Source organism: Dama dama, chromosome 29 (genome assembly GCF_033118175.1).
Source record: "Dama dama isolate Ldn47 chromosome 29, ASM3311817v1, whole genome shotgun sequence".
NCBI lineage: Eukaryota > Metazoa > Chordata > Mammalia > Artiodactyla > Cervidae > Dama > Dama dama.
In genome coordinates this window covers 52,963,118-53,539,833 of record NC_083709.1, presented here as the reverse complement: position 1 = coordinate 53,539,833, position 576,716 = coordinate 52,963,118, and the positions used below count along the sequence as shown (strand labels likewise).

At 40.7% G+C, this 576,716-nt stretch overlaps 4 protein-coding genes across 4 annotated transcripts; 2 read left to right on the top strand and 2 right to left on the bottom strand.

Moving 5' to 3' along the window:
- Positions 1–8,693: 8,693 nt before the first annotated feature.
- CFAP95 (cilia and flagella associated protein 95) lies at positions 8,694–95,177 on the bottom strand. Its single transcript, XM_061132187.1, has 6 exons — positions 95,026–95,177; positions 70,246–70,354; positions 58,567–58,685; positions 57,930–57,998; positions 30,093–30,150; positions 8,694–8,885 (listed from the first exon to the last, which is right to left on the bottom strand). The coding sequence occupies exons 1-6, from the start codon at positions 95,175–95,177 to the stop codon at positions 8,694–8,696; spliced, it is 699 nt and encodes a 232-aa protein (XP_060988170.1).
- Positions 95,178–141,552: 46,375 nt separating this feature from the next.
- Positions 141,553–190,885, top strand: PTAR1 (protein prenyltransferase alpha subunit repeat containing 1). Its single transcript, XM_061132705.1, has 7 exons — positions 141,553–141,681; positions 149,279–149,448; positions 160,787–160,853; positions 168,366–168,470; positions 170,308–170,521; positions 178,709–179,013; positions 181,370–190,885. Exons 1-7 carry the CDS (start codon positions 141,596–141,598, stop codon positions 181,710–181,712), a joined length of 1,290 nt encoding a protein of 429 aa, XP_060988688.1. The 5' UTR covers positions 141,553–141,595; the 3' UTR covers positions 181,713–190,885.
- Positions 190,886–215,326: 24,441 nt separating this feature from the next.
- On the top strand, positions 215,327–441,637 carry APBA1 (amyloid beta precursor protein binding family A member 1). Its single transcript, XM_061132342.1, has 14 exons — positions 215,327–215,440; positions 354,750–354,837; positions 356,618–357,874; positions 397,096–397,191; positions 401,554–401,593; positions 405,031–405,176; positions 416,421–416,453; positions 417,493–417,579; positions 418,469–418,654; positions 422,146–422,325; positions 424,811–425,023; positions 434,914–435,033; positions 437,040–437,180; positions 437,891–441,637. Exons 3-14 carry the CDS (start codon positions 356,687–356,689, stop codon positions 437,960–437,962), a joined length of 2,502 nt encoding a protein of 833 aa, XP_060988325.1. The 5' UTR covers positions 215,327–215,440; positions 354,750–354,837; positions 356,618–356,686; the 3' UTR covers positions 437,963–441,637.
- Positions 441,638–471,473: 29,836 nt separating this feature from the next.
- On the bottom strand, positions 471,474–542,412 carry ENTREP1 (endosomal transmembrane epsin interactor 1). Its single transcript, XM_061132453.1, has 12 exons — positions 541,987–542,412; positions 531,559–531,615; positions 500,956–501,066; positions 489,844–489,972; positions 488,210–488,317; positions 487,943–488,076; positions 480,482–480,611; positions 480,231–480,309; positions 478,305–478,457; positions 475,815–476,107; positions 472,097–472,338; positions 471,474–471,883 (listed from the first exon to the last, which is right to left on the bottom strand). The coding sequence occupies exons 1-11, from the start codon at positions 542,395–542,397 to the stop codon at positions 472,135–472,137; spliced, it is 1,809 nt and encodes a 602-aa protein (XP_060988436.1). The 5' UTR covers positions 542,398–542,412; the 3' UTR covers positions 471,474–471,883; positions 472,097–472,134.
- Positions 542,413–576,716: the final 34,304 nt, after the last annotated feature.

The following is a 576,716-nucleotide window of genomic DNA, read 5'->3' as shown; positions in this document are numbered from 1 at the left end:
GACAAATACAAAAAAGGCAAACTAAGTATTTATCCTCAAACATCCAACTCAGGACCATCATTCTCCAAGTCTGTAGCTACCACGGGCAGCTGCACTTTACATAACCAAACCTGTACACAGACCGTGAATCTGAGAAAGCCACTGTGCACACTGATTTCCTTTCAGTGCAGCGTTTCTTCAAAACAGCTTTCCTCTCCACTCCTCTTCCACGCCATCTCTTCAGCCTTCAGTCTCACTAGCTGCCTTCATCACACCTACTGTGCTACATTGTTCAACTTTCAGCATTTTGGGGACATGAGAAGGACTCATTCAAAATGACGTTCTGGCTTGTGAGCAATTTTTTTTTTTTTTTACTTTAAGTATGATTTCAGTCAGATTAACAAATGCCTTGGCAAACTGCCTGTTTACCATGCAGAGCATAAATTTTCTTAGGTCAATTTTGCTATCTCCTCCCATTTTCCCAAGATTATAACTAAAACTCTTGGTAATATAAACCTGTTAATTAACGGAGTCTTTTTAGCTAACCCCATTCTGATCATATGGATTGCAATCATTATTATCCATACACTCACCATATCAGTATATGATTATGACAGATGTCTTTATACCAATTCCCTCAGCATTTCTGAGTGCCCACTGTGTTTTAGACACAAGTGGCCCCCAATGAGTAGACATGATGCCTCCTCTTCAAAAACTGTTAAATGGTAATAAGAAAAGCAGGTGAGTGCCATAATAGAGAGACACACAAAAAGCACAAATGACTGGGGAGAGACTAACATCAGACTTAAGGAGAATTTGGGGATAATGTTCAGAGGGAGGAATGTTTCTAAAACAGTCAGAAATGGTCACAATTCTATGTTTTGAGCCTTTAAGTACATAGTAAGCTTCTATCTTTTGGTTCATAAAAATAATGGCTGATAAATTATTAATATATGGAAAAACAAGAATTTCACATACAGGTAACATCAGGCAGAAAGTGGTCAGGCTAAAGAAATAAAGACCTAGCTTCCTATTAGGAAGATCAGGTGGGCCATGGACTGTGTGCCCAGTTGACAAACTAGCCACAACACAGGACTGGAAAGTCACAGGCTAAATGAACAGTATCTCCTTAATCTCTAAGAGTTGAATCATACTTTGCTCAACAGTGAAGATGTGAAAAGTTCTGAGATTATTTTCAGAAGATCTTGGTTTGAATTCCAACAAGCCCCTTCACCAATTGGAGGCTTAAGTGACAAAGAGAAGTACTAATGATAATCACACACAAACACACACACACACACACATATATTTACACACACAGTATTCACAAAAACTGTTGTGATGATGAAATGTAAATATACAAAAAGTGCTGGCACGTGTTGGTTCTCAGCTCTAATTATCAACTCTAAATCTATACATTCTGTACTTTAGCCCCTGATCACTTTTAAGAAACTCAGTTTTGTCTTCTCACCTGTGTAATTATTGCCTCCTACAACTTATAAGCCTGGATGACTCGGGTTCAGGGTATCAGCAAACCTCCTGAAATGGTAGGTAGCACTGGATGGATGGTACTATCCTGTCGTTCCAGACACTAAGTCTGACTCTGTGACCCCATGGACTGCAGCATGCCAGGCTCCTCTGTCAGGTCTTTGCATCAGCTTCAGCAACAGTCCTTGCAATGAATATTCTGGGTTGATTTCGTTTAGGATTAATTGGTTTGACCTCCTTGCTGTCCAAGGGATTCTCAAGAGTCATCTCTAGCACCATAGTTTGAAAGCATCAGTTCTTCAGCACTCAGCCTTCTTTATGGTCCAACTCTTCCATCCACACATGACTACTGGAAAAATCATAGCTTTATAGTTTTTTGGACTATATGGACCTTTGTCAGCAAAGTGATGTTTTTTCTTTTTAATATGCAGTCTAGGTTTTGTCATAAGCTTTCCCTCCAAGGAGCAAGCGTCCTTTAATTTCATGACTGCAGTCACCAACTGCAGTGATTCTGGAGCCCCCAAAAATAAACCAATTCAATGGACATGAGTTTGAGCAGACTCCAGGAGTTGGTGTTGGACAGGGAAGCCTGGTGTGTTGCAGTCCATGGGGTTGCAAAGAGTCAGACATGATTGAGTGACTGAACTGAACTGAAGAAAATAAAATTTGTCACTGCTTCCATTTTTTCCTACAATGTGCTTAACTTAAGGGCTAGTTGCCTCCCTGAGTTAGGAAGTGCTTTGATTCTTCAACTGCAATGGGGTAGTTCTAGAACATCAGGAGATAGAAGTCAATATTATTTTTTCTTATTCCTTTATTCTTTGTTTGCACTATCTCCAGATCTGTGACAAAGGAAAAACTTCTTGTAATTCTTAGCTATCCAGGACCCCTGAGTGGAGGGACTCACTTTGCCTTAGGAATGGATCCAAAAGGGTTATCCTAGCCCATAACTAGGCTCCATGAACACCAACAACTTGGGCCAGAAGTGACAAAAAAGCACCAAATTATGTTACCAATTTAAGGCAAATGGGCAAGATTCCCTCTTGACTCTCTTGTAGAAGTACTGAGCAGGAAGAGGCATAATTTTTGTACTAAGGATTTTGCATAAGAAGCATGCAACAGCACAGACTGTGGTGGACTACAAAAATAGACAGAAATTATCCCCTCCTTCTACCCACACTCTTTGGTAGAGCCCACCCACATGGACTCCAGGCTGGCCTCTTGACTTGCTCCAGCCAGGCTGTAGTAAGCATGACACAAGCAGATGTCTGACAAGCGCTTGTGCACAGAAGTATCCCCATTTGCTTCTCTTGTGATCCCTGCACTACTACCAAATGAATAAGCCCAGTCTGTTCTGCCACATGATGAAATGCTCACGGCCAGGATGTCCCTGACATCCCAGATGTCTTTGAACCGAATGCCAACTAGGTGAGGCCATCCTAGAACCATCCAGCCCCAAAACAGAGAAACCACCCAGTGGACCACAGAACAATAATAAATAGTATTTTTTCTTTTAAGTTAGTATGTTTTCAGGTGGTTAGCAAAAGCTAATTGATAAAATTATGCATTCTCTTTCAAGGTTGCCAAGTATAAATACATTATATGTCTATAGGTGTGTACATATATATACATACATGCCTGCATACTTTGTCTTCTGGAAATGGGCACACAGACCTTAATAGTAACTTGTTAAATATTCACAATTGATTTAATCTTCTTCCAAAGAAAAGGAAAACTTCATTACTTAGTAATGTTAGAATATTTCTCAATATTAACAGGAATATTTGTAACTTTTTCCGGGAAAAGGTCTGGATTTCATTAGACTGTCAAAGGAGTTCATGAGCATAGCAGGGTGAGATCCACACATAAAAGAAAAATTCTAGTATGAAGGAAGAATGTTAGAGAATGAGCTGAGTTTGATTCCTAGAAAACAAGCCCTAGTAACTATCCTGACAAGTGAAAAGCAGAACTGTGTGATGAAAAATTAAAGAACAGAATTTTATGAATAATTTCAGTATTATTTATTGACTCACTGTATCATCACTATCATTATCAAAACTATCAGTTAAATCACATATGTGCAATACATATTTTCACTTGACAGTGCTTTCCTATAAGATCTTCTGGGTTCTATTCATTTTCAAATATTCTGTTGTGTTGGAATAGAAATTCTAGTATTTGTTTATAAATGAAATCTCCCAAGCTACTTCTCAAGCCAACAAAACTCTTTTTTTCAGATTTATGTGTTTCAGTTTTTTGAAAATTATATTACAAATAGGTTATGATCTTAAAAGCTAAATAACCCAATTTAAAATGGAAAATGGATCTAAATAAAGGCTTCTCCAAGGAAGATACACAAATGGTCAATAACCACATAGAAAGATGCTCAACATTACTAGCCATCAGGAAAACACAAATCAAAACCACAATGAGATACTACTTCACACCCACTAGGATGGCTATAAGCAAAACAATAGAAAACAACAGATGTTGGCAAGTATATGAAGAAACTGCGATCCTCAAGCATTGCTGGTGGAAATGTAAAATACACTAGAAAATAGTTTGGCAGTTCATCAAAAGGTTAAACATAGAATTAACATATGACCCAGCAGTTTCACTGCTACTGATATGCCCAAGAGAAACGAAAACATATGTCCACACAAAAATTCATACATAAATATTCATAGCAGCATTATTTTTAATAGTCGAAAGACAGAAATATCCCAATGTCCATCAACTGATAAATGGATAAACTGTAGTATAGCTATAAAATGGAATATTATTCAGCCAAAGAAGAATGAAGCACTGATATTTCATTTAACATGAAACCTTCAAAACATTGTAAGTGAAAGAAACTAATCACAAAAGACCATGCATATGATTGCACTGACATAAAATACCCAGAAGAGGTAAATCTAGAGACAGAAAGGACTTCCCCGGTGGCTCGGTGCCGCCATGCAGGAGACGCAGGAGACGTGGGTTCGATCCTGGGTCAGCAAGATCCCCTGGAGGAGGGCATGGCAACCCACTCCAGCATTCTTGCCTGGAGAATCCCATGGACAGAGGAGCCTGGTGGGCTACAGTCCAAAGGGTCATAAAAAGTCTGTCACGACCGAGGTGACTATGCATTCACACACGTATACATGCACATAGAGACAGAAAGTAGATTAGTGGTTGTTCAGAACCAAGAGATGGGGAGGCAATGGGGAATGACAGCTAATGGGTAAGGAGTTTCCTTTGGGGATGGTGAGAACATTCTAAATTGATTGTGGTGATAGTAGCACACCTCTATGACTATATCCCAAATCACTGAATTACACACTTTTAAGGTTGAACTTTATAATTTGTGAATCATATCTCAATAAAGCTATTAAATTTTTTGTAAAGCTTATGATCTTAATATTTGGAACACTGATTTACTGTATGGGGTTTTGTTTGGGTTTTCCACTTTTATTACAATATTTGCCTCAGGCTTGCTCCACCACAGCTATTTAGAGGGCCAATAGAGTTGGACGTGACTACTGGGTATTGGCAAACTGCCCTCCTGCTCACTCTGAAATAAAGTTAGCTTTTGGCCAGCAGAGCTTTAAGAAAGGATCTTTCTGCCTCTCTGTTGTTGATGGTAGCAATACCAGCAATTCCATGGGCTCACCCACCCTGCCACCTACCTGTACTCTATGTCCCATAGAAAGGACTTTTACCATTTCTGCATAGGGTCTTGGCAAATCTGGAGTTTTTCTGTGCCTCTAGAAAAATGAGCACTGGAATCCAGGGAGTGATTTTCCTCTGTAAATAAACCAGTGAGGGGCTTCCCTGGTGGCTCAGTGGTAAAGAATCCGCCTGCCAATGCAGGAAACATGGGTTTGATCCCTGGTCAGAGAAGATCCCACACACCGTGGGGCAACTAAGCTTGCATGCCACAACTGCTGAGCATGTGTTCCAAAACCTGGGAGCCACAACTACTGCGCCTGCGTGCCCCAGAGCCCATGCTCAGCAACAAGAGAAGCCACTGCAATGAGAAGCTTGTGCGCCACAACTAGAGAGTATTCCATGCAGTAACGAAGACCCAGCACAGCCATAAACAAACATTTGAAAAAAATACTCACTTCCTGCCTCAGCACAAAGGGATTCCCAGTATAAACCAGTGGATCTGAGATTTTATTCAGTATTTCTAAGGTGAAGCCATCCACCCACTCTCCATCTCTATTTTCTTTTTGGGGGGCTTGAAAAAATGTATTATCTTACAGCTTTTGGGGTCAGAAGTCTGGCCCAGCTCTCACTGGAATAAAATCAAGGTGTTAGCAGGTTGTGCTCCTTTCCAGAGGCTCTGGGAGAGAATCTGTTCCCTGCTCATTTGGGTTGTTGGAGGAATTCAGTTCCTTGTGGTTATAAAACTGTCCATCTCTATTTTCTACATCATATTGCAGGGTATGCAGTTAGAGAAGGCGAGGTTCAGAATAAGAACGAGACCGGCATTTTACAGAAACAGATCACCTTTAATGAGGCGAGAAGGGGCAACAGTCAGATTAGTGAGCTGCCGCCCTTACCCAAGAAAAGAGTAAGTATAAATAGGCATGTATGTGGAAAGTTACTGTCTTAAGGGGGCCTGTTCTTCTCCAAGGTTGTTCGGAGTAGTTATCTCTTTCACGGCTGGGGCAAGGAATTTTGGAGATAGGCCAGAGGCTGGACCACTGGGAGCTGGGCGTAATCAACCTTAATGTCCATTTTTTTCTCTTGGGGTGAGAGAGTTTTTTGTTTTGCATAGAATGGTGGGGAGGGCCTGGAGGGGAGTTTTAACTCCAGGCTATTTTGAGACACGTAGCTTTCCTTCACATATACTCCAGGATTTTGCTTCCTACTTGAACTCAACCAGATTTGCTGTCCCTACTATTAGGATGTGGCCTCTGCCTTTATCATCTTAATCTTGGACACCAAGAATCTGCCAATTTTGCCATTTTTCTACCACCTCTTTCCCTCTACAACTTATTTCATATTTGTCCAACCTCTCCTTTGGTAAAGGGTCACAGTGCCTCCATAAATAAGTATACCAGGTGAGAACTGCAGCAAAATGGTGAACTCACCCCATCCAGAGAGGGCCTCCCATCATACCCCTGATGATTGCTGCTGTATCAAAATCAGACCAGTGTTTCCAGATCTGTAAATGTGCCAAGGACATAAGAGTTCGAATTTTAAAGTACAATGTCCTAGTCTATAAAATGTGGCTCAATTTTTTTAATTAAAGAAAAAAACCACTGAAGATTAAATAAAATTTATTGTGGGCTAAATTTAATCAAGGACCACCACAGCAGTCTGCACTCTGCCGTGGTGAGCTCACACCAACAGTTCAGACATAATACCATATAAAGGCCAAAAGAAAAATACTGAACAAATATGAATGCTAACTGTATAAAAACGTATAAGATATAGCATTATTTTGGTGTCTCAGGTGGAATCTTTTGAAGTACACGTGTGGAACCATTAGAAGATAGTGCAGTCATTTCCTAAAGAATACATTCTTTAACAATATCTAAGTTTCAGCTTTTATTGTTTGAAATGGTCTCTGATACTGGTGAGTGAACCATTAAAGCAGTTATCTAAAGAAATCCAAATCAGCACAAAATAATTACTCCTGAAAAATCTAAGTAATCTTTAATTTTTTCAATGCATCATTTTATTCAACTAGTTTAAATACAACCCCCCTTATTTCATTCTCCTAATCAAACAAAAACTGATTTCTAAATTGATCCCTTGTGACAGACCCAGGTTATTTATGTAAAATGTAATGCTAATCACTGTGACAATATAGAATTCCTGCTAAAGAAGGTGAATTTTTTTTCTAAGTAAACGGCAAGTTCAAAGGTCAGTATGGCCTTTAAGACTTTTCCCTTACAAAAAGAAAAACAAATTATAAGTAGCTTGACATACAGATTTGCATACTTCAAACAGCTGTCCATTCTAGAGATGTTAACGAATGTTCAGAGTGATTAAACTTGAATTTATAGTTTATGGAAGGAAAGGTAATCCACTAGAATAGGTACTACATAAAGAATTAATATTATATATTCATATATTATATACATATTTATACATACATATTTGTGTATACATACAGACACTGAAGCAGCAAGAAAATATAGTAAAACTCTGCTGGTGAATGCTTCCTTGCCATTTCCACATTTTCTTTATTTTCATCTCCCTATTCACAAGACTTATGTCCTCACCTATATTTTGCTAATCACATTAACATTTATCATGAAATACTATTTCATGAATTTCTTTTTTTTAAAGAAAAATAATGAGAGTAAATTTAGCTTAGGCTGACCAAATAAATAAACCCTTCCTCAGAAAAAATGAAAGTTCAAATGCACCTCAAAGTTCAACTAGTATCTGCTATTTATGTAACCCTAGGAAAGCTACTTGAAACTTTGTCTCTGCTCATCTGTAAAATGGAAGTGTAAGTCAAAATAACTGGTAAGATTTCTTCTAAATCTAACACTAGATGATTTGATTTTCCATTAAACCCTTAAAGTTTCACTAAGATTCTGTCTGCATGACTGTTACGCCATACAATCAAAAGGTGTTATATTAAATAAGGAAAATATTCCTTAAATATTAAATAAGGGGGAAAAGGGAAAAAAAATCCTTAAATATTAAATAAGGAAAAATACCATGCTGAAATGATAATCTATAGTGCAGCTAGACACCACAGATATGTTAAAGTCTATAAACAGACACACTCCCCCTCAATACACATACACACATATTCAACACCATCATAGGGCCAGTGTTGCTCAAATTTCAGCAATTTGAGTTTCGTGTGGAATTTGAGCACCACCTAAATTTTTATTCACTTAAAAGTGGAAGTTATCTCATTTTTTAAAATCAGACACACCCTAAGCAAACAAGAGCTTGACTGTGTTAGCTTCATGTATTTTTCCTAATAAAATTTACTCAATAAAATAAATCCAGTCAATAAAATAAAGTACAATTAAATAAAATACCTCCAAGTACTATCTAGAATTTGTTACATACTTTCAATGATAAACATGCTAAACTTTGGAAATACCAGAGTAGCTTATGAAAATAAGGATATACACACTGTGTAGAATATAAGATTTTGTGTTAAAGGAATGTATTGTAAAGTTTCCATTGTATTTATTAGGATAGAAAATTATCAACTGTTACACCCACTCCCTTTCATTAGTTATAGAATCTGACTCCATACATTATTTTAAAAAGGGAGTAATAGGGCCATCTGTTAATGGGCAGAGTTTTCGTTTTACATATGAATTGGCATAAATCCCACTCTCGTCAAGCCAAGTGTTGATGCCAAATCTTTTGGAACCATCTAGATCTGTGAACTGAGAACGGCATTTTCTGTGGACAACTGAATAATCATCATCTTGACAAGGATCACCCTATGGGGCAGGAAAGATAATATTAATATTAAATGACTGAAATATGTATAAAGGAATGATTTCCAAAAGTTGATCTTTAATGTGTTAGTCTTATTATGATCAAAGGTTAATTTTCAAACAATTGATTAATATAATCTCTCAAATTAGTAATCATTTCTTGTATTTGGCTATTGCATTTATAAGCATTTCTAATTATGAATAAGTCTAATTAATGATTGTCTTATTTATAAAATTATAAATTATTATATGTGCAAAATTTTCTAAACCATAGATATACAGCATAAAGAACTATTTCTACATAAGACAAAAACAATTAAACTACCATTTAACATCTTTTATATTAATATAATTTTTCCAAAGACTAATATCTTGGGCTACATTTTTTTTTTGTCTTTTTTTAATATAAATTCATTTATTTTAATTGGAGGCTAATTACTTTACAATATCGTAGTGGTTTTGCCATACATTGACATGAATCCGCCACGGGCGTACATGTGTTCCCCATTCCAAACTCCCCTCCCACCTCCCTGCCCATCCCATCCCTCCGGGTCATCCAAGTGCACCAGCCCCAAGCACCCTGTATCGTGCATCGAACCTTGATTGGTGATTCATTTCACATATGATAATACACATGTTTCAATGCCATTCTCCCAAATAATCCCACCCTCGCCCTCTCCCACAGAGTCCAAAAGACTGTTCAATACATCTGTGTCTCTCTTGCTGTCTCGCATACAGGGTTATCGTTACCACCTTTCTAAATTCCATATATATGCGTTAGTATGCTGTATTGGTGTTTTTCTTTCTGGCTTACTTCACTCTGTATAATGGGCTCCAGTTTCATCCACCTCATTAGAACTGATTCAAATGTATTCTTTTTAATGGCTGAGTGATATTCCATTGTGTATATGTACCACAGCTTTCTTATCCATTTGTCTGCTGATGGACATCTAGGTTGCTTCCATGTCCTGGCTATTATAAACAGTGCTGCGATGAACATTGGGGTGCACGTGTCTCTTTCAGATCTGGTTTCCTCAGTGTGTATGCCCAGGAGTGGGATTGCAGGGTCATATGGCAGTTCTATTGCCAGTTTTTTAAGAAATCTCCACACTACTCTCCATAGCGGCTGTACTAGTTTGCATTCCCACCAACAGTGTAAGAGGGTTCCCTTTTCTCCACACCCTCTCCAGCGTTTATTGCTTGTAGACTTTTGGATAGCAGCCATTCTGACCGGCATGAAATGGTACCTCATTGTGGTTTTGATTTGCATTTCTCTGATAATGAGTGATGTTGAGCATCTTTTCATGTGTTTGTTAGCCATCTGTATGTCTTCTTTGGAGAAATGTCTGTTTAGTTCTTTGGCCCAATTTTTTGATTAGGTCGTTTATTTTTCTGGAATTGAGCTGCAGGAGTTGTTTGTATATTTTTGAGACTAATTCTTTGTCTGTTGCTTCATTTGCTATTATTTTCTCCCATTCTGAAGGCTGTCTTTTCACCTTGCTTATAGTTTCCTTTGTTGTGCGGGTTATATTTTTAATAACTGCTATCAGGTCATATTTGCAAGTAAATGCCAAGTTGGAAGGTTCATCCTATGAGAAATTTACCTCAGTATAACCCAGTATAATATTTAAGGTATTTATCCTTAGAGTGGGCTTCCCAGGTGGTGCTAGTGGTAAAAAACCTGCCTGCCAATGCGGGAGACATAAGAGACACAGGTTCAATCCCTGGGTTGGGAATGTCCCCTGGAGGAGGGAATGCAACCCACTCCAGTATTCTTTCCTGGAGAATCCCATGGACTAAGGACCTTGGCTGGCTACAGTTCACAGGGTCGCAAAGAGTCATACACAACAGAAGTGACTTAGCACACACGCATCCTTAGAGCACTTCATAAAAACTTCTGTTGTAATAAAACAAGACACTATCATTGCCACTTCCCAAAGGAAATATTGATTCACTCAGATTACATCAAGGATAATGGCAGACAAGAAACATAAAGCCCCTGGTACTGATTATCTAATTTCTGCTTTAAATTGATACTAATTTTAAAGCACTAGGACAAAATTGAAATTAAATCACCAAAACTATAAAACAATGAAAGAACACCAAAATAGTTCTAATCTTAGATAGGCTTTGTTGAAAACAATTGAAAATTCTAACCACATAATAATTATGGTGTCTATTTATTTACTGAGTGCCTATTATGGTCTGAACATGGTAGTTGAGTATAACTTTTAATCCACAACTGGCTCTGAAGTAGGAATCATTACTCCCACTTTACATGCAAGAAAATATTGTTTGCTTAAAAATCTCAGGGGAGAATCTAAAGAATGCCAGTGATTCAGCCAGGGCTGCAAGCTGTCTGCTTGTAAGACATATTAGCACACTAGCACCTTCATGAAATTCTTAATAATTCAAAGATAAAACATATAAACAATAAAATCTGAAAGCTACATAATATCCATGTCACTTTCTACATAGTTTTGGACTTTTGCTTTGTGTTGTTGGGGTTCTATTTCTTTGAGGTTTGTATGTTTGTTTTGGTTCAGATAGAGATCCTTTAAACGAGATTAGAGCATCACTTGCTAAACTGCCCTCTAAGTAGGAAGCAGGATCTCCTCATTCCTACCCCTGTTGCAGTGGAACTGAGGAGAGCTTCGCATGTAAGTCAACACCTTCCTTTAGCATCTCCTAGGCAGAGAGGATGATACGTTTTGATGAGATGAATGATAAGAATAAATGTGATGTTTTAGGAGAGGTATTCTGGCAGCAGAAGGTGCTAAAGACTGAAGATGAAAAGGACTGGATCCCAGAGCTATGATTAGAAATGGATCTCAACAACTTACATATCATTAACTCATGGATGTATAAACAAAATGTGGTCTATTCACGCAATGAAATAATTTATTTGGCCAAAAAAATGAATAAAATACTGGTAGTTCTATAGCATAGATGAACCTTGGAAATAGGCAAGTCCACAAAGACAAAAAGTTGCTTTGCCAGAGGATGGTGGAGGGGAAGGAATGAGGAGTGACTATTAATGAGTGTCATTGGATCAAAAGGCACCAACATATGTGGCTAAACATTATTTGTGGGTTGTATCCAGATGAAACTAGCATTTAAATCGATGGACTCAATAAGGTAGTTTGCCTTCCCCAATGTGGGTAGGCATCATCCAATCTGTTGAGGACCTGAATAAAAGAAAGGCAGAGAAAGTAAAAATTGGCCTGTTTTGCTTGATTGCTCGAGCTGAGATGTTGATCATATCCTGCTCTTTGGTGCTTCTGGTTCACAAGCACTGGTTTTCCTAGGATTTCAGGTTTGGTTTGCTTCTGTAAAGAAACCTGACTGGTACACTGGGTGTGTGGTTTCTTTGGGGGATGATGGAAATGTTCTGAAACTGACTGCGGTGATGACTGTATGTATGACACTGGAGATATATTTTAAAAAATCACTGAATTGTACATTTTAAAAGGGTGAATCTTATGGCATGTGAATTAAATCCCAGTAAATTATATCTCAGTAAGGCCATTATTTTTTACAAGTGGATAAGAAGGGGTGAACAATGCTGAAGTTAGGAAAACTAATTAAGATAATGCTTGTTGCCTGTTCTTTTTTGTTGTTGTTGTTGTTGTTGCCTGTTAACACACACAAAACTGAATGTCTCCCATGATCAGAGATGGTAAACCAACCTCCTCACCCAAAAAAACCCTACAAACTGATCTGTAATATTTGACAATTTCTGTGTTGTCTATACTCCTACCATGGTTGATTTCAAGTGAAGTCAGTAGTGAACACTGAGTTGGGCAGACATGAACATACTCGCATCACGCAAACTTTAAGAGGTGACTCCAGCTCACCCTGAATCCACTTTTCTCATTTCCCATTAAGCAGCAGCCATGCAATGTGAGTAGATTAAGCCCCCTCTAGGTCTAGGGGCAGAATCTGATTGCCTAAGACAATCAGGATAATCTCACTCCACTCTCAATGACAGTGATTAGTTCAGTGTTAGACATGTGACTTCAGTTTGTCCAAACAGCTTAAAGCCTGAGACTTCTGTTCAAGGGTTTGGGGAAGAAAACATTCTTTTCTCACTACTGGATATAAATAAGGAAGCATCTAGCCCAGGCTGCTGTTGGCAGCCTGCCTACAATCAGTATAGCATGAAACAAAACCATAAAAAGGCAGATAGGAGAGTCAGTAAAAAGTATAATGACATTGCTGTATCAATCCTTTCCTGAAGCCAGACTTTTCAAAAATATATGAGCCAATAAATTACTTTTACTGCCTAATCTAGTTTGAGTTGGTTTTTGTACAACCTACTAAAAGCATCCTATCTAGTATATACCTGAATAATCTGTAGTACTGGGACACTGAGGTACTGAGAGTTAGAGCAAGGAAATGGGTCAAAAACAAGGGAGATGGAAATATATAGAAAAGTAGGAGTAAAGGCAAGCAGTAAATTTCTGCCAAAGCATACACTAAAGAATTAGAAGGATGCAAACATGGAACAGGTGAAAAAATAAGGTTTTCAAAAATAATAACAAACTATTAGGAACCATGAGGGTATAATTACTATAAGGAAGCAGAATAAAGTTTGTTTTTCAAAGTTTAATACAAAAGGCACCAAACAGAATAGAAAAAAGCAGCTTCACCAACCAAGAAGGTCCTATATCAAAGGACCTTTTATATTGACTGCAGCTCATACCCAAGGCCCAGCTGAGATGTTGGGAGTTTTGGACAAGCAAGTAATTTGGCCTACCTTTGAAACTAAATATATAGAGAGGGAGTAATCATTTCAAAATTATTAGTAGTTTTCCCTTTTCATTGTTATGTAACCACCCATTTTCCCAAGGGGTGATCAAAATTTGTTTTAGAAAAAAAAATGACAAAGAGCAAAGTAATATCACCTTGTAATGCAAAATACAGTTTTTCCTAAAGACAACAGCCTTACAATCCAATGCATACTCTTGAGGATTTTAGAATATCAATGACCATACCTGGAAGATTCAAATCATAGGTTTCTCCAAGTATGGAGAGAAAACATTCTTTGCCATGAAGCCTTAAACAAGAGTTGGAACAGAGAGTAGGAAAATACAGAGGAAGTTTGGGGCATTGTAGGAAGATGAAAATAAGGAAAAGCAAAGAAAGACAGGAGAAATAGTTGGTGCATTTCCCAATTTTCCCATCCGTAGACTTAAATCAGGGCTTCCCTGGTGGCTCAGACAGTAAAGAATCTGTCTGCAATGCAGGAGACCTGGGTTCAATCCCTGGGTTGAGAAGATTCCTTGGAGAAAGAAATGGCAACCCACTCTAGTATTCTTGCCTGGAGAATTCCTTGGACAGAGAAGCCTGGCAGGCTACAGCCCATGGGATCAGAAAAAGTTTGACATGACTGAACAACTAACATTTTTCACACAGTTTCATAAGCTTCCCCAGTGGCTCAGTGGTAAAGAACCCACCTGCCAATGCAGGAGATGCAGGAGACGTGGCTTCAATCCCTGGGTCAGGAAGACCCCTTGGAGGAGGAAATGGCAACCCACTCCAGTATTCTTGCCTGGAGAATCCCATGGACAGAAGAGCCTGGTGGGCTACAGTCTATGGGGTCGCAAAAGAGTCAGACACAACTGAGCTTGCAGCACAGATTTGAACCAGATAGGGTCTTGTTGATATGGACAGAGAGAAGTACATTAGACACTTGAGAATAATGGCAGAAAGGCATAGGGGTCTCCTGGCCCTCATTTCTCATGAGATCTTCAAACAGACCACCTCTCATGCTGTTCTTTCATTTGCCTGGGGCACAGCCAAACCCAAACCAGTGAAGCAGCCTGGTCAGGCAGAGGGAGGCCTGGGAATCATCAGTCCTGAGGCATGTTTGGTATTCAGTGGCACAAACAAGACCCTGAAAGTAGTTGCAAGTCTGGAGAGAAGGTTCAACTGTTAGCTGCAGAGCTGAGCACTAAAGCTAGGTATTGAATGGGAATCACAGGCGGCTTCTGTGGGATCAACAGTATCTATGGAAGTGGAAATGAAGTTGAGTCATCTCAGACAAGCCATGAGGGCTCCAACCAAGCCCGGAGAAAAAGAATGGGAAATAGAAAAAGACTGAGAGTTACCATACTCACAGACTATAGCCACTTATACCTGTAAGAAAAAGAGCAACCAGGTAGACTTGGGATATCATCCCAGAGACTAGATGTTGATGGAACAGCTACACAACAGCTCTTTGTGCCTGCGTGGGCTTCTGCACGGCACGGTGACTGGGTTCTAAGAAGAAGGATGGCACAAAGAGAACAGGAGGAAGCTGCATTGCTTTTAAACAGCTACTCCAGAAATCATATAGCATCACTTTCATCACAGTCACAGTTCACCCAGATTTGGGGGGAGGTAATACGGACTCTACCTCTCAATGTGAAGAGTGTCAGAATCACATTGTAAGAGCACGTGCCATGGCAGCACATGTGGCAACCATCTTGGGAAAACAGCAGTTTGCCACAGGGAGAAAAGTAGGGTGTGTTGGGGTTCCCAAGACCACCACTAGATTCAGTGACTTGCTCAGAGGACTCATGAAACTCAACATATAATTGTACTTGTGACTATGATTAGGGCTTCCCAGGCAGCACTAGTTGAAAAGAATCTGCCTGCCGATGAAGGAGACGCAAGAGACATGGGTTCGATCTCTGGGTCAGGAAGATCCCCTGCAGTAGGAAATGGCAACCCACTCCAGTATTCTTGCCTGGAAAATCCCATGGACAGAGGAGCCTGGCAGGCTACAGTCTGTGGGTCGCAGAGTCAGACATGACTGAGCACATGCACGCAAGCACGTGGCTATGCTTGATAACAGCAAGTTGATTCAAAGCAAAGTGAGCAAAGGGAAAAGGCACATAGGTTAAAGTCAAGAAAAAAAAATAGGTATGAAAGTCTGAGACCAAGAACCTTCTCCCAGTGAGTCACACCAGATGCACTTGATTCCCTCCAGCCATGAGGTATGAGATGCTATCTACTGTGGAAGCTCATTAAAGACTCCAAGGCCAAGATTTTTCTTAGGGGCTGGTCACATAGGCACCCTCTGCCTAGCATAAACCAAAATTCCAGACTCCTAGAAGGAAAACAAGTGTTCAACATAAAGCACATTGTTTGTGCCAACAGTTTAGTAGACACTGTAAGCTACTTTTATTAGGGAATTCTTATCTCTACATGCCAACCAAAGGCCAACCTTGTAAGAAGACCTTTTAACAGATAACAGTCTCACTTCTTTTCTACAATTGGAAGTGGGAGAGGGTCTCTGAGAAAGTGAGTTGTTTTTTTTTTTTCAAGAAAGATTAAATTTTCTTATAGGAGCTATTTAAATCATGGAATCAGATTAAGCTTTATGTTGATTGAGAATTAGTGTTTTCCCACTGGTGATGGGCTTAGGAAGAGGGGCCAGTGATCAGTTAGACATATTTCTTCTGCATATGTGAATTGCAGACAATTGTTAGAGTTTCAACACCCTAACATAATATCTAAATGATTACTCAACATCTATTAAGTGGGTTGGGAAGAAGTGTTTAGAAATTGTATATAGAAAGAGATTTGTGAATTATCTCACATTATTGGCTGATCCACTATTCTGGTGCCACACAGACTCTGAGTTCTGACAAAGTATTCTTAAGATAGGACTATCACTGAATTGTCTGAATCTTCTGGATAGATGAGGGTAACTGAGAATTCATCTAAAGTGCTTAATAGGTGGGCAACAGAGCACAACAGCTTAAGCAGAGCTGTACTAGAGGAGACATTTCACAAGAAGATTTTAGAGGACTTACTAACCTAACTGGGGATAAGGAATCGAAGATGCTCATACCTTCAAATCTGGATGTCTGATAGAGTTCTAACACCATTAAAAAGAATTAAAAAGACACAGAGATGAGTAGGACTTGTTTAAGGGGGCAAATGATGAGTCACTTCTCAGACATTTTTAATTAGAGATGATATCAGTACAAAATGCTTATTTTAAAGGTAATGCTGTTAGACAGACGTCCTAGAGAGAAGTCACTGCCCTATGCACAGCAGTGATAATTGATTGAGTAAAATAGTGATAAAGAATATCACTAGGACCATGGATTATATTTGAATATGGACTCTGACTTTCATAATTATCCTGTATCAATTTTATGTGAGGCTGAAAACCTTACCATGGCTCTGTGTCTGTTATTAAGAAATGCTCATTGAATTATTTATAGGTAAAGAGGCACAAAGTCTCCAATCTACTCTCAAATAGTAAATAATTGGTGACTCTAGGTAAAGATTATATGGGAGCTCCTTGTGCTGGTCTTATAAATTTCCTGTAAGTTTGAAATTATATAAAAATAAGTTACCCGTCAAAAGTGATGGTTACAGAGCCATGGGAGTGGATTAATTTTCTGAGATTATGTAAAATGAGAGGAGCAGGGTTCTGGGACCCAATTCTTGGGAATACTTATGGCTAGGTTCATAAAGAAGCCATGAAAGACAGAGACAAAAAGGCATGGAGAGAGCATTGCAAAGTCATAGGTTCTGAGGAAAGGGAGGGCACAAAGAAGGTAGTGGTGGCCAATGACTACTCACTTCCAAAGCAGCATCATAGATAAAACACAACAATAAGAATCAATCTCTTGTCATCTTTGAGTGTGCTGTTTCAGAGAATGGTTGGGGAAACTGAAACATCCTGATAGAAGATGGAAAAAAGTGTCAGAAAAAGGAACACAGAGGGCAAACAGGCTCTGTAGCAACAGGAACTACTAAAGACCCAGCAACAGAATCACTGTACGGAAAATCTGCACTAAGGCTAATAAAGTTTTCTTTTTCCTTTTCTTCTCTTTTTCTTCCTTCTTCTTTTTAACAGATAATAGAAAAACGGGTTAGGATATTACAGAAGGGTCCTCTTGAGTGCGCAGCCAACCTTCCCTCATTGTGAAAGACAAATAAGACATGGTTTTACCACTTACATCCGTAAAATGTATCAGTAAGTGATAGGTATCCAATTCTTAGAGTCCCATCCTTTTCCCACCTCAATCCCATAACCTCTAAGCATCATTTACCTTCCAAGCCATTTTTTCAGGATAAAATGACATTGCTGTTTCTTAGTCAACCATATACCCAGTCCCTACCCATTTCTGTGGTTTCACTTATTTGATTTCATCCTGTTTTTTTTAGGACTTTTTATTTTTCATAGTTTTATTTTTCAAGGTCATTTTCAGTTTTAGGCCTGCCTTCTGCAATATCAATAATGCTACCTAATTTAATATCACTAGATAATTTGAGAGCAGTCTCAATTCCTTCATCTAGAGAGCTCGTCCATAAAAACACATAATGGGTTACATTTCCTGCCCAAATCAGTCACTGCGAACTAACCTTGTGTCCACCATTACAGACAGCCATTAGCCACCTGGCATTCATACAGCAAAGATCATTCTTCCCTAGCATGCCTTTAAGCATCCTCATTTGGTGTTCTCCATTTACTCTTTAAAACGTACAGAGGCAACAAGCTTATTTATCTGAATGTCACATTGGATGGAATTAAAAGAGATATTAAAGTAGATTGCTGTGATATTTTGCTTAATTTCAGTATATATCATGTATAAAATTCTTCCCTACTTACATGTACTTACTCCCTACTTACAGGAAGACCTGTCTTCCCTTAATAAGGCTGTCTTCTAAGTACACGCAGAGTGATGTGGGAAGAAAAGAACAATTCCCCTATGGCCAAAATTACTTTACTGACTCTGGGAATCACAGGGCATAGGCATTTTAGACAGATTCCTTTGTTCATTTCCCTACATTACTTTTAAATTGATTTCATTTCTATTGGATATTTTTTCCTCAATGATTGAATAAGAGTAACTGGCAAATGCAGCTGTAAAGAACATGCAAATAGTTGGATATATTTTTACTACCTATTTAAGAAACCTTTAGTATATCTTTTTATTTGGTAAAATTTTACATAGGAGAAATATTTGTAACAAATAAAGGTATTCAACTAAAGAAAAATAGTCATGGGAAGTTCAAGGACATATAGACTGTGAATATAAGTATAAACATCTATATCATTAATGAGTTAGGGTTAGGGTTATCCCAAAGAAAAATATGGAGGTCTATAGGAATAGTCACATCAAAAAATAACCTGACTTTTCAGTTCAGTTCAGTTGCTCAGTTGTGTCCAACTCTTTGCGACCCCATGGACTGCAGCATCCTAAGTCTCCCTGTCCATCACCAACTCCCAGAGTTTACCCAAACTCATATCCATTGAGTTGGTGATGCCATCCAACCATCTGATTCTCTGTCATCCCCTTCTCCTCCCACCTTCAATCCTTCCCAGCATCAGGGTCTTTTCCAATGAGTCAACTCTTCACATGAGGTGGCCAAAGTATTGGAGTTTCAGCTTCAGCATCAGTCCTTCCAATGAATATTCAGGACTGATTTCTTTTAGGATTGAATGGTTGGATCTCCTTTCAGTCCAAGGGACTCTCAAGAGTCTTCTCCAACATCACAGTTCAAAAACATCAATTCTTCAGTTCTCAGCTCTCTTTATAGTCCAACTCTCACATCCATACATGACTACTGGAAAAACCACAGCTTTGAAAAGACGGACCTTTGATGGCAAAGTAATGTCTCTGCTTTTTAGTATGCTGTCTAGGTTGGTCATAGCTTTTCTTTCAAGGAACAAGTGTCTTTTAATTTTATGGCTGCAGTCACCATCTGCAGTGATTTTGGAGCCCAAAAAGTAAAGTATGTCACTGTTTCCCTTGTTTCCACATATATTTGCCATGAAGTGATGGGACCAGATGCCATGATCTTAGGTTTCTGAATGTTGAGATAGAGAGGATAGCTATGATAGATAGATTATCTATATATCTTATCTATCTCTCCATCTTATCTATGTGTCTATCCATCTCTATATCTAAATAAAGATCAGTGAGAGAAGCTGGGGAAGCCTTGTGGAACTATATGAGCAACTGCCAAATGATCTTAAGGTTAAAGCTTATTGTTGTTGCTCAGTCGCAATTATGTCCAACTCTTTTCAACCACATGGACGACAGCATGCCAGACTTCCCTGCCCTTGACTATTTCCTGGAGTTTGCTCAAACTCATGTCCACTGGGTCAGTGATGCCATCTAACCATCACATCTTCCATTGCCCTCTTCTCCTTTTGCTTTCAATCTTTCCCAGCATCAGAGTCTTTTCCAATTAGTCAACTCTTCACATAAGGTGGCCAAAGTATTGGAGCTTCACTTTTCAGCATCAGTCCTTCCAGTGAATATTCAGGATTGATTTCCTTAAGGGTTGATTGACTGGTTTGATCTCCTTACAATCCAAGGGACTCTCAAGAGTCTTCTCCAACACCACAATTAGAAAGCATCAACTCTTAGGTCCTCAGACTTCTTTATAGCCAAACTCTCACATCCATGCATCCAGTCATGCATGACTACTCAAAAAACAATAGCTTTGACTATATGGACTTTTGTCAGCAAAGTGATGTCTGCTTTTTAATATGTAGTCTGGTGGTGGTGCTTTAGTTGCTAAGTCATGTTCGACTCTTGTGACCCCATGGACTGTAGCCTGCCAGGCTCCTCTGTCCATGGGATTCTACAGGCAACAGTACTGAAGTGGGTTGCCAGTTCCTTCTCCAGGGGATCTTCCTGACCCAGGAATTGAATCCAGGTCTCCTGCATTGCAGGCAGAGTCTTTACCAACTGAGCTAGAAGGGAAGCTCTTTGTCAAAACTTTCCTTCCAAGGAACAAGTGTCCTTTAATTTCATGACTACAGTAATCATCGCAGTGATTTTGGAGCCCAAGAAAATAAAATCTTTCACTTTTCCCCCTTCTATTTGGCTTCCCAGGTAGCCCAGTTGGTAAAGAATCTGCCTGTCAATGCAGAGTATGTAAGAGACACGGGTGCAATCCCTGGGTCAGAAAGATCCCCTGGAGTAGGAAACAGCAGTCCAGCATTCTTTCCTGGGAAATCCCATGGACAGAGAAGCCTGGAGGGCTACAGTTCATGGGGTTACAGAGTCAGACATGACTCAACACACACATATTTGCCATGAAGTGATGGGGCCAGGTGCAATGATCTTAGTTTTTTGAATGCTGAATTTTTAAGCCAGCTTTTTCACTCTCTTCTTTCAACCTCATCAAGAAGCTCGTGTTAGTTCCTCTTCACTTTCTGCCATTAGAGTGGTATCATCTGCGTATCTGAGGTTATTGATATTTTTCCCAGCAACAGTGATTCCAACTTGTGATTCATCCAGTCTGCTATTTCACATGATGTACTCTGCATAGAAGCTAAATAAGCAGGGTTACAAAATACGCAGCCTTGATATACTCCTTCCCCAATTTTGAACCAGTCCATTGTTCCCTGTCTGGTTCTAACTGTTGCTTCTTAACCTGTATACAGGTTTCTCAGGAGACAGGTAAGGTGATCTGGTATTCCCATCCCTTTAAGAATTTTCCACAGTTTATTGTGATCCACATAGTCAAAGGCTTTATAGCATAGTCAATGAAGCAGAAGTAGATGTTTTCTTGGAATTCCCTTGCTTTCTCTATGATCCAATGAAGGTTGGCAATTTGATCTCTGGTTCCTTTGCCTTTTCCAAATACAACTTGTATATCTGGAAGTTCTCGGTTCATGTGCTATTGAATCCTAGCTTGGAGGATTTTGAGCATTACCTTGCTATCGTGTGAAATGAGTGCAATTGTGCAGTAGTTTGAACATTCTTTGGCACTGTACTTCTTTGGGATTGGAATGAAAACTGACCTTTTTCCAGTCCTGTGGTCACTGCTGAGTTTTCCAGATTTACTGGCATATTGAGTGCAACACTTTAACAGCATCATCTTTCAGGATTTGAAACAGTTCAGCTGGAATTCCATCACCTCCACTAGCTGTGTTTTGTAGAGATGCATCCTCAGGCCCACTTGGCTTCGCATTCCAGGATGTGTGGGTCTAGATGAGTGACCACACCTTCATGGTTATCTGGGTCATGAAGATCTTTTTCATATTGTTCTTCTGTGTACTCTTGCCTCCTCTTCTTGATCACTTCTGCTTCTGTTAAGTCCGTGCCATTTCTGTCCTTTATTGTGCCCATCTTTGCATGAAATGTTCCCTTGATATATCTAATTTTCTTGAAGAGATCTCTGGTCTTTCCCATTCTATTGTTTTCCGCTATTTCTTCGCATTGTTCACTTAAGAAGACTTTCTTATCTTTCCTTGCTATTCTATGGAACTCTGTATTCAGTTGCGAATATCTTTTCCTTTCTCTCTTGCCTTTCAGTTCTCTTCTTTTCTCAGCTATTTAGAAAGCCTCCTCAGACAATCACTTAACTTTCTTGCATTTCCTTTTCTTTGGGATGGTTTTGGTCACAGCCTCCTATACAATGTTACAAACCTCTGTCCATAGTTCTTGAGACACTCTGTCTACCAGATCTAATCCCTTGACTCTACTCATCACCTCCACTGTATAGTCATAGGGGATTTGATTTAGGTCATACCCAAATGGCCTAGTGATTTTTCCCTATTTTCTTCAATTCAAGCCTGAATTTTGCAATAAGAAGCTCATGATCTGAGTCATAGTCAGCTCCAAGTTTTGTTTTTGCTGGTTTATAGAGTTTCTCCATCTTTGACTGCAAGGAATATAATCAATCTGATTTCAGTGTTGACCATCTGGTGATGTCCATGTGTAGAATCATCTTTTGTGTCAGAAGAGGGTGCTTTTGCTATTACCAGTGTGCTCTCTTGACAAAACTCTATTAGCCTTTGTCCTGCTTCATTTTGTACCTTAAGACCAAACTTGCCTGTTACTGCAGGTATCTGGACTTCCTACTTTTGCATTCCAGTCCCCTATGATGAAAAGGACATCTCTTTTTGGCATTAGTTCTAGAATATCTTGTAGCTCTTCATAGAACCATTCAACTTTAGCTTCTGTGGCATTTGTGGTTGGGGCATAGACTTGGATTATTACTGTAATGTTGAATGGTTTGTCTTGGAAATGAACCGAGATCATTCTGTCATTTTCTAGATTGCACCCAAGTGCTGCATTTCAGACTCTTTTGTTGACTTTGAGGGTTACTTCATTTCTTCTAACGGACTCTTTCCCACAGTAGTAGATATAAAAAAATGGTCATCTGAATTAAATTCACCCATTCCTGTCCATTTTAGGAAATGTGGTCTCTTAGCACTGGGAGAATGCCATGAGACTCAGATTCAGAATTATTTGCCTTTAAGCTACAAAATCATGGCTATATGTACATGTTTAAGGTCAGCACACATATGTACAACACACACTGAGATCTTTCAGGTATGAATATACATCAAGGGAAGCCACCATCTCCTTCTGAACCCAAGTAAGAGAAGGCTGTTTCTGTGGTTAACTAGCAGCAGGATTTTGAAACACTTTGACGTCAATCAAAAAATACTAGGTACAATCATGTGACCTCTCTTCCTTCTTCTCCAATTCCACTCCCTCACCACTACATCTCTTTTGCATTAGAATGTAAACCTCTCTCTCATTTCATTTCAGTCAACAGTACATAATAAGATAAACAAGAGTATTCAGCAAATGGCCATGATTATTCTCTTAGTAGACAGTGAGTCAGAAGCTTAACAGAAGAAAAAGAGAAAATTAAATAGTATATATATTAAGATGCAGTACAAAGTGAAGTAGTACTAAAATAAAAATCATGAAGACACATCATGGACTCTGAAACATTACCTAATTAAAGTTCAACCTTAATTTTTTGGATGAAAGCTTGGCAAAACTACACTCTATTCTAGACTACAAGGCTTACACATGATTATTCAGTGTGACCAGATTTACATTGAACAACTTTTCATGCTATTACATTTTTAAAGCAATAATAATAACAACAAAAGAACAAGAAAAAAAAAGAAAAAGACTATCTACACTGGAATTATGGAAGATCATGGGGACACAGAATGGAGGAAAGATGCAAAGAGAAGGCCTTAAAAAGAAGTGGAAATAAAAGCTGATTTAGTTCAGACAGGTAATGTTTCCTATAGAAACCCCAACCTGTTCTAGATTCACTTTCTGACCCAGCTATTGGTGGTTTTCAGTAAGTCACTCTTTCCCTTATCTTCTTTTTAGAGCCCCTGTTAGACATCCCTTCCTGGGAAGCAGGAAACTAAGGGTAATTCCAGCCTTTAAGGAGTTTCTTTCATGTTTCTGAGCCCAATAGAACAATAAAAGGCTCTTGATGGTGCTCAAGGTGACTCCTAGCTAAGGTGAATCTTGGTTTGGGATGATATTCAAAGTATTTGTAAATCAATACGCACCAAGCAGTTTGGGCGAGTTTTAGATGCCCCTATCAGGCAGGTGTTAAGCTACCAGAGAGAAAATCCAGGCTGGGCCCACTCAGTCATGAGGCACAGAAAAGCCCAGTGTCTAAGGCCCATAGTATTTTAAAGTTCTTACAAAAGTGTTTTAATTTATTTTAAAATCAGAATTTTCAAAGTGACTATAACAATAATGTGAATGTACTTGGTGCCACTAAATTGTAAACTAAAAAAAGGTTAAAATGGTACTTTTATATTATATATATTTTACCATAATGAAAAATGCAAACACCATTTTGAAAAACTAACTCTCTTAAATAATAGAAACTCATATTGAAGCCAGGAAATGATGCCAGTAATTTAATACCCATAAACATCGCAAAGCAGTAAGCAATGGCAGCTATTATACAGAAAATTTTGCTTAAAATAGAGTACCAAAGTCCAAAAGTACTTCTCAGGAAAAAATGAGTGTTGTATGATTTAGTTTTGTGTAATAACACCCACTGGACTTCCCTGGTGGCTCAGCAGTAAAGAATCTGCCTGCAATGCAGGAGACGCGGGTTCAATTCCTGGGTCAGGAAGATCCCCTAGAGAAGGAAATGGCAATTCACTCCAGTATTCTTCCTGGGAAATCCTATGGCCAGAGAAGCCTGGCACGCTACAGTCCATGGGATCACAAAAGAGTTGGATACGACAGCATCTAAACAACAACAAAAATAACACCCACAGTATACTGATAATAATTTCAGGAGGGTTAACAATAACATGACCACATAACATGGCTATAAAATACAATAATATAGTCACAAATAGTCAAAAATAGACAAGGAGGCAAAACAGTATAAAAATATAAAAGAAAAAAAGATAGGTAATCTTTACAAAATATCAATGAGAAATGCAGCCTAAAAATACATCTCTTCAATAAGCCTTTAAATTAACAAAAACGAATATAATCCAACCTGGATTATATTTGCCTTTATGGCAATACAATTGTAAAATAAATTATTTACTTTTTTTCTTTCAGTGGAAGAAGGAGCCCATGAAATTCCTTAGGGCCCAGGTAAGTCATAATGCAGCCCTGGGTCCTGGGAGTCCAGAATGCTGGGCTACTGAGGCAGCAGGGTTCTGGGGAACTCAAGGCCACAGCAAATTTCTAAACAGCACAGAAATATCAATATTTTAACAATGCTGTATCTGTACCAGAGCATAGAATCCCAGTGACAGGATAGGTCAATCCTACCATTGTGGGGAATATTTTAAACAGATGCAGCCTCTTTCTTACCTACTGGGCAACACTGCTTAGGTTCCTTGTAATCAAGTTGGAGTGCATGTCAGCTTTAATATATAACTCTCTGTTTAAAAGTTCCTCAGTTTTTTATCTCTGAAAGAACTGAGATATGCAACATTTTCTGGCTTAAAGCTACACATATGCCTGGAAAGATAATTCAATAGACAGCTCTATTTAGGAAAAAAAACTGGTAATTCACACAGTAAAGACCAATCAGATGTTCTCAAATGGAAGCTGCAGGGCTGGGAGGAGCCATGAATCTCCAAAATGCTCCCACTGAGGGACTGGTCATTTGACTCAGTCTTTGGTCCTACCTTTCTTTCCTACTATCTTGTAGGCTGACTTCAACACTCATATTTAGAATCTAGCCAACACTGTCACTTGCCATTTTTTCACCTTCTCAAGTCAATGGCTTAGATTCCATTATAACACCTCATTCCCATGACCACATCTTGGGATCTATCATTCCCCCAAATAGTTCTAAATGAGAAATATCAATAAATTCCAGTACATCCCCTTTGCTCACTACCTCTAATTTCTTTTAGCTCTCTCACTCCTTCACTATTGCCATGCTTGTTCTTTTTTTAATTCCCCAGACTCAAACTTCCTGAGTTTGCTAGTCCATGCCTGAACTAATTATTTTCCTTACTAATCCTGAGTGTGTTCGGTTGACTCTCCACCATTACCCTCTTCTCACTTGTCCTTTGTCTCAAAGATTCATGTACCCTACAAACATCCAGTCTTAGACCAATCTTCTGATGTAACATCTCTGTGACTTTTTCCTTCATTTTGGTTCTTTGGGAGAAAGGGAAGATTTTAAGAGAAGGTATCTTTCATTGAAATTGGGTGAGTCATAATAAATACTCCCTTTAAGAAGTGGAATTCTGAAGAAGTAACTTGCAATTCTCTTTCGTTTCTCTCCTCAGAAATAACTTCATAGCTTCCTAATAGTTTGGATTTATTCATTCATATGGGAAGATAATTTGCATTCCCTTAAGACTTCTTATAATCCCATCCTACTTTATGCAAGTATGAATTAAGCAAATGTAAGAGACCACAATATAAAAATTTATAAAGCCTCAATTCATGCACAAAATTTGAGATAATACAAATCAAAATATTTTTAAGATTTCTTCAGAAACTGCATAATTGCAAAGGTGATAGACTGAGTGAATGGTGAGCTGTGTTTATGCAAAGGCCACATGGTGAGGTCTCTAGCAAGTAAAAAATATTCTCCTTATTTTGTCAGTATTTTATGAATCATACATTTTTATGCGTGTATGGTAACTTCTGTGTTCAGTCACTATTCCGCTATTACTTAACCATTCACTGTCGTTACAATTTAAAATATTTTATATATTCTACAACAATGGAATGCAAGCATTATTAAATGGGGGTGCTAGAAGCAGTACTGAAAACATGCCTCAAAGTCAATTACTTTGACAAGAAACTTAGAAGTAAATGAACAAAACTCTAAATAAAGCCAAACAACTGCCATCACATGCTGCATGCTGTGCTGTTAATGTGGAAACAAGCAACATGAGAAATACTGGAAATAATGCTGAAAAAATGAAAAGAACAAATACATAACACAGTGGCTAAAGAGTTATCCACCCAAAAAATACATCCCATATTCTTTATATTTATGCTTATGGGAAAATTAGTCCTTTGAATTCTGTGAGTTTTTAATTACATGTCTTGCAACTTTCTTTTTTTAGAGATGGGGCCAAATCCCATGCATATAAGGAAATGAGCCTGAAACTCATTTTTAAATAATATATGTTTCCATGTGGTTCTGATTATAAACCACCATGCTTGCTACACTGAAAAATGCTGAAAAGTATAATGATTAAGAAAATCACCTAAAATTTCACCATTCACTAGCCAACCTTACTAGCATTTAACAGTTTCTTCAGGCTTTTTCCCTCCATACTTTTACATAAAAGTATGGAGGAAAAATACACCTACAATTTTGTATCTTAATGATTTTTCTTGACCTTAAATAAGAAGATTTATCAAGACACTAAGACCTATCCATGGACTTTCTAAAAGGTGAAATATATAAATATATAAAATATCTCATTATGTGATTACAACCTATTTAATTAGCACTGTCAGAAAGGAAAACAAAACTTTCCTTTACACTTATAGATTCTTCTGATTAGTCTAAGAATTAAACTGATAAGACAGATTAGCCAGAAAAAGTCTAATTTAACTTCATACATACAGGAACCCGACATACGTGAGAAGGTTCAAAGACAGATAAAATGAGGTATACATGTCATCCTAAGCTAAGAAATGGGATAGAGGCCTGGGGCTTCCAAGAACAGGAGGGTTCACAAGACAATAAGACGAGATGTTTGGCAATTAGACATTTACCCTGCAATATAGATGCAGCTACTTAGCTAAAATTTATCTCCAGTAATACCTTTTTTTTTTCCTGAGAAAAATTCCCAATTTAAACTCTTCTAGGTAGTTAAAGGAGGAGAGTAGGTTATCTTAACCCACAGGGTCTTTGGCTCAAGAAAATCATCATGCAGGAGTGATACATTTTTTGGAGACTCATTCTGAATCCCTAGAGTACTGTACCCAATTCTAAAACATTGGGTAATTTCCAAGTTTGCCATAATAAATAATTCAGTAATGAATATCATTGGATATAAACTTTATCCCTGGTTTGAATTATTTTTCTTGGGGAAATCCTTAGAATTATTAGATTATATAGTATATCAATTCATATTGCAAAATTCCTTTCCAGAAAGACTAAAACAATTTACAATATTTCTGGCAATAGAAAAAAAAGTAGCCATCTCACCCCAGTGTCACTCAACAGAGTATTATTATTTTTAAAAATATCACTGATTTTACTAGCAAAAAAATTAACTGTTTTAATTCACACATTCTATTATTTGTAGACTGGGATTTTCCCTGTATTTGTCAGTTAACTAATAATAATTATTTCCTAATTTGTGAATTGTCTTTATATGCCCTTGGCTCATTTCCCTATGGTTTTAACAGTTTTCCTGCCAATAAATCTGAATTCTTTATGTATTAAGCATATTAATCCATAAGCCATCATATTTGCTTTTCTAACAGCTTGATTTCTATTTTTTAATAAGCAAAAATAAATAATATTATAACATTAGTAGTACCAGGAATCTTTTATTTCCGTAAATGGTTATGCCACTTTCAAAAAACTTTTGATTATTCTCATCTATTTATACTCTCAAATAACTTTCAGAATCTTAGAGTTCTCAGATAGTAAAGAAAGTTCATTGGGATTTTTAATGTAATTATATTAAATTTATAAATTTAACTTATAATTAATTTAGTTTTCCAGTCCCATAAACAGTAGTTATTTCCTTGTACTTGAGATTTCTATTTCAGTTACCTTTGGTGTGTATTTATTTAAAAAAACAAAACACCCAAAACTTAATGCCTTCAAATAACAATTTATTACTATTTTCTTGCAATCTCTTGTGGTCTGTAGTCAGATGACAACTGAAGCTGCAGTCTACGCCCACTAGGCTGGATATCCAAGATGGTTTCATCATTCATAAGTTAAGCTCATCATTATCCCTTCTCATGGCCTCTTCCTTCAGCAGAGTAGCCTTGATTTCCTAGCCTTGGTGGCTCAAGGCTCCAGGAATTGGAAGTAGTCTTATTAAAGCTAGCCTAGATTTGGCATAGTGTTACTTTTGTCATGTCCTATTGATCAAATCTGTCACCTGACAACTGTGATTCAAAAGATGGAGGAACATTTAACTCTTGCTGAGTAAGTAGCCTGTCTACCATCTTTGGAGAGTAGCTTCCACATCTTCTTTATTGATCTTTATCTGAGAATTTTCTTCATAAAAGTACTTAAAATTTGTGTTGCTATAGTAATTTGTATGTTTTTTTCTTTTATAGCTTGCTTACTAAGCAGTTATTGCTAATATGAAGGAAAAATATTATCTTTGATGTATTTATTTTATATTCAATCACCTTACTAAATGGTCATAACTGATTCTAATTACTTATTATTTTAACATCCTGGTTCTCCTGAGAAGATAATCATACTATCTGAAAATAAAGATTTTTTTCTCCTCTTTTTCAGTAGCTAAGTCTCTTATTGTTTGCACCAATTAGGACTTCTAGAACAAGACTAATAGGAAGCAGCCTTGTTTTGCTTTTGTGGTATAATGTTTTCAGTACAAGTATATTGAAGTTGTAAACTGGACATATTTTATCAGCATACATATTCCCAGGGCTAAATTAAATCACTTATTTTCATATGCTAATATAATACAAATGAATAGAAAGGTAGATTCTTATTCCAGATAAATTGAGTTTATGGAGCAGGACAATAAAGTGAAGATGAGGCAGAAAGTAACTAATATATTTTAGATACTGCAATATTTTCTCCCTGAAATCTATAAACTTGTTCCCAAAATAAATCATAACCATAAAATACTCCATTAACTCCCACAAATAGCTAATATCTCTAAATAAATATAAAACATCATAAATCTCAACAATTTGTCGTTTCTTCTCAAGCTTGACTATTTACACTATATGTAAAGAATCATATTAAGCACATAAGTATTAGAATATGGCTTTTCAGCTCGCTTATACTCACAAGTGGCTGATATTCATATGGTGGAGCATATTCTTCAGCATATGTTGTCAATGTACACCTAAGAAAGATAAGTCAATATCTGAGAAAAGAATGACTCCAAAAGAAAAATATTTTAATTTTTTAATAGTATGTGCTTTAAACAAAATAAAAAACATTTCAAGGAAAATTGGCCCTAATAAAACTTTTAAATTTTTAAAATTCCCAGGCCTCATTTATAGTGTTAACTATAACCAGCAAGATGCCTTCCTTCAATTACTTCCAATACCACCTACTATTCTTCTATACTAATAATATGCTACCAAGTCCCAAAGCTCAGGTGCATTCCAGACAAGGGTTCTCTTTTCCACTCACTTTCTACTTTTCAAACTTTTTGGCCCTATACCCCAAGGTCTCTGCTAGATGGCAACTGGAAAATAATACACAACCAGGTAGTCTGAGATTACATAGTTTCTCCAACCTCCATTCCATGAAATACATAGAAATGTTGAGTGAAATACATCCTTCTCCCCCAAGTCTACAAACACAGCCCAAGACTCAAAGCTGGAGTTTGAACTGCCTATCAAGGGCAGGAGACATGACCTTGGGTTCACAGAAGGCGCAGAGCTAAATTGTTACTTATAATCAGGAGTCTGTAAAAGCTGTACCTCCATATGTGTGTGTGCTGAGTGTCCAACTCTTTGTGACCCTATAGACTGTATCCCACCAGAGCTAAACTGCTACTTCCAGTCAAGAGTCTGTAAATGTTGTACCTACATATAAAAGAGACCAAAGGAACTCTAGCCATCAGACTAGGGAAACTTGCAAGAAAGTTTCTCTCTGTCTGGTACTCAAAATAGGGGAAAATTTTTTTCTCCTATGAGAAATTACTGTCCTGATTCTGTTCCTGGCAATATTATGGGATTAGATGGTCAAAGAAATTCATCTGAGAATTGCAAACCTAAAAATACCAGGAAAAAGGACATTTAAACATTTTAATACATGACTGAGCTGATGGGAGGGTAAAGAACAAGTAGAAGAATTCAAAAATAACTAGGATGTCAACTAAGAATGATTACTGGGTACAGATGCTAATATTTATCTGGTGGTAACCACCAATTAATTATTGTCAGACTTTCAAGAAGTGATTTCCAGAGGTGCAACATTAGCATTATCTGGGGACTTGTTAGAAATGCAAATACTTGGATGTCACGCCAAGTCCACTGAATTATTAGAAATTCTAGGAGAGGGCCCCACAATCTTGCTTTAACAAGCCCTGTAGGTCAGTGGTCCCCAACCTTTTTGGCACTAGGGACCTACTTCGTAGAACACAATTTTACCAGACTGGGAATGGGAGGACATGGTTCGGTGATGATTCAAGCACATTACATTTATTGTGCATTTCATTTCTATTATTATTACATCAGCTCCACTGGAGACCATCAGGCATTAGATCCTGGATGTTGGGGACCCCTGTTCTAGGTGATTCTAAAAGTATGAGTATTGGCAATTAAAAGAACAAAAATTAGAAGTGTAACTTTCAAACCAGCAAATAGGATATTACTTAATATTTTTAAAGAACAGTCTAATAGAAAGCAGGAAAGGATAAAAAAAAAGTGGAAAAATTTTCTGCTCAGAAGACAAATTAAAATCATAAAAAACTAAACACCTTGATAATCACAAAGAAAGTAAAGGAATTAAACCCATCAGTGAAAATATTTTCTCAGACTTAAATTGAAAATCAAGTTGTATTATATAGCCCAACTCTGTGGGGTGTTTTTTGTTTTGGTTTTTTTTGGTTTTTGGTTTTCAAGTATAGTTGATCTATAATATTATATTAGTTTTAGGTACAGCATAGTGATTCAGTATTCTTATAGATTATACTTCATTAACAGTTATAACAAAATAATGGCTATAATTCCCTGTGTTGTACAGTCTATACTTGTTGCTTATTTATTTTATACATAGTGGTTTTGTATATCATACTCCTATCTTCTTCCTCCTCTTTTCCTTCTCCCCATTGGTAACCCACTAGCTTGTTTTCTATGGGTCTGTTTTGCTATATACATTTGTTTGTTTTATTATTTTTTTACATTACACATATAAGTGATAACATACAGTATTTGTCTTTTTCTGTCTGACTTTTCTCACTAGGCCTAATATTCTCTAGGTCCACCCATGATGCTGCAAATGGCAGGATTACATGCTTTTTATGGCTGAGTAAAATATACCATTGTATATATACACCACATCTTTATTCATCTGTTGACGGAACTTTGGTTGCTTCCGTATCCTGGCAATTGTAAACAGTGCTGCTCTGAACATTACAGTATATGTATCTTTTCAAATTAGTGTTCCTGTTTTTTTCTGGAAATATACTCAGGAGTGTGATTGCTGGATCATAAGGTAGTTCTATTTTTAGCTTTTTGAGAAAACTTTATACTGTTTTCCACAGAGTCTGTACCAATTTACATTCCCACCAAGAGTGTGCAGGGCTTCCTTTTTTTCCACATCCTCACCCACATTTGTTATTTGTGTTCTTTTTTAATGATAGCTGTTATGATAGGTGTAAGGTGATATCTCATTTTTGTTTTGATTTGCATTTCTCAAATAATTAACAGTGCTGAGCAACTTTTCATGTGCCTCTTAGCCATCTGTGTGTCTTCCTTAGAAAAATGTCTATTCAGGTCTTCTGCCCATTTTTTAATTGGGTTGTTTGTTTTTTGATATTGAGTTGTATGAGCTATTTATGTATTTTGGATATTAACACCCTGTTGATCACAGCATTTGCAAATATTTTCTCCTACTCAATAGGTTATCTTTTCATTTTGTCAATGGTTTCATTCACCATGCAAAAGCCTCTAAGTTTTATTTATTATCCTATTTGTTTATTTTTGCTTTTATTTCTTTTGCTTTAGGAGACAGACCCCAAAAATCACTGCTATGATTTATGTCAAAGAGTGTTCTGCTTATGTTTTCCTCTAGGAGCCTTATGGTATCTGGTTTTATATTCAGGTCTTTAATCCATTTATAATTTATTTTTTGAATACGGTGTTAGAGACTGTTCTAATTTCATTCTTTTACAAGTAGCTGTCCAGTTTTTATGTCCAGCACTACTTATCGAAGGGAGTGTCTTTTCTCCACTGTATATTCTTGCCTACTTTGTCATAGATTATTTGACCATAGATGCATGGGTTTATTTCTAGACTCTCTAGTCTGTCTCATTAACCTATGTATCTGGTTTTATGCCGGTACCATGCTCTTTTGATTACTGTAGATTTTTAGTAGATTCTGAAGTCAGCAAGAATGATACCTTTAGCCTTGTTATTTTTTCTGAAGATCACGTTGGCAATTTTTTGCCACACATTAACACAAATTAGTCTCTTGTGGTTCCTTATAAATTTTAGGATTATTTGTTCTAGTTCCATGAAAACTGTCATGATTATTTTAACAGGGATTGCATTAATTGCTTGCTTTGGATAGTATGGTCATTTTAACAATTATTAATTTTCTAATCCATGAACATGGGATATCTTTCCATTTTAAAATATCATCTCTAATTTCCTTTATATATTTTTAAATATAACCTTCAATTTAAATTTATAAAAATATAAATCAATGTTTTATAGTTTTCAGAGTATAGGTATTTCACCTCTTTGGTTAAATTCGTTCCTAGGTATTTTATAATTTTTTATTCAATTTTAAATGAGTCCCCCCCTTTTTTGCTTTCTCTTTCTGAAAGCTCATTATTAGTGTAAAGAAAAGCAACAGATTTCTGTATATTAATCTTGTATCTTATAACTTTACTGAATTGATTTATTAGTTCTAATAGTTTTTTGTTGGAGATTTTAGGGTTTTCTATACACAGTATCAGGGCTTCCCCAGTAGCTCAGATGATAAAGCATCTGCCTGCAATGCGGGAGACCTGGATTCGATCCCTGGGTTGGGAAGATCCCCTGGAGAAGGAAATGGCAGCCCACTCCAGTACTCTTGCCTGGAAAATTCCGTGGATGGAGGAGCCTGGTAGTCTACAGTCCATGGGATTGCAAAGAGCTGGACACGACTGAGCAGCTTCACTGGTTCACTGGATACACGGTATCATGTCATCTGCCAATAGTAACAATTTCACTTCTTCCCATCCACCTTGGATGCCTTTTATTCCCTTTTCTTATATGACTACTGTGGCTAGGACTTCTAATACCATGTAAATAGAAGTGGCAAGACTGGGCATACTTGTCTTGTTCCAGACTCTTGGCATATTTTGGGGCATGAGCTGTTGTAGACTAGCCACAGTCACAAAAGTGTTCTGGGCTGTCTCTGAGGCATTGCTTGAGTAAGCATTAACAATGGCCATTGTGCCTCCACTGAGAACCAAGTCACTTTTGTATCCCATGGCCAAGCTTTTTCCCTGGTCTTGGCAGTCCCACATCTCTGTGATGTGAAGTAAGCGAGGCTAGAGCACTTGCTCAGCTCAGGCTGGGGCACATGTCAAAGTGTTTGCAGGAAACCCAGCAACCACTAGAGCAGTCTTCAATTGACCTCTGATCTGCCTCAGAATCTAGGCTTCGCATAACCCTTCTATTAGTCTCAGCAGTCCTTCAGCCAGTCAAGGCGGCTCATCTCTCCTTTTCTGAGCCCTAGGACTGGGGTACCCAATGTGTGACTTGAACCATTCAGTCTCTGGGGCATGTCTCCACTCAAGCAATCTCTTTCTTCTGGGTCCCCTCCCAGGGGCACAGATCCCAGGTTGACTGCTTTTCTTTCCTCTCTACTTGATTGCATGTGGACTTTTGTTATAGTCTTGGTTGCACAGAGGTCTTTCTGCCAGTTTCCAGTTAGCTTACAGTGAGAATTTTTCCACGTGTAGATGTATTTTTTAATGTGTTCATAGGAGGGAGGTGAGTTCTGTGTCCTCCTACTCCATCATCTTGGTTGATCTCCTTCCCAAGTCTATGCTTTTTACACCTAAAATAAAATTATTTTCAAAAAAAAGTTTGAAATAAAAAATATAAAAATATATTTCCAGCAAATATTAACCAAAAGCAAGTGTTCTATATTAACATCATATGTAATTGATATTGAATCAAAAATTATTGGTTATAAAGATCATTACCTACTGATTAAAGGAATAAGTCACTAAAGAAGACATAATAATCCCAAATCAATAAAGCGAACAACACACAGAATATGTAAGACAAAAAATGACAGAATCACTAGGATAAAATGACTAATTCACAGTTATAGAGGAAGAATGTACCATATGCCTAGAACTTGGGTTCCTTAAGCCTAAATCTACATACATCTTCCAAAACCACATAGATTAACAGCAAACAAAATCTTGTAAGTGTTGATGCATAGAGTGTAACAGAGGCTAGAAAAGACTACAAACTTCTGTTTACACAGAGGTGGGAGAACAATCCAGAATCAGTAGAACAAGATCCAGAGCACATTTAGGAGCAAAATCAGGTAAGGATTACATGGAAGAGGAGAAAGAGAAATACTGAGAACAAGTTGGGAAAATGCTGAAAACAAGCCTGAGACTAGAGGACTTGAACATCAGCTTTCCAAGAAAAAGACTTGGAAAGTACGCAAGACCACAATAGCAGTCTTGGGAAGGCACTGCCTCTAGGTAACTAACAAGGTAAAGAAAAATAAGAAATTAAGCCCACAAGTTAAGGGTCCTAGAACCACCACTCTTTCATAAAAGATGCCATTAACAAAATAAAGCTTATTTCACTGATTCAACAGAAGAGGGCACTCCTGAACCAAGATATTGAGGAAACTGCCCAACTTTCATTCCCCCTCTGTACAATTACATGGTTGCTACTATTCCAAGAAAACTCAACATACTTAAACAGCAAAAGGCAACATTACTATGAGAAGAAAACAATAAGTGAAAATCAAAACTAAACTGATGAAAATCCTCCCCAGAAATATTTTCCCAAATAGTCACAGAAGTTCTCTATCAACATTTCTATTCAATGATGTACTAAAGATTCTGGCAGATACAGTAAAACAAGAAAAAGAAGCACAAATATACTAATGTGAATGGAAGAACAATATTTTCATTTTCCAACAGATGATAAGGTTGTATGTTCGACTACCCAAAAGAACCTACAAATCATAACAATAGGCAAATTTCAGGGAGGTTGTTAGATATAAGATCAATATACAAAAATATAATAGACATACACAAGTAACAAGAAATTAGAGAGTGTAATTAAAGTGATAAAATCCCACTTATAATTGCAATAAAATCTCTGAGCTTCCTATAGGAATACAACAGAAGACTGACATTTATGAAGAAAATGTATAAAAAAATCAAAAGTACATAGAAGAGCTGCTTTTTTATAATGGATGACTCAACGTATGTTCCATATGTGTATGTGTGTATATACATATATATAATTTCTAAAAGGTTTAATGTCTGACATTTTATATATAGATCTTGATTAAATTTTAATTTAAAACTTCTATTGCTCAAAAGACAGTATAGACAGAGTTATAAGAAAGGCCATGGACTAGAAGGAGTTATTACAATACAAAATTAACCAAAGCAAGATTAGCCCAGATTTAAAGAATCCTTACAAATCAATAAAAGACAACATCTCATAAAAATGGGATTTTTAAATAACCAGTCAATTCATAGTAGAAAAATCAGAATGACTAATAAAATCTGAAAATGAATTAAAGCTTAAAATTCAGACAAATTCAGTGATTAGTGAAATGCAAAGTAAAACTACAATGATATACCATTAGATCGGTAAAAACTAAAAATTTTCTAAATGTTGATAAAAATATGAAAGAATGAAGATATTTGTACACTCTTGGTAGCACTATTTTTACAAAATTGAAGATGCACACATCTTAATACTCAGGAATTCTGGGTATAAAGAAACCCTTGCATATATATTTAAGGAGACATATGTATATGCATACAGATATTCAATGAAGCCTTATTTGCAATAATAAAAATTTGGAAACTATCCAATGGGTCCATCAACAGGGTGGACATATTGGATAACTAGATAAATCATTTTTCAGAAAAATTATAAAGCAAATGTGATTAAAAATATTAACTTACATTGTAACCAGATAATGAGTTGATGAGTGTTTGAAAGTATTTTATTTGGAAATATTCCATCTTAAAAAGTTTAAGTGTGAATAGATGACTATAAATAAACTTATTCTCTTGCTTTATTCTCACCTGACATTATGACTCAAATATGATTATCATTCAAATGTCAAAGTTTGCTTTGGGCAGGTTGACCTTGAAAGCTAGCATTGGACATCTCTCAACTCACTTAAAGCAGGTAGAAACCCATTCCCCGAGTTCAGGCCCTTTTCAGGTCAGTTCAGCTGCTCAGTTGTGTCCAACTCTTTGTGACCCCATGGACTGCAGCACGCCAGGCTTCCTTGTCAATCACCAAGCCTGCTCAAACTCATGTCCATCGGGTCAGTGATGCCAGTCAACCATCTCATCCTCTGTCCTCCCCTAATCCTCCTGCCTTCAATCTTTCCCAGCATCAGGGTCTTTTCCAATGAGTCAGTTCTTCACATCAGGTAGCCAAAGTATTGGAGCTTCAGCTTCAGCATCAGTCCATCCAATGAATATTCAATACTAATATCATTTAGGATGGACTGATTTGATCTCCTTGCAGTTCAAGGGACTCTCAAGAGTCTTCTCTAACACCACAGTTCAAAAGAATCAGTTCTTTGGTGCTCAGCTTTCTTTATAGTCCAACTCTCACATCCATACATGACTACTGGAAAAACCATAGCTTTGATTAGACAGACCTTTGTTGGCAAAGTAATGTCTCTGTTTTTTAATATGCTGTCTAGGTTGGTCATAGCTTTTCTTCCAAGGAGCAAGTGTCTTTTAATTTCATGGCTGCAGTCACCATGTGCAGTGATCTTGGAGCCCAAGAAAACAAAGTCAATCACTGTTTCCATTGTTTCCCCATCTATTTGCCATGAAGTGATGGGACTGGATGCCATGATTTTAGTTTTCTGAATGTTGAGCTTTAAGCCAACTTTTTCACTCTCCTCTTTCACTTTCATCAAGAGGCTCTTTAGTTCTTCACTTTCTGCCATAAGGGTGGTGTCATCTGCATATCTGAGGTTACTGATATTTCTCCCAGCAATCTTGATTCCAGCTTGTGCTTCATCCAGCCCAGCGTTTCTCATGATGTACTCTGCATATAAGTTAAATAAGCAGGGTAACAATGTACAGCCTTGACATACGCCTTTCATGATTTGGAACCAGTCCGTTGTTCCATGTCCAGTTCTAACTGTTGCTTTTTGACCTGCATATGGATTTCTCAGGAGGCAGGTTAGGTGGTCTGGTATTCCTACCTCTTGAAGAACTGTCCACGATTTGTTGCGATCTACACACTCAAAGGCTGTAGTGTAGTCAATAAAGCAAAGTAGATGTTTTTCTGGAACTCTCTTGTTTTTTCGATGATCCAGTGGATTTTGGCAATTTGATCTCTGGTTCCTCTGCCTTTTCTAAACCCAGCTTGAACATCTGGAAGTTCATGATTCACGTACTGTTGAAGCCTGGCTTGGAGAATTTTGAGCATTACTTTGCTAACGTGTGAGATGAGTGCAATTGTGCAGTAGTTTGAACATTCTTTGGCACTGGAATGAAAATTGACCTTTTCCAGTCCCATGGCCACTGCTGAGTTTTCCAAATTTGCTAGCATATTGAGTGCAGCACTCTCACAGCATCATATTTTAGGATTTGAAACAGCTCATCTGTAATTCCATCACCTCCACTAGCTTTGTTTGTAGTGATGCTTTCTAAGGCCCATTTGACTTCATATTCCAGGATGTCTGGCTCTAGGTGAGTGATCACACCATTGTGGTTATCTGGGTCATGAAGATCAGGCCATTTTCCCTTTCTTTATTATCACCTCCAGGCAGAGTCTGATACAAGGTAGGCACTGAAAAGTATTTACTAAATGAATAAAGCAATAAAATAAATTAAAACATAAAGAAATAAAGAGAATTCAATTCAATGAGAATTGAAAGTAAACAGAGGTAGAAGATTAACTGAAAAGGCAATGATATAGCTAGACAACATGGAAACTTTTTTTTTCCATTTATTTTTATTAGTTGGAGGCTAATTACTTTACAATACTGTAGTGGTTTTTGCCATACATTGACATGAGTCAGCCATGGATATACACGTATTCCCCATCCCGATCCCGCCTACCACCTCCCTCCTCACCCCATCCCTCTGGGTCTTCCCAGTGCACCAACCCTGAGCACTTGTCTCATGCGTCCAACCTGGGCTGGTGATCTGTTTCACCCTTGATAATATACATGTTTCGATGCTGTTCTCTCAAAACATCCCACCCTCGCCTCCTCCCACAGAGTCCAAAAATCTGTTCTGTACATCTGTGTCTCTTTTTCTGTTTTGCATATAGACATCGCAGCACTGTTTATAATAGCCAGGACATGGAAGCAACCTAGATGCCCATCAGCAGACGAATGGATAAGGAAGCTGTGGTACATATACACCATGGAATATTACCCAGCCATTAAAAAGAATTCATTTGAATCAGTTCTAATGAGATGGGTGAAACTGGAGCCCGTTATACAGAGTGAAGTAAGCCAGAAAGATAAAGACAACATGGAAACTTTTACAGTACTGAATAATGACTTTCAGTCAATTATGGTTACTTATAAACTCTTAGTGATTCTCCTTTTCTTTTCTATAAATCTGAAGAAGAGGGTAACAATCTTTAAGTGATGTATTTAATCAAATTTTCGAGAATAAACATATGAAAGACCAACATGAATCGTCCTCTCAGATATCAGCTTAAAGCTGTACCCAAATAAAGAACATAAGGAAGGGGAAAAAAAAGTCCATAGAAGAGAAATGGCCTTCAGAGAAACTCAGGAAAGCAAAAGGTGAGAGAGATAAAGGAAGCATTGGTTCTTGGCATATCCTGGGGAAGGGGTATTCTGGCTCATAACTAGAACAGAGCTGGAGTATATCAATGTCAGGACTCCAGTCCAACTTATGGCTGGCAACTTTTACTTTAATTCATGTCTGGAGTCACAGGAGCAAGCCTATGCTACGCCTCCTCTACCACTCCATCACTAACCATAGCTGAGAGGTCCAGACATCAGCCTCCAGCCCATGTCTGTCAGAGCTCTCCCCTGAAATACCTTAAGAAACACCAATGGGAAAGGGTCACTCTCCTGTGATGAGAATCATGGGATATAATGTCCCTATCCTAAGAGGGAGCAAATGAAGCCAACAGGAAGAGAATCCTGGAGGTTTTCTAGTCCTGATTCAGCAGTCTCTGAAGCTCAACTCTTCAGTGCACTTTCCCAGAGTTCCATGAGGTACTTGAGTGCTGTTTTCAATGAACTCCTTTTTGGGCCCAAGATAATTTTAATTGTGCCTTCTCTTACACACAGCCAAAAGAGTCCTATTACAATCAGGCATTCAAAGTCTGAGGCCATTGATCACTGTAATCATATAGCTAATCCCCTTCACTCTGATTCCAAACAGACTGGCAACCTTCTGATTAGAGTTTGGCTTTCTATACAGCCTTTTTTTTTTAAATGAGAGAGAATGCTTTTATTAGGCTGACATGCCTGGTATGCTTGAAGATTTTATTTCACATTATAAATTAACTAATTAGAATTCTGGCTTTTCTTGTAAGTTTAATGTGCACAACTCAATTTCCATGAGTCAGATAAATTTTGAAGCATAGATAAAATTGTCTTTCTGGAAACGTAAAACTGAAGACCAGATGCTGGTAAATTCACCAAGATATGCCATGCTGAAAGGACGCTTGGAAGTTCACCAGCTGGCTTTAACCCAGCACCACCCACAGTTTACCACTCATGCCCTCTTCAACCTTTAACAGTTGTAAGGTAGAGTACAACTAAAAGTGTTTTGTAAGATGAGGAAGGAAAAGGAGTCTGATATGGCAGTTATCATTAAAGCCATGTATTATTTAAAATACCAACACCAAGTAACATCAGTGGTAACATGTATGACTCTATAAGATGATGCACCAAAATCTAGGATAAGATGATGTACCATGGAATCACAGCTTCTTAAATCTGGAAGAATTTTAAAGGTTAACTGCTTCTTTTCTGTTTTGTCAAAAAGAGGGGCAGATTTTTTTCTCACCCCACTTCCCAACAGTCAGAAAAAAAACTGACATGCGACATCCATTCAACTAATCAGATGGTCCCACCTAAGAACATGAATCTAAGTTACCATCTCAATTAATGAATTAATTTGGAATTAATCCAGTCACTGACAGCAGTAGAAGCAGCATCTATTTTTAGAATGAGTATAGCCACAGAGCGCCATGAATTCTACTTGACACTGTGTGATACAAGGGAAGGGAGATCTTATAGCCACTCTGGAAAATCTGTCTCACTCTCAACAAGCAACCTTCATTTAAAAAAAAATCTGCTATCAAGCTAAAATGGATATCCCTGTTATTTCTTCCTCCTATTTACTGAGGAAGCTGTGAAGACAAATCTGATAGTTCTTCCACTGCTGAATGCCAAGACTATTTTTCAGAAACCAACCTTGAAAAAGCTAGTGAGCAAGAGGTGGGGAGGAAAGAAAACGTGGAGGATAATTTGAATCTGCTTTTACTTCTGATCTGACCCAAGCCATGGTTTAGTTCCCTAGCAGCTTAGAAGCAGTATTCCCCTCTCATGAAGAACACACAACTGAACCCCAAAATTCTAATCTCTGCTTTTACAAGTAAGTGGTCATGGGGCTTTCAGCAAGTAACGTAAGCCTTCTGCATCTTAATTTCCTTTATTAGTATCTGATCCATATGTATTTATAGAATGGATGGATTAATTAATGAGGAATTGGAGTCCTTTATTACCTCTGTGCTTTGATTTATTCATCTTTACAATGAATAAAATGTCTATCCAAATGGCCTTGTAATGATGTGAGGAGAAGGATAGAGGATCATGCATACTTTGAAGGATATGGAGTGCTCTTATCCATTTAAGCATGAAAGACAATGTACTAGAGGGGTTAAGAACAACAGCCCCTGCAGTCAGATAGACCAGACTCGAAGTTAAAACCCAGCTCTGGTGCTTATTAGGTAAGGACCAGAGGAACTCCTGGAAAGTCACTTTACCTCTCTGAGCCCCTTTGTAATGGAGATAGTAGCAACATCCATCTCAAAGAATGAGAATTAAATGAAATAAGGTATGAAAGCCCTTAGCTCAGTGCCAGAGTATGTGCTCATTAACACTAAAAGAAAAAAAAAACTAATGATACTAAGTAAACAGAAGAACATGATTTACTTTGCATTTTAATTGGATTATTCAAGCTGCTCAATGGAGAACAGATTGAAAGGGATAAGACTGGAAGCAGAGGAACTAGATATTTATATTAGCAACTGGGTCTGGGTCACTGACTCTTCTCATCCTCCAGTCTCAAATATCCACTTGCTATCTAACATTTGCATTTCCTTCCATCTTCACTGCCTCAATGAATGGCCCCATGAAGCCCTTGTTGCCTAAGCCAGAAGCCTGGTATTCAACTTTGAATCTTCTCTACCTTCATAACTAACCAATCATCAAATAAATGCTTATTACTCTCTTTTAAGGTGTCAAAAATCTGAGCCCTTCTTTCCCTCCATGCCACCATCACTAAAGCTCAGGCCTTTATTGTGTCTTGCCTTGATTAGTTCAGCAGTCTTTTGACTGTAGTCTCAGGTGCCTACCAATCTGATTTCTGCTTTCTGAACACAAATCTGATCTTTTCTACCCCCACAGGTGAAAACTTTTCACTCCTGCCTGCATGATAAAGGCCATATTCCTTAACATAGCTTTCAGGCCTTGCTTGCTTTGTCCCCAGCATCTCTCGCCAACTCTGGCTATCACCAGGGCACATGTGTACTCCGAGCCAGGCATGTTCATCATAGGTCCCAAGTCTGTATGGCCAATATTCTCCGCCTGGGCTGCCCTTCTCTCCTGTTGGTCTCAGTTCAGTTCAGTCGCTCAGTTGTGTCCAACTTTTTGCGACCCCATGAACCGCAGCACACCAGGCCTCCTTGTCCATCACCAACTGCCACAGTCTACCCAAACCCATGTCCATTGAGTCAGTGATGCCATCCAACCATCTCATCCTCTGTCATCCCCTTCTCCTCCTGCCCCTGATCCCTCCCAGCATCAGGGTCTTTTCCAATGAGTCAACTCTTCACATGAGGTGGCCAAAGTACTGGAGTTTCAACTTCAGCATCAGTCCTTCCAATGAACACCCAGGACTGATCTCATTTCGGATGGACTGGCTGGATCTCCTTTCAGTCCAAGGGACTCTCAAGAGTCTTCTCCAACACCACAGTTCAAAAGCATCAATTTTTCAGTGCTCAGCTTTCTTCACAGTCCAACTCTCACATCCATACATGACCACTGGAAAAACCAGAGCCTTGACCAGATGGACCTTTGTTGGCAAAGTAATTTCTCTGCTTTTTAATAGGCTATCTAGGTTGGTCATAACTTTCCTTCCAAGGAGTAAGCATCTTTTAATTTCATGGCTATATTCACCATCTGCAGTGGTTTTGGAGCCCAAAAAAATAAAGGCTGACACTGTTTCTACTATCTCCCCATCTATTTCCCATGAGGTGATGGGACCAGATGCCATGATCTTAGTTATTTGAATGTTAAGCTTTAAGCCAACTTTTTCACTCTCCTCTTTTACTTTCATCAAGAGGCTTTTCAGTTCCTCTTCACTCTCTGCCATAAAGGTGGTGTCATCTGCATATCTGAGGTTATTGATATTTCTCCCGGCAATCTTGATTCCAGCTTGTGCTTCTTCCAGCCCAGCGTTTTTCATGATGTACTCTGCATAGAAGTTAAATAAGCAGGGTGACAATATACAGCCTTGACGTACTCCTTTTCCTATTTGGAACCAGTCTGTTGTTCCATGTCCAGGTCTAACTGTTGCTTCCTGACCTCCATGCAGGTTTCTCAAGAGGCAGGTCATGTGTTCTGGTATGCCCATCTCTTCCAGAATTTTCCACAGTTTATTGTGATCCACATAGTCGAAGGCTTTGGCATAGTCAATAAAGCAGAAATAGATGTTTTTCTGGAACTCTCTTGTTTTTTTGATGATCCAGCGGATATTGGCAATTCGATTTCTGGTTCCTCTGCCTTTTCTAAAACCAGCTTGAACATCTCAGTTCTCAGTTCACATATTGCTGAAGCCTCGCTTGGAGAATTTTGAGCATTACTTTACTAGCGTGTGAGATGAGTGCAATTGTGTGGTAGTTTGAGCATTTTTTAGGATTTCCTTTCTTGGGAACTGGAATGAAAACTGAACTTTTCCAGTCCTGTGGCCACTGCTGAGTTTTCCAAATTTGCTGGCATATTGAATGCAGCACTTTCACAGCATCATCTTTCAGGATTTGAAATAGCTCAACTGGAATTCCATCACCTCCACTAGCTTTGTTTGTAGTGATGCTTTCTAAGTCCCACTTGACTCCACATTCCAGGATGTCTGGCTCTAGGTGAGTGATCATACCATTGTGATTATCTGGCTCGTGAAGATCTTTTTTGTACAGTTCTTCTGTGTATTCTTGCCACCTCTTCTTAATATCTTCTGCTTCTGTTAGGTTCATACCATTTCTGTCCTTTATTGAACCCATCTTTGCCTGAAATGTTCCCTTGATATCTCTAATTTTCTTGAAGAGATCTCTAGTCTTTCCCATTCTGTTGTTTTCCTCTATTTCTTTGCATAATAATGGTAGAAGTAGCCATATAATCATGGTATTTAGAGACATGAAGGTTGTTTTCAATTACCTATTGCTGTGGCTTAAATGTTCCTGACTTAAAATAACAATCATGCTATTATCTCTGATTATTATGTGGGATCATGGGCTCCACTGGGTGGTTATTCTGCCCCATGTGATGTCAGTGAGAGCTAAAGTCATTAGGTATCTGCCTACATTGAATAGCTCACTCACATGGCTGGCAGCTGGTTTTATCTGTTGTCTGGGAAGCTCAGCTGGAGCTGTCAAATACAGTGCCTTTGTTCTCTTCCATGTGTCTTGGTTACTTACAGCATGTCAGCTAGAGTCCAAGAATCAGAAAGCAGCAACTACCAGTCCCTTTAAAGTCTGCACTCAGAAGTCTGAGGACATCAGTTTTGCTACATTCTACTGATCAAAGCCAGTCATAAGGCCAGACAAGAGAGATAACCTCTGCCTCGTGATGGGAGCATGCATATACAGAGAGAGAAGGAACTGCTGGCAGCCACCTCTGGAGACTAGTGACCACACTTTCACCAGTGCTTCCTTTAAGAGCTTAGTGCTCAAGGCTAAATGTAGCAATTATCATCTGAGTTAGCAAAGGAAAGTGATATTCATAGTCCTAGTTGATCTATCATTCAGAGAAGCAGCTTAGTAGAGTAGTTAAGACCATGAACTTTGACGTAAGACCTTGTCAGTTCAAACTCTGACTCATTATTACCTACCAGTTTGAACATGTTACTCGACTTCTCCATACCTCTTATTTTTCCCCCTTCATAGAATGTGGATGATGATGGAAGCAGCTCATAGTGAGTAAATAAGTCAGACATATAAAACCCTTAAAATGGTGCCTGGTATGTAATAAACATCATATAAATATTTACTATTAGTAGTGTTACTCTTGTTATGTTATTTAAACTCAATGAAGAGGAAAAAAAGAAAAATAGCAGCACAGGTAAAAAGAATATAATCAAACTCTTTTCCCACACCTCTGCTCAGTTTCATTTATAGACAGATGCTCCACTAGCAGCAAGATGCCCTCTGTAACTTGTTACCTGGAACACCAGAGGGCACTTTGCCCAAAACTCCGATTACTATACTAGAGTGCATTCTGATTGGCCTGGCCTGGGTCATATGCCCAGGTGTTTGTGGGTTTGTGAGGAGGTGAGAGTGGAGAAAAGAATCATCCCATTCATCATACAGTCTAATTGGATCGCACTGAATGGTAGAGAGAATGTTATCCAGAAGAAGAAAGCTGGACATAGAAACAAAAGGTCTTACAACAAATAAGAATCAACAAAAAGATACCTGCACGTTCATAGCAGCACTATTCACAACAACCTAAATGTCCATCAAGAAGATGTGGTACATGTATACAAGGGACATGTATATGGTACATGTATACATCTTATATACATGTATACAAGATGTAGTGCATGTATACAATGGAACATTACTCATCCATAAAAAATAAAGAAAAAAATGCCATTTGCAACAACATGAATGGACACAGAGATTATCATACTAAGTGAAGTAACTCAGAAAGAGACAAATGCCGGGTTGGCAAAAAAGTTTGTCAGATTTTTCCACAGGGTGGTATGGAAAAACCAGAACAAACTTTTTGGCCAGCTCAATACTGTATATCACTTACATGTGGAATCTAAAATATCACACAATGAACTTTCTATTTACAAAACAGAAACAGACTCACATAGAGAAACATATTTATGGTTTGCTAAGAGAGAAGGATGGATTGGGAGTTTGGGATTAGCAGATGCAGACTGTTATGTATAGAATGGATTAAATGACAAAGACTTAATGTAGTATAGCACAGGGAATTATATTCAATAACAAAAAAGAATATGAAAAAGAACATATGTGGGTATATAAATACACACATATACATCTGAATATATATATATATGTATATATATATATCTGAATCACTTTGCTCTACTGTGAAAATTAACACAACATTGTAAGTCAAATATATTTTGGTGAAATAATTTTTAACAAAAGAAAGGAAATCAAGAATTGAATTCAGATGCTAACAAACATAAAAGGGGAAATCAACAGTAACACAATAATAGCAGGGGACCTTAACACCCCACTTTCGCCAATGAATAGATCATCCACATAGGAAATTAATAAGGAAACACAAGTCTTAAACCAGATGGCTTAATTGATATCTTCAGGACATTCCATTCCAAAACAGCAGAATACACTTTTTTCTCAAGTGCACATGAGACATTCTCCAAATCACATTAGCTGTTGTTCAGTCACTCAGCATGTCTGACTCTTTGCGACCCCATGAACTGCAGCACACCAGGCTTCCCTGTCCCTTACCATCTCCTGGAGTTTGCCCAAACCCATGTCCATTGAGTTAATGATGCCATCCAATCATCTCATCCTCTACTGCCCTCTTCTCCTCCTGCCCTCAGTCTTTCCCAGCATCGAGGTCTTTTCCAATTCCACCTCCTCGCATCAGGTGGCCAACGTATTAGACCTTCAGTTTCAGCAACAGTCCTCCCAGTGAATATTCAGGGTTGATTTCCTTTAGGATTGACTGGTTTGATCTCCTTGCTGTCCAAGGGACTCTCAAAAGTCTTCTCGAACACCACAACTGGAAGGCATAAATTCTTTGGTGTTCAGCCTTCTTTATGATCCAACTCTCACATCCGTACATGACTAGTGGAAAACCCATAGTTTTGACTATACAGACTTTTGTTGGCAAAATGATATCTCTACTTTTTAATACACTATCTAGGTTTGTCATAGCTTTCCTTCCAAGGAGCAAGAGCCTTTTTATTTCATGGCTAAAGTCACTGTCCACAGTGATTTGGAGCCCAAGAAAAAAAGTCTATAACTGTTTCCATTTTTTATCCCTCTATTTGCCAGGAAGTAATGGGACCAGATGCCATGATCTTTGTTTTTTGAATGTTGAGTTTTAAGCCAGCTTTTTCACTCTCCTCTTTCATCTTCATCAAGAGGCTCTTTACTTGGGTCACAAATCAAGCCTCAGTAAATTTAAGAAAATTAAAATCATATCAAGCACACTTTCTAACCACAACTCTGTGTGCTTGCTGCTGTGGTTAGTCCCTCGGTTGTGTCTTGACTATTTGCAACTCTTTGGACTGTAGCACGCCAGGTTCCTCTGTCTATGGAATTTTTCAGAGAAGAATACTAGAGTGGTTTGCCATTTTCCTTCTCCAGGGGATCTTCCTGACCCAGGGATCAAACCTGTGTCTCCTGTGTCACCTTCATTTCAGGCAGATTCTTTACCCTCTGAGTCACTGGGGAATGAGACTAGATACCAATTACAGGGGGAAAAAATCAGTTTAAAAAAAAAAAAACACATGGAGGCTGAACAGCACACTTCTAAATAACCGAGATGTCACTGAAAATATTTTTTAAAAAATTTAAAAATATCTAGAAACAAAAGACAATGAAAACACAATGACCCAAAACCCATGTGTGCATGCCAGGTCCCTTCAGTCATGTCTGATTCTTTGTGACCCTACGGACTGTAGCTTGCCAAGATCCTCTGTCCATGGGATTCTCCGGGCAAGGATACTAGAGTGGCTTGCCATTTCCTCCTCTGGGGGATCTTCTCGACCCAGGAATTGAACCTGCACCACTGAGGAAACCCATATCTTTTTGTAGATGACTTCTATGTAAAGTTCTTCAAAATTTTTCAATATATATCATTGATCTTCCAAAAACCTATGGGATATAGCAAAAGTAGTTCTAAGAGGGAAGTTTGTAACAATATAAGCCTACCTCAAGAAATGAGATATATCTAAATGGAGTATTTGTTGTTTTTGTTCAGTCATTAAGTCGTGTCCAACTCTTTGCAACCCCATAGACTGCAGAATGCCAGGCCTTCCTGTCCCTCATCAGCTCCTGGAGTTTCCCCAAGTTCATGTCCACTGAATCAGTGATGCTATCCAACCATCTCACCTCTGCCACCCTCTTCTCCTTTAGCCTTCAACCTTTTCCAGCATCAGGGTCTTTTCTAATGAGTCTTATCCAGGCTCTTCGCATCAGGTGGCCAAAGTATTAGAGCTTCAGCTTCAGCAACAGTCCTTCCAATGAGTAATCAGGGTTGATTTCCCTTAGGATTGACTTGTTTGATCTCCTTGCTGTCCAAGGGGCTCTCAAGAGTATTCTCCAGCACCACAGTTCAAAAGCATCAATTCTTTAGCATTCAGACTTTTTTGTGGTCCAACTCTCACATCCGTACATGATTACTCAAAAAAGCATAGCTTTGACTATATGGACCTTTGTCAGCAAAGTGGTCTCTGCTTTTTAATACTCTGCCTAGATTTGTCAGAGCCTTCCTTCCAAGAAGCAAGAGTCTTCTAATTTCATGGCTGCAGGCAATTTCCACAGGGATTTTGGAGACGAGGAAGTGAAAATCTATGACTGTTTCCAGTTTTTCCCCTTCTATTTGTCATGAAGTGATGTGACCAGATGCCATGATCTTAGTGTTTTGAATGTTGAGTTTTAAGCCAACTTTTTCACTCTCCTCCTTCACCCTCATCAAGAGGCTCTTTAGTTCCTCTTCACTTTCTGCCATTAGAGTGGTATCATCTATATATACTTCTCCCAGCAATCTTAATTCCAGCTTGTAACTCATCTATCCCAGCATTTCACATAATGTACTCTGCATATATGTTAAAAAACAGGGTGACAATATACAACCTTGTTGTACTCCTTTCCCAATTTTGAATCAGTCAGTTGTTCCACATAAGGTTCTAACTTGCTTCCTGACCAGCATACAGGTTTCTTAGGAGACAGGTAAGATCGTCTAGTATTTCCATCTCTTTCAGAATTTTCCACAGTTTGTTGTGATCCACACAGTCAAAGGCTCTCACGTAGTGAATGAAACAGGTGTAGATGTTTTTTCTGTAATTCACTTGCTTTCTCTATGATCCAGTGAATGTTGGCAATTTGATCTCTAGTTACTCTGCATTTTCTAAACCCAGCTTGTACATCTGGAAGTTCTTGGTTCATGTACTGCTGAAGCCTAGCTTGAAGGATTCTGAGCATAACTTCACTAGCATGGGAAGTGGGTGCTATTGTCTAATAGTTTGAACATTCTTTAGCACTTCCCTTCTTTGGAACTGGGATGAAAACACTGACCTTTTCCAGTCCTGTGGCCACTGCTGGTTTTTCAAACTTGCTGACATATTGAGTGCAACACTTTAACACCATCATCTTTTAGTATTTTAAATAGCTCAGCTGGAATTCCATCACCTCCACTAGTGTAATTGGTAGTAAGGCTTTCTGAGGTCACTTGACTTCACCCTCCAGGATATCTGTCTCTATGTAAGTGACCACACCACTGTGGTTATCCAGGCCATCAAGACAGAATATTACTGTTTGTTATCACTGGAATGCAGAAGTAGGAATCCAAGAAACACCTGGAGTAACAGGCAAATTTGGACTTGGAGTACAGAATGAAGCAGGGCAAAGGCAAATAGAGTTTTGCCAAGAGAATGCACTGGTCATAGCAAACACCCTCTTCCAACACAAGAGAAGACTCTACATGTGGATGTCACCAGATGATCAACACTGAAATCGGATTGATTACATTCTTTATAGCCAAAGATGGAGAAGCTCTATACAGTCACCAAAAACAAGACAGGGAGCTGACTGTGGCTCAGATCATGAACTCCTTATTGCCAAATTCAGACTTAAATTGAAGAAAGTAGGGAAAACCACTAGACTATTCAGGTATTTGACCTAAATTCAGATTTGACCTAAATCAAATCCCTTACGATTATACAGTGGAAGTGAGAAATAGATTTAAGGGACTAGATCTGATAGACAGAGTGCCTGATGAACTATGGACAAAGGTAAGGAGAGGATGGGACAAATGGAGAGTGTAACATTGAAACATATACATGTTTATGTATATGTCTACTCTACCATACATAAAGTAGATAGCTAATGGGAAGCTGTTGTATGACATAGGGAGCTCAACTCTGCTCTGTGACAACATACAGTGCTGGGATGGGGTGGAAGGTGGGAGGAAGGTTCAGAAGGGAGGGTACAGATACATATACTTATGGCTGATTCACATTGTTGTATGGCAGAAAGCAAAACAACACTGTAAGCAAATATCCTCCAATTTAAAATAAATTTTTTTTAATTTAAAAAATAAAAGAATTCAATTCAGATCTATCTCCCTCTCATTCCATAATCATTTCACCACACAACTCTCCTCTCCACATTTTCTTTGTTGTTATCCTCATCACCATCACCATCAGGCAATTATAAACTTTTTTCTTGTAGAGAAATGTTCAACAACTTGGTGGTATTTTACCAAGAGACCAGCCATAATTCATGTGCCTGAGCAGGAAAAGAAAGTAAATGCCTCACACTTTGAGGGGAAAAAAGACCCTCCCGCTCTTCATATACAGTCCCTTTCCTCTGAAGAGCGCCAAGGGTTTTACAGATGTTAAATGCCCCAGTGAGAAGAGTGAATTGGGAGTTTAAACTGTGGCCTAAGCTTGCTACTACTGCTGTGAGGTAATCACTGCATACATATATGGATAAGTGCTCTGTGCCAACAATGAAAGCTTAACTGTCTGAACTACTTTTTGGCCTCATTTAACTTGTCCATTTATGCAGCTACAGATGCCTTTCTCCTTTAGAAACATAAAATTTTAGACCAGGAAAGGACTTTACAGATCATTTGGTTCAATCCTTTCATTTTCCAGATGGAAAGAACTGGAGCCCAGAGAGGGTTATTAGCCAGCACAAGGTCACATAGTAGGTTTAACACATGTCTGAAAGTAGAATCCGTGTCTCCTATTTTCCTATACCATGCCCTTTCTTAAAAACCACACTATGGCCAAAAAGCTACCCAGTGATCTAAAACACTACTGATTTCTTTCTTCTCCAGTCAGGTGGCTCACATAAATGTTTGGATAATTCTGGAAAAGAGACACATTTATCATAAAATTTCAACAATAAACACTAATCACTACCCACAGAAGGCAATGAAATTTGGCAAAAATGACAGGACACATTAGTTAGAGCTGACCTTATAAGAGATCTATCTAGCTTCTTCTCTACCCTCTAGTAGGTGATTAATACTTCCGGGCTGTCCTAAAACTGGCCCAGAAGCCCAAGGATCTGCTTTTCACTCAGCAAATATGCTATGTTAGAATTGGCTTTTTCCTACTAAAAAAAAAAAAAAAAAAACTTCTCCTGTGAACCTTTATCCCAGGACCATATATGGTTATGTACATAAATTTAAATAAGGGCTTCTGAGAAATAAGATCTTAAAATTATATTTATACCACATCTCTCAAAATTGGATTTGCTTTATATAGGTTTTGTGGTTGTTTGTTCTGTCAATTTGGTTTCTGATTTTTTGTTTGTTTCATGGTCACAGACACAGTCAAGACATTATATTGTACATGAAAAACCTTACTTCTTAGAATAAATCAGCTACAACTGTCTGGTTCTATGGACAAGTCATGTAATGATTTTGTATTAGATATCCAGGAGCCTTCTGACAGTGAGTTAGTTTTTCATCCCTCATAAAGAGTACTTTCACATTAAGTGAAAACTCCTTGAGGAGTCTTAAGAACAAGGTAGAAGGGCAAAGAAAGACCCTTAGATTAACTTGTTACAGCTTCATGTTTCTATCCACTTTTCCTATGTGCCTTAAAAGAAATGTGCTTCATTATTTTTCTAGACCTTTAGTCTCTCTATCCATGTAGTAAAAGTAATGTATGTTAGAGAACCCTAAACATGCAACTATATCCATCTGAGACCATAAGAGCACTGTTGACATCTTTGAACCTTCTTGACTCTCACCCGTTCCATCACTGGCCAATGCCAATTCCTTGGTTACTCACTGATGGAAATACAATCAACTCTCAAGAGAAGCAATAACTCTAATTCTGGACAAGCTCACTCCAGCCTCAAGGCATATTATTCTCATTTTTAAAGTGTAAGTCATCAATATCACTTTTGGTCTCAACCTGACCATTCTATATATTGCAGTTGTTGAAAACGTATCTCCATCTGTGACGTGTGGAAGGAATTATTCACCAAGCCCTTTTCTCTAGTTAAGGTCAGGAGTGATAAATTCAGTGATGTCAAACATTCTGGTTGTTCTGATTTTCAATATGTTCCACTGAGATGTTTGCTGCCAGTTTAAGGAAGAGAGGCATTGTGTCTTCTTCACATTGGCTCAAAATAAAGTAGGTGGGCTACTGCTTTTGAGTTGCAAGAAAAGGAACAGACTGTCAAATGCTATCACAACATAATGAATGTTATCTAAAATTAAGATAAATGTATCTGACTAATGTCTCCTTAATAACAAAGCTATATATGTATTCTGATTTTTTTCCATCAAGGTAACCTGAAGTTTAAATTTACATTATGATTACAGCTTTTATTTTATAAGTTAAAGCACATTATTTTGGTCCATTGAGCAAACTCATTTTTATTCACTGCCTTTTAAAGTTGACATTTAACTTCTACAGCTGTACAGTTGGCAAGAAGCAAAAGAATATTTAATATTCAAGAGAGCAGATTCTACAACACCAGAACATTCTATTGTATAGAATGCCCTATAATTAGTGTACGTTAACTGAAAGAAAGAATTACAAATGGAATTAGTGGAGGATGGTTGAAGGTACTCATGTATTCATTTCCTTGCTAATACTTGTGCATCAAATAAAACAAACAAGTAATTCTAGTAATTCAAACTAATAAGAGCTGATTTTCTAAAAGACCGTGTCTTTTAATGTATTTACCAAACTAACATTGAGAATAACTTTAGTTCTTCAGGACTTAAAGTTGTAAAATCAAGTAAAACAGGAATTAGTTATACCCCTTTTCCAGTATAATTTGCTGTTCAACATCAGAAATAGTTTGTTCATTCGAGAAATTAATTATATCTACAGTAGGTCAGGTTCTTTGTTAGGACTGGGGAAAGCTGCAACAGCCTTTGCTTCAGAGCACTGAATTCAGTAAGAAAGGCAAATAAGAATGTAAGTAACAGCAACCTAACTGGATAGGGATAAAAGAAGTACATGGTATTATGATCACCCACAAGAGACCTACCATGGGGGCTGGGAGTGACAGTAGGAAGGGAAGGTCCTTCAGAAGAGGTGACATTTCAGATGAGACTGAATGACTTCAAGGTTAAGATTGAATGTACACATTGAATCTTGCTTCCTCAAAAAGCTTCACTAAAATCAAATTAAAGAGATTCAAAAAATAAAAATAAACCCACAAGAACAAGAAGGACAGAAAAAGGAATACGAGAAATGAACTTTGAAAGCTCAAGAGAAGATGGACAAGTGGACTCTGACTTAGCAGAAAGCTGAACAAGTCCTCAAGCAGCAAAGATTGGGGCAGAGCTATTTGAGAAGCATATAAACTCCAGGCAGGATCCTCCCCCACACCCCACTGCTGAATAACTGCCCCTTCCTTACTCCCTTACTTCAGCAGGAAGCTAGATATTTATTCACTTGAAAGGGTAAAACACAAAGTCCTTGACCAACAACATAGTGCAGTGACCATACACAAGGAAGGATTAACATGGATGTCCAAGTCAATTGCCCTGTTCACTCCAACACCACAGGTACTAGCCCTTTGCTCCTCAGATTGGCAATTTGGGGAACTTCCTCTGGGGAATGTGACCAGTCCATAAGGAAAGACTAAAATACTGATACCAGGGCTTCTGCAAAAAAAAAAAAAAGACACACTTAGATCCCTCTAGTGAAGCTCCAAATAAATAATCCTCACACAGAGGCTCTGAGCCTCATCTCTTAATTATGAGCAGGAATGCTTAGTCGCTCAGTCATGTCCAACTCTTTGCAACACCATGGACTGTAGCCCACCAAGCTCCTCTGTCCACGGGGATTCTCCAGGCAAGAATACTGGAGTGGGTTACCATGCCCTCCTCCAGGGGATCTTCCCAGCCCAGGGATCGAACCCAGGTCTCCCACATTGCAGGCACACTCTTTACCAGGTGAACCACCAGGGAACCCTGTGAGCAGAGAACCAAGGAGTAATTACCAAACATCTAAGGGAAGCTTCTAGAATGGAAGATAGATACCAAACAAACAAAAGGCAAACTAATAAAAAGCATCTTAGAGAAAACAGATACTATGCATGGATAAAAATTTAGTAAAACTAACTATTAGTAACATCCCCAAATATATATTTCAGTCATGAAACAAACAAACAAAAAAAGAATTCTATAAAAACAGAAGGATTCAGAAAACAAAAAGAGAACTCAATAGTAGGGTTGAAGACACAGAGAGTAAAGTAGACAGTAAAGACAAATATGAAATAGAGAGAAGACAAGAAAATTAGAAGACCAGGCCAGGCAAACCAACATCTAAATAAGGTATTTCCAAAAGTGAGAACAGAGAAAATGGAAGGTATAAATCATCAGTGAAATAAATGAAGAATATTTTCCTGAACTGAAAGACAGGAGTTTCTTGACCAAAAGTATTTGCCAAGTGGCTGGACCAGCAGATCTGCTTAGCATTTAACATATATGCACAAATTACTGTTCTGTTTCATATGTTTTAACCTACTTAGTCATCACAACTCTATAACTCTAGCCCCATTTTACAGATAAAGAAACCAAGGTACAAAATGGTTAAGCAACTATTACTAGCCCAAGTTCACACAGCTAGTAAGTGGCAGAGCCAGGATTTGAAAGTAGGTAATGTAGCCCTGAAGTTCACTACACAATACTACCATGAAGGAAGGGGCAGCATTGTGAAATTTCAGAAAATACTATAGACAGTTCTATTTGATTTTTTAAAAGCAGGAGTATGTACTATTTTGACAGTGTATGCAGAGCCAAACAATTGACTAACAACCTGAGGGAAATTCCATGCAGACTTCTGTTTCTACCTCCAAACACAACTTCCTTCTGTCCAATAGTCTGTCCTACAAATTCCAATTACATCAGAAACTCTAAATTCCTATTCCCCACCCCCAGCTCAACAATAACACTGCTCTACACTTGGGCTCACCTCCCTGCACTATAGCCAGGAAAAGTGACCTCAGTGAGTAAGTGATCCTCAGTTCTCATCTTCAGGAACACAGAACCCCACTGGTTGCTAGTCAATCCTTGACAACAGTTGCATAACATATTAATATTTTGCCCAGTTCTATCATTATTCGTGGCAGGACAGTAAGTCTGAAACTAGTCCTTGTATACCTGAAAGGATCTTTACTTGACTTGCACATTTAAATAATTATGGGATCAAAATTCTTTTCCTTCAATACTTTAATATTATGCTCTTGCATCCAGTGTTGCTGTTGGGAAACTAAGGTCAACCTGATTTTTATTATTTTGCCTTATATTTGCAACCATTTTCTTTATTTCCCTAAGTAATAAAGCTTTATATTTCTGTTCCATTGGTTTTCAATTCCTATTATATTTGTTCCATCAGGTCTATTTCATCTGGTAGAAGTTGACTACGTCTTTTCATTCTTCATGATGCTTTTGCTCTTTAGATGTGTCATGATATTTTTAAGACCAGGAATTCAGCTGTATTATTAATAAGATGATCAGTTGCCTCTGCTTTTGATGACTCTATAAATGGTCCACTGAAAAGGGAGGCTCAGCTCGTGTCTTCACTGTGAGTGTAGGAGATATGAGTTGAGTGCCTCTGCTGTACTTCTCTGGGCTTAACTGCACTTATTTTCCCTGGCATTTCTTTCTCCTCAAGATATACTGCCCAGTTCCTCTATATCAGAGAATATTTTCTCTACTTGGAGTTGTAGGAGACAACTCAGGGTCAGCTTACAGCACTTTCCACTACCACTCTAAGCACACTCTGCAAAGTAGGTTAGCTCTAAAGCCAGACAAGTTCTCAAAGGAAGCACAAACAACTAAATTGCCAGTAATGATATATACTCATATCTTCATAATACATGATCCAACACTTAGAATTTTTTCATGCTTATAATTACCTATATTTCATCACTTATATATATATATATATCATTATAGCAATTATGGAAGTTTGTCTTCTTTAGAAAGATGAGTAGAAAAGAAATATTTTTTTATCATGTTGTCTCCAAAAGCAATTTCTTTTATTAGTTAAAAACAGTAGTAGCTTCTTCCTATACCGTTAATTCTCACTATTCACAGTAATGTTCTGGAAAGTCATTGTGAACACTGAATTAGAACATCTTGAACGTATTAGGAGAAATACAGGGTTAGGTTCCTTCAAGCTCTGGTTACATTTTCATCAGCAAATTAACACATATTTTGGTTTCATGTGTGTTTCTGTTTAAAGACATTCTATTCAATATATAGTTTATGCATTAACTTTGACTATGGCCAGCAGTACTGTAACTCATGCCTGAAGGAAGTTTATCTATTTTCTGCATAAATCATATCATTGTCTTCTTGCCCTTAGGAACACTAAATAACATTTCAGCACTACACTTAGAAACCATTGCAAACAGCAAAATCACTAAAAAATCACCCAAAAAAATGCAAAAAATACATGATTGTGAAAAGGACACTTGCATACACTCTGAAAACTGAAACAAGAAGGTAGTCTCACCTTGTTCCACCTCAGCGGGGAATGTGTGCTTTGGGTAGCTCAAATTTTTTGCCACCATTACTGTCTTTATGCATATCCATTATTATCTGCAACAGCACCCTTAGTATTGACTTGGGGGTTATAAATCAGTTTTAGCAGTAAGAGAATTTACAAATATAGAATCTACAAATATTGGGTATTGAATAGTGTATTATTGTTATTATTATTGCTTGCATATTGATGGGAAAAGCTTGTTAAAGGAAAGAAGTCTCATGCTAATTTTTGTGTATACACATGCACACAAACACATATATCACTATTCATATTTTTTAAATGACAACCTACTTTTCTTCTAACAGTCTGATGGTATTAATAAATTGGAAAAAAACAAACACCATTTTTTTTAAGAAAGGAAGGAAACCTGTAAAATACCACATAAAGGACAGTTTGTTGACTTTTATTCACCACTAATTCCTTCACCCCTGCAAACAAACCTTCTGAACCATTAAGAAACATTTTGTGCAATCTGCAGCAGTTTAGGGATTACGAACATTTTGCGCCAATCTGTTGGGTGTCTAGTAAAGAGAGCTCCAAAACCTGTGGCAGGCAATCCAGTATCCCTGGAAACAAGATAACAACTTTTAGAAAACATGTCAAACTGACATTCACAAACTTTCAAAGCCAAACAAAACTAATTTGGGAGCTGAATTTTTATTATAAATTTTTAAAGGATTTCCATGTTTGCAAGTTTAATGAACTTTACAAAATATTAATAAAATGTCTCAACAAGTAAATGGAAAATTTCAGCATTTCTGTCCAACAACTACAGTACAAGAGAAAGTCTATGTCATGCATTTCCACAGAAAGGCACTAACTTTTAGCAGTAAATTGTAGAAATGGGGTTCAAACCTAGGTAGTCAGAACTATCACCAGAAAAAAACACATAAAGGGAAAAAGACCTTTAATTGGACCTATAATGTGCAGAGTTGGCTGGCAAACAACCAAGGGAAAGAGAATTCCAGACAGAGGGAGCAGCATGAACAGAAAGCATGGCAGCTTGAGATGTGGTGTCCGTGCTTGCTGTAGTCCAATAATGTGTAGCTGGGGCCAACCTACCTCCTTCACTGCTTATTTATAAGCCCTTTCCTGCAGAAGCCTGTTCTAAGGAAAGGGCTATATTAAGCATACCTTTCAATAATTCCAGAGTTCACAGTTTCCTCATTCAATAAAGCCTTGCTCTTTATTTTGGGCAGTTTCGTGTTTAAACAAACTTGTGCCATTTTTTCACGTGTTTCTGATATCCAAATCTGGAAAAAATAAAAAATCACATATAAAGAAAATAAATAGTTAAAAATTCTCAGTTACTAAAATATATTTCTGTTGAAGTACATTCTGATTTTAAATGTTGACTATTCATATTAAAAAATAAATGGCCCATAGCAGTCAATGATTTCATCAGAAATATGTGAAAATGGCAATTCCTTACTATGTTTTGTTGGAACAAAAATCAGATTGGTTGTTTCCGTGAAATGGAAAGTACTTCATTCAACTAAATACTAACTCTTATTTGCTTTCTATTTCCTTCTCAAGGTTAGTATATTTTAACTTCTTTAAATAAGAAAATGTAGCAATCACTTTGTAAATCACACACGACTTTAGATACCATCATTACCATTGTTATCCATTTTCTATCACAGAGGATAATTCAATGAATTATCAAACAATTATTACTATGAGAAAAACCTGATAATTATAGGATATACTCAAATCAATTGCAGAAGCATCATGGGTAATGTCTAGAGGATCTTAGGAATTAAAATGTATGCTGAAGATTCAGTGTTTTTCCCATTCAAAACTCTAGAAGAGCACAAATATGGAGATTCACAGCAGAGATTCAGAACTCACTACCACCAGAAGAACCAATTACTTGCCACAAATCTGAAGACAAGCTTCCCTAAGATATCCTATGAAGCCCTAGATCACATCAATTCCACTAGATTTTGTTCAAAAAAAAAAAAAAGAGAGAGAGAGAGAAAGTACTGTTTAGAAATCTGGAGACTTCAACTGCAAGAGTATCCTAGAGCTACAGTCAAATTCCTTTGGTCCATTTTTGTGAAGATTAAAGAGGCTCTGTAAAACTAAGAACCCATCCAATTCAAAGCAATTTTAACTGTAGTCTCTGATCCTGGTTCCTTGGTCTACTCCATGACTTCTATGATTTCTGTCCCCTCAACCTCCTGAATCACCAGCTTCCCAACCTAATTTCCCAGCTCTGACTCTTACACTTGTAACTCAACTACTCTTCCTCAGAGATTCCAAGTTTCACAAATAAACAGCAGAGGACTCTGTATTGGGCTCCATATTTTACACTCTAATGAAAAATAAAGCATTATCTTTTAGGGAAAAAATTACTAGGTATCATTTTGTTTTTAAGGTGTAAGTTTGGCCCAACAATTAATCTTAGATATGCTCTAATCATTTTTGACAGTAAATATTTCAATAAATTAATCAACACCATTGAAAATTATATAAAACAAAGGTACTGGCAAATTGAAATAATGAATAGTAAAAAGAAACAGATAATAGCATTAGTGGCTCTTAAGTTTATTGACTGCTTATTCTGTATCAGACACCATATTAAGCATTTTATATACATTAGCCCTGTAAAAACTTAAAGCAACGCTGAGTGCTATGTATTAATTATGGTGGCAGAAGGAAAAGAAAAACCATATGGGAGAATTGAAGAAAGTTTAATAGAGAATCTGCTTATAAAAGTGTGGCCAGAATTCAGAAGACCAGCAAACAATGATGAAGCACCCTGATGACAGCAATACTGGTGAGCCACAGGGTGGGGCAGTTATGGGACCCAGATGTACAGCTGGAAAGAGAGGGTCACTTGGTAGTTGTGGCTTTCAGAACAGACACAGTGTTTTAGTCTGCTCAGTCCGTTGTTACAAGTATCATAGACTGAGGGACTTACACACAATAGGAAATTATTTCTTAGAATTCTGAAGGCTGAGAAGGCCAAGATCAAGGCACTAGCAGTGACTGGTGAGAGTCTACTTTCTAGTTGATAGACAGCCCTCTTTTCACAGTCTTCACAATGGCAGAAGTGGGGAAGAGCTCTTTGGTGTCTCTATTATTAGGGTATTAATCTCATTCATGAGGACTCCACTTTCATGAACTAAACACCTCCCATATGCCCCATCTCTTAATTGCATCACACTGGGAGTTAGAATTTCAACACTTGAGTTTGAGAGGGACATGATCATTTAATCCATAGAAGACAGCCACTGCCAAAATGGCCTCTCAGGAGGAAAGCAAAGAAATGTCCAAGCCAGCTCTCCGTCCAGTGATGTCAGCGCCTTCCACAGGCCAATTCCTGGCAATTCACAAGAAGCCAGAGGGCAAAAGGACTCACTGACATAATCCATAAAGGTCAGCCCCCTTGGTACATAGCAGGGTTGAGAAGGGTGGAGAGTAGATCTGGAGGGAGAAAGGAAGGACTCTTGGCTTATTTTATCTTCATTTTAAGGAGGGGAAAACTGAGGTTGAAAGGGATTAAGTAATGCTCATGTAAACCAGAGAGAAAAGAAGTTCCACAATTTAAAACAAGCAGTCTGACTCATTCAGTCATTCATCCATCCGTCCGTATCTGTGAAGTGCCAGGCATCCTACTAAGTTCTAGAGTTATAATAGTAAATAAAACCCAGAGACTATACTGGCTGTAGCTTAGTGAGTTGCAATAAACCATGGAATAATGGCAATAACAATACCACATTGACCAGACACCATTCTAAATGTCTTCACATTAAATGCTCATGAAAACTCTATTCCCACTTTATACCCAAAGAAATAAAGAAACAGAAAATTGTAAACTGTTGACCGAAGTTACAACCTAGTAGGTGGTGGAGCCAACAATCAATGAGAAGCAATCTGTCAGCAGGGCCCACACTTATCCTCTGTGTTTCCCATATCAGAGGTAAATAGTATCCTCCAATATTAGACTTCCCTTTCTGTTATTCATCAATAATAGAACCCTCAAATTTTAGTTGGGCCCATGAGGTTTCAGACTACATTTCTAGCCTCCCTTATAATTAGAAATGACCAGTGACTGGTTCTGGACAACAGGGTATAATGGAATTAATATATACAACCTTCAGCTTCTGTTTCTCTTTCTATGGTATGGAATATGGACATAATGACCAATTTCCAGCAGCCATATTGGGCCTTTTGTAAGGGATGGCAGAGCAGAAAGCAAGAAGCAGTAGGTGTCTGACAATTTATCAAACTTTCATACCACTCCTGGCTTGTTATCCTCTAGACTTTTTTTTCATTTTTCATTTTTTAATTGCTGTTAATTCAAGGAAAAAACGTTGCATAAAATCCAATCTTTTCTAGAAATATAAGTGGCCTTTCCAGTACATAACATTTCAAATATCAAAGTATATAGTAAACATACAAATAAGAAGAAGATAACATACCTCCTATATACAATACAGTCTTTTAAATCATAAAATAAGCTCCATAAAGTACAACTGACAAGTGATTCACAATGCGGTCCATACTTACCAAAACTCTCACTTCCACAATTCGACTGCAGCTTAACAATTAATTTAATAACATGGTCCCAAAATACCCAAATAAAACATATCTAATCAAAATAATTTCCTTTCGTTGAACTTTCTTTTCAAATTAAAGCTTTCGTCTACCCCTTCACCCACCCCTCCTTTCTTCCCCTTTTACTCCTACCCCTGAAAGAAGGTTTCAAAATGTACATTGGTGCTATAAATATAAACTCTACCTATGAAGCTTTACAGGAAGCTTCTTACTTCAAGTGTTTCCTTTCGTCTGGCAATCTGTTAGGTTTCTGAACCAAGGCCACATATTTAAGTTCCTCGGCTGCACACCAACGTGACCCCACAGAAACACCCACCGTCTCTGCTCTGTACTGAGGGTGGGGCACAGCAGACCCAACCCCAGGCCCTTACACCCACGGCTCAACGCCGGGGGCTGCTCAGTGCCGTCGACTTTTTATATACAAGAACAAAACCTTATGTGAACAGTCACTGTTGATTTTTGGTCTCTGTTGTGTGTAGGCAAACCTAATCCTACACCATCGTAATCTGAAAAATCACTTTGGTCTAGAAATGTTCATAACCTGACATAAGGGTGGATAATTTATAAAAACACTTCCATATGTTTAAAAGTCTTTTGGGCTTTATATATATGTATCACAAACTGGAGATTGGCAATTTGATATGTGCAATTAACATAGCACAAGCTTACAGGATAATCACTAAAATTTCCATTTAATTTGCATAATAAAATCTAGCTTGAGTAAAATGGTAATATAAAAAATATCTAATATGTATACAGGAAGTACACTTCATAATATCATTCTTATTCCCCATTTTCCTGAGCATCAGTTTTTTAAGTCTCTATTTCTAATCTTCTAAAATGAACTCTTCTGTATGGCTACATTTAAGAAAAGCCAGTAGGTGTATGGAGAAGGCAATGGCACCCCACTCCAGTGCTCTTGCCTGGACAATCCCATGGATGGAGGAGCCTGGTGGGCTGCAGTCCATGGGGTCGCTAAGAGTCGACACGACTGAGCGAGTTCACTTTCACTTTTCACTTTCATGCATTGGAGAAGGAAATGGCAACCCACTCCAGTGGTCTTGCCTGGAGAATCCCAGGGACAGGGGAGCCTGGTGGGCTGCCGTCTGTGGGGTCACACAGAGTCGGACACGGCTGAAGCGACTTAGCAGCAGCAGCAGCAGCAGTAGGTGTATAATCTGGGTAATGGGTACAGGAAAAGAGTAGGTCACTTAGGACTTCCCCTCAAGTTTCACATTTGAATGTAACCAGCCTATTTATGCTGAGGAAAACTTACCCCCTGGAGAATCTCTCTCAGCAAGATTCACTTTAAATGATGCCCAACAGGCATTTCTTTTTGGGTTCCTTATAGGGTTCCCTGAAAGCATGCTCCTCTAACTCACACTGAAGAACTGAAGTGACTTAGCACACACGCACACAAGCAAATTGACACACAGGAAATATTAAAAGCTAGTTTCTCTGAAAGTTAAATTAGAGCATGACTGTGCTCAATCACGCAGTCGTGTCTGACATTTGCAGGCCCCATAGGCTGCAGTCCACAAGGCTCCTCTGTCCATGGAACTTTTTAGGTAAGAATACCTAAAGAGCGGGTTGCCACTTCCTGCTCCAGGGGATCTTCCCTACCCAAGGATCAAACCCACATCTCTTGGGCCACCTGCACTGGCAGGGAGATTCTTTACCACTGACCCACCTGGGAAGCCATGTGGCATGACTGTTGACACAGAAAAAGAGTTGCAAAGGAGAGTAATAGGATCAAAATGGCAGATACCGCCTTTCATTCACGTTCCAAGGGCCAAGAAATGATACTTGATAGAATTCCAAAGCCTATAGCTGAAGCATAAGACAAGGAAAGTACACGCAAGTTAGCCAAAACTTACACAGAATTCCTGAAACAGGAAAGTCAAATGCAATTGTAGTGACATAGGAAAAGCCAAAATCCAGGAGAGCATGCTGGAACCTGTCGCATCAACTTCAAATTCAGAGATTATGGAGACAGAAAGCAAGAGAGGGCCCTGACTCAACAGTCCACTATCTCCAAACATCTTCCTTTTCCCTGGTTTAAGTGGTTCTCTTTCACTGACATTTAAAATTATTCCATTTATAAAGATTTGATCCATAACGCATTTTTCGGGTAGTACTTAGATCTGAATGCAGCAAGCATCTATAAGACTGTAGTACTCAAAATACTATTCTACTATGTCAATCAAAGAAAGAGAAAATACCTGAACCAATTAAGTAAATGACAATTTAATTTCTCAAATCCATTATAATTATACCCCTTTTAGGGTCTTTAATTTTTAAATGTTGTATTTTCATCCACCAAAACAGCTCGTATTTGAGACCTACTTAGTATTCATCTGTTCATAAAATGAATGTTAGCACACTTTTGTACTATTCATTTATTTGCCACTTTAAGTCCAAAATGACTGTGATGTTGTTAATACTAAGCTAATATTAGCCTAATTTGCTCATCAGTGTTATCCTGTTCCAAAAATGCCTTGGCATTGATCCATTAGCTGTATAAGAAAAATCTGCTTGATAAAATTACTCAAGTTTCTGTTTGTTCCTTTCTATCTGACATTTCTCATCTTCTGTGACACAACATCAAATTTACTCTGTATTTAATCCCTCTGAGTTTATGGGATTCAATGCACAACACTTTCTTAGAAGTGGTCTTACATAAGTGATTATGACAGGGGATCATAATCTGACATGAGGTCCTTGGGTGAGGGACTTAACAAATGAAGAAACAATGATAGATGTACTCTTGATCATTTACTTTGCATGGAACTCACTCTGTTATAGCTAAGTAATACCTCAATGAAGTCCAAATAAAATAACACAAACTATTGTAATTTAAAATTCTACTTCCCATAATCATTTAGACTACTATTAACACAATCAGAAATTCCAGTGGCTTGAATGACTGCTCCCCTATGAACCCATGGCTCCATTCAGCTTCCTGAAGCCAGAGGGGTCATTGGGGTAGGAATTTGACTATGCTACCACTGAAACTTGGGTGGTATCTTTCCAGATTCCACCAACAGATAGTTCCTTTAAACATTCAGCTCAGGAGCTTCAGGTGGTCACCTCTACTGGGAAGCCATATTTTTCTTTGGCCACACCACCACACAGCTTGCGAGATCTTAGTGTCCCAACCAGGGAGTGAATCCAGGTTCCTTGGCAGTGAAATCACTGAGTCCTAACCACTGGACCACTAGAGAATTCCCTAGGAAGCCATCCTTGACCCTCTCCTCAACTTATTTCAGTTCAAGTGCTCTGCACAGCATCCTGACCTTCTTCCTGTCATATTATCCATCATACATACCACCACTGTGGTTGCATGCACCCACTACCCCCAAAAAATCTGTGAGTTCCTGATGTACAGTGACCTTGCTTTGAATTATGTTTCTAACCCTAGCATTCATCATGATAACTTGGCACAACACTTCTTATCCCAGCACTTAACAAAATAATAGGAACTTAATACATGTTTGTGGAATATAGTCTTCCTTTCTTTCTTCTTTCCATAAATATTTATTGTGTACCCACTATGTGCCAGCCCTGGAGAAGGGAATGGCAACCCACTCCACTATTCTTGCCTGGAGAATCCCATGGCCTGGCAGGCTACAGTCCATGGGTTGCAAAGATTCAGACATAACTGAGCGACTAATACACACACACACATACACACACACACACACACACACACACACAATGTGCCAGACACCATTAGAGGAAATGGAGATATAGCAGAGAACAAAAAAGACCAACATCTGTTCTCCCATAAAGCTTGTATTCTAGTAGGAAGAGACAGACAAATAACAGCTAACAAGTCTTAAATATGTCCAGTCATTGAAGTGCCATGAAGAAAATTAAAGTAAGGGAAGGGGATCGAGAGGGATGATGTGAATAGACTTCTATTTTATATACAAATGGGCAAATGGCTCATTGAACAAGTTGGTCTTGTAAGTAGGAACAATCAGAAAACAAATCTATTCTTCTTTCATTGCTGTCCATCCATAGTTACTTGAAAGGGATAATTCGTTTTTATGCTCTTTGCTGAAATATAGGACACACTTCAGGACTTTTCTGGTCACTGAGATAATATAAAAACCTTTGGCTACTTCTGTCCCAAGAACAGTTTTACTGAATAAGTAAAATGCCCAGTCCCGTGTATGAGCCAAAATTTCATTTAAAATGAAAGGTTCTCAAGAAGCATGTTTCAGTCTGGTCTACTTCGGCTGACTTCTTCCCAATTGTCCCCCTTGGAATTCTTCCCTAAACCCCAACTCCTTCTTGCTCCTTGAGGGTTTAAGATGAGGGTGAGAAGACATGAGGAAGAAGAAAAGCAAATGTGGGAAAAGTGGACATGTACTCGGTTTGGCTTTCTCTGGGTTTGCCTGTGTCTGACCCTCTCTGACACTGAAGAATGTTCAAAATTTTCTTGCGGGGTTCTAATAGAAGCTGAGATCCCTTCTGGGAATATCCAGTGGTGTGTTATATGATACAGGGTGCCAATCTCTGCACTTAGATGTCCTGGCTCAGCTCATGGGAATACAGTCAATCCCTCTCCCATTCCTACATGAGGTGCTCTCAGGCAGACACTAAAATGGCTCTCTGTCATCTTTCTCTTCTACATGGCCCATATCTCATCTCCCAAAGCCGCATCTGGGCCTGATTACTCACTTATCTTTGTCCCACCACTGATGAATATGTAGTTAATTCCCTTCTTGCTGCTCTGCTGCTTTAGATAGATTACCAGAGCCTCATATCTGTAACTTAGTTTTGCAGATGAGACTTATAGCACACCTTTTTCAAAATCCTGTCTCTATTTTCAAACTGAATTTTGGCTTTGCTGCAGGATAGGAAGTGGACCCAAGTTCATTTGGTAACATTCCTATCTAACACACACTGGAAACCTGGTAGGACAAGGTTTCAATGACTATGAATGAAAGTCATAAAGAAGGGAAATATTATTTCATTTATACATTCTCTATGAAACCCGAGATTTAACTGCTACAATGCATGGAATATAAGGAATGAATGTTTGAGGTTCCTACTCCTTATATTTCACTTCATCTCATTTCCTCCCACAATCTAGAGACCAAGAGCACTTTCATTTAGGAATCAAAAATAAATGTGTTTAAGGGTCAAAGATGCTAAGTGTATGCCAGACAATGCCTGCATTGTACACCTTGTGTTCATTCTCACCATGCTCAAGAAAGCAAGGGAGAGCTGGGTTTGGAGAAGTGGCAAGGGGTGGTTATTTTCTGAGTTAGGCATTATACTCAAGAGGCCCCATCCATGTGCTGGCTAATGACCAATTAGGCAGCCTGGTGCAAAGGCAAGAGGGCAGGTGGAAATCGGGGAAACTGGCAGAATACCCCTGAGATTTAAGCTGTGGGACTAAAGGAGGACAAAGCAGAGAGAAATAGAGATGCTGAGAGTGTGTGTGTCTATCAGATAGAGAGGAAAAAGATGGAGGGAGAGAGAAGGGGAGAGAAAAAGAGAGGGAGGGAGAGAGCTGCCTTGGTTCCGGTAAGTGTCCTTGTTCCATATCCAGGCAGCTGCATCTTTATAATAAACTCCCATTTTCAGGCTATGTTTATTAGTCTCTGTCTATGATAACTATAAAAGGAATGGGGAACAGCATGGGTTCGGCTAAGCTAATTTATTCCCATCATCTTGCAGAACAGAGAATTTTCTAGAGGCATTCTCAATGGTAGAATTATGGATCTTCCTAGGCTTACCCTTTTTTAAAGTAGCCCAGCCTTTGAGGGGCAGGATGTGATCCAAACCCAGACTTCTCAACACATTCACATCTGTCTGTGAAATTACCAACTCTTCAGGCCCCAAGGCCAAACTAAGAAGTTGAACTGAGCCGTCAACTAGTCCCAAATCTCTTGACACTGTAAGACAGAATTTGGGAGACTATGGGGAGTTGAGTTCCTGCCTCACACTGATTGAGCAAACACCTAAATAGTTTGAGAAAGAAGAATGGAGCTGGAGGAATCAATCTTCCTGACTTCAGATTATACTACAAAATTACAGTCATCAAGACAGTGTGGTACTGGCACAAGAACAGAAATATAGACCAATGGAATAAAATAGAAAGCCCAGAAATAAACCCATGCACCTATGTGTACCTTATTTTTTATAAAGGAGGCATGAATAGACAATGGGGCAAAGACAGCCTCTTCAATAAATGGTGCTGGGAAAATTGGACAGCTACATGTAAAAGAATGAAATTAGAACACTTCCTAACACCATACACAAAGATAAACTCAAAATGGATTAAAGACCTAAATGTAAGACCAGAAACTATAAAACTCTAAGAGGAAAACATAGGCAGAATGCTCAATGACATAAATCAAAGCAAGATCCTCTATGACCCACCTCCTAGAGTAATGTAAATAAAAACAAAAGTAAACAAGTGGGGCCTGATTAAACTTAAAAGCTTTTGCACAGCAAAGGAAACTATAATCAAGGTGAAAAGACAACCCTCAGAGTGGGAGAAAATAATAGCAAATGAAACAACTGACAAAGGATTAATTTCCAAAATACACAAGCAGCTCACACAACTCAATACCAGAAAAATAAACACTGCAGTCAAAAAGTGGGAAAAAGACCTAAACAGACATTTCTCCAAAGAAAACATACAGATGGCTAACAAACACATGAAAAGATGCTCAACATCACTCATTACTAGAGAAATGCAAATCAAAACCACAATGAGATATCACCTCACATCAGTCAGAATGGCCATCATCAAAAAGTCTACAAACAATAAATGCTGGAGAGGGTGTGGAGAAAAAGGAATGCTCTTGCACTGTTGGTGGGAATGTAAATTGATACAGACACTATGGAAGACAGTATGGAAATTCCTTAAAAAACTATTAATAAAACCACCATATGACCCAGCAACCCCACTCCTAGGCATATACCCAAGGAAACCAAGGTGGAAAAAGACACATGTATCCCATTGTTCATTGTAGCACTATTTACAATAGCTAGAATATGGAGGCAACCTAGATGCCCATCAACAGATGAATGGATAAAGAAGTTGTGGTACATATACACAATGGAATATTACTCAGCCATAAAAAGGAATGCATTTGAATCAGTTCTGATGAGGTCGATGAACCTGGAAACTATTATACAGAGTGAAGTGAGTCAGAAAGAGAAAGATAAATATTGTATTCTAACACACATATACAGAATCTAGAAAAATGATTCTGAAGAATTTATTTACAGAGCAGGAATGGAGAAACAGACATAGAGAATAGATTTATGGACATGGGGAGAGGGGAGGAGAGGGTGAGATGTATGGAAAGAGTAACATGGAAACTTACATTACCATATGCAAAATAGATAGTCAACAGGAAACGCTATATGGCTCAGGAAACTCAAACAGGGCTCTGTATCAACCTAGAGGGGTGGGATGGGGAGGGAGATGGAAGAGAGGTTCAAAAGGGAGGGGACATATGTATTTCTATGGCTGATTCATGCTGAGGTTTGACAGAAAACAGAAAAAATTCTGTAAAGCAATTATCCTTCAATAAAAAAATAAATTAAAAATAAAATAGGAAAAAAAAGACCCAGCACAGCCAATAAATAAATAAATAAAATTATCTTTTAAAGAAAGAAAGGGGGAAAAAAACACCTAAATAGCCATGGAGTAATCCATCCACAACAATTCAAACAGGAAGTACTTATGCAACGAATCCTCCTTTAGTAACTTGGTTGTACAAATGTTATAGGAAATAATAGCATGTTTAAATTACTTACAACTCTGTCACCTTAAGTACAAAAGATATGAAATCAAAGAAATGGGTTCAAACTCTCACTCTTTCACTCCCTGGCTCGGTGACTTTGAGTAAGTCATTTAATATCTAGGAGTTCCTCTGCACTTGTAAAATAGCAATAATAATACCTACTTCACAGGGTGATGATGAAGTTTAGAGGAGACATCTAGCAAGGTATCACAACAGCAGTAAGAATTTCTTGAGCATTTGCTATGCACCAGGCACTGAGTTAAGCACTTTATTTGCTTTATTTACCCAGTAACCTTATGAAGTGCTCCCACCTTACAGGTAAGGTCACTGAGGCAAACAGGGGCTAAGCCACATGCCTAAGTAACTAACACAACTAAGAGGAGCCCTGAGAAAATGCTCCTCCCTCTACTTTTTCATGTTTCACTAGGAGGAAGATTTGGGCTTAGAAAAATTAGTGGTTACTACTTACTAGGGGTTCACTGGTTCCAAGTCGACGATATGTTGAATTACACAGTTTTTTCACTTCTTCAGGACCCTCTATATCATAATCTTTGGGATAAGTTTCTCTGTCACGGTGCCTTAAGAAGAAAATTAGAATCTGTTAAAGGACAAAGCTTATTTATCATGTATTGCATTTAAATATTTTAAAAATAATGCAATGAAAGCTTACTACATTTCTGATATTGTTCTAATGATAAATTTACTGGATTTGGGACATATATTGCCCATCTCTTTTCAGGTAATACTGAGGCTACTCCCTAAAAACAATTTAGCATGTGTGATAAAACTAATGATATAAAACAATACTTTTCCAACACAGTGATTATTTAGTGACTCCAGTGAAGTGAATCTTATTTAATAATGTAAATTAGTTACTGAAAGTAAGAATTAAAACAAGACATGGTAATATCTTAGAAAGGCAACTTACCACTTTAGAAATTGTTCTACCATGAGTTTTAATTACAATTCTTTTCAAAACAAGAGATAGTAAAATATTTACTCATACGGATTTATAACTTGTGGTCCCTGCTTCTAAAGAGGGTGTAAAGGAAGTTAACGGTTAAACATAACAGTTCTTAAAACATGTAGATGAAAGAGGAAACGTATTCTGAACATTTTGACTAAAACAGTGGTTGAAAATAATAATAAAGGAAATGTCTGGGGATAAGGAAGGAAAGAGGAGGTGAAGTGGCCCACAACAGAAGGAGCTATTTTCACAAAGCTTTCTCAGGTGAGATAAAGGAAACTGAACCCAAACACCCATCAAAAGAGGTTTGCTTTTTTATCAAGAGATATGGAACTAGGACTATGTGAGGGACATGGAGGTACCCTGGAACTTATTATCCATCCATCCACCTATCTGCTCATTCATTCAGGAAATATTTTAAATACCTATTACATGCCAGGCATTCTGTTAGGTGCAGGAGATACAAATGGGGAGAAAGTGTGGTGTAATTCCTGCCTTCGGTTGCTCATAGTCTGGAAAGGGGTGGGCAATTAAACAAGAAAAATCTACAGTGTCGTTAAGTGTGGGCACAGGACTGTAGAAGCAGAACAGTATTGACTAACCTGGGTGGGGCACCCAGCCTAGGACCTGACCACCCCACCTCACCCCACTGCATTGGCGCTGGGGCCCTGCACTGCGTTCAGCTTATACCCTTACGGCCCCACCACTACTCATGGAAGCAGAGCTCTGCATAGAACACAGCAGAGAGGGAGCCCAGGGCAGGTTAGCAGAGCTCCAGCATGAGCCCTCAGCCCTCCTCACATCTGAGCATTAATTGCAAAACACTAAGAGCATTTTGGTACCAATACCATTTTTTGAGAGCCTGAGAGAAACCTCTCACTGAAGTTCTTTAGGGGAATATTGGACATTAAGAATCAGGAGTTGGGGACTTCCCTGGTGGTCCAGTGGTTAAGAATCTGCCTGCCGATACAGAGGACATGGGTTCGATCCCAGGTCTAGGAACTAGGATCCCACATGCTGCAGGGCAGCTGAGCCTGTGCACCACAGCTACTGAAGCCCGGCACTCTAGAGCTCATGCTCCACAAGAGAAGCCGTGATGAGAAGCTTGTGAGCCACAGCTGAAGAGTAGTCTTGGCTCACTGCAACTAGCGAAAGCCAGTGCACAGCAGTGAAGATCCAGCACAGACAAAAATATATAAATTAATTAAAAAAAAAACCCCACAAAACAGGAATGGTAGAGTGAATGGGGTCATGGGCTTGAGTCATTGCTCAGCAAAGTGCTAGCTGTGTGACCTTGGGAAAGTCACTTAACTTTTCTGTGCCCTTATTTTCATATGTGTAAAATGAGGACAGAAATTATACCAGTACATTTTAAGATTTTTAGAAGAGTTAAAAGGAAAAAAAAATTAAAGGTGGAAGGTCCTGCAAATAATATAAAGAACCCATATAAACCTACATATAGTGAATACTAATCTGGCTTCAAAAAATTCTGAGGTAAAAAATTTGTAACTTAATTTTTGCATTATTATACTTAATTTCTTTTCCAAGTGCTCATAATTTCAGGTGAAAAAAACCTAATCTCGGTCAATTCTGGTTCTCTTCCAACTCTAAAGAGTTTGTGTGGTACCACAATGCCAAGAACCCATCTTTATTGGCATCATATCTCCTTGTTGGAACCCGTGGAAACATCCTCATTCTCCAATGTTCTTCCATTACAGATCTATGCAGAGCTCTGGTCCTGCCACACAGCCTACACTGACTGGCACTTTGCCAGAAGGGTGCCACTATCCGAACCACCAAAAACCTTTTTGTGTCCCTCTCCAACCAGGGTTCCTAGAAACCCAGATGCCATCCCTGAATTGTTTGCCTGGCCCCACCACACTGGGCTTGGGAGACGCATCGGAGCCCCACACACCAACAGCTCTGGAAACATTACCCTGGGAATAAACGATTAGGCAGTGATAGGTGCCATCTACTCTAGGATTTCCAAAGTCTTAATCCAAGTTTGGGATCCCAGACAAATCCACATATTCTCAACTTCTCTGGCCTCTTTCATCTTCAGTGCATGAACTCTTCATCTACTAAGGGACAGAATACCCCAGCTCTTCATCTATTCTTCCAAATCTGCAGTGCCATCCCAAGACCTAAGGTTTTGAACCTCAAAGCCAAGAATTTGGCTCTTTTGTTGCCTGTTGGGTCATTCTTCCCTGAGGCAATAAAACCAGGATACCTTCCTAGGAACACAGGAATGAAAGGCCAAAACACCAAGTAATGTTTCAATGTATTATCTCCAGGGCCCATCTCTTTCTTAGGCACTATAGGATCCCTGGGATGGGAAGATCCTCTGGAGTAGGGAATGGCCACCCACCCCAGTGTTCTTCTCTGGAAAACCCCATGGAAAGAGAAGCCTGGCGGGCTACAGTCCTTGGGGCCACAGAGAGTTGGACATTAATGGGTGACTGAGCACACACACACACATAGGCCCAGCGTCGAGGGCCTGTGAAACTTTTAGGGGCTAAGAAAAGTGTTTTAATCACTTTTAAATCAGTAAAAAAGAATGTAACCAAGCACGAACAATATACATCTTTATACCAAAGCAATCATAAACTATCATTTAAAACGTTTTTTTAATGGAGGACGGGACCCATGAAGGCAAAGATAGTGTCCATGAAAGTCAGAATGCAGCCTTGATTATCCCGCCATGTATTTTAAGTTGTATTATAACTAGATTATTACCAAAAATACAGACACGTTCCTTTTCTTACCACAATCTCAGACAACAATCAAAAGCCCAGCATTAAAACATCAATCTATAATGAAACTTTGGAGGACTAAGATAATGCAATTGGCATTCCATAAAGTCTGCTGGCTGCCCACAAATGATGTGCCCAGAGCCAGCAGGTTCTGAGAAACACACAGCTGAAGACCTGCCCCTATTTCCTAGATGCTGCCAACCCAGCAAAAATAAATATATGTGTTCAAAAATGTAAAATATAAAATATGCAAAATGTAAAATTAACAGTAAAAATATACTTATTATAATACTAAATGTATACTTAGGGGCTTATTTGCCAGATATAACAGTAAAAATGATTAGGGTATTATAAAGGATATGGGAGGCCTAATTATTCCCTGATTTTATCATGTCAGTTGAACATTGACTTGTGCCTCAGTTTCCCCAAGATGAACTGGGAATCATACACTAAGGACACAAATCAACTGAATGAGAGTCTCAAGTGAAAAGTGACATAAAAATGCAAATGTTATTATGGGTAATAATATTATATCTATCTATAACATGCTTCATTGGGGATTTTTAAATACTTTGTCAATATCAATTAAGCTTTATAGCATCTTTGTAATACATATATACACATAATCAAAGTATTATATACATAGACATATATGTCTATACATATACATATACTTCATATTGCCTTATTTTGCCTGCTACCTGAATTTATTTATGGTTGTCATGACTTCTCATTTACTGCAATAAAAATTCTTTATAAGAAAATAATGAATATAATGAAATAAAATTTACAATGTCTGTAGAACAGTAACTTTCAAACTTTTTGATCATAGTCCCCACCTATACCATTACAACCTACCCTGAGACATTTTCAGTTGTTGCATCTGGGTGGAGTGGTTTGCTATTGGCATTTAGTGGAAAGAGGCTAGCAATGCTCCACTAAATATCCTATGGTGCACAGGACAGTCCCCACAATAAAGTACTATCTGATTCAAAGTGTCAAAAGTACCAAGGTTGAGAAAGAGCTAGAGGATGACTGTATACCAGATTCTTAGATCAGTCAGTTCAGTCACTCAGTCATGTCCGACTCTTTGCGACCCCATGAACTGCAGCACACCAGGTCTCCCTGTCTATCGCCAACTTCCAGAGTTTACTCAAACTCATGTCCATTTAGTTGGTGATGCCATCCAGCCATTTCATCCTCTGTCATCCCCTTCTCCTCTTGCCTTCAATCCCAGCATCAGGGTCTTTTCCAATGAGTCAGTTCTTCGCATCAGGTGGCCAAAGTATTGGAGTTTCAGCTTCAGCAATAGTCCTTCCAATGAATATTCAGGACTGATTTCCATTAAGATGGACTGGTTAGGTCTTCTTGCAGTCCAAGGGACTCTCGAGAGTCTTCTCCAACACCACAATTCAAAAGCATCAGTTCTTCAGCACACAGCCTTCAGTCCAACTCTCACATCCATACATGACTACTGGAAAAACCATAGCTTTGACTAGACAGAACTTTGTGGGCAAAGTAATGTCTCTGCTTTTTAATATGCTGTCTAGGTTGGTCATAGCTTTTCTTCCAAGGAGCAAGCGCCTTTTAATTTCATGGCTGCAATCACCATCTGCAGTGATTTTGGAGCCCCCCAAAAATAAAGTCTGTCACTTTTTCCACTGTTTCCAAAAGTTTCCACTGTTTCCCCATCTATTTGCCATGAAGTCATGGGACCAGATGCCATGATCTTAGTTTTCTGAATGTTGAGTTCTAAGTCAACTTTTTCACTCTCCTCTTTCACTTTCGTCAAGAGGCTCTTTAGTTCTTCTTCACTTTCTGCCATAAGGTCAGTGGTCCCCAAACCTCAGATTTCACGGAGCAGCAAAACTTTACCCCCAAATTTGTAAGACCAACATAAAATTGCGAACACTTTCTCTTAACAGGAACATTAAAAATAAAATAACTATCCATCACCTTTAATAAGAAGACTTCCAACACCAAAGATAAGTAAAATCAATCTTAAAATCCTTTAAATTGAATAAATTTAGCTATGTGAAAAACTTGCTACACTGTCTTTATAGTTTGCACATCACCTTGGATTAGTATAAAGGTCATTATTGACCAGCCCTGGTCTAGTCTACAGACTGGATCTGCAGATGTTCGTTTTTCTCCAGACAGGAGTTTGACAGCAGGAGTCAGTTCAAGGCTAAAGCAGCTTGATACAGGTATTCTGTGTTGTTCACTGAAGGAAGAGCTGAGTTTTTGATGTCAGGTGTGTAGATACAGACTGACATTCTTGCTGGAAGGGGCGCTTCTAGGACCTCCTGACCTCCTGCTAGCAGGGCCAGAATCTTCTTTGTCAATCAGCCTTGCTTCTGCTCTGTCAAGCCCAGAGCTAAGCTGTGGCTATTTTTTTATATGAGAAATCTTTATGTAAGACATCCTTAATTACAAGAAAGGAAATTTGTTTTCTCTACCCTATTGTGGGAAAAACAGTATGAATATGAACAGAATTACAAATGAGCAAAGGGCTGATAAGACAGGATCAGAGCTGCCAACTGTATAAAAAGGAACTTGGAGTGATGACCCTGATGTCAAAAATGCCACTTGGGCTGATTCAGAAAGGATTAAGGTCAATTGAATCTAGTAAGGCAAAGAAAGTACAAGTAGGTTCCATTGTAGAAAATACTCTACTACCAATCCTACAATTACCTGAATGCTCTAGATCCTGTATTTCCTGTCTCCTCCAGTCTAACATAGTCCCAAGTAAAATTTCGTGAAAAACACTTTCTGGATTTGTTTCTGGGGTCATTTGGAAGCTTGGGTTTCCTACCTAAGTGCTGGATGATTTCACTTCTAATCAAATCTGCAAGCCCCTCTTGACTAAACACATATAAATTCCCAACTGAGTTACAGGACTAAACAAACTCAACTCCAGAACATACTTGGGCAAGGATCTGAAGATCCTCTCAGGCTGCCCTAAGCCACAGTGGTCCAGCTCTCAGAAAAGAACAAGGTTGGGTTAGATCACAGGATTCTTCTTGCAGGAAAGGAGACCAAGTTACTCCCTAAGGTTTTTTCTGTGGTCTCAAGATTAAGTGAGGGAAGCACAGTGGGGGTGTGCAAAGAGACCATTATCTTTATCACTTCTCCACCTTTCACGTTTTAAAATAATTGTCCATTAATGAATCTTCCTTTTCATTAGACTAAGAACATCTTAGACGCAGGGATCATTTTTTTTCCACTCATTTTTGTGATCTCAGTGCCTAAAGACTTACACATTGTAAATGCTCATTAAATCTTAAATGATTGATTGAATTTCTTACATTTTGTTACTGTCACCTTAATATAAATGCTGAAAGCAAAGGCTTTCAAACATGTCCATAAAAATAAAGAGCATCCCAGCTCACTCAACAAAAATGCACATAAAAAGGATTATGCATATAGAGATGCTAGTTCTTTTCAAAAAAAAAACTTGTCTCCAGAGGAATTATAAATCTGCATGCCAAACGGGAAAAGTCTCAGCATACATTGCAGAGGGGGTGTGAACCTGAGCAATATCTGACAATGAAAATCCAAGCTGAATTCTGGTTTCTGGTTCCTTGAGAGAAACACATTTTCTTCATGAATTTCAAAGATGTTAAAAATGTTGACTCTGGATGGGAGAATACATTAATTTCAAATTTTAGAACTATTAATGTAGTTCACAACTACTCTGTCAGCTATTGTATTTCTGATGTAAATCTGAGCCAAATGAGAAAGATACCTTTTCTATTAGCTTTTATAATTAACTGCTATCTAGGACTTTACAAGAAAATTACCCCAGGGACTCAGCTATATTTCCTGGCACATTAGAAGCATTAAAACTAGTAGGATCACAGACTACAAAGAAATACTTGACAATCCTCTTTAAAGATTTCACAGGCAAATGATTTATATGCCAAGGTAGTGCTATTTGGTGACACATTTATCAAACTGAAGAATGAAGACTTTTAGACATATTTGCAAGAGTCATAAAGAAAATTTTATGTCCTTGGGAGAAATGGTGACATTTCAGACTCATGAAGAGGGACTTTGTTTTTCAATGTGTCTCAGGCTCTGTGTGATTCATGTATTTATAACTATGAAACCACAGAATTTGAAACCTAAAAACTGCACTCAAAAGAAAAATATTTGATGGAGACAGATAAATGAGGTCATTTTCCTCACTCAGCATATATTGAATGACATGTAAATAAGACCCATCATCATTGTGAAATTTTTTATAAGAAATTTTAGAAACAGGAAGCCCCATGGAGAATATAGGAAGTAAACAAAAGGAATACAGCATGGGAGACTGTCTATCTTAACAGTTGAAATGTTAAATGTTGTCAGTATAATTAACTGCCAAACATATTGTTGTAGCCACACAACAATTTGTTGTGCCAGTTTGTTCTGGGAAACAAACTCACTCAGAAGGCAATGCAGATAATGGAGTGAAGTTTATTACACCAGTGGGCCCAAGGCAGAGTCTCCTCTTAGCCAAGGATCCCGACCAGTTTTTGTGAAAACCTTATATACCCTAAGTGTACATGCTCAAACTCACCTTCCCAAATTCTCTGAAACTAGTCTGAACAAAGGAAAAGAAAGATACAATCAAAGTTAACCTGGGATTCAAATGCCTTAAGCCTAGGTAGTTAACAGTGGACAATTATCAATAGGCCTGTGGTCATACCCCAATAAGCATAATAAAATTTATTATTCTATTCAGTTACACAGATACTTAGGGTATTCTTTTAGGCAACGGACAGTCTAGGTACGAGCCCTGGGGCTCTTCCATCCAGGGGGTCTGGTTTTCCAGTTGTTATGTCGTTTCCATAGATACTGAGCATATAGCTCAAAGTCCACAGTCCAGCCCAAGATGGAGTCCTGCTTTCAAGAAGGAGCCTGTTCTGTTTCCTCCTTCAATATGACTTTGAAAAGAGATGGAGGAACATGGATTAATTGGAGTGACACTACAATTGATTATCCCACCTGGGACGCTGTTAGAGGGAAATCAGGTCCTAAGTACACTGACAGGGGTGAAAAGGATTGGGACATTTTATTAACCGATGTTTTTTGACGACTGGATCTCAATTATCTTCAGATTCGAGGATACTTCTTATGGTTCCTTTGATCTCCCCTCCAGAAACAGCTTATGTTGGCTGGCCAAAGACACTTAAGGTGGTGGAATAGTAAGACTAAAAAGAGATCGAGTCTTTAAGGTGTATTATAAGTTGGTAATTACTGTTATCTAAAAAAATTACTGTTATCCAAAAAAAAACTGTTATCCAAAATTACTGTTATCCAAAAAAATTATACTGTCATGAATGGCATGAAGACTAGTTTGGCCCCTGCAAACTAGAAACAAATGCCTGATTACCTGCATAAACTCCTATCCCTACAGTCTTAATATTACTGGCTTAGATAATTTGAATTAATTGCTGTAGAGTAGCATAAAATGGAGCTTCCCAGATGACGCTGTTGGTAAAGAATCTGCCTGCCAAGGCAGGAGACACAAGAGACACGGCTCGGTATCTGGGTTGGGAAGAGCCTGTGGAGGCAGGCATAATGACCCACTCCAGTATTCTTGCCTGGAGAATCCCTTGGACAGAGGAGACTGGTGGGCTACAGTCCATAAGGCCACAGAGTCTGACATGACTGAAGTGACTGAGCATGAACATGCAACATGAAATTATTATATTATGTGAGCTTAAGGACCATGTTAATGCACACTTCTATGAATCCATGAGCAAAGTATATTGAGTAGATAATACAAGGATCTTTAGTTTCAAAGCAATTCATTCTATTCACATTGAAACAAATGAAAAAGCCTTTCTTCATAAATAGTATCTGTAGCTAAAACAGTCTTTCTTTATGAACATAGCTATACAAATGAACACTTTTTCCATTTCTTCCTAAAAATCATTCAAAAGCAGCAAAGGAAATGGAAAAATTAAAACTAATTTATGGCGAAGTTATAATCCCTAGATTACATCATGTATAAGGGCTACTTTAAGCAGCCAAGATCCAGTCGAAGACAAGTGGAAGAAGCAGAGACTGAGCCAATAATCTCAGTAGAGAGATTGCCAAGAAGTAGAAACTCTCAGAGCACCAGCCAGACTACATTCCCATAGTTTTGCAGATAAATTTTCACTGAAAACAATGGAAAATGTTAGATCAATATATATATACACATATGTGTGTATGGGCGTGTGTGTGTATTTTAAATTCCAGCACATTGAAAGTATGTGAGAGATGATAATCCAGTGGGGAATTTAAAGGCCAATTTTTGGATGAAAGCTGTAACAAAAGGGATAAATAGAATTTTAAAACACCAAACCCGCTGATGCCCTTGGGACATTTGTTAATAGGCACAGGGGCAATGGCTTCAGGCTGGAGGTACTAAAGTCTAGGCCTGGAGCCCACCTAGGATGGGAGTTTTACAAGGAAGTCTTCCATATGTGGTAGATATTATGCCTGCCAATACAATTTCTCCTTTTTACTGGAAATATAGGCGATTAAAATTCCCAGCTCCTTTGCAGTTAGTGAGGTTCATTTGACAAACTCTGGCTAATAAAATAAAAATGAGCAGAAATGATACATGTCATTTCTCCCGTAGAATTCTCAAATCTTTTTTTCCCTGCCAAAGCAAAAGACTTTCTAGATGATGGAGCCTCAATCAGCCTTAATCCCAGAGGATCTCTGTGGAGGAATGCCGAAACTTCACCAGAAACCTAAAGAAATCTTTGTGTAGTAGGAAATACACCTTTATGTGTTAAACCACTGAGATTGTAGGAGCTGTTTGTTATCACCGGAATGCAGAAGTAGGAAGTCAAGAAATACCTGGAGTAACAGGCAAATTTGGACTTGGAGTACAGAATGAAGCAAGGCAAAGGCTAACATGGATTTGCCAAGAGAATGCACTGGTCATAGTAAACACACTCTTCCAACAACACAGGAGAGGACTACACATGGACATCACCAGATGGTCAATACTGAAATCAGATTGATTATATTCTTTGCAGCCAAAAATGGAGAAGCTCTATACAGTCAGCAGAAACAAGACTGGGAGCTGACTGTGGCTCAGATCGTGAACTCCTTATTATCAAGTTCAGACTTAAATTGAAGAAAGTAGGGAAAACCACTAGACCATTCAGGTATGACCTAAATCAAATCCCTTATGATTATACAGTGGAAGTGACAAATAGATTAAGGGATTAGACCTGATAGAGTGCCTAAAGAACTATGGACGGAGGTTCCTGACATTGTACAGGAGGCAGAGATCAAGATCATCCCCAAGAAAAAGAAATGAAAAAAGGTAAAATAGCTGTCTGAGGAGGCCTTACAAATAGCTGTGAAAAGAAGAGAAGCTAAAGGCAAAGGAGAAAAAGAAAGATATATTCATTTGAATGCAGAGCTCCAAAGAATAGCAAGGAGAGATAAGAAAGCCTTCCTCAGTAGTCACTGCAAAGAAATGGAAAAAATAGAATGGGAAAGACTAGAGATCTCTTTCAGAAAATTAGAGATACCATGGAAACATTTCATGCAAAGATGGACTCAATAAAGGACAGAAATGGTATGGACCTAATAGAAGCAGAAGATATGAAGAAGAGCTGGCAAGAATACACAGAAGAACTATACAAAAAAGATCTTCATGACCCAGATAACCATGAAGGTGTGGTCACTCATCTAGACCCTCACATCCTGGAATTCGAAGCCAAGTGGGCCTGAGGATGCATCACTACAAACAAAGCTAGTGGAGGTGATGGAATTCCAGTTGAACTGTTTCAAATCCTGAAAGATAATAGGTTAAAGTGTTGCACTCAATATGCCAGCAACTTTGGAAAACTCAGCAGTGGCCACAGGACTGGAAAAGGTCAGTTTTCATCCCAATCCCAAAAAAAGGCGATGCCAAAGAATGTTCAAACTACCGCACGTTGCACTCATCTCACATTCTAGCAAAGTAATGCTCAAAATTCTACATGAATCGTAAACTTCCAGATGTTCAAGCTGGGTTTAGAAAAGGCAGAAGAACCTGAGATCAAATTGCCAACATCCACTGGATCACTGAAACAGCAAGAGAGTCCCAGAAAAGCATCTACTTCTGCTTTATTGACTATGCCAAAGCCTTTGACTGTGTGGATCACAACACTGTGGAAAATTCTCCAAGAGATGGGAATACCAGACCACCTGACCTGCTTCCTGAGAAATCTGTATGCAGATCAAGAAACAACAGTTAGAACTGGACATGGAACAACAGACTGGTTCCAAATTGGGAAAGGAGTATGTCAGTGCTGTATATTGTCACCCTGCTTATTTAACTTATATGCAGAGTACATCATGTGAAATGCTGGGCTGGATGAAGCACAAGCTGGAATCAAGATTGCCAGGAGAAATATCAATAACCTCAGATACACAATGATATCACTCTTAAGGCAGAAAGTAAAAAGGAACTAAAGAGCCTCTTGATGAAAGTGAAAGAGGAGAGTGAAAATGTTGATTGAAAACTCAACATTCAGAAAACTAAGTCCTGTCACTTCATGGCAAATAGATGGGGAAACAATGAAAACAGTGACAGACTTTTATTTTGGGGGGCTCCAAAATCACTGCAGATGGTGACTGCAGCCATGAAATTAAAAGACACTTGCTCCTTGGAAGAAAAGCTATGACCAACATAGACAGCATATTCAAAAGCAGAGACATTACTTTGCCTCCAACGGTCTGTCTGGTCAAGGCTATGGTTTTTCCAGTAGTCATGTATGGATGTGACAGTTGGACCATAAAGAAAGCTGAGTGCCAAAGAACTGATGCTTTTGAACTATGGTGTTGGAGAAGACTCTTGAGAGTCCCTTGGACTGCAAGGAGATCAAACCAGTCAATCCAAAAGGTTTGATTCAGTCAATCCTGAATATTCTTTGGAAGGACTGATGCTGAAGCTGAAACTCCAATACTTTGGCCACCTGATGTGAAGAACTGACTCATTGGAAAAGACCTTGATGCTGGAAAAGATTGAAGGCAGGAGGAGAAGGGGATGACAGAGAATGAGATGGTTGGATGGCATCACTGACTCAATGGACATAAGTGAGCAAACTCCAAGAGTTGGTAATGGACAGGGAAGCCTGGCGTGCTGCAGTCCATGGGGTCCCAGAGTCACACACAACTGAGCAACTGAAATTAACTAATGTAAAAATGTACACATTTTTTCAAACACTGTAGAGGAAGCACTAATAATTCCCTCACTTTGAAAACTAAAACTAATGGGCCATCTTTATTTATCCATGTGACTCCTAGGAGCTAGGACAACGTATTCTAGAAAACTTTCCCTGGTCCAATAGGCCTAAGTGCTCCTCTTAGATGTCTCCAGAGCACTCTGCTTACTCCCATCCTAGCAAGTATTACAGTACATAGTAATTGCCCAGCAAGACCCCTCTGAGGGTAATGTGATTTATTATAGGTCTTATTACTGTCTCACAGTAATCTTGACCTCCTAGGGGCAGGGAGAATGTCTTATTCACTGTCAAATCCCAAACCCAGTAGATGCCATTCATAAGAGATCTCTTTATTTAGAAAAAAACATTGTTTTTTTTGGAGGGAGTAGGGGTTATTTGGTATTTTGCTTTATGTTTTCAAAAGCCCATCTCATGCTTCTGGGTCCTGGCTAAACAGTTCAGTGTTTTCCCAAGTTTTCTAAAAATTGTGACAAGTGATTCATACATTTTAATTTCAAAATATTCTTCCTACCACTTTCTATAAAAGGAAGCCAAATTCTTTGCAATAAATAAATGAAATTATATTAATTCTTCCATTTGATTGAACCTGGAACAATCTGATTGGGGATCTAACATCTCAACAAAGAAACATAATTTTTCTGCCAATTCATTACCTTTGTTAATGCATCAAAACTTATTGTGATCAAAATAAAGAAAACACTTAGTGTGACTAATATCAATTAAAATGTAATTGTACTTCAAAATTAAATATTATAAACAGTAATAGAAGATGTGTCTCTCAAAACAGTAATATAATACTCAGATTTATTCAGAAATTTTTCAAAGCACCACAAAATCTTTTGTTCACTAAATCTCTACACAAGATTTCTATTTTCTATCTGTGATATCTAAGGTCAATTTTTTTAATTATTTTTTTAAAGATTCAGTTGTTTTTTTTTTAATTTATCTTTGGCTGTGCTGGGTCTTTATTAGTTTATTGATGTATGCAGGCTTACTCCAGTTGCGAGGAGCAGGGGCTCCTTTTCCTTGAGGTTCTCAGGCTTCTCACTGTGGTGGTTCCTTTTGTTGTGAAGCATGGGCTTTAGGCATGTGGGCTTCAGTAGTTGCGGCTCCCGGTCTCTAGTGAGCTGGCTCAGTAGCAGTGGCACACAGGCTTAGTTGCTTCAGAGTGTGTGATCTTCCTGGACCAGGGATCAAACCCATGTCACTTGCATTGGCAGGCAGATTCTTAACCACTGGACCACCAGGGAAGCCCCTAAGGTCAATTTTTGAAAACTGCATGCGTGAGTGCCAGTTGGGTGTGTGAATGGGAAAGCTTAAAGTCAAAATAATAGCTAATGTAGGAAGTCATCAATATATTCAGTTCCCTTCAGTCGCTCAGTCATGTCCAACTCTTTGCAACCCCATGGACTGTAGCACGCCAGGCTTCCCTGTCCATTACCAACCCCCAGAGCTTGCCCAAATTTATGCCCATTGAGTTGGTGATGCCATCCAACCATCTCATTCTCTGTCATCCCCTTCTCCTCCTGCCTTCAATCTTTTCCAGCATCAAGGTCTTTTCCAATGAGTCAGTTCTTCGCATCAGGTGGCCAAAGTACTGGAGTTTCAGCTTTACCATCAGTCTTTCCAATGAATATTCAGGACTGATTTCCTTTTGGATTGACTGGTTTGATATCCTTGCAGTCCAAGGGACTCTCAAGAGTCTTCTCCAACACCATAGTTCAAAAGCATCAATTCTTCAGTGCTCAGCTTTCTTTATGGTCCAACTGTCACATCCATACATGACTACTGGAAAAACCATAGCCTTGACCAGACAGACCGTTGGAGGCAAAGTAATGTCTCTGCTTTTGAATATGCTGTCTATGTTGGTCATAGCTTTTCTCCCAAGGAGCAAGCATCTTTTAATTTCATGACTGCAGTCACCATCTGCAGTGATTTTGGAGCCCCCCAAAAATAAAAGTCTCTCACTGTTTTCATTGTTTCCCCATCTATTTGCCATGAAGTGACAGGACTTAGTTTTCTGAATGTTGAGTTTTCAATCAACATTTTCACTCTCCTCTTTCACTTTCATCAAGAGGCTCTTTAGTTCCTTTTTACTTTCTGCCTTAAGAGTGACATCATTGTGTATCTGAGGTTATTGATATTTCTCCTGGCAATCTTGATTCCAGCTTGTGCTTCATCCAGCCCAGCATTTCACATGATGTACTCTGCATATAAGTTAAATAAGCAGGGTGACAATATACAGCACTGACATACTCCTTTCCCAATTTGGAACCAGTCTGTTGTTCCATGTCCAGTTCTAACTGTTGTTTCTTGATCTGCATACAGATTTCTCAGGAAGCAGGTCAGGTGGTCTGGTATTCCCATCTCTTGGAGAATTTTCCACAGTTTGTTGTGATCTGCACTGTCAAAGGCTTTGGCATAGTCAATAAAGCAGAAGTAGATGCTTTTCTGGGACTCTCTTGCTTTTTCAGTGATCCAGTGGATGTTGGCAATTTGATCTCAGGTTCTTCTGCCTTTTCTAAACCCAGCTTGAACATCTGGAAGTTCACGATTCATGTACTGTTGAAGCCTGGCTTGGAGAATTTTGAGCATTACTTTGCTAGAATGTGAGATGAGTGCAACGTGCGGTAGTTTGAACATTCTTTGGCATCGCCTTTCTTAGGGACTGGAATGAAAACTGACCTTTTCCAGTCCTGTGGCGTCTGCTGAGTTTTCCAAATTTGCTGGCATATTGAGTGCAGCACTTCCACAGCATCATCTTTTAGGATTTGAAATAACTCAACTGGAATTCCATCACCTCCATTAACATCAATATATAAATGGGTTATATTTTAAACTTGTGTTATAAATTTGGGTATTTGGAATTTAGAATTCATTCTCCATAGCAGTAGTTCTCTATAGGATATAGTATTATATTATATAAATAACTACAAGATAGGATGGGGCATAGTAGATATCTACGGGATTATTGGGCTTCCCTGGTGGCTCAGATGGTAAAGAATCTGTTTGCAATGCAGGAGACTCAGGTTTGACTCAGGTGTGTGGGGAATATCCTCTGGAGAGGAGAATGCCTTCCCACTCCAGTATTCTTCTCTGGAGAAAACCAGGGACAGAGGAGCCTGGTAGGCTACAGTCCATGGGGTCATAAAGAGGGAGATATGACTGAGCAAGTAATAGGATTATCAGCCTAGCACTCCTTCTTTCTCCTGGGAATGTCCATTGTGCCCTATGGCTATTGGTGAGCTGCCATTTTCTACTTCATTTTGACCAGTCAGATGACCCCAAACAGATACTTGGCCCAGTAATGGACATATGACCTGAAATTTTAAAATTCAGAACTTAAAATATCTTAAAACCAACTTTTTTGTTGGTTGAAGATCTAAGTTATAAATTACAGAACGATAGCAGTCATGTTTCCCATAGTCTTCAGTGATGAGATGAGGGTAACACAAAGAGGAGGAGAGAGGAGAAATGAAGCAAGACCTGGAGGCAGTGGCATCCCTCACATCTGTTGTTTCTGTGGTTGAGCTGCATACCTGCCCTTCTTCTTATCTAGTGATCAACCATGCTATGAATATCATGACCTAATTCACTTTCTTCCTTCCTTCTGCTAGTGCAAGCTGAGTATTTGTCAACTGCAGTCAAAAGAAGTCTGATCAGTACACACAGAAAATAGTACTGATGAGGTGGCTTCTCAGGCCAACTCAGAGAAGTTTATCACAGAGTGCTAATTCTAGTGCCATTGAAAACCTTGATCCCTGAGCCTGGGTATCCTGGGGTCCATAAGATTGAACCTCTCCTTATCAAAATATCACTAAGCCCCACCTTCTTCTTACCTCCTCCCTCACACCCTACACATCCTTACCTAGAAAAGGACCATCAGTAAGGGAAAGAAAGCTGGTGAAAAAGCACATGTGACTCTCTGTGAGGAAGCGTGCAGCAGCATTATGACGAGGCTCTGGTGACTCCTGCAGCCCAGGAGAGAGATGGTCCCAAGAACAGGAGGGAGTTGGTTCAGGCAGAGGTACTTGTATACAGCAATGATCTTTTCTAATCCAAGTGTACCCACATAAGGAAATGCCTGTCCTATAATATCTGCCCTACAGGTCAAGGGTTCATCTTGCAAGTAAAACTGTTTTATTTTGGCCATCAGGTAAATTAAGCAAAACCTCATACAAAGGGAAAGGTACAATTTTATAACCACTGGTTTTCAGAAAATGAATTTGGTTGGGATTTCACAAAGAGAGAATAGCACTGAAAGAAAAATACAGTCAGGACAAAAGGATGCAGAATGTCCTGCATCATCCTGAAAAATAGAAAATAAGATGTTTCCCTCCCCAAAACTACTACATTCAAAAGCATTTGTGGGTATGTGCATATGTTGAGGAATAAGAATGTAGCACAAAGAATAAAAATAACCATCGCGTAGGACCTACCATTATAGAACACAGACAAGAATGAAAGGGTGGTTAAACTAAATGAATGTGAATAGCATCATCCTTTTTATCCAACATAAACTGGCAATTAAAAAGATATTTTAAAAAGATTCATAATAAACCATGAAGAATGACTCAGACTATGAAAGAGATGAAGTATTGTGTTTAAATTCTGATCATTTAGAGAATGTTTGCTCCAAGGGAAAAGCTGTAAAAGTGATATCAAATTTTTTAAAGTAATTTTCCTTTATTCTTACTATGAAAATAATATACATTCATTATGGAAAATGTAAAAGTGGCAAATAGGAAAAAAGAAAAGGACAAATAATCCACAAATCCACCATCCAGTAATAGATATCTTGTGTTGCATAGTAAATATCTTTCAGCCTCTTTCCAATGCATATGGACATATATTTTTAACAAAAGAATTTATTATATGCTGTTTCTTTTTTTACTTAAAATGAGATTATATTTTCAAATAATAACCTTTACATTTTTCTTTGCTTAACTCTTCAAAATAATCTTTGTTCTAATAAATCAGAGACATCCACATTTGCCCTGGAAAGATCTAGGACTGTTTTGAATATAAAGAAAAATAAAGTGTTAGTGATTAACTTCTGAATAACAATAAATTCCTTTAGTCCTGCTGCTGCTGCTGTTTACTCACTAAATTGTGTCCAACTCTTTGTGACTCCATGGACTGTAGCCCGCCAGGCTCCTCTGTACATGGGATTTCCCAGGCAAGAATACTGGAGTGGGTTGCCATTTCCTTCTCCAGGGGACTTTCCCAACCCAGGGCTCAAACCTTCATCTCCTGTTTGGCAGGCAGATTCTTTACCACTGAGCCACCTGGGAAGCCCTCTTTAGTCCTGGGTCAGATGCTTTTATTGAAAGTCAGGAGCTGTTAAGAAATAAAAGGGCTAAATTTCTTAAACTTTGAGAGTCAGTGGGCCAGCTACAGGACCACTATGTTCTGGGATGAGGTACCCCTACCACAGTGGCTACTACCAGCCTAAGTCAGGGGACAGGGGAGGATGAGCTTGACATGGGGATCTACAGTACTAAGGAGAGCCAAAATGGAAATGAGTCTGTAAGCAGATCCCTCAGGTCTTCAATGAACCAAGTGGATTAGTCAAAAATTCACCAGTAGCAAGCACAGAAGTTGGATAAAGGATGAGGTGAGCAAGAACAAAGACCCACATGTAGATCTGGGAGACTCACTCCCCCACCACCAAAATACCATATAACTTCAGTCCCTCATGCACACACAGATAACACAAGGAAAAGGAGAGGGTAGAGGAGGTAGGACTCAGAAGCGTGGGCACTGTTATGAAAGAGACTATTTTAATCTAAAACAAACTGTTTAAACTCAGAGATAGAAAAATCCTTTAATTGGCATGTTTGAATTTTTCTCTAGTAACCAACAATTGAAAAACCTTTAAGATCAGTTTTAGAAAACAAATTTTATATATGTATCTTGCTTACATGAAAATTTCTAATTCTGCTACTGACTAGATATATTTCCACATCATTGATCTACTATCACATCACCTTAAATGATCACACAGTATTATAACTTGAAATGCTTTTTAAAGCACAAGTTAAGACACAACTACTGAGCTTGTACGCTCTAGAATCTGTGCCCTACAAGAAGAGAAGCCCATGTATTGCAACTAGAGATTCCCTTGCACCACAAGAGAAGGCCCGCACCCTGCAATGAAGACCCAGCACAGCCAAATTTTTTTTTTTAAGTATAAGTTAAGAAATTAGAATGTCTCTTTAAACTGTGACTATCATTTGTCCCTATACTAATTAAAAATTTTCTAAGTACCTGTTATTCATGTAACTGTCATTACCAGTACATTCCTGGTAATTCATGTACTACATCTAGGAAGAGTACATGTTTAGCTCCCATTTTTAAGTTCTTTACCATTCTAATCAAAGCCTAATGCTTTATAATCCTCTAATCTTACCTCTACAGAGGTGACCAAACATGCTTCAATGTCATCCTGCTGTATCAGGATCAGGGCTGTGCATGTGCAGAAACACAGATGGACTTAGAGATTTATTATGCCAAACCAATTAAGTCAGGAAGACAAAGATAAAAACCACACAATATCACTTATATATGGAATCAAAAATAGGACACAAATGAACATTTCTATGAAACAGACTCACAGAGTACAGACTTGTTGTTGCCAAGGCGGAGGGCGCTGTGGGGAAGGAAGGATTGGGAATTTGGGATTAGCCAGATGCAAACCATTATATACAAGATAGACAACCAACAAGGTCCTACTGTATAGCACAGGGAACTATATGCAATATCATGTAATAAATCAAAATGGAAAAGAATTTGAAAAAATAAATATATGTAAAACTGAGTCACTTTTCTGTACAGCAGAAATTAACATAATATTGTAAATCAACTATATATAATTTAATAAAAAAATTTTTTTAAGGGTCAGGACTGTGAAAATCAGCTCTGGAGTTATTATGGATTTGCATTATCCTGTAGTCCTTTACCTTAGGGTCTTTTTAAAATATAAAATAGAGGCCCCCAGCCTGCAATGCCTTTTGTGTTTGTGTGTGTGTCCTTTCTATCTGCTCATTTGTTCATTTCTTTGATAAACATTATTTGAGCACCAACTGTGTTCTTATAACTTACCCTGAGGTTTGCTCTTCTCACTTCTTATTACTGACCAAAAAAGCTCTTTAAATTCTCTTCTCTTTCCTCTTCATATAACCAAACATTTAAAATGCACAAAAGAAAAGTTAAAAGCTTTTGACTGAGGGTCTAAGTTGTTAAAGTAGAAGAATGGAGGCTTGCTGAAAGGGGAAGCATTTACGGATTTCAACAGAGGCAGGCTGCTACATGTGGTTACTAAAGAGCTTTCTTTATTTTCTTTGCCTTTTTATCCTGAGTGTGTGTTGGAGATGTGAGAAGATGGGACTGATGGATAGAGAAAATCTGTGTAACTCTAGCTTGGTCCTTAGTGGTGTGAAGGACTCTAAAGACTTGCAGGTTAGTCCACAAGAAAACTGCTGATTAAATATAGGAAGAACATACAGCACATTAGAAAACTCATCTCTATTTTCTAATAAGCATACCAATGATATCCTAGTGCCTTGAAACTGGATTCTCCTCTGAATGTGAAGTACCTTGAATACATATGAACTCCTTGTTCAAATAGCACAATAGAATATAAGTCTGAAGAGCATCATAGAAAGTTCTTTAATTTCTTTCCCCCACCCAAATGGTTTTCTGCAAAAATTTTTAAAACTATCAAGTTCCCGACCCTACAATTATCACCACATTTTAATTTTTCTTCCTTTTTCCCCTTTCTCTTTCTGTTTTCTTCCTATAATGGGGGTGGCAGGGGAGACGAGTAAAATACCCAAGCTCTTTAATTTAGGGCTCAGGGAGGAGAGAGAAGTAATTGAAATTACAAATATATAAAATTAACCTGAGTGAGTCCTTAAAACTCTTTACGTATCACCATGGAGACCAGAGCATGAACTGTCTCCATGGAAACTTGAGTGAATTTTTTTGGCTCATCACTTACTGCTGATGCTGCTAAATCACGTGAGTCGTGTCCGACTCTGTATGACCCCATAGATGGCAGCTCACCAGGCTCCTCCATCCCTGGGATTCTCCAGGCAAGAATACTGGAGTGGGTTGCCATTTCCTTCTCCAATGCATGAAAGTGAAAAGTGAAAGTGAAGTTGCTCATTCACGACCGACTCTTGGAGACCCCATGGACTGTAGCCCAACAGGCTCCTCTGGGCTTCGGATTCTCCAGGCAAGAGTACTGGAGTGGGTTGCCATTGCCTTCTCCCATCACTTACCACCAGATGTCAATTTGGCCAATGAAAAAGAGATACATATAACAAATAAATAAATAAATAAGAACTAGCCTCAAACTAGAGAATTAAGGGCAAATCTAGTTGTCCTGGTTCTTAGTATTCAATTATTCCGATGAGTGGGAAGATATCCCAAGAGAAAACTTCCCCTCAACTCATAATTTCCAATGGAAATATCTGATGATATAGCTCCATAAATGCTACAGGAATGAATAGAGAAAGATAATTTCTAGAAAAAATCTTTTTCATTCAGAAGCATCAAGGTGTAATGCAAGTGATATGCCTCTCTATTCACCACTCCAACTGCAAGAAGACAAAGCTCCTATACAATTTCTTATAGTAGTGGACCAGTAATGGACCAGAAACACTTTTAGCAACCATTCTGGGTATTTCAGTTTATCATGTCTATTATACACAACTGTTTTTAATGTGTAAGTGAAGTCAAACAGACTTGCATTACATTCTGCATAAAGAGGAACACAGGAATCACTTAAATGTTTATTGAGAGGTACTTCAGAATTTCTCCCAGTTAGATTCTATTTTGCAAACTTATAGGCACAGTTCCTTGGTTGATCAAATACTCAATAGAGAGGTCACCAAATGATTATTTTATGTTATATTTTATTTTATGCCACACCATGAAACATGCAGAATCTTAGTTCCCTGACCAGGGATTAAACATGTGGCCCCTGTAGTGGAAACAAGGAGTCTTAACCACTGAACCACTATTGACGTACCCTCAAATGGTGTATTTTAGATAGTAGGTGTTCATCAATTAAATAATCACTAACATAAGTTTAAAATTCAATAAAAGTTTTTTTTAATTCAATAAAAGTTTTAATATACAACAAAATAAGTCAAAAGAAAGCAAACAGTGATGACCAGAATACATAAAAACAAAATGGCCAATGACATTGATTCATCTAGAAATTTATATAATTTGAACTTTATATATAGTTTTTTTAGGACAGATCTTGGTGAATGGATATGGAAGGAAAACAAGGATGCCAGCAGCACAGCCAGCTCAGAGAAATGCAAGTGTTTCTCAGATTTGACAGTTGATTCTCATTATTTGAGCCTGTTATGTTTTAAAAAGTCACAAACAATTAGAAAATACTGAATCATTGTTCCTAGGAGAAATACAGGATTAGGTTCCTATCAGTCTCAGGTCACATTTTCATCAACTAATCAATATGTGGCCCAGTTTTATGTGTGTCCCTGTTTAAATACATCTTGTTTAATATATATTGTTGACTCACTAACATGAAATTACAGCCAATAGCATTGTAACTCAAGTCCGAATGAAGTTTATGTAACACACATACTTTCTTCATGAGGCACATCACAGTGTTCTTATACTAGACAGCACTTCAGCACTATGTTTGGGGGCCACCTGAACAATGATATCACCAACAAAAAGTACACAAAGGCAAAAACATGGCACTAAGTAGACGGTGAAAAGAATACTTGTTTACAGGAAGAGGAGCTAAAACAAGAAGGCAGAGTGCCTGACATCAACTGAGACTATGTGTGTGGGATGATTCAAATTTTTTGCCTCTCAGCACATGTCCATAAATGACCATGAAAGCACTGCAAGTAATGATTGGGGTTACATATAAATTTTTGCAAGTAGAGGAATTTGCAAATACAGAATCTACAAGTAATGAGATCAACTATATTTACCAACTATAGAGAACCTCTTCTATTTCCCTCTGACACTGCTTCTTACTATTACATTGCTCTTGTCTATTCTCTTTTGTGTACGTATAGAACCCCTATTCTTCCTTCTAAACCTTGCTCAGAAAACCATATGCACACTAACCACCCCCTCCTATTACATTTGCCTCTTATACTCATCTCTATTTTGCACAAATCAAATTATACTGAATTTACTGACATTCTACTTTATTGGCCAATGAAATTCACTGAGGTCAGTGATCATGTCCTAATACATGTATATAATCTTTGCTGTGTTTACCATGTGCTAGGCTATCTGTCAAAAGATGCTTCACATATAATACCTTGTTTAATCTTATAATAACACTATCAACCCCATTTTACAGTTGCAGAAACAGAGGCCTAGAATAGTCATGTCACTTACCACATCACAAGCTGTAGAACTGGTATTGAAACCTAAAATCCAAGCTTTTAATCATTATATTATGCTAAATAAATATGTTACTATGTATGATTGACTCCTTAATATGCACAGGCATGGTATTAAATGCTTTATATAAATTATCTCATTGAACCACTTTATCCATCTCTGTATCTCCAACACATAGCAAAGTCCATGACACAAAAATATTTGTTAGGTTGAACTGATTTCTTCCTGCTCCCAAACCTTCTTTCTAAAACCAACATGAGAACTCTCTACAGCTCCAGCAGTGATCAGAATGACTTTCAATGTTACATCACCCTTTTCTCCCACCAAGATCCTCGTCCTCTTTCTCATATATATTCTTCTGTGTTTTGCTACTGATGTCTGTGATGACCACAAAGCAAAAGAAGTACAGAAGGGAGCAGAAGCACTGTCCACTTGAAAAATGTCTTTTTCTTTAACAACAATTTCTGGCAGTGATTTACATTATGACCTAAATCCTTATGGAGTAACAAAATCATGGAAGAGTTAAGCGTTTTGCTTGAGGCCTGTGGGGTAACCCCTCTATAAGGTTAAAGAGGATTTTTCTGCTTCTCAGTGTAGGTTTTTATTTCAAATTAACATAACCTATCATAGTCAGTTCAAAGTAGGCAAAGAGTTGGTTTTAGGGATAAGAAGTAAAAGTAAGGGAGAGAGCTCATGGGAAAGGGAGTAGGCTATAGAAAATTTGCAAGACAGAAACAACAGGATTCACATACATGACATGAAAGAACGGATCAAGGAGCATTTAGCCTTGGGCTAGAGTCAAAATTATTTTCTTTCAAAGGTGAAAGTATAAAGAGAACAAGATATGAAATTTCATTTCAGATCTTCCTCTTCCCCAGAATATTCCAAATAATCCAAAAACAATAATTCTCAAAAATACAGCCAGGAAAATTGACCCAAAGGACAGAATTCTAAATGCTCTAAAAGGCCTCATTTTTTCTCCCAATTATATGTATCATGTTTTTGCTACTGGACACTGTCATATTTAATAAACAGCAGAATCTCTTAGTGAATTCCAAGCCCAAAACATAATGCAGGGAAGTAAATGTTTCCTGAGGTCAGGCAGGAAGTCAAAATTACCAGAGAAAGGAGTAGACTCATCTTAAAGAGTAGCCAGTGTTCAACTCCCCAGTACATTCATAGTTTCCAGAAAGAATAAAATTCTTTGCTGCCAAGGCTTTCAGCTTTTCAAAAGAAGACACAATCCTCTATTTCCATGTGAAATGTCCTGGTTTTAAACGTGGTCAATTAATTTAAAAGAAAAATGTAAACACAGTGCACATCAAATAAACTGTGTTTGCTGGTTTACCCAGTCGGGGACACAGGAAATATTTTAGGGACTTCTTTCAAATCACTCATTGTGTTTCACTGCCCCCAAGAAATGGAAGTCCTGGAGGCCGTCCTCTGAACAGACATCTCCTCCTGTGCCTTGGTCTCCTAACAGACTCTGCCATGATTTCCTGGCCTCTGCAGATACCCTCCACCTCCACTCTCTGTGTGGGTGATCTGTGACCTCTGGCAGACAGGGTCTGGTGACAGTTGGTCTCCATGTGTACTAGGGAGCTGCTCTTGGAGGCCTCTTCCATCTCGTCTGCCCTGCCCAAACTCTCAATCCTACACTCTCCATTTCTCCTTTGAAGATCTGTTTCCCTTTATTTTCTCTCTTCTGATTTCTCTCTTGAATGATGTTTTTCTTTCTTTATCTACTCTTCTTTTCCTCTTTTCTTATTCTTTCCTATTTATTTCATGCTCTTCACCATCATCCTCTCTTACCTTTCCTCTCCCGTCCCCCATCCCTTCCCTTCTTCTCCATCTCCCAGCACCTAGGAACCCGAAGAGAGCTCGCTCACCAGGAATACACCAATACTGGCTTCGAGTATTTCTTGTGATGGGAGCGGAGGGTTAGGGAGCCCTTGCGCTCCATTAAGTCCGTGGGTCCGAGTTCCAACCAGTATTGTCCATGGCTGCACCATTCCTGGCAGGAACTGTCAGAGCTATCCATGGCGGCCCTCCTGACACAGACCTCGAAGGATTTCTCTCTCTATCCTACTCCGTGTGCTGACAAAATCCAAGATTCGGCGTCTCTCATCTCCTAAGCAACCTGGGGCGGGGTCAATGGAAGGGCGGGGCCAATAGAGAGGCCGATCCCTCAAACTTAACAGCCCTGGTTTCCTAGACAGTGTACGGAACTACTGATTAGGAATAAACTACACCCCCCAGAGTGCAGTGAGAGAAGGGAGCAGGCTACCTACAGCTTGGGAGGAACAACTGCATCCTGGGATATGTAGTTCCACCCTCCTGACAGCCTAACCCTTAGAGTGCGCGGAGTTAAGCGCGAGCGCTGGGTCAGTTAAGGCCTGAGTGGACCTGAGCCCCGAGCCGGTCTGTTCTGGCTGTCTTTGGGGAAGTTTCTCGTTACCATTCGTTATCTGTTGCCACCACACCTTCTGCTTACAACTTACATAAATTTGACTAAAGGGGAGCTAGAGAACACCCCTCAAACCATAAAGTATGTCTTTTCCATACAACGTTTCTAAGAGCCTTAGGCTTCAATAAATTCCAAAAGTTTCTTAATGTAAGAAGATCACATTACACAAGCTTAAAAACACAAGAGATATTTCACATTACAAATATATTCTCTAGTTCGCAAATGATTTATTATGGTATGCCTAATAGTGTTCTTCTGAATTAGATTTCACAAATTTGATACACACACAACTACTAAGTGCTTTTCTGCGGCCTGCAGTGCCCAGTGTGGGCACCTGTGGTATGTGTAGGCCCCTATTTTACTGACAGTCACAGTTAAACCATGTTTTTTAGAACCAAATAAATAGCCCACTGTCACCTGCCCAGAATTAGTAGAGCACTGATTGCTATTTTAGCCCTTTACTTCTGAAGGAATGAAAATTAGAAGTGTAAACAAGATCCATGCTAAGCTCAATTCTGTCCAATCAAAGCATAGCACATTGCTGTTGCTCCAAAAATATTATTATCATATTATCACTATTTTTCAAGCTTTGTCTGTAAGGCCTATTTAATAAGTATCTTTTTATCATATTTTAATATGAAATTTAATAGCCTGAGTCAGAAAAATGTTGGCAGATATTTTTATATATTGTTACTAATGATAACGATGGTTTTGTATTCATATGGAATCTTTTCAAGATCAGTAATAAGCTTTATTTTTTATAACTATGAAATCGCTGATCTTCAACATACTTGAGTTATTCCTGTTTTCCTCAATCTTCATCAAACCAATGACGTGCAGGGCTTAATGCAAGGCCTTCTATTATAGTAATTTCTTTTCAACATAATATCCTTGGAGTGAGAAAATTACAGCTCAGGTGGCTGAATCAGTACTTCTCTGTAAGATAAGTACAGGCAGACCAACTTGGAAAGTGGGAATCCCTTCATCTGAGCCTACTCCAGTGTATTTCTTTATTAGTTTTATCAGATCCATGAAGAAGTTGCCAAGGAGACCCGACCAGGACAGCAAACCTAAAACGGATGTAATCCAGCCAGATGTAAATAACCACAGAGGTTAACCTCCTTACCATCTCCTTTCCTTTCTGTCTTAATAGTCTGCTCAATTCTTGGAAAAGCCCCTGCTCAGGACCTTCCAAAGTCACCATCAACTTATCCTCTCCTAGCATTAAAATTCTTCTACCAAGTGTCATGCAATTATTTGAGAGAAAAAAATTTTAATTACATAAGAACGTTAATTTGTACTATCTTCATGATGAATCTAGTTTAAATCTATTAAAAAACTTGTACTGAAATTGTATAATGCTTAAAAGTTTGAAACAAGTATTTATGTCCTAATTAAGGATTGCATAGAATTTTTTTAGTTCTCCAGATATGAGGACCTCCCATCACCCACCATATACATCTCTAGGGGCTCTCTTTCAAATATTTTGTATAAAAAATTTAGGATCAAAATGAATGAGAGGTATCTGATCCTCCCTGCTCCCGCTGTCCCCCCTATGTATCTCCTGTTCTCTCTCCCTTCTCTCCTTTGTTTCCTTTTCCCCGCTTTTTCACCCCTTATCCTTTCCTCTTCCATCACCACTCCTTATTTTCTTTCCTTCTTCCCTCTTCTTTTTCTCTTCCCATCTTCCCTCTCCCTGTTTCCTCTTCTTCTTCTTCCTCCTCTGAGAAGTGGTATGGATTTTAGAGTCAAAAACTACTGCCGAGCCCTTACGACAATTTGGTACAATTCAGTTACGTGAAAAATATAGAAGGAAAATAGTATGACCTAGAAATCAGGGCCAAAATTTATTTGAATAAGTTCATATTAAAGGAGTAATGCTAATGAAAGCTTCAATCTTCTTGCCTTTCCTTTAGCTATTCATAACTACCAACAGTCTTTTTAGAGGAATTTAACCTTGAATATGATTCTTCAGTGCTTCTAATTTGGCTTGCAAACATATCAGGCATTGACCTGCTCTCAAGACATTATTAACAAGTATTGATTAAGTCCTATCATGCAGCAGACATTATTTCTGGAACTCCTACTGTCAACATGGGGATTAATTTATTAAATAGTCAATGTATAGTATTCTATAATTCAGCATTTCCCTTATTTTGATATATAATCCAGCCAATAAGTGAAATTCTTCAGTAGAGTTGCTCATAGATATCATGTTAAAACTGTAATGACCTGGGTTAGTAATGACATACTCTAACATAAATGTAGATTAGGGATTTCTTTAATATCCTACAAGTTGGATATCCTTAATTATTCAAAGACTGAATACCCATTTTCACAAATGATCTAAACCCTTAGTTTCTTCCATGTTTCTTCTGTGCCGCTTTAGTGTTTTGGCACCTTCACTCTTTATTAGCAGCAAGAATGAGACAATTTAGCTACCAGTTACTAGTTCTTATGGAAAAGTGGCACTGGAAATTAAGTTCAATATCTTTGTGACTTTCTTTGTTCCCTGTGGTCTTTAATCTAGATGAAGGAACATTTTCTCCCAGGGAAGAAGCTCAGAGGAAAGATATGGGATTTGGGCTCCTTTCTTCTCCTGGTGGTGGTAAACATTTTCCTGTGTTTCGCATAAGTCCCACCCCCAGCTGCATGATGAGCAGGCTGATAAGAAACTTACAAAAAGGCTTCTCCCAGAGGGTCAAGGGTATGCAGGAAGTTTCTCTTGTTGTTGTGTAAGCCAAGCACATAGCTGAGGACTCTGAGTCACCAGTCTGGGGAAGAGAAGGGGAGCTTAGGGCAGAAACGAAAACTTTCTGAACCTGTAGGGTCTTTCTCGGAGTTGCATGATTTCAAGTTTCCAGTGTTCAGTTGGCTTATGTCAGGCTTATGACACTGTTTCCTCTGTTAATTAAATTTCTTTTTATACCATGATGTTTAGATTGCTTTAAGTAGGGAGGCTCAGGCTATTTCAGAAGGATCATTTTCTAAACAGTCAAAAAGTGAAAGTGTTCCTCGCTCAGTCCTGTCTGACTCTTTGCCAGGAGGAGGCTAAAATCAAGTAAGGTGACATTAAAAGATAATAATAAAGAAAATAAGGCCTTGAGAGTAAGGATCTTTTTTTTTTTTTTTTTTTGGAGAGTAAGGATCTTTAAGACAGAGGGTTTGTTTACTTTTTTGCTACTATTCTATGACTAATTTAGTATACTTCTTAAAATTTGGAGCACGGCTCAAGTTGGGAAAGAGAGTTGAAATGCTTCTTTTCACGGGAAGCTGGAAGTACTATTCAACAAATAGTTTGCCAGAAAAGGAGTGTTTTTGAGGTGTGTGCTGTGGGGGCTATAAAGGTAAGCCCACCATGGAATTCAAGAGGAATTGGAGGCAGGGTCAGCTGTTTACTATTCCTTCACCTTAACAACTCCTCTTTTCCTCCTGGATTCACTATGCAGCTTCTTTCCTTGTTAGGATTGAGGATTGAGGAGTTAAGGAGGAGAGGGTGAGAAGAAGCATCTTATTTGACTACTGACCTCATAATTTCTGTCAGGGCCCTCCGGGTGTTGATGCCTAAATGTTGGTCATAGGGAATTTTTGTAGGCCTCCTTAGAGGACTGCATTATTGCTAAGAGCAGATTATGTATCTTAATTATTTAGGTCATCTTACCCTTGCACTCATACTTCTTGGGCAGAGTCCTTTGAAATCAGTCCATCCTAATCTTTCCAGTGTCCATTCTTGCCCATGGGAAACAGCATGTTTGGTGCCCTCTAAATCCTGGAAGCACAAGCTGCTCCTCTTCAGGCTCTGCTACCATATAAAGCTCCAGAATGCCTCTAACCTTCAGATATTTCTAGGCTAGAAACTGGGCACCACTCACCAGGTCCTCCAAATCCCTAGGTGACATGTCAAGCTCTCTTGAGAAAATTCTAAAACCCTTCTCACTTAAAAAAGGTGCTCTGCACTAGTTCCTCTGTGGGAGTTGGGGAGCAGGGGAGAGCCCAGACCAACAAGCAATTCTCAGGATACCAGCTTTGCATCCTATAATTCAGCTCAGTTCTGACACTATCTACCCAGAGATAGCATTGGCTATCATGGGTTGAGGGTTCAGCCCTACCAGACTGCCCCCCATTCACCAGTCACAAGTCCAGGTTATTACCTATACTTCTGACCAAACTGGCTATAAATCAGAGATTATATGCCCTCCTTGAGTTCAATTAGATTGCTAGACTAGCTCACAGAACTCAGAAAACATTTTACTTACTAGAACACCAGGTTATTATAAAGGAATATAGCGTAGGAACAGGCCGGTGGAAGAGAGGCAGAAGACAAGGTACCGGAGAGGGCACTGGACCTTTCATGCTCTCACCACGTGCGCCACTCTCTCTGAGTCTCCGCATGTTCGCCAATCCAGGAGCTCTCTGCACCCTGTTCTTTTGGATTTGGGGGCAGGCTTCATTACACTGGTATGACTAACTAAATCACTGGTCATTGGTGACTGATTCAATCTCCAAGCCTGCTCCCTTCCCTGAAAGTTGAGGGTGGGACTACGTTCCTACCCTCACTTTGCTGGTTCCCCTGGCAACCGGCCCTTACCTTCCAGTGAGGGCCAGAAGTCACCTTATTTACATAACAGGAGACACCTTTGTTGTTCTCCTTGCTTAGGAAATTCCAGGGATTTAAAAACTCTGTGCACCAGGAACCAAGGACAAAGACCAAATATATATTTCTTATTATAAATCACAATGTCATATTTGACTTGAATGGAAAGGGGAGAAGAGAAAACTATAGCATTAGGCCAACTCTCTCCAAAGAAATCCTCATGGCCACTCTTCCTCCCCTCATTCAGTCTGACCTTCATATATGTGTGTGTGTGTATGTGGATAAATAGATGATGCATATTATTGTATCAACTTCTCTTTGAAAGTCTGTTGCCTCTGCCCACAGCTCACCCTACATTCTCTGGCTAGAACTGATCACTCCCTCTTCTCTATTTTGAAGTATCTTGAACACCTCTTATGATGGTGCCTATCACACTGTAGAAAAGTTCATTTTTTATATGTTTATCTTCCCCACTAGAGTGACTTGAGGACACCATGATTTTGGCATCCCTAATGTGTGCCTTGAAACTCAACATTCAAAAAACTAAGATCATAGCATCCAGTCCCAACACTTCATGGCAAATAGATGAGGAAACAATGGAAACAGTGACAGACTTTATATTCTTGTGCTCCAAAATCACTGCAGATGGTGACTGCAATCATGAAATTAAAAGATGCTTGCTCCTTGGAAGAAAAGCTATCACAAACCTAGACAGCATATTAAAAAGCAGAGACATTACTCTGTCAACAAAGGTCTGTCTAGTCAAAGCTATGGTTTGTCCAGTAGTCATGTATGGATGTGAGAGTTGGACCATACAGAAGGCTGAGCACCAAAGAATTGATGCTTTTGAACTGTTGTGTTGGAGAGGACTCTTGAGAGTCCCTTGGACTGCAAGGAGATCAAACCAGTCAATCCAAAAGAAATCAGAACTGAATATTCACTGGAAGGACTGATGCTAAAGCCGAAACTCCAATACTTTGGCCACCTGATGTGCTGACTCATTGGAAAAGACCTTGATGCTGGGAAAGATTGAAGGCAGGAGGAGAAGGGGATGACAGAGGATGAGATGGTTGGATAGCAACACCAACTTGATGGACATGAATTTGAGCAAGCTCCACTAGTTGGTGATAGACAGGGTAGCCTGGCATGCTGCAGTCCGTGGGTTCACAAAGACTCAGACACAACTGACCGACTGAACTTAATGTGTGGCATAATGCCTGGAACCCGCATGGTAGTAGAGAAAAAGCAAAAGCAGAATTCAATGGGTACTTTCTAGTTGTCACATACTATACCAAGCATGTCAACATATATTATCTCATTTAATCATCATAGCAGTTTTATGAAGTTGCATCTATTTTATATTTACTACAAAGATGAAAAATAGGACTTAGTTAATTTAATGACTCCCAAAATCATGACACTACATAGTGAAGACAAAATCTGAATGTAGTCAGTTGGACTCTCAATCCAGTTTTTACTCAGTATTGTCTCCTAGGACAGAAAATTATTACAGTTAAAGTTGTGGCTTCTTTTCTTTTTTAATTAATTTGTTTTTATTGAAGGATAATTGCTTTAAGAGGAAGTAAAAAGCCTCTTGATGAAAGTGAAAGAAGAGAGTGAAAAAGTTGGCTTAAAGCTCAACATTCAGAAAACTGAGATCATGGCATCTGGTCCCATCACTTCATGGGAAATAGACGGGGAAACAGTGGAAACAGTGACAGACTTTATTTTTTTGGACTCCAAAATCACTGCAGATGGTGATTGCAGCCATGAAATTAAAAGACGCTTACTCCTTGGAAGGAAAGTTATGACCAACCTAGATCACATATTAAAAAGCAGAGACATTACTTTGCCAACAAAGGTCCGTCTGGTCAAGGCTATGGTTTTTCCAGTGGTCATGTATGGATGTGAGAGTTGGACTATGAAGAAAGCTGAGCACCGAAAAATTGATGCTTTTGAACTGTGGTGTTGGAGAAGACTCTTGAGAGTCCCTTGGACTGCTAGGAGATCCAACCAGTCCATTCTAAAGGAGATCAGTCCTGGGTGTTCATTGGAAGGACTGAAGCTGAAACTCCAATGTTGGTCACCTTATGAGAAGAGTTGACTCATTGGAAAAGACCCTGATGCTGGGAGGGATTGGGGGCAGGAGGAGAAGGGGACAACAGAAGATGAGATGGCTGGATGGCATCACTGACTCGATGGACATGACTTTGAGTAAACTCCGCGAGTTGGTGATGGACAGGGAGGCCTGGTGTGCTGAGATTCATGGGGTCGCAAAGAGTCAGACATGACTGAGTGACTGAACTGAACTGAACTGAATATTCCATTGTGCATATGTACCACAATTTCTTTATCCATTCATCTGTCGATGGACATCTAGGTTGTTTCCATGTTCTAGCTATTGTAAATAGTGCTACAATGAACAATGGGATACATGGGTCTCGTTCAATTTTGGTTTCCTCAAGGTATATGCCTAGGAGTGAGATTGCTGGGTCATATGGTGGTTTTATTCATAGTTTTTTTAAGGAATCTCCATACCGTCTTCCATAGTGGCTGTATCAATTTACATTCTCACCAACAGTGCAAGAGCATTCCCTTTTCTCCACACCCTCTCCAGCATTTATTGTTTGTAGACTTTTTGATGATGGCCATTCTGACCAATGTGAGGTGATATCTCATTGTGGTTTTGATTTGCATTTCTCTAGTAATGAGTGATGTTGAGCATCTTTTCATGTGTTTGTTAGCCATCTGTATGTTTTCTTTGGAGAAATGTCTGTTTAGGTCTTTTTCCCACTTTTTGATTGGGTTGTTTTTCTGGTATCGAGTTGTATAAGCTGCTTGTGCATTTTGGAAATTAATCCTTTGTCAGTTGTTTCATTTGCTATTATTTTCTCCCATTCTGGGGGTTGTCTTTTCACCTTGATTATAGTTTCCTTTGTTCTGCAAAAGCATTTAAGTTTAATCAGGTCCCACTTGTTTACTTTTGTTTTTATTTCCATTACTGTAGGAGGTAGGTCATAGAAAATCTTGCTTTGATTTATGTCATCAAGTGTTCTGCCTATGTTTTCCTCTTAGAGTTTTATAGTTTCTGGTCTTACATTTAGGTCTTTAATCCATTTTGAGTTTATCTTTGTGTATGGTGTTAGGAAGTGTTCTAATTTAATTCTTTTACATGTAGCTGTCCAGTTTCCCCAGCACCATTTATTGAAGAGGCTGTCTTTGCCCCATTGTATATTCATGCCTCCTTTGCCAAAAAAAAAAGTTACCCATAGGTGCATGGGTTTATTTCTGGGCTTTCTATTTTATTCCATTGGTCTATATTTCTGTTCTTGTGCCAGTACCATACTGTCTTGATGACTGTAACTTTATAGTATAATCTGAAGTCAGGAATGTTGATTCCTCCAGCTCCATTCTTCTTTCTTAAGACTGCTTTGGCTATTTGGAGTCTTCTGTGTTTCCATATGAATTGTGAAATTTTTTGTTCTAGGTCTGTGAAAAATGCCATTGGCAATTTGAGAGGAATCACATTAAATCTGTAGGTTGTGCTTTGTAGTATAGTCATTTTCACAATATTGATTTTTCCTACTGGAACATGGACGATCTCTCCATCTGTTTATGTCATCTTTGATTTCTTTCATTAGTGTCTTATAATTTTCTGTGCACAGTTCTTTTGTATCTTTAGGTAAGTTTATTCCTAGATATTTAATTCTTTTTGTTGCAATGGTGAATGGGATTGATTCCTTAATTTCCCTGTATGATTTCACATTGTTAGTATATAGAAATGCAAATGATTTCTGTGTATTGATTTTGTGTCCTGCAACTTTGCTAAGTTCACTGATTAGTTCTAGTAATTTTCTGATACTATCTTTAGGGTTTTCTATGAACAGTATCATGTCATCTGCAAACAGTGAGAGCTTTAATTCTTTTCTGATCTGGATTCCTTTTATTTCTTTTTCTTCTCTGATTGCTGTAGCTAGGACTTCCAGAACTATGTTGAGTAATAGTGGGAAAAGTGGACTTCCTTGTCTTGTTCCTGATCTTAGGGGGAATGCTTTCAGTTTTTCACCATTGAGAATAATGTTTGCTGTAGGCTTATCATATATGGCCTTTACTATGTTCAGGTAGCTTCCCTTTATGCCCATTTTTTGAAGAGTTTTAATCATAGATGTGTGCTGAAAGTTGTCAAAGGCTTTTTCTGCATCTATTGAGATGATCATATGGTTTTTATCTTTCAAGTTGTTAATATGGTGTATCACATTGATTGATTTGCATATATGGAAGAATCTTTGTATCTCTGGAATAAACCCAACTTGATCATGGTGTATGAGCTTTTTGATGTGTTGCTGAATTCTGTCTGCTAAAATTTTGTTGAGGATTTTTGCATCTATGTTATCAGTGATATTGGCCTGTAGTTTTCTTTTTTGTGTTGTCTTTGTCTGGTTTTGGTATCAGGGTGATGGTGGCCTTATAAAATGAGTTTGGAAGTGTTCCTTCCTCTGCAATTTTTTTGAAAGAGTTTTAGAAGGAAAGGCATTAGCTCTTCTCTAAATGTTTGACAGAATTCTCCTGTGAAGCCATCTGGTCCTGAGCTTTTGTTTTTTTGGAGATTTTTGATCACAGTTTCAATTTCAGTGCTTATAACTGGGTTGTTCCTAATTTCTATTTTTTCCTGGTTCAGTCTTGGAAGATTGAACTTTTCTAACAATCTGTCCATTTCTTCCAGGTTATCCATTTTATTGCCATATAGTTGTTCATAATAGTCTTATATAATCCTTTGTATTTCTGCATTGTCTGTTGTAACGTCTACTTTTTCATTTCTAATTTTGTTAATTTGATTCTTCTCTTTTTTCTTGATGAGTAAGACTAAAGGTTTGTCAATTTTATCTTCTCAAAGAACCAGCTTTGGTTTTATTAATCTTTACTATTGTTTCTTTCATTTATTTCTGCTCAGATCTTTATGCTCTTTCCTTCTACTAGTTTTGGGGTTTTTTTGTTCTTCTTTTTCCAGTTTTTTTAGGTGTAAAGTTAGGTTGTCTATTCAACGTTTTTCTTCTTGCTTGAGGTAGGATTATATTGCTATAAACTTCCCTCTTAGAACTGCTTTTGCTGCATCCCATAGGTTTTGAGTTTTCATGTTTTCATTGTCATTTGTTTCTAGAAATTTTTTGATTTCTCTTTTACAGGTTTCAGTAACCTGTTGGTTATTTAGAAATGTTTTGTTTAATCTCCATGTGTTGTGTTTCTTACAGTTGTTTTTCTTGAAATTGATATCTAGTCTCATAGCGTTGTGGTTGGAGAAGATGCTTGATATGATCTGAATTTTCTTAAATTTATTGAGGTTTGATTTATGACCCAAGATGTGGTCTATCCTGGAGAATGTTCCATATGCATTTGAGGAGAAGTTGTATTCTTCTGCATTTGGATGGAATGTCCTGAAGATATCAGTAAGATCCATCTCACCTAATGTATCCTTTAAGACTTGTGTTTCCTTATTAATTTTCTGTTTGGATGATCTATCCTTTGGTGTGAGTGGGGTGTAGTGTCCTACTATTACTGTGTTACTGTCAATTTCTCCTTTTATGTCTGTTAGTGCTTGTCTTATGTATTGAGGTGCCCCTATGTTGGGTGTATAGATATTGACAATTGTTATGTATTCCTCTTGGATTGATCCCTTGATCATTATGTAGTGTTCTTCCTTATCTCTTGTAATCTTTATTTTAAGGTCTATTTTGTCCGATAGGAGGATTGCCACTCCAGCTTTCTTTTGCTTCCCATTTGCATGGAATATATTTTCCCACCCCCTCAGTTTCAGTCTATATGTGTCTTTAGGTCTGAAGTGGGTTTCTTATAGACAGCATATATATGGGTCTTGTTTTTGTATACATTCAGCAAGTCTGTGTCTTTTGGTTAGAGAACTTAATCCATTTACATTGAAAGTAATTATTGATATGTATGTTCCTATTGCCATTTTCTTAATTGTTTGGGATTGATTTTGCAGATCTTTTTTCTTCTCTTGTATTTCTTGACTATATAAGTCCCTTTAACATTTGTGGTAAAGCTGTTTGGTGGTACTGAATTCTCTCAACTTTTGCTTGTCTGAAAAGCTTTTTATTTCTCCATCAATTTTGAATGAGATCCTTGCCAGCTACAGTAATATCAGTTGCAGATTTTTCCCTTTCAGTACTTTAAATATATCCTGCCATTCCCTTTTGGCCTGCAGAGTTACTGCTGAAAGATCAGCTGTTAAGTGTATAGGGTTTCCCTTGTATGTTGCTTGTTGTTTCTCCCTTGATGCTCTTAATATTCTTTCTTTGTGTTTAGTCTTTGTTAATGTGATTAGTATGTGTCTTGGTGTGCTTCTCCCTGGGTTTATCCTGTATGGGACTCTTTGTGCCTCTTGGACTTGATTGACTATTTCCATGTTGGGGAAATTTTGAACTATAATCTCTTCAAAAATTTTCTCATTCTCTTTCTTTTTCTCTTCTTCTTCTGGGACCCCTATAATTCAAGTGTTGGTGTGTCTGATATAGTTCCCGAGGTCTCTGAGACTGTCTTCAGCTCTTTTCATTCTTTTTACTTTATTCTGCCCTTCCGAAGTTATTTCCACCATTTTATCTTCCAGCTCACTTATTCGTTCTTCTGCTTCAGATATTCTGCTATTGATTCCTTCTAGAGTATTTTTAATTTCAGTAATTGTGTTGTCTCTGTATGTTTATTCTTTAATTCTTCTAGATCTTTATTAAGTGATTCTTGCATTTTCTCCATTTTGTTTTCAAGGTTTATTATCATCTTTACTATCATTATTCTGAATTCTTTTTCAGGTAGTTTGCCTACTTCCTCTTCATTTATTTGGTCTTTTGTGTTTCTAGTTTGTTCCTTCAGTATTTCTCTGCCTTTTCATTATTTTTTTTAAGTTATTGTGTTTGAGGTCTCCTTTTCCCAGGCTTGAAGGAAGGTTGAATTCTTTCCTTGAAGAAGAATGAATTCTTTCTTCCTTTTTGTTTCTGCCCTCCTAAGGTTGGTCCAGTGGTTTGTGTGAGCTTGTATAGGGTGAGATTTGTGCTGAGTGTTTGTTTGTTTGTTTGTTTTTCCTCTGATGGGCAAGGCTGAGTGAGGTGGTGATCCTGTCTGCTGCTGATTGGGTTTGTATTTTTGTTTGTTGTTTAGATGTGGCATCCTGCACAGAGTGCTACTGGTGGTTGGGTGGTGCAGGGTCTTCTATTCAAGTGGTTTCCTTTGTGTGAGTTCTCATTATTTGATATCCCTAGGGTTAGTTCTCTAGAGAAGGTAATGGCACCCCACTCCAGTACTCTTGCCTAGAAAATCCCATGGACAGAGGAGCCTGGTAGGTTGCAGTCCATGGGGTCGCAAATAGTCAGACATGGCTGAGTGACTTCACTTTCACTTTTCACTTTTATGCATTGGAGAAAGAAATGGCAACCCACTCCAGTGTTCTTGCCTGGAGAATCCCAGGGATGGGGTCGCACAGAGTTGGACATGACTGAAGTGACTTAGCAGCAGCAGCAGCAGGGTTAGTTCTCTGGTAGCCTAGGGTCTTGGAGTCAGTGCTCCTACTCCAAAAGTTCAGGGCTTGATCTCTGTTCAGGAATGAAGATTCCACAAGTGGTTTTTTTATGGCATTAAGTGAGATTAAAACAAATATCCAAAAATGAGAAAGCAAAGATGAACCCCAGACAAATGGCAGTTACAAAATCAGGCAAATAATAATTAAAATAATCAAATATACACATATACATATACACCCATGAGCAAAGTGAAAACAGTCCAACAAAAATAAAGTATAGGAGATTGACCTAGCAAACAAAGGAAATCAAAAATTATATTTACCAGTTAAGAACAAAACTAAGTTAAGCACAAACTGGAAAACAAAACTAAAGCAAGGTGCCAAGTAGGGAATAAAGCAATGAAAACGAAACTAACAAATATGTTGAGAGGAAAGGAAAGAAAGAAAACAGAGAAAGAATAGATATGCTAATAGATAAGTCAAATAGAGGTAGATGAAGATTTCTATACATTAAAGATTAAATGCAAAGGGAAAAGAAGAGTAGGAAAGTCAAACAAAGGAATAAATGTAGAAAAAATATAATAGGTTTAAAAAAATTAAAAATTAGAATTATAAAAAAAGAAAAGAAAAAAAACGGAAGAAGAAAGAAAAAGGGGGGAGGAAAAAGGAGAACTCCACAGAACTGCAAAAGCCCAACACAGAGGCAGAGGCTTATAAAAACAGTAGAAAGTGTGACTGAATATACACATATACCTATACACCCATAAGCAAAATCAAAACAGTCCAAGAAAAATAAAGTACAATAGATTAACCCAGCAAACAAAGGAAACCAAAAATTATACCTACCAGAACAAAACTAATTAAAGGACAAACTGGAAAACAAAACTAAAGCAAAGTGCCAACTGGGGAATAAAGCAATGAAAATAAAACTAACAAACATGTTGAGAGGAAAGGAGAGAAAGAAAAGAAAGAAAGAATAGATATGCAAATTTAAATAGAGGTAGACAAGATTTATATATATTAAAGATCAACTACAAGGGGAAAAGAACAGTAGGAAAAGCAAACAAAGGAATAAATGTAGAAAAATAATAATATGTTTAAATAATTAAAATTTTAAAAAGATAAAAGAAAAAGAGGAAAACTCCACTGAACTGCAAAAGCCCAACATAGAGGCAGAGGTTTATGACATGAACAAAACATATGTGACTGAGAAAAAGAAAAGCTCAAAAGCTTAATTGGATTACTTAGTGCCAATAAAATCAACAACTACATCAGATGGGGAAAAAAAGGAGAAAAGAAAAAAAAATCCAAAAGGATCTACAGAACTAGTCAAATAATAATAATAATAAATGTTTTTCTTGAGTGACTGCTGTCAGTCTTTTCCCTCGCTGGGAGTCACAGTCCACCTCACTTCCCTAGGATGCCCTCCTGATCTCTGGATCTGCTGTGGGGGGCAACTCAGATTCTAATCTGGTCCTACTACTGTATGTTCTTGCCTCCAGTGTCCACAGCTATCAGAACTATTGCGTTTTTTTTTTTTTTTTTTTTTTTATTGGAGCTCTCAATGGGCTTTTATATATTCCATAGACATGCTTAGTTGATCATGTGTATTTAATCTGCAGCTTGTACAGCTGATGGGAAGGTTTTGGGTTTTCTTCCTTAGCCACATTGCCCCTGGGTTTCAATTCAATTGTGGTTTTATTTCCACCTTTATATGTAGGTCATCCACTGGGATTTAGCTCCTGAGGCTGCCCTGGAGGGCTTGAGTTTGCCCCATGAGGGCCAGGTGTGGAGGTGGTGCAGCTCCTTGGGTCACAGGGGTTCTGGCAGCACCAGGTACCCAGGGGAGTTGGTGGCTAGGGCAGCAGGAAATATGGTGCTCTAGAAGGGTACGGCAATACACTGTATTGGCTAATACACTCCAGTATTCTTGCCTGGAGAACCCCCTCTCTGACAGAGAAGCCTGGCAGGCCACAGTCTACAGGATTACAAAGAGTTGGACACTACCTAAGCGACCCTGTGTGCATAGACCAAGATTTTTTTTCCTGTGGCAGCTATGCCCCAGTGAGAGTTGAGTGTGAAGATGAAACAGCTGCTTGGCTTGTGGGGACCCTGGTGGTATCAAGTGTGCAGGGACACGGAATGCCTCTGCTACAGGAGTTATGGCCCTATCAGAGTCTTTTTTCAAGCCTCTTGTAGCTGGTGATCAGGCCTCTCTGGTCAGTCTTTCTCTGTAGCTCTACCCATTCAGGCACTTAGAGGGCTCCCTTGCCTGGGGTCCTTCTCTATTGTTCATGGTGTCAGGAACATAGAGGGGCCCCCTGGCTGGAGTCCTACTCTGTAGTTCAGTGCGTCAGGCGTTTGATGGGCCAGCCTCTCTATTGTCCAGCTGCAGATGCTGGCATGTGGGGAGAGAGAGGCTATGGTAATGGCCCCACTCCCTACACATGACTCAGCAGTATCACCTTGCTTCCATGGCTGCCTAGCCTCCCTCCACTGGCATTTCCTATCACAATCTCCTCCCTCACATCCCCTCAATCCTTCTCTCCACAGTCAACAGTAGTCCTCACCATGGGATTGCTCCACAATCCCTAAACTCCAGTTGCCAGCCACTGTGCCTTCCAAAGACCAGAGTTCCCATCTAGGGTATGTATGGCTGCAACAAGGACTGCCTGATCCTCATTCCATTTAGGCTGCCACAGATCAGCTGTTTCACTCTCAGCCTTAAATGTTTCTCCTCTGACTGAGACAATTGCCCCAGTGTGAGGAATCAGACCTTTGCTTCAGTTCCCTCACCTGCTGAGGGCAGATCCAGTCCTACTAACACTCCTGTTTTTCCCCCTAGTTCCTTCCTCCTACTGAACTTTGTGTGGTTCAATATATTCTTTTCCACTGGTCAGGTACTCCTGTCCACTCTCAGCAGGTGTTCTGCATGCACTTCTGTGTCTGAAGGTGTATTCCTGCTGTATCCGTAGAGAGAGATGTAGTCCACATCCACCTACTCCTCCACCATCTTGTTCTCTATGGCTTCATTTCTAATTGATTAAAATTAATTTTTAAATGTTGATCAAAATTAATTTTTAAATTTCCTCTAAATATAATTTTACTATAAAGTTTATTCTAAATTTACTTTTAATGTTTTATTTAACATGTATCATCTATATAAAAATATTTAGAACAGGTATTCTTAACTGAGAATTCACATCTCAGACAATAATTTACAGCTTTATTTTTCTAGCCTCCAATTGAAATTTATATTTCCTTTTATTGTGAATATAAGCAGCAGACTACAATGGCATTAGCATGTATGTCACAGAAATCATAGATATCTTCTTATAATATTATTGCTGTTGCAAATATTCCAAAATAGCATTTATACTCATTGTACTTTGAAATTCTGATTCTTATTAGATCCATGCTGGATCTTTTTAATTAAGGCATTAATAAAAAAAATCACATATAACACTATATAAAAATCTGTGGGGATTTTTAGGATTTGGATAAGTTATTATACTTATAATTATTTTATGCATCTAAAAATCATTATTCAGAAAAGAGGTCTATATACTTCACCAGAGGCTCACAAGGTCCATTTCACAGATACCAAAACAGTCAAGAAGCCCTGGTCTTAAATGTAAAACATATAAGTAATTTATTAAATATTAGCTAAATTCTTAGTTACTTATTAATTTTTTTAAAAGTCTGCTGTATATTTGTCCCTTAATCTACTTTTTTTCTTTTTACCAAGAGAAAGCCTGGCTTAGAGGAGTCTGAATATATGCTTGATGGATGAAAAAGTAAATAAATGATAACTAAAAATATTTGAAGGAAAACTAACACCATCCACCAAAAACATTATGAAAGATTAGCAATAATAAAAGATAGGCTGAAATTATAATATTCAAACTATTTTGAAAGAAACTCAGTAGCATTAGACCAAAAGGAAACTTTTCTATGTCTTTAAGACCTTTCTGTTTTGTCAACTCTGGAAAACAGAGTCTGAGGGAAAAAAAATACAGAAGGAAATTTAAACTTCCAAGTTTTTAGGACTGAATTTGAAGTGAAATGAAAGTTGCTCAGTCGTGTCCGACTCTTTGTGACCCCATGGACTGTACAGTCCATGGAATTCTCCAGGCCAGAATACTGCAGTGAGTAGGTAGCCTTTCCCTTCTCCAGCAGATCTTCCCAACCTAGGGATCGAACCCAGGTCTCCTGCACTGCAGGCAGATTCTTTACCAGCTGAGCCACAAGGGATGACTTTTTTAACTAGTCACATAACTGTTTTAGTATAAATTAGGTCCAGAGGTTTTCCAAGTAACACTAATGATTTCTAGTTAAAGTTTTCCTCGTTAACAGTGACTCAGCTAGTACACTGTTGATGACAAACAACAGAAAGCCAAATTAAACTCCTCAGTACAGAAAGAAGAATTTATGGGCTCATGTAACTGAAAATTCCAGAGGCACTTCTGGCTTCTAACATATCTGAATCCCAGGCATTGATGATGTCTTTGGGACGTTGTTCACTATTTCTTGTTTCTGCTTTCCTTCTAGAGTTAGCTTATTCTCAGGCACGTCCCCCCCACCACCCTGCTAAATGGCCACCAATTTACATTGTTCCCTTGTTCTCTCACAACATAAAGTATTTATCTTTCCTTGAGCGCCAACGAAAACCCTGGGCACCGACTGACCTGAATGCACTCTTGTGATTATTCTGAAAAAATCACTAGTGCCAGGCCCAGAGTTGATGTGTCCCCAGCTTGATCTGTCATGGATTTCCCTCCAAGGTGAAGTCTACCCTTTCTGAGCAATCTAGACCAAAAGTATGGGTTTGGACTAAAGGAAAAAATAGCTTGCTAATTTCAGAATAAGGGGAAAGCATGTCTGGCAGGCAAAAAGCAAAAATAGATATCCTACTATAGACTATGATTGACAGTAACAATAAGACATCCCATCCATAAAATCACTTTATGAAATATTTTTACAAATATTTCTATTTCAAAGATAATTAAACCACACATTCAGTAAGAAGCAAAGCCAGTCTCTTTTAAATTTATTTTTAATTGGAGGATAATTGGTTTACAATGTTGAGCAAAGTCATCTTTAAACTCCAAGGATTGCAGGAATCTGGTCTCTAGGACTATAAGACTATTTCTTCAGCTTAACCTTTATAATTTTTGTCTCCCTGGATATGTTATACCTTTTCCATCTAAGGCACTGGGTAGCCATGCATTAGGTTAGCAATATGTTTTCAAAATTCCTCCTTGTTAATTTCCTCTGAAATTACACATTAAATACCCTGAGAATTTCATACAGCATAGTCAAGGATCTCTTGTCCCTTTGTCGTGTCATTTGGGATCAAATTTCATTTTGTCCTCAAGAACATCTGGCTCACATTTTGCCTTTCTTTTGCTCTCATCTTCCCTGTGACTGGGTTGATTTTCCTTTCTCTGAGTAATCCCACACCCCTGTGTCATGTCTGTTGTCCACGAGAGGACCAAAGGACTTGAGTCTTGCTTCCTCAGAGTTCTCTTGTCACTCTAGAATCCAAAGATGGAAAAATGTATCTGAAGTTCTAAAATATTTCAACATAAGCTTTATTCTACAGTGGAAGGTTAAATGTGCTGTTTTCCCAAAGCAACGATTTTAAAACAGATATGATTTTAATTTCATATAAAACTCCAAGAAAAAAAAAAACACCAAGACCTCAATATCATCTATAAAATTATTCAAAAAGCCTTTATCTAGTAATGTGAAGAATAACATTTAATATTAAAGGAAACTACGCTGAAATGTATTTTAAATGTAATCACACAGCTCTTCTGTGTCATCTCATCTCACTCACCAATGTCTATTCTATTTAGTTTAAGATGAACTAAACTTCTGAGTGAACCTTATCATTATTGAAAAATGTATCATACTTTCTCTCAGTGTGGATATGAGGAGAATATTTTGTGTAAAAATTAATAGCCTTTTTTCTTGGCACATTATGAGGACCATTTTGGAAGTAATATACATTAATGACCACTCTCTGACTTACCAATTTGAAAGTTTTCCTCAATACTGTGACACAAAATTTCCTTCCAGCATAGTCAGAATGTAGGATAAATGTCTCTTCCACATGGCTATCCTTTCTTATTTTTTAATCTAAATGTATAAGAGTCATGGAATAAGAAATCCTAGGATTTGAACTCACAGGAAGGAAGAGTAAAGGTTATTTGATACAGCATCTTAGCCAAAGTAGAAATGTATTCCTGGCTCCTACACTATTACTGAAAATACTTATCCAACCTCCACATAAGCTCAGAGTCAAGAGGGCACACTTCACAAAGGTGGCCCATTCCAATTTTGTACAAGTATAATCGTTAAGTTCCATCTTATGTTGAGCTAATATGAGCCTCCTTGCTTGATGCACCTGTTGGTTCTGCTTCTTAAAGATAAAAGATAAGCCTTAGTTCTCTCAAGCACAAGGTCCTTTCAGACATTTGAACAGTTAATACATGATTTCTCTTTTCCCAGGTAAACAAAGTAAAGAAACTTACCTGTTCTTCATCTTTATTATGGCTCAATCTCTAGATGTGCATCACTTTGATCACAATCTCCTTAAAAAAAAGTCTTATTGGCACAGAGCACAATATTTCACTCCCACCAGTGACCAGTGCTGAGTACAGTGAAGCTACTGTGTCCCATACATTTGATTCTGTGCTCTTATTAGCACAACCTAAGCAGGAGAGGAAGTAAAAAGTAAGAGAGGATACGGAGGGAGGGAGACAGAAACAGAAAATAGATGAACTGAGATCAAATCAGGGAGAAATAGACAAATTCAAAATATATGTATATCCCAAGGCTAATACTAGGATCAGAACTACCAACTGGAGACAAAGCTTCTGGACATGTGACCCTGCATTAAGTCCAGGGCTTTGGAAGCAACAAACGAAGGAGCCTATGAAAATGAAAATCCTTTCTAAAACAACCTATCCCCAATTTAGACTCTCAGAATTCCCCCAGATTAAACTCAACAAATGTGAGTTCACAAAAAACGATTGGCAAACACAGAAAGAAATAAGCTAGGATGAGCAAAAACAACAAGGAATAGATTTAGGTCCTCAACCACCCCCTAAATCAAATATTCAAATTATTAGATGCAGCATGTGAGATAACTCTGAATGGAAATTCTAAAGAAACAAACCTTGGAATAATAAAGCATTCTAATTAAGGGATAAATCACTGTCAAAAATAGAGAAACTTTCAATGTGAACATGGATGCATTAATCAGTAGTTTTCCCCTCTTACTATGGAAATCTTATGAAAGTCACAAGTATGTAGACAACAAAAATATTAATTTTATTTAAAATTAAGATAAAGGCTACAAAATATTTAAAAAGGTTGCTGAGTGATAGGCAGAATTCCAAAATTCATGCCTCCCTCCCTGTTGACCCAACCTAGACTTCCTGCACTAATCTGAGTATGAATATGATGAATTCAGTAATACCTCTGTGATTATGTTATATTCCATAGCAAATGAGATTTTGTAGATGCAATTAAGAGTACTAATCAGTTGATTTTGAGAAAATCAAAAGGGAGATTATCCAGGTGAACTTAATCTAATCACACAAGCTCTTTGAAAACAGTTTTCTCTGTCTATTGGAATAAGGGAAACTCAGAGAGAGAAAACAGAAGGATTCAAGGCACTGTTGCTAGTTTTGAAGATGGAGGAGCCTTGTAAAAGATGGGAGAGTGGCCTCTAGGAGCTATAATAGTGGTCCACAGCTGATAGCTAGTAGGAAAAGGGACACTCCAGTCCTACAATTGTAGGGAAAAGAGTTCTGCCAACAACAATAAGATTGAAAGTGATTTCTTCCCCAGATACTCCATAAAGAGCCCAGTTCAGCTAACACCTTTATCTTGGCCATGTGAAACCCTCTTTAGAGAACCAGTGAGGTCGGCCCAGGCTTCTGACCTACAGAACTATCAGCTATTATATGAGTGTCGTCTTAAGCCATTAATTCTGTGGTAATTTGTTATGTAGAAATAGAAAACTAAAATAAGTGATATTTCAGAAAGTACTACTAAAAAATACCTAAAAATAATAAGCCACATCTTGAGGTACAGAAAGTATCCCTAATGAGCACTAAGTGAATTGGAGAGGTCAAGTGAGTGGTATCAGATGGCCTCCATACTACTGACATTAAGTAGACGAGGAGGGTTGAAAAAAAGTCTGCTAGTTTATACTCTCCAACGAGCCTAGTTCTTATGTGTGTGTGTGTATGTGTGTGTGCTCAGTAGTGTCCAACTCTTTTCGACTCCACAGACTGTAGCCCATCAAGTTCTTCTGTCCATGGAATTTCCCAGGCAAGAACACTGGGGGCGGGGGGGGGGGTTGCCATTTCCTTCTCTGGAGGATCTCCCCAATCCAGGGATTGAACATGCAACTCTTGCGTTGGCAGGTAGATTCTTTACCACTGCACCGCCTGGGAAGACTGTAGTTCTTATAATCTTTACTATAAAGAGGATATTTTGATTGCTCTTTTCATCAATGTTGAGTCCTTTGTTCCATTTTAATTATTTTGACTTTGAATTATACTTGTTTGAGATTAGTATTGCAACTCTATGGTTACTTAGATTTTCCTGGTGCATCTCAGTTTCTTTCTAGGCCATCTAGCATAATTTAGGATGGGATTCATTTATGGATAAGAAAATAGTTAATCTTTCCTTTTCAAAAAGGAAATTTAACTCTTTGCCATCTTACTTTTTGTCTAGTTACATTATATTCTTTTCAATATTTTCTTGTTTTTGTTTTTTCTGTCTACTCCACGGACTATGCTTTATTTGGTATTATATTTCCCATTGATGTCAAAAGTAAAAATACTTGTTTTAATTTTACTAGTGGTTATGAAGCTTTTCCAACATAGTCTTTAACTTGCACTTCCTTATGTTTTGAGATCAGGAATAAAATATCACCTCTTAATAACATGTAATATGACACTGCTCAATACAAGGTATGCCATCATCAAAGGCTTATTTGATTAGACTAAGTTGAAATCAATTTGTTCTTCAATCTCATTGGAAATTATTTGAGACATCGGATTCATACAATATCTCAGACAGCTGGCGGTGGGGGAACTTTAAGTAATATGGCCTCTGATAATGCAAGCATAGATGTTTCTAAATGAATGGTAAGAAAGCACTGTCAAAGTTTCATATTGTTACTACTCATTGTTGAAACTCATTGAAGTGCTACATTTTTAAAGATATGTATAAAAATCCATTCAGTGGTTGACAATCAATCTGTCTTCCTGTTCAAACAAAACACAAGGGAGAATGATTGGTTCATTTACTTTTCAGTGTCTTATGCTCCTTTTCAATCTAAACTCCCATGTCATGGATGTAGCAGTGCCTCTACAATTCCCAGAGAGAGTCTCTGAGCACCTGTATGTGGCATCCTGTCCAAGGGCAATTTAAGTGTCAGGATATATCATCAAGTTCTTCAGCAAGTTGCCCAACTTATCACTAAAGCTGTATGAACAGCTTTATCGGATGACACAGCCCTAAATCATTTAAACCTGAGAGAGAACAGTGGAGAGTTACTTCAAAGGCTTATACAGTGGTTGCATTGAGGTTTGTGGATGAAACATGATGGCCATGAAGGAATTTAGGGAGAAAAAGCAGTCATCACTTCTGTTTGCTTTCCAATTCTTGTCACATTACCTTTCTAATTTCAGGATAAGCTTACAGCTGATCTAAAAGGGTTTGTTAGCATGACTCCCAGAGATTCCTGGCAAAGTGATCCCTATTCTGGCTGTGCATTGCTAAGTTTAAGAATATACTAGAATCAGGATATAAAGTAGACTGCATGCAGCAAGGGTAATGAATCGGGGCTGCTCAGGCTGGCTTGGGTTTACTGTATTGCTGCACTCCATTGTGTCTGACTCTTTTGTGACACTATGGAATGCAGCCCACCAGGGCCCCTCTGTCCATGGAATTCTCCAGGTAAGAATATTGGAGAGTGTTGCCATTTCCTCCTCCAGGCAATCTTCCCAATCCAAGGATCGAACCCATCTCTCTTGCATCTCCTGCATTGGAAGATGGATTCTTTAACACTGAGTCACCTGGGAAGCCCTTTCCTGTACTATACTGCCTCCTATAATCATACTATGTTTTGCACTGAGAGATTTAATGTAAAGCTAACAATGACCAAATCATATGTAAAAACAGATCTCTGACCCACCACCTGCAACAACTGGCCAGGAAATCAACCACCCCCAGGAAGCCAGCCTGTGATAAGTCAGACTTGTAGGAAGTCAAACTTCTATCTCCAGTGACAGTCTAGGGAGACAAATAGAAAACCCTCTAACAATCAACTTCAAATGGCCAGGATTTGATTAATAATTGACAGCATTCTTAATATTTCCCCATAACCTGCCCACAGGTTTCCCATGCCAACAGCTTCCAATCAGGGCATACCTGAAGCCTTTTGTTCTTTCCACTCCTCTGTCTGCCTTTGGTATTCCAATCTCTTGAAGAATTTTCCAGTTTGTTGTAACCTACACAGTCAAAGGCTTTGGCATAATCAATGAAGCAGAAGTAGATGTTTTTCTGGAATTCTCTTGCTCTTTTGATGATCCAGTGGATGTTGGCAACTTGATCTCTGGTTCCTCTGCCTTTTCTAAATCCAGCTTGAACATCTGGCAGTTCATGATTCAGGTACTATTGAAACCTGGCTTGGAGAATTTTGAGCATTACTTTACTAACGTGTGAGATGAGTGCAATTGTGCAGTAGTTTGAACATTCTTTGGCATAACTCTTCTTTTGGATTGGAATGAAAACTGACCTTTTCCAGTATTGTGGCCATTACTGAGTTTTCCAAATTCTGGCATAATGAGTGCAGCACTTTCACAGTATCATCTTTCAGGATTTGAAATATTTCAACTGGAATTCCATCACCTTTACTAGCTGTGTTCATGGTGGTGCTTCCTAAGGCCCACTTGACTTTGCATTCCAGGATGTCTAGCTCTAGGTGAGTGATCACACCATCGTGGTTATCTGGGTCATGAAGATTTTTTTTGTATAGTTCTTCTGTGTACTCTTGCCACCTCTTCTTCATATCTCCTGCTTCTGTTAGGTCCATACCATTTCTGGCCTTTATTGTGCCCATCTTTGAATGAAATGTTCCCTTGATATCTTTAATTTTCTTGAAGAGATCTCTAGTCTTTCCCATTCTATTGTTTTCCTCTATTTCTCTGCATTGATCACTGAGGATGGCTTTCTTTTTTTTTTTTTTTTTTTTGAGGATGGCTTTCTTATCTCTCCTTGCTATTCTATGGAACTCTGCATTCAAATGGGTATATCTTTCCTTTTCTCCTTTGCCTTTCGCTTCTCTACTTTTCTCTTTGGAAGGATTCCTCAGACAACCGTTTTGCCTTTTTGCATTTCTTTTCCTTGGGGACAGTCTTGATCACTGCTTCGTGTATAATGTCACAAACCTCCATCCATACTTCTTCAGGCATTCTGTCTATCAGATCTAATCCCTTGAAACTATTTGTCACTTCCACTGTATAATTGTAAGGGATTTGATTTAGGTCAAACCTGAATGGTCTAGTGGTTTTCCCTACTTTCTTCAATTTAAGTCTGAATTTGGCAATAAGGAGTTCATGATCTGAGCCACAGTCAGCTCCTGGTCATGTTTCTGCTGACTGTATAGAGCTTCTCCATCTTTGGCTGCAAAGAATATAATCAATCTGATTTCATTATTGATCATCTGATGATGTCCATGCATAGGGTCTTCTCTTGTGTTGCTAGAAGATGGTGTTTGCTATAACCAGTACATTCTCTTAGAAAACTCTATTAGCCTTTGCCCTGCTTCATTTTGTACTCCAAGGCCAAATTTACCCGTTACTTCAGTTATCTATTGACTTCCTACTTTTGCATTCAACTTCAGCTTCTTCAGCATTACTGGTTGTAGCATAGACTTGGATTACTGTGATATTTAACTTATATGCAGAGTACATCATGAGAAATGCTGGGCTGGATGAAGCACAAGCTGGAATCAAGATTGCCAGGAGAAATATCAATAATCTCAGATATGCAGATGACACCATCCTTAAGGCAGAAAGTGAAAAAGAACTAAAGAGCCTCTTGATGAAAGTGAAAGAGGAGAGTGAAAAAGCTGACTTAAAACTCAACATTCAGAAAGCTAAGATCATGGCATCTGGTCCCATGACTTCATGGCAAATAGGTGGGGAAACAGTAACAAACTTTTTTGGGGGGGGGGGGGTTCCAAAATCACTGCAGATGGTGACTGCAACCATGAAATTAAAAGATGCTTGTTCCTCAGAAGAAAAGTTATGACCAACCTAGACAGCATATTAAAAAGCAGAGATATTACTTTGCCAACAAAGGTCCATCTAGCCAAAGCTATGGTTTTTCCACTGATCATGTATGGATGTGAGAGTTGGACTGTAAAGAAAGCTGAGCACCAAAGAACAGACATTTTTGAAGTGTGGTGTTGGAGAAGACTCTTGAGAGTCCCTTGGACTGCAAGGAGATCCAACCAGTCCATCCTAAAGCAAATCAGTCCTGAATATTCATTGGAAGGACTGATGCTGAAGCTAAAACTCCAATACTTTGGCTACCTGATATGAAGAACTGATTCATTAGAAAAGACCCTGATGCTGGGAAGACTGAAGGGAGGAGAAGAGAATGACAGAGGATGAGACGGTTGGATGGCATTACTGACTCAACGGATATGAGTTTGAGTAAACTCCGGGAGTTGGCAATGGACAGGGAGGTCTGGCATGCTACAGCCATGGGGTCACAAAGAGTCGGACATGACTTGAGCAACTGAACTGAACTGTGATACTGAATGGTTTGCCTTGAAAACAGAGATCGTTCTGTCATTTTTGAGATTGCGCCCAAGTACTGCATTACACCCAAGACCATCTTATCTGCCTCTGGAGAAATCTGTATGCAGATCAAGAAGCAACAGTTAGAACTGGACGTGAAACAACAGACTGGTTCAAAATTGGGAAAGGAGTATGTCAAGGCTGTATATTGTCAGCCTGCTTATTTAACTTATATGAATAGTACAGTATGTGAAATGCTGGGCTGGATGAAGCACAAGCTGGAATTAAGATTCCAGGAGAAATATCGATAACCTCAGATATGCAGATGACACCACCCTTATGGCAGAAAGTGAAGAAAAACTAAAGAACCTCTTGATGAAAGTGAAAGAGGGGAGTGAAAAAGCTGGCTTAAAGCTCAACATTCAGTAAACTAAGATCATGGCATCTGGTCCCATCACTTCATGGCAAATACATGGGAAAACAATGGAAACAGTGACAGACCTTGTTTTCTTGGGCTCTAAAATCACTGCAGATGGTGAATGCAGCCATGAAATTAAAAGACGTTTGCTCCTTGGAAGAAAAGCTATGACCAACCTAGACAGCATACTAAAAAGCAGAGATATTACTTTGCCAACAAAGGTCTGTCTAGTGAAAGCTATCATTTTTCCAGTAGTCATGTATGGATGTGAGAGTTGGACCATAAAGAATGCTCAGCAACAAAGAATTGATGCTTTTGAACTGTGGTATTGGAGAAGACATTTGAGATTCCCTTGGACTGCAGAGATCAAACCAGTCAAACCAGTCCTAAAAGAAATCAGTCCTGAATATTCATTGGAAGGACTGATGCTGAAGCTGAAACTCCAATACTTTGGCCACCTGATGTGAAGAACTGACTCACTGGAAAAGACCCTGATGCTGGGAAAGGTTGACGGCAGGAGGAGAAGGGGACAACAGAGGATGAAATGGTTGGATGGCATCACCAACTCAATGGATATGAGTTTGAGCAAGCTCCAGGAGCTGGTGATGGACAGGGAAGCCGGGCATGCTGCAGTCCATGGGGTCGCAAACAGTCGGATACGACTGAGTGACTGAACTGAACTGTCTGCCTATGAGTCTCTGCTAAAATACAAGTGACAGTGACTGACTCGCTTACTATAGCAAGCTCTGAATAAATAGCCCTTTGCTTGTTTTCATTTGGTTAGTCTACATTTATGTCTACAGTATAAATCTGAGTTTAAAAAGGTGCTCCTGGCTCCAAAGAAGTGGTCCCCAGCACATATCCAGGCTAGTCTACTTAGAGAACTGATCCACTCTTGTGTATTTTAGTCAAAATGTAAAGAGAAAGATTATGAAGACTGAAATGATTCTTATTCAGATATTATTATCTGTACCTACACACCCAGTGAGCTTCCCTTGTGGCTCAGCTGGTAAAGAATCTACCTGCAATGTGGGAGACCTGGGTTCGATCCCTGGGTTGGGAAGATCCCCTCGAGAAGGGAAAGGCTACCCACTCTAGTATTCTGGCCTGGAGAATTCCATGGACTGTTTAAGTCTATGGGGTTGCAGAGACTCAGATATGACTCAGCGACTTTGACTTCACTATCTGATTACCTTATCCACTTTCACTTCAGGCACCCAATAGTGAGGATTTCAAAAGGTGGAATCCCCATCTGTCCTGTAATGTGTTGCTGACCTCTGTGATGTGTACCATGGCTGTGCTGATTTCTTTTACATACTCTAGATAGTTAAACCCTGCTTGATTTACCGAAGGAGCATGTATCTGGTTTTTCCATCAGTCTGAGCTTCCAAGTGACACTGTCAATATAGTGACTGGGCACATTCTACTTCTCAGATTAGGTAGGCAGGGCTTGTATATTTTGGAGAGGAATATAAAGACTTTTGTCTTCCGTCCAAGGCTAAAATTTCTAGATAACTTCTAATAGTAGTATTTCTTACCTGGAGCCAGGTACCATTTGAGGAAGAAAGGGCAGTAAAGGCAGAGAGCGCAGCATAAGAAAGGTGAGGAGGCAGGAACATTAGAGCACTGTTGTGCATCTCATGAGCCTCTAGAAGATGCCATATGGTTTACATCAAACTTCAAATGCAGACTTCCAACTTCTACAAGCTGAGGGAATAGGAGAAGGAAAGACCCTGAAGCAAACTTTGCCCTGAGGGGAGATTTTTAAACACTATTTATTCCTGGGTTTTCTTGTATTAAGGGGACAAGCAACATCTATAGATGAATATAGAGTTAAACATTTGACTAACCATCTCTTAACTCATGCATTAAATCAAAAAATGTACCCATGCTATTTCTCTCTGCTAATTATGCTGATAAGTGCTATCTCATTTGAATAGTTCTTCTTGAGTCATAGGTGCATAGGATCAAGCAGTCAACAGAAATACAGAACATCTTGACTGGAGGCTGACAGCCACAATGACCATGAATCACGGAAATATCAAAAGAAGTAGCACCCCAGACCAGTGAGGTCTCCTATTATGTAGTTCTGCGACCCCTACCCTCAAAATTCTCTTTCAATAAACCTGCCCTCTGAGAGTAGGACAATAGACTGCTCTCCTCCTCATTTGCTGGAAAATTAATAAATTTCTCTTTCCTTTATTCAAAACTTTGTTCTGACTATTCTCATTCAGACTCAGAGATAGGAACCGAATTTTCGGTTATACATCCATATAGGCACCACTGAGCTCTCAAGAGCCTCTTGATGAAAGTGAAAGAGGAGAGTGAAAAAGTTGACTTAAAACTCAACATTCAGAAAACTAAGGTCATGGCATCCGGTCCCATCACTTCATGGCAAATAGATGAGGAAACAGTGGAAACAGTGTCAGACTTTATTTTTCTGGGCTCCAAAATCACTGCGATGGTGATTGCAGCCATGAAATTAAAAGACACTTGCTCCTTGGAAGCAAAGTTATGACCAACCTAGACAGCATATTAAAAAGCAGAGGCATTACTTTGCCAACAAAGGTCTGTCTAGTCAAGGCTATGGTTTTTCCAGTAGTCATGTATGGATGTGAGAGTTGGACAGTGAAGAAAGCTGAGTGCCGAAGAATTGATGCTTTTGAACTGTGGTGTTGGAGAAGACTATTGAGAGTCCCTTGGACTGCAAGGAGATCAGACTAGTCAATCCTAAAGGAAATCAACCCTGAGTATTCATTGGAAGGACTGATGCTGAAGCTGAAGTTCCAATACTTGGCCACTTTATGCAAAGAGCTGACTCAGTGGAAAAGACCCTGATGCTGGGAAAGATTAAGGGCAGGAGGAGAAGGGGACGACAGAGGATGAGATGGTTGGATGGCATCATCGACATGATGGACATGGGTTTGGGTGGACTCCGGGAGTTGGTGATGGACAGGGAGGCCTGGCGTGCTGTGGTTCATGGGGTCTCAAAGAGTTAGACATGATTGAGCAACTGAACTGAACTGACCTGAGCTCTCAAGACATTCTCATCTGATTGTTCTCCTTCATGCCTACTGCACAAGGACCACCAGCTCATTTGACTCTTAAGTGTGATCATGACACAGTCCAGATGTTCATTTTCAATCTTTGAGGCCTAAATATGTCAGCAAATATTTTCAGGGGCAAGATCAGGTAAGAACAATTATGTGCTAAACATGAATGTCTACTTCTCTCTTTGCACTGCAAATTCCTTCTTTGATATTAATCATGGTTGTTAATATTCATGTAAGCATCTGTAACAGAGCTCCTGATTCTGTCAATTTGCAACATATCATTAAAATAGCAACGTTTTTCTTTTTTAAACCTCAAGATTTTTCTGTCCTTATATACGTGTGTGTTAGTCACTCAATCACAACCAAGTCTTTGTGGCCCCATGGACTGCAGTCCACCAGGCTCCTCTGTCCATGGAATTCTCCAGGCAACTGGAGTGGGTTGCCATTCTCTTCTCCAGAGGATCTTCCTGACTGAGGGATCGAACCTGGGTCCCCCACATTGCAGGCAGATTCTTGACCGACTGAATCACCAGGGAAGCCTTATATATAGGCATTGTAGAAAATAAGAAAGAAAGAGAAATAAAGGAAAGAAGGGAAGAAAGATTGAGGAAAGGTGGGACAAAAGGAATGAAGGAAGAGAGGGAGATCACAATACCAACATCACTATTAATATTTGGGTATAAAATTTTCCAATTATAGCTGTTGTCATGTAATCACAACATACAAAGTATTTTATAACTTTCTTTACTCAACAATATGTTAACATTAAACATTCCACAATGTAAATGTTAATAACAGGAGTACATTTCAAAGTCTGGGTAGTCCATACAATGTCTTCTATTGTTAAATATTTATTGTTTCCTATTTTTCATTATTATAAGGAATGCTGCCATTACCACCCCATGAATAAGTATTTTCCTTAATGCATTGTAACTTCCACATAAAAAAAAATGTAGCATCTGTAACAGAGAAATTGTACTTATCATACATATGTATCATACAAATTGTATCTATAACAGAAATTGTATTTATCGCTCAAAAGTTAAGCGTACCTTTATTACTTTTGATGTGTGTTCCAAATACCCTACCAGAAAGGTTGTTAACAATTTATACTCCTTCCAGCAATGCATGGGTATGTTCCTTTTCCTATACCTTCTTTGTCTGAGTATTATACTTTGGCCTTTCTTTCCTTTCTAACTCTTGTCACCTGTTAACGTAGTAATGCACCAGAGTTTTCCTAAGAAAAGTTTACTTATCTTACATACATTTCACTACAATGCATCCCAAGGATCAATGATACACAGAATGTGAAGGATGTAATTTAGCCTCTTCAGGATAGATCAAGGGCTTTGGGGGAAAAGGACAGTTAACAGAAAAAGGCATGGAGGGTGGAATAATGAGGAAGATGAAAATCAGTCCTTAGATGTTTATCTAAGAAAGATTCTAAATAGGATGAAAGGTGGGAAAAGCAAATCAATATTTTGTACCACCTTCTGGATACAATGTTCAGCCTAAATATTACCCCTGAATGCCAGATTTACATATGTGACAACCTATTTTGAGATTTACACTTGTTTAGGTTTTTCTCTCATCACCACTACATCAACATACAGCAAGATACAACACACCAACATAAAGCCAATTAGAAAAAATGCTTCATTCTTCCTCCAAATATATCTTTACCTGGTCTAATTTTCTCCAAATTACTGTTTCTTATGGCCATCTCTCATCTGACCATAGATTTTTAATTGTTCTCCCTGCTTCTACAATCCATTCTCTAAATAGCAGCCAGGGAATGATAGTCAAAACATGTCATCTCTCAGCTTAAAAGAATTCAGTGGCATCCTCTGGCTCTTGGAATGAAATCACAATACCTTATGTGGCTTACAAGCCCTTACACACAGGTAGGATTCTGTCCAACTCTCTGATGCCATTTGGGACTGCTTTCCCCCTCTATCTGTCAGCAACCACTCTGGCATCATTCTACTTCTATTGTTTGCTGCATTGTTTTCAGCATTAGAACTTTTCGATCTGCTGTTCCACCTCCTTGGCCACTCTTCTCACTTTATGCATGGACAGATCTCACCCATCATGTCCCATCTCAGAAAAAGCCTCCCAGACTATCCTTCTGAGGTTGCCTGCAATCACCAATACATTAATTCTCCATCACATAACCCTATTTTTTTCCTTTGTTAGAAAATCAAACAATCTTCTTTATTTCCTTTCTAACTTGGTTGTTGTCTTAGTCTCTAGAATGTAACCTCCGTGTGTCCAGTGACTTACTTTTCATAAAACCACTGTACCACCAGCAGCTACCTGAATGGCATACTGTTGACATTCAAAAAGTTTGAGTGTATAAAATAAAAAAACAGAAGGTATATTCATGATCAACTAAAATCATATTTTCTTTGTGGTACTATATTTTCTTACATATACATATAATCATTACAGCCATAACTAAGGAGTTACTTTATTTTTAAATAATTTTATTTTGATTGGTGAAAAGGAACATGGCATTGTTTGAATAGTCTAACCTCATTTAATCATTGTCCCTTATTTTTGGAAATTTAGTTTTTACAATTTTTCACTATTATAAGCAATATTATCATATGTAAACTTGAAGTTAATATATACTTATTAAAATTTCCTACTTATTAAAGTGGCTTTGCTGGATCAAAATCTTTTTATAGGCTTCATCAAATTTCCTTCTGAAAATATTAAAATATTAAATCAACTCTCTACTAGCAGTAAACTAAAGTTCTTGTGGTCATTTGATATACTAGGTTGCATTCAGCTAAACAGAAAAGAAAGCCCCGGTGAAAACTGGTTAATAAGGAAAAATATCTCAATTAAAAAGGACCAATGATAGAGCAGTTTTCAGTACTGCTTGATTAAATGGCTCAATAAAGTCATTCTTCTTCTCTCTACACTGCCCTCAGGCTGAGTTCCCTCAAGATTACAAGACAGCTAAAGCAGTTCTGGGCTGAACATCCCAGGAAAACCAGAATCAGATATAAAAATGGATCATATCTCCTTGTGTCTCCTTCCTAGGAGGAAATACTTCCCAGGAACCAAATAGCAAACTTCCCTCAGGTCTCACTGGATGACAGTGGGTGACATGCCCTCTTCTAAGCCAGTCACTCATAAGGAGAATGGGACCACCAGAAAGACTTTACAGTTAACCCTTACACATGTCTGGAGTCTCTCCGAGAGTAAACATGAGGATTCTGTCAGTGAAAAAAAAAGAGTTGAGGTGGGGTGAATCTTGGGATAAAACCCTTAGTATATGACAATATGGAGTATTAACATTTAAAAAATCTTTGAAAATTTATTTGATGAAGTTATTATTTAAAATTGCATTTGACTACTAGTTTGCATTAACATTTTCTCATGTTCTGCTCTCTATTCTCTTTTTAAACTGCTTTAGTGGGGCACAGCCATCCTTGGTGGCATACAAAAAGAAGAGAAAAAGGAAAGGAATCCAATTTGCAAGCTGACATCAATACTAAACTCTCAAGGTAGTTTACAAAAGCTACTATGTCACCCAAGCACTGATGGCTGCTCAGTAGAACAGGTGAGGCAATATGAATCCAGAAAACATTATGTGCACTAACGACATTTTCATTGGCAGGAGTTTCTTAAGTTTTGCTGACAGCTCACTATTACCCCTTGTAATTTCATATTATAATGTGTTCTATTTCTCTCCCAGACTTGTCCCCAGAATTTTCCTTAAGATAGAACAAGTTAGATAAATCATAGCTTCAACTCCAGTTACCCTTTGGTTTATTTTCTTATGGGTTTTCTACTGCAATATCATTAACTTAGGAATACCTGGATGCCACTGATAGTGGAACCCACACAACATATTCTAATGAGACTATCAGCTCCATTAATTTGAACTCCTTTGCAACAATAAATGCTCTGCAATGTCTCCTCCTTATCTTAACCCATTTTCTGCAAACATTTCCATGTTATTACTAAATACATTTTAGTTATAACTAAATAATAATTTAGTTATTTACCTTAGTAAATTAATAATTTAGTAATTTAATAATTTACATTTCCTTCTTTTTAAAAGATTTCCCTTTGAACAATAATAACATGTTCATTGGATATTTAGAAGAAGACGTCTTACTCTGAGATCAAGTATATCCATTCATTCTTTTTAAAGGTCTTAAGCCTTTAGATTTTGCAGTAAATGTCAGACTTCATGTATGTGTGTAATTATATAATTAGCTATGAAAATCTCTCAAATACCAACAAGAAAATTATTTGGTGTGATACATTTAAATTGACATAATAAATGAGATCTTCCATGCACAGCATTATCCTGTTGACACTGTTCTTTTCTTTCACATTCATTTGCTCCTACAAGTACTATATCCACACCAAAATGACCACTGAAATTCAGATTTCCAGGTCAACATATAAAGGAATTCCCCTTGCTCATGAAAAGTAGGAGAACATTAGGGTCAGAAGGAAAGAATTGAGACTCATGGGCAAAAGGACTGAAAAAAAGGTGAATGTTGTGAATGTTAAGCTAGCTCTGTCATTCAGAAGCAAAGGGTCAGCTCTATCTCATTAATCTTCTATTTGCTCTGGCCAAGGTCAAAGTGATTCCAGCTAATCTGCCATGGCAAGAAAAAAAAAAAAAAAGGATACTATTTAGAATCAGAAAATAAAGAATTGTGGGGAGGCTGAAGAAGGAAGTATTATTCATGACTTTTTCTTATAATGTGCATTGGTGGGGAAACCATCAGGACTCTCATAATAACTATAGAATACACACTTACTTGGGCTTCTCTGGTGGCTCAGATGGTAAAGAATGTGCCTGCAATGCAGGAGACCCAGGTTCAATCCCTGGGTCAGGAGTAACCCCTGGAGGAGAAGGAAATGGCTACCCACTCCAGTATTGTTGCTTTGAGAATTCCATGGACAGAGGAGGCTGGTGGGCTATAGTCCATGGGGTCCCATAGAGTTGGACACAAGTGAATGACTAAAACTTTCACTTTTTCACACACCTACTTAACTGTTATAATTGCAATTCATGAACTGAAAGGGAGGAAAAAGGTGTTCAAGAGCCTTTTCCCTCTGAGTATATGTCTTAAACATCAATTTTCAACATAAAGTGATTGGTACACTGCCACTATTTAAAAAACTATTTTCTATTCTAACTTAAAACCTCCAAATCAAAAACAGAGAGATCAGTTAGGCTTAGCTTCCCAGAGATGAATCAATGAATTAAAGTGTTCTTACATGGTACTCCAAGGGTTTTCTTAGAAATTAATTTAAAAGTGACAGAATTCAGGATACAGATGTTTAAGGTTGTTTTGTTTGTTTTTACTGAATTATGGACTAAGCTGATTGGATTAATATTCTATGTGTTTTGTGAGGGAGGTGCAGGGGAAACAGTTATTGACAATTTAAACTTAAGAAAACAGACACCTCAAAAAATTTCAAAAGGCTGGACTAAAGACACCTAGCTAGAAAAGGGCAGAATCAGGACTGAAAATCAGGTTTTCAGATTCTAATTTGGGTGTTTTTTCTATTCTATGCTACTTTTACTATACAATAAAATCCTTATTTTCTAGAAATTTTACACAAAGGCAATAATAATCGGATTTTCAGCAATTCTAATGGGTTAGTAACATTGGAACACTAAGGTAAGTTTGGGGATATGAGAAGAATGAAAGAAGAAACAAGTTGTCATCATACCCTTTCATTTAATCAGTATGGCTTTGAGCTAAAGAGAAAACAGAAGGGATCCTGTGTGTGATTCAGAATTCTAGAATTTGCTATCCTCAATGTTAAAAAGAAAAAAAAAAAAAAACCCACCAAATTTCTTATCATTCTCTAGAGGAAGGCATGCACTGGGTTGTGAGGCTTAACAGAACATGGGCTCTGTCACAAAGCTAATCTGGGTTCCAGGTCCAGCTCGGCCACTAACTCATATGTGTCTTTGGGTTAAGCCACTTTTCTAAGCCCTACTTTCCTCATCTAGACAACAGAGAAAAACAAAGCAGTTACCTTAGAGGGTTGCTGATGATTAAATCCAATATATGTAAAGCTAATTTAACACAGCGCCAGGCACGAAGTAAACACAGTGATGGTCTCTTGTTTTGATTTTGTCACGATGAAGAGTACAGATAGTTCCATGAGGCTGCTTCATGATGACTCAGGAAAGGCTCAGGTCCAGAAACTGTAATACAGTTCCTTTCTACTTCTTTGGTCTTGGATCAGAGAGTAAACCTTGATGTTTTATCCATGATGATCATACAATTTGGAGACAGAGGGAAGTCTTAGCTTAATTTGCTGTTTAATATTTAAACAGTAATTTCATCTCATTCCTTACTTATGAATTGAGGATACTGATAAGATTGTATTTTTGAGGACTACATAAAATAGAGGATTAAGAAATGGTATTTTTGCATAAAACATGGGTTATAATTATTTACTCTATCTGCAGACATATGAGTGGTAATACTATCAGCAGAGCCTCCTCCTATTACTGTTACTATACTTTTTCTATTACTATAATTTTTCAAGGCTCATCTTCCTGACACCCGTCTTCTTTTGCCAGGGCAATTCCAGGCATCCTTATTATGACCAATATAGGCTTGTTTACTGGACAAAATCACATGAGGATTCCTGCTTTATGCATTAAACAGGCCATTACAGCTACTGAGTAGCAGCACCAGTTTACAATCTATGAACTCTTAAAGGTTAAAGATCCACTTCTCATTTGTCTTTTCAATCCTACCACAGAGTCTAATATTGAGAATTAAGTCCAGAAATGGTAGATTGGGTCAGACTGTGGAAGCTTTTTGTATCATTAGCAAAAAATCTGGGTTTTTCTTTGGTGGTTGGTAAAGAGTATTAGAAAAATCACTTTGAGAGTTCTGTAGGGGTTAGCAAGAGGCTTGGCCTGGAGATACGACCTACACAATCAATACCATCAAGAGAAGAAGAAATAAGCTAAGAATTCTGCCTAATAGGGAAGGCAAGTATTGAAAATAATCTTTAAAATATTTCCATCAATATTCTTAACACATCAATTTAATTAAGTTCAAATATATGGAGTGGTGGCCCATGGCATGAAACAGACCATTCTAAATGAGTGATCTTAGAATGCACACATGCATGCACACATACACACACTCACTCACACACAGAGTCAACAGTGATGCCTCAAAATGCAACTTTTGGAGCTTTATAGTTCCAGTCTACTTCATGCAGCAGAGTCAATCTATATGTTGGCAGAAAAGGGGGGAAAAATCTAGGAATTAAAGTAAATCAGTTTTCCCCATTCAGATAATTCATGGATTTCCATATCATATCTACTAGCAAATAGCTATCAAAAATAATGTAAATTCTCCTCTAGGAATTCTCAAAAGCTTAAAAATATCCTAGGCCAGAAAATTACTTATCCTAGAGATCTAAGTTCTAGTTTTAAAGCCAATATATGTATAGTAATGAACTGAGAGCTTGCTTGTAAAATCCTGTCCTAGAGTTTAAAAAGATAAACCTAGGTTTGTTAAAAGCCACCTTGGTTTTAAAATCTACACTTGATTGCTAATAACATATAATTAACTCCCTCTTAAAAACAAAGAAATTAAATTGTATGACATCGAGTTTCAATTCTGGTTTATTATTTAAAGTGAAAAAGTCTTATTTGCATATTCAAAAAGGTATTAGGCAGCAGTTTAGATTTTTCCAAATATAAGTTTTGAAATAAAAGCCTGAATATATTTTGCTTTCATAAATTATATGTCCTTTATTAGAACCATACTGTTTTGAGAGTTACTGGTCTTTCAATCAGAAAGATGAGAATAGCTAAAGTTTGGATATTCAGAAGTTTTCATTTGCACTATTTCAAAAGGAAGTCTTGGTATGCAAAGTAGTTATGCATCTAAATAAAACTATAGGTGAATAAGATAATCTGTTTTAGAGAAGCAAGGTCTAGTTTTGGTCATCAATGTCACCTTTGTGGACATTCCATACATATAGCAGACACCCAGCAAATGTTTGCTCAATTGAAATACTTCGTTATATAGAATGTTTTCTGTGAAGATGGATGCTGCTAACCATAAACAAATCACCTCTTTTTATTACATCAAGCTAGAAGTAATTACTTAATAGTTCTAGCTATGAAAAATTGCATTAAAGTTATACAATTTAGGTTTATCACTAGACCCTACTTAATCATTTCTTTAAGTTTTAAAGAAGAGTATAAAATTAATTTTTAAAATGGCTTCACCCCCTCTTCTTGAAAAAAATTAATGAAATAAACTTTTCTTATTGAAATTAAAGACAATTGTCAGCTCTGTTAGAGCCAGTAATAAAGAGCCAACCCTTTCTTGATACTGGTATTGAGTTGGCACTATTTCAGGGACTTACCTAAGGATTTTAAAAATGAAAAATATGATGAAAAGATAGCTTCTATTAAAGATGGTTTTATTATTATAGTATGGTCTGTTGGCTCAAATATATGTCATCAATGACAATGAAAAACCCACTCACTCAGACACAGACATAAGTAGATTGGACTTTTGGGGGCCCTGAGGAACGATATGGTTAGAACTGTTTTTGTTGTTGTTCACTCTCTAACTCATGTCTGATTCTTTGCAACCTCAAGGACTATAATGTACCAGGATCCTCTGTCTTCCCCTCTCAGAGTTTGCTCAAATCAATGTCCATTTAGTATGGTGATGCTATCTATCTTATCCTCTGACACCCCTTTCTCCTTTTGCCTTCAGTCTTTACCAGCATCAGGGTCTTTTCCAATGAGTCAGCTCTGCCTCAGGTTGCCAAAGTATTGGAGCTTCAGAAACAGTCTTTCCAGTGAAAATTCAGGGTTGATTTCTTTTGGATTGACTGGTTTGATTTCTTTGCAGTCCAAGGGACTTTCCAGCACCTCAGTTTCAAAGCATCAATTCTTTGGCATTCAGCCTTTCTTCCTCAAGGTCCAACTTTCACATCTGTACATGACTACTGTAAAAATTATAGCTTTGACTATTCGGACCTTTGTCAGCAAAGTGATGTCTCTGCTTTTAAATACACTATCTAGGTTTGTCAAAGCTTTCCTTCCAAGGAGCAAGCATCTTTTAATTTCATGGTTGCAGTTACCATCCACAGTGATTTTGGAGTCCAAGAAAAGAAAATCTGTCACTGCTTCTAGTTTTCCCCTTCTATTTGCCATAAAGTCTTGGGGTCAGATGGCATGATTTTAGATTTTGAATGTGGAGTTTCAAGCCAGATTTTTTCACTCTCCTCTTTCACCTTCATCAAGGGGCTCTTTAGATACTCTTCACTTTCTGTCATTAGAGTGGTATCATCTACATATGATGTTGCTGCTGTTTCTCCCACCAATCTTGATTCTAGCCTGTGATTCATCTAACCCAGCATTTCTCATGAAGTCCTCTGCATGTAAGTTAAATAAGCAGGGTGACAATATACAGCCTTGTTGTATTCCTTTCCCAATTTTGAACCAGTCCGTTGTTCCATGTCCAGTTCTAACTGTTGCTTCTTGACCTGCATAGAGGTTTCTCAGAAGACAGGTAAGGTGGTCTGGTATTCACATCTCTTGAAGAATTTTCTAAAGTTTGTTGTGATCCACACAGTCAAAGGCTTTAGCATAGTCGATGAAGCAGAAGTAGATGTTTTTCTGGAATTCCATTGCTTTCTCCATGAGCCAACAAATGTTGACAATTTGATCTCTGGTTCCTCTGCCCTTTCTAAATCCAGCTTGTACAACTGAGTTCTCAGTTCATGTACTGCTGAGGCCTAGATTGAAGGATTTTGAAGCACGTTGAATGAGTGCAACTGTACAGTAGTTTAAACATTCTTTGGCATTGCCCTTCTTTGGAATTTGGAATGAAAGCTGACCTTTTCCAGTCCTTTGGACACTGTTGAGTTTTCCAAATTTGCTGACATACTGAGGGCAGCACTCCAGGATGTCTGGATCTAGGTGAGTGACAACACCATCATGGTTATCTGGGTCATTAAGACCTTTTTGTAAAGTTCTTCTGTGTATTCTTGCTACCTCTTCTTAATCTCTTTTGCTTCTGTTAGGTCCTTACCATTTCTGTTCTTATGCCCATCCTTGCAGGAAATGTTCCCCTTACATCTCCAATTTTCTTGAGGACTCTCCATAGAAATTCAAGTGCCTAAAGCCAGAAGATGTTAATTGGGGATAACTGTTTGGCATTCTTTCCTAACATTCAGACTGTCAGTTTCTATAAATACCATACTATTAATATAAGTAAGAGCATAATTCATCATTTAATAAAGAAATTTCATCATTTCCTATGGGTGATTTTGGCCTGTTGTTAATTTTGGTAAGTCTCAGAAGTGGCTTAAAACATGGAAACAGGAAGAAACTGAGAAATAAAGTATATTTTTGATTATAAAATCTGAGTTGAAAAATTAGCTTAAGAAGTAAGATGGGGACTTCCCTGGTGGTCCAGTGGTTAAGAATCTGCCTGCCAATGCATGGGACAGGGGTTCGATCCTTGGTCTGGGAACTAAGATCCCACATGACACAGAGCCAGAAAAAGGAAAAAAGATATCAAAAAAGAAGTGAGATGAAAGAAGAGGAAATATAGCCCTGTCTTACTTTTAGGAAGTTACTGAAGAAGTCTCAGAGTAAACCTCTTCTGTAGTAAAAATAAAGCTTTTACTACTTTCCTAAATTTTCAATTATGATTTTTTAAACCCAAGTCTATGGTTTACATTATTGCCATATTTACACTGAAGAATAAGAAAAACATAAAGCAAAAAATAACTCCTTAAGAATGTACTCATATTTGGAAACTTCTTTTCTTCAGTTATCCATTAAATGGCATAAGAAATCTCTACAAAAATTTTGATATCTTCTGTACATGAGAAACATTGAATCCATCATGGAGACATACCCATCTCCCTAGCCATTTCCATATGCAAAGCCTGGATTGGCTCTTTTTCTCTCCAGATATTTTCTCTTTTCTGAAGATTACATCATGGGTTTCCTGTGCCTCTAGGTAGGAAGAAAATAAAGGATAACATTTTGGAACTATTAAATATCAAGAAATGTAAAACAGCACTTGACTCAGCAACAAAAACCACATTATGCAACTAGTATTTTCATTTCTCTATCATCATGGATTCTAACATCAGCATTAACTGATCATTTAAAGTCATCAACAAGATTAGCATCTTTAGAACATTTATCTACTTTCTGATATGTTTAAAAAGTTCATATTTTAACTAGGACACTAATTGTAATAATGGTATAATTCTCTTTAGAGTATTAAACAATTGAGTTCTGTTTTGAAAATTAGTATTAGCTTTATTATTGTGTTTTAATACTGATGTGTCTACTCATAGAAATAAGTAATAATTTGTATAGTGCTTCACATTAGATTTTTACTGTAGACAGTTTGGAACATCCAGAGTAATATAAAGAATCTATATTTATAGGTCCTAATCATCTATAGTAGTGCTATCATATGGAGATAACCATTGTTAACATTTTAGTTTATAACATCCCAATCTAATACATAGACATATGATGTACAATTTGTTTCATACATGATGAAATAAAATTCATTTTTAAGGCAAGATGAGAAATACTTAAACATAAAATTTTTCTTTGCCTGTTTGGGCTTCCTCCCTCTCCTTTAGCATGTGCTGTGAATTTGTGTTAGCCAGACCTCCTTAGGAGATGCTACTTATTAATTTCACAGAATCACAACTTCTTAAGAAATAACCTTCCTTCTTAATCTTGTGAGGGGCCATGATGACCCATGACTCACTACTCACTTTGTATGTACAGAACTGGATTATGTAAACTGTCAATGATAAATCATTCAACATGTAATGTATCTGTGTGTTTGTGTGTGTGTGTGTGTGTGTGTGTGTGCTCAGTCATTCTAATAAGCAGAACAATTCTCAGAGTTTCCTGAAGGACCATTTCCTGGGTTATAATCCTCAGGTTGGCTTGAATAAAATTTTCCATTTTTTTCTTAGATCAACTATTGCATAATTATTGTTTATAATTGTCTTGTATGCTGTTTTGGTACTTGTCATTTATTTTATACACACACATACATACACACACCTTTCCCAATCATCAAATATTCTTCTAAAATACAAAAAGAATGATTTTGGTGGGGTATGGAAGGATTGTCAAATACATTCATAGGATTGTCAAATAGTCTTCTAAACTATGAAAGGCATACTTGGGGGCGGTATGTGGGAGTTACAAGAGTCGTGGTCACTTAAAAATCAATCTCTAAGAAAATTAATAAGCATAATAAGAGATTGTTGACTAACAAATATATCCATGTTTTTAATAACATCAGTTCAGTTCAGTTCAGTCGCTCGGTTGTGTCCGACTCTTTGCAACACCATGAATCACAGCATGCCAGGCCTCTCTATCCATCACCAACTCCCAGAGTTTACTCAAACTCATGTCCATCGAGTTGGTGATGCCATCCAGCCATCTCATCTTCTGTTGTCCCCTTCTCCTCCTGCCCCCGATCCCTCCCAGCATCAGGGTCTTTTCCAATGAGTCAACTCTTCGCATGAGGTGGCCGGCGTTTCAGCTTCAGCATCAGTCCTTCCAATGAACACCCAGGACTGGTCTCCTTTAGAATGGACTGGTTGGATCTCCTTGCAGTCCAAGGAACTCTCTCAAGAGTCTTCTCCAACACCACAGTTCAAAAGCATCAATTCTTCGTTGCTCAGCTTTCTCCACAGTCCAACTCTCTCATCCATACATGACTACTGGAAAAACCATAGCCTTGACTAGACGGACCTTTGTTGACAAAGTAATGTCTCTGCTTTTTAATATGCGATCTAGGTTGGTCATAACTTTCCTTCCAAGGAGTAAGCGTCTTTTAATTCCATGGCTGCAATCACTATCTGCAGTGATTTTGGAGCCCAGAAAAATAAAGCCAGCCGCTGTTTCCCTATCTATTCCTGATGAGGTGATGGGACCAGATGCCATGATCCTAGTTTTCTGAATTTTGAGCTTTAAGCCAACTTTTCACTCTCCTCTTTCCCTTTCATCAAGAGGCTCTTTAGTTCTTCTTCACTTTCAGCCATAAGGGTGGTATCATCTGCATATCTGAGGTTATTGATATTTCTCCCAGCAATCTTGATTCCAGCTTGTGCTTCTTCCAGCCCAGCGTTTCTCATGATGTACTCTGCATATAAGTTAAATAACCAGGGTGACAATATACAGCCTTGACGTACTCCGTTTCCTACTTGGAACCAGTCTGTTGTTCCATGTCCAGTTCTAACTGTTGCTTCCTGACCTGCATACAGGTTTCTCAAGAGGCAGGTCAGGTGTTCTGGTATTCCCATCTCTTTATGAATTTTCCACAGTTTATTGTGATCCACACAGTCGAAGGCTTTGGCATAGTCAATAAAGCAGAAATAGATGTTTTTCTGGAACTCTCTTGCTTTTTCGATGATCCAGTGGATGTTGGCAATTTGATCTCTGGTTCTTCTGCCTTTTCTAAAATCAGCTTGAACATCTGGAAGTTCACGGTTCACGTACTGCTGAAGCCTGGCTTGGAGAATTTTGCGCATTACTTTGCTAGCATGTGAGATGAGTGCAATTGTGTGAAAGTTTGAACACTCTTTGGGATTGCCTTTCTTTGGGATTGGAATGAAAACTGAACTTTTCTAGTTCTGTGGCCACTGATGAGTTTTCCAAATTTGCTGGCATATTGAGTGCAGCACTTTCACAGCATCATCTTTCAGGATTTAAAATAGCTCAACTGGAATTCCATCACCTTCACTAGCTTTGTTCATAGTGATGCTTTCTAAGGCCCACTTGACTTCATATTCTGGGATGTCTGGCTCTAGGTGAGTGACCACACCATTGTGATTATCTGGGTCGTGAAGATCTTTTTTGTACAGTTCTTCTGTGTATTCTTGCCACCTCTTCTTATACTTTTAAAAAACTTTTCTTAAATTACAAAAATTTTATTCTTTGTGTTACTTAGAAAAGTAAAATTCTTCTTTAAATTTACTTTGCCTAAGAGTTTGGTATATATTGTCCTAGTTACAATGAGCTTTTAAATGATGAAACTATTTTATCACATAGATTTACTGTAATTTAATCAATCTCCAATATTGAGCATTTAAGCTATTTACAATATTTCAATATTAGTAAGTGTATTTTGCAGATTCTTAAACATAAATCTTTGACTCCATCAAAATCATGCTAAATTTATCATATCCTTGGGTTTCCCACATAGCACTAGTGGTAAAGAACCCATCTACCAATGCAGTTTCTTGTCCCTGGCTTAGGAAGTTTCTTGTTCCTGGATTAGGAAGATCCCTTGGAGGAAGGCAAGGCAACCCACCCCAGTAGTCATGCCTGGAGAATCCCATGGACTGAGAAGCCTGGTGGGCTATGGTCTACAGGTTTGCAGAGTCAGACATGACTGAAGCAACTTAACATGCACACACACACAGTCTGATAAACATATTCTTATTGAAGGCATATGAATTTCAATTCTTATTTGAACCTCAGCTTCTTTACCTGCAAAAAAAAGGGGGGCTTGGACAGAGCTCTAGTATGTTCTAACTATAAAAAATTCAAGTTCTAAACATAGCATATCTTTAATAATTGGTTGAAACAACTCGTGAACTCTTAGAAGAAACAGTTCAGTCCAGTTGCTCAGTTGTGTCCAACTCTTCGACCCCATGAATTGCAGCATGCCAGGCCTCCCTGTCCCTCACCAACTCCTGGAGTCTATCCAAACCCATGTCTATCGAGTCAGTGATGCCATCCAGCCATCTCATCCTCTGTCGTCTCCTTCTCCTCCTGCCCCAAATCCTTCCCAGCATTAGGGTCTTTTCCAATGAGTCAACTCTTCTCATGAGGTGGCCAACGTATTGGAGTTTCAGCTTCAGCATCAGTCGTTCCAATGAACACCCAGGACTGGTTTCCTTTAGAATGGACTGGTTGGATCTCCTTGCAGTCCAAGGGACTCTCAAGAGTCTTCTCCAACACCACAGTTCAAAAGCATCGATTGTTCGGTGCTCAGCTTTCTTCACAGTCCAACTCTCTCATCCATACATGACTACTGGAAAAACCATAGCCTTGACTAGACGGACCTTTGTTGGCAAAGTAATGCCTCTATTTTTAAATATGCTATCCAGGTTGGTCACAACTTTCCTTCCAAGGAGTAAACATCTTTTAATTTCATGGCTGCAGTCACCATCTGCAGTGATTTTGGAGCCCCAAAAATAAAGTCAGCCACTGTTTCCACTGTTTCCCCATCTATGTCCCATGAAGTGATGGGACCAGATGCCATGATCTTAGTTTTCACATGAGACTTATAATTCATACCTTTCAAATGAGTACAAATAGTGTGTGTATGTGCATGTGTTGTGCATGTGGGAAGGGGACACACAGATCATTCAGAGGAATTATCTTTTTGGAATATCAATTTCCCTTCAGAATTTAGGGACAAAGTTTATTGGTTTTTCCTCTTAAATAGATTATAATGAAATACAAAAATCACACTAATATTTAAGATAAAAACAAATTATTTCAAAAAACATCATATTTATGAGTGTGTTCCATTAAGCTCTGCCCCAGAAGTCAGGATTTATTCCCACTTTTATTAGGAAAGGATGCAGGGCTCTGATTAATTGAATATGAAGAAAACTTACCAGTGAAGTCAAACCATTTCAATATCGGTATTACATTTTAAGAGTAATTAGGACATTTGAAGTTGTCTTTGACCTTGGAATCTAAACACATATTCACTTCACTCCCTCATTTGAGAACCTGTCAATAGGTTAAGGTTTGTTTGACTTTACTAAATCAAACCTGTCCATCTTGCTTTTCTACAATTTTATGAAATTTGTCTATTATTTCTTTTAAAACCAAAAGGCCATTGTCTATACAGCAAGTCTAGCCTTTTTAAACATACTCAGGGATACAAATCAATATGATTAATACCTATTTCTCATTCATTGCTTTATAATTTTGCATCCAATATACAGTTTTACTTTTGAAATCCTCAAACCTGCTTCAAATGCTCTACATAACAGATTGTGAATTTGCTTCAAAAACAAAAGTTTCTAATAGACAAGATTTCAAGGTTTAAGCAAAAATAACTGAACCAAAAGCAGCTGGATTTTTCCAACACAAAGATTGAAAGAAAATCTGATATATGAAAATTTGAATTACAGCATTTCAAAATCCAAATGGACTAAAAATCCAGTTTTGTTAGGGGCAACACTGACTATGAAAAATGCCCATCCTGGCCAGGGACCACAGTAACCATTTGCATGAGTATAATAAACATGGAACTAACAAGCCACCACCAACCAGAATTCAGGAAAGGTCAAAAGGAGACAAAGAGTCCATATGTCCTACCAACATCTCAGAATCCTCCATGCTGGAATCCTTCTTGCCTGAGTGATGCCTGCGTCACCAGGAAGGACCCTGAGTGACAATGGTTGGCCAGAGAAGACCCTGAAATTAATCCTATCACCATAAAACCCCAGATTGTGGCAACACAACCCTCCTGGATTCCCTTACACTGCTGTTCTCCACCCAGGGCGCCCCTTCCCAAGGAAGTCTCTTGCTTCCTCATCATGTATGTGTCCTCTAACAATTAATTTCTGCATGTTAGACAAGAGCCCACTCTGAGGCCCTAGAAGAGGGTCCCCCTTCCTGCAACAGTTTTTCTTATACACATTATTTGTAGGAAGGCAAATAGCTATTAAGAGCAAACTTCGCCAGGGACTTTGTTTTTAACTCCAAAATTAAAATGCAGTGTTCAAAGGACACCAAAGGATGTGCAACACGAAGTACATTCAAAGTAAAAAATCTAAAAAAATAGCTCTGTACTTCAACTCCCTATATGGAGAGAGCAAATAACTTTCCTTTACTTTTCTTCTTCCTTTATTTATTAACTTTTTAAAATTAACTTTTTGAAAACGGCTGTTCAGTGGCCGAAATTGGCATGGAGTTACAAAAGGTCACCAATATAGTCCTACTGGGACTCATCTCACCAAGAGCGTCTCTGAACGGCCTCATCTCTCCAACTTATTCCGTAAAGGGAACGAACTCTCAGAACGTCAAGACTAGGTTAAATTTTTCTCCATGAGCATTCGGGGACCCGGCTCCTTTCCTCAACGGCTGAGGAGGCTGAGGACAGGTGGTCTGGGCAGGGTGCTGAGGCCAGACTCCGGCTCAGTAAGTGACCATAGTGACCCCTCACTCCACGGCCCCGAGTGGACTAGAAATTAAAATAAAATGTGTAAAACAGCGACCTGAGGTAACTCTGCAAATGAATCTGCGGCATAACATCGGACACTGTGAAACTCGCTGACTAGAGGAACTCGGCGACAAACACGCTACTCTAGCCCGGTTAACGACCACACCCTTATCGCCGGCGGCCTGACCCGGAAGTGCTCTGTGGCGGCCTCGGCGGTGGGGGCGGGGCGCGGCCAAACCGGCGCACACGCGCGCGCTCCCCGCGGAACTCCCGCGGGCTGCTCGGCGCTCTCCCGGAGGCGCGCCCCAGCCGCCGCGGCCGCCGCCAACATGGCCGAGACGAGCGAGGAGGTGGCGGTGCTGGTGCAGCGGGTGGTGAAGGACATCACCAATGCCTTCAGGAGGAACCCGCACATGTGAGTCGCGCGCCGACGGTGCCCCCGCCTCCGCCGCTTGCGGGGGTCGTCGGGGACGGGCGGGGGCGGGGTCAAGCCTGGAGCTGACCTCGGATGGCGGGTCCTGGCCCGCGCCCTCCTCGCTAGAGCGGATGGAACCTGGTCGGTCCCCGACCGTTGTCGGCCGCCGCGGGGCCAGCTTTCCGCTATCGGAACGCGCTCGCGGGCGAATCCTTAGAAGTGACCTCGGAAAATCAAATCGTAGTGACTTTGTTTGGTTCTCCTCCCTGCCACCCCTTTCCCAGGAGTTCACGAAACTCGAAAGATTTCACCCGTGTGTCCACGTCCTACATCCGTTTCAGGCACTCGGTGTGGTCTGTTCTGTGCTTTGTTAACACAGCTCTTGATGTTCATCCCGGACCTTGGTAAGAAGGGGTTACCGATCATCTTCTCTATGGGGCAGAAACCCCTCAGTTTACTAGCTCAGGGTAGTTTGAGGCTGCTTTTGACTTTGGCCTCACCTGTCCTGAGATTATAGAGGGATTTCGATGAAGCGTTTTGTTTCGCAGGTGAACAGGGCATTCTCAAGAGTGTGGCTTCAGTAGGCGCAGGTTGAGTGGTGTAAAGTAGATGAAAGAAACCTTGACACTTTTTAGCATTAGTTGATTCATAGTTGCAGGGAGCATATTCATTCTTTTTTATTATTCAAACGCTGCTGCCCTCTTTAAGTAGGACACCACAGAAACTGGCACATGCATCTTTTCCCTCCTTCCTTTCCATTTTACTTAGAGTTCTCCGGGAAGATCCCAGAAGAGACTGTATTCGCTCTGATACTTCTGCTTTTATGTAACCAGTAAAAAGGAAAGTATTAAAGGAGAGATAGATCTACATTATACAGAAGAATAAGGAAGAACCAAGAGTGTAGCTCTTTTCTAGTCCTTCGTTTTCTCTCCTCAAAAGAAACAGGGAGTCCAGTTTTATTAATACATTATTTTCACTTTATCTAATTGCTTGTGGAGTTTATTTATTTTTTTTTTTATATTTTGTTCTTTAAACTGGAACGCATGAATTATTCTTTTCAAGCATTCTAACTCCTTAAGTTTCTCTGCTTAAAAAGAGATACCAAACCTTCATCTAAATGAAATGTTCTTTTCCTTCAAGGTGATGCTCTCAGATGTCTTGTTCCCTTGGGGCACACAGTTGGAGACGTGCAGCTGTGCCTCATTAAAAACAGGACACTGCTGGCCTCAAAACACACCTGCCACCTCTGACAGCATCCACTTCCTTTCCCCTTGTGACTGCTGCCTTTTTCAGAATGAGAGTGTTTGGAATGATTTCCTGGCAGTAACCATAGTGGGTACTGGGCCTTCTAAAGAATGCTTTGATGCCTTGTTGTATATTAGTCTTTCAGTTCCTTTTTGAGAATGAGCGCTTTATTGCAAATAAGAGGAAACATCCTCAAGAAAAAAAAGTTGGACAGATGAAGGGCCTGTTTTCTTATCATTTGGGATTATTTTTCGTAAAAAAATAATTTCTTAAATAAAGGAGGAGGTTAGAAAGAAGTCTAATGTACAGTATTCATCTTAGTTTGAAAGACCTGAGATTGAGTGTTCCTTGGCCTGGCAGGTTGACACAATGCAGTTTGGAACACATCCCAATTCTTCTGGATCATATTTATTGAAGCTTGTTGTTGTTTTAGTCACTAAGTTGTTTTGGACTCTTTGCGACCCCATAGACTGGAGCCTGGCAAGCTCCTCTGTTCCTGGGATTTCCCAGGCAAGAATACTGGAGTGGGTTGCCATTTCCTTCTCCTGGAATCTTCGTAACCCTGGGATTGAACCCGAGTCTCATGTGTTGGGAGGCAGGCATTCTTTAGGATTGAGCCACATGGGAAGCGTTTATTAAAACTCATAAATGATTTTAATTGCCCCCTCCCAGTTGCATTTTTATGATGAGATCTCATCGATGTGCTGTCAATGCATAACTTAACAATTGTTACTAAACATTTGAGTCATACAATATTTTAAAATTTGAAATAAGTTGGGCATTAGAAATAATATAAAATAATGATGTAGAACTGAAAAATGTAAATAGCTTGTTATTTAATATTCAGTTATATTTTAGTGCATATTCCCCACAGTAACAATGTCTTCGTATTACAGTGTAACTTTAAAAATGCGTTTGGACATTTGGACTTTTCAGAATTGTTCGTACTTCTTCCCCGCATCTATCTAACCTTTTTACTTCCAAAATATAAAGGCTGTATTTCTAGTTAAAAGAAAAAAGCACTAGTTAATGTCAAAATTAGTACCTAATTATACTGTTCAGTATTATAAAAGAAAGTTTTCATTCTTTTTGTTTTCCTCTTTCCTACAAATACAAGATAGATCGTAATTTTAGACAACATTTACTGTAGTAAACAAAAGCACTAGTTAATGTCAAAATTAGTACCTAATTATACTGTTCAGTATTATAAAAGAAAGTTTTCATTCTTTTTGTTTTCCTCTTGCCTACAAATACAAGATAGATCGTAATTTTAGACAACATTTACTGTAGTAAACATATTGACTTTGTCTCTGAAAATTTCTAACCAGTAGGAGTTGAAGATGCAGTAGGTGAAATGTGGATTTTATTACTGGTGGGTATGGATAGGTTACCCTTTCTCAGCCTGAAAACATAGGAAAACTACCTCACACAGTGTCTTGCCCTTAGTTGCCACTAGGTAAATATTAGACTTAACCTGAATCCCTGTGTTTCTTAGAAAATATATTGGCCAACTGAATGATAAATGTGAAACACTTTATAAACTGAAAAATACCATGCAAATGTTTGTATAGTTGACTCCTAGAGAATACTTTGGAAAAACAACTGACGGCTTGGCCCAGAACACAGGTATTAGCTTAATGTGCAGACTTTGGCTCTCAGATGCAAAGAACCAACTCACTGAAAAAGACCCTGATGCTGGGAAAGATTGAAGGTGGGAGGAGAAGGGAACGACAGAGGATGAGATTGTTGGATGGTATCACCGATGCGATGGATGTGAGTTTAAGTAGACTCCGGGAGTTGGTGATGGACAGGGAAGCCTGGTATGCTGAAGTCCATGGGGTCGCAAAGAGTTGGACATAACTGAGTGACTAAACTGAACCGACAGGCACTGTGGTAATGTGAAGGGCAGCTTTTCACAGTGCAGTTAGAGTCATGTCAAAGTTCTTTTATCCAGAAAGTTACTAATTTTTATTACTGTAATACTGGTTGAACTCTTACTGTTTATGAGCTACCGTCTTTTCTGTCGATGCATGATACAGGGTGCTCAGGGCTGGTGCACTGGGATGACCCAGAGGGATGGGAAGGGGAGGGAGGTGGGAGGGAGGTTAAGGATGGGGAACACATGTAAACCCATGGCTGATTCATATCAATGTATGGCAAAAACCACTACAATATTGTAAATAGCCTCAAACTAAAATAAAAAAAAAAAAAATAGGAAGTATAAAATACAGTTCTTACACTCAAGGAACTTACAGAAATATCTATGATAGTGGAAATGTTCTTAATCTGTCCTGTCCAAATCGTAGCCACTAGCCATATATAGCTGTTGAGTGCTTGAAATGTGGCTAGTGTGAAAGAAGAACTAAAATTTATGTTTTATTTAATTTTGATTGATTCATATATAATGGGCACATATACCTGGCGACTACTGTATTGCACAGTGCAGGTCTAGATGGAGACCTAAGACTGACCTTGTTCCTCATGTTTAGACAGCTTCTCTTTTCTCTGCTTTTCAGAAACATCACTTAAGCTGGAGTAGGTTCAATTATTTATAAAAGTAGTAATTACCAGCTTCCTATTGGGGAGGGAAGGTTAGTCCCCAAATATTAAAACTGGACCATATAATGTGGAGTGACTAAGATTTTGAATTAAGCCATAAGCACTGTGACCTTCGGTAATCAGTCACCTACCTTAGTGGATCTGTTTCCTCATCTGACAAAATGAGAGACTGGAGGAATGAAACCCCTTCCAATTTCAGAATGATTCTGGAATTCTAAAGTGTCTGAAAAAAAGTGGACTGTGACCTAAGGGACTAGACATAGGAGAAGTCTAAAGTCAAACGCACTGTTATTTGGAATCTTACTGACCTGCCTATCCTTATAAAGTGCATGTTATATTTTTAGGAAGCAGCATAGCACTGTATCTTAGGATCAAATAACTTGACAAAGGCTTATTAGTTTTCTTTGCTTTAGCTTCCTATTATCTGCTAACCAATGAACTTTTCTGGTTGACTTCAGGCTCTTAACTGAATTAATGATAATATACTTCATCTTTGCCTGATACTTCGTAGCTTACCACATCCTTTACATTGTATTACTTGCTTTTCATAAGTGGCAGGGAAAGGGTTGTCATTCCTGTATTTCAGATGTGGATACTGATGGCAAGTGCCTAGTCAAGTCTGCATTGATCAGAGGTAGAATGGAGACTAACTAGAATCCTGGACCTTAGAAGATTGAGTGCTTTTGTCTATGCATCCTACTACCTCTCTTTCAATGTTTTTATCCCCGTCCTCCAACCCCCGCCCTAGTGCTTTGTATTCCCTGATACAACCATTTTCATTCTCTTTGCATGAGAATAGTTTTTGGGTTTCTAGGTTATAAAATTTGAAAGCTGGATGAAACCTAGCAGCCCGTTTTCCTTATTTAGAAATATAATGTAATCCTTCCATTTTCCAAATGAAAAATAAAAAAATGAAGGTCTTCTGGGGCCAAATGATAGGAGATAGAGATAGAGATAATGATATACAGAGAGAGATGTATTTATCTCATATTGACAGAGCTAGGATTCGGACCTGCATTAGAAGGAAGTCAGAGGTAGTGTTCTTTGGAGACTCAAGAAGTAATAGTCTTTGAAAACTGTGTATTCGAATATAACACTGAAGTGTACTGATAATCAGCATTTCACTAGCGGTTATTGGCCACCTGCTATATCCAAGGCATTCTTGTTTTGTAAAATTATTTCTTGGAAGAATAGTAGCCAAACTAAAGAAATGTGTTTTTTATTTGTGCAAATGGTTCTGTCCTTCATTTAGGTACCAGATTATTAGTTGCGCATTTTATGTTTGGTGTCGTGAACAAGGCAGGTTTTTACATTGTGAATTTAAGTAAAAAATACTCCCCCAAAATGGACTGGACCCAGAAGCTAGAGTTCTTTTATTCTTGTTACTCTAACATTCACATTGACTTTTGCAGCTTTTTAAGTGTTGTAGGTGGTTGTTAGATCTCAGAAAACAGACTTCTTGAAATAATTACACTGAGTTTATTATTTTCTTTACTGTAGTTCGTTGTTTTTTAAAAAAATATTTTACATAGTAACACCTGAACCCCAGAAAATGTCAGCAATTCATACATGTATTTAGTCAGTTATAGATCATGTGGCTAGTTATCCTAATAGTGAGTTAGCTTAGATTTCATATCACCAAATACAAAAATATATTTAGAAATACTGGACATTGGCCTTAGATGCCCTCAGTATTATTGTCCCATTCTTCCTAAGAACCTTATCTATATTACTGGAATGGCAAAGTGTGTTAACATTTTATTACAGATATTGACACAACTCCCAGGCAAAACCATCAGCTTTGTATAGTCTGGGACCACCTTATTTTATCCATTTTTTGCATTTTCAGAACCTAATGCGGTATACAACTCATTGTAGTATTCAGAAGATGTTTGGGTAATATTGGCATGGTGTACCAAAACACCCTGAATCAGCTGAGTCAGTTGTCAGGACAAAAAGCCTTAGGTCCCAAAGTTTTCCTGGGAGTTAGATCAGCTTGAAAGAATAGTTAGTGACTTGCAACCCCTAACACACCCTCTTTTATTGATATATCCCTGCGTCACTAAAGAAGTGATCAGTAGAAAGTAGGTTACTTCTGAGCTATGCAGTTAAGAGTTTCCAGGACGGATTTTATTTTAGTTCCACAGCTTCCCACCAGCTTGTGATGGTGACCTAACCAAAAAAAAAGGAGTCTTGTCTTATAATCTGTAATCGAACAAGTTTCCTCTTTGCATCTATCAGCCAACACACTTTTGGCAGAGGAAGCCAAGAGCATGATAGATAATGTCACACACAAGCTCTGAAAACACAAGTTCTTTATTCTGTTTTTTTAAAAACACATTAAAAAAAAATTTGCTTAGACACTCTAAAAATATTTATGTCAACTGCTCTTGTTAAAAGACTTCTTGTTATTCAGTTATTCATTAATTAAGAGAAAAACATACTGTTTGAGAAAGGATGTTTCACATAGATGAGAACTGTAAATTCTATATAGTTGAAAGGCATGTGTACAAGTTTTACAAAAACATTTTGGTGTTTGTTGTTTCATTTACTGTGTAAGTCAACTGCCCTATGTATTGTTTTTTTTTTTTTTCCCCACTTTTATCAAATTTTAAAAAATTTATTTATTTTTTAGCTGAAGGATAATTGCTTTACAGAATTTTGTTGTTTTCTGCTAAACATCAACATGAATCAGCCAAAGGTATACATATGTCCCCTCCCTCTTGTTTATTAAATCTCTGCCTATAATGTGAATTTTCAGCTTAAGTTGAGGTGAATTAAGGGATTTAGAGGCCACCATAGATGAAAATGATGAAATCTTGAAATGTATTTTGTGTTTTAACAACATGGTGAATTAAGGGATTTAGAGGCCACCATAGAGGAAAATGATGAAATCTTGAAATGTATTTTGTGTTTTAACAACATTTATTAGCATTTTTTTTATTTTAGAGATGTATAAAGGATTATAAAGGAGACAAAAAATGGCTCACAGTCTCACTGATAATATAATTTTATTAGTAATTTGGTCTACATATATTTATTAGCAGGCGAGCATAAATACATTTTGACATTTTTTTAAAAAACAAAGCTAATATGTACAAATAATTAGAAAATTTAAACTATACAAAAATAAAACCCTCTTCTCCAAAGATTCTTGGTATCCTTCCAAGAAAATTTTTAATGCAACTGTGTATCTTTTTAAAAGATTATACAAAGGAAAAATTTTAATGCAACTCTGTGTCTTTTTAAAAGGGCTTTGTGCTATACACTGTGTTTGGCATTTTGCTTTTTTTGTTTCATGTATCTTGGCACCCTTTCCATACCAGCATATGCAGATTTACCTCTTTTTTTTTTTTTTTTTTTTAACAGCTGTATCACGTGGATGGCCCACATTTATTTTACCAGTCTTATATTGTTTGATACACGTTTAGAGTATTAACAGTTTTATTGCAATGTTGCTGTGAATATCCAATGAATTCCTATATCTTGGCATAGGATAATTTCTGACCGGTAGAATTGCTGTGTCAAAGTGTATATGTACTTAAAAAATTGACAGACATTTTCAAATCTCTATTCAAGATAAAACCAGCTTTCATTCCTGTCACCACAAGTACAAATACTATTTTTTCCATGTTCTTGTCAGTCTTAGAAAACTTTTAAATTCTACCAATACAGTGGGTTAGCTGAATATTTGTAAGAAACATGTATGTTTTTTTAATACCCTCTAGGATTTGAAAAATTTTTTTAAGCTAGTATTCTTACCTTTAATTCTTTTTATGTTTTACATATTAAGAGATGAAATTGGCCTGATCCCATGTCCTGAAGCTAGGTATAACCGGAGTCCCATAGTCCTGGTTGAAAACAAACTTGGTGTGGAGAGCTGGTGTGTCAAGTTCCTTTTACCATATGTCCACAACAAGCTCCTTTTGTACAGAACGAGAAAGCAGTGGCTGAACAAAGATGGTGAGTATGGAGACTGTCCTTTTTCTTTGATTTTCTTCATAAGCAGCATAAGTGTAGTAGGAAGAACCCTCTGTGATATTGACATTCCTGGATTCTAGTTCTGGCTTTTGCATTCATTGACTGGGCAGGCTCTTAACTTCTCTGGCAAATGAGTTTGAACTCATCCTTCATTTTCTAATTTTGCATCCATTGTGATTCTCTGGAAGGTGCTTCAACCATGGTGCCAGGTTCCCTACTTCTGATATTTTTTTTTAATGTACTAGAGTCATTTGTAAGGTATTTGAAGAAAATATCTTAGGACTAAAAAAGGTTTGAAAATTTGTGAAGTGCACTCTAGTCCCTACAAGCTCTGTTTCTTTGATTTCTAATCCTTAAGTAACTTATGAGCAATAAAGCTCATTTAGTAACAGCTCATATGAGATAACCAAGGTTTGATGGTGGTGGTAACACTGTGAAGCAGCTCAGTGGTTTATGGTGGTGCTGTTGTACTGTGATCCCAGCTAAGTTCTGGCCCTCTGTGTTCTGTTCTGTGCTGAAATGAGCAAAAGAAAACCATCCCAGCCTTCTTTTTTTCTGCTTCTCTGCAGAGAAACTTATTTGCTGCATCAGACAATTCCTGTTCCTCCCACCTGCTGTCTTTTCCTTGTTTCCCCCCCGTGTCTGATAAGTCGCTTCAGTCGTGTCTGACTCTGCGACCCTGTGGACTGTAGCCCACCAGGCTCCTCTGTCCATGGTATTCTCCAGGAACGAATACTGGAGTGGGATGCCATTTCCTTCTCCAGAGGCTGCTAAGCCTCCATGTACACAAATTCTGTTTATATTTTAGGTAAAAGAGAGACCTGAGTTCTCACTTTTTGGAGAATTCTTATCTGAGATAATATTCTTGACGATTTCTATAAAACTCCTTTCCCTTCCCACATACACCAGTACCTTAAATGTCTCGGTATGCCTGGTGGCTAATTTTGAGTAAGAACTGTGTTTCTTAGAGAATTTTAATTATAAGTTCAGTAGCCATTACTACGAGCCTACTCATACCAGAAGCTGCTCTAAGTACTGTGGAGGATAAAAAGATGCATAATACATGTTTCCTTTACTCAGAAAGCTTCCAGTTGAGTCAAAAACAATCTCTTCGTAGAGAATAGTGTTGCCTAAAGTGACATATTGATTTCCTTGTGTTCCTCTTGGCATTGTCCTTAATGTATTGTCATTACAGGTTAATAGCACTTTCCCCTGTTTAGACCAGTAGAAAAAAGAATCTGATTTGAAGATTTAATGTGAAATATTTTCTACTTCCTGTGTTTCGATCAATTAGTCCACTGATATTTATTTATTAATTATAAGGCTATGTCTAATTTTATTAAGTTTATGGTAAAAATTTAAAGGCATAGGTCAGGCATAAATTTAAAGGTAAGACATTGATCTGTTGGTAGATCCCTTTTCATTCTCCATTACCCTATTGTAGTTTTCAGTGACATTAAGTTACAAAGTAGCACCATGTGAATCCATAAAGTTATTATTTTGCCTAACAGAGCTATATTGTATATATTCTGGCACACAGAAATGTATAATTGAGCCAATATATAACTAATTCTGTGTGGGGAAGACAAATGATGATCTTGTATAGAAGAAACAGTATGAATTTTTAGTGCCAAAGGCTGTTGTTTCAGATCATTAGCTTTTGCTCCTTGACGTTTGCTAGCCGAACCTGCCTTCTTCCTGTAGTCTTCCAAGTTCTTGTCTCTATTTCCCTGTTTCTTGTCTTTCTGGGCAATGCTCTGTAGGCTTTGCTAAATCATCTCATCATGTAATTTTATCTTGATCGACCCAGGAGAACCCAGGTAGAAGATCAAATGGTTAAGCTCACTCACATGAATAGCTGACATCTAAGCTTTGAATTCTGATGCAACTGTGCGTGTATACAGGAGCAGCCTGATTTTATCCTAACCGGTATCCTCGTGGAAGTAGTTTTCAGTTTCACTTTTGGGGGAGCAGGGACACATGGTTCAGTGAGGTGTCATATACTACTTAGGTTGTATAGTGTATTGGTAAAAATATGGAAGTGAGTTTCTGATTGACCAGAAAAGATACCTGAAAATGCAAACTAACATAGAAATACTCTGCTAAACTTGGGAACTGAAGATCACAGTAGTGAATTTTACTAAGGAAAAAAGTTAAAAGTATTAGGAAAAAGCAGTTGTTTCATGAAAATGCTATACTTTTAAAACTGTTTTTGTAGAAATACATGTTTAAGAGCCATGTGAAGAAAGCTGACAATTTAAAAAGTTTCAGAAATGTCAGTGTCTGTGTGATTGATCATGCCAAAATCCTAGGCATTCCCCTAAGAATGTAATCTTTAACTGCAGGTGACCTTTATTCTGGAGATATAAGTTTTTCCTTTTATCCAGACTGAATTCATGTTCTCATTAATGTGCTGAATTCCTTAGATGTTTGGAAATCATCTGTATTAGTCAGGATTCTCCATAGCAACAACCAATAGAAAAGTTTTTACATATATGTAAAGTTTTATATGTACAAGAAACAGGATTCGTTATGACAGATTGGCTCACGTGATTATGGAGGCAGAGAAGTCCCACACTCAGCTTTCTGCAAGCTAGAGACCCAGAACAGCTGGTGATTTAATTCTTTGAGCCTGAAGGACTGAGAAGCAGGGAATCCAATGGTTTAAATCTTAGTCTGACAGCTGGAGAAGATAAGATGAGGTGTCCTTTCTCAAGCAGACAGAGAAGAAGCAAAACAGGGCTGAATTCTTCTGTTTTCCTCCTTTTGTTCTATTCAGAAACCCCAACAGATTGATGTTCACCCACAGTGGGAGGGCTGTCTACTGAGTCTGCAGATTCAAATGTTAATCTCATCTAGAAACACCCTCATACTGATGCATTCAGAAATCATGTTTAATAATCTTTCATCTGTGCACCCCAGTCACATTTAACCATAGTTTAACCAAAACTAACCATCACAGCCTCCCTGATTAATAACTTAGAAACTAATATTTTTTAAAAGTCTGCTGCAGTAATAGCCATGTTTGGTTTGGGAGAGGTGAGATGCTGTAATTCTAATGAATGAAAAATCCATGACAGAAACAGAAAGCAAGGGAGCAGTCAATAGCATTGGAGTTCTGACCTGGTAGTCCCATACTCTGTCCCCAAGTCACCCCTTGTATCGTCTTTTGCTCTTTGCTCTTTGTCACAACGCCTGCTGTCAGTTCATCATTGAGCTCTCTCTCAGCCCTTCACTTCTTTTTTTTTTTTCAATTTATTTTTAATTGAAGGATAATTGCTTTACAATATTGTGTTGGTGTCTGCTATACATCAACATAAATCAGCCATAGGTATACATATGTCCCCTCTCTCTTGAACCTACCTCCCACCACATCCCACCCCTATAGGTTGTCACAGAGCATGCGTTTCATCCCTTCACTTACTTCTCATGTGGACAAATATTATTACCTCATGGCTAGTCTACCCCATTTTTAGTCTCTCTTTAATCCATGTTCATCATACCACTAATGAGTCATTTTAAACAACAGTTCTTAGAAACACAGTTTGAAAGATTCTTTACTGAAATATCTATCTTCTTATTTCTTGATGTCTGCAGGGTTAAGGTTGAGTCATTCTCTGTGGCATAGTATTCAAGGGCCTTCACGAACTGTCTGTAGGCTACATCCCCAGCTTTTTCCTCTACTTTATAGTCAGCATCAGAGGTTGTAGGCTCTCAACACCCCAGGCTGAAGCTAGCCCACATGTTTATTTAGTTTCAGCTTATATAATGTTATTAAATTTTAAAAAATTAATTGGATAAACATTCTAAATTATGATGAACTTTTAAAATTAGGATGGAAATCTGGATTTCTCTCTTCACTTGAAACATATCAGAAGCGTTGGGTGTGTCCATTTCTGCATAGCAGCGGTTGGTTGGGAATCATTTGTTGTTCAGTCACCCAGTTGTGTCCGACTTTTTGCAAGCCCATGGACTGCAGCATGCCAGGCCTCCCTGTCCCTCACCATCTCCCGAAGTTTGCCCAAGTTCATGTCCATTGCATTGGTGATGCCATCCAGCCATCTCCTCTCACGCCCTCTTCTCCTTCAGCCCTCAATCTTTCACAGCATCAGGGACTTTTCCAATGAGTCAGCTGTTTCAACCAGATGACCAAAATACTGAAGTTTCAGCTTCAGCATCAGTCCTTCCAACGAGTATTCAGGTTTTATTTTCCTTAAGATTGACTGGTTTGTTCTCCTTGCTGTCCAGAGGGCTCTCGGGAGTCTTCTCCAGCACCACAGTTCAAAGGCATCAGTTCTTCAGCACTCTGCTTTCTTTACAGTCCAGCTCTCACAACCGTATGTGACCACGGGAAGGACCATAGCCGTGACTATACGGACCTTTGTCGGCATCATGGCCTCTGCTTTTCTTGACAAGACAAGCCTATTCCAGTTGACCACAACCTCCCATGTCCCTCAGATACTGAGGCAGTATCGTTACTACTTACTAGGTTTGCTTTGCCTCTTTTTTGCCATTTATTTGAACCCTAGAAACATTTGAGTTTTCAGCTATTTGATACACATTTCAGCCATACCAAACACTCTTCCATTCTTGGACTTTGCTGTGTACCACTGCCTTAACTCCATGCCTTTGCAGAGGTCAGGTTCAGGTCTAATGTTGTTATTATTGTTGTGTTTGCTAATACACACACATGTGAAGCATCTTGACTACTCTAGGAAACAATAATTACTCCTCTGCACTTCTCTGGGAGTCCTTATTCATAAGGAATTCATAGTAGAATGTGTCACACTCTATTGTAGTTGGTTATTTAAACAGTGTTTTTCCCAGCTAGGTTGTGAGTTTGTTAGAAAGAAGGGTTATGGCTTGTCTTTATTTATTCAGCACTGTTAATGTAGCTGGAATCAAGATTGCTGGGAGAAATATCAATAACCTCAGCTATGCAGATGACACCACCCTTATGGCAGAAAGTGAAGAAGAACTAAAGAGCCTCTTGATGAAAGTGAAAGCAGAGAGTGAAAAAGTTGGCTTAAAGCTCAACATTCAGAAAACTAACATCATGGCATCTGGTCCCATCACTTCATGGGAAATAGATGGGGAAACAGTGGAAACAGTGGCTGGCTTTATTTTTCTGGGCTCCAAAATCACTGCAGAAGGTGATCGCAGCCATGAAATTGAGAGATGCTTACTCCTTGGAAGGAAAGTTATGACCAACCTAGACAGCATATTGAAAAGCAGAGACATTACTTTGTCAACAAAGGTCCGTCTAGTCAAGCCTATGGTTTTTCAAGTAGTCATGTATGGATATGAGAGTTGGACTATAAAGAAAGCTGAGCGCCAAAGAATTGATACTTTTAAACTGTGGTGTTGGAGAAGACTCTTGAGAGTCCCTTGGACTGCATGGAGATCCAACCAGTCCATCCTAAAGGAAATCAGTCTTGAATATTCATTGGAAGGACTAATGCTGTAGCTGAAACTCCAATACTTTGGTCACCTGATGTGAAGAGCTGACTCATGTGAAAAGACTCTGATGCTGGGAAAGATTGAGGGCAGGAGGAGAAGAGGATGACAGAGGATGAGATGGTTGGATGGCATCACTGACTCAACGGACATGGGTTTGGGTGGACTCCGGAAATGTGATGGACAGGAAGGCCTGGCATGCGCGGCCTGGCGTGCTGGGGTCTCAAAGAGTCGGACACAACTGAGCAACTGAACTGAATGTGTTCAGTAGACATTTGTCAGATAAATAACAAGAATTTGGTAAGCAAGAGGTTTTAGCTTAGTCTGGCTATTGATTCAGTGACGTATTCTATAATAATAAAAGGGTCTTTCTGGTATTTACCTTATAACCTTACCTCAGGCCTCTCTTGTTGTGGTAACCTGCATGTATTTTAGAGGAAAGATTAATCAGTCCAAGTTGATCTTGGATTTATTTTTAGGTGCATGAAAACATATCTCTCTCAGAAACAGTTGTCAAACCCAGTGACCCATACCAGGTGACTGCTCACCTTGGGTCATTTCTAGAATGCATTGAAGCCAAGAAAGCATATTGATTTTTTGCTGATTGTTCTATAGCATCCTTGCATCTTCTTGTTACAGGTGAAATCTAGCTACTTCATTTCCTGTGTATACTGTACCCTGATTCATTTTTTCCTTATGATGTGATGATGAGCCAGTCATATATTGGAGTGAGTGTAACACGGAATAGTTATTTGCTGGTATATGTTCTGGTGTTTAGAGAGAGATCTGTTTAATTTCAAGGTACTATAGGGATATCAGTAGCTCACATCTTGGTAAAACCACAAAGAAATGGTATATAATTGATGAAATATAGAATCAACTGTTTATTTTTACATGTTTATCTTTAGATCTTTGATTCAGCCCTTACTGGAAGACAACAAAGTAATGGTAGACAGTGTGCTAGGTTGCTAAGGAGCATCTTCTTTACAAGAAAACATACCTGGATTTAGACTCAATTTATTAGCACACTGAAGTCATTCAGCAGTGACTTTAGGCAAATTACTTAACCTCCTACTTCCACAACAAAAGAAGAGAATTCTAACGGATCTCAGGGGGCTGTTATGAGAATCACAGGTGAATTAAAGCACCCAGCACAGAGACTGGCATGCCATAGACTCAAGAAACAGGTTTCCTTTCTCTTATTTATCCAGAGCCAGTAGAAGAATAGAAGAATACATGTAATACAGGAAGGATTCTTAATTATGTCCAGTATTTATAACCTAGTTATTTCTCCTTCCTTGGCCTTTTTCTATTTCAGATATCCTATCAATATTTCACCCACACCTCTTGGATCTGACTGGAGTGCTTTCTAAAAGCAGTCCCATCTGAATTTGAGTCCTAAATCAGGAAGAGTTAGCAGTTTGTATTGTATTTAGAGAATAAGTATGTTTAGAGAATTGGGACAGTGGGGTGGTGGTTTGAGAGAGTGCTCAGCATTCACTGCTCAGCCAGCTCAAGAGATTCTTTTTGTCCCTCTGGTGGCATCCCATCCCAGTATCATTTATGACTGGGCTAGATACAGGCTTTGTAACAGGAGTTCTCATTGAGTGCTTTCCCTCTGTCAGGTACTGCTCTAGCACATCATGGGCATGAATCATCTAATAGCCCTATGAGATAGCTCTATTATTAGCTCAGTTTTTATATATGAGGAGAGCACTAAGGCACAGAAAGATTAAGTGATGTGCCTAGGAACTTCCCAGCTACTAGTAGACCTGAGCTCTGAACCAGCAGCTGCTGTTGCCCTCCAGTAAAAGAAATGTTACTTTGATTAGCCTTCCTCTCTCTCCACACAGCCACGAATAGAGAAGTGGGGACGTGGGTATTTTCTGTGTTAGTTTTTGCCTGTGCTGCTGTGGGAAGTATCTTGTGGAGGATGAACTCATCTTCATTTATTGGTGAGGGAGAGAGTTGCATTAGAAATATGAACAAATAGCAACTACGATTGATCACGTACACATATTTTTTAATGCAGAAAAGGAGAGTCCCAGAAACTAAATAAACTAAATACCAGTTTATCATATTATCTGGGGTAGTGTAGTAGATTTTGAAAAACTGTGGACTTGAAAAAAAATTCCAGAGGCCTTTCCATCATGTATAAACACAATTTTCATATAGTCAATTAATAACCAACTGGTTTTTGGTTATTGCTTATTTAGAAATTTAGATGTTTCATCGTGAGAACAACTGCCTCATTTTTTTTTCTTTTTACTTCTTTGATTAATTGATGCTTAAAATACTCATTTCTTTGTAAGTAGCAATGGTGGTTAGTTGAACAGATATTTATTGAGTCAAACTATGTGTCAAACCGCTCGGGAGAAATGGGATGAATCTCATTGCTTACAACACTAAGGTTAATGTTAGGATCCCCATTTCACAGGTAAGAAAACTAAAATTCAAAGACATTAAGTTACATGGGCAGTAAGTAGAGAAGTTGAGTTTTGAGCCCAGGCAGAACGGCTTTAAGGCCTTTGCTGTGGGCAGACATGGAATTTCTTTTGGGCAGAGACCATAATTTTTTTCATGTTTGATGATTGAATGGCTAATTTGAAGATGTATTAAAGAGGACCTGCATCCAAAAAATGTACAGCCTCATTAAGAGAACAATATTTATACGAAGTTAGCTAGGTAAGATATGGAGAAGGAAATGGCAACCCACTCCAGTATTCTTGCCTGGCGAATCCCATGGACACAGGAGCCTGGCAGGCTAGAGTCCATGGGGTCGCAAGAGTCGGACAGGACTTAGTAACTAAACCACCAGGTAAGATATACACAAAACATAGAGATGAAAGGTTGCTTTCAGCTGAGGAGGTCAGCAAGCCTTCTTTTTTTTTAAAGAATAATTTTTATTTATTTTTGGCTGTGCTGGGTCTTCGCTGCTTTGTGTGGGCTTTCTCTAGTTGCAGTGAACAGGGGCAGCGCTTCGTTGTGGTGCGTGGCCTTCTCGTTGCAGTGGTTTTTCTTGTTGCAGAGCACAGGGTCTAGGCATGCAGGCTTCAGTAGTTGTGGCTTGAGGGCCCAGTGGTTGTGGCACACGGACTTTGTTGCTCCATGGCATGTGGAATCTTTCCAGACCAGGAATTGAACCCTTGTCTTTTGCATTGGCAGACAGATTCTTACCCACTATGCCACCAGAGAAGTCTGAGGAAGGCCTTTATAAAGAAAGGTGCCTTTTTTTTTTTTTAAGTTCAGGGATGGGAGGACATTTTTGGCAGAGAGAATAGCAAGCAGATAAATCTGAGTTAATAGCCAAAGAAGAAAAGGTAGGCAGGTGGGCAGTATGTTTAGGGAATGAAGGGGTTTGGAGCATAGCACACGAATGGAAAGTAATGGAACACCAGGCTGATAAGGAGATCCGGACCAGATTCTAGTTTCCAGGTATATTTCTCCAGCATCCTGAGCTTTAGTCACCATGTGGAACCCATAATCTTTTAAGAGCATCCTGTGTGTGAAGGTCCCTCTTCACCTTTGCTCATACTTTTTCAAAGCACAGTCTGCAGTTCCCTTTACTGTCTTGACCCATTTATAGTCTTTCCTGGGTACTCCAGTGAGAATTATTGCGGCTGCTTTGGTGGTCCTCACAATGTGGTATTTTTTTCTTTTTTTTTTTTTTTTTTTGTGGTATGTTTTTATTTCACAGTTATTTTAGTTTGCCTTCTAACAGTTTATACTTTCTCTCCAGCTAAAGGTTAGCGTTCTATAAGGCAAGATCAGGTCTTCCATTTCTCATAATAACCATTCCCTCAGTCTTGTGGCCCAGTTGAATCTTTGCACATAGTTAATACTTGAAATATTTTGGAATTAAAGGAATAATGGTATAGAAAATTGTATTTAATTTCCCTGGTAAATACTAAATTAGTGCATAAAAGTGAAAGAAGGAAGAATTTTATTAGATTATTCTTTATGGACATACTGACATTATATAGTATATACATTAATATTATATAGTAAGTGTTAGTATAGACATTCCATGATACTTACAATGAGGAAGGTAAAGGCCAAAAGTAAAATGTGTGCTAATCCTACCTTTTGTTGCTCATTTAGTAAATGTTATAGTACATTGTGAAAGTGAAAATGAACGTTGCTCAGTTGTGTCCGCAACTCTTTGTGATCCCATGGACTGTAGTCCAAGGAATTCTCCAAGCCAGAATACTGGAGTGGGTAGCCTTTGGAGATCTTCCCAACCCAGGGATCGAACCCAGGTCTCCCACATTGCTAACAATAAATGTTAATCATTTACTAAGATGATTGAGAATAGAATAATTGATTTTAGTGCTCACTAAAATATTTTTAAATGACAGTAGGAATGTGTTCATGTGTATTTACTCTTAGATTTTTAAATTTTCTCTTTTATTCAAACACTGAGAATGTCCCAGTTACTTATTGTAGACAAACATTTCAGTTGCAGTTATTAAAAGCAGTCAGATACAGACATTGCCACATACTAATTGGGTGACTCTGGGGAAATTGCTTAAACTCTCTAAATGTCAGTTTCCCTATCTGTAAGCTGAAATAAAGGTATCTTGGATTATGATTGTGAGAATTAAATGAAATAATGTAAATAAATAATAATTTACTTGGTATACAATAATTCTAAATAATTATAACAGTTTTTATTATTTTATTTACTTAACATTTAATATGAACTTGCTAGAGGTTATTGTATTTAGTATTATGCCTAGCTTGATCATCTTATCCTAAAATTCTCTTTTTCAGTTTTACTAAAATGAAGATGATATGTCTAAATATTATTGACTTTGTGTTATTAAATATAGGCTTGTGAAGGTTATTTGAGATCATGATAGATCCATAATGAATATGAATAGACTATTTACACAATGAAAATAGAAAATAGAAAATGAAAAGATGTTCATATTAATAATTATAATTAAAGATTAGATTAAAACAAAAACATAGTCTTTTTTACCTGCCACATTCATTTTTTAAAATATAATTGTATAAATCAGAGTCATAGGGACACAGGTATACTAATGTTACTCTTGGCGATAGATCTCGTTCATTTGGAGGACAATTTGGAAATGCTTATTAGGAGCCATATTGATATTTATATTATTTGACATAGCAGTTCTACTCCTGGAAATATATCCAAAGAAACGAATCTGTGAGACAGAAAGTGTGCTTAAAATGTTTGTGGTAATACTATCCATAATAGTAAAAAGAAAACAGGAAACAGTCTAAAGAATAAGATAAATGATAAAAAAATTGTTATGCAGTTAAAAATGTATACTGTCGCAACATAGGAGAATGCATAAGTAATAATGTTGAGTGAAAAATGTAGAACAAATTGTGAATTTATCATTGCTATAACTGTGTAAAAATGTGTATAAAAAAGAATAATTTTGTAGGGGAATGTAAATGAACTGTTAACTAAGTTGAATTACATGTGATTCTTTTTCCCTTTTAAAAATTTGCACAGAGTTAATTCTTGAAATATTTGTGAAGTTAAATGAATAGCGGTATAGAAACTATACCCAAAACTACTAACAGAATGAATAGGTTAGTTTGATTATTCTTTGTAGACATATTGTAAAGTTGTTTCATTGTCAACTTTTAAAGAGTTACACTTATAAGTAGAAGAAAATCTTCACATCTTTGTACCTGAGGATAATCTTCATATCTCTGACAGCTTAGAAAAAGGTTATCATTAAAATTACTGTGACATGAAATATAAGTATAATGTGAGACATATATATATATATAAAATAAAGAGGACTTTAAAAGAAAGAGAAGCCACATCCTCAAGGATAGGACTGTTTGTTTTTAATATGACTTCTCTTTATTTTAGAATTGATAGATGTCACATGCACCCTGCTACTTCTAAATCCAGACTTTACCACTGCGTGGAACGTAAGGTACGTCATTCTCATCAGTGATAAAATGAAATTGTTGAAATTTCTGAAGACATATAAGACCAGGAATTGTTAGCTTTTTGAAAAGTGAAATATAAATCACGTATTCATGGCATCTTACACTTATTTCTTCTTTATAATATCTCCATGACAATTCTAATACACACTTTGCTCCTTTTTGCATGTTTATGTCTATTCTCCCTCAAATTCATGAAAATATAAATTTTCATGTTGAATTACAGTATACCATTTGATACATGCATTTAACTTCCTTTTTTTTAGTGGAGGTAGAGGGACTCAGTATAATTGTTTGGATTATAAAGTGTTGGTTAGTGTATTTGAGGAGCACAGCAGTGCAGTGGAATGTGTAAAGGTAAGTGTTAAAGGTCACAGACTCTTAGGTTAGTCCCATTGTGCCCCCTGTGGGCAGATCATTTGACATCTCGCCACTCAGTATTTTGGAGAGGGACCACATTTTATGAGTGTCTTAAGTTCTTTAATTCTGATTGTTGTAGCTTTAAACACAAAATACATTATAGAAATATTAACATTCAAATTTTCAGTTAAACAGTGTGTATGGTTTTTAAAAATTGGTGGTTCTTTAGACTAACACAAGTTTTCTTACAAGAAAGCAGGATATAAATTATAGATAAATAAAGGTAAAGTCCTGTTGAACATTGTGAATTCATTTAAAATTTTCTTGGAAAGAGCTGTAGATTATAGCTCTTTATCTTTAAAGATGACTTAAAGAATGCTTTAATTTTCTGTGAATTTTAATTCCAAGTTAGTGTTTTGTAATACCTACTTAATTTTGTATTTGTAGCTGGTTTTATTAAATTTAGGTAACCTCTTAATTTTTTAAAAATTTTCTTCTGACTAATTAATAATCAGATATTTAAAGAGTAAGCAAGGATGGAATGTGTTAGAAGGTTTTAAAAATTTACAAATTCTAGAATTCTCATTTTCTTTTATGGGAAACTCCAAGTGGTTAGGGAGTAGACTAAATGTTTATGAATGGCTACTCTATTCCAGGGACCATACTACAACTTTATATGTTATCTCATTTAATCTACACAATACTGGACAACATTTTTTCATCAAATATTTATTGATTAACTACTATATGCTAGGTCCTAGACCCAGATGATACATTTAATATGAGAGAATGAAGAGGGTCAGTCTTGACTCTGGTTTTTGGCCTGAGCAACTGAAAGGTTGAAGTTGCTATTTACTGGAATGGGGATGTTTGGGAGAAGAGCAGAGGGGTGTGTGCTGGTTGGAAGTCAAGAGTTCATTTTGGAATATGTTAGGTTTGTGTTCAAGTAGCTGTGTGTGACTGTAAATGTCAGGTGAGAGTTCTAGGCCAGATAAAATTTGGGAATCACTGGACAGTGTATCATAGTTAAAGCCTTGAAGTTGTTTGAGATACCAGTAGTGGGTATAGATATTAGAAAAGAACCAGTCCGAAGACTTAAACACTGGGACACTACGGGTTTCTAGAGCAGCACAGTTCAGTATAGTAGCCTCTAGCCACGTGTAGCTATTGAGCCTTTGAGATATGACTAGTCTCCATTGAGAAGTCCTGTAAGTGTAAACTACACATCAGATTTTGAAGACCAAGTAACCCCTCAAAGTAAAATATCTTTCTTATTAATAATTTTATATTGATCACATGTTGAAATTATAATATTTTAAATATATTGATAAACTAAAATTTTACTTTATACTTGTTTTTAATGTAGCTGTTAGAAAATTTTAAAGCACATATATGGCTGATATGTATGACTCACATTATATTTCTGTTGGACAGCCCTGTTCTAGAGTTTGCGAGATGAGGAAGAATCAACAAAGGAGCTTTTAGGAAGGTACTATAAACTTAAAACAGAGTTTTCTTAAGGGTACAGACGATGTCTTCTTTTTTTTTTTTTTTTTTTTATTTCCCTAACATCTAACACTCCAGTGCCTGGTATATAGCAGATACCCAGTTTGCAGACTTGGCACTGAAAATAATTAAATTCAGTGAAAAAGAATGAGTGTGATAGAGAACTGGAAGTACCATTTTTATGTTCACATATTCCTCATCATTACAGAGGAATTGAAAAATCCTCCCACAAGAAAGGATTTTTATTAACATATATACACAAACACATAATTCATTGTATATTCATAGGGCAGTTTAGTGGTGAAGAACCTAGTTCTTAGATATATGGATCTTAGTCCTAGTTCATCAGTTAACTAGCAGTTGACTTTTGACAAGACTTAACTTCTCAGAAGTTTTAGTTTTCATATCTTTGAAATAAAAGATCTGAGTAAGGTGTTATTTTTTTTTTTTTGGTATGATTCTTTTGGTCTATGTTTTGATTGTGTGTGGTTTAGTCTTATGAAGGGAAGTTGCTCCATAAATCTATCTTTAATTATGTTAATATCTGTTAATCTTGAAGCTTTTCTAGTAAGGTGATTTAGTAAGTTTTGTGCTAGATGAGTAGGAAGGAAATCTTGATTTTTAAAAAATCCATTGTAGATATGTTTTCTAGTAAATTTTAGTTTATGTTAGTAAGATTGATGTACAAAGACATAGAATCATGAATACATTTTGAGCAAAAAACGAACTTTGAAAGTAAACTGATATAACCCTATAAGGTCTCACAGATCAAATACTCAACATTTTATGTCTGATTGTTGGTACATTTCTTCTGACGTAACTTTCGGAAGCATTGAATGATTTTTGGCTGTATTTTATAAACAGCTAAAAGATTGTATAACACATCAGTAGTTGTTGCAGTCTCAGGGAAAAAATACAGGCAAGAATAAGGTTTTGAGTTGACCTGTAATTATAGTATATGATGTATATAGTTTAAAAATCTGGCTGGTGCTAGAAAAAAATAACTAGTACTTTTTCTTTTTGCTTTGACTTTGCTTTGAAAATTGGTGAATTAATTGACGAAAGAGGTTGACTTCATAATAACGTCCTATTCTTCCTTCAGTCTGTGAACATAGAGTAAGCAAAACATCCTTGAGCAACTAGAAGAGCTGGTGTCCAGGCTCCAGTGATTCATAGTCTTTCTTCAGCCTATTTAAATGGGTAGCTTTGTGCAGATTTGATGTTTTGTTCAGACATTTGCAATTTGGAGACCTTGAGCAGGTTACTGAATCTCCCCCAGCTTCAGTCTCCTTATCTATAAAACTGAGGTAACTTTGGGCTGCACCATATGAAATCATCCTTTTTGTAGGTCAGAAATGATTAAGTCCAAATGTCCAGATCTTGGTTTCTAACACCATTCTCTAATAAAAGGAACTGGGCTTCGTAGAGGACTGACTGATTCTAGGACCAGGTCAGGTAATGTACCAGATGAATCTGGGACATCTTAAGAGAGCCCGAAAGTAAGTCAGTGCTTTCATTGTCCAAAGCTGAAACAATTTGAGCAATAAAATATTGTAATAATGGATTATTACAAAGTATAAAATCAATATCCGTAAGTCCATGCTGGTATAAATAAATGCTTGAATAAACAGAGACAATGGACAACTTTTCAGTACCAAACAATTCCAAATAATTTATCTAGATAACTTCCCTCAAGGAAATGGAGCATATCTTCCTACTCCTTAAAGTGTAACCTTTTCCCAAAAAGTAGAGTGGAAAAATCTAGCATATACTACCTAAGCCAGATATTCAAGGTCAACATCAACAGTGACAAGTCATGCTGATGTTACATACCCCTGATACAATATGATGAAGATAGCACTTTACCTCTGTGGTCCCCTCAAAACCCATAACCGTAGTCTAACCCTGAAAAAAATATATAAAATACCTGATGAGTATTCTTCAAAATTGTCAAGGCCATCAAAAATAAGGTGTATCTAAGGGACCAAGAGGAGCCTACAGAGATATAACAACCAAATATAATGTGATATCCTAATGGGACTCTAGAATTAAAAAAAAAAAAAGATACTTGGTAAAAGTGAAGCAATTCTGATTAAAGCATGGACTTCCACTACTAATCTATAAGTAATGGTTCATAAGTTGTGACAGTTGTACCATAATAATATAAAATGTTAATAATAGAAACTGGGTACAAGACATACAGGAATTCTCTTTATCATTCTTAAAAACTTCTCTATAAATTTAAAGCAATTCTAAATAAAAGGTTTAATTTTTAGAAAAACTGAAGTTGGCAATTTCATATTATTCAACATAATACGGGATTTTTGTTAGAATTAAAGTAGAAAATATATGTAAATCACTTAACACTGTGCCTGATTCAGGAGAAGTGTTCAGTAAGTGGTGGTTTTTATGTGGATGACTTTTATTATTATCATCATTATTATTTCACACAATAACTTAAAGAGTAAAAAAAAGTGGCATATGTTTAGTCATTTACTGTATACCAAGTACTGGGCTAACCAGTGGAGATTTTGCCATGGACATAATACACATGACCCCTGTTTCCTACAAATTCTGATTAGAGTGACAGCAGAGAGAACCCCTAGTAGTTTGAGAAGGGAGAGAAAATATAAAAACTCTATAGAATAAGATAAACTTGGCAGAAATATGCTAATAGCAATTTGTAAACTTTAAGGTGTAAGTACATGGAATAACTAACTTCTTAGGATATTTAATTTTTCAATTTAATTACACACCTTTATCATGTTAACATGAAATATTTTAATTTGTAAATTCTTCATTTTCCTATTTACATATCTCATTAGACAGTTTAATTCAAGCTTCTCACATGGCTTATTAACATCAGTGACTTTGTCATCACGAGAACTATTTTTTTGAGTTATCTAGCACAGTTTTCTGGGCTTCCCTGGTGGCTCAGATGGTCAAGAACCCGCCTGCAATGCAGGAGACCTGGGTTTGATCCTGGGTTAGGAAGATCCCCCGGAGGAGGGCATGGCAGCACACTCCAGTATTCTTGCCTGGAGTATCCCCACAGACAGAAGAGCCTGGGGGGCTACAGTCCACGGGGTCTCAAAGAGTTGGACACGACTGAGCGACTAAGCACAACACAGCACAGTTTTCCAGAGCATACTGTGTTTACTTACATTTAAGTTGTTCCAGATACAACACTTTCCAAATTCACATGTGACTGGAAATTTTATCTCAATCTATATTCCTACTTGAATACATTAAAGTACATGTTTTTTGTTGGATCTCTAGGTTATGTGATTGCTGAAAGCTATAACTTAAACCGATTACAATATTTCTTTTTCATGTGATCTAAAAACTTGTTTGTAACGATCCAGCACCTACAATGTTCAGTCCTTCTCCTAGGAATATTTCTTAAATTGATGGTAAAATTTTGCTTCCTTTTTAAATGATTCTACCAGGCAGTCTTTTTAAGCATCCATCTATACCATTGATTGAGGTTGTTTCAGACTAAGATATCTTTACAAGTATAACTTTGTTGTTCAAAATAAAGAGATTAAGAGATGGCCCTTATTTAAGAAACTTTATAAAGATTCAGTTGTAGGGTAACTTCCTCTTTTCTGAAGAAAATTTTATTTCCTCTTGTGTATAGCTACATATGGGCTTCCCTGGTAGCTCAGATGGTAAAGAATCTGCCTGCAATACAGGAGACCCAGGTTTGATCCCTTGGTTGGGAATATCCCCTGGAGAAAGGAATGGCTACCCACTCCAGTATTCTTGCCTGGAGAATCCCATGGAGTCACAGGGTCGGACATGATTGAGTGACTAACGCAAACACACATAGATATATGCGGGAATATAGGTAGGCAGCTGTAAGTAAGGAGAGCTTTAAATGTAGTAAATGGAAATTTGGCTTAATGTAGTAAATTGTCTACAGTAGCCACGCAGCAGCAGCAGCAGTGGTTTTTAAACGCTAGCATACCCTGGAGGAGTGTTTAACACACATTGCTTTGCCCCACTGGACTTTTTGATTCAGTGTGCTTAGCGTGAAGCTTAGGTTCCAAACGATGATGATATTGCAGTTAGGGACCCTATTTTGAGAAACATTGCGCCTACAAAGTATTGAAGAGTTTAAGTTACATAGAGTAGTATTTTGCCTTTGAACAAAACATTACATATTTCAAAAGAAAAAGGATCTAGAACTATAAAAGTAACTGGTTGTTGCGACAAATATTCCTTTGATGACATAGATTTCCTGTACATTGAAAGAAAAATAGTCAATAAATCATAAATCATTTTTTAAAGTAGCCATAAACCTTGGTATCACTTCAGACTGTCTTACAGAGTTAAGTTACTGACCTGAAATAAAATTGATTATAAAATGCAAGTATTTATTATCATTATTTAGTATTTTCATTAAAAAGGAAGTTCTTTTCCTTATCAAATAAGAATCTGTTGGGAAGGAAATGGATTGTGGTATTTAGGAACCAAGTCCATCTAAGTAGGTGAGATACATGGTCTGGGCTCTGGTTTTGTTGAGATTAACATCTCTGAAATAAATGATGAGCCCTTACCACAGGAAAGACATTTTAAGATTAATAGAAACTAGCAAATGACCTAATTTTAATATAAAACAATAGGTAAATTGAAAAATCAGAGTGTAATCAGTAATATCAGAGCTTATGATCAAAAACTTACCTGAGAAATTCAATCTAAACTTATATTAACCTGAGAAATAGGTGAAGCTCTGTTGCATGACATACTTTATAATTGCATTGAAGCTTTGAACAGTTTTAAAATAGCAAAGTTAATATTCCTTTTACTTTGTTTATATTTCAAAAAGGAATGGTCTAGTGTATCAGGAGCCATTCAAGTATTTCTCCTGGTAATGTCTTTTGGAAACTTATCTTAAGTAGTAGTACAAATGAAGTTATAAGCACAGAGGTTTTTGTTTCAGAATGCCTTTAGAATGGCAAAAACTTGAAAGCAACCTGAAATGTCTAATTATAGGGGGCAGGGTTGTTAAATTAATGGATTGCTACTGAACAAAAACTATGTGACCATTTGAAATGTTTATTTTAAAGATTATAAAGAACTGTGGAAATAATTCTCAAGATATAAGAGCAGAATATAAAATTACATGTTAAAATATAGATGCATATGAAAGGTAGAAGGGAAAAATTAAAAAATAAACTAAGTTTGTTATGATGGCTATTGAATGATTTTTTTTACTTACATCTCAATCCAATGTGTGTGTTGTTGTATGTGTGGTTTTTGGTAATGAAGTAGATCATATCAAGTCTGACTTAGGAAGCTAGAATAATTCTTGATTAGTATTGGATCTGCCCTACATATACTGATGTCAGGCTTTATAAGTTTTGGGAATGATACAAGCCGGAAAACTCCTTTGCCCTCTACCAAATAGACAACTAAAGTTCCACTGCTGATTTAGGAGCTTCCGTTTCTGTTTTTTAATTTACTTCAAGATTATGAGAATACATTCTTGATTACTATGTATAACCTTTAAGAGAGTTTTATTTTTTTAATTCTTGGAAATTTGCTTCACAATGAAATTATATTAATAGTCATGCAGTTTGTTTGTGTAGAAAGATAAAGTAATAGTTCTTTTTATTTTTCTTTTACAGAAAAGAGCTGATCCTCTCAGGTACTTTAAATCCAATTAAGGACTTACATCTGGGAAAACTGGCCTTAACTAAATTTCCGAAGAGTCCAGAAACATGGATTCACAGGTGTGGTTAATTTACACCACAGAATTCTTAGGGCTTAGAATGGCTGGAGGGAAAAAAAACACAGAATATGAAGCAGGTCACATACTGATTACTGAATTCTGAAATCAAATTATATCTACATTCAAGCCTAGATGCCATCACTTTCTACTTAGGTGATATCTAGAGATTATTTAATCTCTTCAAGCTTTGGTTTTATCATTTGTAAAATGAGAGTAATAATTACATCTATCTCAGAGTGGTTGAGTTTTACTTGAGGTAATGCATGTAAACACAAGCACAGTGCTCGGCATATGTTAAATACTCGGTAAATTTTATGTTATTACTGTCTATCTGAAGCAGTTATGGAAATTGCACTTAGATATTCAACTATAATGAGCAACTTGAGTTTTAATTAAATTTGGATTTAATTCAGTCAGGTATGTTCCTGGTAAAAATGGTGCTGGTGGTTGTTATGGTTATTAAAATTAACCAAATAAAGGCAACTGAGGTGAATGGGGTATAGACTGAATTAAAGTTGCTAAGACCTTAAATGCAAAGGATATTTTTAGGTTAAAAGCTGAGGCAGATGATCAAAGTGCATGTAAGAACTCTTTTCAAAATCCTAGCTATCTGGAAGCATTTTACTCTTGGATCCCATATAACATCTTTGACTAAAATGAGATGGTCTGGGCTTACTGGATGGGGTCAGTGGGGACATTCTCTGAAGAAATCTGTTCTTAGTTTATTAAGCCACTTTTAACTTTTTTTAAATCCTGAGCATTTTTAGGATCTTAAAGTCAGTTTAAGGTATCTTAACTGTAACCTTGCCTTTGGCTAGCATTGCAGAGCAGCTGCTTCCAAATGATACAGTTGGTTATACTTTCTCCCTATTAGAAACTGGGATAGCAGACTACAGAGAGGTGTTTGATTATGTGTATGGAGACTAGGAAAGGGGTGATGGTAGAGGAAGGGAGTTATTATTAACATAGATGCATCCATTGATTTATTGACTTGTCTAATATTTTATAAAGCAAGTTTTGGCTGTTAAAAATAACATTATTTGAAAATGACAAAAATGAATTTTGTTACTCAATTTCCTGTATCCTGGCTTGAAAATTTTTAATCTATAAAGAATGCTTTCTTAGGAGAAAATGTCTGTAAAAACTAAAGACAGTAAGTGGCTAGAGGCACTTTTGAATGCTTTTCATTTAAATGTATGCTAATAAAAACCTTAAATAGATAAGGGGAAAATTACAGATGAAGACATTTTAAAATCTCCCTGATGGTTTCACTAATTATATTGATTTTTTTCCTTCCAGATTCTATGCTATAATATAGAAATTTTGCTTCATAAAAGCTTAGTGCAGCTTCTTCTTTGCAAACACACAAAGGATGAGGCATGCACATATAATTAAAAGTGAACTGTGCTGCTTTTGAGTATTTACCAGCCATTAATTAATATCACCCCTTCCCATACACACAGTACCACCAATCAGATACACACACACAAACATTCTTGTTGCCTTTACATTTCCTGGCCAAATGAAGTTTTGGAGTTGTCATTTCCAAATTGATGACATTTCTCTTTTTGACAGATGTTAACATTTTAGAACGCTTATTCTATAATCTTTGTCCTTTATGCTCACCACCCCCACCCCCCCACCCCCCCCCACCCCCCCCACCCCTGCCTACATCCATGGTGCTAAAATTATTATCATTAAAAACAAAAACAACTCTCCCCCCCCAAAAAAAAAAAAAACCTTGAATACTGGGCATTACTTTGCATAGAGAACTCTGGTTGTTTTCCTCTCTGGTTTATTTTCTTTACTCATTTCTTGCCAACATGTTACTTTAACAGGCGATGGGTGCTACAACAGCTAATTCAGGAAACCTCCTTGCCTTCCTTTATGACCAAAGGAAACTTGGGAATAATTCCTGCAGAAAGGACACAGCAACTAATACAAGAAGAGATGGAGGTCTGTGGTGAAGCAGCAGGGAGATACCCAAGCAACTATAATGCCTGGTCTCATCGCATCTGGGTTTTACAGCACCTGGCTAAGCTAGACACCAAGGTAGGGTGTTATTTTGTGTCCCTAGGCACACTTCTGTCTGCCATTTAAATCGTCTGGTAGTATGTAGTAGTTCCTTCTAAGAGGAGCTTTTAAAGAGAGAAGTAGAGGAACTAATGGCCCAGTAGCCCAGGGAGGATTGCAACAACTGATACCTCCAGGGAAACTGGCAATTTACAAAAAGTTTGCATTCCTCACCCGCACGGCTTTGGCACTCTTTTAGGCTAGTGAACTGGTAGAACAAAGGAGGTTTAAGCAGTAAGGAGGACTGAGTATAGCTCGTTTTGCCCTGAAACAGGAAGAGATTATTAAACTTTATACAATTGAAATTGTTCTTTCTTGGTAGCCTTTTGTTATGTGAGTTAATGTGCTAGATCAGCTGGCTGCCTTTTCACAATCTCTTCTCCTGGGGAGGGAGCAGAAGATCTCACACAGGTGTTCCCACACTTGGCCGAGTCTGTAAATTACCTGACGATTCTTACGTCCTACCCCACGTCTACTGAATCAAAATGAAGGTAGGATTTAAAGATCAGTATTTTTCACAGGTTCAGGGGATTATTTGGATGCACAACCAGGTTGGGAACTGTCACTGCCTAATCCTTTTAGTTTAGAAATGAGGAGATAGAAGTTTCCAGAGAATTTTAATGGCTTGGACTCAGCCACAGTTGTATCATTTATTATTCATCAGAATGAGAGCCAGGTATCCTTGTACTCCTTCTTACATACTACAGCTTCTCTATTTTTTCTTCACTTCTTATGGTATCAGGGCTTTAGAATCTAGAGTACTCTTCCAAAAGCTTCCCAGGCTTAAGACAATTTAAAGGGGTCAGAATGTCTCACATGGTGCTTTCAGATTATTGAGGACGCATTCTCCATTTTTGCTTCATCCCTTCCTGTATCTCCTTTCAGGCCCCCTCTCCTCTCTCTGTGTGCTAGCCAGAGACTCCTCCAGAATAAATAGGAGAGCTTTCACTTCTGAGGGATTTTAAGCCAACAATTCTGAAAGAGAAGGCATTCTTTGCGGCTTACATGGCTTTGCATTTCAGGAGGGGTGGCCACCTAATGGAATGGAAAAAGAAACAACAGAATTACATTAACCCGGGTTCAGATTCTGGCCCTGTTAGCTTTTTGTGTAAAGTAAGGCTTTAATGTTTTCATCTGTAAGATAGGGGCTCTGCTGCCTGCCTCAGTGGATTATGGTGAAAATTACTTGTGTTAATGTGTATAAAGTACTGGGCACCTAGTAGAGGCTCACAGAATTTTAGTTCGTTTCTCTGCTCCCCATAGATAGAAAACTTAGGTGAAACTCGACTACCAGCTTGCTAGGTCAACTCAGTTCAATTCGTTCATGAAAAAAGTAGTGAAACTTTATCGTTACCAGACACTGTCCTATACGTTGGATATGGCATAAAGACAAAAAGCTTACTATCAACAAATTGAAAAATCTAGTTTGAAACAGATACTGACAGTTACAAAGCAGGGTGGCACTTGCAGAAACTGAGGGAATTTCCAGGCACAGCGGGAGCGCAGAAATGTCTCCTCATCCTGACCGGGCTCGTAGACAGCAGCTGCCAGAGGGAGCGATGCTACATTCTCAGGGGCCTGGAGCAGTGAATTCAAGTTATCTGGTGGGTATAGGGGATATGGAGTGCTTTAAAGTCAGTCATCTCAGCTACACAACTTGGTGTCCTGTGGGAGGTAGGGAGAGGGAAGGGGAAGGTTGTGGATAAAGGAAGGCAGAGTTCAGGTGAGCTGAGAGCTCTTTGGAAACTTTCTTGCCTTGATGTGGACCTTTTAAAGTAGCAGTCCATAAATCAGAAACACAGGGCCAAGGTGAAATTCTTGGTTCCTGGAGACCATCTGCTGTTAAAGATGACAGCGCATAAGTCGTGTATGAACTCATCTGCCCTGGCCCACTGCTAGGCTTACATGTTGTCAGCCTGCCCTCCTCTGCCCTTGGGGGTCTTGGCACTTTTCCTGTCACCGCTGCCACTGTCTCTCACTCTCAGTGAAGGGTGCTGAATTTACAAAATCCACTTTCTGTTCTTATAAGCTATTGGGCCCAGCTAGGAGATCATGATGATGGGAAAAGACCCTGATGCTGGGAAAGATTGACGGCAGGAGGAGAAGGGGACAACAGAGGATGAGATAGTTGGATGGCATCACTGTCTCAATGAACATGAGTTTGAGTAAGCTCCAGGAGATGGTGAAGGACAGGGAAGCCTGGTGTGCTGCAATCCATGGGGTCACAGAGAGTCGGACACAACTGAGCAACTGAACAACAGGGAGATCATGTCCTACAGTGCTTTGTCTGTTAGAGGAAGTAATCGCAAAAGTATTAGTTGTCTAGCGCAGCTTAAAAATACATATAAAATGAGTGGCATTTTTTTACTTAGAAAATTGAAAATGATTTTTTGAAGTGCTCATATTTAGCTTGGTAAGGGTGTAAAGTGAAAGTGAAAGTCACTCAGTTGTGTCTCTTTGCGACTCCATGGACTCTACAGTCCGTGGAATTCTCTAGGCCAGAATACTGGAGTGGGTAGCTTTTTCCTTCTCCAGTGAATCTTCCCAACCCAGGGATTGAACCCAGGTCTCCTACATTGCAGGCAGATTCTTTACCAGCTGAACCACAAAGGAAGGATGTAAAGGCAGGCATTATAGAAATTGATAAAAATCTTACCAAAGGGCAACATGGTAGCATTTACCAGACTTTAAAATGTGTGTTATCTCTAATGTAGCAATTCTGCTTCTAGGCATTCATCCTAAAGAAAAAATGGGAGACGCAGTATGATATAGTGATTAAAGACTTCACTCAGTGATCATACAAACACAATATGAATGCTGACTCTACCAGCAATTTGCTCTGTGGCCTTAAAAAGGGCTCTTTAACCTCTCTAACCTCAGTTTCCTCATCCGTAAATTGGGGATGATGACAAGTCCTACCTCCTCGAGTGATGTAAATTAAGTGGGAGAATCCACATAAAGTGGCTATCCCTAGTGTTCATACTAAGTGATCAGTAAACACTGGATATTATATTAAATATGGAAGCTTGGTATATAAAAATACTGTATATAATAGTGAAAAACTGGGAACAGTCTAATTTAATAACAGAATGCATTTCACTGCAGTTCATCACAAAGTAGAATATTTTGTTGCTACTAGAAATTATATTTTTAAGATTATTTAAAGAAAAATGTTAATTATAAGTTAAGGATATAAAACTAAATATGAAATGGGCCTAATAATTTTTTATGTTATTAGCATTGAATAATATTTAATGTATTTTGAATAGTACCTGGCATATTATAAGTGTGCAACAGATATTTATACACACCAACACAGTGCCATTATGGATATATTTTGTTATATTTTCTATAAGCATGTGTTTTCTAGTCAGGAAAAAAATAGGTTACAGAATAAAGAATACTTACTAGTGCTATGGAGTAGAATTATGAGAGGTTTTAATTTTCTATTTTTTGTTCCCTGTGATGTTTGTGTTTTTCAGTGGACATGTATTAAAGTAAATTTTAAAATAATCTTTTTTCAGGGTGGGGTGGAAGGAATCAGTCACGGTTGAAAACACTGTTAGAAGTAGTATTCCATTTATGAGACATATTCAGAACAAGCAAAGTGGATTAGTAGGTGCCAGAGACTGGGGGGAATGGGGAATTAGAGGACTCCTAATGGGAATAGGGGTTGTTTTGGAGGTGATGAAAATGTTTTGAAATTATAATCATGACAGAGGCAAATCAAAACTGCAATGAGATATCACCTCACTCCTATCAGAATGGCTGTCATCAAAATATTTATCATCAGAAGTAATAAATGTTGGCAAAGATGTAGTGAAAAGGGAAACCCTTGTACACTGTTGATAAGGATGTAAATTGGTACAGACAGTAATGAAAACAGTATGAAGTTTCCTCAGAAAACTAAAAATAGAACTACCATATGATCTAGCAGTTCCACCCTTGGGTACGTATATGAAGGAAACAGAAATACTAATTTGAAAAGATACATGTACCCCAGTGTTCATAGCAGCATTATTTACAGAAGCCAAGCTACAAAACCTTCCTAAGTGTCCATCAACAGATGAATGGACAGAGAAAATGTGATTGATACGTATGTGTGTATATATTAACATACATGATGAAATATTACTCAGCGATAAAAAAGAATGAAATTCTGGCATTTGCAGCAACATGGACGGCCTTAGAGGGTATTACGCGTAGTGAAATAAGCCAGGCAGAGATAAAGAAATACTGTATGTTATCACTTATATGTGGACTCTATGAAGTAAACAAATGAATTTAACAGAAACATTCTCAGACACAGGGAACAAACTAGTGGTTACCATAAGGACAGGGGAGGGATGAGGAGCAAGATGGGAGTAGGAGATTTAGGCAGTAAAAGTTACTGTGTGTGAAATGAATAAGCTGCAGGGATGGACTGTGGCACAGGGAAATACAGCCATTTTATAGTAAAACTAAAGTAATTTTAAATGGAGTATAGTCTATAAAAAAATTGAATCACTATGTTGTACCCCTGAAACTAATATAATATCGTAAATCAATTATATGTCAATAAAAAAGAAAAAAGAAAGTGTATGAGAATTAGATGACGGCAGTGGGACGAGGGAGCCTGGCGGGCTGCCGCCTGTGGGGTCGCACGGAGTCAGCCACGGCTGAAGCGACTCAGCGGCAGCAGTGGCTGTGCAGCTCTGCGACTGTACTGAAAATCAGGAGTTTTTTCAACTTCAAAAATTAATCCTAATAAATAAAGCTTCAAGAATAGCTAAGAAATTGTTGGAAAAAAAGGAAAAATAAGGAACTCTGTATATTGCTATATGTTTATATATTTAAATGTTTATAGAAATAGAGTATAAAAGCCTAGAAACTAACTCCAGTGCACAGTATATACAAATTTCATTGATGATAAATACGGCATTTCACATGATTGGAGAAGGGATTCTTTGCTCAATTTGTGATGCTAATAAGATTGAGTTTTTAGAAAATGATGGTTAGATTTTAATCTCACATACCAACCTGAACTCTTAAGTGAAATAAAAACGTGAAGAAAAAAGGAATTTAAATCAGTTGCAGTAATATGTAAGAAAAATATTTACAACACAGAGACTTAATACCTTTAATATATAAAGATCTCTTGCAAACTCATAAGGACAGTAATGACTTTCACAAAGAATAAGTTGAGCAATTATAAAAGAGAATTAGACAAACAGGCAGTTTGTAAAAGAAACAAAGATAAGTGAATAGGAAAAATATTTAGCTTTAATCATAATTAAGGAAATGTAAATTAAACATGATTTTCCATTTACTGGGCTTCCCTGGTTGGCTCAGCCAGTAAAGAATCCGCCTGCAGTGCAGGAGACCTGGGTTCAGTCCCTGGGTTGAGAAGACCCCCTGGAGAAGGGAACGGCTACCCACTCCAGTATTCTGGCCTGGAGAATTCCATGGACTGTATAGTCCATGGGGTTGCAAAGAGTCAGACATGACTGAGCAACTTTAACTTTGACTTCCACTTACTAAATTAGCTACAACTAAAGTATTGATGAGGAATTTAGGAAACAAACATTAAGATCTTCTTCCAATAGGGGCATAAATTATACAGCCTTCTGGGAGGGCATTTTGAAATACACATCAAGAACTTTACAGAATTTTTCTCACTGTTTCAGTTAGTATACTTCTAGAAATTTCTCCTAAATAAAAATAAGACATGTACATAGATTTATATGTGTGTATACATAGGCATGTTACTTAACGCAAAGTGGAAACAAATGACAGAATGGTTTAAATTGTGATAATCGTTAGGATGAAGTATTATGCAAAAGTTTAAAATTATGTTGTAGAGTAATACTTAATGAAATTGGAATTTATACTTTAAATGAAATAAAATTTTGATATAAAAGCTATCCGAAATTTGTGTTAAGTAAATTAAACAGATGCATTATTGCAAAAAGCTGAGAGATTGGTTGTAATGGTAGAATATTAAAAGTAGTCATTGTTGGTCAGTAGGATAATGAATGATGTGGGGATTTTTTTGCTTCTTTATATTCTGTATTTTTACGTTTTTCTATAATAATCATCTTGTATAATCAGAAGAAAAACCAAATGTTTTTTAAAAAATTCATGGAACTCATGGTGTGTGTGTATATAAGAACTAGCATTTCTAGTAGTCTTTCATTTTAAACCTGTTATCTTCTGTTTCATAGCCCTGCTTCCATAGTTTCCTTATAATTTATTTATTCACTTACTCATTTTTATGTGGAATGTTGGAAAAGAATAATTATACAAAGGTCTTTTGTTCTGTCAGTGCCTTCCATTTAAGCTGTATCTTTGTGCCGTATCTTTAAGATCACTTAAAAATAATTGCTGTCTTTTTAAAAAAAGAAATCACTGCCTTTTATTCTACTAAGAAAACACCCTGAAATTCCTGTTGAAAGATTTCTTCTTTAGTTAGTAGGCATTTTATATCTTAGGGAAAAGAATATAGTGAATTTTTCTCTTAAATAGTCTCAGAAAAGAGTTATTAGGAATTGAATTAGTTTTGTTGAAAACCTTTTAAATATATGCTATTTTTGCCTCAAAATTAAAATAAATTTTTAATTTTTACATGTAGAAAATATATAATAGAAATAATCTAAATGTTTTTCACATTATATAAATTCATCTTAAACAAGTTTTATATTCTTTTCAATGCATAGTAAGAAGCTGTACCATAATTAAAACGCTGCTGTATTATAGTCTGAATTTCCTGCAGGTTAATTCTTCAAAAATATAATTCTTAAAAAAAAAAAAACCTTAAGATTAGTTTTTGTCTTGCAGGTAGAAGTTTATCTGGTGGATTTATTTTGCCCACCTTTCAAATCAAATAAGCAATTTGTTTTCCATTTCTCAGAGACTCACTGGCAATAGCCTCTGAAATAAATTTATGTGGCTGTGAATTAACTCATTATAATTTAAAGGAGATGTTTAAAACATTTCACTGATAAAACTTGACCATCCTAGCTGGGAGTAATCATATCCCTCTTTACCAGTCACTTTGTTTATTAAATTGTTCATTTGTTCATTCATTCATTAAACATTTATATATAGGGTATAGGGTGATGGGAACATTAATTAGAAATGAATAAGTATCTTTAAAAACTTGTATAGTTTAGTGGGGATGAAAAGGTATACAGGAATTTCTATAATATATATGATGGAACATACAAGAACTTCTATGGAGGCTGAGAAGAGGGAAGACTTCTAGTTTTCTCTTTGAAAAGTAGAGAGGGATCTTGCTTAAGAAGAAGGCATTTGCCTGAGCTCCTTGAAGAGCAGGTAAAAGAGCCTTTGGCATTGTGTGGTGTGTATGGTTCACTACTGATAAGTACATGTCATTTTTCCTTAACTGGTCTGAAAATCCTCTGACAGGTGTGGTAGGCCCTCAATACACCTTTTTCTGATCAAAACTTATTTGTTTGCTAACCTGACTGAGACACTGCCAAATAATTTATTTTTTCATAAATGCTGCTTTTTAATCTCCATTTGAAATTCTTTAGTTTGCAGATTTAAACAGTTCACTGCTGAATTTTGTCTTACCTATTTAAAAAAGTCTCTTATCATTGGTGATAAGTTTGAGACAAGTAGTGAAAGTCATGAGCACTTGAAAATTCCTGTTAGTCATGCATCATGTTTTTGTACTAAGCCCTTAGAATTAAGTAGTGAACGAAATAGACATGGTTTCTGCCCTGATGACATTTAATAGTGCCAGAGAAATAATTACACTGAGTCTATTGTTGAACACATAGTTAGATACAGTACAGATTCATTAAATGCAAAAAAAAGTTTCCATCAAAGTGACCTCTGAATTTATATTTTCCCTTCAGTATAAGCATTAAATTAAAAATGAATACCCAATGTCTCTCCTCATTTTAGAATCTGGCTGTTCTATGTGTATGCCAATTAGAAAGGTCCTTAAATTCAGTAGTATTAAAAAAATTATTATTTTCTAAAAGAAATGGAACATGAGTATTTATTAAGCAACAACACTGTGTTGGATGTTATGTACAAAATATTGGTAGGAATGGCATTATCAAAACAAGGAATGAATGAAAGAAATTCAAAGCATTAACGGAAAAAAGAAAACCTTTAGCAATTCCTCATTTCACTTCCCTTTTTCCTTCCTACAAGATTCTTCTTGATGAACTGTCTTCTACTAAACACTGGGCATCCATGCATGTTTCAGACCACAGTGGATTTCACTACCGCCAATTTTTATTAAAGTCTTTGATTAGCCGAACTGTGACTGACGGTTCTGTATTGGAGCAAAGTCCTTTGAGAAGTGAGTCAACTGTAGTTCTCCCAAAAGATGAAGAAGCAGTGGCTTCAGCAGAGGAATCAAGGATAAATCTTCCCCATCTTCTAGAAGAAGAAGTTGAATTCAGCACTGATCTTATTGATGCCTACCCAGGACATGAAACCCTTTGGTGTCATAGGTAAGAGAAGGAAGATGTATTTCCTGCATGAAATTCTGTGTGTCCTTATGAGAGTTACAGAAGGTCTTACATCTGACTCGAGCCTCCTTGGGTAAATATGGTAACTTGACTGTGGAACTTTGCCTGAGTGATTCAGAGGAGTTTGTATTACCATAGCCTCTTCACAGTCTTCATCAACATGAGGTTCTTTGCACAGACCTTTGCCAATGGCTCAAGATGGTGGTGTTCATCCTTGACTGTGAACCAGAATAACATATGTTACTTCCAAACTAAAAAACGTTTCTGGACTCCCTATTTGGAGATCCTGATACTTAGCGTTTCTGCGATAGAGTGCTGCCATCTGTCTTTTAAAAAAATAAAAAACCCTAACAGGTAAATTTGATGTACAGTCAGGGTTAAGACCAATGATTAGACCCTGTGAATAGTTAAGCTTTGGCTTCCCAAATGTCTCAGTGGTAATGAATCTGCCTGCCAATGCAGGAGACGTGGGTTTGATCCCTGGGTCTGGAAGATCCCCCTGGAGAAGGAAATGGCAAACCCACTCTAGTATTCCGTCCTGGAGAATTCCATAACAGAGGAGCCTGGCGGGCTACAGTCCATGAGGTCGCAAAGAGTCATACACGTCTGAGCACACACAGATGGTTAAGCTTTACTATTCTTCCCAACCATGATGGCCTGCAGATTAATTTACTTTGAGTATAATCTCTTGACATTTTTTTATTTTTTAAGGTAAAATAAAATATATTTTATTAATATTTGTTTAATTTTACTATTCAGGATTATTATGAAGGTGTGAAAGAGGGTTAGCAACCTCATAACTTGAGTTTTAAGTACCTTTGACAGTACTTGTCATGTTGAAATGAAATCCAAGTATGGAAATCCCCTGATTGGTTTATTTTGGATTATCATTTAGTTGGAGGCATCTCTGGCATTAAATATACAGATTTTACTTCAAGTTACAAGATTATGCTTATAGACAAATGACTTGCCTGTGTTAGGCAAGAGGTAGGCATTTTAAATTGCGTATTTAAATTGTGTATTTTTTTAAGTTAATTGAAATTTGTTCCCTTTTTCCAGACTAAATATATTTGGAAGATATATGAGAAGATGAAAGACAATCTCCCCTCTTTGGCACCTTTATAAATACAAAATTGTCTTTTTCTCTTAAAAACAAGACAGTCTTATTCCACATTTTTAGAAGAGGAGATAGATCTTGACTTGCATGTTTTGGTGTTAGATTTTTGTTGCTGTTTCATATTTAGACACATAATAGCCAGGCTCAGAGAATATTAAAAATTATATTTGTTTTTGGAAGATAGCTAGATTGTTAGAACAGAAACTTTCTTTTTCATAAGATTAATGGGAGTTTGGAATGGGGAGAAGAGACAGTTGGGAAGACCTATATATCATACAGACCAGTTTTCTACTGATTCAGTGCCCTTAAGCTGCTTCTCTGTCCTTTAAGATTTATCTGTAAAATGAGTCTGTTATATGCTCCTTTGTCTGTTCCAGAATAAGCTAGGAAAATGAATAGAATTTTCTTTTAAAGGCTTAGAATTGTTAATATAAATGATGAGATATAACAACCTAAAATCTATGTAGTTTACCTTATTTTGTACAAAGATGTGAACCCCACTTTCTCACAATTTTTGGAAATTAAGCATATGGATCTTCATTTTTAACAAATAACTACAGATTATTCTAAGAGCAGGAAAACTCTCCTTAGAGGAAGAACAGGAACTGTGTGTTTTAACATACTTTTCTCAGAGCCCAGCACATTCTAGCACATGTGGATGTTTAATGAGACTATAGTGCTGGATTAGGGGGAAATTCAGAGGGTTTCTAAAATAGTAAGTCCAATTGCAGCAGTTCTGTTCTTATTAAAGAAACTATTGGATAGAGGCCATAGACTAATCTTCTAGAGGAGCTGTTTAATCCTCTTGTTGCTGAAAATCAGTTGTCTTTTAGGCTGTCAGTGAGGTTAATTTTTGGTTTTGTTTTATATTTTAATTTATAGCAGAGATTGGGCAAAAACCCATTTCTAGTTTCATATTATAGTTACAGAGAGTAACAGCACCAAGTGATTGTCATCATCTCAGTCAATGTTTTTTAAAAAACCTTTGGGGTAGTATTTCAACAAACCAGTAATCTGGACTTGAGAAGCTCTGTCCAAATACCAGAGACTACATCTTAACTATTCTCCTTCCCCCAGATAGCTCTGGGTTACCGAAGGCAGTGAAACTGAATACTGTGTGTTTTGAAATTGTCAACTTACTTTTCTGTTTTTTCTGAAAAGCTTGACTTTGTGATGTGATTTTTCTTTTTCTGTTCTATTCCTCCTCCTCTTCTTTCACAGGCGGCATATTTTCTACCTTCAGCATCACTTAAATGGTAGGTTTCCTCACAGCATGATCCAGTTGCCACCTGCCGACAGTCCTGGGGGAACTTTGAGTGACTTGCACAGTATCCCAGCAGGCCCCCACACATCTCAGGCAATGGAGGTGGATGGACTTAGTGACTTTAGCAAGCAAGGCTATTCCCAGGAAATCAAACGCCTGAAGCGGACTCCAGCTCCAGACTCCCTGGGCCTGGAAATGGAGCACAGGTTCATCGATCAAGTACTGTCCACCTGTCGGAACGTGGAACAAGCCAGGTTTGCCAATGCATACAGAAAATGGCTGGTTACATTGAGTCAATGAAAGAGGTGAATTAGTCCTGCAAAGTTCCCCTTTTTAGTGCAATATCGCTTTTCTTTCTTATTTACATAATTGCATGAACTGTTTGCTACTATTGGCTATCTGTATGTTCTTCATCTTTAGGCTAAAAGTCCCTAGTAAATCTTTCATTTTATTTATTTTGTTAAGAACTGGCATTCCTTTGGCGATAAAATAATTGTGTAGTTCCTTCTTGCTGAACAGTGAGTCTTAACTTTTTTCTTTTTAACTTCTCATCCTGTATATTCCTATCTTTGAGACTTTTCTCATTTGATTCTCCAGATTGGTTCACACACACCTCAGCCCACCTCAGTGCAGTTGCTGTATAGGCTTTTTTTTTTTCTTTTTTGGTAGTCAAAAAGTTATGCTATAGTTTAGCTTAAGAAATACAATTTCAGAATTACTTATCTAATTGCTGTTTTGAGAATCAGATGGCCAGGTGGATGAATTTGTGAAAATACACACCATTTTTCTTTCACTAGCGTGTTATACTCAAGTCATAGGCCAACATAACTGAAGTCAGAAATATTGGAATTTATATGAACAACATAGTTCTAATATAATCCATTTTTAAACTAATTATTTTAAAAAACTAATTTTATGAGTTTATGCAATTGTAGTGGAAACTTACTTTTACCACTAGCTTTGATAAGTTTTTTTACCTCAATTAAAATCAATTTTAAAAAAACCTAGAATGCCATTTTTAGTTATTACTACTTACTTTCCTCCAAATTCACCATGCAATATGGCAGGCTTATGCATAGAAATGTATCCATTAAAAACCTTCCTTTGTAAAGTTTTTAAGTTACTGAGGATACACTGGATAAAGTACAAAATTTTTATGAAGGGATTATTAAGTTTACTGGCAAAAACCAGGGGGAAAGAATAGTTTTGAAGGTTAGTTCTTCAGTCTATTTTAAAAAATAAAACAATTTAGAAACTTTGATACTGAATTTATCAGGGATGAGGTACCAAAGTATCCATCTTATCTTTTCAATAATAAGGGCTGCATTTTTCAGATAGGTGAGACAGATGTGGTAAAAGTACCAGGTAATATCTCATTTATTGATATGAAGCAGTGCTTTGCATTTCTTCTTTCCACACACCTTTCTCTTTATTTTCCCCATCCATGGTTTTTTCCATGTCTATTATATTTCATGGATGTAAACTAAAGATATTCTCCTGTTTCCAGTTAATTCCATACCCCATTAAACACACAAAATATGAATATAAATTGCCCCCTTAAAAGTTACCCTAATGATGCTGTCTGTTATCCTGTGTGTATAAAATGTAGTAGTGGCTGAAACAGTGTGACCACTATGCTTTGCCTGTTTTCCTCTTTTTATCCTAGGCTACCTGTAGGGTAAGAAAGACGTGTAGGGAAAAGCAGACCTCTCCTATCTCACTGTTATGGAGACTCTAGACTTGAGTGAGGAACATTGCCTTAAGGGAAAAGAATAGGTCCTTTTCTTGTGTATCATGATTTTGTTGAGTGGCAAACTATCAAGTGAGACTTAAGAATACCAAAAAGCTTGTCTAGGCTGGTACTTGTAGACAGAAGCTGCTCTTCTCTCCTAGGGCAAAAATTACCCTTTTATAACTTTTTGTAGTATTTAGGTGAGAAAATGATTGGCATTATGAGCATAATTTTATAACCTTTTATTTACAAAGCATATTTTGAATCAAATACCTCAAGGTCTACCTAGACCTCTGGATAAAGCTATTACTTTATGATTTTTAGCAGCTGCAAGGCTTGAGGGCCAAACTACACACAGATGCCATGGAGATCCAGTCAGTTCCACTAATGTATGTTGCTAGATTTTGGCCTCACTGTTACTTTTCTTCCAAGGATCGTTTTAAGTATCCCGACTAATAGGGCTTCCTTATGCTTTGATGTGCGAGTGTGAGAGTGTCAAGACATGAGTATAGACAATCTCCTGTGAAACATCAACTAAATTTTATAATGTTCCACACTTTTTTATGTCTTCCACAAAGTTTCTTGCCATTCTTTGATGTTAACTGTCTTCTTGTGTTGTAAGTCTCTTAACTCACCCCTGCACAAAGCCATGCAGTCCTTTAATATATCTTGGTCTCCTGTCTTCCTAATAGTTTTAAGTACCAAGTAAAAATAGAAATATCCAAAGGATACAGTTTGTATCTGACTCTTGTGTGCTACTTTATTTCTAAAATTTGTAGTTTTCAAGTGTTCATTCACAGAAGAACATAATATTGCCCTGTATAGTTGTGTGCTTTACTTTGAGTGGTTGACATCCAACTCACTAGCTATAGTGTGATAATATCTCTTGGACTGAATGAGCTCATGCAGTGGAAAGGATGTATCTATTTTTAGAGATTCATTAGTCTTCACTTACTTTTCAATAAATATGTCACTGTTAAAGGAAAAGATGATCTAGATTAACACACATTTCATCCAACTTTCACTGGAAGAATTGTAGACCATCCTGGGTCAAGAATACTACTGACAAGTAAAATAAAAGCAATAAGATCTGTAAATATCTTACAGATACAATATCTCTACACTCACTCCTCCCTAATCTTTTTCTTTTTTAAGTGTACCTATTTTGGTAATTGTTCCCAGATTCTGTCTGCCTTGCCTATTGTAAGGACTTATTAAATATTTATTAAATTTATGATTGATTAACTGAAGATGGGAAAATTAATCATGAAGGATGCGTAGAGTGAGTTATGATTGAGAAATTGGTGGAATAGAGCACTGAATTGTCAATGAATGATGTATTCTGCCTTCATGATACTTAGGAGCAGCTATTGCATATAGAATAAGTTAATTTAGATTTTTTTCTTCATTAAACTACTTTGTTTATGCTTGTTAAATCCCAGCCAAGAAATGCAGCTGTATGATATCAATTAACTGTACTTTAATATATTTTAAAAATTCATAGAAGAATGAAGACCATTTTCATTAAGAACACTACTTCCTATTCATTTATGATTTTGGAGGACAGATCTTGCCCATAGAGCCAGAGCCAATTTGGGGTATCTGAGGAAACTGATTTCAAAGATTTGTTGATCTGTATCTATGCATAAGTAGTCATTTTATGCTTCTCCTTTTCCCCTCCACAACTTGAACTTTTTTGATAGTTCTTAAACCTGTGAGTCATTTTTTTTAACATCAGGATTTGATACCTTTTAGTGTCCCCTTTTTCTTTTCTATGTTTTAGCATTTTATTACCTCTGGGCCCAGACTTTGAGTCATATTTCTTATTGAGTGGTACAATTCTAATTTAAATTCAAGGCTTCATTATTTATCAGATTAAATATACAAGATGTCACACAAAGCCACTTAAATCTTCAGATAAGGACTTAGTAACACAAGACATGCCAATAGAAGTTCTTGGATTTTTATGTGGCTTTTTTGTAGGAACGCATATATATTGTGATACACTATCATTTAGATATATTCAGGTCATGTGAATTTATGCTTGTCTAGGTATATACATGTATGTGTGTGTAAAACTTAATGTTTTTGAGAACAAATTGTCAGTCTAGTATTTTTCTCTTAATAGCACAAGATGATATCTGACATGAGGGCTAAATATAAATTAGGAATGCTACCACTTGCTATGCAACAATCTAATTTCTACGTTAGTTCCCCTATATTACAGAAGATGCTAAAGATTTAGTTTATCAAAGGAAGTTAGAAAACACTTTTTTTTTTTTTTGCAAAAAGCTTTTGTAAGCTTAATTATTTTCTTACTAGAAAATTACATTTTAAAACTTTTAAATATTTAAAGTATGCTAGAAAATTTGAACAGCATTGTAACAACTGAACTTTTTGTCTTCTAAATAAATTTCTCAAATAGAGCTATACAGCCCCTAGCACTTTACATGCTGCCAGCCTCCTGTGCTTGGGTATACTCTGTGATGTGCCCCTGTTCACTAGAGAAGTACATGAAAGCGGAGGAAGGCTTAGGCAAGTTCAGTGTTACGAAGGCAGTGAGCAGGGAAAGTCCACCCTGAGAATTCCACTTACTATCACATAGTGTCTTTTAAAAAATAACTGTGCATACTGTGTTTATTTGAGTGCCTTTCTTACTTTTTGCTGAAGCAAGATTATGTTTAATTAACATTTAGGTAAAAATCAAAGGGTGAAAATTTTATTAAACAGTTGATTGATTAGTTATTTTATTTATTCCAACTGCTAGGCATGGTCTAGTGGAATATTTTATCCTTAAGTGAGTTACTGATATGAGCAAGAAGGATGCTTTGGTTTGCATTTCACTAGTTAGCATTTTCAAGCACCCTACCATGAAGAATTAGTTCTTTCTCAGAAACAGCTAACTTTTTCGGGATTGGAGGCATCACGTTTAAGAGGATGGCATATTCATAACTAAAGATCAGCCTGAAACCTGTGCCGCCCATATTTAAAGGGAAGCAGTGGCTCTCTGTCCCAACAGAAATGCCATATGGTTGTCCTAAGTGAATCCTTTGCCTCATTTTAAGGACTTTTAAGAACTCCTTCCGAAATTCAGGCTTATGGATGATAGTTGAGAGGGGAAAAGAAAAAGGAAGTTTAATCTTTTCAAATATTGGAGGAACAGAAGTAAATAATGAGATGAAATTTAAAATGTGGTTTTTTATGTATTTGGGTGTGAAGAGGGGAAGGATCAGAATTCCATATTTCCAGATAGCAAATAACTGTTAATTATAATTTCATTAAAACATATAACTTAAGATTCCAAAGTGCTTTTCAGAGAACTGTTGAATATGTATTCCTAAAGGACAGCAATGGGTCATGTTTATGGTAGAAACAGAAAACTATTGTGTCAGTTGTGGGTCTGGGGGTTAGGGACCTCAGGTTCCCAACTTTGACTTCTGTATTCTCAGGCCATGTTAACACTATAACCAGGCCATGTTAACACTATAAAACCAAACTGTTTACTTAAAAAAAAGAAGAAAAAAATAGTAGTAGCTTACTCTGTTGATGAAATTTTGTGCTTCCAAGCATATCAGCTATATATAGTTTGTGCTTTCTGTGCAATAATATGGCTGACAAAGCTTAACCCTGGCACTTATTAATCTGTTGTTATTCCTCAGGGTGTAGAAAATTTAGTAAATTTAGGACAAAACTTTATATTCAGTGGCAAAAAAAAGGTGAAAATATGCTAATATATTACTAGCTCTTAAAAATTTTAGTATAGATAGTATTTTTTATAAACTACTACCATTGCAGTAGCTCATAGACCCTCAGTGACTGCCTCCTTGTTCATCTCACTGCTTTAGTCCCTATGGCTCTATTATGAATGTTCTCTTACACATGTCTTCTACAGAAGTGACTTTGTATTGTATTATTTTCCATGTTTAGCAGAGGTAGGGATGTTTTAGTTGACCTAAGTCTCAGTTTTTGGAAATCCTGTTGAAAAAATGATTACTGCTGGTTTTCAAACTGATAACTCTTCTGCTTCTTAAAACTTCAGTTTCCCTGAGAGTGTTTTGTGTGGAGGCCTTGTATACATGTTCAGTACACTGCATAATGCCTTGCATCTTGTAGGAACTCAACGGGTCAGAATTGTTAAAGGCTAGAAAGTTAAAACTAGCTTGTTTATCTTATCACTGTCCATATCCTTAGCTTCAGGAGAAATACAGTATTAAGATACATAATCAGGTTCAAACATACAAAGCAATGATATACAGCTGTGTAACATTGTAAGTGAAATTTAGATACTTTTAAGGCTTACATATGTGTGTGTATTCACATATATATATGTATATATATTTAATTGAGGTTTGGAATTTCAACTTATATAGTGGTTTTACAAAGATTTTTATCCAAAGGACTTTTATTTTCGTACTTGCTTGAAGTGCTCCTGTTTAAAAGCAGTTTTCTTTATTACACCAGCCCCCCCCAAGCAAAATTGGAAATCTAACACCAGTGCCCGTTTGCTTGAATGAACCAGATATTGGTGTAAACTATTCATAGTAAATCTTTGGTTGCTTATGAACCATGACATTTTGACTCTTCTTCCATACCTATAGGGAATCAGCCTTAATTTTATGTATGGTGGTCACTTTCCTCAAAGTACTATGCAGCATACTTCAAATGCTTATCTTTATAAAGCGATCAATAATAAATTTGAGATTTTTCAATGTCATAGGGATGAATAGTTTCACACATTCAGATATTGATTCATACAGCAATCTGTTAGAAATGCTAATACTTTATCCTCCTTCACAAATGTCATCTTGCATTTGGAGCAGACTTTTTTTTTTAGTTAAAGAACGAGTATAGGCTGAATGCACTCATAGTAGGTGCTCAGTAAATATTGGTGGATTATTGATCTAACATCAGTGTAACAGCTTTCAGAAAAGAGACTGTTGTCATCTTTTCATTGAAGAGTTTATTTTTATAGTAATATATGTTTGAAACTGGAAATTTTTCTCATTTGACATGAATTAGGCTTATTTAGGTTGGAGTTAGTAACATGTAATAAAAAATTTTAAATTGTTTATGTAGAAATGGTCTGAAGATAGATATGAAAAGTTTAAGTAGTATCTCTGTGTAAGGCACATTGATGAATGTGATTAAATGTCTTAATAGGCTGCTGAACTCTAGAGAGAATTGCTATAGTCTTCTGCAATCAGATTCTCTGTCAGTCTGTCTAGTATTTTCTAGTATCTCTCTCTCTCTGCATGCATGCCCAGTTGTGTCTGACTCTTTGCAACCCCATGGGGCTATAGTCCACCAGGCTTCTCTGTTCATGGGATTTCCCAGGCAAGAATACTGGAGTGGGTTGCCATTTCCTACTCCAGGGGATCTTCCTGACCCAGGGATCAAACCCACGTTTCTTTGTCTCCTGTATTGGCACGCACCACCTGGGAATCTCTGTTTTCTGGTATAAGTTCTGTTTATTTCTCCCTAAGTCTTGGTTACTTTCCAGTGTCTTAAAAGTAGTCATAGCAAAATGAGGGAGAAATTTGTATGAATAACCTAGTAGTTTGAATCTGTTAATTTGTGACTTTCAGAGCATTTTTGACAGAGTTTACCTAATACAAACAGATTTAAACAGTTTAAAAACAAGCATTCCAGCCTGAGATGTGACAAGCGGAATATGCAGCACAGGCAGCGTTAGGCAGTGCCTCCTGATGAGATTGTTGATGCATGACTAACACTGGCTTCTGACTGAGGTGACCACTGTTGGTATTGTATATTGGTATTTGTTGTTCCTAGGATAATAATGGTGTATATATGGAGTATGTACTAGGTTAACTTGTTTTTGAATTGGACAAAATAGAAGATGAGGTATTTATAAATATGCCAAATATTTATACACCCTGCTACAAAGAAACTAAAAAGAAGAAAATGCTAAAAGAGCAGTGATCTTATTTTTTCTTCATAGCTTCTAAAAAAAATTTTTTTTCACCTCAAGTCTCTTGGACACTAGGCAATTGCTTACTTTAACACTGAGGGACTTTAAAGTATAGTTCTCAGACACTATATTCTGCTATTAGATTTCACCAGGTCTGTTAATTTTACATGCTTAAAGATCTTCCAGAAAATGGAGTAGTTAAGTTTCAGTCAGTGTTAAGATTAAATGAACAATGTAGATTATGATTAAATGGGACAAGTTACATGTATGATCTGTGGTGCAAGGTCAGATCCTGGGTATTAAAGATAATTTTGGCTAACTTATTTTACTGAAGATACTAATTGCCTTTACTCTGATTGCGCTGCTGTTTTTCTTAAACTATTTTCCCCCGGTATTACAGCCGGCATTGAATTTCATTTAGCATTTACCATATTCTAGTTGATGTTTTTTAAGGATTAAATATTTTGTGAATTCTTTTTACACTTAAAATGTGTACCTTGCAGAGGGATAAAAATAAGTTTTGTAATAATGTATTTACAGTATGTGCTTATGGTGTTCTGGGAGCTAATACTCCAGAGTGCTTTAAGAGTGATAACTAAATTCTAAGGCTTATATAATGACTATAGATTTTCTGTATCAGCACTGTCCAGTAAAAACAAATGCAAGCCACATAACGTAATTTAAAACTTTAAAGCTAGTAGCCACATTAAAAAAAGAAATACATAAAATTAGCTTTAATAATATATTTTAATTAACCCAATATATTAATAATATTATCTTTTACATGTGTAACCTATATACAGAATTGAGGTGTTTTGCCTTTTTTTCCCATAGAAAGTCCTCAACATTCAGCTTGTATTTTGCACTCATGAGCATCTCAATTCTGACTAGCTACATTTCAAATGCTCAAAAATCCACTTATGGCTGGGGGCTGCTCTATTGGACAAAGCAGATTCATAGAGTACAAAGTATGGCTTTGTTTTAATTTAGAGATGCTGAGGTCAGCATGAAATTATGGTACTTTAAAAATTATTTATTATACTTAGAAGAGAATCGAACAGAATTATTCACTTGTTTTTCTTTTCCTTCGTTTTAAATTTTCTTTAGAAGTTGGCTCAACCTGTTTCATTTTGCCAAGCTTTATTTGAGGAAGTTATTCCATGCCTTGTAAAATACCATAATATACTGATTATAACCACACATTATTAAAAATACATTTTTCAATGTGTTCACTAAATTCTGTCCTGTTTCTTCAAAATAATAGCTTAAATTGCATGTTAATTGTATATCTGTACCTATTTTGTTCTTATCATTATAATACAATAATGTGTATTTAGCAAATAGCCCTAGGATTCTAATCTTCCCATGCAGCTATCCTCCAGTACTTATTGGTACACTTATTAAATTGTAATAAGTTGCAAAAAAGTAGAATGAAACTATTCTTTTTTTTCCATTAGATTTGTTTTTATCATGTGACCATGTACCAAGCCAGCTATAAATTACTATATTTCTGTAGAATATGGAAAATAGCGTTTATGTCTTATCTTTGCTAAATGTTTGCAATTTTAAAGTAAATTTTTCATCTCCTAAAATGAGTGTTAATTATGACTTTATTTTTACTTGTAGTGCTTTAAAATTCAACTTCAGTCACCCAGCTTGTCTTATTTAATTGCTATGATGGTGGTAGTTGGGTGGAGGTGTGAGCTGTTGTCTGTGTGAAACCAATGATCTGATTACATTTGTAAACAGTTTTAAAATATCATTTGTGTCTAGAATATTAAAACAAAAAGACAGAAACAAATGAAATTGTCATAGTTGTCTCTAGACTGCATTAATAATGAGTAGTTGACTTAGCAAAATCATCAATATGACTAGATATACTTCTTCCTATATATTTCAAATAAAGGTATAGAACAGGGAATTACTTGATTATTCCAGTGTTGCATCCCATGTTTTCTTAATCTTGAGTCTCACTTCTATATAAGACAGAGCATTTAGAGTTAGAGCTACTTAAAAGATAAAACATACATAAGCTCCAAAAAGTATTTGATGAAATGGACACTTTTTTTTACTCAGATTTTAAATATTTCAGGGACTTCCTCCATGGTTCAATGGTTAAGGCTCTGTACTCCCACTGCATGAGGCACAGGTTTAATCCCTGATTAAGGAACTAAGATCCCACATGCCACATGTGTGTGACCAAAATATATATATATATATTTGTTTCAAAAAGATGTTTTGTGGGAAAAGGCCTTTGTTACTTTGTCCCATGACTACTAAGGATTATACTTTAAATAATGCACTCCTATTATCTGCATCTGTTTTTGGTTGGAAAAAGGATGTAGATACGTAGATACAGATACAGGCTCGCCTGGTGGCTCAGGCGGTAAAGTGCCTGCCTGCAGTGCAGGAGACTCGGGTTCCATCCCTCGTTGGTAAGAGCTCCTAGAGGAGGGAGTGGCAACCCACTCTGGTGTTCTTGCCTAGAGAATCCCATAGACAGAGGAGCCTGGTGGGCTACAGCCCATGGGGTCACAAAGAGTCAGACATGACCTAGCAACTAAGCGCACACAGCAAGATACAGAATTTACTTTGCATTGGGTCAAGTACCATGAACAATGTTTAGTCCACAGTATTGTTTTTGATCTGATGTCCTAGGGAAGGGCAGTAGTTTACTAAAGACAGTCTTGATTTCAATGAGTAATCAGATTACATAAGAAATCTGACAACAGTTAGTATTACCAAAGCGCTTCACTTAATAGGGTGCTCCTTGAACAATAACAGAGGCAGGATAATACACTAGCCAGTTACAACTTTTAAATACCTTTCATCCTTTGTCTGTATTTGGCAGTATCACTTTCCTCATGCTGGAAGCTCAATTTTTTGCTTTTGGTGGGTTTTTTTTTTTTTCTTTTTAAATTAAATGGCATGGCTTCTATCTTTTCACTCAACTCCAGAATGGCTAGACTGGCATCAACTGTAAGTTATAGTAAGCCTTTTTCTTATAAGAAGTACAATATTATTATATGTGTCCCATGTTACAGCAGAAGTTGAAAATAGATGCAATAATTTTTATATTGTCTTCTCTTTCAAAGAAAGATTTTTAGAATAATCCTGGTTGCTAGGAGGAATTCCCTTAGCACTCCTTAATTATATGAACAGACAGATAATACTTTTGAATTTACACTTTCATTATTGGAGTCCTCTGAATATGTATAAATCCTCTGAAGATATATAAATCTCTTATATTAGATTCCTCATGTACCTCTCACAGTAATTACAAGTGACTGATGCAAGGTCAACTTTCTGTGTAGGGGAGAAATGGGCTGAAGTGGCCCTCCATCATATTTCTGTATTCTAATATTTCTTAAATTGCTAGTGATCTCCCTAGACACACTGTTGAGAGAATACTGGAAAGTGAGCGAGTAAGTGGGATTGTTGCCACATTAGACACCCCATTTATTTTATTTCCAAGGAAGTTCTGTAGTCTCACCACCATAGCTCAGTTGGTAAAGAATCCGCCTGCAAGGCTGGAGACCTGATTTCAATCCCTGGGTTGGGAAGATCCCCTGGAGAAGAGAAAGGCTACTCACTCCAATATTCTGGCCTCAAGAATTCCGTGGACTTTATAGTCCCTGGGGTCGCAAAGACTTGGACACAACTGAGCAACTTTCACTCACACACTCACTCACCTACTAAGGGCCCCTGGAGCAAAAATAATCACTAGTTTTCTCTTGTCTGTCATTAAGGGGTGACACATCTAATTTGTGACATTGATCTCATATAAGTCTTGATGTTAGTTATTCCATGTGAAGAAATTTTTAAAGCATTTTATGTAGTATTTACTATAGTAAAATGAGAAACAACTTGAATACACAACAGTAAGAGATTCAGTAAATTGGCATTTTCCTACAGTGGTATAATACATACCTTAACAAAAAACCCCAATATATAATTATGTGAAAAAAAAAAAACTCGTATCGAAAAAATAAGTTATAAAGAAGTATATAAGATTGTAATTTTATTTAAAAATTAAGATTAAGTCCCATTTCCAGTAGTGGCAGGACCAACACTCCTACTGCTGCTGCTGCTAAGTCACTTTGGTCGTGTCCGACTCTGTGCGACCCCATAGACAGCAGCCTACAGTGCTCCTCCATCCCTGGGATTCTCCAGGCAAGAACACGAGTGGGTTGCCGTTTCCTTCTCCAATGCATGAAAGTAAAAAGTGAAAGTGAAGTTGCTCAGTTGTGTCCAACTCTTCGCAACCCCATGGACTGCAGCCTACCAGGCTCCTCCATCCATGGGATTTTCCAGGCAAGAGTATGGGTCGCCATTGCCTTCTCCAACTGGACACAACTAAAACTTTTGGGAAAAAATACCAAAATTTTTCTTCAAAGCAGGATAAATAAAAAGAAATCCAATCATACTGAAACTGCAGGACACAGCAGTAATAGAACCTTAAAAGTAACTGAAGATAAGACATTATACCAATAGCTGACTTCTCATTAGCAACATTTAAAGTCAAAAGATAGTGGGAATGGTAAGCTCAATGTGCTGGAATGATGTAACTGCCATTATAGAATTCTATATACAGAAAAAAGCTATTTGAGGAATTATATATATTGGGTTGGCCAAAAGGTTTGTTTGGGTTTTTCCATAAGCTACTGTGGGAAAACCCAAACAAATTTTTTTTTTACCAATCCAATATTATATATTATGTAAAATAATTATATTTTATATAAATTTAATTACTAAAGTTATATATGAAATTCTGTATATAATTTGTATTTGAGGAATTTTACATATATACGTATATAATTCCTTTCATGTAAGATCTTTAAAATAAATGGTTAAACCTATGAAAAAAGCAAAAGAAAAATTGTTGTAAAGGTCAAGGTAATGGTTGTTTCTAGTTGGGGAATAATGGAACCATGATCAAGGATTGTATCAAGATGGGTAACTTCTGGGATGCTGGTGGGGTTTTGTCTTGAATTGGATCATGGACACATGTTTTATGCACATTGCTCATTGTTGCCATCACAATAATAGAAAAATATTTTAAAATCAGAGTACAATGTTATTTTTAAGTTAAAGTACAATATTTATGAACTCAACAGCATATAAAATATCCCTCCCAAATTGATCTGTAGATTCAACAATCTATCAAAATTCCAGTGGGTTTTTTCAGTGAAATTAATGAATTACTTTATATGGAAATGAAAAGGATTTAAAATAACCAAATGATTTTGAAAAGATGACTTACTATAAAGCTATAGTAATTAAGTCTGATTTTTGACATAAGAATAGACAGATCAGTAGAACAGAATCGGTTTGTTCCCAGACCCGGGTTCGATCCCTAGGTCGGGAAGATCCACTGGAGAAGGAAATGGCAACCCACTCCAGTACTCTTGCCTGGAAAATCCCATGGATGGAGGAGCCTGGTAGGCTACAGTTCATGGGGTCGCAAAGAGTCGGACACAACTGAGTGACTTCACTTCACTTATGTACGGTCAACTGAATTTTGACCGAGGTACTAAAGTCGTTTCAATGGGGAAATCTAATAAATAGTGCTGGAACAACAAGATACCTATATGGAAAGAAATGAACCTCAACACTTAACCTCTTGTAATTTATAGAAGTTAATTAAAAATAGATCATAGAACAGAATGTAAAACTAATAACCCATAATATTTCTAGAAAACAGGAGAATAGTTTTCCAGCCTTAAGGTAGAAACAGTTTATTGAACTGGATACAAAAAGGTCTCAATCTGATCAGTAAAAAATTTGAAGCTAGAAGGCCATAAAATGGGTAGGAGTGTGTGCATGTTCAGGAAAGACCTGAGAAGGTCATAAGCTGTCACCTCGCACAGCAGAAGCAGGATGTGAAGGCTAAGACAGTTTCGATTGCCTGGGTAATATGGAAGGCATGCCCCAACAAGCACACATAGTCCTGTCAATAACTGGGAGATGTGAATCACGGAAATCTCTGTCCAGTCATTAGCTGACCACTATGTTACTGAGTAGAGACTTGTCTTGAACTGGATCATGGACACTTGTTTTATGCACTTTGCTCATTGTTACTATCACAATAATAGAAAAATATTTTAATGAGGTATCAATGCAGGCCCATCAAAAGTGTACCACTTTGTTGGGGGATGTTGATAATGGCAAAGGCCACGCATGTATAGGGACAGAGCTTATATGGGAAGTCTCAGTTTTGTTGTGAGCTTAGAACCACTCTAAAAAAATAAAATCTGTTTAAAAAAAAGTCTCACAGTGGCAATGTAATTTTAGTACTTCAAATTTGAGCTTTTTATTGAAGGCATGGAAATTTGGAAACAAGTCTCAAGATATTTGACACTTTAATTTTTGAAGGTGGTTGAAAAACATAAATGTATGTTTCTGGGTAATGTTTGGACATATAAATCTTGTTTTTAAAAAACACAAGGTCCAACTATAAACTGTCTGCAAGACTCATACTTCAGATTTGAAAACAGATACAAGTAAGTTGAAAGTGAAAAGATGTAGGAAGATATACTATGCAAAAGAGAACTGCAGGTAGTGCTCAGACAAAATAGATTTTAAGACAAAATTTGTTACTAGAGACAAAGAAGGACATTTTCTAAAAATAAAATGTTTCTGTCCATCAAGAGAGCTACCAATTACATATGCACCTGACAACAGCCCCAAACTATATGAAGCAATATTAATAGAATTAAAGGGAAATATACAATTCAACAAAAATCATTGCATACCATAGTACGCCACTTTCAATAATGAATAGAACAACTGGACAGAACACTAGCAAGGACATAAAAGTTCTTTAGCAACACTAAACCAGGTAAATCTAACATCTGTAGAATACTTCACCCAACGCAAAATACACATTTTTCTCAAGTGTGATGGGACATTTCCCAAAATAGACCATGTCGTAAGCCATAAAATAAGTTACTAGATTTAAAAGGTTCAAATCATGCGAAGTCTATTCTCTGACCACCATGGAATGATTCAGACATCAGTAACAGGAAAAAAAATTTTGGAAACTCACAAATATATGGAAATTAAACAATACACTCATAAATAAGTGGGTAAAAGACAAAAATCATAATTTAAAATATGAAATACTTTGAGGCAAATGCAAACAAAAACACAACATACCAAAACTTATGAGATGCATCAAAAAAAAAGTGCTCAGAGGAAGATTTATAGCTGTAAATGCCAGTGTTTAAAAAAATGAAAGATGTCATACCAGTAGCTTAAACTTTCAGCTTACTAAACTAAAAAAGTGGGAGGAGCAGGGTAAACTAAAATAAGCAGGGGGAAGAAAATAATAAAATTAACCATGGAAATAGAGAATAGAAAAAAACAGTAGAGCAAATGAAGCAAAGTTCATTCTTTGGAAAGATCAATGTAAGTAAAGAACCTAGACTGATCATTTTTTTAAAAAGGAGGACAAATTACTAAGCTCAGAAATGAAAGAGAGGCATTACTAACAACAGAAATAAAAAGGATTATAATAAGAAATACTTATAAACAGTACTTATGAACAATAAATTAGATGACCTATACAAAATGGCCAAAAGACACAAACTACTCAGACTGACTCAGGTTGAAATAGAAAGTCTAAACAGACTTCTAACAAAGATTGATTCAGTAATAAATTTTTTCTCACAAACACCAGTAATCCGATGACTTCATTGGTGAACACTGCCAAATGTTTAAGGGAGAAATAAAAATCCATCAGAAAATATTTTGAAAAACAGAAAAGGAAGGAACCCATTCTAAAAGGTCAATATTACCCTGATGCCAAAAGCAGACACGTGAATGCGTGCAAAGTTGCTTCAGTCATGTCTGACTCTCTGCGACCCTATGGACTATAGCCTGCCAGGCTTCTTTGTCCATGGATTCTCCAGGCTTCCCTGGTGGCTCAGACGGTAAAAGTATCTGCCGACAATGTGGGAGACCCAGCTTTGATCCCTGGGAGGGGAAGATCCCTAGAGAAGGAAATGGCAACCCACTCCAGTACTCTTGCCTGGAAAATCCCACGGACGGAGGAGCCTGATAGGTTACAGTCCATGGGGTCACAAAGAGTCAGACATGACTGAGCGACTTCACTTCACTTCTCCAGGCAAGAATACTGGAGTGAGTTGTCATGCCCTCCTCCAGGGGATCTTTCCAATCCAGGGATTGAACCCACATCTCTTATGACCTCCTGCATTGACAGGTGGCTTCTTTACCACTAGCGCCACCTGGGAAGCCCCAAACCAGACACACACACCTGAAAAAAACAAGACCAATATCCCTTATGAATATAGACACAAAAATCCTTTAAAAAAAAAATAGAAGCAATCTAAATCCAGCAAAATATAGAAAGGATTATATACCACAACCAAGCTAGCTCATTTGGAAAAGAATCCACCTGCAATGCGGGAGACCCCGGTTCCATTCATGGGTGGGGAAGATCCCCTGGAGAAGGGAAAGGCTACCCACTCTAGTATTCTGGCCTGGAGAATTTCATGGACTGTATAAGTCCATGGGGTCGCAAAGAGTTGGACACGACTGAGGGACTTTCACTTTCAAGCAGGATTTATCCTAAGAATGAAGGGCTTTTGTATGATCCAACATACAGAAATCAAAATGTTTTTCCTCAAATCTTTGTTATATTCTTCACTACCTTGAGCAATCTCCAGGAACAATGTTAGATTAGGACATTTATTTCCGTGCCCTGGTTTATGAATCCACAGATAGGAATTTGTTCTAAGCCATCTGCAGTCACATAGCCTAGTCCCATTGAAGAATCTACCCTCTGTTGATTAAGAGTCACTTAGACTTGTCTTACACAGAATGACACACTTTCAGAAGAAATAGCCCTTTCATAAATGGTTAAATTTTTCCAACAGGATAAAACAGGATTTCTGTTTAACATGTTTTTAATGAGTCTGTCATTTGGGGATTTACCTGAATGTAACAGATGAAAGAAAATCATTCTTTTATGTGCAGATACTATAACTATAATTTTATATTGAGCCAAGAGTGACTTTAAAAGACAACTGACACTGCTCCCTAATTATTGCCATAACAGAATTACTATAGATGAATTGTTCTGAAGCAAAGTTCATAATTATGGAACTCTTCTGCAGTACTCAACAAATTTAAAATAATAATCCCACACAGTTAACTTTTCAGGAACTTAGAAGAAGGCGATGGCACCCCACTCCAGTATTCTTGCCTGGAAAATCCCATGGATGGAGGAGCCTGGTAGGCTGCAGTCCATGGGGTCATGAAGAGTTGGACACGACTGAGCGACTTTACTTTCACTTTTCACTTTCATGCATTGGAGAAGGAAATGGCAACCCACTCCAGTGTTCTTGCCTGGAGAATCCCAGGGACAGGGGAGCCAGGTGGGCTGCCATCTATGGGGTCACACAGAGTCGGACACGACTGAAGTGACTTAGCAGCAGCAGAGGTATGTTATACACATTTACCTTGAATAGTGCTCCTAGAAGTAACATAACTTTAAGAAGTTATTCTATTTTTTAAGTGATTTATGATTTTTAATATATGTTTCATGCCTAAAGCAGGCATCTGGTTTTACTGCCTTAAATATATTCTGACTAAAAATATCATACCTATGATATAATAAACAAAACCTGGCACCAAACGCCACCCTTTTATACCTATGTTAGAGGGGGTCCAAAGCTCTTTGTAAGGAAAAGCTTGACCCTGCCTCTGGGAACCCTCCCTTGCTCATTCCATCAGGCAGGGCATTTTATTTACAGCTCTAGAACTTTTTCAGCTCCTTTGTTTCCATAAGATAATATAGGTCTATCCTCAGTTGAATTGTCTGTTATGGAAGACGTGTTTCTGTTTAGCTGGGAATATAAAATAAGTCTGGGAACTCATTAAGGAGTGCAAATTCATTGTTGCCCAACATTAATAAAACTCCAGCTGAGAAATACAGTATTAGTGGAGCATTTCAGAAGGCTACAAAGGTCCATGCACCTTTAAAACCTGTACTCCAAGATCAAGCTAGAAGGATATCAGAAAGCCAACTACTCCTGGAGCAAGTGTGGTAGTAAAGAGCATATGTTTTGAGTTTGAACTTGGCTTTATCACTTAATAAGCCGTGAGAACATGGGCAAGTCACTTAACCTCTCTCTGGTCTTGCCTATGTATCATTTCCCATTTTGAATTTTTACTGTCCTATTATTTCACATACTCTTAAAAGCAACCTTCAATTCACTGAGATAAAGTGGAGGAAATGATTTCTTATAGATAAACATATAATTTAATTGATAATACATTATAATATAGAAGAGAAGCTTACATTTCTTAGGAACTTAAAGATTGTTTAATAATTTTAAATATATTAATATATAACATCAGTAGCCCAACTAAGGAAGAAAAAAAAACCTAGATCATTTTAATTGATGCTGAAAGGCACAAAATAAAATCAAGATTAACCATGTTTTTTTTAAAAATGCTCTTAATAACCCAGGACTTAAAGATTATTATTTTAATGTCTAAAAAACCTACCACCACAATATTGTAATTAGCCTCCAATTAAAATAAATTAATTAATTTTTTTAAAAAAGACAATGACAACATGCTGAGTTGGTCCAGACATAGTCATTTCCCTTTTCTGATGGTGGTGGAGCCCACACATCGTTGGGACAGCAATTTAGCAAGACTCAGAGACCTTTAAAACTTTGACTTGACATCTCCATTTAAAATAATTTATTCTAATGATGAATGTGGTTAGGTATTCTAACGTATGCATGAAGCTATTTAAAGAAATGTTTTCCAGTTAAAATTTGTAAATAGTTTTAAATATTTAAAAGAAAAGAATATTTAGAAAGCTACGTGATAATTCCTAAGGAGTTGTCATGAATACTGATATCTGGGGACACTGATATTAAATAACATGAAAATGTACTAGCTGTATGTTTTTAAGTCATAAAACAGGTTATAAACTATGTATACTACATCCTCACTTTTATAAAATGTATATTTGTTTATTTGCATTAACATGCTCAGAACAAGACCTGAAGAGTGCAATGCCTAAGTGTTAGTGATGGTTTTGCTGTTAATGATTTCTTTTCATCTTTTTCTTCTTGCTTATTTGTACTTCCAATTTTTCTCCTAATGGACATGTATTATTTTCATAATAAAGAAATATTCTAAGGTTAAAAAAATAAGTTAATATAATTCACACCAAAAAAAAAAAATCTGAAACCAAAAGCCACATAATTCTTCACAGAAACATATTCATTAAAATTAGAAACAAAATTCAGGTATATAACTTGTACCATTATTGTTTAATACTGAGTTGGAATTATGCCAGTGCAAACCATACATGGCACAGAAATGAGATCTAAATTTTGGAAAAGAGGAAACATAATTATCATTACTTATGAATGGTATTATATACTAGAAGAACCATGATAAAAAATGAAATTTCTAGATTCAAAGCTCAATAAGGTGCTAGACATAAAATAAGTATGCAATTGGTTCTTTGTTATTGGAAGACATTTTTGCTATTTCTCAACACAGCAGCAGAAATCAGTTATCAAACATAATAAAATATGGAAAAAGATTCTATTCACCATGTATTCTAACAGACTAAGAAATATGAATGACCTATATGAAGAAACTCACAAAACTCCTGAAAGATATAAAAGAGAGATCACATTCTTTGATGGAGAAAACGCATTTTGTAAATTTGTTTATCATATTTAATACATCTAACCAAATGCCAATAAAACTCACAATTTTCTTTATAAAATGACCATAAAGTTTGGAAAAATAAATATGACTGTTCAATGGAAGAATAGCCATATCTAAAGCTATAGTAATTTAACAATATATAGACATAGGAGTAGGCAGACACACCTATAAAACAGGCTCTATTGTTGATGAGAATTTAATATGTGATCAATGGAGCATTGTAAACCAGTAAGAACAGGAAAAATTATTCAGTAAATTGCTTGGGAAACACTCATTAAATATTTTGGGAAAAATCAATTCAGATACTCATATTTTTAGATATACATAAAAACATAAATGTAAAATAAGTCAAACTATTTAAAAGGTCTTGACAAAAATAGAAGTGAATATTGAATTTATCAAGTGGGAAAAATTATTTACCTTAGAAATGATTAAATAATTTGGATAAAGAACCCAGTAACAAACCCATATGCATATGGTCAATTAATCAAAGGAGTACAGTAAAAATATACAGTGGTGAAAAGACTGTCTCTTCAATAAGTGGTATTGGGAAAAATGGATAGCTACATATAAAAGAATAAAATTAGGACATTTTCTGATACCATATACAAAAATAAACTAAAAATGGATTAAAGACATAAGTGTAAAGACAAAAAACCCAGAAAACTCCTAGAAGAAAAACTAGGCAGTACACTCTTTGACATAAGTCTCAGCAATATTTTTTTGAATCTATCTCCTCAGGCAACGGAAACAAAAGCAAAAATAAACATATGGGACCAAATTCAACTTAAAAGCTTTTGACAGCAAAGAAAACCATTAACAAAAAAGTAACCTACTAAATGGAAGAAGATATTTGTAAATGATATGTCTGATAAGGGGTTAATATCCAAAATATATAAAGAGCTCTACAACTCAGTATCAAAAGAAGTTTTTTAATGAGCAGAAAACCTGAGTAGACATTACCCCAAGAAGACATACGGATGACGAACAGACATGTGAAAAGATGTTCAACATTGCTAATCATAAGGGACAAGCAAATCAAAACCACAATGAAATATCACTTCATAATTGTCATAATGGATGTCATCAAAAAGACAACAAATAGTAAATGTTGGCAAAAATGTGGAGGAAAGGGAACTCGGTACACTGTTGGTAAGAATGTAAATTGGTACAGCCACTATGCAAAACAGTAGGGGCTTTCCTCAAAAACTTAAAATTGGAACTACTATATGATCTAGCAAGTCCACCACTGGGAATATATCTGAAGAAAATGAAAACACAAATTTGAAAAGATACATGTACCCAGTGTTCATGGCAGCACTATTTATAATAACCAAGATATGGAAATAGCCTAAGTGTCCATCAACAGAGGGATGGATAAAGATGTGGTACATATCTACAGTGGATTATTTCTCAGCCATTAAAAAGAACAAAACTTTGCAACATGCAGTAATGTGGATGGACCTGGAGGTTATTATGCTTACTGAAATAAGTCAGAGAAAAATACTCTATGTTTTTATCTGTATGTGTAATCTAAAAAATAAAACAAATGAATATAACAGAAACTGACAGAAACAAAGAACAAACTAGTGGTTACCAGTGGGGAGAGGGGAAGGGCAAGACAGAGGAAGCGTATTAAGAAGTACAAACTACTAGATATAAATTAAATAAGATATAAGGTTGTAATGTATAGCATAGGGAATATAGTCAATATTTTATCATAATATTAAATGAAGTATAATCTATAAAAATACCAAATTACTATATTGTACACCTAAAACAAATATTGTAAATTAACTATCTTTCAATTAGAAAAAGAATTGGCCAACCCCCCCCCCAAAATACCCAGTAAATTCAAATTTTAAATATAAAAGTAAAACAAAACCCTAGCAATGGAATGATAAACAATAGAAAAGTAATACTTGCAAGAATGCCAAAAATGAATGTTGCTCTTTACACTCTATTTGCAACTTTTTTGTAAGCTTAGGGTTATTTTAAAAAATTATAAACACCCTTGATATAAGAATTCCTGCAATTTGATAAGAAAAACATGAAAAGCCCAGTAGATGAATGGGTGAAGAATATAAACTGATAGTACATCCACAAGCACACACACACTCACAAAAGACAAAGAGGCGGTTAACAGACAAAGCAGAAAAATAACATCTTTGTAGCAAAGAAATGCAGATTAAAATAAGACTTCAATACCTATCAAATTAGCAAAGGTTTTTGGTTTTGTTTGTTTTCAGTAATAGCATCAGATGTTTGCAAGAGTATAATAAAAGGTGCATCCTCTCTCTTTATTGTTGGGAGTGTAAATAAGAATAATAAATTTAGTCATTTGTATAAAGAATCCTGACATCCTTGAATACAGATATCCCACTTCCAGGAATCACCCTAAAGAGAAATCGTGAACAAAAGAAAAAGCTTTATATATAAAAATGTTCACTAAGAATTATTTATATTAATGAAAATTTGAAAAAAACTTAAATGTCAAGCTGTATAGGGGATTATTAGATAAATAGTAAAATATCATATAGCCATATAAATGTTTACAAAGGACTTTTAAAATAATGTGACAAAATGTGCTAAGTGAAGAAAGTAAGATGGAGAATTGTTTATACAATATGATCACATACCTGTAAAAAAGAAGACTGGGGAAAAATGATTTTTAAAAGTAGGTGCTAACTATAGTAGCTTTGAGTGGAGAAGCTGTAACGAATTTTGTTCTTTCAATTCTTGTATTTACTGCATTCTCTATGAGCAGAATATACTGGGTTTCTCTGGTGGATCAGATGGTAAAGAATCTGCCTGCCAATGCAGGAGATGCAGGAGACAAGGTTTTGATCCTTGGGTCGGGAAGATTCCCTGGAGAAAGGAAAGGCTGCCCACTCCAGTATTCTTGCCTGGAGAATCCCATGGTCGTAGGAGCCTGGTGGGCTACAGTCCATGGGTCACATTTTCTATGAGAAGAATATATTAGCTTATATTTTGTAATATGTAAAAGGACTCAAACAATCACTGTTATGTCTGGGGCAGTAGGGAAATCTCACAGTATGTGCTTATTATAGATTTCCAGTTTTCTGAGTTTAATGAAATTCAATACAAACTTTTGAGCCAATGGCGATGGTTTTGCCAATTCCTTCTAGAACTATTAATAAAAGCCATCAGAAGTTGAGTATGTAAAAAAAAGTTTGACTTGGTTGGTGCTTCAGTGCTATAAGACATCTGATGATTAGTTGTGGCTGAGGAGGAAAAAGCATCTTTTAGAAAAACTAAAACTCTTATCAAAATTTCCTAATGGTAATTTTTTGCTTGTTCGTTTGCTAAACTACTTGTTCTGAATATAAGAATAATAAATCCTTGTTATAAACATTTCAAGTGTTATAGGTATTTATGATAGAATGACTAATTCTACTATAGTTTGGTGTATGTTACTCCAAAATTTTATGAATATCTAACACTTAAAAAATAATAATGGGATCATTCTAAACATACTGTTTTTCTACTTTGTTAACCATATATTGCAGACAATTTTCCTTGAAAGAATTCATGGGCCCCCTCCTTTGTTTTAGTGATTTAAAATGTTCCATTTTTGGTATAATAGATTTAACCAGTTCCCGTTTGAGAGTCATTTTGGTTACCAAATCATTATTATAAACAATGCTACACTGAATATGTACATGTCTTTGTACACTTGTACAATGAAAAAATATCTGAATTGTGTGACTATTTTACAATAAGTATCCATGACAAGTATTTCTATGTCATAAATTCCCAGGAATGGAATTTTAGGGTCAAAGCTTATTAGCTAAGCAGGCATTTACAAATGTTTATACTCATATTATACAGTAATACTGTATAATGAAAATACCTGTTTTCTTACATTTTTAATAATGTAGTTTATTATCAAGTTTTGTTTTAGCCAATCTAATAGGTGTAAAATATTATCATCTTTTGTATTTCTTTAATTATTACAGAAGTTGAATACCTTTTCACCAATCTGTTGGTCAATTGTTTTTCTTCTAGGAATTGGCCATTATTGTCCTTTGTATTTCTATTTGTTTATCTTTTCTTATAGAACTGTGAAAGCTGATTTTATATCAGGCAAAGTAGCCCTTCATTATGTTATTTTCATAATTTTCTAAGGTTTTCTTTTGATGGTTTGTTTTCAATTTTTGGTGCAGAAATTCTTTAATTTTAATGTAGTTATATTTATTGGAATGTTCTAATTCTGGGTTTGTGACATGCTTAGAAAGGTCCTTTCCACTCCAAGATGGTAAACAATATCCACTGTGTTTTCTTCAAGTATTTTAATCTTTTCATGTTTATTTTTTAAATATGTAGAATTTATTTTGCTATGGGGCTTCCCTGGTGGCTCAGATGGTAAAGAGTCTGCCTGCAATGTGGGAGACCTGGGTTTGATCCCTGAGTCAGGAAGATCCCCTGGAGAAGGAAACGGCAACCCACTCCAGTACTCTTGCCTGGAGAATACCATGGACGGAGGAGCCTGAGAGGCTACAGTCCATGGGGTGGCAAAGAGTCAGACACGACTGAGTGAACCCACTCTCACTTTTTTTTATATAAAGAGTGGGATAAGGGCTTCCCTGGTGGTCCAGTGGTTAAGACTCCACACTTCTACTGCAAGGGAATGCCTTTGGATCCCTGGTCCAGAAACTATGATCCTACAGGCCAAGTGGTGCAAACAGTAGGATGGAGATGCAGTTTATTTTGTCACAAATGGCTAGTCAGCTGGCCTAATAACAGTTATTAAATAATCCATCTTTCTGCACTAACTTGAAATGCCACATTTATGATGTAGACCTTGTGTATCTCTGGGATCCATTTACCTTTGCTCCTGAGCCATAAAGGGGCAATTTATCTTTGAGTAAACACACTTTTAATAGAAAAACAAAATACTATTGTTCTGGAGTTGAACCTCTTTAGACTGTATAGAAAATTTCCTCTTACTAATTTATCTTTCAAGATAAATCATCAGTCTTGGGCAATATGGTCAACATGGCTAAAAGGGTCAAATTTGGTATGATGCCCAAGTCACTTGGGCCTCATCCACAGTTTCTTACCCTTACTTTGTCAAGTAAGGATCAGTACCATTTATTTCTTATCTCTATAAACAGACAGTTCACTGTGGCTAAATAGTAGAACCACAAATTGAAAGAACTGTATATAGTAAAGGTTGGTGATGTAAATTTAAGCTATGGAACTTGAGTATGACCATTGGGGCTGTTTATATTCATATGCATAGGTGAGAAACTAAGAATCTCCTTTTCCAGCTATTGTACCTAATGCTGTGTGGATTTACACTGACCACATAAAAACAGATACAGTATTTCAGTTTAAGGGAACACTTCTGAATGGGTAGAGTTCACAAAGAATCAATGATGGAGATTTGCCACAGTCCTGCCATAGTGTGTCTCCTTTTGTTTCTTCAGGTCCCATAACATGAAGGAAAGGAATGACCCTGGGACCCCCCATCTTAGTACCTCAGACTGAATGCCATGTTATGCCTCTCAATTCCATTGTGTGGGTTTTGTGCAGTGATTGACTCCTCCTATGTAGCACCTATCTCTATGGCCAACTTACCTATTACAGCAGGTACAATGCCTAAGGCCCATAATATTTTAAGGAACCCATAAAGATGTCTTAATTTCTTTTAAAATCGGAGTTGAAAAAGAACTTTTAAGTCCAAGAAAATGTTTTGTTATATAATATTAATATATTCATCTTTGTAAAAATATAGTTATAAAATGTATCCTTTACTATTTTTTATGAAGGAAGGGGCCCGCAAAAGTCATAATATAGCCTTGTCTGTCTCTTAAAAGATGTCCTGCAAAGGGAATACCAAATATTTTAGATCTTTCATCTCTACTCTCCTGGAAATTCACAATCAAAGGCTTGTAGAAGTCCTGCAATAAATTAAAAAACAAAGCAACAACAAACTGTAAATTTTACTTTAGGTTCTTCAGATTTATGTGATCCTGGAACTTTTTTACTCCCACATAATAACTACTATTTTCACTTCCACTGTATAATTGTAAGGGATTTGATTTAGGTCATCCCTGAATGGTCTAGTTGTTTTCCCTACTTTCTTCAATTTAAGTCTGAATTTGGCAATAAGGAGTTCATGATCTGAGCCACAGTCAGCTCCCTTGTTTTTGCTGACTGTATAGAGCTTCTCAATCTTTGGCTGCAAAGAATATAATCAATCTGATTTTTGCATTGACCATCTGGTGATGTCCATGTGTAGAGTTTTCTCTTGTGTAGTCATGTATAGATGTGAGAGTTGGACCATAAAGAAAGCTGAGTGCTGAAGAATTGATGCTTTTGAACTGTGGTGTTGTAGAACACTCTTGAGAGTCCCTTGGACTGCAAGGATATCCAACCAGTCCATCCTAAAGGAAATCAGTCCTGAATATTCATTGGAAGGACTGATACTGAAGCTGAAACTCCAGTACTTTGTCCACCTGATGCAAAAAACTGACTCATTTGAAAATACCCTGATGCCGGGAAGGATTGAAGGCAGAAGGAGAAGGGGATGACAGAGGATGAGATGGTTGGATGGCATCACCGATTCAATGGACATGAGCTTGAGTAAACTCTGGGTTTTGCTGATGGACAGGGAGGCCTGGCATGCTGCAGTCCATGGGGTTGCAAAGAGTTGGACACGATTGAGCAACTGAACTGAACTGAACTGAATAACTACCATCTTCCCGCAGAACTAGTGATCCATAGAAGAATTTGGGAAATACTTAACTTTCTATTACATTAAGATTCAACATTGATCAAGAGTCTGTAGATGAAATCTCTCAACTGTATATATATATATATATATATATATGTATCAGACACCTAAAGGATTACTCTATATTCTATACAAACAGAATTAAAATGTATACCTGATTCTCTTTGAGAGCATGCTAGCAACACAGCCTACCTATTCACTTAGCAAGAGAATTTTATTGTTGCATGTTTTAGATTTATGCTACACAGCTCACTGAGACCCATTTCAGTTTTCTTGATAGGCTTGCAGTAGCATGAGGATGAAAATAATTCCCAAATGGCAAGGAAGGGTGAAAAGCTGCTTTCCTAAATTCCAGAACATGTTATTCCTTAACCCATCAGACCTTCTTAAGAGTGACTTAAAATCTGTCAGCCCTCAAAAGGTTTCTCCAGTAACAGATTTCTTGGTTCCATCTCAGTTCCTGCAGTTCCCATAACCACAGCCTATTCAATTTAGCAGTGCTCAGCTGCATGAATGCTGAAATTAAAATGTGCTTTCAAAATTCAATCCACAGCAAAACTGACCTAACTTAGAAGCATCTCCACAGTTAGATTTAATAAAAAGATATGAGATTGAGATGGAAGGCAGAGAAAGGATAAATTTCTCTGAGAAATAAAAGTAGAAGGTGGTTGTTGTTTTTTTTTAATGTCCTTTTTTAAGAGTCAGTTTTCTGTTTGACAGAAAAAGTCAGAGACTTTTAAGTCCTTTTTTTCAGCTTTCAGAAGGTTTGTTCATTAGGAAGATGATCTCAATTATTTTTCTGGAAGCAGACACATTGGTCGGCCCATAGGTGCTTTAAAAATAGATGTATTTCTCATCTTGGAGAAACCCACAAGGCTTCTGGTTTATTATAGTATTTTTTTAAATTAGGAAACAAAATTTCTTTTAAGGAAAAAAAGTCCTGCTCATTTAATGACAGACCTGACTTCTAGAGAATTTATTTAATTCACTAAACACATAGTATTTAGCGAAACAAAGTGATAGTAACAACAAAAAAAATTTGCCAGGTTCTCCTTTGCACCTCTTTTTATCACAGCCAGTACATCTGTCTGCCTTTTTTAAGGTACAAAAGTCCTCAAGGGTAGAGAGATTGTGGTATTTGACTTGGTCTCACAATTGCCTACCACAGTGACTAGCATATGCAGATTGAGGAATGAAAATGCAGTATTTAGTGACTTTTTGATAGTATAACCTACTGAAAATTGTCAGTGGGGCCATAATTGTTAGTTATAGTGTTATTTGTTGTTTAGTCGCTCAGTTATGTCTGACTATTTTGTCACTCTATGGACTGTAGCCTGTCAGGCTCCTCTGTCCATGAGATTTTCTGGGCAAGATTACTGGAGCGGGTTGCCATTTCCTCCTCCAGGGGATGCTCCTGACCCAGGGATAGAACCCATATCTCCTGCATCTCCTACACTGCAGGCAGATTCTTTACTGCTGAGCCACCAGGGAAGCCCTTATATTGTTAACCACTCATCCTGAATATGAGGGGTAGGAGAGAGTGGGAGGGAGAGAGAAGGGGAGAAAACATTACCCCTCTTGGCTGGCAAAGGGCATGAAATTCTGATAAAACTGCTGACCCTGGTTTTGTCTACTATTAAAGCCTTACCTGAACTCTTTATTTTTCAGTCAATAGAGAGACCTACAGCCACATTTTTAGTAACCTTATTTTTTCAAATTGTTAAGGCCATGTGAATTCTAATAAAAATAGTAATGAAGGAAAAGGAAATTATTTTAAAGGCAAATCACTTCAATAGTATTCTTGAACAACCCAACTGTAGTCACTGGAATGAGAGTGAATAAAGCAACTAGCCAACAAATATTTGATGAGTACTTCCTAGATACTTTATTAATATGCTAGGTGTTTGGTAGAAGGAACACAAAGGGAATATAACTGACATTTAGTCACTAATCTTTAAGTGTTCAGGAACTAATTTGGGGAGGTGATACATCAAACCCAGAACAAAATACCTAACAGAAAATAGGACTAGAACAGTGATTTTTAAATTACACTTTCATGTGTTGGTGTTATTGTAAAAGCAGTACTGAGGGGATCTCCTGCCTGAAATGAATAATGGTTGCCTATTTCTTAAACTGATGAAAGAACTGGTTATCAGAATTTTCTCAATCTTATTATTAAAATTAGTGAAGTGGCAAAAAGATATAAATCTGTAGCAAACACATATTAAGAGAAAATTTTTCTGAAATTGCTGAGCACTTAATTTCCCAACTTCTTATTTTTAAATAAATACACTCCTGGTTGCATTGTTATATTCTATCTAGAACATATGGTCATATTTTCTTCCAGTAAAATTGTTCCCAGTGTGTATGATGAATTAAATATATCAATATTTTATGCTGTTCCAACCAGATGATCATAATATTCAGCTGTCTTACTACTGAAATAACATGGGAAACAACCAAGTGCATAAGCAGATGTTAAACAGAATGAGCAAATAATTTGATCAATTTTTGTCTACTTTTATCCTGACATTTCAGAGATGCTGTAAGGCTCCCAGTGCTTCAAACAAACGCTCAGACAGCAAGGTACATCAATGATAGCAACACAGTCAAAACATTTTCTTCAAGTATGTGGTATTTGAAATAAGCCTGAAGGATAAATCAAATTTGGAAAAATGCTTTAGAAATGCAAAGTGACCCAACAGTTATTTTGGGACATCACTAGGCATCTGGTGGTAATGTTAAATTTTACAACCACATTTTTAGTAACCTTATTTTTCCAAATTGTTAAGGTCATGTGTACAGTGTAAAATTTTTTTAAACTACTACAACATAGAAAGAGGAAAAGAACAGTACTACTCAAGAGGACTACTGCCAACATTTTGATGTACCTTTTTTTTTCTATGCAGTTTTTAAAAGTTATGATCAACTCTCTACCCAATATGGTATCCCAATTTTTAAAAACTATGATGAGAACATAAGCTTGTATTTCTTCCATATTATTAAAAAAATCTATGGACATAACATTTTTAATGGCTGCATTATATAACACTGTAAAGACATATTCACCTATGTACTAATTCCCTTATTATTATACAGTTGGGGTAAATTTTATTATTTTTCTCTAGTATAAGCCTGAGATGAACAAGATAGTTGTTTTCCTTTGCTTCTGTCCATTTCCCCCTCTTTGTAGTAGTATTTAGATCTTTTTCTATCATTAACCACGTGGTTTGGGGAGAACTGACCCAGCTACAGGGGTGGGGGCCTTGCTGCTAGCCATGGAGGTTGATTCAGGAATGGGCACATAACCATTTAAACAAGATAATATGATCCCATGACACTCCTCATTCAGAAACTTCATTTTCAGTGGTAGACTTACTATGTGTGGAACCAGAATATCTTCCAGTGCATCAGATACACATAGCTACAGTACAAAATTCTGGTAGGAACCATTAAAAGGCACAGTGAATGTGACTCAAAGAAGAGAGAGAGAGGGAACCTGACCTATTTGAGGAATAGAAAAGACAAGGATCTGGCTGAAACCAGAACAGAATGTATATCTAGAGGAAAAGCTGGTGAAATAAGAATCAACATGTAAAAGATTCATGGAAGTTTAGGAGATACACATTTCATAATTGTTTATTTTGTCCATATACTTAAAATTCTGTGACAAAAGTAACTATACAGTAGATTGGAAAGGTTGCTAGATTATCAAATGCTAACAAAGCTGAAATCCTCAAGAAAAACCTCACTACCTGAAGGTTGCTGATTATTTGTTCTACACACAGATTCAGCTCATAAGACTTAAACTCAAGGCCTGAGATAAAATGCAATTGATAAGGACTTGAAATCCAGGAAACAATCTACCATTACCAAAGTAAATGTTGCTTGAGCCTTGCAAGAAAAGCTATGACAAACCTAGACAGCATATTAGACAGCAGAGACATCACTTTGCCGACAAAGATCCGTATATTGAAAGCTATGGTTTTTCCAGTAGTCATATATGGATGTGAGAGCTGGACCATAAAGAAGCCTGAGAGCTGAAGAACTGATGCTTTCAAATTGTAGTGCTAGATAAGACTCTTGAGAGTCCCTGGGACTACAAGGAGATCAAACCAGTCAATCCTAAAGGAAATCAACCCTGATATTCATTGAAAGGACTGATGCTGAAGCTGAAGCTCCAATGCTTTGGCCACCTAATGGGAAGAGCCAACTCAATGTAAAAGAACTGATGCTGTGAAAGGGCAGGAGAAAAGGGGGCAGCAGAGAATGAGATGGTTGGATGGCATCACCAACTCAATGGACATGAGTTTGAGCAAACTCTGGGAGATAGTGAAGGACAGGGAAGCCTGGTGTGCTGCAGCCCATGGGGTCACAGAGAGTCGGACAGGACTTAGCGAGTGAACAACAATAAATTATCCAAAGAGACATGTCCAGTTTGGGCTGTCCAGAATCATAACAGAGGATGAAAGACATGGTCACACTCTTTTAAAATGTGAATGAATTTAGTGAATCCTAGAATCTTCAGGTCTTTGCTGACAAAAAGAAACCTAAATGAGTAACAGTTCATGGATCCCTGCCCTCTTACCAGTGACAAACAGTGTCTGTGCCACTAAGATAAACTTGTAAGTACAGAGCAGGGTGATGGAGTTTGTGAACATGGAGATCACACTAAAGAAAATTATGAAATTATAAGCCAGTGGGAGACAAACTTGGTTTGCTTATAACAGGAGGCTCTAGACTGGCATGCACAAAGACTTCATATCCACATGCAATCCTGGACAAGGCCTAATTTAAACCCAAATCATTTGGCACAGTGTCTATAGTATTGTACCTGCTACAATGGCTGGCAGGGTGCCAGTGTTTTCTATACTGGCTTCTGAAACCTTGAAGTGCAGTTCTGACCCTTGTTAAAATTAGGTGGGTACAAATATTTGAAATGGCTTACAAGAATACCTATAATAAAATAGAAAATACCAATTAAAGCAGGCACAGGAAAACTATAGATAAAACAGAAAAACAAGACCAAAGGAAGAGCTATGACATAGATAAGAATGCCATATGAATTTACCCATTTCCTACAATGACCTGCAAATTAGGCTTGAGTTTCCTGTCAGCCAAGGCACAAAGAGTAACTTGAGCACTTCAGACAACGTTTGTGCTCACCGAAAGAAAACAGGCATCTCTGTTTTTTGCGGAAGGCTCAGGGGAGGAGAAGGGAGGGAGTTTCCAAGATGTGACTATTTGGTAAGTGGTTAGTTTGGAGGTCTCTAAGCTGCCATTACTTTCTTTTATATGGCACTTAATACTTTACAGAGTCATTTCACACACTTTCTTTAATCTGCACAAAAATCCTGTGATGCAAGATTGAGGAAAAGATATTACATTATTAAAGCAATAATGTATCTCTTATTCATGCATCAAGGAACTTTGCCTCAATGTAAGCACAACAGAAAAGTAAAGTATAACAAACCAAATGACACCAAGTGTATGCACAGAGAAAGCCTCTTAACCTGAAATTCTAACAAGATTAGTTCATTTCTTTCCTAAAACACAGCAGATTAAGAGTAACAAAGTAGGCACTACTACAGAAAGACCGCAAAACTAGTATGATTGGAAGCAGAGGCAATAACTAAAAACAAACAGAACAGTCTGTGTAAAAACTGAAAACCCTAAATACTTACCAAATACACAGGCATGGATGTTTCAACCCTCCATGAAACACTTCTTCACATAGTTCCCTCACCCATTTTTAAGGAACTAAAATGTGATCATGATTACTCACTCCCAACTCTTACAGTCTTGCAGTGACCTTCCAAGGCACACAGAATAAAATCCTTATTCAAAAAGGTCCCCAAGGTTCTGGCTGCAACTGCCCATCCCTCATTCCTTCTCACTTCAGGCACACCTGGGTGGGCTTCTGCACATTTCCTTCTGTCTACCTGGAAGTGCCTCTCCTGGGCAACCTGAAAGGTCATTTCCCTGTAGAGCCTTACCCAATCTTATAGTTCACATTAGGTTTCCTTGTAAACCTTTGCATTTGAGAACAGATCACAGTTGCACTTAACTCATCTGATTGTTTTAAAACCTGTTTCCTCCATTGTTCTGTGAGCTCTGGGAGAACAAGGACCTTGTCTGGCATAAATATCCAATAGTTGCTGGGGCAAAAAATGAATATGTAAGAGTACAGGATGAAGAGATATATCTTCCTAGTATGTGCTGTGCGGTACTTCAGTTTTATCAGACTCTGCAACCCTATGCGCTGCAGCCTCCCTGGTTCCCCTGTCCATAGGATTCTCCAGGCAAGAATACTGGAGTGGGTTGCCACGCCGTTCTTCCGGGGATCTTCCCAACCGAGGGATCGAACCCAGGTCTCCTGCACTACAGGCGGATTCTTCACTACTTAACCACCAGGGAAGCCCCTTCCTAGTACATAATATTTCAATTTTACTAAAAGATCTTTTTTTTGGGGGGGGGGGGGGAGAAGCTATTTTTTAATTTTATTAAAGCGAAAAAGAGATTTATGGAATAGAATGGAAACGTGAATTTTAAAGCTAAAACACAAGACTTTGATAATGCGTTTCTGGAGGCATTCGGCTTAAAATAATACGGAAACACAGTGTGATAAAAGAACCCTTTCCCAAGAAATCTGGATAACCAAAGCTTATCTTCATTTTACCAGATAAGAATATATGTATGAAGATGGCCTTGCAAAACTATAAGGCTTTGTGCAAATATCATCTCTTATTATTACTGAGTATTCTGTGAAAAAAGGAAATGACTTCACTCATATTACACTGCCAATTACAGGGGAGGCCGGCGCCAGAACCCAGGTCTCCTGAGGCCTGTCCATCCCACTGCTTTACATTAATGCACAGCACCTGCCACCTGGTCCCTGCTGCCAAGGTCCCCGCCTTACTCCTTCCCAGGCATATCTGGGGCTGATGCCCTAAGCCAGGCTCAAGTACACTCCCGGCATCATAATCCAGAGGCTTTCTTTTCTTCCCGCAGGACTGGGCAGTTCCCCTCAAGGGCTGCACACGCGGTCAGCGCCGCTCCGGCCCGAACCCGAGTGGCTCACTCCCAAGCGGAGAAAACGCAGGCCTGCAGCCCGCTCCAGACATGCCGGCAATCCTCTTTCCATGGGGGACCGTGTGTGCCTGCCAGGCAGTGCAGTACAGGCGTCATTTTAGGGGCCGGGGAGCGGGAAAGCTCCGCAGTAACTCAGTAAGGGAACACCCCTCAGGAGCCGACGCGGCGGCCGGGATTCGAGGTCTGGCAGCGCGGCCTGTTTCTGCGCGCAGACGTTGGCCGCAGCTGCTGCTGCTGAGGAACCGGGGACCCTCTGGGCTTCCACCGAAGAGGGTGGAGATCCCTGTCAGTCTCCTCGGGGAGACAGCCGCATTGCCCACTCCGTGCGGCGACCCGAGAGCCGGAGGGATGTCCCGGGAGCTCCGACGGAGCCCGCGCACGCCAGGACGCGCCTGCCCGAGCTGAGGCGCGACAGGCAGCGAAAGGCTGTAGAGCCCCTCACGCCCACCAGCCCTTCGGCTGCGGCGCTTCAGAGGCTGCGCGTGGAGAACGCCGCCCGGCTGCTGCGTGCTCGCGCGCCGCGCGTGCGCGCGGGTGGGCGTGGGAGGCAAGGGCGCTCCGAGCTCGCGGCGTGCGCGCGCGCTCCCCCCAGCGGCGCCCTCCCTCGCCCGCCTGCCGGCTCGGCCCCGGCGCGCGTCACGAGGGGCGGGCGGGAGGGTGGGGAGAAGGGGGTGGGGCCGCAGGACCCGAGGGGCCTGAGCGGCTGCTGCGAAGCCCCAGCCGGAGCTGGGCGAGGGCGGCTGCGGTCGCGGCGGCGGCGGCGGGAGAAGATGGTGGCGCTGGAGGTAGGAGCGGCTGGAGAGGAGCTTTATTCCCAGACTTGGCACCAACGCTGTCGTTAGCGCCGCCTGCTCCTGCGGGCCCGCGGACCCAGCTGTCAGGCAAGGTACCACCTCCAGGGAGGTCCCCGGCGCTGATGCTGCCCCGGACGGGACCCCCGTCCTCGCCGAAGGGCGCCCCCGGCCGCCTGCAAGGAACAATAGTGCGGATGAGAGGGGACAGCCGGCGACATCCAGGGAAGCAATGCCTAGAGCCATCGAGCTAACGGGGCGGGGGAAGGGGGCGTTGAGGATACGGACGCCTGGTGTCCTGTGCGCGCTGACATGCTGTGCTTTTGGGGCAGCGGTGAGTCTGATGACAGTCATGGCAGGAGTGTGTGTGTGTGTCTGTGTGTGTGTGTGTGTGTAAAAGGTAGAGTCGAAGGGATGGGGGTGGCGGACCGAAGGTGTTGCGGGATGACATTTCCAGGAATCCCCGCTAGGATCCCTCAGCTCTCGGCTGACTCTCCGGGAGAAAGAGTGTGGTGATGACAACGGTGAAGTGAGCAGGATGCACTTGGTGTGTGAGTGTGGAGGGAGGCAGGGGCGTGGGTGCGGATTTGTAAAATCCCATGTGTGTGAATCTATGTGTGTATGTGTGTGTGTGTACTCGTGTGACTGCAAACTGCTCTCCAGACCCAGAGATCTGCGGGTGCCTTGACTTGCTGTCACCCGCTGACTGTGGGACAGTGTTATTTCTTCCCTGAAACTCTGTTCACAGTCTCTGTTCTGCTCCCGCCTGGGGATGGCCGGCTGTAGGGGTTCTCACTTCCCCTTCGTTTCCCCTCGTTTCCCCCTTTTTTTCACATGTCGTTTGAGATGGGGATGTGGAAGTGTGCATGTGGCTTTGGGCACATGGCAGGGAAACAGTATAATGGTTACCGTTCCTGGGCTTGCTGGCATTCAGGTTTTGAAGGGAGCTTCCGTCCTGTGACACTTCTCGGTTCCTCAGTTCCTAGTCTGTAAGGGTCCTAGATGCCCTGACTCTGCAATTTCTATTGTTTTTCTCTTGTCTGACCTGAAGGAGAAGGGTCTTTAATGGCCACATCCTTCTCTCTGTGCCCGCAACTTTGAATGTCAACTATACCTTCTCTGTCCACATTTAAACACTGGAAATCTTATGGTTGAAGAATATGGTCTTTATGTTGGATCTTGTAGAATGAACTCTGAAGGTGTGTATGAGAGATGAAGGGGTAGTATTTTAAAAGAAAAAAAAAAATCATTGAGAAACTGGTCTCCCACCCACCCTTTGGTCAGCAATCACAAGCAGGGCGTTTTCCTTAGGAAAAGGGATACTTTATTTCTAATGCTAGTGGCATCCACTCTTCCAGCTTTCACAATGGCTAGGTGGTACCATGTATTACTGGGGAACTGAAATCCCCCAAGGTTCATAGTGATGGGGTCCCAGGTTAGTGAGTCTGCTTTCCTAGCTAATGTAGCCTGCAAGTAGAAAATTTGGAAAATGTCAGGCTGGCAATAAGTCACCCAGTGGGAGCCAGGACACGGAATTGCATCCAGGGTCTATAGCTGTTTAATTGTCTCTGCGTGATAAAGATCCACTTATGTGGGGTTGGGTAGAGAGAGACAGGAAGGGAGATATTGTATTCATATGTGCATCCACTGCAGTTTGACTCCCCAGCTCCTGTTTTTCTCCTGCAGTATTTATAAGAATGATGCATCTTTACACTTTATATCTTGATACTTCTTTATTAAAATGTTGTGGAACTAGATTAACCTGCTTAGAACATATTTGAATCATAACACCTTAAATTCTACTGCATTGCTGTCAGAATCCAAACTGGCTGCCCCGGTTCTCTTGAAAAGCCTATAGCAGTCATAGCTACACAAGTAGGTATACAACATGTTGGCATCAAATGTTTCTTTCTCTTTTAAAAAATTTTTGTTTTGTTTTGTTTTGCAGAGGTTGCATTGAAAATAATAGAACCAGGGCTGTCCACATATGCTTTTTGTCTTCCCATTTGTCTTCTCTTAATTAATGATGATCTGTAGACCAGGTTTTCTTGGAGCTGTCAACATTAAAATAAATTTCCTCATGTCCTTCAAGTCAAGCCTTCTAAAATTTTAATGTGAGGTTGTTGGATTGCATCCAAAGTTTTACGATAGATTTATAAAAATGAATTTGGAATCTTAGTTCTTAACTCTCTTATTAGTTCTGCCAATTTCTTTCTGAGAAAAGTACTTTGGAACGTAAAAGGCATTCTGAGAGGTTTTTGCTATTTTTTTTAAAGAAAAGTTTATAGTGCAAGTAAAATCCAGAGATATAAATGTCTTACCATAAAGTTTAAGACTATTAGGAATTATCAAGGTAAATAAACTGTTTAGAAAAAGAATAATTATACAACAGCACAATTGATGACTCAGGAATAAGTGATTTCCTTTCTAACCTGTGATAATTTTTAAAATTCAATGCCTGGCTTTCTAAAGATTGCACTATTAAGGTTAATGATACAGCTTGAATCCTGTAATTCAGTCTGTAAACAGTTGTACCTTTTGCTGTAGCCTGAAGCAAGTCATTTGTTTTGCATGGATGCATTTTCTTTCTTAAAGGAGCATTAATTCTGTTCTTTTCCACTATTGGGTCTCTTAAAGAAGTTTGCTTTTTAGAAGATTTGGGAATAAAAGACATCTGAAAATTGACCAGTGGGGCCAAAAGGAATAAACTGTGGTACTGTGGGCGAGGTTGGACTTACATCCTATAAAGAAAAAGTAATTGTTGTTAAAATTGAGAGACTTTCAAGCACTAAAATCCACAGTTAACCCTTTAGGTTACAATAATTAATTTACAAATATTTGTTAGTTGCCTACAACATCTTAGGCAGTGTATACCTTTGGATAGAGTTTGGGAAATGTTATGATGGCTGGAGATTTGAAAAATAAGGAGACCTAGATCCTACCCAGAGGAAGTTCATGGCGAGGAAGGAGAGACAGGTCATGCATGTAAGAATGGTGGAAAGTGGTGAAGTGCTGAAAAAGCTATATGCCTGTAGAGCTATAGGAGTTCACATGATACAACAGTGACTTCAGAAGGAAGGATCAAGAAAGATTTGGAAGAATGAGCTTTTGAGTTGAGATTTACGTAGGTGGGTTTTGGGCTGGCAGGGAAGCAAGGGCATATTTGGGGGAGGAACAGCATAGCAAAGGTCTGGTGGTGGGAAGTGTGTGCCCATTCAGGGAACAGAATGAAAGTGAAGTCGCTCAGTCATGTCCGACTCTGCAATCCCATGGACTGTAGCCTACCAGGCTCCTCCAAATGGTGTGCTTAAAATTCTTTCTCAATTAAACTGGGGGGAAAAAAAGAATGGCAGGTGCTGGAGCATGGGAGATGCCCAGAGATGAAGTGAGAGATAAGATAGAGACAGTCATTCAAGGTTGTGGAGCAACTTCTATGTGGATTTATTCAGTTACTGCCAGGGAGCCTTGGAAGGTTTTTGAGGAGGAAGGTTGACAGAACTGTAACGGAGCTTCACAGTGACAGTCTAGAGTTGTGTTGGATGTAATGAAATGAGGAAAGAACGGCAGTAGGGAGACAAGATAAGCTCTGTTGTTAAATTAAGGGTCAGAGGAAATGAGACAGTGGGAGTGAAGGGAGAGAGCAAACTCAAGAGACAGGCTCCAAGAATAATCTGAACACTGGCCAGGGAGATCAAAGGTCATTGTCAGGCTCAGCTGTGAGAATGATTGGGTCATTGTCAAGAAAGCTTCAGAGGAGGATGAGGAAACTTCTTTGTAAAGAAGTTTCACTTTGAGCCTGACAGGTTTGTCCAAATGAAGGGACTCCAGTACAGGTATAGGTTTTGGAGAGAGGTTAGCGCGACAAAGAGAGATTTGTAAGTCATTTATTTAGGAGCAGTTTTAATGTCTCAGGGGGGGCTTCCCTGGTGGCTCAGAGGTTACAACGTCTGTCTGCAATGCGGGAGACCCGGGTTCGATCCCTGGTCGGGAAGATCCCCTGGAGAAGGAGATGGCAACCCACTCCAGTATTCTTGCCTGGAGAATCCCATGGACAGAGGAGCCTGCTGGGCTACAGTCCACAGGGTCGGGCATGACTGAGCGACTTCACTCGCTCACTTATGTCTCAGGAATGAATGACCAGTAGTGGAGCAAGAAGAGGCAAAGGCTAAGGGTAGGCTCCTCAAAGGACGTCTGGGTCGGAAGGGAAAAGAGAAAAAAAGAGGTTATGAGCATCAAACAAGGGGCTGTTGGAGGAATGTGGTGGCAGTAGTGTGGTGTCATGGAGGCTGGGGAAGGTGAGGGAGTACCACCCTTCCTCCATCACGCCCCAAGGGGCTGGAGGTGCAGGGAAGGAAGAGCTGTTGGGTTTGACTTGGCTTTCCTGGATGATCCTGAGGCAGGTGGAAGTGCATCCAGGCTGTGAGGGACTGAATATGGAGGAGGGTGATGCATATGGAAAGCAGCGAGGACAGACTTCCTTTTTAATAAGTAGGATGAAGGAGAGAGAGAGAGAGTTTGCTACATCAGAGGTAGGGCATGGTATAGGGAAAGTAATGTCTTAGTATAGGGACACCTGAACCTACTTTATAAGTGGAGGAGAAGAAACCAGTGAAGGATAGAGAGAGATCGAAAATGTAAGGGAGAGGCTAAACTGATGGGAAAATAATCTTTAAGATAGGACTCTTCAAGGGAAGGGCTCTTTTGAGGCAGAAGCATGGGAAGTTTGAGAGGAAAAGAAAGGAATTTGGCCACGGTCTTCTAAGTCAAGTCAGAGAGAGCTGGGCAGGGTTGAAGCCATGGGTAGAATAATAGACTTGGACCAAGTGTTGTGGGAATGTAGTGGTGAGTTAGTTAGGGGTAAATAAAAGATTATCACCTGACTACGAGGGCCTCCTGTGTTTGGAGAGCATAAATTTGTGGTAGAACCAATTAGTCCTATATAATTAAAGTTTGAAAACCACTTATATATTTTTTGTTATTAAAATTAATAACATTAACTGTTGTTAAATACAGTAGCTCCTTTCCATAAATTCAATGAAAAGAGAAAAATGTTTGCCTTTAAAATTAGCTAAATAAAAGACCCCACCTGAAGTATTTCCTGTGAAGATTTTCTCTCAAGGATTGCTGACTTCAGTAAATAATGGAGGAAAATATAAATGTTTTTGAAAAGATGAGCTTTCCCTATCTGCAATGCCAACATATGGGAAAAGAAAAATCAAATATAGCTCTTCACCCAACACCATGCCTATTGTAAGTGCTCAGTAAATTTTTTTTGCATGAATACATGAATAAATTAATTTTTTAGTGAAGATAGGTATAGTATCTAAGATCTAAGATTTCAAGATTTCTTTCCTAGTTACATCATGGACATTGAATAAGTTGCGTTCCATGGCCTGTTCAAGTTCATGACAGCATTAAAACTTTTGTTGATTCATACCTGCTACATATACTGAAGCTTTACAAAATCTTTTTTCACGAAATAATTCTGTATGCTTTAGACCCTCAGAGGAGGTCTACAGGGTCATTTGTGATTCCAGACAAATTTATAGAAATCTGACTGTGGTGAGTGGTGATTTTGAGGTTCTAATGTTGAAATCATTTATTCATTCCTTCAACAAATGTTCTCTGAGCATCTTCTCTCCGCTACTCACTATTATTGGTACAAAAGATAGAACAGGGGCAAGAAGGTCCCTATTACCACCGACCTTTTAGAAGAAGGGATTTAAAAATAAATAAGCACATATATTTCAGGTGGCAGTGAGTGCTATGAAGAAGAAAGCAAGGAAGGAATAGAGTGTGGAGTGTAGGGGTGGCTGTTACTTTATACTGGGTGGTCAGGGAATGCCTTGAGCTCAGAGCTTGAAGAGTTGAGCCATATGAGTGTTTGGTTGACCAAAAAGTCCATTTGAGTTTTTCTGACTGATGGGGCAGTAAGACCCAAACAGACTTTTTGGCCAACCCAATACTTAAGAGCAGGGCCTTCTAGGTAGAGAATGTCAAAGGGCCTGAGACAGGAACACGCTTGGCATAATCAAGTAAACCTTGCTGGTTTCCTTGCTTCGCCTGACCGTGTAGTGTCACACAGGATACACGGAGCAGTCACTTAGGGGCCCTGCAGTGTGATGCTTTGCCTTTCAATATTGAATCAGTCACCTGTAAGGCTGTATCACACTACCATGTTCGAGGTGACCTGTGGGTGAGTCAGTGCTGGGTTTTTAAAAAGAGAATATGTCCTGAATCACATATTTGAGTTAGAAAACTTGGAGAGTAGCTGTGTCTGAGTAGTGCTGAAATACTAGTCAGCTGGAAGTGGTCCCTTTCTTGAAACTTCTTCTCTGGACTGAACCGTTTTCAGCAATAGGGTTCCTTTTCTTCCATATTTCATATCTCATTCTTAGGTCTAAGGTCTTTGAAACTAGAGCTCTGTTTTATTCACCTGGGCATAGAAAAACCCTACAACCCATAGAAAAACTCTTTGCCTTAGTAAGGGATCATTAAATACTCATTGCAAGGAATGGATGAGACATTTCCAGGTATAAAGAATGGGGCTAAAACTCTTTGACCTTGATCCCTGCAGACACCTGTTTTTAAAAGAAGACACACAATTTCCCCTTGGTGCTAAGTAGTTTATGCACTCATGGCCTGAGATGAAGACTTGGGTACAAATAGTCTGTTTGGGAGGTGATTCCAAGAAGCACAAATGAGGAATGGGAAAAAAATGAGACAGGGAAGGAAGGAAAACAGGGAAGTAAGAAGAGGCAAGTTAGCAGATTACCATTGTGGGCAGTAGAGGCGCTATTCTTTATGATTGTCTACCAAGCAGTGGGGAAGGTGGGACTTTATCCCCCATTTAATCCTGGGGGCATCAAGTCCCAAGCACTGTAATGCTGCAAACTTTGTAGGCACTAGAAAAAACTCTTGTGGGTAGCTAAGCAGAGAGGCTGAGAGGGTGGAGGTAAGAAGCCATCAGTGTGTGGGGAGCTGTCCATCAGAGCCACCCGTGACCTCACAGGTGGGCTAAAGGGGCATGCTGCTGCTGCTGCTGCTAAACTGCCTCAGTCATGTCCGACTCTGTGCGACCCCATAGACGGCAGCCCACCAGGTTCCCCCGTCCCTGGGATTCTCCAGGCAAGAACACTGGAGTGGGTTGCCATTTCCTTCTCCCATGCATGAAACTGAAAAGTGAAAGTGAAGTCACTCAGTCGTGTCTGACTCTTAGTGACCCCATGGACTGCAGCCCACCAGGCTCCTCCGTCCATGGGATTTTCCAGGCGAGAGTACTGGAGTGGGTTGCCATGCCTTCTCCAAAGGGGCATGGGGGCAGCACAACAACATCTTCTTATGCACGTTGGCACAGGGATAGCACAGGGAATTTTTAATAGTAAGGATCTGTGGGATAGCAGTTACTGTTATTTTATTTTAGGGGTTTTGATATATTGCAGCAGCTTCCTACTGTTCAAGTTTACTCACAAGCCAACTGTTGACAGTCCTCAATTATCTGGGATGCACATTACCATGTATGCCCATTTATAAGGCATCCTGGATTATAAGGTAGTCCCCTGTTTTCCAGCGAGGTAGTTTTTAAAAAGTCTTTACATCAACTTGATTATGCACGTTGTAGTGATATAGGTAAAGGATATTTTTTTATATTTAATAAATAATATTTTATTGTTATATTTAATTTACTATAAATGTTTATACTATAATAATAATCTATATTAATTTACTTGCATATATTTTAAATCACCTTATATAAAATTAGTCATTTTAAAATATGACATTCTTCTACACTCACATTTTACAAAATCATTTATTCAAATGTTTCACACACTGTTCATCGTTAAACACTGTTTTTGGCATATTCACATCTATCTAACTTGTATGTTATAGAGTACATTTGAATTTCCATGTGATGCTGTCCTTCCATGTGATGCCACCCTTAATTCTAAGCCCTGTATGCCTATTCACACAGTGTAAAGACAGTAGTTTTTTTGCTGTCTTCCTAGAGGTATATATTCATGCCCTCCACAACCCAGCACTTCTGCATGATTTGTGTAAAGTCATCCAATACAGGCAATTGTGAAGGAGTATTTACTTAAATTGGTGTTAAAATCTTGACTCCCTTCATTCATTCACCTATTCTGTTTCAATCCCATGACCTCTATAGGCATCCCTATCTAGTTTTGATTGCAGTTGTTTCTGGCTGTCTTCTCCAAACAGTTCTCAGGTGACCTCTGAAACCTACATCTTTTCATAAAACCTTCAGTCTTACCAAGTAAATTTTTTGACATGGCTTTTCCCTTTAAAATCAGTGGCCATCACATCCAACATTAATGAATTGCTTGATTTTAATTCCTGCTATCTTGGAGATAATAAGCTTTTTGGCATTCAGAAGAGAGTAACTGAGAGAATGGCTCTTAGTAAGGGAGACTTTATATGGAGTTAAACACAAGATGACTTTCTCTTTTCTGAAATCTCATTTTTTGGGGGGATTAGGAATCTCATTTTGTATATGCCGTGTCATCATGGGAGGTTGTTGAGGTGTGGTGATCCTTGCCTAGTAAGTTTCCTCTCCAACCTCCTCCTCTTCTGCTCCATAGTGGATTAATTAGTGTGAAAAATACAGTAATGATTTCATTTCACTGAGCAGGTGATTAACCATTGTTCTGAACAATGTGACCATTTACATTTCCGACTTCTGATAAATTTTGTATCTCATGTTCAATTCCATATTGATTGACAGATACGCTTTATTTTAGAGAAGAGGTGTACAAGATGTGCATAAATACTTTTTCTTGTAAATGGTAGCTTATCTTAAATTCAGAGGAAGAGCTGATCATTGAAAGAAATTCCACTTATTAGCAATAATTACCCTCTTATGCAGCTAGTCAATGAATTAGGATTTTTATACTGGACTTACTATGTGGATCACACTCTATTTCAGTGCCCTTAAACTTGTTCAAGCAAGACCCCTCGTGAGAATATAGTTTATATCATAGCCTAACAATATAGATGAGTGTGTATAAACACACACACACACACAAACATATCACTGAAACAAAAATTTTACTTGGCAATACTGGTCCTTTATTATGTGTGAAGCCCTTGCATATTTTCTGTTCTGTTCCATTCTATTCTATATGATTGTCAGTTCACTAAACTTATTTCAGTTCTAATGGTTCCTGACATGCGGTTGAAGAAACACTGTTTTATTATATTACATCCATCAGAAGAGTGCTTGTTTCCTTATAGCATGAAATAATTTCACATCAGAGGATTTTTTAAATTTGTTTCAAATTATTAGCACATCTGTATGTTGGGTAGTATGAGTGTAGGAGGTCACAAGAATATTAAAGGGAAATTTGTTTTTGAGTAGATGTTTTATTTCCAAAAGAAACTGTTAGTGTGGAAAGTGGAGTCAGACAAGTGGATTGGTTCTTAGATCTAGTGGCTTCCTGGGCTGTATGAATCATGCTCAGCTCCTGGGTCCTGACTGCATGGCTGGACTGGCCGGCATTCCCAGTCTGGCTCATCTCTCCTCACAGTTCTTTCCTGCCCCTCCTTCCCTGCTTCTTTCCCAAACCACCGCCCCCAAACCTCAGGAGTGCTAGATATTCAGTTCAATTACTTCCTTCTCAATTTCAACCCAATATATTTCTTCCTAGATGTGAAACTCCTTTTTACACCCACTTCTCTTCCAAATAACGTGAAAGTACAGGAATCTTTTTTCCCTGAGCTCAAGCCTGGCATGTGTGTGTGTGGTGGGGGTGGGCAGGGTGGGGAGGGGGTCCTAAAGAAGCGAGAATTTGTTCCACAGGTGGAATGTTTCCATAGTCTTAGGTGGTATGAAAGTCTAATCTAGTCTGGTGTTGAGGTGTGATTACACTCTTTATGGCCCTCCTGTTTTCTAGTAGAAGGACATGTCAGTTCCTATTTTCAAAGCCTAATAGGCAGGAATAGAGACGCAGACGCAGAGAACAGACTTCTGTACATGGGGAGCAGGGAGGGAAGGGGAGTGTGGGACACATTGGGAGAGTAGCATTGGCATGTGCACACCGCCACGTGTGAAACAGACAGCTAGTGGGAAGCTCCTGTGTAGCGCAGGGAGCTCAGCTCCGTGCTCTGTGAAGACCTGGGGCGGCGGGTGGGAGAGTGCCATGGGAGGGAGGCTTCAGAGGGAGGGGATGTATGTATACTTACAGCTGACTCACGATGTTGTATGGCAGAAACTCACACAACATTATAAAGCATTTTTACTGCAATAATGAAGGAAAAAGCCTCAATAGGTTCCCCATCCAGTAAATGAAAGCAGGTTAACAACGTGGCTACAGAGTGCCAGGTGTTGTGCTGAGCACTAAACCCAGTTAACTCACTTGATTCTCATACGGACCTCACCTAGTCTTCATAACAGTATCAGGAGAAGACTTAAGTTTCAGATGGGACTTGAGGCTCTCAGAGGTTCTAGCAGTGACTAAAGGACAGGGCAAGAGGGCCTCACCCTGGGTCCAGGGATGGGAGCAGGCCCTGAGGGCTCCTGTCCCCTCTGTCCTGGGGCCCAGCAAAAGACCCCCACCCCCACTGCCCAGCAGGACCCTTTGTTTGTGACGCGCTGTCCCACCTGGGATGTCTGCGTGTGGGCAGCTGTTGCACCAGCATCTCTCCAGTCTCTACCTGCTGTGATGGAAAGCCTCAAGATGGATGGAGTGTTGGTGCCGCCGTTCATTAGCTGCCAACATCGATCAAGTCTCTCTTGACTGAGCTGAGCCTCAGCTTCCCCAGCAGTAAAAGGAGGGATGATGAAACCTACCCTTCCCTTCTCTTCCCACACAGGGCCACCGGGCTCTCAAGAGCTCTAGGAAAGTAAGGGAGATGTGTCACTCCCCTCATGATGACCTTGGGCAGAAGTGACATCTCCCCACTCTAAACCAGGGGTCAGCACATTCTTTCTGCAAAGGGCCAGATAGTAAAAAAGGTTCCACGGGGCCACACAGTCTCTGTCGCCTGTCACAACTTCTCAGCTCTGCTGTGATGGTACAAATGCCGTGGGCAACGTGTAAGGCAGCGAGCAGGGCAGTGCTCCAATAAAACTTTATTTCTGGATGCTGAAATTTGAATTTCGTATCACTTTCACTTGTCACAAAATTTTGATTCCTCCCTTGATTTTTTTCCAGCCATCTAAAAATGTAAAACCATTCCCAACTCCCAGGCACTGGGCCAGATATGTTTCCTGGAACTGAGCTCGCTGACTTCTGGTGTAAATGCTCACAGCCCTGGGTCCCACTGGTTAGAGAGCAGCTGCCGTTCACTTTGGGCTGCAGCATTGTGTGCTTGCTTTATTCCATCCCTCTCTTGTCCTTCCACAGTGTACACCCACCCACTGAGCTTTTTCTCATCTTCTTTAGCACTGGGAGAGCTAACGATAGTGTGTGGATACTCTGCACACACAGATATGCATATATAGTATATGCTGAATACATATTTGTGTATATATGATAAGAAAATACGTTGCTTTTCTGTGTATCTTATTTTTCCATCTTTAAAAGGAATTCTGTCTGTTCTCTAGTGAACCTTTAGGAATGGTTGAGTTAACATTTTGTAATTAAATTTAAGGGCTTTAGCAATCATGTTCCCCCCTCCCCCACTATTAACCAAAAAAGGAAAAGAATGTCAGGGAAGAAAGAAGAGAAAAGCAAACAAAGCCAACATTTCAACATGAAAAGGGTTTATTAGAGAATAACTGAAGTGGCTAAACATTTCGCTTTGGTCCCTGAGGCTTTCTGTCACTGTCGGAGCTCTGGAGGCTGAGTGCTTTGAGCCTCAGCTGCCAGCAGCCCGGCTTTTTGCTGTGCTTTACCCAAAATTTAACTCAGGGGTCAGAACTCTGCATTAGGCATGAATGAAGATAGAATGATAGAATGTACAATGTCTTTTCATCTGTATTTTCTCAACACCTATCAAGGAGTCATGTCTCTTTAAGAGCAAAGCCTTGAACACAACTCCCGTTTTATTTCTTAGTAGGTATATAGGCTCAGGAGTGGAAGCATTAGGCAATATACAAATCTAGAATTTTCTTCTCAAAATGAGATGGACAAAAACTGGATGGTGAAATTACAGTGTGCGTGTGTGTTATTTTTCCAAATAGTCTGTTACTCTGTGTTCTGTCATGAAGAAACTATATATGTGTGTGTAAGGGGTGAAAAGAAAGGAATGTGCTAGAAACCAAAATCATTAATAGTCTCTACCCCTTATTAAAATTTGTTAAGGAAAAGAACAGTTAGGTTAGCTTTCAAATAAGCCCTTACCTTTTTTAGTCTGCCAAAATGTGTTAACCTGGAGAAAAGATCCATGGCTGGTGTAAAAGAAATGATTAAGTGTGCTTTCAGCTTGGTATAAATTGGTACTGCTCTGGTAGATGCTGTCTAGCCTTGAAGACAGAATGTTAAGCCAGTGGTAGAAGTGCATATTACATTTAAGTTGTGTGAGGTATCCGAAGCCTGCCTGGGGAAGAATGGAGGCTGAGAGGCTCAGGATGTTGTTTGCTATTATGTCTGAGCTGCTCCCGGTAAGACACAGCATGCCACTTACCGGCAGTGCAAAGACTGATTTCAAAACTGTTCTCAGTGGATGAAGGCACAAGGGTCAGGGTCGGGGGGACAGGCTTACCTGAGAACTGCAAGGTGTGGAAGGGGTGTAATTAACCATCTGTCTGCAGCTTCTTGTATGGAATGAGGCTCCTCTTGACGAAGTAAAGAGACTGTACTTATGAAGGTGCATGATTAAGGTTTTGTTCATTATATTATCTGCACAGTGAGTCTTACTTTTTCTTCTTTTCCTGAGTTAAATTTTTTCCTCTCTTACCACCCCCTCCTTCTTTTTTCCATTTGGGGAATTACAGTGGGCTTGTTTATATCTCGTGTCTTATTTGTATGGCTCCCTTCCATGCCAGAGGTTTTCAGCTAATGTCTGTTCATCATGGATTGTCCATTCATATTAGGGCTGTGACATGGGAGATGGCCAGGCGTCTGTATTAGTTGGCAGGGTTTGTAAAGGTCTTAGGTTGGGCCCCCCAGAGCAGAAACTAAGAAGAGGGTTGGTATGTTCAGGCACTGCTTTATTAAGGAGATGCTCCAGGATGAGAAGTGGGGTGCAGGGGCGGAGAGGGTGTCAGTCAGACAAGGGCGTGATCTCAAAGGCTTGAGGGTGGGGAAGCTCTGGTATGATGTGGTCTCAGGACTGTCCCTACCAGAGCCAGTGGATTTGGTGGTACGCACTGCATACCTGTCAGTCACTGGGTAAGGGTCTTGGGCATTAAGAGGGGACTGCGAGGAGGGGAACATACATCCTCAGGTATTTCTGGTTCTTTATATGGAAAGGCAAAGCTGGTCAATTAGTGATGGATGCTGGCTATTGACCGGGTAAGTATTTGGATGTGATACCAACATTGTCCACCACCAGACCAGTAGCTTCTCTTTACAGTGGTCAACCAAGGAGCCAGTTCAACACTTCCCTGGGAATCCCCATATGCCACTCTTTTTCCTGAGAAGCGACTGCTGGCTTCTGGTGATATGTGTGTGTCACATGAAGCAGAGGTCCAGGATCCAACTGTCTGGTTACAGGGATCGCCTGTTTCCAGAGCCTTCTGTACCTCCATCCCTTGCCAGGCCTGTATGCCTGGCCAGGGACTCTACAGTCCAGTTACTCCCAGAGAAATGTGTTAAAAATCTCTTGTTTGTGGCTATTCTCTCTCTTTCTCTTAATAAAAATGTATGTGGTCAAGTTGCCACCTTTAACCAGAGCTACTCAAAATAAAAGCTAAAGCAGAATTGTGGACTGAAAAAACGTATCTGTTTTCTCAGTGGATCTGTTTTCTCTTCCCCATTGGAATACAGTCCTGCACAGGTCCTTTAGATTTCCCTCTCTTGAGTGGTGAAAAGTCAAAACCAGTTTATTAATCACATAATACAGTCCAGTGTAATAATAAAAATTCCAAACTCCTGCCTCATTCTTGACTTTTAAAAATTGCAGTGAAACCTGAACACAGTACAGAAATCTCAAGTGTGCAATTTGTTGAATTTTTGTGTATCTGAAAACCCATATAATTGGCACCTAGATGAGATACAAAACACATCCTGCCCCTCCTCCACTTCCTCCAAGCTCCCTCATGGCCCTTTCTAGTTAATATCACTTGCAGCCCAAAGGTAACCACTGCTCTGTCAGACCTCTATCACCATGGAGTATTTTGCTTGCTTTTAACTTCATACACATGGAATCCTTGAGTATGTAACCTTTTGTATCTGACTTTTTTGTTCAATATTTTTTAGAGATTCATCCATGTTGTTGTATGTATCAGTAGTTCATTCCTTTCTGTTGTGGTTTGACAATCCATTGTGTGGGGTTTCCCCAGTTACTCAGCAGTAAAGAATCCTCCTGCAGTATGGGAGATGCAGTTCGATCCCTGGGCTAGGAAGATCCCTTGGAAGAGGGCATGGCAACCCACTCCTGTATCCTTGTCCAGAAAATCGCATGGACCAAGGAGCCTGGTGGGCTACAGTCCATGGGGTCACGAAGAGTCAGACACGACAGAGCATGAGCATGCATCTATTGTGTGAATATACTTATTCTCTGTTCTTCTGTTGGACAGTTAGGTTGTCTCACTGAAGATTCTTGAACATTTTGGTGCACATAGGCACTCAGTTCTGTAGGAGTGAAATGGCTGAGTCATGGAACAGGTATATGTTTAGGTTTTGAGATATGGCCCAAAGGTTTTACAAAGTGGTGGACCAATTTACACCCCCAACAGCAGCTTATGAGAGCTGTGGTTAGTCCCCATCCTCGTCAGCACCTGGTCTCATTCATTTAGCTCCAGCCATTCTGGTAGGTGTGTTGTTGTTGTTGAGTTTCTAAGTCATGTCTGACTCTTTGCAACACCATGAACTATAGCATGCCAGGCCTCCCTGTCCCTCACTGTCTCCCAGAGTTTGCCCAGGTTTCTATCCCTTGAGTTGGTTATGCTGTCCAACCATCTCATCCTCTGCCACCCTCTTCTCCTTTTGCCTTCAGTCTTTCCCAGCATCAGGGTCTTTCTCAATGAGTCAGCTCTTCTCATCAGGTGTTCCAAGTATCAGAGCTTCAGCTTCAGCATCTTTTCTGGAATTCCCTTGCTTTCTTTACAATCCAGCAAATGTTGGTTCCTCTGCGTTTTCTAACCCCAGTTTGTACATCTGGAAGTTCTCGATTCAAGTACTGCTGAAGCCTACCTTGAAGGATTTTGAGCATAACCTTACTAGCATGGAAAATGAGTGCAATTGCCTGGTAGTTAGAACATTCTTTAGCGCTGCCCTTCTTTGGGATTGGAATGGAAAGTGACCTTTCAGGTGTGGAGTGGTGTTAAATATGTCTAGTGTTAAAACTTCTCCTCCAGCTCAAGCAGGCTGCTTCCATGGAGCCCACAGGAAACACACACCCCTGTTGCAGTGGCAATTTATGTGCCTTTTGCTGCAAAGACAGCCCCCTCTCTCTTTGCCCTGCTGGTTTTGACTACCTTCTTGATTTCTCACAGCAAGAATCAGACAACAACATCCTGGGTCCCACAAACTCCAGAGAGCCCACGTCAAGCTCCCAGAGCTTTCCTTGAAGCCTCTTTACTTGGTGTGTTAGTCTACTAGGGCTGTCATAACAGACTACCATAGACTGAGCAGCTTGGCCAACAGAAATTCAGTTTCTCACAGTTCTAGAGGCTGAAAGCTGAAGATCAAGGTATCAGCAGGCCTTTCTCCTCAGCTTACAGACAGCCACGTAGTCGCCTTGTCCTCACATGGGTTTTACTCATGTGGGCACATGAGATATCACTTCCTCTTCTTAAAAGGACCCCAGTCATGTTCTATTATGTCTCCAATCTTATGATCATATTTTACTTTAATTACCTCTTTAACAGTCCTGTTTCCAGATAGAGTCACGCTGGGGGTTGGAGCATCAACACGTGAAGGGCTAGGGGCACACAATTCACTCTGTAACACTTAGTTTGGTGTGTTCGTGGAAAGAGCTGTCTGCCAACTCTGCAGCAATGCGTGAAGACCTCAAATGGTGGTCAGTTTTCTTAAACCAGTGTACAGTTAGTCATGATTTAAACTATTAGGAAGATTTTTTTTTTTAATAATGGGAGTAAAACACATACAGTGAAGTACATAAAGTACATACATCTTTAGTGTACAGTTTGAGGAGTTTTCCATAAATCTGAGTAACCAGCCCCCAAATCAGGATGTAGAACACTGCCAGCACCCCATAGATTCCCCCCAGTCTATACCTGTTCCCATCTCCCCAGAGGAAAACACTGTTGTGACTTCTGTCATCATTTATCAGATTTGACGATTCTTGAACTTCATCTAAAAAGAATCACTTATGTACTACTTTTTTGTACAGATTAGTTTACTTGGCATAATATCTATGAGATACATGGTTGTTATTATGTGTAACAGTGGTCATTTTTCTCATTGCTATATGGTATTCAGTTGTATAAATACATATGATTTGTTAATCTCTGCCTGTTGATGGACATTTGAGTTTTCAGTTTTTTGACTATATGAACAATGCTGCTATGAACATTCTTGTGTATATCTTTCTACCTTTTTCCTTATTATTTAAGTATGTATTTAGGAACAGAATTCCTTGATCACAAGGATAGGTGTGCGTCTAATTAGAAACATTTTAATCAGTTGTTTTTGTGAATACCTTTCTGTTTGATGTAATCTTAACATATCCTCTTCACAACTCAAGGATAGATATAGGTATACTATTCTGCTTTAAGGCTGAGATGTGTTTTGTTGATTCTTTTCTGATTAATTTTATTGTCTACCTCAGTTAACAGAATGTGATTTTGTTATTTTATATATCAAAGGTAAATGAGGCATATGCTTGTGAATTCACTGGATACTGAACAGGTTATTCATGCATATTTGAAGAGTGTTTTTGTCACACTCTGTTAAGAAGTCAACAGCCATCCACTGACACATTTTGTTTGCTTTATCTGAATCAACAAGGTTATATATTCAGAATACTTTCATTAAAAATAGTTTTATGTACAACAGAACAAGCCAGTGCATATTTTCGTTTTTAGCATCTTAGGTTTAAACATTAATTGAGCCCCATTCTAATCAAAGTATATTTATTTTCACTAGAATACTGTAAAACAGCTTTAAAAAAAAAACAGTAATAATAAAAGGGAAAACATTTATATATTAAGTCATATAATATGATAAGTAACCTAAAATACTGCTTAAAACACTTGATGTACATTAATTCATTTAATTCTCACAACAACACTATGCTATTATTATATACATTTTATAGATGAGGACACTGCGGCCCAGAGAGGTCAAGTGACTTGCCTAAGATCACACAGCCAGCAGGTAGCCAGGATCCAGAGTATGTACATATATAACCACTATACCACACTGCCTTTTAACTCATTTTTTCATCTTTCTGTTTATACATGGTGGAGGGGGCTGTGGGAAACAGCATTCCTGCTTTTTCAGTTCTTAGAAGTTTTCTCAGTTTGGATTAAAGCTGTTGCAGTTAAAATCTTTATTATTGAACAGATTCCATTAACTGGATGCCTAAAGGATGCCAGCCTGCTCTCACTGTCTTGGAAAAAAATCACATTAAAAGAATACCAACAGAAATAGAGTTATGCATGCATGCTCAGTCACTTCAGTCATGTCTGACTCTTTGTGACCATATAGACTGTAGCCCTTCAGGCTCCTCAGTCCGTGGGATTCTCCAGGCAAGAATACTGGAGTGGGTTGCCATGACCTCCTCTAGGGGATCTTCTGACCCAGAGATCGAACCCGCATCTCCTGCATCTCCTACATTGCAGGCAGAGTCTTTACCACTGAGCAACCGGGGAAGCCCAGAAATAGAGTTGCAGGTTTAGAAAGCAAACCTATGGTTACTAGGGTGTAAGTGGGGGAGGGATAAATTGAGAGACTGGAATTGACACATCCAAACTACTATATTTTAAACAGATAACTAATAAGGACCTACTGTATAGCACAGGGAACTCTACTTAGTACTCTGTAATGGTCTATATGAGTGGGGGAAAAAATATATATATATACACACACACACACACCTGGAACTGACATGACACTGTAAATCAACTTTACTCCAATAAAAATTTTAAAAAAAGAATACCTCTCTCCCTCCTTCCCACACTTTAAGCCCTTGGGTTATATTGGGGAAATCTGTTAAGGGAAGAGCCTGGATGTTCCTGCAGATCCTCCGCAGCCCTCAAAGACTGACCTCCGTAAGGCTGGAGAATGATGCTCAGCAAGAGAGGTCTTAACCCCCGTGATGTGAGCACTAACTCCTTTCTCACGTTCCCTCTCCATCACATTCATCCTACACATATTTGGTGGGTACAGACAGTGTGCCAACCCTGTGCAGGTTCCAGGGGTTTATTGGAGTGGAGCCCTGTTCTTTAGGGAGCTAATTTAAAGTTGAGCACAGGAGACAGGTACTTACACAAACCATAGAAGTGCCATTGCTGTTCTTGCACCTGATGTGTGCTGTGAAGGACAGGTAAGAGTGCTTGTGTGTGACAGGGAGCCAGCCCTGGTGGGGTCTCTCAAGAAGGGCTTCTCTATGTGCAGAGGTAACTGAGGTGGAGTAGGGGAAGTAATCCCAGGCAGAAGGGAGAGGGTGCACCAGGGTCCTGGGAAGGGGAATGGACAGCTGCCTGGACACTGAGGACAATAGGAAGTCGTCTAAATGTTCCAAATAAAGGAAAGGCATGGTCAGATGTGTGCTTTTCTGAGACAGTAGATTGGGAAGAGAGCTCAAGGGAAAGCCCATTTGTAAACATTTTGCAAAAGGGAAGGTGATTCCCATTAGAGCTCATCACAGATTCTAAAGGGGGAGGTGGTGGTTTGGGAAATGCTGGCAGAAGAGCTGGGAGATGGACAGACAGGAAAGATATTGAGCAGGTAAAGTCATCGGGACCTGGGGATGGAGGCAAGGGCATCACAGCCTGCTCCTAGGTTCTGTTTTGTGCTTCTAGAGGGATGGGGTCTCCAGTTACTGAAATAAGAGATGGAAAAATGGAAAGTGACTCACTGGGAGAGTGGGCAGGGAGCCAAGAGGACACTGACCGTAAGGTGTCTTGTGAGGTCTGCAAGGACGGGCAAAAGGTGGGTGCTTGGATATGGATGTCTAGAACCTAACAAGAGATCCAGACTAGAGATCATGCTAATCAAGCTTTAGAAATGAGATTCTTACCCATAGGGATGCCTTGAGTTTGGGGAGAAAAAGTTTGGATGAGAGCTAGAGCAGAGAACCAGGAGTTAGGCTAGTTGAATTGCCCTCTCTCAAAGCTTCACTCCTCTAAACTGCACCTGGAGTCCTAAAACCATGGCACTCTATCAGAGCATGAGTGGTCCAAGCTTTTCAGTTGCTCTTCAACTGAAAATCTGTTAAAGTATTTGATTGATTTGTTTTTAAAATAGGTGCATGGTTTGTGTAAATGTTTATAAACCTGTTTACATGTAAACTTGCTAATAGTAAAGTTTATAGCATCAATTGCTGATTAACTGGAAAGATTACTTCTATGTCCTGGGCTTTAGGTATTTTAGAGCTGCTTATTCAAGTGCTCCTTGTAACTTTGTTGTGAAGTTAAACCCATCTATGTTTTCTGACACAGATTCTGGTGTAGTTTTGTTCCTAACTTTGTTTTCATCTTCGAACTGTGGTGCTGGAGAAGACTCTTGAGAGTCCCTTGGACAGCAAGGAGATCAAACAGGTCAATCCTAAAGGAAATCAACCCTGAATATTCATTGAAAGGACTGATGCTGAAACTGAAGCTCCAATACTTTTGCAAAGAACTGACTCATTGGAAAAAACCCTGATACTGGGAAAGATTGAGGGCAGGAGGAGAAGGGAGTGTCAGAAGATGAGATGGTTGGATGGCATCACCGACTCAATGGACATGAGTTTGTGCAAACTCTGGGAGATGATGAAGGACAGGGAAGCCTGATGTCCTTCAGTCCAAGCAGTAACAAAGAGTCAGACACGACAGTAGCTGAACAACCACAATCCATTAGACTTGACCCAAGGGCATCACTCTAGTGAGAAATGGTGAGGCCAAAGGTCTTGTGGCCAGACTGTGGGAAGCCAGCACAGACAACTTTTACCTGTGGTCTGATCTTCCTGGCAGGTTAGTAGCCCTTCACCCATCAAGACACTGTAAATAAGGACATCTGAGTGCCTTCGAGCTCTGACCCAGACTCACAGGGGACTGGGACAGGATTCAGGTCCAAGCAGTGTGGCCCAGCCTTCAAGCCCTACCTTGGTCACCCCCATGTTCCTACTTCCAGAGCAGCCGCACCAGTACCCTACTCAACCGTGTGCTCTTGTTATTAAAATAAACTTATCATGAGCTTCATTGGTCATTTGGCACCTTTTGCTTGATTTCTTAGAAAACAATGCTGTCAGAAACATTTTATCTAAAGATTTTTAGATATTCAATAGTATTATTTCCTTTCTGTGTATTTTTGTGTGCTTGGGTCGTAATATGTTAATAGTGTACATTCTGGTGCATTAAAGAAGCAACTTTTAAAGCTTGAGTGTTTTGAGGTTTGTTTTTCTATTTAATAACATGCATATCTTAAATTATTGCTTTCATGACCTTGAGTTATAACTGAAGAATAAATTTGAGAAAAATATTGTCAGAAAACCTGAGAAAGAAGTTATTGTCTACCCCGAAAGCTGTCAGATAGAGATTACATGTAATATTTGGAATTTGGCTGGCTCCTTTACTGTGGTTTTTAAAGCACTTGCCACATGCAGCTACTTTGCAAAATACTGATAAACTCTTGGGAAGATGGGTGTGTTTTATATGGCTTGATTTTAAGGGTCATGATTTATGAAACTTAGATGTTTTATCTGAGGGAGGCGAGGAACAATAAAATAGCCAGGGTAGAACAGCAGATTTGAGATTCTATAATTTGCTTCCTTTTCATATACTTTGTGAAGGAAAAGGTTAAGATCAATGGATAAGCTTTATAGGCTTGAATAGTGCTTTCTGAACAAAAAGAGCTGTAATCCCTTTAAAATGTCTGGCTGCTAATGAAACCTCAGGGCCTGGCTTCAGATATTTTGATAGCACAGGTTATGTATTGCTGTAGCTAGGCCTTGAGTCCTATTTGGGAGAGGGTGGTTTCTGAATATCAAGTAATGATATATTTCCCCATGAAGCACCGGGAGAGAGGCTGGCCAGGTCAGCAGTGCATCTGGAGTGCCTGTCTTCTCCCCAGTGATAGGGGATTCAGTGGAACTGTCCACCACCCTGTGTTCCCTGTGTCCCAGGACTTGCGCATGGAGGGCACCGAAAAGCCTGGAGAAATAGTGCTCATCACAGGTCCCTGGGTGCCTGGAACCCCTTAATCACAACCCACGATTCCCCTCCCAACTGGAATCAGATAAGAACGAAAGGCAGAAGACAAGTGAAGCTCCGTTACTGACAAAGCCAGTTAGAAGCTGTGCCTTAGGTTTGTAGCCACCTAGCACTGCCCGAAGTCCATCTCAGTCATGCCCTCCACCCTGCCACAGCAGGTACCCTCACTCAGGGCAGAGAGCAGACGGCAGTGCACCCCACTGTGGGCAGGCAGAGGTGAGACAGAGGAAGAGTTGAAGCTGGGCGTGCTCAGGGCTTTCTCCCCACTCTCCCACCTCCCACGGGACGCACCCTTTCTTGTGTAGGGGAATGAAGGTTGAAGAGTAGGGTGGGGCCAGAGGGTTCCTCCCTCAAAGATCCCTTGTGGGAATATCAGACCAGTTGCTCTTAAAATGAAGAAAAGTCATGATTGGCATACCTGCAGACAAAAATCAGACGTGTTTCTAGGTGTTCTACAGTGACCATTTATCATCTGAGAGTTACACACACAAGTTAGAAAATGTATAAACTGTGTATAAGCAAAAGGAAGGAAATCAGCATCACTCTTTATCCCGCTAGCCCAAGGCAATCACTGTTCACATTATGGTGTAATCTCTTCCTGTGTGTGTAACAAAAATACAGCATGTATGCTATTTTGTATCCTGCCTCTTTTCACTTAACAATATCATAAATTTTAATAAATCTAGAAGTTGATGCCTAGGAGCTTATCAAACTAAAACGTTTCCTATTTTCAGCTTGTTTATATGTTGGAGGAAGTGCTTTAACTGGTTGTAAGATTAGTGAATGGATATATACATGTAGGATTTAGAGCAAAATGTGTGACATGTATAGTATTAATGTTTATCAGTCAGGGTTCTTAAGACAGGAATAGACAGTGATTGGCTGACCAAGCAGGAAAGTTACAGGATAGCTTGCAAAATTGTTGGGTGACCTACAGGGGTGGGATGAAGGTTGAGTTTCCTGAACAGCCGTCACTATCAAGCCTCAGAACTGGTCTGACGAGAAAATGCTAACTCTTCTGAGTGCTTCATGACACATGACTTCTTTGCCAGGACCTTAACTTTTTCTTTTTTTTTTACTCTTTGTTTTTTTTTTTTTTCTTTTTTTAACTATAATTGACCTACAGCACTACGCTAGTTCCAGGTGTATCAGAAAATGATCACGCAGGACTATAACTTTCTCTCAGTAGCTGGGCCCACAATCACTGAAGCTATCTGTGTGTTAGGTACTCAGCCAAGTGGCCATGAACTCTGTTGCCACCACTGAAGAGAAAGTGAGCTCCCTTCTTCCCCTTTTGTATCACGAGCTCTGAGTCTGCCTCTGTGCTTGTTTGCCTGGTTGACAGAGCCCAGGTCATGTGCCTTTTCTTGAGCTACAAGCCAGTATCTGGTTTTTTTCTCTCATGTTCTTCGCTTAACCTGGACTCATAAAATAGTGAACTCACCAAATACAGAATGAAATCCAGGCAGGGATAGCCCAGTGAAAGAAAAATCTTTTACATTGAGTCACATTGTTTTGAGTCCTTACTTAACTGATGTTTTCAGATAACTGACTGAATTTCTGTCTTGATTAGAGAAATTGACTTCAGTTCTTTTGGCTCATGTGGGCTTAGACAAGTTACAGTCTTTCTTACCTGCCTATGTCAAAAATAAGGTGAAAAATGCTTTGGAAACAGTAAAGAAATAAGTTACAATTATTCAGCCCTTCAGCCAGTTTCTTTATATCTCCTTTGCAGTCTAATCACCATCTGAAACTGTTAACTTTGCTAATTACTGTGCATCTCCTAATAGACAATCCAGTGACTTCTGACTTCACTCTCTGGCAGCAGTCTGACACCTCTCCCATCCCCAGACACACTTCTAGTCACTTTCCAGTCTAGATATATTCTTTCCCCACTGTTCTTTTCTAGAGTTCCATTTCAACAACCCTATTCAGGCCCTACTCAGAATAAAATCACCTTCCAAGGGACTTCACCATTAGGACCCGGACTCTCCAGCCAGAATTATTTCACAGTATAAACAAATATCCCCAACTTCCTCTACTCAGACTGATTACTTGTCATCTCCCAAATATGCCCACCCCCAGGTTTTGCTCACATCATGTCCTACGCCTGGAGCATCCTGCCTCATCTCCTTCTGTTAAGACATTCTCCACTCTTTTATTTCTAAACCTCAGTTGTGTCTGTTCTCATTTCTGCTTTCATATTCTGTTTTACTTGAATCTTTTCTCCTTTTTTCTTGGCAGTCTTGGCAGATGTCTATCTTATCAAACTTTTAAAAATAACTATCTTTTGGTCTTACTAATTTTTAAATTTTGTTTTTGTAGTTTTCTAAGATTGATTTCTACCTTAAATATTTCCTTCTTTTTGTTACTTTGGGTTTGCTCTTGGATTTTTTTTCTCCAACTTTTTTTGAGTGCTTAGTTTATTTGTATAAAAAGCTTTCCTTAAAAAAAAAAAAAAGCTTTCCTTGTTTCCTGATTCTTATATTTAAAAACTATAAATTTTCCTCTGAGTACTGTTTTAGCCGCAACTCCATATTTTTCACATGTAATGTTTATCTGCCTTTTAATTCAGTTCTAAATATTTCTCTTCTCCATTCTCGAAGGTTTTTTACATGCTTCGTCCTTTCTGACACCTCCCTCATCACACATCCAGAATCTGTTTTACTCTACTCTCCTTGACTTTGAGCCTTTTCCCCCGCTCTCAGTACCCGCCTTATAATCTGCCTTAATAGTTATTTATATGGATGCTTTAATTCCTGCACTGAACAGTCTGTCCCTTGGCAGTGTCTAAGGACTGTGTATTGTTCATCTCTTCTGGCTCCAGCCCCCACTACAGTGCAACAATACTATGTGCTCACTATTATTAAATTGTCTAGAACAAAGGTTTTTATTTTTAGTTCTTGTGTACTGAATGATCAATCAGTAACTCTCGGTCTACGAGCACTTGCTAAGCATATTTTGTTTACAAGTTACTATGCACAGTCCTTTGGGTGAGTCTAAAGAAGCTTCAGTTCTTGAGGTCCCATCTAAGACATGGCCAAGTTGGAAAGAAGAACAGGGCTGCTGGACCTGTGGAAACAGAACTCCCTAGTGCGAGCATTTGAGTCTTATGGATAAAGCCCAACTGAAGCTGCCAGGATGTGACGAAATGATAAAGAGGAATTGATTTGCACCTCTTATTGAGAACTAACAGCAGACTTTGGGGGGATGGACAAGAAGTAGATCAACATTGAAAGAATAGAAAATGTTGGCATAGACACAGTAGGAAATACCCCACCCACCATGGGAGCTTATCAGTGGGGATAAATGGACTATGATGGTGGTCACTGAATTAAACTGGGTATGTAAAAATGAATTAATACTTTATCAAACATAGTTATAAAATGTTTACTCTGTGTCTGATGCCAAGAGTTATATTGATACAGCAGAGAACATAACAGTTCTCACTCTTGTGAAGCTTACATTCTGATGGAGAAAAATAGATTCACGTGTGTGTGTGTGTGTGTGTGTGTGTGTGTGTGTGTGATTTTAACAGCGCTCTGAGGAGAGATAAACAGAGTAATGGCAAAGAATTTGGCATACAGGTTGTTGTTTTAGATATTAGATATGGCAGCCAGGGAAAACTTGAACATTTGAGCAGAGAGGCCTGATGAAATGAGGGAGTCACCTTTGGGAATATCTGTGGGAAGAGCCTTCAACACAAAGAGATAGTAAATGCAGAGACACTGAGGCCAGGCATGACGGGAGTCCTTGGGAATAACAAGGGACTAAAGGACAGTGGTGTGAAAAATGGTGGTCAGCATGAGCTCAAGTAGGACCTCACAAATCAGATAGCTGACCCCCTTCCCCAAGAGTTGTCTCCTAGGCCAGCCCCTGCTCACCAAACATTGGAATTTGGAATATGAGCTCTGTATCCTTAGCTGAATAGAACTCCAGATGAATCGACTCAGTTCTTTCTCCTGAGAATTTGAATGTGAAACTATGTAAAGTGATAGGAGACCAGAAAGGATCAGGATGGCAATGTTTGGCTCCTGTTTCTGGAACAAGATAGAAGAAGCATGAGGTAGATATGACTGGGGAGAAACAGATATGAGAGAACCCTGGGTCTTGAGGAGAGATGTGCCAGTTCCTGGTCTCAAACCTCCATGTACTTTCTGCATTCAAATTCCATAAAATGTCCATGTCCTCATTAGTAAATTCACATATACTTAAGCTCGCTTGAGTCAGATACTATTTCTTTCAACCCAGTGGGCATTAAGGCAGACACCATTCTATGGCACATGCGTGGTATGGAAAGGGGGCTGTTGACATTGAGGAGGGCAAGGTCATCAGGTCTGGGCAGATGAAGAAAGACCTCATGGGCCTCAAAAACGGAAATATTATAGGCACTTTTGGAAGTACTTTCAGTGTTTATGATCCTTACTGCACAGCTGACTTAGGCTTATTATAAAAACTGAGATATAATATGCATACAAATAAAATTCATATTTGTAAAGTATACAGTTTGACAAGTTTTAACTAGTATATGCAGTTTTGTAACCTCCACCACAGTCAAGATACAGAACATTTATGCCACCTGAAGAAGTTTTCTTGTGCCCCTTTGTAGTCAATCCCCTCCCCTCCCTCTCAGCCCCTGGCAACCACAGTCTGTTTTCTGTCCCTATTGTTTTGCTATTTTAAAGAATGTCATATAAATGGAATATTTTATTAGTAGTATATAATCTTTTATGTCTTCTTTCACCTAATACATTTGGGATTAATCAGTGTTGTTGCATAAATTAGTAGTTCCTTTTTTGTCATCTTATTTTTGTCCTATTATTTAGACATATCAATTTGTTTATCAATTTATCACTTTATGTGCATTTTGGCTTTTTCCCATTTTTTACTATTGTGAATAAAACTATTAAGAATACTCACATATAAGGTCTTTATGTAGATATTTGGTTTTTTTAAGAAGGGTAAATCCTTAGGAATGGGATTGCTGGATCATATGTAAGTATATGTGTAATTTGATAAGAAACTTCTTATACTAGAGTTCTCCAGAGAAATGGAACCAACAGAATATGTATATATAGAGAATGACAGATTTATTTTAAAGACTTCATTCATGTGACTGTGGAGTCTTAGTAAATCTAAAATCTGCAGGGTAGGCAAGCAGCCTGGAGAACTGGGGAAGAGTTTGAGTGAAAAGGCAATCTGCTGATGAAAGTTTCTTGCTCAGGGGAGGTCAGTTTTTGTTCTATTAAAGACTTTGATTGGTTGGAAAAGGCTCACCCATGTTATGGAGGGTGATCTGCTTTACTTAAAAAAAAACTGAACACTAATTTAAGTGTTAATCTCATCTGAAAAACATTTCTGCAGAAACATTGAGAATAGTATTTAACCGAATATCTGGATACTGTGGCCTAGCCAGTTTGACACATAAAATTAACCATCATACTGCCAAACTGTTTACCAAAATGGCTATACCATAGTGATTTTCCCATCAGCAACGGATGAAAATTCCAGTTGCTTTGCATCCTTCCTTGCCAACACTTGGAATTTCAGCTTTTTTTTTTTTTTTTTTTTGCTGCAAATGGCAATATTTCATTTATGGCCAAGTAATATTCCATTTTATATACACACACAACACACACACACACACACACACATGTTGTTGTTGAGCTGCTAAGTAGTGTCTAACTTTTTGTGACCCGCCATGGGCTGCAGCATGCCAGACTTCTGTGTCCTCCACTATCTCCTGGAGTTTGCGTAGATTCATGTCCATTGAGTCAGTGATGCTATCTAACCATCTCATTCTCTGCTGCCCCCTTCTCCTTTTTCCATATATATATATATATGTATATATATATACACACAACCACATCTTCTTAAACCAATCATTTGTTGATGGGCATTTGTAAATAGTACTTCTGTGAGCATTCTTGGTCTTGATTATTGTAAATAGTACAGCTATGAGCATTGGGGTGCATGTATATTTTAGAATTAAGATTTTTTATCTTTTTAGTTATATGCCTAGGATTGGTATTGCTGGATCATATGGTAGCTCTATTTTTAGTTTTTTAAGGAACCTCCCTACTGTCTTCCACAGTGGCTGCACCAGTTTACACTCCCACCAACAGTGTAGAAAGGCTCCCTTTTTCCATTGTAGACTTATTGCTGATAGCCATTTTGATCAATGTGAGGTGATGCACCACTGTAGTTTTGACTTGCATTTCTCTAATAGCTACTGATATGGAGCTCCTTTTTATTTGCCTGTTGGCCTCCCAGGTGGTGCTAGTGGTAAAGAACCTACCCAGTGGGTAGATGTAAGAGATGTAAGAGACACAGGTTTGATCCCTGGGTCAAAAAAGTACCCTGGAGGAGGGCACAGTAACCCACTCCAGTATTCTTGCCTGGAGAATCCGGTGGACAGAGGAACCTGGTGGGCTGCAGTTCATAGGGTCACAGAGTTGGACATGACTGAAGCAATTTAGCATGCATGCATCTGTATATATTCTTTAGAGAAATGTCTATTCAGGTCTTCTGCCCATTTTTTAATTGGGTTGTTTGATTTTTTCATTGTTGAGCTGTATGAACTGTTTGTATGTTTTGGAAATTAATCCCTGTCGATCACATCATTTGCAAACATTTTCTCCTGGACTGTAGGTTGTCTTTTCATTTTGTTTATGGTTTCTTTTGCTGTACAAAAGACTGTAAGTTTGATTAGTTCCCATTTGCTTATTTTTGCTTTTATTTATTTTGTCTTGGGAGACTGATGAAAGAAAATATTGCTGTTGTTTATGTCAGAATGTTTTGTTATCTCCTCTTCTAGGAATTTTATGATATCATGTCTTATATGTAGGTCTTTAAACCATTTTGAGTTTATTTTAGTATATAATATGAAGGAGTGTCCTAACTTCATTGATTTACATGAGGCTGTCCAGCTTTCCCAGTACCATTTGCTAAAGAGACTATCTTTTCTCCATTGTCCTCCTTTGTCAAAGATTACTTGATTGAAAAAAAGATTAATTGACTACAGATGTCTGAATTTATTTCTAGGCTCTCTATTCTTTTCCACTGATCTATATGATGTCCATTTTTGTGCCAATATCACACTTTTTTTTTTAATCACACGGTTTTGATTACTATAGCTTTGTAGTATTGTCTGAAGTTTGGTTTATAGAGGGCTGTGCCTCCAGCTTTGTACTTTTTCCTCAGGTTTGATTTTAGCAGTTTGACTTATAGTGATTGGTCTGCTTAAATTATCTGTTTCTTCTTGACTCAGTTTTGGCAGGCTGTATGTCTAGAAACTTGGATTTTTCTTCTAGGTTGTCCAATTTGTCATCATATTAACTGTTCATAGTATTTTCTTATGACTTTTTATATTTCTGCTGTATCAGTTGTTATTCTATTGCTCTTTTTAAAGAACCAACGTTTGGTTTAATGGATTTTTCTGTATCTGTTAGGCTTTCCTCATCTCAAGTTCTGTGCCATAATATGATCAATATAAAATCTCATGTTCCCTAGGAAATTCCCAGAATGCTTCTGAAGGATTTTTTTTCTTCCATCAGATACTCTACATCAAATCCTGGTTAAAAGCCATGTATGTTTCACATATATCTAGAATCCAAGATGAGTTGATCCAGCTTTTCTTGAAGCAGAATGATGAGGTGGTAAAACAAAATCACAAAATTTCTGGAATCATGTACTGGATTCACCACTTACTACCTATATAGCATTGGGGAAATTACTCCCTTTCTTGTCAGAAAGAGAGATAATAATGCTTGTTCCTATGGTTGTTATGTAATATATAAAAAATATTCAGCATAGAACCTGGCATTTGGTAAGAAATCAATAAATGCTGACTCTTCATAATAGTATTATATACATTAAATATTTTTCAATTTTCCAAGTATAAACATATTTTAATATAATTTGCAAACTTTTGAAAATTATATAACTCCCAACCATCCTAAACTTCCCCTAAAGGGTGCTGTGCCTTATTTGAGGATAACTGTCATAAGTTTTCCAAACTTTCTTTATTTCCCAAGTGTGAGGGCTCACAGTATGTTCTATGATTTCCCAGTCAAAAATATGATATTCTAAAATTGTAATAACTTTGAGTAATTTTAAAGCAATTTTTGGTTTACATATGCATGTAGGACATCTTTGTTTCTATGTGTGTGTGTGTAATGGATTTAAGTTGTACATATACATACTGTGCAACAATAGACTGTACATATACATACTGTGTATATATGCATTGTACATACATATATACCTACTGTGTTGTACATATACATACTGTGCAAAAGTTACATGTATATATACTGTGCAACAATAGACTGGTATGAAACCTGAATAAATCTTGTTCTCATTCACATTTTCTGTTCTCTTTCTTCCCTTTATAATTTGTTGAAAAAACAAACAGGTCGATTCTCCTGTAAGTAGTCCCAGAGTTTGTATTTTGTTGACCATCTCCTGTGATGTCATTTAACATGCTCTGTGGTGTTTGCATTTTATATAAATTGGTAGCTTCATCAGATTCAGTTTTGATATTTTTGCAAGACCATTTCATAAATGGTTTTTCTAAACCTATTAATTTATTGGGCATTACAAAATGGTGACATTCTAATTTTATAATTTTCTCATTAATAGATGCATGTCTTCTACAAAGAGAAATTTTACCTGTCAGCTATGTGGTTACTGTGAAGTACAGTTCACACTGACAAGGCAGGCTAATTGCTTGATTCTTTTTCTTTGTTTATCAGTTTTCAAAGTAAGGAGTTGGTTTGCTTGCACCCTCCAGAGGTAGCCAGAGGAGAAATTTGTATTGTTATTGTTGATTTTGTGTGGTGCGTGTGTGCTCAGTCATATCCAACTCTTCGCAACCCCATGGACTATAGCCTGCCAAATTCCTCTGTACATGGAATTTTCCAGGCAAGAATGCTGGAGGGGGTTGTTATTTCCTACTCTAGAGGATCTTCCCAACCCAGGGATCAAACCCATATCTCCTGCGTCTTCTGCATTAGCAGGTGGATTCTTTACCACTGTGCCACCTGGGAAGCCCATTGTTGACTTTAGTGCCATGAATTTAAACACATTTGTTGTGTTTTCATTCACTACAGTTTGGCCTGTATTCTTTGGACATAGTGTTACTAGTCTTTAATGTCTCTCTTTCTTCTGGTGTGATAACATATCCCAGATTCAGCTCTCTCACATTTCCTGCTCCATACCAGGATTCAACCATTTCTCCTAAGAACACTGGTTCCTTTTAGTGAGAAATGGTGAAGACTGCGGTCTACTGGGGCTACTCATTGCTACTGGGTTGCTCATTATTTCCAGGCTAGTATAATTGGCAGAGTTGGGAAGTGCATATTTTTTTTAAAAGATAAAACACATCATAAGTTCCTACTGATCCTTCCCATTCAGATTTAACACTACAGGATTATAACTACCTTTTAAAAGAGAAAAATTTGCATAGAACCATTTAGCTTCTATGAGCTTTGGACCTCAGTTAAGAATAGATGAAAATAATACTATAAAAATGTCTTTCAATTATAAACTGTCCCTACAAAGTAGAGGGTGGTTTTTTTGCATTTATAAATAATAAGATGATTTAGTGCAAGTGGTGGGAGCAGAAGATTGGATTATTATAGAAATGAAAACCTTTGTAAATCTATAGTTCTAGCACAGAGCATGGACTCACATGTTTGAGAAGCCCTGTCCTAGGCTAAATCTCTACATTATTCTCTTGTGACTTCATTAAAGGTTAAACGTTTTATCTTTTTTTGTGTGTGTGTGAACTTTCTGAACAGGCCCGGATACATCTGACATATAAAAGATTTTCCATATCTTTGCTTAGACTGACTCTAGTGCACGTATTCTCAGATGCTCAGTCATGTCCGACTCTGTGCAATCCTGTGGACTGTAGCCCTCCAGGCTCCTCTGTCCATGGGATTCTCCAGGCAAGAATACTGGAGTGGGTTGCCATGCCCTCCTCCAGGGGATCTTCCCGATGCAGGGATCCAACCTGTGTCTCTTATGTCTCCTGAATTGGCAGGTGGATTTTTTACCACTAGCACCACCTGGGAAGCCCAGACTGACTCCAAGATAGTCTTTTCTTAGTAAACATTTGATGTGATTTTTAACCACTTCAGAGTCCTTTGCTGACCTGAACCAGAGATTCTTTACACTGTTTAACCCATATTCATGCATACCCACATGCATCCCCACACAAACCAACTGCTTAATCTCATACACACAAATGAAGAGAGGGCTGGGGGCAAGGGCTTTATTATTCTCTTTACAGAGTATTCACTTGAGTGTTTTGTCCATGAAGCTGGATCCCCTAGTGCATTTGAAATATGATTCTCTGTACAAAAATCTGATTTGTACGCAGCTCTTCAGCAGCATCTCTCTTGAGTCAATAAAATTATAGCTCATCAGCTGCGCTGTGTTTTGGAAGAAACGACACAATTTTCAGAGGCTGCTAATGCTACTCAGTTGTGGATTTTGCAAAAAGGGATTCATGGTAACCTGATAATTTGTAAAACATGTGCCAGTCTTGGACATGCTTTAGACAATGCAGTCAGACTGATTTTCCTGAATTTTCTTTATCTCATGTGTCTTGGCTCTCTTTTTCTTATATTAAATACTTCTTCTTTAGCTCCATTCTTAGACCCGTTACCCATTTTTCCTAATCAGATGTCATTTCAGTATTATTGTTCATTAATCATAATTTTTAATACAATGTCAACATTGAAGATCTTAATATTTTTATCACCTTTGCTCTTAGGTCTATATTAAATGGATACAAAGTGTTATACACAACAAACAGCTTCTCTGCATAAGAAATTCTCCATGTTAGAACTGCCTCTGCTACTCCAGGGTATTGAAATATACTTTACCCATTTTATTTACTTGGGCCAATGGTTTATCACTAAGCAGCCCACAAACTTTTATTGAGTCATTTTCTCCTATAGAGTATGACCTAAAGATGCAACTAATGATTAATTCATATGGTGAAGCTGGTAACCGCTGCTGGTGTCACCTTCTAAACTTAAGCTCCTGGTTATAATTAAGAGCTGCAGCCTCGGGGCATTCAGTATTACTGCTGCCTTGATTGTTAATAGGGAGAGCTCCAGGAAGTATTTTTCAACTCCTGTTTTTCAAGGCCAGCATGGAAAAGGTGAGTTAGAATTAGAGAAACTTGCATTTGAACTTGTTCTTAAGGACATGGTAGCAAATGCCTTGGTGGATTGTATGCAGATAGAGAGGAAACTTGAATCATTTGAGAGATGGTGTATCAACAAGTCCTCTTATCCTGCAACTTGTCAGAGGGAATAACATTTACGTGATCATAATCCAGTGTTACCCCTTTCCTGGGATTCTCAGGTGGCGCTAATGGTAAAGAACCCGCCTGCCAATGCAGGAGACATAAGAGATGTGGGGTTTAATCCCTAGGTCAGGAAGATCCCCTGGAGAAGGGAACAGCTACCCACTCCAGTATTCTTGCCTGGAGAATCCCATGGACAGAGGAGCCTGGTGGGCTACAGTCCATAGGTTCGCAAAGAGTCGGATACGACTGAAGCGACAGGGTGCACGCACCTCCTTCATAGCACATTTCCTCTTCAGGTCTGCTCAGAAGCCAGCACCTTATTGGTGCCCTCTCTGATTGCCCCAGTTAGAATTGTGACCCACTGCCCCTCGACATACACACTTCTAATTACCTTTATCCTGTTCTTTCTCTCTCTTTAACATAGCACATAGCACCTGTTAACACAGTGCCTAAAGTACCTGTGTTTTTCTTTCTCTCCCCTGGTAGAGTGTGATCTCCATGAGGGTAGAAATCTATGTTTTGTTCACTGATGCATCTCTAGTGGTGGAGCACTGCCTGGCAAGAAATTGGACCTCCCTAATATATGTTCACTTGAATTAACTTTCCACTGTAGGATATTTGATCAGTTTTTGGCCGGCTTGTTTATTATTTGTCCCACAACTGGAATGCAAGCAGGGACCTTGTCAGTCTTACTTGTTTCCATAACCCCAGCACTAGAACTGTGCCAATATATAGCAGGTGCTCAATAAATATTTGTTGAGTGATTGATGATTACATTCCCTAAACTGATTGAACTCCCAGACTTGACTTTTGATTTGCCTTAAGTATTACTGAATCGAGATTCTTAACCTGGACTCTTGTTTGCCATGCTCTGTCCCTCTGGAAATTTCTGGAACTTCAACATCTACAGTAACACAAAATATAAATTCTGACTCCATTTAATGCAACTTGTTGTCATCATTATATGGATGATATTATATCTGTTTTTGCTTCTTAATACCTATATATGCTGAATAAATATGACTCAGAAGGTAAAATTAATCATGAACTATTAGTGCTAGAATTATTCTTAGAGGTTATCTAAATCTATATCATGTATAATGACTGATATCAGGAATTGGGCTAACATTAACATCAGCTGCCTAATTAAAATGTGTAGTAAAAACTCAACTAAGAATTAAATATTCTAGATGTTATATAACCTTGTTATTAACCAGATACTTGACACAGGCATAAAATAAGTGAAGGAGAAAAATCCTGCTAGAATTCTGAACATATAATGGATATATTTAAGAGTTATAATTGTTTCAGTTCAGACTTTAGTCATCCTTTTTGCATTTATGCTCCACTTATTACACAGGCTACATATTCTAAAGTTACCTTTTGTATAGTTTCATATAAGCAATCTTATGTGATTAATTTTTAAAGTTGCCATCCTATAAAAAAAGGTATAAAAAATTATTGAAAGTCTAAGAAATGTAATTAAGATTTAACATAGATAGAGATTAACACATGACGTTTTATGTCCCTGTAAAAACACCTTCAAAGCAGAAGGCTACATTAGGTATTCTTTTTTTTATATATAGAATTCACTTTTATTCCAGAACTATGATGCAAACTCACAGGTATAGAAATTTAATGGAAACCTATTTGCAAAACCTTGAGCTATAAGCAGATGAAGGAAAAACCGGTTGTCTCATTGTTGTGCATTTCCAGGAATTTTAAGTAAAGCTACTTAGAAGTTCCCTGTATAGTATAATAAGATTTTAGAACTTGTCACTGTGCCCATTATTTTTCATTGTCTGCTTAAGAAGCTCCTCTCTGGTTAATAAGCTTTCCACCGTGGGACCCAGAACATCTAAGAAGCTAATAGGCATCCTTTGGAAAGGTTGACACAGCACTCAGCTGGCTCTGTCCAGCTCTGTCTGAATGTTTCTTCCTGGGATTATCTGTACGGAGGGGGGTTAGCAAACAGCTGTGTACCCAGACTTAGAACGACCTCAATTCCTTTTCAGGGTGGGCACAGAGGGACTTGTTTCATTTCTTCTCTCAGTGAATTAGATTTCTGTTTCTGCCAAAGTGATTACCACAACCTTGACAGCTTGAAACAACATACGTTTCTTATCTCACAGTTTCCATGGGTCAGGAGTTGAGCCAAACTTTGCTCAGTCCTCTGTTCAGAGACTCACAAGACTTCACTCAAGGTGACCACCAGCCTAGGTTTGCATCTGGAGGCTTAACTGGGGAAGAATTCACTTCCATGCTCACTCAGGTCACTGGTAGAATTTATGTCCTTGGGGCTGTATGACTGAGGGCCCAGCCTTTGCTAGCCTTGAACAGGAGTCCACCTACAGCTCTTTACCATGCGGACTTCTCAACATGGGAGCTGACTTCATCAGGCCAGCAAAGAAAATCTCTCACTATATGATGGTCATAGGAGTAACATCGTCTCACCCTTGCTGTGTTCTGTTGGTTAGGAGCAAGTCGACAGGTCATGCTTGCATTCATGGGGAGAGGATCACACAAAAGTGTGAACAGGACGAGGCAACATCACTAGGCTCACGTTAGGATCTGTCTGCCATGCTCTGATATCTCTTTCCCACACTGATGCTTTTGCCTCAGTGAGTCATGGCTTTTGCTAAAGTGAGTGGTCGCATAAAATGGAGGAATTTGGATCTTAATTTTTTTCTAATTGTGAGACTAATTCATGTTGTTCCCCCAGCTTCTTTCTATGTTCTGGGGTCTTTCTTGGTTACTTTGGGGGTGAGAAAGAGTCCTGGAGGGTGAAAGTGAAAGTGGAAGCCGCTCAGTCATCCCCACCTCTTTGCCACCCCACGGGCTGTACAGTTCATGGAATTCTCCAGGCCAGAATACTACAGTGGATAGCCATTCCCTTTTCCAGGGGATCTTCCCAACCCAGGAATTGAACCCAGGTCTCCCACACTGCAGGAAGGTTCTTTACCAGCTGAGCCACCAGGGAAGCCCCCTTGAGGGAAAGGTAAGAAAATCAGAGACGTTGTTCTTCGGGAAGGAGAAGTTTGGCTCCAGAGCGTTGAGGTAGCTGTTGTCTGCGCTTCATGTGGCGTGAACACAGCTTCCACTGGCTTCTCATTACGTCACCGAGGAAAGAAGTCCTCTGGGTTACAACAGCGAGTTGACACCCAGGTGGCACACACACTGTCAGAGGAATTCTGCAGTCAGGGTAGGAGCCCGTTCAAATGGACTCAACAAGCACATCCCACCCACAGAGATTCTGCATTTGCCGTAAAATTAGAACGTCTGCCCTCCCATGCAGGCCAGTTAAGGAAGGATATATTCCCCAGAGATCTAGTTAACGGAAGAGCTGTTTTTCAGACTGACAGAGAGAGAAGGAAAAATAAAAACCCTAGGGTGACTGTTAACTGCACTGAACTATAATGAAGCCAAAACCAGTGTTATTTGATAACCAAAAAAACCTAAACCAAACCAACACAAAAAGGGACCCTTCACAGTTTAAAAACATAATTTTGAGACATTTTAAAAATTCTGTCACATTGAAAGCACTCATATTTGTGGCAAATATGATGAAGTATATTTGTGTTTACATTCTTACTAATGACTTGCTTTTGGAGTGCTTTAAGAAATGCCCGCAGAGTGCTTTAGCTTTATTCAGAATAAAGAATAGATCAGCTGTGGGCACCATTGTGTGGAGGGTTTTGAATAGTGACTGGAAGGCACTTTTAAGCACTGACAACCGGAATTAGTGAGGTAGAAATCTGCAAAAGAAGCATTATTGAAAATAATACTTCTGAATTATCCAAGTTTTCTTTTTTCCCCATGTAAGTGCTGCTTTTCTCCCACTGGCCTCAGGATTATAAACTTTGCAGACTTAATGGCTGGCATTGGTAGGTAAGTAAATAAGAGAAGAGATGCCATTGGCTTTTATGGATATTGGTGTGCCTTAGGACATGAACAGAAAATCATAATATTTCTTTCTTTTCTTAGGCTTTGAAAGCTTATGTTCCTGTTCCATTCTCTCAAGGAGGTTTGGCCAAGTCTTAAAGAGAATTTATATCAACAGCCAAAGGTCTCAGAAATCGGTTGATAGATAGAGAGCAGCACATCTCATTTTTCCTGTTCCAGGTTTGAGGAGATGTTGATTTATCCAGTGTAGCTTACAGCACTTTCTTACTTTCTTGTGCATTGTCATAAAATCTGTGACTCCTGGTCCTTAATGGGAAGCATGATAACATATTAATATAGATAAATATGGATTTGAATTTGATTCATTGGATCACCACTGTTGGCTTTTATATTATCCTTTTAAAGTACTAACAGCTCCTAATGTATGTTTGTCAAAAAATAGTTTATTCCTGTGCATTAGGAAGACCTCTGTGGTCAAGATCTGAGCCAGCACAGATGCTCTTCACGTTTTGGTAGATGCTTATGGCTGAAGCTGAGCTTGTCATCAGCATAGCCGCACACATCACTGGTATGTCTGTTGCCCTTCACTGACCTTATAAGCTTGTGAACAATATTTACAATCTACCAGTTGGTCCTGGAAAAATAGCAACTTCATTTAAAGGCTTGAATGGAAATTTGACATAACCTGTACTTAACAAATTGCTTTTTCTAGACCTAGAATGATATATAAATGGTAGTTAATGTTTGAGTTTCCCCCAGTATCCAAGTTAATCCCCTTACCAAATAACTCAGATAAAACCTTTTCAGATGATCAGGGTAGCACTGGATATACTGCCCGTATAATGTGCTTAAGAATTAAGCTGCTGGATTTATTCCGAGAGTAATTTAGGCAGTGATGAAACTCAAGCCCAGTGACATATGTTGCTCTCTTATATATTCAACTTCATGGCCATGCATTGAGGCAGAACCTCTTATAATTGTTGGGATATGTTTCAGACTTTAGTAGCACTTCTCTAATAATAATATGATGAATGTTAAATTTTACAAAGAGTAAATGAAAAGTTTGAATTATATTTTAACTAAACTAGCCCCAGCAGAGGAAAGCAATTTAAACTGATTGGTCTATGGGTGACATATCTCTAAGCCCAGTTATTGTAGCCTCCCTGTTTCCCCCATTCCCATGTCCACTAAATATTGGTAGGTTAACTGCGCCAGGGATGGTTCCAGGTACCAGGGTTACTGCAGTGGTCAATTGAGAAAAGATCCCTGGTCTTATGGAGATTACATTCTCTCTGAAGAAGAAGACAACAAGCAAAAATAGAAATGTTCAAGAGAAGTATCAGCCAGAGATAAGTCCTATGCAGAGAATTAAATAAGGCCTCATGATGAAGACTGATCAGGCAGCTACTTCAAATAGGCTCGAAAGGGAAGGTCTCAGTGAGAAATACAGACTTTAAATGGAGAGCTCAGTATCACAAAGGAGCAGTCCTGGGAAAGATGAGGGGAGAAAGCGTTCCAGGTGGAAGGGACAGCTAGTGCAAGCCCAGGGTGTTTAAAGCCAGGGAGAAGGCCTTTGCCTTTGTGGGCAGTATGCACTAGGAAAGAGAAAGGTGGCCCAGAGTCAGGGCCAGATTGTACAGAGCCCTGTGTGGTAGGGAAAGGAGCTTGCATTTATATTAAACACAGAGAGAGCCCAAAGATCCCTGGAATGGAAGCTCCATGAGGCAAGTCTGGAGGCAAGGGACCTCCATGCTCCTCCTCAGACTATTGCTGTGCTTTGGTTGTCAGCAATTATATATTTCTAACAAAGGCTGGCCATGACCTACTTTTTGCTTTGAAAGACAAAAAGAAAAACCTGGAAAAACATGTCCTGCTCTGACAATGGAGAAAGAATTTAAGACATTTTATATTTATTGTTGACATCTACATAAACTGAATTTCACATCTGGATTTCTCTGCCTTTATGAAGTCTTAAACTGTAAATCATGCTTTGTTTTAAAACCCTCGCTCATGAACAGAGTTGTGGGCACACCCTTTTAATTTTGTTGTGAAGACTGATGTAATTTCTTGGAAGTTTGACTTTGGTGGATTGTCTTCTAGAATTAAGAACATGTTTCACCTTCCACTGAAGGAGGAAGGTCTGGCTTAAGTAAGAGCGTAAAACCAGGTCTGTAACCTGCTAGTCACCTCATCTGAGCTCTGCAGGTTGGGATGGGGTGCTCTGTTCAACTTCCAAGAGGCCAGCAGCAGGAATTGAACATGGACCCTCCTACTCTCAAAGAAGAATACCATTTTGTGGATATTTTCATTAATAGTTAATCAGAGAGGAGAATTAAAGAAATTATTAGAACTATTAAAATAATTTCAAAATTCAGTGTTTTCATTTGGGTTCTTCTCAGTCTGAGAACATTGTGTGGTACAGTGAGAATAAGCATTATTTGTCTGTAAGTGTGTAGGATGTTTTCATCTGAAGTGTACCTCATCCATCTTTATGTTGATCTTACACAGTATGGTTACTCTTTTAAAATTCACTTCATCATAAATTCATACTTCTCTTTATTAAATTTAGAGGCTGTTTGATTTTCACCAGAAACTGGCTCAGACTATACAGTATCCTAATTTGGGCCCCCAGAACTTTATGTTTCAGATCCACAATCCCTCAGAAGCAGTTTGCCAGCATGTTCTAAATACAGGTTACAAATGAGTAAATGAAAAAAAAAAGGATTATGATAATTTATGTTTTACATTTTATGTTGCTTTACATTCCTAAAACTACATTCACACCTACCTTATATAATTCTCAAGATACCCACATGAGAGAGCTATTAGAAGGGAGACTCAGACGCATTAAGGTGATCTACTCAAGGTCACAAAGCCCAAAACAACAGAACTGCCCACAAGTTATGTTTCTCACATTGTGAAGGGGATTGGGCTATGTTCTCCAGTGTCAGGGTCAACCACGTGCTTTCAGATGGACATGGAGCCTGTCAGAATGCAGGTTTGGGTCTCCACATCAAACCTGAATCACTTTCTCTAGTGATTGGGGTTTGGAGCTAGAATCTGTATTTTTCAAGCACCATGGCCTAGCTCACTTTTGTGTGTGGTAAAATTGAGAACAGTTAACAGGTCTAGTCAGTCAGCCCTTGGCAAAATCATAAACTTGGGAATGATTTTCTGTGACCCATCCACTTCCTACTCCAAATGTTGTACTTCCCTTTGAGCCATTAATCTTACTCACCACTTTCTTTTATCAGACCCCATCTGAGACGAGGGTGTGCAAGAGCTAAAGTACCACTCCGTAGGATTTCTGCCTTGTAACACAGAGTCGTTGACCTAAGTTTTTAAAAAAAGGAAAAGAAAGAAGAAAATCTTTTGGAGAAATGGAGAAAGCATGTAGGAATAAAGGAGAATGAGGTCCTCCTTGAACCTCTAGCATCACCCTCATGTCACCTATTCTGTTGCCATCTCCAGTCAGTTCTGGGTATAGCACTCACCCACAAGATGCACATTTCCAAACAACAGCAGAATGATAATGTAGGTTTTGGGGGTAGGGTGCCTATGAGCCTATCTTGAACTTGCTGGTTCCCAGACTTTTCAAGTGGACTTCCCTGGTGGTGCAGATGATAAAGAATCTGCCTGCAATGCAGGAGACCTGGGTTTGATCCCTGAGTTGGGAAGATCCCCTGGAGAAGGGAATGGCTTACCCACTCCAGTAATCTTGCCTAGAGACTTCCATGAAATTCTAATTTGACTTTTCAAATAAGGCTTGGCTGTTTGAGCCAAAGATCATATCAGACACTGGTGCTTTCATAACAAAGCCTGATTCTTCTCTTTCTAGTGGGACCCCCTTAGAGACCCCCTTTGGGACTCTCCTAAGTCTTTGGAGATGACCCCTGGCTGTGCCACTGGTGTGGACACTTGAGTCATGAGGTCACTGTTGCAGATTCTGTAGCTGCCTGTGTTAATCACGAAGACAACACATGCTGTTTCTGTGGGCTGTGATTTGCCAAAACCACAGCTGACCATGAGCTGCTCTGCAAACATTAGAGGAGTTCGTAGTGAGTGGTTGGAAAATCGTATTCCCCATCGTTACCGACACCTCCAGGGAGATATCTTTAGCTTGAGCAGGAATTAAGTTCCTGAGCTCCGAATAGGCTGTTATAGGACATAGAGAAGAGCATGTAATTGCACGAAGATCCCCAAAGGCTGCTTGGTATAAAGAGGTATAAAAACAGGCCTTGGTTTCATCATGCTGGTCTTAAATGCTATTGGTACTGAATGGCTTCACAGGCCAGAAACCTTTGTCAACAGCATTTCTCTATGCAAATGAAAGAACCCACGAAACCTAGCCAGAACCTCCCTCTTCTTGTAATGAACTTGACACAAATGTACTCATGTCTAGTCACCTTTGGAGATTAAGCCCCCAGTGTATGATTCATTTCTTTGTTTCACTTTCTAGAGATGGGTTTGTTGGAGGAGACATCTGTGACATGTGTGAGCCTTGGTCTGTCTTTTACTGACTCTAAATCTTGGGGGAGGTGGGCTAATTCTGCTCAGCCTTAGTTTCATCATCTTTGACAGAAAGAGAATGGAGTGAATCAGCAGATCCCAAACATGGAAGATACCCCAGATTCCTGGAACCCGTCCCAGACCTCCTGAAACAGAATTGCAGAGTCTGGGCCCTGGGAATCCACACTCTCCGGGTGTTGTGGGTGCTCTTCAAGCTGGGTGGTCACTGCATCAGGTGATCTTTCAGAACCCTCTGGCTCAGATGGACTAGGCAACACCGATCCTGTTTATTGGGTTGCCATTTGGGACAGGAGGACATGGTTTGTTGCTTATCACAGCCAACATAGGGTTCCAATTAATTGCTTTGTTTCTGCCAAATGCTGTAGTTTATTTGCTAGTAGATATCTGGTTAAAGATCACAAAACATTTGCCTACAAAGCGTGCTAAGCCTGACTCACTCCTATTTTCCTATCATATTCATAAAGCATAGTTGTAGTGATAACCAGTACCCAGTGTTGGGGGCCAGGTGTTCTTCTAAGTATTTGAGATACATACAAGTACTTGAGATACTACAAGTACTCATTTGATCCTCATAACCACTCTGTCTCTGACCTTCTCCCAGAGTTTGATGCACTCATGTCATCAGTGCATCAGTATTTCTCATGATGTGCTCAGCATGTAAGTTAGACAAACAGGGTGACAATGGACAGCCCTGTTGTACCCCTTTCTCAATCCTAAACCAATAAGTTGTTCCATGCAGAGCTCTGACTGTTGTTTCTTGACCTGCATACATGTTTCTCAGGAGGCAGGTAAGATGGTCTGGTATTCCCATCTCCTTAAGAGCTTTCCACAGTTATTATGATCCACACAGTCAAAGGCTTTAGTGTAGTTGATGAAACAGAGGTAGATGCTTTTCTGGAATTCCCGTGCTTTCTCTATGATCCAGTGAATGTTGGCAATTTGATCTCTGATTCCTCTGCCTTTTCTAAATGCAGCTTAGACATCTGGAAGTTCTTGGTTCACATAACGCTGAAGCCTAGCATGCAAGATTTTGAGCATAACCTTACTAGCATGGGAGATGAGTGCAATTGTCTGATTCTTTAGTACTGCTCCTTGGGAACTGGGATGAAGATTGACCTTTTCCAGTCCTGTGGCCACTGGTGGGTCTTCCAGATTTGCTGACATATTGAGTGTCACACATCTTTTATTGTTTTTGGAATGGAATTCTACTGGAGTAGTAGAATTTGGAGTAGAATTCCTTCTACTGGAATTCCATCGTATCTCCTAGCTTTATTGAAAGCAGTGCTTCCTAAGGCCCACCTGACTTCTCACTCCATAATGTCTGGCTCTGGGTGACTGATCACACCATCATGGTTATCCGGTTCATTAAGATCTTTTTTGTACAGTTCTTCTGTGTATTCTTTCCATCTCCTCTTGATCTCTTCAGTTTCTACTAGGTCTCTACCATTTCTGTCTTTTTTGTGCCCATCTTTGGGAAAAATGTCTCCTTGATATTTCCAATTTTCCTGAAGAGATCTCTAGTCTTTCCTCTTCTGTTGTCTTCCTCTATTTTAAAATGCTTCTTCTTCATTGAAGAAGGCCCTCTTGTCTCTCCTTGCTATTCTTTGGAACTCTGCATTTAGTTGGGTGTACCTTTCCCTTTCTCTCTTTCTTTTCACTTCTTTCTTCATCTGTTTGTAATGCCTCCTCAGATAACCACTTTGCCTTCTTGCTTTTCTTTTTCTTTGGGCTGGTTTTGTTCATTGCCTCCTGTACAGTATTATGGACCTTCATCTGTATTTCTTCAAGCACACTGTTTACTAGATCTAATCCCTTGAATCTATTTGTCACCTCCACTGTATATTCATATTCCACTTTATATTGTGGGACTTATTATGGTACCTATTTTGTAGATGTGGAAACTGAGACACAGAATATATAACTTCCTCTAGCTAATTAGTAGTGACGCCTGGAGTTGCACGTGCCCTGGAGAAGGGAATGGCTACCCACTCCAGTATTCTGGCCTGGAGAATTTCATGGACTGTGTAGTCCATGGGGTCGCAGAGTCGGACACGACTGAGCAACTTTCACTTTCACTTGAACTTGCACCTGAGCAGCCTACTCAGGAATGATACATTGAGCTGCTGTGCTAGTACCGTCTCTCCATGATAAGAGTTTGTCTCTGGATTGTCTGCTTTTACTGTGGACTACTAGGCTGGTTGAGTAGAAGGATGCTCGGGTGCAACTCAAGACGAGGCGGTGGAGGGGCCATGGGTTTGCCAGGGAAAGATCCATCTGGCAAGTAGAGTTTGAGATGTATCATGGACCCTGGAAGAAGTTGACTCTGAAGTAGAGCCATGGGTAGAAGAAAAGAATGGGGACGATATTAGAATGGACATGGGTGATGGAGGTGAGGAGAAGGATACAGAGTTCTGGGAAAACCAAAGAGAACCACCACCATGAGGATTGCCTCCCTTCTGTCTCAGATGGACAAGGAACTGGCCAAGGGCAAAGGAACAAAGAAGAAACAGGAGAACCATGGGGCTGCAGAGTGAGAAAACCAAGAGAACACAGATTTTCTCAAATTAAGGAGAGAGAAACAGTGTTGGATGGAGCAGTGTCAAGCAAATAGAAAACTAGGGCTTCATTGGTAACTTTTAGAAGGGAATTTAGGGCGTTGAAGTACCAGACAGCAAGGAACCATGTTGATGTGCTGTGTTTAACTTAATTACTCTACAAAGGAATACCTTCAGAGTTAGTACTTGAAGAAAATCCCACCTGCATCAAGATGACCAGCTCATGGGGCAGTCAGCACCTTTTGTTTCAGCGTCTGTAGTTAAGCTCACCTCGTTTGTGATAATAACTCTCATTTGGTGAATGCTTACCCCAAGCCAAGCACTGATCTTAGCAAAAATCCTACCCATCCCCATTTTACAGGTCAGGAGATTTTATCTAACTTGCCCTGCATCTCAGTTAGAAGACAGCAGGGCTCAGACTCAAGCCCAGCTCACACGCTCACCCCCAGCACCGTCACCTCCTTCTGCTGCCTTTGCCTTGTGCTGGTCCAGCTGCCTCCTCCTTTCTGGAGCACAGGTGTGGCCAGACTGGCCTGGCCTTCACCCTCCCACCTGGGCCTTTCCATGGAGTGAGCGGGTGTAAAGAACCCGGGCAGGGCCCTGCAGCCACTCTCTGACCTGTGGGGTTTCCCCTGATGTGTCACAGAATGAAGAGGTAGTGTATCACCTCCCAACAGTCTAGGGACAGACTCTTCATCTCACCCACTTCCTCAGCTTAGCATGTCCCCTGCAGCCTCTCCTGTCCTTCCTGAGGACTTTGCAGGGGAAAGGGGGACGAGCATTTATGCCAGGCTTTGCCCTGGCTTATAGAATAACTTTTTTTAGACACCCTAGACTATCCTCCGGAGAAGTTGCAAGACACCATACTAACTGCCAGATCTAATTCGGGGAGAGAGAGGAAGAGGCAATGCTAGTCACTGGGACCTAGTTTTCCAGAAGACAGACAGAGCTTTGAGACCAAGACATCAAGGGAAGACTGTTTCCAGTTCAGTATTTAATTGCCTGTTCTTGAGTGTGTTGGGAAACTTTTTATTTTTCCCAGTGTTTGAGAGATTTCAGGCAACTTTTTGCAGAGAAAGCCAGAATGAGAATTTGTATTTTTACCAGAGAATTCTGTTGGCCGTGCAAACAAGGAATGGAAAATTTGCTGTTTATGTCATTACGCATATGTCATTAGGTCAGGACACATCTATTAAAACCCAGAATTTAAGATATAAGTGTGCATCAGACTCAAACTTCCTCATAAAGCAGGTTTTATTTTGCTAGCAGGTAAAATTCCATCTTGGCTTTTCTGTTTGTCCTAATCTAAGCACAGGGAGAGGCCTATATTTTAATAACTGAGAGATTTTGGTGTGCCCTTCGAGGTGATGGTAATAATGATGATGATGAATTGTCTTTATATGCTCTTGGCAGTTGGCAGGGTCTGTCCCCACACATTATTTTGAATCTCACAACACCCATGTGAGATAGACAGGAGACAATGCAATCTGCTTTTCATGGTTGAAGGAGGAGAGCTTCAGAGGTTAAGCAATTTGTGTAAGGTCACACAGTTAGTAAACAGAGGGACTGAAATAGTGAATATGTTTGTGGTATTTATGACTGTCCTGTTATGAGTCTCCTATTTCCTTCCCTGATCTATAGAGATTTTCCTTCCCTAATCTACAGAGATCTCTCCAGTTGCTTCACTGGTCCTCTCAGCCTTCACAAATGACTATTGGGTAATCACTCAGAGAGTATGTTTCTAAAGTAATGTTCATATTATGGGTTGCCTTCCATGAATGTAATTTCTTTTCTGATGGCTCTTGAAGATATATATTTTTTTCTTCACCACTGGGTGAATTCCTTGAGAGTGGGACCTAAGACTTCAATCCCTTTTGAATTGCTTCAGAGCAACAAATCCTGTGCTTATTTCAATAAATGTTGACTCGTGTAGTGCTGTGGTCCGGTGCAGTCCTCAGAAGTCCCCTGGATAAAAGGGAACTGAAGTGTTTATTAAGTACCTGCCATGTGCTGAATACTTTGCTAGCTGCTGCACAAACTGCATCTCAATTAACTTTCACACAGCCCATCGAGGTAGACATTATTGTCCCTGCTTCGTAGGTATGACATTCAGAGAAGTTGGGAGACTTAACCTGAGGTCCCCCAAGTAAGTCTAATAGGTGACAGCTTAGGATTTTTCTGGGTCCAACATATTTGTACCTTTCCTCTATATATCTTTAAAAACAGCGTGTACATGTACACACGGCTGTATTTGAAATGGATAACCAATAAAAATGTATTGTATAGCACATGGAACTCAATTCAATGTTATATACCAGCCTGGATAAGAGGAGGGTTTGGGGCAGAATGGACACGTATATGGGGCTTCCCTAGTGGTTCAGACGGTAAAGCGTCTGTCTGCAGTGCAGGAGACACGGGTTCGATCCCTGGGTTGGGAAGATCCCCTGGAGAAGGAAATGGCAGCCCACTCCAGTATTCTTGCCTGGAAAATCCCATGGACCCAGAGCCTGGTAGGCTACCATCCATAGGGTCGCAAAGAGTCGGACACAACTGAACGAGAATACATATATATGTATGGGTGAGTCCCTTCACTGTTCGCCTGAAACTGTCACAATATTGCTAATTGGCTATACCCCAATACAAAATGTTTTTGGTGTTAAAATATAAATAAATAAAAAAATTAAGAAAATAAAGGCTAAAAATATTTGCTAAGAATTTCTTGTGACACTTGAGCCCTCACCTCTCTCTGTGTTAGCGAATCTGGCTTCAGCCTAAGCCCTGAGCCATCGATCATACTTCTCTTTCTACCTGGGTCCACCCCACCTCTCACCTTTGACTGATCCTCCCAAGGTTACAACCCTCTGATTTTGTTTAGCATGCTCGATCTCAGTTGAATGTAACAGGTGTTATTGACTTGCTTTATACCTCCATTTTTTGTTTGTCTCTTTCCATGGAAAGTCCCATATCTTTCCGAACATAATAGTTATCCTAGTACTTGCCTTAACCTCCCTCCACTTTGTAAGTTTTAGGGGACTAGAATTTATCCTACTTTTCATTGTAGCATCGGGAGCAGTGTCTCTTACACAGAGCAAGAATACACTAAATGTTGGGCAAATTAAATTGAATCAAAAGGAGCTGAGTGATTCCTAGAAAAGAATTGCTGCCATGCTGGCTGCTTGTATCTGCAGTCATCAAGGAAGTTGAGAAGTGGTGGGGGTGCTGCACAAAGCTATTGTCTGTGGCTGTGTGCTTGTCAGAGACTGAGCTCTGTTCAATTTTTCTGAACCTGTACTAAAATGACTAGTCCAAGGATGACAAATATGGAGCATCCATGCTGCCATTCCACCTCCCACACAGCATTCCAGCAAGTATTACCAAGCAATTAAAGTTGACATTTAAGAAAATGTTGCTGCTCCTGTTTTGGTCTACCTAGGGGTGTGTGTGTGTGTGTGTGTGTGCCTGGATTTTATAGTAAAACATTGAAAGGCTGGAACTTTAACATGGCCTGTTTTAAGTATGTCAGTAAACACTCAGATTTGACCTTCTCATTGGCAAGAAAGCAGGATTGAAAAGGAAATATTTGTTGTTGTTTAGTCACTAACCCGTGTCTGACTCTTTTGTGACCCATGGATGTAGCCCGCCAGGCTCCTCTGTCCATGGGGTTTCCCAGGCAAGAATACTAGAGTCGGTTGCTATTTTCTTCTCTAAAAGAAACTATAGTTTCACAATCCTGTGAATGTACTTAATGCTACTGAATTCTAAACCCCTGAAATGGTTAAAATGATAAATTATATATTGTGTCTATTTTACCACAGTTCAAAAAAAGAGGTACAAGTTCCAGATATTTGATGTTGACAGTTGCATGTCTGAGCTCCAGGGGTGAATACAGTTTAGGGGGGGGCATGGGGGATGTAATCCCTATTTCTTCTCCATCAGACTCCCAATTCTCAGCAGTTTTCTAAGCCTATAGCAGATATGCATCATGATCTGGGATACATTCATTATTAAACTGTATTTCTGGCTCTTAAAGTGGGGTTGTGTGTATAGAGAATAGTTAATAAATATTTGTTGATGATAATGACCACATGTAGGTGGAATACATACATACTCACTAGACTAGATTCTGTCACTGATTATCCAGTATGAATACAATTGCTCAGTCAGTTTCTGTGCTATGCTGTCTTGGTACTGTGTAAGTCTTCTCCATCTGGCTTTAGGTTCTCTACAGATGGGAAATAAGCCAGCCACTGGAAGATGAACCCTCCAAGACCTGAACTGTCATTACTGTTATTTAATATAATTTCTCTTTCCCAATCCCCAGGATAGGACTCAGAAGGAAATAAGTGTGAGCATTTTAAAAAAATGTTGAATGAAGGAATTGAATTGACATCTGGTTTGTTTTTATGTTCATTTCAATGCCTAGCATAATCTGTCACACATGCAGCACTTTACTTGTGTTATAGGTTAAACTGCTATTTTAAATGGAAAGCCGATCCCATACCACAGTGGATATCACCTACTAGCACATAAGAAGGGCTAACTAAATATTAGTGGTTGTTATTAGATTATGTCTAGAAAATATTAAAGCTAACAAAGTGGCACAGGATGGAAAAAAGTCGTATCTTTAGAGGAGGAACAGAAGATGATGGAAACATCACATAATTAGCAATCAAAGTTGGTATACTTGATGGGAGTATGACCAAAACCTAGGTTCTCAGCATGGTGGTTGTGGTTTAGTTGCTAAGTTGTGTCCGACTCTTGGTACCCAATGGACTAGGTTCTCAGCATGGATACTCTTTAATTCTGTTTGCTTTAAGTAATTGCAGTCAATTACTACTGGGTCTATATCACTGCTTTTAAGGAGGAGAAAATCAAAGAGGACCTCTTGAAGATAATGGTATTTAAACTTTACTTTGTGACCTCTTTTCCCCATGTATGTTGAAGTAGTATTTTGGAAACACTATCTCTATGAGGGCCTGTGCCTTAAAGAAGACTTGTGCATGTAATGGTCTGTCTTCCCTTCCCAAAGTGTCACTATTCTTTACCTGTGAGGTTTTTGTTAGCCCGTTTGATATTTTGAAGTTAACTGTGAGTACTGTTTATAATTCCACTCTCTGATCCACCTACCCTCCCCCACTTCCTTTTGAGTAATTGGATGATGGTATAGAGTTTTTATAAAAATCCTTTCAGTTAAAAAATAAAAGAGGAAACAGGATGGATTAAGATGTACCTGATCTTGTGTGTGGGTGCGTTAATTCATCACTGCAGCAGTTTCCACCTTGGTAAAAACATTTCTATTTTTTACTACTGAGTTTGCAGCCAACAGTTTTCATGATTATAATTAAAAAGATTTTGTGATTTCTTTTCCAAATATGATACTAAGTGTTCTTCAGGGACTACCATTGCATATAAAAAGGGTGAATTGTAGGGTAGTTTACAGTATGATGTACTTCCAATTAGGCGATGATCTCCTGTGGTCAGAGGAATCTGAAAATAGATGTGACTTGTTTCTACCCTGTGCTATCTTGTTAGCACTAATATTTTTCAGGCATAATCTAATGATAATAACTGATATTTATTTAGTTGTTATTATGTTGGGCTTCCCTGGTGGCTCAGATAATAAAGAATTTGCCTGCAATGCGGGAGACCTGGGTTTGATCCCTGGGTTGGGAAGAGCCCCTGGAGAAGGGAAAGGCTACCCACTCCAGTATTCTGGCCTGGAGAATTCCATGGACTGTATAGTCCATGGGGTCGCAAAGAGTCAGACACAACTGAGTGACTTTCACTTTTCTTATGTTACATGCAAGGCTTCTTGCAGGACTTATGTTACACACATGGCTTTATGTTGTAAGGTTACATGCACGACTTCACAAAGATCTTATAAAAGAACCACTAGTAATATCTCCATTTTACAGATAGAGAAATTAAGGATTAACCAACTTAAAATATTTATTCAAGGTCAGTCAATAAGAGGCAGCACCAAAATTCTAACCCACTCAGCCTGAATCTGGAGGCACAGGTCTCATCACTGATTAGTACTGCCTTCCATGCTCCATTGGTTGGCACAACCTGACCAGTTTTGGTCCCATTAATGCTTTATTTAATAAGTCAAAAGTTAACACAAAATACTTTGGAGAAACATAAGGAAAATATGTGCTTTTATTAGAGATAAGTATTACAGTGTATTAGTCAAAGTATATATGATAAAGCTTAGCTTTGAAGGTCAGAGGAAGCTTGAAGTAAAAACTACAAATGTACCCATTCACTGGTTCTAGAGGTAAATGTGGATGCTGCTGCTGCTTTTCTTTTTTCACTCCAAGGGAGATGATCACAGAATCAACTAAAGGCAGAACTCCTCATTTTTGAGGCAAATTAAATTCTGGTTGAGACTGTGAGAGTTTCTTTTAAAGAGCATCTACTGTGTTTCTTAGAAATAATTGTGGCAGTATCATTTTATTTTTAATCTATTCATGTACCTTCATCCAGATTTTTTACCTCTTGCTTTCTTGCCCCATTATTGCCATGAATCATTTCTTTTTTTTAAGATTTTTCTTTAATATGGGCTATTTTAAACTTTTTTTTTAATTGAATTTGTTACAGTATTGCTTCTGTTTTAGGTTTTTGACCCCAAAGCATGTGGGACCTTAGCTTCCTGACCAGAGATCCAACCCACACCCTCTGTGTTGGAGGGTGAAGTCTTAATTAACCCCTGGACCATTAGGGAAGTTCCCATGTGCCACTTCTTTTAGGAAGCAGCATGGCCTGAAAATAGAGAAAGGACTGTAATTGGACAGACTTGGATTCAAAACCAGCTTCCCACTCACTTGCTGTGTGAACCTTGTTCAACTGCTATGATAACAAAGCCTAACGAGTAGAGTTCTTACAAAGTTTATAGTAAGTGAAGGATAGTAAGTGCCTACTACAGGGCCCTGATCCAGCACACTTTAGGTCCTGCCTCTTCCCCTTCTCTCCCTGCTCCTGTACACCACCGTTTGCCAGGGCTGGGCTTTGTTAATCAAAAGCAATTATCTGCTAATGAATAGAGTGCAAGGAGCTCTCTTTGCTGCACTAATACTCTAGAGGAAGACCAATTCATTTGCTTGCACACCAGTGCTTTTTATCAAGGTGTGGCTATAAACTCTAGTACGTATATGTGTGAATTCTTCTGTGTATATTTACAGTTGTGAAGTCTGTTGGCAGGACCCTTTGCCTGTATTCTTCCTTCAGATTCCAGGAGACTGAGGACCATGGATATTTCCTATGGTTATATGAGTTCTTTTTGAGAATTTTCCATTCACTCACTCAGTCATTCATTGAATAAGTATATATTGAGTGCTAGCTATATACTAGGGTATTCTTCTTTTTAATTTTTTAAAAATTGAATTATAGTTGATTTGCAGTGTTAATTTCTGCTGTACAGCCATGCAGTTCACTTGTGCATATCTAAACACTTTCAAAAAATATTATTTTCCATCATGGTTTATCACAGGATGCTGAATACAGTTCCCTCTGCTTTACAGTAGGACCTTATTTGTTGTATCTGATAACCCCAAACTCCCGCTTCCTCTCTCCCTCAACACCCTCCTTTCCAATCACAATTCTGTTCTCTATGTCTGTGAGTCTATTTCTGTTCCAAAGATAAGTTCATTTGTGTTATATTTTGGATTCCACATGTCAGTGATATCATATGGTATTTATTTTTCTCTTTCTGACTTCACTTAGTATGATGATCTCTAGTTGTATCCATGTTGCTGCAAATGGCATTATTTCATTCTTTTTATGGCTGAGGAGTATTCCACTGTATATTGTACCACATCTTTATCCGTTCCTCTGTCCGTGGGCTTTTAGATTGTTTCCGTGTCTTGGCTATTCTGAATAGTGCTGCTGTGAACATCATGGGCATGTGTCTTTCTGAATTATTGTTTTGCCTGGATACATGCCCAGGAGTGGAGCTGCTGGGTCATATGGCAACTCTGTTTTTAGCTTTTTAAGGAACCTCTATACTGTTTTCCATAGTGGCTGTACCAAGTCACATTCCCACCAACAGTGTTGGAGAGTCCTGTTTTCCTCACATCCTTTCTAGCATTTGTAACTTGTAGACCTTTTTAATGATCGTCACTCTGACTTGTGTGAAGTGACACCCCATTGTTGTTTTGATTTCCATTTCTCTTAATAGTTTGTACTAGGCATTCTACTAAGTGCTGGAACACCACAGTCCAGAAATCAGACCCAAATCCCTGACCTCATGGAGCTTACAAGGGTAATGAAATTCATGTTGATGATAATTTAAAAACAAATTTAATGGCAGCATGTCTCAGACTCAGTGGATAACCACCTTGAAACTAAATGCTGCTGCAAGATCTCAGTGTTCACAGTGATGTGTGGTCCTAATGCTCTTGCATCAAATGGTTTTTCTCTAATAGTGGCTCAAGGGGCAGAGGTGAGTATGATCACAAATGATGCCTTCCAACTAAGGCAAGGTCAGATGACAATATGAGGCAGTGTTTGTGACAATGGAAGCTGCACATGGAGCCTGAACAGGAGAAATTGGTTGGCGCATTGAGTTATCACATCATATACAATAGAAAAAGAAGTCGAACTTGAAAGAACCAGGCCACAGTGTGGAAATCTAATTTCAACAGTATTTTACATATCAGATTAATTAATGTGATTCATTTGGATTTTATTGGCCTTGTGGGTTTGTTTGTACTATCGGTTATAAATTTGTTCTGATTGTATAGCTATATAAGAACTCAAAATATAAGGAATTTACAGCTTTATAATTTTTTTAGTTAGCCCAAGGATGGGGGTTGCTGAGATAAATTTTGTTGTAAAGGAAGCCAGTACCATTATTTAAGTGTAGAAATGTTCCAGAGAAAGTGTCTGTACAGGTAAAAGTCTTTGGAAATATGGACAGTTTAGCAAGAACTAGTTATATCCTTGCTTTCACAGAAAAATAAGAAAAGGGCTATGTGGAAAAGTTGTACCTATTATTTGTACCCCCATATCCTGCAGGCTATTGTTTTTATGTTAGTCATGTCTGAGTTGTCATGATTGTAAGTATTTCTCATTAATTCTTTTAGAAAAGAAAAAATTTACACCAACTTCTTTCTTTCTTGCCGTGCCTGTCCACCTATCCACATGTGTACACGTGTTTGTACTCGTGTGAATACACACTCACATGAGTGTCGACCTATAACCTTCTGACTGAATTAAACTCATCACTTGTTTATTCTGGACCTGTCCTCATTATGAACTCCTTGTGCAAGGTTACAAGACTTGTTTTCAAAGTATTGGTATTCAGGATGACTTGAGCCTGTCCAAGAAGCATTAAAGAGCAATCATGAGATTATATATTCATAGTAATTAGCATTTTCTGCTATGTAATATAGAGTATCTGATCTCCCCTTCCAGGTTCTAGGCTCCAGGGTGCCCATAAACAGGGTGACATGTCCCCCCGTTTGTCTGCCATTGTCCAGACTTATGTCTGCTGTCTCAGCTTATTAAAGGTGTCCACTTTCACCCTCAGAAGTATCTTATTTGGATAATAAATTGCAAGGTATTCGAGTTACACAGGACACTTTGGCTTTATGGTCTTACTAGATCCAAATAAAGAAACTGCTTCACAGACTCAGAATTAATCACTAATTCTCTTTCTTCACTTACTCCTAAATATAGATCTATGTTTGAGTTTTCACAATTGGGAAGTGTTTATGAAGAAAGATACGGCGATATACATGTACTGGTTGGTAGCAAATCTCTTAGGGATAATGGCAAGTTTTTCGTAGAAATGGCGGGGATTGTTCAGTTTGGAACAGTGATTGTCTGAGCTTCAGCAAAACTTTGTGAAATATGAACTGATCAGGACTTTTCACATCCAGGAAGTCAAATCCTGCAAATCCTATTATAGTGAACTTCTAGAACCTAAACACACTCCTCAAAAATTAAAAGTGAAATTGTTTCATTGTGTCCTGCCTTTGAAAGCATCTCATTGCCTGGGTCGGGCTCAGAAATTAAGGTTGGAACCTGCTATTTTGGATGATAATCTTACCTTTATCAGAAGGTTTTAAGGTCTTAAGCCAGTTTTGGGGTTTAGTTGGTGGTTTGTGGTATAGGGCACATGAACACAAGATGAGGAAAGACCTCTGGGTGTTCTGGAGCCAACTGTCCAATCTGACCATGGTTCAGAATGTGCTTCACCTCCTGCTTCTTACTCTTGAGCTGTTTAGTTTGATTCTTGCAACCCTCTCAGAGGACCAGGAGGAAGAAAGAAGGGGAAATTTCTACACATCAGTTTTCTCAAAAAGGTCATTGATAGAAAAAAATGTTTGAATCTGTTTTTGCGTATTTTCATGGTATGCATGTGTATATATGTGTGTTTGGGTTCTCTTTTTTATCAGACTGAGAATATACTATTTTCCTGCCTGTATTTCCTTCTCACTAATATATATTGCTTTTAATTTGGTGAAATGCATGTAGTCACTAAAAGAAAAGCTCCATTTAGAGGAAACTTGTGGCCTGTTTATTCACCAGTCTGTCCCCCAGTGCCTAAAACAGCACCAAGTACTGAGAAAGTGCTCAAAAATAGTAACAAATGACCAGCACAATACTGTAAAGCAACTATGCTTCAATTAAAAATAAATAAAATTTCACAAATAGTAATGAATGAATGAATGAATCGTAGACAGAAATTAGATTAACTTGCATCAGGGGCTGAGGTAGGGAGAGAGAAATGAGAATGATTGCTAATGAATATATGGTTTTTTTAGAGGGTGATGAAAAATTGCTGGAATTAGATAGTGGTGATGGTTACACAACCTTCTGAATGTACTAAAAACCATTGAACTGTGCATTTTTAAGAGATTTCGTTTATGGAATGTTAACTATATTTCAGGGCTTCCCTGGTGGCTCAGTGGTAAGGAATCCACCTGCCAATGCAGGAGATGCAGATTTGATCCCTGGGTTGGGAAGATCCCCTGGAGAAGGAAATGGCAACCCACTCAAGTATTCCTGTATGGGAAAGCCCATGGACAGAGGAACCTGGTGGGCTACAGTCCATGGGGTCACAAAAGAGTTGGACACGACTTAGTGACTAAACAACAGCAATTATATGTTTTTTTAATCGCAAAGAAAAGAGTGAAGGAATGAATTGTATGCTTTACTCATAGTTGGTGCTTAATAAATGTATGTTTTGGATGAATGAATGGCTGCTTTTCTCTACCAACATAGGCTATGTAAATGTTTCTCTCTAAGCATAGTATGTGTGTATGCAAGTTTGTGTCACATGTCACATGGCTTGGTAGTTATCTGGCTAAAAACACTTGGGTTTAGGGCTTACTGTGGTGCCTGAGCATCATCTGGGATTAGAGGGAGTTTGGAAAATGTAGGAGAGTCTCTATGGGAAAGTAGTTTTGTTTATGAGTCTGAGATAAGAGAACTGCCTGTCTGCAGAGACTGTTTGATTCTAGCACTACCAAAGAGCACTGCAGTGTGATGCTTTCTGAATATTTTTTAATATTGGAGAAGAGAGACTTCTGTCAGAGGCAGTTTCAGTTCAAATCTTTCCAACTCTTTTATTCTATGCTCTTGTTAAGTCAGTTTAAAGTCCCTGTGAATCTGTTACTCTTCAGAGAGCAAAATCTGTCAAAACAGATTAATGTCATCACCCAAAACATTTGGCTATACGGTGACAACTAACCTGGAAGGATTTATCAGAATTCATGTAATTTAGCCACTTACTAGTTGCCAACAGGTAGTTATATAGTCATCAAGTCAGCAGATGCAGTTTGTAGAGATGAGAATGTTTTTATATCTTCTTTAGCACAGTCATGTAGAATTCTTAAAAAAAACTTTCCTGTACTTCAGCTGATTTACTTGTATTATCTTTTCTCTGAGATATTAAATATGAAATTGGTTAAGAGAGTGTTTACTGCTATAAGAATATTAAATAGTATCATTTTTATTCTGTCTAAAGAGCAATGTTCAGAGAAACTGACCTTCTGATCAAAACAGGAGTTTAAGTCTCTTTGGGTTTGGAATATATTAAGTTTTTGTGTTTGAAAATTTTTATGCAAGGTGAATATTCTGTCTTGTTCACATCAAACCAATGAGCTTAATAGCTTGCATCTCTTCCATTGTTAAAATATCTGACTCTGCTATACATGTTGTTATGTTACCAATTTTTCTTTTCTCTTTTTATGCTCTGAAATTATACTAAGGATACCTATACACTATAAGCTTTACTCCTACTGCTACTATTACTCTTCCTAAACATTTATCATTTTTTATCATGTCTAGGAGGTGTGCTATGCCCTTTATTTTTACTATCCCGTTTAATCCTCACAACACCACTCTGAGATGGAAGATGGATTGAGATCCCTATTTTTTTCACTTATTAAAAATTTGTTTTCTGTTTAGGTCCTCTACTTTGTTATATTTACTTGTAGTTATCATTTCTATGACTGTTTTTTGACTATTTATTTATTTATTTGGCTGCACTGTTTGACCCTTGGCAGTGAGAGCATAAAATTCTAACCACTGTAGTCCACTCCAAGGAATTCCTGACACCCCTGTTTTGAAGTCATGCATAGCTGATACATGGTAGAACTGGGACTGCTTTCTCATAAGGGACTTTCACTTACATCTTCTTGAACTCCTAAAGAACCCTGCCACCGCCATGTTACAGATGAGAAAGTGAAGGCTCAGGGTCATGTGATTAGTAGACTTAAACTGAGGTCTTCCAGCCCTGAAACCTGGTGCTTTCTGTATAGAATCACCTTAACCGTAGTCAGTGGAAGCTGTGTGTAACCACAGCCTGCCCTTTCATATCCTTCACTGAGCTTCTGTGAGGCTTCCGTGGGGGCTTGACAGAGGTCCTGGTCTCTGCGATAGCCACAGTGGTGAAATATTCTCTTTCCCTGGTCCTTACCAGAAAGTCAGCAGGGGAGCACTCCATTCCTGCTGCTCCCCTGGCACAAACCAGAAGGTCAGTGTGGGGAGCTTCAGTCTTGTTTCCTGGAGGACATGAGGCTGTAATCTGATGAGATGTTTGCAGAAATATAGAGTGAACCTTTGACCTGTATCGGGTCAGTCTTATGAATAAGTTTCTGAAGCCCCAGAAAAGAAACGTATTGGCCTTCTGACTGTGCTCACCCTTCTAGTGACCATGCTGGTTTTCAACACTTTGGAGGTCATAGACCCTTTAAAGCAGTAAGTCTCAAACTTCGGCATGCTTCACAATCCTCTAGAGACTTAAGAAAATAGAGAGCTAGGTGAATCTTGCTCCTAGTTCTTAAAAGAACCTGGTCATCTTGAAGGTCCCAAAGCCGAGCTGAGTCTTGGGCCCCCAACCCCATCCATCCATTTATGAATTCATCAGACTCATATTCAGCATACAAAGTGCCAGGCCGTGTTTGAGGTGCAGGGACCTGGAGGGGAGCTGGATTCCCTATACTTCCTTAGGCCTCTCTCTACCCCCACAGCTTCCATTGAGGCCTGGGACACTCAAGACAGTGAGAAATGCTGCATCAGGTAGATTTACTAGGTACTGGAGCACATGACTTTAAATGTCATTCAAAACTTTTAACCATGATGGGAATCTTTCCATAGTATATCTGTCCTTCCACGTTTTAAGCAGAATGTGCCAAACATAATTTAGCCTTCCCTCTATAACCAGGTCTGTGTTTCACTGTACAGTAATTATTGGTTTGTTCCCCCACTAAAATGGCTGTGAGCTGCTGCATTTAACTCAGCAGTCACTGCAGTTTCAGCTCTCACTTTTCAAGGTGTCTTCATAGCCCCTTCTAATTTGCTAGCTCTAGGAAGACCTGAAGACAAAATCAGATATTTCAAACTTGAACCATCTAACTGAAAATAGATTGTGACAGAAGAGAGATTTTTTTTTCCTTCAATCTCTCTTCCTACTTCAGATGTATAGAATTCCCAATATTTAGTTGGACATGGGATCACTAAGGGCTTCCTAGGTGGCTCAGTGGGTAAAGAATCCTCTTGCAATGCAGGAGACGCAGGCAGCCTCGAGTTCAATCCCTGGGTCAGGAAGATCCCCCTGGAGGAGGGTATGGCAACCCACTCCAATATTCTTGCCTGGAGAATCCCATGGACAGAGGAGCTGGTGGGCGACAGTTCATAGGGTTGCACAGAGTTGGACACAGCTGAAGCGACTGAGCATGCGTGCACGTGGCCACTAAAATAGGGCAGGCCACGGAAGTTTCCCAGCCTCACTCATGCAGCCAGCCTGACAGTGCTAGCCAACGAGGGGGAGACAGAATGCATCTTCTACAGAGTGTTCTTAACCAATGGCATATAACCTCCTTCTAACATGCTTAGTACGTGGATATGATGGCTGGAACTCCAGCTTGAGCCATGAGGATCAGGAAAACACGTTTGGGAAGTGGCACACGGTCCCACATAACTGGTGCTGTTGTGCCAGCCACAGTCTGGATTTTTATGTGAAAGAAATAAACTTATACCTTGTTCCTTCACTATTACTTTGCACCTCAGCTACTTGTAGCTAAACCTCATTGTAACTAATACATAAATAAATCTGATGAAAAAATTTAGATGTCTGGAAAATAAAAAGTTCTGCATCAATAGTTTAAAAAATGCAGCAGAACCGCAACATGTAAACAGATAAAAAGGAAGCAGTTCTGATTGAGTGGAGGTATCCAGAGTCCCCCTGGCTCCGCTTTCCTTCCTCTCTGCTGGGACTCTGAGGCAGTTCCAATGATGAACTGCTGCAGCAGGACATAGTTTAAAAATGGCATGTGTGACCTTTGGATCTCTTCCCAAGCTTAGGGGTAAATAGAGCCATCCCTCAGACCACTCTAACTGTCAGGCTCACCTTAGGATAGCTCCTTAGGTATTCAGTTTTTATCCAGTTTTTTGTATTAGAGTTTAGTTGCTTTATAATGTTGTGTTAGTTTCTGCTATACAGTAGATTGAATCATCCACATGTGTACATATGTCCCTTCTTTGTCACTGCAGAGCGTTGAGTAGAGTTACCTATGCTATATAGTAGGTTGGTGGAAATGTAAATTGATACAGCCCTCTGGACAACAATATGAAAATTTCTTAAAAAACTGAAAATAGAACTCCCATATGACCAAGCAATCCCACTCTTAGACATAAACCCAAAGAAAACCATAATTACAAAAGATAGAAGCACCCCTATGTTCATTGCAGCACTATTTACAATAGCCAGGACATGGAAGCAACCTAAATGTCTATCAACAGAGGAATGGCTAAGAAGATGTGACACATTTGTGCAATTGAATATTGCTCAGCCATAAAAAAGAACCAAATTGTCCCTTGCAGAGATGTGGATGAATCTAGAAACTATCATACAGAAAGAAGTAAGTCAGAAAGGCATCTTGTTATTATCATCATGTAACACCAGCCCAGTGGATCTGGATATTTACAGCCCAGTGGATCACTGTGGATATGGCTAGATTTAGCCATAAGCTGGTGAACTTTTAGCAATTTAGCCACCTGTAAATAATCTATGAATCTATGAATAAACAAAACTATGCTTGATAATAAAAGGAAATTGTTATCATCCAACCCATATCCTTTATTGCATGAGAAACATGGGGCTACCTTCAGACTGCCACCAGTGGACATAAAATGGCTTATAAGTTAGAGGTACCCTTACATATTTCCTGAAAGAGTGACATAGCCCCAAGCACCAGAGAACAGGTTGGACTAGGTAATATCAGAGGTTTTTGCCATTCTAACAAAATATGATTCTATTAGTAAACAGAAAGGCAGAGGTTGGGAACTGAATGGATTTTCTTTAGTCCATAAGTACACCCGCCAATCCAGGAGACCATGGGTTCAATCCTTGGTCAGGAAGGATTCCACATGCTGAGAGGCAACTAAACCTTGTGAGCTGCAACTACTAAGCCTGCATATTGCAACTGTTGAAGCTCATGTGCCTAGAGCCCATGCTTCCTCATAAGTACAGATTTACATGGAAATCAAACTAGGAGAGGAAAAAAGGAGATTTGAAATAATAAATATTTAGTTATTTAATTACTTATTGAAATATTTAATATGTATTAAAAATTAAATATTAGATAAGTATTTCTTTGACTTACTACCTGCATGATATTTAGTATTAGAAAGGAAAGTGGTAGTCACTCAGTCGTGTCCAATTGTTTATGACTCCACAGACTGTAGCCCATCAGGCTCCTCCATCCATGGAATTCTCCAGGCAGATTTGATCCCTGGGTCAGGAAGATCCCCTGGAGAAGGTAATGGCTACCCACTCCAGTACTCTTGCCTAGAGAATTCCATGGACAGAGGAGCCTGATGGGCTACAGTCTGTGGGGTTGCAAAGAGTTGGACAGGACTGAGCAACTAATACTTTAGTATTAGACCTCAGGCCAAAAGGCAACATTGCAGACATTACCTGGATACCCAGTGGCAGCTTCCGTACAAGATTTATTTGAGGTTCAGTTTTTCACCTCATCGCCCAGATCATCACATCAAGGGTGAACTGTAACAATATGTGGTTGTAGAACCTAGATTGTATCATTAATAATGTTTATAATAGTTGTTATGAGTTGAGTACTTATTCTGTGCCAGGCTTTATGTTAAGTATATCATACCACATTTCTCATTTAATTCTTACAGTTAAATTGTAGTTGTTAATATCCCTTTTGACAGATGAGGAAATTTATGTCCAGAAAGGTAACTTGTTTAACTAATAAGAACAGAGTGTAATTATGGCCTCTTGTCAGCCTCTGAAGCAGTGTTCTCTTTCCCCACCAGAAAGTATTTTATGATTGTTTTGGATAATGTCTGTTCATTAGAAAAGAGCTAAAAAATGTTAGGTTGGAAAGCATTTCAGATCTCTTTGGGGACTTCCCTGGTGATTCAGCGGTTAAGAATCCACCTGCCAATGCAGGAGACCATGGATTCAGTCTCTGGTCGGGGAGGATTCCACATGCTGAGGGGCAACTAAGCCTGTGAGCCGCAACTACTGAGGGTGCATGCTGCAACTGTTGAAGCTCATGTGCCTAGAGTCCATGCTCCTAAACAAGGGAAGCCACCACAAAGAGAAGCCCTTTGTTGTTTGGTCCCCCAGTCCTGCCCAACTCTTTGTGATCCCATGGACTGCAGCACCCGAGGGCTCCCTGTCTCTCTCCATCTCCCGGATTTTACCCAAGTTCACATCCATTGAATTGGTGATGCCATCCAACCATCTCATTCTCTGTTGCCTTCTTCTCCTGCCTTCAATCTTTCCTGGCATCAGGGTCTTTTCCAGTGAGTCAGCTCTTCACATCAGGTGACCAAAGTGTTGAAGTGTCAGCTTCAGCATCAGTCCTTCCAATGAATGTTCATGGTTGATTTCCTTTAGGATTGACTGGTTTGATCTTCTTGCTGTCTAAAGGACTCTCCAGAGACTTCTCTTGAGAAGCCTGTACACCACAACAAATCAGTGTTTTAAAGAACACTCCCTACCCACCCCCACCCCAGGTAATTTTAGGTAATTTAAAATTTGAGAATCACTCGGGTTCTCTATTGCTGCAGTCATGACAGCACAGCTAATCCCAAAGGCTGTTTACAAGCGGAAGGATGGGCAGAACCAACAGGAAGAAGACCCAGAGCCTGTGACGCAGCTCAGGGGAATGATGAACCAAGAGGAGGAGAGACTTCTAAATAAATAAAGAACATTATGGAATCTAACAGTAAAAGAAACAACACCTCTATTTTGAACAAATACAATTAAAACACAGTCAGTCCAACTTGGCAACTACAGAGAGTTAGATAAGAGTTGGGTAATCAAGGGCATGAAAGTCATTTAAGGGAATTCATTTAAAAGAACTTCACTCAACAAAATTTCTTTTCCTAAGTAGTGAATCCTTCAGGGATGAAAAGAGCCGATGAAACAAAAATTTTCCCTTTTTTCAACAATAGATTTTTATTTTGTTTATTTGCTAAATATCTTGGTTTTTTTAAAGTCCTAACCCTCTTTTCTACTTTGGCTTTCATCGGGGCCAATAGGAGTGTGAAAGAATTGACCTCATTTGAAATTTCCTTTCAGCAAATGGTCAAACCTTTGTTTTCTGCTCCATTGTTTTCTAAACTGGTGCATAAAAATAATGCTTCTGCTTCAGGCATGTGCTTGCTATGTTTACCTTCCGTAATTCCCTGAAACACATATTTTATCTATTTGATTACACGTGAAACTCTGCTTCTCCCTCTCTTAGGGTTTCCTTTGTGTGTTTTCTCCTCTCTCACTGATGATTGATAATCCCTTGAATTTTTTTTTTGATGGTAATTAGATGAGATCTGAGCAACTGAGATACCACACACTGCATTTTTCCTACCAAAGCAACGCTATACCATATATGCATGATAGTGTGGTTGCTGATTTAAAAACCAGCTCTAGAAGAAGAAATATCTTGCTTCCCAAAGATTATAAATGACTAGACAAAGATAAGTACAGGTAAAACTATAGTTTGCTATTTGACTTCAATGGATAAATTTTTTAAAATGTAATAGAAATGCAGACTCTCGACTTTGTATTTTAAATGCATTATCTCCAGAAAATACTTTCTTGTGTGAGATAGACACTGAAGTGCCAATGGTTAGAATCTTATAACAGTGATCATAAATGCAGTATTTGAATGACCAGTAAATTTATTATATGGACTTTTATAACCCTTCTTCATTGCAGAAGCCTTTATCATTTTACTTCATTCAATATGGTAAACTGACATACCATTCCTATGTATGTAGAAGACTTTAGGCCCTATTAGTGGACTGTAGTCATATTTGCAGTTCAGTTTCAGGACAATGTTAGTCTTGACAAATGAAGAAAAGCTTATATGAGAAACCATCTTCTTTGGCACAAAAATGATATATGCTTTGTGGATCATAAGAGTGAAGCTATCATGAAATATTGTGACTATAGCATGTGGAGGAACTTTAGTTTTTTGCTCAGCATTCTAAGAGGGGTTATTTGGGTAAGTGGCTTTGCAATTATTGAAAATGATAAAAGTATCTACAGAAAAGGAAACCAAGCAAAAAGATGTAACTTAGTCAGAACACAGTCTGTGAAATTTCTATCAGCAATGGAAATTAAGGTGAAGACTGGTCATTATCATTATCGTTATCAAAACACCTATCCTATCAAAGACAGCAGGAGCATGGCCTGAGGACCAGCTTACTGAACGCCATTGGGCTTTATATTGCTGATGGCTTGTGTGTTAGGCATTCAAAAGTGGCATACTCGCCTTTGGCTTTGAGGGGTACACTTAACTGAAGAGACTGGACATTTTATACCTTAAGACATTTAAGAATATTTGTGAACCACCTGTATTTGAAAATATAAAATGTTATTCTACTGGGAAGTTTTTGTATCAACTGGATTCAGAAATCCATAGGAGGAAAAAATATTTAAAAGACATAGAATTATGAGTAGGAAAGAAGTGATTGGGAATGGAGTACTGGGAAACATCAGGACTTCAGATCTGAAGCTCTGTCTTGAAAACATTTAGGAAAATGGAGTCGAGTAGGCAGTGCATTCTGTCTGCCCAGAGCCATCCTCGGCCTCACTGAGGAAGCATCACATGCAATTTTTCATCTCTCACAGTTTGGAAAAGGGATCCGGGGGCCCTCCTGGAGTCATGGCAACAGTGGGAAAAGTTTTCTTCTTGGATCTGTTCAGATTTGATCTTGGCAAAAAATCTTTCTGCTGAAAGCCCCCAGTGTTCCCTTAGGACTTTGGTCTTAATATTAAGCTTGGAACCAGATCTAGGGATTAAAATATGCAGAATATTCTCCATGCTGTTTAGCTGTGTGCAGTGCATGCCAAGGAGAAGGAGGCTGCTTGCATTGGATATCCAGGCGTGTCTACTGCCCGTCATCACTCTAGAGAGGCAGGGGGTGTGGCTCTGGGATGGGGAGAAGCCAGGAGAAGTGCCTGAAAGAGACTGACACAATTCATAGACATTAGAACATGACTGTGTGGAAATTGAGGGTGATTATTTCTCCTTCATTGTGTGCGACGTCCTTTAGGGATCATTTGGGGAGGGATTTTGTCAGACTGGAGAATTGTGATTAATGCTCAGGGCCTTGTGGAGCCAGCCTGCGTGAATGCATTATCCTCAGTTGCTTTCCCATCTGTGCACACAGTTCACTCAGTGCCAGAGCACTGGGGCCTTCAGGGCTGAGCTGGTCCAGCCCCATTATTTTGGCTGATGAACAAATAGGCCCAGAGAGAGTAAGGGGCTTACTCCACAGCACACAGAGAGTTGGCCCAAGGCCAGGACTTGCACCAGACTCTCCTGTGTCCCCAGATTCCCATTCCCCTGACAACACAATGCCAGACTCTGCACCATTCAATTCAACAGCTAGTTCTTGAACCTTAATGTATCTCACTGAACTGGGGTTTATAAGATGAGTAAGATGCGGTTCATGAGGAACTTCTAGTCTAGGAGGGAGAGTGAGATTGATAGCATATCTTATCATTTTTCAGAAATTAAAACAAGAATGAGTACACGCATGGGAACCCAGTGGGAGAGTCATCCTGGGTGTGCTTCAGGGGATGCCATTAGAGCTGAGGCTGCAGGACAGGTGAGGGTGAGTCTGGTGAGGAAAGGTGAGAGGGCCATCCAGGAGAGAGACAGCATCAGCCTCTCCGTTAGGTTTTCCTGCCAGACCACTCCCTGTGATCCTCTACTGAGAAGCAGTATGGATTTCATTGTGGGTTCAGTAACCTCATATCTCTTAAAATTGTAGGTGGAGGGTGTACTAATTGTATTAAATTATTTGTTTCCTATTTCATCAAGTCAAAGATTGACCTAAAGTGTTTGGCCAAGCAGAAATAAAAAAGCAATCCTAGTTTGAATTACTTGAATCTGGTTCAGTCAGGATTGCAGATCTTCCTGCTTATGATTTCAGCTTTTTTGGAAGCTACCTGAGTTTACAGAGCAGAACAGAGTGAGTTCTGGCTTTAATGTACTAAAGACAGCCCCAATAACTTGAGAGGCTAACTTGAAAACTGTGGGTTGTGTGAGCTACTGAATGGAAGCTGTGTGCTAAATGACTCGTGCCAGCCCATGTTTGTGGTGACTTCATGCTCCAAATTTCGTCATGAAGTACTGTACACACCCCTCCGTGGAGTGTTCTAAATGTTTATGAAAGAGAAAGAGGGCCCAATGGGTCAGAAGTCTGTTACAGGGAGGTGAAGGAGAAGAAAAGAGAGAACTAAAGGGGAAACTTTCTTGTTTGGGCCTTGCCTTATGCCATTTGGTCTCTTCCCATGAGTGATAAAATTGAGCAACAAGTATTGATTGAGCATCTTGTAAGGACAAAGTACTTTGGGAATGTAAAGAATGAAAAGACTGTCCTTCCCCAAGCACCTTATATTCTAGTTCAGGAGATACAGCACACTTCGTGACAAGGTCTCAGGCCACCTAAGGTAGAACTCTACTCCTGGTTTAGTTGGTAGCCATGTCACTATTGACAAAGTGTCTTACCAAGTCTGAACTTCAGGTCTCTACTCTGTAAAATGGAAATGTTAGCTTAGAGGGCTGTGGTGAGATTAGAAGAGATAGTCTGTGTATCAGTTCAGTTCAGTTCAGTCGCTCAGTCGTATCCAACTCTTTGCGACCCCATGGACCGCAGCAGCCAGGCCTCCCTGTCCATCACCAACTCCCAGAGTTTATTCAAACTCATCTCCATTGAGTCAGTGATGCCATCCAACTGTCTCATCCTCTGTCGTCCCCTTCTCCTCCTGCCCTCACTTTCCCAGCATCAGGGTCTTTTCAAATGAGTCGGCTCTTTACATCAGGTAGCCAAAGTATTGGAGTTTCAGCTTCAACATCAGTCCTTCCAATGAACACCCTGGACTGATCTCCTTTAGGATGGACTGGTTGGATCTCCTTGCAGTCCAAGGGACTCTCAATAGTCTTCTCCAGCACCACAGTTCAAACGCATCTGTTCTTTGGCACTCAGCTTTCTTTATAATCCAACTCTCACATCCATACATGACTACTGGAAAAACCATAGCCTTGACTAGACAGACCTTTGTTGGCAAAGTAATGTCTCTGCTTTTTAACATGCTGTCTAGGTTGGTCATAACTTCCTTCCAAGGAGTAAGCATCTTTTAATTTCATGGCTGCAATTACCATCTGCAGTGATTTTGGAGCCCAGAAAAATAAATTCTGTCACTGTTTCCACTGTTTCCCCATCTATTTGCCATGAAGTGATGGTACTGGGTGCCATGATCTTCAACATCTGAATGTTGAGCTTTAAGCCAACTTTTTCACTCTCCTCTTTCACTTTCATCAAGAGGCTCTTTAGTTCTTCTTCACTTTCAGCCATAAAGGTGGTGTCATCTGCATATCTGAGGTTATTGATATTTCTCCCAGCAATGTTGATTCCATCTTGTGCTTCCTCCAGCCCAGCGTTTCTCATGATGTACTCTGCATATAAGTTAAATAAGCAGGGTGACAATATACAGCCTTGACATACTTCTTTTCCTATTTGGAACCAGTCTGTTGTTCCATGTCCAGTTCTAACTGTTGTTTCCTGACCTGCATACAGATTTCTCAAGAGGCAAGTCAGGTGGTCTGGTATTCCTATCTCTTTCAGAATTTTCCACAGATTGTTGTGGTCCACACAGTCAAAGGCTTTGGCATAGTCAGTAAAGCAGAAATAGATGTTTTCCGGGAACTCTCTTGCTTTTTCGATGATCCAGCAGATGTTGGCAATTTGATCTCTGGTTCCTCTGCCTTTTCTAAATCCAGCTTGAACATCTGGAAGTTCACAGTTCATGTACTGTTGAAGTCTGACTTGGAGAATTTTGAGCATTACTTTACTAGCATGTGAGATGAGTGCAATTGTGTGGTAGTTTGAGCATTCTTGGAGAAGGAAATGGCAACTCACTCCAGTGTTCTTGCCTGGAGAATCCCATAGACAGAGGGGCTTGGCAGGCCATGGTCCATAGGGCTGCAGAGAGTCGGACATGACTGAAGCGACTAAGCACGTTGAGCATTGTTTGACATTGCCTTTCTTTGGGATTAGAATGAAAACTGACCTTTTCCAGTCCTGTGGCCACTGTTGAATTTTCCAAATTTGCTGGCATATTGAGTGCAGCACTTTCATAGCATCATCTTTCAGGATTTGAAATAGTTCAACTGGAATTCCATCACCTCCACTAGCTTTGTTCATAGTGATGCTTCCTAAGGCCCACTTGACTTCACATTCCAGGATGTCTGGCTCTAGGTGAGTGAGCACACTATCATGATTTTCTGGGTCATGAAGATCTGTTTTGTATAGTTCTTCTGTGTATTCTTGCCACCTCTTCTTAATATCTTCTGCTTCTGTTAGGTCCATACCATTTCTGTCCTTTATTGAGCCCATCTTTGCATGAAATGTTCCCTTGGTATCTCTAATTTTCTTGAAGAGATCTCTAGACGTTCCCATTCTATTGTTTTCCTCTATTTCTTTACACTGATTGCTGAGGAAGGCTTTCTTATCTTTCCTGGCTATTCTTTGGAACTCTGCATTCAAATGGGAATATCTTTCCTTTTCTCCTTTGCTTTTTGCTTCTCTTCTTTTCACAGCTGTTTATAATGCCTCCTCAGACAGCCATTTTGCTTTTTTGCATTTATTTTTCTTGGGGATGGTCTTGATCCCTGTATCTTGTACAATGTCTTGAATCTTCGTCCATAGTTCATCAGGCACTCTGTCTATCAGATCTAGTCCCTTAAATCTATTTGTTAAATCTTAAGTCTTAAGTCTATGTATAGCACCTCACATAATGTCTAGCATATAGTATATGCTTAGTAAATAGTAGCTGTCACCATCATCATCATCAGAAGAGGACAACAGAGGATGAGATGGTTGGATGGCATCACCGACTCAGTGGACGTGAGTTTGAGGGGAGATGGTGAAGGACAGGGAAGCCTGGCATGCTGCAGTCCATGGGATTATAAAGAGTCAGACATGACTTTTAGCGACTGAACAACAGCATCAAAGCTCTGACATCTAAGCTGTGGTGTCTACATTAGTATCTTCGCATGACTCTTTAACAGGAAGGTTAAACTAAGCAGGCCCCAAAATGGAAATCCTAATTACTTATGCCCCAAAATAGTTCTTTTCTCATCTTACCATCTGACTAAATGACATCACCATCTAATCAGTTGCACAAACCAAAGACTTAGGAGACCTCCCTTTTTCTGGTCCTTAATTTCCAACTACCCAGCAAGTTTTGTTTATGTTGCTCTCAAAAATTATCACGAATTTGCCCACTTCTTTTATTGTCTCCATTGCTACTGCTCTGGTCCAAGGCCCCATCATCTCTTGCCTCAATCACCAGGTCCTGCCTACCCAACCTAGACTATTGGACACTCATTCTCCTGCTGTCACTAAGCTCCAATAACACTAAATCACTTTTCTGTTCCTCCAGTATAGCAAGCCCTTTGTTACCTCAAAGCCTTGGCACTAGCTGTTTTACCTGCTGGGAATGTTCTTTCTTCCTCTCCTCTCCCTAATACTAGCTTCATTGCTTGCTTACATTTGCATATCAGGTCTGTTCAAATATCATTCCCACAAAGAAGTCTTCCCTGGCCCTGCCTCCCCACTCATTCCCCATCCAGTTTCACATATCACGGTGCTTTGTTTTGTACTCCTGGAACATCTCCAAGGGTACTACAGAATGGGAAGAAGTATTGAAGATCTCATAGGGTTTGGGGGAGAGGGCTTGGAAAAGGCTTATTTCAGTTCTATACATGTTCCTTTAACCAGAATCCAGTCTCATAGACTCAACCTCCCTGCAAGGGAGGCTGAGATATGTAGCTTTCTTGTGTGCTCAGGAAAGGGAAACAGCATGGGAACACACATGGTTGACTGCCACAGCTCAGCAACTGAGGATCCAAGTGTGTAGTTTTGTCAAGATACAAGTGACACCAGGATCCTTTTGTCCTGTCTTCATCTCCGGACTCTCTTTCACTTTGCCTCCTTTCTCAGATAGGCTTTCCTCTCACTGAAGTAAGGCGGGTGCAGAAGCTCCACATCTTGCCACCTACAATGATAAAGAGTAAGACCCTTTCCTAGAAACCTCAGCAGAAGTCTCACTGATTCTGAGTGAATTACCTTCCCACCACATAACTAATTACTATGACCAAGGGAATGCGATCTTAGATCAGTATTATGTTCTCCATCCCTGAATTTGGGAGATGGGAGTGCAGCTGAGCCACAGTGGATCAAGATTTGGAAAGAGGTGGAATTGAAATGGTTCTTAAGGGTGTAGGATAAAGAAATGCCAAAGGCACAAAAAAAGATCAAACATTCACTCCGACCGCTCATAGCATTTATCGACCTATACAGTGCAATTCTAAATACTTCCCAAATTTACCTGTCTCAGGATCAGTAGGCCACGTTTTTAGAAAGGTTTTTCTTCTTAAATTACCTCTGACAGCAGTGGTCTTTACCAGAAGCCATATTGTTCACGGCCACAACTATTTGTGAAAGTATGTGGAAACTCTTAATTCTTTGATTGGTCTCACTTTAGCTTGAATTTCTTATTGACCAAGGATAAACCTCAGTGGCTTCATTCCACTTAAAAATAAGTATTTTGAGTTGTAGGTTACCATGAGCAGTGAGGATCTGCCTTTATGACCCCACCTTTGCTGAGGTTACAGAGGATGCAGTTATAGCTCATGGTAAGGTTGAGGGTAAGATTGAGTGGCTGAAGGTGAGATCAAGATCATCAGAAGAGAAAAATTGGAGTCATGGTATTAGTAGGATCAACTGCCTGTATATTGAAATCACCCGGGACTGTGATGGCAAGGGCATCACAGAATCCAAGGAATGAAGCTCAGGGACTCAGATTTTTGAATGACTGAGTTGTAGTGAGTTGTGGTGACTAATTTATTGTGTGATAGGGTGAGTTTCAAAGCTGAGGAAGTTTTAGGGAGTAAGGAGAGAATTATCTGGAAGCAGCAATGATTGAGCAAGATATCAGCTGCTCCTCCTAGCCCAAGAAAACAAGAATTGTGGTAAAGAAAGCTAGCTACCATTTGAGAACCTCAGAGGGGCAGCTGTGCCTTTATAAGATCACCAGGTTGTGCTTAGAAAAATAATGTTCAGCAAAAAGGTTGACTTTAAGATCCTTTTGCCAGAAGCCAGTTTATCAGGATTTCAGCTCAGGTATTGGCTGAATCAAAGGAGAGTGCTATCTGTCAATCAGAGACCACTTCTCTAGGTGTGTCAAGAGAACTGTTAAGTTCAGCAGGTACAGTGTGAGCAAAGCAGATGTGGCCCCTGCCCCCATGGGGTTTACAGTCAAGTAGAGGAGGTAGGCATTAGTCAAATAATTAGACAAATATTTCTAGTGCAGTGGCCAAGTTCAACCACTACACCTGTCTTTGTAGTGGTTGTGATGTATGTGTGGTGGGGAGGGGAGGGCCGTATTGCAAGATGGCCCAGAATGCTTGCCCCAGCAGAAATCCTGGTGAGCAGCCACAATAAGGATTCAGAAGCTCCAAGGGAACAGAGCCAAATTCATGGGCCAATCAGTCACTGTGGCAGGGTTCCATTATAAAGTGACAGGGCAGGCATAGATACCAGTGGATGGTTCAGAAACAGGCCCAACTGGAAAATGCTGGGAATGCACGGCCCACCTCAGGGCTTTATGAGAGATGTGTGATGAACAGAAGAAGATGCAGAGACTCCAGTCCAAGGAGTTCTGGAGTGCACCACAGGTGGCCAGAATGGGCTTTGGTACAAAACTGGGAATCCTGTCACCAGAAGTGAGTCATTGGTTGCGAACCAAGGCTCACGAAGAGGGAGGGAGACCACTTTTCAGAGCATGAGTACAGATCAGAAATGGTCGAGGGGATCTGGATACTGGGCCCCAGATGTCAGACCAGAGCTCCAGCAGTCCACTACCAGCCGGTCAGGAATAAGATGTGGGGACTTGGTTGGGCTGAGCCTGTAGCTGGAGGTCAGATGGTATCCCTAGGACCTGGGGAGAGATGCAGAAGCTGGGAAACAAAGACAAGGCTGGCCTAGTCTCTGCAGTACTCCCCTTATCTCCAGGGAGCTTGACCTTGGCCAGCCTCCCACCCTCTAGGTGTGGAGGAAGCCAGCACACACCCCTTCCCCCAGGGCCCAGGTTCTTCATCTCTTTTTCATTCATTCAGAAGATCCCAGCAGAGGTTTGGAGTCAAATAGCTGAGCTAGTGACCTAACAGATGATTATGGTTTAGAAACTATTTTAGTCTTTAAATCTTTCCCCTCTGCTTCAAGTATTTTGAGAGAAAGATAATTTTGCAAGTGCAAATGTAATATACTAATTAGACATGGTATTATCACTCCTTACATGTTATTATGTACTTAACCTGTTTGCTGTCTACCTCACCTAAAAGAGTGCCAGCTCCTCGAGGGCAAGGACTTTGTTTTGATCATCCCCGGGCCCCTCAGTGCCTAGATCAACGTCTGTCACAGCGTAGATGCTCAACATGTTTGCTGAGTGAATGAATGAAGAAAGAACATTCCATTCTAATAGATATAGATAGCTCTATTCTGTCCCTTGACATATTATACCCGAAGGAGATAATTTACAGATTCAAGCTTGTTATCAAAAGGTTCCTCTGAATGTAGTAGGCAAATGATGACTATTTCATCCTGGACAATAAGTGAACATTCCTTTGTTTTCTTGGCTACTCTGAGCATAATCCCAGTCTTTATGTTAACTCAAACTTTGACCCTTTTTTCTCATTTTCCTGCAAGAGAAGAAAGGTGAGCTTTTCTTGTTTGTATTTATAATCATAAAGACAGGTATTACTGTATAGAAGGATATTATTTCCTCTTTCGGATGGACCCATGGTAAAGTTTGCTAAAATTTACTGAATGATTACTGTGTCTGGCACTAACCTAAGCCCTGTACTTCATTCTTTATCAGCAGATCTTTATAACAGTTGCATGTGTAATTATTATTGTTATTCTTATTTTATATTAGAGAAATTGAGGTACAGTGAGGTTAAGTAACTTGCCTAAAGTCATACTGTTAATAAGTAGAGGAGCCAGGAGCATTCTTAACTAGTAGACAGTACAGCCTACAATGGTATGTTGGTAACCATCACCTTAGTCTTCATTAACTGAGTAAATAGAGACTGAATAACACATATTGACCACTTCATAGGCTTCTTGTGAAGATCAAATAAGTTAACACATGCAAAGCAACTAACACAGTGTCTATCCTATGGTAAGCACTCAATAAATGTTATTCATTTTCATTCACCATCACCCTCCAAAAGCTTACAATATTGTAGAGGTGACAAACATGGATGTCTGTGCTTTATAAATATCTATATATGGGTATATAGATATGTATAAGTATCTATGGGTTTTATATTTTTATATACCTATGGATATTTAATACATATATATATTTTATTAGATTTTTATTTGGGCTTGCTAAATATTTCAGTGGCAGAAGGCAGGGGGAAAGAGCCAGTGATATTAAATGAAGTTTATTTAGCAAACACACAGGAAGGGAACACAGCTGGGGAGATTGCAAATCTTAGCCATTCTTCAACTAACCTGATAAAAAGCATTTTACAAGCAGAAAGAAAATGGCTGACATTTATTCAGTGTTCACTGTGGACTGGACACTCTGCTAAGTACTTTACATGGATTATACCCTTGAATCCTCACCACATGCCTTCAGATTAAATACTGTTATCCACATTTGGGAGATGAAGAGATGAACGCCTGGAGAGGCTAAGTACTGGCCTGGGGTTCCCCAACTGGCTAGCATGCACGACAGAGCCAGTGCTTTTAGTGATTCTGCAAAACCACCCAGTACAGTGATGTAGTCAGAATGGAAACCCTGGTTATTTTTTAAAAAACTATGTGATTAGAAATCTCCTTTATGATGACTTTTTTCCTTTAAATCCATTCATTTGCTGGATATTTTCTTGAGTTAGCTCTAGCAACACCACTTTAGTGTAATTACTTGAGATATAGAAGCTTAAGATAGGATTCTTAAGAACAGTGTCTGATTGATGATGGGTAATTTTGTAGTAATAGATTTAAAATAAATCCCAGTTGTCAAAACCATTAACAGCCAGGATTTCTATATAGGCTGGTTGTATATGTCTTCGTTCATTTGCTTCATTCGTTCATTTATCCAGCAAATCTGTATTGTGAGCCTACACAGGATCTGTTCTAAGTGAACGTGACAGATTCCAGCTTGCCTGTATCTTAACTCACTTTCATAGCTGAAGGAGCCAGGAAAGTGAGTGAAGGCAGGAAATAAGAGGAATGGAGGCAGGCTAAATCCCCGATTAGAAGAAGGCGCCCCTAGTGGTGGGGCTGGTGAAGTGACGCCAAGATGAGAACTGCCTAGATGGGAAGAAAAAGCCAGTAGGGTAGAAGTGGAGAGGATTCTTAAGGAGACAGCAGGATACTTCAGTAGTATTTCCCTCATTTTATCAGGGAGGAGAGGAGATTTGAGAGGTGGGATGGGAAGCAACATAAGCCAGAGAGAGTAACAGGCATTGTGCCTAAAAATCTGTGAAAATACCCAATTTACTTATTCCTTCATCTAAAAGTCTGTGGTTTAGCTTGATGGGCTGTATATCACCATCTCTGATTATGAGGGTGGTGAGCAACTGGTCCTAACAGCGGGAGAGCTGTTTGATCTGTACTAGAAGTAGTTTGGAAAATGCAAGATTTCACTTCTATAGTGTACACTGAAAATTTTGTTAAGAGGGTAAAACTCACGTTAAATATTCTTACCACTCACACACACACACACACACACACACACACACACACACACACACACACACAAAAACAAGATTTCACTTCTTTGTTTGGACTCCTGCAGTATCTAAAAGGGAGAGTTTAGCTATTAAAGAGCCTCACACTATTGGTTTATCTGAGTTTCTATCTGATCATTTAAATCAGAAAACAAATTGTGCTGTTCTGTGATGGGTTGAGTGCTAGCTTAGATGCCCAGGGGCACTTGGAATAGGCATATCTGGTGGCTAAAAATGTAACTTCTCTTTTCCTGTGGAAATAAGGAGGTCACTAAAGAAAGGGCCTCAGACCTTGTAGAAGAGTCACACCGAGCAGCAGCCATTTTTTTTTTCTGCCGAGTAAAGCTGTCTCTGTCCCATGAGGACAGTTGACACATTGCCTTCAAGCCAGGACTCCTTTTATCCACTCATTAGACCCTACTAAGCATGATCCCTGTTTCACAGATGACCTTCACTTTTCCCAGCTTGCCCTCACTTCACTTCTGAGAGAGAAGCCAGCCCTATCCTTATCCTCAAATTACTCTCAAGAAAACTCAGGCTCAGTCAGTGAGGTGACTTGACCCAATCATGTGTCTGGGAAGTAAGACATAGGACTTCCTCAGATTTGCTACCCCTCTGGGCAGCCGTCACCCTGCACCTTGCTCATTCCCTCGGCCATTGTCAGAAGGAGTAATCTTGCTGCGGAGGCTTTCTTACACTCATTAAATATTTGAGTACCTACTGTGTTCTGGGACTGTTCCAGGCTGGTCAAGCCTCTGTCTTCTTGTTCTAAAACCAAATTGCAAAACACTAAATACAAGAGTCTTTGAAATGTGAAAGTCCTATGCAGTCAAGCCCCCTCTCCGGTCAAACACATGCACCTGCAGACTGTATATTTTCCTAACCCCTTATATCAGAGGTCCCCATCCTCCTGGATCTAATGCCTGAAGATCTGAGGTGGAGCTGATGTGATAATAATAGAAATAAAATGCATAATAAATGTAATGAACTTCAGTCATCCCAAAACCAATCCCTCTCTCAGTCTGTGAGAAAGTTGTCTTTTATTAAATGGGTCCCTGATGCCAAGAAGGTTGCAGACCGCTGCCTTATATCATTGAAGGAGTCAGAATTGTTGTTTTTTGGTTTTTTTTTTTTCTGACCCCAGAGAACTGTGATGAGTTAAGCTTTTGGATACACTAAGGGAAATGTCAGGGATGTTTTCTCAGTGACTCTTACTGGCAGATCTTATTTTTGCTTGCAGCAGAAATAATAACTGTGGCCATGCTAACATATTATCCCAAGGTGAGGAAACTGTGGGCAGGGTGAGGGGAAAATGCATTTTGACACTCTTCCTTTGACTGATGCTATTTATGTGGCCTGCTGCGAACCTGAATTTGATTTCGGTCAGATGGCTTAGGAAATTCCAACTCCAGGAAGGGGCACCTGGAGATGACGCCATCTGCAGGGCCCTTCAGTGGCGTCTCTGATCAGGGCCATCTTTGATCTCTGTCACCTGCTGCTAGGGAATGAGTGACTATCAATTACATAAGCTATCAGAGGCTCAGAGGCTTGTCAAAGATGGATCCGGGTCAAGATACCCATCAGGCATCTGGAAAAGCAATTCAAGTGTTCAGTTTAGGGACAACTATTCAGCTCCTAATGGGGCTTCATTTTATTTAACTGCTTGACAACAACCCCATGAAGCTGCCGGGGTGACATGAAGAGAAATCTGTGAAGTTTGTGTGGTGGGGAGCCGAAGGTACTTTATATAGCCCACAGGATTCTGTAGGCTCAGCCAGTACGTGTCATGTGGAACACCCGTTCAGTGGACTGAAAAGCATTTCACGCTTGTGGTTTTTCAAAGGACTCCTGTCAGCAGGTTTCCTGGGGCAAAAAATAACTGCCACAGTTGAACTTCACTAAGAGTCCTATCCAATCAGATAATGTCATACCACTAGGAGGAGGAATTTAGGGCTTTTCTGGGATAATAGGAATCTAATCACTGCCAATAGGATTTGTTAACTCAGGCCAGGAGGGTTGTCCATGAACACTGGCGTCTGGAATTTTACCCTTCACACAAAGTTCATCTTCCTTTCTCAATGCCTGTTCTCTGTCCTGAAGTCAGATTGGGTGCAGAAGAGGTTGTGCTCTGGTGCTCTGGTCAATATGAAGGTTTCTAGGGCTTAATTTGAAGTAAAAGACACTTTATATGTTGAGTATAGCTTCAGTATAGGCATTGTGCTCAAAGCTTCCCCACCACATGCCCTTGGTAGATATTGCTAATTGACAACAATACTCGCCCATTCAGCCTGGATTCAGGCTCATAATCCTTAGCAAATCTCCTGGCTGCCACAATCAATCAATGGGGGTTGGCAGGGAAAATAGCAGCTGGGTGCCATCCGGGTATTTAAAGTGATTTCCTCAAGGACAGAGACCACAGTTTCCTATCTCTTCACTTATGTTTGACTACATTCACTGCCTGGTGAAGGTCTGATGTTAAATTAAATTAGGAATTGCATTTTAAGGGTACCTACAGGCAGATGTGACTTTTTTTTAAGAAAGTGGAGGGGAAAAAACCCCTCCATATGGAGCTACAGATAGCCACAACTCTGGGTCAAAGTCTGGCTGACACACTCGAGTGTGCACACTCATAAAAACCACTCTGCAGCTAATTGGCCTTTGAAAATGGAATAGAATGAGCAAGAATCAGATCAGATCTACTCCCAAATTGGCTTTTCTCTGTTCTCTCTCCTTTCCTTCCTCCTCTTCCACCCACTCATTCACCTCTCCCTTTCCCTCTTATTTCATTTATATTTATGGGAATCAGGTAACATCCATTAATTGAAATCTACAACTTTTCTGTGAGTGCCTCAGTAGTTTGACAAGATGCTTACGAGCTTTGGGTTAAAAGTCAAACTGTCTCTATTTGCTTCCCTCACCCTCTCCCCTTACTAGCTGTAAAACCTCAGCCAAATTAACTTCTCAAAACCTCAGTATCTCCGTGGTAGCACAGAGCTGACACCAGCATCACTTTATTGTGAGGCCAGTAGATGATTTTACTGTCACAAAGATGAAGATAAAACATAGCCCTTGCTTATGTGCTAGTTGATGAATTATATTGGCAAAATATAAATAAAACAAAAATACAGACATTCCTCTTATGGTTGGGGTTCCCATAAAGCAAGCTGATACACGAGTGTCCATAATCTGGGGCACATCATGTTCATCACATGGCCGTTGTCAATGATGACCTAGTCTTGATCGGGAATTAGTACCATCCCTAGAAAAAAGCCACTCCAAGTGCAACCCAGTGGCACTCTTTGTGTGGCTTTGTATATTATCACTCCAGTGTGTAGATAATGCTGTGCTGACTTTGGTCCCATTATGATGGGTGGGAGATAAGGGAAAACCTTAACATTGAGCTGCATATTAACAAACACTGAGTTTTCTTAGTAACACTTTGTATTTTTTCTTTTTTTGGCTTACCCTTTCATGTACAAAATGCTTATTGGAATTTCTATAGGAAAGAGAGCTCAGTTATTTCTAGAACTCTGGTCCCTGATCCCATTTTACCCATTGAAAGAATGATATTCTATAAGGTAGTTTTTGATAACCCAAGGTTTCTCATTGATTCATCCATCCTCTTCCATCCATGTATCCATTTATGTATTCATCCACCTATCTGAAATGTATTGCCTAATATGTGCTAAAATGGTGCTAGATGCTGGGTACAACTGTATACACAGAGTCCCTGTCCTCGTGGAGCAATATAATATTTGCAAAGTTCTAATGAAATTGCATTTGCTAACACAGAGATTATTATCCTGTGGTAGCAGACAGACTGCATGTGCCAGACTTGACTCTAAAGTCTAAAAGGGGAAGAGCAGAGAAGGTACCAGTTGGTGGCCAGGGAAGAAGGCTGCGCGCTCCCATAAAATCCACCATATCTTCCCCCTTCTGGGTGATAACATTTCCAGTTATAGACAACTGATTTGTCAATCTTTAAAAGTAGGAATAAGAGGATTTTTAGAAACCTTCAGGTTTTTTTTTTTTACTTTAAAGCATATAAACTAAGTAAAACAATGTACTGACTTTCAACCTGATTGCTACCTCAAAGCCCCATCCACCCAGAAATTCTGGGTAGAATATAGGGAAAGGAGAAATCAGTACAGGCGAGAAGACAGGGAATGATCTGTGAACTGAATCCTCAAAAGATGATTAAAACCTTGACCCTAGTTGCCCTAGGCTTCCATGCACAATCAGCACAGGATCACAAAGAAAGCCCCCGGGTGCCCAGGCATGTCCTGGCTTGGAGCAGTAGCATCTATGAGGACCTAGTGCTTGGATTCTGTGTTCCAAGCTATAGGGCTTCCTCTCTGCTTCTCGTGCTGTGTTGGGCCTTGTCAGGGGCTCCCTTGACTCTGCCACTGGGATGCTCTAATTTTACTTGGTTGATTTAATTCCTCACTCTAGAGGAAGAAAGTACAATTGGTGTTTTCTAATTTGCCTCCAGACCCCTTTAACAGTTACCTTCAGCACAGCAGATCTGAGGCACCTCACTTTAGATCAGCTTAGAGGCTCAGAGGAGAGTATTTACAGAGTCACTTGGGACACGAGGATTTCTCCAGCGGGGCCAGTTCTGGGGACTACCTGGGTTGCTGCTACACCAGGGGTGTCGTAGTGGAGAAGTCCAAAGACATGGATTCCAACTGTGTGAACTAGGTCAAGTCACTGCACCTCTCTAGACAGTATTTTTCTCATCTGAAACATAAGGAGCCTAAATTAAAATTTCCTCAACTGTGGTGAGTCACGTCATTTCAAGTTTGGTTAAAGGATAAGCATTTTTTTGTTTACTAGCCATATATTTTCATGGTCCATTCCACTTATGTTTAGTAATACTGGATTTTCATAATAATGATAATCATTTCTTTAAAATAATTTATTTTTCTCATGTGATTTCACTCACAAGCGGACCATGACTCCTTTTTCTGCCCTGGGCCTCTGGCCCTGAATTGTAAACCCTCCGATGTCCTTTCTAGAGTATTCTTCCTGCCCATTCATTTCATGATGATTTTGAGAGAAACTGTTTACTTTGTGTGTTGAGTGCTGGACGGGCCCTTATTAGAAGGTCAGACAACCACTTGGGTCTCACATGATGTGGGCTTGGTCATCCAGGGCTTCCCAACAGCTATTAAGTTCCATCTGACTTTCACAGCTGTCGCCATGTCCGTGTGCCATGCCTACTAACAATGATTTGATATTTTCTTCAGATGGGCCGGATTTACTTCTTACTCAGAATTATTTGTAAAGTTTTTATAGATGTTTTTCGCATATACCTGAAATAAGAGTAAAACCAGCACACCAGCCCAAAGAATGATCATGACCCTTTACACTCTTTAAACTTTAGTTCCTAGAAATTTCTCTAGTTCCCTAGGATCTCTTTTGCCAGAGTTTCAATATGAGATCAATTAATTCATTTGCTTTGTGGACAGTTAACTATATAGAAGAGGCTCTAAATTTTTTTTTAATTTTGCAACCTGGACCTATTCTCCTGGATCCAAAATTTTCAGCTCAACTGAAACAAGTGAAGTTGTCAGTGAAGAAAAGATGCATAGAAGAAAATGGGTTTCTTGAAAATTAAAGAAAGGGAAAGTTTGAGGTTGGGGAGACAGTCACCGTATCATAGTTATAACAAAATAAGTTCTAATGTAATGATTTACACACTTTGGCAAGCCCAGAATTTTTCTATGACTTAGTAGCATAAAAGAAATCCAGTTAAAAATGAGCAGAAGACTTGAATAGACATTTTTCTAAATATATACAAATAGCCAACAAGTACATGAATTGTATTGAACATCACTAATAATAAGGAAAATGCAACTCAGAACCAGAATATCACCTCCCACTTGGCAATTATTTAAAAAAAAAAAATAGGAGATGATGGAATGTGGAGAAAAGGGAATGCTTATATTACTGTTGATAAGAATGTAAGTTGGTGGAGCCACTATGAAAACTAGTATAGGGGTCCTCAAAAAATTAAAGATAAAACTACCATATTATCTCCTGGTCCTATATCTAGCAATATATCTGGAGGAAATGAAATCACTTTCTCAGAGATATCTGCACCACCCCCATGTTCATTCCACCATTATTCACAGTAGCCAAGACATGGAAACAACATAAATGTCTATCAATAAAGACTATGTTGTATATCTGTATTTATGCTAGAATATTATTCAGCCATAAAAAAGATGGAACTCCTGCCATTTGCAACAACATGGCTGGACCTTGAAGGCATTATACTAAGTGAAATAAATCAAACAGTGAAAAACTATTACTTTATGACCTCCCTTTTATTTGAGATCATTTAAAAAAAAAAAAAGCTGGACTCACAGAAACAGAGTAGAATGTGATTTCCATGGGCTAAAGGGTAAGGGAAATGGGGAGATGTTGCTGAAAGGATACCAACTTCCAGTTACAAGATGAACAAGTTCCAGGAAGTTCATGTTCAGCACGGGGATAGTAGTTGACATTACTGAATTATGTCCTCGAAACTTGGCATGTGAATAGAGTCCTGATGTTCTCACCATAACAAAAAAAATTATGTGATATGATGGCGTGTAAACATTTTGCAGTAGATACACATATTAAGCCATCAGATTGTATACCTTAAATTTACACATGTTATATAGGTAAATTATAGCCCAATAAAGTTGGGAGGGAAAAGAGCTTTTCTGGGAGCATTTTAAATAAGATCCCTGTGCCCACTCAGCAGGCAGGTGTGGCCCCAGGTGATCCTTACACAGGTCCAGGGACTGGACCACACTTTAAAGTTCTCTACCTGGGTATAAAAGTTTACCATTTTAAAGGTATTTGGTGGGGGAGATTTTTGTTTTTATCAATAAGACATTTATCTGGAGATACGTTAAATATGCACACACATATATATAGAAATTGCTATTCATTCAGGATAAAACTGTTTGAAGATCACCAGTTTCATATTGCCTGATAAAATAACTTTCAAAAGAATGTGTCATCACTGGGTCAGGGGAGAGGAGATACCACTGAACATGAAGGCGGTGAAATCAAAGTGTTGTTTTCTAAGCCTCTGAACTGAGTTGCAGGAACTCCAGCTTTAGTTACCTCTGTGGCCTCTGCAGGCAGAGAACTGAAGGGAACCGAGCAGCTCCTTCCCCTCACCCAGGCCTGGTGGCTGAGGGTGCCCCTCTGGGTGGAATGTGTGTGTGTCATCGGGGCCCCAGGTTCTGCATCTGGGGAATCAAGGAAACCCTGAGGTTCTTCAGCAGGAAGGCCATTTTACAGAGCAAGAAGTCAGTACAAGCAATTGAGTCGATTCATTGAAAGGACAGCAGCCATAAATGTAGGACAGAGAAGCGAAGCATGTGTGCTCACTCGTGTCCAACTCTGTGTGACCCCACAGACTGTCCACGGAATTCTCCAGGCAAGAATACTGGAATGGGTTGTCATTTCCTCCTCCAGGGTCAGGGATTGAACCCACATCTCTTGTATCTCCTGCATTGCAGGTGGATTCTTTTCCCTGAGCCACTGGGGAGACTTTTAGGGCAGACATTAGAATCTGAAGATACAAATCTCTCCATTTTGGCAATGTGTAGTCTAAGACTCACAATGTTGCAAGTCAACAATTCTTTACCTTAAATCTTCTCTTTTTTAAAGAATAGGATTTATATATTAGGATGTTCCCTGTAAATTGTATATTTACGATATGCCCGCATCCTCCCACCTGCCTCACCGACCAGAAGAGGACTATAATAGAAAGAGAATAGTTAAATAGATTGTAAAGCCTATAGCACAATTAAATATTATATAACCACTAAAGTCATATTTTTAAAGATGAGTGACATGGCAAAAAGCCACTGAGGCAGTCACCATCTTGTGGATCTGCTGTGTGTCAAACCCTGTGCTAAAGGCTTAGGGTGGAATCCACAGCTCTGACCTGGAGGAGAGAAAGGAACAAACAGGTAAGCGTAGTGTGCGTGCTGTGCCCAGATGGGAGTGCTTGCTCGGGACTCTGGGACACCTCCCCAGAGAGGGGCAACTAGCCCAGACAAGGAGTCCCAGCAGGATGACCAAAGGATGGATACTTGGAACTTGGTGGGCATGAGTTAGCCCCAGTAGAGATAAAGTGGAGAAGCTTTCTGGAAAAAGAGTAATACACACAAAGGCAGTAGAAGCTCCAAAGGGGGTGTTATTCAGGCAAGCTGGAATGATTCATTCTAGCTGGAGCTTCAGGTGACTGAGGAAGGGATGGGCATGGGGAGAGAGAACCACAGAAGCAGTAACCTTCTCTGAGTGCCCTCCATGGTCCAGGAACTATGTGTCCATGTAGAGTAACATATTGTTTCATTCCATGAACATGCTATGAAGAAGTACCAAGGCAAAGTTTTGACCAGAACATTGAACTCCAATGCCTGTGTTCTTAGCTTTGCCCTGAAGCTGAGCAGCTGACTGAGGTCAAATTATCGAGGCCTCATTTTCCACGTAAAGCAGCTTGGATGTGGAGTCAGGGAGAAATTCAAAACATGATCTATAATAGCCTCAATTTCCCCACAAAGAAGAATTCAGCAAAAAAGTTATGTGCATTCAGTAGAATAGTGTGCAAGCATTAAAATGATAGCTGTCAATACTAGAAATATGGACAATGGTTAATCTAATATTTAGAACTTTTTCCAGTACAAAATTGATAAATGCTCATTGTAGAAAGTCAAAAATTCAGAAAAACCATAATAAAAAAGTAAAGCCTACCTTCCAAAAATAACTACTTTTCTTCTACATGTTTGTGTATATATGTGTGCATACACACAAAAAATTAGGTTTGCAAGTTGTATAGTTTTATATCTTGTCCCATTATATTAAAAGCATTTTCCCATGCTTATCATTAAGTATTCTCAAAAAACATACATTTTAATGCATGCATAATCCATTGTATAGATAAATAATTATTTAAATGGATAAAAGACAAGAATACAGAGTTGTAGGACTTTGTGATTGCAGCTATGTAAAATTGGCCTAAGTAACAAATTAATAATGCTGGGGTTGTGAATTTTTCTCCTTGTATTTTCTCTAATGTGGTTATTTTCATGACTTAATTTTAAAAAAACTTTCAGCCCTTGGCATTAACTCATTCAACAATGAAAAAATTTTCATCATTTTACAGTTGCCAAAATCACCAATTAATGATAAAATTGTACTTCAGTTTGACATCCCATTCTGGGTTTGGGTTTGGAGGAAATGCACATTGAGAGAGATAGGAGGGAAGGAGATAGAAAAATTCTCCACAATGCCCTTTCAATGTCGCTGCTGTTGAAAACACAGTGTGACTATGACAGTGTGTCTGCAAAACAGTGGGGAATTATGCTTTCCAGTAGAAATCCCAGTGTGGAGATGAAAGACTGCCTTAGAGCACCCACTCCCACCTGAGAGATGGAGAATTACTTTGTCAATATAAAAAGTAATAAAAACCAGAAGAGACTTGTTTTGTTAGGCTGATATTGTTCATGCTGATTTATTGTCTGATTTTTTTTTTTTTTCCTTCTGAACATAGTCACAAACAAACCAAAGGGAAGATTGAGGATTCTAATCAGAGGCTTTGGTGATCCATGGCTCTGAGAGTGAAATGTAATTCAGGTTATAGCCCGCTCACTTTGGCATCTACAGCATTTCATAGGGAGAGAAATATAGGATCTGGCCTGTAACAGTGAGGATATAATTTGTTAGATGGGGGAGAGGTGAGGGGAAAATGTGACAGAGAACTACTCTATCAAAACATCTCCAAAAGTTCCTTGAGCTACAGAACTGTTAGGAGGTTAGGTCTTTTCTATTACAAAGAATTTATTTACCCCTCTTTTAGGAAGCCAGTTCAGTTCAGTTCAGTTGCTCAGTTGTGTCCAACTCTTTGCGACCCTGTGGACTGCAGCACGCCAGGTCTCCCTGTCCATCTCCAACTCCTGGACCCTATTCAAACTCATGTCCATTGAGTCGATGATGCCATCCAACCATCTCATCCTCTGTCGTCCCCTTCTCCTCCCACCTTCAATCTTTCCCAGCATCAAGGTCTTTTCAAATGAGTCAGTTCTTCGCATCAGGTGGCCAAAGGATTTAGAGTTTCAGCTTCAGCATCAGTCCTTCCATTGAATATTCGGGACTGATTTCCTTTAGGATGGATTGGTTGGATCTCCTTGCAGTCCAAGGGACTTTCAAGAGTCTTCTCCAACACCACAGTTCAAAAGCATCGATTCTTTGGCACTCAGCTTTCTTTATAGTCCAACTCTCATACCCATACATGACTACTGGAAAAACCATAGCTTTGACTAGACAGACCTTTGTTGACAAAGTAATGTCTCTGCTTTTTAATACACTGTCTAGGTTGGTCATAGCTTTTCTTCCAAGGAGCAAACGTCCTTTAATTTCATGGTTGCAGTCACCATCTGCAGTGATTTTGGAGCCCCCCAAAATAAAGTCTGTCACTGTTTCCACTGTTTTCCCATCTATTTGCCGTGAAGTGATGGGACCAGATGCCATGATATTAGTTTTCTGACTTCTGAGCTTTAAGCCAACTCTTTCACTTTCATCAAGAGGCTATTGAGTTCCTCTTCGCTTTCTGCCATAAGGGTAGTGTCATCTGCATATCTGCGGCTAGTGATGTTTCTCCCAGCAATCTTGATTCCATCTTGTACTTCATCCAGCCCAACGTTTCTCATGATGTACTCTGCATATAAGTTAAATAAGCAGGGTGACAATATACAGACTTGACGTACTCCTTTCCTGATTTGGAACCAGTCTGTTGTTCCATGTCCAGTTCTAACTGTTGCTTCCTGACTCTCAAACAGATTACTTAAGGGACAGGTCAGGTGGTCTGGTATTCCATCTCTTTAAGAATTTTCCACAGATTGTTGTGGTCCACACAGTCAAAGACTTTGACATAGTCAATAAAGCAGAAGTAGATGTTTTTCTAGAACTCTCTTGCTTTTTTGATGATCCAGCAGATGTTGGCAATTTGATCTCTGGTTCCTCTGCCTTTTCTAAGTCCAGCTTGAACATCTGGAAGTTCACAGTTCATGTACTGTTGAAGCCTAGCATGGAGAATTTTGAGCTTTACTTTACTAGTGTGTGAAATAAGTGCAATTGTGCGGCAGTTTGAGCATATCTACTTATATATCTCTAAATGTAAAAAACAAAAACGAATGCTTAAAGGGGGCCACAATATCTTTGGGAAGTCACTTTGAATTTAAGATGAAAGATGGATTATAATATTAGAAACTGTCTCAGCAATCCTATATGACAATGAGAAAACTTAACTTTATACATCAAAAATGTATTTGTTTGCTGGGCCCCATCCATCTTTCCAAGGAGATCCAACCAGTCAATCTTAAAGGAAATCAGTCCTTAATATTCATTTGAAGGACTGATGCTGAGCTGAAACTCCAGTCCTTTGGCCACCTGATGAGATGAACCGACTCATTGGAAAAGACCCTGATGCTGGGAAAGATTGAAGGCGGGAGGAGAAGGGGACGACAGATAAGATGGTTGGATGGCATCACCGACACAGTGGACATGAGTTTGAACAAGCTCTGGGAGTTGGTGATGGACAGGGAAGCCTGGTGTGCTGCAGCCCATGGGGTTGCAAAGAGTCAGACACAACTGAGTGACTGAACTGAACTGATCCATCTTTACAGCGGCATCCCCCAGAGTATCTTCTCCCCTCATACCAGGACACTCTTTCAGCTCCAGAAACCTGGTGTGTTGAGCTTCCTGAATTTGCTGTGCCGTTTGACACCTCAGGGCCTCTTCACAGCCATCCCGCCCCATTCCAGTGAATCCATCTGGAGAATATTCTTCATCCTTTGGAACCCAGGGAAGATATGCCCTGTTCCAGCATGCCTTCCTTGAACTACCCCACACCATGACTCCTCTGCATTTTCTCTGGGATCCTGTGAACATTGAACCCTAGGTGTTGTGACACAACCCCATCGTTGTTTTGTTGTGGGCCTCTCCACTGTGAGCCACTGAAGGTTAGAGGATGGGTCTCACCTCCATTTATGTCCTAACTACCTGTCACACAGTAGGCACTTAATATATTTTATGTTGAATTAAAAGCTTCCATTTCAGAAAGCAGGTGACTCATTAAATTGTGCTAAGGAGACTTTAGGTCCTAGAATCCAGGCAAGTTCCCAGATCTGAATGACACCCACACCAGCCCCCTCTTTGCTAGAAGGAGAGGTAGTGAGTTAAGTGCTTTCTCAAGCTTCTCAGAACCCCGATTAATATTTTCTGATTCTCTGTCTTAGAATACACTCGAACTTTTCCCTTAATTCCGACCTACCTGGCAAGGGAACAAGAATTTATAGCGTCACTCACTCGCAGTGAAGATTGCATGCTTGGCAATTTGATTTAATTATTTCTGGAGCTTGATTCAAAATGTTCTTGTGTGCTTATAAAGAAAAAGGATTCTAGTAAGTTTCTTGTCCACTTTAGAATCAGTGCTATCCCAGAGGAAAGCAGGGATAATTGTTTTTCCTTTTTAAGCCTGGCATTCTCCTCCATAGTAGAGTTTTATTTCACAAGAAGAATGTTAAGTCTAGTGGACAAACATTGTTTTTTCCTGACAATAGCAATCTCTCCTGTTACCCAGGCTTCCCAGCTGGCACTAGTGGTAAAGAACCTGCCTGCTAATGCAGGAGACCTGGGTTTGATCCCTAGGTGAGAAAGACTCCCTGGAGGAGGGCATGGCAACCCACTCCAGTATTCTTGGCTGGAGAATCCCCATGGACAGAGGAGTTGGTGGGCTATAGTCCATAGGGTCGCAAAGAGTTGGACACAACTGAAGCAACTTTGCATGCACTGTTATCCAGTCACCTTCAATAATAACAGAATTGTATGTGAATATATTTTTTCAGGGTTTCTCAACCTTGTCATTGTTGGCATTTAGGACTGGCTAATTTTTTGTGGGGGAGATTCTTGTACATTGTGGGGTATTTAGTTGCACCCCTGGATTCTGCTCACTAGATGCCAGTACCCACCCCCCCCCCCCATCACACACACTTGCAATGATCAAAAATCTCTTGAGATACAGACAAACATCACAAGGAGAAGGGGCAGAACAAAATTGTCTCCAGTTGAGACCCATGGATACACATACACACACACAAATATATAGAAATTTGTATATAAACACACCTGCTCACAATCTCATACAGGCAAATCACATTTGGCTTTCATTTCTTATATAAAAATCACTTCTTTTAGAAATACTTGCCCAGTTTAGGGGTGTGACCTGGTGTGGGGTAGTGTGTGTATGTGTCTGTGGGTGTATGAAGCCACACCCGAGTGAAAAACTTAGTCTCCATGGAAAGGTGACCAAATTAACTTTCCTTTTAGGGGAAAGCACCGCAGGAGGTAAATCGACACGCTGCAGGATGCCCGTGCCATGACTGACTGACACAACAGGGGTTCCGTATTTGCTCTTTCCTGTTTCCCCTCTTGGCTTTGAGCATTCTTTTCCATAGCTAGGTTTGGGAAGTTTACTGGATTGTAGAGATTGAACCTTCCTGAAACATCCAAGTCTTACACACTGGCTCACATTTACATCTGACGTACTTAGCTGGAAGTTGCAGAGCTGTTTTTGCGTTGTTTACTGCATGCCAGACTCTATCCTAAGTGCTTTACCTATGTTATTTCTTTTGGCTGTTGTTCAGTCGCTCAGTCATGTCTGACTCTTTGTGACCCCATGGACTGCAGCACGCCGGGCTTCCCTGTCCTTCACCATCTCCCAAGCCTTGCTCAAACTCATGTCCATCGAGTCGATGGTGCCATCCAGCCATCTCATCCTCTGTCATCCCCTTCTCCTCCTGCCTTCAGTCTTTCCCAGCATCAGATCAGTACTTGAACCAAGAACTCGCAGATGTACAGGCTGGATTTAGAAAAGGCAGAGGAACCAGAGATCAAATTGCCAGCATCTGTTGGTTCATAGAAAAAGCCAGAGAATTATTTCTTTTAGTCTTCACAACAGTTTCATGCTGTAGGCGCTGTGACTGTCCCAGTTAGACATGTGAGGAGACACGCATAGAGCACTGAACACACCTAACTCCTGACCGCTGCACTGTTACCTTCCAAAAGATCAGTAGATTTGCTTCTCAAGAACCTCAAATGACTACATCAAAAGCTACTCCAATAGATGGCTTTTACATTTTTATGTGATCTTTTCTGTTGTTGGATGAAATAAGAGAAGGCTGGAGGAGATGAAGATCTACTTAAAATTCTGGTAGAGGAGACCAGAAATGTGGTTGGGGAGGCAGATTCTCTTTCTGTTGGCTACATGTGATATTATGCATGCTTTCCATGCTGTACTTTTATATTAATTAAGCGAAAGTTGTAAATTAAAAGTGTTAGTCGCTCAGTGGTGTCCAACTCTGCAAGCCCATGGCCTGTAGCCTGCCAGGCTCCTCCGTTCAAGGAATTCTCCAGGCAAAAATACTGGAGTGGATAGCTATTCCTCTCTCCAGTGGATCTTCCTGACCCAGGGATTGAACTTCAGTCTCCTGCATTGCAGGCCGATTCTTTACCATCTGAGCCACCAGGAAAAGATGTAAATGGTGGTTATGGTGGTTCAGTTGCTAAGTCGTGTCTGATTCTTGTGATCCCATGGACTGTAGCCCGCCAGGCTTCTCTGTCCATGAAATTCTCCAGGCAAGAATACTGGAGTGGTTTGCCATTTCCTTCTCCAGGCAATCTTCCCAGCCCAGGGATCGAGCCCTGGTATCCTGCATTGCAGGGAGATTCTTTACTGACTGACCTACCAGGGAAGCCCAAAGATGTAAATAGTTTTCTTATAAATGAATAACATATTAAAGCCCTAACATGCAGAGTACAGGCAGAATATTTCTCCCCAAATTTAAATTTTCAAACGAGAGAGTGCTTCACCTGAAAACTAAGAGAAAGCTCTGGTTCAACCATAAGGCTTAACCCCCACCCCCATATCCCACTTTGTTGAAGTGTTATCACCAGCTGACTCTGATTAGGAGCTTTTGAGAAATGAGAACTTTCACTTAGGGCGTGTGAGACCTTCTCAGAAAATTCCAGTGACTTCTGTTGCTTTTCTGTAAGTGGAAAACCTTAGACAGTTTGGTTGCTCATCCAGGGCAGGCCACCCTTACCAGAATTCTCAGCACAAGCCCAAGGTCTCCATTATTTCTCCCGCCTCCTTCTAGCTGGGGCATGCAGCACTCCCCCCAACCCCGGGACACAGGTCAGAAAAGCTCAGCATGCAGGGCCCACCAATACACAGGATGTCCAAGACCCTCTTTGTCTAAAGCAACTCTGCTTCCTCTAGCCCCCTCTCGTTTGCAGTCAGCAACCTGGGATTCCAAGTTAATGAAAAGTGTTGAACACTCAAAGTTTAACAATTTGAGTTAAGTTGGGTAGGGGTGAGGGTGGCAGGAATTCTTTAGTGTTGAAAGAAGCTTTCATACCCCCTGGACCTCCCTCTGCAAGTGCAGTTTTCTCTGTAGCTTTTCCTTCCCTGTCTGGGAGGTATCTTCTGGGTGGGAATGGCTGACCCCTTCTCTGTGCTTTACAGCCACGTGCAGAATGCAGAAATGTTTATCGAGTAAATGGACACTTCCACACTAGAATCTATACCTTTAAAATTTGTTTTGGAAATATAATTGATTTAAAATGTTGTGTTAGTTTCTGCTGTACATGAAGTGAAGCAGCTATATATATACATATATCCCCTCCTTCTAGGGACTTCCCTCCCCCCACCCATCCCATTCATCAGGTCATCACAGAGCACCAAGCTGACGTCCCTGTACTATATAGCAGCTTCTCACCAGTTATCTGTTTTTCACACAGTAGTACTATTACAATAAATGATCTTTGTAAAAAATACTCAAGAAGTGTTGATGTGTATACACCACTCAGTTTTGAGCACTTATCCATCCACTATTCATTCATCAAATATTTCCTGCACACCTCCTGGGTGACAGGCATTGTTCCGACATCTGGGAAAACAGGCGGGAGCAACATGGACAAAATCTCAGCCCCCTCAAACTTACATTCAAGGATGATGAGGCAGACAGTAAGCAAAGCAAATATATGTTAGATAACAATGCCCCATGAAGAAATACAAAGCAGGGCAGGAGAGTCCTGCGTGATGGGGAGTGAAGTGGTCCTGGTGCTCTTCAAGTCAGACTGGGCAGGGACACGTCCGAGCAGAGGCCTGAATGCAGCCGTGGAGCCAGCCGTGGGGATCTCTGTGGGAACACGGCTCCAGGTGGAGGGAGCAGCATGTGCGAAGGCCCTGATGAGGGCTTTAGAAGATTAGGTCAGATAAGTAGCCAAGGGCAAATCATGCAGAGCTTGATTGGCCATGAAACGGACATTGAATTTTCTTCCAACTGAGATGCAAAGCCATTGAGCAGGAAAGTGTCAGGCACAGATTTGTATTTGTAAGCATCACTTTCAGAGCATTTTCATGACCTTTCCTTCATCCAGCAATTATCAAGCACCACTAGTGCCAGGCCCTGCCCTAGGTACTAGGCAGTGACAGACAAAAGACACAGTGTGTGCTTTCAAGAAACGTATAGTCTAGTGTGGAAGTCACTAGGCCAATGGACAGCTCCACACGGGGTTATTGTTGTGGTTATTATGATGGAGAGCTGTGGAGCTAGGATGAAGAAACCCAGGGCAAGGGCCGAGGAGGAGCTTTTCCAGATGAGGTCATTGTCAATGGTGTCCCTAATCTGTGTCAGAAAAGCAGGAGCATCTGTTGCTATGGGGATATGTTGCTATGGGGATACATAAGAGGATGGCCTACCTCAGTCTGGGGAAGGAAAGGAGAATCTTTGAGGAAAGGATTTTTAGGCTTGGTAGCTGGCCAAACCAAGAGGGAGAGTCCAGATAACTGCCCAGCACAGGGCAGGGAGACCCGGATGGCAGTGGGAGCAGGAGAGATGAAGCTGGACTGACTGGGGTGGTCTGAGTATGGAGGCCTTGGGTCCATGGTCAGGGCTTGGGTCATTACTCAGAGAGCAGTGTAGTGGGGAAGCATTTAAAGAAAGAAGGGGCATGATTAGAGTTGCATTTCAGAAAGACCAGTCTGATTGCATGGTAGAGAATATTCTAGAAAAGAGCAGGGACAGGGAAGAAAACAGTGAGGGGCTAACCTGTGGCCTAGATGACAGTGGACATTGTGGGAATGGGGCAGAGTGCTAGATTTGAACAGTGTGTAGGAGATGAAGTGAGAGGACTGGACAAATTATTGGATGCGTAGGGTGAGGAAGAAAGATTAACCATCAAAACTGCCAGGTGCTGCTCTGGGAGTGGTGGGTGTCGGAACTGTTGATCGAGATAAATGATGTGATGTGGAGAAGAAATGTGATGGGAGAGAGAGACAATCAGTTACTCTTTGGTCTTTTTAAGACAGCTGCAGGGATGTTCTGGTAGGAAACTCCACAGAGCATCCTTGGGAGAATTAGCATGCAGGAAGTCAGGGTCATGGGAATGGATCGGTCAGGGAGAGTGTTACAGTGTGTGTATGCGTGTGTGTAATTCATGAGCACCCATATTTGAGACTAGCTAAAGAGAAGGAAATGGCAACCCACTCCAGTGTTCTTGCCTTGGAGAATCCCAGGGACGGCAGAGCCTGGTGGGCTGAGACCAGACCCCTATGGGGTCGCACAGAGTCGGACATGACTGAAGCGACTTAGCAGCAGCAGCAGCAGCAAGGACTCTCATCAGATGTCTATTTAAGTCTCAGACCCATCGCAGCTCTCACAGTAGCTCTGGCTATGGGCACAGCGGAGGCTGTGCCGCAGTGAGCATTCTGAGACTGCGGAGCAGGGCAGGCACCTGGCAATAGGAGGGTCCTGGTAAAGGTTGCCTCAGGATGATAAATGAGCTCAGGTCTCCACCTGACAAGTGCCTCCCATCACCTTTTCATCGCAGCTGTTTGGAGGCTTTTGCAGGCGAATACTCGGTTTTGTTTTCTGTTTCTTACTTCAGGATTAGAAAGAGTATTTTAGAATGTTTTCTTTTCTTGGCCACATCCCCATCCTGTATGAGGAACAACAAAGGAAGATGTGCATTTTCTTTCTTTCTTACAGACTTGAGCGATGGCTTTTCACTAAATTCACATTAGCAAGATTTCAGGATGGCTGAATGTGGTCCAAGAATACTGACTTCCAGTTATAAAATGAATAGATTCTGGGGATTTGAGGCACAGCATAGTGACTCTCGTTAACCATAGTGTATATCTGAAAGCTGCTAAAAGAGTAGTTCTTAAAAGTTCCCAACACACACACACACACACACACACACACACACACACACACACACACACATTGTGATTTTGTGAGGTGATGGGTATGCTGACCTTATTGTGGTCTAATCATTTCACAGTACATGCATTTATCAAATCAGTATGTTGGTACACCTTAAACTTATACAATATTATGTATCAATTATATCCCAGTAAAGCTGGAGAAAAACATTTCATACAACTTCGAAAGGGTTACTAAGTGTAACAGAGAGTTGAGATGTCAGAGGTATGGCCATGAAAAAGCAAACATCTAGTGAACCATATTTGGCCAAAGCAGAATTGATCATTCTTCCTAAGACTTGATTGTGGTGATATTTTTTATTTTGATTGCTCAGAATGAGAATTGGTTCATTCCTTATTTCCACCCATAATAAAGTCAATGTGGACGTTCATGCTAGTCCATTCCAATACCAGGCACATTAATATATAGTAAGTCCTCACAAATCCTTATTCATCATTATTATTGTTGTTTTGTTATTATTACATTTTTTTGTATTGAATGCTTGTCTGTTGCCCCCACACAGGGACTAAGGAAAGGTTCTAGATGATCTTGTTATGCCCTTGGGACTAGCAGAGTCATTGGCACAGGGTAGAAATAAAGTATTTTATATTGTATGCTGATTGTTCACGTTAGTAATTTTTTTCCAATTTGAGGATAAGCTCCTTGAATACAGGAATGATGTCTCCTACTTTTTACTTCCAGTAATTCTAGCCTTGTTTTGAATATATGGGAGTTACTTACTTGTATCTATCTAAAAACTGACAGATTGAAATAATAAGTTGACTTTTGCCAGTTAAACAAGAGCATGAAGATTATAGAAACAGTTCATGACCTCTCACCCTAGCAGCAAAAGCAGTGTCAAGTCCACCTTATTGAAATGCACATCCATTACCTGTAAAAATGAGGGGTACAACTTTTACAACTTAAGAGATACAGCAGTCAAAAGTGAGGACATAGCTTTTGTTTTTAAATATTCCTCTTTGATCAGGGTATTAATATTCATAAAACTCTCGAAAGGAGATTGTCATTAGGTGTTAGAGCCATTAAGGTCGTCACCAGGTTTCGGAACATTGCTGTAGAGATGAAATTGGCTCTGTGCCTTCACTGCTCTTCAGAGTAACTGCATTTGGTTTGAGTTCCCTTGTTCACTTGCAGGCCTGTGCTTCTAGAATTGGGAGGTATGATTAGAAGTGCAGCAATCAGGAGAGAATGCTTGCAAAGAGCGTCTGGAATTCATAGTTTGTGGAATTGCATTTTTTGTGTGTGCACTTTATGGGGATAATGTCACTGGGAATAGGACACCACCACGAGAAGACTGTCTTGCTGTCACATGAATGCAGCCATACACACTTGATTGGGAATCCCCATTGAGGATAGGCTGCACTGTGTGTTTTCAAAGACTGTAGCTTGTATTTCTTGACATTTTATCCTGGTGACTTTTACATTAACAAAAGCCAGCGGGTGCTATGGAAATAATCAGTCTTTGGCAAAGCTAGAGACCTCCTGTTGTCACAGGCATCTTGGAGAAAGCTGTCCTTCTGAGGGACAGGAACCCCGGGATCCAAAGCAGGTCATCTAGAAGGATCTGGTTTCTTCAGCATGATCTGAATCTTGATGGCTGGATGGACAGACAGGTCTCTCTAGCAACTTTTTATAAATTAAAACCAAGCAAGCAGTAAACTTGGAATACTATGAGCCAACATATTCACTATTGCAAAGCAGAAAAGGTTAATTTAGGGAGTTGCATGGTGGCTTGTTTGGTAGCCACACAACCGTGTACTAATTGGTATATTTACCTTTGTTACTTTTGTACTTAAAAATTTTTTATTTCAGAAAATACAATGTAGGTCTTTAAGTTGGATCTTGATGAAAATTGTGCTAATCCTGGGACAGCTTTTCCCTTGTAAGCATTTAAGAAGAGAGGTTTTGTTGGTATCTCCTTTGCTAGTGAAAGTGGAAGAGATATTTAACATTTAAGTCTTTTTAATTTCAAAGTCCACTTTTGAGTGGATAGAACAGTTTAAACTGGAACTTGAAAAGTAGGATAGGTATATACTTTTTCTTAAATTTATTGAAAATGATATATAAACAAAAATATAAGAGTATGTAATTCAGATTTTAAGAATTTTTCCAAATTTCAGTGACATTATGTTATAGAGTAAGATAGACTCGAGACTTGAGGGGGGTTAAGATTCAGTTTACAGATGGACTGGCCCAGCCCAGAAGATGTCACCCAGAGCAAAGATTAGCTGAAGGCTTTTATATATCATAAGATGACTTTAAATTCTGTCCAAGATTTAGAAAACAGTCATCTACAAAGTAACCAGGTAAATTTTGTGAACCATGCTTCTTGGAATTGATAGTGATAGTGAGTTTTTAAATAATTTTCTGTGGCATTCAGGTCTACCAAATACTGTTTTATCAGATTGTCTCTAACTTCATTATTTTAATAAATATTTTTCAAGATCACATATTTTATTTTAAAGCCCAGAATTAAAATTTTCTACTTGGGCACATCTAGAATGTTCTCTTTACAACAGGCCAGGCACACACAACATGTTGTAGGTTTTGTTTTCTTCTTTTTTAGTCCATGAATTTGATCTTTAAATGTTTTGAGTAAGCAAAAATTCAAATAAAATCAACAAAATCTGCCGTATTTTGAGAGTGTCAGTAATACTTACATGATAGGCTTTAATTCTCTTGTGTTCTGATTATAAGACTTAAAAATACTTCTTCTGAATTGGAGTTCATGTGTGATTTGACCTCACAGAGGCAATCTAATACCTTCTGAATGTACATGGAAAATAGTATTAGATCTGCTACAACAAGTCATTTCCAACTGCTGCTTTTTTATTGGAAATTAAAGTAAAATGAGAAAAATGATCACCTTCTACCAAAAAAAGCAAAAACTTGTTAGATGGCAAATAGCAGAAATGAGTACTGTGGTAATCATAATCCCTTTAAAAGGGCCCCTAGACCCACAAGTGATAAATTGTAGGATTGGCAAATCCGTATAGGTCCCAAAATCAATTCCAGTAAAAACTCCAGTGGACCCCTGGACTCTTTAGCAGATATTGATTTGTTTATTAAACACCAATAGTGAACTTTCTTTGAATATGTAGTATAATTAAATTTTGTTCTCCATCTGAGGTTATTGCTTAACTCAGATCCCAAGCATCCTTTCCTGAGAAAGGGCACCTTTCTTCCTATATAACAATAGTAACACTCTTTACAGTGGTGCTAACATGGGCTTCCCAGATGGTACTAACGGTAAAGAATCCACCTTCCAGTGAAGGAGCTGCAAGAAATGCAGGTTCAGTCCCTGGGTCTGGAAGATGCTCTGGAGTAGGGAATGGCAACCTGCTCCAGTATTCTTGCCTGGGAAATCCCATGGGCAGAGGAACCCAGTGGGCTGCAGCCTAAAGGGTCCCAAAGAGTCTGACAGCTGAGCACACAACATGTCCCTAAAGCCATGCTGTTCAGAGTGTGATCGTTATACCCAGTCAGTGAACTGCTTGTTACTGCTCTGCCGGGAGTTAAAGGAGCTCACACCCCCATGGAAACTCACTCCATCAGTAAGCACACTGTTGAGTTCATCTTGCATTATGGCGGCTTCCTCAATGAAGGACGCAAGTGCCGTGACTCGCATCCTGGGAAGCGAAGTGCCAGTGTTCTCTCGTATAATGTTCTCTCTCTGACTTTCAGGGGTTTTCTCCAAACTTGCAAAGTTCAACTCAGAATGGATTAACTATGAGAACATGAGATTTTTACAGGGCAGTATTTATAAAGAGCAACATTCTGTATCCCATATATACAGAGTCTATATTAGCATGTTTAGTTATTATTCAGCTTATTTCTGTTTCATAAAAGATACATTTCTGTTTCTATATAGCATCAACTTGTACATAACTTGACTCCTAAGTAGACAAATCAATTAATCAAATAATATTATGCAATATTTCATAATATTAATAGTTATTGATGAGTGCTTACTAAGGAACTCTGCCAAGTACTTTACACGCATTAGCGTATTTTATCTCACAACAACTCTTTGCAGTAAGATTTTGATCATCTTCTTTTTGGAGATGAGAAAACTAAGGCTTAGAGAAGGTAAAGAAAGTTCAGTTCAGTCGCTCAGTCATGTCCGACTCTTTGCGACCCCATGAATCGCAGCACGCCAGGCCTCCCTGTCCATCACCAACTCCCGGAGTTTACTCAAACTCATGCCCATTGAGTCGGTGATGCCATCCAGCCATCTCATCCTCTGTCGTCCCCTTCTCCTCCTGCCCCCAATCCCTCCTAGTATCAGGGTCTTTTCCAACGAGTCAACTCAGTATCAAATAGCTCATCAGTCACTACAGCAGTGATTCAAAATCAGATCTACTTGGCTTCAGGGCCCTTGCTCTTAGTTATTCAGAAGTCCATATGGGCCAGCTGGGTAAATGATAAATGAGTGAATCTGATTCAGATTCTGGCAACGTGGTGGACAAATCTCATGCAAAACAAATGGAAAAACTGCTTAAGATATACTTTCTAAAAATGTTGTAACATTTGAGATTGAAAGAAAGTCACCAGGTTTAAGAAAGGAAGTGAGGCGCAGGGGAGCCTGATGAGAAAGCTGCCAAGAGGGCCCTAGGAGCTGAGGCCCCTTGGATCTGGAAATAGACCCTTGTGTTAAGTTCCAGGCATGCAATGACTGGCCCTCTGCAAGCAGGGAGCTACAACTTAAACTCCATGTGAAGATGAACTCCTCGAGGGTCCACCTTTTTTCATGAAGGGAACTTGAAAAATTCCATCCATCAAACTCATTCCACATACTGATGTGGAGTCCAAATCTACCCCAGTGAGGCATAAATTTGGAGAGATTGTTTATACCCAAAGAGTCATATCCTTCAGATTGAGGAAGCACATTGATTTCTGTCCATTCGTGTAGCATTACCAAAAGCAGATCCTCATTCTGACATAATGTATGAAATCTCAGAACAACAAGGATGAAAGGGGCGTTTTAAATATAAACATAACCAAAAGAAAGAAAAGCAAATAGGAAAAAAAGATAAAGTTACTATTAAAGGAAAAACCATTCAACTGGCAGTAATACTTCTTTTTGGCAACAATAAAGACTAAAAGACATTGAAATAACATCTAATAAAAAAAATTGCTATCAACCTGGAATTCTCTTCCTGGCAACCCATCATTTAAGAGTGATAATAACATGGAATACACAGTGATATGAAAAACGCCTGATAAAAACAATAATCTCACAACGATTATGTTGAATGTTTGTTAGAAACCAGTCACAAAAGAGTACCTACTGGATGATTCCATCTATATGAAATTCAAAAAATAAACTAAATAATCATTAGGGGAAAATGTCTGGATCGTGAGGGTGAGTATTGACAGAGAAGGGATATGAGAGTACCCCCTGGTGTGATGAAAATATTATAAATCTTGATCTGGGTGAGATTTGCTTGGGTGTGTACCCATGCAAAAATTGAGATAAGCCCTTTACATGCATGTGTATTATGTACTCACTGTATATATTTTGACCGTCTCCAAGAAGAATATATCTTTTAAAACAGGGAGGACATAATAAAGACTTTTTAAGTTTGCTTCTTATAGATGTCACTAAAGAATTGCTAAAGATGTATTTCTGTGAGAATGAGGTAGAACCCAGAGGATCAGAGTGGGTTGTAATAATGAAGTAAGAAAAGAAAGTGGTAAATAAGAGGTTTCTTTTAAACAAACATTGACTCACAAAAATAATAATGACTTTGAAGAGTGGGAACTATAAGCAAGATGGAATTAAACCCTATATGACAACCAGTGAGTGTGGTGTTTGGCAGTTGGAGTTAAAGCATTGTAAGATTCTTGCTTTTTTCTGGAGGAGGGTAGAAATGTAATTAACTTTGAGTCAATGTTAGAAGTTTAAGGTAGTAACAAAAATGGTACAGGCAGAATATTTAACTCTCATGTTAATTGATTGTAAAATAAGAATTAAGAAGTTATTCAATTGTTAATAACCACTCCTCGGATAAACCTCACTGGCTACAATATTGACATATATGCACTGCTATGTATGAAATAGGTAACTAATGAGAACCTACTGTATAGCATAGGGAACTCTACTCAGGCTCTGTGCTAACAAAGAGGGGATATATGTATGCGTATAGCTGATTCTGGCTTCCCAGGTGGCACTAGTGGTAAAGAAAAGTGCAAAGTAAAAGTAAAAGAGTTGTGTCTGACTCTTTACGACTCCATGGGCTATCCATGAAATTCTCCAGGTCAGAATACTGGAGCCTTTCCCTGAAGGGGACCTTCCCAACCCAGGGATCGAACCCAGGTCTCCTGCATTGCAGGCAGATTCTTTACTAGCTGAGCCACAATGGAAGCCCAAGAATACTGGAGTGGGTACCCTAACCCTTCTCCAGTGGATCTTCCTGACCCCAGGCATCGAACCAGGGTCTCCTACATTGCAGGCAGATTCATTTACCAACTGAGCTATTCCGCCTGCCAATGCAGGAGATGTAAGAAACTGGCGTTCAGTCCCTGGGTCGGGAAGATCCCTGGGAGGAGGGCCTGGCAACTCACTCTAGTATTCTTGCCCGTAGGGCTCAAAGTTAGTCATGACTGGAGTGACTTAGCATGCACATGCAGCCGATACTTTGCAGAACAGCAGAAACGAATACAACGCTGTAAAGCCACGATGCTGCTGTTCAGTCACCAAGTCGTGTCCGACTCTGTGCAACCCCATGGAGTGTAGCCCACCAGGCTCCTTTGTCCATGGAATTTCCCAGGCAAGAATACTGGAGTGGGTTGCCATTTTCTTCTTCAGGGGATCTTCCCTACTCAAGGGTCAAACCCACATCTCCTGTTTGGCAGGTGGATTTTTTACCACTCAGCCCCCTGGGAAGCCCCAATAAAATTTTTTAAATAAAAAAAGAACTTATTCAACTTATAGTAAGCAGGAAAAAAGAAAAACAGAGGCAAAGTAAAGGCCTAGTAATAGGAAAAAAGTATAGAAAAAATAGATCCAGTTAAGTTAGTAATTATAAATATAATTTATTAACAGATGTAATTTTTTTAACATGTGAGAAGATAGAGAATCTACCATATTATTTATAAGCGAGATTCCCAAACCAAATTATGCAAAGCCACAGGGATAGAATGTGATAAATTGGGAAGATTTTTTTAAATGAAAGTTGATATAGCTACATTAATATCTTGCAAAATAAGCTTTAAGGGAGAATATATTTTTAGGAATAATTCATCAGGAAGATATAAAAACCCTAATCTTGAACCCTGAAAGTAAATCAAGCATTATTTGATAGAATGACAAGGAGAAATAGACAAATTCTTAATCATAGTAGGAGATTTTAACACACATTCCACAGAAAATGATACCTTAAGCAGAAAGAAATGACCAAATATGTGGAAGAGTTGAACAATATTGTTAATATGTTTAATCTTTTGAATATATAAAGATCCCTGCCCCAGTATTTGGGCAATATACATTCCAAGGGACATACATCATTTATAAATCTGAGCATGTATTATTGATACAAAAGAAATATCAGTAAAGGTAAATCAAAGTTTAAAACAACTGGGAGTGTTGAGGCTTGTTGCAAATGAGAGTGTATGCCTTCTTAACAATAATAATAAAAAAAAAAACCCAAGAATACTCTGCAGAATATAGCCTGGGTTAGAAACTTCTAAGTGACTGCACTATTCTCGACTCATCCAAGCACAGACCTTTGCTGCTACCTTCCCATCTTGTTGCCCACTCTGATCTTTTGATAATTCTAACAGCTGTATTCACAGAAGGGAAAGGTGTTATCAGTGAATAAGACCCCTCCCCCACAGTCAGTCATCAGAAGTCAACACTTCTGATGTGGGGTGACAGGGCATGGGGGCTGAAGAGGCTATTGTCTCAAATAGGTTTAAAGATTCTGTGATAAATTTTGTATTATTCATTGTCCCTGGTCCTCAGGAGGTCACCTCTGTAAGAGGCTGTGTGAAATATTTCTCTGAAGATGTTGAAGAATTATCAAATGATTTTCTTCTTGGATTCAGATAAGACTTCATTTGTATTGTACACATTAAGTAAGGGCCTGCACTTTGTCATGGCTGAAAGAATTTTGCAACCCTGAGAAATCCTGGACATAGATTCTCTGCGAGCTTTGTGAGTGCAGAATTTGTCAGAAACACTGTGGGACTTCACTTTGACATCTAATTGTCTCACCTCCTCTTCTGTGGTTTATGGATAATGTTCAATATTGTTCAGTATCATGGCTGTAATACTCTAGAATTGGTGTGTATCCTTTCAATTTGTTAATCTATAGTAGTCTTAACCTCTTACAAATGATTCATGATAGCTTCTCATTTTGTTAGATTCCTATGTCTCTTTTTGCTGACCTAGAAATTTTACAGGCAGCTCCATTTTTAGGCTGATGAAATGCAGTGATCCCTGAAGTGATCTGAGCAGTCTCCCACAGGTAACCTCCTTCAAGCTTGAAATGATTCCATTTATTACCATGAATCCCTGCCCTTGAGAACATATTAGCTGAATGTTTGCTAATTTCCTTCTCTGCTCTGCCTTTGCATACTAGATATCAATCTGTCTCCTAAAATCTTTCTTAACTTTTTAAGTTAAGCCTTTGATCACCAAATTATGTATCCCATGACTGTTTTTGGTTGACAAAAGAGAAATAAAACAACCCATCATAGTTAATTTTACAGTGTAATTGAAGAGCTAAAGCAACCGTTAATGGTTAGCATCAGGCCTAGCTCTAAGGAATAAAGAATGCTCAGGTTTATATGTTTTTCTAAGAGAGCTAACCATTGATCCCTTTGCAAAGAGTAATAAACTACAACTGTACTTGATCACAAGCTCACATTAGGCATCAGAATTCTTGCCAGAGAGGAAGTCGTCGTTGACTGCACCTGTATAAAATCTGACAGTCTTTCAGCTCAGTTGTGTTCACAAACTTGCAGTCTTGGTGTCTGCATCCAGCATCTTTCTGGTTACCCATAACTACCCCTAAGATTCTAACAAGTGCACCAAACAAAGATGTAAATACTTTGGTTTGCCCTTGCTCAACACCAGACCAAAGGAGAGCTGGTGTTGTTGCAGACCCGGATGTGTTTGAACTGAGTCAATATTTTCCACTTGGTATAAAGTGGGGGACACGTCAGTGTGATACTGACAAATTTCTCTGGATCGTGTTTGGGTAGTTGCTGTGCCTTAAGGGTTCCTATGAAAGACTTCATTCACCACATGTGAGTCCCTAGTTGACAAATTACTTAAATACCTTTCTGATTTAGGTTCAAAGAGCAATTCATGTTGAGCTATAAATATGAAAGTGATTTGGTTTTGATGTTTTCTTTTCTCTCTCTTTTTTTTTTTAACCACTTAACTGCTTTCCTCATTTCAGGTTCATCAGTTTTAAGCTTAGATTAAAACAAGCACCTGAGTCATAAAATTTGACAGTTAAATGGACAGTATCCTCATTACATAAATAGCTTATATAATTTTTATGAATAACACTAAGGCCACAACAGTTAAGTGAGTAGAGGACATGAACAATTCCCTAAAGTGAAAAAACCAGATGGCCAGTATGCATTTGAAAAACTGTTCAACTCACTAATAAGCATATAAATGTCATAAAGTCATAGAAACAACCACAAAATATCAGTTAAAACAACCACCAGTAAAACAACCATCAAAGTGTCAGTTAAAACAATCTACTTTGAATTAAGAAAAAAGAAAAACCTACTTTGGTAGGTTACTCAAGTTTTTCTAAAACTTTTAATTATAATGAGGCATTAAAGATTTTTATGTACCTTGTTGAATTAATAGATTTTAATGTATGTTGCTAAAGTGTTTGCTAAAGTATTGTACCAAGTATACTCGCAGGTATGCCAGTTACGGGAGGACATGCCCGTCTCTCTACACCTTCATGTACATGGAGATGATCCATTTTTAAAGTGCTGCTGATGCATTGCTATACAACAGAAACTAACACATTGTAAAGCAATTATACTCCAATTGAAAAATAAGTTAAAAATGCTGCCAACGAGAAAAGAAATTATTGTATAACTATATAATGCTTCCATAAATAAATGAATATTTATGAAGATTTTAAGTAACACAGAGGAGATGCTCACGAAAAGGACAAATGACCCTTTGCAGAGCCCCAGCCGCACATCTTACATAGTCAAGTAGCATCTGTTGCTGCTGCTGCTATTTAACTGCTCAAAGGCGTCTGACTCTTTTGTGACCCCATGGGCTGTAGCCCGCCAGGCTCCTCTGTCCATGGGATTTCCCAGGCAAGAATACTGGAGAGAGTTTCCATTTCCTTCTCCAGGGGATCTTCCTTACCCAGGGATCAAATCCACATCTCCTGCTTGGCAGGTGGATTCTTTAACCCTGAGCCACCTGGCTGCAAATAGGGTCTAAGCGAGGATAAAAGCGCCCACTAATCACCAGGGTGGTCAACCATCCCTTTTATTCTCACTTCATATAGCCTCAGGAATGTTTAACACCTGGGTGAAACAGCCTGGTGGTATAGCCCACTTCCCCCCATGCACTGGAAAATGGTTGTGCAAATACTAAAACTCATTTCCATGGTGAAAACATCAACTACTGTTTGGAAGAGACCTGGCTTATCGTCAAGCAAAATGAGTTCCTGATGTTGAAACATTCTTGCCTGCAGTGCCTCGCTTAGTCTTGAATACTTAAGTTATGGAGATATTTGCACATTTGCAGGACGTCGGAGGGCTTCCCAGGTGGTGCTAGTGGTAAAGAACTCACCTGCCAATGCAGGAGACATAAGAGACTCGGGTTCTATCCCTGGGTCTGGAAGATCTCTTGGAGGAGGGCGTGGAAACCCACTCTAGCATTCTTGCCTGGAGAATTCCATGGACAGAGGAGCCTGGCAAGGTACATTCCATAGGGTCACAAAGAGTCAGACACAACTGAAGCGACTTAGCACGCACTCACACAAGACATCAGAATCATCAGTCGTTCTTCAGCTCCCTTAGTTTATCTCTGTCCTGTCATCTGTTTATGTCTGTGACAAATTCTTTAGAAACTGCCCTGTGAAGACAGCCCACCTTTCTGCAGGTGTCCTTACCACTGAAACAAGATGAATAGAGACAGCTCTCAAAGAAAGGCTTACCTTCGGAATCTGAGATACTGCCACGTGTGTTTCTTTCAACCTAAAAATATCTGCTATGCTTTGCTATTTCTAAAGGGTGTGCCTCATCTGAGAGGCAGCAGCAACACCTCACAATCAACATAATTTCATTTTTAAGGTAGAAAAAAATTAGAGATGATGAACTGTTTTGACTGGCACTCACTGAAGCCCCAAGGAAAGCTGTTCTCGTAAGCACATCAGATAAGTCTTTGTTGTATATTTAAGCTCCCTGTGAGTGTTTGGTGCTGGTGCAAACTTTGAGCTCTGTTTGTGTGCTGACACTTTGGGCATGGAGATGTTAGAGGTTTGGATTCCTCTCCATCAAAAACTGTGAGTGGATCTCACATGAGCCAGTTGCATCTGTGTCTCACTTCTCAAGGATGGGATTTATGGTGCCCACAGATTTTATAAAGATGTCTTAGCGTAAAGAGGTTGGGTGGACTTTGGACTGTGTCACCCGGGGGCCAAATTCTGGCTCTGCTAGAAACTAGCTGCTGCTGCTGCTAAGTCACTTCAGTCGTGTCCGACTCTGCGCGACCCCATAGATGGCAGCCCACCAGGCTCCGCCGTCCCTGGGATTCTCCAGGCAAGAACACTGGAGTGGGTTGCCATTTCCTTCTCCAATGCAGGAAAGTGAAAAGTGAAAGTGAAGTCGCTCAGTTGTGTCCGACTCTTTGCGACCCCATGGACTGCAGTCCACTAGGCTCCTCTGCCCATGGGATTTTCCAGGCAAGAGCACTGGAGTGGGTTGCCATTGCCTTCTCCGAGAAACTAGCTATTTAACATTAATTTACTTAACACAACCTTGCATCAGGTGAAGTTTAATTCTTCACCTGACATGTGGGGAATAACAACACTCACTTGGCAAAGTTGTGATAATAATGATTATATATGTAATCTGTAAGAATCAACATGTTAATTAATACTTCCTTAGCATTTTATTAATATTGTATGAGGAAGTACGTGAATAAGCTGCTTTTTTAATGAGTTTGTGATTCACCTAAATTAACCCAATGCATTTTGGGTTCAATTTCTAATCTAGATGTGGGATTTTTCCAAGTGGTTCACAAGACCCTTTCCACCAGCTTTGTGTCCCACGGCATGCATTGGTGAGATGGTCAGGGGAGGGGGGGGTCCCTGTTGTTTTTTGAGACCTAGGGGTGGAGCTCTTCTCGCCAGAAAAGCCAACAAGCTCATACAGGATACAGTCCACAATTGTGTATTCATTAGCACCATGCTGAACCAAATATATTTAATTGGATGCTTAATAATTCTGATTCAGACACTTTATAGGGTGTGAGAAAGATCTATTCTATTTCTGCCAGGAACTTGTAATATAAAGTATCCAGAACACTGTTAAAAAAAAAAGTCTGTGCTTATAGCTTAGGTCATTTCTTATACCTCTCTAAACTCATGAAGATCTGTCAAAAACAGTATTCACACTAGAAACAACCCAAATACCCATCAGTAAGAGAATAGATGAACTAATTGTATATTCATATGATGGAATATTACTCAATGGTTAAAAAAATCTGTTATGAAGACATGCAACAACATGGGTGAATCTTAAATACATCACGTTGAGTCAAAGAAGCCAGACACAAAAGAGCAAATATTGGAGCTTTCATTTTTGTGAAGTTTGAGAAGAGGCAAATCCAGTCTGTGAGGACAGAGGTCAGAATGGCAGTTCTCTGGGGATGAAGCAGTTATCTCTGGGATAGTGACTAGGAAGAGGCAAAAAGATTTTCTAGGGTGATGGACATGTTCTGTAGCTTATAGATAACCAGGTATGTATGCACACACACACACACATACATATACGTGTTTGTCAAGCTTCACACTTAAAATCTGTCCATGTACAATACGTAAGTTATACCTCCATTAAAACAAATTGTCCAAGATAGAGCACTGTTTTGTTTGGAGAAAGTAAGGTGAGGTAAGAAAGAAATCAATTCTTAAAATAACAAACTTTGTAGGTTTTACATTTTTATAAGCTCTGTTTCTGTAAAAATGAATCTATCATTGAATTCTGATTTTAAAACAAAATAAAACTTGTCAGGGTAGCTCCCAGTAGATGAATATATTAGATCCCTTTACTTTTCAGGTAAAGTTTTAACTGAGGCTGAATAAACAGTGGCAACAGTACTCACTTTCCCAGTAAGTTCCAGCCCTGAAATGTCAGAAGTTAGATTTTAGAAGGAATATTGATTTTAAATGTCTCTTTGGATGAATTGACAGTTCAGTTCAAAGAGAAGAGCAAGTGATGTTGTAGATTCATCTTCCCACCTTGGGTTTGCTAAACTCCATGGAAGAAGCAGGGGGATAAATTACTCAGAGTTGAATGTGAGAGTTTTTGAACTCAAACTGGTTTTCATCCAGGACGCCTTCATTTTATGAGAAAGAGTGAGCCGTTAGCTGATTGCTCCCCTTTTGCTCAGAAGTGTGCTTTCTCCTGAGGCTGAAGAAAGAAACACATGAATGAATGAATCAAGCAAGGGGTGGTGGGGGGACATATCCAGGTGTCGCCTATATAAATACCCAGCTTATGAAGATCATCTGAAGGCAAACATCAGCTGTGTCACTTCACTTTTTTCCTTAAAAACATTGACTGAAAAATCTGTAAATGACTTCTTCTCTTGTAGTGTTCAAAGCCTTTCATGATCTTTTTCTTCAATCTTTCCAGACATCTCCCCCAACTTTTCTGAAGGAATCCCTACCCCTAGCTTTCTATCCGCAATTAACTATGGTGATATTTCTTTAAAACTCTTCCAACAATTATGTTCTGGCCTCTTCCACGTGCTTCCTACCTCTGAGTTAATCACAAATGCCATGCTTTACACAGAACAGGAATTGAAAGTTTACAGAATTAAGTGAAGAGAAAGCCTGCATCTATCTGAACAGTGAAGATGAAAAGAAATGATGAAATGTTTCACACTTACCATTTCATGGTACAACAATTTTGCACTAGAAAGGATTTCACTGAACCTTTCAAAAGCCTTGTCTTCCCCTGACTTCAGAACTTCATAATACCGAGTAATTAAGATTTTTGTTCCAGGAACGTGAAAGATCACCCAGACTTCTTGCAACACAATAGTTTAACAGTTGCAGGGGAAAAAAAAAGAGAGAGAGAGAGATTGATTCTTCAACTCAGTATGCTAAAATGTAAACAGTAAACAGATTAAATTTAAAATATTAATTATTTTAAAATACTAATGTTAAGTTTTAAAGCCCCACACTCTGCTGTGAAAGTTTTGTTATTCATATATGTATTTTATATATGTATATATATGTATGCGTGCATGCTAAGTCACTTCAGTTGTGTCTGACTCTTTACGACCCTTTGAACTGACACCTGCCAGGCTCCTCTGTCCATGGGATTCTCTAGGCAAGAATACTGGAATGAATTGCCATGCCCTCTTTCAGGGTATCTTCCTGCCCCAGGGATCAAACTTGAGTTTCTTATGTCTCTTGCATTGGCAGATGGGTTCTTTACCACTAGCATCACCTGAGAAGCCCATTTTACTTATGTACATATATAGTATCTATATTATGTATGTTATACATATTTACATATACACCTAGTGTGTACCTACACATCTGCGAGATGACCAATAGATTACTTACACATGATGGGGGAGCAGTATAATGCTCCCCTTCGCTCCTGCCTGAGGACCTTTGAACTTGCTGTTTACTCTGTCTGGAGTGCTTTCCTCCCAGGTCACTGTGTGCTCACTCTCATCTGTATCTTCATCCTTGTTTGCCCCTTTACAGTCCTTACCAGAACTCACAGTATATGTATTTGGTTACTTGTAAACTTCTCAGTGTGGGATCCACAAGGCCTAGGATCTTGTCTGTTCTATTCATTTTGTATCCCTTGTACTTAGCACACACATACAGGTGCTCATTAAATATTTGCAAAATGAATGTTGAATAAATGACTTGTAAGTCATCAGCCAACCTTCTACCACACACTTGAATTCCCTCTGTATCATTCCCCGTAAGAACCTACAATCACATATTAATCAAAATGTACTTAGGAAACAATATGGAAACAGAGTCCAGAGAGGTAAAAATAAAATAAGTAACCATCCAAGTTAAGAAAGAGGAGGAGGAAAATTTCGAGAGCATTTAAAAGGGAGGAAGAAGAAATCAACCTGACCCATTATTTTATCTATATTATATATAGAAAGATGGCTGGTGGATATAAACTGCATCATTTGCCCCAGAGTTTATTATTTTTATTCCTTAATCCCTGAGAAGATAATATCTGTGTATTACAAATACAGTTTATGATATTATTTATAACTGAGTGGCTAAATAAAAGCAGGTCATGTGAGGAGTAATGATGATAGTATATTATGTGCTGAAGAGTATAAAGTCCAATATAGCAAACACTGCATGACCTCATAACAACCAAATCAATGAGACAGGTATAATTATTATTCCCATTTTTCAGATGTGGAGACTCAGTCTCAGAGACTTTAAATGACATGCACCTTACATCTAATGCATACCAGATTCCAAATTAGATGCCAGGCATTTAGAATCTAAGGGCTTCCCAGGTGGCTCAGTGGTTAAGAATCTTCCTGCCAATACAGGAGACTTGGGTTTAATCCCTGGGTCCGGAAGATCCCATGGAGAAGGAAATGGCTATCCACTCCAGCACTCTTGCCTGAAGAAGTCCATGGACAGAGGAGCCTGGCGGGCTACAGTCCATGGGATCACAAAGAGTCGGACACTGAGCGACTTGGACTTCACTTCCCAGGAGGTACTTAATTCTGCAGTTACTCCCTTTTACCACAAGAGGGCACTTACAGGCCAGTGAGGCCAAGACCACTTGAGGGGTTTATGAGAAGTGGTAAAAGAATCGGAAAACTTAGAGACCATGTCATGACTCGTGGTGTGAAGCTGATGACTCATTGGATCAAGGTGGCAAGAACTGAAATATTTGTGGGTTTTGGACACCCTTGGATGAGAGAGTAGCAGAATGCTGCTGCTGCTGTTAAGTCCCTTCAGTCGTATCCAATTCTGTGCGACCACATGGACGGCAGCCCACCAGTCTCCCCCATCCCTGGGATCCTCCAGGCAAGAACACTGGAATGGGTTGCCATGTCCTTCTCCAATGCATGAAGGTGAAAAGTGAAAGTGAAGTCACTCAGTCCCTTCCGACTCTGTGCGACCCCATGGACTCCAGCCTACCAGGCTCCTCCATCCATGGGATTTTCCAGGCAAGAGTACTGGAATGGGGTGCCATTGACTTCTCCGAGTAGCAGAATGAAAGAGGACAGATAGTGCAGAGGACTCAGCTGGCAACAGATAACCTTGACATAATTGATGCCTTAAGCAAACACTACTCTGATCACCTGCAGTGTCTCAGGCACTGTGCTGGACGTTTGAACAATGACAGCAACGACACAGCCCCTTCTTCCCCCAAACTCACTGTCTAGCAGGGTGACGGACAGCCTGTGCCCACTGATCTCTGTGTTTTGCTTTAGAGATGAGATCGCAAGCAGAAAATCTGCAGTGGCCTGCAGCTGGCTGTGTTTGGTGTTGGCCCACATGCTGCCCCATACCTGTTATAGCTTGCTTTATTGTAAACCTAGCTGGTTCCACTCTCTTTACATTAACTGCCTGGCTCCTGTAGACATTTGAGTTTTGTCCCTGTGATTTCCCTATCTGTCCTCCTTCACCTTGCCCACTGTGAAGACAAGCCCTGTCTACCTCTAGGCTTTGTGTGTGTATGAGACAGAGAGAGAGAGAGAGAGAGAGGTTTGGTTACCACTGCCCTGGGCATTTCAGGGCTTCAGCTGCTTTGCTGCCTCAGCAGCTGCTGTAACAAAGGAGGTGTCAGCTACTTCTTCTCCAGATGAGATCTGAGGTTAAATGACCTTGTTTGCCTCAAAGAGAAGAACCAAGGGCTTCGTGGGGAGGAGGGGGGCCAACCGATGAGCAGGATGATCTAACTGGAGCATCTTGAATGTGGCTAGCCCTGAGGGCACCAGTGACCAAATGTTGGTGGCACCAGGCCGCCTCCAGTGGCATATGTGACCCTGTCCTTTTTCTTCCCAGGTTTTATTTCTTTTTATCTTTTCCTTTTTCTTATTTCTTACCTTATTTCATTATCTTTCCCATTTTACCTCTTTCATCCCATGTTATCTTCTCATTGCTTTCTGCTCCCTCTGGTGGCTCTAATAGACACTGATGGGGATACAGGGGTGGTGGCTCAGATGCTAAAGAATCTGCCTGCAATGCAGGAGGCCTGGGTTTGATCCCTGGGTCAGGAAGATCCCCTGGAGAAGGGAATGGCAACCCTCTCCAGTATTCTTGCCTGGAGAATTCCATGGGCAGAGGAGCCTGGCGGGCTACAGTCCATGGGGTTACAAGAGTCAGACACAAATGAGCAACTAATACTAACACGGGCTGAATTGGGTGCTTAAGCGGATGTTGTTTGGCTGGTGGTATGTTTTGACTCAATTGCATTCGAAGGTCTTTGGACACCGCGTGCTGTTCAGTTCATGCCGCAGTCCCTCCCACTCAGTCACTTACCTGCAGCTGCATTCATTTAATTTACCTGCCTAGCCCCAGCTCTGATCCCAGCTTGTGCTCCAGAGGTTACTTAAATGAAACAATGCATGCGATGCCTGTATTACTACTAAGACGGGGCTCTTCTAATACTTGGGAATTCGGGTGTCACCACCTCTTTTTACCCTTTAATGCTTTCCGTCTGTTAATTTGTCAGAAGCTGTTGCTATGCAAGTAAGGAGACATTTATAAGCTTGCTCACAAATATGGAAAATATTATAGACAAGCTTGCAGCCTCTGTCTGAAAGCTGTCAACCCACTTACTTGTGTTACGTTCCTGTTGTGCTGTAACATTATCACAAACTTATCAACTTAAAACAACAAAAGTTATTTTGCAGTTCTGTAAATCAGAAACAGACATGAGCCCCACGGGGCTAAAATCAGGGCTCTGTTCCTTGCTGGAGGCACTTGGGGAGGATCTGCTTCTTTGCTCGTTCAGATTGTCAGTAGATTCAGTTCTTTGAGGTTGTTGGACTGATGTCTGCATTTCCATGCTGGCCAGCAGCTAACAGCCCTTCCACCTTCTAGAAGCCACTTTCATTCCTTGGCTCAAGCCTGCCCCCCTTGACCATCGTCAGAGTCAGCAATGGGACTCCAGTCCCTCCAGTTTCCAATCTCTCCTCCTTCTTATATTTCATCTCTGTGACACAGTTGGAAAAGATTCCATGCTTTTAAGAACTCGAGTGATTAGGTTGGGCCCACCCAGATAATCCAGGATAATCTCCCCAATCTCAAGGTCCCTCCCTTTAATCACAGCTACAAGCCCCTTTATCATATAAGGTAGCATCTGCACAAATTCCAGGGATCAAGGCATGGATGTCTTTGGGAGCCGTTATTCTACTAACCACACTGCTGATCCTGGCTCTTACATTGGTAGGAACCTCACATGGTAATTGTATTTGAAACCAGATGTGGGGTGGCCTGCTTAGTAAAGCACTTGGCCAGGGATGGGGAAAGCTTAGATTTCATCCCAGTCCTGTGGTCATGACCCCAGCCGAGGCTCCGAAGCTTTGTTTCTTTTAGGATGCTGCCAAAATGGCCAGCTTTAAATTGTCTTAGAAATCAAAGATGAATAAAATTAACATTCTAGTAGCCAGAATTTTCTATTATTGGTATGACAGAGACCTACTGATTCTTCCTTTCTTAATTGCTAAGAGAAACCAGGTTTTAGTTGAGGTAGCAAGGCGTACGGCCAAAAACCAAACAACAATATCTGTGGCTTAGCGCTTCCCTCGTAGCTAGAGGTGGTCAGTGCAACACATTTTTGGTTGAGAAATAAATGGAGATTGCTGAATAGGAACTCCAGGAAAGCTCTGTAGCAGGAACTGACTTAGCTGGCACACACCCGTCTTGCCCTGTACCCTGCCTCATCTACCTGCCCGGATGCAGACACGGTGAGGAGCACTCAGGCTGCCATCCTGGAAGTGGTGGATGAGAGACAAGCCCTAAGAATGGCAGACTGGAAAGAGCCAAGTGCCCACCGAGATTGCTGAACTCCCATAGCAGCCCTGGACTGCCCACTTCTAGATTTCTTTTCTAGAGAGAAAAAGATGCCACTGACAGAGTTAGAGGAGAGAGGAAGTAAGAGGTCGTTTGTTTCCAAGCAGCTGGATCCAGTTCCTCACTCGTTTCTGTGTCCTCACAGTTGGTTATTACTCTAAGAACTATCACCAGATTCAGAAGTGTCCCCTGCCAATAGGAAATGAGCTACGAAAAAGAACCATTCCTTAACATATTTAACTCTATCAAATGATTTCAAAACAAAAGTAGGTATACATGTATGTGTAACATACATTTAAAGAATTGCAGTATCATTTTCAGACACATTATCTCATTTTATTATCAGAATAACCTCATGAGGCAAGTAGGTCAGACACTGGCATTTTCATTTGCAGTTCAGGAAACGAAGCACAAAGAGCTTTAGTGGCCTTCTTACAGACCCCGAGTCCTTATTTCAATCTTTCTAAGCCATTTGCTCTTTCCTGCTCCTGGCCTCACAATATTTATTTCTTAATGTTATATTTTTAAAGAATTGCTAACATAGGATGTGATAAAAGGACAAAAATTGTTTTCTTTCCCTGTGATGTGTATTTAACATGGAAAAACTGTAAGATTATCCTTCTCAAGGCTTCTCTTCCCCCAGCATTGGGCAATTTATGCATGCTGGTTCTAATGAAGGAGGAGTTGGTCAGAGCCAGAGGGACCTCTTGGAAATGAGGGTGGCCAGGCCCTGCGGGTTGATCTGTGACCCCAGAAGCCACTAGCAAGTGTCACCCCATGGTTCTCTGACTTCCTCCAACTCTCTTCACCTCCTCCTCTAATTAAACCATGAAATCTACGCCAAAGAGTACAGTGACAGCTCCCATCTGAAGAACTGAAGAATTCTCAGTCCAGATTATGAAATTTTAAAAGGTAAATGTTATTTTGTATAATTTCAAAGATCATAATGCTTTAGAAAATTTATTAACTAAAGAGGAGAAAAAGAGTGTTTCCACCAGGCAGAGCAGAGGTCACTCTTCAAAAGCCTTTCTTTTCTTTGAAAAGGTGACAACTTTGGCCTCTATCTTCTATGACGTTTAAAAGCCCCTATGTTGAAGGTCATTTGTTGGTAAATTAATTGGCTTAAATATCTTGTTTTCAAATTCTAGGGCTTTTTTTTTTTTTTTTTTAGTATTGAAAATAATTTCACATCTGAGTCAAAATGAGAAGATTCAGGACACTGAAAAATCATCATGATACATGCAAATTTATAGAGGGCTTCCTGAACATGTACATTATAAAAGGCACCCTGAGAGCTCCTAATTGTAGTGGAGGCTTGGTCTCTACCATGAAAGTATTTATAATCTAAGGGGAGAGATAGACTAAACACTTGATTTAAAAAAAAAAAAAAGTGATGCAGTGCTTTATGACAATTTGCAAGCATTTTATCTGAATTAGCAGATATCTCCTACCTAACATGATCTTGTTTATATCAGTTAGGACTATTGATTGTAATTAATAGAAACCAAGGCAAGCTAGATTAAGGAGGGAAGAAAGTAAGATTAAGGAGAAAGCTCAATTAAGGCAAGAAAGTATACTATGTAGTGTCTTTTTATTACTATTAAAGTATAGTTGATTTACAATGTTATGTTAGTTTATGGTGTACAGCAAAGTGATTCAGTTACATATATATTTTTTTCATGTTCTTTTCCATTATGGTTTATTACAGGATATTGAATATAGTTCCCTGTGCTGTATAGAAGAACCTTGGTACTGATCTATTTTATATATAGTAGTTTGTATCTGTTATTCCCAAACTCCTAATTTATCCTTTCCCCATTCTCTTCCCCATTCAGTAATCATAAATTTGTTTTCTATGCCTATGATTCTGTTTCTGTTTTGTAAATTAATTCATTTGTATCATTTTTTTAGATTCCACATGTAAGTGATATATGGTATTTATCTTTCTCTGACTTCATTCAGTATGAGTCTCAAGGTCCATTCAAGTTGCTACAGATGGTATTATTTCCTTCTTTCTGTGTCTGCATACTCCACTGTGTGTATGTATATTTGTGTGTATATATATAAACATACATATATGTATACATATACCACATTTTTATACATCTGTCAATGGACATTTAGATTGCTTTCGTGTCTTGACTATTGTAAACAGTGCTTATATGAATATTGTGGTGCATGTATTTTTTTGTATTATTTTCTCTGGATGTATGGCCCAGGAGTAGGTCTGCGGGATCATATGACAACTCCATTTTTAGGTTTTAAAGGGACCTCTGTACTGTTTTCCATAGTGGCTGCACCAATTTACATTCCCACCAACAATATGGGAAGGTTCCATTTTCTCCACACCCTATCCAGCATTTATTGTTTGTAGATTTGTTAATGATGGCCATTTTGACCCGTGTGATTCTGACCCATATGAGGTGGTACCTCATTGTAGTTTTGATTTGCATTTCTGTGATAATTAGTGATATTGAACATCTTTTCATATGCCTCTTGGCCATCTGCATGTCAAGAATAAGTAGCATCTTATGGATCCCAATAACATGTAGCCTGACCACAGAAGGGACTGGAAAACTAGCAAGAATCCAGGCAGGTGTTTGTTTTGTCTTTTTTTCCCTCACTCATTCACCATTTCTCAGTTTCAGTCTATGACAGTTAACACATCTTTTACCAAGCTCCTTTTGTTTACAATGACTAAGTTGGTTTTTTTTTTTTTTTACTTCCATTCATGCAGCCAGTCCAGAGGAGAACTGAAAACTCTTGGTCCCACTTCTGAGTTTCTGCCGAAAGAACTCTAACTTGTCGTGGGTAAGGGACTCACCCCTGGTCACTTGACTAAGTTCCCATGGAGTTAATGAGACTAACAATGGCTAACCCCTAGGAACATGTGGATGATGTAAAAGCAGTTCTAGAAAGGTAGGGTTGTCATAAGCTGTCTTCTAGTTTGACTGAAGAACAAAACATTGGTTTCCAACCAGTGGGCCACGACCCTGGGTGGGGAATGCAGGTGGGAGTGTAGAGTCTCATATTTATTAATGGGTCATTCCTTGGAACCTGAGCATATAGTTGTAGGTGGTTTTTAATTGTGTGTAGATGCCCTTATAATTAAAACAATTTAAATTCTTTTACATGTGTTAGTGAAGTCATCCTGTCTTTCGGTCTTCCTGTATCTTTTTCAATCAGTGGACACTGGTAGTAAGGCTCTTGTATGAAAGTCCCTTTTAGGGAAAATAGTTGAAGACCACTGTGTATAAGGTTAGGTATGGACTGAGAGACCATGTACATAATTGTAAGTGTTGGCTGTGATGATCACAGCTTATTTACAGGAAGCTTGACACGTGAATTTTATTTTATTCGTCCTTCCTTTATTTTCTTGTATTGTCATGAATTTGTCTATAACCACCTTACTGGACAGAAGTGCTTCATATCCATGATATAGTACATCGGTAGAAAGTCCATTCTGATTAATAAGGAATGTTTAAATTGACTTTGTGTTACTTTCAACTCTGTTTAGTGACAGGAACTTGGCCAACAAAAGGGTTAATAAGAGAGGAACTTTGTAATGTGCCATGAGCAATATTTAAGCCCAGCATGTAATTGCATGGTGATTGTTGACACAGGAGCAAATGCTTTTGAAGTGTTTTAAAATGTCCCTTAAAGGTACCTTAAATACTGAAAGTACTATTTGCAGCATTTTATTAGAAACTCTCTTACTAGATATTGCAAAGGAAAAGTTCCCATTTCAGCCTAAAAATAACAGTAATAATAAAATAATAGTAGAAGCTAGAATTACTGTGGCAGTTTCTTGATACAAGAATTCCATACTTTATAAGCATGTTTTCATCTTATTTTTGCAACAAATGTCAATACCATATCTACCCCTCTTTTATAAGGAAGGAAGTTGAATTTGAGAAGCCTGCAATTTCTGTCAGATTATTTGGATCCAGATGTGTTTTTACTGTTTGTAAAATACTCCCTTGAATGGAAGAAATGTTGACAGAGAGAGATCCAATTAACCCATTAGGTTAACTGGGGGAGATTCAGACATTGCTGGAACATTGAAGAGATTCACAGCTTCATCATTAAGACAGGATCCTGGAACAAACCAGATTGTGCACGTTGAAATCCCAGCCCCACTGCTTACTTACTTTGAGACCCTGGAAAAGTTACTTGACCTGTCTGTTCCTTGGTTTCCTCTCTTTTAAATGAAGATGAACAGTAACTCTTTCATTGAGTTGCTATGATGGTTAAATAATATTTAAGTGCATAGGAGAGTTCCTGGAACACAGGAACTACCATCTGGGTGCTTCTGATTGGCCTGGAGGCGCTGTGCACTTGGGGTGTTAACATAGCCAGGGGATCTTCCTGGGGCTACTTCTGTCAGCCCAGTAGCCAGATCAATGGGGCCGTCTGGAAAGGCAGTGGGGTACAACGGCAGGTACTTCTTCAGCCTCATGATTCTCCACTTGCTAGTGGTTTCCAGACCTCTTTGCACCAACACATCAGTGAGGAGCCCGGGCACGGCATGGACGGTGGAGGACCGGCCAGGTGGGGCAGTCCCAGCGCAGCCCGCAGTCTAGGCTCCGAGACCTGTCAGGGGCCTCCCTCCAATTAGCAGCTGCTACCCCTTTCAGGGCGGCCACACTTCGATTTTAAATCCATCGAGTGCCATCCTTAGAAACTAAGGAACCCTAACTAATTGGACAATAAAAGGAGATTTTGGTCTAGAGACGACGGCGCGCTTAATGGAGTTTGCAGAGATCCTGATTGCACTCCTGCGCTGCCGCCAGCCGGCTGGGGCTGCGAAAGCCTCTTAACCTCGTTGTGCTGATTTTCCCTGCAAGGGAAATGAGAGCCCGCTCACTTGCCCTCTCTCTTCTCCCCAGTCGTCCACGGATTAATAGCTACTTGGAATTCATTTTGACTTGGCTCAAAAAAATACAGCTATATAGAGATCCTAGAGTTGGGTGAAATACTATTTTTCTATAATTCAAGAGAGATTATCTGTCTTAAATAGAAATGACCATTCAATTTAAATTGGATAAAATCTGGACACTTGGGAATAAAAGGAGGCGCTAAGCATAATTAAAATTATATAGATTTTCTTGGAAGACAATTTAGCAGTGTCTTGTTGAAACTAAACACACTCTTACTGTATATATGATCCAACAATCATGCTCCTTGGTATTTACTCAAAGGAGTCTAAAACTTATGTCCACAAAAACATGAACGTGGATTTTTATGGCAGCTTTATTCATAATTGCCCAAACTTAGAATCAACCAAGGTGTCCTTCAGCCAGTGAATAGATAGAGAAACTGTGATATATCCAGACAATGGAATATTCAGCATTAGAAAGAAATGAGCTATCAAACCATGAAAAGATATGGAAGAACCTTAAATGTATATTGCTTAAGTGAAAGAAGCCAATCTGTGAAGGTTACTTATTGAATGTTTCCAATTGTATAATATTATGGAAAAGGTAAAACTATGGAGACAATAAAAAGATCGGTGGTTGCCAGGGGTTAAGGGAAAGGAAAAGATGAGAGGTGGGATACAGGGGATTTTTAGGGCAGTGAAACTATTCTGTTTGATACTATAATGGTGGATGTCATTATACATTTATCGAAACACATAGTGTGAACAACACAAAAAATAAACCCTAATATTAACTATGCACATTGGATAATAATAACATCTCACTAGATTTCATTGGTTGTAACAAATATTCCACACTAGTGGGAGATATTAGGCTGAGGCAGATGAGTAGGAGGGAGATATGTAGGAACTCTATATACTTTCTGCTCAATTTTGTTGGGAAGCTAAAACTCTAAAAAAGTAAAGTCTATTATTTGTTAATTATGTAATTTTTGGGTCTAGGTATTAATCAGTTTTATTATAGATAGCTGTATTTTTAAACTATTTTCAAAACTAAGATTATTTTTACAAAGGTAAAATTCTTCTGTTTAAAAAAAAAAAAAAGGATATCAACTGGGATTATCCCAAAGAGCAGAGATGTGTGATCATCTTTCTCAAGCAACATTCTCTGATTTGGAACTAAAAAAATAAAAGAGCATGTTTATAGATAAATTGCTTTTCTATAGTGTATTTACCTTTCTTTTGGAAACATGCTATCAAACTTTTCTCCTTTTTTTCCAGATTTTCATTACAGTGTAAGGTATGAGGGTTACAGAGATGAATATCAGACTCCTGACCCAGACTAGGGAATTAGAAAGAGAGGTAGGGATGGCTCCTAGAGGCAGGAGGAACAGGCGTTTTAGCTCTTCTTCTCATTGTTTCTTAAACAAATGAGGTTGGCCCAGGAAAGCTCTAAGAGCCTTTCTTATCCTTAAATTCCATGGATTTGGGATATAAGCAAATCCTTTCACCTACAGATAAGGAAGGGAAAATCAGCACAAATTTCCCACCCCTTCCAGGGTGCATCACCAAGATGTTTTAAAGATGTCAACCCTTAATTAGAATTTTAAATTGGGAGAAATGTGTGCAGACACTTTAGGTGCAATTAGTGCGGCAGATTAAAATCATTTTGAAGTGACCTCATTCACTTCCCAAACTGTTTAAATTGATTTTACAATTTTCTGCCCATGTAAGTGGCCAGATAACGTATAGATAGCTGGGGAACTACTAGAATATTTTAATGAGATTACCCTTGGCAAGCGAGGAAAAAAAAGGTAAAAACTATTATAGCTTGTCTTTTTACTGCATCAGTGAAAAAGGAGAAGGGGGCTTCATACTTTTTCAGTGGGCTTTTACAGTATTTTCAGTATATCTGGAATGCCGAAATTCTGTTGTATTTCATCACAACCAAGCAGCCCTTATCTCTGCTGAGTGGCACCACTAAATAAAAATTTTGTTTCCCTATAGGAAGAGAAACTATAAACCCAGTCAAAAGACAAATAAAACATTGGGAGACGATACTTGCAACAGTATGACAGTCAAAAGGTTAATATTCTTCACTCTTTTAAAAATCCTCTTCCAAGTGGGTAAGAAAAGGACTTGATAGAAAAGCAGGCAGTTCACAGAAAAGAAAATGCAATGGCCAATAAGCCTGTGGAAAAGAGGCCACTTTGTTAGTGGTGAGGGAAACTCAAGGTAAAACAGGACATATCAGATTGGCAAAAGTGAAATATATTGATAACAACTGTTGTTGTTTTGTTGTTGTCACTAAGTCGTGTCCAACTCTTTACAACCCCATGAGCTTCAGCATGCCAGTCTCCTCTCTCCTTCACCATCTCTCGGAGTTTGCTCAAACTCATGTCCATTGAGTCAGTGATGCCATCCAACCATCTCATCCTCTATTGCCCCCTTCTCCTCTAGCCCTCAGTCTCTCTCAGCTTCAGGATCCTTTCCAGTGAATCAGCTCTTCACATCAGGTGGCCAAAGTATTGAAGCTTCAGCTTCAGCATCAGTCCTTCCAGTGAATATTCAGGACTAATTTCCTTTAAGATTGACTGCTTTGATCTCCTTGCCGTCTCAAGGGTCTGCTCCAGCACCACAATTGGAAAACATTAATTCAGTGCTCAGCCTTCTTTATTGTCAACTCTCCCATCCATACATGACTATTGGGAAAACCATAGCTTTGACTATATGGACGTTTGTTGGCTGTATAAAGTGATGTCTCTGCTTTTAATGCGCTGTCTAGATTTGTCATAGCTTTTCTTCCAAGTTGCAAGTGCCTTTTAATTTCATGGCTGCAGTAACCATCTGCAGTGATTTTGGAGCCCAAGAAGAGAACATTTGTCACTGCTTCCACTTTCCCCCCGTCTATTTGCTATGAAATGATGGGACCGGATGCCATGATCTTAGTTTTTTGAATACTGAATTTTAAGCCAAGTTCTTCATTCTTCTCTTTCACATTCATCAAGAGGCTCTTTAGTTCCTCTTCACTTTCTGCCATAAGGGTGGTGTCATCTGCATGTCTGAGGTTGTTGATATTTTTCCCAGAAGTCTTGATTCCAGCTTGTGAGTCATCCAGCCTGCCATTTCCCATGATGTACTCTGCATTAAGTTAAATAAGCAAGGTGACAATATACAGCCTTGACGTCCTCCTTTCCCAATTTTGAACCAGTCTGTTGTTCCATGTCTGGTTCTAACTGTTGCTACTTGTCCTCCATACAGGTTTCTCAGGAGACAGGTAAGGTGGTCTGGTATTCCCATCTCTTTCAGTATTTTCCACAGTTTGTTGTGATCCACACAATGGCTTTAGCATAGTCAGTGAAGCATAAGTAAATATTTTTGGGGAATCCCTTGCATTTTCTATCATCTGGTGGATGTTGGCAATTTCATCTCTAGTTCCGCTGTCTTTTCTAAATCCAGCTTGTACATCTAGAAGTTCTTGGTTCATGTACTGCTGAAGCCTAGCTTAAAGGATTTTGAACATAATCTTGCTAGCACATGAAATGAGTGCAATTATATAGTAATTTGAACATTCTTTGGCATTGCCTTACTTTGGGATTAGAATGAAAACTGACCTTTTCCAGTCCTGTGACCACTGCTGAGTTTTCCAAATTTACTGACAGATAGAGTGCAGCACTTTCACAGCATCATCTTTTAGGATTTGAAATAGCTCAGCTGAAATTCCATCACCTCCACTAGCTTTGCTCATAGTAATGCTTCCTAAGGCCCACTTGACTTCACACTCCAGGATGTCTGGCTTTCAACATCTGTTGAGGGAACAGTATTTCTCTGTCTCAAGATCCATTGTGGAATAACACTGGTGGCCCCTCTCCTTGGCCCCCATTCCCTTCTGCCTAGAAGAGGAGGACTGTGTCATGAATTTGAGAAAGGAAGCTGTGTTGGATTGGTGCCATCTCTGTCTCTTTTCCAGCTCTGCCTGCCTGCAGTGTGTGTGTATTCTGATGTGCTCCAACCATTTGCTAAGCTTCCCCAGACAGGCATAGCACTTGTGAGGGACACCTGTGTTTGACTTATATCCCAGTGACGTGGTGGCGTACATTTATTTAATGCAGGGGTGAAGTGTAAGACAATTTGGCTGAAACTATACAGACAAATCATCCAATCCAGCTTTTCAGATGATGTTTTAAAATCTCTATTTGTGTGCCTCCTATATCTCTTTGCTGGCTCATAACCTGAAAATAGAAGAATGTTTATTGATTCCTGTATGCCCCTCTTCCCAGAAAGAAAAGAATACATATATCCATGACCGCACATGGGAAGATTGAGATTGCTTGGAGTTGGAAGGGAATAACTAAACTTTAGGGGGGAAACACCTAGCACTGTTATCACACCTAACTTGTGTCTGCTCGCCCGAGCACAGTAAAGCCAATCTACTGATACTGGATTGTGGTGACGGGAAATCCAGCATTTATTGCAGGTGCCAAACAAGAAGCTCAAAAGTCCTGAGCTTCTCGAAGACTTTCAGAGTAAGGCTTTTAAAGACAAGGTGAGGCAAAGAGTTGCAAAGTATGTGATCAGCTCATGGACGTTCTTCTGATTGGTCATTGGTGAGGTGGCCAGAAGTCAATATCATCAGCCTCCTGGTTCCAGTCAGTCTGGGGTCTACATGCTTGTGGTCAGCGCACAGTTAGCATCTTCCACCCGGTAGGGGTTTCAGTATCTGCAAAACAGCTCAAAGGGCATGGCTCAGACTACAGTCTACAACCTTTGAGGGGGAACTAAAGTTACTTGACTTTGTTTAATGGCCAAACTATTATTATTTTGTCTTGCTTGACTGTTTGCCTTTGTTTCTGCATTTTCTCACTCCTCTCATTAAGTTTATTCTTTGGACTTTAGGGAAAGCCTAGGAGGCTAGGGTTTTTCTACAAACAAGAAGCAGGATGAGGGTGAGGGGCAGGGTGTCTATCACTGGAAGGCCCCATGGGTCCTGCTTGGTTACAGCAGTTTCTATTAATTGGACATGTATACGTTTGAATGGGCTTCCCTGGTGGCTCAGAGGGTAAAGCGTCTGCCTGCAATTCAGGAAACTCGGGTTCGATCCCTGGTTCAGGTAGATCCCCTGGAGATGGGAATGGCAACCCACTCCAGTATTCTTGCCTGAAGAATCCCATTGGATGGAGGAGTCTGGTAGGCTACAGTCCACAGGGTCACAAAGAGTCGGACACGACTAAGCGACTTCACTTTCACATTTGAATGATGTGATTTGGTCTCTTCCATTTTCTTCAACATAATCCAAGAGGAGGGCACAGTGGGTAGAGGTATGGAAGCATCAAAAGTGTCCTTTTTCATATCTGCAAGTTTTTACATCTTCTCAATCAAATTAAGAGAATAGTTACACTATTCTCTCTAGCTTTCTATGTGTTTTACATTTTCCATAGTAAAAATTGTTTTAGAATGCTACTTTCAAGTAGCATTCTCACTTTTAGGAATATTTTTCTTAGAAATAACTGTAGCAGTCCATATGGATATATATCTATGAGGATGTTTATTAAGACACTGTATAAGAAAAATATGGAAGTAATCTAATAATCATTAATAAGAAAATGGTTATATAAATGACATATATGTTGACCTAATTATTAAACAGAGTAAATTAGGGGAAACAATCTCGTGTGGCATCAAGCAAAATTCACACCATCTACTTTATCCTTTATTCTTAAGTATGAACAGACAGGAACCATCAAATACATAGGGGAAAAAAATAGCAGCATGAAAGAGAAAGGGCTAAGATAAACAGAAAAATGGACCCCCAGAGGAAGCAAAGACAATCCAGGAAACTTCAAACAGCTCCATTAGTATGTTCAGAGTGATCCAAGAATTTATAATATCCATTTTGAAATGGCATGAAATCAGATAATAGAAAAAGAAGGAGCTTTTAGAGATTAAAGATGGGGCTGTCCAGAAATCTGGTAGAAAACCTTGGGGAAAATAAGTGAAGCAAAAAAGAGAAAGAGATGAAGTTAGTGGAGAAAAGAGAAATATCTTGGAGAGATCTCTGCACTCCCATGTTCATTGCAGCATTATTCACAATTGCCAAGATATGGAAAAAAGTTACATGTCCATCAGATGATGAATGGATAAAGAAAATGTGGTATAGATAGATAAAGACCTATATGTATCTCTCTATATATATAGATATGTATTTATATATATCCATATATATAATATATATCCATATTTATGTATACCCATATATACATACATATACATATACATATATATATATATATAATTGTTGTTTCTCCTAAGAAACCTGGTTTGATCTCTTTGCAGTCCAAGGGACTCTCAAGAGTCTTCTCGGACACCAGTTTCAATTCTTCAACACAGCCTTTATGATCTACTCACATCCATACATGATACTGGAAGCGTTAGCTGATACTATAGTGGTAATCATCTTGCAATATATATAAGTGTAACAAATCAACATGCTGCACACCTTAAACTTATACAATGTCATATGTCAGTTACACCTCAGCATTAAATGCTGGAAACTCACTATTTGAACAAGGGCCTCAGACCAGCAGCGAGATCACCACCTGGGGGCTTACTAGAAATGCAGGTCTCAGGCCCATCCCAGACCCAGCAGTCAGGATCTGCATTTTAAGAAGACCCCCAGGTGATTCATATGCTCATGGACAGGCTAGAACACACAAGATCATGACTTCAGGGTAAGAAAAAAAAATTATTATGAACTTATAATTCTATCCCTAATGATCAGTCGAGTGTAAGGGCAGAATCAAAGCACTTTAAGGCAAAATGCGTGCATGCATACATGCTCAGTCATGTCTGACTCTTTTGCAACCCCATAGACTGTAGCTTGCCAGGCTTCTCTGTCCTTGGAATTTTCCAGGCAAGTATACTGGAGTGGGTTGTCATTTCCTTCTCCAGGGGATCTTCCTGATTCAGGAATCAAACCCATGTCTCCTGCATTGGAAGGTGGATTCTTTACCACTGAGCCACCTGGGAAACCCACTTGAAGGAAAAATTAAAAAATACAAGAAATTTGCCCTTCTGGTTAGTGATGTAGATAATATGGGAGGCTGTGCATGTGTGGGGGCAGGGGGTAAATGGTAAATCTCTGTACCTCCCTCTCAATTTTCTTATAAAGCTAAAACTACTCTAAAAATACTCTTCTTTTTTTAAAAAAAGTATTTACAATTATAAATGTAACCAATAAAATATAATTATTAAACATTGGGAGGCTAAAGGAAAAGGAGATTAAGTGAACTGAATTCTCATTTTTCATCATCTTTCATGCCAAGAAGTCAATAGATAGTGCCTAAATTAAGTCAGTGAATTGTGATACATATTAATATTATGTAGAGCTAAGGAGGTAACCTGTAGAAGAACTAAAAATAGTAACAGGATAGTTTTCCTCCGGTTACTCAATGATTCTTTTTTTTTTTTTATTAGTTGGAGGCTAATCAATGATTCTTTTTTAAAGCTGAGAGGCAATAACTTTTTTTGAGGCCTCTCTGAAATGGACCTGTGCATGGCTTGATTAGAATAATAGAAACCAACTCCCAAATTTTACTGTTGTAACACGTTAAAAGTTAATTTACTAACCGTTGCAGTCCAGTGCAGGTTATTTTTGGTCTGTAGGCAGTTTTCCTCCATGTGGTCAATTCAGGGATCCAGGCTGCTTCCTTCTTATGATTCTGATATCCTCCAGGCCTCAGACTCTTCTGCATGTATCCAGGGATGGGGAAGGACAGCATGGAAAAGGCAAACCCGCTTCCTAAATGACCTGGCCAGAAATGACATCCTCACTTCCACTTTCATTCCCTTGGGGAGAACCAGTCATGGCCCCATCTAGATGTCAGGAGGGCTTGTAAATCTAGTTCTTGGTGACCGTTCTACATCGTGGAGGATGAACTCCAAGTTTTGGTGGGAAGCAGAAACAAAACATTTCAGCCACACTCTATATCCTCATAGCTAAGTATAAATGGCATGTACCCCTTGCACCTCCTCAGAAGGGCATGTGGATTCTGGACCCTGCAGAATCAAGGGCCCTGCAGATAGGAAGGCTGGTGTGTTGATCAGATTTGCTCTGAGTTGTTTGAAAATTTTTAATTCCTCTCCTCTACTCTGATATCATATAACCAAGCACGTTTCTATAATCATTTCCCTTAACTTAGTAGATCTGTATCTTTTAACTGGAGAGTATGTCCTCTTTGTAAATTAATACATCAGTGTTATTAACATAATGGTACAGTGCTGCAGTTCATGGGGTCATAATAACTCAGACTTGGCTTGGCGACTGAACAGTGAAAGGAGAGACTGGGCAATATGCTGCCCCCTAGCGGCAGCTTCATTAACAGCTTCATTAACACGGGTGTGACTTTGAACTGGTCAAGTAATCTCTCCACTCCTTGGTGTCCTTATCTGTAAAATAAGGGACTTGGGTTTTGCCAATCCTGTCTGTTCTTACTGTTTATTCCTTTATAATTCTCTCCACCAGTGAACTGATAATACTGAGTTTCTGGAGTGCAGACAGAGTGACCACAGTCTGGACTGGAAGTATGGCAACTCTTAAAGTCTTCTTCGCCACACCCACCCCTGCAACCCATCACAGAGACTTCACTCGTGAATAGTGAGGCTCAGAGGAAAACAAGGTTGAGAATCAGTGTGGTAGCAAGGAAGCAGACTCATGCTGAGAAATCTCCATCAGTGCATGCGTCATGCTAAGTCACTACAGTCGTGTCCGACTCTTTGCAACCTCATGGACTGTGGCCCACCAGGCCCCTCTGTCCATGGAACTCTGCAGGCAAGAATACTGGAGTGGGTTGATTCCAGAAAAGAAAGGTTTTTATGGGGATTCAGCTCATTAGTCCCACCACAAACCCTCCTCAACAAGTCAGGGTGATCAATTTTTCCAGGCACTTTACAGCTCATAAAGCCTCACCATCCCTATAGGGTAAGCAGGGCAGGTATTATTTTCATTACAGATTTAATAATTTCATGGTTCAAACATTATAAAGTATAGAAAGGCATGTCATGAAAATCCCCCCATTTGCCCAGTTCTCGTTCTTCATCCTCCCACCTCCCAAAAGAAATAAGTACTTGTGTTGGTTTTTTGTCATTTTAGAGATTGTCATGCATATATGTTCTTTTCCCTCCTCTACATATAGCACAATATTCATTAGACCCTGTTTTGACCGTGCTTTAATTTAATATATCAGGGAGTTCTTTCTATTATCTGTACATAAAAACCACCCTTTGTTTTATAGCATTCTATCTAAAATTTATTTGTTTTGTTTCTAGCCTTTTGTGAATACAGATTATGCTTTAGTAATTTAAATAGAGTTGAACATAAGTCATTTCATACACTTGCATATGAATATATACATAAATGCCTCAGAGTGGTAATATTGATAGGTACTTTCAAATTACCCTTCACTGACCCCTTTTATAGATAAGGACTGGTGGTAAGAATTTCTAAGTGCAAATCATAGGCTGTATACAGCTTGCCTGCTCACAGGTGTGATTTTCCTGAGTCGGAACCGGATGGCTGTGATGGGTCTGCTGTTGTGCGCTGAGAGGCGCGGCTGTGAGGGGGGCGAGCAGGACAGCTCACCAGAGAGCAAGCTGGAGGAATGAGGCTTGGTCACAGCGGAGCACCGGGAAGTCACAGAGCAGATGTGAGCCGGGTGCTACCAGTTGGTCAGAGCAGGCGTTTTTGAGCCAGAGCCCAGGGTGTGGACACTGGCTCGTAGAGGCTCCGGAAATAGCAGTTACACTCGTCACGGGGTGGTCTTTGAGCCAGGTGGCCAGGAGGTGATTCTCTGTGCCAGTCAGTTTCCTGCTACCCACACCCAGGGTCACTGGGCCTCAGACTTGGGACACGGATAGCTCAGTGGCAGAGTTGTGACCAACCATATCACTTAAGCTTAGTGAGGGATAGTGGGGTAGTTCGTTAAAATGGAGCAGCCTTGCTTGCATATTTTAAATAATAAAATATGTATATATATACATATATGTGTATTTATTTATATATTCCTATATAATATGATGGCAGCCACTCATTATAGCTCAGATGGTAAGAAATCTGCCTATAATACAGGAGACCCCGGTTTGATCCCTGGGTCAGGATAATATGATGTTTATGTTAGATATATTTAAATATTTTATATATTTATGTTATTTATATATGTCACATATAATATATAATTATACATCTATATTTTTACTTATATAATATATATAACATATAATATGAAGTATATTTTAATATGTATGCATATATAATTACATATACAAATAAACACATATAATTTTTTTTATTTGTCCAGTCACTCAGTCGTGTCTGACTCTGTGACCCCATGGACTACAGCATGCCAATGTCCTCTATCCTTAACTGTTTCCTGGAGTTTGCTCAAATTCATGTCTGTTGAGTCAATGATGCTATCTAACCATCTCATCCTCTGCCGCCTCCTTCTCCTCCTGCCCTCAATCTTTCCCAGCATCAGTGTCCTTTTCCAATGAGTCAGCTCTCCCCAGCAGCTGGGCAAAGTATTGGAGCTTCAGCTTCAGAATCAGTCCTTCCAATGAATATTTAGGACTGATTTCCTTTAGGATTGACTGGTTTTATCTCCTTGCAGTCCTAGGGACTCTCAAGAGTCTTCTCCAACACCACAGTTTGAAAGTAGCAATTATTCAGTGCTCAGCCTTCTTTATAGTCCAACCCTCGTATCTGTACATGACTACTGGAAAAACCATAGCCTTAACTATATGGACCTTTGTTGGCAAAGTGATGGCTCTGCTTTTTAATATGCTGTCTAGGTTTATCATATCTTTCCTTCCAAGGAGCAAGCATCTTTTAATTTCATGGCTACAGTCACCATCTGCAGTGATTTTGGAGCCCAAGAAAATAAAACCTGTCACTGCTTCCACTTTTTCCCCGTCTATATCCTATGAAGTGATGGGACCAGATGCCCTCCCAGGTGGTGCAGCGGTAAAGAATCCACCTGTCAATGCAGGAGATGCAAGAGACACGGGTTTGATCCCTGGGTCAGGTAGATCCCCTGGAGCAGGTAATGGCAACCCACTCCAGTATTCTTGCCTGGAAAATTCCATGGACAGAGGAGCCTGGCGGTCTACAGTCCATGGGGTCACAAAGAGTTGGACATGACTGAGCATGTACAATAGAAATTATACATACATATAAATTATACACATTTTATATAAATTACATTTAAAATACATATTTAATAAATATTTGAGTAATGGAATTTTTCACACACTTTATTTTTTAGAGCAGTTTTAAGTTCTCAGAAAAATTAAGTGGGAAGTACAGAGAGTTCCCATATACCTTCTCTCACACACATGCATAATCTCCCTCACTAACAACCTCCCACATCAGAGCAGTACATTTATTACAATTGATGAACCTACATTGACACGTCATTATCACCCAAAGTCCACAGTTCACCTTAAGCCTCACTTTTGGTGTTGTACATTCTGTGGGTCAACAAGTATATTTTTTATTCTTGTTCTTGGTGCTACATTAACACATCGCCAGCAATCCTGTGAGGTAGGTGCTATTATTACACCCACTTAGAGAAGAGGAAACTAAGGCACATAAAGTTAAGTGATGTGGCCAGGGTCACATAGCTAGTGAGTGTTGGACCTGAACTTGAACCTAGCGATGTGACTTCGGGTGTGTTCTAACTGCTGTGCTGCACTGCCTCTGATTTGGTCCCCCGATCCCTGGGGTTCTCTTTACTCTTCCCACTCGTCCTCCAGGTGAGCAAAAAGGGCTCCATCTGTTCTTACTTACCTGGCTCTCCCAGAGCCTCGCTGTCTGTCTGAGGAATCTTTGAGCAGCTTCTGTTATTCTCTGCAGCAGGAGCCCTGGGTGCTGAAGAGCGGGGAGCTGTGGGTTAGCTGGGGCTAGAGCCTAAGGGTTATCAGTGAGGACAGAAGGGGAAAGGGAGGGTGAGGCTGGACGTGATGGAGAGAGGAGAGGAGCAGGGACACTGGCCTCAGGGACACGGAGGTCTGAGACTAAAGGACAGCAGTGAAAATCAGGGGAGGAAAGAACGTGGGACCAGTTCCTTTGAGAGACCAAAAACCAGACGGTATGGGACACTTGGTTCCAGGTTACAACAACAATTAGGCTTTTCACTCATTCATTTATATGTTCATAACCTCTTGTTATTTGGAGGGAAAATTCTGATAACTGGAAGGTCTTTCATTTGTTGAACAGGGTGGTGTTATATACTTTTGGAAGAGCTTGAACACAGATTTTCCAACAAAAGAAGAGAGTTTAGGAAGCCTAAAGGGAAGATCTAGAATTGCTCTGTACAGTATAGTGGATACACTTGGCTATTGAGATGCGTGTAAGTATAAAATTCACATTGAATTTTGGTGACTTAGGGAAAAAAGAATGCAGACTGTCTCAGTAATAATTGTTTAATTGGACATATGTTGAGATAATAATATTTTGGATATATTTTAAAGATTAAATATATTATTAAAATTAATGGTACATTCTTTACCTTTTTAAAAACAAATGTGACTACTGGAATTTTTTAAATTATCTATGTGATTTGCAATATGTTTCCACTGAACTGTGATGATCCAGAGGAAAGGGATAGGAACCACAAAGACTCAGGACTGTTAGGGGACAAGTTACAAGAGAGGGAAGCCCTATAGCTAACAACAGAAAAGGAAGATGTGGGGAAAATTAATCGATGAGGTTTTGGAAGGGTAATGGGTGTGCTGTGCAGTGTAGAATCTCACCTCAGTCTTCCCTATGAAATCTTCAGTAAAATCTACATTATTTTAAAAATTTATTTATCTATTTATTTTTGGTTGTGCTGGATCCTTGTTACTGCTCAGGCTTTCTGGTGCACAGGCTTCTCATTGCAGTGGCTTCTCTCATGAGCACAGGCTCTCGGCGTGCAGGCTTCAGTAATTGCAATTCACCGGCTTAGTAGTTGCAGCTCCCAGGGTCTAGAGCAAAGTGGTTGTGGTGCATGGGCTTAGCTGCCCGGTGGCATGTGGGATCTTCCTGGACCAGGGATTGAACCCATGACCACTACATTAGCAGGCAGATTCTTATCCACTGGACCACCAGGGAAGTCCCAATTTTTAAATAAAATAAATTAAAAATAATTCCTTTTGGAGAAACTCATGAATTCTCTTGAGGTGACTAAAAGTCTCTGGATCCTAAAAAAACTGTTTGAATTTCACTGGTCTATATTTGGGACCTAAATGAAATCAGTAAATTAGAAATTCCGAGCGTTAGATACTCTATCTCTTTACATTCTAGTCAGCATGTCCAAGGAACTCTTAAGAGTTTCCAGATTATCCGTGAATCATTTTTAAGAGAAAATGGTTTTCTTCTTTCCCCACTTTATGGTTTTTTTTCCCTGTTAACTTGTGCTAATGTGACTCAGTTGAGAGAATTGAGAGAGTTGATTGTCCAGGGAGGTTTTGAATCAATATGAGATTTCTGGCTCATCAAATTCAAATTCAAGTCATCACCAATGTTGCCACCTAATAGTTGCTTAGTGCATTTTTGTTCTTTGGGTTTTGTGAAGCTGAATTGTCAGGGAGCGATCCTTCCTGGATACAGCTGTTTTTAATCATCCACTGTAACCCTTGCGTATCAAGTATGAGGCATAACAGAAAAAATGTCTGAGGACAATGGCCAGCATACCTGATGCTGTCTTCTTGTGAATAAAAAGAACGTCAGAGACAAGAATTTAATTTGAAGCTTCATAATTAGGACTGTGGCTGACATTCTGGCGTTAATTTTGGGGAAGGAAAATGTTAGAGGAAGTTACAGAAAACTTGAGGGAATAGAGAGAAGCAAGTTAACTGACTTCCTAATGAGCCAAATAATTTGTAAAAGTAATAGTAGTGGTAAATTTGAGATGATATCGTCTGAAAGGAAGGACTATATTTTAATGAATAACAGTTCAATTCATCCTGAGCCTGGTATTTCCCGTTTCTGGGGTGAAATAATGAGCCTCTGAAAACTAACATGGCTGAACTGATTTTAGAGATTTACTGTCTTTAACATGAAAGTGTGGTGTGTCCATGGCTTTCTGTATAATAACAGAAAAGAAACACCAGGAAAATGGTTCAAGTTGATTGTAACTGGTGATTAGTACCCCAGAAGTGAATGTCGTGTACCACAGAGATAGTAAAAGAAGTGGAGGGTAAGGAAAGGAAGTTATGTATGGGGCATGAAAAAGAGGGATTATAACGAGGGAAAAATGCCAATTTCGTGTAACCCGCAGTAAATATGGATTATGTGGCCATGTCTGATTTTATACCACGGTCATTTCATAGAAATTCAGATAGACTTTTAATCGGCTTTGATCTCCAGACAATGTCCCTTGAGTTTTCTATAAAATTTACAAGATTTTCCCTCTGAGTTTGCATGATTGTCTTAAGCTTATTTCATGCCTTTTATTGAAATCAAAATGATAAATGAGTGATTTGTCTAACTCCCGGAGTTAGACAAAGAGCTAGACAATCAGATAATCTGCATCCATTCAGAAGTTTCTCTTTCATCAAAGGCTGGGTTGTGATCAGAGCTTTGAGGTCGGAGTGACTAAATTCATCCAAGTGAATGAATTAATTTTCCTGCCTGTTTAGTGTTAACCACAATTATACAGATTTCAAGGTGGATGAAAATAATGAACCTGATTTTGTAGCCATCACACAAGAATGTATTGCTTCAAATGGCCTCAGTTCCTCTGTTTACTCTGCAAGGATAAAAGCAGATGTGAAAAATGTGGCCATAGGCCAAAACAATATTTAAAGCCCTCTATTGGAGTTGATTTCAGAGCCCAAACAGAGTCTTTTTAATAATCTTGGCTGTCGCATATCTTCATTCTTTAGGGATGAATTTGTGTTTGGAGAACATCAAACAGCATTCACAGCCAAATTTTGTAAATAAAGTGGAAGATAAATTTGGATGACACCCTCTGAGGTCAAACATCAGATGTGACTAGATATGACTATAGAATATTGAAAACAGTTTGCTGGTAGCATCAAATACCTCAAATTAACTTTGAAATAAGTTCCAATAAAGGAGTGGCTAAAGTATTTTCAGCAAAGACAGTGCCCTTGGAACATGTAAGTATAGAGTCTGCCAAGGTGACTATTTCATAAGGGATTACACCAATTTAGATGTTTGTTTAAAAAAAATCAATCACATCACTTTATGAGTGCAGTGCAATGTAAGAGGAAGAACAGCAAAAAGCCAGAGGGATCTACCTTCACTTCTGGCTCTGAGTGACCTTGGACAAGTTATTTAAGCTATCTTAGCTTCTGCTTCAAAATTAGCAATTGGAGATAATAATTCCCACTGAGGCTGTTGTGAGGGTTAGAAATATAGTATGTAAAACACTGGAGAAGACAATGGCATCCCACTCCAGTACTCTTGCCTGGGAAATCCCATGGACGGAGGAGCCTGGTAGGCTGCAGTCCATGGGCTCGTGAAGAGTTGGACACAACTGAGTAACTTCACTTTCACTTTTCACTTTCATGCACTGGAGAAGGAAATGGCAACCCACTCCAGTATTCTTTTTTTTTTTCTTTTTAGTTCTACCACTTTATTGCTACCAACCCATCTCGCTCCACCCTCGTGCACACATGCTCAGTCATGTAACCCCATGGACTGCTATCCGCCAGGCTCCTCTGTCCATGGACTTTTCCAGGCAAGAATACTGGAGTGGGTTGCCATTTCCTCCTCCCCACTGCAGTATTCTTGCCTGGAGAATCCCAGGGACGGGAGCCTGGTGGACTGCTGTCTATGGGGTGGCACAGAGTCGGACACAACTGACGTGACTTAGCAGCAGCAGCAGCAGCAGCATGTAAAACACCACATATATTGGCCTACATGTATTACAGCATTTGTGATTATTTGATGGATTTATTTATACCCAGCCTGTTTCAAAATTGATTAAAGGTAGCTTAACTGTACGTTTTCCACCCCTACATAGCCTTATTTAGGAAAGGATAATATTAATAAATGTAAGTAAACCATGTGCCCTAGACATTTATATTAACTTACTTTGCTTTTTAAAAATGCTGTATTGTCTGCTCAATACTGACTATAGTGTGTAAGAAAATGCAGTAATGGATGTTAAATAACCCTTACAAAAAAAAATAAATAACCCTTACAACATATCAAACATTGTTCTAAGTATTATATACGTATTAATTTGTATCACCCAATAACCATGAGTGGCTCAGATGGTAAAGAATGTGCCTACAATGCAGGAGACCCAGGTTCAATCCTTGGGTTGAGAAGATCCCCTAGAGAAGGGAATGGCAAACCACTCCAGTATTCTTGCCTGGAGAATTCCATGGACAGAGGAATCTGATGGGCTACAGTCTGTAGGGTCACAAAGAGTCAGACACAACTGAGTGACTAACACTCAGTCATATACTGGGCTTCCTGGGTGACTCAGATGGTAAAGAATCCACCTGCCATGCAGGAGACCTGGGTTTGATCCCTGGGTTGGGAAGATCCCCTGGAAGAGGACATGGCAACTCACTCCAGTAGTCTTACCTGGAGAATCCCCAGGGACAGAGGAGCCTGGCGGGCTACAATATATGGGGTCACAAAGAGTCAGACATGACTGAGTGACTAAGCACACATATTGGTTTTAGAAATGGTAAAATGGGAGCATTTTCTGTGATTAAGTCAGTCAAAGTCAAAGAACTAGTAAGTTGAAAGATGAAACTAGAATGCATATTCAGGCAGTCTTTTATGCACACCTGTCTCCTTAACCACTACCTGCAAGCCTGCCCGCTAAGTTGCTTTAGTCCTGTCTGACTCTATGATTTTATAGACTGTAGCTTTCCAAGCTTCTCTGTCCATGGGATTCTCCAGGCAAGAGTACTGGCGAGGGTTACCATGCCCTCCTCCAGGGGATCTTCCCAACCCATGGATCGAACTCACATCTCTTGTGTCTCCTGCATTGGCAGGCAGGTTCTTTACCGCTAGTGCCATCTAGGAAGCCCATTAATCACTACAGTACCTCATTAAATATAGTGAGTGACAGGAAGATCTATTGGGATAAACTTGGTATTTGAAAACTAATAAGCACCATTTATAACCAACTCTTGTACATAAGGTGGGGGATAATCCTTTAAAGTCAAAAGCCAATATGACTAAATATTGGAATAGAATATTGAGAACAATTTTCTGGTAACCTCAAACCCCATAAATTAACTTCAAAAGTTGTTCCTGTAAAGGAGTGGCCAGAGTGTTCTGAGCAATGGCAGTAGTCTTGAAACATGCAATAATCGAGTGTACCACGGCTTGTTGAAAAGGCCCAGGACCCACTGACCTGTGCTGGGCAGGTGCTAGAAGGCAAATTCAGCTACAGTGTGGTCAGACATGTAATCCAACAGGCAGTGCACTATCTCTAAGGGATCAACGAGTGGCTATCCAGAGAAGTCATTGGCATTCCTAATCCAAAAAATAAGTATCTAAGGTGATGAGGCAGCCAACATTGGAGCAGTCTGTCCACAGAGAAAGAACACAAGTCCCTGAATGGCAGATCAGGAAATAGGAAGATCCACCAGAGCTTTCCATTGGCCAGACCCAAAGAGAAGCCAGAGGAATAGGGAGCTGTTGACACATCTCAAAAAGGCCAGCCTTGCAGGGAACAGAGTAGGGAAGGGAAGGTGCAAAGTGAACCTGGAGAGAGAAATGGAAGATGTCCAACCCCTGTGTCTTCATCAAAGCTGCACAGGGTCAAGGATATAGCCCTGAGTTCCAACCACAGAGACCTCACCCTGGTTGACATCTGGTACTCAGCTCACTCTGAAGCCATTACCAATACTATCTGCCAAGCCACAGTTCACAATTTCAGGCACAAGGATATCAGAGAAAACAAAATAATAGTTTGTTGAGGCAAGATAACTCTGTGTGAGGAGGCTTTTTCTGACCATGTGACCTTGTTTAAACTGACAATGATTTTAGGAAGGTGAAATGTGTATTCCATATCCATCTTAGCTCCCAATATCATTAAATTTAATTTCTGAATGATTCAAAGGAGATTAAACTTTAATGAATTCTAGTCTTTTATATTTCTGTCTTTTATGTTACTCTTATAAATAGATGTGTTTTGTTTAGAAAAGCTGATGATTTGAGTGGGGTTCTTGATGTCCTTTGGATTCCATAGTAGATGTTTCATGATTGATTTCACTCATGGAAGGGAAACCCATTTGTACAGTAGGGGAGGTAGATAAGAATACCTGGGTATTCCTATTCTCTCATCTTTTTTTTCCCCTTGAATGAGAACCATTAATCTCCCAACCTATACCAATTGTGTGTGTGTGTGTGTGTGTGTGTGTGTGTGTGTGTACACTACATATAGGACATAATCTTGTTTGGCAAGCTGTTTCCGTGGAAATTATCAATAATAGTCTCAGTGTCATCGACAGCCCCTCCAAAGGCTTGATGTCAGATGTTGTGTTGACTAGAACAGTATATGCAGGTGGATTAGGACAGGCTGCCTGGAGAATCCCATGGACAGAGGAGCCTGACAGGCTAGAGTCCATAGGGTCACAAAAAATCAGATGTGACTGAGCAACTGAGCATGCATGCATGCATGCAGTCCCAAGATATAGGACTTCCCTTCCAACTCCCTCAGGGGAAGACAAGCAAAATTCATTAAGTCCATGAGAAGCAGTTGTACTCTTATACTTTAAATACATGCAAAAGAATAAAAACTTATATAAATGGAATCATTTTGTTCATTCTAACTTTTTCAGAGGAAAGAATGGCCAGTGCAGACTTTCTTCTTCTTCTCCCACTCTTCTCGCCTCCACCTTCGTGTGTCTCCCCTACGGCTGCATCACTGCTCCACCCTCCCCCCATACACACAACACTCTCCAGATTAACAAGCTTATGTCATTCCTTTTGCTACTGTTTACATTTCATTTTATCTTCAGCCTGACTACTGAACTACTAAAACTACTTCTGAATGTGTTAAAAGGGACAGTCTATTGGAAAGTGTCCTTAACAACTACTTAAGGACAGATCAACCAAAGTAATTTATAGCCTCCCCTTCTATTCATCCCAAACCAACATGAGCCTCAGCTAACATTATGAGCCACCTGAGTTCAACTGCTGCATCATGAAATGCTTTATTTCCAAATGGTGCGCTGCAATGGATTCCCTCCCTTTATTCACTTTTTCCAACTCAGCTGTAGAGCATTCCAGAACCAGGAGCCAGAAAGCCACCAGTGCTTCACTACAACCTGGATTCCCTGACTCCGGCAGCCAAGATGCCACAGCACCTCATTTTCATGTTACATGGTCGTGCCTGCAGAGGGGTCTGCCTTGCCTGTGTCTTCCAGGTCATCCAGCCTTTTTGTAGAAGGGGAGGGATTTTCATCAACCAGCTGTAACTCCTCCCTTCTACTCTCCCAGCCTCCGGAGGCACGTGAGTCATAATCAAGGACCCTGATTAGATAATGGCAGTCATCACCTAGGCCTTCGTTCCTAGGACCTTACGAGCTGTGAAATCCAGAACCTGTAAGAACAGCAGCACTTTCGTGATTCACAAAGGTGATGCTGTGGTTGTTGTTTTAACTCTAGCTTCCTTCTGTAGCGTGGACCTGTTTCTGCTTTGCATTCATCACCAGGTATTACAATTACTGAAGCTTGTCTGTCCTTGAAGGCTGGGACCATGTTTAGAAACTTGCATCCCCCTCACCTTGCACAGTGCCTGCTACTAGATCAATGCCCTCAAATGCAGGCAAATGTTGAATCACTAGAGTTCTTTGGGCACTTAAAGCATCAAAAGAAGGTAGAGAAGGTTGCAGGGGTGGATGAGGGCAGCAAAGATTCAAGATGGAAAGAAGAAATGAATTCTCAAAAGGCTGGGCATGCCAATGTCCAAAAGGTCCCTGATATTGAAAAGTGGGAAGATAATTGTTTTCTTTTTAATCACTAAAAATTTATTGACTACCTACTATGTTTGCTCTGTACTTGGCACTAGGGAATCAAAGATAAATGACCTGTGCACTTTTCTCAAGGATTTCATATTTATAAAGAATTGCTACTCAGAACAACAGGTGTTATGATATTTAGATAGTTAGAGTTCAGTGAGGATGATGGGAAGGGTTAATCAGATTTTATTATTCCCCTGCTAAAACCGTCCCCAGTACCATGCCCATGGACTATAGCCCACCAAGCTCCTCTGTCCATGGAATTCTCCAGGCAAGAATACTAGAGTGGGTAGCCATGCCCTTCTCCAGGGGATCTTCCTGACACAAGGATCGAACCTAGGTCAAACCCTGCATTGCAGGCAGATTCTTTACCATCTGAGTCAGCAGAGAAGCCCAATAGCATGCCAGTGCACTTGAAATAACTTTACCGTGATGTGCCAGGCCCTGCCCTGCTGCCCCTTCCCATCTCTCCATTGTCATCTCCTACCACATCATCTCTTACTCAGGTCACAAACATTATTTCTGTCTTTGAACACAGCAAGTCCTTTCTCACCTCAAGGCCCTGCCCTCAGATCTTTACTTGCCTCTTTCTTTATCATTCAGGCCTCAGCTCCAAAACCACTTCCTTTGGCCACCATATAACCCTCTCTCCTCAGTCAGTTTCTCTGCCATTACCCTGTTTCATTTTCTTCATAAGAACTTTTGTTCTTTGATGTTATCTGATTTGTTCATTAACATAATCATTGTCTCTTCCCCCTCTCCTTCCCCTTCACCTCCATACATTAGAATAGGGGCTTCCCAAGAACAGAGCAACCTTTCTAGCTTGGCCACTGCTCTGCCTTTATGCCCAGAATATCGCCTGGAGGCTGGCACATAATAGACACTCATTAGGTAGGAACTTGCTTTGGGGAAGATAAGACAGATTACCAGCAAAAAATTATAAATGAAAAAATATGCTAGGATAGGGAAGGCAGTTAGGGCCAGTGTCAGGACTCTGGGTATTAGACTGCAGGATACAGATGAAGCATGAAGATGAGGCTGGAGGAGAGATGTAGCTTCATTTGTTTGAGGAAGCATCAGGAGTAGGACTCCAGCACCCAGAGCCTAGAGCCAGAGAGTATGGATCAGACAGCAGTTCTCCCAGGTGCATGACTGGGCAATCACCGAATATGTGCTGCTGCTGCGCCAAGTCGCTTCAGTGGTGTCCGACTCTGTGAGACCCCATAGACGGCAGCCCACAGGCTCCCCCGTCCCTGGGATTCTCCAGGCAAGAACACTGGAGGGGGTTGCCATTTCCTTCTCCAGTGCATGAAAGTGAAAAGTGAAAGTGAAGTCGTTTAGTCATGTCCGACTCTTAGCGACCCCATGGACTGCAGCCTACCAGGCTCCTCCGTCCATGGGGTTTTCCAGGCAAGAGTACTGGAGTGGAGTGCCATCACCTTCTCCACACCTAATACCACTTGCCTCCATTTCCTCATTTTTAAAAGAGCTGACAATAATCTCTATAAAGACAATAGGAGAGTACGTTCTTCATAGGCTAGTGGGAGAATTAAATAAGTCATTATGTGGAAAATGCCTAGTAATGTCTTGTAGATAGCTAAGCGCTATCTACTACTACTAACTAAGCACCATCTACTACACAGGGGAGGGTCACTGAAGAGTTTAAGAAATAGGGTTATGGGATTCAGATTTGTATTTAGAAAGATGAGCAGGTTGGCAGTGGTGAGGATGGATCAGAGGAGACTGAGAAATTAGTTAAGGGAATAATTTTGTAGGCGAGAGGGACCAAGACAATGTAGCGGCAGTGAGGATGATGGGAGAGTTACTAAGACAATGGACTCAGTCATCCGTTTGGGGAAGGAGGTGAGGGGAAGAGACAAGTCAATAATAATTCCTGGACTGGGGACTTGGTGGTGTCTTTCACCTGTATAGGAAATATGGGGGTGGGGGTGGGGTGCCAGGTTTGGGAGCTGGGATGGGGAACGAGGATGAGGAGGCATGTTTTGTTCAGCTGTGGCAGGTAGAGATTGGGCGCCATGGGAACTTCAGGTGGTGCTACCCAGCCAGAAGATCCCCCCTACACCTTCCTGGATTGCAATATGCTAAAGTGCTTATTAGCTGTGTACTTATTGATACTTAATGCTAGTGCTTAATATTTAATGTTTATCTTTGCCTTTTAAGCAAATAGCATGACAAACATCTTTGTCCATATCTGCATTTTTCCTTTGAGATTTCTGTAAGTAGAATTACTGGGGCAAAGGTATATTACCTTTTGAAGATTTTAATTCATCTTGCCAAATTTCTAATCAAAAAGGTGGTACCAATATATAGTCCCACAATAACCTAGGATTCTTAACAAAAAAGAAAAAAAGAAAAAGAAAACAGCTTGAGTGAGGTTTTTTAAATAAGCGAAGTTGCCAACGTATAGGGAACAGTCCTCTTGTGTACTACCAATGGACCTGACCACCAGTGTCAGCTCCATCTTTAAAAGTTGGTAGTTGCCTTTGTCCTAAGGAATCCCTCAAATTGATGCCTGTTATTAATTAACATACTGCCAACACTGTAACCCAAACTATATTCTTGAAACCAGGATGGTTTACTCTGTGCGTGAACATTCCACTGAAGCTGGGGAAGGGGTATAAGGACCATACACCCAGTGAAAGGAAAGCTTCAGTGTATCAAAACTAGCTTATTTTAACATATTTCCCCCCAAAGAACTGTTTTTTGGTCACTCTCTTTACATGACTTAGTGTACAGACATGCATAAAAATTGCATTGCCTGTGGATCAATCAGTGCTCTATAAGACAGCACTATTTCCTGGTCAGACATGATTTTAACCCAGAATAAACTAAAATCTCTTTTTGATACATGTATCAATAGATTTTCATCAGGCTAGAAAGGAAAGTGCCATTTTCACTGAAAATGGGGTTTTGGTCAGTTCTGCACACGGTTATTTTGAATTGCTGGCCTGCTCATGTGTTTTGGATGGTGGTCGTTGCATCTCTGACTGACTACACACAGCTGCCACGCTGCAGGGCAGTGGTACCCAGGGAAGCATCTGGCGTGTTTCCTATCCCTCCATTATGAATGCTTGCTTTGTGCTCAGCCGACTCAGATTTGAACGTGAGTGTGGTTTTTATCTGTTGTCTTTTCCAGAGAGTCCTTATAAAGGAAACTTGGATAGACTGTTCTTGTCCATGCCTTGTATGGAATTGAATATTTGTTTCGTATCTTTCATGTACCACTGGAGGCCACCTAACCTGGGGGCTGTCAGCGCCAGTATTTGCCTCTTCTGTTATGTGCATTAACCATCCATCTGGTCTGAACAGAAACACATAGTAAGAAAACTTTCTTATACCTTGTCCACAGTCACCGTTCTCAGGTGTTAAATAAGAGGAAGCCACAATTTTTCAAAGAAGACTGGGTCTAATTTGTTTGAAGTGGGGTTCTTGTCAAGAAGGAAAGCAGTAAGGATTGATCATCTCTGCTAAACCATAATTGTTTTCTAGTGAGTGTTAGTCAGGGGTGAATCCATCAAAGAAGGGGGTAAAGATGGTAACTTCTGCTTGAAGATGAACTTGGCAGCTCCAAAATGGCCTCCTTTACTACTGGGACTATCACAGTGCTTGAAGGAAATTGCGATCGTTTCGGTAGGAGCTGAGTAGAATATAATGCATCCTAATATTAGAGAGTCCATTAGATGTCCCTGGTCCTCCTGGAGCTTTCTGCTTAAAGAGTTCATTTCCCAGTTTTGTCCATTTGTAAAATGAGCCCCCCGAAAGGATACAATAGAAAGTTTATACACATTGAACCCATTTACCACAACTGCCTTAAAATCATGGGGATCCTGCCTGTTTTTGTTCTTTACATCCCCTGCAATTATTTCCATACACTGTATGCAGATTATGCTATAAAGCTATTTTGGATAAGAAGAAACCAAAATACTAAATTTACCGAATACCAAAATACCAAATTTGAGAGTGGTTGAAACCAAAGCCATCTCTGTAGTCACAAGTCCCTCTGGAAATAGAGAAAGAGACATACCCGTATTTTAAAGAAGTTAGCATGTTATCCAGTATCAGCTATAATGCTAACTTACAGAATCAAAGAATTTTAGATCCAGGGTGTATGAGGGGAGTGAATATTAGAAATTACCTAGTCAGTGTTTTAAGTGCAGTGTTTTAAGGTCAGAACGCTGACCTCTAGGAAAAAGGTGTTTCCCTGTCAGACAGGTTGGGTAACCCCTGCATCCCGCATCTTCCTCCCCTTGCATATTCACAAGGAAAGTCAACTTAAGTCAGCATCTCCCAAACTTACTTGAGCACGGAGCCTTTTTACTCTGCGTTAATAGCTGTTAATATCCTGCTGCAGGAAATGTGTCCAGTCTCATGACGGAGGTTCAGAAAATTAAACCACTTAACGGTAGGTGACAGAGCCAGTAATGCCAGGACGAGAACCTATTGATGGCTGAAGCCTCCCTGAGTGGCTGCAAATCTGTACTGACAGCAATGGATTCAAAACATCCCAAGGCTTTTTTTCCTCCTTGAAATACCTCTAATCCCTGGGCCCGCAGCATGCGGAATCCTAGATCCCCCACCAGGGATTGAACCCTTTCCCCCTGCAGTGGAAGCACGGAGTCCTAACCACGGGATCGCCAGGGAAGTCCTTTTTTCCCTTGAAATTTATTTTAAAAATCGTTTCTAAAGTATCTAGGATCCTAGTTTAATTTAGAGAGATTTATCCCTTAGCAGATGGAAAATGTGTCAATTGGCTCATTCAATTTGGTAGTACTCTCTATTCATATGCATCAGAAACAGAACCTGAATAGTAAGCGCGGTGGGGAACATAAAGGCTCAGAAGCCTGTCGGTCTGAGGGGTGGGGAAGAGAGAAAGCCAGTAAGCAAATGAAACGAGGAGACACGTAATTACAAATTACGACACGTGCTTCGAAGATGATGAACTATGTGCTGTCAGCTTGAGCTTAAATTTGCAATCACTTTTTAATTGACCGCGATTCAGACGAGATCAATAACAGCTGTTTTTATGATTATCTTGGTACTCGGCTTCTGCCTACAGTCTGAACCACGTAATAGCCCCTCCCCCTTCTTGTTTTTCCAGCCGGGTGGAGCAAAATGAGAGCGCAGTGAGCCGGCCCAGCCTCTCTCCCAGCCGTCCCCGACGCCCACCATGAACCACTTGGAGGGGGCCGCGGAGGTGGAGGTGACGGACGAGGCGGCAGGCGGGGAGGTGAACGAGTCGGTGGAGGCCGACCTGGAGCACCCCGAAGTGGAGGAGGAGCAGCAGGAGCAGCACTATGCGGGCCGCCCCCGGCGCGGGCGCGCCGTCGAGGACCCTCGCGCCCAGCCTGGGCAGCAGCAGCAGCAGGAAGAAGAGGAGCGCGGGGAGTGCCTGGCGCGCTCGGCCAGCACGGAGAGCGGCTTCCACAACCACACGGACACGGCCGAGGGCGACGTGATCGCCGCGGCCCGCGACGGCGACGACGCCGAGCGCGCGCAGGACCCCGACGACGAGAGCGCGTACGCCGTGCAGTACCGGCCCGAGGCCGAGGAGTACACGGAGCAGGCGGAGGCCGAGCACGCCGAGGCCACGCACCGCCGCGCGCTGCCCAACCACCTGCACTTCCACTCGCTGGAGCACGAGGAGGCCATGAACGCGGCCTACTCGGGCTATGTCTACACTCACCGGCTCTTCCACCGCGGCGAGGACGAGCCCTACGCCGAGCCCTACGCCGACTACGGGGGCCTCCAGGAGCACGTGTACGAGGAGATCGGGGACGCGCCCGAGCTGGACGCGCGCGACGGCCTGCGGCTCTACGAGCAGGAGCGCGACGAGGCGGCCGCCTACCGCCAGGAGGCCCTGGGCGCGCGGCTGCACCACTATGACGAGCGCTCCGACGGCGAGTCCGACAGCCCCGAGAAGGAGGCCGAGTTCGCGCCCTACCCCCGCATGGACAGCTACGAGCAGGAGGAGGACATCGACCAGATCGTGGCCGAGGTCAAGCAGAGCATGAGTTCGCAAAGCCTCGACAAGGCGGCCGAGGACATGCCCGAGGCCGAGCAGGACCTGGAGCGCGCCCCCACCCCGGGCGGGGGCCGCCCCGACAGCCCCGGGCTGCAAGCGCCGGCGGGGCCGCAGCGGGCGGCCGGCGGCGAGGCGGTGCAGCGGTACAGCAAGGAAAAGAGGGATGCTATCTCGCTGGCCATCAAGGACATCAAGGAGGCCATCGAGGAGGTGAAAACCAGGACCATCCGTTCGCCTTACACCCCCGACGAGCCCAAAGAGCCCATCTGGGTCATGCGCCAGGACATTAGTCCCACCAGGGATTGTGACGACCAGAGGCCGGTGGATGGCGATGTAAGTGTGTGTGGGTTCGGGCTCGCTCAACTCCACGGGCGGCCAGGAGGGGAGACGGGCGCTGGGTGGCGTCATTTGTCATTAGAAATGACTTGATGACAGCAATGATCTGTGGGCATGCTCAGAAACAGCTTGCGCTTAAGAGCCGGTGAGCGAAAACCAGGTGGGAAGGAGTTAAGTGTTGAGAGATTGCGATAAATTAGTGGTTCTCAAACTGCTACTGGAGCACTTATTCAGAAATTGGTTTCCAGGCGCACCTTTTTCCATCCCCTGGTTTCACACTTAGATTTGGGGCAGGGCCTAAGAATTTGTATTTCTAACGTTAAATAAAAAACAAGTCTGGATTGAATAAGGAGAGACTTCATTGGAAAGGTACTGTTGTAACAGGAACTCTTGCAGTAACAGAACTGTGGGATCTGCAAGGGTCTCTCTCTAGGGTTAGGCAAAAGGGGATTCTTCTTTCATAGGTAGGAGTAAGCAAGGCCTGAAAGGACAAGATGTGAGGAAGTGGGATGAAGCATGGTTTGAATGCACTGCCCTTGATAGTGTTTTAATCTTAGAAAAACCTTTTCTCAGGAGGGGCTGGTGAGGAGGGGCAGTAAGCTGGCAAAAGTTCCAGGAACCTGGAAGAAGGTGAGAAGCTTAATCAAAGGTTGGTTAATAAGCACTGTTTTGACTAATGAGCTCAGCTAATCATTTCTCAGGCAAAGAATGGGAATTTGAGGGGTCTGTGTGTGGCCTTGTCATAGGTAAACAAAGGGGCACCTGTGAGTTACTCAAGTTGTACGGGAAAGAGGTTCTTTGCATAAGCCGTATTCACAACACAAAATGGGAGGATAGAAGTCTTTAACCTTTGCTGTTTTCCGGGATCTCAGGGCTCAGGCTAAGTTCAGCGTTGTCACTTAAAAGTTCCTAGGTGATGCTGATGGCTGCTGGTCCCAGGACCACAATTTGAGAACCACTGTCTTAAATCAACCCCTTAAAGGTTTAGGATGAATAGTGGCTTTTTTAGAGGAAATCAAGGAAATTCTTCTGGGCCCTTTTCAGCCAAGGGTGTCTACAGTTTGTTTGCTTTTTTTTTTTTTTTTCCTTTGTGACTTACAAGAAGGGCTTAGTTTTCATTTCTGGTGGTACTAGAGGGAGCTTCACACCTCACTAGAGACATGCTTTTGAACTGAAATATACTTTCTTGTGAAGAGCTACGGAAAGCTGCTGCTGCCTCGTCGGCCTTTCACTTTCCATTTTTGAAATATCCAAGAAATTTGATAACTCGGCAAGCTTGGGTGTCACAGTCTGTTGAGAAATAAATCAAGAAGGCTAACCTTTGCCCCCACTACCTGACTCTAAAGATTCTTTTTCTCCTCCGACTCTCACTTTTCCATTCTCTTGGATAATTTTTAAGCACTTTCATTTAAAATGGGAGCTTGGAGTAAAAGAAGGGTCAAGAGGTTAAATTTGATTTCATTTAATTCTGCATTTTATGATTGCACCTATCTATTTCTGAGTATATCTTTAGGAGTGAGAAACCACTATTGGAAGCTGTTTGTTCATTTTGCTTATAGGTAAAAGGCTGTGCAGGTCAGAGATGCCGTTTGCCTCCTCTTTTAGTAACAGTCAACATTGACTGTTAGCTGATTAAATCACAGGCATCATGGGCTTCCCTGGTGGCTCAGATGGTAAAGAATGTGCCTGCCATGCATGAGACCCAGGTTCGATTCCCAGGTCAGGAATATCCCCACACTGGTGTTCTTGCCTAGAGAATTCCATGGGATAGGAATCCGTGGGGTTGCAAAGAGGCGGACACGACTGAGCAACTAACACTAAAGTGAAATTTCAACAATGGCTGTTAGCTGATTGAATCACCTTTAAGGCAGGGTTGGAATAGGCTGGAAAAGGATCTGCATCTTCCCCAGCCAGGGGGCGGCACTGGGTCAGTTCTCCAGGCTTCACATTCAACAGTTAAAGTAGGTGGTCTCCTGTGCAGGATTCTCAGTGACCTCCAGCTCTCTACGGGTTTCTCCTGGCTTGGAGGGATGCATCTAGCATTTTTGCAAATGTAGTGGAAATGGAGCAGGCTTTTAAAATTAGGGAGCTGGCAGGAGACCAGGTTCTAAATCCTTTTAGAAACTTGGAAAGCCATTGGGAAAAAAACCACAGGAGCGTTCGGTACAGATGCTGGCCTCTTCCTTCAGCCTTCTACCTGAACCAGCTCCGTGAAACAACCGGCTTCATCACCTGGTCCCTGCAGGCTGATGATGAACCCACCGCACAGCGTCCGCTAGGGCTGGGGGCTTGCTTTTATCCATTGGAACTAATAAACAGCCCTCTTACAAGGTGTCTCATTCAGAAGGTAGAATTGATTTTAGAATAGTTGGTGATGCTTTAGAATCCCGTCTCATCAGAAATTCAACTTAACACTAAGAAATTGGTGAATAGGGCTTTCTGAGTTATGAATAGTTAATACAAAGCAAACCCAAAACCCTGTGCCTTAAAGTAATCCACCAGTTGTCTTTAAACCGTCTGAATTTGTGGGTTGCATTTCATCTGTCATGCCATATTTATAGGAAAGCCCTTCATTTGCTCCCTCTTTGATGTTATTATGGGGGAAAATACAAGTGTATACATTCTGTTAGTTTCCACCTCAGCATCAAAAAATATTTACAGAGTGCTCATTTCATGTATGCTGTTATAGAAAATGGAAAAGCTCTATTAAAAGCACTGTGGCCTGAAGTCTTCCTGGAAGGTACTTGTTAAAAATGGAATTACTACCTTTCCTTTCCAAACCGGAATACCTGAGGTGGGGGTCCAGTGATCTGTTCTTTGTGTTTGTTTTCCTTGCTTTGTTTTGTTTTGTAAATTCTCCCTGTCATTCTTGAGTGTGTTTTTAAAAAAAAGAACCACTGATTTAAAAGACAAGTATCATGTGGGTAGTTTTTCCATGTAAGCCCCTGTGGATTAGAGACCTAGCTAAATCTCATATCACCATGGTGCGGTTTCCTGGAAGGGTCTCTCCCACTCTGGTTATGGTCCACAGGCCTGGGGAAGGGGCGCTGGAATTCTTGTCACAGAAGCAGTGCATTCTCAAAATAGCGACATCAGAAACTGCAGTGATGCAAATAGACCGAAATAAAAACCACCTGTACTACTACCTGCCAGAGATACCTGCTGATAGCTAAATTTGTTCTTCGCACTACTTTTAATTCCCTCAGAACTTTAGCATTTTTCTCTTACTTGGAGGAAACTGACATCTGCTTGCCACTGACTCCTACAGAATGCGAAAATAGAACTGCTCATTAGCAAGGACTTCCTGAACGCAGACTAGATGCTCAGCAGTGAGTGGAAATAATTGTTTTCTGGAAAAAGTACTTTATAAATGCTTTGCTTCTAGTAAAGGCTCTTCCAGGTATATGTTTGAGAACTACCTTCCAGTCCCCTTCTTGAAAATATTGTTAATGAATGGCTAGTGCTGGAAGTCCCACAGTTTACCCATCTCTCTCTTTTTAAAAAAAAAGGTATTTTTAATTAGCATATAATTGCTTTACAACGTTGTGTTAGTTTCCGCTTTACAACAAAGGGAATCAGCTCTACCTGTTCCTATATCCCTTCCTCTTAAGCCTCCCTCCCACCCCCACCTGCTTCCCCCCCCCCTTCTAGGTCATCACAGAGCGCCGAGCTGAGCCCCTCTCTCTTTAGGCAGCAGATTCACTCGGAGTAAAGAACAGAGTCGTGGTAGAATCAGAGACATGGATGGGAGCAAACACACGTCATAAATGGGAGCGTTTTGGCTACTTGGAATGGTGTGTTGTGTGGCTTAAATTGGTGTTTATCTCTGCTTGCTCTTTAAGCGACGCTAAAGTGACAGTAAAAATAGTAAAAATATGTAAACCCGTAAGTGCCGGGAGACAGGAAGCAGCAGCAGGTGAGCCAACAAAATTTTGGAACACCGCAGTGGTGGTTGGCTGTGGAAGACATCTGTGCCCCCACCCCTGTATTGCCGGCTGTTCTCTGCTTTCAAGCCCAGGGAGGACTCCTGCCCCTCCTGATCCCCTCAGAGTGACACGGCAGTGAAATGGGAGCCCTGCAGTGATGCTGCTTCTAGGCGGGAGCAGCTCGGAGCACCGGCTTCCGCCGAAGCCTCAGGCAGAAGTGCTAGTGTCACAGGATGGGAGAGCCTCTGTCCACACGGGTCCCGGTGACTGATGAGCAGGGCTCCCTGCTGCCCTGCAGACATGAAGTGTGAGAGAGGACTCAACGTCTGCTGCTTTAAACCTTGGGGATTTGGGGCAGTTCATTGGCCACAGCATAGCCTCATAGCCTGATGGATTCTGACTAATACACTGATAAGGTTTCTGTGTTCCCTGCTCTGCCTAGTGTCTGTGAGGCCCCTTAAAAGGCTAAGGAATGAAACACTGGATGCCTCAGATGGCAAGAGTATGGCTGAAAAGAAAAGAGGATTGTTTGAAGTTGTGTCATGGGAGAAATTAGACTACAAATTCCTTCTCCAGCCCATGCCACCAGATTACCATTCCCCCCTCGCCTCCATAGAAGGTAGGAGGCTTACTATAAAGAAATCGTGGACCAGAGAAGTGCTAGAACTGGGGACACTAGCCACGGCTGAAAGTGGGTTTTAGGAGTGCCTTATGGAACACAGGGCCCACTGACCATTTGGCCCTGAGAAGGTCTTGTAATTCTTAGCCATCAGGCTTAGAACTCACCCCCTCCCAGCCCCCAGCCAGAGATTAGAATATTCCTTTCTGAGGAAAGAAAAAGGCCCAAGAATAGATACCTTTAGTTACTAATGTTTGGGGGCTTTCCAACAAAACTCTTGGTCCCCACCTGATCACCCCACAATGAAGTTTACTGCCACTTATGAATCTTCCAGTAGTCTTTTTGGGGACCCTCTGTTAAATATGAGTGGATGCCCGAGGATCAATGGATATTTAAGGAACATCTCTAACATGAAAGATAGACAAACAAATAGCAAATGGAAAAGGAACTTGGAGAAATAAAGGCAGTGCTTAGAGCAGGAAAAAATTATAAAACATTCACTAATATCCTCAGAAAGAGAAAATCAGTTCAGTTCAGTCTTCTCAGTCGTGTCGCTTTGCAACCCCGTGGACTGCAGCATGCCAGGCTTCCCTGCCCATCACCAACTCCCGGAGTTTACTCAAACTCATGTCCATTGAGTCAGTGATGCCATCCAACCATCTCATCCTCTGTCATCCCCTTCTCCTCCTGCCCTCAATCCCTCCCAGCATCAAGGTCTTTTCAAATGAGTCAGCTCTTCTCATCAGGTGGACAAAGTATTGGAGTTTCAGCTTCAACATCAGTCCTTCCAATGAACATTCAGGACTGATCTCCTTTAGGATGGACTGGTTGGATCTCCTTGCAGTCCAAGGGACTCTCAAGAGTCTTCACCGACACCACAGTTCAAAAGCATCAGTTCTTTGACACTCAGCTTTCTTTATAGTCCAACTCTCACATCCATTCATGACTATTGGAAAAACCATAGCCTTGACTAGACTGACCTTTGTTGGCAAAGTATTGTCTTTGCTTTTTAATATGCTGTCTGGGTTGGTCATAACTTTTCTTCCAAGCAGTAAGCGTCTTTTTATTTCATGGCTGCAATTACCATCTGCAGTGATTTTTGAGCCCCCCAAAATAGTCTGTCACTGTTTCCACTGTTTCCCCATCTATTTGCCATGAAGTGATGGGACCAGATGAGAAGATGGGGAGCCATAAATTAAAATAGGATTCCATTTTAAAAGAAAACATTCCAAACAAAATTTAATTTAAAAAATGGCAGGAATTTTTAAAATCTTTCAGTGGGTTGATTAGAAGACAAAGTAGAAAAAAATCTTCAAGAAAGTAGAGTAGTTAAGTCACTGGATGGAAAGAATTAGGAACATTGATAAAATGGAGAAATTATGAAAAACTGTTTGCTCAAGGCAAAGGACATGAGACTTTCCTGATTGGAAAATTCCACTAGGTACCTAGAACAATAAAAGACCCACAGAAATTTCAGAACAGGGGGGAAGGAGGATATCCTCCAGGCTTTCATAGAGGGAGAAACAGGTTACAAATTATTAGGAATCACACAATGGTAGACTCTTCAAAAGCAACATTGGAACCTGGGAGGCCAACACCTAGGCTCAGTGTGAGATTGGCCAGTTAACTGGCCAACACCCAATTAAGTGTGAAGGTGGAGTAAGACTTTTTCCGTTATGCAGAACCCCAGAAAATTTACCTCCTGGCACCTTTTCTCAGGAAGCTGTTCAAGAATTGCTCCCCCCAAAATGGGAGTGTAAATCAAACTCAAGAAAGAAGAGGGGATTGGGAAACAGAATCTCACACAGGAAAGAGACCAGGAATTGCCTGTGATGATAGGGGAGGAGATGATAGCTGTGTAGAAAGACAAGGCAGCAGCCAAGCCATTCCAGCATGGGCTGGAGCTTGAAGGGCTCCACATGGGGAGGTTTCCAGAAAGCATGGAAATGAGAGATTTCCTAATATTTTTAAAATATTTTAAATCTATATTTCATTAGAACTTTTTAATCTTTGAAGGATATACTACTTTAAAAAATTTTTATTTTATATTGGATTAACAGTGTTTATAATAGTTGATTAACAGTGTTGTTTATTTTCAGGTGTATGGCAAAGTGGTTCAGTTTTACATATACATGTATCTATTCTTTCTGAAATTCTTTTCCCATTTAGGTTATTGCAGAATATTGAGCAGAGTTCCCTGTGCTGTATGGTAGATCCTTGTCAGTCCCAAACTCCCAATTTACCCTTTCCCTGAACCTTCCCCACACCCCACCTACCCTGGTAACCATGAGTTAGTTCTCTAAGTCTATGATCTGGTTCTGTTTTGTAAACAAGCTCAAAGAACCATTTGTATCATTTTTTTAAGATTCTGCATATAAGTGATATCAAATAATACTTGTCTGTCTTTGTCTGACTTCACCTAGTATGATAATCTCCAGGTCCATCCATGTTGCTTCAAATGGCATTATTTCATTCTTTTTAATGGTTGAGTAACATTCCATTATATGTATATATGTGTGTGTATATATACACACACACACACACACACACACGCACCACATCTGCTTTATCCGTCTATCTGTCCGGGGACATTTAGATTGCTTCCATGTCTTGGCTATTGTAAACGGTGCTGCAATGAAAAACGGGGTGCATATCCATTCAAACCATGGTTCTCTCCAGATATATGCCTAGGATTGGAATTGCTGAGTCATATGGTAGTTCTGTTTTTAGTTTTTTAAAGAATCTCCATACTCTTCTCCGTTAGAGGCTGTGCCAGTTTATACTCCCATCTGTAGGAGGGGTCCTTTTTCTCCACACCCTCTCTAGCATTTATTATTTATAGACTTTTTGATGATGGACATTCTGACCAAGCTGAGGTGTTATCTCATTGCAGTTTTTTTTTCTTTGTAAGAAATGTTTTATTTTCATATCCTTAATAGCAGTTTTGATAATGCATTTCTCTAATAATTAGCAGTGTTGAGCATCTTTTTATATACCTCGTGGCCATCTGTATCTCTTCTTTGGAGAAAGGTGTATTTAGATCTTATGTTCATTTTTTGATTGGGTTGTTTGTCTTTCTGATATCGAGCTTCATGAGCTCTTTGTAAATTTTGGAGATGAATCCTTGGTCGGTAGCATCCTTTGCAAATATTTTCTCCCATTCTGTGGGTTGTCTTTTCATTTTGTTTATGGTTTCTTTTGCTGTGCAAACTTCTGAGGTTAATTAGGTCTCATTTGTTTATTTTTGTGATTATTTCTATTACTCTAGTAGATTGATCAAATAAGATATTGCTGCAATTTATGTCAGAGTGTTATGCCTATGTTTTCCTCTAAGAATTTATACTGTCGCATCTTACATTTAGATCTTTAATCCATTTTAAGTTTATTTTTGTGTATGGTGTTAAAGAATGTTATAATCTTTCTTAGATGTAACTATCTGGTTTTTCCATCACCATTTACTGAAGAGACTGTCTTTTCTCCATTGGGTACTCTTGCCTCCTTTGTCATAGATTGGCCATAGGTGAGTGGGTTATTTCTGCACTTGCTGTCCTGTTCCATTCATCTATATTTCTGTCACTACAATACTGGTTTTTGATGACTGTAACTTTATGGTATAGTTTGGAGTCAAGGTACCTGACTCCTCCAGCTCCCATTCTTCTTTCTCAAGATTGCATTGGTTATTCGAGGTCTTTTGTGTCTCCATACAAATTAAAAAATTTTTTGTTCTAGTTCTGGAAAAATGCCGTTGGTAATTTGAAAGGACTTTTATTGAATCTGTATGTTGCCTTGAGTAGCATAGTCATTTTGATAATATTGATTCTTCTAATCCAGGAACAGGGTATATCTGTCCATCTATTTGTGTCATCTTTGATTTCTTTCATCAGCGCCTTACAGTTATCAGAGTACATGTCTTTAGCCTCCTTAGGTAGGTTTTTATTCATAGGAATTTTATTATTGTTGTTGTGATGGTAAATAAGATTGTTTGCGTAATTTCTCTTTCTGATCTTTCGTTGTCATATAGAAATGCAAGAGATTTCCATGAATTAATTTTTTATCTTGCAACTTTACCAAATTCATTGATGAGTTCTAGTAGTTTTCTGGTAGCATATTTAGGATTTTATATGTATAGTATCATATCATCTGCAAATAGTGACAGTTTTACTCCTTTTCCAAAAAGGATTCCTTTTATTTCTTTTTCTTCTTTGCTCTGGTTAAGACTTCCAAACCTATGTTGAATAAAAGTGTAAGAGTGGGCATCCGTGCCTTGTTCTTGATCTTAGAGGAAGTGCTTTTAGCTTTTCACCATTGAGTGTGATATCAGCGTAGGTTTGTCATATATGGCTTATGTTGAGGTGTTAGAGACTGAACAACATGTTGAGGTGCTTTCCAGAGAGTTTTTCTTGTAAGTGGGTGGTGAATTTTGTCAAAAGCTTTTTTCTGCATCTATTGAAATGATCATGTGGTTTTTATTTTTCAGTTTGTTGGTATAGTGTATCACACTGATTGATTTGCAGATTTTGAAAATCCTTGCATCCATGGGATAAATCCCACTTGATCATGGTGTATGATCCCTTTAATCATACACCATGTCTGTTTATGTGTGTCTGTTCATCAGTGATATTGACCTGTAATTTTCTTTTTTGTGTGTTATCTTTGTCTGGTTTTGGTATTAGGGTGATAGTGACCTCATAGATGGGTTTGTTCCTTCCTCTGCAGTTTTTTGGAATAGTTTCAGAAGATAGGTGTTACATCTTCTCTCAATGTATAATAGAATTTGCCTGTGAAGCCATCCGTTCCTGGACTTTTGTTTAAGTTTTTTAATCAGTTTCAGTTTAGTACTTGTGATTGATGTTCATATTTTCTATTTCTTCCTGGTTCAGTCTTAGAAGATCATACCTTTCTAAGAATTTGTCCATTTCTGCTAAGTTGTCTATTTTATTGGCATATAGTTTCTTTTAGTAGTCTCGTATGGTCATTTGCATTTCAGTGGTGTCCATTGTAACTTCTTCCTTTTTCATTTCAAGTTTTATTGATTTGCACCCTCTCCCTTTTTTTCTTGGTGAGTCTGGCTAAAAGGTTTATCTATTTCATTTATCTTTTCAAAGAATCAGCTTTTAGTTTCATTGATTTTTTTCTGTTGTTTTCTTTGCCTCTATTTTTGCTGTGATCTTTATGATTTCTTTCCTTCTAACTTTGGGGTTTTTTTGTTCTTTCTCTGGTTGCTTTAGGTAATAAGGTTAGGTTGTTTATTTGAGATTTTTCTTGTTTCATGAGGTAATACTGTATTGCTATAAACTTCCCTCTTAGAACTGCTTTTGCTGTGTCCCATAGGTTTTGAATCATCACGCTTTTGTTTTCATTTGTCTTTAGGGATTTTTTTCTTCTTCTTCAATTTTTTTACTTCTTCTTCAATTTCTTCAGTGATCCATTGGTTGTTTAGTAGCATATTATTTAATCTCCATGTGTTTGTGCTTGTGTTTTTTGCAGTCTTTTTCTTATAGTTGATTTCTTATTCCGTAGCATTGTAGTGGGAAAACGTGATTGATATGATTTCAGTTTTTTTAAATTTACCACCACTTATTTTATGGTCCAGCATGTTATCAATTGTGGAACATGTTCCATGTGCACTTGAAAAATGTGTATCCTGCTGCCTTTGGGATGGAATGCTGTGTAAATATCGATTAAGTTCATCTGGTCTAATGTATCTTTTAAGGCCTGTGTTTCCTTATTGATTTTCTGTCAGGATGATCTGTCCATTGATGAAAGTGAGGTGTTAAAGTTGCCTACTACTATTGTATTACTGTTGATGTCTGTTTATGGCTGTTAGTATTTGCCTTACATATTGAGGTGCTGTTGCATTTGGTGCATTTATATTTACAATCATTATATCTTCTTCCCTTGATCCCTTGTCTTGATCCCTTGATCATTATGTCTTGTCCTCCTTTATCGCTTGTAACTTTCTTTAAAGTCTATTTTGTCTGAGTATTGCTCCTGCAGTTTTCTTTTGATTTCCATTTGCATTGACTACCTTTTTCCACCTCCTCAGTTTCAGTCTCTATGTTTCCCTAGATTGTAAGTGAGTCTTTTGTAGACAACATATATATGAGTCTTGTGTCTTTTGGTTGGAGCATTTAAAGTAATTTTCAATATGTATGTTCTTTTTATCTTTTATGATTATTATTTTATATTCTCAAGGTATAATTGACATAAAACATAATGATGTGATATTTGTATATATTGTGAAATGATCACCACGATAAGTCTAGATAACATCTGTCACCATACAGAGTTACAGAAATTTTTCTTGGGATGAAAACTTTTACAACCTGTTCCCTCAGCAACTTCCAAATATGCAACACAGTATTATTAATAATTATTAATTAATAATTAGGGCCCAGTGGTAAAGAATCCACTGCTGTTAATGCAGCAGACACAGGAGATGTGGGTTCAATTCCTGGGTTGGGAAGATTCCCTGGAGAAGGAAATGGCAATCCACTCCAGTATTCTTGCCTAGAAGATTCTGTGGACAGAGGAGCCTGGCGGGCTGCAGTCCATGGGGTCACAAAAGAGTTGGATACCACTGAGCAACTGACACTTCACTTCACTTCATACCATCAGTATAGAGATATGATGTGAAAAAATGTGCACTTTCAAATCAAAATAGAAAATGCTCACCCAGATCACTCATCTCCCCCAAAACACTCATCCTGTTCACAGACCTTAAGGGCCTCTTTTAATATTGTTTTATTCTGTTGTTGCCTCTTTCTCTTACTTCCCTCCCTGGTAGTTTTTTGGCCTGAGGCAACCCAGCCCACAGGTCAAAGGGCTTTATGGTGGGATTAATGGTGACTTCCAAGAGAGTTTATGCCAAGGGGGACCTTCCCAGAGTGCTGCAGCCAGAGCCCCGTGCCTGTGGTAAGCCCCTGCCAACCCAGGCCTCCATAGGAGACCCTCGGACACTAGCAGGTGGCTTTGGTTCAGTCTCCTGTGGTGTCACTGCTCCTTTCCTCAGGCCTTGGTGCACCCAGGGTTTTGTTCGTGCCCTCCGGGACTGGAGTCTGTTTCCCCCAGTCCTGTGGAAGTCTTGTAATCAAATCCCACTGGCCTTCAAGGTCAGATTCCCTCGCGATTCCCAGTACATTTGTGAGATCCCCAGGCTGGGAGGCCTGACGTGGGTTCAGAACCTTCACGACAGCGGGAGAACTTCTTTGGTTTATTGTTACCCAGTTTATGGGTCACCCACCAGGTGAGTAGGGTATTTGATTTTATCATGATTGTTCCCCTCCTACTGTCTTGCTATGGCTTCTTCTTTGTCTTTGGAAATGGGGTATCTTCTTTTGGTAGGTGCCAGCATCGTCCTGTTGATGATTGTTCAACAGTTTGTTGTGATTTTGGTGCTCTCATAGCAGGAGATGAACACACATCCTTCTACTCTGCCATCTTGAACTGGAAGCTTGATATCTCTGTTCTTACTGCCATTTTCTTGATTGTTTTTGATTTATTTGTGTAGGTCTTTTTTTCCTGTTCTCTTGTGATTTGATTACTAACTTTAGTGTTGTGTTAGGGTTCCTTTAACTTTTGTGTGTGTATATCTGTTGTAGATATTTGGCTTGCGATTATCATGAGGTTCAGTCATGTCCCACTCTTGGGGTCCCCATGGACTGTAGCCTACCAGTCTTCCCTGTCCTTGGAATTCTCCTGGCAAGAATATACTGGAGTGGGTTGCCATTCCCTTCTCCAGGGGATCTTCCCAATCCAGGGATCAAACCTGACTCTCCTGCATCTCAGGCAGATTCTTTACCATCAGAGCCACCAGGGAAGCCCTTTTGATATAGCAGTCTATACATAAATAAGATTGTTTTAAGTTGCAGGAGTTTTAATTTCAAATGCATTTCCGATATCCTGCATTTGTGCCCTCCTATTCTCACAACTGCTAGTTTTGATATCATAATAGTCAGTTGCTCAGTCATGTCCAACTCTTTGTAGCCCCATGGACTGCAGCAACCAGGTTTCTCTGTCCTTCATTATCTCCCAGAGACTGCTCAAACTCATGTCCATTGAGTTGATGATGCCATTCAGCCATCTCATCCTCTGTCTCCCCCTTTTCCTCATGTCCTCAATCTTTTCCCAGAATCACGGTCTTTTCCACTGAGTTAACTCTTCGCCTGAGGTAGCCAAAGTATTGGAGCTTCAGCATCAGTCCTTGTAATGAATATTCAGGACTGATTTCCTTTAGGATTGACTGGTTTGATGTCCTTGTAGCCCAAGGGACTCTCAAAAGTCTTCTCCAGCACCACAGTTTGAAAGCATCAATTCTTCAGTGCTCAGCCTTCTTTAAATTCCAACTCTCCCATCCATACATGACTACCGGAAAAACCATAGCTTTGCCTATATGGACCTTTGTCTGCAAAGTGATGTCTCTACTTTTTAATATGCTTTCTAGGTTTTTCATAGCTTTTCTTGCAAGGAGCAGGCGCTTTTTAATTTCATGGCTGCAGTCACCATCTGCAATGATTTTGGAGCCCAAAAAAATAAAGTCTGTCACTATTTCCATTTTTTTCTGCATCATTTGCCGTGAAGTGATGAAAGCAGATGCCATGATCTTAGTTTTTTGAATGCTGAGTTTTAAGCCAACTTCTTCACTGTCCTCTTTCACCTTTATCAAGAGGGTCTTTAGTTCCTCTTTTCTTTCTGCCATTAGGATGGTTTCCTCTGTATATCAGAGGTTATCACTATTTCTCCCGGCAGTCTTGATTCCAGCTTATGATTCATCCAGCCTGGCATTTCACTGCATAGAAATTAAAGAAGCAGGGTGGCAATATACAACCTTGACGTTCTCCTTTCCCAATTTTGAACCAGTCCATTGTTCCATGTCCAGTTCTAACTGTTGCTTCTTGACCTGCATACAGGTTTCTCAGGAGGCAGATGAGGTGGTCGAGTATTCCCATCTCTTTAAGAATTTTCCACAGTTTGTTGTGATCCACAGAGTCAAAGGCTTTAGCAACGAAGCAGTAGAAGATGTTTTTCTGAAATTCTCTTGCTTTTTCTGTGATCCAGTGAATGTTGGCAGTTTGATCTCTGGTTCATCTGCCTTTTCTAAATCCAGCTTGAACATTCAGAGAAGTTCTCAGTTCACATACTGTTGAAGCCTGATTTGAAGGATTTTGAGCATTACCTTGTTAGCATGTGAAATGAGCACAATTGTGCAGTAGTTTGACTACTGCAAAGAACTACTACTACTACTGTCAAAGAACATTCTTTGGCATTGCCTTTCTTTGGGATTAGAATGAAAACTGACTTTTTCCAGTCCTGTGGCCACTGCTGAGTTTTCCAAATTTGCTGGCATATTGAGTGCAGCACTTTCACAGCATCATCTTTTAGGATGTGAAATAGCTCAGCTGGAATTCCATCACCTCCAGTAGGTTTGTTGTAGTGATGCTTCCTAAGGCCCACTTGACTTCACACCCTAGGATGTCTGGCTCTAGGTGGGTGACAGCACTATGGTAGTTATCAGGGTATTTGTATGTAGGTTATTTTCTACCTTTACTACATGTTTGCCTTTACCAGTGAGCTTTTCCATTCATAATATTCTTATTTCTAGTTGTGATCTTTTCTGCTTAGAGAAGTTTCTTTAGCATTTGTTGCAAAGCTGATCTGTTAGTGCGGAAATCTCTTAGTTTTGCTTATCTGTAAAACCTTGATTTCTCTGTCAAGACTGTCAGAGCTTCTGCTGATAAATCAGCTGATGACATTATGGGAGTTCCCTTGTATGTTATTTGTTCCTTTTGTCTTGTTACTCTTAAATTTTTTCTTTGCTTTTTGTCATTTTGATTACTATGTGTCTTGGTGTGTTCCTTGGATTTATCCTGCCTGGGACTCTGTGGTTTCTGTACTCAGTTGACTGTTTCCTTTCCCTTGGGAAAATTTTCAACTATTATCTCTTAAAATATTTTCTCAAGCCTTTCCTCTCTCTGTTCTCTTCTGGGACTCCTGTAATGTGAATGTTCTTGCATTTAATGTTCTCCCAGAGATCTCTAAGACTGTCCTCATTTCTTTATTCTGTTACATGATTTTCACCATTCAGTCTTTAAGCTTACTTATCCATTCTTTTGCCTCAGTTATTGTGCTATTGATTCCCTCTAGTGTAGTTTTAATTTCACTTGTTGTATTGTTCATCACTGTTCTTTAGTTCTTCCAGGTCTTTGTTAAACATCTCATGTAACTTCTCAGTGTGTGCCTCCATTCTTTTTCTGAGATTTTGAATTGTCTTTACAGTCATGTCTCTGATTTCTTTTTCAGGTAGATTGCCTGTTTCCATTTCATTTAGTTGTTCTTCTAGGGTCTTATTTTGTTTTTTCATCCTGAAGATACTCCTCTGCTCTCTCATTTCATTTGACTTTCTGTGATTATGGTTTTCATTCTGCAGGCTGTAGGGTTGTAGTTCTTACTTCCGCTGTCTGCCCCCTGATGGATGAGGCTGTCTAAGACACTTGTGCAGGCTTCTTGGTGGGAGGGACTGGTTCCTGCCCTCTGGCGAATGGAGCTGGGTTTGTCCTTCTAGTGGGCAAGGCTCTGTCAAGGAGTGTGTCTAGTGGGCAGCTGTGTGCTCAGGATGGCTTTAAGCAGCCTGTCTGCTGATGGGAAGAGCTGTATTCCAGGCCTGTTGGTTGTTTAGCCTGAGGTTTCCAGCACTGGAGCTACAGGCTGTCGGGTGGGGCCAGGTCTTGGTGAGAAAATAGCGACTTTGAGGAGAGCTCCTGCTAGTGAATATTCCACAGAACTGCTGCCACCAATGTCTTTGTCTGCAGTGAGCTGCAGCCACCCCCTGCCTGTGCAGGAGACCCTCCAGGACTAGCAGATAGGTCTGGCCCAGTGTCTTACGGGGTCACTGCTTTTTTTCCCTAGTTCCTGGTGTGCACAAGACCTTGTGTGCCTTCCAAGAGTGGAGTTTGCTTCCCTGAGTCCCATGAAATTCCTGCAATCAAGCCAGATTTTTGGGGGGCTCCTCTTCCCATTGCCAGACTCCCAGGCTGGGGAGCCTGATGTGGGGTTCAGAACTTTCATTCCTGTGGGAGAGCTTCTGTGGTACAATTATTTTCCAGTTTGTGGGTCATCCACCCATCGGATATGGGATTTGATTTTATCATAACTGTGCCCCTCCTACCATCTCACTGTGGCATCTTGCCTTTAGATGTGTGGGGTATCTTTTATTGGTACCTTTCAGCATTTTTTGTTGATGGTTTTTCAGCAGTTAGTTGTGATTTTGATGTTTTCGTAAGAAGAGATGAGCTCATGTCCTTCTACTCCACCATCTTGTCTCTGTCCTGGATTTCCTAATACATTTGTAGTGAGAGGAATCTTAGATTGCCTTTGAGTTTGGCATAAGTTATTGTTCAGTACATAGAAAACTAAGCAAATGGAAAAACAATTCAGCTACTTACCTCACTAAAAACATTTGTTATGCAAAAAATGCAGTATTACATTGTGTGTGTCTCAGAGAAGAGCATGTGCATAGTCTTCAGAATGCAAACACCCAATATTGATTAACCAAAACCAGTAACATTGAGTAGATGAGGGAAGGTGTAGTATAAAGGAGATAAATCCTAGTCTTTTATAGTAGAAGCCAAGAAATAATATCTGTAATTGAAAAATCAAGGTGAAAGTGTTAGTCACTCAGTCGTGTCTGACTCTTTGTGACCCCTTGGACTGTAGCCCACCAGGCTCCTCTGTCTGTGGAATTCTGTCCAGGCAAGAATACAGGAGTGGGTTGCCATTCTCTTCTGTAGGGGATCTTCCTGACCCAGGGATCAAACCCAGGTCTCCTGCATTGCAGACAGATTATTTACCAGGAGAGCCCTGTGAAATAATGTATGCAGTTGAAAATCAAGGTGAGGCAGTGTAAACACAGTCTTTACACCTGTGGAAGTAAATACAGGAAGAAATGCTGAAAGGAAACCATGGAGTGGGGAGGAGTACAGAAAAGGACTTTGGTTTTTGCCATAAACCTTATAGTACCATTTGACTTTCAAAATTATGTTTCTGTATTTCTTTGCCTTATGTTTTAAAAATAAGAGTTGGAATCATTATTCAGAGATCAGTCACTGAACAAAGGGATTATTTCCACATTACCGTCCACTTTCTTGAAAAAAATAATAATAAAGGCAAACAACTTCTGTATATTATGTGCACAATTTATAGAAAATGACTACTGTATTATCTCTGTTATATGATGAGCTAGGTGTTCTGAGTTTTTCATTTTAATTTCACTCTGTGTATGCACTGAGCACACATACTTACATTTGGCTTATATCACACACATAAGCGTAAAGAGGTAAAAAGTAGGTCAAGGAGCGGGCTGTACTGCTTCAGGTGAAGAGCCCTAATTGGTACGTGGATTTGCATCTTGACAGTGAAAACCCTAAAGAGTTCAGGATTTGTGGGTTTGACAATGGGCTTAGAGTGTGAAAACTGCTGAACATATGTGGGAAGGATGGCAGCCAAAATATGAACAGCTGCAGTGAGAATGATGTTTGCTGAGGTCAAAGTGGATGCATTGATTTCTCCTCAGGTTTATATACTTACTTAGGTTAATGGTCCATACTTTTAGAATGAAATGTTTTCAACATGACTACCTTTACCAGAGTACATATAATGGCCCATTCTGCAACTTAGGGTCAGCAATAAATTGCCATATCCCTGCCAATGGCGAGTAGTGCTCTTAAACAACAGAACTTCATTGTCAGTAACAACAACAACAAAAATACACTTTTCTATGAACTGTGAGGACCTGATGTGACCAGCGTAATGTTTTTAAACGTGTCATGATCTTGCTGTTACAACTTGGAAATGAAAAGGTTTGACCTAGAAGTCCCTATCAGAGAGCAAATATATAGTTTATTTTTAATCATGAAAAAGCAAAAGGAGCTAGAAGAATGTGTGCTTTTGCATTCTCCTCCTGGATTTGAAGTTTTCCTGATTAATTTATCTCACCTTTTGAGTTTTACCTGTCAGTTCAGTTCCAGGCCTGCCCTATCTACAGGACCAAGCAGTTGTCTCCCCACTGTCATTATATCATCACTGTATTGGAATGATCAGAGCAAACTGGTCTGATGATCTGCACAGCAGAAGGCAAGATCTCCAGCTACCCCATGCTCAATGGAATGAAGATAAGTGATGGGCAAGATTGATTTTTTCAACCCCAGGCTCCAATTTTTTTCTCTTGACCTGATTCCACTCCCAAGAGGAATCTTTCTCAACTTTTTAATGAATTGTCTCGCTAGTCAGTGTATCTGTGAAACTACTGTGCGGGGAAATATGGAGAAAGCAACAGGGAAGGAAATGGATGATTTCACCAGAGAGCATTTTGTTATCACTTTCCAGATAGAATCACAGCTCATGGGACCACAATTGGGATGTCTTGACATGCTTGCTTAATAAGTTGGGACTCCAGAAACTTCCCAGAAGTCTTTAGAAAAATCGTGTCAGTTTTCCCAACTGTGCATTATTTCAGTAAGTGGACTGGGGCTGTATAGGGGACGACGAGAAGGTACAAGGAGAAGAGCAGATAGATCATAGATAATTGAATTCCACATGTAACCCAATTAAATCCTGGACCCATGTCATCCTGGGGAATTATGAAATGCACCTTATCTATAAACGTGATCATCTTTTAAATGGGAAGTGATCCCGTTACAGATGTAACTGACATGTTCTTAATACAGAGATGTAGCTTGTCAGTCCACTTTCTTTGAAACACGGATTTTCACTGACCACTTTGTTGAGAGCAGCCATAGAGAGGATGTTATTTTGTTTTGACAAAAGCCACCTTGCTCTCCCAGAGTCCCACTGGTCTTTGACATATTTCACAGCTTTAGAAGACAGATCATCCCGGATGTCTGTGCCCTTTGTCTTGGGCAAAGACAGACATTCCTCTAGGAAGTAATTTCCTCATGTAAATTTCAGGTGTGATTAGGCAGACCCCACTGAATAGAGATGACATGGCTCCTTTGGTTTGTATCCCCACCCCACCCTGCATTGGCTTACTCATTGGACTAGTAATTACAAATCCTAAATCTGCTCTTGTTTTAAACAGAGTTAGGTCTGTACTCCACTTCTTAAACTGGCTCTCACCTCTGTCCAGATTGCATTCCTATTTAGTGCAGTCAGGGCCCTACTCTTTGAATAGATAGATTCCAGGATTCTTGATTAGAATCTCTGGAGATTTGGTCTTACCATCAGTATTTCTAAGGCCCAATCAAAATTTGTTTTCCTTGTTTAGTTGCTGAGTCATGTCTGACTCTTTTGTGACCCCATGAACCCACGCAGCTCCTCTGTCCATGGGATTTCCCAGGCAAGAATACTGGAGTGTGTTGCCATTTCCTTCTCCAGGAATCAAACCTGTGTCTCCTGCCTGGCAGGCGAATTCTTTATCTCTGAACCACTTGGGAAGCCCCAAAACTGGTAACCACCAGCTTAAACTGTAAACCGCAGTTTAACACTTGATTCTTTGCTATCTTACTTTCTACTTGTCTCACATGCATTAGCCTCTGATGGTCACTGTCAGTCTATTGAAGGTGTAGTGTTTTCTCCTCCTCTTGTAACTCAGAGCAAATTGCACAATGTTGATGATGCTCAGTAAGCACTCATTATGTAAATCTTAGCCCTGTCGTTGGCCTGCTACAGCTCAACTGAGTTGGTCACCTGGTTTCTTTCTCGACTTCAGTTTCTTCATCAGTAAAATAAGTTAAGCAGATTTTTTTCCCCCCAGAATTATGGAGCAAAATGGTTTTGCAGATCCTAAGTGATCCATGGAAATGTGAAATCAGAATTACAACTTTGGGGTATTTTGTTGCCTTGAAAGTGAAAGTCGCTCAGTCCTGTCTGACTCTTTGCGACCCCATGAACTGTATAGTCCATGGAATTCTTCAGGCCAGAATACTGGAGTGGGTAGCCTTTTCCTTCTCCAGGGGATCTTCCCAGCCCAGGGATTGAACCCATGTCTCCCGCATTGCAGGCAGATTACCAGCTGAGTCACAGTGGAAGCCCTTAGTAGGTCGAAATTCATTTAACATTTAGGGCTGGTCAGTGAGACTGTGAATTAGAGAAGTTGGCCGTTAGCACGCCTTCTCCACTTGCTCTGTTTTTGGCGGTCACTCCCATGGTGCTGCCCATCTGCTCAGGCGCTCTGAATGACTCAGGTCTCCACTTCCACCTTGAGCAGCAGCACTATATTGTCATATTGTAAGCGCTTCCCCCACCCCACCCCCTCCCCCCGCTGGTCTGATTGATTAAGTCAAACTAAACTGCTAATTAGTGATAATGGCACTTTTCACCACTCCTTTCAGATAACATTTAGCTTTTATTGATGTCCCCAATTCCAGAGACCAGTTGGTGAAAATCTTTTGAGGCAGGAAACGATTTTGGCACTAACACTTCTTAGTCAGAAACCAGCCACTGTCCTGCTGAGAGGGAGGTATTGCCAAAATCCTGGGAAGTGAGGGCTTGATGTTAACACCTGCCCCGATCATGTGCACTTTTGTGCCTACAGTTTTTCTTTCTTTCTTTTTCTTTTTTTTTTGAGAAAGATGATGTGATGAGGGTGGAGAAGCATCCTGGCTTCATCTCGGCCTTGGTTTCCTTGGCTTCACCTGCTCCCTGTCCTCTCTCCCTTTCCCTCTGCCCTGAATTCAGCATCAACCTACATGGACTTGATTGTTGTTCTTGTTGCTAGGAAACTGTTGACCAAGGTCAAGTGTACGTGCTAATTCATTAAGGCTTGTTAGCAACATCTTATCCTGTTGGGATTGTGTTGTCAAGTGTATGTGAGTGAGTGAAAAGAACTGTTTTTGCTGTTGAAGGATTGTTTTCATGAAGGATTCCTGTAAAAGTATCTTTCTCTGAGAGGTCCTTTTTGCCAGTTCACATCTCCTCAGGGAGCTCTGGCCAGCCATAGATTTTCCAAGATCTGAATAGCAAAGGATGGAGTTGAAATGAGATCTGTAGTCAAGTAGACAGACTTCAGAATGAATTATGTGTTCTGTTGAGGCCTGATTTCCCTAAGTGGATAAATTCTGAGCTGGAATGTGATGTATTCTTAGCAGGTTGGAGTCAGGAAGGACAGTTTTCCTAAGAGAGTCAACTCGCTTTTATGTCGTTTTGTGGCTTGAAAAGGACTAGACCCCAAGCATCCTTAACTCAGAGTGTTCTCCTGGCCTGCTGCAGAAGAATATGCATCCCAGTATAGGTTCTAAAACCAACTTCGTTCTACTATATGGTTCACACTGTTTAGAAAAGAGGGGATGGCAGACCGTCTAGGTTAACATCCCAGAAGCCTATCCAAAAGCACAATTTTAGAACCAAAGGATCTGCTGTCAGGACAGCAAAAATGGGCCGCAGTGTAGTTTGCCAAATTGACCTCAGAAACCAATAAGAAACCTCTTCTTAGGTGAATGATAGCAGAGGAATAAATGTGCTCTCAACCATCTGCCATGCAAACTGCCATGAAGTGATTAGGTTGAGCTGTTTCTTCCCTTGCTAACACTTTTGGGTTAAATAGAGCACAAGCTACATATAAGACACTGTCTGTGAGTAATAGAGCCTGGCCACAAAGCCACAGTGTTCTTTGCTTTGTCAGTGAACCAGAGAGAGTGGTGACTACTGTATCTCATCAGAAATTGAAAGTCTCTCTCAACTTATCATCTGCACGTTTAACAAATATTTTCGAGTTCCTCCTATAACTCAGACAGTGTACAAGACGCCAGGGATGTAGTGGGCACGGAGATGCAGGCGCTGTCTAAAACAGACACAGACCCTGCCTGTGCAGAGTTTATGATCTGTTCTAGGCTAGTTCTTTGTTGAGCCCTCAGTCCTACCTCCAGGCCTCCCCTGCTCTTCAGGCTTTCCTCTGAAGCCACCTTTAGTGTCTCAGCTACTTACAGCTGTGTAACAAATTGCCCCAGAACTTAGTGGCATGAACCGTGCCATGGTGATTATCTCACAGTTTCTGTGGTCAAGATTCCGGCGTTACTTCGCTGGTCCTCTGCTTTGGGGCCCCTCTGAGACTGCAGTCAAGGTGTCAGTGGTCTGTGGCTATCTTAAGGCTCACCTGGGGAAAGCCGTGCTCCCAGTGAGCTTGTTGGCAGGATACAGCTCCTCACGGGCCTTTGGAGTGAGGACCTTGGTGCCTAGCTGACTGTTGCCCACAGGCCTCCTCGTTCTGTGCCCCGTGGGTACTCTCCTCCTTGGCTGCTTGTGTTAATAAAGTATGCCAGCCGAGTCTGTTAGCAAGCTGGGTTATAACAGACTGTGACTTCTAATTACAGAATGACATCCCATCACCTTTGCTGTATTTAGAGTATATCACTAGCCCACACTCCCTCCCCAGGAAGAGAATCAACAAGGGGCTGTATACCAAGAGTTAGAGATCACAGGGCCCATTCGAGAAGTCCATCTACTCCATTTGATATCTTGTCATCACCTTGTGTTGGCAAAGAGCTGCTGAGCCTAAAAGCTGAGGACGCAGCAGCTGCTGGCCTCGTCCTCCCCAGTTGACCGCTTCAGCCATTCCCAACTCTTAGGCTGTATTAATTTTGTTATCTGGCCAGGAATGGGCAGATCCTGCTGACCAGCAAAGAATGAAGCCAGAGTGGTGCAAAAGAGAATAGGGGTGAGAAGCAGATGGCTACATCAGAGACAGCTGGGATTCAGAGGAACCTGTGGGAATGGGGAGGAAGAGGGATTGTCCTGAAGGAAAACACACAACCACATGCATTCTTAAGTAGAAGCATTTTAACTTTGTTGTCAAGGGACTTCGGGGCCAAAAGCATTTGCCATAAAGAGTGCTTCTTGAGCTAAGGCAGAGCTTTCAGCCACTGTTCTGCTCATCCCCCTGGACTTTGGGGACGGGGGAGGCCTGGACCAATCGGTATGCTGCCTTCAACTCTGGCAGCGTCAATTGGGGCTCCAGACCCTCTCTGGGTGACCCAGAATGTTGTCTGAATGCTATCATCTCTCCACATGTCATGACACAAAAAGAGGCGGAGAGGCGCCTAGTATGAGGGGTCTTGCTGGTGCTGAGGGAACAGCCTTGGAGGCTGGCTGGCATCCTGGTGCCCTGGGTCCTCCCCCAGATGTCGGTGTGGCTCCCGTTCTTTGTGTTCCCATCTCAACCGTCGTCTTGTGGGGGCTATTTTCCATCGCAGGTGTTATCCATTATGGATGAGGCATGGAGAAGGCCGCGGTGAATAATTCAGCAGGTTTCGGGTGCAGACTGAACATTAAAGGGAAGGGAAGACTGAAAAGGAGAGAGCCGAGGGAAGCATTCTGGATTCTGTTGCAACAAGAGGATGCTCTGTGAAGGTGCTTTCTGTAACCTTCCAGAAGATGTGCTTTTCTTTTGTAGTCTCTCTAGTGATTTTTAAGTCTTAGGTGTGATGGTGGTTCTCTGGTTAATGACTGAAAAAATTCCAACCTTTGCACAGTAACAGTGAAGATTCTGATGACTTCAGTCTGTCCTAAGTGGCTCATGAGTTCAAATCAGAGCAGTTTTTAAGAGTGATAATGGCAAATTGGTCCCACCCTTAAGCCGGGGGAGTTCAGTGGTAGGGGTTATTCAATCAGGACACTTGAGAATCAACACCCAAAAGTTTTCTGTCTTTTAAATAATTGATGGAAAGAAGACAGTATCCGGAGAAATGCCCAGTGCTATAATTTCAGAAGAAATACCTCCTGCATTGCTCACTGTTTAGAAAAAGCCTCCTTGAACGGGGCTGACAGCTGCAAGTTTTGCAGCAGACTGACCCAGATTATAGTAGGTGCAATCTGACTGTGAGCAGAGTGGTCAGAAACACAAGAAAAAGCGAGGAGGGGCAGAGAAGTACCGAGAACCTCCCCTCTCTGGCCTGGCCTACAGAGTTGTCCACAGCACAGGACACGGTCACCTAACATGGGTGGATTTTCCAGTTGTGGATCTTTCCGGTCCTTTGCTTCTCTCTTTTCTACCTTTTGACTCTTACAGTTCATCAGGTAAACTAGGGAGAGAGACCTGTCATCCTGTCTCATAAAGGGGTTGGTGAGAAAGAAGGCTGAGGCCATCTGTTACAGTGAATGTCTTGAATGTTCTGTACCTTTCATTTTTTGTGCATCCACAACCTCCCCCATTGCCATGGCTAGTTAAGAGGTAGATTGACTCCAGGAGGTCTGTCTTCAGCCTTCAGAACCACCCTGCCCAACTCTGTTTCCATTAGTTCCTTCCAGCTCAGTTCCACCTGTATTAATCTTGTCTTTCCCGAGAATAAGTGGACACAGTCCAGCTCTCAAAACCAGTTTGGGTTTACCTTTTGTTCAGTTGCTCAGGAGTGTCTGACTCCTTGTGACCCCATGGAGGGCAGCACTCCAGGCTTCCTCATCCTTCATTATCTCCCAGAGGTTACTCAAACTCATATCCATTGAGTCAATGATGCCATCCAACCATCTCATCCTCTGTCACCCGCTTCCTCTCCTGCCCTCAATCTTTCCCAGCATCAGGGTCTTTTCCAATGAGTCAACTCTTTGCATCAGGTGGCCAAGGTATTGGAGCTTCAGCATCAGTATCAGTCCTTCCAACGAGTATTCAGGCTTGATTTCCTTTAGGATTGACTGTTTGATCTCCTTGCAGTCCAAGGGACTCTCAAGAGTCTTCTCCAGCACCACAGTTCAAAAGTGTCCATTCTTTGGTGCTCAGCCTTCTTTATGGTCCACCTGTCACATTTGTTCACAACTACTGGAAAACTCATAGCTTTGACTACCCGGGCCTTTGTTGGCAAAGTCTGCTTTTTAATATGCTGTCTAGCTTGGTCATAACTTTTCTTCCAAGGAGCAACCATCTTTTAATTTCATGGCTGCAGCCATCATCTGCAGTGATTTTGGAGCCCAAGAAGATAAAGTTGGTCACCGTTTTCATTTCTTCCCCATCTATTTGCTATGAAGTGTTGGGACCAGATGTATGATCTTAATTTTTTGAATGTTGGGTTTTAAGCCAGCTTTTTCACTCTCCTCTTTCACCTTCATCAAGAGGCTCTTGAGTTCTTCTTCGCTTTCTGCCATTAGGGTGGTGTCATCTGCATATCTGATGTTATTGATATTTCTCGTGGCATTCTTTATTCCAGCTTGTGTTTCATCCAGCCCAGCATTTCGCATGATACTCTGCATATGAGTTAAGTATGCAGGGTGACAATATACAACCTTGACATTCTCCTTTCCCAATTTTGAACCAGTCCATTGATCCCTGTCTGGTTCTGTTATTTCTTGACCTGCATACAGGTTTCTCAGGAGACAGGTAAGGTGGTCTGGTACCCCTATCTCTTTAAGAATTTTCCACAGTTTGTTGTGATCCACACAGTCAAAGGCTTTAGTATAGTCAGTGAATCCAAAGTAGATATTTTTCTGGCATTCTCTTACTTTTTCTATGATCCAACGGATGTTGGCAATTTGATCTCTGGTTTCTCTGCCATTTCTAAATCCAGCTTTTATATCTGAAAGTTCTCAGTTCACATACTGTTGAAGCCTAGCTTGGAGGATTTTGAGCATGACCTTGCTAGCATGTGAAATGAGTGCAGCTGTGTGGTAGTTTGATCATTCTTTGGCATTGCCCTTCTTTGGAATTGAAATGTAAACTGACCTTTTCCAGTTCTGTGACCACTGCTGAGTATTCCAAATTTGCTGGCATATTGAGTGCAGAACTTTAACAGCATCATTCTTTTAGGATTTGAAGTAGCTCAGCTGGAATTCTATCACCTCCACCAGCTTTGCTTGTAGCAATGCTTTCTAAGGCCCACTTGACTTCACACTCCAGGATGTCTGGCTCTACGTGAGTGAGCACACCATCATGGTTATCCAGGTCATTAAGACCTTTTTTATGTGATTCTTCTGTGTATTCTTGTTGGTGTGTATCCAACCATGTTGACCATGGTGGCAGCTTCTTTTTGTGTTTGTGTATCTGACTCACCATTCCCACTTACTCAGAGTTCAGTGTGAGGGTGTTCAGCAAATGTGAAGAGGTGGGGAGGGTCCACTCTCAGCATCCTGTGCCCCCAGGCCCTGGCTGGCCACATGCCCAGGTTTGTTCTGACACTGGCTCTGAGTGAGCCTCTTTTTCCCAGCTCCCACCCCTTCCTTCCATATGAACTGGATGCTCTTTTCACAGGTTCTATAAACATAGCAGAGTTTAGAGTGTGTGAAAGTTTCTGGTAGCACCTCAGAACCGAGTTTATTTTCCCCCAGAAATAGTAGGCATTACTGCCAGAAGAGGGAGGCCAGCCCCTCCTCAGAAACATCAGGTGATGATGCTCCAGCAGTGACGCACGAGATCATCGGGCACTGAGGGGTTAATGCAGCTGGGTCAGACGCCCTGGGAGTTGGTCACATCTCCTGTTACAAGTTACATTATTGACTCGGCCATCTAACACCGCTGGAAACAATCCACCAGACACACACTGGGATCAGGAGTTAGCCTCAGCTCACAAGTGGATGCTCAAGAGCTGGCCTTGCTACCCAGAGAGCACCCGTAAAGATGGAGAATTTCTGGATGTACCAATTTGAGTGTCATGAAGATGAGGTAAGTGGATCCTCAGCCTCACAGCTATGTTTGCTGCTTTGCTCTTGGTTTTCTTCTAGTCCTGTCAGATTGTTCATTTTTTGCATTTCCCTTGACAGTAGGAGTAGGTGAACAGAGCTGGAATGGGATGGGAAGAGATGTAATCAGGTTTGCCTGTTGCTGGTAAGTCCAAGACGATCTGAAAAGAGAAAAGGCTGACCACTTAGAGAGATTGCACTTTGCTTCGTCTCCATCAGCGTCACATTGTTATTTGCTGTGTTCTGATAAATGAGTTCATTTAGGCCCTGTAGCCTCTAATTCCAGGCTCTTTGTTGTGTCTTTTGCTTCCATGATGCTAATGAAAATGAATGGAGATTAGTGCCTTGCACGTTTGCTAATAAATGAGCTGATGGGCAAAGTGAACCCTGTATGGTACCTGGCACATAGTAAGCTGTCAACAAATAGTAGCTATTGTTTTCAGTAGATAACATGTTATTACAGCAAATGGTTTGCTCTTAGCTGCATCTCTTAATACAAACTAAAAGCCACTTTGGTTTTCCTCTCACTGAGCTCACGTTCAGTATGGCCTGAGGATGCTTGTGCAGGAGGACCATCAGGGAATATGGACCTAGATGGAAAATGAACATGATGGAGGCCTCTTCATAAATGAGTCTATCACAAGTTGTAATGCATTTCAAATAAATACAGTGAGGCAATTTCAAAGGGGGAAAGATAACATTGGTTTATAGATCAGTTTTATCAGATGGTAAGTTATCAAATGTTTCAGGAATGACTTTAGTTAATAGTCAATTTTTTTTCCTTTGAGAACATGGTTTCAGAAGTGTAGAGCCTTTCAGGTGGTGATAAAATGAGTGACCTGTGTGGTCCCCTGAAGAGGAAAGCAGCCTGTACCTAGGAGATTGCTGCAGTGCAAGGCTTTCTCCAAGCTGCTAGATGGACTGGATCCTCACACTAGCAGCCTTGCCGAGGGTTTAGCAGACTTGGGACTGGGAATGTGAGCATTTTCCCTGTGGGAAAAGAAAATGGAAATGCTTAGAATATTCTAACTGACAGTTATCTCAAAATGTTCCGTTGATATTAATTGAATCCATTATAAATGTGTATATAAAACACTTCATTAGGCCCAGGCTATTATCATTTTAATGACATAATTATGCCCCTACAATGCCTGTGCTAACTTTCGTGCTTCACCACATTAAGGAAATACAAATGTGCATTGATAATACAGTTTGAATGGAAAGTGAATAATTATGGGTTTCTTCAGCAGTTTTGATTTTCAGAAGCACAAACGTATCTTGGAGCAAGAAAAAACTAATCATATATTTGGTTTTTTGTTTTTTTTTTTCTAATAATCGTAACATAGAATAGGTTAATTTAAAATGCTTTATACCAGTGAGGAAAACAGTGTGCATTTACTTGAGGAAAAGGATAACACTGGTTAAACTGATGCACATACTGAAAAAGCTATATGAGAACACCAGAGACACAGAAGTCGCCCCCCACACCCCACCCCACCCCCAAAGTGGAAGTTTCTCAGAAAGACTAGAGCCTGTTCTGTGACCTGCCCTGGGTAATCCCCTGCCTTTCAAAGCCCATATGCATTCTTCAGCACTCAGCCTTCTTTATGGTCCAGCTCTCACATCCATACGTGACTACTGAAAAAACCATTGTGGCTCTAGTGGTAAAGAACCCACCTGCCAGTCCAGGAGATGTAAGAGACGCAGGTTCAATCTCTGGGTCAAGAAGATCCCCTGGAACGGGAAATGGCAACCCACTCTAGTGTTCTTACCTGGAAAATTACATGGACAGAGGAGCCTGGCAGGCTACAGTCCATAGGGTCACAAAGAGTTGGACATGACTGAGTGACTAACACATCACTTCTCACATCCACACGTGACTGGAAAAACCATGGCTTTGACTATATGGAACTTTGTCAGCAAAGTGATGTTTCTTCTTTTTAATATGCTAAGTTTGTCATAGCTTTCCTTCCAAGGAGCAGGTGTCTTTTAACTTCATGGGGCTGCAGTCACCAGCCATAGTGATTTTGGAGACCAAGAAAATAAAACAGAGTCAGACCATAAAGAAGACTGAGTGCCAAAGAATTGATGCTTCTGAACTGTGGTGCTGAAAGAGAAAACTTCAGAGTCCCTTGGACAGCAAGGAGATCAAATGAGTCAATCCTACAGGAAATCTACCCTGAATATTCATTGGAAGGACTGATGCTAAAGCTCCAGTACTTTGGCCACCGGATGCGAAGAGCCAGCTCATTGGAAAAGACCCTGGTGCTGGGAAAGATTGAGGGCAGGAGGAGAAAGGAGTGACAAAGAATGAGATGGTTGGGTGAGATCATTGACTCTGTGGACATAAGTTTTAGCAAAGTCTGGGAGGTAGTGAAGGACAGGGAAGCCTGGCATGCTGCAGTCCATGGGGTCACAAAAAGTTGGATAGGACTGAGTGACTGAACAACGACAGAAATGAAATCTGTCACTGCTTCCACTTTTTCTATTTGCAATGAAGTGATGGGACCAGGTGCCATGATCTTTGTTTTCTGCATATTGAGTTTTAAGCCAGGTTTTCTACTCTCCTCTTTCACCCTCTTCAGGAGGCTCTTTAGTTCCTCTTCACTTTCTGCCATTAGAGTGGTATCATCTGCCTATCTGAGGTTGTTTGATACTTTTCCCAGCAATCATGATTCCAGCTTAGAGTCATCCAGCCTGGCATTTCCCATGATGTACTCTGCATACATGTTAAATAAGCAGGGTGACAACATACAACCTTGACGTACTCCTTCCCCGGTTTTGAACTAGTCCGTTGTTCCATGTCCAGTTCTAACTGTTGCTTCTTGACCTGCGTATAGGTTTCTCAGGAGGCAGATAAGGTGGTCTGGTATTCCCATCTCTTTAAGAGTTTTCCACAGTTTGTTGTGATCCACACAGTCAAAAGCTGTGTCAGTGAAGCAGTCATTCAGTAGTCAATGAAACAGATGTTTTTCTGGTATTCCCTTGCTTTATCTATGATCCAACGGATGTTGGCAGTTTGAGCTCTGGTTCCTTTGCCTTTTCTAAATCCAGCTAGTACATATGGAATTTCCTGGTTCACATACGGCTGAAGCCTAGCTTGAAGGATTTTGAGCACCTTGCTGGCATGTGAAATGAGCACACCTGTGCAGTGGTTTGAGCATTCTTTAACATTGCACTTATTTGGGGTTGGAATGGAAACTGACCTTTTCCGGGTCTCCTGTATTGTAGGCAGATGCGTTACCATCTGAGCCACCAGGAAAGCCCTGTATATTCTATATTCTGTGATAAACTGTAATGAAAAAGAACATGAAAAAGAATGTATGTATGTGTATAACTAAATCACTACTGTACAGCAGAAATTAGCACAACACTATAAATCAATGAAATAAAAATAAAGTAGTGACAAGAACCCTGAGCCACATGTACCCACAAACTTCCATACGAGCACATGAGTGCAATGCTACGTGTGTCCAGAACGTACTTTGTGAGTAAACCTTTTTATTTTTTGTGTTTCCTTTTTCCTCTGTTACTAAAGAATTGGTGCCCATACATCCTTCCATATATTTAACACTTTTCTGGAACTCCCTTTGTATTTTTTTATGGGGAATCCTGATGAAGCACTTGAAGAAGAAAATGTAAGTTTATCATAAATTCTGCCTTCAAAGTGATTATTAAAATATTGTAACTAAAATATTATCTAATAGTATTATAATTTTATGAAATATAATGGAGAAAGTGATGCAACATAAGAATGGCACAGATAACGTACAAGCAATTCTCATATGAGAGGGATTCATTTTGCCTAAGAGAACTGGAAAGACTTCATGAAAGAAGTAGTATTTGAAGTGGGCCTTTGGAGGGTCATGAACATGTGGCGTTCAGACAAGAGCATAAACAAAGGTTCACAGCAGAAACTCACAGGGAACAGAAAGGAGTTCAGTGGCTTGATCATAGACAATAGGAACTGGAAGGGTGGAAAATGGTAAAGAGATGAAGGCCAAACCTTGGATGCCTTAAGTGCTAAGGTAAAGAGTCTAGGATTTATTCTTTAAGCAAAAATGAACCACTGAAGTTTTTGAATTGAGGAATGAATTCCTCAGAGCTTGTTAAAATTGTATTTAAAATAATGAGAGTAAATAGGTGCTTCATGAGAGGTCTCAATGTCTTACTCAGTTTGGCCTGATGTAACAAGATACCATAGACCTGGTGGCTTAAACAACAGAAATTTATTTCTCACAGTTTTGGAGCCTAGGAGGTCTGCGATGGGGGTACAAGGATGGTCAGCTTCTGGTGAGTGTTCTCTTCCTGGTTTGTAGATGGCCATCTTCTTGCTGTGTTGGGGTGGAAGGCAGTGAAAGGAACCAAGTTCTCTTGTGTCTCTTATAAGGGCACTAATCCTGTTCACAAGGGTTCCATCCTTATGACTAATCACCTCCCAGAAGCCCCACCTTTTCATTTCATCCTGCTGCGGGGAGGGGGACAGGCTGGGGTTTTAATATATATGTTTGAGAGGGACATTATCCATAACACCGGTGAAGAATGTTCATGAGTTCTTAGTGTTTGGGTTACGTGTTATATGTCCTCTGTTTGGTGACTTAAAAAACCAAAACCTTATTTTCAGGCTCTGTGAGTTTCTCCATATAGTTGAAGTTGCTAAATAATTCATAGGCTTGATAAAACTGTATTCTTAAAGAATTATTTCTCCTACCCTTGGTTGCAGTGAAATTTTTGTCACTGAGTTCCCTTTGAAGAAATGGATCTTTGTGTATTGGGATTCATCAGACTTGGCTAGAGCCAGCTGGGATCTTTTACCACGTGTCCTAAACAGTGGAGTGTATCAGCGTGCCATGGTCGTATGTGACCTGTCGTCATTTAACCCTAGAGCAGTGAATGCGAACTTGGTTCTCTTTTGTAAATCAGTCACCGTAATTGCATCATACTCAGTCTTCATGTTCCAATATGCGGTCTTGAATGGGAGATAGTGAACATGCCAGAAACTACATGCAGTCATTGTGTGTACCCCCTAGCCATAGCCAGTAATGAGCTATTCTTGCCATTATACCAGTAAGAGTCTTGGGGCTTATAAAGTAATTTAAAATCTTTCTGGTATGATTTTTATAGAGCCTTCTGTGTGCTTTTTAATTTTATTCATGAATAAAATGTTAATAAGGAAGGAAGCAAGATGAGATGAAGAAAATATCCCCATGGGTATGCGTTGTCCTTATGAACACTCTCCCAGAGGGGCAAAATAATTCTTGTTATTATTGTAATCTTAAAAGATTCTCAAATACTGGTGAAGTGCTTTGTGCATGCCCAGGCACTGAGCTGATTCTGCGTGCATTGTTACCGATTAATCCTCATGTCATTCCCAAGAGGTGGGTTATTACTGTTTCCCCTGACTTTCAGAAGAGTCAGAGAGGATGGGAACCTGGCGGTGAGTGGTGAGGCCAGGATTCACACGCAGGTCTGCCAGATGCTGGTGTTTGAGCACTTAGCTCCTTCAGTATCCTGAAACCTGAGTTGCAGTCTTACTTGTTCTGCCACAATAGAAAATTAAAACGTCAGTATTTTTCAAAGGAGTAATGTAACTTGTGTTCCCTATAATCACCTATGCTTTTGAAAATGGACTTTAATATTGGAAAGCCAGAACATGGTAGCTTTGAAAACTTGACCAGTGTCTTAGGAATTCATTGATTTTTTTTTTTTTAACTTCCCACCAACCAGGAGCCTTTCTCAGGGCCTTCCAAGCCCTGGGCACTGTGGCACAGAAGACTTGTGTCTTCTCCACTGGAAGCTTTCTCTGATCCAGATGGTCTCTCCTCCCACCTGCTCATGCCTGTTATGGCTGCTGTCATGTCATATTTTAACCAACCGGGGGAGACAGAGGGAGTGTCCCAAAGGATCCTTGTGTCAGTGTACCTTCAAAGGTCTACTTACAATTAATTCACTTACAACAAATGCCAGGGTTTCAAAGTTAGTATGGGGAGAAAGGGATTTGATAAGAACTTTACCTTGAAAAACAGTACTAAAAATTACAAACATAAGCTTAGTTTATTTTTTGATTAACAACATGTCAATTATAATTTCATCTATATATGAATTCTTCAAGAAGTATTTTTTCAGTTTATCTCGTTGAAGTATAGTTGACTTACAATGTTGTGTTAATTTCTGCTGTGCTGAAAAGTGATTGTTGTACGTGTATATGTTATTTTTCATATTGTTCTCCATTATGGCTTATTACAGGATATTGAATGTAGTTCCCAGTCCCCAGTAGGACCTTGTTTTTTATCTTCCTTAAATATAATATGTAATAGTTGGCATCTGCTAACCCCAAACTCCCAATCTATCCCTCCCTCCTTCCTCCTCCCTCTCGGCAACCACAAGTGTGTTCTCTATGTCTGTGAGTCTGTTTCACAGCTAAGTTCATTTATGTCATATTTTAGATTCCACACAGTATTTTCTTTCTCTTTCTGACTTCATATATGATATCATATAGTATTTGTCTTTCTCTTTCTGACTTCTCTCAGTATGATCTCAGTCCATCTGTGTTACTGCAGATAGCATTATTTCATTGTCATTTGTGGCAGAGTAGTATTCCGTATATGTGTACCACATCTTCTTTACCCATCTCTTTGCTGACGGGCATGTAGGTTGCTCCCCTGTCATGGCTACTGTGAATCGTGCTGCTCTGAACATAGGGCTCAGTTGAGTTCAGTCACTCAGTTGTGTCCAACTCTTTGTGACCCCATGGACTGCAGCACGCCAGGCTTCCCTGTCCATCACCAACTCCTGGAGCTTGCTCAAACTCGTGTCCATCAAGTCGGTGATGCCATCCAACCATCTCATCCTCTCTGAACATAGGGGTACACTTATCTTTTTTAATATAGTTTTGTTTGGATGTATGCCCAGAGTGGGATTGCTGGATCATACTCTGTTTTTAGTTTTTACGGAACCTCATACTGTTTTCCATGGTGACTGGACCGATTTACATTCCCATCAACAGTATAGGAGGGTTTCCTTTTCTCCACACCCTCTCCAGCATTGTTCTCAGTGTGAGGTGATACCTCACTGTAGTTTTATTTTCATTTCTCTAATAATTCATGGTAATGAGCATCTTTTCATGTGCCTGTTGGCCATTTGTATGAATTTTTTTTGAGAAATGTCTACTTAGTTCTTCTGCCCACTTTTTTTTTTACTGGGTTGTTTGTTTTCTTGTTATTGAGTTGTGTGAACTTAGAGAAGAAGTATTGACTTAAAGAGTCATAATTTGTCTCAGAAAAAAGTCATTGAAGCATACACTAGAACAGCTGCCTTCAATTCACACATGACTTCTGCAGCATGATCAGAAACAGTCCTTTCAATCATAGAAAGGACCATTCCAGCAAAAATATTTAAAGACTGTTTTCCCAAGGGCCTCTATTATCAGATGTTCCAGTCATGCTTTTTTTTGAAGCACCTCTAACATCATTATTGGTGATGGACAAGGAGGCCTGGCATGCTGCAGTCCTTGGGATCGCGGAGTCAGACACAACTGAGCGACTGAACTGAACATCATTATCCTTCCATTTTTCTCTTTTTAATTGTTAACTGGTGTAACTCCACCAACTATTCGGTGGCTCATAGTGGGTTTGAGCAATTCTCCAGTTTTACCTCCTTCAGTTTTGAGATTCTGCTTTTTCTTTATTTTTGCAGTCTTTGCACTTCTGCCCTGCAATGCAGTTGCTGTTTTGTTCTGGTTTGGTTTTGTCTGGAAACACCAGATGGTCCCAGCAGTCAACAGAGATCAGCTGACAAAGGTGTGGACCAGATAGACGCTAGTGTTTGGGAGGGAAGGCTGTGAAGACTAACCCTGCAAGTAGTTAGCTCCTTAGCGGTGGTTTTTATGTTAAGGTGACTTGTTTTCTCAGGGACTCGGTGACATTCCTTACAGAGGACATCTTACACGTGTTCATGGGTCTGTCTGCCCTGCCAGACCAGGAGCTCCTTGGGCACAGGCAGGGACCTGGGCTTCTCCAGACACTGTCAGCACTTCCGCGTTAGATAAGTGAGTGAATGACCCAGGTCAAGCTCACTTTTTTGTGTCTTTTGACTAGAATTCCTCCAGAAGTCTTTCACAATCCCTGTACACCTCTCCACATCACAGCCTTGCTCTCAGTGCTGCCTCGGTCCTTAGGCTTTTCTGAAAACAGCTCTGTCCATTTGGAGAGAGCCAGGGGTTCTTTACCCCTGGCTTTGGGGCATTCTCAGTGTCATTCCGTCAGCTTTTCTGGGTGATGATCTGTTCCTTTAGGATTAGAGGAAAGGGAAGACCAAAGTGGTAACTCAGCCCCTCAGTCCTTTAGATCTTCCAGTTCAATTCAGGAAATAGTTATTAAAGTGCCTAGACTGTGCTTCACCGATGAGGACAACAGGCCAGTGACTTATAAGGAAAATAGCCTCTGGGCAAAGAGTAGACACAGTCTGTTACCAAGTGGAGCTCCAGTGACTGGTCCCAGCCCTGCTGTTCTCCCCTCCCTGCAGAGCTGTGCTTCCCTCCCTGCCTCTGTTTCTAGTACGTCCAACCTCTTCCCAATCCCATCCTGCTGCATGAAGACCATCCAGTTTTCAGGGCTCAGCTGAAGCACTGCCTTCCCAGTGTAGTAACACTGCTAACACACTCCTCCCCTCCTGCAGAAGTGTTCCCTCCCAACCCTGTGTCTCTGTGTATGAACGCATGTCCCAGCTGCCTTCTGCAGTGCTGACTTCATACGTTTCCACCTCCTACCTGGAAAGGGGTGAATGGAACAACCACAACATCTCTTGCCTCTTTGTTTCTGGGTCCAGTGCTAGGAACACAGGGAGGCACTGAAATGTCCATTGGACAAATAAATAAGTAATAATTACTTGTGCACTGCTTTTCACCCCTACAGGCGTAGCCTGAAAGTGCCATGAACTGTTTGTCTGTCTCGCCCCCAGCCATCAACAGTTTATGTGCCCCTAGGAGATGTCCAGTGAATGAAAATGACTGATTGGCTTTCCCTCCAGATGCTGTTGCATCCTTGGACCTAAGGACAGGATTATCCATCTCTTGTCCTGGCATTGAAGAGCCTAAGCCTGAAGACTGGGAGCTCTGCTTTAACCACCCCAGGGCTGTGGTGAATCAGCTAGAGCATAATCTACAGAAAACAAATTGTTGAGCTTAAGGAGACCTCCTGTAATTCCAGAACAGGGAGTTGTCAAGTCATCTTTGAACAGTGCCTTCCTAGAGACCCAATGTGGCACTTACCTTTGTGAATCTCCAAGCCTACCTTTGCTTCCCACCCTTGGTCTCATTTGCCTGAAACTGAATATCCATCCAGTAACCCAGAAAGCATGAGACTCCAGACTGAAATATGTAATGATATTTTTACTTTTTGCCTTATTTCACTGGTTAAATTTTGCCTCCAATACATTCTTTGAAAGTAATAACTATTCTCCAGTTCCTGGTTTTCTCTCCGCTCTTCAGCATATGAAGAGGCAGAAGTTGGGATGAGGGGCAGAGGACTTTTAAAGCAGACATTTGAGATGAATTGACATTAACGCCTTGGTTTGGGCTCCATGGAATCTGTATCTGCTCTGAAGGTGTTTGTCCATCTTGACTTTGTCAGCAGTGGTGTAGTGGCTAGTAGGCTTCCAAGTAGAGTAATCTCTTAGGGACAGTTTTCTGCTTTTTGTTTGTTTCTTTCTTTTTTTTTTTTTTTTTTTTTATTCCTAGTTTTCTGCTTTAAAGGAACTTTGCTGGAGCTAAGGTTGGAGTCTTCACAGGCAAAGGCCCTTTCTCTAGTTTTCCAGTTCAAAACGCAGAGGTAGCAGTGTAGGGGTCATATAACAGAAAGGTGCTTATCACTGACCTCTAAGAATAATACAGGAGAGTAGTTGTTGACTGCTTTTGGCACAAGTTGGAAAACATGTTAAGGCTGAAAACCACATTGACATCATTTATTCAGTAAACGTTTACTGAGTGAATCCCTGCTGTTCACGAGTGCCCAGGGCGAGGCACTTGGATCACCAAGATGAATACAAGAGCTTTGTTAAAGAGTTCTTGGGAAAGGGGAGGCACACACCGAAACAGATAATTACAAAACCTGGGACGTGCCATCAGGGGAGAATAGTAGCTTGAACAGAGCCTGAGAAGGCTTCAACAAGATGAGCACTTTCGAAGGAGAGAACAAGGGAGAACGCCCTAGATGGAGATCAGTAATTGCATGTGCAAACAGAAAGAAGCTCAAGGGACCTCATTTGCATGTGGAAGGCTAGGGAAGGGAAGTGGCTCCTAATCAGGCCTGGTGTGAGGCCCATGAGAGCCTCGGCGAGACAGTGCCCACCAGAGTCACATGTGTGCCTCTTCTCTGGGGTCCCGTGGTGGGTGACTGGCGCTGGTCACCAAGCCTTATTGTGGGGTCCGACCTGCCTCTTCTGTACCCCAGCCTGCCCTGCAGATAACCTGTCTTCTCACATCATCCAGAGATGACCTGGTGCTCACAGCCCTGCAAAGCCTCCATTTTTAGAAGCTTTGCAACAGAAACTAATTAGAGAAATAGGCACTATGGGATACTTTGGGAGCTTTTTTTTTTTACTTTAATGAAAGTGATACATTTGTCCTCAAACCAAGCAATTAAAGAAAAAGCATCTGTGCTAGCTTCCCCAGGGACTAGACCTTTGAAATCTTTGTGACAGAGAAAATTACTTGGGGAAAAATAGACATAAATGTCTAAGAACTGCTTCATATTTGAAAAACTAGGAAAATTTAAAGGCATTAAATCCTCATGAAAACTTTACTCTGTTAATTTTGGGTAGGCCAGACACAGAGCTAACTCAGCAAGTCCCCACCACCTTTCTGGGGTGCCAAATGAAAAGTTCTGTGTGTTCTTTTCAGAGGCACACAGGGCATCTTTCTTGCATCAGAGACTGAGGGGCTCAGGTACTTTGTACCTCGTGTCACCCTGATGTGTGTCCTCTTGGCTTAACTGTGGAGCAGCTGATTTCTGCATGTGAGTGATGAAGAGGCTTGCTGGTCCTCACCACTCTGCTCAGAATCAGATACATCAGCTCGTGGGAAACACATCCAGGCCTCGCAGCAACAGGTCGACAGTACCATGTCTGTGTGCGTAACTCTGCGTCTCACCACATCACCCTTGAGTTCATTGGGTATTTCCTGTAACTGAGACTTTTTGGAGAGAATTTATTGTTTTTATGATTTCACCCAGTGCTTGCTGACCCTCCGCCCCACCCCTCTGTGTATGAACATGTCCCCTCCCCTCCTCTGTACCGCTGCCCCATGGAACATTCTCCCTCCCCAAGCAGAGATACATTGCTGATGTCTCTGTATCCCCCCTTCCCCTGGGGCTCAGTCTCCAGAGATCAGGAGCAGGCTCAAGCTACCGCTCGTGTGATTTTGCTTCCTTTGCCCAGCATGTACCTCTCCTCACTCGTATCCCTGCACTTCCTCAGAGAATAGATCTTTACCTGGACTGGGTTTTATGCCTTCCATCAAACAAGCTGTCAAGCGACGCGCTCTTGCTCTCAGAGGACCGTGGCTACAGAATTCTTAAGCATCCCCCAGATTTTGGGAGCATGCAGAAATCTTCGGGGATCAACTGGGGAGGGTTTTAAGCACCTTCACTGGCCTGGAGCTTCAGATCCATTCAAGCAGGGCCCACACAGGGAGCCTGAGCTCATCACCTGGGGGCAGTAACATGCCTGCTGGAACCCCTGCTTTCCAAACCTTTTCTAAGTCTTATTTTTTTTTTTCTCTTTCTCTTTTATTATTAAGTAGATCAATGAGTATCTAAAAGTGTATTTAAGTGGGGAAAGGAGAGGGTGGGACAAATTGAGAAAGTAGCATTGAAGCATATCCATTACATATCCAGGTATATGTATATCCAGGTAATAATAAGCATATCCAGGTAAAACAGAAAGCTACTGGGAAGTTGTTATATAACACAGGGGGCTCAACCTGGTGCTCTGTGACAACCTGGAGGGGTGGGATGGGGAAGGGGGTGGAGGGGGGGTTCAAGAGGGAGGGGAACATATGTATACATAGGGCTGATTCATGCTGTTGTATGGAAGAAACAAACACAACGCTGTAAAATGATTATCCTCCAATTAAAAATAGATTTTTTAAAAGGTGTGTTTATTATAACAAATAAAATCATGTTCTCATCACCTAATTTGACAAATGGAAAATTACCAGTAATTTTGAAGGCTCCTTTCTTCTCTTCCTCAAGTCTCTACCCTTCTCTTCCTTCTCCTTATATAATAAATTATTTCATTTTCTTTGTATTTGAACTTTAATAAGAGGAATGAAACTGTGCTTTTGCCTCTCTGTGCCTTTAACTTTTTCTTAATATTCTTGAGATTTAGCCGTGTTGTATATTTTATTGTAGTTTGTTCATTTTAAGTGATAAGCCTCATTTTTAAACATATTGCTTAACAAAGAGTTTAACTCTTCTAAAGTCGCCAAGGTAATGTTGTTTGGGTGCTGAAATATCTCTGCTTTCAGTGGCTGCTGGATTAAATCAGACAAAATTATTTTACAACTGGTTCGGTTTCCATTCATCAAAACCAGTCCCAGCTATCTCTTTAAAAATTTATGCTTTAATTTTTACTTTTTCATTTAGGTCCTCTTGGGCAGGTGATTTTTTAAGACGTTTAGCATCCAAAGTCTTTGTATCCTTCAGTAAGAAAAATGTTTTAAAAACAGAAACCACTTGAGTATCACTATGAGCTTTATTCATCTGTGCTTTAAGTTTGGTCGTCAGCTTTTGCTGTGTTTCAACCCTTGGCCTGAGGTGGTGGATGAGGGAGAAGGGGAATTATAAGGGCCTCTTTGAAAACAGGGCAGGAATTTAAAGAAAGCTTGACAAATCCAAGCCTTCTAGGTACCGTCGGCAGCTCCTTTCCAGGAAGTTTTCTCACTGCTGAACTGTTCTTCAGCTGTGTGCAACTTTCTCCTCTTTCCCCAGGTCCCCAAGGCCAGATGGTTCACCCCATCCTTCCCTGTGCAGTTCTCATGCTGTTTTCCTTTGCTGTCTGTTTTCCAGTCCCCATCTCCAGGCAGTTCCTCACCCCTGGGTGCAGAGTCTTTGAGCACACCCCTTCATCCTGGTGACCCCGCAGAAGCCTCCACAAATAAAGAGGTAGGATACCATTTTGTTTCCAAAGCCATCAGTCCATTATATTTTATTCTAATTCTGGTTTATGCTTTACCCGGCCTCCCATAGAGTTGCTGACCCAGATTACCGTAGGGAGAACGATCCTAATCTCTGCAGCATGGAATTCAGTGATTAAAGCTATGCCATCCCATTCGATAGCCACTAGCCACATGTGTCTATTTTAATTCATAAATAAGATGAAAAAGTCACTTCCTCAGGCACACTAGCCACATTTCAGGTGCTCAGTAGCCACACGTGACTAGTGGCTATTGTACTGGAAGCAGAGTTTACAGAATATTTCCTTGATTTCAGAAGATTCTCTTGAACATGGAACATCAAAAACTATTGAGCAGTGAGATTATGAGCCTCGATGCCATGGCATTACAGTTGCTATGTGGTTTGGGAAGTGGGCTGGTTTCTTAAATACTCAATTATTTCAGACCCAAGTAAAATAACTTTTTGACAACAGGGCAACTGCTTGTCCTGTTTCTCTGGGGTGACTCTTGTTCATACTTGTCGTCCAAGCAGTATACCTGGTGAGCACCCCTTCTCACTCTAAAGCAGTGCTATCCAAGAGGACTCCCTGTGATGCTGGGAATGCTCTGCTTCTGGACTGTCCTGAATGGTAGACACTAGCCATGTGTGCCTCGCTAGCCCTTGAGATGTGGCCAGTGGCACTGAGAAACTGAATTTTTCATTTTATTGCATTTTAATTAAATAACTGTGTGTGGCTAGGGGCTGCTGGGAAGTGCAACATAAAGTGTCTCTTTGAACAGTAAATCATGTGGTCACCCTACTGATGGAGGCCAGGCTGAGCTCTGGCAGAGAATATTTAAGAGAGAAAATGCTGCTGGCTCCTACTAAGGTTTCTGAGGCTGGAAAAGGGCAGGTGTTTTTCCCTGAGAGGGAAACCTTGCCTTCTTCAGCACCCATTGTCCTTTCACACCTGGCTAACTGCTCCTCCCACCGGTGTATGAACTCACATCAGGTAAATACTGACCTGCACCATCATCTCATGTGTGGGCTCAGCTCGCTCTAAATATAGATGGTGCCTAATCAGCACTGGGGGTATGCATGAAAGAGATAAACCACAGAATGAATGATTGTCTCATTTTCCTTCCTTTTGCTGATAACTTTATGTTAAATTCAGTGGAGAAAGTGATCTCCATTTTAACCTGAGTGGCAGATCACTTCTAAAAAGGAGTCTTAGTTAAAATTTACCCTTTAAGTATCATTGAATACACATCCGTTTGCCATTAAATATTCATGCAGGGGAGAAGTATTTTTTTTATTAATCTATTCATATTAAAGCAAACAAACACAGGGAGACAGTCTCAGAAATGACACCAACATTAGAATTTAGATTTGAAATATGCTTTGTCCTTCTCTGGTCTTGATCAGGCTTCAGGAACAGGAGTAATGGGGTTACGGTTTCTTCTGGCCCTGCACCCCTGATATTTTATACATAGTGCACGAATAGGTGAGGACAGATGGCAAGAAGAAAGGCCACAGTGATGATAATAATAATGGGAGTTACCATTTCTTGAGCATTTATAGCATTCAGGCACCAGGCCAAGCAAATCACATAGTATCTCATTTAAGCATTAAATGACTTCTATGAGGTAGGAATTATTGTCCTCATTTATTAATGGAGGAAGCTGAGAGGTTAAGTAACTTACCTTACGTCCCAGATGTCACAAGTGGTAGGGCCAGGTTTAAAATCCAGAGTTCTGGAGAGCCCAGGCTCTTAACATCACAATCTCTTGTCCCTGGGGTAAAGAGTTCTTGCAGGACGTCCACTGTGTGAACAGGTAGCTTGTGTGTTATTATTTCAAAGTTCAGGCCTCCAGGCTCTACACACAGTTTGTGTGACCTCTTGAACATCCCAAAGATTTGGCCTTCATCTTCTTGAATGTGTCTCTGTTAATTCTTGAATGTTAAGGATCAACTAATGTTCGTCTCTGTCCACATGTGAGAAAACAAAGGGCTCATCAGACATCTGAATGTTCAGCACTTGATTATTCATCAGATATAATAAGCAAGGCAAATGTGTTAGTTTCCCAGTTCCTACAGGACTTGGCACATGTTTCTGCATATCTTTAGAAATAATGATAAAAATCTTCTTTGTGTGCAATAATTAGAGATTCTTTCATTTCACAAAACTCTTTTAAAAAAAAAAAGTATACTACCCTAGAGACTAAAGAAAGCCAGTCATGAGCCCATGAATAGAGAATAAACGAATGAACCAAATGCCCTACATTGTGACTCTAAAGAAAATGGCAGCTTTTAGAGCTGTAGACTAAAGCAATTCTTTTGTAGCTTCTGCTCAAATCTGGGCACTGTCCTTGAGATTAGCATTCAGAAAAGTATCCGAATAGTCCAAGAAAATATAAATTGGCTTCTTAGTTGTACCTGGAAGCTAAACCATTTTGATTAGATGAAGTAAAGCCCCTATTGCCCGTAAATGCTGAGCGCAAGGAGAGGGAAATGGTTGGGAAATAATAATCTTAAAGTCTTTAGGCCCTTGTGAAGAAGCTAGCTTTCATCTGCATACCGTGAAGTTATAGATTTTATTTCTTTAAAGCAACAGAGTTTAAGCCAGCAGGCACTCAACTGGGCCTGTCTTCTCACTTGAATAAATAGAAAGTAAAACTAATGTAAAGCATTTTTTAAATTGGAGTTCCCTTTTTCTACTCTCCACATAATCTTGATGTTCACTAGGTGTACATTTTTCCATAAATGCTTTAGCAGCCAGTAACTTTTCATTCCTGGTGAACTTGTGTCCTTAGTGTCCCTAAAGGTGATTCTTTTCTGAAACCAGAAACCCACCTTCTTTGGTATGAGGAGCTCTTTCATCCCAGTGAGCACATCTCCAGCACGTTTACTGCCTTGTGTATTGTGTGGCTAGTGTTGAATTCTTGTCCTTGTCCTGGGTTGATTTTAAAAGTCTTAACAATTTTAAAGTCTTAAAATTGTTTCTTTTACTCCCTCCAGTTTTTCACACAACAGTTAACACTATTGTTTTTTTTTTTAATGTTGTACAAATTTAATTTATCATCCCTTTACCATTCCCATCTTCCAAATGAAGAGCACTGTATAAACTACATAAAGTGCTACGATGTGAAGTTGTTCCCATGATATCCCAGCCACCATCCAGGGCCCTTCCCTCTATCAGTCCACTAGGCACCCCAGAGTATTCCATCAATTCAAGTCACCCTATTGAGCAGCTGTGTTGTACTAGAGTCTTGTTCTGAAATCATCACCTAACACCTGGTAGATTCTTAGCAGGGAAAATCTTTAGGCTTTCTGAAGATAACCCTTGGCCACGCAGACTCTGATTTTGCCCATTTTAGGGACTCTTCTACACTAGCTCTCGACTCTCCTGCAATGCTCACATCATCCTGCCCCAGACTGTCAGCTGCAAATTCTGTTACTGGTTGAAGTAGAAATGAATTACCCACCCTTATTCCACCGAGAGTTATCTCTGGGACATTTGCTTGTGAAAGGAACCAAGGGCTAAGTGTTGGTCCTCTGAGAGCTGGCATTTAAACTGTCATCCAGTCAGGTCCTATAAAGTTTCTAACTGATTATATCCACTTCAAGGATGCTGTTGGGAGACTAACCTTTGCTATGGGGTTTTACTTAATATAAAAAATTCCATTACTTAAGTCATTATTGTGAAAGATTTTTTAACTGCTTCTTGAACTTCTTTGTTTATTGGGCTCTTATTTTAAGAATAATATTATAATACATGGTAACATAATAATGACTTATGTAATGGAATTTTTAAACTAAAACACACCAGTAAGAGATGAAGAGATTAAAAAAAAAAAAACCCTAGCAACCATTTTTAGCACAATGAGAGATCAGACCTAAAGTACAAATAAAATTTGCCCTGCAAAGACCTAAAGTGGAATAAAATTCTCAAAGGGAATTCTTAATTTTAACATATAATCATATTATTGGTGCCTTTACTAATCAACAGTTTATCACTTACACAACTAGATCCTTGTAAATATAAATTGAGCCTTTTATTGTTACCGCTGATTATGAATTTTGGTTTTTTTTAATGGATTATTTTTTAAGATAACAAACATTTCTCTGATCGTGGAATGTAGGGTTTTTAGATTATCTAAAATATGAATGGATGGTTCTGGGCTTCAGGTAGCTTTTAATAATGAATGCATATATTTATTCACACTTCATTTTCTGTAGCCAAAAATGGCTGACAGCTGGTTAATATCTGCCATTGGTGATGTATTTATTTTTCATTTTGCATGGATGGTTGTGTTAATGCATTTTTAATGATGCTTTGCCCTTTTTGAAACCTTTTTGTCTTAATTACAGTCAAGAAAAAGCTTGGCTTCATTCCCAACCTACGTTGAAGGTAAGAGCTGAAAAGGAAATACTAAACACTGAGTCATTCATGAATCTTTTAGCATTTGGGGATTGGAAGAACTGGGCTGTAAGATTACTAGTGGGAAAGAAAGGCCACAAAGTCTCTTATTCACAATCTTCAGTTTTAGAATCTCGGACTAAAACAGCAATAGCCATGAACCTCTCAAAGACCCTCCTCCCTGCCTTTGCTGATTCTGTCCAGGAGACAGTGAGGCTGGGGGGTGGCTGGGGGTTTTGCCTAGCCTAGAACTGGCCATTTTGGATTCAAAACCTCTGTCTCCTTATCTCCAATCCAGCATACCTCTTGCATTCATCAGGAACCATTCAATTCGGAACAATGTTTAACTAAGGGAGAAGTTTTGGTCCTTTTCATTTGAAAAAAAAATTCCCAGTAACTCCTGTCTCTTGCTTGGGTGAGCTACTAATGTTAAAACTTATCAAGCTCTCTTACTCTGCCAGGTACTGATAACTAATTGAATCCTCAGATTGATCTTGTGAAGTGGATTTTATCATTGTCCCCATGTTATGCATGAGAACTAGGGCATGGAGCGAGGGTGAGCAGCCTTCCCAAGATCCTGCAGTGAGAATCGCAGAGACAGGCTGGGAACCGGCAGTCTTAACTCTGCCGTTCTCCATGGAATCGATAGTCTGTGCAGGACAGCCACACGCGGTTGCACAGGTTGTTCACTGCCCAAGTGGACTCCATCAGCAGGTCTGGTGGGGCCAAAACTCAGTGCAGACTAGGCACCACAACCTGAGGTTGGACCACACAGATGCGCAGCTCCTGATCCTCTGCCGGGGAGGATGGCAGATGATTTGAGGGAGCAGCGGGATTGTCATATCCTTGAAGGAGGGTTTTCTGGGGGCCAGAGGATACCCAGACATCGTGTCTGACCTTTAGCTTCTAGGTATGTTCCACTGCCCAAGAATAAATTACCTGAATTCATAGACCTGAACCCTTGGGCCTGAAGCCCAGGACAAGCTCATTTCTTTCTTGAGTAACCTGGAAATTATATGCACTGTTTTTGCAAAGATCCAGAACTCCACAAGAGCACTTGGGGGAGTTTTCAGAAATTTAGAAGCTATTCTTCTTCAAGATTTCCAAGCTCAGCATCAACATGAATATGAAGATATAATGTGTGTGCTTGTTCACCCATAGAGCAACACAAAGGCATCGCTAAAAAGGAAAGTCTGAAATTCTTTGACTTGGGAGAAATATAACTTTAATTTTTTTAACTTTAAAAAAGTTACACTAGCACTAAGCGTAAAATGAAATTATGAAATTATTTTTTGTGAGTGTAATACAGTGACATTTGATTCTAGTCAATTTCCCCAGAAAATAATTGAAATAAAATTGTATCTCAAATATGTATTTGTTCAGGTCCAATATTTCTCTCAGCTTCTTGACATTTATATAGTCACTTAAATATCACCTGGATTACTCTTAAACACATCTGCATATTCATACTTACTGTGGTTGAAAACGGACCCTTTTCAGTAAAGAGAGCTAAACCCACCGGTGAATATATGATAGTGGAAGTCCCGTAGAGAAGATGTTTCTCTTTTTTTTTTTCTTCTAACATTCATTATTTTCACAAAAGGAAGGTTTTTAAAAGTTGCTATTCCAGAGGAGGTCTTTTTTTGTCTTGGTTGTCAAAAATGATTATATTTATGTAACATTATAAATCCATCACTGGGATTTATGATGATATTTTACTTTTTACAAGACATAGTATAGATCCAAACTTGTCCATGTATTATTTTACTTTGGCAGTGTTTCCCTGCTATATAACTAAAGTTATACATTGTAAATAGCCTGAATTCTGCTCATATCTGTAAAACCTTCAGGGTAGGAAGCATGTATCTTTCAAGAAGCACATAAATGACTGGTATGTGGTAGAGGCAGGTTTGGCTGTATTCCTCACTGTTTGTCCAGAAACCTTTCTCAGAAATACTGAGAATCAGAAAACTTAACAGGTTTCCTGATTTAATTTCTACACAGATGCTTTGTGAAGACCTTTCCTAAAACATTGTTAATTTCTTTTTTTTTGTCACCAGCACTGTGGTTTTAGGAAAACAAATAGATTACGTTGTCTGTACCCTGATAAGTAGCTTATCATGGGAACCAGCTGTTTAAACTCAAGATGAGCTTGATGTGTAAGGATAAAAATAAAAATCATTCCAGATTAGCTCTTCAAGAGGAAAAAGCAAATTGTTTCCATTTCAAGTTGTCTAATTTAAGACCCTGAGTTTTTAACAGTGGGTTAAAAAGTATATTTTAGTCTTTCCAAATATGGCATTCAAGCCAAAGAAAATACTTATGTTTTAAAGGCAGAATTAAAATGTCTTTCTTATCACATCTGTTGTAAAGTTATGTTTTAGTCCCAAATACGTTTTAATTTCCAATGGGGTTTATAGGTGATCATGGTGAGAATCAAACTTCCCAGGTGACTCAGTGGTAAAGACCCTGCCTGCCAATGCAGGGGACATGGGTTCTGTCCCTGGATCAGAAAGATCCCCTGGAGAAGGATATGGCAGTCCACTCCAGTATTCTTGCCTGGAAAATCCCATAGTCAGAGGAGCCTGATGGACTACAGTCCATGGGATCGCAAAAGAGCCAGACACAACCGAGCAACTAAACAACAACAATGGTTAGAACCAGATGCCTCCATTTTAAATATTTAAAATTAAGGGTTTGATTTAAAAGGCTGGTGAATGAGAACAGAAAATTCCAAATTTCCTTGGAATTGGTATGTATGTGGATGCAGGCCGGGCACGTTACAGCTGGTAAGTCAACAAGGTTTTTAGCACGAGACCACAACTCTGGGGTCATGTTACCTCTCTTGCAGACTTCAGGTTAGAGGCTTTTCAGGGAATCCAGACATTGTGCAGCAAATACTCATTTCTCTGATTTATAATATTTATTTCCCCCATTATGGCTAAAATGGAGGGGGTAGGTGATATGAATCAGTGGCAAGCAAAGGAACTGCTGTATGATGAGGCTGTCTAACTAGACAGCCTTCTGCTTATCTAACCATTTGTCCAGCAAACATTTATTTTACACCCACTGTGTGACAGACTCCGACTAGACACAGGAAAGCCAGAGGTGATGGTATTGTGCTCCTGTCCCAAAAAACAACATCATTTATCAATGAACTTTATATTTCATGTTTAAATAAATATTCACATTGTTTCTCATAGTAAATGGTCTGGGTGAAGTACATTCCTCTCAGGAAGAATTTTCCCTTCTGTTTCAAAATGAAGACAGTGAAGGGAGATCAGAGAGATGCCTTAGACTCTCAGTAGATGCACCTGCTCAGGGGTGTTGGGAGCTGACCACCTGTGTTGGAGGTGTATAGCAGAGGGGAGGGGGCTTGATGGGGAGCACACATGGCCTCACTCACCACCACGGTCTGTGTGTTACAGTTCCTGGACCTTGTGACCCTGAGGACTTGATTGATGGAATCATTTTTGCTGCTAATTACCTTGGCTCCACCCAGCTGCTCTCAGACAAAACTCCCTCCAAAAACGTGCGAATGATGCAGGCCCAGGAAGCAGTAAGCAGGATCAAGGTGAGGGGGTACTCTGTGCTCCGAGGGGGGTGGTGGGCCAGTGTGGGCGGCTGAGCCATCCATAGTGATCGCCCCGCCCCACGTGTCCCAAGTTTAGGTGACATGACAGGCAGGGCTTATACCTGTACCTGCCAAAGTTCTCAGTAGAAAGAAGATTTCCAAAACATGTTTGAGTCTTGATGCATAAATGCTATATAATTTGGTTGTTCTTAATGGCCAGCCTTGAGGAAGAAGTACATACGATGATAAGCTTTGGAAAGGTGGAAAGATGAGGAAGGACAGCATTTTAAATATTATCTTTCCAATATGTGAGCACTGTATCACTGTATTTCTGCTGACAGAGATCAGTGCCTTAAACATTCATGCTACAGTGTGGTTCAAACTAGGTGTCATTGCTTTTGAACCTGTCAATCCTGTTAAAGCTAGATTGAACTGGCTTCATTTCAGTTCAGTCATTCAGTCATGTCCAACTCTTTGCAACCCCAGGGACTGCAGCACACCAGGCCTCCCTGTCCATCACCAACTCCCAGAGCTTGCTCCAACTCATGTCCATTGACTGAGTGATGCCATCCAACCATCTCATCCTCTGTCATCCCCTTCTCCTCCTGCCTTCAGTCTTTCCAAGCACCAGGGTCTTTTCCAGTGAGTCAGTTCTTCACATCAGGTGACCAAAGTATTGGAGCTTCAGCTTCAGTCCTTCTAATGAATATTTAGGACTGATTTCCTTTAGGATTGACTGGTTTGATCTTGCAGTCCAAGGGACTCTCAAGAGCCTTCTCCGATACCACAGTTCAAAAGCATCCATTCTTCAGTACTCAGCTTTCTTTCTGGTCCAACTCTCACATCCATACATGACTACTGGAAAAACCATAGCTTTGACTAGATGGACCTTTGTCGGCAAAGTAATATCTCTGCTTTTTAGTATGCTGTCTAGGTTGGTCATAGTTTTTCTTCCAAGGAGCAAGCGTCTTTTAATTTCATGGCTGCAGTCACCATCTGCAGTGAGTTTGGAGCCCAAGAAAATAAAGTCTGTCACCCTTTTGACTATTTCCCCATCTCTTTGCTGTTAAGTGATAGGACCGGATGCCATGATCTTCATTTTCTGAATGTTGACTTTTAAGCCAACTTTTTTCAATCTCCTCTTTCACTTTCATCAAGAGGGTCATTAGTTCTTCTTCGCTTTCTGCCATAAGGGTGGTGTCATTTGCATATATGAGGTTATTGATATTTATCCCGGCAATCTTGATTCCAGCTTGTGTTTCATCCAGCCCATCATTTTGCTTGATGTACTCTGCATGTAAGTTAAATAAGCAGGGTGATGATATACAGCCTTGACGTACTCCTTTCCCAATTTTGAACCAATCCATTGTTCCATGTCTGATTCTTACTGTTCCTTCTTGACCTACATACAGATTTCTCAGGAGGCAGGTTAGGTAGTCTGGTATTCCCATGTCTTTCAGAATTTTCCACAGTTTGTTGTGATCTACACAGTCAAAGGCTTTGGTATAATTAATAAAGCAGAAGTAGATGCTTTTCTGGAATTCTCTTGCTTTTTCTATGATCCAGTGGATGTTGGCAATTTGATCTTTTGTTCCTCTGCCTTTTCTAAATCCAGCTTAAACATCTGCAAGTTCTCAGTACACGTACTGTTAAAACCTCGCTTGGAGAATTTTGAGCATTACTTTGATAGCATGTGAGATGAGTGTAATTGTGTGGAAGTTCGAACATTCTTCAGCATTGCCTTTCTTTGGGATTGGAATGAAAACTGACGTTTTCCAGCTCTGTGGCCACTGCTGAGTTTTCCAAATTTGTTGGCATATTGAGTGCAGCACTTTCACAGCATCATCTTTTAGGACTTGAAATAGGTTAGCTGGAATTCAATCACCTCCACTAGCTTTCTTCATAATGATGCTTCCTAAAGCCCACTTGACCTCACACTCTGGGAGGTCTGGCTCTAGGTGAGTGATGACACCGTCATGATTATCTGAGTCGTGAAGATCTTTTTTGTATAGTTCTTCTTTGTATTTTTTCCACCTCTTCTTAATATCTTCTGCTTCTGTTAGGTCCATACCATTTTTGTCCTTTATTGTGCCCATCTTTGTATGAAATGTTCCCTTGGTATCTATAATTTTCTTGAAGAGATCTTTGTTCTTTCCCATTCTGTTTTTTTCCTCTATTTCTTTGCATTGATTGCTGAGGAAGGCTTTCTTATCTCTCCTTTCTATTCTTTGGAACTCTGCATTCAGATGGATATCTTTCCTTTCCTCCTTTGCCTTTCGCTTCTCTTCTTCACTCAGCCATTTGTAAGACCTCCTCAGACAACCATTTTGCCGTTTGCATTTCTTTTCCTTGGAGATGATTTTGATCACTGCCTCCTGTACAATGTCAGGAACCTCCGTCCATAGCTCTTCAGGCACTCTATCAGATCTAATCCCTTGAATCTATTTGTCACTTCCACTGTATAATCGTAAGGGATTTGTTTTAGGTCATACATGAATGGTCTAGAGGTTTTCCCTACTTTCTTCAATTTAAGTCTGAATTTGGCAATAAGGAGTTCATGATCTGAGCCACAGTCAGCTGAACTGGCTTGCTTCACCTAAAAGAAAGCATTTGATCAGATCTAAACCAAGTCTAATCTAAACCAAGTCAGTGCAAGGCTAACTCGGTTCAAATCAGTCATAACCTGTTTGCATCTGTTTTGTCAAGATTTAAAAGGAGCGAGCTTGTTTGATCCCTGAAACCACTTTTGTCTAGTTTAAGTCATTCACAGCTAGTTTGAACCAGCCAAACTAGCTTGAACTGGTTTGAACTGGTCTGAACTGACCCCATGGAATTGCAGCCTCTAGAATATCCACCATGATGCTAGTGCCCCTAGAACCGTGGACAAGCCAGTGGTGACAGGGACCCTGATGGTGCCATCGTGTCATTCAGGTGCTGCCAGCACCTAGAACCCCTGAGGCTGTTTTCACCTAGAGCCACAGGTATTTCATCACCACTGAAATCAGAGCTGGGGACTTCCAGCGAGTTGAAATAGCTTAGGACTTGTGAGATTTGGTTCTGTCCAGTTTCCATTGGTCAGAATCAACTCCCTTCTCAAGGGACTGTTCCCTTTTTGTGTCTTCTGTCTCACACATCCCCAGGCTTCATCCTGGGCTTTGAATGGCAGTGTGGAATGAGAAGCAAGAGTCCTTAACTCTCTGCATCAAGGGAAGAATATTTGTTGAGCACGTATGTGTGCAAGGCTGTGCAGGATCCTGGGAGGGAGGAAAAATAGTGACTTATATATAAGGTGAGATCCTTACCCTCAAGTTCAGCAGCACAAATGAGAAGTGAATTAAGCCAGCAAATGTACAAGGGGGTACCAGAGCAGGAGAGAAGGGGTGTCAGGATCAAAAGGCCACAGGAGGGCGGGGAGCCCTTGTGAGCTGAGACACTGCCTGGAAGCCTGAGGGAGGAGAGGGCAGCAACCACGGAGGTCGTGGAGGTCACACGGAGCAGGGGTGCTACTTCACGTCCTTCTACCCCAGCTCCTACACCCCTCCTCCAGGGCTGATGCTCATCTCATGAACTTGCCCGGGCTCTGGTGTGCCCTGAATAGTAGACAAGGTCAGCGCTGGCCCTTCGCTTCATTACCCGTCACTGCACAGGAAGCCCATGGTGCAACTTTTGATAGCATTATTGACAATGTATTGGCTTCCCTAGTGGCTTAGATGGTAAAGAATCTGCCTGCAATTGCAGGAGACCCAGGTTCGATCCCTGAGTCAGAAAGATTGCCTGGAGAAGTGAATGGCAAACCACTCCAGTATTCTTGCCTGGAGAATTCCATGGACAGAGGACCCTTATGGGCTACAGTCCATGGGATTGTAAAGAGTCAGATACGACTGAGCGACCAACACTGCTACTACTACTACTGACATTTTAGGGTTTAGGATGTATGACCCAGAGAGTAATTTACAGCTATATCAAGTCCCACCCCTGCCTCCAGAGGTGCATCTTACCTTTTGACTTCCACCTAGACCACTTCCTGACAGTGTATCAGACCGACCCTCCTCCCCTCTGGGTCCTTCAGATGCAATAATGCTGCTGGTAGAACCTCAGGTTTCTGTTGAGCTGTCTATCAGAGCTTGTTTGATCTCCTTTTACTCTCTCCCTGAACATAAAGAGGTGACATTAATACCTGGAGATGTCCCCACAGTGTTTTCCGTGTTAATTTAAGATCTCCCAGGTGCAGAGTTCAAGAATGCACAAAACTCCCTGAGAACAAGCTGCTTTTCAGGCACTATCCTGCCTTATCTCATACTGGAGAACTTGAAAAACACAATCTTTAGGGACAGACTTCCGACTCCTCCTATCCCCACGGTTATCAGATATATTATGATTATAATTTTGTTATATCAGCATTTGTTAAGTAAACCCCCAGGTGAGCAGAAGACTACAAGAGAAATTGAGATGGAGAAGTTTAAGACTCAGAAGTCCTGGAGGAAGCACCTGCATACCTAGAGAGGCCATGTGGGGAGGTCTGGCAGGACCTAGGCGCATGCCTTTACTGGGGTCCATGGGTGGAATGCTTTGAGGTTCCCAGATGAAGGCCAGATTGGTCAGTGTGAACCAAAATGGGGTTTTGGTGAGCTCAGTGGAGGTATTAGCTAAGGGGCACCTTGGGGAAGGCCCTGGGCAGCCGGGAAAGACAAGGGCTGATGAGTGGGTGCGGGGTCCCTTTAGGAGCTGACATGTGCATGTGACTTTGCGGGCTGCTTTCCACAGCATTTGCGTGCATGAAGGGGCTAATGTCAGTTTAAGGTTCAGGCAGGCTGCTTGGCCAAACAGAATGGATGCTGAGGCAGTAATACCATGGAGTAACTTAGCTGAATTCTTGACCCAGCGCTTAGTTTCCTGGGTTAATAATGGTACCGTTAGCTCCCCCTGGGTCAGTGGAAGTACTGACCCTGGGTGGTTCTCTGATAGACGGGGACCACCAGTAAAGGGGGTGTTTGGAAAAGAGGCAGTGATTTTGGTTGTTGCAATGTCTGGGACATTTTTATTGGTATGAGTGGCTAGAACCAGAGATCCTTGCCACCCTGTTATGTCCAAGACAGAGCCACGTGACAAAGATTTATCTCCTCCAGATTGCCAGAGCACCTGTCCCTGTCAAGGCACGCTACCAGGGTCCATTCAGGTGAATCCTACAGAACAGAGCAATAGTCCACCCCAGAAAGAGTACTGAGGAGCCCTGAGACCAAGTATTGCATGTTGCTTTGAGATGAATTTTTCCTGGTTTCTGTTTATGGACTTCCTGATGGGTCGTCCTTGACTCCCACAGCTAGGTCTGTCTGTCTGCTGCCCTGAGACACGTGTGTGTGTTCAGTGACCTTACGGGGACAGCAGGACACATCTTCCGAATGTAGGGCAGGTCTTGGGCAAGACCCCAGACTCCAGCATCCCCATGCCAGACCCCCTCCAAGCGCCAAGTGTTCTGCGCATTATACTTTGTGATTTTCCCAGTGGTTTCTGAGAGTGTTCTTTTCCATTTTCAAAGTCCAGCTCCCTGATGAGAAACCAGAAAGTTTACTTTTGAATCTTCCAAAAGGATTGGTATCCAGAAGTTCCACAAATCATTTGAACAAAAAATTAGAAGGCTTTGTCAATCAGAACAGGCAAGACAGGCTTTCTGATTATAAATCCATTTTAGACCTGCCTAGAGCAGAGTAAGCAGCTGGAAAACATATATTTATCTTTACAGCAAATTGCTCTAGTGTGAGGAATTCATTATAGAGTGGTGAGATTAAACAGTCGCATTTCATGTATAAGTATCATTTCACAATGTGCTTCTTGCATCTGAAGGGAATGTTGCCTATCATTAAATATTTTCTGCCTTGTGTTCCTTTTACATGCATTTAAATGCCTGTCAGATTGTTTGCCTTTACACCCAGCCTGCCACTTTTTCAAATTGTAAGTGGAGAAGGCCGCGTTCAGAACCCGTGGTTTATTTCCTCACCCCCAAGAAAGTTACTGTGGGAATGGCGCAGAGACTTCACCACGTGCACGGGGAACCAAGGGGCTGAGAGCAGGTCTCCAGATGAACTCGGGTGGTCCAGGGAAGCCTGCACTGGGGTGCCCACATGTGCTCCCTTCTCTGAGGAAGGTACTGTATGCTTCTTCCTAAAGAGTCTGGCCTTTCAGGAATGAGTTACTCTGGGCCACCTCTAGAGAGACGCAGAGCAAGCAGAATGAGGCTACTGATTTTCTAGCCACGTCCATCCAGGAAGGAAGGGGGAAGGGATGCTCTGTGGATTTATTTGGAAATCCATTTAGTGATATCCTCACCACAAACTGATGAATAATTCCTGGCTTGGTGCTCTCACCTACACACAGAGGAGCTTCCTCCTTTCTTTTTCTGATTCCTTCTGCCTGCCTCCCTCCCTCAGGGACCCCAGCTAGGCTCGCTCCTTCCTCTGCCAGCATTGTTTGTTTGACCCGATAGATGCCAGGGAGGCCTTCCTCTCAGGAGCCCCGCTGTGGCCCTGTGGCCGTATGTTTGAGGTGCTTTTGCTCTGAGCCAGCTCTGACCTTGATGTTTGGGTTTCCATTTCAAAGCAGGCTTTAATTCCTGGTCTGTCCGTCAATTATGTGGTGTCTGTCACTCACCAGCTGTGAGCTGACATTTAATAGTGATACCGGCTTTACACTTGGGAGTCTAAAGAATTGCAATTTTCTTAAGTTACAAATAATGTACAGGTTTATTTGCCAAAATTGGGGGAGGATTTCAAGTCGTGGTTTTTCTAGATATGAATCTGACTCAAAAAGCAAACTGTCCCCATTCAGGATCCCTGTGACAAGGCCTCTTAGCAGATAAAAATCAACCACATCCTTGACCCTGAGAAACTTGCTGTCTCGTGAGAGAGCCAGGAGGAGTGTCTAGGTAACTGAAATAACAAGGCGGGCTGAGGAATCTGTAATTAAGACATTTCCATCTACCAAAATGTAAGGTACAAGGTACATCTGAGTGCAGCAGCAGAGTTAGAGGGTATCTGCCATGTTTTTTGCAGTTGTTTTTTTTTTTTTCCATCTTTGTACTCTCCCTAATCTATTCTTTCTGCCTTGGTTCATCTTTTTTGAGAAGTAAGAATAACCTTCCAGAAAGCTTCCCATATGATTTAGAAATGTACTGGGCAGTGGTCCTCAGAGGGGGACCAGCAACAGCATCATCAGCTGGGAATTTGTTAGAAGTGCAGACTCTCAGGCCCCAACCCAGTCAGAGACTCAGGGAGGTAGAGCCCAGGAGCCTGTTTTCATAGGCCCTCTGGGAGATGGTAACGTGTGCCGCAGGTCGGGACCCACCCCCTGAGGGAAGTGGGGACCATCCATCCAGTGTGAAGGAGCCTCTGGTCTCCAGCTGTGCGCTCTCATTCTGGTCAAATGCAGCGCTCCTTGCTGATGGGGTTCCGTTGGCAGATAAGCACAAGAAACGCCGCCAAATAGATATTTTTGGTATCTGCCACACGTATTTTCCTATTAAAGGCTCTGAGAAGTCCTGTACTAAGGAGATTTGATTCACTTTTTTAACCAGAAGCTTCCACAATTACTTGAAAGCAGAATACATCATCCCTATGGTGATACCTGATGGTCTTATTGCTGGGATTCTTTTAAATATGTTTTAGGAAAAACTTCTAGAGGGAGCTTTGCCCTACACTCAGTCAGTGTCTGAAGCAGGCAGAGACATCCCCTTCCGAGCCCTCCCACAGGCGGGAATCCTGCCTTGACCCTACCTAGAGAACCAGTTGAGAAGCCTGTACGGCAAGCTCACTCACCCCTTCCTCTCACTGCATCTCCATGCTTCATTTCGCCCTCATTCCCACTTCACCCTCTGCTCCTCCACCGAAGACGGGGCGAGGTGCAGAAACTGCCTGAGCCGTAGAAATCACTTCATGTCCATGCAATGTGGTGTGTTTGTCTCCATGGCCTTTTGGTATTTTCTTTGGTCCGCACATTTCTGTAAGGCATATTCATTATCAAATATTCTTATATCTGTCTTTACTAGCCTGCCCCAAAAGATCAGATTTTTTTTTCCATTCTTTTATGGGGAGATTTTATTTAGGTGTTTCAAAACTATGATTTAATTGTAAAATGAGAATTTCTGTCAGTGTAACCTTGTCTAAGCCAGCTGATCTCCCGTCTGACCTGAAGAAGTCTATGGTTGATAAAGAAGATACTGACATGGATAGCAGACCCTTTACATACATTATCTCATTTATGCCTCCAAATGGAGAGGGTGGGGTCGTGAGGTAGGTATCATTAACCCCATTTTACCAACGGACTGAGACAGACTGAGAAGTTTATAGATGAGAAATGTGTCCAGCTGGCACCGTAGCAATTTGGAATATAGAGTTAAGTTTCCAGTTTGATTATCTCTTCTGCCATTTAATAGCTGTGTGACCTTGGGCAAGTTAATTAGCCTCTCTGTGCCTGAGTTTTCTCTTCTGAAAGATGAGGATAATGTAGTGCCTGCCTCACAGGGTTATTGTAAGCTTCTATACTGATATATGTGAAGTGCTTAATGGGCATATGCTAAGTGCTCAGTCAGTGTTAGCTGGGGAAAGAAAAGCTAGAATAGTCAGATGATCCCGGGCATAACTAGCCTTAGAGGGTCCTAGCGACCTCAGGTACTCAGGACACGTCGTGGATGGAGTGATTGGATGGACCGTGCTGCACGTGTCCTGTGGTGACCACCAGCCTGCTGGTGATGAGCCACAGGTCTCCTGAAAGCCAGGGCTTTAAATGGATGCTGTCAGCCCCTGCTTTGAGATGCATGTGGGCCTTAAGGCTCGTAGACCTTTCTCTGCTGCCCCAGCTTCTCATTCTGACTCTGACCCCATCGTGATTTCCAAACTTACGCCTAAATTTTTAATTCTAATTTGCTTCAGGGCACTTGGACATCATAAGTGATTTAAAGGTGGTGGTACTCTTAAGTGTACAAAATATTTTTGACTTCATAAAAAAATTCTCAAAATGCCTTTCATGGAACTTAGTTTGCCGTTTGGATCCTCTTCCTCGTCACCCATCCCAGTAAAAACAGAAAGTGGGCGTTTCATTGGTGGCAGGCTTGCTTTCCTTTGAGAGGGGCCCTTCAGATTAGATTTCTCATCCTCCAGGTGAAGAATTTTGACCAATGACCATTAAGTTTTGGTAACAAAAGTAATGGAAATTCACATATTACTGCCATATCATTTCAGGGGAGGTAAGAAGACAGAGGTTAGTTGTTACAGCAGCTGTTCATCTTGAGGATTGTAACTGGTACAGATCAGGAATCTGTGGGCACAGCATCAGCCAGGGGCCACTCTTCAAATGCACAGATATTTCCACTGTCATTGCAGCAGTTAGGATAGCGCTTGCAGTTGCTGCCTCCAGACTTCCCAGAGTAGACTATTTCATCACGAAGTCTTGACCACCAGTATGAGCTGTGAGGCTGGGGCTGCCCTGGTCTCCTGGGTGCACCAGATCAGCTGTTCAGTGTTTGGATGGCTGACTCATCCAATTTCTCCACCACGAGGTAGCACAGACAACACAATTAGTTGCTTACGAGGTAGTGACGTGTTGCTGAGAGCAAGAGCTTTGGCGCCAGGTGAGTACCAAGGATGTGAGGGAGCTGCTCTTCCTGCACCCCACCCCCATCGTCACAGCAGTGCCCGTGGCTCGGCCACCGACTCACCGTCATACGGGTCACGTCTGCGTGCATATAGCAGGCCTTACCAAAGCCAAGAGGCTGCATTCCAACACAGGCGAATTGTAGTTGTCTGACATCGTGATCTTGTGAGAGCAAACACAGAGTGCTTATAACACACCAGGCATCGCTTTGAAAGCGTTGTGTATGCAGTTGACCCTTGAACAACACAGGTCCACTCATACCTGGGTATTTTTCAGGAGTAAATAGTACAGTATTATGTGGTCCAAGATCAGTTGACTCTGTGATTGGTAGACTCTTAAGGATGCAGAACTGTGGGTGCAGAGGAACCAGCTGTGTATACAGAGGGCTAGCTGTAAGTTATACACGGATGACCCCATGGTGGTTGGCACCCCTAACCCCACATTGTTCAAGGGTCATCTGTACTCGTTGTATCCTCACAACAGCCCTATGAAGTAAATTCTGGTTTTCCCTTCATTTTACCTTTGAGGAAACTGAAGCACAGAGATGTTAAGTGTCTTGTCCCAAGTCACATGACCAGTAGGTAGCAGAGCCAGAATTCAGTTTTGGACAGTCTGGCCTCAGAGTTTCTACTCTTATAGAACTCTGCTGTCTTGAATAAATCTTATATCCGTTTCTAGTTAGAAATAGGCTTTATTGAAGCCCTGGTGGCTCAAATAGTGAAGAATCTGCCTGCAGTGCAGGAGATGAGAATTTGATCCCTGGGTCAGGAAGGCCCCCTGGAGAAGGGAATGACTGCCCACTCCAGTATTCCTGCCTGGAGAATTCCATGGACAGAGGACCCTGGCAGGCTACAGTCCATGGGGTTGCAAAGAATTGGACACAACTGAGCGACTAACACACACACACACAGGTTCTATTAATATTATACAAATTTAAGGCAAGAAGTATTACTGGAGTTAATAAAGAGGAAGAACAGTTGATTCAGAAGTCAATAACAAAAAGGTAACTAGGAAATCTTCAAATGTGTTTAAATTAAGAACACAAATAAGGTTCAAAGAAGACATCACAGTGGAAATTAGAAAGTGTTTTGAATGAAACGATAATTGCAACATATTAAAATATGTGGGATATAGCTAAAATGGAGATTAGAGGAAGATTCATAGCTTTAAATATTATCAGGAAAGAAAAAAGTTTGAAAATCCATAATTTAAGTTTTCATCTTAAGCTAGAAAAAAATTGGCAAATTAAACCCAAAGAAAGTAGAAAGAAATAAAGATATAGGCTGAAGTCCATGAATTAGAATATAGGCATACAATAAAGGAAATCAATAGAACCAAAAGCTGGTTCTTTGAAAGCATCAATTGCAGTTAAGTATAAGGCACCTCAGTACATGTCCTTCCTCCTACTGCCCCCGCCAACTACCAAATTCTGATTTAGGAAATCAACAGTCGAGTGGGATTTGTTTTTAAAGCCAGTCCACCTCCCACAGAAATGCTTTATACCACTGTCAATATTAGTTTGTCAATTCCCTTTTCAACTTTGAGTCTCTGCAAATTCTTTTCTAACTGTTCTCCTGTCTCTGTTTGTTCCATGCTAAGCAGATGGCCCAGAAATTAGCCAAAAGCAGGAAGAAGGTGCAGTACAAACAACTTCATCAGCTTGATGTTATGCCTGTTTTTTTAATTTTTCATTTATTTATGTTTTGCCTTTTTTCTTATTTCGTGTTTTTGTTTTCTGCATCCAGCAAGTTTTTGTTCAGATTTCTTTGCGAACCGCCCCATAAGCCAACGTTTCTCAAAACTCAGTTGCCCAAAGTGGCTGTTTTCTGTTGCTCATTAGTCATCTCACTCCAGAGGAAGGCCAGGGAGCAGACTGGGGATGCTGAAGGAATCCTGCAGTAGTGTGCAAGTGCCCACCATTCAGGAGCATTCACATGGCAGGGACCTGGGTCTGCTCAATTCTAGTCATGTTTGATTTGTGGATTTGTCAGATTGCTGGATGCAAAAAAGAAAACTCGCTAATAACCACATGTGTGCAGAATCAAGCCCTAAATGAACCAGATTGGTGCGCTTTTTTTTGGTTGTGGAGCTTCCAGGTGCTTTAGAGCTACCCGCGGGACATTGAGGCATTGGGGCTCGCTCTTAATGGGGTGGCTTCCACAGCGGGTACTACTTCTGTGTTGCTGTGGTGTGTGGGAACATGAAGACCCTCTTACCAGAACTGCCTCCAGATGCCTTGTTTGCACCTGCTGTAAACATCGACACCCGCCCCCTGCCCCATCACTTGAGCAGGAGCAAACTCTGACTTCTCCAAGGTCCTGGGGGTATGAGTCAGTCACCCTGATTCCCTCAATCTGTTGGGCTCTGAAACCCTTGCAGAAAGCGCCATTCACGTCATTGTTGAGAGAGTTAGATCTGCTGCAGTGAGTTACTGCTTCCATGGCGGAAGAAGCAAAGGGTGTCCACAGTTCTCCCTGTCACCTGGAGGTGCTCACTCCGGTCCCTGTGGCCGTCCTCTGTGTGGTCCCTTTGGCTTTGGCAGTCTAATTCTGGAGTCTGAATCGCTGTTCTGGTGACTGTGTCTCGAAGCCTCTGTGTGTGAGTTAACCTTGCTCCCACGCACCTGGGTCAGAGCAACATATTAAGCTTTCCCTTGGTACGTTTTCCTTCTCAGGCTCCTGAAGGTGAATCTCAGCCAATGACCGAGGTGGATCTCTTCATTTCTACCCAGAGAATCAAAGTATTGAACGCCGACACGCAGGTATTAATTCGACGGCTCCCACCTTCCTAGGGGGTGAAGCTTAGCATGGCAGCCAGGAGACTGTGTCCTTGTCTGCCAGGCCGCTGGGCCCAGATGCTGGCTGGCTTCCACACAAGCTCGGAGGCTGTGTCTGCAGTGCCCGCTGCTGGTGTGGGGGGTGCGGGTTGGGGAGGGACTTGGTAAGGAAGGTTGGGGCTGTTAAAGATCAAAGGGAAAAACAAGTCACAGACATTGTTTGTTAATAATTCTCACAAACTTTTGTCAGAAGATTCATGAATTTGAACAGATTAGCCTTTCAAGAAATGTTGTTTAAAATCACACGTACACACATAAACAAAACACAGTGATTGCATGCAGATTTTTTATTTTTTTTAGCTTCCCCAGCAGGGGTTTCCCAGGTGGCCCTCGTGGTAAAGAACCCACCTGCCAGTGAAGGAGACGCAAGAGATGCGGGTCCGATCCCTGGGTCAGGAAGACCCCCCTGGAGGAGGGCATGGCAACCCACTCCAGTATTCTTGCCTAGAAAATCCCATGGACAGAGGATCCTGGTGGGCACTATAGTCCAGAGGGTCACGAAGAGTCAGGCATGACTGAAGCGACTTAGCACGCACCCACAGAGATTCTGCTGGTTGTAAAATGATGTAAATTCCTTTTCACGTACCACAGACCACTTCCTGCTCTGGGTTATCGCCACTCAAGGGAATTGCTCCCAGGCCTGGGTGGGTACATGTAAATCTGCCAACACAGTGTTTGCAGTGAGCCCCAGAGCACCGCCACCCGCACCCGCAGTGTGTGTGGACTGCCCTTGGCTACACTGTGAGTGGCAGACTCTCTCTTGGGTCATTAGATGATGCTCTAGGCTCACCAGCCTCTCCCGTCTCCCCTGCAGGAAACCATGATGGACCACCCTCTGAGGACCATTTCCTACATCGCAGATATCGGGAACATTGTTGTGCTGATGGCCCGCAGGCGGATGCCCCGCTCCAACTCCCAGGAGAACGTGGAAGCCTCCCACCCATCCCAAGATGGAAAAAGGCAGTACAAGATGATCTGCCATGTGTTCGAGTCTGAAGATGTAAGGGTGGCCTCCTCTCATCTCCCTTCCCGTGATCTAATCTGAGCTGCCCTTGGGTAAATGGGTTCCCTCTAGTTCTCAGAACCTGAATCATAAGTGAGACAAATACTTATTGAGCACTTACTATGTGTCAAGCACTGTTTTAGTACTGGGGATATGAGGCTGAATAAAACAGACAAGGTACTCCTCGTGAAGGTTGTAGAGAGACAGAAAATGAATAGATAAATATACTTAATATAAAGTTAGGCATAGGAATGTTTAATCAGGAAAAACTAGGTCAAGGGATAGAGGGGCAGGGGCTGTTTCAGGTAGAACAATGATCAGAGTCCTTTCTAAAGTCACATTGGAGCCGAACCTGAGTAGAGCTGAGAGGAAAGAACAGGTGCAGAGGCCCTGAGACAGAGGCCTGCTGACGGAGTCTGAGAAAAGGCAGGGATACAGGCCACCAGAGGGCTATGCAGGACTGCCCTTTGCTAACAGGAAAGTTGGCGTCCCTGCGTCTCCCCACCATGTGGCGTGAGTACCAGCCACCCACTCCTTCTCAAACCCACCTGTTCCTCCAGTCACAGAGCCAAGGCTTCCTAACACCCATCTCTGCACATGATAAAGTCCGCAGAGGAAGCTAATTCAAAACAGAGGTGGGGCTCCTCCTTCCCTTCAGCCTTCTCCAGTTGTCCCTAGAACTGTTGGCCAGGCCACCGGGCTTCAAGCTATTTCAGCACCACCCTTTTTCCAGAGCTCAGCAGGCCTCGGCAGCTCCCTCCAGGCCAGGGCCATGGCCCTGAGATGGTTTCCAACTGCAGAACCTCCCCAGAGATGGCTAGGTCAGTGCCATTGACTGAGATAAATTTTCCTCCTGCCACAGTGAAACAAGCTGTCTTTCTCATACTGAGCAGAGAGACCTTATCTACGTAAAGAAAATTGCCTCGGATAGCCTTGGCTCCTTAAAAGAGGCCATTTTTCTTCCTGAGAATATTCATGGAGCTGCAGTAAGCGGCCTGCCTCTGAGAAGTTAGGAGTCAGAGACAAGTCTCCAGGGAAGCAGAACCCTCATGGCTGTAGCCTCAGACAGGAGGAGACGCTTACATGTTTGTACCAACTTTTACTTGTCTGGTTCTCAGCCCCAGAGACAGGTGGCTGAGAAGACAGAGAGCTTGAAGCACCTGTCCTGGCCATTCCCTCCACTTTTCCTGTGAAACTGAGACCAAACTTGGAAACCTGGAGAAGGTTCTTGTAAGGCTCCAACGGAGTTACATTTAGAATATTTTTCATGTGTCCTGCAGGCCTGTGAAAAGATGGCGTTAGCTCTGCTTACACAGACATGAGGTCCCGGTTCAACCCTCAGCCACCTCTGCCAGGCTTGGTGCTCCTAAAGGAGGACTTTGTCTCCCTTGGGGCTCCTTTGGGTCTGTAGGGGAGACAATGAAGGGGAAGAAGGAAGAAGCAAGAGTGGACCTGGAAATCTTGCTGCTTTGCTTCCAAGGCCCAGGATAGAAGAGGAGAGCATGGGCTCCAGAGCTGGGAGACTTGGATGTGACTCCCACCTCCATGTGCGGGCTCTGAGGGTCTATAGAACAGGCTGCCGTGCGGCTCAGGTAGACCCAGCAGAGAGGAGAGTCGTCTGAGCTGTTGGCCCGGTGCATCCACTCACGGTGGTCGGGAGGTCCACTGACTGTGTTCTCAGACACTTTTTTCAGCCTCTGATGCCCACAGCGATGCCTCGGCAGGAGGCAGTGTGGTGGTCCTTGGCATGCCATGTGATGTCACCAGACTCTCAGAATGAGAAATGTTAAGCAGCATTTCTTTCCCCCAAGCCAACCACACAGAAAGTTCTGATATCACCGTTAATTAACTGCTTTCAGCGAAAATGACTAAAGATAGGGAAAGGAGGACTGGAGACGACAGTTGTGAGTTTGAAACATTGCCCTGGAGCATGTTGTTGTTTTGTGGGTTTTCTACCCACTGGAATTTGAGAGAGCAGCAGTACCAGGGGTGGGCAGGTGGTGGGCTCTGGAATTACGCTGCCAGGATTCTCAGCCTCCAACCCCACCCCAACTTACGCTCTCAACCTCCTTTTCCTCATCTCCCCAAAGCGAACAAGGAAAGAATACGTAAAACAGATACACAGCTTTAAAGTCTAAGAGCTCTGAGAAACAAGAGAGATTTTTGTACTCATTTGGCTGATAAGCTTGCTCTGAGCTGCAGTGAGACACTTTATAGGATTTGTCCAGCTTACTATGAATCTCACACATTTTGTTGCAGGAATATTACTGAGTGTGTTTAGGTACTTCTCCAAGCTCTAGTGGGGTTTTTACACAATGTATGATGTATGCACTCTGTTACCTTTCTAAAATTTGAACATTTCTGAATTCTGAAACTCTGCCCTCAGAGTTTAGGATGAAGACTTGTGGACCAGTCATACTTATATCATAGACTTGATGTGACTTTATGTGATGATGTTTATATGGGATGTGATGTGGCAGAGGTTTGGTTGCTGCTGGCCCTCCCAAGTTGTGATGTTGATTAATTAATGCAGGGAAAGGTTATCAAATTCCAGTGCAGGAGGAAGATCATCGGAAGCAGAGTTCCCAGCCTGTGAGCTGTGTGACCCTAAACAGGTTCCTTTGTATCTCTGGACCTCTTAGCCTCCTCACCTAGAAAATGCGGGGTTGGACTCGATCAGGGTTCTCAATTCTGTTGGACCCAACAGTCCTTTCACATAGCAAATATTTTATAATGCCCTGCTCATAGACAGTATGAATGAAATTCACAGATCATATAATCTCCTTTTCTGAAAAAGTTTTCACAAAATAACCAAAGTACTGCCATAAATGTAATACAAAGGACAAATAAAAGGAAATCTAAAGTAAGATTGTTGAAAGCTAAAATAAAATAGTTGATAAACACATTCATGAGCGCGCACACATGAAGAACCTCACCCAGTGTGCAGAATGACAGAGATAATTTATTGGCAACCCACATCTCACAAACAGCATTGGTGCTGATGATTTTCTAAAGTCATGAAGCTTACTCGTGGTAAAGTGCTGGATAAAACATCTTTTCTCAATTCACATAATAGTTATATTCTTGGAACATTGTGTTTTAGAGCCATGCAATAAGTTTTGTGGTTTTATATAAATTAGAGTTGAGTCCTAGACTCGGGTAATTGAGCACAGGTGTTATATGTACATGAATGTCTGGGGGTTATCTTAAAATTGTGCAGGATGTGAAACAGCTCATCCTGGGCAAGACTGTCCTTTGCACAACAGTAAGTCCAGCATCTCTGACTCCTGTCCACTGAATGCCGGGAGCTCCCTATGATCATTGTCAGAGTAAAAAATGTTCCCACTAATTTTGGAAATGCCCTCTAGAAGGCACTGCTGCGCCATGGAGACCCGCTGGGCTAGCCAGTGCCTAGGGCCCGGCAGTCTTCAGGGACTCAGGTCATCTACCGGCAGCTCTGCCCTGCTAACCCTATCTCTCCTCTCCAGGCCCAGCTGATCGCACAGTCCATCGGGCAGGCCTTCAGCGTGGCATACCAGGAGTTCCTCAGAGCCAATGGGATTAACCCCGAAGATCTCAGCCAGAAGGAGTACAGTGACCTGCTCAACACCCAGGACATGTACAACGACGACCTCATCCACTTCTCCAAGTCGGAAAACTGCAAAGATGTAAGTACTTCCCTGAACCTGTTCCCCAGGCTGGGCCAGCTGGGCCTGCCCACCGAGGAGGTGAAGGCAGAGTGCCAGGGTGGAGTGTGGTGTTCGCAGAACGTTGCTGAGGGCTCAGGCCCATCTCTGGCTCCCCTTGTGTGTGGCCCAGGTCATTAAAGACGTCAGCTGAGGGCCGTGACCAGCAAGGCAGGGTGTCCTCTGCCCCCTGTGATCCACAGCTGACTTTTGGGATGGGTTCCAGAAGCAGACAGGACCTAAACCCTGTCTTTTCAAGCTCCCGGTCTAGGAAAGGGCACATTTATAAAAGGGAGGATCTTAAATGATGATGCTGGATGGGTACTATTCAGATACACTCTGCCTGGCAGAGTGGAGCTAGTCTCAGCCCTCTGGGATCAGATGAGATGTGCTGGGCTCCCCCGGGACCAAGTCCCAGCGTCCCCTGGGACTCTGCAGGAACAGCTGGAGGAAAGCAGGGCCATCTGACCTGTTCCAGGGTCTGGGTATTCTCTGAAAAGTGTAGAGGAGTGCAGAGGGCTGGACCCCAGTAACAGAAGCATGAGGTTTCACACACTCAGGGATCATCTGGGGAGCCACAGATGAGGCATTGAGGCTGGACTGTGCATATGAGAGGATGCTGGGCCTGGGTCAGAACTGGCAGGCTTGAGAGTTCAGCCAAGGTGAGGGGCCTGGACTTTATGCCCAAGATGTAGGCCAGTGATCTTTCAATTCACTCATGGATGCTAGGTGTCCTAGGTTTCCTGGAAGCAAAGCCTGAGATAGGAATTCTGGTTCAAGGGATCTGTGGGGAGGTGGGGGCAGGGTGCACTCAGGAAACAGTGAGTGGGTGGTGGGGATGCCACGAAGGACTGTGGCCTCGCTGGGGATGAGCAGCCTCTCATCCAAATGGAAGCACCAGGTCACACATCACAGAACCATCTTGTCCCACCTGGAGCCAAAAGAGCTGGCAGGCCTGTGCCCAGGCTTCATCAGTCATTGGCAGTGAGGTCAGACGGAGGTAGGTGAGTGGGCTTGTGCTCAGAGTTCCCTAGACTGGGGGCTTCCACAGCAGAAATGCATTGTCTTCCAGTTCTGGAGGCTAGAGGCCTGAGATCAAGGCATCTGCAGGGTTGGTTCCACCTAGGGACTGTGAGGGGGAAGACCCATCCCAGGCCTCTCGTTTGCTTGTAGATGGTCATCTTATCCCAGCTCTGTCTTCACTCTGTGGCCACATTTCCCCTTTTTATAAAGATACTAATCATATTGAGCTAGGACCCACCCTAATCATTTTTATTTTAGCTTGATTGCCTATGAAAAGACCCGATCTCCAAACAAGTCCCTCTTTGGAGGTACTAGGTGTTAGGACTCCAACATATGAATTTGGAGGGTGGAGGGGTACATGATTCAACTCCTAGTAGGTGGTGACGGCCATGTGGCTTAGGGCAGTTCTGCAGGAAAAGGGCCAGTTGTGAGCGGCAGCAGCAGGGGGAGGAGGACAGCAGCCTATGAAGGGGCTTTGTCAGGCCCCAGCGCCCCCACTCCAGTATGTGTTTGAGCATGTGTGGATCTGTAAATGTGAAGAAATAAATACACACATACTCTTTGTTGGTTGCTTCCAAGAAACGTCTTACCTGTCTATGGTGTGTCTGCCTTATCAAACTGAACATATCTGAAACCAGCTCCTGGCTTCTCTGCCCAGCTGGGGAAAGCCACAGTAATGACGCATATCTAGGACCAGTGTTTTTGCACTTCCAACCTTTTTCTTTTTTCTTAACTTTCTTGTTGCAGAGAAGTGTTTCTATAATGCATATTTATTTTTAACTCAAAAATCTTAAATGTTGGAGGGAATTCATGAGGCACTGTGAAACAGGGGATCTGTGGTAGAATCTGAAAGCTACTCTGGAAACCATAAGATCCCACCAAAGCCCCCCACCTACAGTCTCTTTTGCCCTTCGCTGGAGACTTTAGGAAAAACAAAACAAAATATGACACCCTGTGTGGTTGTAGTACCAAGGCAGGTACAAGTGCTGAGTCTGACTTGTACAAGTCCGACTCTTTGTGACCCTCTGGATTGTATCCTGCCAGGATCCTTTGTCCATAGGATTTTCCAGGCAAGAATACTGGAGTGGGTAGCCATTTGCTACTCCAGGGGATCTTCCTGACTCAGGGATCGAACCTGCATCTCTTGCATCTCCTGCATTGGCAGGTGGGTTCTTTATCACTGAGCCACTGGGAAGCCCCAAGGCAGGATGGCTTTTACGGAATAAGAATTAGAAAAAAAGGGTATGTGCCTGCATGACATCATTTCTTACCAACCCCAGATGCCATGGAGTACAGAGAGGACAGCATTCGTCTGGCTTGGAGTCATCAGGGAAGTGTCTGTCATGTTTCATCAGGACAGGAACAGGGGAAATGCCTTGACTTCTCTCTCTACCCTGGATGGTTGCTGATTGAGCCTTTCTAAGTGTTGTGTTTCTCCTTTCAGGTCTTCATAGAGAAGCAGAAAGGGGAAATCCTAGGTGTGGTGATTGTGGAGTCTGGCTGGGGATCCATCTTGCCAACTGTGATCATAGCCAACATGATGCACGGAGGCCCGGCAGAGAAGTCAGGGAAGCTGAATATTGGGGACCAGATCATGTCCATCAACGGCACCAGCCTGGTGGGCCTGCCTCTGTCGACCTGCCAGAGCATCATTAAGGTAACCAGAGATGGGAAAAGTCCAATTCCATTGTAAACCCCAAATGACATGAAGTCATTGAACATATTCTGAGTACCAGCCACTAAGAAGGACACAAATACAAAGGCATGGACTTGCACTTGGGCTGTTTTTGCTCTGCACAGATTCCTCCCTGAAACTGTTTTTTTCAGTGATGGTATTTTTGGTTCATGTAACACCACTGACTAACACCATGCCCACTGCAGACACCACTAATCAATTACAGCACTCTCTCCCACTAAGACTCAGCCTCAACAGAATTTTCCTCAGCTCAGTAATCAGAACACTCACATAGAGTCAGCTAGGTGTGCCTGAGGTGACTTGCCATCCCTATCACAAGTCAAGGAAATGCTTCAGATGCCAGAGCAGTGTCCTCCACTGTGATCCAGGTGAGTGTGTGCTCCCCAGAGCCGCATAACATGATTCTCACATGCCAAGTGGAAGGAAGGAAACGGGTACCATCTGTGTACACCTTCTGCAACCTGAACATAATTCTTTCTTTTTTTTTTTTTAATTTCTTGTTCAACCTGAATTGATGCTGTTTCATTAAGACTGAGAAGAGCTACTTAAAGGAAAATTGAATACGAGTATTTAAGAAGAAGAAATTAGATTTTCTTAGAAATGAAGCATGCAAGTGTAGTCTCCTGAGCACATTGGAATTTTCTGATTGCATGGCCAATAGGAACAAGAATATTTTCCCTCAACTACAATATCTGGAGAACCTACTAGCTCTGTAGCAAGCACTGTGGTACAGGCACACTGGGATCCTATGACTTTCTTTGGTTCCTTGGAGTTTCCTGAAAGACTGTAAGCTAGAACATAGCTCTGTGTGTGAGTGTGAGAGAGAGAGAGAATAAATATGAATTCATGTAATAGTTATTCTAAGCAGAAGAAAATCACAAGAAACAATATCCTTGGCCAAGGGGCCTCGGGTGGAGGAAAGGTCAAGGTAGGTGTATAGGACCATTTGTTTTTTCCTTTTTTAATGTTATACAGGAATTTTTCTCTTTTTGCCTGCTTTTTAATCAATATTTTTATTGAAGTATAGTTGATTTACAATGTGTTAATTTCTGCTGTACAGTGAAGTGGTTCAGTTATACATATGTATACATTCTTTATTGTATATTCTTTTCCATTATGGTTTATCATAGGATACTGAATTATAGTTCTCCGTGCTATACAGTAGGACCTGCTGTTTATCCATTCTGTATCTAAAAGCTTACATCTGCTGACCCCAGCCTCCCACTTCATCCCTCTCCCAACTCCCTCCACCGTGGCAACCACCAGTCTGTTCTCTGTTTTCGTGTTTCTGTTTCATAGATGAGTGTATTTCTGTCGTCTTTTAGCGCTACATGTAAGTGATATCATATGGTATTTGTTTCTCTCTTTGACTTACTTCACTTCGTGTGATAATCTCTGGTTGCCTCCACGTTGCTGCAGATGGCATTGTTTGGTTCTCTTTCATGGCTGAGTGGTATGCGTGGTATCTGTGTACTGCATCTTTATCCATTCTGTGCATAGACATTTAGGTTGTTTGCATGACTTGTATACCGTGAAGAGTGCTGCTGTGATCACAGGGGTGCATGTGTCTTTTTGAATTATAGTTTTGTCTGGATATGTGCCCAGGAGTAGGATTGCTGGATCCTGTGGTAATTTTATTTTTAGTGTTCTGAGGAACCTCCGTACTGTTTTCCATGGTGGCTGCACCAACTTATATTTTCACCAGCAGTGTAGTAGGGTTCCGTTTTCTCTAAACCTTCTCAGCATTTGTTTTTTACAGACTTCTTAATGAGGGTCATCCTGACTGGAGTGAGGTGGTATATACCTCATTGTAGTTTTGATTTGCATTTCTCTAATAATTAGTGATGTTGAGCATCTTTTCATGTGCCTGTTGACCATCTGTGTTTCTTCTTTGGAGAAATGTCTGTTTAGGTTTTCTGCCCATTTTTCAGTTGGGTTTTGTTGTTGTTGTTGTTATTGAGTTGTATGAGCTGTTTGTATGGTTTGGAAATTAAACCCTTCTTGGTTGCCTTGGCTGCAAACATGTGCTCCCAGTCTCACCATGGTCTTTTCATTTTGTCTTGCCTATTTGGTTTTAATGAAACAAACTCATAATCACACCCAGAAAGAAATAGCCCTTTCTGACCTCATTTCTTTTTGTTATATCTTACACTTAAATTTTACCTCTTGCTTAACATACATTAAAGATAAGATTAAAGAACGTACTTTAAAACATGCATATTCATTCAAACATGTTTAACTGGGCTTCTGTTGGGCTGAGCTGAACTGTGGAGCAGCCAGAATGACAGTATGCATCTGGAGGATAATTATTATTGAAAGGATTCAGGGAACCCTCGTGGCAACATAGAGCTGAGATGCTAAGAGCTTTTAGAGTCGACTGGTGGTGGTGGGATCTTGGTGGATCTTGAAGGAGGGGTAAGGAAAGTGGCCTTTGGGGGTTTCTCCTGGAATTGACAAGACAGTGGACTAGGTTTGTGGTGGGGAGAGAGAGGTTTGAGCCAGCCTGGGGAGGCTGACCTGATGGTGTGACCATGTGGAAAAGCCAGGGAGGGCCAGGAATAGAAAGAGAGGACCCACCTCTGGCTTCTCACTCACACGTGCCAAGGTTGACACATGCACTTTCACACCAGAAGCAAGTTACTTATTGAACACCTGTGCATGTGTGTGAACCACTGAGGGGCCCTGAGAATCAGAGATATGTTAGACACCGTCTGCATCCCAAGGAGCTTGGTCTCATTGGGGAGGAGTGAATGAAAGGGCTGATGATAGCAGTGACTAGACCATTCTCGAATGTGTATGTTCACTGGAAAAACCCTACAGCGGCCTCCTGGAGGGTAGGTACCACTATGCAAGCTAGGAAACAGGCATGGGAGATGATATAATCATTCAAGGTCATACATGTGTCAGTAGTGAAGCCAGGTTGCTCGGCCACCCTGATATCATTCCAGCAGCATCTATGGTCAGACCCTTAGGGAAGTTGTTCTCAGCTTGGGGGATCTTGACCTCTGCGGGAGACATTGAGCAGTGTCTGAAGACTGTTTGGGTCATCACCGTTAGGGAGGGAGGAGGAGATGCTGGCATCCAGTGGGTAGAGGTCAGTTGTTGTTCAGTCGCTCAGTCGTGTCCAACTCTTTGCAACCCCATGGACTGCAGCACACCAGGCTTCCCTGTCCATCACCAACTCCCGGAGCTTGCTCAAACTCATGTCCGTTGAGTCGGTGATGCCATCCAACCACCTCGTCCTCTGTCGTCCCGTTCTCCTGCCCTCAGTCTGTCCCAGCATCAGGGTCTTTCCCAGTGAGTCAGCTCTTTGCATCAGGTGGTCAAAGTATTGGAGCTTCAGCATCAATCCTTGAAATGAATATTCAGGGTTGACTTCCTTTAGGATGGACTGGTTTGATCTTGCTGTCCAAGGGACTCTCCTAAGGTCAGGGATGCTACCAAATGTCCTGCAATACACAGGATGATCCACCCAACTAAGGAACACCCAGCCCAATGTCCGTAGGTTGAGAACGCCTGCCTTAGGAGGTAGTTCAGTGTGGGAGAGAAAGGGAGGTTGGTGAGGGAAGGTGGGGGTTGATCTGTACCTGGTTTGGGGAAAGGTGTGGGGAGGAGGAGCCAGAAGAGAGGATAACTTGAGTGCAGATGGGGCCGGGGCCTGGGTGGGAATAACCGGGCTTCCTAAGGACTGTGGGGCTGTATACCTGAGCCCATTACACACCAGCCGGGCGGCACCCAGCCCTTGGCACTGGCCACCTTCCTTCCTCTTCATAAAAAGTAGCCCACGAGGGAGGGCAATGGCAAACATCCAGTTCACAAATAAGTCATCAGCTCCTCAGAGGGTGCAGACATATCCAGGACCCCCCTCCACCCCTCCCTGCCTCTGCACAAAGGAGGCAGACAGGTGAGGCTGTGAGACCCGTGAGGCCAGTGCTGCCTTCCCCTGGGCTCCCCGGGGACTGGCCTGCTGTCCAGCGCATCACACAGCAAAGGGGAGACAGACTAGCGCAGGATTCAGTCAGCACATTGTCTGAGCAGTTTCCTAAGGGGAAAAGGTTTGTTTGCACACGTAGCTGACCTTTGATGTCTATAAATGGAGTCTCTCTGGAATTGGAAAATTAAAAGGCCATGTGGTGATGAAAGAGATGTAACTGATGGAAAGGAAGAAAGACAGCACCTTTGTGGCCACCCTTGGCAGAGAAGTACTTAGCAGGCAGGCCCCAGCTAGGATGGCGCTGCGGGATGCACGACCTTGTCAAATGGAAAAATGTGATTGGCCCAGCCACATCCCCCTCTCCCCACTCCCACCCTGAGAATTTTCCCACTGATTTCAGCTAGAATTACCAGTATGGAATGAAGATGTTTAATGGCTTATATTCTTGTTTTTATCTAAAAACATCTCTCTTGCTTGCAGCTGAGCAGATGCTCACGCTGCCCCACCCCACCCTCTAGGCCACTGCAGGGGACCATCCTGGGCCTCTTCAAGGCTTTGCGTTAGTATTACTTGTTTCAATGCTGTGTCTGTGTTCCTTGCAATGAATTTAATGAGCAGCTCTCATCCTGGTAAACCAGTGCTGTGCAAACTCTGATTTGAATCACTCGGGGATCTTATTAAACTGCACGTTCTGAAATGGCGGGCCTGGGATAGGATTCTGCATTTTCAGGAAACTCCTGGGTGATGACTTGGCCAGCCTTGGACTTTGAGAAACAAGAGTCTAAAGCCGAGTGTTCTGCATCTCGTCACTGTAATGTGTGTTGGCCTTTTCTCTCCCTGGTTACAGCAAACAGAGTACATTTCTAGAATAGATTAAGGTATTGAATTGTTTTAAATACTTCCTTCCCTTGCTCTTATTTTTCCTGTCATAATTCCCAAAGCATAATTAGTGGTAGGCAAAGCGTGTTAGCAGACCACCTGTTCACACCCTCGCCTCCACGGTCCTGCCCTTCAGATTTGTTTTCTTTTTGAAAGTAGAGCACCACTTTCTTACCTTCAACAGGGTCATCACAGGTCTGCTTTCCTGTTGCTATGGAGACCATTCTGACTTCGCTCTTTTCCCGTCCCCTCTTCCCTACTCTTACCCTCCCACCATATTTCTTAATTTGCTGCACCATTCCACTGTTGTCATGGGGATGAAATGACCATTTATTTAAATTGGCACCTGCAATAAAAGGGCAGCTGAGAAATCCACATTAGTGGAGCATAGATGAGGAACAGCAGAGCATGTGCATGCGTGGTCTGCCTGTTTCAATTGCTGTCTCCCTGAGCTTCATCTTGCAGCAAGTATCCCAAGTCTAGATCAAGGGACACGTCAGCATCTTAAAATCAGTTCACAGAAAAGGAAAGAGCCTGCTGGACCTACGGGAACTTTTTAGGTAACATGGAGAACCCAGAGTCCTTCTGTTGCTTTTCAGGAGTTCTCCACGGTTTTCCTGTACCCCACAGGCACACCTGAACTACCCAGTGATGCGTAGGGTTAGACTTAAAGCAGGGAGCTTTGTCTGGAGGGTTGTTTCTGACAGTACGCCCCTCGTCTTCAGCATTCCGTGCTCTGGTCTCTGGGAGGTGTGACGAGGAGACAGAGGGAGGGGACTCTGGCTGCCCTGTTTGTAGCATTCTTTGCTCTTGTTTTCCACGCCCTCCTGGTCTCGGGGTGGGGGCTGGGGGGTTGTGATGAGGAGACAGAGAAAAGGGACACTGGCTGGCCTGCCTGTGCCCACAGCCCTCCCCTGAGCTCCCCGAGGCCCAGCTCCACCAACTCCCAGCACCTCATGTCTTGACACATTGCAGGGGATCCGTACATAATTACTGATTGGATGAGAAAGCAGCAGCACTCAAGGGGGAGAGAATACATGTACAAATGGTGTCTGAGCAGCACCCCCAGAAGAGAAGCTGATTTGTAACATTAGAAATAGCTGTTTCTAAGCACGATGGTTGAGATGTGGTGTTGTCAGCAGACGCATTTAGGAAAGAAGAAAAATGCATGACAAGGGCCGAAACTGTCAAAACTAGAGATGGAAGAGCCCTTAGTGGGTGTCAGTCTTTGTTTTGAAGACATGGAGACTGAGAAAGAAGGAGGTGGAACAGAGGGCCTAAGCCCCCTGGGCTGTGGTGGTGGAAACACAGCTGGAGCCCAGGTCTGCTGCCACAGCAGAGGCCCCTTCATCAGGTCCCTGTGGTCACCCTGGGGGACAGAATTCCAGCGCTTGTCCCCCTGGGCACAGGTGACGGGATGGGCTGTCATGCAGGAGGCCTGGATCTGCAGACTGCCCTTACTCCGGCAGAATCACCTTGGCTCATTCTGTTGCTCCTGATTGAACACCTTTCTGGAACCAGAGAAGCCTCCTAGAGCTGTTCTAGAAACCACAGAGAGATGCTGGTGAGAGCTCCTGCAATGCACACATACCACCGCAAGCCAATCCCAGCCATAGGGAGCTCCAGTCCCCCAGAAAACAGCAACTCGGGACCCTGCAGATGCAGCTGGAGGTGGGGAGTTAAGCTGAACCCCTCACAATGCACATGCTGAGAGGACAACCTGGAACCCCCAAAGGACGTGGGCAGCCAGGGAGCAGGAGCCCTGAGGAAGTCTCACCCCAGGTAGGAAAGTAAAATCACGGCCCCATGCAAGGCTGGGGGCGCAAGTTCGTTCTTCAGTCACTCTCCCTGGCTTCTCTGTTGAGCAGGCCTTGTTCATGAATAGCACACATCACCCAGTTGTCTATGTGGTGAATCATCGAGTAGACTATGATCTGAGTTTAAATACAAACACACCAGGGACGTTGTCTTGCTGTGGGTGAACTTGGGTGAGTTGTGGAGCCTCAGTTTCCTCTTCTGTAAAATGGGCATATTCAGAGCTGTTGGTTTGTCAAGGAGATTAAAGGAGACAGCTCCTGTGACTCTCCAGGTCAGTGCCTGCAAGAGTCAGTGTGCAGTGACAGGTGGCTCGGCTGGTTTCGTCATCAGGATGGGCTTTGATGGGCAGTGACCTTGGGGTGCTCACACGCATGGGGGTGGCTGCTGACTGGGCACCAGACCAGCCAGCTGTCACCCTCCCCCTGGTGTGGCTAGTCCATGCTGCCACGGAGCACGGGCCACCGGTCTGAGCAGAAAACTGACACCTTAGATCATTCCTGAGCGCAGGTGAGCGTGTTGTTCTGCAGTGGCCATTTATAGCCGTCGTTCTCAAAATTGAGTATATCCCCAGGAAATGTGTGGCATAAGAAAGCCAGACAACTAGAGGCCAAAAAATCCCCTATCCATCCGTTAGTCTAAAGCATATCTCCATTACTTAGAAGCAGAAAGAGTGTGGGTCACTCCTGCCACTCAGAGAGGGGCAGGTCACACTCTTGCCACAAATCCTGTTGGCACTGAAGTCATCTCACACCAGTCGCACCTCTCAGCTTGGCAGGACGCTTGTGAGGAAGGCAGAGACCTGAGCAGAGGCTCCATCACCCCAGTGCTGACCCCACTGAGCTTTGGACAAGGCAGGTGTAATGTCCATGTCTGTGTCCTCATCCATGAAAACCTAAAGCAGGAGTCCTGACCTCCCGCAGAGAGAGTGTCTGCAGACTGCTTGGAGAGTGACAGTGGGCACAGCGACTGTGCAATTTACAGGTTTCTATTTATAGGTCACCCTTCAGGCTGAAACGAATTTGTCATTGTCCTCCGGGCCCTCTCTCTCTACTTCGCCTGTAAGGGGCACACACTGGACGCATCTGTGAAATGATGGAGGTGGTGGTGGGATCTTGAGGGGGGGTGGAGCGTCTGCAGGGGACGCTCCAGACTTGGTGGGACAGAGCCCACCTTCCCCTGTCCTTCCTCTGTTGGCTGCTCCCCCCTGGAGGATGGGATCTCCACTCCCCCTGATCTCGGGTGCCCTCGGCCTGCAGCACCCTGCGGCAGGGTTTTGGTTCCTAGCCAGATACCGAGGGCAGGCTCTGGCAGGGAGAACACTGAATCCCAGGCACTAGACAACCTGGGACCAGTGGCAAGATCCTAACCCATCAGCTGTGCAGAAACAAATTTCCACGTACAGTCGGAAAGTAGTGAAACAAGTAAAGTGTTTATTAGGAGGAAAAAGAATACACTGTGTGTGTGGATAGACTTACAGGCAGGCTCAGAGAGTTGTGCCTTTCGGGTAGTTCGAATCGCCTTTATGGGGCATTTCTTCTGAGTTTCCTTTGGTCAGTCATCTTGCTTTGCCTGGTCCTGAGTGTATTAGGTATCTCAGGGTGTTCCCATGTGTGCATGTGTATCTCTTAGCCAAGATGGATTCTAGCGAAGAGGCCTGTGGGTAGGTTGCCATCACTTACTAGAGGGTGACACCCTCTCTCTTTTGACCTCCAAGGAGATTTTCTGCACAGGTGTAGTTGGGGAGGTCTCCCTAACTTCAGGAATGAAGAATATGTAGTCTTTTGTCTTTTATCTGGACAGGGCCCAGCCTCCTGCATCATGCTGCTTTTATGGAGTTTCTGTCCACAGGGGAGAAACTGTTCAACCTGGGGTCCATCCATCTCCTGCCTCAACCCTGCAGTACCATCTTTTAGGAAGAGCGTCTCCCCTTTGGAGGAGAGGAGCTGTGGCAGGCCTGCACCCTTTCCTGGTTCAGTGAGGCAGGCGTCTGGCAGGAGTACTGACTTCTCCCCATCTCGCCTCTCAGAGCAGAGCCTCTGGCCACAAGCCCAGTGGTCTGCGTACCCCAGCCTTTCTTCGTGCATGCTGTGATTGAAGCGGGCTGGAAAGCACCTGCTGTAGCCAGAGGGCAGGTAGGAGGTCCCTGAGGCAGAGCACACAGCCTTGCAGACACGGGAGAGGGAAGCTCATTTCAGGACTGAATGACTTTTGTCTGGCCCCTTCCTCTTGGGTGAGTCTCACAATCTGGTGGTGGGACCAGCAGGGGCAGAATCTTCCCATTGCCTAAATGAGGGAAAGAGGGGCTTTGTGGTGATTTTCTAGGGGTGCTCCTGCATAGACCCAGGCCCTGGTCCCTGCTGAGCAAATGTTCAGTGAGTGGGAAGGCAGGCCTGAGCTCAGCTGAAGTCAGAACGAGGCTCAGGCTCAGAAGCCAGATGAAGACCCTCTTTATCTTTAAAAAACCAACTTTGCTTCTACACTCCATTCCAATTTAGAGGGAGGGATAAGTTACCAGGGAGCATGAAATCAGAAGATGATCTCCAAGACCTTTTTCCTTCTGCTTCCTGCTCTACCAGCGCTGGTCCTACCACCCTCTTCAGTCTCCCAAGGAGGTCTTCCCTGACTGCCGACCTGCCCCTGTACCCTGCTTCTCCCCACGTGCACCTGGAAATGTTCATTAACTGTAAGATCCCTGACAGGCAGAGAGAATGGGGAAGTAGGACCCCTCAGGGGTGAGAGATGAATTGGGCCATTGCTATGAGTTAGATGTCCTTTGTTAGAAAAGGAGGAATTGCTACGACTGTGACTTTCAGAGTAAAGTCCCTTTCAAAAGCCTGTCTCTCACCTGTCTAGAAGAGAGATTGCACATCCTTCATCCTTCAAGCCAGAAACCACACGTGGCAGTTTTTCTCTCAACTGTACAGATGACTGCTTTTTTCAGATGCCTTCAACGTAGCCCATTTCCCTGCTCACAGAAACTAGTCTCGTCGCAGGCTGAGCGGGACACAAGGGCTCCATGTAAGCCCGGCAGTTTTCTCCCCTAGGTTAACAGAGTTTCGCCTGGACTGTCCGGCTCGGGCGCTGTCCGCCTGGACGAGGGGCACTGCGAGAGCTGGCCAAGTACCGAGGCTCAGTGCAGAGTCTTCTGCCTGTGGTGCCGTCTGCCCTTACCTCGTGACAGCCTCCATGGTCATCAGTTTCCCTTCTCTTTACACTTCAGGGCTTGAAGAATCAGGCCCGGGTGAAGCTGAATATCGTGAGGTGTCCGCCGGTGACCACCGTGCTGATCAGGAGACCGGACCTTCGCTACCAGCTGGGGTTCAGTGTCCAGAACGGAATTGTAAGTTCAGCCCCATACCTATTCCAGAAGTCTGACCCACGAAACCAAGGCCCAGGGTTTGGGTCTTTGGGGGATATTTTTTAAAGCTGGTCAGTTCCCAGAAAGAATCTGGCAAGAGAGGGATGGATGGGTGAAGGCAGACCCACTTCCTCCATGGGCAGAGAATTCGGTGCCTTCCCTGGGAGGAGAAGGGCCCTCCCAGAGTGGTGGTCCCTGGAGACCAGTGTCTCTGTGATGCACAGGCTGGCCCTCCCAGCTGCCAACTTGAGATAGCTTGGGAGGTACCCACCTTCCCCACAGCCTTGGCGGAGAACCCAGCCCTGTGGGGCTTATGCGTGAATAATTTCCTCCTTGCCTTCTTGGCCTGAATTTGGCACTTTGGGGATAAAGTGTATTTTCATCACTTGGATGTCTGCCTTCAAATACTGGGTTAGCCAAAAAGTTCATTTGGGTTTTTCCACAAGATGTTATGGAATAAACCCAAACAAATTTTTGGTCAACTCAGTACTTCCCTTTTTTCCCCTTTATTGTCATAAAACATACACAGTAGTAAGTTTGCCATTTAAACCATTTTTAAACATACAATTCAGTGCCTTTATAGGACATTCATGAAGTGGTTGTAACCATCAACACTGTATTTCTAAAACTTTTTCTTTACCCCAAACAGAAACCCCGTATTCAGTACTACTCCCTTTTCATCCTGGTTTGCCTTGGTCTAGACTCATAGTAATTCTGGGCTTTGGTGACAAATCTCTAACCTTCTGGATATTATAGATCTTTGCATTCATCTTTTCAGATAGAAAAACCTACACTTTTTCTTCCTTTAAATTTTAATTGACTTGTAGGTAATTAAAATTTTATTCCAAGTGTGTCTTAAGAAATACCTTTGAAGTTCCCAGTTGGAGTTGAAATACCTAACCCACTTTATCTATTTTTTGTACCCACTTAGCCTCATTTCCTTCTTAAGAGAAGAGCCAAGGTTATTCCTTATAGTTTTGGCCTGACAACCTGTTTTTATCTGTTTAAACTTCCTGTGTGTGTTTTTCCAAAGTTGAATAATATTAGAAGTTGTTCAGCTGTTAACAGAGGATTGCCCTAGAAGAGATGCAGAGCCCCCAGTTTTCTCCCAAGTGTGGGTAGCACCTAAGGGCCTGACTCCCAGAGCACCTGACAGGCTGCAGGGTCCACACGCTCACAGACACAGAAAGCGTCTTGTCCCGAGATGTTGCAGTGTCGTCTGCATAGGCTTTTTAGAGAAAGGTGCAGAGTCAGGAGTGAAGTCAGCTCTGTTAACTCAAACCATGTTCCCCTGGGACAATTGCAGCTGCTTTGTGGGTGAGGTGGGGGTGCCTGCAGCTGCAGTGTGCAGGCCAGAGCCCTCCACCAGCCTCCAGCCTCTGCCCACCACCGTGCCTGCTGGCTGCACCGAGACAGAAAACAGCCACGTTGTCATTTCTGCCAAGGGGAGTAGAGCAAGGACCGCTGAGCTTCTGCCCGCCAGCTGGCCAAACTGTGGCACACGCAGCGGGGTTCTAGCAGGTTCTAGCCCCAGCGTAACTTATGCAACCGACCCTAAAAAGCCAGCTGCTAGCATCACCCAGTTCAGTGTTTGAGTCCCAGATAACACCGACCTGCGTGACATAGACTGACGGTTTGAAAACACTGGCAGCTCTGTGACAGGCCCAGACAGTTCTTTTTACCAAAGCTGAGCCGGGATGAAAAGTAGTCTGAATTCACAGGGCCGTGAAATCCACTGATGTGCTGTGTTCCCTGTGCAGACTGCGTGAACATGAGGGGGCCGTCTGGGGGTCCACAGTCCACTTGCTTATAGAAACAAAGATGTAAACGTCCAGAGCCTGACCATGGCAGCTTCTCAGAGATGAGAGCACTGGGGGTGGAAAATTCTAGAAAAGACAGGCTCCTGCCCCAATGGGTTTCCTAACAGGCAGTGCCCCCTGGGATGGGTCACTTGGCCTCTGACTAAATTTGGCCTTTGACTCTGACAGATTTGCAGCCTCATGCGAGGGGGAATAGCAGAGAGAGGAGGCGTCCGTGTGGGACACCGCATCATTGAAATCAACGGGCAGAGCGTGGTGGCCACCCCACACGAGAAGATCGTCCACATCCTCTCCAACGCCGTGGGGGAGGTAAGGGAGGGGCCCGGGGTGGGAGTCCCCTGGCACCCCTCATCCCAGCCAGGAAACCCTCCCGAGAGTTCTTCCACATCCTGAACACATCTCCACAACCAAACTGTCTTGGACCAGAATTTAAACCCAGTAACTGGTTGTCTGACAGCTGATTCTCAAAAACATCCTCACATCACCTCAGCCTTCTCCTCCAGCAGCGTCTACCCTCCTCCTCTTCTAGTTCTCTAATCTGGGCATATTCTCCCCATGGCTACCCAAGTTTTCTCCATTTTTCCCAGCTAATCCCACCAAATGTGCCTGCAAGATTTAAGTCTCAGATTCAAGTCTAATCAGCAGCTCCCTGGTACGGCCAGGCTGAACAGGGGTCTGAACAGCTGTTCTAGGGGAGGGAGGGAGGCAGGAGCAGCCAAAACCCCACAGTGGTCCTCCTCCTGTTTTAAGGGGTTTTCTCCTAAAAAAAAAAAAAAAAAAAAAAAAAGCCAAAGCCTGGTGGAGAGCCAGAGCTTTGGGGAAAGTAGAGCATCCCTGGTTTTCATTTTTCACTATCACCCCTAATGTTTTAGAAAGCCCATGGAGTCTGCTCTTCCTGGAGGCTGCCTGGGTCAGATCCGTGTTAGAAATGGGGTGAGGGGGTAAGGGGGTGTACCTTGCAAGGTGCCCACACAGCTCCGGAGCCCCAGCCCGCCACCGACATGTGTTTCTGCCTGCAGATCCACATGAAGACGATGCCGGCTGCCATGTACAGACTGCTGACGGCACAGGAGCAGCCCGTCTACATCTGAGGCCGCGCCCCGGGGTGGCTTGCATGGAGGACTCTCCTCACTTGTGGTTGTGTTTCTCGTGCTGCATCTGTGTGCCCACTGAGACCTTCCCCTCTCACGCCCAGCACTCGGTTTGACACGGAGGAAAAGAATCCACAGCGACCTCCCTCTCTCTCTCTCTCTCCCCCTCTCCAGTTTGCTTTCTTTGTTTCAAATGCCAGGGAAGTTTTGTATGCACTCCCTTGAGGCTGGAGAGCAGGTCAAAGCCACCCAGAATCTGCCGAGGACCTTCCTGAAGGTCCTTCCCTTGAGGGAGGGGGATGCCTGAGGAGGGTTGTCGCCACCCCGCGCCCTCCCTTTCCGAGAGGTGCAGACCTCCGAGGAGGAGCCCCTCGGGACGGTGGGGAAGCCGATTCCGCAGTGCCTACGATCCAGGGGCTGATGTGTGCTCTCCCCCCGTCAGTTCATGGGAATATGGTGGTAATGCGGGGCCGGCCCACCGTGTACCTGGGGCATCATATGCTATTTCCTTGCAGAATTTCTGAGCCAACCTTATGCCTCTTCTATAGCCAGTTTTAGTTTCAACATAATTTTCTAATGTGAACCTTTTCACCCCGGGACAGAAGGGGAACGACTGTGAGGTGGATACCCGTGCAGAGAACTGGGCGATTCCCGAGGTTACCAACCGTTAGATAAACAGGCAGGTACTTCTGCCCCCTTCCACACCACACATACGTACACACGTCTCACTTGCATATCTTCCACCCTGCCCTCCTCCCCACCACCAGTGAGGCCGCCAGAGCCCCTGGAAAACCCACATGGCCTCTCTGTGAGGCCCCTTCCCCCAGGTGAGGGCCGCAGCGGCTGGGGAGCCCTGTCGGGAGAGAGGCGGCCCTCTGAGGCTGAGGTCCAGCCCTGCCAGCAGCTCCTTGGCTCAGCGGGTTCTGCTGGACTCCCATGCACCCCCACCCCAACACACACACACCCCACACACTGGGAGTCTGGACAGGATGGACTGCTCGCCTTGAAGATGAGGAACCCAGTGTGATCATGTTAACGCTTCCTGGTCCAAGGTGGGACCAGCCTCCTCCTCTTCTCAGGACCACAAGGCAGGATGTGACATTTGAGAGGCCAGCGCCACACATAGACCACAAAACTAAGGGGACAGTCGTGACCTCAGGCGATGCCTAAGAATCCCCAGATGAATTCCAAAAACATCTTGCTGCCTCGGGGGCCTGAAAAAGCTTTTACTTGGTGTGGAATGTTACGTGTTCTCATCAGGCGCCTCATGTCCGTGGGTTTCGTTCGTCTCAGTTCGGTGCAGATATTTTCGTAATACCATGATTCTGAGCCAGTTTTCACTTACTCTTGGTCCAAAGAGCACTTTTGTTTTCATGTGGGTGGGGTGTGGCTTCGTTTGGTTTTCGTTGTGTTCTGTTCGTGACCTCCACAGAGACAGGGTCAGAGAAACTATTTTGTGATATTATTATAGTCCCTGTTCTCAACATCTGGGCTCTTTATGTTGTGTCTGTGGAAATAGCAACCTGGTGAGCACATGTTGGGTAGTATGGATTTATACCTCGAACAGAGGGATTTCAGGGAGGGAGAAAGTGAATTAGAAAAGACTGGGAACAAGAGACTTCCGCCAGAGAGGTTGTGTAATCGTGCCCCGGGATCTCTGTGCTGAGTTTTCTGCGTAGGCAGGAAAGCCAGGTGCTTCAGTGGCATTAGTGGCTAGACTCCCAGGGTGACCATGGGTCAGACCCTGCCAAAGAGGGGCTATGCTGCCCACACATCCCCCCTGGGGAAGGGGCTGCCCCTTCTCCAAGGGTCCAGGGTGGGCAGTATGAGACCCCTGGACGGCTTTTGAAGACAATTAGCTGAATGTTGCTAAGCTGCTAAGTAGGAGACCAGCCCCAAGGCTAACCCACTGCGAACATGAGGAGCCACGAACCCCAGTACCGTTTACCAATGGTGTCTGATGGCATACAATTAAATACTCAGGAGTCCTGAGTTCACCTTACCTTTGCCAGAGAGAGTGGGTAAAACAGGAATGCAGCATTCTGGGTGGTCCTGGGAAATAACCGGAGAGCTGCTCGTGCCCTCTGCTCCCAGGTGAGCTCTCAAGCCGCCTGCCCCCACGCCCCTTCAGAGGCGTCGGTGGTCGGCCACTGGACAGGCACCCCACCAGCACATCCCTACGTAATTACAATGAAGCGTCTTCACCCAAAGGAGAGGAGGAGGCAGGCTACACTTCCTATTGCTACTGCACAAAAATCTTAGGAGGTTTGACAGGTGTTTTTGACAAGGCCAGTTTGGTAAACTCTCCTAGGAGACTAACATTTTAGTGTAAGATTATCCCACCACACACCTTTGTGTCAATAAGAGTGGCTCCTCACACCCGGATAGCCAGATCTCTAGCTTGGTGGAGGTTCAGTCGGCTGTAGTATGTTCTTACCTGCCTGCTCCCTCTGGGTGGAGGGGAGTCGGCCTATCTTCAGAAGTTATCCAGGAGGCAGGATCTTAACAGACACTCCGTTTGGGAAGTCTCATGGGAAGTGATGGCCTGTTTTCCTCTGACATCCCAGTATATATAGTTACATATGTAAATATCTGAAAACCCCAGGTAATGGCAAAAACTATGTACAGAGCAGCCTTCCCAAACGTGGCCCTGGGCAAAAAGCCACTCTTGCCACTTGGCTTGGACATGCTGGTGACTCAGCTTTGGGGATAGATGCCCAGATCCATCTACTCCCTCCTGGTCCAGCCAGGGTGTGCCAGAACCCGCCCTGCCTCTGCCTTCTCAAATGTGACCATTTCAGGGAGCCACCCTCAGCCTTGGGTTCACGAGAGGATGAAGCCCCCAGAGACCAGTGCCGAGCCTGCTCCCCTCACGGGAGCGGCTCCTCCAGGCCTGGAGCCCATCACAGGGCCCTGGACTCTGAGTCCCTGCATCCGGGTCTGCTTTCCCAACATTGTCCATCGGCCCTGGCCTCAGAGAGTCCCAGAGTAACCTACTACCTCCCCATCGCTCCCGCTATCCCGGTCACACCCGCCACCCCGTCTGCACACAGATGAGACCCGCCCACGAGCCCTTCTTGGGTCCCTGGGCCCAGCAGTGAGGCTTACCAATGTTTACAATTAGGGGCACCTCCTCTGAGGCGTGTTTACTCTCCCACTCCCAAGGCCACTTGCTGGTTTGAGTTTCGTGTCCATCTGCCCCTTCCCTGGTTGAGGCCGACTTGAACACACAACCCTGATCTTACGTCCCGACCCTCCGTCAAGGCCATGGTGAGGACTGTGTGGGGAGGATATTCCTTGTACCTACTCAGCACAGCCCCTAGAGTTTGGACTTGTACTATTGTTCTGTAAAGAGGGTGAAATAGAGCTTATTGTAAAGCGTTGGGAGAAGTATAGTATTGTATTTGTAACAATATGGTTCTTTGTATACACAAAACTCAATGATCTCTATATATAATTATAAATAGATATAAATAAGATATATATACACGTGAGCCTGGAATGTTGATGCCGCACACCCACTGAATGTATTTCCCCTGACAGTCTGGTCACTGGGCTGGCCCGCCCTCCCCTCCTCCATACTGTTTTGGGGGTTGTGATGTATTTAATGTGTTCCCTTCCTTTATTTAACTGAACGCTAATGTCTGTAAGAGTTGCTGCAACAATAAACAAGAACGTCACCTCTTGGCCCCGGCTGAGCGTCTTCGTGTTTTCAGGGGAGGGACAGGACTGAAAGTGGGGGAAAGATGTCATCATCCCAAAAGGCCACCTCCTACCCATCCCGGGGGGCCTGCTCAGTGCCCAGAGCCCATTACCTAAACGGGCAGGTTCTGTGAAGCCAACTCAGCTAGGAAACACAAGCGGCTGTGTCAGCTGGTAGAATAAGTCCACTGTCTCGTCGACCTCCTGGGAGCACACTGCAGAGGACACAGGAGCCCTCTGGCTTCTCGGTGAGGGAGGGGAAGTAGCAGTGAATTACCTGCCCCAAGAAATCTCCAGGGAGGCGAGGTAGCCCTGCGTAAGTGGACTGCAGAAGGAAAACGTTCCCTGTCCCATCCCCCGCCGCTATCACAGGGGACAGAGGAGCCTGGCAGGCTGCAGTCCATGGGGTGGCAAGAGGCGGACACGACTTAACGACGTGTCTAAGCAGAAATCATTTGCATCTCTAGTTGGGGGTAGACGGAGGAGTGTTGGATGATAATAAAAGCCAAGCAGAAGAATAAAGAACAAAAAAAGAATCAAAAGCAGGGACTCCAGCAGATATTCGTGCAATCATGTTCATAGCCACTTAATACACAGTAGTCATACTAGAAGCAACCCAAGTATCTATCAAGGGATGAATGAATACCCAAGATGTATACATATAAAATGGACAATTACACAGCCTTAATAAGGAAACAAATTCTGACACATGATGCTTGAAGACAAACATGCTAAGTAAAATAAGCTAGTCAAAAAGGGACAAATATTGTATGACTCAACTTACATGAGCTATCTAGAGTAAATTCATAGACACAGGAAGAAGAATGCTGGTTGCTAAGGGCTGAGGGAGGGCATAATGGGGAGCTCTTGTTTAATGGATATAGTTTCCATTTAGGAAGATGGAGAATGTTCTGGACATGGGTGGTGGTTATAGTTGTACAACAATGAGAATGTACTTAATGCCTCAGAATTTTAACCTTAAAAATGCTTTAACAGGTAAAACATATGCATATTTAACCAAGTTTTTCTAAATAAAAGTGCACAAACATGGAATGAGTTTAAAGGTACTATTTTACATGGGATAGTTAGAGAAGGCCTCACTGAAAGGAAGAGGGCCCTGTGGATGTCTAGGGATGAAGGTTCTGAGCTGCAGGGACAGCACACACAGGCCTGAGGGAGAGCTGGAAGCCACTGCTGCTGGAGCAGAGAGGGAGGCAGCAAGTGGTTGGAGATGAAGGCAGTGGGATGGGGTGTGATAGTGGCAAATGTAGGTGGTGGTAAGAACTTTAGTGATGCACACATGCATACACACACACACACCCCTCTTGAGTGGTTTTGTTTCCACTCAAACCCACACACTCCATCACACTCAGCTCACACGCCTCATCACCTCCTCTGAGCGCTCATCACTAGCAAGAGCTAGGATTTGGCACCCTCTGGTGACGTATCTTTGGAAATACCAAATCCAGACAAGCTAGAAGCTCAGATAGTGATGGACTGAATGAGGAATCTTAGCCACCCTTCAGAGGCCCCTTATTTTCCAAATAAGGAAACAAACGTCCTAAACAAGAATAGGACCCACAGAAAGCCATACAGTGAGTAGTCAGCTAGAACCGCACTCCCCGGCTCCCAGGCTCCCAGGCTCCCGCTCCTTGGTCCAATCCCAGCTGCTGACCCATGGGGTGAGGGCAGTATCCTCTCCCTATTGGCCAGGCTGGGGGCAGCCTGGAGACAGGCTCAGCACTGCTGTGACCTCAGCCTCGGGCCACCGCCAGAGCCTTTGTGAGAGCTAGACAGAAAAGCACAGCAAACTGCTGGTTCGCCAACCCCTCTGCTAGGCCGGGAGAAGCCACTCCTGGAGGCCTGGGGTTGCCGTTGTGAGAAGGAAGGGGGAAGCACAGCCTCATCACCCCTCTGCACCCCGCTCCCAGAGCCCGCTCCACACCCTGCTCCTACTGGCCATCTCGTCAGCTGCCTGACCACACGACAGCTCTCTTCCCCCCCACTACACAGTTTCTTATGGGTAGGGACCTAATTTTTCTCAACTTTCTAGTCATGACAGGTTATAATTAGAAGAAGAGTCACAGACATTATGTAAATTATAGCTCAGATGTTATATTAATTGTTTCCTCCCTGTGTGACCCTGGGCAAGTTAATTAACTACTCTGAGTTACTACGTCTTCATTTATAAAATAGGTACAGCTTGGCTCAGTTCTTAAGATTAGAGATTCTGTTCTTGAAGCTTTAGCAAGTGCAATATAGGCCGTCATCCTATACAAAGTACAGATAGTCCTGGAGGGAAAGCATCAGGGAATTCTTCTTGGAGGAGGTGATATTTCTGCAGGGTTTTTAAGGGGCAATAGGAGTTTGCCAGGTGCCATGGTTGGGAAGAACATTCCATGAAGAGGCATAGAGGCCTGGAAGAATGTGGTAAGAGGATCCAAACGCACTTGGGGTTTTTCCCTGGTGGTCCAGTGGCTAAGACTCCATGCTCCCAATTAGGGGCCCAGCGTTTGATCCTAGGTCAGGGAATTAGATACCCACATGCCCCAATTAAGAGTTCACATGCTATAATTAAAAGATTCCACATGCCACAATTCAGACTGAGGACAGCCAAAGAAATAAATATATAAAAAAAAAAAAAAATAGAAGCAGTTGGTACTATGGAAGTGTGGTAACTTTTACACTGAGTCAGTTTAGCTAAGACTTAACGTAGTCTTGGTTTTCCAGACTTCCCTTCCCTGTGTGATTCCAAGAGAAGTTGGTTGACCACAAGAGAAGTCAGAGTGAGATCTGGAGGGCAGATATGAAGTATCAGCCAAAATACCCTGAGAGCAGGCAGAGAGCTGAACGCTGCTACAGTGCATACACAGGGTCACAGGGCTGCTGGTTCCACTGTCAGCTCAGAGTGGGGACCCCTCAGCAGTGCCTCCAGACCCTCCTCCAGTCTGGGTCCTGAGCTAGGTCTACACAGTAAGTCCCCTACATACGAACTTTCAAAGATGCAAACGTACCTTTGCTTCCAGCAACACCGAGCCAGAGCCTGTGCCATCAGGGCCGGCGTTGGTGAAACTGCAGCTTGCCCTCCATCTCCTATCGCTGACAGTCCCTCAGCTCCACCATCTCCCACCTCCTCTCCCTCCTTCAGTCAGTAACTCTTCTTGCCTGCTCACTCGATGTTAGCCCCTGTACGCCAGCTGTTGTACTGCACTACTATAATTTTCAAGGTACTATACTGTAAGATTTTAAATGTCTACTTTTATGTTTGTTTTTTAAGGTATTATTTCTGTGAAAAGCATTATAAACCTATTACAGTATAGTACTATATAGCTGATTCTGTTAGTTGGGTACCTAGGCTAACTTCACTGGACTTATGAGCAAATTGGACTTATGAATGTGCTCTTGGAATGGAATTCATTTGTGCTTAGGGGACTTACTGAATTTACATTACATATGTGCACATATGTGTATATATGTGTGTGATTATGCACATATTCATACGTTTCCACCAGAAAGCTGGTTGTTAAGCCCTTACGAGAACACTTGCTCCAGTCCAGCTTCTCTAGTTGGCGTGGGTCACTTCCAAGCTTACTTGTGAAGAGTTCACCTGCAAATCTTTTATTTGCAAAACAAAACACTCACCACTCACCAGGGTTTGATAAATTCCAACCAGCCCCGCTAACCAGTCACAGTGAAAACTTGCATCCTTTGACCACCTCTAAAATGCAGGCAGGGGAGAAGGAAATGGCAACCCACTCCAGTGTTCTTGCCTGGAGAATCCCAGAGACAGAGGAGTCTGGTGGGCTGCTGCCTATGGGGTCACACAGAGTCGGACACGAGTGAAGCGACTTAGCAGCAGCAAGATGCAGGCAGAGGAGTTACATGTATGTTAGTTACAGCATTTTATCACACAGCAGTATCCCAAAGCAGCCATGAGGAAAGATTTAAACTCAGGGAAGTTGCCCAAAGTACCAGAGTGATGACTGCATGTCCGTCCTGGCTACGCATAGCCGTCCACTCTGCCTGCAGGAGGGTGTGGGCAGGGGCAGGGCCTCCATGCACACAGGTGTGTGGACTGCCACGCAGGATGCTCAAGCTTGGCGGCAGGGGGGTTTGGTTGGGGGTGAGGACAGAGGGCTGGGGAGGTGGATGTGCAGCCACCTTAGAGGAAGGGGTCAGGATCAGGAAGTCTGGGGAACAGTCAAGTCACAGCGCACCAGGATAGGTTGGCTAGACTCAAATTCTGAGGCCCACTCACTGCAGCCGGGAGCAAGGCCATTTGCAACTTCATGTGATTTCCCTCTTCACTACGGAAGAGCTCTAGGGGAGGGCTCACGGAAATCCTCCCTGTGCTGACACTTGCCAGTTTCCATTCTCGCCCTTGAGACTTCCTTCGTCCATTTCTGCAGCTTCTGAGCACGGCCTGGAGCCACCACTGTGCTGGAACTGAGGGCACGGGGAACTGGACCTGACTGGTGCTGGGGGCTCAGAGTCCGGACCTGGCACCAGCTGTGTGGTGGGATGTAAGTGTGTGGTGAGTTCTAGTTCCCTCACTACCTGGGCCCTCAACAGCAGGGAAGCATTTGGTAAGTGACTTCATCTCCTCCTCAGGCTTCTGCAGTGGGTGAAGACAGCATGGAGTAAACCCTTTCTATTCTATTGCTCTGCTTATGTTACTTCCACACAAAAATAGGTTAGGTGCATACAGAATGAAGTCAGAAAGAGAAAAACTAATATTGTATATTAACATATATATGTGGAATCTAGAAAAATGGTATAGATGATTTTATTTGCAAAGCAGAAATAGAGACCCAATGTAGAGAACAATAGTATGGACATCAAGTGGGGAAGAGAGGACTGAATTGGGAGAAGGGATTGACATATATGTGCTATTGATACTGTGTATAAAATAGATGAATAATGAGAAGTTACTATATAGCACAGGAAACCCTACTCAGTGTTCTGTGGTGACTGAAATGGGAAGGAAACTCAAAAAAGAGAAGATATATGTATACATACACACACACACAGCTGATTCACTTTGCTGTACAATAGAAATTAACACAACACTGCAAAGCAACTATGGTGGGCGTTTAGTCGCTAAATTACGTCCAATTCTTTTGCAATCCCATGGACTATAGCCTCTCAGGCTCCTCTGTCCATGAGACTTCCCAGGCAAAAATACCGGAATGGATTGCCATTTCCTTCTGCAGGGGATCTTCCCAACCCAGGGATCGAACCCATGTCTACTGCATTGGCAGGTGGATTCTTTACCACTGAGCCACCAGGGAAGCCCAAGAACAACTATACTCCAGTAAAAATTAATTTAAAAAAATAGATAGGTAGAGAGGAAATATCTGGCTCGAGGTGGGAGGCAGGGGTGAGGTCTCCAAGAACCCCACCCTGAGTTCCAGAACCCTCCACCCAGCACAATGGCTCTCACTGGCCAAGGTTCCAGGGGTCCGAGCCAATCCAGCTGAGGCGGGGGTGTTTTTCCTGGGCTGGGACTCTGCAGCTTTTGACACTAAAAGCAAGGGACACCACCTCGGATGCCACAAGCACAGTGCAGCCCGGGTATGTGTTGACATTGGCCTGGAGTCGCTTTCTCAGTGGAGGCTGGGTGTTGATGCCAGGAACCCCACGAGGGAAAACCACTGATGCCACCCGTGGACTAGCACTTCTTCAACCCAGAACCAGTCCTAAAGTTGCTACCAAAGACCAGGGTTTGAGGGGGAATGGATACATGTATATGTATGACTGAGTCCCTTCACCGTTCACCTGGAACTATCACAACATTGTTAATTGGCCATACCCCAATACAAAATGTTTTGGTGTTTAAAAAAAACATGTAAATTAAGTTTAAAAAAAAAAAAAAAAGTGCTACCAGAGCATCCAGCGCCCCGTGCTGGATCAAGCACACCAAAGACAGCACTTTCATATGCTCTTGGCAATCCTGGGCTCCCCACCTCAGTCACCTTCCTCCAACCCTAATCTCTAAGTCACAAATAGAGTTAGGTTATTCCTGAAAAAAAAAAAAAAAAGACACCAGCAAACAAAATCCTGCAGGAATAAAATTCTTTTTAATGAACTCTAAATGCACCAAGAAGTCTAGCTGTCTAATAGCCTTTACTAAACAATGGTAAATCTGATGGTCTTTTGGTGGTAAATGGAATGTTTTGGGTTCTTTATTTAGATATGGGCATTCATTCAGTCAAACAGCACTTATTTATGGTTAATTCTGTGCCCCAGAAACTGGGGAGACCACAGCAAACAATACAGATAAAATTCCTGCTCTCCTGCAATTTACATTGCAGTGAAAGAGACAAAAATATAAATAAAATATATAGTTTTAAATCATGATGTATGATAGTGAGAAAAATTAAGCAGAGAAAACATCGAAATGCCAGAGAGTTATAGCTTGGCAGTGGGGGTGGAGGGGGGAGGCAGAAAGGCTTCACTGATAAGGAGATGTTTAAGATATGATGGAGGTGAGGGGGCAAGTGATGGGAAACCATTCCCAGAAGGGAGAGGGCAGGTATCAAGGCCCAGAGGTAGGAACACGTGAATATGTTTAGAAATATGGAGGAAGTCAAAACAGCCTGAGCAGAGGGAGGAAGGAATTGGGGGAGAGGGTAAGAGAGGACCAAGCCACAGATAACCTCAGGGTGGGTGTTACCTGTGGCTTGGTGGGGCCCTATTAGTGACTCTAGGATTCTGGCTTTTATTCTGAGCCAGGTGGGAACCAGTAGAGGGTTATGCCCAGAGGAATGTTTTCACAGGATTGCTCTGGCTGCTGCATGAAGCAGGATTGAAAACGCAATGCCTTTACTGTTTACAATAGCCAAGTCATGGAAGAAAGCTAAACATTCATCGACAGAGGAGTGGATAAAGAGGATGTGGTGTACATATACAATGGACTATTATTCGGCCATTAAAAGAAACAACACCATTTGCAGCAAAGTGGAAGGACCTAGAGATTGGGATACTGAGTGAAGTCAGTCAGACAGAAGGAGAAATGTCGTGTGACATCTCTCATGTGTGGAACCTAAAAAGAAATGGCACAAATGAATTTACCTACAAGAGAGAGACTCACAGACTTAGAGAATGAGCTTATGGTCGCCAGGGGAAAGGATGGGCAGAAGGATGAGTAACGGAGTTTGGGGTGGACATGTACACACTGCTATATTTAGAAGAGATAACCAACAAGGACCTACTGTCTAGCACAGGGAACTCTGCTCAATGCTATGTGACAGACTGGATGGGAGGGGAGTTTGGGGGAGGATGGATGTATACATGGCTGAGTCCCTTTGCCGTTTACCTGAAACTATCACAACATTGTTAATTGGCTATACTCTAAGATAAAATAAAAAGTTAAAAAAATAAAAGAAAGAAAACATGATGCTTTAGTCATCTTATAGTCTTCCCCCCACATTATATCAGCCAGCAAGTTCTCCCAGTTCTGCTTCCAGAGTATATAGTCCTCCAAATCAGGTTCTTAAGGCCAGGCTTTTCAATTATATTAAGTCCTTATTTAATTTTTAATTTTTATTTATTACCAGTTTTTCTGATTATAAAACTGATGCATATTCATGTGAAATTTTTTTTAAATGTAGAAAAGGGGGGGAAATGGCAATCTTATGTAGTCTCAGTACCCAGAGAGAATCATTGGGGAATTTTCCTTTCCGACTGTGTATTGTGCATTGTGCTGTATTCCTAGATCCTACTTCTTTCATTAAACACATCATAAACTCTTTCCCAGGCTGGTAAGGATTCACTGCAAATATATTTAATGGCAATATACTATTTTATCACACACGTAGTTTTTTTCATTTTAATGCAAAATATTTTAACAAGTCTTCTTGCTGGACAGAAGGCCTATTTTAATTTTTTCTTGGTATTTCAAATTGTGCTGCAATTATTATCTTTGTTCTGAAATTCTAAACCTATCCTGAAGAATCAGCAATACTATTTCAAAAGGAATTCGTATTTCCAATTTTTCCACGCTGCCTGTGGGCTCTGTTTGGGACTCCTCCGTGCCTCCAGGATAACGTCCAGTGGCCGTAGCGAGGCACTCCAGGGCCTTTACAAGCCTGGTTCTGACTCTGCACCTTGCCTCACCTTCCGCAGCTCCTCACTGCTTCCGGATACTGGCTTTTCTCCACGTACAGCTCTTCCCATTGCCACTTTATTCTCTGCCTGTAACACCCTTCCTGCCCGAGGAAACCCTCTGCAGCCACCTGTGCCTCCTCCCAGAATGACTTGCTTGCTGCTGTGTGATGCCTTGAGTACCTTTCACCACACTTATCTCAATGTCCTGTATCGTAACTCTAATCCATCCTTTTCTTTGCTCCTGAATGCCTCGTGGGTGGGGACTGCGTCTGTCTTGCTCACTTCTTTACCCATGACACCTAACAGAGTGCCCGGCACACGGTATAGAGCACAGGTGTTTGTTCAAAGAATGGTCGCCGACTGGCTAGAAATTTACTCAAGTGGCAGAAACTTGATTGTCTTAGGTTAGTGCCGCCGCTTCAGTGGCGCCACAACAGAAAGAGTTGTGGCAGGAGCCACATCTGAGTTCAACCACCTCAGACATGACTTCCACTCTGTCTTCCTTAGAACAAGCCACCACCATACTTACCTCGATTACATAGCAAGCTGCTAACTGGCCCCCCGTTTTCATTCCTCTCCACTTCCCCCTCCAATCAGTAGGCAAAATAAAGCAATTAACCTGGCAAAATCTTGTTAACTCCCTATTCAAATCCTTCCAACTGGCTCTCATCACACATGGACTAAAACCCAGGGCATTCAATCCCTCCTACGCTGTTGGTAAACCGCTGTGGAAAGCAGTATGGAGGCTTCTCAAAAAACTAAAAATAGAACTACCATGTGACCCAACAAGCCCACTCCAGCATAAATATCTGAAAAAGAAAACCACTAATTCAAAAAGACATGCACCCCAATGTTCATAGCAGTTTATTTTCAATAGCTAAGATTTGAAGGCAACCTAAGTTTCCATTAACAGATAAATGAATAAGGAAAAATAAGGAAGATATGGAATATATACATACACACACATATGCATATAATGGAATACTACTCAGCCATAAAGAAAGAACAAAATTTTGCATTAGCAGCAATATGGATGGACTTGGAAGGTATTATACTATGTGAAATAATTCAAACAGATAAAGAAAATGTATGATATCACTTACATGTGAATCTAAAAAATACAAGAAACTAGTGGACGTAACAGAAAAGGAAGCTCACTCATACACAGAGAACAAAGCAGTAGTTGTAGTTGCCGGGGTGGGGGGGCGGTGGTAGCAAAACAGGGGTAGAGGATTAGGAGGTACAGATTATTATGTGTAAAGTGAACTACAAAGATATCTTGTACAACACAGGGAATGTAGCCAATATATTATAATAACTAATAACAATCAATGGATCACTGAAGAAAAAAAAAACAACCTAGAGACAAAAGCACAGCGATCCAAAACCTATGGGATGCTGTGAATGTAGTCCTACGTGGAAGGTTAGAGCAAGACAGTATTACCTCAGGAAACAAGAAAAGTCTCAAATAGACAACCTACCTCTTACACCTAGGGCAACTAGAAAAAGAAGAACAAACAACCCACTTAGAAGAAGAAAAGAGATCATAAAGATCAGAGAAGAAATAAATTAAATACAGATGACGAAAACAATGGAAAAGATGAATGAAAATAAAAGCTGTTTCTTTGAAAAGAAACAAAGTTGATAAACCTTTAGCCAGACTCATCAAGAAAGAAGGGGAGAGGGCACAAATCAATATAATTAGAAATGAAAAAGAAGTTCTTTTTTTTTTTATTTTATTTTTTTCATTTATTTTTATTAGTTGGAGGGAAAAAGAAGTTCTAACAGATACCACAGGCATACAAAGGATCATTACAGACTACTACAAGCAACTGTATGTCAATAATGGACAACCGAGAAGAACTAGACAAATTCTTACAAAAGTATAACCTTTCTAGACTGAACTAGGAAGAAATAGAAAATATGAACAGGCTAATCACAAGCACTGGAATCAAAACTGTGGTTTAAAAACTTCCAATAGGGACTTCAGTGGTGATACAGTAGAGAAGAATCCACTTGCCAATGCAGGGGATGGGTTTGATCCCTGGTCCGGGAAGATTCCATGTCCCAGGGAACAGCTAAGCCCCTGCTCCACAACTAGTAAGCCTGCATTCTAGAGCCTGAGAGTCAAAGGTACTGAAGCCCGCTAGCCTAGAGCCTGTGTCCCCAACAAGAGAAGCCACGGAAGTACCACAATGAAGAATAGCCCCCGCTCACCACCAGTATAGAAAGTCTGCCTGTAGCAATGAACCCAGCATAGCCAATAAATGTTACTTTGAAAAAAAATGTCTGTTTGGGAATAAGCCAGCCAATGCCGGGGACACGAGTTTGATCCCTGGTCCAAGAAGATTCCATGGAGCAACTAAGCCTGTGCATCACCACTACTGAGCTCGTGAGCTGCAACTACTGAAGCCCGGGCACCTAAAGCCTGTGCTCTGCAACAAGAGAAGCCACCACCACGAGAAGCCTGTGTGCCACAACTGGAGAAAACCCACATCCAGCAACCAAGACCTAGTGCAACCAAAAAAAGAAAAAACTTCCAACAAACAAAAGTTCAGGAACGGATGGCTTCACAGGCAAATTCTAGCAAACATTTAGAGAAGAGTTAACACCTATCCTTCTGAAACTATTCCAAAGAACTGCAAAGGCAGGACACTCCCTGACTCATTCTATGAGGTTACATGGATACTAAAAATAACACACAAATAAGAAGATTATAGGCCAATATCACTGATGAACACAGATGCAAAAGTCTTCAACAAAACACTGGCAAACTGAATCCAACTATACCTTAACTGATTATCGACCAGGGGATTTCTGCAGAAATGTATGCCTCTGGCTGGAAATTTGTATTTTGGCCAGCCAAAAATTAATTGTTATTTCATGAACACTGTGCAGGTTATCACCTTCAATGGTTACACCTGACATACCTGTAAAGTCTTTTAATTTTCATGGAACATTGCCTTCAATTCACTGTTTTGCAGAAGCAAAGAAACATTCTCCAGCACCATGAGTTTCATTTTCACTTCCCATATCCAAATCAATCACTAAGGCTTTTTTGTCTTTTTGTTGGTCTAATATTCACATTGTCTGAATCAGAACTATATTCTGAACATCTATCATCTTCAGCTTTTATTTTTTAAATAAGTTTAATATAGTGAGCAACTATCATCTTTTGAGACACTAGTATATATGTTGCTTGGACAATCAGAGAAAATATCTGCATAAAATTCACCGAAAAATTTTTCTTTACTCATTATTTCATGATGCATCATTTTTGAAAATTTTACATTTATAATATACACAAAATTGGAACAAAAACCTAATGCAACAAAATGTGAATGATAATGACAATCACAAGTTGTATGACAAACCCTTGATCAATTTTAAACTCTTAACAACTTTGCATGGTGATGTTAATTGTATCACTCTCCAAAAACATATTGATATGTCTCCAGTCAATAATGTTCAGGTAACAAAAGATGTATTAATACATCTCCAGTCAATAAGGTGTTAAAAGGAACACACATCAAGATAAAGTGGGATTTATCCCAAGGATGCAAGGATTCTTCAATATCCACAAATCAATCAGTGTGATTCACCACATTAGTAAACTAAAGAATAAAAACTATGATCATTTCAATGGATGCTGTAAAAAGCTTTTGAAAAAATTCACCACCCATTTATGATAAAAGCTCTCCAGAAAGTGGAAACAGAGGAAATGAACCTGAACATAATATAGGTCATATACAACAAACCCGCAACCAACATTCTCAACAGTGAAAAACTGAAAACATTCCCTCTGAGATGAGGAACAAGAGACAAAGGTGTCCACTGTTTTGGGGGTTGTGATATATTTAATGTGTTCCCTTCCTTTATTTAACTGGACACTAATGTCTCTAAGAGTTGCTGCAACAACAAACAAGAACGTCACCTCTTGGTTCCGGCTGAGTGTCTTTGTGTTTCAGGGGAGGGACAAGACTGAAAGTGAGGGAAAGAGGTCATCCTTCAAAAAGGCCACCTCCTACCCATCCCGGGGGGCCTGCTCAGTGCCCAGAGCCCATTGCCTAAACGGGCAGGTCCTGTGAATCAGCTCAGCGAGAAAACACAAGTGGCTGCGTCAGCTGTCAAAGCAGGGAGTCCACTGTCTCGTCGACCTCCTGGGAGCACACTGCAGGGGACACAGGAGCCCTCTGGGCTTCTCGGTGAGGGGAGGGAAGCAGCAATGAATTACCTGCCCCAAGAAATCTCCAGGGAGGGGAGGTGGCCCTGCTTAAGTGGACTGCAGAAGGAAAACGTTCCCTGTCCCATCTCCCCCACATCCACTGGCTCGGGGTTCTCCTGAGCTCTTGGCAATTCTGCGTTTTGAAGTTTGCTGGACATGACACGCCTTCTGCCAGTGGTGGTTGGGGCCCCCAGTGCACTAACACAGAGTGTCTAGCCCTGTTTCTAAAGTAAAAATGCCCGTGACATTTTTCCTCTGTGGACACCGCTTCCTGCAGAGCCCAGTCCCAGCCCCTGAGGGTCTGCGAGTCGGGGCTGCTGCAAGCCTTTGGGGATGGAACTGCGCCCGTACCAGAGGTCCTGGGGTAGCCTCCTGCAGCCTGGCCCCAGGGCCCCCTCCCCACCTTTCTCCCCTCTCACAAAGGCAGGTCTCCACACAGAGATGTCCGCTGTACAGGAAAGTGGAGAGAAAACACATCTCACTGGTGTGAAGAAGTCACAACTTGGAGAATGAGAAATAGCCCATCTTTCAGCACCTTCTATGTGCCAGGCGCTGTTTCAGCACTTTACAGATTAATTCAGTTAACCCCACAGCGCCCTCAAGAGGTGGATCCCACGAGGTGCCCATCTTCTAGATGAGGAAACAGGCGGACTTTTTTTTTTTTTTCCAGCTGCTCCAACTGTGTTAGGATCCCCGCTCTGTCACAGCTGATGAACTCAGCATTATATTTTTTTCACTCTTGGTTCTTACAGTTTTCTTTCCAGGTTCCTATCTTTTGTAAACCTCAATGGCTATTCAGTCAAAGCTTCCTCACCTCTTAAAGACTTAAACATAAGACATGACACCATAAAATCCAGAGAACATAAGCAGAACATTCTCTGAACTCAATCGTACTAGTATGTTCTTAGGTCAGTTTCCCAAGGCAACAAAAACAAAAGCAAAAATAAACAAATAGGACCTAATACACTTACAAGCTTAAAATGAAAACACAACCTACAGAATGGGAGAAAATATTGGCAAATAATGAAACAAAGGCTTAATTTCCAAAATATACAAACAGCTCATACAAGTCAACAAGAACAACAACAAAAAACTCCTAAAAGTGTATTCAAAAATGGGCAGAAGACCTAAACCTCAAAAGAAAAAATATAGATGGCCAATAGGCATATAAAAAGATGCCCAACATCACTAATTATTAGAGAACTACAAATCAAAACTACACTGAGGTACGACCTCATACCAGTCAGAATGGCCATCATTAAAAAGTCTGCAAATAACAAAGTCTGGAGAAGGTGTACAGAAAAGAGAACCCTCCTACACTGTTGGTGGGAATATAAGTTGATGCAGCCACTGTGGAGAACAGTATGGAAGTTACTCAGAAAACTAAAAATAGAATTACCATATGATCCAGATATCCTATTCCTGGGCACATATACAGACAATACTATAATTCAAAAAGATACACGCACCCCTATGTTCATAGCAGCAATATTCATGGTAGCCAAGAAATGGAAACAAACTAAATATCCATGAACAGATGAATGAATAAAGAAGATATGGTGTATGTATACACTACGGAATACTACTCAGCTACTGAGGGAGTAGTACCTTCTCCCTCCCTCTCTGCACAGACCCTTTAAAAAGGAATTAGAATGAAACTGCTAGGTTAGATATAATTGGTTAATGTCCTTTAAAGCCCTATATTACTATAAAAAGATCAAATAATGCCATTTGCAGCAACATGGATGCAACCAGAGATTATCATACTAAGTGAAGTAAGTCAGAAAGAAATATCATATAATATCATTTATACCTGGAATCCAAAATACGACACAAATGAACCTATCTATGAAACAAAATCACTGACATAGAGAACAACTGTGGTTGCCAAGGGGGGTGGGGTTGTGGGAGGAATGGAGTGGGAGGTTTGGCTTAGCAGATATAGCTTCTATATACAGAAAGGATAAACCACAAGGTCCTACTGTATAGCACAGAGAACTATATTTAGCATGCTGTGATAAACCATAATGGAAACGACTTAAAAAAAAGAATGTACATGTATATATACCTGATTCACTTTGCTATCCAGTAATAATTAACACAACATTGCAAACAGAATACGCTTCAATTAAAAGAAAAAAAAAAAGCGGCCCCACCTGCAGGCTAGACTCTGCTCCAGGTGCTGGAGGCAGGGCTTAGCTTCCCCTTCTCCCTCCCTCTCTGCACAGACCCTTTAAAAAGGAATTAGAATGAAACTGCTAGGTTAGATATAATTGGTTAATGTCCTTTAAAGCCCTATAATTATCACCTTTGGAATTCTCTTTTCTAAGCAGAAATTATTTGCATCTCTAGTTGGGGTGAGAAGGAGGACTGTTGGATGATAATAAAAAGCCATGCAGAAAAATAAAGCACAGAAAAAAATAAAAAGCAGGGACTCCAGCAGATATTTGTGCACCCAGGTTCATAGCAGCTTTATACACAGTAGGCAGAGTGGAAGCAACTCGAGTATCTATCAAGGGATGAATGAATAAACAAAATGTGGTATACATATAAAATGGAATATTATACAGCCTTAATAAGGAAGCAAATTCTGACATATGTACAACATGGACAAAGCTTAAAGACAAGCAAGTGGGCGGGAGGGGGGATCGGGATGGAGAACACGTGTGCGTCCATGGCTGATTCATGTCAATGTATGGCAAAAACCACTACAATATTGTAAAGTGATTAACCTCCAACTAATAAAAATAAATGAAAAAAAAAGACAAGCAAGTGACAAATGTTATACGAATCCACTTTAATGAGCTACTTAGACTAGATAAATTCATAGACACAGGAAGAATGGTGGTTGCTAAGGGGTGAGGGAAGGCAGATTGGGGAGTTATTGGTTAATGGATATGGAATTTCAGTTTAGAAGATGGAGAATGTTCTGCACATGGGTGGTAGTTATAGTTGCACATTAATGGGAACATACTTAATGCTAGAAAACTCTACACTTAAAAAATAGTTATAGGTAAATTTCATATTATGTATATTTTACCAAATTTTTCTAAATAAAAATACACAAACATGGACTGAATTTGGAGGTATCATTTTATATGAGATAGAGAAGGCCTCACTGAGGGACAGTAAGGGGGGCCCTGTGGATGTGTAGGGGATGAGGGTTCCAAGCTGCAGGGACAGCACACACACAGGCCCGAAGGGAGTCCTGGAGGCAGTGTGGCTGGAGCAGAGAGAGGGAGGCAGCAAGTGGTTGGAGATGAAGGCAGTGGGGTGGAGTGTGATAGTGGTAAATGTAGGTGGTGCTAAGAACTCTGGTGATGCACACATGCATACACACACATACACCCCTTGAGTGGTTTTGTTTCCACTCAAACCCACACACTCCATCACACTCAGCTCACACTCCTCATCAGCTCCTCTGAGCCCTCATCACTAGCAAGAGCTAGGATTTGGCTCCCTCTGGTGACACCCTTTTAGAAATGCCAAATCCAGACAGGTTAAAATCTCAGATAGTGGTTGAGCAAATGAGGAATCTTAGACACACTTCGCAGGCCCCTTGTTTTCCAAGTGAGTGAAGTTGCTCAGTCGTGTCCGACTTTTTGCGACCTCATGGACTGTAGCCTACCGGGATCCTCCATCCACGGGATTTTCTAGGTAAGAATACTGGAGTGGGTTGCCATTTCCTTCTCCAAATAAGGAAACAAATGTCCTAAACAGGAATAGGACTTAGCGAAAGCCATACAGTGAGTAGTCAGCTAGAACCTCACTGCCTGGCTCCAAGGCTACCACTCCTTGGTCTAATCCCAGCTGCTGACCCATGGGGTAAGGGGAGTCTCGTCTCCCTACTGGCCAGGCTGGCAAAAGTAGTCCTAAGCAGGAAGGTTAGATCATCAATTATTAGCTCAGGAAACAAGAAAAGTTTCATGTAGACAACCTAAGGTTACACCTAAAGCAACTAGAGAAAGAAGAACAAAGAGAAGCCAGTTAGTAGAAGGAAAGAAATCATAAAGATCAAACCAGAAATAAATGAAATACAGATGAAGAAAACAGTACACAGATCCATGAAATAAAAGTTGATTCTTTGAAAAGATAAAATTAATAAAACTTTAGCCAGACTCATTAAGAAAAAAAGGGACAGGGCACAAATCAATAAAATCAGAACTGAAAAAAGTTACAATGGACTCCACAGAAATACAAAGGCTCCTAAGAGATTACATCAAGCAACTACCTGTCAATAAAATGGACAACCTAGAAAAAATGGACAATTTCTTAGAAAGGTACACTCTTCCAAGACAAGACTGAGCCAGGAAGAAATAGAAAATATGAACAGACAAGCCAGAAGTACTGATATTGAAATTGTGATTTAAAACCTTCCATCAGGGACTTCCCTGGTGGTCCAGTGGGTAAGAATCTACCTGCCAATGCAGGGGACATGGGTTTGATTCCTGGCCCGGGAAGATTCCACATGCCAGGTGACAGCTAAGCCCATGTGCCACAACTACTGCACCTGAGCTCTAGAGCCCAGGTGTCTGGGGCCTGAGCTCTGCAACAAGAGAAGGCACTGAAGCCTGTGCGCCGCAATGAAGAGAAGCCCCCGCTCACTGCAACTAGGAAAAGCCCCTGCACAGCAACCAAGACCCAGTGCAACCAAAAACAAATAAAATTAAATTTTAAAAAACTTCCAACAAACAGAAGTCCAGGAGCAGATGGCTTCACAGGCAAATTCTATCAGACATCCAGAGTTAACACCTATCCTTCTGAAGCTATTCCAAAGAACTGCAGAGGAAGAAACACTCCCAAACTCATTCTACGAGGCTACCCTGATACCAAAGCCAGTCAAAGATAACACAAAAAAGAAAATTACAGGCCAATATCACTGATGAACATAGATGCAAAAATCTTCAACAAAATATTAATGAATCGAATCCAATAATACGTTAACTCACTGGGGGGGGTTTTCGCAGAAACTAATGCCTGTGGCTGGCAACTTTTATTTTGACCAGCCAAAAATTAATTGTTATTTCACTAACACTGGGTTATTACATTCAATGGTTACACCTGACACACCTGTAAAGTTTTTTAATTTTCATGAAATATCTCAATTCATGCATCTGCAGAAGAAAAAGAATATTCTCCAGTATCATCAGTTTCATTTTCACTTTCTGTATCAGAATCAATCACTAAGGTTTTTTGTCTTTTTGTTGGTCTAATATTCACATTGTTTGAATCAGGACTATATTCTGAAGAACTATCATGTTCTGAAACACTAGTATATATGTTGCTCAGACAATCAGAGACAGTATTTGCATAAAATTCACCGAAAAATTCTTCACTCATAATTTCATGATGCATCATATTTTGAAAATTTTACATTTATTATATATACAAGATTGGAACAAAAACCTAATGGAGCAAAATGTGAATGATAATGACAATCATAAGTTGTATAATAAACCCTTGATCAATTTTAAACTCTTAACTTTTCACAGTCATGTTAATTATATCACTCTCTAAAAACCTATTGATACTTCTCCAGCCAATAATATTCAGGTAACAAAAGATGTATTAATACATCTCCAGTCAATAATGTGTTAAACAGATCATACATTGTGATAACCTGGGATTTATCCCAGGAATGCAAAGATTCTTCAATATCTGCAAATCAATCAGTGTGATTCATCACATTAGCAAACTGAAGAATAAAAAAAAAGTATGATCATTTCAATAGATGCAATAAAAGCTTTTGACAAAATTTAATACCCATTTATGATTAAAGTTCTCCAGAAAGTGGGAATAGAGTAAACTTACCTCAACATAATAAAGGCCATATACAACAAAACCACAACCAACATCATTCTCAACAGCGAAAAGCTGAAAGTGTTCAGATGTCCACTTTGGCCACTTTTACTCAACATAGTTTTGGAAGTCCTAGTTATAGCAATCAGAGAAGAAAAAAAAAAATAATAATATAATAATAATAAAAGGAATCCAAACTGGAAAAGAAGTAAAACTGTCACTGTTTGCAAATGACATGATACTATACCCAGGAAATCCTAAAGATGCTACCAGAAATCTATCAGCTCATCAATGAATTCAGTAAAATTGCAGGATGCAAAATTAATACACAGAAATCTCTTGCATTCTTATACACTGACAATGAAAGATCAGAAAAAGAAATTAAGGAAACAATCCCATTTATGATTGCATCAAAAAGAATAAAATACCTTAGGAACAAACCTACCTAACGCAAAAGACTGTACTCCAAAAACTATAAGAATCTGATGAAAGAAATCAAAGATGACACAGATGGAAAGATATACCATGTTCTTGGACTGGAATAATCAATATTATCAAAATGACTATAATACCCAAGGCAATCCACAGATTCAAGGCAATCCCTGTCAAATTACCAAGGGCATTTTTCACAGAACTAGAATTTAGTCTTTTTTAATTTGTATGGAACCACAAAAGACTTCAAATAGCCAAAGTAATCTTGAGAAAGAAAAACAGACTGGAGGAATCAGGCTCCCTGACTTTAAACCATACTGCAAAGCTACAGTCACCAAAACAGTATGGTACTGGCACAGAAACAGAAATATAGATAAATGGAACAGGCTAGAAAGCCCAGAAATAAACCCATGCTCCCATGGTTGATTAACCTATGACAAAGGAGGCAAGAATATATAACAGAGAAATGACAGTCTTTTCAATAAGTGGTGCTGGGAAAACTGGACAGCTACATGTAAAAAAAGTGAAATCATAACGTTTTCTAACCTAAATATAAGGCCAGACACTGTAAAATTCTTAGAGGAAAACACAGGCAGAACACTCTCTGACATAAATTGCAGCAACATCTTTTCCACCTCTGAGAGTAATGAAGATAAAATCAAAAATAAACAAATGGGACCTAATTAAACTTAGAAGCTTCTACACAGGAAAGGAAACCATAAACAAAACAGAAAGACAACCCACAGATGTTCAGAGAGAACAGCATTGAAACAAGTATACTATCAAGCGTGAAACAGATCACCAGCCCAGGTTGGATGCATGAGACAGGTGCTCAGGGCTGGTGCACTGGGAAGACCCAGAGGGATGGGATGGAGAGGGAGGCGGGAGGGGGGATTGGGATGGGGAATACATGTAAATCCATGGCTGATTCATGTCAATGTATGGCAAAAACCACTACAATATTGTAAAGTAATTAGCTTCCAACAAATAAAAATAAATGGAAAAAAAAAAAAAGACAACCCACAGAATGGTAGAAAATATTTGCAAATGATGCAACCAATAAGGGATTAATCTGCAAAATTTATAAACAACTCATTCAGCTCTATGACAAAAAATAAAAATAAAAAAATGGGCATATCTAAACATACATTTCTCCAAAGAAGACATATAGATGGCCAAAAAGCACATGAAAAGATATTCAACATCACTAATTATCAAAGAAATGCAAATCAAAACTACAATGAGGTATCACCTCATACCAGTTAGAATGGTCATCATCAAAAAGTCTACAAATAATAAATGCTGGAGATCCAATGGGGCAGGAGCCTATGTTTCTTGCCCCCCTCACCCCATGTCCTCTGCCTGCCTTTTGCCTGTGAACAACTTTAGTCAAATAATAAGTTTAATCTGAGAGATAAGAACACACAAAAACAAAGGAAAACAGTCAGAGGAGACCAAATAATAATAATGTAGTCATGACTCAATGGACACGAGTTTGAGTAAACTCCGAGAGTTGGTGATGGACAGGGAGGCCTGGTGTGCTGCAGTCCATGGGGTCACAAAGAGTCAGACACAACTGAGCGACTGAAATGAACTGAACTAAGTATAGTCAAGGACCTTTAGTTCCTGCTCAAGGGCTTTAGATAATATTCTGAGCCATATCCCGTGAGCTGTCTTTTATAGACACTGAAACCCCAGGTGGAGAAGTTAACTACGTGATGACCAGACCGTACCCATGACATGAAGGGCCACAATTCCAAGAACTGGGCTCAAAGAAATGGAAACAAACCAAACCTGCAACTGAAGATTAACTGTATCTAAAACAACCAAGATGACACTGGTCAGACCACCGAAGACAAATTTGAAGATCACTGTCAGAGATGATTGTGCTGTTTCAGCATGTAGCCCCCTCTTTCTATTAAAGCTCTTGCCCCCTGGTTGCCAGTCAGGGGGAGTCAGCCTTTGGACAGATGTCTGCCCTCCCCCTTAGGTGCTGGCTGAAATAAAGCAAACTTTCCTTTCCACCAACCTGGCCTGTTTATTGGCTTTTGAGCAGCGAGCAGCCGGACCCCTCACCTTTCAGTAACAGAAAGGGCAGGGGGAAAAGAGCATTCTCTTGCACTGTTGGCGGAAATGTAAACTGGTGCAGCCATTATGGACAACGGTATGGAGGTTCCTTCAAGAAATAAAAACAGAGCTACCATGTGACCCAGCAGTCCCACTCCTGGGCACATATCTGGAGAAAACCATAATCTGGAAGGGCACACGCACCCCCACGTTCACTGCAGCACAATTTGTGCTGCGCTCAGTTGCTCAAGCCGTGTCCAGCTCTTGGCGACCCCATGGACTGTAGCCCTTCAGGCTCCTCCATCCATGGAATTCTCCAGGCAAGAATACTGCAGGGGGTTGCCATTTCCTCCTCCAGAGGATCATCCTGGCCCAGGAATCAAACCCATGTCTCTTGCTCCTCCTGCCTTAGCAGGCAGATTCTTTACCACTAGAACTACCTGGGAAGCCTTTCTTTGTCACAATAGACAATGAATGGAAGCAACCTAAATATTCATCAACAGAGAAATGGATAAAGAACATGTGGTACATATATACAATGGAGTATTACTCAGCCATTAAAAGAACAAAATCATGTCATCTGTGGCAACATGGATGGGCCTAGAGATCATCACACTAAGTAAGTCAGGCGGAGAAAGACAAACATCATATGATATACCTCATCTGAAATTTTTTAAAAAATGATATAAATGAATTCTTTATAAAACAGAAACAGACTTACAGATATCGAAAACAAACTTATAATCACCAAAGGGGAACCTGGAGGGGAGGGATGAATCAGTAACTTGCAATGAACATACACACACAACTACTATGTATAAGGTAGATAACCAGCAAGGACCTACAGTACAACACACGGAACTCTACTCAATATTCTGCAATGACCTATAAAAGAATCTAAAAAAGTGAATATATATTTATACAGAGTGAAGTAAGCCAGAAAGATAAAGAACATTACAGCATACTAACACATATATATGGAATTTAGAAAGATGGTAACGATAACCCTATATGCAAAACAGAAAAAGAGACACAGAAGTACAGAACAGACTTTTGAATTCTGTGGGAGAAGGTGAGGGTGGGATGTTTCGAAAGAACAGCATGTATATTATCTATGGTGAAACAGATCACCAGCCCAGGTGGGATGCATGAGACAGGTGCTCGGGCCTGGTGCACTGGGAAGACCCAGAGGAATCGGGTGGAGAGGGAGGTGGGAGGGGGGACCGGGATGGGGAATACGTGTAAATCCATGGCTGATTCATATCAATGTATGACAAAACCCACTGAAATGTTGTGAAGTAATTAGCCTCCAACTAATAAAAAAAAATTTTTTAAATAAATAAAATAAAATAAATCTGCCAGTAAGAAAAAAAAAAAGTGAATATATGTATATGCATAACTGAATCACTTTGCTATACACCTGAAACTAACACAACATTGCAAATCAATTCATTTATCAATTTATACATCAATTAGAAAACAGATTTTAAAAATATGTATAATTGAATCACTGCTATATATACCTGAAACTAACACAACACTGCAAATCAATTTATCAATTTATATGTCAATTAAAAAACAGACAAAAAACTAACTTAGTTTACTTTCAAGTTTCTGAAATCTGGAGAGATTATTTTAGACAGACATTCCCAAAACATAATTATTCCTACAGAGTTCAACCTTAAAAGTTCCCCCCCTCCCCCATGCCCTCACTCTTAGAGATCACTCATGGTTAAACGTCCTGAGAGTCTGGGTATATCATTTACATCACAAAGGCACAAGAGGATAAATACCAGTTTCTTCTAGAGAGCGAGCTTAACCAGTTACAAAGCCTGGCATGCTGCAGTTTATAGGGCCACAGAGTCGGACACGACTGAGCAATAACAACCCTTTGATACAATACAGAGCCCATGCAGACCATTGTTCCCCAGATCTCGTCTCTTGGCAGTCCCCATTCATCAAGGACGGCCACCACAGGGCCCCACATACTAGTGGATGGCCACCCTGGGATTTCCCCAACTTTCAGGGTCACCCTTGGAACTTTTGGAACCCACGTGTTAGTGGACAGCTACCCCAGGATTACACCTGCAATTTTTTTAACCAAGCAAGACCCTGTGGGGCCTTCCCAGGACAGGCCTTCCCCCATATCCTCTGCTTCAGCTCCTCTCTGAAGTACCTAGATGATATTTGGTACACATTTCCTAAGTAGTTTTGCTGATGTGAAAAATCTCTCCCTCTCCAACAAACAGAAGATGTTAAATACTTGAGGACAGGAGCACAGAGCCCCAGGCCTCCTAGAGCCTAAGGACGGATAATGTTAACACCTGTGACACCACCAGTCAATCAGAGAATTGTGCACAAGCTGATCACAGACCCTGCAACACCCGCTCCGTCACCTGGCTTTTAAAATTGCTTCGCTGAAAACCTTCAGGAGGCTCAAGGCTTTTTAGGACGTGAGTCACCTCCTTCCTTGAATGGGCCTTGCAATAAACCTTTCTCTGCTCCAAACTCTGACTTTTCAAACTTGTGTTAACACTTTCGGGCCCCACATGCTAGCGGACATTCCCGCCCCTGCCCCACAACATTTCATTCCCTGTCCCGTACTCCCCGACATCTCAGCGCTCGTGGAAGTCTTCTCCGTCATCTGCTGGCTGCTTCTCCAATGGTCGGGATGCGCCCAGCAAGCCTACAACCTGTACTAGCCCTGCCTCAAGACGGTAGAAAGAACCCAGAGTCAGTGACAGAGACATCAATGGTTTATAAACGGGGAGCTTACTTTGCTGAAGCAATATCCTGGAGCAACACCCCAACGTGTGTGGCCAATGACGGGCAAGACACGGCAGCAGGCTTCGCTCCCAAGTGGGAGAAGCCTTTCAATTTATAGGAGAATTGAAATCAGGTTGGCTCATTGGTTACCAAGGAAACCAGCAGAGGGGTCCGCCCCTCACTGCCCCCTTGATAGGAACAATCACCAGCTGGGGCCTGGGGGAATAGGTAAAAAGGTCAGTTGTGTGAGTAGGGTGTAGGTAAGGCAGGCACTGGTCACGCAGGGGTTGTTCAGAGAGCAAAAAGACAGCTATCTTGGGTGGCTGACCTTGCGCTGAATTATGAAGGTTATCATGAAAACTACCTAAGTTAGTAAGGGAAGGGCTCGCAATAAATGTTAGTTATGATTACTACTTTGAAGTCATATATTGGTGTTAATGTTTCAATTCCTATGTGTTCCAGTGGTATATTTCCTTTACCTTTCCATAGCTCTGCAGACAAAAAAGAATGTTACCTGCAATTCAGAAAACAAAGAATACTGCCGGCTATTCCAGGAAACAAGGGATGTTACCTGCCATCAGCCACTGCACTGCAGCTGTCCCTAATTTTGTGCACAGAGGCGAACTCAGGGTGGAGAAAAACAAGATATCAGATAGTTAAGATGCATGTCTAAAGAACAATGTCAAGGAGCCCAGATTCTTACATCTTCTTACACATTGAAAAACACCAAAACCATTACCTTGAGATATCTGTTTTTTTGTGATCAGTCAGTAGTAATCTTTTGATATCATACTAGCTTTTTTTTTCCAACAAATACTCCTGTACATACTGACCCCTCCCTTACCTCTTGGGAACAGTCCCTCAGAGCTATCAGCAGCAGTCAGGAAAAAGGTTAACTTTGCAATTATTATTATTTGTGGTGTCAGTTGCTCAGTCAAGTCCAACTCTTTGCGACCCCATGAACTATAGCCTGCCAGTCCCCTCTGTCCATGGGATTTCCCAGGCAAGAATACTGGAGTGGGTTGCCACGCGCTTCTCCTGGGGATCTTCCCAACGCAGGGATGGAACCAAGGTGTCCTACATTGCAGGCAGATTCTTTACTGTCTGAGTCACCAGGGAAGTCTGTCCTTCTCCCCCTACTCAGCATTTTCTCAGTACCTGGCTCACTCCCTGATACTCAGGAGCTCAATTAATACCTGCTGAAAGAGTGGGAAGATGAAGCCTCCTGCAGAAAGAAATGCAAGACATGCAATGCATTTTGGCCCCAGACTTGGAGAGTCATGGGGAGGAAATTGATGTAAACAAAGATGCCCCTGTCCAGGCCCCTAGTCTCACCCCCTTTGCCTGGGGGGGTGAAGATGCGCTCCTTTGTTCTGCTTCCCCAGTTCCTCTCCTGCTGGGTGGAGGCCACAGCTGCCTTTTTCCTCTGCAAGTTCTTCCTAGTCCTAAAGGACTCACCAGTGTGTAGGACTGTGGCAGTGTGGGCTTCTCTGAGAGGGGAGCCTCAGCTGTCAGGAACCCTCGGAGACTCATGAACCCTGAGGCTGTCTGCCTGCCCTTCTCCCAGTTCATCAATCCCTCCCACTCCATCAGTGTCCACACGGAACCACACAGAACTGGCAAACTCAGGCTAGAGGGAGGACCCTGACCAGCACCATGCAAAGTGTGGGCTGCAGATCAGCCAAGAACGCTTTGTTCCTGATCCCTGACAAGAGCAAGTACGGAAAATGAAGGTGTTTTGAAATGTTAACTGGATAAAGTTCTATTATGACTGTTGACTCTAATAATTTAATAAGGGGGTCGAAGGAGCCATTAAGCCATGGAAAGATATGGAGGAAAGTTGCATGCATAATACTAAGTGAAAGAAGCTAATCTGAAGCAGCTTTCTATTCTGTGCTCCAACTACATGACATTTTGGAAAGAGCAAAACCATGAAGGCAGTAAAGGGACTATTGGTTGCCAGGGGTGGCAGAGAAGAGCGCTAAGGATATTTAGGGCAGACAAAGTGTTCTGTATGGTATTATAATGATAGTTGGGTTTTCCCTGGTGGCTCAGTGCTAAAGAATCTGCCTGCCAAAGCAGGAGATGTGGGTTTGATCCCTGGGTAAGGAAGAGCCCCTGGTGTAGGAAATGACAACCCACTCCAGAATTCTTGCTGAGATAATCCCGTGGACAGAGGAGCCTGATGGGCTACAGTCCATGGGGACACAGCTGAGTGACTGAGCACAGTATAATGATAGATACATGTCATTCATTTGTTAAAACTCATAGACAACACCAACAGTGAACCACTGTATAAACTATGGACTTTGGGTGAGAATCACACACATATGGGTTCGATTATGATGCATATACAACTCTGGTGAGGGATGTTGATTGTGGGTGAGTCTGTGCATGTGTTGGGGTAGGAAGTTTATGAGAACACTCGTTTTGCTATGAACCCACAACTGCTCTTAAAAATAAAATCTAATACAAGGGGGCGGTTACATTTCATATACCTTTTTAAAATTACTATTATTTCAGTTTCCTGGTAAATCACTGTGTGTTCAGTCTGTCAGTTGTGTCCGACTCTTTGGGACCCCATGAACTGTAGCCAGCCACACTCCTCTGCCCAAGGAATTTTCCAGACAAGGATACTGGAGTGGGTTGCCATTTCCTATTCCAGGGGATCTTCCTGACCTAGGGGTTGAACCTGAGTCTCTTGCACTGACAGGCAGATTCTTCGCCACCTGGGAAGCCCATGGTAAATCACTATGTAGACTGAACGTTTATGTCCCCTCAAAATCCGTATATTGAAGCCCTAATTCTCAGGGTCATGGTAATTGGATGTGGGACCCTTGGCAGAGGACTGAGTTTAGAGGAGGTCATGAGGGTGAAGCTCCCATGATGATATTAGTGCCCTCACAAGAAGATGAAGAGACCAGAGCTCACTCTCTGCCATGTGAGGACACAGCAGGAGGTGGCTGTCTATGAGCCAGGAAGGTGGCTTTTCTCACCAGATGCTGAATCACCTGGCACTTTGATCTTGGACTTCCTGGCCTCTAGGACTGTGAGAAATAAATATTTCCATTGTTTAAGCCACCTAATCTGTGGTATGCTGTTATGGCAGCCTGAGCTGCCATGACAGTTTATAGTCAGTTTGTTATAATTTACAAACATTCTTGGTCTGAGACAGGTTGGAAGGGAAAAAACTGGTTCTTCATCTGTTTGAGAAGCTGTGACCCACACCAGCAGCCCCGGTCCAGGAGCCAGAAGCACTGGCCTCCTGCCACTGTTCTGCATTTAGCTCTCTGCCTCAGTTTCTCCATCTGCCAACTGAAGAAGCAGTGTGACTGGATCTAGAAAATGTGGCTGTTCAGCAAATTCTGCTTCTTCCACTAAGTATGGACAACCTCAGGCAGTCAGCGGCCATAGATCCCTAACTGCTAGTTGGAACTTTCAAGAGAAAGGAAGTCTTAGGGAAATTCTGCCAGCCAGACACAAATACTCACTAGCAAGCCTGCATGGAACAGCTCATAAGCTTGGGAAAATCTTGCTCTGTCCTCAGACACACAACTTGCATGAAAGGCTGAGGCAAAGACAACATTCTGAAGAAGCAGCCTGTGACCTGATCCTGTGACTTGACCCATGTGACACTCTCATGGAGTGGAGACTAGGCTCTCATTCCCCGCTGGTGCAGAACTGACTGTCCTGTGCTTTGGGTCAGCCAAGATCCTAAACATCATTTATTTCACCAGTGAAAAGACCCCTCGTGCCAATTAATCAATCTCTGGTATAATTTTGATAACTACTTTTGAGATGATTTGTTACCACGTCTGGACTGGATTCTTAAGGTACTCTAGGAACAAAAGGGCTGCCTTCCCTGGTACATTCAATTACGCACGCACATGAATATCACATTATTAATGCCGATGTACTTCAAAGTATATCACAGGGAACTATACTACTTTATAATAACCTAAAAGGGAAAAGGATCTGAAAAAGAATATATATACACGTATATACATATATGTGTGCTAAGTCACTTCAGTTGTGTCCGACTCTTGGCAACCCTATGGACTGTAACCTGCCAGGCTCCTCTGTCCATGGGATTCTCCAGGCAAGAATACTGGAGTGGGTTGCCATTTCCTTCTCCAGGGGTTCTTTCTGACCCAGGGATTGATACCGCATCTCTTACATCTCCTGCATTGGCAGGTGGGTTCTTCATCACTAGCGCCATCTAAGAAGCCCATATATATGTGTGTGTGTGTGTATGTATATATATAACTGAATCACTTTGCCATACACCTGAAATCAACATTGTAAATCAACTATGAGAAAGAAAGTTAAAGTATTAGTTGCTCAGTTGTGTCCAGATCTGTGCATCAACTATTAAAATTTTTTAAATTAAAAATAAATAAATTTTGAAAGTATATCACACCCAGCAGCCTCTCAGGGAGATGAATTGCATGGCCTCTAAGTTCCCTCCCAGGGCAAATATATATTGTAATATACATTTTTTACTTTCATATTCCTTAAAGCCTGAGAAGCAAGGCAGAAGTCAGTTATCTGAGTTCACCAATACCTTCAGATCCTGGAAATACATGGGACAGGCCCCAGGCTGCGGGTCAATTCTCCAAAGCTGAGACAGGTCTTCACTTCCTCCTGATATGGATCAGGTGATGCCCTCAGTCTTTGTGTTCCCCTTTCCTTTTCTGGTCATTTCTGACTCTTTCCTTTTCTTTAGGATGGCTGGGACCACCTCTGTGACTGTTCCCTGAAGACTATCAGCAGACACTGTCCACACCTGCAGCCCCCACCTACCTTCGTAGAGCCTTCAAGGTACATGGTGAGGTCCGCAGTGGCAGATGGAGGTGAGTGGGAAGGACTTCAGAAGGAAGATGGAAAGGGATGCTCTCCCGTAAGCCTAGAAAGGTGAGAAAGGCCAGCCACGGCTGAGAGGGCCAAGGCAGTCCTTCTCTCCCCAGCCATGGAGAGGGGGCAGCAGATTGGTGACTGAGAGCTTATGGACCTCAACTGGAGCCACAGGGTTGGGGAAAATAAACAGCAGTGAAGAACAACCAGACAGGGCTACACAGGCAGGTTATGGTGACAGCAAGCTTGAGCGGGGGCTTGTACCACAGTGAAGACCCTCAAAGAGGGCAGGGGTGTGCCCCAGAGAAGTGGGCCAAGCCCCAGCTATGATGCTGACAGCGAGGGCTTGCAGGAAAGACTGCTCACTTGCATGGGGAATTCAGTGCCTGGGCACAAGCAGATGAGAAGGGAGAAACCGTCATTCTGGGAAGCCCCTATAAACCTCCTCTATAAACACAGCCCGCCCCAGGAAAGTGGGCCAGATCCCACCCTGGTTACAGCCCCCCTTCTCTCCCTCTTCTCCAGGTCTGCTGCCACAGCCCACTTCCCACCCCAGCTCTATGCCTCCAGTCTCTTCCCTCTTTTTAACTCAATCCCCTGACCTCATCCCAGTTTCCACTCTGGCCTGGTTTGTTGGCTTGGAACAGGAGGAGTCTGTGCTTTTACGAACCAGGAGAGAAATCTCAGCAGCCACTTTCTCACAGAAACATGGAATGGCAAACTGCTCCTATTTGGGACGTCGAGGAAAGGAGTGCTTCCTAGAGATGATTGGCCTGGGTGGCATCTCTAGCACTTAACTTCTGAACTACTGAACCTCATTTTCCTCGTCGGTAAAATGGGGACAGTCACAGCTTCCATCTCTTAGGCTGCTGTGAGGGTGACATGAAACTGTAAAGCCCCGAGCACAGTACCTACAGCCCAGCTGGTGCCCAGAAAGGTCAGCGAGCCTCAGTGTACGGCCTCTGTGTTTACTCCTCACTGCCACCTTATTCCACATCCTGCCCTAAACTAGTCTCCACATGGCATGGTGATCATCTGAAATATAATTAAATCTGTACTGTTCTGCTGCAAGCTCTTCCATCATACCTCACTGTTAGCAAAAAGTCCAGCCTGAAGCTCTTCCTGCCTCTCCCCTCGCTATGGGCTGCTATCACCAAGGTCTCTGGCACTGGGGGTCCTTCTGCTGGCTGTTCCCTGCGGAGTGTTCAAACACTCTTCCCTGACCCTCAAAGTTAAGTCCAGCTCAAGTGTCATTCCTCAAAGAAGCCCTCTCTAACGGCCCCCTTCCTTCTTGGCACTAATCCTCAACCTATAATCACCTTACTGATTTCTTGCTCATGGCCCCAGGAGAAGGCAGCTCCGTGAAGCCAAGCACTGGCTGAATGGATGAAGGAAGCATTGTTATCCAAGGAGCTTGGGTGCTTTCGAGATTAAGCTGGTTTGGTGGCCTGCCCAGACCTACCCACCTGACCACCACTGCTCCAAGTCCCAAACCCATCGTAAAGATAAGGCCTGGCCACCTACACATAAACAAATATCACACAGTGAGCCTGGAGGTCCAAGGTAAACATTTTTATTCTCAGTTCTGCCTTAGCTATCTCTAGTTTTGCAAGCATGAATAAATGGAATCAACAAGAATTCTCTCCCAAATTTCTTTCATCAAAATTTGTCACCAAACAAGTTTACTGTTTTTCCTAAGAGAATGCGGTTTGAAAGTGATCTAACACAAGGCTTGACGATCATAGAATATCGGGGTCCATCACCCTGCTTCTAGGCCAGTTCCACTCTCAGTTGGCAGCAAATACATAGCAGCCAGCACATCTGCCCTTCCAGAGAAGGCAAGAGCTCAGTGCAGAAGAGAGTTGTGAGAGGTACAGCGGGCACCGAATCCTGAGCCGCTTCTGCCCACAGCAGGGCGGACCCGGGCAGAGGTTTGGGCTTCATTCACAGTCTCCCCCTTGGTGTATCTAGAAGATAAATGGGCCAGAAGAACTTGTCATTCCCCCGTCAAGGGCCTGCAGCCAGCAGAGAGGAGAACCCGGGAGCCCAGGAGCAGGAATAAATGTTCTCCAGAGTGCCCCCTCTTCCTGAAGAAAAGCCAGAAGGGCACCCTAACTCCCCATCAGGAAACAGACAGGGGACCCATCCTCTCAAGAAGCTCCCTGCCTGCCAGGGCCCACCTGTCTTCCTGCTCCTCAGGAGCCCCGGCCCTGCCGCTTCACAGGACAGTCTCTCGGATGACGCCGATGAGGCTGTGTGGCCTCTCGGCCTCGGCTCGCCGGGGCCTCCTCTCGGCCGGGGGCCTCCCCGCGGGGACGAAGGTGCTCAGATCTCCGCAGCTCCGCAGGTGCAGCAGGCCAGGCTGTTTCCGCGAGGGCAGCACCAGGGCCCTGGAAGTGCTGGGCTGCATCGGGGCCATGATCTTTGGGAGAATAAACAGGGTGACAAGAGGTTAAACTTTACCTGATGTGGTCTGCAGACCTGCCTCCAATATCCATCCAGGTAATGTTCAGTTTGGGGTTTCCCAGGGGGCTCAGTGGTAAAGAATCTGCCTGCCAAGCAGGAGATGCAGGTTTGATCTCTGGGTTGGGAATGATCCCCTGGAGAAGAAAACGGCAACCCACTCCAGTATTCTTGCCTGGAAGTCCCATAGAAAGAGAAGCCTGGTGGGCTACAGTCCATGGGGTCCCAAAGAGTTGGACATGATTTTAGTTGCCTTGGGGAAGAAAAAAGGGTGTTTTCCCAAAGTGGAACCCACTTGAAATTCCAAAGAGTCTTTTAACATACTGCTTCTTATCTGAAGTTCCTAAGAAATTCCCCCAATTTTCTATTATTTCAACAGTAAGCCTGCCATACTTATCGACTTATCTACTGCAACTTCCTGCTTTATGTTTAACATTCTTCTTATCACCTTTTGCTCCAATTTCCCGTGATTCTCACTGGGTCTGCAAATCACTGGAGAGGAGGGGAGCTTGTCAGAAACATAGAATCCCTGCTCCCCTCATAGCAGGGGAGTCTGGAATGGGTGTGGGCATCTGTATCATTAAAAAGTGTATCACAAGGTGATACCGCTATACCTGCAAATTTTATAACCACTAGTCTGGTTAAGTTTATGTCAACCTAAACCAATGTGTTTCTAATTGACCTGATACACTTCAATAAAAAATATGATAAATCTCATAAAAACTAGAACCATTTATTGATAACCCTTAAGAGTGCTTCTACTGCTAGATCTATTTTGCAAGGTAGCACACATATAACTTCTAAATATATCATATACAGGCAAAAATGGGCAATCTCTGATCCAGTTGAGACTAATAACAGGAGAACCATCAAATTTTTTAAATTACACAGTCATGTCTGTATGATATATTGCTGTAAGCACCTTGGAGAAAACTCAAGTTCTTTATTACCATCTAACATCACAGAACAATCACCGGGATGACCTGTCGTTTAGTTTGCACCATTCAGAGATTCTAAGGTCATTAAAAGTTTAATTCCCCCAAAATATGAGACATTAAATTTTTCCAATACTCTATTATTGTATTTGTCGTTAAAGCTGTTTCCTGACTAAGAATAAAATTCTAACATTCATAGAGGTCTACTATTATTACATGGTTGTCTACTATTATTACATGGTAAGTTAGGACAAGTGGTTTTGATATTGGTAAAAATGTAAATGGATATATAAAAACACATTCCAGGGACTTTCTGGTGGTCCAGTGGTTAAGATTTCACCTTCTAATGTGGGGGGTGCAGGTTCATCTCTGGTCGGGGAACTAAGATCTCACATACCTCCTTGCCAAAAAAAGCAGAACATAAACTACAGAAGCAATACTATAACAAATTCAATAAAGACTTTAAAAATGGTCCACATAAAAAAAAATTCTTTAAAAAGAAAAACACGTTTCAGTAATACTAGAGAAGGAGAAAATGTGCAAAGCTGAGCAGAATCAGAAATAAAAGCTCCCTTCCCCTTGTCCCTGCATCCTTCTCTCCGAGGAGTGACGTGGCTTTATGACACCTGACTACTGGGGTTCAGCTCTGGAAGCCCCGGCAGGTGGTACAAAGTCTATTATAATAACCTTGTACCTAAACTTTGACCCAGTCTGTGCAGAAAGACCTAGTAACCATTTATAATGATAGCATCTGCTGAGCTATCAGTAAAATCTATCAAAAAAGCTATCAGTGTCTGTTCTTTCTCCTCAAAGCCATCTTCCATTAAGCAAGACTTTGCAGAAGGTCCAGACCAACAGCTCCGCAGATGTTCCACTGCTCACCGCATCAGAACTTGGCAGCTCCGAACACTTGCTTCTGTTTATCAGGCAACTGGGGCTGAACAGAAGGAAGGGGGCAGGGAGTGACATCTGGAGTAGACCAGGGACATGCAGAGAGAAATCTCTCTTCTACACAGGCAACCAGTTGGGGCTGACCTCGGACCACTGGTTGACCGTTTTTTTAGAAAGCAAACAGTAAGAGGGTCCACAGTTCATGCACCTCTTCATACAACTGCTCTCCTACTGCCCACGTTCCCTGACAGATGGCACAGAATTTGGCTTCTGTAAGAAGAGGCCAGCAGGTGGGAAAAGGAACAGAGAAGAAAGTGAGATGGGGATTTGTTCAATCTGCCTCAAAAACATACCCAGGGAAACAGCAGCTGGCAATGACCCTGAGAATCAGGCCAACTCAACTCAAGAAGTATTGGGGGGCTTCCCTGGTGGCTCAGTGGTAAGACTCCACCTGCCAATGCAGGAGAAAGGGGTTCAGTCTCAGATCCAGGATGGCCCCACATGCCATGGAGCAACTAAGCCAGTGCACCACAACTCTTGAGCCTGTACTCTAGAGCCCAGGAACCACAACTACAGAAGCCCATGTGCCAAAACTACTAGAGCCCGTGAGACCTAGAACTCATGCTCCCCAACAAGAGAAGCCACCGCAATGAGATGCCCGAGCACGACAACTAAAAAATAGCCCCGTTTGATGCAACTAGAGAAAGCCCACACACAGCAATGAAGACCCAACACAGCCAGAAAGAAATAAATAAATTATATAAAAAAGAAGTATTTAATGGGCATATAACACCCTCAGGCACAGCCAAGTAACACCTGTGGGCCACTATTCACTGAGGTCTCCAATGGCCATCCCAGGCACAGAGGAACAGAGCAAACGTCCAAAGGTAAACACTGCTTTTGAAAGAGATGAGTGAGGGAAGCTGTGACCATTCTGACTTCTCATCAGGGGCAAATCCCATTCACTCAGAAATGCAGATGTATAGACCACCCACTCCAACCCTTCACTTCCAGAGGAGAAAGCTGACACCCAAGTGGGATATTTACAGGTCCAGTTTTATCTTTTCACCTGAAACTTGTCTGGGGATTGCTATGTGGTTATTGATCCCTGCAAAATCCCTGTGGTTTTTATTCCTTTAAGTCTATCAGTTTAGGTAATCTTGCAAAACATTTCATGGGAACGTGACCAGCCCCCAGAATCTTTTCAGTATTAAAATTCACGTATGTCCATCATTGTCAAAAACATGCCAGATCAAGGGAAACTTTCAACTTAGGAAATGGAATGTTGATCATACTCTGCGCTCCAGAGCCCTAGCTTTCATCCCAGGCTCTCCCTTTTTTTTTTTCCAGGCATGCTTCCATTTTCCAGGAAAATCATTTTCTCTTCTCTTGGGCCAAGAAGGCTGTGGAAAAGTCACCACTCCTAAAAAGAAAGCAGATCTGCTTCTTCTTCTCCCTCCCCAGACCTCCTAACCCCTTAGTACAGCCCATTCCCCTTGAAACAGTGACCATGGGTTTCCTGTGCCTTGGGCAGGAAACCAGAGAAGCTGCTTCAGCTGCTATGGAAATGAGTTGTCTGACTTTTGCCTGATACCAATAATAAAACTACCTGTTCTAGAAAACTGGCACTCGTGATAGCTTCCTCCATGTGCTCCTCATCAGACTTCAGAACAGATTTGATGTTTTCTACAAGTTCATGGATGTCTGGGGTCATGGTGCAGGAGGACTGTTCCAGGAACCTCGCCACCAGCAGCTTGGTGTCCATGTAAGACTTGTAATCTATCAAAGACCTCGGTCTGCATCTTGAAGCTCGGGATCTCAACCTTCTCCTCAAGGTCACTGCAGCCAAGTCCAGTCTTCCCTCAGTCTGAGTCGCGGCCTCACAGCTGAGCACAGGGACAGCTGTGGACAGAGACAAATAACATGTACCTGTTGGCCAAGTCCTGTGAACACATCTGTACCTGAAACAGCACAGACCATGAAACTCCATGTGGAAAGCATGTGACAGGTGCTAACAGTCATGCACGTCTTGCTTTTCCTCTTGCAGAAGGAAGAGGAAAGAAAGAAAAACCCAATGACTGTGACACGAGCTTGTTCCCTGACGTGCAACTTCAATAGGACATGTCCCCCAAATATTTTATTGTGCCACATAAAAAAATAACCATCAGGGTTAGAGAAGAGCATCCAGAATGCATATCAAATGGAACAATGGTTTCATGGGGTGATGACCAATATATGGGGATGGTTTGGACAGGCAGAAAAAACATGGTTGACCGAATGAAGAACATTCCAGAGGGTAGGATGCAGAAGCCACTGAAAGAGAGGGACCGAGGAGAGATGAGACTTGTGGGATGAATGGAACGCTCTGCTCACACTGACTGTACCTTTGTCCTAAACATCCTGGGGGGCACTGTCCTGACTTACAGTATCGACGTCACAGCACAGCTGGCGGTGGCACGATGGCTGACTGCTACAGAAAGACAAATCTAGTGCAGAAATCTAGATCAGCACATGTCATTCTGGAAGTCCACAGCAGGCCTGAGAAATCCACCACAGGCTCTAATTTCCACAACTACCTGCTTCAGCAAGGGTGTAAGGACTGGCAGGACGTTACTGCACTGGCAGACGGGTGCAGCGAAGTCAGGCCTGGTCTCCACGTGTTCATAAGCCAGTCAGCAGCCTTCAGTGTACGCAACACTGGAGGTTTTCAGTCTATGAAGGTCTGATATGTAGCAATTTAGATATTCAAGGAAGAAAGGAGGCAGGGGCTGGGAGAACAGGTAGAGGCAGGGGAGCATTCCTTTTCCTCTGGAGAAAGGTAGGAGGAGTTCTAAACAGGGGTTGGCAGCCACCTTCCTTGGCGACCACGTACAGAACACAGGGGACATGAGCCTTCCAGGACCACTCGCCACACTCATGTGTGAGGAAGACAGTCAGCACTGCACTGTCACTCGAAGGCGACCTGGTCCCTTCCACCGCAGAGGCTCCAACAGGTAAGCACGTGTAGTTCTCGCCCCTGCAGTGCTGCAGAAGGGGAGCAGGTTCTAGGAAGATGTGCAGACCAAGCTGCACAGACAGCCGAGTTCCTGTGGAAACTGCAGGTGGCCATCTTGAGTCCTCAGCTTGCCAGGGGGGCAGAGGATCCCAAGGTGAAGACAGGTCTGGGGAGCTGCCGGGGCCTGCTGGGGGGCTCAGAAGCCACTGGAGAGACAAGAGGAGTGTTCTCTCTGGCTTCCACATGGTCAGTTCAGAGCTGTGGCAAACAACACAGACTGTCAGAGGGATGCAACCCAACTAGGGATGATGTGGGGCCCAGGGCAGAGCGGGGCCAGAGGGTTTGCAAAGCTGTATTTGCACAGAGCTTGAAGACAGCGCAGGTCACTGGTGAGAACAGGTCACCGAAAGAAGCCTGTGTTACTGGGATAACAGAAGATTTTCATTTTCTTCCTTTCTTTCCTTATTTTTTAAAATAATTTTCTACAATGAAGAAGTATTTGGAGATGTTCAGGTAGTCATATATTCAGAAAAGAGGATTCAAGATTATTTCAAGCTTTTAAAAATTTCTGATTATTAAAATTTAAAATTATTCAAATACCATCTATACACAAACTGAAAACAGAAAGGGAGAGAGATGGAGTGTGACTTTCACTCTACCCAAAGTTCTTAGAGCAAGGTCAGATTTAAATAATTCAATCTACGCATACACAATAAAAAGATAATTAGTGTCAAATTATAGAAGAAAGGGGGGAAATAACACCCCTTTGACTTTTTCCTGGAGACAGAATATTGGTTCCCACGAGACTTTGAGCATCTAAGGAATCAGATCTAGGTTTCACTGCCTTCTTCATGTGGTACCAACACAGTATCACATGCAAGCAAATGCTTGATACTCACTTGACAAGAAAAACCCCTACCAGCCTGAAAAGATGTGGTGGATATCTATCCCTAAGATGCGTGCAGAATTTGTTATTTTCCCAAGACCTCTTAGCCCCCCTCCAAGCTTTGTCTCGAACCATAGAGCCTTGGGTAGCCAGAGCCACTCAGCACCTGTAGGCAAGTAACCACAGTGCCCTGCGGAGAGCCTGGGGGATGGCATCACCTCTCTCGGCGGAATGATGTAGCACAGGATCACTCTTGGATCTTGTCCTCAGGGGTCGGAGGGCTCTCCAGCTCCTCTCTGGGTATAGCTGGTTTGAGTTGGGAGTTGGTATGGATGCACTTTCTTCTCCAGGTGTGGTAGGAATATCCCCACCTGATTTTTTTTTTTAAGAGAAGAAACAGAAATTATTTCACCAGCTAGAGCCTTCAAAATGTTGGGCAGGAAACACCTGTGAGCCCCAACCTGCTGGGACAAAGGTAGTCTAGTTAATGATATTTACTTAGGCTGTGGGCCCAGAACATTTTTATTTGGCAGCACTGTGGGAAATGCTGCCTCCCCAAACTATCCTTCCACACCTAAAACTAGCAAACAAAAAACTTTAGAACCAAGAGCAGAAAAACAAGCCATGCCCAAATGCCTGAAGGTGCTCAGGATCTTCTCCAGGGAAGCATGCTGGTGTGGCACTGGAAAGCTCCCAGCCATCTCCCCTTTCTGACTGTTCAGGCTGAGCCTGATGAGGTGAAGAGAATACCGGTACAGGTGAGGTGTGCAGGTGAGATGTTGCCCTGGGGCTGCAGGCCAAACGCAGGCAGAGGAAGTGTCTGCGGGCTGGGCTGTGGAACTCCTGGGAAGCCAAGTTAAAGAGCTAGTGGCCAATAAACGAATCAGTCAAACCACTCTGGAACTGGATGACTGCTGCTCAGGAAAATAAAATCCCATCATCTGTGAGCCTGAGTAGTATCCTGGGAAACTTTTTTTAAGAAATGGAAGGATTAAAAACATACTTAGGAAACAGAACCCTGCTTCATAATTCTACTTAGGATGGAAGGTGAACAGAGCAGAAACCTATTCCGAATGTTGCTGCTGAAAAATCAGCTCTGTCTAAAATAGCTAAGAGTTAATCCATTATTTATCACCATCTGCAATTTTGTCCTGTGGACAATTCTCTCGGTCATTTAAAACCTCTCCAAAGAGAGAAAGCTGTAACAATGTGCCCTTAAGCTACAAGGATAAATGTAAACTGACTCTAGTATTTAATGGAGGATTGGGAATTGGCACTCAGTACATGTGAAGGCAGCATGACCTGGGTCCTGGGTTACAAATGAGTGAATCACTCTGCAATAGACGAAACTCTCTTTGTCCCTTTAAAAGAGCTCATCTTATCTTAATGGGAGAAAAAAAGAAATCTTAGATCAGAAAATAAAAGAATGCCAAATTAAGGACTTAGAGAGTGTCATACTGACTGAAGTAAGTCAGACAGAGAAGGAGAAATAGCATATGCCATCCCTTCTATGTGGAATCAAAAAAGAAGTGATACAAACGAACTTCCTCACAAAACAGAAATAGACTCATTGACTTAGAAAACAAACTTACGTTGTCAGCGGGGAAGGGATAGCGAGGGACTTTGGGAAGGTCATGTACATACTGCTGTATTTAAAATGGATAACCAACAAAGACCTATTGTACAGCACATGGAACTCTGCTCAGGGTTATGTGCCAGCCTGTGTGGGAGGGGGGTTTGGGGGAGAAAGGATACATGTATATGTATGGCTGAGTCCCTTCGTTGTTCACCTGAAACTATCAAAACATTGTTAATTGGCTGTACCCCAATACGAAATGTTTTGAGTATTAAAAAAAAATAGATAAAAATTAAAAAAAAAAAAAAGAATGCCAAAGTAAACTCTGAAATCCATTTCTGAAAATAGCCTGGTTATTCATGAAAGATTCTAACAATATCTTTATTTCTGTTCGTATATTATCTCCTACTCATAGCTCTAAGAAGTTGATAATGCTTTTACATTTGGAAGAAGGAATGTAGCTTGAACCATCTGCTCCAAGAATATCTGACCTCCAACAAAATATCATATGGATCATTATTCATATCTACTGAATCATGAGTCTGGGCAGCAATAATGTATTTATTACCTTGAGTCCCTGGCATGCAGATCGGTTCCAGTGGACTGGTGGCAGCTTCTGATCCTTCTGGCATTTGGAATGAAGATCCCTGCATCACAGGGGAAAAGGGTTATTTGTTGATATTCAACTCAACCACCATCTGGAGTAAAGTGAACTTCTTGCAAACATCTACAAGACATGGTCCCTCTCCCACCCTGTTCTCTGTGGCTGTTTTTCCTACTTGCCATCAATGTACCAAAGAGAAACTCCACAGACAGTACCTGTTGCTGGTCTGTCTGGCTCACCACAGCTTCATAGGGAGGTGGGGGGTCCAGAGGACAGAACACTTCCACTCCTTTGATTCGTGCTCCATAGATATGTGGCAGTGGAATAACATCAGGACCAACCATCCTAGGAAGAGCATCTTGGCATCAGAAAGCTTGTTTTGGCTCGATGGTGGTGGTGGCTCTGGATACTGGCCTTTGACTCTGCGGCATTATCCACTGACAATGGGAAAAGCCCCTCGCCCCTCCATGCCACAACCCCCTGGTCCAGGAGCAGGAGGATAGTCAAATAAGCTGCTCTCTGATGGAGTGCCCAGAATTCTTAGGCAAGGGACAACACAGAAAATGTAATACCATCATTCCTTTTAAATCCACTAGTAAAAAGCGAACAGTAATCCGTAAGAAAGAGAAAGCAAATTCGTGGTTGCCCAGGGGATTGGGGAAAGGAGAGAATGGGGGTGACAGCTTAATGGATACAGGGTCTCCTTGTAGGTGATGAAAATGCTTTAGAACTAGATGGAGCTGATGGTTGCACCATATTGTGAATATACTAAATGCCATTGAATTGTATTCTTCCAAATGGTTAATTTCATGTTATATAAATTTCATCTCAATAAAAAAAAAAACAAAAAACTAAGGGTTCAGGGAAACTCAATTATTTACTGGGTTTTTTTTTTTTAACATTAGTACATGACAAAAGTTTCTTGCCTGTGTTTTCCTAATGTCCAATTAATGGTAGAAACTCATTATTTATTAAATAAATATTTGAAACAATGAACACACACACACAAAAGCAAACAATGTCATAGTTCAGAGAAGAAGTAGCATGCCACTGAAGGAATCAGTCTCTTCCTAAAGGTGGGCATTCAACAAACACTGATGGAGTGCTTGCAACATGCTTGGTACTGTGCCTTTTGTCTTTTGAGATCAAAAATAAAAACCAAAAATGCACAAGATTTTCTGCCAGCATTCATAGGAAATTACACAAACACACACACACACACATACAAGCTGTATAGATAACAAAGAACCTAAATTTGAAAATAACAGTTAAAAATACATGAAAGCTTATAATTGTGATAAAACGTCCAGTTATAAAACATGTAAATAAGTCCTGGGGATGTAATTCAAGGCATGGTGATCAGAGTCAATAATACTGTATGGTATACTTGATAGTCGCTAAAAGAAGAGGTCCTAAAAGTTTTCATTACAAGAAACAAAAACTTGTAATTATATGCAGTGATGAATGTTAACTAAACCTACTGTGGTGATTATTTCACAATATATAAAGTATTGAATCACTATTTACAGGTCCACCTAAAACTAACATCATGTTATATGCCAATTATATCACAATTTAAAAAATACAAAAAAGAGAAGACAAAAAAAACCTGTACTCACACCATGAAGTGTTGGAGAATGAAAAAAAGAGACAATAGCAAAAGCTTAACGTATGCTCTTGAAATGCAATAATGGACATAAACTAAAGGAGACTGATGAAAAGACAAATTCTAGAGCCAGTTGCCTGCAGGGGACTGTTTTGTTTTTATAAAGGTGCTCTCTGTATTTATGATTGTTTTATTTGTGCCTATTTACAAAAATGCAATTGGTGGAAGAAAAAAAATTTGAAAAAGATCTGATATTCTGTCTTCCTAACAATAAAACTTCAGGAAGTCTGGGATTTAGAAGGATGACACTTCTGTAAGCCTGAACGAAAAAAATGAGAAAGTGCTCCCCTTTTTTCCTGCATCTTTGGGTCAGAAGCAAGACCCTCAGCCCTGTTTTACCTGAGAGGGAAGGAGAAGGTCACACGCTGACACCCCAGGCTGGGATGCATGTGGGCTCAGCACCTAACACGGGGCATATCCCAGGAGCAGAACCTGCAGGAATGGCCACTCCCTGGCCTGGCTGGGAGGGGTCCTGGTAAAGTTGTCAAGAAAGGGATATTCTTCTTCCTTAGAGCAGGACTTGCCCATGGGTTTCACACCAACTGTCTGTTCCAGCCGAAGCCATTTAAGAACTATAAGCACCAAGTGACTCCAGGAATCCAGACTTTTCCTGGACCTGACTGGAGACTTTCCTGACCAATGAACAAGGCGACGTGCCTTACTCACTGAGACCTATGCACTCCTGTCCTCTCCAGAGGTCCAGTCTTCAATCCTTAATTAGCGTAAGCCCATGAGCATCTTTCTAGCACTTACAAACCCCAGTCAGTCCCCCCTCAGCCAAGTGTCCATGTGTTTCTTCACTGCGGAGTCCTCGCCTGGGAAGTTCATCCCCCACATTGGTCTGTTAGCTCTGATGCTGCTTCTTTCCTATTTCCAGCCCAGTGGCTGCCTGTGTGATCCTACAGAAGAGAGGGCTTGCTTAGGGCCAAGAAGCGGGAGGAACAGGCTCCACTTTTGATCTGACCTACTACAGAATCTCTTCAAGAAGGAAAACTGGGGGGCGGCAGGGAGAGGGGACCACAAAATGAATGGCTTCTATGGTGGTTATTATATGACCAGAAAAGTCTCATGTGGATGGAAGATGCTGCTAGAGTTGATGCAGAAGGTAAGTTCCCTTCCTATTAAGCAACTTTTCATTTGTACACTTTTGGGTAAATAAAGATCCACAGAAGGAAATGGGTCTGCTCTCTCCTGCACCTTTTCTTCCTAAACCCTAAGGTGCTCAGCCCAGCTGTAGAGAAGAATCACCTAGGAGCATTCCTACACTGGGTATGGCCCAGGCCTTACCTCTGGAAATTCTGCCCTAGTTGCCTGTGACAGGGCTGTGTATCTGGAGGCTGTCAGTGTTTCCAGGAGTTCCAAGGCCCAGCCAGGATTGAGACTGCTGCTAAAGGAAATGGATTATGGTGGCTGAAATCTACAGTGGCTGAAATCAAAACCCTGTTATATGTGGGAAAGGTGATCAAACTTTTATTGAGAATGAGTGTTTTTAGACAACTGCTACCTGATAAGGCAGGGTAAGATTAGGGGCTGGGGCTTCCTAAGTGGCGCTAGAGGTAAAAAACCCACATGCCAATGCAGGAGACAAAAGAGACACAGGTGTGAGCCCTGAATCGGGAAGATCCCCTGGAGAAGGGAATGGCAACCCCACTCCAGTATTCTTGCCTGGAGAATTCCCATGGACAGAGGAGACTGGAGGGCTACAGTCCACAGGGTTGCAAAGAATCGGACACAACTGAAGCGACTAAATAACAACAACAAAGATTAGGGGCTAAATGTTTCTTAAGAGTAAGACACATGCCAAGAACATTTTAAACCATGCAACTAACAATGGTAGAACATGGTCTCAGCTTTCGTTTTTAGAAAGATTTTTTTTTTAAGCCCATTATCTCATAACAAGCTCAGAAGCCATGTGACAAGGCAGGTGAATGAAGAAACTGAGCTCCGAATGGTTAAGAGACCCACCCAGGGGTGAGCTTTTTAAGAGACTCCAAAATCCGGGCTGATGCAAATTCATCCCCAAGTCTCCAGGAAACCTTTGCTGGTTCATGCCCATGAGATCTGAAGATGAACAAGAAACCCAAAAGGATCATGTAAAATATGTTCTGCTTTGATACTACAAGTAGGACCTGAGAACTTATCCGAGGCTGATGAAGCAACTAATATGACCTAGGCCGAAGAATGATCCTCCTCTGTGTGCTGGGAAAGCGTGGCCCTTCCATGGGGCATGTTTTGGAAGGGGTGTGGGAGTGGGGAGTGAGGCAGGGGCACTCAGCCCAACAACAGCTGAGCACAGAGTCCAGCCCTGGTGCAGCCCACCTCCACTTGAGCTTGGGTTTTGACGCTCATTTGTAAAGGAAATGGATGGGCTGAAATGCCCAAGCCAACCTGCTTCCCATGCCCTCATTTTCAGTTTTCTCTAGCGGGAAACATGCCCACAGCACAGCTAGATCCACACTGATGAAATAGGTTCGAGACTCCTTTTTGACTCCTGGCTCAAGCCAACTTCTGAGACTGGGGGGCTCTCTGAGGAGATGGGACTACACAGCCCCCTTCTGTACTGACAAAGTGATTCACAAAGTAGATAACCATCTTTGGATAGAAGTCTTAACTGCAATAAAAAAAAAATCAAAAATCAAATAAAAAATCTTCTGTTTATGACAGTAACCTAAGAAGTCCTTTCTCAAGGAGATACCAATGCATAAAATGGTTGATTTATAGAAGTTAAATAAATAAACCTCTTCTGAGAGGTCATAAAACCTTACAGGAAATGGGGAACCTCTGTTGCATGAAAATTCCTAGCATAACTGTTTGTAGAAATATTAATGCAAACATTCTTGCCTGTCTGCTTATAAGACAGTGAAGTTGCTCGGTTGTGTCCGACTCTTTGGCACCCCGTGGACTGTAGCCCACCAGACTCCTCCGGCCATGGGATTTTCCAAGCAAGAGTACTGGAGTGGGTTGCCATTTCCTTTTCCAGGAGATCTTCCCAGACCCAGGGATCGAATCTGGGTCTCCCGCATTGCAGGCAGACACTTTACTGTCTGAGCTACTAGGGAAGCTCTGCTTATAAGAAAGAAAATTATCAATTGGGTTTATACAGCCAGTGCCTATGAAGTTGATTTATACTGAGAATCTAGCAAAGTTGGTCAAATTTAAAAATATCTCTGAGAGAATATGTATCTAAAAGTGAATACATTTAGCCATTAAAAAAAAAAAAAAGTGGGCAAGGGGCAGGGGGAGACAGGGGCATGGGATTAAGAGATACAAAGTACTATGTATAAAATTAATAAGCAACAGAATATATTGTGTAGCCCAGGGAAATATAGCCATTGTTTTGTAATAACTTTAAATGGAGTATAAGCTATAAAAATACTGAATTCAGGGATGACCCTGAGAGATGGGATGGGGAGGGAGGTGGGAGGGAGGGTCAGGATGGGGAACACATGTACACCCATGGCTGATTCATGTGAATGTAGGCAAAACCACCACAATATTGTAAAGTAATTAGCCTCCAATTAAAATAAAAAGAAAAAAAGTACTGAATCACTATGTTGTACACCTGAAAATGGACTTCCCTGGTGGCTTGGTGGTAAAGAATCCACCTGCCAATGCAGGAGACAAAAGACTTGGGTTAGATCCCTGGGTTGGGAAGATCCCCTGGAGGAGGAAATGGCAACCCGCTCTGGTATTCTTGCCTGGTAAATCCCATTGATAAAGGAGCCTGGCAGGCTAGTGAAGTCGCTCAGTCGTGTCCGACTCTTTGCGACCCCATGGACTGTAGCCTACCAGGCTTCTCCGTCCATGGGATTTTCCAGGCAAGAATACTGGAGTGGGTTGCCATTTCCTTCTCCAAGGCAGGCTAGTCTAGAGGGTCGTAAAGAGTTGGACATGATTTAGTGACTAGACAACAACACCGCCCAAAACTAATATAATATTGTAAGTCAACTTCAATTATAAAAAAAATACATAAAAGGTTAAAAAAAAAAGTGGGCTGCACTCAGATATTAGTGGAATTTCTGAAAATGAGGGTGTTTGCCCATTGGAGTTATGAGCTAGGGCTCCAGGTATATACTTTATAGGTCTCAAGGGTGTTCTGCCTTACCCCCTCCCCCACGTTCCTCTCAGGAAGTTCTGGTTGGCAAAGCCCTTGATGAGAAGTTTGTCCGTCTTCTTCCAACTCAGATTTGGCCAGGGGGTGGCTCAGGACTCAGACGGGCAAGTCCAGAGATGCATCCAGATCCTCAAAGACCCACACTGATAAGCATGCCACGGAGGCACAGAGAAGAGAAAGGAAAGAGAGCAGGGACGGCTGGAGTGGGAGATCCCACAGGTCAGCACAACTTCTAAACCCACATGAGTCACTTTCCCTTTCTGCCACTGCAGGAAATTAAATCCGTCTGTCGCCTCCACTTAGGTCAACCAAGCACTCACCCACAACCTCAGAGAGCCAAGGAATTCTCCATGGAGAGGGCATTTCTCTCCCATCCCGTGAAATAGCAGGCACGTCACTGTCCTTCAGCGTGCCCTCTGCAGACAGCCTGACATTGGGCTAAGGTTTTAGCAAATGTGTCCCATAGTACATAAAGAATATGTGCTTTGTTGCTATGTCCCTCTGGCCTCCGTAATTCTTGGTTCGTTTCCAAAACGACTGCAGAAGTCATCCTGGCCCCTGAAGTTTCGAAATCCCAGTCCACCAGGCCCGGTACAACAGGGAGGCTGAGCTGTCCCCTGGGGCCATCTGGCAGCCAGCTGACTTCCCCCACCCCGCAGCTTTGCGGTCATCTCTGCTTCCACTGAGGAGGGTGAGCAGGGGAGGGTCTGCAGCAGGGTTTAGATTTGATTCTGAGGAAAAGTGAGGAAGGTAAATCATGGAAAAGAAGGTGAACAGCATCTGAGTGGGAGCTGCCACTAGTGACCTCTTTGAAAATCACATGTGGCTGTCCCGAGCACTAGAAAATGGATTCCCAAAAACCCCAAGCCTAACACCAAATCTGTCTGACAACTCTTCACATGTACCTCAGGGTTAAAAGTAGATATTCCTGGCCCTGTCACTAGCAATGGACTAGTCATTCTTATAGAATTCTATGCTTTCCTTTTAGAAGTTTTAATATAGGTGTCCTTTACATTCAGACTAAGAGCATCAATTCATACAGGAGGCCAACCCTAATGAGCTGACTCTTCCTTCAATCTCTCCACAGCCTACGCTTCATGCCAGGTTAGGCAGCCCCGCTCCTGCACTCAAAACCCCCTTCTGAGTACTATTACCATCCTTTCAACACTCAGCTTTAATGACCTAGACTGTGAGCTCCTTGTTAGGGGGAGGAAGTCAGTATGACTCATTTTGAGTATCAAAAACCCAGTACAGTGACTAGTAAGCAGCAGAGGGTGGATTAAATGTTTGTTGAATGAATAAATGAAGTCATTTTTTTTTTTTTAGAAAGGTACAATTCTACAAGTGGCTAACAACCAAATGAATGCATGTGGCATTTTGTTCTACAAACGATTATCTTAGAGATTTAAGAAACAGACGATAAAATTTTGAGCTAGAATTTGAAAAGGAACATAAACACGGTGTCTTTTTTTTTTTTTTTTCCTAGACCAAGGAGATGTGATTAAAAATTAATCTTTTTTTAAAGGCTGGGAAGAATTTCATGATTTCAAGACCTGCTGATGGTGTTACAATGAATATCGATTTGGCCCAAATGAGAGTGTTTCCAGGGTAACAGCAGTTCTCAATCATGTCAAATTACAGTAGTTATCTCACTGGGTGTCAGTTTTCCTGGGAAGCTAATTGAAATTGAAAAATGATATCCTTAGGTCAAGGCTTGACTTGACTTTGGTTTCATGCAATTTGTCAGACCAAAAAAGAGAGAAGGAAAAAAAAAAAGAAGATCCTGGAAAATAACACAATGTCTAGATTCTGGAGAGAAGTCAGAGCTCATGCCATGAGTTCTGACCCTTGAGCCTCAAAACTGAGAGGATGGGTAGGAGTTCTAAGGGAGGATACCTGCGGTTCATCCGGGGTGTGCACGAGTAAAACGTGGCAAAATAGGAAGGGGGAGGCGCTGGAGGCACGAAGTCATCAGGGTCTGGGATGCGTCTGTGTTCCTCCACTTCTTCTGCAGAAATCTGGGATTCATCCTAATTAAACAGCATCTGTTAGTCAACAGCCTTCGCTACAAAGGCTCAGGGCGAAAGGCAACAGATGACACAAGAAGATCTCAGGGTGGGCTCAGCGGCGTCACCGAAAGGCTGCCACCTTGTATGGACTTACGACGCAGGATCTTCTGGCTGCAAAGATCTGGAGGTAGCGAAGGGCGGCTGCCACCAGGCAGACGGTGGTGGTCAGGGCATTCAAGGCACACAGGGTGAAAAGGACTTTCTGGAACCAGGAAACAATGATGCATCTGAGTATCTCAAAACTGATGACCAGAATGTAACATAAAAACTTTCAAAATATAATAACAACACCATCCTAGGAGGCCAATACTAATGTGAAAATGCATGTAAAGGACTTACATGGTGTTTGGCTCATGCTAGGTGCCAAACAAACGCTGGCTATTAATAAGACTGTCACACAACAGTGTGTACTTCTTAATTTTAAACGCTTATCTTAGAAGCTTCTTGTCCCGGGTAGACATGATATTACCGTATTTCTTTTTGCATCAGAATCCTGTCTGGAAACGTCTCTTCCAGGAAGGTACTGGATTTCCCTTCTAAAGTTGGTGTCCCCAGTGATAGTGAGTCCCAGCCTCCATGCTCCCGCAGCCTCCCACCAGGACAACATGCTCCTTCACTGGTGGCCACAGATTCTATTTCAGGCACCCCTGGCAGAGCTGCCCCGGGGAACCAACCAGGACAACACAGGGAGCAGGCCAGCCCGAGTGTAAACAGGGCTTCTCTCCTCTAAACACAGGCCTCAAAATAGCAGCAAAGCCAAATCCAAAAGTTTCTGTTGTTACAGTCCTGGCTTCTTAGTGGGGCTTCCCCCAAGCAAAGTCCTGGCTCAGAAAGTTTGGGGGTGACTCAGCTACCAAAAATCCAGAAGCCAAAGAAAGAAGGCCATTTTTACAGCCTCCATAAACTCCGAGAGCTGGCAGCTTCTCTTTGCTTAGAGATTCCTCTTCCCCATGAAAAATAAACCCAAAACTCAGATCTAAAAGAAGCCATAAAAAAAAAATAAAAAATAAAAATAAAAGAAGCCATCAGTGAGGGACCATCCAAAAGCTAGCATCTCAGGGTTTACCAACTGATCGTGTCACTCACTGGACTAACAGACCTTAAGTCAGGACATGATTTTTTATCCATTTCTCCAGTATTTCTTTTCAGCTGGTTTCATTTGTTTTTCATATCTTTGGCTTAGTATAGTTGCAGCCTATTAAACAAGAGGTAGTGTCTTGAATTTCTCCTTCATTTTTTGGCCAATACATCTCCTTAGCCTAAGTGTCTTACAACAGCAAGACTCAGTAGCCCACAAGGTTCATTTAGGTCAACAAAGGAGCATCAGAACGGTGACAAATGGGCATGCACTTCAGAGGTTCTGCTTAAACTACGTCATATATGTGTAGCCACATAGTGGGATGTTATGTGTGCATATGTGTATATGTATGTGTAGATTTATACACATACACATGTGTATGTATTTAGGCTCCTTTACCTTTTTTACTAGCTTATAATTCTGAACACAAATAAGCCATCTATTCATAACTTAAGAGGCAACAATACATAACCTGTGGTCCCTTTTGCTCTCAATTCTGTCTCTGGGTCACTGATAAGGAGTCACTCATATCTGCTTTTAGCAGCATTATTTGAAGGAGGTAACAGAAGAGGAATATTTCAGGGAGCTTTGCCTTCCTCGGGGTCTCTGTGGTGTGTTTACTGGCTGGGGGTGGAATCCATTCCAGATACCTTGAGGAGAAGGTGAACAGCACTACAAGGCTGAACCGGGAAGAGTTTCAAGGCATTTTCTTTGTCTGTGCATTTGGCTGGTTGAAATTCTTCACAACAGAAGCAAATCTTGCCTTCACCTAAGTCCACCTTAAGGGGAAAAGGCAGAACAGTAATTTAATTATTAAGTAAAAATACACAGGCCACACCATTGGAGCAGCAACATCACAGAATGAGTTATGGCTGGGTTCAGGGTCAGGAAATGTCTACAGCAGTCAGGATAGGTTAGGTATGCTGAAGTTAACAACCAGCCCCCAAATTTCAGTGGCTTCATCAACCAAGGTTATTTCTTGACTATGCTATATGTCCACTGCAGGTCAGCCGTGGGGTCAAGGGTGATGGAGCATCCACTATCTGAGGACTGAGGATCACTATGCTAGAGACATGGAGAGCACCTGATGAATTATACACTGACACTTATTAAAGCAGGGTTACAAGGTAAAAGGCAAGATGCTCAGTGAAATTTGAATTCAGATAAACAAATCATTCCTTAGAGCCAGTATGCCCCAAATATTGCACAAGTTAAGTTTACAGTAAAAAAAACAAAAACTATTAGCTGTTTATTTGAAAGTCAAATTTAACTGGGTGCCTTTAGATTTGCTACTTCTGGTCACCTTCGCTTAAATCTTTAGAAATGACACTCATTGCAAGAACTCAGTTTCATTTCCAAAACAAATCATATGGTTCTACTTACCCAAGAAGGCAAGAAAATTCAGTCTACTGTGTGCCTGGAATGAGCTCAGGGTCTGTGTGGTGAACAGTAGCCCTAAACCATGTAGGCTTAAAGAGATCTCTTAGTTCACATCTTTCATATGTTCACAGATTCTTGCACAAGTTGTGTGATATCTGAAGTGATAACATCACTGATGAGTAATCTCATGTATTTTTAGTGAGATGTTTTGCAAACTTTTGGTCACTTTTCCAAGTTTCTATTGAGTCAGGTTGGGAACATACTTATCAGCTGAACTGGGCTAATAAGACCCATAATTTGGGAGCAGAGTTGCATTTTTACTTACTCTGCAGCTTGAGCTGTTAAAGTTGGCTGTATCATTTTGGCTAAAAAGAAAGGCCACGCCTCTTTCATACTTGTTAAATTACAGAGGCAGTTTTGACTTCACTAGCTGCAAAATTTTTCAGGCATCTTTAAGAATGACCGAATGTCTACAATGTTTTAGTTCAGTTCAGTTCAGTTGCTCAGTCGTGTCCAACTTTTTGCGACCCCACGGACTGCAGCACGCCAGGCTTCCCTGTCTATCACCAACTCCCGGAGCTTGCTCAAAATTATGTCCATAGAGTCGGTGATGCCATCCAACCATCTCATCCTCTGCCGTCCCCTACTCCTTCCACCTTCAATCTTTCCCAGCATCAGGGTCTTTTCCAATGAGTCCATTCTTCGCATCAGGTGGCCAAAGTATTAGAGCTTCAGCTTCAGCATCAGTCCTTCGAATGAATATTCAGGACTGATCTCCTTTAGGATGGACTGGTTGGATCTCCTTGCAGTTCAAAGGACTCTCAAGAGTCTTCTCCAACACCACAGTTCAAAAGCATCAATTCTTTGGTGCTCAGCTTTCTTTATAGTCCAACTCTCACATCCATACATGACTACTGGAAAAATCATAGCTCTGACTAGATGGATCTCTGTTGGCAAAGTAATGTCTCTGCTTTTTAGTTACTTAACAGAAAACCATTTTAGTTACTTAACAGAAAAAAGTCTTTTTTATAATTAAGATTCTTACTGTCTAATCCTAGTGGCAAATTGCATGGTATTTTCCAAATTAGGAGGAAACTCATGCTGTGTGCTAAGTCACATCAGCTGTGTCTGACTCTGCAATCCCACGGACTACAGCCTGCCAGGCTCCACTGCCCTTGGGATTCTTCAGGCAAGCATACTGGAGTGGGTTGCCATGCCCTCCTCCAGGATATATTCCCCACCCAGGGACAGAACCAGTTTCTGTTACATCTCTTACACTGGCAGGCAGGTTCTTTACCACTAGCACCCCCTGGGAAGCCCAAGGAGGAAACTTAGTTCCTTCTAATGCAAGTTGACTAGGAAGCCAAGGGGAGAAATTTGTACCACTGGATTACAAATTTGGTTTGTTTTTCTTTTGGGCTGAAATCTACGTACACACACAAAATTTACATACACAAATCATAAGCATACCATTCAAGGAACTTTGAGTCATGCGGTTATACCTCTGTAACCCAAACACTTAATAACATACAGAAGATCCTATCACCAGAGAAAATCCTTCATGCCCCTTCCCCACTGATCCGTGCCCACACCCTCCTAAAAGCAACCACTGCTTGGATATTTTTTATATTTAGATTAGTTTTGTCTCGGGAACTTCCCTGGTGGTCCAGTGGTTAAGAGTGCACACTTTCACTACAGGGGGTGTGGGTTCAATCCCTGGTCGGGGAACCAAATCTCCACATGCCGCAAAGTGCAGCAGAGAGAGAGAGAGAGATCAGCTTTGCCTCTTCTACAACTCCATGGGTCCTAGAACACTTTTTATTCCTTGCCCTTAAATCATATTGAAAGGGAGGCCTTACTGTATTAAACACTGATGCTGATTTTGATATAAGTTCTGCCTCTGATAAAAAAAAAAATTACAACTAAAGTTACCTCCATGGACTCCATAATGTATCAGTTCACAGCCACTTGGCATCTGTCTTTTCCTGGTTTATCCACAGAGATTGTTACCTCAGCAACGTCCCCACACCTAGATCCACAACTCCACACACAAAGGCACAAAGCTGTTCGTATTTGAATTTTTCTTTCATTGTCTCACAGTTTTGAAGGTACATCCTGCTGTCAATATCTATAAGAGAGTCTTCCTTTTAAAGGAAAATTACTGTGGCCATTCACACAGGATTTCCCTCGGCAGGTGGGAACTATTCTTTCCCCTCAGGGATGGCTGACTTTCTCTTGGCCCTCTTCCACAGTTAATAATATCCTTACACCAGGCTAAATTCAGAAGGTAAGTATTACTCCCAATGGGCTTCCTCCTTGAAAGTCTCTGGCTGAGAACTTCCTCTTTTAATACTAACAGCATAATTTAGTATAACAAAGCAGCAGCTAATAGAGATTATTCATTCTTCTCACATCTCCATTCTGTTCGTGTACACAAGACCCTCCCTCCCCAAGCAGGAACCAAGCTCATGTTTCTCAACGGGTCACAGTGCAATTTCCATTAATTATAGCTATGTAAGCCTCAAGATCTTACCTAGTTTACTTCCCTCAGGTAACATTAGGTGTCATCTTACAAAGTACTCCCTTCCTACAAGAGTCCATTCTTGACCCAAGGCTTTATATTAAGAGGCAAACCAGTCCTGTGTGGGCTGTACAGATGCTTGCGTAATTCACACAACCCTGGACATGCAAATATACAGAAACCTCAGCTTTCTGAAACTTCTGGGGTGAGCCAGTTTGGATGGCAGAATTTTTCCAGATAAGTGAGAATTAATTCCTTTAAATAAGAGAGAGTATCTGAAAGTTAATCACTATTCAAACAACAGTGAATATCTATCACCTTGCCCAGTGAATACAGGAAAGCCCTTAGGCTCCGTACAAAATGGTTCTAGGCAACCATGCATTTTGTGTTCCTTGTCCCTCCTGTTTTTAATCCTTTTCCTGCCTTCTTAATCCCATCTCTGTGCAATATTTCTGAAAATCTATTCGAACTTCTCTTCCATCTCTTTAAGAATCTGTAAATCCATGGCTGATTCATGTCAGTGTATGACAAAAACCACTACAATATTGTAAAGTAATTAGCCTCCAACTAATAAAAATAAATGGAAAAAAAAAAGAATCTCCCCATTCTTAAATGAAAACCATCCATCTTTCACACTTTCTATAAGTATTTACCTTCGACAGCAACAATCATATGTGATGCCTCCTCTTCATCTGATGACATCCAACAATCCTAAAATGGACTGGTGCAACACTTTGGGCCTTAACTGTGGACATAATGTGACTTTTAACTTGGCAGATTGTTCTGCTTTTGCTGTTTGCTGCCTGTATCTGTAACTGTGTGACTGGATTTGTTTCTAGCCGCGTGAAGGCTTTTAAGTTACAAATGGTTGCTCAAACTCCTGCCACTGTGGCAGCTTCCTCCAGCTACTACTTGGGGCTCCTGGATCAGAGACCCTCAATATGAGGGTTAGGAGAATACGTTGCCTCAACGAGTTAGGGACGATGTACCTTTCCCTAGACAACACAATTCTCCTAAAAGGAAAGGGGGGAATGAGAGGGTAACAGGCAGGAAGGCTGCTGCTGCTGCTAAGTCGCCATCAGACTCTGTGCGACCCCATAGACAGCAGCCCACCAGGCTTTGCCATCCATGGTAGGAAGGCTAGGGGTCTCCAAATGGAGGAAATAGGCTGCAAGTGTCAGACATCTTTTCTCTCTCTCTTAAGTGGCAGGAGGAAACAAACTACAAGCGTCAGATTTTTGGCTTCCCTGATAGCTCAGTTGGTAAAGAATCCCCCTGCCATGCAGGAGACCCTGGTTCAATTCCTAGGTTGGAAAGATCCCCTGGAGAAGGGATAGGCTACCCACTCCAGTATTCTGGCCTGGAGAATTCCATGGACTTAGTTCATGGGGTCACAAAGAGTCGGACACAACTGAGCAACTTTAAATATAAAAAGAGAAGATCTTCTTCCTCCCATCATCCATCAGTACTACAGTTCTCTACCCTAGCTGCATATTAGAATTTTCTGTAAAGTTTTCCCCAAAATGCTGGTACCACCTCTATCAATCAGGGAACTGCAACTAAAGTAACAATGAGATCTGGACTCAGTCCCATCAGACTGGTAAAAATTAGAGTAACATGTTGTAGGTGGAGGGTTACTGGTAGAGAAGTAAGTTAAAGCCCTTTAATAAAGGAACTGTCCATACATTTTAAATTAAATATACTTATTCCCCATCTACTTTGGAAAACCATTTAGCAGTTCTTACAAAGTTAGACATACATTTACCACACAGCCCAACAATTCTACATCTGTGTGTTTACTCAAGAAAAATGAAAACAGATTGACCAAGAAAAACTACACAGAAATGTTCACAACAGCTTTGTTCATAATACCCCCAAACTGGAAACAACCCAATTATCAGCTGAACTGATAAAACAAGTTATGGTATTTTTATAGCATGAAGTATTGCCCTGGTTAAAAAAAATAAAGAGTACCTCCCAGAGTAATGGAAATAAAAGCAAAAATAAACAAACAGGACCTAATTAAACTTAAAAGCTTTTGCACAACGAAGGAAACTATAAGCAAGGTGAAAAGACAGCCTTCAGAATGGGAGAAAATAATAGCAAATGAAGCAACTGACTAAGAATTAATCTCAAAAATATACAAGCAGCTCCTGCAGCTCAATTCCAGAAAAATAAATCAATTCCAATCAAAAAATGGGCCAAAGAATTAGACAGACATTTCTCCAAAGAAGACATACAGATGGCTAAAAAACACATGAAAAGATGCTCAACATCACTCATTATCAGAGAAATGCAAATCAAAACCACAATGAGGTACCATCTCACACCAGTCAGAATGGCTGCTATCCAAAAGTCTACAAACAATAAATGCTGGAGAGGGTGTGGAGAAAAGGGAACCCTCTTACACTGTTGGTGGGAATGCAAACTAGTACAGCCACTATGGAGAACAGTGTGGAGATTCCTTAAAAAAAATGGAAATAGCACTGCCATATGACCCAGCAATCCCACTGCTGGGCATACATACCGAGGAAACCAGAACTGAAAGAGACATGTGTACCCCAATGTTCATCGCAGCACTGTTTATAATAGCCAGGACATGGAAGCAACCTAGATGTCCATCGGCAGACGAGTGGATAAGAAAGCTGTGGTACACATACACCATGGAATATTACTCAGCCATTAAAAAGAATGCATTTGAAACAGTTCTAATGAGGTGGATGAAACTGTAGCCTATTATACAGAGTGAAGTAAGCCAGAAAGATAAACACCAATACAGTATACTAACGCATATATATGGAATTTAGAAAGATGATAATGATGACTCTATATGTGAGACAGCAAGAGACACAGATGTAAAGAACAGTCTTTTGGACTCTGTGGGAGAGGGCAAGGGTGGGATGATTTGAGAGGGTAGCATTGAAACGTGTATATTATCATATGTGAAGTGGATTGTCGGTCCAGGTTTGATGCATGAGACAGGGGGCTCAGGGCTGGTGCACTGGATGACCCTAAGCGATGGGATGGGGAGGGAGGTGGGAGGGGGGTTCAGGATGGGGACACATGTACACCCACGGCTGATGCATGTCAATGTATGGCAAAAGCCACTACAATATTGTAAAGTAATTAGCCTCCAATTAAAATAAATAAATTTTTTTAAAAAAGCAAACAACTGATATGACCCTAAAACATGGATAAATCTCAAAAACATCATGCTGACTTAAATAGGTCGGATACAAAACAATACACATACCACATGCCTCCACTTGTGTGAAGTTCAAGAACAGGCAAAACTAATCTATGGTGAACGAAACTGGAACAGTTTGCTTATGAGAAAGTTGAAATTGGCTGAAAGGAGACAGCAAAGAACTTTCTGAAGTAATGAAAATGCTTCATATCTTGTCTGAACAGGAGTGTATTTGTCATGATGAATATACACACTGGTCAAAACTTGATGAACTGTGCACTTGAGACCTGGTCATTTAACTGTTGGCAAATTTTATCCTAATTTTTTTTTAAAAAAGAATAAAATCATTAAATGGCAGAATGAGCTATAAAAAGATCAGACAAACAGAAGAACAATCCCTGTCCTGGGAGACTAGCCCACTTAGGTCAACAGCTCCCGTGGGGATATGCAGAGTGGTATTCATAGCAGCATTGCTTTTAAAGGCCAAAACCCAAACCACAGCAGACAACAAGAAAACAGAGAACTGAGCTGCTCAAAGGGGAAGAAAAAGATGTTAGAGCTGTACCTCATGTAATTTTAAGTCAGAGAAACAATATACAGGTAAGTGGATACAACAGATTCCATTTTTGAAAAATAAGTCATGACAAACCTAGATAGCATATTAAAAAGCAGAGACATTACTTTGCCAACAAAGGTCCAAATAGTCAAAGCTATGATTTTTCCAGCAGTCATGTATGGATGTGAGAGTTGGACCATAAAGAAGGATGAGTGCTGAAGAATCAATGCTTTTGAACTGTGGTGTTGGAGAAGACTCTTGAGAGTCCCTTGAACTGCAAGGAGATCAAACCAGTCTATCCTAAAGGAAATCAGTCTTGAATATTCATTGGAAGGACCAATGCTGAAGGTGAAGCTCCAATACTTGAGCTACCTGAAGCAAAGAGCTGACTCACTGGAAAAAACCCTGATGCTGGGAAGGATTGAAGGCAGGAGAAGGGGACGACAGGATGAGATTGTTGGATGGCATCACCGACTCAATGGACATGAGTTTGAATAAGCTCCAGGAGATGGTGTAGGACAGGGAAGCCTGGCGTGCTGCGGTCCATTGAGTCACAAAGAGTTGGATATGCCTGAGCGACTGAACAACAACAAAGCCCCAACCCAGACACATCTATGCAAGGTTACATAAGCGTGAGAACATGAAAGGAAACCCCCCAGCTTATTACTGTGGATTTGGAATGACATGTGGGTGGTGAGGCAAAGAGGGAAGGAAAACATCCCTTTCTCAGAAAGATCCCACTTGTCAAACAGGCTCCCTAACGAAAACCAACTATAATACGGTCCTGTTGATGAATGTTTTTATTCATAAAGACACACAAAGAAAGCATCAAATGATTAATTATGATATCCCAGAATACTGAGGTTTCAAATGATTTTTAAGTTCCATCCCACACTTTTATGGATTGTCCAATTTTTACAATCATATAATCAGAAACAATCTCAGAGTTGGTTTTGTGATAGTGGAAAATTTTTTTAATTAAAAATACACTTAAAAGCTTAAAACAAAAATACTGATGTCCAGGCCCCCACTTCAGGGCAACTGAGAATATATGGGTATAGGGCCCAAGCTTGGATGTTCTTTTAAAAAAGTTCCCCAAGTGATTCTAATAGCAGTCAAGGTAGAGAACCACAGAATTTCTCATCAGAAAAGTCAACTGTGTGGACCTTTACATCTTACAATTTGGCTTCCGTTTGTTCCAGAGCCCCCAGTGATCTACCGCTTGGGCTAACTTCTGACCACTGCACTCGGAATCCTCTCCTCTCCTGGCTTCAACTCACTCCCTCTACTTATTATCGTTCAGGGCAGATCTCAAACACCTATGTTCCAGATATCCTTTTCCCATCTTCCAAGACCTTCTTCTTTTGCAGCCCCAGAACACCATGTCTGACTCTCATGACTGCATGCAGTCTCCCTGGCTTTGCATTTGGGCGTTTATTCATTCCCTCCACACACACTAATCAAGCACTTGCCGCAGTGACCCCACTCCTCGTGCTATGTGATAAACTTCTAGGTCAGAAATGATGTCTGACTTTTCTTTCCACTCTCTGCCGTCTCTAGTATGGTGTCTTGCATAGAAGAAATGCTATTCTTCTGTTGAATTATCTTTCAATGTATTATGACTTCTCACTTCTGTCCTGCGTCTGTTCTCTTTGTCCCTTCCAATTTTCTGTGTGATTAGTGACAGGGAGACCAAGCCTTGTTTAAACATTTTTTCTGGGAACTCTGTGTATATAAAGAAGCGTGTGAGGAGGTGCTGTTGAAAACTACCCAGAAGATGGAGAGCCAGACACTGTCCTCGGGGAGATTCCAGAACAGGAGACGAGAGAAGACAAGTATATGAACACCTTTAGCCCAAAAAAGAAAAAGAGAAATGTTTCAGAGATGAACAGACAGGAATTCTGGAAGATTATCTTCTCTGAGGATCAGGGACTACTTCCTTAAAAAGATAACCATTGAATGAGGTGTTAAAAGGCTGATCCTATTTGGATGAACAGGGAAGTAAGGGACAGGGAATGGTCAGGGGAGAGAGGCATTGTCAGGAACAGGAAAGTAGGGCAGAAACCTAGGTGGCCTGTGGGCTTGGGCTTGATCACGGTGGGAAAGAGGGGAAACGGCAAGTCATAAGCATCTGCCTACAATGCGTGTGGCCTGGGTTCAATCCCTGGGTCGGGAAGATCCCCTGAAGGAAATGGCAATCCACTCTAGTACTCTTGCCTGGAAAATCCCATGGACAGAGGAGCCTGATAGGCTACTGTCCATGGGGTCACAAAGAGTCGGACATGACTAAGTGACTTCACTTTCACTTTTCAAACATCAGGCAACACTGTAAGCCTGTGCTTCCAAAACTTAAGGTTATTAAGCAACAAAATGACAAAAACTTTTTAAAACTGTGAAGGGTTGTTAAGAGCAACAAGTTTTTACTGAGTCCCCGAGGAATCTTCCCATCTGGGGAAATCATGAGCTTCCTGCAAGGATTCCATCAGAGCGTTGTAAGAAACGCCTTCTTCACTTGCATCCTGCTGGTTCTGACTGGGTGAGAATGCCATGAAACCAAGTTCCAAATAGATGAGGTTTCCTATAACTTGTAGAGTCCACTTTTTTGGGGAGAGGGGACATGTCATCAGACATGCTGAATCTTAAGTTTCCTGACCTGTGCTCCCCACATTGGGAGCATGGAGTCTTAACCACTGTATGGTCAGGGAATTCCCAGGAGTCTATTTCTTTTGCTTTTTGCCACAGGGAGATATTTGTGATGGAAAAGTCCTCTTAAAAAGTTCAGAGATGGCCAGAAATTTTACTTCTGGGCACATACTCCAGAGAATTGACCCATTTCCATGATAGCATTGTTTACAATAGCCAAAAGGTAGAAAGAATCCTAGTGTCCTCCAATGGATGAAGGATAAACAAACCGTGACCTCTGCATACAGTGAAATATTTATTATTCAGCCTTAAAAAGAAAGGAAATTCTGACACATACTACAACATGCAGATGTATTGAGGGTGTTATACTAAGTGAAATAAACAATTACTAAAAGACAAATACTGGATGATCCCACTTATATCAGACAACCAGAGCAGTCAAACCCATAGCATCATAAAGTAGAAGAGTGGTTGGCAGAGACCAGAGAGAAGAGGGAATGGAGAGTAGCAGTCTGAAATATATAGTGTTGGATTTCCCTGGTGGTCAAGAACCCGCCTGCCATGCAAGGGACATGGGTTTGATCCCTAGTCCAGGAAGATTCTACATGGAGTGGGGTAACTGCGCCTGTGTGCAACAAGAGAAGCCACCGCAATGAGAAGCCCACTCACTACAACTAGAGAGGAGCCCCTGCCCTCTGCGACTGGAGAAAGCCTGTGTGCAGCAATGAGGCCCAGTGCAGCCACAAATAAATAAATAAATAATTCTTTAAATAAAATAAAATGTATAATGTCAGCTTTGCAAGATGGAAAGAGTTCTAAAGACTGGCTGCACAACGAAGTGAAGGTATTTAACACCAGTGAATGGTTAAGATGGTATATTTTATGCTATGTATATTTTCCCACAATTAAAAATTAGAAAAAAAAAATTGGGATAGTACAGGTTCACAACCTCTTATCTATGATTCTGAAATCCCCAAAGCTCTGGACACCAAAAATTTTGATTACAGTCTGCTGTCTCCCGATTCCACTGAGGTGTTAAAGAATAAAAAACAGTCTATGTGTCACATTTATCTTCTAAAAATGGGAAATACTCTGAATGCTCAAAGGCCTCCAGAAGTTTCAGATAAAGGACTGCTAACCTGAATTCTGATAATATCCATCTTTCCTCTTTAGACAAGAACAGATAGATACTGATTGTGGACAACTGATCCATCTATTCACTGACTAATGATGCATTATATTGCTGTGGTTTGGGGGTTCTACTGGCTGGTCCCTGCTTCAGAAAAACTAATCAACAATCTGAGTACAATAATAAGCAGTTAGTTCTTTATTTTGTTTTCCCACTTCCTTTTACCGACTTCAGGTCTCATTTTAGGACACTGCGTGGTCCTGTGTCCAGCCTCACACTGGCACCCAAGAATGCTGGGCAGGCCACGGTTGGCACAAGCACGAAGTGATGTTTCAGGACAGCTTACCAGATCACACCTGGGCACACTGGACACAAACTGAGCACCCTGGCAGCCAAGAATAAATCCGGCTAAATTCAGGAGGACACACACCACAGACAGCAGTACAAAGAGATTCACCTGAAACAGCAAGAAAAGGGGCAGTTAGAGAAAAGATGACGGCTACATTCAGAGATAGATTTTTTCTAAGTAAAAAGACTCATTCTTTTCCTAGAGAAAACAAAGAAAAGTTAGAATCATGTTTTTAATGGACAAACTCCTCCCCCCAACTTTTTAGAATGCTTTAAATTGTGCTGAGGAATGTCACTGACCCTGAAGTCTTCTCAATTTCAAGTCCCTATTTTTCTTCCTCTTTGCAAATAGAGTCCTGACTTTTAGCTGTACATGACATTAAGCCATGGCTATTTCCTCCTTGAGCCACTGTTATTTCTTCCAAATTTTACAGGATCATGGTAATTGGATAAGTGGAGAATTCTAGAACATAAGTGGAACCCAGGAAAATCAAGGAGTTCAGAGCCATTATCAGCCAGAAATCATACTATATGTATAAAATATAAAATAAAGGTGAGTCTTTTTTTTCAGTTCCAAACACCACTGGTACTAAAGAAAGGGCATGCAACAATCTTCCAAATACTCAGCTCCAAAGTTAAATATTACAAATACTATGCTAAATGATTAAGAACTGACAGAAATCAATCAAGAAGCCAGTATCTACTTAGCACAAATCAGAAACTACAAAGGATTTTTCAACCTGATTCTTCAAACATATTTGCAAAAGACTGAAAACCTAAAAGATTTCAGATTTTCAGTCTTTTGCAAATATGAAAGATTGGAACTAATGATTATCAGTTTTAGAAGCAAGCATCATTTCAGGGAGTTAATATGTCAGGACTGGCTGGTAAATGAGTTAACATGTGAAGTCTAGAAAAAGCTCTTTCCTTACTACTGGTATTTCAAGAAGCTTGAAAGTATCTCCCAGACCCAACTTATGAGTCAATATTTAATATTACATGATGTCCCTTTTCTTAAGAGGAATTCTTCCTTCCTCTCCAAGAGGAGTTTAAGGACTGTAAACACCAACTGACTCCAAGAATCCAGACCCTTCCTGAACCTGACTAAAGACTCTTTCTTGACTGATGAACAAGGAGACTTGTTTTTCACCAAGTCTGGCTTCTGCTTCTCTCCTTTTTTTGTTAAGTGGTAAAAGGATTATGCGCCCTTGTCACCAAATCTTGGGGAAAATGCTAAAAGTGGCCTCTGTGTTGCCATTTCCCAGGCCAGATTCCTCCCTGTCTGTAAACTTGACTTGCACTGTGTTCCCATGCAAGAGCCCCCCTTTTTACTGTCATCCCTGATCATGCCTAAGCTTTTTGGGAAATGAGAATTCATAACTGGCAAAAAACAGGACATGGTCTTCTTACATGGGTTTCTTCCATGTCCTGGCAGTTGCTACTCAAAGAGACCTAACACACCTGGAATCTTCACACCCAACAACACAATTATTGTTACTATGGGAAATCTTGAACTTGCCTTTGGAAAGTTTCTTTTAATGAATATTAGATGACTTGAAAAGAAAACATAGCTATAATCCTTATACCCACCAGCCCACCACTAATCTTCATAACTGAAAATTAGCAGCATCAGATATAGAATGGGTGAGAGTCTATTACCCAACACTGGACCTCAAATCTCTTCATTAGAATCTTAAATCCTGCTCATCAAAAGACATCAGTAAGAAATCAATAGGCAAGGCACACACTGGGAGAAAATATTTCATGCCTATATTGAATAAAGAACCTATGTTTAGAACATACAAATAACTCCCCAACTCAATAATAAAAAGACAAATAACTCAATTTAAGAAATCAGGCAAAAGACTTGAACAGAGATGTCACAAAAGAAGATATATGAATAGCCAAGGAGCAGATGAAAAAGTGCTCAACAACATTAGTCATCACTGAATGCAAATTAAAACCACAGTGGGATTACCTCACACCAACTAGAATGGTTAAAATTGAAGACTGACAAGAGCAAGTGCTGGTGAGGATAAGGAGCGTGTGGACTCTCAAACACTGCTTGTCCAAGTATCAAATCATACCAACACTTTAGAAAACTGTATGGAAAGAGGAGGGGGAGTAACTTGCCAGTGGGGAAACCTGACAAACACTAAATTAATGAGGTGATCAAGGTTAACATTACTGTTAAGTTATATTGATACCCAACACTCTTGACCTATTCTGATAGAGATGGCACTTCACTCTGTGATCTTCCTCACCCAAATTCATAAAAACTTCAGCCGAATCATGAGAAAACATCAGACAAACTCAATTGAAATACATTCTAAAAAATACCTGACCAGTACTCTGCAAAACAGTCAAGGTCATCAAAACATGAAAGTTTGAGAAATTGTTACAGCCAGGAGGATCCCAAGGAGATATGACACTTAAACGTAATGTGGTGTCCTGGGATGGAATCATAGACAGAAAAACGACAGTGGGCAAAAACTAAGGAACTCTGAAGAGTATAGACTTTAGTTAACAATAATATATCAATGGATTTCCCTGGTGGCTGAGACTGTAAAGAATCTACCTGCAATGCAGGAGACCAGGGTTCAATCTCTGGGTGGGAAAGATCCCCTAGCAAAGGAAATGGCAACCCACTCTAGTATTCTTGCCTGGAGAAATCCATGGGCAGAGAAACCTTGAGGGCTACAGTGCACAGGGTGGCAAAGAGTTGGACACTACTGAGCGACTGGCACTTGCACTTTTCACTTTTAATATTGGTTCATTAATTGTGCCAAATGTACCATACCAATGTAAGATATCAATAATAGAGGAAACTGGGTATGGGGTATACAGGACCACTCTGTACTATCTATGCAATATTTCTATAAACCTGTGCTTACACAGCCGTGTTTGACTCTCTGAGGCCCCATGGGCTGTAGCCTACCAGAATCCTCTTTCCATGGAATTTTCCAGGCAAGAATACTGAAACGGGCTGCCAGGGGATCTTCCCAACCCAAGGATCGAACACTCATCTCCTGCATCTCCTGCACTGGCACGTGGATTCTTTACCACTAGCATCACCTGGGAAACGCTTCTGTAAAACTAAAACTATTCTAAAATAAAAAACATACAGATGGCTAATAAACACAAATCAAAACCACAATGAGGTATCATCTTGCACTGGTCAGAATGGCCATAGTCAAAAAGTTTAAAAGTCTACAAACAGTAAATGCTGGAAAGGGTGTGAAGAAAAAGGAATCCTCTTACACTGCTGGTGAAAATGCAAACTGGTATAGCTGCTATGGAGAACAATGTGGAGATTCCTTAAAAAGCTGGGAATAGAAATGCCATATGACCCAGCTTTAAAAAGCTGGCTTAAAATTCAACATTCAAAAATTAAGATCATGGCATCCAATCCCATCACTTCATGGCAAACAGATGCAGAAACAATGGAAACAGTGACAGACTTTATTTTGTTGGGCTCCAAAATCACTGCAAATGCTGACTGCAACCATGAAATTAAAAGACACTTAGTTTTTGGAAGAAAAGCTATGACCAATCTAGACAGCATATTAAAAAGCAGAGACATGACTTTGCTGACAAAGGTCCATATAGTCAAAGCTATGGTTTTTCCAGTAGTCATGTATGGATATGAGAGTTGGATCATAAAGAAGGCTGAGCGCTGAAAAATTGATGCTTTTGAACTGTAGTGTTGGAGAAGACTCTTGAGTGTCCCCTGCACTGCAAGGAGATCAAACCAGTCAATCCTAAAGGAAATCAGTCCTGAATTTTCATTGGAAGGACTGATGCTGAAACTGAAGCTCCAATACTTTGGCTACCTGATGTGAAATCAATCCTGAATATTCACTGGAAAGACCTATGCTGAACCTGAAGCTCCAATACTTTGGCTATCTGATTCAGGAAATCAATCCTGAATATTCATTGGAAGGACCGATGCTAAAGCTGAAGCTCCAAGACTTTGGCCACCTGATGTGGATACTTTACCAACTCATTAGAAAAGACCCTGATGCTGGGAAAGACTGAAGGCAGGAGAAGGGGATGACAGAGGACAAGATGGTTGGATGGCATCACTGACTCAATGGACTTGAGTTTGAGCGAGCTCCAGGAGATGGTGAAGGACAGGAAAGTCTGGCATGCTGCAGTCCATAGCGTCACAAAGAGTCAGACATGACCGAGCAACTGAACAACAAAGCAAGATGGTAACGACAATCCTACATGCAGGGCGACAAAGGAGACACAGATGTAAAGAAGAGACTTTTGGACTCAATGGGAGAAGGTGAGGGTGGGATGATTTGAGAGAGTAACATTGAAACATGTACATCACCATATGTAAAATGATAACCAGTGCAAGTTCAACGCATGAAGCAGGACACCCACAGTCGGCGCTCTGGGACAACCCAGAGGAATAGGGTGGGAAGGGAGGTGGGAGGAGGGTTCAGAATGGGGGACACATGTAAACCCGCAGCCGATTCATGTTGACGTACGGCAAAAATCCTCACAACATTGGAAAGTAATTACCCTCCAGTTAAAGTGAAAAAATAAATTTTTTAAAAACTGCAAAAAATCTGAATATATACCTACAATTTCACTGCTAGGACTAGATCAAAGAAATAAATGCAATTGCCTACAAAAGGACTTACAAAAAGATGTTTACATTAGCATTATTCAAACTGGGCCAAAAATGAAAAGATGAAAAGAGCTCAAATAACCAACAACAGAAGAATATATAAACAAATTGTGGTATTTTCAAATGATGGACTACCTCCAGCAATAAAAAGGAACAAACTGCTGATACACAAAAGCAACATGTAGTTCAAAGACATTACATTGAGTAAAACAGGCCAGATACGGTATGATTCCACTTACATGAAGTTCAAGAACAGACAAACAATCATGGTGAGAGAAATCAGAAGAGCAGTTGCCCTCCCAAAGGAGGTGTGATGTGAGGAGACTGATGAAGAAGATATAAGGGAACTTTCTGGAGTGATAAAAATGTTTTCTCTCTTGTTTTGGATATTGGCTACATGGGTATATCCAACTGTCAAAACTTGGCTAATTGAATACTAGGATCTGCGGTTTATATAAATGATACTTAATATGTATTTTTTAAATAAGGAAGAAAATTCTAAGTCCAGCTGTCAAGACAGCAGGGTGAGATCATATAATGTCAGAACAACAAAGATGAGAGACGGCCCCAGGGATTCACTGCCTAATGGGTTGGCTTCCCTTCTACAGTGGAGGGGCTGCTATTGAGAAGTCAAAGTCACATCACCAGAATGGCCACTTGCAAACCCCAGAATAAAGACCTGCCCCAAGGCACACAGGCTGTGTACAAAATTGCCATGTACTCTTTCCCAAATTTATTCCTGATATGGATTTTTTATGACTATTATTATAACTCTGGCCAAACACTGGCCAAATGGTCACCTAATCACTCTAGTGTAGATCACTGTAGCATATATCAGACATGGTGGCTGTTAGGACACCAAGCATAAGTCTTTCAGAGATTAAATCAGGCTCAACTGTATGAAATATTGGAGTTATACGGGACTCAGGATTTAAATGGACCCATCTGGCTTTTACCTAGTTATAATGGTATAACTTCCAAGACTCAAATATCCACCCATCTATCACCAGGTGGTGTCCTCTCAAAGAGAAGACAGTAAAAAATCAGCTGCTAGTAAAGAACATCATAGTCAAAAGCCCACTCAGCTATACCTTGAAAGCAGAATTTCTTATACTGGTATTTTCTTCTATTGTCAACAATTCTTGCCTTTAAAAAATCATTGCATGTGATCTGGATTTCTCTCAGTGGAAGGCACCTGAATTTTCAATCAGGACCCTTGGTTCAAATTCAGGTTTTCTCCTTGCTTGCCGTGGTATCTTAGACAATCTCTAACTCTGTAAGACTTGCTTTTCTCATCTGTTAGAAAGGTCTATTGTCCTACTGGGAGGAAATACATGCAAATGATACAACCGACAAGTGCTTAATTTTCAAAATAAATTAGTAGCTCAGACAACTCAACAACAACAAAAAACCCTATTGAAAAGCAGGCAGAAGATCTAAACTGACATTTTTCCAAATAAGACATACAGATGGCCAACATGCCCATGAAAATATGCTTAACATCACTGATTATTAGAGAAATGCAAATCAATATTACAATGAAGTACCATCTCACACCAGTCAGAACAACCATTATCAAAAAGTCTACAAACCACAAATCCTGGAAAGGCTGTGGAGAAAAGGGAATCCTCCTACAGTGTTGGTGGGAATGTAAATTGGTGCAGCCACTATGGAAAACGGCAGGGAGGTTTTTCAAAAAATAGAGTTACCAGATGATCCAGCAATCCCACTTGGGGCATATTCTGGACAGAATTATAATTTGAAAAAATACATGCATCTCTATGTTAATAGCAGCACTAGTTACAATATGCAAGACGTGGAAACAACTTAAATGCCCATCTACAGATGATGGATAAAGACAATGAGGTAGATATATACAATGGAATACTACTCAGTCACAAAAAAAAGAAAAAAATAATGTCATCTGCAATAACATAGATGGACCTAGAGATTATCATGCTAAGTGAAGTAAGTGTGAGAGAGACAAATATCATGATAGTACTTATACATGGAATCTAAAATATGACAAAAATGAATTTACCTATGAAACAGAAACAGACTCACAGACTTAAAGAACAGACTTGTGGTTGCCAAGCAGGAGAGAGGGTAAAGGAGAGATGGAATGGGAGTTTGGGATTAGCAGATGCAAACCATTATATATAGAATAAATAAACAATAAGGTCCTACTGTATAACACAGGGAACTATATTCAATATCCTATGATAAACCATAATGGAAAAGAATATGAAAAATAATGTACTTATATGTATAATTAAACCATTTTGCTCTATACCAGAAATTAATACAACACAGTAAATCAACTATACTTCAATAAAATAAGTTTTTTAAAAAAAGATCTATCATCCCAGGTACTTCCCAAGATTCATGAGAGAATAACACAAAATGATGTACATGAAAATCTTTTATATGCTGCAAAATACTAGGCAACCAGTTTTACTATTGCTAACAATAGGCGTTGTGCCTTTGTGGGGAAGACTTTTTATTATAAAATGAATTTCATAAAATGTGTTTCACTAATTTCCAGTAGCAGCAACTTGTTCTTACACGTACGATGCATAAATGCCCCCACGAATTTATGGCAGCTGGAAAGGATACTCAGTTACTACAGTCCACCTGTAATAATCTGTAGGTATATTATTTCCAAAACTCTTCCATAAATTCTCTCTGCAGACTGCTTTAGGAACTTATTCCACCACGCTGACCACTGACACATATGTGTGAGGTGTCTCCTACTGGCCCCTCCAGATCCTCTCTCTGCTTCCCATACTTCTCCCCTCCTCCCAGGGAGACTGATCTGCAGACTGTATCAATGGGGCTCCTCTGCCCTCTGGTGTCTGGTTTGGTTCAGTCAATGGGAGCCCTGGAAGAAGACCCAAGGGAGAGAGGAGGATGAGGTTGGGGTAGTTATTCTCCTGGTTCCTTCTCTGCAGCCTCAGGCTGGCTGTGTCCCTCATGAAAAGCCACAGGTCTTCTCAACGGCTCCTCAGTACATGATCCGAACTTCTAGACCCTGACTACCCTTCCCCTGTCAGGACTACACCCTGCACATATCTTTGTGAACTGGCCCTTAATGAACTGCTCGTCAGGTTATAATTTTATCATTATAGCATTTTATCAAGACCATCTCTATAAAATTTTTCCATATATTTAACCTAATTTTTTCCCTGCTCTTTAAGCCTATCTCCTATTGTTCTCACTTCAAACTGAATGTTACTCACTCAATGAAGTGAACCCCATGGGTTACAGTCCCTGAATTCTACTGAAGCCAATTCCTCACTGTGATTTACCAACATGCGTGTGTACATGCATGCTAAGTCACTTCAGTCATGTCTGACTCTGTGCGACCCTATGGACTGTAGCCCATCAGGCTACTCTCAGGCTCCTGTTCATGCAAATTCTCCAGGCAGGAACACTGGAGTGGGTTGCCATGCCCTCCTCCAGGCGTTCTTCCCAACTTAGGGACCAAACTTGCGTCTCCTTCAACTCCTGCATTGGCAGGTGGGTTCTTGACCACTAACGTCACCTGGGAGGTTGGGATTTACCAACAAGAAACAGAAAAGCCCAAAGTTTATGGAGAAAAGTCTTTCTAGAATTTATACTTTAGCCATGAAAGACTGAGGGACACAAGAAGTAGAGAGTTTGCCTCATTGTATCCTGTGGCTTTCAAGAGGAAAATGCAAAATCCAAGATCCAAAGACGTGGTCCTTTCACAAGGACTGGCAACATAAGTTAAGCCTTTTATGGTTTCAGTTTCATTGTTACTAACTTGAATCACATGTATTTTCTGATACTTACATACCAGGTAGCTTGCCACAAAAGGTATGTTTGTCTTTTCTTTTCTTTTCTATTTTTTGGCCACCCCACACAGTATGTGGGATCTTAAATTTCCCCTCCAGGGATGGAACCTGTCCCCCTGTAATGTAAGTGTGGAGTCTTAACCACTGGACCCCCCCTAGGGAAGTCCTCGGAGGTATGTTTTTCAACTAAGTATTTGGAATTCACCTTAACACTGATCTCTTGCAAATGTGTCCCCAGTCCATTCCAGGTCTCAATTAAGTGACCCAATAAAAGAATCAGTCTGGGGAAGCCATCCAATAAGAAACATCACCTGCAATTTGCTTATTCCAACCTGCTGAAAGTTCTTCATAATTTCCATCACGTTGTTGTTCAGTCATTCAGTTGTGTCCAACTCTTTGCAACCCCATGGATTCCAGCACACCAAGCTTCCCTGTCCTTCACCACCTCCCAGAGTCTGTTCAAACTCATGTCCATTGAGTCAGTGATGCCATTCAACCATCTCATCCTCTGTCATCCGCTTCTCCTCCTGCCCTCAATCGCTCCCAGCATTGGGGTCTTTTCCAGTGAGTCAACTCTTTGCATCAGGTGGCCAAAGTATTGGAGCTTCAGCTTCAGCATCAGTCCTTCCAGTGAATATTCAGGGTAGAAATCTTTAGAATTGAGTGGGTTAATCTTGCTGTCCAAGGGACTCTCAAGAGTCTTCTCCAACACCACAACTCTAAAGCATCAATTCATCACTCAGCTTTCTTTATGGTCCAACTCTCACATCTGTACATGACTACCGGAAAAACCACAGCTCTGACTATACGGACCTTTGTGGGCAAAATGATGCTTCTTCTTTTCAATACACTGTCTAGGTTTGTTATAACTTTTCTCTCATAACATCATTAAATAATTATGGCTATCACAGCTTGGTACTGTTGAATACTCTTTGATACAATGTTTCTGTCTCTAAATAGACTCACCTTTCCCTGCTGCTTAAGGAGGTTTATTTGGCTTCTTAGTTCCCTAGTGCTCTAAACTCAGATTCACCTGAAAATCAACTGTGAATCTTTACATAAATAGTTTCACTAATTGTGTGAAGGCAGAATAGCTTAAAATGAATAGGTTTAAAATAGTGAATTGAACATAAGGATTTAGTTCTACTAAGTCCTGAAAACCCATTAAATTGATAATAAAGGAAATATCTTTAATGCAGAAATTCATAAGGACTGAAAGGAAAAATTTTAGAAGTTAAAAAGCCAGTGTGCAAGCATGAATTGACTCAGGGGTCCTAAGAAAACTGAATCCTACAGCAACAATGACGAAAGCCAAAACAGAAGAATTCCTCAGTCACCACATGTTCAAAAATGGGTGGCAGCAGATACCTCTGGATGGACAAGTGAGGCTAAAGATAGAATTGGCTGAGAGTCTAAGAAGCAATTAGAAAATGGTACAACCACTATGGGAAACTAGAGGCAGTTTCTAATGAAGTTAAGTATCTATCAACCTATGATTGAGCAATTCCCATTTAGGTACATACATTAACGTATATGCCCACAAAAAGACATGTACAAGAAAGTTCATAGCAATTGGTTCATAATAACCAAAAACTGGAAAACAACTCAAATGTCCAAGAATAGAAGAGTAGAGGAACAAATTGTAGCACCCTCTTAAATGAAATAAAACCCACTGCTATGGTTTGAATGTTTGTGTTCCCCCAAACTCATAAATTGAAATCCTAGCCCCAAAGTGATGGTATTAGGAGGTGGGGGGTCTTTGGGAGGCGATTAGGTCATAAAGGGCAAGCATCAATCTACTCAGTGGTCCTGAGAAAACTGAATCTTACAACAGCGATGAGGAAAGCCAAAACAACAGAATTTATTTATCATGAATGAGATTAGTGAATTTGTGTGTGTATTTTTTCAATTTAAATATCAAAAGCACGCCAAATTATTTCCATTAGAAACTCCTCAAAAAGGTTTAACTCAAAAAATACTACTACTGCCTCAGAATCCTTTTCTTTTTCACACTTTCTTTCATCTTTCAATTTCCCAAGAAAACATCACCTGTACCCATTTAGTCATGATGCCTTATTTTTCCTCAGATGATGCTGTTGAAAATAAATTAAAATCAGAATACCTTCTCCAGTGGGGAACAAAAACATAGGTCATCTTAAATACTACTGAAAGAATGAACAAATCAATCAATGAATAATTGAAAGAAAATTGATTCTTATGATAAAGACTATTCGGAGGTATCATATATCCTTATCAATATTGTGGAACATACACAGACAGGCCCTGAAAGGCAGTCACCAGACTGACTATCACTGCTTGCATGAAAATGGCTACTGCTATTGCTCCTGGTAGGAACCCACCACTTCCTGGGGAACAAAGATGGGAAGGGCTGGGACTCCTTTCCCATCATTTCATAGGAACAAGTCGGGGTAGTGAGTGAGTGGGTGGAAGAACTAAGTACCCAGTGCATGGAATCCAGGTTACGTTTTCCCACTGAAACAAGAACATTATGTGATCTGGCTGGGAATGTGACTGACGTTCTTTTATGTTCTCAGAGACAAGAAGTCCCAGCTCCAAACCACTGATCAGTCACCGGTTAATAGGACAAATGTCATAGGACCTATGACAATGAACAAAAACACTTACCTGACTCTTCACACTTACAATTTTAATTCAGTTTGGAGAAGCATTTTAATACACAGATGTAGAATCAAGGGGCCCTTGTAGGGCCAAGTTATCTAAATACAACACAATGACACCAGGGGAGGAAAAAAAGGAAGACACCAAACTAAAATCTTTCTGAACTAGTTTAGTAAAATGACTCTTCTGATAGACTGTTCAGCACCACGGCAACCAACAAAACACGATAAATCACAGTGACTCACAAAGCCCAGCCTCTGGGCTTAACCCTGTTCAGGAGCGCGTGCACTGACTTGGTTTGCAGGGCGCCTTTAATCAACTCAGATCCCAAGAGAACCTGCTCCCGGGCTTCACTCCCTTGACATCTTTTAAACTTCTTCCAGAAGCCTGGCAGATATGTTACCAACGTCCAGACTGGCGCTCCCTGCCAACAAGCCAAACACAGGCTCGTTGCTGTGAACAGAAACAGCTGTCTCTCTTTCCTCTCAGAGATGTTGAAGTGTCAGATTTGTTCATGTTCCGGTTGTCCCAGATTCTCTTTTCATAAAATATCTAAAATGTAATAACATTTATTTTGAATTCCTTTTTCAACAGGAGTGAAAGCCTTCTTCCTCTCCCAACTAGTGAAAGACACGACTTTTCATTAGTTTGGAACAGTCTTGAGATGAGCAAAAAACAATTACAACTGAGACTTGCAAATTCCTGATAAAGATATACAAATCTCAGGACTTCCCTGCAGTCCAGTGGTTAAGACTCTGCACTGCCCACGCAGGGGGCCGGGGTTCAATCCCTGGTTGGGAAACTAAGATCTCTCATGTTGTGTGCCATGGCCAAAGGATAAATTATACACACACACACACACACACACACACACACACACACAGGCAAATACAGTAGTTTGGTCATCTGATGCGAACAGACAACTCAATGGAAAAGTCCCTGATTCTGGGAAAGATTGAGGGCAGAAGGAGAAGAGGGTGTCAGAGGACGAGATGGCTGGACGGCATTACCAATGCAATGAACATGAACTTGAGCAGACTCCAGGAGATGGTGAGGGGCAGGGAAGCCTGGCATGCTGCAGTCCATGGAGTCGCAAACGGAACAACACACAAATACAAATCTCAGGGTACTTTCAAGGCTCCCAGCTCGTGAGAGGAAATTCTGCCTTTCCTGGGGTCCTCCCCGCCGCCCTGTTCTCTTACGGATCCCCTGAGTCCCAAGGCTCCCTTTCAGCAAAATGCCCCTCATTTCTCAGGAAAGTGACTCTTCTCATGACCTAAGCAATCAGCAGAGAAGGGGGTGAACTCATCATGCGTCTGGCTCCACAGTTCCCTGATACAATGGAGGAAGCTGTCACCCTGAATTCACATGTTTCCATCAGCAATGCAGCAGAGGACTAAGAGGAAAACATCCTGATGAGAGTCTCAAGACAAAATAATCAGAGGATAATGTGACACCCTGAGATTTGCTCTTTGAACAAAGTGAAAGAGTCAGGATCATGTTCTGCTCTACCCAACAGGAGTAAGGTGGCAGAGGTAAATTTGGATTTGAAGATAAGAAAGGCAGCAGAAACTTTTAAACAAAATTGCAGAGCTATGACTCTTGAGACATCACTTTCCTTCTCTGTTATGCTTTTCTTTCATCTGTGTCATTCTTTCCCTGCCCCTAGCCCTTTTTCCAGGTTACATTTTCCCACTGAAACAAGAACATTGTGATCTTAGCTTCTTTTTTTTAAAAAAAAAAATGTTTTTAAGATCCAAATTTATTTTATTTTAAAAACTTTTTGGCTGCATGGCAGGTGGGATCTTAGTTCCCCAACCAGGGATCAACCCTACACCCCTGCATTGGAAGTTTGGAGTCTTAACCGCTGGACCATCAGGGAAATCTCTACTCTTAGCTTCATAAGGTTCAGCAAGTTAAATTCACACTTTATGACTCCCCAGTAATGAAGATCATGGCTCTAGAGAAGTTACCTAGAGACAACAGTCCTCAAAGATGGCTTCCATCAAGTCCTTCCCTCTGTACTTCACTGGCTGTTCCTCATGTCAAGTGGTGAAGGCTAATATATACAATGAAATATTATCCAACCTTAAAAAGGAAGTACTGACATATACTACAGCATGAACGAACCTTGAAAACACTATGCTAAGTGAAACAAATCAGATACAAAAGGACATGTATGGTTGCACTTACATGGGGCACCTAGAGTCGGCAAATTCAGAGAGATGGAAAGCAGAACCGTAACTACCCTGGAAGAATTGGAGATCTGGTTGAATGGATACAGACTTTCCATTGGGAATGATGAAAAAGTTCTGGAAATGGAGAGTACTGCTGATTGCACAGCACTGTACTGTACTGTACCTTCTACTGTACTTGTACAACGTACTTATTGCCCTTGAACTGTACAGTTTTAAATGGCTAACACTGCAAAATTTTAAATATGTATATTTTACCAGTTTTTAAGGATCACAAAATTGTTTCAAAAAGGAAAAGAGGTGGAGTCCAATTCCCAATTCACCTCCCCTTGATCCGAAAGTACCCATGGGAACTTGTTTGACCAAGAGAATGATATGATATTCTGGGACATACAGGCTAGATGGTAAGACGCCTAAGCCACGTGGGCCTCCTGGAACACTCCTCACAGACACGCCCTCTCGGAAACCATGCTGGGTGGCTGTTACATGAGGAGGTCACATGTTCATGCTCTAGTCAACAGCCCTTGCTGGGCTCCCGGCCATGTACTGAAATATTTAAGGAGGAGATGCTGTGAAGGCTGGGATTTAAGTGAAAACAACACACTGGTAACGGAGAAGAGAAATGGTTAGGGGTGTAGATGAGATGAGTTTGAACATGCGTAGCTGGGCAATGAGTATGGGGTGGGGTGGTTGTATTTCCCACAAATTAGGAGTATATTTGAAATTTTCCATAGCAAAGAAAGAAGAAAAAGGAGGAATAGGAGAAAATGAAAGAGGGAAAGGAGAGGGGAAAGGAGGAGAAAGAGAAGAAAAAGAAGAGGAGGAAAGGAGATGGGAGGGAATGAAGACTGAAGAAGCCAACTGGACTTATCTCTTCACAAATTCAATTTCTGGAAAAAGAAAAAAAAGTGGCAGAAAGAGTATCCTAGAAAACAGAGGACTAAAGAGACAGAATAGTCCCTGAAATGACTGAAACTTGACTGAGTCCCGACTTCTGGAAAAAAGAACAGGCTTACATAGGAGTATTCACTTTTGGATGATGTATCAAGCTTTACACTTACACATATAAAAATGTGTACAAATCATATTTCAGTTGAAAACTTTTCTGATTAATAAAAACTGTATAACATTTTGGAATAATTGAGAAAATTTAAATATGGGCTGAATATTAGATGGCATTAAGAAATTAAAAATAATTTTCTTATGACAATGTTACTATGGTGAGGTAGAAGAATGTCTTATTTTTAGGAGATAACTCCTAAAGCATATGGGGGTAAAGTACCACACATCTGAAACTTCAAAATAGTTCTATATAAAATATTTATATATAAACATAGCAAGTAAGGCAAAATGTTAAAAGCTATTGAATCCAAGTGGAAAGTATATGAGAACTCATTATGTTATTTGCTCAACTTTTCTGTAAGTTTGAGAATTTTCATAATAAAACATTTTAAAAAAATATTGAAGAGGCTTTTGCAGGTGCAAAAGTAACAAGCAGCAGAAGCATGTGCCCATCAGCTATTACTAAAAAACTTCTTTCTAAAAGAACTGAGTCATCTACCTGGGGAAACAGGGCTCCTGATGGAACAGTCCCTCCAAGTCAAATCTTCTTTTTGGCATAAAAGGATTATCTGCTTCCCTCAAGCACACTTTATTTTTTTTTTCCATTTATTTTTATTAGTTGGAGGCTAATTACTTTACAATATTGTAGTGGTTTTTGCCATACATTGACATGAATCAGCCATGGATTTACATGTGTTCCCCATCCCGATCCCCCCTCCCGCTCAAGCACACTTTAAAGCCTATCCATTCAACAGCACAGAGCTCCCAGGCAACCCTCCCACCCCTTAAGAGATAAGCCTGCTGTGAAAACACACCCACAAAAGCAAGGGTAGTGATTAAAAGCATGGGCTCTAGAGAGATACCACCTAAAAATGGGTATCCCAACTCTGTCATTACTAGCTATGTGACCTTGGGCAAATTGCTTAACCTCTCTGTGTCTTGGTTTCCTCAGAATGAAGATACTAGTAACATCTTATAGGATTAGTGGGTTAATATGAATACATACATCTCACTTGTGTGTTTATTATTATTATTACAAATTACTACAAACAGTAAAATACTACCAACCCAGTTCTTCAGTCATAATTAGAATGAATAAAGGGTCAACAGACATTCAAAAACATAACAGCCCCCAAAAAAGGACCAAGATGTCATGGAGACCCGCATGGAGAAAACATGCTCACTCACAGAACAGAAAAGAAAAAGACAAAGAAATAAAAAGTGTAAGACTTTGAAAAGTTAAGGAACAAAGTAGCTCAACTCAAGAGGTCCAACATCTGATTACTGGGTGTTCTAGAAAGACAGAGCAGAGCAAATGGAGGGAAGGAAATAACCAAAGAAATAACATAGGAAACTGCTTCGTGTCGAAAAAGAAAGTTAAGTCGCTCAGCTGTGTCTGACTCTTTGCGACCCCATGGCCTGTAAGCTACCACACTCCTCCGTCTAAGAAATATGTCTTCAAATTTTAAAAAACTCAAGAGTAAAAATAGTCCAAAAGTACGAAGGAAAAAAGACCCACATATAAATATACCTTTAGGTTATTTCAGAAGACTGCCAGAAAAATTATCAGAAACTTGGAAATGGGCAAAAGAAATTACTGGGAGTTCCATTTACCTATTCAGTTATTTGGCCATTTTACAACTCTGGAGAGGCAGAGCTTAAGTTGTAGATTCTTTTTCAGTAAGGATGGAAACAAAATCTGTCCAATGTAATAGAAAAACCTTGAGATTTACTGCTGTATATCTACCAGTTTTCTATTTATCCCAGCAGTCTCCTCCTAACATCACCTATGAATACTGAGCTTCTCAACTGTGCTTTGAACCAATTTTCCCTTGTTACTGACACATGTTCATTTTGTACTGGCCTGAGAGTCATGGTTTTATCTTCTGAAAATTAAACTTTATCAATACCAAGGTAAAGAGAAGATCCTAAAAGCTTCCAGATAGAAAAAAAGAGGTCGCCTGCTAAGGAACGTGAAGAAGGAAAAGACAACCCATCCCAGTATTCTTGTTTGGAGAACCCTATGGATGGAGGAGGCTGGTGGGCTACAGACCATGGGGTCACAAAGAGGTGGACACGACTGAGCGACTAACAGAACAACAACTAAGCAACAAGAATCAGATTTACATCAGGGACAACAGTCATCAAGCACTGCCTTCAAATCTTGGAAGGAAAATCATTTGAACCCAAAATTTTACATGCAGCCAAACTATCATTCAAATGGGAGGGCAAAACAAAGATACATCAAGCATTCAAACTCTTAGAGAGCTCCTTTCCCTCACATTCTTCATGAAAATTTTGGTGGTTCAGTCGGTAAAGAATCCGCCTGCAATGCAGGAGACCTGGGTTCAATCCCTGGGTTGGGAAGATCCCCTGGAGAAGGGCATGGCAACACACTCCAGTATTCTCGCCTGGAGAATCTCTGTGGACAGAGGAGCCTGGAGGGCTGCAGTCGTGGGGTCACAAAGAGCCAGTCATGAATGAGCGACTAAGCACAGCATAGCACATTCTCTGGCAAAATGAAAAGGGAATTCAAGAAAAAACAATGTGTGAGGCATGAGATCTAATGGCTCTAATCCAATGATATCAAGAAAATATTTAGATGACATTTGTATAGGATATCTAGAAAACAATTAAATCCAAACTAGAATAGGAAGTTGATAGTCTTAAGAAGGTCCAAAGGGGGAAATAAAACAACTAGCAGAAAGAGTATGATTAAGAAGCTAGATGAATAAAACTCAACTTAAGAGTCAACGGATTTTCAATAAAGTTCCAAGATAATTCAATGAGGAAAGAACAGGCTCTTCAACAAGTGATGCTGGGACAACTGGATATCCACCTGCAAAAGAATGAACTTGGACTACTGATACAGGATATGCAAAAGTTAATTCAAAACAGATTATGGGCCTAATCATAAGCGAAAACAATATAACAATATAACACAGAGGAAAATATACGAATAAATCTCCATGACCATGGGCTAGAACAGGCTTCTTATTAATAGATATGACAGTATAGCAACAAAAGAACTTCATCAAAATCAAAAACTTTTGTGCTTTAAAGGATGCCATCAAAAAAGCCAAAAGACAATTCACAGAATGAGAGAGAATATTTGCACATCAAATATCTGATAAGGAACTTGCAAAGGGAAACTGGATAATTCTCTAGTTGTGATGATGCTATTATGATGAGATAGGGAGCCAATACCTCATCATAATAACATCATCACAACTAAGAGAATTATCCTGAGCCAAAGACATGCAAATGGCCAGTAAACACACAAAAATGCTCAATATCAAGTCAAAAACACAATGAAGTACCACTTAACACCCATAAAGATGGCCACAATAAACAAGATAGACAGTAATAAGTGTTGACAAAGATGTAGACAAATTGAGACCTGCATGCACTGCAGATGGAAATGTAAAATAAGTCATTTCAGAAAACTGGTCTTCAAAATGTTGAATGTATACCATATGCCTCAGCAATTCCACCTCAAGGTTTATAGCCAAGAGAAATGAAAACATGTCCACAAATAAACTTGAACACCAATGTTCACAGTGGCATTATTCATAGTAGACAGAAAGTGGAAATGTCTATCGACTGATGAATAGATAAATTAACTCTAAAATATCTAAAATTATCTAAAATAGATAAATTAACTAATAAAAAGGGGGGAAAGTATTGATACATACTATAATATGATGACCCTTAAAAATATTGTGCTTAAAAATTTGCTAAGTTAAAGAAACCAGTTACCAAGGATCACATATTATATGATTCTATTTGAAATACCAAAAATAGGCAATTTTATAGAGACAGATAGTGGTTGCCTAGGGCTCGGAATATTGAGGGGAAATGAGGAGTGACTTCTAATGGGTACAGGGTTCCTTTGGGGCATAATCTGAAAACGTTCTAAAATTGATGGTGGTGGGGGTTGTGTATGTCTATGAACATGCTAACAACCACTGAAATGTACAGTTTAAATGGGTAAATGTTATGGTGTGTCAATTATATCTCCACAAGGTATTTAAAAATATAAGAGGGCTTCCTTGGTAGCTCAGTGGTAAAGAATCCACCTGCTGATGCAGGAGACATGGGTTTAATCCCTGGTCCCGGAGGACCCCACATGCCTTGAGCAGCTAAACCCACGTGCCACAACTATTGAGCCTGTGCTCTAGAGCCTGGGAGCCGCAGCTACTGAGGCCCGCGAGCCCTACAGCCGGTAGTCCGCAACAAGAGAAGCCACCGCAATGAGAAGCCCCTGCGCTGCAACTAGAGAGCAGCCCCTGCTCCCTGCAACTGCAGAAAAGCGTGCACAGCAACAAAGACCCAACACAGCCAAAAATAAGTACATAAATAACACATTTTTTAAAATACAAGAAGAAGCTAGATGACCTCTGAGATTAGGTAACTTTTTTTTTTTTTTTTGTCAACAAGAAAAAAGAAAAGAATCATTTAAAAACTCTAGCAAAAACACAAATCTACATATCAGAGTCACAGTCCAAAACGGAAGCAAACTAAAATATGACATGATACCAAGCAAACGATAGAGAATAAAAGAGAATAACAGATTTGACTTGGAGGCTCGAAACTATTCTTAAACACAGTTTAAAATCCTTTAAACACAGGATTAAATTTCCTTCTCTCCAGATCCCATCATTTCTTCCCGGTGCTACAGAAAGTAATACAGCTGATCCCTCGAACAAGCAGGACTCATGGGCATCAAGAGAAAACCACTTTGTTTTTTTCCCCAATGTGGGTTGCTCCCACTTTGTAGAGCTAATTATTCCTGACTGCTTAAATGAAATTTGAGGCTGGGTGCATGATTCTTCTGGACAATATCAGTGACAAAAAGTCCTCCTCCGGGTACTTCGAGTCACAAAAAGTCCCATTTTGGTAATTAAAATATCCAGACCTGTGTCCCCGTCAAAACCTGAAACCGCATTTAAATTTCAGTTTCTTTCCATCTCATCTTCTCATTGTAGGGAGCAAGCAAGCCTGCGGTGGGAACGGCAGGGGAAAGAGACAATCTTCTCGGTTTCCCTGGTTTTTGTGTCCACTTCTCCTCCTGAAGCCTGCCAGCTACAGCTCTGCCACCCTGGAAAGGAGGGAGCCAGAGCAGGCCAGGCCAAGCGGGTACACAGGTGAGGGGAAAGGGGAGTTCCCACGACTGTTCACAACTGGCCTTGGCAGGTGCTCAGAGAGACTGCTGAATGGGGCTTCCACTGGCTCCTCCGAGATACCCACTTCGGAACCTGCAGTTCTCTTAACATAGGCATTCCGCAGAGCAGGCCCAGCCTCTCTCTGCTGTGGTCCGCTCACTCCTCTAAGGGGCTCTCTGGGGCAGGATATAAGCTCACCCCAGGCCTACTCTGTCTTACAGGGCCCCAGCCCTCTGGTCAGTTCGAAGTATGCATCGTGGGTTTGGTCTGTGAAAGTACAATTATTTCCCAACTGCAGTCTTCCCAACTGACAGTCTTTCCCAACTCTCAGCCTCAAGGCACTCCAGCCCACCCTTCAAATTCCCCAGGCAGGAGTCTGACACCGGTCTAGTCAACCACTGTGAGACGCATCTCAGGCTCTCCACTGCTTACCGTTAAGCACCTCTCCCCTCCCCCACACAGAGGTGGAACTCAATGCCAGAGCAACTCAATAACTTTCTCCAAACATTTGTCTCTTTAACCCCTAATCTTTTTATAGTCTGGGGGGTGGAGATCAGCTAAGGACTGCAAAACTGGTTTTCACCCAGAAACTTTGCAAGTCCGCCTTAGATAGTCTAACACACTGGAATGTGGGAGCTGTTGACAACAGTTGTATTTTGGCCTCAAGTGGATCTGGAAAGCAAGAATCTAACTAAAACATCCTATTTCAACCATATTCATATAATGAAAACATTATAAACGCTATTATCGGTTTTCACTCTTTTAGAAATAGTTTACAAAGTTTAAACATGCAAGTGGTATAATTTAGTTCTAAGAGCAAATGTTAATGCTAACTCACTGACTATATAAAGGAAATGAATGGTGTTACTATCAAGAGGAGGTAGAAGGGGGAAGAGGCAGAGCTAACTGCCAATTTCTTTATCTTAGAAAAGAGAGAATCAGGGACTTCTCTGGTGGTCCAGTGGTTAAGAATCTGCCTTCCAATGCAGGAGATGTGGGTTCAGTCCCTGGTCAGGGAACTAAGATCCCACATGCCGTGTGGCAACTTGGTCTATGAAGGTACAATTACTTCCCAACTGCAATAAAGTACAAATAATCGTATTTTTCACAGATGAAGCCCACAAAGCATACTTCCACTCGAGCCCACGTGCCTAGAGCCCACACTCCCCAGTGAGAAAAGGCCCCGTGCACTGCGCCTAGAGAGAGCCCAAGAGTGGCCACAGAGACCCACACAGCCAAGAAAAAGAGAGAGAATCAAAAGATACTACTCAAAGTTGATGAAGAAACAGAACTTTATGATATTATTTAAAATAATAAAGCCATCAACAGGAGAAACAAACATAATTTCAAAAATAGAAAAGGAAGATAGGTAGGAGAGAATAAGCATCACCCATGACTCACCTTTAGTGAGATGTAGACAACCTCCAGGCACAGTACAATCAGAGAGAAACTAAAATGGTCAATTTGGGGGAATGTAGTCACTCTTGGGTGCTGACTGCATTCACAAACATGCACAGAGGTCTAACTATCACTTTCAATAAGAGTAAGAAGAGAAAAAAAAAAAGAAAAAAAGAGTAAGAAAGTTAATGAGCTCCTCTTTTTTTAAAAGGTTTATTTTCTCTTAAAAGGCACTTAGCAAATTATAAAAGTCATAATGTCACAGTGGTATGCTTGAAATATATATATGGTATCTGTGTGTGTGTATATATGTTACATATATACATATGTTTGATACATACACATATACTGTATTATGTATACATATCACATATAAATATATTTTATAGACATAGACATAAGAGAAATAGAGAATAGTCTCAGAGAGGTGATTTGTTTATTATGCCCTCAATTATACACCTAATTATGCGACCCCTATCAGATCCAGGTCTGACTCAAATCTACCCTCTTTCCCCTTTACCAACATGCACCAATACCTGCTAATACACAATGTCCATTTATAAATTCTTCTTCTCTGTTCATTAAAGAGCTCTACAAGGCAACCTTTGGTATCCTTATTGAGACCCAATTCCACACGACCCTAGCCCTGTTCCCTAATTCTCTTGTGTCTATATCTATAAAAACTATCAAGTAGTTCACAGAATCCACAGGGACAGGCTCAGAAATCCGGGAAGGAGCCAAGTGAACCTGGGTGCTGGGACCTCTACCAAGGTCATGCCACAGGAAAGCCAGGGCCCTGGCTGCCAGCCTTGGACGCCAGTGGCCTCTTCTGCCTGATGAAATCTAAGCTGCCCTGGCTATTCTGCATCAGCAGCTCCAGCTTCCAAGTCCTGGGCAGAGGCTTCAGTGGAGAGAGATCACAGGCCCCCACCCTGGCTCCCAGCCTTCAGGAGGGCAGGCGTCTGGCCTCAGAGGCTGCCGGCTGGGGGCAGGGTCCTGCCTCTCATCAAGACACCCACAAGGGCAGATAAACCGACCCTCAAAATGGAGTTTAAATATGCAGATACCAGCAGCCAGAACCCAGAGAAAATAGGGAAGCTAAAACATCCTCCACTTCATCCACATGTCCTCTGCAGATATAAACTGAAAAATCAGTCTCCCTCCTGCCCATTCCCACTGCACTCAATGGACGTGCCTACTCTCAACAGTTTCTTACACATCTTTTCAGGAACTTTTCATGTAACTGAAAACACACATATGATTCCCCAGATGTTTTGAAAAAACACAAGTGGCACCATATACATTATTCCATTATTCCATATACTATTTACATTATACCATGACTTTTCATGTAACATCTATTTTAAGATGCTCCATGATTCAAAATGGTTTCCTCTCTTGCCTCAGACAGTCACAGTTCACGTAGTTGTCTGAGAGTCATATTCAGAAACTGATCACTATGGTCTGTCGGGTCCAGAAAGCCGGGACGCAGGATAGTCAGAAGGCCCGTCAACAACCCAGACACGTACTACAGTGTGTCTGAAATATACTTGGAAACACTTCAGCACAGACAGAGGGTAATACCATGTACATACTGACTGGTCGAGCTACACCCTCAGGATGACCAAGAATTCATATTCCAGGATACTCAGCTGGCACTTACAAAAAAAGCCACACTCCAGAAGCTGCTGCTTTTATCTTTACCTCCCAACAGCACCCAAGCAGATTTGCTAAGTGAGCAGTGACAATGGAAATGGGTTGTCCAATTGATGAAATTCTTGGCTTGCTTAATGAGTGTAAAGGATGTTAAAAATGAGTCCCCATGAAATTTATGATAAGAATTAAAACCAACATCCCTTTCAGTCCCTGTGTTAATTAATTCTGGGAGTGGCCATGCTCTTCTGACCGTATAGTAAGCAATACTGAGAACAAAAAACAGTAACTTAGCTACTTGCTCTAAGAAATACTTGTTCCTCAAAGGTAAGATTGTGAGCCAACTAAAACAGTTATCAAAACTAACAGCTTACTCATCAAATGGCTTAGGTCATTTTTGTAAAGCAAAGCCTTGATTCTTCCCAGAAAGGAGTTGCACAATTTTTTCTCATTTCTGATTGCCTCCTGGGAGAGGCGATCAGAGCAGAGAAATAACAGCTCTATTGCCAATAGGTAAGCCCAAACCCAGTCTAGGTAATGTCATGATACCTAAATGAATATTTTGTTGCCACAGATTACACACTAAGCTGAGAGATCAGATCTCAGAGATTGACTTTCTCAATGAATGATGAAAAACAATGCATAATGTGCTTGCCTCACCTTATATTTTGTAGTTTCCTTGTGCATTCGTGTCTTTGTTCCTCATTGAGATCCTGAGGGATGGTTGATTTCCCACTGTACAGATGAGGAAACTGAGTAGATAAATTCCTTATCCAAAAAAAAAAAAATTCCTTATCCACTCACTGATTGAAAGGGACAAGACTAAGCCCCAAAACTTGACCTTCTGTCACCTTCTGTCTGATATTTTTGAGTCAAGGGCAAAATTCCTTAAGCTTTTGCCACTCGGGAACATGAAAAAAAAAGTAGACAGTCAGCAATAAGGAAATAACTTATTTAAATTATGTTACACATACACAGCACTGTTGGCCACAGAGAAATACGTACTAATTTGCCAATGGAGGAGGTGATGTACTAGCACAATGAAACAAGCAATGGACTAGGAATCAAAGCTCCTAGCTTCTTTCTAATAATAGCTCATCTGTTTGGGAAGTGGACAAGCCAGTTAACTCTTAAGCCACTGGTTCATTATCTACAAAACAAGAATAATACCTGCCATAGAAATCATACAAGAAAGGTAAATGAAAGAACTTGGTAAACTCTTATACACTATATGCATACAAGAGAGTAGTATTAATAATTCTAAAGAGTGAGAAAAGCCCTCCATATTTATGCCTTAAAACACCAAGTGTGGGGACTTCCCTGGTGGTCTAGTGGTTAAGAACCCATGTTCCAATGCAGGGGACATGAGTTTGATACCTGGTTGGAGAACTAAGGTCCCACATGCCCTGGAGCAACTAGGCCCACTCAGCAACAAGAGAAGCCCAGGAGCCACAACTATAGCAGAGCCCACGTGCCGCGGCGAAGATCCAACACAGCCAAGAATAAACATGTTTTTAAAATACCAAGTGTGAAACAATCATAATACTTCAGTTTATGTGCAGGAGTTTATAAAAACCTGGTGAAAATGACCATCTAAAGTTAAAACACCATCAGGTAACTAAAGAGGATTCTGGACACCTAAAATATGAGAGCTAGAAGGACTCTTAAACAGAGTGTTCTAAGTCCTTCATTTTATAGAATGGGAAATTAAGAGATTTCCCCAAGACCATCCAATAATTAGTAGTAACATGTCAGCATTAAAATACAGGTTTCTTGAACTTTCAAACCAGGGAGCTCATTCCAAATTATTAACAACCGTGAAATAGACTTCAAAGAACCAAACTGCACAAAGCCAGAGCTTCAGAGTTCCTTTTATAAATGGACAGACTCCTAAATGGCGCCGAGGTATTCTGCCCCCCTCCTGTTCTTTATGTCATCAGGAATGAAAGGGCCACTACCTATCCTGCACCATAACCACCTATATGTATATTTCTGACTATCTAGTGATGCCAATTTGTCAATCTCTTTTGACAAAAGGGTCTGGATGTTCCATTACTCTTCCTGTGAGGCACAATAAGATGGAAAGAAACTGGATCCCCAAACGGTTTCATCGAGAAGGACCATCTTACCAACCTAGTCTACTGGGACTAGTAGCTGAGGGGAAATAAAATCTCTGTATACCTTATGCATGCCATTTTTTGAGGCTCTTTGGGGAATGAGGTTTTAGCCTAAATACAATAATCTTGAAGTCAGAAGAGAAACTGATGGATCGTTTTCTAAAAAGAGCCAATTCACTCACTTCTCCTATTTTTAGTCTAGGGTTCAAATCAACAGGACCCCCAGTTGAGAATAAACCACATACATAACCCAAGAACATCACTCGGGCAGAATCTTCTTCATTCTTGGTGCTAGAGAATAAAGCTGTCTTTGATAGTCATTGAAGGTCATATTCATCCCCTCTGTTCCAAACTGACAAGAAAAATAAAAATAACTATAGCTCAAATTAGCCCTTCATAAGCAACCAAAACTGCAGGCAGCATGCCTGACTGGGCTTTCACAGTGGCGACTGATGCCAAGCATACCACCAAAGAAAAACACCGGTTACTGAGGTTGCTGCCCCAGAGTGAGACCCTTCCACTCCCTCAAACAGAAACCAATGAGTCTTAATCTTTAAGTTTCAGGAGGAAGCTGCAAAGAAAAAAAGAAAAACAGAGACTGACCTCTAGTAGAACTTCAGCCTCATTATATGTTCACTGTAATGCATTAGCATGTTAGGACACAACCACCTGCGCCATGACACTTGATGATGGCCATGACCACACCTGGAAAAGCCCATCCAAGGACTGAAAAGGAGAGCTGCGTTAGTTTCAGGTCCCCTGGAACTTGTTACCCTGTTCTTGGATAACACATGGGTATTCTTTCCACTCTTTCCAGTTCCCTCCCTTTTACTTCGACTCTCCTATACATTTGGTGTCTCTCACCCAAACTGGGTTGAGAAGTTGATTTGTGAACTAGATTCCGTCTTCTCTATCCTCTGTCCATCAATTAAAGCTTGTGCTATTCCAGTCTCAGCATGGTTTAATTACTGGCTGTGCAAATCCAATATGAAAACAACTTCCCTGGCTGAGACAGGGGCTCTCTACCTGGGATATCAGGTCCAGTCAACCCATTCTGCAACTATCTTACCAAAACAATTCCCATTTTCCAACTGAGGTGCCTAGGTAAAACAGTCTTTGAGGTCATTCCCAGCACCAAATCTATGATTTCTAAAAAATCTACATTTTATTAGAATGAAAAAATGAATGATAACTAGAAAAAAATAAGACCATTCTTTTTTTTTTTTTTTTTTGGCTGACAGATTCAGTTCAGTGAATTTATTGTAGGTTGAAAAAATCAGCATTCACCTGTTTAGTGTACAAAAGTTTGATCTTGATGGAAACTTTTCAAGTATTTTTGATAGAACACCCCCAACATACACACACAAATGCATGCACATACACACACCCCCAATCCTAATTCCAGTCATAGCCAAAACAGATACAAACATTCACAAAGTATCTCCCAACATTGTATTTTTGTTCTGGCATCTGAGTATTTTGTCAATAAAAGGAAGAGGACTCAGTGAATGGAAGTTTCCAACTCTGAGTTTCCATGAAAACTAGGGTTTGAAGGAACTAGGTCAAACCAGCCCTTCTTTGTTCAAACCAGTATAAACCTGATGTAATCACTGAAACAACACAAAAAGGAGCACAAATGCAAACAGCTCTCAAAAGGAAGTGCTCAAGTGTTCTAGACCAGTGTGCCCACAGCCACTCAAGCCTGAGAACAGCTTGCCACTGGAAAGCCCCTGAAAAGACCAACCAGCCCCCTCCCAAAGTCCGCCGCCAAAATACTCGCTAACCCCCCTAAAAGTTAAAAGCAGGTAAACACAAAGTTCAGAGGACCAAAACAAGTGAGAAACATTTAAGACAAGAAGAGAAACTTTGAGAACTAACCCAGAACCTAAACAGCTTATTGGTTGCCAGAGTAACCCCACTGTTCAAAAAGAAGCATGTCTTCAGCCCCCTGGTCCTGGGGAGAGACTCCTGTCCTCACAGAACTGACTGACCATCTACTGGGGACACAGGAGAGGTTCGCCCAGGAAAAGCACTCAGGCTGCTCTCAGACCCAGGAGCCAGTACTCAGAGGTTGGGACCGGGTGAGGGGCATGGAGGAGGGGCCACTCAATCAGGGTGGTTCAGGAAGGGATCTCTCCCTCAAAATGACTGCTGAGCTGAGACCCAGAAGAGGAGGGAGCTAAGCAAACAGATGGTCCTAGTCTGTGAAGGACAGCCTGGCTGTGCCAGGGTCAGAAGGCACCCCTGTAGGTAGAGTGTGGGATGTGGCGGTGGGTAGGGCTGTAACTCGGACCAGCTCAGCTGGGGTCTGTGATGAAAACACATGGGCACTTCTGGTTTCTCTAATGAACACAGCCTCCCACTCAAATCACCCAGCCGCAGATTCCCTAAACTCACAAAGGGCGATGCTTGTGGGGCAAAAAAAGAAAAAAAAAAGTATCCACTGGGGCGGGGGGGGGGGGGGGGGGGGTTGGCAGAGCCACCCCATGGTATCACTAGATTATCCTCTCTGTTCAGAAAAGAAAACCAGACACTGGAAAGTCAAGTGGCTTCACAGAGTGACACGACTCTTCCACAGAAGAGCTAGGGCTCAAACTAGGAGTGTCTGACGGGCACATCGGTTTTTTTCATTTTACTTTTTAACATAACAAAATCATTTGGCACAGGTTGCAATGATATACAATTAAGATTCACACAGACTGTTTTTTTCCTTTATTATACTGACTAAGGCTCCATGGGCTTCCCTGGTGACTCAGACGGTAAAGAATCCACCTGCAATGCAGGAAACCAAGGTTTAATTCCTGCATTGGGAAGATCCCCTGGAGAAGGGAATGGCAACCAACTCCAGTATTCTTGCCTGGAGAATTCCATGGACAGAGGAGCCTAACTCACAAAGAGTTAGACACAACTGATTAACACATACACATTATTTAACTTATATGCAGAGTACATCATGAGAAACGCTGGGCTGGAAGACGCGTAAGCTGGAATCAAGATTGCTGGGAGAAATATCAATAACCTCAGATATGTAGATGACACCACCCTTACGGCAGAAAGTGAAGAGGAACTAAAAAGCCTCTTGGTGAAAGTGAAAGAGGAGAGTGAAAAAGTTGGCTTAAAGCTTAACATTCAGAAAACTAAGATCACGGCATCTGGTCCCATCACCTCATGGGAAATAGATGGGGAGACAATGGAAACAGGGTCAGATTTTATTTTTCTGGGCTCCAAAATCACTGTGGATGATGACTGCAGCCATGAAATTAAAAGACGCTTACTCCTTGGAAGGAAAGTGATGACCAACCTAGACAGCATATTAAAAAGCAGAGACATTACTTTGCCAACAAAGGTCCATTGTGTCAAGGCTATGGTTTTTCCAGTGGTCATGTATGGATGTGAGAGTTGGTCTGTGAAGAAAGCTGAGTGCCGAAAAATTGATGCTTTTGAACTGTAGTGTTGGAGAAGACTCTTGAGAGTCCCTTGGACTGCAAGGAGATGCAACCAGTCCATCCTAAAGGAGATCAGTCTTCGGTGTTCATTGGAAGGACTGATGCTGAAACTGAAACTCCAGTACTTTGGCCACCTCATGAGAAGAGTTGACTCACTGGAAAAGACCCTGATGCTGGGAGGGATTGGGGGCAGGAGGAGAAGGGGACGACAGAGGATGAGATGGCTGGATGGCATCACCGACTCGATGGGCATGAGTTTTAGTAAGGTCCGGGAGTTGGTGATGGACAGGGAGGCCCGACGTGCTGCAATTCATGGGGTTGCAAAGAGTGGGACACGACTGAGCGACTCAACTGAACTGAAGGCTCAAATGACCTACTGATATACTCACAAAATTTTCCTTTGCACAATTTCTGTCAATTAATTTATCTTCTTTATAAACTGATGCTAATTAATATTTCAGAATAATCACCAAATGGCCTTCTAAATACATATTCTTAACAATCAAAACACAGAAGCTCAAATGTCCAACAGACTCAACAACCAAAGGTAATATAGAAATATGACAAAAAGCTACTTAGCAATTCTGAGTGATAGGCATATGAACTCCTTGCTCAGGAAAACATAATAGCTACTGATATGAACTTAATTTAATATTAAACAGAAAAAGCAGGCACATGATATACACAAACTGGTTACAACTTTGTGACAAAGTTCATATACTTATCAACGAAGATGAGAAATATATTTTTATTAGGGTTATTTTCAGTTAAAATTGCTTGAGCTCACAGAATAAATTCACAAGGCACCTTTCCACAAGAAAAGAGTGTTAAAGAAAGAAATGTTTTAAAAGGTGGACTTTCTTAATATCTATCTAGAACAAGCAGTCACTCTCTTCACCATTTGAAATTTTAAAAGTAAAAATAGCATTAGATTAGATAGTTTTCTGATATTAATTTATTTTTTTTCTGATTTTAATTTATTTAAATACCTGAGGTTCACTGAGCATTTCAATAATGACCCAATGGAAAAGGACAGTGCAAAGATGATGCGTATAGTGAAATACTAGTATAAACACTGAACACCATCAAAAAGTTTTCTGCAGAGACTGTAACCTAGAGAGTTGTTGCAAAACAAACCTCAGGCACACATAGCACACACCACAAGATTCATGCAAAGCCTCCTTTTCTCCTATCCTGCAGTCTAATATATTAAAATACTGCATCAATAATTTGTTCCTCCTGGAAATATTAGCAAAGTTTCACCAAATGGGATGTGAAATGTTATAAAATGTTGCCTGCATTGTCTTCTGGGTCTGAAAACTCTCCAGGTTAGTTTTTCAAGACACAGTACCATTATTCTCATTGTATTTTAAAATGTGCTCCTCCTCCTTGAATGTAAGAATTTAACTAGTTTTATATTTGTTACCCATCACCTTGCAAACAGTAGTCTGAAGGACAGTTTGGCTGGATTAAGTATATTTACAGAATGAGTTTAGAAAATCATTTAACCCTATTTTGAAATGGATAGGAAAAAAATAAAAAGAGATGCTATACAGAAAAAATAATTTTTAATTATACTCCATATCAAATTGCCTAGATCCTCTACCTCATCCTTGTACATTAGCCTCTCTGCACATTTGTCTATTTTTTATAGCATTTACTGAATCAAAAGGACACAGCAAATAAAAACAAAGGATGGGGAATACATGTAAATCCATGGCTGATTCATGTCAATGTATGACAAAAACCACTACAATATTGTAAAGTAATTAGCCTCCAACTAATAAAAATAAATGGGAAAAAAAAAATAAAATAATAATAAAAAAGATGAATTGTACACTTTAAAATGTTGCATTTTATACTATGTGAGTTTTACCTCAATACCTTAAAAAAGGACAAAGTCAATAATATATGCCTCTACTGCCATGAAAATATATGTGATAAAATATAACAGATGTGATAAAGAGAGAATATAGGGAATCTAAGCAAGGAATTTTTGAGATTTTCCAACCAAAACATTATAACAATAAAAAATAATGTATTCATGATTGAAGCTGAGATTTCCTTTAAAAGAATGAGAAAGAAAAAGAATGTGGAGAACCTCCTCAAGACTGGCTCAGAGTTGATAATTGTTGAAGTTGAATGACCGGTACAGGGAGTCCATTATATCATTCCCTCCACGTCTGTGTATGATCAGAATGCTTAGAGTAAGCCGTTTAGTTTTGCTTTGCTTTGCTTTGTGTTTGTTATACCTTTACAACAGAGCTAATCCTGGAACTTGAAACACACGTATAGCAAAATTATCATCTCACTTTACTATTATGAGAACATCTGGATAATAGTGTCCATTGTTAACTTCTTTTTTTAAGGAACAAGAAAGCTTTAGCATTTCAACAATTTGTCTCTATACACTTCATAAATAGCACATTTTACAAAGGGTAAAAATTTATAAGATCAGTACATACCAGGAGTATCATAGGTCGCTTCCATGTTGTTAATCCTATGATTCCAGAGAGTATCACCTACAAGGATAAACAGTATCAGAAATCTAGAAAAGGGGCCAGTTCCAATAACTAATCCCCAATCTCTAAAGTATATATTTTTAAAAATACATGAAATTTCAAAGGCTTCTACCTCAAACATTTAATATTCTTATTGATTACATGGGCCCTGGTAGACCATCTTGGACTATCTTTGATGTCCATGGTCCTAAAATGTTTTCACTGACTCTATGTTTTTTCTTAAGGTCAGTTAAGAACAACAAACAGAACGTAGCCTACCTTCTAATAAATGAAGGAATCAGTATTTCCCATCCAGGCTTCCCGCCCCCAGTAGCACCTAATCTGTAGCCAGAGTCAGCCTCATAAGAAGAACGTCTGGGGCTTCCCTGGTGGCTCAAGGGTAAAGAATCTGCCTGTCAATGCCGGGGACAGGGGTTCAGTTCCTGGTCCAGGAAGATCCCACATGCCATGGAACAACTAAGCCCATGCAACACAGCTACTGAGCCTGGGCTCTAGAGCCAGTGAGCTCCAACTGCTGAAGCCTGCTCACCTGGAACCCACGCTCCATAAGAAAAGCCACTACAGTGAGAAGCCTGCAGACCTCAACTAGAGAATAGGCCCTGTTCACCATAACTAGAGAAAGTCCAAGTGCAGCAACAAGACCCAGTCCAGCCATAAGTAAAGAAATAAAAGTCGTTTTTGTTTAAAAAAAAAAGAAGAAGAAGAATGCCCGGCCACAACCCTTCCTTCATTAGGTAGGTACCCATCCTTCATGAGTGCGTGCTAAGTCGCTTCAGTTGTTCCTGACTCTTTCCAACCTTAGGGGCCACAGCCCTCCAGGCTCCTCTGTCCCTGGGATTCTCCAGGCAAGAATACTGGAGCAGGTTGCCATTTCCTTTTCCGAGGATCTTCCCAACTCAGGGATAGAACCCACGTCTCTTAAGTCTCCTGCCTTGGCAGGTGGGTTCTTTACCACTAGTGCCAGCTGGGAAGCCCCATCCTTCATGGGGCAAGTCAATTTCTCAAAATGGTAAACAAGGCCTTTCAGGATCTTCCCCCGCCTACTTCTCAAGCCTGGTTTCCACATATCCCTACTCTACCCACCACACACCCTCCTTCCAGGCATATCCGTCTTTCCTCAGACTGGCCAGGCTCTAGACATTCTAGGACTTTGTGCTTCTCTTTGCCACTGAAATCTCTCCTCTCAACTCCCCTACACTCTCCTGCCTGAGAACTCCTATGCATTCTGCAAGGCCTCAACTCACAGTCACCTTCTCTGTTCAGCCTTATTAATCTCAACACCCCACCCTCCTAGAAGCCCTCTACACATAATTTTTCTCCCCCCAAAGCATCATATCATTTTTGTCTTGCCCACTGACTGTGAACTCCTGTCTTGTCTCTCTGAATCCCCAGCTCCTAGCATAGTGCTTGTCACATGACTGGCAAGTTGAAAATGTTCTTGAACACTTATTCCACAAAGGGGGAGGGAATACAGTGAGAAATATCTCATGTTGCAGAATGATATGTCAGTAAACAACCTAAACATCCTCAGTAAAGAAGAACTAGCATTTTGCCAAAACATAACATGGAAGCCACCATCAGCCCTTTGAATAACACAGTTCATAAGCAGGTCAGAAAGGATGAGCAAAGTAATTATTCAGCCCAGGGACAGTCTGATACCATCGGAACACATTTATCTTTGTGTATGCAGTAAAGTGAATCTCCTGAAGGCAGTTATGAGGATTTTCTTTCAAGTGCACTTTTTACCAAAATCACTCAAATGCACTATTTCACAAGAACGTTTTATTTAACTCAAAGGATCACAGTGCTACTTGAAATCCAAAGCTCACAGGCCTGCCTGCAATACTCTCAATTCTCCATTTATTGACTGAGGGCAAGCATTTCACAACAAACCAGCAGAGGACAAGTCTACCCACTTATATCGAGGACGAGAAATACATATGGGCAGACAGGGGACCGCTTCTTTGTATATATCTATGTTTAAACATACTCTCAGCAGCCTGTTTTGTGCACTATATACTTTCATCATCTTAAATTCAATAGGATATTTCCTTCCTTTAAATGATTTCTTCCAGGAAACATACTTGGTGGGGCTCATCTAGACCAGGGGTCCCCAACCCCTGGGTGAGTACTGGTCTGTGGCCTGTTAGGAACCGGGACACACAGCAGGAGGTAAACGGCGGACCAGTGAACGAAGCTTCATCTGTATTTACAGCCACCCCCCACTGCCTGCATTACCGCCAGAGCTCTGCCTCCGGTTAGATCAGGGGAGGCAGAATAAACGTTAAGAGCATCAGTCATTCTGAAATCATCCCCTCCCCATCCGTGGGAAAAACTATCTTCCACAAAACCAGCTCCTGGTGCCCAAATCGTTGGGGACTGCTGGTCTAGTGGGCCTGGGTTGCTTCTACTTACAACCTGGAACTTGAAATCCATGAGGCCTTGCGGTTCAGGTTCCTTACATGGATTTTAAGTATACACACACATGCACAGGGGTGTGATTCTTACCAAAAAAAATCATAAAACACACTCTTCCTCCTCCTCCTCCTCCTCTTTTTCTCTCTCAACAAATACTTCACTGGAAATCACTTCATGCTTACTGGACTAGCTGTCATTCATTTCCATTTAATGGCTACATAATATTCCTTTGTCTAGCCAGCACCTAATGTATTCAATCATCTGTATATTCATGGGTATTTACTCTTTTTTCAACTTATTGCCCTCACTAACAACGTTGCCAAAAAAAAAAAAGAAACAATGTTGTAGTAAACATCATGGACATATATCCTTACAAACAAGTGCTTTTTATTTCTGGTTGACTGAAGATGCTGGGAGGGATTGGGGGCAGGAGGAGAAGGGGACGACAGAGGATGAGATGGCTGGATGGCATCTCCGACTCGATGGACATGAGTTTGAGTAAACTCCGGGAGTTGGTGATGGACAGGGAGGCCTGGCGTGCTGCGATTCATGGGGTCACAAAGAGTCGGACATGACTGAGTGACTGAACTGAACTGAAAGTCCCAGGAGTAGTATTGCTAAAGTTGAAAGGAGCGTATGTGTATAAATAAATACATGAATAAATAAAATATTTTGATAGATCATGACAGATACAATTTCAAATGAAGGGTCTCTGGGACAAAAGAACTGAGCTTTCTTTCTTTTTTACTTTTAGGGAGACTTAGCATATATAAGCAAACTAAATTTAAAACATAATTGTTTAAAAAAGTACAAAAAATACTTGACAAATAAGAAATATCAGCAATCTCAAAATATATATGTCAAAGAAACGTAAGACCTCAGTAGGAAGAAATAAAACCTTATTGAACAATATTAAATAAAGATCCAAACAAATCAAGACCTATATCACATTCATGAGTTGGAAGACAAAATACTTAAAGATATCATTTCCATTTGAATTGTTCTGCAGATTTAGCACACACCCATTTTAAATTTCAGGAGGATTTTTGCAAACAACACTTTTTATGGATGCTTCAGGAAGCTATATTCCAGTCACAGGTGGGGAGTTGTTCAGTCCTGAACCCTGCCACAAAGTCTCACACCAGCTTCTACTCAGTTTCCCCCTTTCTTTAAGCTTAAGTAAGCCCTAACACACTAGAGGAGCTCTGTGACTGGTGAGATGGAGAAGGGGAAGCAGAGGAAGTAGGACTGGACAGGTAGAAGCCCCTGGAATATTGAACAAAAGTGTTGCAGCTGGGGATGAATCCTTTAAGAACTCAAGACTTAAGGAATGGAGGTTCACATTTTGGGGAAAGGGGTGGAATTCATGACTGGGGAGAGGGGATGGGGACGTGAAAAGGAAGATGCAGTGTATTCAAGGCCTCCACTCTCCTCAGAGGCAGCAGCAGCTAGAGCTGCATCAGAAGGGACTCAAGAAGGGCCCTAACACTGGCCTTTCATTACACCATAATGCTATTATTTGTTCAATTGTGTTTTACACTCACTTGCAATCTCCTGAGGACTTGGATCTCTGAATATTCACTCAAGTATCACTAAAGGCTCCAAGGGGCACTCAGTTAGTTATGGCAGGAGTCAATGAGTGAATGAGTGGATAAAGAATAAATGAATGAATGAAGGTCAAAAACAGGAGAACAACTTGCTCAAAGATGACTGTGTAAGCCTAAACACATTTTTCACTCTTGTGCTTCTTAAGAGTAGAGCAACAGTAAAAAGCAACTCCATTAGCATTCTTTTTGCCCAGTGCAAGATACAACATGCTCTGAATAAATAGATAAGAACCTATTTTCTAATATCAAAGTATCTCTATAGTATTATAATGAGATTTATTACAATTCTGGTTTCACTCACTTGAAACCCATTCCTTGTAGCTTATAGGGAAAAGCAGAGGCCTTTCCTTTTTTTAATATTGCAAAGAAGGATAGTGAGATACTCCAGGCAAGAATCATTGTTACCCACCATATATTGTGAATGCCTGAACTTTTCAGCTTAAAAATCAAACCATTAAAGTCAAAAGCATATATTAATAATTCTACTTCCCTATTCTTCTGTGTTAATCCATTAACACATGCGTACATACTCAGTCGCTTCAGTCACGTCTTTACAACCCCACGGACTATAGCCCACCAGGCTCTTCTGTCCATGGAATTACCTGGCAAGAATACTGGAGTGGGTTGCCATTTCCTCCTCCAGGAATCCATTAACATGCTGTAGCGCAAAAATGTTCTGAATTCTGAATTGTTCATCAAAAGTTGCTGTATCTAAATACAGAGTTAAAAAGAGTCATGTTACAGACATCCCATATTTACCTTGTAAAAAAACACACAATATTCACACCTCTTAACCTATCTTGCCCTATAGCTTTTACACTGGGAATTTTTTTTAATGTATATGTGCATGTATCATTCTTTATCTGCCCAGGGTACCTCAGTAAAAGATCTGACAAAGTGGACAACTGGGTATTTCTTGTGTATGCTTGTTGGTTACCACACTATCCCACAGAACAAAACACAAAAACTAACTAGTCTGTTCACCTTACCTTAATTAAATATTGTCTTTATGTTTAAAAAACATTGACAGAAGTTCTAGTATGTACCAGGCCTGGTGCTAGTGCTCAGCAACAAAGCATTTTCCTATATGTTCTCTAATTATACTTTAACAAAATCAACTCTGAGGCAAGAATCACCTCACTCATTTTTATAGATGAGTAACTGAGGCGGAGAGGCTGAACATTTGCTCAAGAACTTATGACTCTCCTGTTGTATAAAATAAAGGACCAAAGAAACTGAAATTCATCTCAAAGGTTATACTTTAAAAAACTGCTGCAATATTAAAGTAGTACTTGATGACCATGATAGAAAAAATGTATTTATTATTGTCTGACTGGTAGAGATTTTAGAATTTTTGTGTTAGTTTCCCCTTTGAACCATTCATTTTTTACATTTTGTCATTGTAAAACTGTTTTAAGATTAACCTTAAGGTTCACCAATGTCTGTGTCTTTATAAGGAACTGGAATCTTGCCAAAGAATCACAGAATCAAGGGAGGGGTGACCATGAGTTCAGGTCAGTGACTTCAACACAGAGACATGAATGATGATAAATGCCATTAAGGTCCCCAGAGAAGAACAAAAAATAGTAACTAATTCTCTACCACTTGCCTGAAATATCTCCCAAGGATCATACATGTCATAAGGGTCAGGAATTTTGGTTTTTGAGGGAGACAGAAAACAATGCAATTCTCTCTACTCTTTCATTAATCTAAAAGTATGGGAGGCTGGTCTCTGTAATCCCAGTGGGATCTAAGTAACATTAACTCACTATGCCTCCAAATCGGGAGCCAGGACAGCACGGACTGAACACGGACATTCAAATCCTCCCTGTGCCACCCACCTGGGTCAAACTTCAGTATATTTTTAAAGTGTCTAATCTCTTAGCTTCACGAACTTCGGGAATAATAATAGATTGAGTCATTAGTCAAGGACACCAGCAAGAAAACAGATGATCATCGAGTGCCCCCAAATAATAAGCACATTAAAAACACTCCCTTCAAAAATAAATAAATAAATAAAAACACTCCCTTCAAGTTGCTGAAAGTTAAGAATGTAAAGTATGGGGACAGTGTCTTTATAGGACTTGCTAACTCTCAAACATATATTACAACAGGTAAAATACGCCTTCAAGGTTCAGACAAGTGAAGGAAGCCTCCAAATCTCAGGCTCAAGGTGACACTACTTACAGGGGTATACATGGAAAAATATTCTTGAACTACAGTGTGTTTAACAAAATGGTCCTTACAAATGAATATGTTGCTGTTGTTGTTTAGCCCCTCAGTCATATCCAACTCCTTGCAATCCCATGGAACACAGACCTCTGTCCATGGGATTCTCCAGGCAATAATAGTGGAGTAGGTTGCCTTTTCCTTCTCCAGGGGATCTTCCTGACCCAGGGATTGAACCCAGGTCTCCTGCATTGCAGGCAGATTCTTCACCATTTGAACCAACGGGAAAGCCACCAGAGAAGCCTCAGATGAATATATCTGTCTCTTAATTTTGTATCAAATATATGAGCAAAACTTTTATTGAAGCCAAAAGATTTGCTGATTTAGTTGCTATAGCAGACTCAGGCATATAATAGTTATTCAAAACTTGAAATACGAGGATATCTTTCTACTGTGTTCTTACGTGGGTGTGAAGTAACCTTAGACTTAAATTGGCACAGCCACTCAACTACCTACTTTCATATGCCAGTCAAAATTCTGAGTGATAAATAAAACATTAGAGCCACACAATGGATTCTCCTTTGGTTATAAACAGGAATGAGGTACTGATACATGCCACAACATGGATGAACCTTGAAAATGTTATACCAAGTGAAAGAAGCCAGTCACAAATGATTCCATTTATATGAAAGGTCCAGAATAACAAATCTATAGAGACAGAAAGTAAGTAGTTGCTTGCTGATAAGCAAGTAAGGAAGAAATGGGGTGTGACTGCTAATAGGTACAGGGTTTCTTTTGGGAAGTGATGAAAACGTTCTAAAATTGATAGTGGGGGTGGCTGCAAAACTGTAATTTAATAAAAGTCATTGAATTGCACACTTTAAATGGGTGATTAAAGTAGATTTAAATGGAATGTGAATTATATCTCAACAAAAGTGTTCATTAAAAAAAATTCTGCAGCCTTCAAGTCATAATTTTTTTAAGTTTTCATAAAAACTTTAGCTGTAGTTAAATTAGTCACAATGTGCTATCAAGCCCCTTCCTGTTAACTATTAAGTCTCTTTCTTTTAGAAATACATTGTGAAATATTTAATGTTGAAATTACAATGACAGAGATTTGCCTTAAAATAATAGTGGGTGTAACAAAGGGGGAATGAGTCTGAGTATACAGTGATCGTGTAAGTGTTGATAACTACTAAAGTTGGGTAATGGGTCACTGGTGGAGGGTGGTCATTGTACTATTCTTTGGATGTGAGTTGAAATTTAAAATTTTCACAATAAAATAGTAAAGTGGAGTGAGGTTCTTAAGACTTCCTGGTTACTTCTATGCTATCTCTCTAGTCCATTTAGATTTTCTTTTTAAAAATACAGATGTATTGAAATACAGATAAAATGATGTGATAGCTGAGGTTTGTTTCACAATAACATGGGAAATGAATCTGACAAATGGACAAGAGAGCATGCTGAAACTAATTTCTACCCTGCTTGGAAAGCCCATTCTTCTGGAGTTAACAGAACACAGAGGGAACTCCCTGGTGGTCCAGTGGTTAGGACTCCACACTTTTCCTACCAAGGTCCTGGGTTCAATCTCTGGTTGGGCAACTGAGATCCCACAAGCCACCCGGTGCAAGGGGAAGAGGAGGACGCATAGAGCCAGCAACAGAACCAGGAAGAGGTATAGATAAAACAGCCCAGTGTGCAACAACTGGGTTAGGGGTGTATGAAAATTCACTGTGCGGTTTTTGAATAAATTTAAATTTTTCCATAAAGAAGAGTTTAAAAAAACAAACACCTCTCACACACATAAATTCAAAAGGTATGCTACTGCTGAGACTCTTGTCTTGCAACAGCAAGAGAGTTATGGGACTTAAGGCCATTCTCAAATCCTATTCAGTTGTTCTAGACATGCAGTATCTGTCAGTTTCATTGTCACCGCAAATTCTGAAGACAACCTCAGAACGAGGCCACAAAAAATAACAGCTGCAAGTTTCATATAGAGTTGGGGAGCACAGGGTGGAAAAAGGACCCTATAGAAAAGCCTTAATTCCAAATCACTGGTTGTTTCCCTGCTCTGGTTTGCTGGGTCCTGGGGACAAGAATCTGCCCAGCCAGCAGGCCCAAACTAGTAGCCTTTACCATCTGATGCGTGCGTGTGTGCTAAATTGCTTCAGTCATGTCCGACTCTTTGCAGCCCTATGGACTGTAGCCCACCAGGTTCCTCTGTCCATGATATTCTCCGGGCAAGAATACTGGAGTGGTTAGTTCATCAAATCTAACCACGGCTCAACTGACATCTAAAATGCATTTACCTCTGATATAATTCACAATAGTACACTGATTTAGGGGTTTAATTTTAGGAGAGAAAAAATAGTTTTCAATAATCCTAAACTAGCTATCTTTGACAAGACAAGAGATTATGATTTTACAAAGAGCAAATCCCTAAAATGTATGCAAGAGTCACTTCTGGCCCAGGGTATTTAGAGAAATTAAATGTACCCATCATTTTGCTGAATTTAGGCTGACAAGTGGACTAACGAGCAAGACAGATCCAACCCCTACCTACCCTATTGAGAATATTCCTCCTCATGAAGTTTTAAAGAACTCTCAGAAGCCTGTGGGAGAGCCCAAGGGCAGGGCTAGGAGGGGGGATTTCTTTATTATATGTTGCACAGATTGTGAATTCCACCCACCATAGCACAGGCCATACCACAAGAAAATCATCCGGCATCAAAATATTTCAAAAGAACAAACTGGCATCAGCTTAAGTATAAAAACATCAGGCCAGGCTCTACACACCTAATGTTCTTACAGTTCTTTCAAACAATTGCTTTGGGTTCAATTCGTTCTCCCTATAATCTTAAAATTCTTTGGTTCCCATGTGGCTCCTTGATAAATAATCCACCTGCAAATGCAGGAGAATGCAGGAGACCCTGATTGGATCCCTGGGTGGGGAAGATTCCCTGGTGGAGGAAATGGCAACCCACTCCAGTATTCTTGCTTAGGAAATCCCAAGGACACAGGAACCTGGTGGGCTATGGTCCATGGGGTTGCAAACAGTCGGACAGGAGTGAGCAACAGCCACCACGATATTCTTAAAATTGGTCTTGAAAGTGGGCTTGTGCGGACTTGCAAGAACCACCTAATGTTTTTAAGGTATCCTACATTCATTACAGATCCCAATAAGAACTATAGGCATTGCCAGGCTTTTAGATTTAATTTAGAGAAAGGCTGTTTGCATTACATATTCATCTTCCACAATCACTTCACCATGAAGACCTGTTTCCAAGTTTCGCAATCCCCAACAAATCTCAAGACACTCGCTGCCTTGGAAGCTGTGAAATCTTTAAGAGGAAGGGATGCTCGAGGGCAGCAGACTTTAGCCCCACATCAGCCTTCTCTGTTGGAGGCGCCAGTCCCCTAGGGCCAGGCGCTAAGCCTGGTAGACATCTCCAAGCTCATCCACATGATGGCTTCGTGTTCTCAAGAATTAAATTCTGCCTAGCAATTTGTGTGGCTCCAGGAGCCCGGTGCGGGCCTAGGGCCCTCCTTTAACGACCAAGTACCCAGCGAGGTAACACACACTGTTATTACCTCTTGAACTCGTCCCCAAACACAGCGGAGTTACTTTACACCAGATACTTCATGTTCACGTTTGCCTCAGTGCAGAATAAAACAAGTGACGTGCCCCAACCTGTCACTTCATCCATCCCACAAGTACCCCTACTGTGTGCCTGGCACTGCTGATAAATTGGTGAACAAAACAGATCGAGAGCCTTGCCCTCCCGGTGCGGACGCTGTCCGAGAAGTAAACACTCGATGGCTGAAAGAAGTTACTCATTTTCTTCCCGCTTTTTTTGTTTTTTGCCACCGACCCCCACCCTTCCAATCTCGCCAAGGGCTGGAAATCAAGTTTATCCCACTAGTTTGACAGGAATAACAAAACCCTTTAGTCTACATGTAATAGACACCGTCCAGGTGCAACCCAATTCACCATGGAACTCTACACTCTCTTTACGTCTTTTTTTGTTTTCCGCCTCAACGGCCCAAAAACTTCAACCGGTCTGAGAGGTTCTCCTCCCCAAGTGCAGCCCTGGGGCGATCAATCACGAGGCGGTGGGGGGAACCGGCCGAAGACCCCTGCTCCCCGCGGTGAGCGGGACGCGCGCGCGGCACTCACCGAGGAGCCGGCCCAGAACGGGCACGAGTTCTTCACCTGCGGGGAGCTGCTCAGCGACAGCGCCCCGAAGCTGAGTGCCACCATGCAGCAGCCCAGGATCAGCTGCAGCAGACCGAGCGACAAGAGCAGGCGAGCGGGCAGCAGCGCGGAGCCCGGAGCCCCGGCCGCGGCGGCGGCGGCGGCCCGGCGGGAGGAGAGCGCAGGCGGCGCGGCCAGCACCCCGGCGGCGGCGGCCCCGCAGCGAGGCCGCGCCGGGGGCTGCGGCGCAGCTCGGGGCCAGCGCGGCCGGAGTGGGGGCAGCGGCGGCTCCTGGGCGGCGGCGGCCGCAGCGCCCGGGCCCCCGGCCTGCGGCCCGCCGGAGAGCCCGGCCACCGGGCAGCAGGAGCCCGGGAGCACCACGGGCAGGGACATGGACAAGCGGAGAAGGAGCGGCCGTTGGCGGCGGGGAGAGGGCGCGGAGCGGAGCCGCCGGCGCGGCGCTCTGAGCACGCGGGCGGGCTCGGACGCGGAGGGGGCGGGAAGAAAATGCGCACGGCCCAACCACTTGCTGCCTCAGCCGCCGCCGCCGCCGCCGCCCCGGCTCCCGCCGGCCGCACCCACCTGCCAGCCGGCGGGTCCGCCTCCGGCCTCCGGGGCGCGCCCCACTCCCACAGCCCGCCCCCCGCACCACGCACGCCCTGAGGTCCCGCCGCGCAGCGCCTGCACCCTTTGGGGCCCCGCCAAAGCGGCGCTCTCTCCTGGGGCTCCAGGAGAGGTGCCCTGCCCCAATTTTTAAACAGGTTCCCTCGGGTTCGGAGGCAACTGCGGTCCGGGCGCGGAGGGACCGGCAGCCCGCCAAGCTGGGGGCAGGAGCGCCGCAGGAGCGCTGGGGACCCTCGCCCCCTTCCGGTCCAGCCCCGAGCGCGACTCTGGCGACCTTTCATACGAAGGGAGCCCGGCTTTAAACTTTTCCCCCGCCTAGAGGAAGGATGGCAGGAGGAGAGCTGTGGGTGACTTGGTGGGAAAAGTCTAAGCCTCAGGGTTTCGGGAAAGGACGACGCAGAGCAGAGTCACCGTTCGCGTGGGGCTTCCCGGCGCTGACTGCTCTGCAGCCCCTCCGCCTGGGAAGTTGGGAGGTGGGGAAAGAGGGGTAGGGGCGCTTTCCTGGCACCAACGTAGGAGTGGGCAGGAAGCCAAAGTTTCCTTGGAAGTATCCCGGCATCCAGAAAGAGAACCAACGGCCTGGAGCGTTGGCAAGGGTCACATACACTCTGTGGCCGTCTCACCTTGACTCCTGAGCTGTATTCGGCATCATCTGGTAGAACATAGAGTCCCAGACTTTCAAAGAAACGGCCTCATAAAATTCTAATCTGTTTTTTGGTAATTTATAAAATATATTTAGAACTTAAAAAGAAATGATTCGCCTTTGTAAAATTTTATTTCCTAATGGTAGGAATTCTTATGTGTTGAAAGTCTTCTTATACATAAAATGATTATAATAGATTTTTTCCAGGTTAAGAACTAGAGCACTGTCACTCTGCACAAAGTCAGTCTCAGTATTAGGTGAGTAATAAGTAAGGGGAGGGTATTTTATATCCTCCTGCCCACTAAACCAAAGGAAACGTGTATCCGTTTTTATGCTCTGCTTACAAAGGCTGTATTTATTTTGTTCATTACTTACTGCAACTCACAATGTAATACACTGCCAATGTGCATGTGTGTTTACATGCACACTTTTTGAATTATTAAAGCACCTGTGATTAATAGTCTCAAGGACTTCTTTTACAAACTCCTCTTAGAAATAAACTTCAAATCCTGGAAAGAAAAAAAGGAGTTGTCTTTTAAAATAAACGTTTGAAGTGTGTGATTTCATGCACTTTAAAACATCTTACAGTACATACTCTTAAATTGCAGGTAATGTTAAATTGAAAGTTTCTCATGTGCCAGATTATACATTTTAATTTATGCACAGCTTAAAGGTATTCAATTTTTAACATTCTACTACATTGTGTAATGTAAAAAAGCCTAATTGAGTCTTGAGAAACTCTGTCAGCTAATAAGTTTATTCTGCAGGTCAGTCTCTGACACCCGAAACATACTGTCAAAAATGTATTCTTTGGGTCTGTGTAGGTTGGTGCTAGAAATCAGATATCCTCCTTTCCTTTGGATGTTTAATGGCTGGAAAGGGAGAGCTCCAGGAGAGCTGGTAACGGTCTGTTTCTTGGTGTGGATGCCAGTTCCGTGGGTGAGACTCATTCTGAGAAAATTCATGGAGTTGTACTTTGTGCAGTGCTCTGTTTTTATATTTAAATATTTCAAATCTTTCTATGTACTTTACCCTTAATTTTTTGTCTGTTTCCCTATATAGAAACAGATGACAGCAAAGGTAACTAAAATCCATAGATAGTTTTATCCAATAGCTTCACGTATTTTTTCAGGCCACTAAACCTTTTCCTAAGCTGCTAATTAAGAGTTGTTGCACAGCAATTTTCTTTTATGTTGTTGTTATTGGCCATATTTATAGCTGTAAGATTCTTTTCCATCAACCCAAATCCATGAAACTTTGCCCCAACTTTGAAGATTATGCCAAATAGCACTCTTGGGTATTTGATGCAAGATTGATTCTTTGCTGCCCATCAGCAGATGAATGGATAAGGAAGCTGTGGTACATATACACCATGGAATATTACTCAGCCATTAAAAAGAATTCATTTGAATCAGTCCTAATGAGATGGATGAAACTGGAGCCCATTATACAGAGTGAAGTAAGCCAGAAAGATAAAGAACATTACAGCATACTAACACATATATATGGAATTTAGAAAGATGGTAACGATAACCCTATATGCAAAACAGAAAAAGAGACACAGAAATACAGAACAGACTTTTGAACTCTGTGGGAGAATGTGAGGGTGGGATGTTTCAAAAGAACAGCATGCATACTATCTATGGTGAAACAGATCACCAGCCCAGGTGGGATGCATGAGACAAGTGCTCGGGCCTGGTGCACTGGGAAGACCCAGAGGAATCGGGTGGAGAGGGAGGTGGGAGGGGGGACCGGGATGGGGAATACGTGTAAATCTATGGCTGATTCATATCAATGTATGACAAAACCCACTGAAATGTTGTGAAGTAATTAGCCTCCAACTAAAAAAAAAAAAAAAAAAGATTGATTCTTTGCATCCCCCCCAAACAATTGGTTATAGTAAGTCCTAAGTTATACCTGATCAGGCTGAGTTATATGTTACTAAATTCTTAAAGGATGATTCAGAGTCACTGACTTCATGTTGGCTTAAAAAAAATTAAGTGAGGATTTTGGAAAACAGTCAGGCAATTCCTCAAAAGTTAAAGAATTATCATTTGACCCAATAATTCCATTCCTCGGTATATACCCAAAAGAAGTGAAAACATATGTCCACATAAAAGTTTATACACAAATAGCATTATTCACAATAGCCCAAAAGGTAGGAGCAACCCAAGTGTGGGTGAATGGATAAATGAAATGTGGTATTATGGATAAATAGATAAACAAAATGCAGGAGAGCCATACAATGGGATATTTTCAACAATATAAAGTGGTGAAGTCTTGGTTCATGCTACAACATGAACGAACCTTCAAAACATCAGGCTAAGTGAAAGAAGATAGTCCCACAAGATCATATATTATGTGATTCCATTCATATGAAATCTCAACAGCAGACAAATCCATAGAGACAGAAAGTAGATTAATGATTGCTTAGGAATTGGAATGGGGGTAGTGGTTAGAAGATTGAATGGGGGTTTATAGCTAAAAGGTCAGGTGACTTTTTGAAGTGAAAAAATCTTTTGAATTCTATTATGGTGATGATTGCACAACCTTGTGAGTATACTAAAAACCAATGAATCGAACACTAAGTGGGGGAACTGTACCTCAATAAATATTACAGGTGAATCTATCATTATCTCTTAATAAAGCCCTTACTAAGACATATGAAGAATAATTAAAGACAAACATGTGGAAAATGTGACCAGGCATTTCGTCAACATGGGCGAAAATGCAAGGAAACAGTGGTTGTAGTGTATTGTTGGGTGGAACCAGCTGCCAGCTTTCCTCAATATCAAAGCCAAATTACAAGGAGAAATTTACATCAACTCCTCCCTTCCACATACCTCATTTTCCACTTCCCACACTCAAAGCCTTTTCTGCCTAGGAATTCAAATTCTTTCACTCAGGTTACACTGAACACCTTTATACAAACTCCCCAGTGCTTCCCACCATTTCTCAGAAGCCCCAACCTGTCAGCTAATTAGAGTGCTAGGAGAAACATGTTCCCTGGCAGCCTGCCTCCAGTACTTACCTTTTACGAGGAGGAAGGCTTCTCTGAAGAAGGCAGAGTGGAATCCAGAAGTCCTCCTTTAATTTGGTGTCTCTAGAGCAGCTTTGCTAAGTTTGGTCCATGGACTACGGAACCACTTGACAAGTAGGTTGAAATGCAGGTTCATGGGCTTCCTTTACACTCACAGAATCTGACAATCTGGAGAGAACTGGCAAATTGCATTTTAACAAATTAAAAAAAAAAACAAACATGAATTGATAACAATGATAGTAGTCAGACTCAAGAATGTTTACATGGGCATTTTTATATGGGAGGGGACTAGAAGTAGCTTAACAGTTGGAAGGGATTTGGCTTGAATGCAAACTTAGATGTAAATATGTTGGAGGGAGAGGTTTTGCGGGCCCCCAGCCAGGCACTGCTGCCCAGGTGATTTTTATGCACAGGAAGGACTGAAACCACTGGGTTCTACTGGGAAGGGGACCAAATTAGGAGCCAGACATCCCAGGTTCCAGTCCCTCCTCCACACAGTGATCCTGAGCAGCTCCAAACTTCTCTAGCCTCTATTGCTTCATCTGTTTCAGGTTCAAATTTGTGATGCTTCAACTGCCTGAGGGCTACCAAGGCCTGCGATTTTGAAATTCAGCCATTCTATCACCATGATTTCTCAGGTGATCAACATGAGAGCAGAGACCAAGAAAAGCAGGGGAACTAAGGTGCGGAATAGTTAAACTTTCAGACCCAGCACACTAAGGACAAAATGTAAAATGCTTCATTCTAAACTTTAAGGCCTGAAGTACCATGGTCTCATGTTTTTCCCTGAGGTACAATTTTGAACAAGGATTGTGTCCAGGAAATTGAGTGGCAACTTGCATTATAAAATTTACTTTGCAAAGAAAGAACTGTGGAATTTTTTTCTAATTAAGAGAAAGAGGGGGGGGGGGAATGGAAGAAAAGAAAGCAACTTGAGCATAGCTGGGCAAACCAGGTACTCTTGCTTTTCTGAAATAATGGTGCAGGTTGGTTGTTAAGGATTTCTAGTGCCACTGGCCCCAAGACAGACTTATCTATCAAACAGAAGGGCTGCGGCCATACTTTTCTCTTTGAAATTAAATACTGAAGAACTTCTTATAATGCAAATCTCACAAAATACAATTCAAGTCAATTGCTCTAAAAATTATTTATGGCTTATACTTTTCTAGGAGAAATAAGTTACACATATATATGTAATAAACTGTGTTTTATATGCATGTGTTTATAGAGAGTATATGTATATTCGTGTGTGTGCATGTTGTGAAACCTTGTAATCTCAGAGCTTCCTGGTTCAAGTTTCTGTAGACATTAAAGCTGTAATTCACCTTTGAGCACTTTTGAAGAAATCTCTTGAACAAATCTTTTAGTTATGCCAAATGTGAAGACTAGAAGATGTTTAGGAAAAACCTGGAGGATAACAAGAGAGGCTGCCTGGTGTGATCAGAGTTCTCACCCTCCACTAAGGGGCTCTTGGTCTGAAGTGCTTGTCAGACCACCAAGGGAGCTTAAAAATATATACAACTTCTCCTTCATCTATTCCACTCATCCCACAACCCCCATCCCCTCTGAATAGGTGAGGAGATTAAGAGGTACACATTCCCAGTTACAAAATAAATAAGTCACAGGGACATAGTATACAGCACAGGGAATGGAGTCAATAATATTGCAATAACTTTGTATGGTGAAATTAAAAGAGGCTTACTCCTTGGAAGGAAAGTTATGGCCTTTGAAAAGCAGAGACATTACTTTGTCAACAAAGGTCCGTCTAGTCAAGGCTATGGTCTTTCCAGTGGTCATGTATGGATGTGAGAGTTGGACTATAAAGAAAGCTGAGCGCCGAAGTATTGATGCTTTTGAACTGTGGTGTTGGAGAAGACTCTTGAGAGTCCCTTGGGCTGCAAGGAGATCCAACCAGTCCTCCTAAAGGAAATCAGTCCTGAATATTCATTGGAAGGACTGATGCTGAAGCTGAAACTCCAATACTTTGGCCACCTGATGCAAAGAGCTGACTCACTGGAAAAGACCCTGATGCTGGGAAAGCTTGAAGGCAGGAGGAGAAGGGGACGACAGAGGATGAGATGGTTGGATGGCATCACTGACTCAATGGACATGGGTTTGGGTGAACTCTGGGAGTTGGTGATGGACAGGGAGGCCTGGCATGCTGGGGTTTATGGGGTTGCAAAGAGTTGGACATGACTGAACGACTGAACTGATGACAGATGGTGACAGATGATAACTCGACTGATCATGGTGATCATTTTATAATGCATAAAAATACTGAATCTCTGCTGTACACTTGAAACTAATATAAGTTAATTATACTTCAATAAGAAAAAAATAATTTTATATATGTGTGTATCTATATATATAATTTCTAAGCCCCCAGTTGCCAAGATACTGATTTATAAGGTGTGTGTTTGGGTAGGGTCCATACATACTAAATTTAGTAAAAGTTCCCCAGAAGCTGGAGATGCCCTCAAAAGCTATGTCTCAGAGACCAATATACCTGTATGTGTGTGTGTATGTGCAATGTATGCATGTACACATGTTCTTCTTTCTAGCAACTATTTACAGAAGATAAAACCTTGGGCCCCCAAAGACAGTCAGAGGATGGGTGTCCCTGCCTGTCAAACTAGAAGAGACAGCTTGAGGGGGATTTGGCCCGGGTTTAGCGCAGCCCATGTGGACTGATCTGTTGATGTCCCTGTGTATACATTTGGGAAATGCACAGATTCTATGGATTTAAAATCTTAGCCACTGACCTACTGAAGACCACTTAGTCACCCAGGAAGAAAGAAATAGGGTCTCCCCTGCAGGAAGAGGGCATGACTGCTGCCATGAGAGGTGGTCCCTGGGACAGGATCTGAGAACAGAGCAACCTGGAGCTCAAGATGCAGGAAGAGGAGCAACGCGGTTCTCCCTCTGAGCCTCCTCGTAACACCAGCTACTGGTCTTCATGTTCTGCTATGACCAGGTTTGCGTGCATTATTTCTAATCCATCTCTGTGAGGTAGCTCCTTGGCTGAACTGGGCTGGAAAGGAAGAGAAAGAAGCAAAAGAAAAATGATTCACCTTTGAGCCTCTTTTGCTCATAGTCTCTATCTGTCTTTCAACAGTCCAGAGCACAAAAAGAAGTTGCTCTCCATGAAACGGTGTGATACTAAATCACTCTCCCACCTCTTATGATCTGACGGGCTGCTCTTGATAACAGATGTGAGTTCTGTGCATTCAACTGTGTGCTTGCACACCTTGTTCTGATGATATAAATAAGTATCTTGACATATAGGGCTTCCCTGGTGGTTCATCAATAAAGAATCCACCTGCCAATGCAGGAGATGCAAGTTAGATCTCTGGGTCGAGAAAATCCCCTGGAGAAGGAAATGGCAACCCACTCCAGTGTTCTTGGCCTGGGAAATCCCATGGACAGAGGAGCCTGGCAGACTACAGTCTAGGGAGGTTGCAAAAAGTCAGACATGACTTAGCGACTGAATAACAACAATAGCATTTTGAACATATATCAGTCTTTTATCCCAGGCTCATTTTTACTTTTGGGCATTTAAATGTGCTGTTCCCTCTGCCAAAAATACTGTTCTATGCCTACCTCCTTGATGCCCAACTTACATATACACATTCTCCCAGGATACCCCTACTCATCCCTAGGTTACAGATTGGAGCTTCTTTGCTCCAAAAAGTGGTCCTTGACATCCCCACAAGGTCACCTCCCCCACAGAGGCCAGGTAGAGTGAACCTGCTTGGTGCTTCATTTTGCTCTCTACTTCGCACCATATTGTGACTGCCTGATTTCTTGTCTAGATTCCTATCTAGACTCCGTATGTGGGAGGGTGGGGGTGGTGCATTGGAGGTGGAGGGGTGTGGGGGAAGGCACATAATAAAAGAAACTTCAGAGACACTGAAATGCTCTACATCTTGATATGAGTGATACAGTCTTAGATATATACATGCATAAAAATTCATCAAGCTGTGCATTTAAGATTTGTGTGTATCTCTGTATTATAACAACCACCACCACCACAACAACAAGGTCAGGATATGTGAAAAAACTGCGTACTCACTCATTTTAAACTAAACATTAAACCTTAATTAAAATTTTAAAAACAATAATCTGATCCCCCAAGAGGGCTTGCCCTAGATCACTCACTCAATAGAAGAACCAGTCTCCTGATTCCCACCTCAGAGCTGTTTCTATTATGCTACATGGAGGTATTAGGTCAGTGTCATACACATGGGGGACACAAGTTCTGTTCCATCCTGGGCTGCATGGTGACTCTGGGTTTATATAGCAATCCTCAAACCTGGACATGTTACGTGGTATGAAGACTCTTAGGACACCCCTGATGACTTGGAGGCAGTGTGGTTTGATGAAGGAGCTCTGGATGGCAAATTAGTGGCCTCTTTACTCAACCAGGGCCTTTGTGCTTTTGTTCTATCTGAAATGTTCTTCTCCCAGGTATGTCTTATCCCCTATTTAATTCACTTTTTAGAGAAATCACTCCTGACTTTCTTATCAAATGTGGCACCTTCCCACCTCCTTCATTCTCTATCCTCATATTCTAGATTTCTTCATGGTACTTATCACCATCTGACATTACATTGTATATTGTTTCCATGGCAGTATGACAAATACAAGCTTCATGAGGCCAGGGAGTTTGTGTGGAATAAGCCTATATTCTCTCCTAGAGCAGTGCCTGGTAAATATGAATCAATAAAGTTTTATTGAATAAACAAATGATCTTTGTTTTTTCTCTCACTTGCTGTGTGATCTTAGACAATTACATCACCTCCGTGGGCTTCAGTCTTTTCCATTAATGGGGAGTGGGATAGTGGGTGGGTAGGGAGGTGTTTAGACTGGATTGTGTATGGTTCTTTCCAGTTCTGACATATAATTCTAAATGCCAGCATGTAGAATTGCTCTCTTCTCCAAGTGCCTTGGTCTCCTTTAAAGAAGAATATTCTGATTATGAATCATCTCAATGTGAAAGTACAAAGAAAGGTGTGTTTGTATCTGTGTGTGTGTTTGTGTCTGTGTAAATGAAGCTGAAAGACAAGCCAGGGGCCCACAGCCCTGGTGTCAGGCTGCTGGCCACCCACATATCAGGTGTCCCACTCCTGGTGGCTATGTTACATGTCAGCCTCAGAACTTAGCCCCAGAGAGCAGGAGCTGTACCCCTCTTGAACTCACAGGTTCTGCAGCTTAGGATGTGACTAAGGATGAGCTTGGGTATGGCAGACCTCTGAGGGGACTAATGTAACTAACAAGCAAACCATCTTTGCTGGGATTGAGTGGGTGAGTGGAGACATAAAGTGGGAGTGAGGTGGGGGTGGGGAGTAAAGGGCAGTGGTGCAAGGCTTTCAGTGTTCTTGGAAGTGGTGGATGGATGCAGTCTGGGGAAACCTCTGGGAACCCTAGACACCACTGACTATGAGCCTTATAAACAGAGACCCCAGTGGCAACATGAAGTGGAAGGATGAATGCTGCACTTAACCAGAGTTAAACCTGAAACAGATCCAGGAAGCAGTGGGCTATGGTACAATCTTGCAGGATACCAAGAGTCAGAGAGAGTGAGAAGACAGACAATGAATACACATACGTCTTGTGTTTGTGTAAATCTTTCAAATACACCAACAGCCATGCTGGGTACTAAATTTTCACTCTCTAAGAAGAACTTGAGGTTTGGAGACATGACTGCCTTCCTTAAAGTCACACTGCAAAATCAAAGCAAAAACCTAGGCCTTCTGACTTCTATTTCAGTCTCTTTCCCAGTATACCACAGCAATATTTTGGGGACAATGTTACTCATGATTCAGAAAACACGGGACAGGACCCTCAAAGAACTGAATTAAAGAAGCCATCTTCAATTCTGTCTCGCCTCATTTCCAGGGAATTTTCTTTGCTTAACCATGCATTCCCAGTGAGGGCTGCCATGTTGTTGTCTGACTCCACCCTCAACTGGAGATTGGGTCCGGGGCAGACACGTGATCTGAAGGGGCCCTCCCCCCACCTCCCCTTAGAACCGCAACTGGTTGGTCCATTTCAATAGAAAGACTTCATCATTGTGATTGCAAGTCAGACAAACCCATATGAAGTGTCCAAATTGAAAAGTAGGATATTCCTCTAATATTTCCTAAAAAGATGTTTGATCAAATTCAGCATCTAGTTCTCTAGCAAAAGAAGCCAGTTACAAAAAAAGTCCCAGATACTATATGATTCTATTTGCATAAAATGTCCAGACAAGGGAAATTTATAAAGAAAGTAGACTAGTCATTGCTTAGGGTTGGGAGGGAATGGAGACAAAGCCAAATGGTATGAGGTTTCTCTTTGAAGTGATGAAATGTTCTAAAATTGACAGGGTGATGGTTGCGCATATCTGTGAACATACTAAAAACCACTGAATGGCACATCTTAAATGGGTGAATTACACTGTATGTGAACAATTATTTCAATCCAGTTGTTTAAAAATCCATTCCTGATTTTTAAATGGCATAACTTCTTAACATTATATCTATCTCCAATCATCATTAAGAACATTCAGAACAGCTTCATTAAATTTACAGAAAAGTTAAGAATGTCCATCCTCTACTTTCTAGCTAAGCAATGAGAAATGTTTGGAGAAAAGAATAATTATGATTTCAAATATATGACCTATAACTGGACAAAGTAGGATAACCCTATCTGGAACATAAAAGAAGAAAAGAATCTATCACATTCAAATACCTTTCAAGTTAAATTTTAAAAATTATTTAAATAGCATAGGTTCCCATCAGTGTTGAACTGGATGGGAAAAAAAAAGACATTTTTGTACACAAAAATCAGGTAAGTGCAAAAAACAACAACAACAACAACAAAAAATCAGGTAAGTGCAAAACCAATCAAGTGATCATCTGGGTGGGACTCCTAGATTTTGTGAGCAGGCAGAGATTCAAGTATTTGGATAAACTGAATCCAGCTAGTGGTCTAAAGGAAAGTGAAAAGTGTTAGTCGCTCAGTCATGCCCAACTCTTTTTGACACCATGGACTGTAGTCCTCCAGGCTCCTCTGTCCATGATATTCTCCTGGCAGGAATACTGGAGTGGATTGCCATTCCCTTCTCTGGGGGATCTTTCCAACTGGCATCAAACTTGGGCCCCCTGCATTGCAGGTGAATTCTTTACCATCTGAGCCACCAGGGAAGCAGTGGTCTGTATGAGCCACATTTCTTTTTTAAGTATTTGAAGTCATAACAACAACAACAAAAATCCAACTGTTCAAGAGGGAGGGGACATATGTATACCTATGGCTGATTTATGTTGATGTATGGCAGAAACCAACACAATACTGTAAAGCAATTATCCTTCAATTAAAAGTAAATAAATTTTAAAAATAAACAAAACAGGCAACCTCACCATGACAGTGGTGTGAGTGAGAAGAAATGCTCTGGACATCTGCAGCTCCAGGCCTCACACACGGCCTTCATTTCTAGTTGTCAGTAATCATAGTTAGCTGAGACAGCACCGCATCTCACCTAATTTAAGACACCATCACTTTAAGTTTCATTGAGAAAGACTGCTGCTAAGTCGTGTCTGACTCTGTGCGACCCCAAAGACGGCTGCCCACCAGGCTCAACTGCTGCTAATTAAGGTGCCTGATTGTAAGACACATCCCAATTCCAGAGGTGTTAAAATGTGGGAAAAAAAAAAAAAAAAAGCACACATCTTGGAATAAGATAAAGTTTCCTTAGTGAATGAGCATCTTTTGCCCCTGGATGATTAAGAATTAAATATTCTGAGCTCTCTGGAATTCCATTAGTACTCCTTAGTGAGTGCATATGTGCTCGGTCACTTCAGTCGTGTCTGACTCTTTGCAACTCTATGGTCGGTAGCCCACCAGGCTCCTCTGTCATGGGATTCTCTAGGCAAGAATACTGGAGTGAGTTGCCACGCCCTCCTCCAGAGGATCTTCCTGACCCAGGGCTTGAACCCATGTCTCTCATGTCTCCTGTGTTGGCAGGCGGGTTCTTTACCACTAGCGCCACCTGGGAAACCCATTCCTCAGTGAGTACCAGGTTTTAATTCTGGGAAGATTTAAAACTAAGCATTAAAAATTTTAAGGGAACCAAAACCATGGTATTAACACTTGGTGTTTAGAAAGAGCTCTATAAAGATTTGATATCCTATATGTTTGTAATATTGAAGATACTGTAATTCTTCTCTATTATCTAAATATGTAGGAGATATTCCCAACCTAGGAATTGAACTTGGGTCTCCTGCATTGCAGGCAGATTATTTACCATCTGAGCCACTAGCTAATACTGAAGAGAATTTGATGTATTAGAGTAATAGCCTTGTAAAGTCAGTTTAAAATATTCAAGTGAATAACTAAGTTAGACTTACGATATTATGTTGAAATCCCAACAAGTTCATGTGCAGAACTGGAATCTCAGACTTCCTTTATTTATAAGGCTAATTTACTGCATTTATAAGAATTGTCTTCAGAAAGACTGGTTTGTTTGGTCAAGCAATTATGGTTTAAAAGAAATTCACATTTATTAGATTGATAAATGATGTTTGAAATGTTGAAACCATTTCATTAACTGAGTTTTCAAACAGACCAAACAATATTTGAATCACTTAAAAAGTGATTGTTAACAGTTGCAAGATTATAGATAGAACTAAAATTTCTGTAAGAACTAGAACTATAATACATTGAGAACAACTTGATTAAATCAAAAGTAAACTTCTGAAGAGTCTTTTCTACAAATGAAACCCATCCTCAATGTTACCAGAAAGCTCGTATTGACAGTCCAGAGGGGCACATGACTCCAACTAGCCAATCAGAGATCTTACCTAGAATTTTTCAAAGGGCGGGATGGGGGGTGGCAGGAAGAGTCTCTGGTGTGAGCTTAAAGTCCAGGGTCTTGCAAGCTGCCTGTAGTCTTGTCTTGGGCTTCGTGGAGAACCCAGCCTGCATGGAAGTGGGACTGACAGACAGAGAGAAATGGAAGTAAGACCCAGAGAAAGAGTGAGAGTGAGAAGAAGGAGAAGGGTAGAAAGGAAGGGAGAGAGAAAGAGAAGGTGGGGGAGGTGGTGGAATAAACTGGGAGATTGGGATTGACATATATACAGCATTATGTATAAAACAGATCCTAATGAGAACATACTGTTTAGCACAGGGAACTCTATTCAGTGATCTGTGGTGATCTAAATGGGAAGGAAATCTAAAAAAGAATGTATACATGTATACATATAACATTCACTTTACAACAGAAACTCACACCACATTGGAAAACAACTATACGCCAATAAAAAAATTTTAAGAAGAAGAAGAGAGAGAGAATAGTCCTGCCCACATTCAAGTTCTAGCCATTCTTCAGGGCCAGCTATACTCAAACTTCCTGCATTCAGGGGCTTCAACTCTTCCTTCAGTTACCCTGATATCTTTCCAACAAAATCTCCTTTTCTGCCTACTTTGATTCAGATTTCTGCCCCTGGCAACACAAACATATTCAGTATTCAATATCCATATTCAATATTCCCAGGTGGTAAAGAATCCACCTGATAATGCAGGAGACATAAGAGACGAGGGTTTGATTCCTGGGTCGGGAAGATCCCCTGGAGTGGTAAATGGCAACCCACTCCAGTATTCTTGCCTGAAGAATCTCATGGACAGATGAGTCTGGCGAGCTACAGTCCTTGGGGTCACAAAAGAATCAGACATGACTGAAACAACTTAGCATTTTCCCAGGGACCTTGACAAATTCAGGTAAGAGCTATACAGCAGGAAAATCCAGCTCACAGAAGAAGAGTTGGATTATAGTCAATATTACCAAGTTGTCAACAGTGAACAGCTTTGGGGAATTCTGCAACAATAAAACTTGTATTTAAGCTGCTTATCATGTATGGAATATTAAACTTCCATAGCATATGAAAATTACCTCATAAGCCTAAGTGTATGAGCTAAAACAATAAAATCCCTAAAAGGAAACGCAGGAGCAAATCTTCCTGACCTTGAGTTAGGCAATGATTTCTTAAGTGCGAAACACTAAGTACCAAAATGTTTGGTTATGTTCTGCTCCAAAGTCCACTACAACCACTAACAAAGTGCACACATAGAATTAACTGTGTCAAAATAGTTGTTTCCCTTACAGCCTCATCTTCTTGAATTTTACATTTCTATAGCAAGGAATCGATAGAAAGTGTCTATTTTCTGAAAACAAGTTGAAGAGCAATCACCTTGCTTTTTTGAAGAACCATACCATGTTTGGTCTTTCCATTCCAAAAATAACAGAAAATTTTGGAGATGGTCAAATGGCAAGGAACCAAGCCCTGGAATGTAAAACCTTCCTGTCTCCTGTGGAAGGCTCTTGAGTCCTTAAGTAGTTACATTCCAACATCACAAGGAAGCTGAAGAGGGCAAATGCAGTGAGGAGAGTGTCAGAGGCAGCCCTGGCATTCCTCTCCAGTGAGACACCAAGTTTGGTCATGCCCTGGAGAGGTTACTGTGCCTTGCAAAAGGTGTTGCCACTGCTCTGGTCTGGGAGGCTACATGGAGGGAAATAGTGACTTTTCCAAGTTCTAATCAGCTGCACACAGTCCCCTCAAACACCCACCTACCTGTTTACTCCTCACCCTCTTCCTCACTCCATAGAACTGCAAGACAGTCCAACTTTGCTGCTTCCCCTGCTGACAAAGACGCACATGTTTTATTCCATTCTCTTTCCCACTTATTATTCTCCCCCTTAAACGCATGGGTCAAATGTCTCCCTACTTTCTGTAGTTTTTAACAGCATAAAATCTAAGCTAATTACTCCCTGGGCAATTATTGCCTCTTATCTAGTTATCATTTTTATCCCTGTGTTCCTACACGTGCCACAGCTTAGACCCAATTGTGTCATTATAATCTGTATTTGTTGGTCTCTTCTCCCATTTGTGAATGAGAAATAAATTAAAAGCAAGGATCCTTTAAACAAATGGGGATGGAGCAATTGGAAATCCCTGGGGGTGGAAAAAAGCAATAAAGAAAAAAAAAAAGCATTGACCTAAACCTCACACCTTATACAAAAATTAACCCAAAATGGATCACAGGTTTAAATATAATATTAGAGTTACAAATCTTTCAGAAAAAAATAGAAAATCTTTGGGATCTAGATCTAGCTAAAGAATTTAGTAGTTCTGACATCAATCATACAATGTACAAAAGGAAAATTTGAAAATTGAACCTTATCAAAATTAAAAATATTTGCAAAAGAGTTGTTAAGAGGATGTGAAGATAAGCTACAAAGTGAGAAGAAAATTTGCAATTGTATATCTGACAGAGGACAAGTATCTATAATACACAAGGAATTCTCAAAACTCAACAATTGAAAAGACAAGCAGTCTAATTAGAAAATGAGAGGAAGACATGAGATGACATTTTCACAGAAGAGGATAGATATATACATGACTAATAAACATGTAAGAAGGACAGACAAAATGAACACAATATAAGTTATCAGGGGCTGTTCTGCAGCAGCGGAGAGGAAGGATTGGGCAGAAAGTGTGAAGATACTTTAGGAAATTAGAGTCATGTATCAAAGGGGTGACATCAGCAAGATGGCAGACTTGGAGGTCCCAGACTTCATTCCCCAGAAAAAGCATGATTTAGCAGATTGGACATATTATATATACATTGTACATATAAATATGTATGTATATGTACATTAACAAGGGACATTTTGATACATAGTATGCACTATACACACACACACATGGAATATTATTCAGTCTTAAAGAAGGAAACTCTGCTATTTCAGACATGTACAAACCTGGAGGACATTAACCATGAATGAACCTGGAGGCTAAGTGAAATAAGCCAGATACAGAAAGACAAATACTGCATGATTTCATTTATATGTGGAATCTAAAATAGTCAGACTCAGAAAGGCAGAGAGTAGAATGTTGGCTTCCAGGGCTGTTCAACTCATCTGCTCAACTCCCTCCTGCCCACCGCCAACCCTCCCTCTTAAAGAATAAGGAGTGGGTCCCCATATTCAGGGCTTTCGTGGTGGCTCAGATGGTAAAGAGTCTGCGTGCAATGCAGAAGACCTGGGTTCAATCCCTGGGCTGGGAAGATCACCCTGGAGAAGGGAATGGCAACCCACTCCAGTATTCTTGCCTGGATAGAGGAGCCTGGAAGGCTAGAGTCTCTGGGGTCGCAAAGGGTTGGACATGACTGAGTGACTAACATTTTGACTTTGCCCGTAGCCAAGAGCTTCGGGAAGGGGGCTGAGCACGGACCAACAGTGTGGTGTCCACACTCCTTGTGAGGGGCTTTATAAGCCCATTGCATTTGCCAGAAGCCAGTTGTGTGTTCTTTGATTAGACCCAGCATCTGTTGTAGGGGAGGCAAAGATCCCCTTTGAGAATTTCCCTTCAACTCTCGGAGGTCCCAAAGACGAGGCAATGCCTGCTGATGAGATGCCTCTGGTCTGGGCTATTTAGGATCTAGGATTGGGGTTCTTTAGATATGTTCTTCCTGTGTTGTGCCTGGCAACAAAAGAGCCTATTGCTTTGAGTGCTTCCCCGTGATGGATGTGTCTAGTCATTTCCCACCCCTGTCACTCAGAGTCTCCATGGGACACACAGGATCAGGCCCATAAAAATAGCAAGTGTGCAGGGTTGAACAAAATGCCCCAGCCTGGCCCTGTGTTGAGCTTTTGTTAACAACTGCTGATCTATAAAACACCAATTAAACCAAAATTGAAAACAAACTATTATTTCTGTCCTAGATTTTGCATGTAAGTATTTTAGTTTAAATTGATGAAGGTGGTAGGAGGAAAGAAAATCTGTATTTTTTCACTCCCATAAACCTATCTGCTCTAGTCCCAAATCAGAATGCTTTTATCACTTCTACTGCCAGGGAGATAACAAAGCCAATTCAGAGCTTAGTAGAGGAAGTAGATTTGCCCTTGACATAAACCTTTTTGTCAAATCAAGAGATACTGAGGCTGAGCTTTCTCAGGACTGTGGACTGTGTTAGTCACTCAGTCGTGTCTGGCTCTTTGCAACCTCATGAACTGTAGTTCACCAGGCTTCTCTGTCCATGGAATTCTCCAGGCAAGAATACAGGAGTGGATTGCCATTCCCTTCTCCAGAGGAACTTGCCAACCCAGGGATTGGACCCTGGTCTCCTGCCTCACTTTCTCAGGAAGTGCCTTTAAATATCTAGTCAACAGAGGATTAGGGCCCAGGACCACTACAAGGACAGGACTTTGGGTTCATGAGGGTTCGCTCCACAGGGTGTGGGCAGACCCTGGCCAGCGCAGTGTGCAAGAAAGACAACCAGGTCACAGACGGTGAATGGAAGGCTTTCCACATCCAGAGGCAGGGTCCAGGCAAGAAGCAGGTGCGAGTTCCATAGACAAGTCCCAGAGTCAGTCAGAAGTGTCTCTTTCTGTTGACCAGCTTTTGCTAAGAGTATTATTATGGGGAATATTATGCTAGTCGCAGTCCACTTGATAGTCACAAGTTAACCTTGATTTTCAACTGCTTCTGGTCATCTGAGAACTATACACCTGAACTGCACCCTTTTGGCCACTTCTAGAGGTTCCATAAAGACTTTTACTTCTGTGTCACTTCTTTCTCACACAGAATACACATACAGAAACACATTCACATATATTTCCATTTTTCTCTACTTTTGTCTACCTAGTATCATTTTTTCACAACTAGGCATATCTTTTTAAATATCTTTTTATGTGGTAAATTACATATAATATTGACCATTTTTAAATGTACAGCTCAGTGGAACTATGCACATTCACACTGCTGTCCAACCATCATCACCACACACCTCCATAGTTTCTGCCATCTTCCCAAACTGAACTCTATATGCATTAAATAATATCAATAAACCGCCCCCCCCCATTTTTCATCCCCCTGACCCTGGCAACCACAATCCTACTTTCTGTCTCTGTAAATTTGAATACTCTAGATATTTCATATAAGTAGAATCATCCAATTTGTCCTTTTGTATCTGGCTTATTTCACTGAGCATAATGTCTTCAAGGTTTATCCATGTTGTAGAATATGTCAGAATTTCTTTCCTTTGTAAGTCTGACTAATGCTGCATTATATGTATACCATTCATTTTGTTTATCCATTCATCCATCAATGGACTTTTGGGTTGCTTCCTCCTTTTGACTACTGTGAATATGGCTACTACGAACTTAGGTATACAAATACTTATTCAAGTCTCTGCTTTCAATTCTTTGGGACTGTATACCTATAAGTGGGGTTGTTGGATCATAGGCGTTATCTTTTAAAAATATTTTTATGATGGAAAACTTCTAACATTCACCCAAGTGGAGAGGATATCATAAGCAGCCCATGTCCCCATCACCCAGCTTCAGCCACTGCTGGCTCATGGCTGATCTTGTTGCATCCATCCTTTACCACTGGAGTACTCTAAAGCAAACCCACACACCTATCATTGCATTTATAAATATATCAGAATCTACTTCTAGCAGAAGTGATCTTTTTTAAGGAGTTTTGTTTTTGTTCTTGTTTTTTTTTTTAGGGAGTAAATTTACATTGTGAGTGCTTAACTACTAAATACCAATTTGGGTAAATACTCATTGAGTATTTATCACTATTTGGTGCATTAAAGTGGCAGCCTTCTAAAGAAATGTTTTATTATAAAAATTTTGAAACATACTATAAACTGGAGAAAATCAAACAAGGCACCCCCATGTGACCATCGCTCAGCTTCAATGACTATCAATAGCAAAATGGTATTCCTTTTCAAAATGTAGGCATAAGATTGCTCAAGTGATAATCTGAAACTTCATTCCTCTGGAGAAAAGAACAGGAATTAGAATGGAGTTGATAGCAAGAAGAATTCTTTTAATTCTGGAAAGGTTTATTACTCATTGCTTATTTTTAAATGACTGGAGCTTTGCTATAAACGCTCATAAATATCAGCTCAAATTCTCAGCTACAGTGTGATTCCCGGTTTATCTGAGCTCACCTGTCTTTCCTCCCTGGGTTAAATCTAGGTGACTTTCAGATTTTTCCAGCCTAGATGGTTATTTACAAAAAGAACAAGTTGACATTTGAATAAAGGCAATGGCTAAGAAGTTATTTCTTGTTTTATCACAAGCACAGAAAATATGCAGTCAAAAATGGAAGCTGCACAGAGGTTTAACTTTTTTAAATTAGGAATTTGTATAATTTTAGAGACAGATGCATTTCCTGATTATTCGTATAAACACGGTATCACTAAACTTTTGTTGCCTAACAAATCATCCCCCAAATTTAGTGACTTAAAACAATAATCATCAAGATGGAAGGATTGTCTTTGTTAGATATCAAAACTTAATATATGCCATTGATTCTAAGACACATGATCATTGAAATTAGGCTACATAGATCTAATAGTCTCTGACATTGTGGAATTACTTTTCATCAAGTAGCAATCAGGGCATATTTATTGTTACCTTCACAAGACTGAATATGGTCATGGCTATTTACATTGTCATCACCTCAGCTTAGTAGAATGTATTGTTATATGCATGTGGCTCAGATGGTAAAGAAGCTGCCTGCAATGCGGGACACTTAGGTTCTATCCCTGGGTCGGGAAGATACCCTGAAAAAGGGAATGGCAACCCACTCTAGTACTCTTACCTGGAGAATTCCATGGACGGAAGAGCCTGGCGGGCTACATTCCATTGGGTCATGAAGAGTCAGACATGACTGAGTGACTAACACACACACACACACACATGCGTATATTTAGTTAATTAATCTTCAAAAAGACTGCATTTTTTGACCAAAATTCTGTATGGAAATAAGTTACTGTATACCAAGAAAAGTGCTGAAGCAGGTCAGTTGCACAGATTATTGATATTAGTGAAACAAATTTTCACTGTTGGAGAAATGATCTTGATTAGACAGATATGTCCTTGCAGATCTGTGTTTTATGAGACCTAAGAAAGGATCACACACGATGGTGTGATCACTCACCTAGAGCCAGACACCCTAGAATGCAAAGTCAAGTGGGCCTTAGGAAGCATCACTATGAGCAAAGCTAGTGGAGGTGATGGAATTCCAGTTGAGCTCTTTTAAATCCTAAAAGATGATGCTGTGAAAGTGCTGTACTCAAAATGTCAGCAAATTTGGAAAACTCAGCAGTGGCCACAGGACTGGAAAAGGTCAGTTTTCATTCCAATCCCAGAGAAAGGTAATGCCAAAGAGTGTTTAAACTACCACACAATTGCACTCATCTCACATGCTAGCAAAGTAATGCTCAAAATATTCCAAGCCAGGCTTCAACAGTACATGAACCATGAACTTCCAGATGTTCAAGCTGGATTTAGAAAAGGCAGAAGAACCAAAGATCAAATTGCCAGCATCCATTGGATCATCGAGAAAGCAAGAGAATTCCAGAAAAACATCTACTTCTGCTTTATTGACTATATCAAAGCCTTTGACTGTGTGGATCATAACAAACTGTGGAAAATTCTTCAAGAGATGGGAATACCAGACCACCTGATCTGACTCTTGAGAAATCTGTATGCAGGTCAAGAAGCAATGGTTAGAACTGGACATAGAACAACAGACTGGTTCAAAATTGGGAAAGAAGTACATCAAGGCTGTATATTGTAACTCTGCTAATTTAACTTATATGCTGAGTACATCATGTGAAATGCCAGGCTGGATGAAGCACAAGCTGGAATCAAGATTGCCAGGAGAAATATCAATAACCTCAGATATGCAGTTGACACCAACATTATGGCAGAAAGCGAAGAACTAAAGAGCCTCTTGATGAAAGTGAAAGAGGAGAGTTAAAAAGTTAGCTTAAAACTCAACATTCCGAAAACTAGGATCATGGCATCTGCTCCCATCACTTCATGGCAAATAGATGGGGAAACAATGGAAACAGTGACAGGCTTAATTTTCTTGGGCTCCAAAATCACTGCAGATGGTGACTGAAGCCATGAAATTAAAAGACACTTGCTTCTTGGAAGAAAAACTATGACCAACCTAGACAGCATATTAAAAAGCAGAGACATTACTTTGCCAACAAAGGTCTGTCTAGTCAAAGCTATGGTTTTTCCAGTAGTCATGCATGGATGTAAGAGTTGGACTATAAAGAAAGCTGAGTGCCGAAGAATTGATGCTTTTGAACTGTGGTGTTGGAGAAGACACTTGAAAGTCCCTTGGACTGCAAGGAGATCAACTAGTCGGTCCTAAAGGAAATCAGTCCTGAATATACATTGGAAGGACTGATGCTGAAGCTGAAACTCCAGTACTTTGGCCACTTGATGCAAAGAACTGACTCCTTGGAAAAGATCCTGATGCTGGGAAAGACTGAAGGCAGGAGGAGAAGGGGATGACAGAGGATGACATGGTTGGATGGCATCACCAACTCAATGGATATGAGTTTGAGTAAGCTCTGGGAGTTGTTGATGGACAGGGAAGCCTGGCGTGCTACAGTCCATGGGGTCACCAACAGCTGGACACGACTGAGCAACTGAAATGAACTGAACTGAAGAAAAGATTAGATGACATTGTGTTTTATTTTGTGACTAAAACTCATTGAAAAGAATTGCCCATTATATACTAAAAAACTTTTCAAAATGGGTGTCAGAAACTTGGCCCCCCAAATCATGTAATCAGTAGTTGAGCATTCCTTTATGTAGTACATCAGACTGCCCTGGTGGTACAGGGGATCAGAATCCATGTGCTAATGCAGGAGACAGTTTTGATTCCTGGTCCATGATGATTCCACATGCCTCAGAGCAACTAATCCTGTGCATCACAACTACTAAGCCTTGGCTCTAGACCCCTCGAGCTTCAACTACTGAGCTCATGTGCTGTGGCTATTGAAGCTCACACGCCTAGAGCCCGTATTCCACAACAAGGGAAGGCACCGCAGTGAGAAGCCTCTGCACAGCAACAAAGAGTAACCCCCTGCTCGCTGCAACTGTAGAAAGCTCTCACGCAGCAACAAAGACCCAGTACAACCAATAATTAATTAATTAAAAAAAATAAGTGCCACATTTTTAGTGCTCTTAATGGCTGACAGACAAACCAAAATACCACTGACCCAATAAGCTATACATTTGTTTCTCTGAGATATAGAAGATATAGAAGGGGCAGCCTGCACAGGATGGATATATAGCATCACAAAGCTACCAGGGATATAGGCTATGTTTGATCTTACTGTTATGCCATTTTCTGCACATGACTCTTGATTCGTGACATAATATGGCTGTTTCAGATTCCAAGAACGAAGGAAAGAATGAAGAGGAAGCAAAGGGCAGGTGCCAGCTGACTTTTTAGAGGAGCATATGCTTGTTAAAGGAAGGGAAGAAAAAGTCTGTAAACCCTGGGTCTTCAGGAGAGCAGCACCCCCTGCCCCCAGCTATTCACTCTCATCTATTTTTAGGTCCTGGCTGGGAACCGGAAGGGTACTTCATGTGGGCTCTGCTAAGGGATACTCCAGAAGCGCTAGTGAGAGGAAGGGGCCAAAAGCTTCAGTATCAGTCTCCTCTCCTCCCTCTTCTTCAGGCCACTTCTCCCCAAACCTGCTTGTCTCTCATTCTTCCTTCTTTTGTTTAGCATTTCCCTGTCAGATTCTAGAGCACTGTTTGGGCTACAGAGTCAGTAGAACACAATCTTACCCAAATCCAACATCTGGTGGTTCATAATCACCCAGTAAATCCACTCAGAATATGTGAATATAAGCAACTGATCTGCTCCCTCTCAGCAGGGATTGCATATTTCATGGGATCTCTGCAACTCTCAGACCCCTCCCTGAGGAAATGGGAGTGAATGAAGAATTGTGCCCCAAGTAGCTACTAGGTTTGAGGAGCCTCTTCACAGAGCACCTCAGAGGTTTGTGATTCTTGTGATTCTTTGGCATGTCAATACATTGACAGCACAAGCCCTCCCATAGGACGTTCAGAATGTAACCCTACTGGTCAAACTAGGGATGCAATCTTCACTCTCAGATCTTTGCCAACACCCAGCCCTCCCCAGGGCCCCTTTGTCCACACAAGTAGCTAGAGCTGTATGTGTGAGACACTTTGAACACATCTTAGAACGAGGCTGACTTAGTCTCTGACTTCATAGAGCTTTGTCCTGCAAGATCTGACAGAAGGTTCAACTGTTTAAACTTAAGGTCTCTGTTTTTGTTTTTTTGTTTTTATTTTCATTACTCCAGGCGGTAGATCCAAAAAGATCTTGCTGTGATTTCTGTCAAAGAGTGTCCTGCCTGTATTTTCCTCTAAGGGTTCTATGGTATCCAGCCTTACATTGAGCTCTTAAATTCATTTGAGTTTATTTTTGTGTATAGTGTTAGGGAGTGTTCTAGTTTCATTGGTTTACATGTAGCTGTCCATCGACAGATAAGTGAATAATGAAGATATGGTACATATGTACAATGGAGTATTACTCAGCCATAAAAGGAATGAAATAATGCCATTTGCAGCAACATGGATGGACCTAGAGATCGTCATACTGAGTGAAGTCAGTCAGAGAAAGACAAATATCATACGTTATCGCTTATATGTGGAGTCTAAGATAAGGGTACAAATGAACATATCTACAAAACAGAAATAGAATTACAGATATAGAAAACAAACTTATGGCTACCAGGGGGTAGGGATAAATTGGGAGTTTGGGATTGACATTATATACTACTATATATAAAACAGATAACTAAAAAGAATCTTCTGTATAGCACAGGGAACTCTACACAATACTCTGTAATGGCTTTTATGGGAAAAGAATCCAAGAGTGGATGTATGTATATGTATAACTGGTTCACTTTGCCATACACCAGAAACCAGCACCACACTGAAAATCAACTATACTCCAATAAAAATTACCAACTCCCCCCAAAACAACAAAACAAACCCCACAAAACTTAAGGTCTCTGATGTGGGGCAGTGTGTTTCAACAGACCTGGTAATCACTATTTACCTAAGCTCCTTCCTTTGACCCTCCTTTCTCTTGGACTTCTTCTCAGGGATCTCAAAGGAAAAGTAGATCAAACATCTGTCTTTGTTTGTTGCATGAAAGCCAGCCATTACTCCTTCCCAACGTCATCACCTTTCCCTATTTCAAAGTGTAATTATCCGGTCTCGGAAGCACCTTGGTATAAACCCCCTTAGTGACCTGCATGTAAACGTGGAAGGCTGTTTTTCCCCAGAAGGTCACAGCAAAATTTCCAGCCCCACATTGTTTCAGAATCTTGCCTTTAAGAAGAGGCAGATTCTATTTAGTCTTCTCTTGAACCTGAATGAGACTTGTGACTACTTCAGAGAGTAGGATGTGGCAGAAATAATGATTCATGACTTGTGAAGCTCAGTCAGAGAAGATAAAACTTCCTCCTGGCTCCCTCTCTTGGAGGACTTGCCCTCAGAACTTGGCTGCCATGCTGTGAGGAAGTCCAAACCAACTCTCATAGAGGAGCCACATGGGACAGTTGAAGTGGAGACAAACAGAGACTCCAGCCAACAGCTGGCATCAGCTGCCAGATGTCTGTATGAATGAACTCTCAGATGACTCCAGCCCCCAGCCTTCATGGCCCCAGATACAGTGGAGCAGAAACAGGCTGTCCCTGCTGCACTCTGTCCAAATTCCTAACCCATAGACTCCATGAACATGATCAATGGCTCTTTCCACCACTCACTTTTAGGGTAATTTATTAGACAGCCAGAGTAACTAGGACAGGAAACCAAGCATAAAACACAAAACCTGCTAAGGCCCTCATCTCAGCACCTACAGACTCCTACTCGTCCTGTGTCACAGTAGCAATGCACAGAGACCAGAGAGGTAACCACAGGGATGGTTCTGCTCCCATGGCCAGCTCAGCCATGAGCGAAGCAAAGATGTGCAAAGTGGGAAGAGAACTGCAGAAGCTTAAGAATAATTGGGAATTGACTGTACAGTGTATAGAATGTCATTTACCCAACCCTAGTATTGTGTCTGCTAGAACTCTGTTCTTGGCACTGACATTTTATAGTTGCCCCTCCCCTCCCCCCCCCCCTTTTTTAAGAAAGAAGAAAAGATATGTGGGCAGTGGGGGTTTGAATCATTTCATTCCCCTGGGCCTTATTACCTCCAGATTTTTACTTCCCTAGAAGGTCTCTCCTATTTGTACACATCTACTCCTTATTGCTTGGTTTGCTAAAGACCAAGAAATTGAGAATTTAGTGAGCTGAACACCCAATAAGTGGGGGCACCATCAGTAACCCCCCAGTAGTCCCCAAATCATAATCAACATTGGTTTTTTGTGGTGGTGTTGTTTTCTGTTGATTTTTTTTTGCCACTCTGTGTGGCTTGTGGGATCTTAGATCTATTAGGGATTGAATCTGGGCCCTTGAAGTGAAAGTGCAGTCCTAACCACTGGACCACTGGGGAAGTCCCTCATTATCAATACTATTGTCATTATAATCTTTGGTATGACCAAGTGGTGCTTAATATTATGAAAAGTAAAACTCCAAACCACTTGAGAATATTCTGCTGTTCTTATTCATTTGTAGCTATCTTACTCTAGGTCCCCGGAGTAGAACCCAAGACAAGGACCTATGTGTAGCTAGTCTATGTGGAAGGTGACCCCAGGGAGTGAGAGTGAATGAGAGGGGAGACTAGACCTGGAAGGCAGAAAAACATTTGGGTACACTAAAAGGGTATGTTTTTGAAGTTGTTTCTTTAGATTGTGGAGTGTGATTCCATTGGACTTCCTGAGAGGCACATGGAATTTTTCCACTGTAGGTGGTGCAATGGTAAAGAATCCACCTGCCAATGCAGGAGATGCAAGAGATGTGGGTTTGATCCTTGGATCAAGAAGACCCCCCTGGAGTAGGAAATGGCAATCCACTCCAGTATTCTTGCCTGGGAAATCCCATGGACAGAGAAGCCTGGCAGGCTACAGTCCATGGGATCACAAAGAGTCAGACATGACTGAGTATCTGAACAGGATAATATTGGCTAGCATTTGCTGGGCACCAACTGTGCTATGTATTTCCAAACACTGTTTAATTATCAGAACAACACCATGAGGGGGGTTTTAATGATCCCCATTTTATAGATGACAAAACTGAGGCTTAAAAGCTTAAACTGTCTGAGGGCACAGAGCTTGGCAGAGGTGGAAGCCCATCTTCCAACTTCAGAATCCTTTGCCACTTTAGGACAGCTTCTCCTGTGCAAAGAGGGCAGAGTTTTGTTGGTCTCTCTCAGAAGCTCTTAGAAAAACGCAAAATTATCTTTTGGCCTCAAATCAAAAGCCTCTGAAGAAAAAGTCCCCAAAAGTACAGTAGGAATTGTCTGGCAAACTTCTACTCAGCTGGAAGCCCAGCTGAGAAGGAACATTCTCTGAGACCCTTGATAAGCCTCTCCAGCCCATGTTATGTTTGTGAAGATGCAGCTAACAAGACGTCACAGAAACACATGGATTGCAAAACCACAGACCAATGAAAAACTGAGGATCCAAACACAAAACTGAGTTTTAGGTCTCAAGGACTCCCTGGCAGGAAGCAAGTGAAGTTCCTTGTGGTCCCTTCACTGTCCTCCTCCTTCATCAGTCAGAGTCCTATTCTTAGTTTGAGGGATCTCAGTTGTCACCGATGAGAACTCTCAACTGGCTGAATAATTACAGTGGCTCAGAATAGCACATCTGAAGTAGCGAGCCGAGCCGGCAGGCAGGCTGCTACATTAAGAGAAACTGGGTGGGGAGGAGGGAGATTCTGGGCATGCTGGAAGCCAGGTCACAGGGCCTTCCTTTTCACCCAGGGAAAAGGCCGGAATCATTGGTTTTGCTGTAAAAACAGTGCTTTAGGGGAAAAGAAGTAAATTTAGAGTAGAGAGCTAGTACACAAAGGCTAAAAAAAAGTAGTCTTTATTCATTTAATGCCTTTTCTTCATTCTCTCAGATTTCAAAAATGGAAATAGCTTTGTTCTCTTGCAGTTATAAAATGAATGTATTCTCATTGTAAAAAAAAATCAGACATATAATAAAGCATAAAAAGGAAAGTGAGTAAACAACATGATCCTAATGTATATAGTACAGGGAACTCTTCAATATCCTGTGACAAACCACAGTAGAAAAAAATACATATATATATATATATATATATATATATAGGCTTCCCAGGTGGCACTAGTGGTAAAGAACCCGCCTGCCAATACAGGAGACATGAGATGCAGGCTTGATCCCTGGGTTGGGAAGATCCCCTGGAGGACGGCATGGCACCCCACCCCCAGTACTCTTGCCTGGGAAATCCCATGGACAGAAGAGACTGGCGGGCTACAGTCCATAGAGTTGCAAAGAGTCAGACACGACTGAAGAGACAGCATGCACACATGCATATATATATATAAACATATGTATATGTATATCTGGGTCACTTTGCTGTACAGAATAAATTAACATAACATCATAAATCAACTATACTTCAATAAATTTTTCTAAAAAAAAGAAAAGTAAAAATTGGCATTAATTCCATTATCCAGAGCTCAGAGATACAAACACTATTCACTTTATGGTGTGGAGTTTTGTTGCTATTGTATGCAAACAACTGGTATTTGCTACCCAGAACTTTCCCCTCCTTCTCCCAGAAAACTCCACCCAAATTATTTTGGCATCTGTCTCTCCCTCTAGTGCTCAGCCTGGTTGGTTAGGGATTGCCTCACTCTCGGTTCCATTATCCCTTATAGCTTCAGCTTACCACTTGAGCTCATCACCCTGGCCAAGGAATTTGGTTCAGGAGTGCTCATGTGACCCAAACCAGAGCAACCCCAGTGAAGTTCATGTCTTTTTCTGGGACACTGAAACAAAGATGCTCTCTACGTTCTACGTGAGATAGGGAAACAGCCCCAGGGACTGTTGGCAGCTATCTGGGGATCATGAGAGAAGCAACTCTACAGAATGCATAAGAGAAAGAGAAACCAGGCCCTCCAGAATGTCGGTCACTGAGCCCCTGGAATCCAGCCTTTTCAGTTACAGGAATCAACTGGCTTCATTATTCTGTCAGCTTTGAGTTGAGTTTTCAGTTATTAGTAGCTGGGAAAAAATTCTAATCAATATCAGTTCCTTTGGACTTTGATCTTACCCCAACACTTATGGTTTTATGAAAAAAATAGGGATTATAATATCTTTTCAGGTCAAGAAATACAGGCATATGTAATAGTGATTTCTAAGGTCCTTCTTGCCATGTAAAGCTCTACTTAAATGTCATCTCAGTCAGGCTTCCGCTGACCCACCCCTAGTCACTCTTTATCCCAACACCCTTTCCATTTTCATCATAGTACTAACATGACCCAGCATAAAAAAAAATTTTTATCTATTTATTCCAGGTCACCAATCATTAAAATATAAGCTCCATTAAAAAAGATACCTGTATCCCTAGATTTTACAAAGATATTCTCTCAATGTATGTGCTCAATGAATGTTTATTGAATGAATGACTGAATGTCTGAATAATGTTTCATGTATACACCATAGTTTATTTAAAGCAAGCCCCTATTGTTGAATATTTAGGGTGTTTCTAAGTTTCTTCTCATAAAAACAATTATCTTCAAACATTAATTATTTTCTTAGTATAAATTCTTGAAGTAGAACTGTTGATCAAAGGCAAACATGTTGAAGGGTCTTGATGAATATTGTTATGCCATCCTGCAAAAAATGTATACCAGTTCTGCTCCAACAACAAAAACATGAGACTCTAAGGCTCTACTTCATACCCCACAGAGGAAAAATCTTTTTTGTCTTATTTTTCATGTGCCATGCCTTGTGCTAAGAAATTACTTGTATTATAGCATGTAACCCTCACAATCAACCTCTTGAGATAGATGCAAATTTTACACTTAGTTTACAGATGAGGAAACTGAGGCTGTAACAAAGATGTTATACAATTAGCCCAAGACCCACTAATGAGTAATTTTCAGAGAGGGATTCAAACACAGGTAGTCTGCTCAGGGGCTGATATCCTCAATTACTATGCTTTATGAAATCACTGCCTTCAGAGGAATTCTTCTCTCTAAGCTTTGTCAGCAAAGAAAGGAAGATGACATACACTGGTGTTAAGTTTGGGCTAATATTTCTGTAGTGCTTACACTGGGCCAGTCACTTTGGTAGTTTCTTCATTTAATTCTCACCACCACATTTTGTAGAAGGAAATACCGCAATCCTTACTTTGTACACCAGGAGCCTGCAGCTCAGGCAACTTACCCCAGGTCCCAGAACCAGTGAATCACTGTAGCCAGATCAGCTGAGATGCCAGCCTTTCCTCTGAACTCAGGATGGATGGACATGAGTAGCTCTACCCCAGCCTTTCAGGTTCTCTCTCACAGACCCTCTTCCTCTCTGAGCTTAATCATCTGTGCAGCAGATGGTTAGTATAAATGCATGAAAACTAAAGAGTTGGCCCTGCTCCCCTCTGTCACATGCATATCTATTGATGGATAAGTATTGACTAATTTATGAAATGTTAATTCATTTAGTCCTGAAGAGGAATCCAGACTGAGGGATAATTCCAGCAGCTGGGCCTAAAACCATTATCTAACCCTCTGGAATGTCCTAGACTACATTCTATTTCTATAGAGAATATTTCAGAACGCATTTCCTCAGACCAAGGCCACAAATGTGACCTCTACAATCATTCTGCTGACAAAGGAGGAAGAAATCCCATTTGGTCCTTATTCAGCAGAGTTCTGGGAGCCAATTTTCTAAGCAACAAAAATATATTTGCCACCCTCTCCCAATCTCTATTTTTTATCCCAACACATTTCAACTGTAGTAGCCATGGAGAACAGGACTTGAAGAGAGATACTCAATGCTTTCTAGAGCCAAGTGAAATTTCTGGCCCGTCTTATAGAGGAAGTTGAAAACCATGCCAGGGAGGAGCAGACTTCCTTCTGCATGTTCAGAATGCTGGCGTCCCTTGCAGTTATGTGGTTGCTGCACACCCAGCACCCATGGGGGGAGGGGAGGGAGGGTTGCAAACTCAATGTCCTCACCAGTCTTGAAGGTCATATTGGCGAATGAGGCTGGGTGGGTTCCACATTGGGTAGAAAACATGCAGCTCCCGCCTGCGACTGTCATATAATGATGTGCACCCAAAACTGTCAAATCTACCATTTTAGGAAGAAAAGCCCCAAATCTTGACTTGTATATAAAATATACAGATTTTTAAATCAAAAAAATTTTCCATTACCTTGTGCAGGCCAAACAAAACATGTTTGTGAACTAGATTAGTTCCATAGGTTCCGGCGATTTGCAGACTCAGTTTCAAAGTGCTTTTTTAAAAAAACTGTAAGTAGACTATAATACAACATGATCAACAAACTATTTCCAGAGATCCTATAGGCGTGGCCTCTGGAAGGAAACACTGGAAGACTGGATTCAGAAGCAGAAAACTTTGTTTTGAATCCAAACTATATGCATTTTTTATTAGCTGAAGGATTCTAAATAATTTATTCAACTCAGTTATGGATTACTTATAAAACTAGTATAGCCACACCTGCTATTCTTAATAAATATAGGCTGTTGCAAAGAACAAATCAGACTGTCAACTGAGGAATTTCTCATGCAAATAAAATAATTTGTAATGTAAACTTCTGAAAGGCAAAGAATAGGTCATAGTACGTAGTGTTTGTCTGCACATCGATGCATTCAATAAATATTTTTAACTGACTTAGCTTACCAGAATTCCTGCTATAATTCAAATTTAGAGAATTAATCTCTTTCAGAGTCTACAAAATAGTCTGTGTGACTCTTAAGCATAATAATTCACATAGTGACTGATGAGTGCTAAAACTATTGATCAAAGTTCCCAGACATAGTGAAATCATATGCTAATATGTAGCTCTTTGTCTGGTAGAGATGCAAATAATTTTTGTCTGGTGGAGAAAACAAAGACAAAGGTTATCAATTACTATCCTGCAGGATATTAACCAGTTATGGCATCACCGACTCGATGGACATGGGTTTGAGTAAACTCCGGGAGTTGGTGATGGACAGGGAGGCCTGGCGTGCTGCGATTCATGTGGTTGCAAAGAGTCAGACACGACTGAGCGATTGAAATGAACTGAATAATTATTTATCTATAACTAGTTCCTCAGATGCTCTTTAAACCAATTCTAACATCTACCTGGTTGCCTCATTAAATAACAGTATTAAAAAAACTTTGACAAGGATTCATATTATATTTGCATGAGAATGAAAATTTATCCTTTTGAAAACTATACTTTGATATTAGCCTGTCTTTTCTTAGCCAAACTAAGTTCTTTGATTTTCTGAACTTGTTTTACTAATGTTCTCCAGTTTATATCAATGCTGTAAATGCTGAAGTTTAACTGGGCACAATGTTAGAAAATCTTATATCACTTACATGCTTTTGGACAGATATATTTCAATTTATTTATTCATTCATTCATCCCATTTTCTTTCTTTTTTTTTTTTTTTAAATAAAAAGTTTTATTGGAGAAAAATAGAACCACCACGTACACAGGGAAAAGAGCACAAAAATTCAACTGATACAGAACTGAAAGTCACAAATACCCAATGTTGTTTGCGATTACTTTTCAATTTCTTAAATGGTTTCCCTCAACTTTTTAAATAGCCTTGCCAATTTTCAGCTGAAATAGAATCAAGTTTTCAAAAAATTAAGAGCCTCAGCGAAGGGACCAGCTTTTAAGATAACAAAGGTGACACCAAGAGTCTCCTAATAGGACCAATTCTACCGAAAAATTCCTGAAGCACAAAACTACTGAGTCTGGTAGAACAGTAGCTCAGAGACCATCAGGGATGAGTTAGAACACTGACTCAGACGGTCCAGTATGCAGAGAGGGCAAACAAAAAAGCTGCGTTTCCCTGTCAGATGAGTTCACATAAGACAACCAAGGAGGTGCTAAGAAAATACAGGCAATGGCTGCTCAAAATAATTAAGAAGGCATTCTAAATACCACATATTATTAGACAACAGTGTGTAAAGTGATGCAATTAGAAAACAGGCAACTTAAAAAACATATGGTCACAGGTCTTTGAGAACTCAAGAAAACAATCAATAGCAAACACAAGAGCTGAAAGTCTTTTCAGCTGAGGGTTGAAAGTGAAAGTGAAAGTGAAATCGCTCAGTCATATCCGACTCTTTGCGACTCCGTGGACTGTAGCCCACTAGGCTCCTCCGTCCATGGGATTCTCCAGGTAAGAATACTGGAGTGGGTTGCCATTTCCTTCTCCACATCCCATTTTCCAACAAACATTTCTGGAATATATGCAGGACACTGAAGAGGATACAATGATGAGTAAAAGACACACACACAACAAACATCCCTTTTAAGGAAGTTGAGGAGTGAGTGGGGAGTAGTTCTATACATTGATGACTAGAATATCAGAGGATACAGATGAAGGGCTATAGAAACTTACTGAAGGAGTCAGTGTTAAATTTGATTGAGGGCATCAGAGAAGGCCTGACAGGGAATGTGATACATTACTGAATCTGGAAGGATGACTAGGATTTTGAAAAATGGTGAAGAAAAGAAAGGTATTCCCAGCAGAAGAAACAGATAATTCAAGGAATGTACTGGGGACGTGTCCTTCTATGAAATTGGAATATACCTGGGCTTTGAAGGAGAAACTTACCTGAAAAAGGCTGTAGGAGTCTATTGTTATAAAGCAAACGACCCTAAACTCAGTGACTGCACACAACACTTGTATAATATTTCTCATATATATGCTGATCTAAGCTGAGCTCATCTAGAATGTTTCTGCTCCACATTCCTCTCACCCTACCCAGGAAACAGTAGGTGGTCTGAGGTGTTTCCTGGAATAGAATGGCAGAGGTTCAGGAGAGCAAGCCACATGATCAATCCAAAGCCAAGGGGTGGGGAGATAGATTCCGACTCTTTAGTGGAAGAAACTGTAAAGTCATACGGCAAAGAACATAGATACACAGAGAGGTGAAGAAGTGGAACCAGTGATGCAGAATCCAAGGGAACCTGCAGGAAACCTGAATGCCATGATAAAGATTAAACTTTGCTGCTAAGAAACTAGATCTTAATTGCTCTCATCACAAAAAAGAAACAATTATATAACATGAAAGGGGCTAACACCAAGGTGGTCATTCTACTGCAATATGTAAATGTATCAAATCAACAAGTTGCATGCCTTAAACTCACAGTAGTACTACATGTCAGTTATATCTCAATAAAAAATGAAAGAATTAAACGTTGTCCTAAGTAGTAGAAAGTCATCACTCTTTTTTGAAGCAGCAAGGAGACATTCTTAGGTCTATGTTAGATGATTCTGCCTGCTAGCTAGGTGGAGAATTAGAGAGTTTATAAGCAGCTGAACTAGGGTAGTGGCTGTGGGAAAAGGGACAGAGGGACAAAGTAAAAATAGTTCTTACATAGAATAAAGTAGGTCATCTTTTGGAAGAAAAATAAGAAAATCAAAGATACCACTCAGATTTCTAAACTAATATGGGACTGAGAGTATTACTAGCTACATTTACTGAACATTTATTTTGTGCCAGCTACTGTTGCAAACATATTACACATTTCATTTGATTAAAGTGTCACACAAAATCCACAACACAGTGTTACAGTTTTCTATCCCTGTTTTATAAATGCAAAACCTGAGCCTTAAGGATAGTTGAGCACCTTGCCTAAGGTTCTATGCTATACTTGACAAAATTGGGGTTTAAACATAAAATTATTTTGATTCCAGAATCTGAACTTGTAAGCTCTCTGGGCTGCCTCAGCAGGACAGGGATAATGAGGGAACCAGATATCGGGGGAACTAACATTTGAATTTGGGAAGGGACTGGATTAGCGGCTTTATATCCTGGCCCATCATACTGTTTTTTGAGTAGTAACGTGCTAGTGTATTTATTGGTATAAAACATCATTTTGATTATTTTTAAATGCCTTAAATTCAAATCACTTTGGCTCAAAGGGGCATTCATTTGGAAAGATTCAGAACCCACCTTCCCTGCCCCCCCCACCCCCCCTCCCCCACATCCATCCCCTCTCTCAAATCCTTCTGAAGTATCTTTGCTGTAATTCCCTCTTCTTAGGCTTCTAATGGGGTTTTTGCGTATTCACCATTTGTTTCCCACAGATCCTCTGGTCCATCTATACTTATGGTAGTCCCTAAAGGGGTTGTTTTAGAATGGCTGAGGGGTGGAGAGAAAAGAGAGCTTTCAGTGTGGATTCTGGGAAGGAAGAGAAAGGAGGTTCAGAAGTTTCTAGTCCAGTTCCAGCCCTTTCCTCTTATTTTTTTCCAAGTCCTCCTTCTTTCCACTCCTTTCTCTTGTCCTCAGAAACAGATCTACTCTCATTAAACTCAACACATCTCTCCAAGGATGATTTACATCAGTCAATGTATTTTTCCCCAATCATTCCTCCTAGAGAGAGACTC

Coding starts and splice junctions, on each gene's coding strand:
- APBA1 (XM_061132342.1), top strand. CDS start 356,687: ATGAACCACTTGGAGGGGGCCGCGGAGGTGGAGGTGACGGACGAGGCG. Junction 401,594..405,030: donor ATTCCCAACCTACGTTGAAG/GTAAGAGCTGAA, acceptor TGTGTGTTACAG/TTCCTGGACCTTGTGACCCT. Junction 425,024..434,913: donor CCTGCCAGAGCATCATTAAG/GTAACCAGAGAT, acceptor TTTACACTTCAG/GGCTTGAAGAATCAGGCCCG.
- CFAP95 (XM_061132187.1), bottom strand. CDS start 95,177: ATGGATAGCTCTGACAGTTCCTGCCAGGAATGGTGCAGCCATGGACAA. Junction 70,355..95,025: donor CCAGTATTGGTGTATTCCTG/GTGAGCGAGCTC, acceptor TTTCTTCTTAAG/GCACCGTGACAGAGAAACTT. Junction 58,686..70,245: donor TTGGAACCAGTGAACCCCTA/GTAAGTAGTAAC, acceptor TATTTTTTCCAG/ATTTGGATATCAGAAACACG.
- PTAR1 (XM_061132705.1), top strand. CDS start 141,596: ATGGCCGAGACGAGCGAGGAGGTGGCGGTGCTGGTGCAGCGGGTGGTG. Junction 141,682..149,278: donor TTCAGGAGGAACCCGCACAT/GTGAGTCGCGCG, acceptor TTACATATTAAG/AGATGAAATTGGCCTGATCC. Junction 179,014..181,369: donor GAAACCCTTTGGTGTCATAG/GTAAGAGAAGGA, acceptor CTTCTTTCACAG/GCGGCATATTTTCTACCTTC.
- ENTREP1 (XM_061132453.1), bottom strand. CDS start 542,397: ATGTCCCTGCCCGTGGTGCTCCCGGGCTCCTGCTGCCCGGTGGCCGGG. Junction 501,067..531,558: donor AGCGACCTATGATACTCCTG/GTATGTACTGAT, acceptor TTGCTGTTTCAG/GTGAATCTCTTTGTACTGCT. Junction 478,458..480,230: donor CTGCATGCCAGGGACTCAAG/GTAATAAATACA, acceptor AAAAAAAATCAG/GTGGGGATATTCCTACCACA.